Source organism: Eubalaena glacialis, chromosome 1 (assembly GCF_028564815.1).
Source record: "Eubalaena glacialis isolate mEubGla1 chromosome 1, mEubGla1.1.hap2.+ XY, whole genome shotgun sequence".
Taxonomy (NCBI): Eukaryota; Metazoa; Chordata; class Mammalia; order Artiodactyla; family Balaenidae; genus Eubalaena; species Eubalaena glacialis.
Genome location: NC_083716.1, coordinates 197,695,893 through 198,272,608, shown reverse-complemented (window position 1 = coordinate 198,272,608; position 576,716 = coordinate 197,695,893). Strand labels below are relative to the sequence as shown.

At 35.5% G+C, this 576,716-nt stretch overlaps 1 protein-coding gene across 1 annotated transcript; it reads left to right on the top strand.

Moving 5' to 3' along the window:
- Positions 1 to 330,250: 330,250 nt before the first annotated feature.
- TMEFF2 (transmembrane protein with EGF like and two follistatin like domains 2) lies at positions 330,251 to 575,462 on the top strand. Its single transcript, XM_061203502.1, has 10 exons — positions 330,251 to 330,422; positions 332,815 to 332,924; positions 340,547 to 340,676; positions 345,433 to 345,459; positions 458,514 to 458,610; positions 523,850 to 523,998; positions 524,711 to 524,770; positions 569,579 to 569,702; positions 571,578 to 571,736; positions 575,366 to 575,462. The coding sequence occupies exons 1-10, from the start codon at positions 330,251 to 330,253 to the stop codon at positions 575,460 to 575,462; spliced, it is 1,125 nt and encodes a 374-aa protein (XP_061059485.1).
- Positions 575,463 to 576,716: the final 1,254 nt, after the last annotated feature.

Below are 576,716 nucleotides of genomic sequence, written 5' to 3'. Positions count from 1 at the left end.
GTTCCTTCCTCTGCAATTTTTTGGAAGAGTTTGAGAAGGATGGGTGTTAACTCTTCTCTAAATGTTTGATAGAATTCACCTGTGAAGCCATCTGGTCCTGGACTTTTGTTTCTTGGAAGATTTTTAATCACAGTTTCAATTTCATTACTTGTGATTGGTCTGTTCATATTTTCTATTTCTTCCTGGTTCAGTCTTGGAAGGTTATACCTTTCTAAGAATTTGTCCATTTCTTCCAGGTTGTCCATTTTATTGGCATAGAGTTGCTTGTAGTAGGCTCTTAGGATGCTTTGTATGTCTGCGGTGTCTGTTGTAACTTCTCCTTTTTCATTTCTAATTTTATTGATTTGAGTCCTCTCCCTCTTTTTCTTGATGAGTCTGGCTAATGGTTTATCAATTTTGTTTATCTTCTCAAAGAACCAGCTTTTAGTTTTATTGATCTTTGCTATTGTTCTCTTTGTTTCTATTTCATTTATTTCTGCTCTGATCTTTATGATTTCTTTCCTTCTGCTACCTTTGGGTTTTGTTTGTTTTTCTTTCTCTAGTTCCTTTAGGTTTAAGGTTAGATTATTTATTTGAGATTTTTCTTGTTTCTTGAGGTAGGCTTGTATAGCTATAAACTTCCCTCTTAGAACTGCTCTTGCTGCATCCCATGGGTTTTGGGTTGTCGTGTTTTCATTGTCATTTGTCTGTAGGTATTTTTTGATTTCCTCTTTGATTTCTTCAGTGATCTCTTGGTTATTTAGTAACTTAATGTTTAGCCTCCATGTGTTTGTGTTTTTACATTTTTTCCCCTGTAATTCATTTCTAATCTCATACTGTTGTGGTCAGAAAAGATGCTTGATATGATTTCAATTTTCTTAAATTTACTGAGGCTTGATTTGTGACCCAAGCTGTGATCTATCCTGGAGAATGTTCCATGCGCACTTGAGAAGTGTAATCTGCTGTTTTTGGGTGGAGTGTCCTATAAACATCAATTAAATCTATCTGGTCTATTGTGTCATTTAAAGCTTGTGTTTCCTTATTTATTTTCATTTTGGATGATCTGTCCGTTGGTGTAAGTGAGGTGTTAAAGTTCCCCACTATTATTGTGTTACTGTCGATTTCCTCTTTTATAGCTGTTAGCAGTTGCCTTATGTATTGAGGTGCTCCTATGTTGGGTGCATATATACTTATAATTGTTATATCTTCCTCTTGGATTGATCCCCTGTTCATTATGTAGTGTCCTTCCTTGTCTCTTGTAACATTATTTTAAAGTCTATTTTATCTTATATGAGTATTGCTACTCCAGCTTTCTTTTGATTTCCATTTGCATGGAATATCTTTTTCCATCCCCTCACTTTCAGTCTGTATGTGTCCCTAGGTCTGAAGTGGGTCTCTTGTAGACAGCATATATATGGGTCTTGTTTTTGTATCCATTCAGCCAGTCTGTGTCTGTTGGTTGGAGCATTTAATCCATTCACGTTTAAGATAATTATTAATATGTATGTTCCTATGACCATTTTCTTAATTGTTTTGGGTTTTTTTTTGTAGGTCCTTTTCTTCTCTTGTGTTTCCCATTTAGAGAAGTTCCTTTAGCATTTGTTGTAGAGCTGGCTTGGTGGTGCTGAATTCTCTTAGTTTTTGCTTGTCTGTAAAGCTTTTGATTTCTTCATTGAATCTGAATGAGATCCTTGCCAGGTAGAATAATCTTGGTTGTAGGATCTTCCCTTTCATCACTTTAAGTATATCATGCCACTCCCTTCTGGTTTGTAGAGCGTCTGCTGAGAAATCAGCTGTTAACCTTATGGGAGTTCCCTTGTATGTTATTTGTCGTTTTTCCCTTTCTGCTTTCAATAACTTTTATTTGTCTTTAATTTTTGCCAATTTGATTACTATGTGTCTCAACATATTTCTCCTTGGGTTTATCCTGTATGGGACTCGCTGCCCTTCCTGGACTTAGGTGGCTATTTCCTTTCCCATGTTAGGGAAGTTTTCGACTATAATCTCTTCAAATATTTTCTCAGGTCCTTTCTCTCTCTCTTCTCCTTTTGGGACCCCTATAATGCAAATGTTGTTGCATTTAATGTTGTCCCAGAGGTCTCTTAGGCTGTCTTCATTTCTTTTCATTCTTTTTCCTTTATTCTGTTCTGCAGCAGTGAATTCCACCATTCTGTCTTCCAGGTCACTTATCCATTCTTCTGCCTCAGTTACTCTGCTATTGATTCCTTCTAGTGTAGTTTTCATTTCAGTTATTGTATTGTTCATCTCTGTTTGTTTGTTCTTTAATTCTTCTAGGTCTTTGTTAAACATTTCTTGCATCTTCTCGATCTTTGCCTCCATTCTTTTTCCGAGGTCCTGGATCATCTTCGCTATCATTATTCTGAATTCTTTTTCTGGAAGGTTGCCTATCTCTACTTTATTTAATTGTTTTTCTGGGGTTTTATCTTGTTCCTTCATCTGGTACATAGCCCTCTGCCTTTTCATCTTGTCTATCTTTCTATGAATGTGGTTTTTGTTCCACAGGCTGCAGGATTGTAGTTCTTCTTGCTTCTGCTGTCTGTCCTCTGGTGGATGAGGCTATCTAAGAGGCTTGTGCAGGTTTCCTGATGGGAGGGACTGGTGGTGGGTAGAGCTGGGTGTTGCTCTGGTGGGCAGAGCTCACTAAAACTTTAATCCGCTTGACTGCTGATGGGTGGAGCTGGGTTCTCTCCTTGTTGGTTATTTGGCCTGAGGCAATCCAACACTGGAGCCTACCTGGGCTCTTTGGTGGGGCTAATGGCAGACTCTGGGAGGGCTCACGCCAAGGAGTACTTCCCAGAACTTCTGCTGCCAGTGTCCTTGTCCCCACGGTGAGCCACAGCCTCCCCCCGCCTCTGCAGGAGACCCTCCAACACTAGCAGGTAGGTCTGGTTCAGTCTCCCCTGGGTTCACTGCTCCTTCCCCTGGGTCCCGATGTGCACACTGCTTTGTGTGTGCCCTCCAAGAGTGGAGTCTCTGTTTCCCCCAGTCCTGTTGAAGTCCTGCAATCAAATCCCACTAGCCTTCAAAGTCTGATTCTCTAGGAATTCCTCCTCCCATTGCCAGATCCCCAAGTTGGGAAGCCTGACGTGGGGCTCAGAACCTTCACTCCAGTGGGTGGACTTGTGTGGTATAAGTGCTCTCCAGTCTGTGAGTCACCCACCCAGCAGTTATGGGATTTGATTTTGCTGTGACTGCACCCCTCCTACTGTCTCATTGTGGCTTCTCCTTTGTCTTTGGATGTGGGTATCATTTTTGGTTAGTTCCAGTGTCTTCCTGTCAATGATTGTCCAGTAGCTAGTTGTGATTCTGATGTTCTCACAAGAGGGAGTGAGAGCATGTCCTTCTACTCCACCATCTTGGTTCAGCACTTTCTTCTTGATTATATGGTTTCTAATAAAAAATCTGCTGTAATTCTTACCATTTTTCTCATTATGAATGGTGTCCTATACCCCATGCTGGATACTTTAAAGATTTTTTCTTTGTATTTGATTATCTGCAGTTTGAATATGATATGCCAGTTGCATTTTTTTTTTTTAATCCTTGATTGATGTTTTCTGAAATTTGTGGACCTGCAGTTTGGTCTCTGGTACTATTTTGGAAAAAAAATCTCAGACTTTTTAACTTAATATATTACTTCTCTGTTTTCTCTCTTCTCCTTTGGGTGTTGCAATTTTATATATATGTATATATATATATGTATATATTGTACCATTTGAAATTTTAATATATATTGAAATTATATATATAATTATATATATATATACACATATTACACACATTTAGTATGTTCTATTTTTTATCATTATTTTTTCTTTTTGAATTTCAGTTTGGCAAGTTTCTGTTAACTATCAAATGCACGGATTCTTTTCTTTCTCTTATTTAGTCTAATGGTGGCCCAACAGTATTGTTTTAAATACTTTAATTCCTCATCTCTTTTACAGTGTTTTTAATTTCTAGCATTTCCTTTCGAATCTTTCTTACAGTTTCCATTTCTCTGCTTACATTACCCATCTGTTACATTTTGTCTACTCTTTCCATTAGTGCCCTTAACATGTTAATCACAGTTATTTTTAATTTCCCATCTGGTAATTCCAACATCTGTGACATATCTGGGTTGGATTCTGATGATTGCATTTTCTCTTCAGTCTATGTTTTGCCTTTTAGCATGCCTAGTAATCCTTTGTTGAAACCTGGGTATTAGGTATTGGGTGATAGGAACTGAAGAAATTAGGACTTTAGTGTGAATTTTTGTGTTAATTTGGCTAGGAGTTAAGCTGTACTTATTGTTTGCTGTAGCTGTATATGCTAGAAGCTTCAGATTCCTCCAGTGTCCCTGTTTTTTGTCTCCTCTGTTTACTTTGGGCTACTCTAAGTCTTACTTAGATAGAATCTGCTTTTTGTAGGTCTTTAACTTATAATCCACTGCAATTGTATTGGAGCTGTGTTGATGTAGTGGTAAGGTATGAGAGAGCAGAAATTTCTATAATCTTATGATTATGATTGAATTTCAGTTTTAAGGTAGGCCTGTCTCCTTGGGTTTTAACCTTTAGAGGTGTTTCTTACATTTTACCACCCTTACATAAGATAGGAAGGCTAGAGGGTATTGGACAGAACAGGAACAGATTCATGTATATAAGGAATCTGATATTTGATGGCTGTAGATAAATATAAGGAAAAGGTGGATTTTTCAATAAAGGTGTTGGGGCATTAGGTACCTATGAGTTTCCTGTGGTTGCCATAACCAATTACCACAATCTTGGTGGCTTAAAACAAGAGAAATTTATTCTCTCACAGAAGTAGTGGCAGAGCCACACTCCTTCTGAAGGCTCTAAGTGACAATTTTTCCTTTCTTCTTCCATCTCCTATTGGCTCCAGGTGTTCTTTGGCTCTGACAGCATAATTCCAATCTCTGTTTCTATTTCACGTGGCCTTCCCCTCTGTGTGTCTGTTCCCATTGTTTCTCTTATAAAGACATATCTTTGAATTTAGGGATCAAACTAATCCAGAATGATCTCATCTCAAGGTCCTTAACTACATGTGCAAAGAACCTTTTGCAAATAAGGTCAGATTCACAGGTTCCAGGGATTAGAATTTTCACATATATTTTTAGGAGGGCATAATTCAATTCACTACACTATCTATAAAGAAAAGAAAATGATCCCTTATCCCCTACTATGTTCCAGGCAGATTAATTACTTAAATGCCAAAAAAAAAAAAGTATAAACTTTAAAAGTTATATTACAGAAGAATATATTTAAAACTTCAGAATAGGATTTCTTAAGCAATATTCAAAAGGTATAAATTGTAAATAAAATATTGTTAAATTTGAATACATTTAAATTAATAATCATATTCAGTAAAGGACAGTATAAAAAAGTGAAGAAATGATCTCTGTATCCATAATATATTGAGAAATACAACACATCAATAAGAAAAAGTTAAGCCACAAAAAAAGATTGATACACACAATTTATGAAAGGATTTCTGACAGAGAAGGATATACAAATAGACCATAAACATATTAAATATATTCAAATTTATTAGTAACCAGCAAAGTACACATTAATTCCACAATGTGGTATCACTGAACACCCATAGATTTGCAAAACAAAAATTCTGAAAATGCTGAGTGTTGTTAGAATAGGGGACAATGTAAATTCTCATATTTTTAGTGGGAGTAGAAATTTATACAATCTCTTTGGAGAACAGTTTGTCATCACCTAAAAATGTGATAGAGTACCCTTAAATCTATTTTTTTTTTTCCTTTTCAGATCTATTAGTGGTAAAAATTGACATGTGGAAGAAGACATAGCTAAAAAAACCAAATTGACAACCTGGTAGAAAAATAAATAAATAAATTGAAGACCCTGTTTTTGCACATTGAACTGTAGAGATAGTTCAAAAATCCAAAGACATCTCATCATGGGAATAGTATTCATACACTAGGTGAACAAAATCCAAGTGTGATATATATAACATCTCAGAAGAGATTACATACTTTTATTACTAAATTCTGATCCTTCCCCTCCCCAAGTCCCCCTCTACTTCCCTATCCACCATTAGTTCAGATTAGAAAAAAATGGATACAATGACTGTTTACAACCCTTATGGCTAAGTTGAGGGGAAGAGAAAAACTGACTTCTTATTCAGTGAAAATAAAATCAAATCCTACATATTATATCAAAATAAATGTAATGTCAAGACAAAGGCATTGAGAATGAAAAAAAATTAAAAGAACTGGTTATTTAACTCTGAACACATACTAGATTAAACACACATTCACAGTCAGTATGCAAAAGGCAGAATTCAAAATCTAGAAAAGTATATCTTGTAGAATAATAGAAAATTTGTCATAATTTGTTCATGATGTAGAATAAATTAATGAATATTAAATTCAATATAGCAAGAGGTTTAAAAATTGAAAGGGGAAATTAAAGACCAAATAATATAAACTGAAAAAGTCATTAATAAATTAATTAATTAAAATCAGGAATATACAGAACAGGCACCATTGAAAATCAAGCTATTTCCAAAGAAAAATGACTTAGATAATCCTAATCAATATGTTAGATAATGATTTAGAGCAATGAGAAAGGTACAAAAGATGTGAAATTAAAATTCATGTAACATATGAATATTTGATATCTCTAAATTTGAGAATAATTAAAAGTAATATAATCCAGCAGATTGAAAATATATAAATTTATTGTTGTAATTCTAGAAGTTTTCCCTAGCTGGAAAAAATAGATATTTCAGGAAATTTTTATTTAGAAAATTCTCAAAAGAGTTATGTAATTTCATTAATCTATTCAACTTTAAGATTAAAGAAATAATTCTTCAATCATGATCAAAGAAAAAAATCAATGTCTTAATAGGGAAAAGATTGAGACAATAGGGAAAAGGTAGACCTCAAATTTTTCCAAATCATTACTAATGCCAGAAGACAGCAGAGCAATCTACAAAGTTCAAAGGGAAATCACGACCCAAGTACACCACCACAAGCCAAGGTTGTTGGCAAGTATCAAGGCAACAGACAGACACTCTCAAACCTGAGAGAGCTGGTATAACAAAAAATTTTTGACATGATAGAATATTTTAAAGTATACATTTCAAAATCTGTGTATTATCTGATTACTTAAAATTAAAAAATGCGGAAAGGAAAAGTCATTCTAACAAGGCCAATGGTGACTACTAATTCATTTAAAATATTATATGAATATTAAACACCTAAAATAATTATGGAGGACAGAATGCAAATATCAAAAAAGCCTAGATAATATATAAATAATAACCTAACTAGCAAGCAAATAATTGAGGATAAGGTCATAGGAGCAAAAGAGCTGACTTTAAAACACTCAGATTTCATAGCAGAGAGTAATTTCATTCTCCCTCAAAATATTTACTCTATTTCAATGCTATCTATATGTGTTCCATTCGTATTTTCATCTTTCTCTCCATCCATGCATTCTACAACAGATACATCTTATATGTGCATATAAAGATTTCTGCACACATGCTTACCCAGTATTAATGACGCTCATGAATGGCAGGATTTGTATTGTTTTTTTATACGCTTTTCTGGCTTGTTTGAAAACTTCATTATTTGAATGTATGAATTTTTAAAAACAAAGAGAGATTGTTTTAAAAATAAAGACTGAAAGCAAAGATACTAAAAAAATATGGATAATGACTAAGTCTATCTAGTGGAGATGGATGATTATTTTCTTCTTTCCTTTTTCCTGAATTTATGTTTCTCTCTGAATAAAAATAATAAAATATTATAAAATGAAAACTGAACAGAATCACTGAACTGAGTAATGCGTTCTCCTTTCTTTCAAAACTCTGCTTTTTGCAAATCTCGGGTATGTATATTAAAATCCCTTGTCAGTGTCCCATGTATGATCTATACATTTTAACAAGAATTAGAAAACTACTTTATTCCGTGGCAATGAGTCTACCTAGGGAGGCGGTCATTTGGGAGCTGACATATCTTTTCGTAATCCTTAAATCAGACCTCACTGGTGACTATCTAGACATAAAGATGAGTTTTACCTCTCAAGTCCTGTATACAGCATCATTCTTTTTTTTTTTTTTTTAATTTATTTATTTATGGCTGTGCTGTGTCTTCGTTTCTGTGCGAGGGTCTTCTCCAGTTGTGGCAAGCGGGGGCCACTCCTCATCGCGGTGCGCGGGCCTCTCACTATTGCGGCCTCTCTTGTTGCGGAGCACAGGCTCCAGACACGCAGGCTCAGTAATTGTGGCTCACGGGCCCAGCCGCTCCGCGGCATGTGGAATCCTCCCAGACCAGGGCTCGAACCCGTGTCCCCTGCATTGGCAGGCGGATTCCCAACCACTGGGCCACCAGGGAAGCCCCCATTCTTTTTAATATAAAGGAGAACAATCTCCTATTATGCAAATTTATGTATTTCCTCCCTTTATAATTTTCCCAGGAATCAATTTTGTTTTCACTTTATATCTTAAAATGCTTAAGTATTTGACTAAATTATTTTCAATTTTTATGATCACATCAACTTGAACAATTGAATTCAGAGTGAGGAGAAAAATGCTCATTAACATCCTGTTTCACTAATTGATTAATTGTTGAGGTTTTGTTTTTGTTTTTGTTTCACTGCAAATAAAGGCACTATACAGGGATTAAAACACAAGGAATGGGATATCTCCATGCCATACATAAAAAACATTGTGAATTAGAACTTTATAAAGATTTAAAATGTATTTTGAGGGAGGGGCAAGATGGCGGAAGAGTAAGACGCGGAGATCACCTTCCTCCCCACAGATACATGAGAAATACATCTACACGTGGAACTGCTCCTACAGAACACCCACTGAACGCTGGCAGAAGACGTCAGACCTCCCAAAAGGCAAGAAAATCCCCACGTACTTGGGTAGGGCAAAAGAAAAAAGAAATAACAGAGACAAAAGAATAGGGACGGGACCTGCACCAGTGGGAGGGAGCTGTAAAGGAGGAAAGGTTTCCACACACTAGGAAGCCCCTTCGTGGGCAGAGACTGCGGGTAGCAGAGGGGGGAAGCTTCGGAGCCACGGAGGAGAGCGCAGCCACATTGGTGCGGAGGGCAAAGCGGAGATTCCCGCACAGAGGAGCGGTGCCGACCAGCACTCACCAGCCCGAGAGGCTTGTCTGCTCAGCCGCCGGGGCGGGCGGGGCCTGGGAGCTGGGGCTCGGGCTTCGGTGCTAGCCGGGAGGGAGTCCGGGAAAAAGACTGCAGCTGCCAAAGAGGCAGGAGAATTTTTCTTGCCTCTTTGTTTCGCGGCGTGCAAGGAGAGGGGATTCAGAGCGCCGCCTAAACGAGCTCCAGAGACGGGCGCGAGCCGCGGCTATCAGCGCGGATCCCACAGCAACAGGGACGCAGAGGGAAAAACGGAGAGATTCCCGCACAGAGGCTCGGCGCCGAGCAGCACTCACCAGCCCGAGAGGCTTGTCTGCTCACCCGCCGGGGCGGGCGGGGGCTGGGAGCTGAGGCGCGGGCTTCGGTCGGATCCCAGGGAGAGGACTGGGGTTGGCTGCCTGAACACAGCCTGAAGGGTCTAGCGCACCACAACTAGCCGGGAGGGTGCACGAGAAAAAGTCTGCAGCTGCCAAAGAGGCAGGAGACTTTTTCTTGCCTCTTTGTTTCGCGGCGTGCAAGGAGAGGGGATTCAGAGCGCCACTTAAACGAACTCCAGAGACGGGCACGAGCCGCGGCTATCAGCGCGGACCCCAGAGACGGGCATGAGACGCTGAGGCTGCTGCTGCCGCCACCAAACAGCCTGTGGGCGAGCACAGGTCATTCTCCACACCGCCCCTCCCGGGAGCCTGTGCAGCCCGCCACGGCCAGGCTCCCGTAATCCGGGGACAACTTCCCCGGGAGAGCGCACGGCGCGCCTCAGGCTGCTGCAACGTCACGCCGGCTTCTGCCGCCGCAGGCTCGCCCCGCCTCCTCCGTACCGCTCCCTCCCCCCGGCCTGACTGAGCCAGAGCCCCCGAATCAGCTGCTCCTTTAACCCCGTTCTGTCTGGGCGGGGAACAGACGCCCTCAGGGGACCTACATGCAGAGGCGGGTCCAAATCCAAAGCTGAACCCCGGGAGCTGTACGAACAAAGAAGAGAAAGGGAAATCTCTCCCAGCAGCCTCAGAAGCAGCGGATTAAAGCTCCACAAACAACTTGATGTGCCTGCATCTGTTGAATACCTGAATAGACAACGAATCATCCCAAATTTAGGAGATGGACTTTGGGAGCAGGATATATTAACTTTTCCCCTTTTCCTTTTTTTTGTGAGTGTAGATGTGTATGCTTCTGGGTGAGATTTTGTCTGTATAGCTTTGCTCTCACCGTTAGTCCTAGGGTTAGGTCCGTCCGTTTTTTTTTTTTTTTTTTTTTGGCTTAAAAATTTTTTTTTTCCCTAATAAATGTTTTCTTAATAATTTTTTCCTTATTTTCTATTTTTAAAAAAATTTTTAATAAGTTTTTTCATATTTTTTATTTTAAAAAATTAAAAAATTTTTTTTTCTTAATAAATTTTTTCTAAATAATTTTTTTATTATTTTTAGTATAAAAAATTAATAAATCTATTTTTAAAAATTAAAAAAATTTTTTTTCTTAATAAATTTACTCTTAATAATTTTTTTTCTTATTTTTTATTATAATTGCTTTATTTTATTTTATTTTATCCTCTTTTTTTCTTTCTTTCCATTTTTTCTCCCTTTTATTCTGAGCCGTGTGGATGAAAGGCTCTTGGTGCTCCAGCCAGGCATCAGGGCTGTGCCTCTGAGGTGGGAGAGCCAACTTCAGGACACTGGTCCACAAGAGACCTCCCAGCTCCACGTAATACCAAACGGCGAAAATCTCTCACAGATCTCCATCTCAACATCAAGACCCAGCTTCACTCAACAACCAGCAAGCTACAGTGCTGGACACCCTATGCCAAACAACTAGCAAGAGAGGAACACAGCCCCATCCATTAACAGAGAGGCTGCCTAAAATCATAATAAGGCCACAGACACCCCAAAACACACCACCAGACGTGGACGTGCCCACCAGAAAGACAACATCCAGCCTCATCCACCAGAACACAGGCACTAGTTCCCTCCACCAGGAAACCTACACAACCCACTGAACCAACCTTAGCCACTGGGGACAGATACCAAAAACAACGGGAACTACGAACCTGCAGCCTGTGAAAAGGAGACCCCAAACACAGTAAGATAAGCAAAATGAGAAGACAGAAAAACACACAGCAGATGAAGGAGCAGGGTCAAAACACACCAGACCTAACAAATGAAGAGGAAATAGGTAGTCTACCTGAAAAAGAATTCAGAATAATGATAGTAAGGATGATCCAAAGTCTTGGAAATAGAATAGACAAAATGCAAGAAACATTTAACAAGGACGTAGAAGAACTAAAGAGGAACCAAGAAACGATGACAAGCACAATAAATGAAATTAAAAATACTCTAGATGGGATCAATAGCAGAATAACTGAGGCAGAAGAACGGATAAGTGACCTGGAAGATAAAATGGTGGAAATAACTACTGCAGACCAGAATAAAGAAAAAAGAATGAAAAGAACTGAGGACAGTCTCAGAGACCTCTGGGACAACATTAAACGCACCAACATTCGAATTATAGGGGTCCCAGAAGAAGAAGAGAAAAAGAAAGGGACTGAGAAAATATTTGAAGAGATTATAGTTGAAAACTTCCCTAATATGGGAAAGGAAATAGTTAATCAAGTCCTGGAAGCACAGAGAGTCCCATACAGGATAAATCCAAGGAGAAACACACCAAGACACATATTAATCAAACTATCAAAAATTAAATATAAAGAAAACATATTAAAAGCAGCAAGGGAAAAACAACAAATAACACACAAGGGCATCCCCATAAGGTTAACAGCTGATCTTTCAGCAGAAACGCTGCAAGCCAGAAGGGAGTGGCAGGATATACTTAAAGTGATGAAGGAGAAAAACCTACAACCAAGATTACTCTACCCAGCAAGGATCTCATTCAGATTTGATGGAGAAATTAAAACCTTTACAGACAAGCAAAAGCTGAGAGAGTTCAGCACCACCAAACCAGCTTTACAACAAATGCTAAAGGAACTTCTCTAGGCAAGAAACACAAGAGAAGGAAAACACCTACAATAACAAACCCAAAACATTTAAGAAAATGGGAATAGGAACATACATATCGATAATTACCTTAAATGTAAATGGATTAAATGCTCCCACCAAAAGACACAGACTGGCTGAATGGATACAAAAACAAGACCCATATATATGCTGTCTACAAGAGACCCACTTCAGACCTAGAGACACATACAGACTGAAAGTGAGGGGATGGAAAAAGATATTCCATGCAAATGGAAATCAAAAGAAAGCTGGAGTAGCAATTCTCATATCAGACAAAATAGACTTTAAAATAAAGACAATTACAAGAGACAAAGACGGACACTATATAATGATCAAGGGATCGATCCAAGAGGAAGGTATAACAATTGTAAATATTTATGCACCCAACATAGGAGCACCTCAATACATAAGGCAAATACTAACAGCCATAAAAGGGGAAATCGACAGTAACACAATCATAGTAGGGGACTGTAACACCCCACTTTCACCAATGGACAGATCATCCAAAATGAAAATAAATAAGGAAACACAAGCTTTAAATGATACATTAAACAAGATGGACTTAATTGATATTTATAGGACATTCCACCCAAAAACAACAGAATACACATTTTTCTCAAGTGCTCATGGAACATTCTCCAGGATAGATCATATCTTGGGTCACAAATCAAGCCTTGGTAAATTTAAAAAAATTGAAATCGTATCAAGTATCTTTTCCGACCACAACGCTATGAGACTAGATATCAATTACAGGAAAAGATCTGTAAAAAATACAAACACATGGAGGCTACACAATACACTACTTAATAACGAAGTGATCACTGAAGAAATCAAAGGGGAAATCAAAAAATACCTAGAAACAAATGACAATGGAGACACGATGATCCAAAACCTATGGGATGCAGCAAAAGCAGTTCTAAGAGGGAAGTTTATAGCAATACAAGCCTACATCAAGAAACAGGAAACATCTCGAATAAACAACCTAACCATGCACCTAAAGCAATTAGAGAAAGAAGAACAAAAAAACCCCAAAGCTAGCAGAAGGAAAGAAATCATAAAGATCAGATCAGAAATAAATGAAAAAGAAATGAAGGAAACAATAGCAAAAATCAATGAAACTAAAAGCTGGTTCTTTGAGAAGATAAACAAAATTGATAAACCATTAGCCAGACTCATCAAGAGAAAAAAGGAGAAGACTCAAATTAATAGAATTAGAAATGAAAAAGGAGAAGTAACCACTGACACTGCAGAAATACAAACGATCATAAGAGATTACTACAAGCAACTCTATGCTAATAAAATGGACAACCTGGAAGAAATGGACAGATTCTTAGAAATGCACAACCTGCCGAGACTGAACCAGGAAGAAATAGAAAATATGAACAGACCAATCACAAGCACTGAAATTGAAACTGTGATTAAAAATCTTCCAACACACAAAAGCCCAGGACCAGATGGCTTCACAGGCGAATTCTATCAAACATTTAGAGAAGAGCTAACACCTATCCTTCTCAAACTCTTCCAAAATATTGCAGAGGGAGGAACACTCCCCAACTCATTCTACGAGGCCACCATCACCCTGATACCAAAACCAGGCAAAGATGTCACAAAGAAAGAAAACTACAGGCCAATATCACTGATGAACATAGATGCAAAAATCCTCAACAAAATACTAGCAAACAGAATCCAACAGCACATTAAAAGGATCATACACCATGATCAAGTGGGGTTTATTCCAGGAATGCAAGGATTCTTCAATATACGCAAATCAATCAACGTGATACATCATATTAACAAATTGAAGGAGAAAAACCATATGATCATCTCAATAGATGCAGAGAAAGCTTTCGACAAAATTCAACACCCATCTATGATAAAAGTCCTGCAGAAAGTAGGCATAGAGGGAACTTTCCTCAACATAATAAAGGCCGTATATGACAAACCCACAGCCAACATTGTCCTCAATGGTGAAAAACTGAAACCATTTCCACTAAGATCAGGAACAAGACAAGGTTGCCCACTCTCACCACTATTATTCAACATAGTTTTGGAAGTGTTAGCCACAGCAATCAGAGAAGAAAAAGAAATAAAAGGAATCCAAATCGGAAAAGAAGAAGTAAAGCTGTCACTGTTTGCAGATGACATGATACTATACATAGAGAATCCAAAAGATGCTACCAGAAAACTACTAGAGCTAATCAATGAATTTGGTAAAGTAGCAGGATACAAAATTAATGCACAGAAATCTCTTGCATTCCTGTATACTAATGATGAAAAATCTGAAAGTGAAATTAAGAAAACACTCCCGTTTACCATTGCAACAAAAAGAATAAAATACCTAGGAATAAACCTACCTAAGGAGACAAAAGACCTGTATGCAGAAAATTATAGGACACTGATGAAAGAAATTAAAGATGATACAAATAGATGGAGAGATATACCATGTTCTTGGATTGGAAGAATAAACATTGTGAAAATGACTCTGCTACCCAAAGCAATCTACAGATTCAATGCAATCCCTATCAAACTACCACTGGCATTTTTCACAGAACTAGAACAAAAAATTTCACAATTTGTATGGAAACACAAAAGACCCCGAATAGCCAAAGCAATCTTGAGAACGAAAAATGGAGCTGGAGGAATCAGGCTCCCTGACTTCAGACTATATTACAAAGCTACAGTAATCAAGACAGTTTGGTACTGGCACAAAAACAGAAATATAGATCAATGGAACAGGATAGAAAGCCCAGAGATAAGCCCACGCACATATGGTCACCTTATCTTTGATAAAGGAGGCAAGAATATACAGTGGAGAAAAGACAGCCTCTTCAATAAGTGGTGCTGGGAAAACTGGACAGGTACATGTAAAAGTATGAAATTAGAACACTCCCTAACACCATACACAAAAATAAACTCAAAATGGATTAAAGACCTAAGTGTAAGGCCAGACACTATCAAACTCTTAGAGGAAAACATAGGCAGAACACTGTATGACATAAGTCACAGCAAGATCCTTTTTGACCCAGGTCCTAGAGAAATGGAAATAAAAACACAAATAAACAAATGGGACCTAATGAAACTTAAAAGCTTTTGCACAGCAATGGAAACCATAAACAAGACCAAAAGACAACCCTCAGAATGGGAGAAAATATTTGCAAATGAAGCAACGGACAAAGGATTAATCTCCAAGATTTACAAGCAGCTCATGCAGCTCAATAACAAAAAAACAAACAACCCAATCCAAAAATGGGCAGAAGACCTAAATAGACATTTCTCCAAAGAAGAGATACAGATTGCCAACAGACACATGAAAGAATGCTCAACATCATTAATCATTAGAGAAATGCAAATCAAAACTACAATGAGGTATCATCTCACACCGGTCAGAATGGCCATCATCAAAAAATCTAGAAACAATAAATGCTGGAGAGGGTGTGGAGAAAAGGGAACACTCTTGCACTGTTGGTGGGAATGTAAATTGATACAGCCACTATGGAGAACAGTATGGAGGTTCCTTAAAAAACTAAAAATAGAACTACCATATGACCCAGCAATCCCACTACTGGGCATATACCCTGAGAAAACCATAATTCAGAAAGAGTCATGTACCAAAATATTCATTGCAGCTCTGTTTACAATAGCCAGGACATGGAAGCAACCTAGGTGTCCATCATCGGATGAATGGATAAAGAAGATGTGGCACATATATACAATGGAATATTACTCAGCCATAAAAAGAAATGAAATGGAGGTGTTTGTAATGAGGTGGATGGAGTTAGAGTCTGTCATACAGAGTGAAGTAAGTCAGAAAGAGAAAAACAAATACAGTATGCTAACACATATATATGGAATCTAAGGGAAAAAAAAAAAAAAAAAAAAAAAGAGGTCATGAAGAACCTAGTGGCAAGATGGGAATAAAGACACAGACCTACTAGAGAATGGACTTGAGGATATGGGGAGGGGGAGGGGTGAGATGTGACAGGGTGAGAGAGTGTCATGGACATATATACACTACCAAATGTAAAATAGATAACTAGTGGGAAGCAGCCGCATAGCACAGGGAGATCAGCTCGGTGCTTTGTGACCACCTAGAGGGGTGGGATAGGGAGGGTGGGAGGGAGGGAGATGCAAGAGGGAAGAGATATGGCAACATATGTATATGTGTAACTGATTCACTTTGTTGTAAAGCAGAAGCTAGCACACCATTGTAAAGCAATTATACTTCAATAAAGATGTTTAAAAAAATAAATAAATAAATAAATAAATAAATAAAATGTATTTTATTCTGGGCTATTTCATTCTTTTTAAATCCAGATTCTTAACAGCGTGTAGCAGCATTTCAGAAGCATTACAATTTCTGCCAATAACCTTTCACTAAAAAATAATTTCAGTCAGCATTATCACTCAATGTAACCAACAGAAACCAGAAATCTACTTCAAATGTCCTTCAAATAGCTAAAGATGAATTCAAGGTGATACGAAATATAAAACCCAGAAGATGAGGCCTGACTTTGATACTTACTTGGTCTGATAGAGCAATTTTGTCTCTATATAGATCTCACCACATAAGAAAAAGGAAGGGGGAAAGGAAGCTGTAATGTGTCACCTTATCTAAATAAGGTACCTGTCATTTCTGGAATTTTGTTTAAACTGTGATAGATGTTCTTATTCAACGAAAGGATCTCTTTTCTCCCTAGAAAACAGGTCTTTTAAAGAGAAAATAGTACAAGTAAACCATATTTTCTTCTGGAAATGCTATGAACGATGGACATTTATGCCTTGATTAAAGACAGCCCAGAATTTAGAGGGAAAGGTACAAACCACCCACAGGTGACCAAGGGGGTAGTTTCTTTTAATGTGAGTGTCACATTGGCTTATTACTGGTTTTTTCCTACATGTTGGGTTACCTTTAACATTTTTCATTATATTATATTTTTTATACATTTGATCTATGTGATATTGTAATTTAAAATAAACACATATTTGGTCTTTGTCAACCTTTCTGACACTGAGCTTCTAAAACCCTTGGAATTTCCTAAGTGATAAGAGCAATAAAGGTGTCTTTTGTTATGTTGAATGAGGTAACTTTTGGAAAGCACCTAAGGACTGAGGTCTGGTTGCACCTAACATCTGCTTTCCAGGACAGCCAACTGTGTGATTAGAGGATTAGAACCTCCAGCCCCATTCCCCTTGAGCTTCAGGGAGGGAAGAGGGGCTGGAGATTGAGTTCAATCACTAATGGCCAATGATTTAATCAATCATACCTGTGTAATGAAGCCTCAATAAAAACTCAAAAGAACAGGGTTTGGGGAGCTTCCAAGTCGGTGAACATGTGGAGGTGCTGGGAGAGTGGCAGGCTCAGAGAGGGCATGGAAGCTCCTTGCCCTTTCCACATATCTGTCCTATGCATCTCTTCCATCCTGATTTTTATCCTTTTATAATAAACCAGTGATCTAGTAAGTAAAATATTTCCTGAGCTCTGTGAGCTGCTCTAGCAAATTAATCAAACCCAAGGAAGGAGGGAGTGGGGGCACGGCAACCTCTGATTTAGAGCCAGTTGGTCAGAAGTATAGGTAACAACCTGAACTTGTGACTGTTGTCTGAAGTGGAGCATGGGGGTGTGGGGCAGTCTTGTAGGACTGAACTATTAACCTGTGAAATCTGATGCTAATTCCAGCAGATAGTGTCATATTGAGTTGAATTCTGGGACACCCTGCTGATGTCTTGTGGGAAGACCTAACCCCCCACGCGCACATACACACATTGAATTGGAATTGGGTCCAGGAACCCAAAAGAATCTACTTTTTTTTGCCTCCATGGAATTTGGAGAATTTAATTTTTACAGAAAAATATGCTAAGCAAGTTACAAACTATAATTTTTTACCTGGTTAGAGCTGGAAAGAAATGTAGGAATTTTTGTTAAACAACAGGTGAATAATATCAGGAGATCTGTTTTATTTGTTTCTTCTCCAGCTACTCTTCTTATTTCTGGAAATAGCATCCTATCCAAAGAGTGAGTTAGAGATCCATTTCCTCAACCACATTCCTTTATAGTGATGGTCAAAGTACAGACAAGTGTTCAACAATCTGCCAATCTTAATTCACCTTCCTGCCTCTATCTATCATGGTTGAAGGTTTATATACAAGACAAGAGGCCAAATAATTACCCCCTCTGACTTTTCAAAATTGGAACATGGATTGGGGGCAGGGGAGTTGGCAGTGAATATGAGCCCATAGTTGTTGGTAGCCACAATTGTATTAAATCTCAATTTTGCCTAAGACAGATTTCAGCTGCTTGCAACTAAATGCCTAAAGATTAATGCAAGTATAAAGAAAATCAGATTTCTTATGCCTAATTTTAGTGAGTAGGTGGAGTAATGGCAGAAAATGAAACAAATATTCCTGGTAAAGTATAATAAAACACTGAATCAGCATTTTTTTTTTTTTTTTACATAAAATGCAATGGCCATGTGAATACAGTACACAGGCAGATAGATAGATAGATGATAGATACTAGTTCCAAAGATGTAAAATATTTTAACAATTGGGATACAATCTACCTTATTTTTTTCTATACCTTCTACAAATGACACTCTTTGAAATGTTTTCCAATTCCTTTTGCAGTATGTAACATCAAAATCATTGCCTTTTTACTTGCATTTTCATGATTATTTAGTAATACGGAATAGGGTAGTGTAGACTTAGACTTACTTAGCACTCCTGGTAAAAGCTGAAACAGTACCGTTATAATGAAAACTTAACAAAAAATGCAATATAATATATGGCTATATACTAAGTATATGGAATGAATTTAATCATCTGGGATTCTGATGCATTTTTAATCTTAGTATTTAAATACCTTTTCCCTTTGGCTAAAGCCTTTAAGCTATATATATCATATAATAGGACAAGGAAAACCTATATGTAAAAATAATTTTTCCATCAAACCTCACAATTTCATGCTATTGCGGATTATGCATGATCATTCTTACCTCTTTTTTCTTCAATAACAAAACTAGATATATGAGTTACATCTTAAATATTATGTCCTAAGTGTTTTAGAGAGATACAAGAATACAATCTCAAGTCTATTTCTGCCACAACTAGTCTAACTATATTATTCTCTCCTTTCCTTCTCTTTTTCCTGTATCTATTCTCTCTTCTTTACCTGTTTTCTTTACCTCCTCCTCCTCCTTCTCTCTCTCTTTCTCATACACTTACATCAATGGAAGATAATGTCAGCTGCTGAAATAAAAAAAATAAATAAGTAAAAGGCAATAAATATAAATCAACAATATAGTTGTTTTATATAACAAACACACACAAAGAAACTTATATTCAATATATATCACTTTGAACTATTGGGCAAACAAAATAAAACAAGTCTCAAAATATTTAAAAGCATTCAAATCATACAAGCTATGTGATCAATCCCAATTGAATTAAATTACAAATCAATAAGAGAAAGCTGTCTGGAAAATCTCCAAATATTTGGAAACTGAATAACATACTTTTACATAACTCAAGGGCCAAAGAAGAAATCAAAAGAAAATTAGAAAGTATTTTTCACTGAATGAATATGAAAATATATCAAAATTAAATAATTATTCTAAAATCTAGCCAGACTAATCACTTAAAAAGAAAGAAGACACAAATTATCAAGAATGAGGAATTTAATACTGCTGCAGATTCTACAGATAAAAAGGATGAAAGGGGAATATTATGAAAAATTTTTGTCCATAGATGCTTCAATTTAAATGGAAAGCACAAACTACCGAAGCTCACTCAGGAAATAGATTACCTAAACAGCTCAAATTGAATGTATAATTATTTAAATTACAAAGTTCTCTCCACAAAGAAAACTCAGTGGTGAATTTTACAAAATATTTAAGGGTGAAATGATACCGACTCTACAAAAATTCTTTCAGAAAATTGAAGGCTATGGACTACTTCTTAATTCATTCTATGAGGCCAGCATTACTCTGATACTAAAACCAGGCAAAGATACTACAAAATAAGAAAACTACACTCCAGTTTTATTCATGAACAAAGTCCCCAAGGCTTTATGCTTAGCTCTGTTTAGAATATTTCAGGAAATGTAGCTTTTTTATGATTTTTAAGTTTTCCAAATAAATAGAATTCAACAATCTAGATTCTGTTTATAAGCACACTTATAATTCAATAGGAGTTTCAGCACAAATTAAAGTTTGATCATTGGAAAAGCTTAGTATCTTCTAATTTTGAGACACATATATTATTTTTTCTTCAGAGTGGACTTTACTTCCTCTGCCTCTCCATTAGTTTTATTAGAATTTTAATTGAATAATTTATCTTTAGAAAACCCTGTTTAAAATGTTTATGAATTTTTGTTAATTTTTATAACTGAACAAATGGTCCCTTACCTTTAACTGACAACACATTAAGTTCTAATATTTCACAATCCAACTTATTGGGAATAAAATGCACTGAAAGTAAAAAGCCATAGCATATGTTTGCATTACTCAATTGAGATAATGTGAAGTAAAATCATATGTTTAAGAGCTGAAGAAATGATGTGATGTTGTAAAGTTGTCTATAGTGGCACTGTTCAGTAGAAATTTAATGCAAATAACATATAATTAAAAAAATTAAATTTAATAATATATTTTATTACCCCAATATTTCTAAAATAGTTTTATTTCAGCATGCCATCAGTGTAAAAATAGTTAAAGACATTCCTTTTGTGCATGTGGTTACAATATGAATCAGGAGAAATATAAATAATCTGTAAATATGAGTTCATAAATATGTTTCCAGCAAAAATAATTGTAAATTAAAAACTTATACAACTTATTTGTCATATTTGACAAATTACATATTGAGAAGCAGTACAGCCTGGTGGTTCTAATGGTTAAGGGCCTGGTATCTAAAGCTAAGTTGCCTGGATTCAAATCCCACCTTCAGATTTTACTAGCTGATGCCCATAGGTCTCAGTTTTCTTTCTTTAAAATCAAGTTTAATAATAGTGTATAACTCCTAGGTCATTGTATGGATTAAACAAGTCATGTCAATATATATAAATATATATATATACACCATAGATTAGTACTTGACTCATAATTAGCTTATGCCAGTATTAGTTATTGATATGATATTTATTATGAATACAAAATATTTTTCCACCGAGGACTCATAAGACAAACAACATTAATAACCAAAAAAAGCCCTCAAAAACAAATAAAAAACAACAAAACTATTACTTCTTAAAATGTTACATATGAAGAAAATAAAATTGAAATACCTAGTGTATTATACATATATTTTATACCTTCTTAGATTTTTCTAGTCTTTCAAACAATTCTAAAGCATAATTTGCCTATATGTTTTTATATTTCTCTTTTTCCTCTTGTTTCTTCTTTCCTTTCTGAGGACTATAAAAAATGTTGCACAAACAGTCTGTTATTTCTGCCTTACTAAGTACAGAAAATTCTAACAAAACAGGTCCTTGAAAGTTCAAAGAATAATTTGGTCATATCTTGTTTGACACTGGCTCTGGGAAAGAATGATATTGTCAATTCTATGGACAGCTTATTAAGCCACTTTCTGTGCTAGACTAAAACATAGCTAGTATTTGTATTTAATGAGATGGTTTGTTTTATTTCAAAGCCCATGTGCCTTAACTTTTAAAATATATTCAAAGCCTTCTTGCACTAACAAGTAGAAGACATGGATAGCAGTGAGGAAAATTTTTCTTTATCTCTTTTGTTGACATTTCAAATATTCTGAGTTTAGTGGCTTTTAGGATACAACATTTTGATGTTCACTTAGCTACTTGAAATGGCAATTAGGAAATTGGAAGTTGTAGTAAATCATGTTTAACTTTACTAATAATACTCACTGTCTCAACTGATAACTTATTGGACTAAAATATTTCTTAAAACGTAAAGAGGGAAATATTATTCTAATCTGCCCTTCATATTCCCAACTTTGGGAGGTGAAATTATTTATGAGCATCAACTGAGTTGGGGACAGAAAAAACACTAGGAAAATTAAACTTTGCGTATGTGACAACTAAGATGACCAGACCTGGAAGAATCATTTCATATATTACTTCTTGCAAAGTAATTGTGTAAGTAAAACATTACCCACCAACAGAAACATTAATTTTGTACCTAGTTGTAATTCAGATTTATTCTAAAATATAAGGGTAATTGTCACCAATCAGGACTAAAATCAGAGATAAAAAAGTTCAGAGTGGTGTTACTAGTTACTCCAGAATACACTTATAATACACTTCTGAAAGTACAGTTTTATGTAATAAGATGCTGATGTCTTTATCCTTTCTAGTAGGAGTGATAGTGAATGAATTGTGTTACTTGCCTTGGATTTTTTGAACATTTGTAAAACGCTGTCTTCCTTTCTAGTCCAAACAACAGCAACTTTGGGAATTTATTTTTAATTCTTCTTCCTTTGATTCTGTATCCCCTGATACCTCTACCCTCTAATTGTAAGAGAAAGGGGTGCAGGGAAGCAATATAATTTCTGTTCTAAGGTTCTATTTCCATTATTAATTACTAGCTGATTACAGTTCAGAACATCTATACTGGAATGTGTGCTGGAGAAATTTAAAATACTGGGGGTTTTGTTTGTCTAATTGTGCCTATTTTAGAGTTGGAAGTTGAACAGCTGTGGCATTACATGCTTTGCTTTTTTATTGAAACTTTGAAATCAAACATGTCTTGATTTTTCTGTTCTATTGAATAGTTACATTCAGGAAAAAAAAAAGTGACAGTTTCTGCAAAAAATGAAAAGAAGAGCAAAGTTTACTCTGCTAAAATGTCACTGGACTCTCTCCAACATCCCTTCCTCTGGCATTAAGGTATAATCTAATCCATAGAATTTCAGGACATATTTAAGAAACTGATAACCATTTTCTTAAGCAGCAGTGAATCTTGGATTGACAAATGGCATTCCATTGTTGGAAAATAAATCCACTTCATAATGAATAAAACCTAATTACACTCATTTAGTTACTCTCTAGAGAAGATTTAACAAATACAGATTATTTTTTAATTGTATTTTAAAAACAGCTTGTTAATAGCTCTTAGGATATGGGATACTATTTACTCTTTGTAATATAAAGTGATAATATACATTAATGTAAAAAAATCAATGGAAAGAAAAACTGCCAATTAAATAAATAAATGGGAAGCCAAATAAATTATAGCTACTTCCATACAATTTTTATAGAGTCTTTCTAATCCCTTTAAAAATCATGGACCCCTTTTAATTCTCTCCCTAAAAAAATTCACTTTGGCTATGAATCCAAATTTTTGCATACAATTTCAAGGGACTAACAGTCCATTCATGAACTCTAGGTTGAAAATACTTTTTCTATTAAAATGAGGTAACGGTGTGTTTGTACCTTCAACAGGGAAGATGAATGAGCCCCATTCTCTGAAGACAGAATGTTGTGACTGTGTAAATTTAAATTCACTGCAACCTACACTTTGTGATATTTCAGTTAATATATAATAGAGCAGTTAATATGTCAAACTTCTAAGACCTTTGTGAGGGAGAAAATATTTAGACTCATCATAGAACTGCAATTGTTAACAGTTGCTGTAATTTGCCTCAATTTAGTGGGTGTCTAGACAAAACAGCCATATGACAGATATTTAGTAGACCGATTCCTTTCAGAATGATGTATACTTTTTTTTTTTTTTTACTTTATTTCATCTTCATAAAACTATCTGGCACATCATTCTGAGGGCAGTGCTATTGCCACTATAAGGTCTGCTGCCCAGAAACTGTATAAATTTTTATAGAGAACCATATGTTTCTTTTTTTCCTCATGTTAAAGTACAATGTGGCAATCTGAGAATGCGTGCTAGTAGATAGTAATACATTTACTGGGTCTTCTATAGTCATCAGAAATTTTATTAACTGTGTCATAATAAAAATACCTGAAGATTTAAAATCAGTTATGGTAATTTTGCATGCAGTCTAGTCAGATAGTTTAACGTCTGATGTAGATTTTCTCCTCTGGACTTGATTCCAGCCATATAATACTCTTTGTTATATGTCCTGAGGTAAAAATATAATCCTGACAAGTTAAAAGAGATTACACCTGTGACACAAAGTTGGACCACAGCTAAATGGTATAATTTTTAAAGTTTATCCTTAAAACCCTTTTACTCTTTCACATCCCTTGTAGCATCCTATTCTCTGTCTTTCTCAACCCCATGGCTTCCTCATCCCTCTTGCTACTTCCTTCCTGTGCAGTAGACAAGGTCCCCACTGACCAAACACTATCAGTTTCTACCTGGATGACCGTGGATATGTTACTTCAACTCTGAGAATCATTCTGCTCTGTTGCAAAAAGGGTAAAATAATGCCAAGTTGTTATTAAGATAAAATGAGACAATATTTGGAAGAGTGCCTTGCACATATCAAGAGTTAGAATTATGTTTCCTTTGGAAGAAATTGTCAGTTAAAAAAAACATGTGAATTAGAACTCATACTGGGTAATTAACTTTTTTTTTTTAACATCTTTATTGGAGTATAATTGCTTTACAATGGTGTGTTAGTTTCTGCTTTATAACAAAGTGAATCAGTTATACATAAACATATGTTCCCATATCTCTTCCCTCTTGCATCTCCCTCCCTCCCACCCTCCCTATCCCACCCCTCTAGGTGGTCACAAAGCACAGAGCTGATCTCCCTGTGCTATGCGGTTGCTTCCCACTAGCTATCTATTTTACGTTTGGTAGTGTATATACGTCCATGCCACTCTCTCACTTTGTCACATCTTACCCTTCCCCCTCCCCATATCCTCAAGTCCATTCTCTAGTAGGTCTGTGTCTTTATTCCCATCTTGCCACTAGGTTCTTCATGACCTTTTTTTTTTCCCCCTTAGATTCCATATATAGGTGTTAGCATACTGTATTTGTTTTTCTCTTTCTGACTTACTTCACTCTGTATGACAGACTCTAACTCCATCCACCTCACTACAAATAACTCCATTTCGTTTCTTTTTATGGCTGAGTAATATTCCTTTGTATATATGTGCCACACCTTCTTTATCCATTCATCCGATGATGGACATTTAGGTTGCTTCCATGTCCTGGCTACTGTAAATAGAGCTGCAACGAACATTTTGGTACATGACTCTTTTTGAATTATGGTTTTCTCAGGGTATATGCCCAGTAGTGGGATTGCTGGGTCGTACGGTAGTTCTACCTTTAGTTTTTTAAGGAACCTCCATATTGTTCTCCATAGTGGTTGTATCAATTTACATTCCCACCAAGAGTACAAGAGTGTTCTCTTTTCTCCACACCCTCTCCAGCATTTATTGTTTCTAGATATTTTGATGATGGCCATTCTGACTGGTGTAAGATGATATCTCATTGTAGTTTTGATTTGCATTTCTCTAATGAATAATGATGTTGAGCATTCTTTCATGTGTTTGTTGGCAATCTGTATATCTTCTTTGGAGAAATGTCTATTTAGGTCTTCTGCCCATTTTTGGATTGGGTTGTTTGTTTTTTTGTTATTGAGCTGCATGAGCTGCTTGTAAATCTTGGAGATTAATCCTTTGTCAGTTGCTGCATTTGCAAATATTTTCTCCCATTCTGAGGGTTGCCTTTTCGTGTTGTTTATGGTTTCCTTTGCTGTGCAAAAGCTTTTAAGTTTCATTAGGTCCCATTTGCTTATTTGTGTTTTTATTTCCATTTCTCTAGGAGCTGGGTAAAAAAGGATCTTGCTGTGATTTATGTCATACAGTGTTCTGCCTATGTTTTCCTCTAAGAGTTTGATGGTGTCTGGCTTTACATGTAGGTCTTTAATCCATTTTGAGTTTATTTTTGTGTATGGTGTTAGGGAGTGTTCTAATTTCATACTTTTACATGTACCTGTCCAGTTTTCCCAGCACCACTTATTGAAGAGGCTGTCTTTTCTCCACTGTATATTCTTGCCTCCTTTATCAAAGATAAGGTGACCATATGTGCGTGGGTTTACCTCTGGACTTTCTATCCTGTTCCATTGATCTATGTTTCTGTTTTTGTGCCAGTACCCTACTGTCTTGATTACTGTAGCTTTGTAGTATAGTCTGAAGTCAGGGAGCCTGATTCCGCCAGCTCCATTTTTCGTTCTCAAGATTGATTTGGCTATTTGGGGTCTTTGTGTTTCCATACAAATTGTGAAATTTTTTGTTCTAGTTCTGTGAACAATGCCAGTGGTAGTTTGATAGGGATTGCATTGAATCTGTAGATTGCTTTGGGTAGTAGAGTCATTTTCACAATGTTGATTCTTCCAATCCAAGAACATGGTATATCTCTCCATCTATTTGTATCATCTTTAATTTCTTTCATCAGTGTCCTATAATTTTCTGCATACAGGTCTTTTGTCTCCTTAGGTAGGTTTATTCCTAGATATTTTATTCTTTTTGTTGCAATGGTAAACGGGAGTGTTTTCTTAATTTCACTTTCAGATTTTTCATCATTAGTATACAGGAATGCAAGAGATTTCTGTGCATTAATTTTGTATCCTGCTACTTTACCAAATTCATTGATTAGCTCTAGTAGTTTTCTGGTAGCATCTTTTGGATTCTCTATGTATAGTATCATGTCATCTGCAAACAGTGACAGCTTTACTTCTTCTTTTCTGATTTGGATTCCTTTTATTTCTTTTTCTTCTCTGATTGCTGTGGCTAAAACTTCCAAAACTATGTTGAATAATAGTGGTGAGAGTGGGCAACCTTGTCTTGTTCCTGATCTTAGTGGAAATGGTTTCAGTTTCTCACCATTGAGGATGATGTTGGCTGTGGGTTTCTCATATATAGCCTTTATTATGTTTAGATAAGTTCCCTCTGTGCCTACTTTCTGGAGGGTTTTTATCATAAATGGGTGTTGAATTTTGTCGAAAGCTTTCTCTGCATCTATTGAGATGATCATATGGTTTTTCTCCTTCAATTTGTTAATATGATGTATCACAGTGATTGATTTGTGTATATTGAAGAATCCTTGCATTCCTGGAATAAACCCCACTTGATCATGGTGTATGATCCTTTTAATGTGCTGTTGGATTCTGTTTGCTAGTATTTTGTTGAGGATTTTTGCATCTATGTTCATCAGTGATATTGGCCTGTAGTTTTCTTTCTTTGTGACATCTTTGTCTGGTTTTGGTATCAGGGTGATGGTGGCCTCATAGAATGAGTTGGGGAGTGTTCCTCCCTCTGCAATATTTTGGAAGAGTTTGAGAAGGATAGGTGTTAGCTCTTCTCTAAATGTTTGATAGAATTCGCCTGTGAAGCCATCTGGTCCTGGGCTTTTGTGTGTTGGAAGATTTTTAATCACAGTTTCAATTTCAGTGCTTGTGATTGGTCTGTTCATATTTTCTATTTCTTCCTGGTTCAGTCTCGGCAGGTTGTGCATTTCTAAGAATCTGTCCATTTCTTCCAGGTTGTCCATTTTATTGGCATAGAGTTGCTTGTAGTAATCTCTCATGATCGTTTGTATTTCTGCAGTGTCAGTGGTTACTTCTCCTTTTTCATTTCTAATTCTATTGATTTGAGTCTTCTCCCTCTTTTTCTTGATGAGTCTGGCTAATGGTTTATCAATTTTGTTTATCTTCTCAAAGAACCAGCTTTTAATTTTGTTGATCTTTGCTATTGTTTCCTTCATTTCTTTTTCATTTATTTCTGATCTGATCTTTATGATTTCTTTCCTTCTGCTAACTTTGGGGTTTTTTTGTTCTTCTTTCTCTAATTGCCTTAGGTGCAAGATTAGGTTGTTTATTCGAGATGTTTCCTGTTTCTTGAGGTAGGCTTGTATGGCTATAAACTTCCCTCTTAGAACTGCGTTTGCTGCATCCCATAGGTTTTGGGTCATCGTGTCTCCACTGTCATTTGTTTCTAGGTATTTTTTGATTTCCCCTTTGATTTCTTCAGTGATCACTTCGTTATTAAGTAGTGTATTGTGTAGCCTCCATGTGTTTGTATTTTTTACAGATCTTTTCCTGTAATTGATATCTAGTCTCATAGCATTGTGGTCAGAAAAGATACTTGATATGATTTCAATTTTCTTAAATTTACCAAGGCTTGATTTGTGACCCAAGATATGATCTATCCTGGAGAATGTTCCATGAGCACTTGGGAAAAATGTGTATTCTGTTGCTTTTGGGTGGAATGTCCTATAAATATTGATTAAGTCCATCTTGTTTAATATATCATTTAAAGCTTGTGTTTCCTTATTTATTTTCATTTTGGATGATCTGTCCATTGGTGAAAGTGGGGTGTTAATGTCCCCTACTATGATTGTGTTACTGTCGATTTCCCCTTTTATGGCTGTTAGTATTTGCCTTATGTATTGCAGTGCTCCTAAGTTGGGTGCATAAATATTTACAATTGTTATATCTTCTTCTTGAATCGATCCCTTGATCATTATATAGTGTCCTTCTTTGTCTCTTATAATAGTCTTTATTTTAAAATCTATTTTGTCTGATATGAGAATTGCTACTCCAGCTTTCTTTTGATTTCCATTTGCATAGAATATCTTTTTCCATTCCCTCACTTTCAGTCTGTATGTGTCTCTAGGTCTGAAGTGGGTCTCTTGTAGACAGTATATATATGGGTCTTGTTTTTGTATCCATTCAGCCAGTCTGTGTCTTTTGGTGGGAGCATTTAATCCATTTACATTTAAGGTAATTATCGATATGTATGTTCCTATTTCCATTTTCTTAAATGTTTTGGGTTTGTTATTGTTTTCCTTCTCTTGTGTTTCTTGCCTAGAGAAGTTCCTTTAGCATTTGTTGTAAAGCTGGTTTGGTGGTGCTGAATTCTCTTAGTTTTTGCTTGTCTGTTAAGGTTTTAATTTCTCCATCAAATCTGAATGAGATCCTTGCTGGGTAGAGTAATCTTGGTTGTAGGTTTTTCTCCTTCATCACTTTAAATATGTTCTGCCACTCCCTTCTGGCTTGCAGAATTTCTGCTGAAAGATCAGCTGTTAACCTTAAGGGGATTCCCCTGTGTGTTATTTGTTGTTTTTCCCTTGCTGCTTTTAATATGTTTTCTTTATATTTAATTTTTGATAGTTTGATTAATATGTGTCTTGACGTGTATCTCCTTGGATTTATCCTGTATGGGACTCTCTGTGCTTCCTGAACTTGATTAACTATTTCCTTTCCCATATTTGGGAAGTTTTCAACTATAGTCTCTTCAAATATTTTCTCAGTTCCTTTCTTTTTCTCTTCTTCTTCTGGGACCCCTATAATTCGAATGTTGGTGCGTTTAATGTTGTCCTAGAGGTCTCTGAGACTGTCCTCAGTTCTTTTCATTCTTTTTTCTTTATTCTGCTCTGCAGTAGTTATTTCCACCATTTTATCTTCCAGGTCACTTATCCGTTCTTCTGCCTCAGTTGTTCTGCTATTGATCCCTTCTAGAGTATTTTTAAATTCATCTATTGTGTTTTTCATTGTTGCTTGGTTCCTCTTTAGTTCTTCTAGGTCCTTGTTAAATGTTTCTCGCATTTTGTCTATTCTGTTTCCAAGATTTTGGATCATCTTTACTATCATTATTCTGAATTCTTTTTCAGGTAGACTACCTATTTCCTCTTCATTTGTTAGGTCTGGTGTGTTTTTACCTTGTTCCTTCATCTGCTGTGTGTTTCTCTGTCTTCTCATTTTGCTTATCTTACTGTGTTTGGGGTCTCCTTTTTGCAGGCTGCAGGTTCGTAGTTCCTGTTGTTTTTGGTATCTGTCCCCAGTGGCTAAGGTTGGTTCAGTGGGTTGTGTAGGCTTCCTGGTGGAGGGGACTAGTGCCTGTGTTCTGGTGGATGAGGCTGGATATTGTCTTTCTGGTGGGCAAGTCCACGTCTGGTGGTGTGTTTTGGGGTGTCTGTGGCCTTACTATGATTTTAGGCAGCCTCTCTGCTAATGGATGGGGCTGTGTTCCTGTCATGCTAGTTGTTTGGCATAGGGTGTCCAGGACTATAGCTTGCTGGTCGTTAAGTGTAGCTGGGTCTTGGTGTTGAGATGGAGATCTCTGGGAGGTTTTCGTCGTTTGGTATTACGTGGAGCTGGGAGGTCTCTTGTGGACCAGTGTCCTGAAGTTGGCTCTGCCACCTCAGAGGCACAGCCCTGATGCCTGGCTGGAGCTCCAAGAGCCTTTCATCCACACGGCTCAGAATAAAAGGGAGAAAAAAAAGAAAGAAAAAAAAGAAAGATGATAAAATAAAATAAAGTAAGATAGAATAAAATTAAGTTATTAAAATAAAGAAATAAAACATAATTATTAAGAAAAAAAGAAAAAATTTTTAAGTAAAAAAAAAAAAAAAAAATGGACGGACAGAACCCTAGGACAAATGGTGAAAGCAAAGCTATACAGACAAAATCTCACACAGAAGCATACACATACACACTCACAAAAAGAGGAAAAGGGGAAAAAATAATATATCTTGCTCCCAAAGTCCACCTCCTCAATTTGGGATGATTCGTTGTCTATTCAGGTATTCCACAGATGCAGGTACATCAAGTTGTTTGTGGAGCTTTAATCCGCTGCTTCTGAGGCTGCTGGGAGAAATTTCCCTTTCTCTTCTTTGTTCGTACAGCTCCCGGGGTTCAGCTTTGGATTTGCACCCGCCTCTGCGTGTAGGTCACCTGAGGGCATCTGTTCTTCGCTCACACTGGACGGGGTTAAAGGAGCAGCTGCTTCGGGGGCTCTGGCTCACTCAGGCTGGGGGGAGGGAGGGGTACGGATGCAGGGCGAGCCTGTGGCGGCAGAGGCCAGCGTGACGTTGCAGCAGCCTGAGGCATGCCGTGCGTTCTCCCGGGGAAGTTGTCCCTGGATCACGGGAGCCTGGCAGTGGTGGGCTGCACAGGCTCCCGGGAGGGGTGGTGTGGATAGTGACCTGTGCTCGCACACAGGTTTCTTGTTGGCGGCAGCAGCCTTAGTGTTTCTTGCCCGTCTCTGGGGTTTGTGCTGATAGCCGCGGCTCGCGCCCGTCTCTGGAGCTCGTTTAGGCGGCGCTCTGAATCCCCTCTCCTCGCGCACCAGGAAACAAAGAGGCAAGCAAACGTCTCCTGCCTCTCGGCAGCTCCAGACTTTTCCCGGACTCCCTCCCAGCTAGCTGTGGTGCGCTAACCCCTTCAGGCTGTGTTCACGCAGCCAACCCCAGTCCTCTCCCTGCGATCCGACCGAAGCCCGAACCTCAGCTCCCAGCCCCCACCCGCCCCGGCGGGTGAGCAGACAAGCCTCTTGGGCTGGTGAGTGCTGCTCGGCGCCGAGCCTCTGTGCGGGAGTCTCTCCGCTTTGCCCTCCGCACCCCTGTGGCTGCGCTCTCCTCCGTGGCTCCGAAGCTTTCCCCCTCTGCCACCCACAGTCTCTGCCCGCGAAGGGCCTTCCTAGTGTGTGGAAACCTTTCCTCCTTCACAGCTCCCTCCCACTGGTGCAGGTCCCATCCCTATTCTTTTGTCTCTGTTATTTCTTTTTTCTTTTGCCCTACCCAGGTACGTGGGGAGTTTCTTGCTTTTTGGGAGGTCTGACGTCTTCTGCCAGCGTTCAGTGGGTGTTCTATAGGAGCAGTTCCACATGTAGATGTATTTCTGATGTATCTGTGGGGAGGAAGGTGATCCCCGCATCTTACTCTTCCGCCATCATCTCCTCCGCCCCGGGTAATTAACTTTTGAACAGAAGCCTTTGAAGACCAAAAGGATGAAGTTTCAGGAAGAAATGGCTAAACTGTAGTATACAAAGATTGCTGTAAGGAACTTTCTCAGTGTTCCTCAAGCTATACCTGTGTGGTTCACTTTTCCAAAGGCCTTTCCCAGAGATGAGTCTGACTAAATAATGGATGAAATATTCATTAAAAATAGCTTAATAAAATATATTAAATTCTGGAAATTTTTCTCAGGTTCAAATTATTTTTTTGGCCTATTCATGGACAACATTCAAAATTTCATCTTTTGAGAAATGGGGGAAATCATATTTTGCAAAAAACTCACTGTATAACAAACATAAGAGGGGAATTCCCTGGTGGTCCAGGGGTTAGGACTCAGTGCTTTCTCTGCTGTGGGCACGGGGTTCGATCCCTGGTCAGGAAACTAAGATCCTGCAAGCAGTGAGGTATGGCCAAAAAAAAAAAAAAAAAAGCAAGAAAATGGAACATATATAACATATTGTATTAGGCTTGCAGAACAAAGTTTTCAAAGAAGAAAGAGAGAGGTAATTTAATATAAGAGTATTCAAACTATATAGTCATTGACAAATTTCACACTATGCTAACAGTGGTCAACAATTATTTTCACTGGCCATGGCTGGATAAACTTTGCTTTTCAAAATCTAAGTTCTTACTTGTCTTATCTTAACAAAAATACTGATTGTTCTAAGTAACTCTAAGAGATATATATGTTCATGTAACATATGGAAAAATACATCTGAAATTAGTTATCATCATAAATAAGGAATTAAAGTATATCAGCAAACCTTGAAAAAAGGCCTCAAATTTTTGGTGAAATCTTAAATGTAAAATTTCAACTAAGGGCCTAAATATTTTAAATCTGTCATGGTATTAAATTCTGCAATACTATGTCATAGATGGTATTATTTCAGGTTTTACTATAATGAGGATGATGTAAAAACATTAAAGAAAGGTACATTGAAACAGAAAAATTATGCAGTACATATATATTTACTTGTGAAATCTCATTTCTAACACCTTTTCAGTAACTCTGAAATAGAAAAGACAACAGCTCATGAGGCATATTTTCAATCATCTTGAAATGCCCTTTACCCTAGTAATTTACTTTCTAGCTCTGCATGCATTTTAAATGACTACTTTGCTAAAATGTGAAAGATGTTAAAAAGTAAAATGAACATATCATTCACTAAAGAAGAATGTAGAGAGAAATTGAGGTCATTCAAATTATTGGTAAGAGGCTTATAACTCATAATGATGATCATGACAATGAAAAGATGACAGGGAAACTGGCAAGCAACTATGAGCTAGTTGATTGTATAAGAATGATATCATTTCCTTGACTGGGCAGCACAGATACTGTGGAAGCACTTGTCACTGCTCTGAGTGACATTTCCCAATGTCAAGTGAGAACATAAACCAGTCATAAATTCTTATAACAATAAGTGGTCAGTAATGGCAAATTGAGAAATATTGACAAGGCTCTTATTGTCCCCAGACTTTTTCTAGATTGATCTTTTTCCGTTTCTAAGTACACAAGTCACATCTTCAGAGTATTCTAATTGCCTAAATATGTTTTCTGTACCTATTCAGATGAAATCTAATTTATCATCTCTACTCTAAATTATGGTAGAATTTCTACTTTCTCCCTCCTAAATTCTGCTATTTCTACCTTTTCCCCAGTAGACTTAGATGGTTTAATATTTATCACAGTGGTATTTGAGCTTAAAAGTTCCCTCTGCTGTTATTGTGGAAAATAAATAATAAAAAGTATTGCACAACACATTGCAGATAAGGATATTTTATTAACTTGGGTTAGAACAATTCTCACTGGAGTTCAAGTTACAGCATCAAAGAACTACCCCAAAACATCTGCCTGAGATAAAATAACTCCAATAAGTGTCATTGTATAGGCCAGTGAAATGAGGCTGAGAATGTTAAGTAGGTTTCCTAAGGTATTAGAGTAAAACTCCAATAAAATCAGAAACAGAAATATAGAAGAGGCATGAGGAGCTTTCTGGATTTTGACTTTATCATTATTTATCTCTTCTGATAAATAGACTTGCCTCATCTGACTACAAAATTTATAACCTGGCATTTCTGAAATGTTGTTTTGGATAACAGAAATCACAGAGGTAAATTTAACACTTAATCACAACAATTATATTAGGAAAGATTTTTGGTGCATCATGTTTTGATATTGTATTTATAATTTATTTGGTTTTAATTTATATGTGTGCTATCACATGTAATTACAAATCTTTTGAGAAGCCAACTGTGAAAATAAATACATACAGTGGCAGCATCTACATAACTTATTTTGTGCTTTAATCAGAAATAATAAGTGATTGTTATTACCATCACCAGCTAAGCCAAGTTATACTTTTAAATATATGATCTTTCTGTCCACGTTTTTGGAACAATACTATAGTTTATTAAATTTTCTTTTCTATGTTTCTTTTCTATGTTTCTATCTGGAATATGGAGAAAAACTGCTTAATTTTTAAAACAATGTAATCTGGATTGAAGTTTTCAAAGAGTTCTGAATACTGAAATGAATAAGAAAACCCTTTAAAAAACTATTCCTATGCCTTTCAGGGGTTTGAAGACTGCTGTCCTATTTTCATCCACTTACCTTTAGCCAAGATCTCTACATTTATGTCCTTTAATCCTTCTTCAAAAATGAGTACCTCGATTCCTTAATCATATTTGAGAAACTTTTCATAACTCCCTCCAGTTTGTCTGTTCCTGAATCTGTGTTTGAAATCAACATCAAAATCAAGTAGAAAAAATTTCTTATACCACAAATCCAGGACAACTTTTCCATTTGTTGGATTGGTTTTTTCATTGCTTTTGACGGGTCTAATGTACTGTCTGCTGTGTTTGCCTAGGTCTCCTTTGGTATTTTTACTTATCAGGTATTTCCATTTACTACCTATCTGTGTTTCCAAAAGGTGATTTTATTTCTGCCCTAAGTCTAATAATGTTAACTGCACTTTATCTTGTTATCTGCCTATTTCTTAGTTCAGTAGTATTGCAGATTTTTTACTCTGATTTTTCGTCCTAGTTTCTCTGCTCTTAAAGTGGAAAGCAATTTTTAAAATCCTATACATGCTACTTTTTTTTAATCAATTGGAAAAAAATTTTTTCTTAAAGCATATTGCCATTTTTCCTATGATTCTTTAAGTAATACTGCTGAGAAATATGATTCAAATTTGTCCAGGCATGGTTATGAGTGAAGAAATTCCTGAAAGCAAGTCCTGAAGGTAGGTCAAAATAATGGATGACTTTCAGAGGACTTCACTGGTCCTCTGATTCTTACTGAATTCAATTCAATACAGAGAAGGTAAAGAAGAAGAAGAAGAAAAGACTCCATCTATATCATTTAGCTTTTGCTGCATAGAAAACAATCCCAAAACTAGTGGCTGAAAACAATAAACATTTATTAGATCATGATCCAGTGGGTAGGAAATATGATCTGGGCTCAACTGGGCATTCTTCTGCTGCTCTTGCTAGGTTCACTCATGCAGTTCCAGTCTGCTGGTAGATAAGCTGGCATTTGACTGGGGAATTGGAGCAACTCGGCCACTAGTATCCAACATCTAACATGCTACTGTGAACTTCATATCACAGCTGTGTTCCAAAAGCAATGAAAAAGGGCATGCACTAGTGGCTGTGTTCCAGAAGCAATAAGTAAAGGCATGCATCGATGAGCAAGCATGTCCTAAGTCTATGCTTGTGTTGCATTCACATACATCTCATTAGCCACAGCAAGTCACATGATCAAGACTGAAATCCAAGGAAGAGTTAGAACCCACTTCTTGATAGAAGGGTGACAAAGTCACATTACAAAGGGCTGAATCATAATACAGTTGAACAATAGGGGTTTGAACTACATGGTTCCACTTATACATAGATACTTTTCACCTCTCCTGTTCAATGGTCAATTGTAAATCATAGTCTATTAAACGTTCTTTGCCCCTAGCTTTCTCTTTTTGCCTCCCTTTATTTGTCCCCATCTATTTATGGGACGCCTTTCATTAGTGATTTAGTGGAATTCTTTCTGAGATTTATCTTTGAATGTATAATATTTTCTAAATTTATAAGAAGCTAAGAGCATTCCTTAATTGGGAGTATACCAATTAAGAAATTCTTTGCATACACCAAAAGCACTCTGCATGCAAAGATCGTTTGTAACTGTGGCCCTGAAAATGTTCTAAATATTTAATTTATACTATCTCAGTAGAATCACCAAGTCAGTGCACTGCTTTCTATTTTCATCACAAAAAGACTAAAATGCAATAATACTTTGTATCATTTAAGTGTAATATCGACTTTCACAATTATGGTATTCTTCTTATATGTCTGATTAACTGGGACTGACTAGAATTGTGAGATATCAAAATCCAAAGGGAAGAAAAAAAAGAATAGTTGTCTGTCTTGGAAGGGTCTGTCAAATATTTACATTATATACTGACACATCGTCTGAGGGCGTGGAGGTAAGAGGTATGGCACAGAAGCAGAAAGTCTGGAGAAAACCAGGCATCTAGATTAGTGAGACGCAAATAAATAATATGCTTTCAAACTAAAAGAAAATGTAATTTCTTCTTAGAGAAGTAACTATGATACCTGTATCATATTTTTAAAAGCTTATTTAGGGAATCCCCTGGTTGTCCAGTGGTTAGGACTCCAAGCTTTCACTGCCTGGCCCGGGTTCGATCCCTGGTCTTGGAACTAAGATCCCGCAAGACAAGCGCATGGCCAAAAAGAAAGGAAAAAAAAAAAAAAATTTAAACAAACGTATAAGGAAAAAATTTGAGTTAAATAAATATTGAAAGCATTGTTACTAGATTAGGCTGTGACACTTTAATTTTCTAGTGAAAATCATGTCATTGACTTGTAATAAATATGCAGCAGGTATTTCTAAAGGTATGTAAATATATACATAGAAAATGGCCTCCACACAATAGATAATAATGATAGCTATTGGGATAATAATTTGAAAGTTTTTTCATATGCTTTTATTGCTCTCAGTTAAATTATCTACCATGTATTATCAACTCAGGAAACAGAGAAAGAATGTGTTTACATCTTGGCATTATTTACCTCATATGTTAGTCAGGATTCTCCAGAGAAACAGAACAAATAGGATATAAATATAGGAAGAAATTTGTTGTAAGCAACCGGCTTATGCATTTATGGAAACTGAGATGCCCCACAGTCTCCACTCTGTAAACTGGAGACCCAGGAAAGCTAATTGGTGTATACCGAGTCTGAAGGCCTGAGAGCCAGAGGAGGTGATGGTGTAGATTGCAGTCTGGGTCAGAGGTCTTGAGAACCAGGAACATGGAAAACAAAGATCCATGTCCCAGCTCAGGCAATCAGACAGGAAGAGCCATATTCTTCCTTCCTTTGCCTCTTTGTTCCTTTCAGGCCCTCTATGGGTTGGATTGTGCCCACACACACTGGGGAGGGCAAACTGCTCTACTGAGTCTATGGATTAAAACGGGAATTTCATCTGAAAATACCCTAACAGACACCCAGAAAAATGTTTAGCCAAATATCTGGACACCCTGTAATCCAGTCAAACTAACACCTAAGATTAATGATCACATCTCATCACTTTCCCAAAGATCTCTTGGCAGGAATCCAAGGAGTGAAAGATAGATGTGCTGTATGATTATTCATCTGTTAACATGTTTTTCAGTTCTGTGCCTGTCTGACTTCCAGAAGATTGTTTCTGAGATTACATAATACAATATCTTTTCTCAAAATAATTAATATCATGACAACACAAAAATAGGGTACAGATAGCATTATATTTCCTTATTTTCCCTATGATATAAAATTTTTTACATTACTATGGATGTGAAGTATTTATGTAAAAATTTTATAAACTGACTTTAGTGTCATGTTTATCTCTATAATTCAGTGATTCTAGTATCGTTAAGAAAAATACAATCCAATATACCCATTTTCAGGATGTTTAAATGACATATATTTCCTAATCTAAATATTTTTACAGTCCAGAATGCTGACAGGATCATTGGAATAATCACTAATATCCTTAGTTGCTGGACAAAGTGTAAAATTTTTTTTCTAAAATTTATCAATAGACACACTTCTAAAATTATATAAAGACACATTCCTAAGTAATTAAAGAAAACTTGCATATATAACTCATAAATTAAAAATGTGTGGATACATAGTTATAAAAGAAAAGAAATGCATATCAATAGTAAACCATGAAACACAATGAGTTACTCTACATTATTCTTGGAATAACACAAGCTCCTACTTTAAAAAGCCCTAGACAATAGTGGAAGTATAACTTTCCCATCAGAAGTGAAGAATAGGAATAGGATTTGATGTGATATATACTTTAACAGGGATTCAAAATGATGTTTACCAAGAAATCTTTATATCCTTAAGTACTTCCATCCCTCTACGCTGCTCATTAAAAATGTATTTCTTATGACCAGAAGCAATTTTAAATAACCTCACAAGACTAAGGTTGTGTGGTTCAGTGGGATAATTTTAATTGCCTTAATTCAGAGATAAGTCTTATTTCCCAGGAGGGTACTTGTTTATATCACTTGATAAAAATGATAAATCTATTAATTTGTATCATTGCAAATAGCAATTTTATCAGATAATGTATCAACATATTATATGCTGTGCAACAAAGTCCTGAAGGCAAAATAGAGTGAAAACCTTTATTTAGCAGATTTTGTACTTGCACTGACTTTCACATTAATATGCAACCTAAATAATCTTTTTCATCATCAAAACCCTTTGGCAAAACAGTAACTAAATCTCAATACCTTCACAAAGAAGGTTTTATCCATGATGTATAAAGAAAATAAGGATGAAATCAGAGTAATATATTTGAAATATGGAACTCTTGGCAGTGAAAGGAGATGCTTTGGAACATAAGGTTCTGGTACTGTTAAAAGCTACATGTGAAATCATACGGCATTGGGAAGAATCTTCTATAATATTCTACTTTGAATCTTGTCTGCATAATAAAAATGTAAGTTCAAGTAGAAGGGAAAGAATGTAAATAAATCTAGAAAATTTAAAACTTAGTCTAAAAAGAAAAAAAAGCCTGGAATAGGGGAAAATTCAGATTTTATTATCTAAAATCTTAGGTGACATTGTATGACTTTCTGAGGTGATGGCCATACCTTGAATCCCTAAGGGACCAGAGAAAGGGGTTAAATGAATGAATCCAGCCACACATAAGATGGAACATGGCAACTGGCTCAGAATCAACACAATAGGGATTTGTGGGAAAAAAACAGGAAAAATACCCCCCTTACTAAATGGTAGCAATTCTTACATTGCAAAAACATGTGCCCATAGTAGTCATATCTTCTGATTTGCCAAGGGAATTTCAAAATCTAGATTTTTATGTGAAATATCTTTTTACATTAAAGATTCAACTTTTCAAATGTTGGTAAAAAATTACTGTTTGTATCAATATAAAACAATTTTTATGGTGAATAGTCTTCACTTCTGATCTACACACTAAAAGTGGTCTGGAAATGATTACATTGTTTATTATGAGAGTTTCAATAATTTATTCTGGTGAATTTTGCATAGCATACTATCTGAAAGTTATCCAACTCTTTCGGCTCTAAAAAGATTCTTTTGGTTTGATTAAAGTAGAGATATCAAGTCCTTTGGGGTTGCCAAATAAAGTTAGTTAATGGGTATGTGTGTGTGTATAGAGAAGTGAGTATAAAATAGTTTTGAGTTGATACATCTCTTGTAAGTGCTTATTTAGTGAATTTCTGGTGATAGCCATAAGATTCTGGGTTTTTTCCTACAATGCAGTCAACAGTAAGAAATTCCAATTCCTTGGAAACATCAATAAGCAATACAACATTACCTGTTGTCAGGAAACAGGGCATAATTGTGCTTAAAATATGTGACTGGGGACAAGTCGATGATATCTTTTTGTTTCTTGCTATTAATATTCTAGAAAAGTTTATTTTATTTGCAAACAACGATATACACTTTCCTAAAAGGAAGGGCACTGTGTTCTTTCTTATCTATGGAATTCAAACTTAGTTGGACTCCAATTGTGTTATTATTCAGAGGTTTGCCCTATGTCAAGTCCACATTCAAATGAATGCATTTGCACAAAGGGTAGGGGTATGTTTTAGATGGTATTCACTGAAATTGAAACTCCATCAAAGAAGACATCTTTTTTGTAGAGCCACTGCCTGACAGAATTACAAAGTCCTCTTACAGATGTATCATAACGACACCTCAATGATGCTTCTTAATGAAAATAAAATTGACATTTATAGTGGGTCTTTAATGGCAGCAACTAATGAGATTGCAGTACTATGTATAATAGGAATTAAAGAAATACTTTTTAATGTTCGTGCTACCCATACCAGAGGATAGAAAGCTCTTGCCAACATGATATGTTTTGTTCAGGTTTTATTCTAGCAAGTGTTTGCTCAGAACAGTGGCTGTAAGGTTGTGTGTGTTCAGAAGCATGTAGCTGGAACAAAGGAATGAACCTGAGTGAAGGAGTAAGTCAGCAGAGTACAGGATATACCAATGCTCAATATTTTTAAATCATTTTGGACACCCCTGGCCTTTATCAGACTACAGGGTGTTATAGCCTGATGTTGTTTAGAGATGCTGCAGGAAGAGACCATTATGCAGTATAAAATGTTCTGAATGTAGTTCAGGTTTTGTCTGTCATAATAGTTCACATTTTCCTTGAGGAGGACATTTTGGTTTGTTTGTTTTAATTTTTATTATTTTTTTTTGTCATCAGCCAGGGAAACTCAGAAATTGACTTATAGTTAGAAGGCCCATAATAGCAGGATAACTATATGAGGAATGAGATATATGCCCATAGGTGAGAGAGATTGAAAATCCCTAACTCTCCTCTCATTGACATCAGTAGGCCACGGCCATTTGAGTATTTGGGGGAAGCAAAACCAAAAAAAAAAAAAAAAAGAAAGAAAGAAAAGAAAAACAAATCTAACAGCAGTGACAACAAAGATAAAACAAAAAACGTAAGAAGCTAACAAAACATTGCAAAGGTGAATAGTATATGTCGATTAAAAGCACTACACCATTTTCAAACATATCTTAGTGAGAGAGATTTTATTTGTCATTAGTTATAAAAATGAATGATATTTGGAGACAAAGCTCTCTTTGATATAAATTAAGAAAGAAGAGTTACAGAGGTGCAATTTTCTACCAACGACTGGTTAAACAATTTCAGCCAAATCTTTGCTCCTGTGGTTTTAGACCAATAGATCTGTCCTTGGAAGGCCACAATCTCACGGATTTCACTCATTTAAATAATAACTCTTAAGTCTTAGAAAGCTGCTATAAAGAACCTTGTCTACTCAATTTTCAAAATCCTTTCCTTTGAGTTTGGGCTTTATTCTTACAGAAGTTCTCATAACTTGGGATGATTGTTATTATTTTTATTATTTTTCCTTTTCTGTAAGTGCCATTATGAACCACCTTTTCAAAAGCCTTGCAAGGCTATAGGCTCATTATGCTAGTTCCTAATTATAATTGCTACAACATTCTATTCCCATGTGTTGAGAAACCTGGAACAACTTAAGACATTTTGTAGTATTTATTGATCTGTTGTTAGCCTTTGAGTCAATTGGAATGAACTACATGTAGAAAAGTGCTTCTGATGATACCTGCATAACCTTATCACAATATCACATAATAGCTGCATGCTATGAATGGAATCCCAACAGAGAAAACTGTACCTTTATATGTCCTGAGGTAGGATGAAAGCTTTTTTTTTTTAAACCTAAAAATCCATAACTCTACAGAGATTTATGACTAATAGCACAGAGGCAAGTCCTACATTCTTTTTGGCACCCTGGATGGATAGTAGCAAAACCAGTTATCAACTGAATTGTAGGTATCTGGAGAATATTGAATCTATCTCTCAAGACTTAGAATAATGCAATTCTAATTTTTAAAATCCCCAAAACTCCAGCTCATACATTTCAAGCATTATAGTGAAGAAGCTGGGCACTTCAATAAAGTACTCGTTTAAGCATTTGAGCAGTTTAAATGGTGTTACTTGAAAAAGACTTTATCCTGCCTACAAGATTTCCCGTAGCCTACCCCAATGGAGACATACATGGGTCACATATTTATGTCACACCCTTTGAATTCTAAAACAAAGGGTCAAGCTTGCCAGGTATATTCTTAACATTTAGATATTTCCATAAATAATATAGAATTTAACTTGTATTTCAAGACCAAACCATAATAGTTTCATTTTGAATTATTTACCTTCTAGTTTCTATCCAAAGAAATAATAACACAACAGTTAGAGAAAAACATGCTGATTAGTCAGTCATTAGGTTTTTCAACACCTACCCTTAACCTCTAACCTTAAATTGAAAAGAAATCATCTGAAAGCTAGGTAGATTATATATCAGTTCATTACACTTAGAACTGTCTTCATGAAATAAAATGTATAATATTATACCTTTGTCTTTTATTAAGGGGATACCTTAAAAATAACAACGTAATTGATGTTCCTGATCTTTTCTAAAAGTACTATTGAAGTTACCTTCCAATAAACGGTCTAATGTCCCATACATAAAGATTCATCAAATTAAATGTCTAACTTGCATTAGAAAATATTGCATTGTATTGCCCTGATCCACTTTCACAAATTAATAAGAAGGTGACATAGCATATAATAGCTCCTCATGTGCTTCAATTTCCAGGAGACCCAAAGCTTTAATTTATATTCAGACCAGTAGTTAGTCTTATCCTGTTTTCTGATTCATTACCTGGTTCTTGTTCTTTTTCCTCGTTTCAATGATATGTAATGCATTTGTGATTTTTGGCGTAAACTACTTCTGATTGTTAAGGGAGTGAAAAAAAAAACATGAATAAAGCAACTAAAAAGCAAATCTAATGTGCCCCGAAATGAACACGATTTTAAGATAAATGTGAACACTGCATGTAGGTGTGCCAATAGAAGGTAAACCTGCATTCCAAAATATTTTAACAAGACTATGAGTCTTCTTGAGTTATTCAAAATTTAAAAGTAGTTAAATTCATCAATCATTTACTGAAGAGTCATTATGTGGAAATTACCATGTAAATCAGTTTGGTAAAGAGCCCAGAACCAGAAGTCAGGAAAAGTAGTTTCTATTCTGACTAGACCAGTTTTTTGGCTTTGGAGAAACAAATTCTCTGAGCTTTGGATTAATTGGCTATAGAAAGCAGGGCCCCAGGCGCCTTCTCAGTTCAAAAAGTTTATCGTTGATTTTGAGACATATTTTTATTTTTGTAAGCTTATGAAGGTGCTTAAGACATATGTGCTAATCAGTTGTACATGAAGCAAAATTTAAGTTGTAATTCTTAAAATAAAAATTTTAAGTTAAAATGATTTTGGCACACAAAGCTCCTTACCTATTAATTTTGACTCAGTAGTTCCTGGAATAAGGGATTTATCTGCATTTTCAAAGATGGATAGACTTTCAATGAAAGACTATTCAGTGGAGGTCATTAAACAAAGAGTAAATAATATGAAAAGTACAGAGGAGCAAAAGTTACTTGACACACTTGCAAGACTATAATAAGAAGTTCAAAGTCCTGAGGATTAAACACATTAAACTGCCTCCATCTTCCAATTAAAAATAAAATACTAATATTAAAATAAATCTAAATATATCGAGAAAGTTTTGATATTAAACCTGATGCTTCTTTTCAAGTATATAATTATCGTCTGCTTATAATGGTATCCTAAACATATGCTTAGTTTGAATATTTGATAATTCAGAACTGCATATTTGTGATAGTTGTTGAACAATCATATAGTTGAAGCTGCTGGATGAGTATTATAAATACATATTATGGATCTTTCATAGATAAGATTCTGCTTTTTATTACATGAGTGTGGACCAAAAGCTTCAGGAAAAGAAATAGAGAAACAGAATTAGAAATTGATGTTCAAATCATCTATTACATCGGAAGAATTCAACTAGCAGAAGCTATTGATTTATTTTTCAAAGTTCTGGTGGTTTAAAAGTATCACTGTTTCTGAATTCACCAATTAAACCATTTCATATGTGAGTGTGGAAATGTACCATTTGAGCAAAGGGGAAAACTGGAAGAAATATGTGCATATAATTCAATAACTTGTCCTTAATTTAGTTTTATAACCAATCATGCTCATATTATCATTTTTTTAAATTTATTTATTTATTTATTTATTTTTGGCTGCATTGGGTCTTCCTTGCTGTTCGCAGGCTTTCTCTAGTTGCAGCGAGTGGGGGCTTCTCATTGTTGTGTGCGGGCTTCTCATTGTGGTGGCTTCTCTTGTTGCAGAGCACAGGCTCTAGGCACGCGGGCTTCAGTAATTGTGGCACACGGGCTCAGTAGTTTTGGCTTGCGGGCTCTAGAGCACAGGCTCAGTAGCTGTGGTACACAGGCTTAGTTGCTCCAGGGCATGTGGGATCTTCCTGGACCAGGGCTCGAACCCATGTCCCCTGCATTGACAGGCAGATTCTTAACCACTGTACCACCAGGGTTGTGCTTGTGTTAAAATGATACTAATGTAATTACCCTAATGATGCCAAATGCATTATAAATCACTAAAACAGAAATCCTGACTAAAAAGCTTCTGTACAGCAGAGAAAACCATCAACAAAATGAAGAGGCAACTTGCTGAATGGGAGAAGATATTTGCAAATCATGTATCTGATAAGGGGTTAATATCCAAAATATATAAAGAACTCGTACAATTCAAAAGCCAAAAAACAAACAATCCAATTTAAGAAATGGGCAGAGGATCTGAATAGACTTTTTTCAAAGAAGGCATACAGATGGCCAACAGATACGTGAAAACATGCTCAACCTCACTAATCATCAGGGAAATGCAAATCAAAACCACAATGAAATATTACCTCACACTTTTAGAAGGGCTGTTATCAAAAAGACAAGAAATAACAAGTGTTGGCAAAGATGAGGAGAAAAGGGAATCCTTGTGCACTATTGGTGGGACAGAATGGAAATTCCTCAAAAAGTTAAAACTAGAGCTACCATATGATCCAGCAATTCCACTTCTGGATATTTATCTGAAGAAAATAAAAACACTAACTCAAAAAGATATATGCACCCCATGTTCACTGCAGCATTATTTACAGTAGCCAAGATATGGAAACAACTTAAGTATACAAGGATAAAGAAAATATGGCATATATATATATATATGAATATTATTCAGTCATAAAAAAGGAAATCTTGTCATTTGTGACAACATGGATAGACTTTGAGGGCATTATGCTAAGTGAAATAAGACAGAGAAAGATGAATACTGAATGATCTCACTTATATCTGGAATCTAAAAAATAAATAAACAAAACCAAACTGATAGATACAGAAACAGATTGATTGTTGCCAGAGGCAGGGGCTGGGAGTGGGAAAAATGGGTGAAGGGGGTCAAAAGATACAATTTTCCGGTTATAAAATAAATAGATCGTGGGGATGTAATTTACAGCATAGCAACTATAGTTAATAATACTGTATTGCATATTTGAAAGTTGCTAAGAGAGTAGATCTTAAAAGTTCTCATAACAAGACAAAAACATCCGTAACCACAAATGGTGACAGATGTTAACAATACTTATTGTGGTGATCATTTCACAATATCACATCATTATGCTGTACACCTGAAACTAATATAATGTATGTCAATGTAATTCATATTTAGCTACAGTTAATTATTAATGCTACTGCAGCTGGCTTACACACTTATGGGCTACTGTCCTTCAGTTCATTCAGAATTTCCTTGCTCCATTTGAAAAGAATAATGGTTCAAGAAGTTCCTATTTTCTAGAAGTCCTTATGTGATGCCTTATTTCAAAGATAGCTTCATGATGGGAGTTAAAACATAGGATGCACTTGTATAAAAACAGCAAAAAAAAACTTCGTTCTTGGGGCTTCCCTGGTGGCGCAGTGGTTGAGAATCTGCCTGCCAATGCAGGGAACATGGGTTCGAGCCCTGGTCTGGGAAGATCCCACATGCCACGGAGCAACTAGGCCCGTGAGCCATAATTGCTGAGCCTGCGCGTCTGGAGCCTGTGCTCCGCAACAAGAGAGGCCGCGATATGTGAGAGGCCCGCGCACCGCGATGAAGAGTGGCCCCCACTTGCTGCAGCTAGAGAAAGCCCTCGCACAGAAACGAAGACCCAACACAGCCATAAATAAATAAATAGATAAATAAAATTAAAAAAAAAAAACTTCGTTCTTTATTATATGGAGTAGCTGCATTTATTTATTGATAGCTTCAATGAGCGCTTCTTGAATGTTTATACTATTTACTTGAGCTACAAGATGAAAAAGGCAGAAACTATGTCCATACAAGGCTGATGATCAGTTGAGAAAAAAGTGACATCTTCATAAGCTTTCATTTATTATTCATTTAATACATGGCTCTGGTATTAGTACATAGCACTATGTGATTCAATTAAAATTTGTTGAGTGGGTGAATGCATAAATGAGTGAATAATAATATTATATGAAATGGATATTATGACCATGACATTATGCTAAGCTTTGATGATATATTATAAATGTGACTCAACTGAGTCCTTTCTCTGAGATGCTTGCAATCCATTGAAGGGGACACAATCATAAGTAACAATTTGATAAGTGTTATAAACAAGTTGATATAGAGGCCCTGGGCCCACTTAGCTCCACCTATAAGAAGGACAAGTTGAGTAGGGAGGACATGTTGGAAAAAAAGAAAAAGATCACCAAGATGAATCTTGAAAAATAAGTGGAAGAAGAATAAAGAAGTGAAGGAAACATGATCCAAGTAGAGGAAAAAGCAGGAACAAAGGCAGGTAGGCAATGTATATTATTGGAAAGCAACAAACAGCTTAGTAATGTGGGAGCTTAAAGAAGGAGGATAAACTTTGGGGAGAATATAATGAGTTATGATTTACCCAACTCTCCTGTCTCCAATAAGGAATAGCTTCCACTTAAGCTGACTTTAAGGACTTTATAAAATATTAGGAATAGAGATAAAAGTGTTTTTAATAACCCATAATCATAACATGAAAAAATAATCTCTGTTAACATTTTGACATATTTTCATTGTCTTGTAATGCACACGTTCATATTACATGGATGTATGTATAAATATACATATATACATATTTTTACCTATTTTGAAACATACTATATATAGTTTAACATCCTTCTTATCTTACAACATTAAACCTCATTTTATTTTATTAAATATTATTCAAGATAAGGTTTTAATGGCTTTGTGGCTTTCTATTATATGGAAATATTATATATTTTAATAAATTTATTTTTAAACAATAAAATATATATGCTTTTAAAGTTACAAAATATGTAAATAATCATTTCTTGTAGAAGTGTGTGAAAGGTCAACAGTAAAACTTTCTGACTTTCTGACCTAGAGTCTTCTTTGAGGTCTTTAATATGAACTATCAAGCATAAAGTTAAGGTCACAGAGCTGTTATTTTAATGATCCAGAATAAAGTAAGGGGAGGTTGTGCTCCCATATTTAATGTAGTTGGCACCATTTATTTCAGAGACTATTGAGCATTCTCCCGGGCCAGAAAACTGATAAAACAAAAATTATTCTTTGGCTTCTGAATCTGCTAAAATGGACTCACCTGTTCTTTCTAAGCCTTCTGGTATGATTTGAAGACTTAATTTTTAAAATGTGTATCCTTGCCTGTGAAAGATTATGCTAAGGAATTAGGGAAGAATGTTGTGTGTATCAGAGTACAGAATTTAATATTAATTTTGTTTTGTATATGCTGGTTCTCCTGAGTTTTTGTAGCTATTGGCTGAAATATTTTAGAAGCTGTGTGGTAGGAAGAGGTGTTTTTTCTAAAACCTGGTTTATTTGTTGACTATTTTCTTGTTGCTATTCTCCAATATAATATATAAATAAGGAGATATCCCATTCTATTTAATTTTACTGAAGGCTGAAATAAGTATAAGGCAAAATACAGATATGTGGAATATTAGTTTCTGCTAGCTTTTTGGAAGAATTGTATTCATTCTATAAATATAATTTCTGACTGTGCAAACCTTACTTTAATATTATGGCCAGTTAAGCAAAATCTTTTCTGAGGAAAGGAAGATAGGAAGCCCTTACCACCCTCTATAGAGTTTCGTCAGTTAGCATTTGCTGTATTAAAAATTACTCCAAAAAAACATAGTGACTTAAAAGACCAACTGTATCACTAGCTCATGATGCTATGGGTCAACTGGGCAGTTCTTTTTTGGTCCAGTTTTACTTACTCATGAATATGCTGTCACTGTGAAGGAGGAAAAGTATTTGCTGGTCTTGGTTGGGCTCTCTCACATCTCTGGGGCCTCCACTAGGACAAATGTGATGACTCTACTTTCAGCATAGTTTCTCAACCTACAACAATCTAATATGGGCTGAGCAGGGTCTCAAGACAATAGACCATTCACAAGCCCAGCCAAACTTCCAGGGATAGGAAAATAGACACTACCTCTTCATGGGAGGAGCTGCAAAGTAACATTGGAATGTGTATTGATACAGGGTAGCATTTTTCCTTGCTGCCAGTAGCAGTGAATCATGTTTATGTTTTATCTTAGTATCCCAGTTAATTCTTAAGGACAATAAACATTTTTAATATTTCTCTTTTATCCAATTACCATGATCAATGCTATGCATATAGCAGGCATTCTTTTTAATGAGAACAATACAATAAATTATACAGTTAATATATTTCCCTTTCCAAAGAAAGAGTAGGAACCATATAGACTATTATTTCATAACCAGTAGCATAGATTGTAATAATATATCTCCTTTATACAATGCACTAGGGATGACCACAGATGTAACTAACCCATTGTTTCTACCTCTCAGGGTAAAGACAATGACAGAGACATTATCCATGAGGAAGATATACAAGCTCCATATCACTAAAGAGTTGCACCGATTAAGCTTCCACCAATGGCAATTACCTTTACAAATGTGTCTGAAGATATTTTATTAATGGCTTTTCTCTTTTCCTCTGTTCTAATTCTTGCCCATTTGCTGTAGGTAAATCTAACTACTTCCTTCTCTGTAAAATCTTTTTCTATCCCTCTATTCTTTTATTTGATGCTATCTTTCCTATATTCCCTTGATTTCCTTTATTATTACTTATATTTTTTGTATGACGACATGGTTAATTATTTTAAAAATAAAAAATGAAACATGTTTAAGAAGTAGAAAAAAGAGTTATGTTTGGAAATTAAACTATACACATTGAAAACAGGTGACATAAAACTCGAAAGCTTTTGAAAATATCCGTATTCAGAAGCTCCAAAAAGTATCCAGCTGACTCTCCATTCTCCTATGATGAAGCCTGCTTTCCTTCAGAAAGAGAATCATTTGAATTGAATTAACATTTGCCATTCAATTTCTCTTAAATGTGTACAAGTGTTACAGCATATTTTCCCATTTTTCATAAGGAATAAATATAAATTTTTGGAAAGATTGGTGAACTATTATTTATAATATTGTTTCTAAAAGATTAATGTATTCATATTTCCAATCATGATATCTACAGATGAACATTTAATCTACAACTGGGTTTTTAATTTGGTGGTTTACAATAGCAAATACATCTTTCGTTCTAAGTATTATTAAGTTTTCCTTGGTATTACAATCTAGTTTATTCAAAGGTTAAATAATCATTGACAAGGGACATTGGACAAATGAGATGGTGAAAATCTTTTTCCTTGACATTTAGATGTAACAAACCAAACTCAGTTTCAGTAATCGTGATCCATTTAATACCATATTTAGAAGACTGATACGTAATGATTTCTCAACTGGCACTTACAAACAGAACAAAAATTTTCTTTCCCTTTTTTAGATTCAGATTGAAGAAATAAAATGTAATTAAGATTAAAAAATAATGTAAAATAGAAAAATAATTTACTGATAATTGAGAAAAATATGTTTCCAAGGGATAATTTGGATTTTTCCCTAAGCAGCCAAATTTTGTAATAAATAAATCAGTTGAACTTATTGCTGTTCTTAGATACAACATATATGTTGTAATTATTATAGAAATTCTGAAATTAAAAAAATATATATTATGGTAGTTTGCTTGGTACAATATTTATTATTGCTTTTGTTGTAATTTAATTCTACTGAATAGAACAAAATAAAAGAAGAATAGTAAAGATTAAGTACAGTTCTAATTCTGACGTCAAACAGCTATGTGCTTTTAGCTTCGACTTTAGAGAAATTCTTATCACATAAAAATGTTGAGTCATATGTGAAAATATCTATTATAGATGATGAATTCTCAAGGTATGATGCAAATGATTTTAGGTTAGATTCTCAGTGCTCATCATTGTCAATTAGTTTTTCCCTTTCCATGAGTTTAGGCCACCTTTTTAAGTCTGGTCAATTGTCTCACATATGTGTCATTGGCGATTACAGGGAAGAGACAAGAAATAATAGGCTTAAAGAAAACTGTCAACACTACAGGAGAAATAGAAAGGGAGAGATATGAAAGGACTCGTTGATAAACTGATATTTATATTATTACATTTTTAATTTCATAATAAATAAAATATATTTATTTTACTATGATAATATTTATCTTTACGATCACAAACCCCAGCAGTATGTCACTCCTGAATGTAATTAAATCCCTCTGCTCCCTGTATGCATTTTTAGACAACTTCCGCAATTGAAGGCCATATTACCATGAACATTATAATCTCTTAGTCATAAAATTTTTCTATAACATTTTTACAAAATGACCAGAATACCTCATCCATTTTCTGCTATCTTCCCAGTATTTCACAGTCGTCTCCTATTTCTCTACTTGTGGAATTCTCACGGTGGCAAAGACTTATGGGATTGTCAACTAATTCAAGGAAATTAAAATTCTCAGAAAGAAAATTTCAATTTTGGGGAGAATTTAACTGGAGACTTGGATTTGGAAACAGAAAGGGATTATTAATTTCTAGGCACTGATTTGGGAATTTGAAATTAAAATATAATTTTGCTGCTACTCTCAAAACCTCCCATCATTTTAAGGACGGCTGATTCAAGATCAGTGACAACAAAGTAAGAAAAAGAATGAAAGTCACATTTGAATTGGATAGGTGGATATACAAAAGAGTATGTTTCAGACAGAAAAAGTAGCATAAGCAAAGGCACAGAAGTGTGATGTTCCATCACATATTGAAAGAATAGTAAATAGTCAGGATGGCCAGAATGTTGCAGACAATTGACAGGGGAAAGACTATTGAAAATATATGTCTGGAATATAGGGTGGTATGTTGAAAGTGGCCTTATACATCAAGGTTGAAAGTTTTAGTTTATTCTATATTTAATGGAAAAGCACAAAAGTCTTGTAAAGGTGGGGTTAGACAACCATAACGGAGTTTAGAAAAAAAATTTTAAGGGTCACCCTGCTATAATACAGAAAAATTAATTTTAAAGAGAGAGATGAGATAAGAATGCCATTCAGTCAACTGAAATAGTCAAAATGGGATATTACTAGAACAGGGTCATCAATAGGTCTCATCCAGAACAATGAGTATACTCATCAAATATCCTAGAGAGCTTTTTAAAATATGTCCAGTTCCTACCGCAAAAGGGACTAAATCAATGACGGGTCTCTGCAATCTGCAGTGGTAAAAGTCCATATGATTCTAATGCAACCAGCCAGATACCAGTCTTCAGCCCAGTAATTGAGAACCAATGAACTGGTATCAAAGTAATCGAATAGAAATGCTTGTCTAGGCTGATAAATTGAGAAAGATTGTGAGGCTAAATCTGGGCTCTGTGGGATAGAGAGAGATAGCCAATCAGTGCTACTAGCTGTAAACTCAGGACCATGCAATTCGCCTCCTCTGGCCTAGGTTAGGACAGGGACTGAGGGGATGGAGAGGGGTTGAATCTGAGAATTAAGATTAAGAGAATTATCTTAATAAAGAGATAAAATCAGCAAGTCTTAATCAGTAATCAGAAACAGAGCCTCTGAAAAAGAGAAGTCAAGCGTGACTGACTTGTTTCTTGTTTACTAGCTTAGACAACTAGTTGGAGGATGATGTTAACTAAGAAACAGAGGGCCTAAGGCATGCCTTGAGAATCTCTGTAAACAAAAACAGAGAGTGAGGCATAAATTAAGTTTGTAGATATAAGAGGAAGGTGGAGGTAGGCTGGTGAGAGAAGGGATTGATGTATGAAAGTACTGGTGGAGCTGGAAAGAAATGATATTAAAGAGACCAGTGGAGGGGTTAGCCTTACAAAGGCATATGAATCTCTCATGCGAATTCCAAAGGGGAAAGATACAAAGCAATATTATGTATATACATGCAGAGATAAACAGAAAGGAAAATGGGTGATTTCCTGAGAGATTTTTGCAGTGAGGTAAGAGTAATTGCTTTATTTAGGGCAATAGCTTTCAAACTTAAGTATGCTCCAGAATCTCTTGGAGGACTTGTTAAAACACATATACCACCAGACCCCACCCCCAGAGATTTTGGTTCAGTATGTCTGAGGCAGAGTGTGAGAATTTGCATTTCTAAAATATTCCTATGTGAAGCTGTTCTCTGTCACCCTTAGAACCACTGGATTAGACTATGGGGGAATCAAAGCTCATGCTCCTTTCCTTGTATGTTTAAGACTTTTAGGGTAGAAGAAATATTTCAAAATCCACCCGATAAGAGAGGTTCACAGACCTTCCCTCTGAAGATACTGATTGCTAATATTGATTCTTACGATTAGTGATTTTTGGGGAACTCTAGAACAGGGAGGGATCTGCAAGTATTTTCTATAAAGGGCAGATAGTAAATATTTTTGACTTTATGGTCTCTGTTGCAGCTACTCACTTTGTCCTCAGGGAAAGCCATAGAACAATATGCAACCAAGTAGGTATGGCTTGATTCCATTAAATCTTTATTTACAAAACTAAGAAAGAGGCCAGATTTGGCCTGTGGGATGTTGTTTTCCTACACTTGTTCTAGAGTAGAAAATGTTAAAAGATCTTTTAGGTTAGTATGTTAGTTAAGTTCTCAGTATGATATTGAAGTGGACATATTATTCAAAGTAATTTATGGAAGGTGGAAACCAGGTGCTAAAGTAAGCAGTGAAATATAGGTTCATAGAAAACAAGAATGGAAATTGAATCACAACTACATTTTAACAGTTTCAACAGAGGAGAAACTTAAAAGAGAAGTAACAAAGTAGAACCGAGAGGAGGCCAGTTCTGCCAAAACATTACCCTGGAGTAGATGAGATTTAAGGGAAAATGTATTGCTTCTTCTAGACAGGTTTTTGGAAATCAAGGCAAGAAGATTTAGGAATCATTCTCTTGATGTAATTCATTATGAGTTCTAATAACACAAGGAGTGAGTTTAGAATGGAGATTAGCAAACATGGAAAAAGGGCCAGTGAGACGCGAAGGTGCCCTGGATTGAAATGAGAGAGATGAGAGAGTGAAAAGCACAGTTGAAAGCAAGGTTGCTTCTTTGATGGGAGATTAATAATCCTGGGGTTTGTGGGATAGAGATTGAGAAACAGGCAACAGAGAGAGGATATTGAGAGACAACTTTGAATAGAACTATGAATAGAATTTGAGACACCAGCCTCAAATAACATGTTCGTTGTTGGCTCTCTTTAAGGAATTTATTAACATTAGATGACACTCAATTTTGTGAGCCTTGGGTGACTAATCTGAGCAAGATTATGGAAAGTGTATTCTATTACACTTTGGTAGAGAAAGGATAGTGTCTCTAAATGAGAGGATAATCCAGGCAGAGCAAACCCAAACTTAATTTAGAAATTGTGTATATCTAAACTAGTTCAACTAAAGGGGCATTAATATTTTGAGGAGCTGACACTGAGCATCTTTAATTTACTGACAAGATGTGACTGTAGGAGACCAACTGACTAGATGCTAAGAGATTATGTCTCAAAATAAGATGGCTTATTATACATTTTATAAATTTTATTTTTAATATAACATTCATTTTGCATTATATAGTTTTGTGATTATGAACATGCCACTTTTATTGCATAAGCATAACTTAAGAAATTATTATTTTATAGCTTTTGCTTCCCAGACTAGACAATTCATTGGCTGCTATTATCTGACCACAGCTTCCAGCCACCTGAAAAATAGCAACGCTAAGTAACAAAGTTATTATTTTTTTCTGAGAACTTAAATATCTAGTTAAGACTACCTTAAACTTTAAAGTTGTTGTGATAAATAACACAACTCTATCACCCCAGATAACTTTTCTGCACTTTACCCTCAGAATAATCTATTGGCATGGAGCAAAAATATAATCCCAAATGGCTCTTTTTATCATCTTCGGTTTGTATTGTTATTTTGTGTGAATAATAAGGTATGCTTGAGTTGGCTGGTTAGCCATGATAATTGGGATGTATCTAAGGATGATAAATATGATAGTACCAACTAAATTACTTTCAAGGATGTATGTGAGATTATGTTTATACATACTCGTGCTTTTCTTTTGGTTTTTATTCATTTTAACAAAAAAGGAGTCAATAGGGCTGATGTTTTATTTTGCTTCAGCTGTATTGACCAGTAATAATCAATTACATTTTGACACTTCCTTTTTACTACTGACTACACTGTTTGAAATGAACAATAATACCTCAATTCCATGATGTCCCATTGGCAATCTATTACAGATAAACTTAGAAATGGAAATAATATTTTGAAAGGCATAGCTTTGTTTACATGTCACCATCTGGTTTCCTTCATGTCTTCTTTATTCCTGTTTTTCTTCCTTTATTCTTTCTTTCGTTCATTGTTCCCTTTTCCTTGCTTTCTTTTCTTATTTTTGGTGTAATAATCAGTAATGAAAGCCTGAAGTGGTGTAGCATTGTAACAATATTTTTTATGGAAATCAATTATGGGCTCAGACACAAAGAAAATAACAGAGAAAGTGAATTTGACTGCTCTTTTGTTTGTCAGGGTAGGTGAGCCGAGTTAAAGCAATCTTTGTTTGCTAAAAATTATCATTGCTCTCAGTAGAGCTAGAAATATAATTATTTAAGATATGGAAAGCTGTGTTTCCAGAGACTATATAAGCTCTCCTAATACCCTGAATATTGAAAATATACACATTCATCCATATCAGAAGATTTTCACCTCTCTGCTTATTAGTGTACTAATAAGCTACTGTGATATTGAGAATTTTACTGTAGCATTGCAAAGGTCATGTGTGTACAATGCTATCATATCCTTAGTCATCTAAGCAGCCAGATATAACTTCTGTTCATTTTTCTAATCCTTGTTTTACCTATTTGAAATTTACGTTTGCATTAACATTCTGGGACTTGAGGGAAAGAGAAGATACAAATAATGGTTCACAAGCATTTCAGTTATTTGACAGAGAAGACAAAATCTGAACAATATTTAGAAACAGAAAAACATTTCTTCCAGAGTAATTAATGAGTTTATAAGAAAAAAAGCAGCTCCAACGTTAATGTTTTCATCTTCTTTTTGGAACAGTAATAAATAACTAAGCAACATATTTAAATATTTTATGGTGTGTTATTGGTAGATTATGGCATATGTTACATAACCAACAACATATACATCCAAGATGCCTGAATGGCAAAAGAAAAGAACCTACCAATAGTTCCACTGCCTGGTTGAAAAAGCATAAAACAAGAGGCATGTAGAAGAGAAGGGGGAAAAAGTCTTGATAATCTAAAATGAAGAATAAAATATTTGTTCCATGCTTTCCTCGTTACTTCCTCCCTCCTTCCTTCTGGTCCTTCTTCCTCCCACTAAATGATTAAGTCCGTGTCTTTGGTGATGGAAATAGAGGGGATGAGTTAAGTGTATTAGATTAAGCTGAGCTGGAAAACATCTAAGACAGCCAGAGATAACAGATCAGGAGTTTAGATTCTAGACAGGCAGAAGGCACAACGTCATGAAGAATGACAGAACAGGCACCAAAAATGATGCACCATGACAGTTGAAGCTTAGGGAAGTCTCCTAGCTCTTTCTGATAACTCCCCTATACCCTCAATCTTCCCTGACCACAGCTTCTTGACTCAAGTGAAATTTGACTATCTCCTGAGGACCCTGTGTTTCTGGTACAGTCTTCTCCAGGAGGAGGATTCTCAAACACTCATGATATATTGGGATTGGGTAGTAAGTTGATTATGTTTCCTGCCCACTAATCAATGTAACTTACTTTCCAAAGTTCCACCTCTCTCATTTTTAAAAATAAGGTGAAAAAAATAATTTTCCTTTGAGGCTTGCAGAATTTGACCCCATTATTCTCTCCCATTCCATTTCCACAGGGAATCTGTTCCTGATCATTACCAACCTTTTGGAAAACTCCCTTCATTTATTAATAACTTTAGAAAATGGATTTCGTTCTTCCACTCCTCTGAACCTACTGTGTCATTCACATTGCCCCTACGACCCCCACACATGATCTATCCCTCTCAATGATTGATCGGTTGCTTCAGCTTCTTATTTTCAATTGCTTTTCTTAAATGTACTGCTCTATAGCCAAACCTAGAATTTGTCACTAGTGAAAACTGCACTGTCTATGAAATCATAGTTTCAAAATCCACCTGACTACCGCTGACTCTTCTTCTAGTTCATTGGCACAATTAGCTTCACTGATGAATTTCTTCTCTCATTGAGATCCTTGACCTCACCCCTTTTATATACTACCCATCAGTCTCTTTCTGGATTCACTTTCCTCTTTGAACAGCCTTGATTTTGCATTATATCATACCCACCTTTGCAAATTCTTTTAATTCCTTGACTCTCTCCCCTTCCATTTTATTTGTACCGAATGGAACTCATTATATACTTCTATAGCCACATAAACACAGTTGAACTTCGCTGGAGAAAATTACAGAATATGTCTAATTTTATTTTTCTAAGTCAGGTTTGTTGAACTATAATTTATATAAAATATAATTTATCCTTTTTAGGAGTACTTTTCTATGATTTTTTTTTGAGTTTGAATCTTTTTTTAATACATAAACAGTTTATTTTATTTTTTATTTTTGTGTTTTTTAATTTTTTTATACAGCAGGTTCTTAGTAGTTATCTATTTTATACATATAAGTGTATATATGTGAATCCCAATCTCCCAGTTCATCCCACCAGCACCCCAACCCCCCGCTTTCCCCCCTTGGTGTCCATATGTTTGTTCTCTACATCTGTGTCTCTATTTCTGCCTTGCAAACCACTTTTCTATGATTTTAACAGGTGCATATGTATGTGGTAACTACTACCACAATCAAGATATGGAAAATTCCCTTTGACTCCTTTGTAATCAATCATCTTCCCTCACTACCTACCCTTGGCAAGCAATTGAAAGACAGAGTATACTAACTGACGATAGCCAGACCATATATAAAAATAGAAGCGTGACCCATGAACTGCAGCAAACAACCCAGGAAGCCAAACCTTTGTGGCTCTAAGTCTAGAACAGCCAGGATTGATCAATAACTACCAGTCTCCCCAGTTTTTGCCTCTGCCTTCAACTTAGGACTAAGCAGAGAAAGCTAAATATGCTCCCTTAATGAATCACATAAGATTCCAAATTTAGTGAGCCCACCCCCAGCTCCAATGCCAAAACCTCCAATCAGGGCATGCCTGAATCCTCTTTATCCCACTACACATATGTCCAACTTCCCTGTCTGCTTTTAAGTCTCTGTCAAATGCATATAATGATGGCTGACTCACTTGCTATAGCAAGTTCAGAATATATAGGCTTTACTTGTTCCCATTTGGGGGGTTTCATTTATTTCCAGAGTTTTCCTGGAGGTCCCATCAAGACACTGTGGTAGCAGACCCCAGCCCTCAACCAGGTGTGGTACCTACAGAGGCGTTATGCCTTGTTGCTAGAGACTGATTGAGTCTGGGTTGGCATTGTAAGGTAGCCCCAGGTCTGAACTCTGCTATCTTTGCATTGAATTCCTTGCTTATTTATTCTCAGTTTGGCATCTGGGTTTTGTTATTGCTTTCCATTTGCTTGGGCATCCTTGGTGAAATCAAGCTATTCATTTTCATCTGTTTTTGGTGCCTTTTTTGTTACTCCTTTGTGTTGTACTGTCTAAAAGTGCTCGTTGTCATAAGATGGAAAATGGTAGAATACAGGGATAGGGCATACGAGCCTTATTGTTCAAGCTGGCCTCATAGATCAATGAATTTGCAGTTTTACCACACTGACATCTGCTTGGACAAGTTTTTCTGTGGGTCACCAAAGGTTCTCCTTCATATAAACTCCTGAGAGCTCAACTTTCAGCCACAGAGAGCATTCTTTCTGTTTTTTTACCTGTCAAAAGGCACAGATTTGGGGGTTTGCCTTCAGAGGTGGCCAGCTATCAGGTTGGGGGCCTGAGACACAAGATATACAAGCATTATGTTCCTACTGACTATTGCCAGCTCTCACGAGGTCATTTAAGTCTATAACCTTTCTTTTTCCAGAAAAAAAAAAAATGCCTCTTGTATGTACTCTCAGCATAATCCTTATTCTTATGCCTTTCTTTCTACATGGCATAAATTCACCGAAGATAGTTTGGGCTTTCAGTGGCGACTTTGGGGAACATTTGACTTGAACAATAATGTTCATTTCAGCAACTCCTTAGAAAAGAAAGGGAATAAGTTTTCTTAGGGCCAGTGGGCAGCAAATTTTGACTGCTATGCAGAGACCTCCAAGTGAAATTCTGAATCAAAATTTGCTTCACTAAAAGATTTTTTAGCCAAAGCTAATGAGCAATTTGATCATCTTAAGCAAAAATGAACTAGATTCATTTTCCTTGTGAGTCCTCCCTTCCTTGTCCTCCAGTGATTTCCTCATATCCAACTCTCCCTCTTCCCCTTAATCTTTCTGATCTCTCTTCTTTTGGGCCTTTGTTGTCTCCTTCCTCTTCTCTGCAGACTCCTTACCTTTTCCCCAAACTCCCAAAATAACAGATGCCTCTAAAGATTCATTCATCTCATGAGCAAGATATTCAGGCAACTACAGAATTAAAATCTTCCCTAAGGGACCTGAATTGAATTATAGGTTCTAATTAAAGATTTCCCATAGAAGAATTTTGAATTTTGGGGGTGCATATGACTCAAGTTTTCATGATCTATATCAACATACACACATGTTAGTTAGAACCTCAGAGACTAATTCCTGAGGCAAAAGATGATTGGATTGACTCAGAAAGGGCCCTTCAGGATTCCTATTTCCACAATAAACCCACAGTTCAAGAGAAAGGCCCCCAAACTCAGGCAAAGCTCTTATAAGCCACCCCAGAGCATTTCCAAAAAAATTATTTGAACATAATTTGAATAAGTTAATTGATTCAAATAATTTGATTTACTGAAATGATTGATAACAGAGAAAAGATGAAACTATAGGAAATTTTCAGTATTGACTAGAAAATACTTTTTGACAACAATTGTGAGTTAAAGAAAGTGCTGATGTCATAGCAGCTCTTTCTTCTCATCTTGTCCATGGAGTTAATCCTGAAATTAGACACATAATTAGTAAACAGAAATTAGAATGGGAAATAACCTCTTTATCTGAACTATGACACTTACTGAACATTCTGAAAGGGCCTTAGAGCAAGATGAGACTGGTCTTAAAAAAAACTGTGGCCCTACTGATCAAACAGCTAGATGGTCCACTTTCCAACCAACCACCTACTGCCAAGAACACATAAATATTGTAAACATAAGGGACATTGGGAGAAAACTTTCCTTTCCTACAAAAGAATAACAAAAGACAAAGAAAAATCCTTCAATTCAAATCAGTAAAAGTGTCCCCCAAAAGGAAAACTTGCCCAATAGCCTGCTTACCCTTAAACATTCATTAAAGGTAAATTAACCATAAATTTAGGTGATCATCTTCATCAATTCCTGGTACATGTGTACATCTTTCTCCATTAAACCCTACCACTTTTGCTCAACATTTGCCTCAGAATAAACATACTACACAGTTGATAGATATTGCAAATAACCCATAGATTTTTCCCTATCTTCTAGCCCTTAACTGAACCCTTGGGCTCTTGACTGAAAAATCTTTCCTCCTGCTTTGTGATACAACTCCTGCAAATTTAATAGGGAGAGACTTATTTTGCATACAAAATTGTAATATTAAATGTGCACCAGAGGGAATATTTTTTGAGGTTCCATAGAACTCCTCTATTTATAATCAAGTATGTCTTCTCTGGATATACCTTTGTCTCCTCCATTGTATTTGATACATACACCAGGTAAGGATACCTGACATTATATGGGCTAAAAATTCCATTGGCATAAGAAAGATAATTGGAGCAAAACCTATGCAAGTTCAGGTAAATCCCATTAAACCATTACTCAAATTTCCTCACTCTCTCTTAAAGCAGAAGCAAAGAAAGGGCTCAAACCTATAGTTGAAAATCTTATACCAAAGGTCCTCTAATGCCCTGAACTAACCCTTGTATCACTCCCATTCTCCAGGAAAGAAACCAAACAAATGAGGAGATTGATTTGTTCAAGATCTTGGGGTCATCAACAAGAATGTTATCCCTCACTTCCTGGTAGTATCTAACACAAATACCATGCTGTCATCAGTTCTTCCTGAAGCCACTCGCTTTACTCTACCTCTTTGCTCTACCACTTTCAGTGTATCTCTACACCAAGAGAATAAATACACTTTACCTTCACCTTGAGGATAACAATATACCTGGATATTTGTGACCCCTTCATTTGGTTCACTGAAGCTCCCTCCTATTTTCTTCAGGTCTTCACTAAAGACTTAAAAGATCTAAATTTCCCCTGTGGTCCAGTTCTGATTTATGTAAGTGATCTCAGCCCCCTTCTATAGGTATCCCTAACTGCAAGAAGCCATTTCATCTATTTGTGCATGAGTGATCCAGACAGACCCTTGGGGTTGAACTCAATTCATGGGAACCATCAAAAATGCTTTACTTACGCCTCACAAAAACACCTTATTCCTGACCAGGTTGCTAAGTCTTATCCTTCTTGTGATACAGCATTAGCTGCTATAGCAAAACTTGATGCTTCTGCTGAACGAGTTCTAGACTCCACATTTGACCTCATGGTTCCTTATGAAGTGCAGACATTACTACTCACTGAGAACACAAAATACATTCAGACAGTTGATGACCCTCTTAGGAGATTCTGTTACTCTCTCCTTTTCACATTACTATCACTGCAACACTCTGAATCTTGGAAGAGGAACATTATAATTGTCTAACCTCAGGAAACTTTATCTCACTCTGTTTTGTTAGGGACTCTCATTAAGATCCCGACCTGATATTATCTGTTGATGAATCATACCTCAAAACTAAAAGTAGATTTTATCAAGTATTGATAGAGCTATCAGTAATCTAAGATCTCCTTTGAAATATAGTCCTCTATGTGAAATAAAATTCATACACTATAGATTTTAACCATAGCTTCTTTGTCTTAGCATAATATGCTTGAAATTTATGCAAGGTTTTTCATATATCAGTAATTAATTTGTTTTTATCACTAAGTAGTATTCTGCTATATGGATGTAAAACAATTTATCTATTCACCAATCAGTGAGCATTTGGGTTACTTTCAGTTTAGGGTAATAATGAAAAATGTCTATAAACTTCTGCTTATATAGGTTTTAACTTGGACTTATGTTTTCATTCACTAAGATAAATATGTAGGCATGAGACTGCTTGTTTTTTGTATTGTAAGTATGTGTTTAATTTTATAAAAAACTGCCAAACTTTAGAGCCATTTTCAAAATGGCTCTACTATATTGCATTCCTACCAGCAGTATATGAGAGTTCTACTTGTTCTGCATTTTCATCAGCACTTCGTATTAATACATTTTATTTGGTTATTTGTTTCTGAGCCTTTCTAATATGTATATAGTGATAGCTAATTGTGGTTTTGTTTTGTATTTCCCTAATGACTAATGATGTAGAACATATTGCCATATTTTTACATAACAAATCTTTTTTTAAGAGAGATGTCTATTCAAATTTTTTGCCCAATTCTTTTAAACTGAGCTATAAAATTATATATTCAGGGGACCAGTCTTTTAACAGATAAATATTTTGCAGCTATTAGTATCTGACTGTCTTTTCATTTACTTAACTGTGTCTTAAGAACAGAAGTTTTTAAATTTTCATGATATTTAAATTATTATTTTTTCTTTTAAAGTCTTCTTTTTGTACCTTAAGATACTTTTGCCTAACTCAAAGTCACAAAGATGTCCTCCCATGGCTTCTTCTGAGAGTTTCATAGCTTTAGATTTAACATTTAGATTTATAATCAGTTCAAGGAATTTTTATTGAAGGTGTATGTTATGAATTAAAGTTCATTTATTTTAAAATGGAAGTCCAGTATTTCCAGCACAATTTCTTGAAAGAGTATCCATTTCCCATTGAATTTCTTTAATACCTTTGCCAAAAATTAGTTGCCCATATATATTTGCATTTTCTTTTGAAGTTTTTATTATGTTCCTTCATATATATGTCTTTCACTACTACTACTACACTATATTGATTATTGTAGCTTTATAACATGGCAAGATTATAGAAATACTAGATGAAACAAAAGAAGCCACTGAGATTTTGATGCAGACTGCATAAACCTATAGATCAATTTGGGGACAATGATATCTTAACAATATTGATTGCTCTAATCAAGACATTGGTTCTATCCTAATTGATCTGTCTTGATCCCTATAAAAATTTCAGTGGGAGTCTATCTAAAATTATATGGGAAGGCAAGGGAACTGGAATAGCCAAAACAGTTTTGAAAAATAATAAAGTTGAAGATTTCCCACTGCCTGATTTTTTTTTTTAATTGTTAGCACCTTTAATTATTATTTATTTATTTTTTTGGCTGTGTTGGGTCTTCATTTCTGTGCGAGGGCTTCCCCTAGTTGCAGCAAGCGGGGGCCACTCTTCATTGCGGTGCGCGGGCCTCTCACCGTCGTGGCCTCTCTTGTTGCGGCCACTGCCTGATTTTTATACAAACTTATATGTATAATAAAGATAGTGTGGTATTGTTTGGTGGATAAGTGTATATTCAATGAACGAGAAGAGAGAATCCAGAAATAGAATCTCACAATTATAGCTAACTGATTTTTGACAAAGGTACAAAAGCGATCCAATGAAAGAAGGATAGATTTTTCAACAACTGGTGCTGGAAAAACAATTGGAGATTCATGTGTAGGAAAAGGAAAAGGAAAAAAAAAGAATCTGAACCTAAACATCATACCTTGTACAAAAATTAACTTAAAATGTATCATAGAACTAAATGTGAAACATAAAACTGTAAAAATTTTGTAAGAAAACATAGGAGAAATTTTTGTAACCTAGAGTCAGGTTAAGAGGTCTTAAACTTGACATGAAAGGCACACTTCATAAAAGAAAAAATGGAGATAAATTAGACTTCACCAAAATTAAGACCCTGTTAAAAGAATGAAAATAAAATCCACACTAGGAGAAAAATTTTGCAAATCACATATCTGATAAAGGACTTGTATCCAGAATATATTTTAGAAATTCTCTAAACTCAACAGTAATAAAACAAACAGCTCAATTAGAAAATGGGCAAAATATTTGAACAGACTTTTCACAAAGAGGATGTATGGATGGTAAATAAGACAATAAAAATGCTCAATATCAGTAGCCATAAGGGAAATACAAATTAAAGCTATGATGAGATACCACCATATATATATTACAAGATGAAAATAAAAAATACTGATGATACTAATGCTGGAAATGATATGGAACAACTGAATCTCTCATACATTGCTAGTGATAATGTAAAATATTATAGTCATTTTCTTAAACAGTTGACAACTGTATATAAAGCTATGCATTTACTTACCACATGACCTAGTAATCACACTACTGGGTATTTATCCTAGAGAAATAGAAACTTTTGTTCCCACAAAATTCTGAACACAAATGTTCATATTAGCTTTATTTATAGGGGCTGCAACTGAGAACCAGCTAAATGCCCTTCACCTGTTGTACCTCTATATGATGTAATACTACTCAACAATAAAAGAAACAACTATTGCTACAGCTATTGATGTGATATCTTGGATAAATCTCAAAGACATTATGCTGGGGTAAGGGGAGTGGGAGGAGAAGCCAATCTTGATGAATTGCATACAGTATGGTTCCACTTTAGAATAATCCAAAAATGTCTGCTGTCAGAGGTTAGGATTGGGGAAAGTGTGTGTGATTATTAAGGTATAACATTAGAGAGTTTCTTTGTGGTGATAGAACAGTTCTATATCCTAATTGTGGTGATGGTTACTTGAATCTGCACATGTGATAAAATTATTTCTGGAACTACACACACACACACACACACACACACACAGAGTGAATGAGTAAGCTAGTGAAATCTGAATAAGTTTATACCACTGTCAATTTCCTGGTTTTGATAATGTGTGATGATTTTGTATGATATTATCATTGGTGGAAGCTGGATGATTGGAATTCTCTGTACTGTTTCTACAACTACTTATGAGTCCTAAACTACTTCAAAATCAAAAGTTATTCAAAAATTATTATTGCATTGTTTAGATTTTTATCATTCCCAATTTGTTCCCTATGTATAGTGTACAGTTGCTTAGTGTTAGTTCTTTCTTAATTGGATTGAATGGCCACCATAAATTCTGCTACCAGAACTTCTGTATTTTAAAGTTCTCTATTTTGCTTTGCCTCAGAACTGCATGAATTCTGTTTTAATGTAGTTTTTTAAAGAGGGACTCATAAATGTTTGCTTTCTCAAATTTCTCCTTATTTGAAAAGGTCTGTCATCTTACTTTATATCAGATAGTGATTTTGGCTAAGCATAATATTCTCAGGTCATACTTGCCTTAGAGTAAAATTAAGACTTAGTTGTCTTCTGCCATTGAGCATGGCCTTTGAAGGATCTGAGAATGGGATAAATTTTCTCCCTTAGAACCATTTATATTTCTTTGCCAAGATTTTTAAAATTAATATGTTATTAAATGTAGTACTGCTCCTTTTATTTTGTATTCTAACCATCAGAATACCAAATTTCCTTTTATTTTATTGCCTTTAAGGTTTCTCCAATTATTTTATTTTGTCTGGTATCTTTGTTTATCAAAAATCATTTTTTCTATAAGTATTTGCTTCTGTTCTGTAACTCACTGCTTTTAATTTATTAATTCCAAAATGGTATAATTTTGGTCCTCAATATGTTTCAATAAGTTTGAAATCTCTCATTGAGTCTCATTTTGAGTGCCTCCTTAATTGGATTCATGCTCTTTAAATTTAGCATGAAGGAATTTTGAGAAATTTTGTTTTTATTTAATTATATTTCCAACTTGTATGGAGTCACTCTCTGTTTCATTTTGGTTAGTGATATTTTCATAGACCTGAGACATCTATTAGCATCTTTGGTAGACAGTGTCCAGGCCTTCCTCTAAGCTGCTGCCCATATGTGGGGAGCACTGTTACCAGAGAGCTTCTACTTGTCAGTTGCTTCAGATTGTGAATCAGCTGCAGAGAGCTGTCTCATTAGAGAACACACTCTCCCCATGGAGGCCACCATCAGTAGCTGAGAGTAGTAGGAGTGTAAATGGATTGCTATTTGTACCATATGTGGGACAACTCTAATAGACAATATGCACTTCAGATATCTACACTAAGTTGAGTATTTGCGAGACGCAATTTCTCCCTCTTTCAGTCGTAATTCCTCTTCCTTACTTTCACATCTTTTTTTTTAAAGTCTGTATTGAATTTGTTACAATATTGTTTCTGTTTTATGTTTTGGTTTTTTGGCCATGAGGCATGTGGGATCTTAGCTCCCCAACAAGGGATTGAACCTGCACCCCCTGCATTGGAAGAAGTCTTAACCAGTGGACCTCCAGGAAGTCCCCCTTCCTTTCACATCTTACACCTCAAACACCATCTTGGCATTTGCTTCCAAATACTCAAATGTGACAATATTTTTGGTTCATTTTTAAAATTTATCTACAAGTAACTTACCAATATAGTTATATACTGTTCTGCTTAGTTCAATATTTATTACTTACATAATATCAATTATGAAAATATACACTCAAGCTATGTAGGATGATCAAAATATCTTTTTTTGCCTCATCATGTTTATGTTGCCTCATTTTTACCTATTTAGTTTTCTATGTGCTAACCACTAATTCAGCCCAGACACTAAAGAATAATTATCCATCTCCTTTAAATATGTTCAAATAAAGGAAGTAACCATGATTTTCCAAAAAATATGATCTACCCTTATATTTGAATGATAGTTTGAGTATAGAATGTTAGGTTGAAGACCATGTATTTCAGAACTCAGAAGGAATTTCTTCTTTTCTTCTAAACCCTGGTGTGACAGGTGAGAAATTAATTCCATTCAGATCCTTAATCCTGTACATATTACAATTCATTTTTCTTTCAGGAAGACTTCAGCATCTTTCTCTCTACTGTTTGAAATTTCACGATAATGTACTTTTGTGTGAATGGGTCTTTTTTCTTACTGTGTAGGGCATGCAGTAGATGCTTTAACTTTTTAAACAGTTAGTTCTTTAATGCTTTTCTTCTTCTAGTATTTCCTTTGTAAACTCCTATTCATCTCCAAGACCCATCCTTTAATTCCTTTGTTTTTTCTACTTTTAGACATTTTATAACCTTGAGTTTTCTGAGCGTTTTTCTCAAATTTACCATTTTATCTGCTAAAGTACTTTTTATTCCTACTGTCATATTTTAGATTTCCAAGAGTATTTTTATATCTGAATGTTATTTTTATAGTACTATAAATCCATGATGCATTGCCTTCTCTCTCCTAGGAGGTATTGATTATACTTGTTTTGAGGTTTTTCTCCTGATCTCTGCATTGTTGTTGTTGTTGTTTTTTAATTTTTCCTAATTAGTTTGTTTATTTATTTATTTATTTTTGGCTGTGTTGGGTCTTCGTTTCTGTGCGAGGGCTTTCTCTAGTTGCGGCAAGCGGGGGCCACTCTTCATCGCGGTGCCCGGGCCTCTCACTATCGCGGCCTCTCCTGTTGCGGAGCACAGGCTCCAGACGCGCAGGCTCAGCAGCTGTGGCTCACGGGCCCAGTTGCTCCGCGGCATGTGGGATCTTCCCAGACCAGGGCTCGAACCCGTGTCCCCTGCATTGGCAGGCAGACTCTCAACCACTGCACCACCAGGGAAGCCCTGCATTGTTTTTATTGTCTCTAAAATAATTCTTATTTCATTGTTTTAGTTTCTATATTTCATAAAAGCTTTCTTTAAATGTGTTTTTTTTTTGTTTTTTTGTTTTTTTGTTTTTTTTTGTTTTTTTTTTTTAAACATCTTTATTGAAGTATAATTGCTTTACAATGGTGTGTTAGCTTCTGCTTTATAACAAAGTGAATCAGTTATACATATACATATGTTCCCATATCTCATCCCTCTTGTATTTCCCTCCCTCCCACCCTCCCTATCCCACCCCTCTAGGTGGTCACAAAGCACCGAGCTGATCTCCCTGTGCTATGCGGCTGCTTCCCACTAGCTATCTATTTCACATTTGGTAGTGTATATATGTCCATGACACTCTCTCACCCTGTCACATCTCACCCCTCCCCCTCCCCATATCCTCAAGTCCATTCTCTAGTAGGTCTGTGTCTTTATTCCCATCTTGCCACTAGGTTCTTCATGACCTTTTTTTTTAATTTTTTTTTTCCCCTTAGATTCCATATATATGTGTTAGCATACTGTATTTCTTTTTCTCTTTCTGACTTACTTCACTCTGTATGACAGACTCTAACTCCATCCACCTCATTACAAATACCTCCATTTCATTTCTTTTTATGGCTGAGTAATATTCCATTGTATATATGTGCCACATCTTCTTTATCCATTCATCCGATGATGGACACCTAGGTTGCTTCCATGTCCTGGCTATTGTAAACAGAGCTGCAATGAATATTTTGGTACATGACTCTTTCTGAATTATGGTTTTCTCAGGGTATATGCCCAGTAGTGGGATTGCTGGGTCATATGGTAGTTCTATTTTTAGTTTTTTAAGGAACCTCCATACTGTTCTCCATAGTGGCTGTATCAATTTACATTCCCACCAACAGTGCAAGAGTGTTCCCTTTTCTCCACACCCTCTCCAGCATTTATTGTTTCTAGATTTTTTGATGATGGCCATTCTGACCGGTGTGAGATGATACCTCATTGTAGTTTTGATTTGCATTTCTCTAATGATTAATGATGTTGAGCATTCTTTCATGTGTCTGTTGGCAATCTGTATCTCTTCTTTGGAGAAATGTCTATTTAGGTCTTCTGCCCATTTTTGGATTGGGTTGTTCGTTTTTTTGTTATTGAGCTGCATGAGCTGCTTGTAAATCTTGGAGATTAATCCTTTGTCCGTTGCTTCATTTGCAAATATTTTCTCCCATTCTGAGGGTTGTCTTTTGGTCTTGTTTATGGTTTCCTTTGCTGTGCAAAAGCTTTTAAGTTTCATTAGGTCCCATTTGTTTATTTGTGTTTTTATTTCCATTTCTCTAGGACCTGGGTCAAAAAGGATCTTGCTGTGATTTATGTCATAGAGTGTTCTGCCTATGTTTTCCTCTAAGAGTTTGATAGTGTCTGGCCTTACACTTAGGTCTTTAATCCATTTTGAGTTTATTTTTGTGTATGGTGTCAGGGAGTGTTCTAATTTCATACTTTTACATGTACCTGTCCAATTTTCCCAGCACCACTTATTGAAGAGGCTGTCTTTTCTCCACTGTATATGCTTGCCTCCTTTATCAAAGATAAGGTGACCATATGTGCGTGGGCTTATCTCTGGGCTTTCTATCCTGTTCCGTTGATCTATATTTCTGTTTTTGTGCCAGTACCAAACTGTCTTGATTACTGTAGCTTTGTAATATAGTCTGAAGTCAGGGAGCCTGATTCCTCCGGCTCCATTTTTTGTTCTCAAGATTGCTTTGGCTATTCGGGGTCTTTTGTGTTTCCATACAAATTGTGAAATTTTTCGTTCTAGTTCTGTGAAAAATGCCAGTGGTAGTTTGATAGGGATTGCATTGAATCTGTAGATTGCTTTGGGTAGCAGAGTCATTTTCACAATGTTGATTCTTCCAATCCAAGAACATAGTATATCTCTCCATCTATTTGTATCATCTTTAATTCCTTTCATCGGTGTCCTATAATTCTCTGCATACAGGTCTTTTGTCTCCTTAGGTAGATTTATTCCTAGGTATTTTATTCTTTTTGTTGCAATGGTAAACGGGAGTGTTTTCTTAATTTCACTTTCAGGTTTTTCATCATTAGTATACAGGAATGCAAGAGATTTCTGTGCATTAATTTTGTATCCTGCTACTTTACCAAATTCATTGATTAGCTCTAGTAGTTTTCTGGTAGCATCTTTAGGATTCTCTATGTATAGTATCATGTCATCTGCAAACAGTGACAGCTTTACTTCTTCTTTTCCGATTTGGATTCCTTTTATTTCTTTTTCTTCTCTGATTGCTGTGGCTAACACTTCCAAAACTATGTTGAATAATAGTGGTGAGAGTGGGCAACCTTGTCTTGTTCCTGATCTTAGTGGAAATGGTTTCAGTTTTTCACCATTGAGGACAATGTTGGCTGTGGGTTTGTCATATACGGCCTTTATTATGTTGAGGAAAGTTCCCTCTATGCCTACTTTCTGCAGGACTTTTATCATAAATGGGTGTTGAATTTTGTCGAAAGCTTTCTCTGCATCTATTGAGATGATCATATGGTTTTTCTCCTTCAATTTGTTAATATGATGTATCACGTTGATTGATTTGCGTATATTGAAGAATCCTTGCATTCCTGGAATAAACCCCACTTGATCATGGTGTATAATCCTTTTAATGTGCTGTTGGATTCTGTTTGCTAGTATTTTGTTGAGGATTTTTGCATCTATGTTCATCAGTGATATTGGCCTGTAGTTTTCTTTCTTTGTGACATCTATGTCTGGTTTTGGTATCAGGGTGATGGTGGCCTCGTAGAATGAGTTGGGGAGTGTTCCTCCCTGTGCAATATTTTGGAAGAGTTTGAGAAGGATAGGTGTTAGCTCTTCTCTAAATGTTTGATAGAATTCGCCTGTGAAGCCATCTGGTCCTGGGCTTTTGTGTGTTGGAAGATTTTTAATCACAGTTTCAATTTCAGTGCTTGTGATTGGTCTGTTCATATTTTCTATTTCTTCCCGGTTCAGTCTCGGCAGGTTGTGCATTTCTAAGAATCTGTCCATTTCTTCCAGGTTGTCCATTTTATTGGCATAGAGTTGCTTGTAGTAATCTCTCATGATCCTTTGTATTTCTGCAGTGTCAGTGGTTACTTCTCCTTTTTCATTTCTAATTCTATTAATTTGAGTCTTCTCCCTTTTTCTCTTGATGAGTCTGGCTAATGGTTTATCAATTTTGTTTATCTTCTCAAAGAACCAGCTTTTAGTTTCATTGATTTTTGCTATTGTTTCCTTCATTTCTTTTTCATTTATTTCTAATCTGATCTTTATGATTTCTTTCCTTCTGCTAGCTTTGGGGTTTTTTTGTTCTTCTTTCTCTAATTGCTTTAGGTGCAAGGTTAGGTTGTTTATTCGAGATGTTTCCTGTTTCTTGATGTAGGCTTGTATTGCTATAAACTTCCCTCTTAGAACTGCTTTTGCTGCATCCCATAGGTTTTGGATCGTCGTGTCTCCATTGTCATTTGTTTCTAGGTATTTTTTGATTTCCCCTTTGATTTCTTCAGTGATCACTTCGTTATTAAGTAGTGTATTGTGTAGCCTCCATGTGTTTGTATTTTTTACAGATCTTTTCCTGTAATTGATATCTAGTCTCATAGCGTTGTGGTCGGAAAAGATACTTGATACGATTTCAATTTTCTTAAATTTACCAAGGCTTGATTTGTGACCCAAGATATGATCTATCCTGGAGAATGTTCCATGAGCACTTGAGAAAAATGTGTATTCTGTTGTTTTGGGGTGGAATGTCCTATAAATATCAATTAAGTCCATCTTGTTTAATGTATCATTTAAAGCTTGTGTTTCCTTATTTATTTTCATTTTGGATGATCTGTCCATTGGTGAAAGTGGGGTGTTAAAGTCCCCTACTATGATTGTGTTACTGTCGATTTCCCCTTTTATGGCTGTTAGTATTTGCCTTATGTATTGAGGTGCTCCTATGTTGGGTGCATAAATATTTACAATTGTTATACCTTCCTCTTGGATCGATCCCTTGATCATTATATAGTGTCCTTCTTTGTCTCTTGTAATAGTCTTTATTTTAAAGTCTATTTTGTCTGATATGAGAATTGCTACTCCAGCTTTCTTTTGATTTCCATTTGCATGGAATATCTTTTTCCATCCCCTCACTTTCAGTCTGTATGTGTCTCTAGGTCTGAAGTGGGTCTCTTGTAGACAGCATATATATGGGTCTTGTTTTTGTATCCATTCAGCCACTCTGTGTCTTTTGGTGGGAGCATTTAATCCATTTACATTTAAGGTAATTACCGATATGTATGTTCCCATTCCCATTTTCTTAAATGTTTTGGGTTTGTATTGTAGGTGTTTTCCTTCTCTTGTGTTTCTTGCCTAGAGAAGTTCCTTTAGCATTTGTTGTAAAGCTGGTTTGGTGGTGCTGAACTCTCTCAGCTTTTGCTTGTCTGTAAAGGTTTTAATTTCTCCATCAAATCTGAATGAGATCCTTGCTGGGTAGAGTAATCTTGGTTGTAGGTTTTTCTCCTTCATCACTTTAAGTATATCCTGCCACTCCCTTCTGGCTTGCAGAGTTTCTGCTGAAAGATCAGCTGTTAACCTTATGGGGATGCCCTTGTGTGTTATTTGTTGTTTTTCCCTTGTTGCTTTTAATATGTTTTCTTTATATTTAATTTTTGATAGTTTGATTAATATGTGTCTTGGTGTGTTTCTCCTTGGATTTATCCTGTATGGGACTCTCTGTGCTTCCAGGACTTGATTAACTATTTCCTTTCCCATATTAGGGAAGTTTTCAACTATAATCTCTTCAAATATTTTCTCAGTCCCTTTCTTTTTCTCTTCTTCTTCTGGGACCCCTATAATTCGAATGTTGGTGCATTTAATGTTGTCCCAGAGGTCTCTGAGACTGTCCTCAGTTCTTTTCATTCTTTTTTCTTTATTCTGCTCTGCAGTAGTTATTTCCACCATTTTATCTTCCAGGTCACTTATCCGTTCTTCTGCCTCAGTTATTCTGCTATTGATCCCATCTAGAGTATTTTTAATTTCATTTATTGTGCTTTTCATCGTTGCTTGGTTCCTCTTTAGTTCTTCTACATCCTTGTTCAATGTTTCTTGCATTTTGTCTATTCTATTTCCAAGATTTTGGATCATACTTACTATCATTATTCTGAATTCTTTTTCAGGTAGACTACCTATTTCCTCTTCATTTGTTAGGTCTGGTGTGTTTTGACCCTGCTCCTTCATCTGCTGTGTGTTTTTCTGTCTTCTCATTTTGCTTATCTTACTGTGTTTGGGGTCTCCTTTTCACAGGCTGCAGGTTCGTAGTTCCCGTTGTTTTTGGTATCTGTCCCCAGTGGCTAAGGTTGGTTCAGTGGGTTGTGTAGGTTTCCTGGTGGAGGGAACTAGTGCCTGTGTTCTGGTGGATGAGGCTGGATGTTGTCTTTCTGGTGGGCTCGTCCACGTCTGGTGGTGTGTTTTGGGGTGTCTGTGGCCTTATTATGATTTTAGGCAGTCTCTCTGTTAATGGATGGGGCTGTGTTCCTGTCTTGCTAGTTGTTTGGCATAGGGTGTCCCGCACTGTAGCTTGCTGGTCGTTGAGTGAAGCTGGGTCTTGATGTTGAGAAAGAGATCTCTGAGAGATTTTTGCCGTTTGGTATTACGTGGAGCTGGGAGGTCTCTTGTGGACCAGTGTCCTGAAGTTGGCTCTGCCACCTCAGAGGCACAGCCCTGATGCCTGGCTGGAGCACCAAGAGCCTTTCATCCACACGGCTCAGAATAAAAGGGAGAAAAAATGTAAAGAAAGAAAGAAAAAGGATAAAATAAAATAAAATAAAGCAATTATAATTAAAAAATAAGAAAAAAATTATTAAGAATAAATTTATTAAGAAAAAAATTTTTTTTTAATTTTTAAAAATAGATTTATTAATTTTTTATACTAAAAATAAGAAAAAATTTATTAAGAAAAAATTTATTAAGAAAAACAATTTTTTAATTTTTTTAAAATAACAAATATGAAAAAACTTATTAAAAAATTTTTATTTTAATTTTTTAAAAATAGAAAATAAGGAAAAAATTATTAAGAAAACATTTATTAGGGAAAAAAAAATTTTTTTAAGTAAAAAAAAAAAAACAAAAAAACGGACGGACCTAACCCTAGGACTAACGGTGAGAGCAAAGCTATACAGACAAAATCTCACCCAGAAGCATACACATATACACTCACAAAAAAAGGAAAAGGGGAAAAGTTAATATATCCTGCTCCCAAAGTCCACCTCCTAAATTTGGGATAATTCGTTGTCTATTCAGGTATTCAACAGATGCAGGCACATCAAGTTGTTTGTGGAGCTTTAATCCGCTGCTTCTGAGGCTGCTGGGAGAGATTTCCCTTTCTCTTCTTTGTTCATACAGCTCCCGGGGTTCAGCTTTGGATTTGGACCCGCCTCTGCATGTAGGTCGCCTGAGGGCGTCTGTTCCCCGCCCAGACAGAACGGGGTTAAAGGAGCATCTGCTTCGGGGGCTCTGGCTCAGTCAGGCCAGGGGGAGGGAGCGGTACGGAGGAGGCGGGGCGAGCCTGCGGCGGCAGAAGCCGGCGTGACGTTGCAGCAGCCTGAGGCGCACCGTGCGCTCTCCCGGGGAAGTTGTCCCCGGATCACGGGAGCCTGGCCGTGGCGGGCTGCACAGGCTCCCGGGAGGGGCGGTGTGGAGAATGACCTGTGCTCGCCCACAGGCTTTTTGGTGGCAGCAGCAGCAGCCTTAGCGTCTCATGCCCGTCTCTGGGGTCCACGCTGATCGCCGCGGCTCGCGCCCGTCTCTGGAGTTCGTTTAAGCGGCGCTCTGAATCCCCTCTCCTTGCACGCCGCGAAACAAAGAGGCAAGAAAAAGTCTCTTGCCCCTTCGGCAGCTGCAGACTTTTTCTCGGGCTCCCTCCCGGCTAGCTGTGGTGCGCCAGCCCCTTCAGGCTGTGTTCACGCAGCCAACCCCAGTCCTCTCCCTGGGATCCGACCGAAGCCCGAGCCTCAGCTCCCAGCCCCCGCCCGCCCCGGCGGGTGAGCAGACAAGCCTCTCGGGCTGGTGAGTGCTGCTCGGCGCCGAGCCTCTGTGCGGGAATCTCTCTGTTTTTCCCTCTGCGTCCCTGTTGCTGTGGGATCCGCGCTGATAGCCACGGCTCACGCCCGTCTCTGGAGCTCGTTTAGGCGGCGCTCTGAATCCCCTCTCCTTGCGCGCCACGAAACAAAGAGGCAAGAAAAAGTCTCTTGCCTCTTCGGCAGCCGCAGTCCTTTTCCCGGACTCCCTCTCGCTAGCACCGAAGCCCGAGCCTCAGCTCCCAGCCCCCGCCCGCCCCAGCGGCTGAGCAGACAAGCCTCTCGGGCTGGTGAGTGCTGGTTGGGACCGCTCCTCTGTGCGGGAATCTCTCCGCTTTGCCCTCCGCACCCCTGTGGCTGCGCTCTCCTCCGTGGCTCTGAAGCTTCCCCCCTCTGCTACCCGCAGTCTCTGCCCACGAAGGGGCTTCCTAGTGTGTGGAAACCTTTCCTCCTTCACAGCTCCCTCCCACTGGTGCAGGTCTCGTCCCTATTCTTTTGTCTCTGTTATTTCTTTTTTCTTTTGCCCTACCCAAGTACGTGGGGATTTTCTTGCCTTTTGGGAGGTCTGACGTCTTCTGCCAGCGTTCAGTGGGTGTTCTGTAGGAGCAGTTCCACGTGTAGATGTATTTCTCATGTATCTGTGGGAAGGAAGGTGATCTCCGCGTCTTACTCTTCCGCCATCTTGCCCCTCCTCCTTTTTGTTTTTTTTAAAGGAACCATTTTGAGATATGTCAGAGCACACGGTTTTTTTTTTTTTAATTTTATTTATTTATGGCTGTGTTGGGTCTTCGTTTCTGTGCGAGGGCTTTCTCTAGCTGTGGCAAGCGGGGGCCACTCTTCATCGCGGTGCGCGGGCCTCTCACTATCGCGGCCTCTCTTGTTGCGGAGCACAGGCTGCAGACGCGCAGGCTCAGTAATTGTGGCTCACGGGCCCAGTTGCTCCGCGGCATGTGGGATCTTCCCAGACCAGGGCTCGAACCCGTGTGCCCTGCATTGGCAGGCAGATTCTCAACCACTGCGCCACCAGGGAAGCCCCTTAAATGTGTTTTGATCTTATTTTTTTCCATTGAAATACAGTGGACATACAATATTACGTGAGTTTCAGCACACAACATAGCGGTTTGACATTTAAATACATTACAAAATCATCACCCTGATAGGTCTAGTAACCATCTGTCCCCACACAAAGTCATTACAATATTACAGACATATTTCTTATACTATATATTATATCCCTGAGAATTATTTATTTTATAACTGGAAGTTTTAACCTCTTAATCCCCTTCATCCTAGTGAAGGACCCCCAGGCTGGGAAGCCCAATGTGGGGCTTGGACCCCTAGCTCCTTGGGGAGGACCTCTGCAATTGTGGTATCCCTCCCGTTTGTAGGTTGCCACCCTGGGGGTGTGGGTCCTTACTAGACTGCATCTCTGCTTCTCCTACCTATTTTGTGTGGCTCCTTCTTTATATATTTAGTTGTGGAAAGTCTTTTCTTCTAGTCTTCAGGTTGTTCTCAGGGATAGTTGGTCTGTAAGTAGTTGTAATTTTGGTGTGCCTTTGGGAGGAGGTGAGTTCAGGGCCGTCTGACTCTGCCATCTCGACTCTGCCCCATGATCACCATATTCTTCTTTTGATCTCATTTTTTCATTTATAATTAAGAAGAAGGAACTAAGAAGCTAATTGAAAGCTTTCAGTTCTTGGATGGAGTTTATTGAAGGTTAGGCTTCAAAACAACTTGATAAGACAGTGAACCATATTTTTCCCTGAGTAATGACTAATTTCCCCACATAGAGAAATATAAACACTTGCATAGTGAGAGGGATGGGGATACATCTCCATGCCAGCATTATGGGATCTATCAAGGTGCAGGGTAGTCTTATTGGTGAATATGTAAACTTCACTATCCTGAACCTGTGTTTACAATGGCATCTCAAGCATTCTCAGTGGGGCAAACCTCTTCTTAGAATCCCTAGTTTCTGTTAGGGGGTCAGTAGTCTTCTGCTGTGTGAGGTTTGGAAGGAGGTTTATTCACTTAACACATTTAAAAAAAAATTCTGATTATATGTCAAACATTGTTATAGGTAATTGAGATATATCAATGAAAATAACAGGCGAGACCCCTACCCTAATGGTGCTTACATTCTAGAGATGAAGGGGTCCCAAATTTCTTCAATCAAATTTTGAACTAATCTTCATATTTTAGGCCCTACTTTAAACCCCCACTTCTGGAGATTTCTTTCCAAGTTATGAGCCTTTTTGGACGTTCTACCTTGTAAATCCATTTGCTTTTCATCAGCTTCTCTTCCTGAAGGCTTAACTATCAGCTTTCTCTTATTAGCTAAGACAGGTATCATTCTCCATTTAATGTCATCTTCATGATTCTGCTGAAATTCTTGCTGTTGTAGTCTATAAATACTTCTGTTATTTTTTAATTAAAATCTCTTAAAATATTATTTGAACTAACAATGTATATACAGTCCAAGATTTCTACATATATATCTAATGAATGTTTGTTCCAATATACTTTAAACAATATACGTAGTTTCAGTTTTTACATGGATAATATATAATTGTTCCATAATTGAGTGATGACTTTTTCAAAGGACTAATTGTAAATGTTCTAGGTCTTCAATGTTGATAATTTTAAGAACCAAGTTTTAATTTCAATCTATGATTGTATTAGTGGAATTTCTCAGTGGAGAGATGAATACTAAGCTAGAATGATTAGAATTAGTTTTCAAAAGAAAAGGGTAGAGGCAATCTTACGCTGTGATCTCATTTAGAATACAAATACAAAATCCATTCTCAGATTGATGATACCAGTTGCAACATTAATAACTTCACAAGTCGGCTAACATAGATTTCTCTGTCCATGAATTTTTTTTTCTAAAATGCATTTTCACTGTAATGTATTATTCAGAATGAAGAATTTTAACTTAATAAAAAGAATGGTGACATCTGCCCTCTCAGGACTAGAGTGAGCCATCTTAGCTAAAAGAAAATATTTTTTACTACTATCACCAGATGCTTGAATCACTAGCATAGCAAATGGATAGTTATTATCATAATGGATTCTTTAGCTTTGGCATTAATTTATAAACAATAACTTTTTAATATAGTTATATTATGATCAATTTGTAAAATTAACTAAATTATAAAGAAAAATCTTCTAATATAAGTATTATATTAGGCAATCGTTCAAACATTTCTTCCCTCCTCCCTCATTTCCAGAGAATGTGACAGTATCCCATACTTCAATATTAATATTTCCACCTTTAACTATTTACTTGACAGGAAGCACAAGTAACAATAGCAATATGAAAGGACAAGGTAGAAGCAGACATGCGCTAACAAGGAAAAAAAGAGTGGCCAGATTTATAATTCATCAAGCTATATATACTGTCTCCTATTCTACAAGATCTGCTCAGACCACCTATCTAAATTATGCAAGTTAACAACTTTCCATAAGTATAGTTTTATAAATGCTGTATAATATTTTTCTAACCCTTTTGTACTAATGAATTGGAAATCTAAGAGTTTTTTCCCATATAAGTGGCAGACGTTTTTAGTAAATTTGTTAATTGGAAGGATTTTGCTAAATTCCAGCACAATAAGAAAGAAGATACAATACAGACATCAAGGAATTCACAGTTAATGTTAGAAACAGACATGTAAATAAATACAAGTAATGTATTTAGGTGTTAGTATAGAAATAAGGCACAAGGAAGAAATGGATGCTAATACAGCTAGAAATAAAAAAGATGAGGTGTTGAAGGTTAGGTCAGGCTTCTTGAAAGAATTACAAATCCAACTTCTAGGACTAGTCATCATGTTCAAAATCTTGAATTCCTCTGTGTGCTTAGAGTTGATTCCTAAACTATTTCCTTTCACTAATGTACTATGTGCCTCCACTTCAAGTTAGGAACAAAAGAACCTAATAAACCCAACGTAATTGAAGATTTTGAGTTTATATGCAGCTTCTCAAACTCAAGGGAGAGAGGAAATGCCTCTATTCACTCAGGATTCAAATCATTGTCCCTAAGGCAATATAGACTGAGGGGTTCAATTACTCTTCCCTACATCTTCCAAAGACAAAGTTTAATGATTTTATAATATGAGATGTATATAGCATTAAAATGATCATTATCAAATTATTTTACATATCTATTTTAAAATCTCAATCAGAATGTTCAGAAGGAGACAATATAATTTTTTCTTTTTGCAAACATTAAGAAGATTTGGCCTTTAATCAATCCAAACTTTTTTCAGTTTGTTAGGAATGCTTCAATAAGATGATAAAATTTGAAAGAAAAAGTCTTAAGGAATATAGCTAAACTATAATATTAAAGCATGTTTTCTCACCTTAGAGATAGATAAAAATGTTTTAATCCGTTTGCAATTTTGGGTAGTATGAACTTTTTCAAATACCCTGAATCACATCAAACTGGGTAGTTTGGAAGACATTCAGAGACCCTGGAGACCTTCTCTAACAATTTTATTGGAAAACATAAGCTGGTTTAATTTGTGTTTTAAATATGTTGACTCTTAATAGGACCTTGTTGCCTCCCTCCAAAGGAAAATTTTCATTCAAAAGACATGTACATTTTGGAAATATTGTTTGTACTACTTCTTCACATAAAAGTTGTGAAATCATTGGGTTCAGATAAGTGACAGAAATGTATTTTTAAAATATATCTAATTTTAAGTATGCTTAATAACTGTTACCGAATTATCAAGTATGATGTTTTAAAGTATAAAACTTACTCTCCTTTACTTTATTTATTTATTTATTTTAACATATTTAGAATATGACAGGCAGATAGAGCCAAAGTTTATTTCATATTGGAATAACTAATGAACCAGAAAAGATTTTAAAGATTTGTATTATCTTATTGTGAGGGAAAAAAAAAAGGAAAGCGCATTTAAGAGAAGTGAGAGCCAAAGATGAGGGTGGCAAAACTAAGGTGATGTTTTCTATTGAACTGAGCAAAACCAAAAAAGATGTGTCCAAAACAACACAGTCTTGGATTGAATCCTGCCTATGGTGGAAGGTTGGAAGGTCCAGGCCCCATACCTTGGAAGATATATTCCTCTGTGGCTCCTCAGTAGAGTTACCCTATGAAGACTGCTTAGAAAATTTTAGCTTTCACTTGAACAAAGGAGGAATTCTCTATGCACAAGAAGGTTATTTCATTTGTTAATGTATTTAAAGGCCAGGATACCCAAAGTTTTTTGTATTTGTTTTTGTTTTGTTTTTATGTTGTTGTTTTTATTGCCTTAACAGAAGGTTCAGATAAAAGATAGGGATAAACTTTTCAGATCTCAAAAATAGTATATATGATTCAATTTGAATTATGTTTTCATTTATATCCTCAGTATTAGCTGAGACCAATTATGTACCAGGTTCCATGTATAATAATTTGAGGATAGACAGAGGGATTAAAACAGTGATCATATTTAAGAAGTTTCTAGTTTACAACTAGAGTTCTATGTTTATCATTCATTCATTTTTCTTTTAACATCTTTATTGGAGTATAATTGCTTTCCAATGGTGTGTTAGTTTCTGCTTTATAACAAAGTGAATCAGCTATACATATACATATATCCCCCTATCCCCTCCCTCTTGCATCTCCCTCCTACCGTCCCTATCGCACCCCTCTAGGTGGTCACAAAGCACTGAGCTGATCTCCCTGTGCTCTGCAGCTGCTTCCCACTAGCTATCTATTTTACATTTGGTAGTATATATGTACATGCTGCTCTCTCACTTTGTCACAGCTTACCCTTTCCCCTCCCTGTGTCTTCAAGTCCACTCTCTACATCTGTGTCTTTATTCCTGTCCTGCCCCTAGGTTCTTCAGAACCATTTTTTTTTTTTTAAATATTACTTCAGTCTTCTTGTTTCTAAAATATGTGGTTTGGAATGATAAATTTAAAGCTCTTGTCCAAACATTACATTTAATTATTTGAATGCAATTGAAATTTTCTCATTCTCATATTGAAAAGGAAAAGGATTTTTAAAAAGCTGAATGCTTGCCCCCTTTAGAAAGAAAATATGACACAGCATATGGACAAATGGATTAGGAAAATACATTTTATATAGATTAAAATATACAGTTAAAGGCAACATTTTATAGTTTCAGTTGGAAACCTCAAGAAGCAATTCTTTTTCCCAGTGAAGTAAATTTGACCTTGTAGGAAGCCCAGAGTTAGAGACATGTGGTATGTTGTTTAAATGACCTCTGTAAGATGATAAATTCTTTGCACCTCTGTGTTTCTCCAAAAAACCTTGAAATCGTCTAGGAAATTGTTCAAAAGCTAAGATGAAGCTATGTAGTTGAAAGTTAAAACAATGCTTGTTTCTTGATCTTTTTGTAGCTATTTTAATAATTTTGACTATAATGACCTGCATAAATGGCATTGTGTGGTGTTTATAATTGTCACATACTAGATAAAATTTGTGATATCTATTATTGTAGATCTTCAATCTGTGTGTGTGTATAGGGACCTGAAATCAATATTTTTAAAGTATTTAGGCATTAAATTCTATAATTCAAGAAAACAAAAAACAATGCTTGTTTCAGTTTCTCACCTCTAACCTAAAAAATGTTTTATATGACATTTTATTGTTTCCCACAGGAATATTAGAAGGGAAAATCAGGTATATTTTTCCAAATTGAAAAAAGATGCAAATCTTCAGATTCAGAAAGCTCAACAAAATGTTTCACAACTAGATGTATTATAGTAGTCTCCCTTTATCCTCTGGGGATATGTTCCAAAACCCCCAGTGGATGCCTGAAACAGCAGATATACTGAATCCTGCATATACTATGTTTTTTCTATATGTATATACCTATGATAAAGTTTAATTTATAAATTAGGCATAGTAAGAGATTAATAACAATAATAATAAAATAGAACAACTATAACAATATGCTGTAATAAAAGGTATGTGAATGTGGTCTCTGTCTCTCTCTCAAAATACTTTGTACAAATTTAACACCTTTTCTATTTTAACTAAGCACTTATTATGCATAGTGGCCATAACTCTTATAGTCCGAGGTGGGATAGCATAAATTTTTTTACTTTTTCATAATCTCATGGATAGAAGATGTGTTTTTACTGTAGACCTTAGCAACCTCAGCATATGATTTTTTTTCTTTCCTTATTAAGTCGAGAAAGTTCACATTTTCACTTAAAGGAAGCACTTTATGGCTTCTCTTTGGCATATCCAAATTGCCAGAATTACTACTTTTGTGCTTTGGGGCCATTATTAAGTAAAATAAGGCTTACCTGAACACAAGCACTGTGATGAGACAGTCCACCTGATAACCTAGATGGCTACTTTGTGACTAATGGGTGGCATACAAAGAGATGATTCACATCCTGGGTGGAATGGAGCTGGACAGTGCAAGATTTCATTATGCTATCCAGAACAGCACACAATTTAAAATTATGAATTGTTTATTTCTAGAATTTTCCACTTAATATTTTCAGACTGAGGTTGACCACAGGTAACTAAAACTGCAGATAAAGGGGGACTACTCTATACTAAACCAGAAAATAAACATGGATGTGTTTTTAAATAGAGCCAAAGATAAAAGAAAAATTACCTTTAAAATGTAGATATAGCTGACTTCTCAATAATAACGATTGAAAGCCAGTAAAATAATGGAAATATTTTCCAAAAGCCAAAGGGAAAAAAAATAATCTAAAAATATAAATATGAAAAAATTAACTTTCAAAAATGGAAGCAAAAGGAGATGTTTTCAGACAAAAACTAGGAAAATATCTATCAAAAGACTCTAAGGGAATTTCATATATATATGCAAAATGATCATAGAAAAGAGATCTAAATTGAAACAATGAAAGATGAACAAAGAAAAATAGATTTATGTACGTGTGCTCACATAAAGTTTAATTGTATAAAGCAACAAAATAATGTATACTGGGGTTAAAATATCCATATGGATAAAACTGCATATAAATGAGGAGAGGTGAGATGGGAATGAAATTTTTCTAAGGCTCTTGTATTATTAAGGTAAAGATTAAATATACAAATTAATGTAAAAGAACATTCTACAGTGACCAGAAAGGATGGAAATTGTGTAAATTCCAATACAGTGCAAGGGAAAATGTGGAGTGAGGAAAATAACACAATTAATTATTTGAAAGGCAAATAAAGGAAAAAAATCGTATAAAAATAGGGAAATATAAGTAAATTCACATGTAAGAGTAAGCCACAATGGATATAAATCAGCTAACCCTCTAATTAAAAAAATAGAAATTGTCAGTCTGGATTATGAGGATCTTGCTAATAGTTGCTTAGAAGAGGTATATTTATAATAAGAACACAGAATAATTAAAAGTAAATTGTAAGGTAAAATATCTCAAAGATACTCTAACCAAAATATAACTGAAGAAGTATATTAATATCAGAAAAATAAATAAAAGACAAAAAATAAATAAAAGACAAACACATATTTGTAGTATATCTTAACAGAAGCAAGTAAAGAAAAGTTAATCGCCAACAAAGTGGGAGATTGTAACTTGTTCCTCTTGGTAGCTGAGAGATCTATCAGACACAAAAATTAGTAAAGACATTGGAGATTTTAAAATGCAATTAGCAAGCTTTGTTTATGAGATACATACAAAACACTGCACCCAACACCTTTAAAACTATAGAATAAACACTAAGTTTTTAGAATAGGGAAAATTAATTATATGTGTATGTATGTGTAATTTGTATACATTTGATTAATACAAATTTACCTTGGGGAAGGAGGAGGATCTAATCAGAGAGACTGGACACATGAGGGAAAGGAGGACTTTAAATTTACAGGTAGTATTAGCTTTTAAAATTAAGTGGTAGGTGCATGTTACAGGAGTGTAATATGTTATTTTTATTATTGTTATCATTATTATTTTAAATGGGTATAAATATGTATGGAAATATGTCAAAAACCATAAGAAGGAATTATAATTTTTAATAGAAAGAAATATAAAAATTAAAAATGATAGTGTATGTTAAGTGATGGCAGAACTAAGTGAAAAATGGTAATTCTCAAAAATCAATGTTTACTCTCAATTAATATAATCAAATCTAGCAGTTTTAAAAATGATACATCAAGATTTTTGTTAGTGTGGTTTTTTTTCCGCATAAAACAGCTTATAAGGAAGGAAGAAATAAATATTAGTTTGCTAGAGCTGCTATAACAAAGTACCACAGATTGGATGGCTTAAATGGTCTTTTAAGTTCCTGGATCCAATTCCAGTGTCGTGTTGGGGGACGGGGGCACTTCCCACACAACACAAAGCAATTCTGTGACAGGTGTCTGAGAATTCAATTCAATTCTGACACTGTCTACTGGGAGATAGCGTCAGATTCCATAGGTTAATAAATCAGTCCCATAGGTTAATAGGTCAGTCCCATAGGACTGCCCCTCACCACCAAATCAGACTTTAGTTGCAAGCCCAGGCTTTTACCTATGCTTCTTAAAACTGGCTGTAAATTAGAGGTTCCCACAACTTCCTTGGGTTCAATTAATTTGCTAGAGTGGCTTCCAGAACTCAGAGAAACATTTGACTTACTTGATCACTGGTGTATTAAAAAGGATATAACACATGAAGAGCCAAATGGAAGAGATGCTTAGGGCAAGACATGGGGAAAAGTTGCAGAGCTGTCATGTCCTCTCTGAGCACGTGACTCTCCCAGCACCTCCATGTGTTCACCAACCTGGTTCCGCATCCTTGGATTCAACCAACCACAGATCAAAAATATTTTTTAAAAAATTCCACAAAGTTCCAAAAAGCAACCAGAATTTGCTGCAAGCAGGCAACAATTCACATAGCATTTACATTGTATTACATTGTATTAGGTTTTAAAAGTAATCTAGAGTTGAGGGGATAAAGGGGGGAGGGATAAATTGTGAGATAGAGAATGACATATACACACAACTATATATAAAATAGATAACTAACAATAACCTGCTATATAGCACAGGGAACTCTAATCAATACTCTGCAATGGCCTATATGGGAAAAGAATCCAAAAAAAGAGTGAATATATGTATATGTATAACTGATTCACTTTGCTTTACACCTGAAACTAACACAACATTGTAAATCAACTATACTCAAATAAAAATTTTAAAAAAATTAAAGTATATGGGAAGAGAGCATAGGTTATATGCAAATACTATGCTATTTTATTGTGAGACTTGGGCATCATGTCTTGGTGTCTGTGGTGGGGCTGAGGTGTCCTGACACCAATCCCCTGTGGATACCAAGGGATAAACATACTTGGGGTTTGGGACTTCAACATATGAATTTGTGGGTGAGGAAACACAATTCACCTCACAACAGAATCCCTTGGGGATTATTAACTTAGATCCTCCTTTTCTTAAAAATAATACCTGTGTTAATTTTAACCTTCATTTGGGATATTTCTCATTTAATATAAAAATGACACTTAATACAATATTAACACAGTATTAAACAGTAAAGACATTTAAACAAAATAAACCTCTAAACATACATGACACTGAATAACAGATATCTAAAAATAATGTCACTTAATAGGAAGTTTAAATATATATCATATATCCATGCAATGGAGGCCTGGAAGAAGAGTAAGGAAAATTTCTGCACTGATATGTATAAATCTGCAAAATTTTTTTTATTTATTTTTTTTTTTTATTTTATTTTTTTTAAACATCTTTATTGAAGTATAATTGCTTTACAATGGTGTGCTAGCTTCTGCTTTACAACAAAGTGAATCAGTTACACATATACATATGTTGCCATATCTCTTCCCTCTTGCATCTCCCTCCCTCCCACCCTCCCTATCCCACCCCTCTAGGTGGTCACAAAGCACCGAGCTGATCTCCCTGTGCTATGCGGCTGCTTCCCACTAGTTATCTATTTTACATTTGGTAGTGTATATATGTCCATGACACTCTCTCACCCTGTCACATCTCACCCCTCCCCCTCCCCATATCCTCAAGTCCATTCTCTAGTAGGTCTGTGTCTTTATTCCCATCTTGCCACTAGGTTCTTCATGACCTCTTTTTTTTTTTTTTTTTTTTTCCCTTAGATTCCATATATATGTGTTAGCATACTGTATTTGTTTTTCTCTTTCTGACTTACTTCACTCTGTATGACAGACTCTAACTCCATCCACCTCATTACAAACACCTCCATTTCATTTCTTTTTATGGCTGAGTAATATTCCATTGTATATATGTGCCACATCTTCTTTATCCATTCATCCGATGATGGACACCTAGGTTGCTTCCATGTCCTGGCTATTGTAAACAGAGCTGCAATGAATATTTTGGTACATGACTCTTTCTGAATTATGGTTTTCTCAGGGTATATGCCCAGTAGTGGGATTGCTGGGTCATATGGTAGTTCTATTTTTAGTTTTTTAAGGAACCTCCATACTGTTCTCCATAGTGGCTGTATCAATTTACATTCCCACCAACAGTGCAAGAGTGTTCCCTTTTCTCCACACCCTCTCCAGCATTTATTGTTTCTAGATTTTTTGATGATGGCCATTCTGACCGGTGTGAGATGATACCTCATTGTAGTTTTGATTTGCATTTCTCTAATGATTAATGATGTTGAGCATTCTTTCATGTGTCTGTTGGCAATCTGTATCTCTTCTTTGGAGAAATGTCTATTTAGGTCTTCTGCCCATTTTTGGATTGGGTTGTTTGTTTTTTTGTTACTGAGCTGCATGAGCTGCTTGTAAATCTTGGAGATTAATCCTTTGTCCGTTGCTTCATTTGCAAATATTTTCTCCCATTCTGAGGCTTGTCTTTTGGTCTTGTTTATGGTTTCCTTTGCTGTGCAAAAGCTTTTAAGTTTCATTAGGTCCCATTTGTTTATTTGTGTTTTTATTTCCATTTCTCTAGGACCTGGGTCAAAAAGGATCTTGCTGTGACTTATGTCATACAGTGTTCTGCCTATGTTTTCCTCTAAGAGTTTGATAGTGTCTGGCCTTACACTTAGGTCTTTAATCCATTTTGAGTTTATTTTTGTGTATGGTGTTAGGGAGTGTTCTAATTTCATACTTTTACATGTACCTGTCCAATTTTCCCAGCACCACTTATTGAAGAGGCTGTCTTTTCTCCACTGTATATGCTTGCCTCCTTTATCAAAGATAAGGTGACCATATGTGCGTGGGCTTATCTCTGGGCTTTCTATCCTGTTCCATTGATCTATATTTCTGTTTTTGTGCCAGTACCAAACTGTCTTGATTACTGTAGCTTTGTAATATAGTCTGAAGTCAGGGAGCCTGATTCCTCCAGCTCCATTTTTCGTTCTCAAGATTGCTTTGGCTATTCGGGGTCTTTTGTGTTTCCATACAAATTGTGAAATTTTTTGTTCTAGTTCTGTGAAAAATGCCAGTGGTAGTTTGATAGGGATTGCATTGAATCTGTAGATTGCTTTGGGTAGCAGAGTCATTTTCACAATGTTGATTCTTCCAATCCAAGAACATGGTATATCTCTCCATCTATTTGTATCATCTTTAATTTCTTTCATCAGTGTCCTATAATTCTCTGCATACAGGTCTTTTGTCTCCTTAGGTAGGTTTATTCCTAGGTATTTTATTCTTTTTGTTGCAATGGTAAACGGGAGTGTTTTCTTAATTTCACTTTCAGATTTTTTCATCATTAGTATACAGGAATGCAAGAGATTTCTGTGCATTAATTTTGTATCCTGCTACTTTACCAAATTCATTGATTAGCTCTAGTAGTTTTCTGGTAGCATCTTTTGGATTCTCTATGTATAGTATCATGTCATCTGCAAACAGTGACAGCTTTACTTCTTCTTTTCCGATTTGGATTCCTTTTATTTCTTCTTCGTCTCTGATTGCTGTGGCTAACACTTCCAAAACTATGTTGAATAATAGTGGTGAGAGTGGGCAACCTTGTCTTGTTCCTGATCTTAGTGGAAATGGTTTCAGTTTTTCACCATTGAGGACAATGTTGGCTGTGGGTTTGTCATATACGGCCTTTATTATGTTGAGGAAAGTTCCCTCTATGCCTACTTTCTGCAGGACTTTTATCATAAATGGGTGTTGAATTTTGTCGAAAGCTTTCTCTGCATCTATTGAGATGATCATATGGTTTTTCTCCTTCAATTTGTTAATATGATGTATCACGTTGATTGATTTGCGTATATTGAAGAATCCTTGCATTCCTGGAATAAACCCCACTTGATCATGGTGTATGATCTTTTTAATGTGCTGTTGGATTCTGTTTGCTAGTATTTTGTTGAGGATTTTTGCATCTATGTTCATCAGTGATATTGGCCTGTAGTTTTCTTTCTTTGTGACATCTTTGCCTGGTTTTGGTATCAGGGTGATGGTGGCCTCGTAGAATGAGTTGGGGAGTGTTCCTCCCTCTGCAATATTTTGGAAGAGTTTGAGAAGGATAGGTGTTAGCTCTTCTCTAAATGTTTGATAGAATTCGCCTGTGAAGCCATCTGGTCCTGGGCTTTTGTGTGTTGGAAGATTTTTAATCACAGTTTCAATTTCAGTGCTTGTGATTGGTCTGTTTATATTTTCTATTTCTTCCTGGTTCAGTCTCGGCAGGTTGTGCATTTCTAAGAATCTGTCCATTTCTTCCAGGTTGTCCATTTTATTAGCATAGAGTTGCTTGTAGTAATCTCTTATGATCGTTTGTATTTCTGCAGTGTCAGTGGTTACTTCTCCTTTTTCATTTCTAATTCTATTAATTTGAGTCTTCTCCTTTTTTCTCTTGATGAGTCTGGCTAATGGTTTATCAATTTTGTTTATCTTCTCAAAGAACCAGCTTTTAGTTTCATTGATTTTTGCTATTGTTTCCTTCATTTCTTTTTCATTTATTTCTGATCTGATCTTTATGATTTCTTTCCTTCTGCTAGCTTTGGGGTTTTTTTGTTCTTCTTTCTCTAATTGCTTTAGGTGCAAGGTTAGGTTGTTTATTCGAGATGTTTCCTGTTTCTTGATGTAGGCTTGTATTGCTATAAACTTCCCTCTTAGAACTGCTTTTGCTGCATCCCATAGGTTTTGGATCGTCGTGTCTCCATTGTCATTTGTTTCTAGGTATTTTTTGATTTCCCCTTTGATTTCTTCAGTGATCACTTCGTTATTAAGTAGTGTATTGTGTAGCCTCCATGTGTTTGTATTTTTTACAGATCTTTTCCTGTAATTGATATCTAGTCTCATAGCGTTGTGGTCGGAAAAGATACTTGATACGATTTCAATTTTCTTAAATTTACCAAGGCTTGATTTGTGACCCAAGATATGATCTATCCTGGAGAATGTTCCATGAGCACTTGAGAAAAATGTGTATTCTGTTGTTTTTGGGTGGAATGTCCTATAAATATCAATTAAGTCCATCTTGTTTAATGTATCATTTAAAGCTTGTGTTTCCTTATTTATTTTCATTTTGGATGATCTGTCCATTGGTGAAAGTGGGGTGTTAAAGTCCCCTACTATGATTGTGTTACTGTCGATTTCCCCTTTTATGGCTGTTAGTATTTGCCTTATGTATTGAGGTGCTCCTATGTTGGGTGCATAAATATTTACAATTGTTATACCTTCCTCTTGGATCGATCCCTTGATCATTATATAGTGTCCGTCTTTGTCTCTTGTAATTGTCTTTATTTTAAAGTCTATTTTGTCTGATATGAGAATTGCTACTCCAGCTTTCTTTTGATTTCCATTTGCATGGAATATCTTTTTCCATCCCCTCACTTTCAGTCTGTATGTGTCTCTAGGTCTGAAGTGGGTCTCTTGTAGACAGCATATATATGGGTCTTGTTTTTGTATCCATTCAGCCAGTCTGTGTCTTTTGGTGGGAGCATTTAATCCATTTACATTTAAGGTAATTATCGATATGTATGTTCCTATTCCCATTTTCTTAAATGTTTTGGGTTTGTTATTGTAGGTGTTTTCCTTCTCTTGTGTTTCTTGCCTGGAGAAGTTCCTTTAGCATTTGTTGTAAAGCTGGTTTGGTGGTGCTGAACTCTCTCAGCTTTTGCTTGTCTGTAAAGGTTTTAATTTCTCCATCAAATCTGAATGAGATCCTTGCTGGGTAGAGTAATCTTGGTTGTAGGTTTTTCTCCTTCATCACTTTAAGTATATCCTGCCACTCCCTTCTGGCTTGCAGCGTTTCTGCTGAAAGATCAGCTGTTAACCTTATGGGGATGCCCTTGTGTGTTATCTGTTGTTTTTCCCTTGCTGCTTTTAATATGTTTTCTTTATATTTAATTTTTGATAGTTTGATTAATATGTGTCTTGGTGTGTTTCTCCTTGGATTTATCCTGTATGGGACTCTCTGTGCTTCCAGGACTTGATTAACTATTTCCTTTCCCATATTAGGGAAGTTTTCAACTATAATCTCTTCAAATATTTTCTCAGTCCCTTTCTTTTTCTCTTCTTCTTCTGGGACCCCTATAATTCGAATGTTGGTGCGTTTAATGTTGTCCCAGAGGTCTCTGAGACTGTCCTCAGTTCTTTTCATTCTTTTTTCTTTATTCTGCTCTGCAGTAGTTATTTCCACCATTTTATCTTCCAGGTCACTTATCCGTTCTTCTGCCTCAGTTATTCTGCTATTGATCCCATCTAGAGTATTTTTAATTTCATTTATTGTGCTTGTCATCGTTTCTTGGTTCCTCTTTAGTTCTTCTACGTCCTTGTTAAATGTTTCTTGCATTTTGTCTATTCTATTTCCAAGACTTTGGATCATGCTTACTATCATTATTCTGAATTCTTTTTCAGGTAGACTACCTATTTCCTCTTCATTTGTTAGGTCTGGTGTGTTTTGACCCTGCTCCTTCATCTGCTGTGTGTTTTTCTGTCTTCTCATTTTGCTTATCTTACTGTGTTTGGGGTCTCCTTTTCACAGGCTGCAGGTTCGTAGTTCCCGTTGTTTTTGGTATCTGTCCCCAGTGGCTAAGGTTGGTTCAGTGGGTTGTGTAGGTTTCCTGGTGGAGGGAACTAGTGCCTGTGTTCTGGTGGATGAGGCTGGATGTTGTCTTTCTGGTGGGTTCGTCCACGTCTGGTGGTGTGTTTTGGGGTGTCTGTGGCCTTATTATGATTTTAGGCAGCCTCTCTGTTAATGGATGGGGCTGTGTTCCTCTCTTGCTAGTTGTTTGGCATAGGGTGTCCAGCACTGTAGCTTGCTGGTCGTTGAGTGAAGCTGGGTCTTGATGTTGAGATGGAGATCTGTGAGAGATTTTCGCCGTTTGGTATTACGTGGAGCTGGGAGGTCTCTTGTGGACCAGTGTCCTGAAGTTGGCTCTCCCACCTCAGAGGCACAGCCCTGATGCCTGGCTGGAGCACCAAGAGCCTTTCATCCACACGGCTCAGAATAAAAGGGAGAAAAAATGGAAAGAAAGAAAAAAAGAGGATAAAATAAAATAAAATAAAGCAATTATAATAAAAAATAAGAAAAAAAATTATTAAGAGTAAATTTATTAAGAAAAAAAAAATTTTTTTAATTTTTAAAAATAGATTTATTAATTTTTTATACTAAAAATAAGAAAAAAATTATTTAGAAAAAATTTATTAAGAAAAAAAATTTTTTAATTTTTTAAAATAAAAAATATGAAAAAACTTATTAAAAAATTTTTTTAAAAATAGAAAATAAGGAAAAAATTATTAAGAAAACATTTATTAGGGAAAAAAAATTTTTTTAAGCCAAAAAAAAAAAAAAAAAAAAAAAACGGACGGACCTAACCCTACGACTAACGGTGAGAGCAAAGCTATACAGACAAAATCTCACCCAGAAGCATACACATCTACACTCACAAAAAAAAGGAAAAGGGGAAAAGTTAATATATCCTGCTCCCAAAGTCCATCTCCTAAATTTGGGATGATTCGTTGTCTATTCAGGTATTCAACAGATGCAGGCACATCAAGTTGTTTGTGGAGCTTTAATCCGCTGCTTCTGAGGCTGCTGGGAGAGATTTCCCTTTCTCTTCTTTGTTCGTACAGCTCCCGGGGTTCAGCTTTGGATTTGGACCCGCCTCTGCATGTAGGTCCCCTGAGGGCGTCTGTTCCCCGCCCAGACAGAACGGGGTTAAAGGAGCAGCTGATTCGGGGGCTCTGGCTCAGTCAGGCCGGGGGGAGGGAGCGGTACAGAGGAGGCGGGGCGAGCCTGCGGCGGCAGAAGCCGGCGTGACGTTGCAGCAGCCTGAGGCGCGCCGTGCGCTCTCCCGGGGAAGTTGTCCCCGGATTACGGGAGCCTGGCCGTGGCGGGCTGCACAGGCTCCCGGGAGGGGCGGTGTGGAGAATGACCTGTGCTCGCCCACAGGCTGTTTGGTGGCGGCAGCAGCAGCCTTAGCGTCTCATGCCCGTCTCTGGGGTCCGCGCTGATAGCCGCGGCTCGCGCCCGTCTCTGGAGTTCGTTTAAGTGGCGCTCTGAATCCCCTCTCCTTGCACGCCGCGAAACAAAGAGGCAAGAAAAAGTCTCCTGCCTCTTCGGCAGCTGCAGACTTTTTCTCGTGCACCCTCCCGGCTAGTTGTGGTGCGCTAGACCCTTCAGGCTGTGTTCACGCAGCCAACCCCAGTCCTCTCCCTGGGATCCGACCGAAGCCTGCGCCTCAGCTCCCAGCCCCCGCCCGCCCCGGCGGGTGAGCAGACAAGCCTCTCGGGCTGGTGAGTGCTGCTCGGCGCCGAGCCTCTGTGCGGGAATCTCTCCGTTTTTCCCTCTGCGTCCCTGTTGCTGTGGGATCCGCGCTGATAGCCGCGGCTCGCGCCCGTCTCTGGAGCTCGTTTAGGCGGCGCTCTGAATCCCCTCTCCTTGCGCGCCGCGAAACAAAGAGGCAAGAAAAATTCTCTTGCCTCTTTGGCAGCTGCAGTCTTTTTCCCGGACTCCCTTCCGGCTAGCACCGAAGCCCGAGCCCCAGCTCCCAGGCCCCGCCCGCCCCGGCGGCTGAGCAGACAAGCCTCTCGGGCTGGTGAGTGCTGGTCGGCACCGCTCCTCTGTGCGGGAATCTCCGCTTTGCCCTCCGCACCAATGTGGCTGCGCTCTCCTCCGTGGCTCCGAAGCTTCCCCCCTCTGCTACCCGCAGTCTCTGCCCACGAAGGGGCTTCCTAGTGTGTGGAAACCTTTCCTCCTTCACAGCTCCCTCCCACTGGTGCAGGTCCCGTCCCTATTCTTTTGTCTCTGTTATTTCTTTTTTCTTTTGCCCTACCCAAGTACGTGGGGATTTTCTTGCCTTTTGGGAGGTCTGACGTCTTCTGCCAGCGTTCAGTGGGTGTTCTGTAGGAGCAGTTCCACGTGTAGATGTATTTCTCATGTATCTGTGGGGAGGAAGGTGATCTCCGCGTCTTACTCTTCCGCCATCTTGCCCCTCCCTCCTCCAAAATTTTTTAAGTGATAAAAACAAAAACTATAGATATTATGTTACCTTTCTTAAAACTATAAAGAAAAATAATGTATGTATATGTGTGTGTAGTAGTTACCAGTGGAATCACTGGAATTATTCTAAATAATAAATATTAAATATCACTCAATATTTTTGGTAGAACATGTATTGTGGTTTTGAGAGTATAGTATGTATATCATAGAATAAATCAAAGAATTGTATTACTAGTATTTTCAATACGAAAGAAGAGAGATAACAATATAAATCAGAAAGTTCAAGAAAAAAATTAATGTTAAATTTGATTTTGGAATAGCAATATGAATGTGTAATTTAAAAACATATCTGGCTCTGCACATAACAGGGTCTTAAAAGCAATGGCAATCTAGTGACAGAAATCATACTTAATGTCCTGGTATACATTTCTAAACATTACCTGAGACTAAAATGAATCAGGCTTCCTTGGAGGAATGGCTGATTCTGTGTTTGGGACAGGGAAAACACAAGGTGAATCTGGGATATTTTGTCATAACAGAAAGCACAGACGTACTAAAAAACTAATGCAAAGAATGTCAAAAAGACACAAGAGCCAACTTGAAGGAAATCCCATTCTCCATGTTTGTCACAATTTGAACATTAAAAAGAATAATGATTGTAATTGATGGTAACATCTTGAATAAATAAATATTCATAAGTTTGTAGAGATATTAAGGAAGCAGGAAAAACAAACTAAATTTCAAACATTGGGGGTGGATATTATACAAACTCCTTAGTTTAATAATAGAATGAGAAATTAAACATTTACTCTTTTTTGGAGATACTGTTGTTCACCTGTAGACAATGAGGAAGGCTCTTTTCTTTTACAAAGCAACTTTGGCTAATAAATGTAAATTAAACATTATGAAGCCTCTAATAAAAATAATGAATTGAGGAAAGTATCATAGATGGATGCTAAAGCCATAAAGTAAAATGTTGTTGGGGAATGCAATATTCACATGATGCCAAAATATCACCTCACAAATTATAATTTCAAATATATATATAGATGGATACAGATATAGATATCTTAAAATAGTGACATTTAGTTACTACCACTTTATTAAGTAATGAAAGTGAATGTCACCTATAAGAGCACAACCAGAATTTACACACCTTCTCATCTGATGCAAAGTGAAGTACAAAAGCATCACTTAGGTAGTATTCTGGACAAAAAAATGCACAGTCTAAATGTAATAAATACTTTAGATATAATTTCTAGTTTATAGGACAGAGGACAGAGAAACTGGGTAAATAACACCATAAGGAAACAATCATAAATGCAGAATGTGGGGCATTCTACAAGACATCTAACTTAATCTTCTCAAAAGGTTAATAAAAGGAAGCAAAGATACAGAACTTTTAGGAACAAGATATAATCACCAAATGCACTTTGGTTTAAATCCTTGTTTGAAACTACCGAGTTTTATAGGACCCTTTTTTGGACACTTGTGAGACTTTGTATTATATATGAACTTACTTGACTTAAGCTAATATTAGAGAATTATTGTTAATTTTTGTTAGCTGTGGTAATGATACAGGAGTTATGTGTGAGAAAGCACTTATTTGGGGGCAAGGCACGTTGATATAGTTTGAGGTGAAATTCCATGATGTCTCCAGCTTTTTTTGAAACGGTTCTATAAAAACAAATAAAAATATGTATGTGCATAGATGACACACACATTGATATGCATATAGCAAATTTGGCAAAATGTTAATAATAGTTGAGTCTAGGTCGTGGATATATAGTGCTTATTTTACAATTTCTTCAACTTTTCTGAATTCTAGAAATTTTCCATAATAAAAAATTTAAGGAAAACCCCACATAAAATTGAACTCATCTTTTGAATCCTTTTGTGGAGCAGCAGAGGATGCATTATTTTTTTCCTTCTTCTTTTCATCTTTCACAAGAAAGATTTTACTACGTATCAGGTATAGTTTATTACATTAAACATTTGCAAGATAATTATTTTCTGTGACATCAAAGTGTCATGATAGATAATGACTACCAAACGGTTTTCAATCTCCAGATAAGTTTTGTAGAATTAATTCTTCAAAGTCAAACTGCTTTACTAAGTTGAGAGTTTTCTTAGTATTTTAAATTTCAGTTCTAAGAAGTTTCAGGTATCTTTTCCCATCTTCTTCCTTCACAGTACACTTGAAAGCTTACTAACTATTGATTTTCATTCTCATTCAAATGTAGCCATCAGGCTTCTGAAGTTGAATATATACATATTTTACCCTACTTCAGGATTTAGATACAAAAATAGAGTCTTTGATCAATTATATATTATAGGATTTATTCATATACAGTTTAACTTTATAAATGATACTAATATAAAGAAAACTTTTTTAGCACTGATGATTTGTGATAATGGATTATCATTTTCATTTCTCTTTCTCTTATAAATTTTATATTGAAAATATTTATTTGCTGATTACATGGATCCATTTCAATTACTTCTAATAAAAAATGTTCTTACAAAACTGTTTTTATGGGATTCTTCATCTTTCTAGATGATAGATATTTACTCAAACATAAATTTCCATCTGATTAGATCAATTTACCAAACTCAAAATTGTGTTTTCAATATGTAATGAATGCATTTTACTGAATATGGCCCGTGTTATCAAGATCCTTTTTATTTTATAAGAGGACATAATTAGGATCAAATAAAGTTATATGGATTTTAGCTCACTGTTTAAAAAGTGCTCTATAAAAGTAAAACTCTCTGGCAAAGGGGTGAGCAGTTTCACGAAATAAGTGAAAGCCCCTACACCGGAAGTATTCAAACAGAGTCCAAAGAAGCTTGTGCAATAGGCTTTGTAAAGCCTGTTGAATATGTGGCACCTTCCAGAATGAGTATCATGCCATATATACTCTTCCCCCCCACTACCTGTACTGCCTACCCACCTTCACTCCCACCATCTTGGCAAAAACCCACAATGATTTTCTATTACCTAATACAGCAAATAAGTGCAGTAAAGTGAACAAAACTAATACTTGGTTGAAACCCAGGAGTTCTATCTCCAATACTGATTCACTGTATGCTTTTATAAAGTTAATCACTATTAATGTCATTTTTCTCACTTGAGAAATGAAAAGATCCCAAAGGTCAGTCGTATTTTGTTATCTAACCATGTCTTGAAAGCCTGATCTCTTCCCATCCTGGGCTCAGCCCTATGTATAAAGCAGTGAACAAAACAGATATGTCCCTTACCCTCACTAGGCTGAAAAATATATTGGGAAAAAATGAACTTAATCAGATGAGCATGCAAAAAATGTATGTGCTTTAAACTTCAAACTGAAATAAGGGATATGGAGTGGAATAATAAGATGTGTAGAAACAATTTTTGTTGTGTGAACAGTGACTGCTTTTCTGAAGAACTGAATTTTACACTAAGATGTAAGAATGAGAAGAAATCAATCAAGCTAAGAAGAGAAGGATGATGCTAAGCAAAGGAAACTGCATGTTGAAATGTCCTGAGACAAAAACAAACCTGGTTTTTCCAAATAACAGAAAGAAGACCGGAGTGTCTTAATCACTGTGTATGAGAGGAAGAGTGGAACAGGTAATATTGGAGAAGTTGGTGGGGCAAAGTAATGCAGGACCTTATAGGCCACACTAAGGAATTAGGATTTTATTCTAAGAAGATGAGAGGCCATTGAAGGGGTTTAATATGAGAATTGATATGTTCAAAATGTATGTATGTACATATATGTGTATATATATATATTTAATTTCTCCTGCTCTACATAGAGAATGGATAAGAGAATTGGCAAGAGATGAAATGGGGAGATTAATTGAGAGGCTAAGGTAGTGACCACCCAAGAAATTATTATGGCTTGGACTGGAGTCTTGGCAGTAGCAAAGGAGAGAAGTGGAAAGATATTTTAGAAGTTTCATTAGAAGGATTAGAATGAGTATTTTGTGGGTATGAGGTCGAGGTAGGTTTCAAGAATGACTTCCAAGTCTCTGACTGAGTGAGGATTCCTCCTACTAAATGGGGAAAAGACTGATAATTTCAGTTTTAGGCAAGTTAAATTTGAAATATCTGCAAGTCTCTCCAAGATCTGTAATTAAAATTTAACCCCTCTGCTTAGCTTTCCATAATCATCATCTTATCCTACTTCACATATGTAAGCATACTTCCTCCTAGTCTTCATATGTACTCTCAGATCATTCTTTTAATTGTTCCTTGTTAATGCCAAACACATCTATTCCTCTTAGGTTTTTACTTCTCTGTCATATTGATTTGGAATACTCTGTATACTCTTCTTCTTCAACCAGGTCCTCACATGAATATTTGTTAGGGTGTTAAGCATTCCTTGACTCAAAAAGATATATGCTTTCAGAGAGCTGCACATTGGGGTTTCAACTCTACTAATGCTTTCCAGTAATCAACCACTGCATTGTATATTTTAAGACAGGTACTTCTTTCCCTACCATGGTGATCCTTGCTGCATGTACTTCAGCCTGGCAGTTTGGTAGGGAGTGGATGACTTGTGGTGAACACTGTTTTAATGGCAACTCTCCATACCTTCATAATTGGTTTCTATTTGATCATCAGCATAGCTCAGAGGTGACACTAATTCACAGATAGCCTACTTCTAGCTGAGAACAGCTTTCCTTTGAATCGTTTTGTACAATAGCTTGCCAAGAGTTACACACCTGAAGACTCTTCATAAATGCTTTTCATGATGAAAGGATCTAAACTTTGTTCCAGGAAATGCCAAGTGTGTGGCCATTTTCACAGTAAGCTTTGCATTCAGCATTGGAAATAAATTTCAAACAAGAATTTTCTCATTTTACATTAGTTTTTAAATGGCTATGTCTAAGTTCCTGGGAATAAACCTCTGTTAATAAGAGTGTATATTTATCATAATTTTTCAAGCAATGCAGTGAATTAAAGATTGGACAAACATGACAATTACAGCCCTGAAAGGAAGTTGGTATGAGCTATTCTATATATAAAAAAGGAAAGTAGAAATTATTCTAATTAATCACTCTGAATTACATCACTGGTTTAATATCTGATAGCCATTAGTAGAAATAACTTGCAATATTCTTTTCAGGTACTTTCTACTTTGACCTCTATAGAAGTCAACATCTGTTTATTGAGAAATGAATATCAGTAAATCTTTCTGTTATTATGGTAACATCAGCTCAAGTTAATTCCCTGCTGAGATGGAAAAATATGATTCAGACAGTGAAAAACATATGTTTTGGAGAGACAGTTTGCCATCAAGCTACATCAACAATTTAAGTGATTAAAATGTTTCTATAAACATCACTTTCCTTGTCAGTAATGGATGAAACACACTTGCTCCCTATTATTTTATTTATTTTTTTATGAACAGCTGTTAATGTCATGAAGGAAACTTATTTTTACAGTGTTATAATTAAAACAATATCTTATTACCTTTTTGTCATATATATTAAAGGAACCTCAAAATTATTTTGATAGCTAAGCTTGTGAAAGAGATTCTCTCTTAATAGACAAGTAGATCAGATTACAGACCACTGTTTAGATACCTGCATACTTGCTTATTTTGACTAAATAGTCTAAGAAAGTCTTAATTTTAACCCTGATGGAATAAAAAAACAAATTTCAAAATCATTTCCTTCTGGCAAGTGCATTATAAAAATTAAAGTGTAAGTAGCTAATCAGGCCCTATCTGGTTACCCTGCTTGATGATTTTGCCCATATAAATTCCTCTTAAAGTAGAAAAAAAGTTAGTTTTATGTAATGCCTCTGTAATTTCACATCTCAGTCAATAGCTTCAATGTGGTATTCCCTTTGAACTGTTCTTACAGAATGAATTACTGATAGTTTAAATGTTACATTTACATTTATTATTCTCTGATATAACATGGGAAGCCCCTGAAGATTAAAATGCAATATTTGAAATTAGGTCTTTGGAAAGGAAGTTTGAACTATGCAAGGAGTTTCTTGAAATCTAGAAGAGAGGCAAGAAAGATAAGATTTATGTTTTTGTAGGTTATATATTCCATGATTTAGAAGGTACCATAAAGTTCTTTTAAACTACATTTTCCCACATTGACCATAGTCCATTTCTTGGTCATAAGGAACGAAAGAATATGTTTACACTACACTCCAATGAAAAATACCATGCAGGACTTCCCTGGTGGCTCAGTGGTTAAGAATCCGCCTGCCAATGCAGGGGACATGAGTTCGAGCCCTGGTCCAGGAATATCCCACATGCCATGGAGCATCCCACAAGCCCGAGCACCACAACTACTGAGCCTGTACTCTGGAGCCCGTGAGCCACAACTACTGAGCCCGTGTACCACAACAACTGAAGCCCACGCGCCTAGAGCCTGTGCTCCGCAGCAAGAGAAGCCACTGTTCGCCACAACTAGAGAAAGCCTGCATGCAGCAATAAAGACCCAACACAGACAAAAATATATAAATTAATTAATTAATTTAAAAAAAATACCATGCAGCAAGAAAAAAAAAAGTCTTTGGTAATCATTTTCCTCTGAGTTCTGCAGTTTTTTCTTTCCTCTATTTCTCAATCTCTGGCAAAACCAAAGATATCTTAACAATTTTTGACTTTATTGAAAACAGAAATTTCCTATTTAAAATGTCTACATTTTGGAGCACCTTCAAGGTTTTGGTGCATTTGTGTGCATTAGTTCAGCGAAGCTGAGATTCAGGTTCAGCAGTTATGTTATGAGGACTTATTCACAAGTGCTAAATTAAAATGAAAAAAATCATACGTTAGAGCAAGATCAACCCAGATGTATGACATTTGCATCGTGCAAAAATGAATTTAATCAAAGAAATAAGCTCAGTAAACTAAACATAAAATACCTTCAGAGATTAATATTGAGACTATAGTCATAAAAATGCAGTAGTTTATGATATTGGGTAACTAAAGAAAATGTCCCATTTGTTCTGCTTCTTTATTTTTCCATATATAATGAAATAGATTTGATCTTTATTATGGTCCATCAATGATAGAGAAGCTGAGTGTTGATTAGTAGATTAACATTTCCCATCATATGAAGAACACACTGAATTGCATATAGTTTCTGAAGTCAGATATTGCTGGTTAGAGAATCGTATGCTTTGTGTCTTGCTGCTGCTAAAGCTTTTGCAAACCCAGATTTCTAGAAATCCAGAATGTTCATATTTCTCTAAAAAAACATTGGTACCTAGTATAAAAATACAAATATGACCATATGCTATTTGTATGACATTGACTAAAGTATTACACTTTATTCAGTCTTGTTTGCTCATTCACAAAATGAGAAAAACAGTACAGATATTTTAATTTTGTTGGGGGCTAAATGTTTTAATGAATGTAAAGTCCCTAAAATACTTCATGTCAAAATTAACATTTTATAAATGATAGGTATTTTTATCATCAGGCTAAATCTTGAGTAAACCACATAAAATTCAATAGGGTCACTTGATTCATCTGAAGAATAATTTTCAATGTGAGTCAATGAATAAGAATTTAACAGATACTATATATGCAGCAATTTTAATGTGTTGTGGATGTGATTTAAAGAATTAGTAAAATGTGATTCATATCCTTATACAATTTATAGAATATGGTAAATTTTGTGGTTGCCTGCTCAGAATCCATTCCACTTGAGAAAGATAAAAGCAGCTTCATGCACCCCCATTACTAGATATGAAATTTTAAGATACCAATCACTGAAATGTCCCAGCTTTATGACAATTCTCAATCCAGAGGAAATCTCTAATTCCTTGAATCTTTATTCAATTCACTAAACACAGTCCCATCTCCTATAACCTTCCACTACCAATACTCCTTTCACCAAGACATCTCACAGTTCTTCATGATGAGCAATCTCCATCGTTGCAGCAAAAAAATACATCTTTGACCACAGGTGTGTCCCTAGTGGTCATTGGCTGGTGGGCATCAACATACCTTTAGTCACTTGTACAGTATCTGTAGAGATGAATGGAACTTTTCCACACTCAGATGAGGAAGATTCTAAGACAGGTCAAACACTGATAGATACAAGTTGAGCAGGAGAGACACATAACCCAGCTTGTAACCACTCAGTGCATCACAGTTACCTAGTCACAGAGACTTGTTAAAAGATGGGTACATGACTAGACTAATCAGAATGCAGAACAATACACTGATGTGATCTTTGTGAAAACCTGAATCCTCTCACCTTCTGGATATTGTGGTTTGTGTGCTTGACACTGGAATTGCTATGGCCATTTTCCTGCTATGGGAGCAGCCATCTTGAATAAAAGGAAAGAACAAAAATCAAAAACAAACAAAATAAAACAAAAAACCTACAACAGAAGAAGGAGTAACCAAGAGAATCATAGAGAGATGGAGCAGAAACCTTGATCAAACTACCCTGATATCATCCCTACATTTGTAAGCTGGAAATACATATGCCAACAAATCATCTTTATTAAATTTTAAGCCAGATTTGGCTGCTTTTCTGTTATTTGAAATTGACTATTCTGACTGGAACACATAACTTGTAATCCACAGAGTGTCGACAGGCACCACAGAGATAGGCTCTACTGGGCTTAGCCATTACTTTGGAGTGACAGTAATGAGTTAGCAGTAAATGATGATTATGACGCCAAGATTTTATGTCTGAATGATTAAGAAGTTTGTGATTCCTTTATTTAAAAGAGAAGGCATCAACTTTCTATAGTAGTGTAGAAATAAAGAGAAGAAAACGTGGATAATTAAGAGATGCCCAAATATTAATGCTACATCTTTAACTCAGAAGTGTGAGAAAGGCTATGAACATTTTTAAATATGCAGAGTGCCCAGACCTACACCAAGATAATCTGTTTTAGTATTTTGTGAATAAATCCCAAGTATCAAAATTTATTTAAAAGAAAAAAAATAGAAAAGATAGACGCAAGGAACATGAAAAAGGATTGCAATATGGATAAAGACCTGTCAGAATACTGAAAAAATGAGCAGCTTAAAGATACCATTTACTTAGCGATTATTATTTTCAAGGACTGGTCTAAAGACTTCTAGCATGTATTATTTATTTTAATACATCACACTCTAATGTAATTAGGAGTAGCCCCACTTTTCAGATGGGCATAAAAGTGCCTGCTTTTTACATATCCTAATTTGTTCTAAATAAATAATAACACATATTCATGGGTGATATTAGTATATATATGCATAATAATGTTCAAATAAATTTTTTTAATATGAGCCATTTCTTCAGATTAAGGACCATATTAAGGCTAGAGAAGTAAAAGCATGAAAAATTTGCATCAGAGTGAAGTTGCTAAAATACATTGTTAATGATCAGGTCTTACTGTGGAAGGAGAGTTTCTCAAGCTTCACTGTGTCTGATAACAAAAGTGGATATAATCCAGAAACATGCTTGCTTGAGTCCCTTGGACACTTATGTGCTCCCCTTCATTTTTTACCTGACAGCTTTGAGCTGTCCCTGGATGAAAACCTCTGTTGATATTTATATTATTCCAGATGTAGCCCCCTGACAGGGCTACATGAGCTGCGATGGCAACTCCTGTCCCAGATGTAAGAAGACTGTTTGCATCCTTCAAGACTAAAGCGGGGGTAGGTTGATGCGTGGGGACATAACAGCTGCCAGCTGTTCCCCTTTCCTTCCTCCTGGTACTTAGTGTTACTGGGTTGGAAGCCCAATCCTCATGTTGGCCTGGCAACATTTTGTGATGCCAACACTTTCTGCATGAATCCCCCCTGGGCATGCACCAGACACTGTGAGGAATGGTCTGTGGAGTACGTGACTGCTCTATTTGGGGATTTTTTGAATTCAAACCATAAGGAAAGCTGTATCCTTAAGCAGGTGTGACAGCACGAATGAGGCTTCAGTTTGCTCCAGTCAGAATCTTCTCCCGTTATTCGATTCATCAGGCTGTTGGCCGAGTCAGATGTTTCCAGAACCCTTAGGCTTCCAAAGATTACATGATTTTTTGCTTGTTTTATCTACCAATACCTCATCTCATTTTGTTGGACACAGTATATACTTATTAATTTGTACCCAGCAAGCATATTTTAATCTGTTTTTTAATTCTAAAAGTCTAGCTTGAGGTGTTTTACTATACATAGTTCATGGTAGACACTCAATAATTGTTAGCTAATATTATTACTAAGTGGGAGAGGAGTGTAGGCTATACTCAAGGCAGGATGATAATGCCCTCTCAGTCTGTTTTTCCAGATATGTTCATATTTGTCTGATTGTCTCAATTATTATATCTCTATCCAGACGTAAATGTACATAGTCTATAGTCAAACACTTGGGCTGATCCTTAGAATATAGAAACCTCTGTAGCATGAATGTGTCTTGCAATCTGAGATATAGCTTTAGATCTGCTCTCTGCATCTGCATGCATAATGGTATTTATATAAAAGAAATTGTACTTTCTGACTCATATTTTCACTTGTGGTGAACATAGAAACACTCTGTTTGCCTCATGTCAGCTCCCCAAATTCTGTAGCCTTCTTCCTAAGGTAGATAGATGCCTGGATCCTAGTACATTCAATGGACTCTTGGGCTCCTACTGTGTCTTTACATTTTCAAGGGCCTCCTGGGCTTCTATGTGTTATGAGGCAGATCCGTGGGCCCTTGTCCCTAATCAAACGTTTCTTATCCATCCTGCAGATATCTTATGGTTAACTAACTTCCATTGCCAAATCTAATAACCCTACAGATACCACATGGTGGACTGTCAGTGAAAGAACCAAGTCTTTTTTCGTTTTGTTTTATTTTGTTGTAAGTCAGTGTGTCTGAGAACTTAGAAATACCAAAGGATAGCATAAACAATAGAAGGTAGAGACTGCATGAACTTTGTGGCCATCGTCACAAAGAGATTCGAAGAGGAAAAGTAAGAATGAACTGGTGACCTTAAAGAAAATACCACCAAAAAAGTGAAAGAAATAAAACAGTGACAAAAAGAATGAAACATTTTCAAAAAAAAAAATGAAACATTTTCTTTCCCACCTTCTCTCTTCTTAAATATCCTTCCTAAATATTATTCTATATTTTCATGTCAACACTGTCCTTCAGATGCCTGATTTAGTTACTCTAAGTAATTCACACAAATTCTCGAATATCTGTAGGTTATCAATGTAAATGATTATTTTTTATTCACACCTTTCTATGGGTTTATTTGGGAGCCCAGAATCCTTCTATCTTGTAGCTTCACCCTCTTCCAGATCCTTGAAGCCCAATCTATTCAGCTGGGAGATGGGTAAGAGGTCTGACTGGGGGCATGGGAGATATACAAAACCAACACTGGTAGTAGTATGTATGTATTACTTTCACTTACAATTCATTAGGCAGAATTCAGCACAGAGTCACATCTGATTACAAGAGATGCCAGAACCTGTAGCCTAGTTGTATAACCAGGAAAGAGAACCAGTCAGATATATGTGAGCACTACCAGTCTTTGACACAAATCTCTTTACCATGTCACTCTTTCTGGCTACTCTGTTTTTATTTTGTCTGTCTTTCTGAAATATTCAGGGATTGTTGGTTAAATCCAGTGATGGAGTTTACACAGGCACTTTTAAGAATGGATCTCTTTCCATTTTTCAGTTATTAGTGTTGTAGACAGCAAAAGAGTTACTTGCCAACTGAGATGGAAAGGTGTATGTGTATGAACATATATGCACATGTGTGACTCACATGCGTATATGTGTATAATAAGTTCTGAAGATGGTAAGGGAGTTTCAGTATATGATTATCTAAGATAATTTTCTTCTTATTTTTAAAATATTTTTTATAAATAAGAGTAGCCAAAGTCTATGTGATACGGAGAGAAGGGCGCTAGGATTGAAATAAAAAGTTTGGAATAGCAATGATCTCACATACTTCTCGTTTCTCCTCAGCTAGTAATTCAGTTTCTCTGACCTTCAGATTCCAAATCTGAAAAATAAGAATTATGATGCCTGTATGATGAGTATCCCTGATTTTTCATTCCATCCATACCTCATAAAATTTCTATCTTTGCCAACTCAAATTCTCCTTTTTTTTCCCCCCTCTTATTCCAACCCAAAGAAACTTCACCAGTTACCAGTGCATATCTTATGATTCCAAAGCAAAAGACTGGGTAGAGAGCAAGGAGGCAAAGAATAAACGGGGAAGCAAACTTCCACAGTAAGTTCTAAGAAATAAAAGCAGAGGCTCCAGAAGTGGGGAAGGGAGCAACAGGGAAGACAGCAACAGTGTTTTTATTAGGTTATATCGTGGCTATGAAATTAATTTTCTCTAAAGTTCTTAGAGATATAAAAGTAAAACTTTTAAAAACAGTTTTAAAATTATTTTCAGTTCTGCACTGTGATTTGTTACATATGATTTGTGCAGAGTTGACTATGGGAGTTCCCATATTTTTAAGTTGGTTTAAGTCTCTTCAAAAATTGTCACATAAGAAATGTAATTTTAAGTTATAAAGATTATATACAAATGATAGTTACTATTATTTTCAATAGCTCAGCTATATGCAGCCTTAGATTAGAAACATAAAGTGAAATGAAATTTGCTTTGGTTAACTATAGTAGCAATTGAAGTCCATAATAATACTTAGGAAATATTGGTTTGAAGGTCACAATTAATAATATTTAAAGAAATATCAACAAAATCTACATAGAAGAAATGCACACCTACACAAACACATGCATACTCACACTAGCCTAAACAAGCAATTTAGATTTCTCATAATAAGTGTGCTTATTTTGCTTATTGATTAATTAGAATTGTTTTAACATTCCTATGCTAACAGTAATGATTTGGGCTAACTGAGACCTCTTTTTTTCTTCTTTTTTTTTTTTTTAGAATTATTCACTAGTATCAATACTAGAAGGAAGTAATATGTAAGAATTTTACTAGCATCATTATTGCAAAGTCTTAAATTACTTAGCTAAGGCCCAGCTTCAGGAAATATTTTCTCAGTACATTCCACAAGGCTTAAGTTTTGCTTTAATAAATCCTTGATTGTTGAAATAGAACCTCAAATATTATCTTAATTAATACATTGGTGAATAGCTCTTCCCCAAAGATCCACATTTGGCATCTAAATCCAAATGTGGCCTTAGTCATGATGAACTACATTTTCAGGTCATTTTAAAACCATTCACAGACACCCAAACATTACCTAATTAAGGAGATACAAAAGAAGTTTGTATAATTACTAAGACCTGTGAGTGAACCTTTGACCTGAAAAATATACATTAATTCACATGATTTTCAGAAATCACTGGATCTGTAAAACTTGATATACTAATCTTATCTCCCTCCATCTATTCTCCTAAATTTCACTCACATTTTATTTAGTTTTTTAAAAACAAATTACTACATGTGACAAAATGATTTCACTGATTGGGGAGAACTGAAGTAGTGAAGACTTCTGTAATAAATGACTTGGCAATAAATGGGTTTTCTATTTAGGAATTCTACCCAGTTGGGAAATACTTCCATAAAATTAATATGCAGAGATATCGAGGGGCACTGAGGTTATAAACACCAGTGTAAATAGGTCCAGTTCTGCTAAAGACATAATCCTCCCATTTTCTAATAATTGCAGATTTTTAAAAATTTTGTACTAGTTAAGAAAAATAATTACTGAAAACTAGATCTAAACAGTTGAAAAAACAAAAGTTTTACCTAATAGAGAAAGAACTGGTAAAAAATAAGGAGGTTTTCTGAAATTCTTAAACATATATTTTATCTGGGAGTGCTTAAATTATTATTCATTCAGGGAGCGACTATATCTATCAGATTTGGGGATATGTGCAGGTGTCAAAAAAACAGAGGGTTTGTTTCCTTAGGCAACCAGTGACCAAGGAAGAACTGCCTCTTACCTCGTTCTCACACTCACGATTTTCTTCATTTGTCTCATGGCACACAGCTCTTGGCTGCCTTTCCAATATCCAGTCTATTGAATTCTTTCTAGATTTACTTCCCTATTTATCAAGACTTATCTCAAATGTATATTTTGAATGCATTCTCACTAACTCCCTCAAATTTATCTGCCCTTGCAATTTTAACACAATCACTGAAAATCCTCTAACCCTAACAACACCATCTTCGTGCATTTTAGCCATCTTTACAACCAAGTAGTGTTGAAGGAAAAATTGATTCCAAGACAAAGATATTCATTAACTCCAGTGTCAATTAAGCCTTTAGAACTTCTCAGCCACCCTTTCACGAGCCAGTGGGCAGCTCTCATTGCAATCCCAGTGGCAGCTGTTCACATCCTAGGCCTTCCATAGACCCTCATCCCACCCCATCTTCATCACTTTCTGATGACAACCTGAAATGATAAGGTGGAGGCTTTGCTATGAGGTAAAGGGCATCCCTCACACAGTTTATTTTTCCTTACTCTTCAATTATCTGTACAATTTTATCGATAATTCACTCATCCTCATCTTTTGTCCTTTTCCTTAAAAGGAAAAAGCATTCATCCTTCCATTTAGGTTTTAACTTTTGACTTGTGCATTTGCTCTGAACTGCTTACTTCTGCCTGCTCCAAGATGGTGTTTCATGGAATATCATAAATTTCTTCTATTCCATTGGGTCTTTTTTCTTTTTTTATTAACATCTTTATTGGAGTATAATTGCTTTACAGTGTTGTGTTAGTTTCTGCTGTATAACAAAGTGAATCAGCTATATGCATACGTATATCCCCATATCCCCTCCCTCTTGCATCTCCCTCCCACCCTCCCTATCTCACCCCTCTAGGTGGTCACAAAGCACCGAGTTGACCTCCCTGCGCTGTGAAGCTGCTTCCCACTAGCTATCTATTTTACATTTGTTCGTATCTATATATGTCAGTGGTACTCTCTCACTTCGTCCCAGCTTACCCTTCCCCCTCCCCGTGTCCTCAAGTCCATTCTCTACGTCTGGGTCTCTATTCCTGTCCTGCCCCTAGGTTCATCGGAACCTTTTTTTTTTTTTTAGATTCCATATATATGTGTTAGCATACGGTATTTGTTTTTCTCTTTCTGACTTACTTCACTCTGTATGACAGACTCTAGGTCCATCCACCTCACTGCAAATAACTCAATTTCGTTTCTTTTCATGGCTGAGTGATATTCCATTGTTTATATGTGCCACATCTTCTTTATCCATTCATCTGTTGATGGACACGTAGGTTGCTTCCATGTGCTGGCTATTGTAAATAGTGCTGCAATGAACATTGTGGTACATGACTCTTTTTGAATTATGGTTTCTCAGGATATATGCCCAGTAGTGGGATTGCTGGGTCATATGGTAGTTCTATTTTTAGTTTTTGAAGGAACCTCCATGCTGTTCTCCATAGTGGCTACATCAATTTACATTCCCACCAACAGTGCAAGAGGGTTCCCTTTCCTCCACACCCTCTCCAGCATTTATTGCTTGTAGATTTTCTGATGATGGCCATTCTGATCGGTGTGAGGTGATACCTCATTGTAGTTTTGACTTGCATTTCTCTAATGATTAGTGATGTTGAGCATCTTTTCATGTGTTTGTTGGCAATCTGTATATCTTTTGGAGAAATGTCTATTTAGGTTTTCTGCCCATTTTTGGATTGTGTTATTTGTTTTTTTGTTATTGAGCTGCATGAGATGCTTGTATATTTTGGAGATTAATCCTTCATCAGTTGCTTCATTTGAAAATATTTTCTCCCATTCTGAGGGTTCTCTTTGGCTATTTAGGGTCTTTTGTGTTTCCATACAAATTGTGAAATTTTTTGTTCTAGTTCTGTGAAAAATGCCATTGGTAGTTTGATAGGGATTGCATTGAATCTGTAGATTGCTTTGGGTAGTAGAGTCATTTTCATAATGTTGATTCTTCCAACCCACGAATGTAGTATGTCTCTCCATTTGTTTTTAGAATCTTTAATTTCTTTCATCAGTGTCTTATAGTTTTCTGCATACAGGTGTTTTGTCTTTTTAGGTAGGTTTATTCCTAGGTATTTTATTCTTTTTCTCGCAATGGTAAATGGGAGTGTTTCCTTAATATCTCCTCCAGATTTTTCATCATTAGTGTATAGGAATGCAAGAGATTTCTGTGCATTAATTTTGTATACTGCTACTTTACCAAATTCATTGATTAGTTCTAGTAGTTTTCTGGTAGCATCTTTAGGATTCTCTATGTATAGTATCATGTCATCTGCAAACAATGACAATTTTACTTCTTCTTTTCCAATTTGGATTCCTGTTATTTCTATTTCTTCTCTGACTGCTGTGGCTAAAACTTCCAAAACAATGTTGAATAATAGTGGCGAGAATTGACAACCTTGTCTTGTTCCTGACATTAGAGGAAATGGTTTCAGTTTTTCACCATTGAGAATGATGTTGGCTGTGGGTTTGTCATATATGGTGTTTATTATGTTGAGGTAAGTTCCCTCTATGTCTACTTTCTGGAGAGTTTTTTATGTTGAAATTTGTTGAAAGCTTTTTCTGCATCTATTGAGATGATCATATGGTTTTTATCCTTCAGTTCGTTAACTTGGTGTATCACATTGATTGATTTGTGTATATTGAAGAATCCTTGCATTCCTGGGATAAACCCCACTTGATCATGGTGTATGATCCTTTTAATGTGCTGTTGGATTCTGCTTGCTAGTATTTTGTTGAGGATTTTTGCATCTATGCTCATCAGTGATAATGGCCTGTAGTTTTCTTTTTTTGTGACATCTTTGTCTGGTTTTGGTATCGGGTGATGGTGGCCGCATAGAATGAGTTTGGTAGTGTTCCTCCCTCTGCTATATTTTGGAAGAGTTTCAGAAGGATAGGTTGTTAGCTCTTCTCTAAATGTTTGATAGAATTCTCCTGTGAAGCCATCTGGTCCTGGGCTTTTGTTTGTTGGAAGATTTTTAATCACAGTTTCCATTTCAGTACTTGTGATTGGTCTGTTTACATTTTCTATTTCTTCCTGTTTCAGAAGGTTGTGCTTTTCTAAGAAATTTTCCATTTCTTCCGGGTTGTCCATGTTATTGGCATAGAGTTGCTTGTAGTAATCTCTCATGATCCTTTGTAATTCTGCAATTCTGCAGTGTCAGTTGTTACTTCTCCTTTTTCATTTCTAATTCTGTTGATTTGAGTCTTCTCTCTTCTTTTCTTAATGAGTATGGGTAATGGTTTATCAATTTTTATTTATCTTCTCAAAGAGCCAGCTTTTAGTTTTATTGATCTTTGCTATTGTTTCCTACATTTCTTTTTCATTTATTTCTGATCTGATCTTTATGATTTCTATCCTTCTGCTAACTTTGGCATTTCTTTGTTCTTCTTTCTCTAATTGCTTTAGCTGTAAGGTTAGGTTGTTTATTTGAGATGTTTCTTGTTTCATGAGGTAGGATTGTATTGCTATAAATTTCCCTCTTAGAACTGTTTTTGCTGCATCCCATAGGTTTTGGTCATTGTGTTTTCATTGTCATTTGTTTCTAGGTATTTTTTGATTTCCTCTTTGATTTCTTCAGTGATCTCTTGGTTATTTACTAGCGTGTTGTTTAGCCTCCATATGTTTGTATCTTTTACAGTTTTTTTTCCTGTAATTTATATCTAGTCTCAAAGCATTGTGGTCAGAAAAGATATTTGATACGATTTCAAATTTCTTAAATTTACCAAGGCTTGATTTGTTACCCAAGATATGGTCTATCCTGGAGACTGTTCCATAAGCCCTTGAGAAGAAAGTGTATTCTGTTGTTTTTGGATGGCATGTCCTATAAATATCAATTAAGTCCATCTTGTTTAATGTGTCATTTAAAGTTTGTGTTTCCTTATTTATTTTCATTTTGCATGATCTGTCCATTGGTGAAAGTGGGTGGTTAAAGTCCCTTACTATTTTTGTGTTACTGTCAATTTCCCCTTTTATGGCTGTTAGCATTTGCCCTATGTATTGAGGTGCTCCTATGTTGGGTGGATAAATATTTGCAATCGTTATATCTTCTTGGATTGATCCCTTGATCATTATGTAGTGCCCTTCTTTGTCTCTTGTAATAGTCTTTATTTTAAAGTCTATTTTGTCTGATATGAGAATTGCTACTCCAGCTTTCTTTTGTTTTCCATTTGCATGGAATATCTTTTTCCATCCCCTCACTTTCAGTCTGTATGTGTCCCTAGGTCTGAAGTGGGTGTCTTCTAGACAGCATATGTACGGGTCTTGTTTTTGTATCTATTCAGCCAGTCTGTGTCTTTTGGTTGGAGCATTTAATCCATTTACATTTAAGGTAATTATTGATATGTATGTTCCTATTACCATTTTCTCAATTGTTCTGGCTTTGTTTTTGTAGGTCTTTTCCTTCTCTTGTGTTTCCTGTCTAGAGAAGTTCCTTTAGCATTTGTTGTAAAGCTGGTTTGGTGGTGCTGAATTCTCTTAGTTTTTGCTTGTCTGTTAAGGTTTTAATTTCTCCTTCGAATCTGAGTGAGATCCTTGCTGGGTAGAATAATCTTGGTCGTAGGTTTTTCCCTTTCATCACTTTAAATATGTCCCACCACTCCCTTCTGGCTTGCAGAGTTTCTGCTGAAAGATCAGCTGTTAACCTTATGGGGATTCCCTTGTATGTTATTTGCTGCTTTCCCTTGCTTCTTTTAATATTTTTTCTTTGTATTTAATTTTTGATAGTTTGATTAATATGTGTCTCAGCATTTTTCTCTTTGGGTTTATTCTGTATGGTACTCTCTGTGCTTCTGGACTTGATTGACTATTTCCTTTCCCATGTTAGGGAAGTTTTCAACTTTAATCTCTTCAAATATTTTCTCAGACCCTATCTTTTTCTATTCTTTTCTGGGACGCCTATAATTTGAATGTTGGTGCATTTAATGTTGTCCCAGAGGTCTCTGAGACTGTCCTCAATTCTTTTCATTCTTTTTTCTGCTCCCTGGCAGTTATTTCCACCATTTTATCTTCCAGCTCACTTATCCGTTCTTCTGCTTCATTAATTCTGTTATTGATTCCTTCTAGAGTATTTTTAATCTCAGTAATTGTGTTGTTCATCACTGTTTGTTTGCTCTTTAGTTCTTCTAGATCCTCGTTAAATTTTTCTTATATTTTCTCCATCTGTTTCCCAGATTTTGGATCATCTTTACTATCATTACTCTGAATTCTTTTTCAGGTAGGTTGCCTATTTTATCTTCATTTATTTGGTCTTGTAGGTTTTTACCTTGCTACTTCATCTGTAACATTTTTTTGTCGTTTCATTTTTTATTCGATGGGTGGTGCGGTATTCCTGTCTTACTGGTTGTTTGGCCTGAGACATCCAGCACTGGAGTTTGCAGGCAGTTGGATAGAGCTGGGTCTTGGTGCTGAGATGAGGACCTCTGGGAGGCCTCACTCCGATTGATATTCCCTGGGGTCTGAGGTTCTCTGTTAGTCCAGCGGTTTGGACTTGAAGCTCCCACCACAGGAGCTCAGGCCCGACCTCCGGCCTGGGACCCAAGATCCCGCAAACATCATGGCACAGAGAAAAAAAAGAAAAAGAAAAAAAGGAGCAGTACTATATCAAAGAATATAAAACAAAATAAAATTAGAAAGATAAAAAATATATTAGGAAAAATAAAACTATAAGTGAAACAGCTGCAACAAAGTAAAATAAAACCACAACGGAGAAAGGAAAAAAGAAAAAGAAGGGGGGAACAAGCCAAAAGGAGAGAACAATAACAAAGTATAAAGAATAAAATAATATTAGAAAAATAAAAGATTTATTAGGAAAAATAAAAATATAAAAGAATCAACAACAATGACTCAACAAGGTAAAACAGAACCCCAATCTAAAAGAGGAAAAAACAAAAAAAGTCTTGGCTATGGGGGTGGAGTTTAGGTGGGGGTGGAACTTAGGCAGGGGCGGGGTTTAGGGTCAGGCAGGACCTAGGTGGTGGGGGTGATGTTTGAGCATGGGGTGGGGCCTAGTCGGGGCAACGTTCAAGCGTGGGGCGGGGCCTCTGCTTAGGACCTGCATGGAAGGGAAGAGGCAGCATGTCCAAAGGAGGGCCTCTGGAGTGTGAAGTACGGAGTTTGGAGGTAGGCCCCTGAGTGAGGGTGAGTGGGTGAGGTTTAGGCCCAGCTTGTTGCAGGGGGTCTCCGAGTGTAGAGGTAGGGCCCTAGGTGGGGGTGTAGGGGTGGGACTTGGGCTCTGCATAGCAGGAGGAGGCTCCTAGGGCAGAGGATTAAGCCAGGGAGCCCAAGAGGCTCCCTGGTGCCTAAGTGGACAGGGAAAGCACTGGCCCCACTCCCTTCCATTCCTTTGCACTCCTCCCCCACTGTCTCCCCCAGGGTCTCCCCTGTTGCTGCTGGACCCCTAACTGTGGGTCGGTCCCACTGGGTGTAGCAACTCCTCCCCTCCCCTAGCCACCCCTCAGGGGTGCCGGTTCTGGAGGTCCGGCCTTTACTTTTGCTCCCCCTTCCCTCCCTCCCACTCTCTCAGTACCTGCACAGCTGGAGGGGGCCTCAGTGGGCAGAGGATCAGACCCGGGATCTCAGCAGTTTCCTGGGGAACTAAGTGGGCAGGGGAAACCTGGCCATGCTCCCTTTTGATCCTCTGCCCTCCCAATGGTTCCCCAATTTCCCCCTTCGGGCGTGGGATCCCTTCCCCTCCCCCAGCCGCCCCTCAGGGGCGCCTGTCCCGTCCCGCCTCCACTTCTCCTCTGCCTCCACTCCCCCCACACCCCACATCCTACCCAGTCGCTGGGGGTTCCTCCCATCCCCTTAGGTATCCGTGGTCCCCCACCGGTGCCTGGTAGGTGCCCTAGTTGTGAGGAGATGCGAATTTGGCACCCTCCTAGTATGCCATCTTGACCTCCATTGGGTCTTTTAACTTAGCCTAGAAACTTACTCAACTCTCCAGTCTCCAAAACTAAAAAAACAAACAAAATAAATCAAAGCAAAAGTTAAGAAAACAACCCCCCAAATCCCTTTACTTTTTACTTAGGAACTTGGAATAATTTATGCACATTGACTTCTAACTTACACTTCTCATGTAATAAATTTATCTTTGTCAAAGTAAATGTTGTATCTTGTATTTTCTATTACTTGGTAATTACTGAAGCATTTGACCCAATGCTATACTATTTTTCTAAATTCAAAAAGAGGACATTGGTTATGAAATTGATTTTTCTACATAATAACACACGTTCGCTGGAGAAACCACAACATGCAAACAATGTATTGTAATAAAAAGCATCTCAAAAGTACCATCTAGAGATAACAACTGTTAGAATTTTGATAATTTCTTTACTATGTTCTATCTAGGAGTGTATTTCACCATCATAGTTAAAATATGATGTTTATACAAAGTTCATTATAATTTATTTTTTACAACATATCATAACATGTCACTGTCACTGCATTACAAAGTTATTCATGAAACATAACTTTTAATGGCTGCATGGTTTTCCATCATTTGTGTGTATCTCAGCAAGGTTTCAAATAGTCCCTTGTTGAAAATAAGACTGTTTCCACTGTTTCATTATCATAAATTATGCTGTGATAACCATCTCTGTGTACAATTTTTGTTGTTTCTTATTGATAAAAGGTATGAACATATTTAAGTTTAATACATATAAATTGCTTTCTATAAAGATTTAGCAATATATAGTCTCACTAGGAGATAGTCTGTCTCATTAGACTAACAAGTAAATGAATATATTCACTTTTAAAATCTTTGCTAATGACACAGGAAAATGCAATCATTGTTAGAGGAAATGCTCAACTTAATTACTCATGAAACAGACTTATATATTTATAAACCAACTATAATTCTTTTATATAATTCTTTTATTGTGACTTAAAAGCTCACATAGATTTTCTGCTTTTTCTATGTGGCATTTGTCTTTCCTTTATTGTGTAACAAACTATCTTTATATATACCTATTATATGTTTTTAAATATTTTCCAAACTTTATCAAATGTTCAAATATTTTGTTCTAGTTGTTATGATTTCTGACACATAGAAATTTAAATCTTGTTTTTTTTTATTGCTTCTATCACTCTGCATTTATTTTTCTATTTGGTTTTGTACATTTTTTGATATATAGAAATCACTTACGCTTTAAAATTTCTCTCTTCAAGAAATTTGAACATGTTTGTTATTACTCTCTTCTAATTGTATGCATGTCTTTTTTAAAAATGTAATTCCTTAATATATTTTGTGTGTGATGTGAGATTTTAAGTGGGTTGTTTCCAAATATCCATGCCTGGGTTTTTTGGGATATCTTTTTATTATATTTAAAGTTCTTATGTATATCATGGTGCAGTGGTGTTTCATTGCCTTCTGTTTACCCCATGGGTGAGGGAGAGATTCTCATTCTAGGGTTATGGGATTGCCTGAATACAGGACACCCAGCACGGGACAGATTAGATTGACAACAGCAGTTTTTTAGTCACAGGTACTCACAGACCTGGGAAGGAGGACACCTCATGCCATACAGAACCACATGGAGGTTGCACTTGGAAACAGTGAAAAGCCAGAAGCTATGTAGTGTCAAAAGAGTGGACTGTCCTCATGTCCTGTGGGAGATTGGCTTATTTGCATTAATTCTGCCAGAGAACTGAAACTTGCTACTCAGAGATAAGTGGGAACTGCACTTGATCCATTTCATAGTGAGTGGGGCTTATTTGGGTAGAGATTCTTTCCCATGGGAGCAGAGTGGGGAGGATAACTTACAGTTCGGCCATTTGAGGACCTCCCGGTACCCCTTATGTCAAGGTAACGCATAATATGGAATGAGTTCATAAGTACCCACTTCAAAATTCTCCTTTTAACTTTCTCTGTCTTTCTCTGTTCTTTCTATCTGCCCCATGTCTCTCTCTCTATCTTTTATATATGATAATTTAAGTACTTATAAAAAGAAGTGGTGTTGAAGGAACAGAGTTGAAGTTGTTTTCAATTAGCAATTTAAATGAAACTCTAGGTAACTTCAGAAGAAAAGATGTGTGTGTTTGTGTGTGTGTGTTGTTGTTGTTGAGAGGAGGAGAACAAGAGCTAGTTAGTCATTTATAGATCAAACAAATGGATACTTCATGAAAGACAGCACACTTCGGGGTCTGCTGTGAGGGTGATATGGAAGGAATCCCTAGGGAAAGGGCTTTTGCAACATGAACAATCCCTACTTTAGAAATACTGCTTTGAAAAATTTCTTATTTTTGGCAAACTGCTTTTTATCTTTCATTATCGTTAAGCTTATATGTTAAAATCCAACTTACAAAAAAAGGCCCTGATTTTAAATCAATATGCACTATTTAGTTATTCTGTTCAAAATTCCAAAGTAGTGATTTCTGAAGCTAAGAACAGGTTGTATGAATTTCCATAAGAGCTTAACTCATTGTTTAATTTGTAATTTACTAAGATTTTACATTTATTACAGTTTCCAGTTCAAAGCATAATTATACTGATGAGAATGTAATGTGTTTATTCCTATCCCAAACCAAGGTGCCATGTTGATGATGTTTGCTTTCTAACACGTTTTATACAATTTGTTAATTCAGTGACATATATGTAAAATAAGTTATGCTTAACTTATTCTTTTAAAATGTGAAATATGTCAATTTTTTGTGTTAGTGTCAATATCTAGGTTATGCAAAACTATTGGATATTAAGAGAGAGCATTCTAATGAATACACTGTAGTTCACTTAATTCCCTCTTTCTGGCTGTCTTCCTTTTCTTGCTTTCCTTTTGCTTGTCTTGTTATGCTTTGTCACTATTGTATTTCCATTGCCTAGAAGAGTGCCAGGCACATAGTAGAAACTCAAGAAACATTTTTTTTTTGAGTGAATGAATGAATGTTAATCATTGAAATCCTTATTAACAAGATAAATAAGATAACTCAAAGAGCTATATAAGTTCAAGGTACTGTGTTACCAACAATGAAACAATAGTCATGCTCAAAATATTATCAGTATTAAACACTTTCAGAAATAATAAACCTGTTGCTTACATTGATTGGCTCATAACTATGCATATTTACGCATCAGATAATATATCTAAAAAATCTTTAGTTATATATACTTAGTAGTTAAATTCTTATTATTTTTGAGCAAAGAGGAAAAGAAAATAAAAGAATTTACAGGGAAAATTATTTGTAGCATTTTGCCTCAGTTGATTCTACCAACACATTTAATTAACATGAGCAAAGATAGAGGCATATTTATGAAGCCCTCTTACCATTAAAGTGATAAGTTTCTCCTGCTTTCTTGTGTACTTTCTTCACACCTACCACAATAAGGACAGCAATAATTAAGCAATAAGTGTGAAATTTTTTCCCAGAGATTTCAATAATATTGAAGGGCTTATTGACTAAAGGCCTTGTGTGTAAAAAAGCAAAGTCAAGGGAAGAATAGAGGATAATATAATCCCTCATACTAGGAATTAAGTAATTTTTAGAATTAATTATTTACATAGTCTATCTATGTTGATACAAATATTGGGTTATATGTGAAACTTTTTATTTTTTGCAAGTAATTACAACCCTAAAGTTAAATCCCTGTTTATTTAAACATGTATTATTAGCACATTTCATTTTGAATATAGTTAGCTCTCCATGCTGTGAACTGAGATGTACAAAATTACTCCCTTGTCTAAAGTTATTGCTTCAAGAAACCTGCAGGATGTCTGGAATATTCACCAAAGCTCTTCACTTATGGTTAGATAAGTGAAAGGAAACCATAAACAAGGCAAAAAGACAACCCTCAGAATGGAAGAAAATACTTGCAAATGAAGCAACTGACAAAGGATTAATTTCCAAAATATACAAACAGCTCATGCAGCTCAATATCAAAAAAGTATGAAAATCTTAGTTGGTATGTCTACCTAGCCCAGTGGTTGGACAAGGAGGCCTACATTGTAAATTCTTATAAAGACTGCATTCCAGTAATTGTGATATCCCTAATGGAAACAAGTCAATGTAGTTAGCTTGAAGCATTGTGATTTTTATTTTGTTTTGGTTTTTAAACAGATCTTTTCCCCAAGAGATTCTGCACATCTGGTCTGTGATATAGTTCAGCTGGTTGAAGCTAAGGTCATCAGACATCCTTTGCTTTAATAAGATTTCAAACTTCAAAAGAATACTCTCATGAGATGAACATTCTCAAATAAAGTCTCAGATAATATTAGATAAGCAGAGTATGTTCAGGTGGAGAGAATGTCCCAAAAGGGAAAAAGCGGGCTTAAGTTAATTGTCACTCTGTCGCAAAGCATTTTTCTTTGGTTGGGAGAGAGGATTGGGGGAGCCTACAGAGATTTCTCTCTCTGTCTCTGTTAGCTTCTTGGTCACTTTGGGCTGCCAACACTGACTAAAGCTTCAGAGATTAACAATGCACACTCTACTTGACCCCCACCCAATAGTAAAAAAGGATAAACTGTGATACCAGAACAGAATTTAACTGTTGTAGGAAGGAAGCTTATTGCTCTTAATGAAAAGACACAGGCATTTTATTTGCTAGAAGGAAATTGCAGTAACCTGAAAGACATAAATACAATTTGTTTAAACAACAGAAAGAGTTAAATTAATTAGTTTGGAAACAGGAAATTTTGATGATTCTAATAAAATGTACTCTTTCCTGTTCTACAGTGCATAATTCAGCCTGCAATACTTTCCGTTATTACACATATCAGCTGCAATCCCCTTATGCAGCTGACACTCATTAATTAATAATTGTATGTCATGGGTAAGATGAGTCTCTAAGTCAGCCTCTTTGTCAGGCAGATTTAAGATCCATTAAGGTATATTTAACCCTGAGTAGAGAAGAGAAATAATTAGGATCCACGAACTGGAAATCAAGCACCTTCGAATAGTCAGGATGCAGTTGTCTGGAAAAGTAATCTGGGCTGCATTTGAGATGCGTAGATATGCTTCCTTGTTATAATGGAAAAAAACTTAACCTCTGTATATATCAGGGGCATCAATTTTAAATTCCGATTTATATTCAGTATTTTCACTGTGTCTTTTCATGTAACTACATCAATCTTTTTGGGAAGAAGCAGCCTGGTAGATAAAACTACATATTCAATTATGTATAACTTGGTTTCTTTTGTATTTGCTGTTGTAAGCCCACTTGTTACTAAATGATATATTTTTAATTAGCTTTGTCTGCTTGGCACTCAGAAGGCTGACTTGGGCTCGCTCCAGAGTCCTGTAAGCCAAATGACCTGTTTCAGGCTATGGGTCTTTTCCTCCCCTAGGCAGGACAAATGACATGCATTTTTATTCACACACTGGTCTTCAAGGGTATACATCAGTTTTATTTATTGCCCCTACTCCCAGCTCCTCCCAGCCAGCTCCTTTGCCATTGATCTACCTGCTTTTCTACTTCTTCAGGCTAATTTGCTATCTCATTTCCATACTCACTATGCCCTTTGTTTCGCTAGGTTTGCTACCAAGCTGCCTCAGAACTCCTAAAGATCTTTTTCAACCCTGTCTTCAAAGTCTTCTCATATTTGAGAGCCTGCAAGGAGCAGAAATACTGTGACTAGGCATTTGTGTTTCTACTTATACGTGTATATAACCAGTATATAACCAGTTTACATGCAGTATATATTTTAAAAAATGGACTAGAAATTTTCTTACTTAATGATAAAATAGAACTTTAAATCAGCATTAGACTCCATAAATGTTAACTGACTCACCATTTCCCTAGTGTCATATCACCAAAACAAGGTCATGTGCAAAATGTTCAAGATTCCCTGTGTACACCAGTGTTTTCAAGAAATCAGATCATACCAAAGATGTTGATCTGTTGGGGGACTTAGATTATAGCCAACATTCTTTGAGAATCTGGAAGAACTTGATATCCTTACTAAAATCAAATATAATTGAGCTAGTATTACTTATTTAGATTCACCCATTTGAAAATATATAATAGAGACTTAAGATAATTAAGTGGCAACTGAACTGTGATTAATGGAAAGCCAAATGTAAGTGAGAAAGATCAAGAAATGTTCTAAACATTTCTAATGTTCATAGGTTTGTATGATTTTGTCCCTAAAGGAAAGGGCAATTTTACTCAGGTGTAGGGACTTCATCCTTCTGTTCACAGCACACAGAAAGACTAGGAAGATTAGCGATAGTAAATTATTAGATAACTGAATAAATGAACAGCCTATAGCAGATCATTTAAAAGGAAAACCATAAGGTCCTGTGAGCCTCTGCATACCCTAATTCAACCCTCACTAGTTCCACCAGGATAAAATAAACAGACAATTCTCCCTTCCGGCTGTCTTTATATTCCCACCATAAGAGACATTTATCTACTTATAAGTCAAAGCAGTACACAGCCTGCTGAATGTCACTTTTTAAAATGTGAACCCAAGTGGAAGGACCCTGGAACAAAATGCTTTGCCTTAATCATCTTTTATTAGCAAGTTAGTATGGATTTGTTCATCAAATTAACTGATTTTTACCTTAAAAGGCCTTACGTTTCCATTGGGAAGAAGAAGAAGGACAATCCTTTGATACCAAGATGGGATCGGAACACTGGCCTACTGACCTGTGAGTCAAGCCTTAGGAAAGTACCAACTTGAAAATGTGACATTGAGGGTGAAGGTGGCATTTGGAGAATATGCCAGGAGTTGTAATAAAAGTCCACTGGTTAAGATATGCAGAACAGCTTTCTTATTACCCTACCAACCATCAAGTCATGTTTCCCTGTTCTCCAGCTTTCCTTATCTTCTTTTTCTCTCTTAGGTTATATTTTTATTATTGTTATAATACCAAGTTTTTCTTTTATAAATCTTATTAATATATGCACAACAGAAAATTTTAAAAGTTGCACCATAATCCTACTCAATAACAATAGTATTAATAAGATAATAATTTAATTTCTTCCATTTTTACCAAATTTTTATACAGTAGACAAATCATTTCAGGAAGAAACAGATTATTAAAGTAAACCTGTATATGAGGGAACAGTAGGTAACTTAGCTATGAGAAATTTCATTTATTAGTGTCTTTTATAAATAGTGTATTTTTAAAATACTACCTTTGTAGGTATTCATTTATTCATACAACTAAAAATATTTATCAAAAACCTATACAATGATATAGAACTCACCCAGGTGTTGTGAGTAAAGAGAACAAAACAAACAAGTGTCCTAATCTTAAGGAACTTAAATTCCACTGGGCTAGACAGAAACACCAAGTAAAAAATTAAATAGGTTATTTCAAGTAAAGATAAATATTATGAAGAAAGTGAAAAGAATAAGGTGACAGCATCTGGATGGGAGTGAACTTTTAGATGAGGAGGACATTTATGGGGTTGATATGTGGGAGCCAGCCTTGGGAAGATCTAGGGGTACCGGGTGCACTGTACTCTGGACAGGAGTGACAGCAAGTGGCCTTGAGGCAGGAACAGAGTAAAGTGTGTTCAAGGAGACAAAAGAGGCTTTTGTGCTGGTCATGGAGAGAGTTAGTGGAAAGGTGACAGGAAATGTCCAATTACATCTAGGTGGGGGCGTCTTACTGTTCATAGAGAGGAGTTTGGATTAAATTCTGAATTCTAAATTTAATAAGAAGCTGCTGAGGATTTTTACGCAGTTTATATACAGCTTTTACATCAGGAAGTGGCACGATCCCTACCCCATCTTTACTTGCAATAAAAAAGAGAACGATGAACTTAAAACAAAATACAATATTTTGATAGCAATTTGTCAAAGGTTTGAACTACCTAGCTTTGTTCTTTCTTCTTGAGTTTCTAGTTCTGTGCATTTTGTTTTGTTTTCTGAGCAGGGTGCAATGGTGAGAAGTTTCAGGAAGAGATTTTTTTGGAGAAGCAGAAAAGCTGGAAACAAATTACTGGCATTGGGATAAAGGTTCTGATTTGGATTTCTTCCCTGACTTTTTATTTTCAGTGGGGAAAAAGGAAGAGTGTGAGCTCATCTGTAAAAAAGACAAGTTTGATTTATTTTCCCTGTAAATCCCACATAACTACAATCAGGACTTATGTCATTCTTGCAAATTTTTCTCTGTGTGTGTCTGCATAGAGAGAGAGAATGAATTTGGGGATAGAAAGCACATTTTAGAGGGAAAAAGAAAAATAGGTAGTCAGAAGGAGTGTAAAGAAGAGAGAATTTAAGAATGAAAAGTATTAAAAGGCAAAAAAGTATTCAATTTTATTTAGAATTTTGTATGCCAGTAATAATCAGTTCATTAATATTTAACATAATAAAAGAACCTGAAGATTGGGAGTGGCTGGAAAATGTGTTTGCAATTTTGGTATAATACTAATCTTTCTCCTTTTTCTAAAAAAAAAAAAAAGATTCAGAAAAAGAGAGAGTGTGAGAAAAGGAGTAAAGAATATGGCTTTGGCAAAGGTGAAAAGCTTGATGCACTTAAAGCAGATAAAGTACCAAAGGTTTATAATATTCATTATGGTGGTTTTAAAAACTGTTTATCTTTTATTTTGGGGAATATATTGCTAGAGAGTGATTCTGAATATAGAACTCTGGCAAGAGCTCTGTAAGAGTAGTCTGATATGGACTTAGAAATAGGTCTCCTCAGCACTCAAAAAGCATGCCCATGCAATAGTTTGAACTAATCTAGTCTTGAGTTTTCAGAAACCATATGTATTTTAATGTAAAATTTGAGATTTGATTCTGATAGTTTATCATATAAATTTAAGGTTATCATTAATAATTTTGTGACCATTATTACTTTACAAAGAGTGCCTTAGTCTCTGAAGACACTGCAAATTATTTCAGAGATAGAAAAGGCAACTAAATGTGTTGAGTGGCAGAAAAACAAGTACTGTGTTAGGTTAATCCTTCCAAGCATATTTTGAAATAATATGATCAACCCCAATTTAGAGATAATAAAAGGAGCTCAGGAAAGCTCAACAATTTTCCTAGTTTCACAGTCAGAAATAATATTCAAACATTAGTCTGCATAACTTGTTTTACTAACTAGAACTTTAAAATTAGATGGGACTTTGAAGGTTATGCAGTCCAACTTTCCATCCAGTGCTGGATTGCCTTTTATGATACCTGTCATGCAGCTTCACCACTAAATAAAATCTTTCCCCAACTTCGATTTTGAAATATCCCTGTTCTGAAGATCCATATAAACGAAAAAACTTCATAGGTTGGAAGACACATCTTATGTAATTCATCTCCATCATTATAATTATAGGGGAATTCTAATAAAAATTTGAACAGTTTGTTTTCACAGATGTTGACTAACTGTCCAATTTCCTAGTGCAAGAGAAAGAGCTCAAGTAGTCACGAAAAAAATATATAGGAAGATCACTAATAGAACTAAGAACTAACTGAGAAGGTAACTACCAGATATAAGGAGTCTATTAACAGAATGCCAAAGACATTTACAATAGTGTGGTTTTGGCAACCAATAAAATAAAATTAGGAACCCAGAAACAGTTTCAGATATAATGTAAGAAGCAATAGAAAATGTGACAATACAAATCATGAAAGAAATGTAGATCAACCAATGAAGATTCTGGGAAAATTAGTTATCCAAATGAGAAAAGATCAACTTAGATCTCTGTATCACACTATACACAAAAATAATTTTCATAGGTTTTAATGACTAAAGGTAAAAAGTAAAATAATAAAAGGGCAAATTTTACAAGAGAATATAGACAAATATCTCTATATCAGTAGAATAAGAAAAAAATTATTTCTAAAAAACGTAAAAGCAAAAACCATAAAGGAAAATAATAAATTTGTCTAAAATGAAAACATTATGTGAGGCTTGAAGAAAAACAAAATGTGAAAAAATGATATAATATATGAGAAATTTGCATTCATATAAATGATAAAATTGTATACAAAGCATGAATGTATATGAACTTATAGAAATAGATAGATAGCTACGTGGATAATAGATGTTGGATAGGTAGATAGATAGTTTCATTTATACATTGCCATTCAGTAAACCACCCCAAAACAAAATGGTTTAAAACAACAAAAATCATTCATTTTTGAATCATTCACTAATTCGCACTATGGGCAATACTTGACAGGGATGACTTGTTTCTACTCCACGTTCCATGGGCATCTTTCTTGATGTAATTTTAAGACATCTTCATGCAGTCTCTTTGCATGGTTTCCCACATGGCAGTCTCAGGGTAGTTCAAATTCTTGGCATGGAAGCTCAGGGCTCCAAGAAGCATGTTTCAGGAGACCAAGGTGAAAGCTAAAAAAAACTTCTTGTGACCTACCCTCAGAATAGGACCAGCCCTATTTTATATATATGTATATATATATATTCAATTTTAAAAGGCCAAAACCTGACTTTAAAATAGAGCAAATATGAACAGATAAGCTAGAAAAGAAAACTGAATGGCCAATGAATACTGGAGTACATTGCTATCTCTACTAATTAAAACAATAAGATATCTGAAATCGGAAGAGTGTTTACAGTTCAATAACATTTTAAAAATGGGAGTCTAAATTATTAAGATCACTTTAAAAAGCAATTCAGCAATACGAAGGAATTTGAAGACTCCCATCCATATCCTTGACGAAGCAGCTCCACTCCTATATATCTACCTTGGAGAAACTCTCTGACACTGGGTATAAGGAAATATGTACAAAAAAGTTCATGGCAGCATTGCTTTTGATAGTGAAAAAAAATCACGTAACTCTTCTAATAGGGAAATAGACAAAAAAAAATGATGTCTTATTAAAATCATGTAATATGGCAGTTAAAATGAGCAAACTACGTATAAATATCTCAACACTGAGGAATGTGTAAAAAAACACAATGTTGACTAAAATAAGTTAGTTGATAAAGGTTTAGTAAAATGTTAGTACATTATTTAAACTTTCAAACACTAAATAATGCTATATAGTTGAAGAATCAAATATATATAGCAAAAGTTCAAAAATTATGAAAATATTGCAAGCTAATTTAGACTGCCTCCATGAGGATTAAAAAAAAAAAAAGGCAAAGAAAAATCTCAAACCAAAGGGAAGAAAGGGAGGGAGGAAAGGTGGGAGAAAAAGAAAGAGCAAAAATGCATTCTAAAGAATGTTTGCATATATCCAAAAAGCATTCCTGGCTATTCTAGTCTAGCCAGTGAAATTTGAAGAAACATATCACCTCTGCCCCAGCTGCAAACAGTTCCCAAAGCTAAGGCTGTACTACCATTTCTAGTAGCAGAGAAGACCTAGAGTTACAAAATAAAAATCAAAACAAGTAAACAAAAAACCCTGATCATTTCTAAGAGGTGGTCCTGTCTCTTGCTACCAGTCAGAGCATAGCTCAGTGATACTACCTGGTGGACGCTTGAAGAGCAAACTTCTGTGACTCTGTGCCTCTCATTTTGGTGCTACCATCACTCCTGAGACTGATGCCTTAATGGAGATGTAGAAGGTCTTCATGAGCAAGGAATGATACTTCTCTCCGTGGCTTATTTATAAAATTGATGTCAGTAATGCAACACAATCATTCCCCAAAGGCATATTCCTGCAAGGTCAGGAAGCTTGGGTCATGAAGAGTTTGAGTCTCAAGGGTGCTGCAGATCAGAACTCCAGTTCCATCCTGACCCCATCTTTGTGGAGAAGGCGTCCCTCCTGTTCTCTTGTTGAATTCTGTTTCAGCAGTTTCCTAACCTTTTCTTGGCACTTGGCTCTGATAGAGGCTATTCCGCCAACTGACATGCTTTAATAAATAACTTTGAAACTCTAACTCAACTGGACAATGTTTCCATTAATTTCCCCTACGAGAACATTTGCTTATATGTGTAACATGTACATTAGCCCGATTCCTTCCTAATAATATGTCAGTCTCCATAACATTTCAGTATATATATATATATGTATATTAGGCAAATGGAGAGGTGGTTCCCTATAGGCCCTGACTCAAAGTCTCCCTTTTCATAAACAAAAAGTACAATAAGAGCAAGTATATTCATAAAGTCAAGTATAAACCAAATAAGAAGACAACACTTAAGTGTCCTTAGCACTGTAAGTTCTTAAAATTACTGGGTTTTTTTTTTGTTTTTTGCTTTTGTTTTTGTGGGGACTTAGTTAAAATACCATGTTTTACATAGAAAATTATTGTTTGATTACACCTGGTTATTGGGTGGGAAAATATAAATTTCAAAAAATCCAATGACAAAAGCAAACCAGCAATGGACACAGAAATATCAGAAATTTGGGACTATATATTAAAAAAGAATTCAGGATTAGTTGAAGATGACTGATCACAATAAATTTCAGAAAAACAAGAAAACACGACAAAGCTTGTCAAACAGAGTCTTTATAGACTCATAGTAATAAAAGAAAAAAAATATTTTTTAAGAAAATATAGTGGAAAAGGAAGTTAATACATGTGGGGAAAAAAAGCCATTAGGAGGGAAATTAGTATTTGCCATTGATTTTTAAAATTACTAGTTTCTGAAATAGGTAAAAGTAACAATAAATGATGATTTTATACATCTTTTCTTTTTTACATTGTAGTGGTAATTTAAAAAATACGGCAGTATATGATTAGAGGTAATGAGAAAACTGAAATAGGTTACAAATATGCTAAAAAAAGAATTTTATATTTGTTAATAATATTTTTGCTGGGTTATTATGTGAATAGGCTCTGGGATCTGGATTTTATTAAATATATTTCAAACAAATGATTTCAATTGAACACACTTTGCTGAAATTAGGTTATTTTCAAGCTCACCCAGCAAATTTATGTGTAATCAGTTTGCACACTTCAGGCTTTTTAGCTAAGCCTACCCTATTAGGTCCATTCATGGGTCGAGGTGTGCAGGCTGCCATACTTTCCTGTGAGTGACTTTGTTTTTTACAGAACTGATAAGCTCTTTGCCACTCTGCCAGTTCTGGCTGAAATTAGCCTCCGGGATCAAAAGTTATTAGTGGAAAAGGATACGGCAGACTCACATAGTGATTTTATAATTCTATTGTCCTAGGAAAGTAGGGTAATGAGGGTTGACTGGTGCAAATAAAAATGATCATGAAATGCTCCAGGCACCACACCTCTATAAATAGTGAAGAGAAACAGCCTATAAAATTTCTCCTGCTGCCACTGATGCTGGGTTGATAAGGTGAACCCAGCCCAGTTGGAAAGGAGAATGAGATAATCCTCTCCCCTGTTACCTGTCCTCTTAATCCCTTTGACACTGAGATGATCTTCACCACTTTTTTCTAAACAAAAGATAGTGACATATGCCTAAATCATGTTCTTTCTCTGTTGTTCTCTTGAATAATTCAATAAATTCACTTCCCTTGCATACGAACATAGTGACTGAAAAAACAGCTCAGAAATGAAGTTGCCTGAGAGACTCCCGTCTAGTGGAGGCGATGTTGAAAAGGTGCTTAGAGCGAACACAATATCCTCTGACAACACGTAATTTTAAGTTGATGTCAATGACACCATGTTTAGGAGCTGCTAAGACCCAGTCAGACAAATTGAGAATTTGTAGCATGTAACTACTCAAAGGTGTTTTTGTTCACATGCCCTGGATTTTTACTAGTAAATTGAATATATTTGCAGGGACATACTGGGAGCACACTGTAGTGGTCCTGAGAGGACAAAGATATAGAATTTCAGTGGAAGAAACCAAAACATATGTTTGTTATACATGTATAACTATAAAGTTATAACATAAAAATGTCATACAAAATTTTGTTATATAAAATTTTTATATATAACACACAAAAATGTAGGAGAATGTCTTCAAATTAGTCAAAAACAGTAAGCAAAAACTTGATTAATTTAATTATATCCCAAATTAAGAACTTATGATCACTACCTTTTCTTGACAGGAGGGGGTTGTCTGGGCTCCTCCAGCTACCTGACATGTTTTAGTAACGTTGGGTCTAACACAACTGGTCAGCCTCTCTGTCAAATTTCCCCCAGGAGGACACATTGTTCATATATAAACTATTCCAATTTCTTTCTAAAAATGTAGCCATCGTGTATAAATTGATATATTAAGGGAATATTAAATACACAATGGTCAAATTTAAAAGAAAATAATATATTGGGAAAGATGTTGAAACATCTAAAACCAACAAGAAACTAATGACTAGAAAAGGCACAGTATATTTACAAAATCAACAAGTTAAATTTTTAAAAATAAAATTCAAAAGGCAAACAAGCATATAAAGAAATGTTCAGATTTGTTCAGAGTAATGCAAATAAAGGTAAGGATAAGGATAGATCGATTTAAACCTTCTGGACTGGCTATAATCAGAAAGGTGGATAATGTCAAGTGTGGCTGGAAACATGGGCTGAAGAATCTTCATACCCTGTTGATGGGATTGGTGTAGCCTAAGTAAAGAGATGAATACTCTATCAGGCAGCAATTCTGCTCTGGCTTTCTACCCCAAAGAAATTACCCCACGGTCTATAAGGGACACATATAGTTATGTGAATTGCAGTGCTGTTCATGGTGGTCCAGAGATGGAGACAATCCAGGTGTCCATCCCTGGAACGGTGGGGGGACAATATGTGGCAGAGGCACACCATGCCACAATCAGAGGCTGATAGACCTGATAAACATATAACAATATATAGATCCAGAAATATTGTTTTGTATAAAATAATAATAATGGTTAATATTAATAAGCAGAATGATATATAACATAATACCACTTAAGTACATTTACTGTATATTCAAACAAAATAATCACATTTCTACAAGATCACAGACCAACATTAGATATCAGTATTTATATTGGTATGGTTGCTGATGAGGTGGGAAGGAAATGGTAATAAAGGGAAACAAAACCCAATATCAATATGCTGAATATTGGAGATAAGATCTTTGTCTGAAAGGATGAAAATAATGGACCACAATATGAAGAATATGCTTAACTAAGCCAGATGCTTCCAGTCCCTCAACAAAAACAAAGGGGTATTGTCTCCATTCTTATGACCTTTTACATGAATCTTGACTTTCACAGATCTTCACGGAATTGGTGAAGAAGCAGGTTCCCATTTGGACAAATGTAAGGAATAATTCTGTGGTGTTGTTATCCATTTCAACTGTGAAATGATCAGGTTCAATTTGTTTTTTTATTACTGTTTATTCCTTTAGGAAGCTCATTTTTTCCCCTTAGTATTCACCTGGAGACAGTGTCTCTCTCTCTCTCTGTCTCTGTCTCTCTCTCTCCGTGTCTCCCTCCTCCCATCCCTCTCCCTCCCATCTTCCTTCTAATCTTGACCTCAACCACTGTAAACAGAAGTGATAAGCAACTTATGTTCTGTGGGCACAAAATTCTTTGTAATTAGTGCAGGCAAATACTGAGTCTGTTAAGAAGAGTCTGAGTGCCAGACCATGCTGGTAAGAGCAGCCACAATGCACTCCACAAGCACTATGGCCAACTGCTTACAGTATAGTAAGCACTACTAAATGTTCTTTATAGTGGAAAGATTTGGCATTAACAAATCATTAAGCAGGCACATGTGTTAATTCTTGCAGAGAATGAGAAATCATCTCTGGAAATCTGCCCCAGATTTCACTTTAACCTTGGTTGAATTAGGAATCAGAAAACTCAAGTCCTATTCACCATTCAAAACTTACTAGCTGTGCAAGTCAGAAGGACATTCAAACATTTCTGTGCTTTGTTTTGTTTCATTTAAACATGTATTTCATGGTACTCTGCCTAAAGAATGAGATTTGAGCATGTGATCCCTTGACTCTTGAACTGAATGGACTGAAATGATTATATGGTCTACATTTATTTCCCTTCCTATGGAGATGGATTATTATTACACAATTACAGACTTATAAAGAAACACATCAGAACTGCTATTTAAAAAATATCCAGGTATTTAAAAAATCACCAGGTCCAACTTTCTGGTAGATTAGAAATGAGAAGAGTGAACATCAGAGAAGTTGAGTGTCTTTCCAAGATCTGACAGGTGTGTAGTGCTGGAGCTGAGACTACAAGCCAAGTCTTTTGACTTCCAGATGACTGTTTCATTTCTAAAATTGACTCTAATTATGTAGCTGGTCAATTATGCTGTCTGATCTTAGAAACTCAAAAAATTTCTTCCTCACACAGAAAATATCCCAACATAATTATTTAGTAGAAGAAAAATATTGTTTCTATAAGGACCTATTAAAATACATGCTATTATCATAGACATATTTTGCTGACGGGCACTAGCAAGGATTATTTTATCAGTATAGCAAAGGGATATCTTGGGTCTTACAGAGATGAATGGTCAGGCAGACACCTGTCTGTGCCAAGTAGCACGGCATTAGCAGGCCTAGGTGAGAAGATTTGGAGGGTTGAGAACAGTATGACATTGCTACAAAGGCCTGAGATGATGTATCAACTGGCTATGAGGGCTGGCTTAGGGTTAGAGGAAGGAAGAAAGAACAGGTACTGAAACAGAAGAATGTCAAGGTAAAAACAAGCTTCACCCAAATTTGCAGTTTTGCCAACAGCCAGTCATGCGTTGGAGTTTCCCTTGCTCCAGGTCCTGTATAAAGTCAGCCCAATAATTAGCTGAAATAATACACTTCTGCAACATGAAATAATGTCTAACATATGACTTCTATGTAGCAAGGCACTCTTGGACTCAAGAAAGCATATGCAGAAAGAAAAAAGAAAGCTGGTCCTACTGAATCTGCTTGCTTTAACTGACTGCAGCCTCCAAGAGAGAAAAACATTAAAATATGTCCCGAAAACCACCTCTAATTCTGAATGTGCACACAAACTGTGTTCTTAATCAGTCAAGGAACAGGCACATGTGTGCACACACACACAAAACAAACATTTGTGTAATTTCATATTATTTTTCAATATTTTTTATTCCTTTACATTGTTGGAAAGCACAACGTTCATATTTTCATTCTGTTTTTAAGGCTTGAAATTTGTTAGATTTTCAAGCAAAGGAAATAATTATTAGAGCTTGTGATACCTTATGTATTTCTGATATTGCTACCATAGCATAGATTTCAATTTTCAACAGCTTAATATTCCTACAGTACTGATACAGTAGGCAAAGAGACTGTTACCTCATTTTCGATACATTAGTCAAAATGTCAGTAATTTCACAGGCAACGTAAACTAAGAGTGCAGCTATGTACACAGCTCTCCACATGATTTTTGACCAAAATTAAAATGTGATTACTTAATGATTTATTAGTAAGTACAAATAATGAAATGATCCTGAAAGCAGGATTTAAAGAAACACAAATCCTATAGATAGTTAAAAACCTGTGCCATGTTAAAATTTAAATAGCCTAATTGAATTTAAACATTACTGAAAGCAATCTGGCACTAAAGGAGCATAAGCTCATCTTGAGTCTTTCCTCAGAGTCGTCTTCTGAGGGACTGTCCCTTAAACTGGATCTATTTTCCAGTATGTCAGAATTGCTCCTTAGAGCATAGCTCTAAGCTTTAAACAGGGACACTGGTAGACTTTGCACAAATTAAAGAAAAAAATATCCCTTGCTTAGAGGGACACATTCAGTCACCAGGATTCATGACTTAGCAAACACACCATGGATTGGATTTTAGTTGCCACTCCCCCCCTTGCCTGGAGTCCCTTGTGGAGGGAAGGACTAGTACAACCAGAAGTGAAAGTCCTGCTTTAAAATACTTACTGACAATAGAACAGCCAAAAGCTGTTAATTTGCTACCTTGCCATTCTCAATCAGCCAAAAAAGTTATAGCTGTAATTTTGTAATTCCTCTCCACTTGATGCTTTTGCTAGGAAATTTTTCATTTTCATATTCATAATATGTGCAGCTTTCTTATTCAAAATCAGAAACAAAAGATGAAGAATGATTGGGAAAAATCATTCGCACCTAATTATGGACTACCTCTTCCATGAATGTGCAAATTCCAGTGCATGTCTATTTAAAGGAAAATGTTTTCAAGGCACTCCCTTGATTCATTCAACTACCTATACGCTACTGGATTGGTAGCTCCCTTCAGATAACACTTACTGATATTATTGAGTAAGAATATTCATAAATTTAGCCAGCTTAGAAACCTCAGTTTTTTCTAAACCTGAGTAAGGGATGATTTGGTTTTTGTCTGTTTCTTCCAAAACACAAAACAAAAACAAAACTCACCAATACATTTTTAAAGCCTATTTTAAAAGAATAACAGGGACTTCATGACTAGGTTTGTGAGCCAAAATGGACTCTCATATGTATTGATATAAGGTATCAGTGCATTACAATCTCAGTGTCCCCTCTTCCATTCTTTCTTGTTTCCTCTCCTTTTTCATGAGACTAAAAATATAAGCTTGAAAGTTCTGATGAATTTGCTGTTGAAAAGTCTGACACTTTAGCAGCAGAGAACTATTGGAAATTATTTTTGAATAAAATGCAGAGTAACTAAAATGTGGATTTGCATTAAGGGCAAATTAATTCAATCTTTTAAAAATTAGTTTCCCATTTCAAAAAGATCCAAAATAAAGTTTTATGTGTGTTTGAAGCAATACTGTAATTAAAGGTCCCTATTTGTTCTTCTCAGAAGGTAATGTACTCAGTTACTCCTCAGAACACAGCCAAACGTAGATAGCAATCCTGTTTTCTAAGTATTGGTTGGGCTGGTTTCTGTCAAAGTAATCAAATAAAGGATATTTGTGTCAGTATACAGTGATACTAAGTACACTCAGCCACCTGGCTTTTGTTCTGATATCCATGAGCTCCATAAACTGATGGATTAGTAAATTTTTCTCTTCCAGCCAGTGCCAAATGATTTACTGATTCTCTTTTCACTGCCTCACAAGCACTTCTGTACAAACACATGACATTCTAATAGAGAGTGGAGACAAGAACCCTGCAACACGTACGAACTTATATCATGGTAATCTATACCACACCATGCCATGCCCATCTTCTTTAAACTTAACAATAATTTGTTGTTAACTGACCAACCTCCTTCCAGAGTTGTCCAAATCAACTTTCTATCCATACTGCAGCTAGAGTAATGGTGGAAAAGAAACAAAGAAGAGAAACGAAGAGATGTTTGGAAAGTAGAATATATGGGACATGGAAATTGAATGTGAGGCTGTCTTTGTGAAATATTGCTCATTGAAAAGTTTTAAAATTGTGCAGAGAAAGTATAAATGACAAAATTCAGTATGGAATGTCATGACAAATGCATGCACACTACCAAGAACCTGGATACACTGTCCATTAGGATCTGATGTATTTGAATAGGAGCGCCTGTAAACAAAAGACTTGGAAATAGATTTGATACAAAGTAGGGAGAATAGAGGAGAATGGAAAGAAGATGCTGAAGATGACCCTGAAGTTCCTGACTGCAGATATTAATGAAACAATGGATAGTGATGCTTCTGATATAAGGAGCAGTGGAAGAAGACCAGGAACAGACTTGATGCAAACATGAGGTGTTAAAAGGTATTTTTTTTAAAAAAAAAGGTAAAATCATGACTCTCATACAAATATGAAATAAGCATGTATCAGTCTATTTAAATCATTAATTAATGAGGGAACCAGTAAGATGTTACAACCAGTTCAAAGGGGCATCCAAAAGAGTAGACACATATAGAAGCAATTAGGACTGCTGAAATGAACTTGCTTAGTAGATGCAAAGCATGCATCTTTTATAGAGGAGAAGAGAAATCAGTTGCACTTGATGAGACAAAATTCATTTGCACGTCTAGGGACAAGAATAATTTGCAGTTCTATCATTTATCCACATTTTACAAAGTGGTAAAGCTCAGAGACAATGAAAGGTACATTAGAAAGATGCATCACACAATACCTAATTTTCTATTGAAGATACCTAATAATCTCTTAAATTCATTTGAAAGTATTCCATATTTTTCCCATACAAAGGTGATTTAAAGGCAACCATGTGGAGATATCAAATAAGCCCCTAGATACAGGTTCACTTCCTTCCTATCAAGTTCTAACTTAAACAACTGGCAAACCGCTTATACCCTACATTTTCAGAAAAAAAGGACCACTTTTATGATCTTTCACTTTTGCAAAACAAAGAATAAATTATTCTTGATAAAAACAAATGAACAAGAAAATATTACATCATCTTACACATTCTTTTTTGCCTTTCCAGGTCCAACTGAAGCTTTTATCTGTTCCAAATAGTTTTCAAAAGATGGAACACGCATCTTTCTGAATAGTTTACTCTGAATTGAAATGAAGTAAAAAAGTTCTGTTGCAAGAAATATTCATCAATTGGCAAGGAATTGAGTGTCTGAAAAGGACAACACTGGATGGAAAAATTTGAGGGGAGGGATGGTTTGTAGTATTTGATTGGTGTTAGAGGCAGTTATTTAGATAGGCTCAAATACTGAACAGAGTATACATTTGTATTTAATTTATTTTAAAAGCTATCACCTGTTTTTTTCCCCCCTCTCTACTGTGGGCATAAGGGAATTTATCAAGGAGATTAACTTTGGGGGTAGGGGTGCTTACTTCCCAACACAAGGTTTTCTTGGAATAGAAGCAATGTTGGAAACTACTCAGAGGGGTCAATATTCTGTCCAAACACTTGACCCTCAGAGACATCCTAACTACCAATCACACTATTCTAAGGGGAAAGAATTCCACATAGTACTGGCACCAGAAATGAGGAAGGATTTTGTTCAAGTGTTTGGTACTGGAGAGGGTTTCTGAAATACTTCAGTGGTCTGTCTTTACTTTCCCATTTTCGAAGGGCTTACTAATAATTGCAACATACCTGCCATGTAATGACAGTGATTAATAACCTTGTGTATAGACAATAGGTTTAGTCATAGGTATGTTAAACTAGATGTTATTCAATTCGATGGTATTCAGTTTTAAAGTATAATAAACAAATATAATACTAAAATGTATTTCTAAGAAATCATCTATGAGAACATATGTTTAAAACCAGGAGATAACTTGCCTCAGAAAAATATATTTCCTTAGCTTTGAATACTCACACAATATTTGTGATTTTTAAACTTGAATCTAGCAGCTGACATTTAGAACTCACATTTTCATATTAGTACTGAAAAAAAAAATAGTCACTCTAAGACTTAAGACATTTTTTTGTACCAGCTTTCTCTATTCTCTCCCTTCTTATAGCCCTAATACTCAGAGAAAACATACCTACCTCAGCTTAACACATATGTTATCATTTCAAGTGTATCATCACTCACACTGCATTGGGATGGACTACGAAGGAATAAATTAAAAACAGGTTAGGTACACAAGCTTGCATTGATCAGTTATCTTAGAGCAACGGAATGTTGATTTATGGCAGCTCTCACACTTGTACATTCATACATGGATATCTCCTCGAGTTCTAGTCATGTTGGACGTACCTATAAATTCACAGTAGTTGTGAGGGCTAGGTTTTATTTTTTCTTTGTGGGTTATCTTTATCTGGTAGACATAAAACCAATTTATGGTGTATTTTCTTAATATCCTAATTTAAGCTTTTGTTTTATGGGGGCTATAAAATATAATAAGGGTTGACTTATTTATTTTTTAAGATCAGAACATTGATACATTAATTAGGTTAGGGTGTCAGTTTTGTCATCCATTTGCAGTTTTTCACTTTCTTCTGTATAAATATCTTTCCATCTCTAGCCAACATCTCCCTTTTCTCCATTACACTGAAGTACAGTGTATGGCATTCAGGCTTCTGTACCCAGCAGTGAAGTGGTTCTGAGAAATATTCCAAAGAGATGAGAAATATTTTTGTTTGACTAAGAGAGGGTTCAATATTAGAATAGTCCTAGAATGGTTTTATGCTGTTGTAACCCTAGAGAGGTGGGTGGAGACCCTGCCACACCAAATTGGTCTAGATGTTGAGTCTGGTGATGCCACAAACACACCAATAGGGTATGAAGAGATTTATTACTCATCTGGGGAAGCTTTCTGGGGAGACAAGGGCAGCTTCCCAAGCAGGTCAGAAAATGACTAATAAGAGCCAGGAAGAGATAGGCTTTAGTTTTTTTGTGGTTAGGACGTGGTTTGGCGGGTGAGGCTTCCCACGTTTGGACTGGGGCTTGTGTAGTTTGAACTATTGTCGAAGGCGGGAGCACCTGGGCTTTCTGACTGGCTTGCCCAGAAGGGAGGCAAGAGTATGGGAAGCAGAGGCGGGGATAGAAAACTATCAAGTCAAACATTCAAAAATGGATTTAGACTCTTTATTGTATATGCCAGCTTCTCAAGATACCAGCCAAATATATGATAACTGATTTCTAAAACCAGTGATCATCTCTATTAAAACAAATAAAATAAAATAAAATAAACAATTTAATTAAAATGGGCATTTTGAGTTATTCTCAAAAAACTAGTAAAAGAAATTTAAACATATATTTTACATATACCGTCCTTATTCTTAGGCTAAAAATATGTTATGCTTCTAGAATTAAACAAGATATGAATTCTAACTTACGGACAAGGTAAGAAGATATTAGAGGATGCTATAAATGCAGCTTAAAAAAACCATTTCTGATCTAAATGTGTCAGTTGAGCTATATTACTCCTCAGGTAAAAATATCAAGATGTAGTAGAAATAATTCTGCATTTGTAATTAGAAGACCCAATTTTAAAACCTTGTTCCATGCTTAACAGGTAAGTGAAATTGAGGAAGTACCTTTTAATTTCCCTATTTATGAAATAGGATGCTGTTGGTTTTGTTATAATGGGACATGTATGTTCCTAAAAATCACTGCACTGTACAAGATGAGCCAATAAAAATCACAGGGTTTATGGGGAAAATGGAGTTAGCAACACATACTCAAAATTTTCATCAGTAAGACCTAAAAATGGTAGGGACATATCATAACATTTAGAGAGCAATTTTATGTTTATTAAATGGTTAAGAAATACATATTGCCATAACAAATACGGCTCTTTACCTTGAAAAAGACTTGACGTTTGCTTGTGGTAGTAGTCATGGGAAGTGTTCCAGCTTGTTAACCATTGTGAAATGGTGAAGGAAGGAGGATTATCTGAAATTGGAAGGAAGGTCATAACATCAGAGGTAGTGATGGAGGTTTGAGGTGTGTGTGCGGTTTATGTATCCCAATGTGGCTTGGTTCACCTGTGTGCAGTATTCTACATTTACCTAGTATTTCTCAGATGAAATCGTGCATAAACAAACCGAAATTTGCATTATGCCCAAATTGTTCCCTAATATATCAATTGCACTGAAACAAATTCACATTTGAAAACAAGAATATAGAAAAACTAGCTACACTACCATCTGCCCTGTTTTTATTGTGGTGGTTGAGACCACAGGTCTTAGAGCCAGACAGATTGGATCCAGACTCCTGCTATCACATCTTTGCTGTGTGATCTTGGACACATTAATGTAAGATCTAAATGTTAGGCTCCTTATCTGTAAAATGGAGCCAATAATTGTTTCCAGCAAGTAGGCTTTTTTTTAATGGGTTAAATGCTTAATGCATGGAGAGGATCTTGTACTGGCTAAGGGTTCTGAAACCTTGGTGAAAATATTTTGTAATCTAGGAGTATATACTCGGAAGAATTTATTTCAGTATTAAGTTGAACCATATATTTGAATTGCCAATATTTGATCATTTTTCTTCATCAAACACAGTAATTTCATACGGTTTGTCCTAATATTCCTTGTGTTTTTTGGTAATACAATACTTATACATGAGTTAATAATTTTAGAATTATATAAGACTAGCATAAAATTAAAGAGGTGGAAAACGTGTTTAATACTGTATATAGTATACGCCAGTAACTTTAATTTGTGGTCAGTAAACGAAATCTGTATTACAAAACCCACTTTCATAACTAACATTCTGATCCTTAATTTGTATTTCTTCCAGTCCTACAACATTGAGAATATGAATTAACTTGGAAATTTTCTCCATAAAGAAAAGTTTGAAGTGCTCTATTTAAAAATGCACAAGAATGTAAATTAAAGATTAATGATAAATTTCCCCTTTGGAGAAATTTAATTGGTTGTAGACAAAGACTCATTGAGGCCTTTGGCACAATGTGGTCTTGGAAACTTGAGAGACATATTGTTATTTAAAAGTTTTGAAGTTTGAATACAGATGTTTGTTTCATATTTTATTGTATTTTCTCATCCTCTTCTGCTAATCAGTTTTTTTTTTAGGCTTAGTCAATTAAATTATTCAGCATTTTATGGATAGAGGCCCAATTTATCTGGTTACAGTGATCTGTATTTGGTGTAGTATTATGGAAATCTGAATATGGTAGAAGGAATTTTAGCCTCAACTAGTAGATTTTTCAAGTAACATTAATACTGAATTTTGTATTTTGATTAATAGTAGAGGAGCTGTGTCAGATTTTAATGTTATTTACAGTCATCATCCTGTCTCCTTGTAATAAAATAACTGAGTGATAGAAAACAAGGGATTAAATCAATGTACTTTTACTTTCTGTGGGTAAAGACACCAAAGCACATAAACAAATTTCAGTGGGTTCACAAGTCTTACACTGCTACTTTCAAAAAGGGAGATATTCAAGCATTATTCATATAAATCAGATAGAGTCTACTATTCCGCCATTATCTTTAAATGGCAGTATTATTTGTGAATCAGATGTCTAATCATTATGCTATTTTCTGTGGATATTTACTTAAAGAGAAAGTTTACTTATAAGAAATATAAAGCTGATAAAATACTATGTTAACCATGTTTTGATATTAATTTTAACAGCCATACCCCAATGGTTATACTTCTATGTCTGGTGAAAGTATTTCATAAGATATACCCATTATATAAAGCCTATAAAGCCATCAATTTGAAATTTTAAAAAGGCGAATTATTGTAAAACTAATATTTAAAAAATGATTTGTCAAAGGACGCTTTAAATTGCTAGGCTGCATTCATTTTAAAGTGTTTGATGATGATCCATGGCTTTGTGATAAGGTTTATTGTAAGCAAGCTTGTTCTGCCTAAAAAAATGATCAGAATTAAATCTTTATGTTTAGCTAATAGATTTTAACTACATGAGAGATCATATTCTTTGCATCTGTCTATCCCCTGGAGCAAGAAAATTCATATTTCAAAAAGACACCAGTGCAAACCAAACCTAGTTATTTTATTTTTCAGGCAAAAAACCTACATTAAAAAAAAAGGCCTTAACATTTACACTTATGAAAAAATATAGTCATTTAAATTTTATTTTATTGTAGAAGTTACCAGCAACATTTTCTTTTAATAAAATTATAGTTGAAATCCTAAGCATCTACTTAATTCTTCTGATTAGATTACAATGGGGGTGGGAGGAAGGGAGAAAGAGAGAATGAATGGGAGATAAAAGAGACAACTATTCTAAGCTTTCTGAAGGGAGTGGGGAATGGTCGCTGTGATGACTGACAGAAAATCAATTTCCACACCTCCTATCTCCTAGAGAAATGGAGAAGTGGAACTTTTATGCTCCCATTTCCCACAGGTAACCCAAGGGGAACTTTCAGCCTCACTGGAGTATTTCTGGTTGCTGAGAGTTCCCCGAAAAGGCAATCTGAATTACCTTCCATTGTGTTCAACAAGGTAGAGGAACTTTAGGGTGCTGTTCAGGGTAAGAAACAATTCTCTGGCATTGTGACATAGATACTATAAGAGAAAGTTAAAACAAGAATCCATTTCTACTTCTATTCTGAGAACTCATATTATCTTGTGAACAGTGGAGAATTATACTTCTATATGTCTGGTGTTTATTCAGTACGTAGTGAAACTGAGATTAAACTCTTGTGAATATATAATATAACATAATATAATATAAATGTATATTAACATTCAACAGAAAGAGAAAGTAAAAAGCCTTACTTAGTTAAAAAAAAAAAAAAAGCATTCTCATTTAAGTTTTCCTTAGTTCCTTAGTTAAAAAAAAAGTATTCTCATTTAAGTTTTGCAAGCCATAAATATTATTATTCCTACTATACAGATGAGAAAACTGAAGTTCAGTATTATTTGTTTTATTACTTTTTATTTTCTTAACACTTTTCCTTATGCTAAGTAATTTGTTCAAACAAGCAAACTTCCTCTGAGAGAATTATGATACAAATATATCTCAGCAAAATGTGTATTATTCTTCACCTATGAACCTGAAGTAACTAGGAAGTATTTCAAATCCCAAATCATAAAAAAATGAAGGGTATAACAATATGTTAATATTGTAGTAATTTGATACTTCCCAGTTTCCCATAAATTTCATTCTTTATCGTTGCTCTAATACCCTGATTCTTACTAAAAAAGAGAGAAAAAAAAGTAAAGGTTTATAGTACAAGTAACTATGTTCTCGGAAGCAAAGGGATTATACCTGATACCTAAATAATAATTTTATGTAGAATCTTATGCTGATCAACATACACAGACACTAAAATTTAAAATGGGCACAAATGCAGACAGCAATAAATACGTAACTTTTTACTTTTAAGATCCCATAATCATTATTTGATCTCTGTCTGGTGGTAACTCAGTTATAGCAACTGTTTCAATTAATACAAAAGTAAATCTAACTAATTCATTTGAATACATGCTCAACAAGATGAGAATCATCTGCTTTTGGTCCTTAAGCAATACAAAAATTACTAATGTGGAGGTAATTTATATTCTATCTTGAAATATACTTACTAATATAGAAGTAATTTATACATATCCTAAAAGAATAGCTCTAAAAGCTCTGAGGAAACCAAGAACAGTTTCTTTACTAAGATTTCTGTTTGATAAATTATTCACTTGAGTAATATCAGTACAAGCCCCAGAGAGGATTGCAGAGTTCACATCCAGCATCTGGATTTAAATCCATATACACACACACACAATCATTTACAAACACGAAGCAGACCATGTCAAATACTTGGCCAAATGAAACAAAGTTAGGGAGGAAAGGCAAAAAAAAGAGAAAGGATATTCATTTTAAAAGATGTTGACAGGGCTTCCCTGGTGGCGCAGTGGTTGAGAATCTGCCTGCCAATGCAGGGGACACGGGTTCGAGCCCTGGTCTGGGAAGATCCCACATGCCGCGGAGCAGCTGGGCTCGTGAGCCACAATTACTGAGCCTGCGCGTCTGGAGCCTGTGCTCCGCAACAAGAGAGGCCGCGATAGTGAGAGGCCCGCGCACCACGATGAAGAGTGGCCCCCGCTTGCCACAACTAGAGAAAGCCCTCGCACAGAAACGAAGACCCAACACAGCCAAAAATAAATAAATAAACAAATACTTAAAAAAAAAAAAAAAAAGATGTTGACAATGTAAAGTTGACTAGTCTGGATTACAAGGATGGTGAATAGTTCATGTACATTGTCGACTCTCTTCATCATTACCGAACAACTCCTTATTCAGAATAAGAGTACTAGAGTAGTTTGTGTGGTAGAATTATGTCTTCTGCAAACATTTTTGTTCCTTCCAAGGCTTACTGCAAATATATTGGTTCCAGTAGTTCCAGTGTTCTACTTTACCTTATACAGGAGCATGGCAGTGACATGTTTTCACTACACATGCCTATTTTCTCTTCCAACAAATGCCTAAGTAGAGAAAGGTAGTATCTGGATAGCAACCTTCACACTTGTCTCCTGAGAATTGAAAAATTGATGCAGTAGTTGTAAGCATGCACACCTTTGACCTTTTGCAATAATGTATAAAGAAATATAAGCCAGAGAAATCAAAACTCCTCTACTCTATGAATCAATAATCCAGTGTGTTCAGCTCTCCAAAGTGAATATCAGTCAAGCAAAGACCTGCTTTAGCTGTGAAATTGGGTGTCATTTCCTTCCAGATCCTTGCCTTATTCTCTCTACAGGCACCCATATACCTACCCACATATCTCTACATGCACAAGTTAATATTTGACCACAATGGCTACATAGCAATGTCTAAAGGTTACTTTTTACATAAAAGGATTTTAATTGATTTTTTTTAACCACAATAGGTTTTATGTGTCATAGCTGCAGTAAATTAATTACTCCTTGGAAGTAAGCAGCAGAAAGAAACTGACAAGTGTTTCATTGCGTAAGATAGTTGTGCTTCACTGAACATGCTCAGCCATGAATTAGTAGAATAAGAGAAAAACTAAATAAAATTGGTAAGCGTTTCAGAAAGAAAATAGTGGAAAATATAGGGAAGAAAATACTGTACGATAACTGGCAATATGGTCAAGAGATAGAATTTGATTCCTCCTGGGTGCGGGTAAGAAGTAAATCCCTCAAAGAAAAGAATATTCAAAACAGATTTTTTTTCATTGTGCAAGGCCCCAAATATAGAAAAGTAAGTCAAGAAATTTAGAAGAAATGAATGAGATAGTTAGTTAGTAAATATCAAATGCAATGTAATGTGGAGACAAAAAATAATAACCCAGATGTATGCCCCAAATTGAAAGCGTTGAAGGTATTTATTATGCCTCACTGGGCTATAGACTATTTCTTCAAGCACTCACAAGACTAATGCTTCTTGTTTTTGTTCCCTGAACTTCCTCACCAACTTTGTTCAGGTATTCTCCAAGTGCTTTTCTGTCCTCTTTGGTCCAATGATACCTGAGGGATGTTCTTCTTGTAGTGGATCTTGGAAGCAAGAGAGGACAATCCTAATCATGCAAACCATGTTTAGAGCCTCCACATCCTATGTCTTGTTATATTTCATAGCCTCAGCAAGTCACATTGCAAACCCAACATCAGTGGTCCAGGAAGTGTACTTCATCCCAAGGTGGATAGAGAGAGGATGATAATTTGTTGAACAGTAATAGAATTTATCACATTAGGAATTATTGACCAGTTTTACAGATAGCCAAGATTTGAAGATTTTTAAGCAGTGGTTAATGTTTCACAATTAGCAAATAACAAAGCTATAATTTCAACATATTGCTATCTGTTTCCTGTGCTTAGTCTTAATTATTGTGTCATTTTGCCACTTTGATCCACTTTTGAGTATATGGACACAACACCACAAGAAACACATATACACACAACACATATAAACCAATACTCTCCAGATTTTTACTAAATAGTGCTTTCTCATTGTTCCAGTCAATGATATTCAATGTTCCTTGCATCATCTCTGAACTACTGCTTGTCCTGTAAGAAATTTAAACTATAACCAATACAAATTTACTACTATGTGTTTTACTAGAGAATTCAAAATATTGTTAGCCTGAAAATTGTTAGCCTGAAATTACCAGTAGAGTTCTCAATGTACTCATTTCTCTAGGAATCTCTGTCTTTTTGGACTCTGTATCCTGAGACTACATATATGCAAAATTTAAACATTTATTGAAGAGGCATATTATTATATATGATAAAAATTGAGAAAATTATTAAAAATAGTTAATTCATGCATTGTATAAAAAGAGGAGTTAAAATGTATTATATACTGATATAATTTAGTTAATGTAAAAACTGAAATATAAAACAAACGATTTTAAATATAGACATAAACTCACATACTTTATGTTGGCTTCAATAGTGTAGGGATAGTTCAACAGTTACTGAAATAGCACTGAACAAGATATCGAGGATTTAGTCTCTATTCTGTTACTAACAAGCTCAAGTAACACAGCTCAAGTAACTGCTTTCTTTGAGCTGTGGAGTTCTAATCAATATATTGAGGAGGCTAGTTTCGATTATCTATGCATCCTCTTTTATAGTGCTAAACATTTTTGCACACAAAAAAATCTATTATCAAAAAGCTGGAGGTGGAGGGGAAAATTATTAAACTAACAGTAGCAACTAGAATTGAGTGAGATGCACTTATACAAAGCAGTCAGATATTCATATCTATCTAGACCAATTCCTACAGTTGTGACATTTGAGTATACATACCAATGTAAGTAAAAGGGAAAATACAGAATCAGTCTCATAATTGTTATCTCTTAAGGGGATGTTTTATATTTAATAATAACTCTTTAGGGATATGAGAGGATGCTAAATATCTAGAATATCCCAATATAAAAAATGAAAAGAATCAAAAGGATGTTTGCATTACATGAATCCTATACTGTCACAAGCTTAATTAAATGATTTGCAAAGAATCTTTGTACCATTTATTTTTCTTAATTTCAAAAATCACTTTAGAGTTTTTCTCTGACTCTGGATTTCTTTTCTTTTTAAATAGAGTCTCTTGTAAGCATAAGTATTTCTTGAATTTCAAATGAAATCTTGACCCATATAAAGAAATTTAAATCATTTCTTAACTAAGTATACTTTATTCTACTTGGACATTTAAGACAGATCAACAAATGTGATTTTAGTTGTTAGTCAATGCTTACATAATACTCATGTTATTATGCAAAGAAGGAATGGTGACAAGAAGTAATCCTGATGATGGAAAAATAATTTGTGATTTAGATTTTGATGAGCTCCATTTTTGCTGGAAAAAACCCTTATCACTTTGTTAAAACTTAATGTGTACCCAAAGTTTTAAGGTAGTTTCTTAATCTGTCTCCCTTTACATTTTTATGCGTGTAAAATAAGACGTGACTTTGTCCATGATAGCTCTTTTTCCCACCTAATATGGAGGAAACTCCTTTTGTTCACACTACATTTTTAGTGTGATTTAATAAATAGTCATGGAATTTAAATAGCTACTGAGTAATACTGCTTGTATAGTTTGCTTAAATGAAAATGACATAGTATATATTTTTTTAGCATCTTTATTGGAGTATAATTGCTTTACAATGGTGTGTTAGTTTCTGCTTTATAACAAAGTGAATCAGTTATACATATACATATGTTCCCATATCTCGTCCCTCTTGCGTTTCCCTCCCTCCCTCCCACCCTCCCTATCCCACCCCTCTAAGTGGTCACAAAGCACCGAGCTGATCTCCCTGTGCTATGCGGCTGCTTCCCACTAGCTATCTATTTTACGTTTGGTAGTGTATATATGTCCATGCCACTCTCTCAATTTGAAAATGACAGTATTAAAGGATATTCCTTTTCTGTTTACCTCTGTTCATCAGAAGCCAGTAGCCTAAATGGGAATCACCCTAAAGCCATAAGAAACCCATAAAAAAGTACACTGCTGCCGTATATATATATATATATATATATATATATGTATGTATGTATTCATCCTTTTTTGCTGCTTTGGCCAGTAACTTACTCGAGTTCTTAAATTTTTCATTTTAAAGTCTATCCCATCCACAAGTGCACATTTCTATCCCTTCCCATGTACATAACTTTTAAGCCAAATTCAGTTGTCAGTGCTTGTAGATCAATACTATAACTTTTATTTGAAGGTAAAGAGTTCTAAGAGTCTGGTTTTCTACTACCTGCTGTAATACATTGTTCTAAGAGGAACTTTCAGAGAGTTTCCCCCCATTTCACTAGATGACATCCAATGATAATGGCCTTACCATGATGGGAAATTAATAGAGAAAGCATTTCTGTCCTGCCATAAACTCATCATCCATCCTGTTGCTGCTATTAGCAGGAATCCATAACCCCATGGGTGTTTCAAGTGAATCTCTTTTAACAGAGCTAACAGTCTGGAGGTCATACTGTTAGCTACTGCCATCAGCCAAGTGTCAAATCATTGTCAAAAAGAAATTACTGGTGTATTCATTCTTGTGCTGTGGTACCTGAGATGATTTGTAGAGAGTCATTGGGGGAAAAAAAAGAGCACTGGTGGTCACTGAAGGCTTCTTTCACATCAGCACTTAGTCGAATCATTACAAATTAACTTGGATGTGTGAGGTACTGCCTGGTACTCACTTTTAAGACATGGTTAGGAACTCCTGGATTCTAATTCCTATTGGGCATAATTTTTTCTTAATGACACCACAGAAAGGATCAGTGCCACTTGTGATATTAAACACATATGTTAAGAATCGATAGAGAGTTCCCCCATCATATTGAAAACATATAACTGCATTGTTATACAAACAATAATAAATGAAGGTTATCATATAAATGGCTGCTGTTCCGTTTTTATCTGACTCTGCACCTAATGTAATTGTTTCCATACGTGCATTTTAGATATCCTAAATATAGTTTAGACACACACACACACACAAGACACGAATAAAATTCAAAGGGGAAAGATAATTCTATGAAATCTATTGTTCTATTCTGATCTTTTTCCCCCTGTGATATAGAACAAGCAAACAATCTCTAATATCGTTTTTCTATACCTACTATAGCGATTTTTTGATACGCGTGTATAAAATACAACGTGGTGAAATATTCCCGTGTTTAGAGTTTGTGTGAATTGCCTGTAGACTATAGTTGCTGTTTTCCTAATAATATTTTTTTGAAGAGACAGTTTGGGAAGGGCTCCCGTCTATCTTGTCTCCACTGGTATTTAAGTAAATGGAAACAATTACTGAAATATGACATATGATAATGGCATATAAGAGGATTTTATGTACATCCTAAATCAATTGTACTTGGAAAAATGAAGCACTACTCTGACAAACACAGGCATACTGGTGTATAATTACACTTTCTAAAATCTTTCACACGTATTTTAATGGCTTTAACAAGTTTATCATAAAATGGCTGTACCAAGACTGGAGCTTCTTTCTTTCGGGTAGACCTTCTGAATCAATGGCAATGCTGAACTCTTCAAAATGTGACATATAGGCTAACATTTTTCTTATGAAGGCAAGGATGGGAAATAAAAATGACCAAGAGGTATTTATTCCAGCTAAGAACTGAAGGCAATAATATCCATAATTGAAAAAAGATTCTCTAGAATTTGAAAATGAATGTAAACAGCTACATTTATGCACACTAAAAATGTTTTCTGGAAAAGAGTCATTGTTCTCTACAACATAGATAATTATCTCAATAACTCATGGACCTTTCATTCATAAACTTGTCAAAAGTCTTTTGAATACATTCATATTTCTGTCAGCATGTATTTCATGTCTGTTAATATCTATGTTTTCTGTCAAACATAGATAAAGTATATGATCATAAAAGGGAATTTGAAAGATTGGATACAGATAAATACTCAAAATGTGTTGCATATTGAACATAAAAGCAAAGTTAAATATGCGTCTAGACTTTTTAATAGTATTGTGTATGCTTTAAGTTTCAATTAAAATATTTCCTATGTGATAAAATGGTTTCTTATTTATAATACCAGCTTATCATTATAAAAATATTTAACAACCAAGGATAAATGAAAGAAAAAGTCTAAAGAAAATACCTTTATAAAAATGTTTAAGTGAATAGAATGTACACAATGATTTTCTGATTTATTCATTTTGAAATTACTGAGAACTAAAACTGTGTCTAAATTATTAAGCGTTTACAATTATTGATAAGAAGAAAATTTTTCTCTCCATTTAATCATAATGATTCTAGAACTCAGTATGTAAAAACTGGAAAAGTCCAGGAAACAATACAATGATGAAAAACATTATTAAGTAAAAGAGCATCATGCTATTTTATTGCTGGACAATTATATTCAGCTTAAATGCATGAAGTGTGAATAATTCCCAATAGATTCCAAATAATTTATAAGGAGGGATGCTCCAGAGTTATAAAAATTAGGAACATATTTGAACTTAAGCTATATTCATTTTTGTTTTACTTTTATAAAAACAGGAAATATTGAATTTAGGCTAAATAAGTATCTACATTAATTTTGGTGATTTGAAGTGTTTATACTCACCAAACATAATCATGAAAATTTGGGTTTAGGAAACTAATAAATTCCAACTCATTTATTAATTTTAACTGGAAATGTGTGGTTTGGTCTCATCTTCATTTTTGTTATAATTATACTCTGAAATGTTACCTCTTATGCATTACTCAAAAACCTTGGAAAAGATTGACTCCAAAATCATATGACTGTAGTTTGTTTTGTGCTTTGATAACCCCATACTCATGCAGATTTTTACCTATCCATAAGCAATAATATTTTTTGTAAGTCTTCTCTAAAAGGACTATGAATTCTTACCCTTGAATTAAGAATTTGTATTTTGCTCTGACATTTAGCGGAAGTTAAACAAAAATTTTAAAAACATTATCTCATAATTTGTCTCTTTGAGGGTAATGAATTAATGTTCTTGAACTAGATTAAAATTATACATGTGATTAAGGACAGAATATGACTTCAGTATTTATTATGCATGCTTAATACATGCATTACTCTAATTAATAGTAAAACACCTAACTACACATATTTGCATTTATTTCCTCTTCAACTACATCAAAAGTCAGTAAATAGGAAAAATACAAGTTCCACTCCAAGCAAGAGATCTCTTATGAGCCAAATTTGCTCAGGATTTAGTGTTAACATCATGTTTCCTGCCATGATTTCTTTATATAGAAGCTGAACTTTTGCTTTGAATTACACATTATAAAATGCTCTGTTTAAAGAAAAATTTGCATCATATTTATTAGATTTTTCATTTGTTCCTTTCTAACTGTGTTTTGCTCTGTCAACTGTTTGTTAGATTTCCCTCGAGAGAAAATTGAGCTTCATACCCATGCTCATAGATCACAGTGTAAATACAACTTGCCACACTTCACTTGGCAGGTAGGAATATCCGTGAATAACACTGAAATATAATTGGCTTCAGCTCCTGGTGTTGTGCCCTGAAATTGCTTCATTCTTATATCGCCTGACCTAAGCAGCAAGGACATTATTTTAAATTCAGACTGCCTTAAATTGCTGTATTACAGTTTGTTTGTTTTTTTTTAATAAACCTCAAGTGTTACTAGGGTGACAAAAATTGCTTGTTTTTCAAAATATTCTATATGTTTTGGTGAGGTGTATATGTGAAGGTGGTTACTGGAATTATGAAACGCTGACAGTAGTAAGTATATTTGGCCAAGGAATAATATCCACCGGGTTTTATGCTCATATCTTGTTTATATCCAAATCGCGTGAAACTACTGCATTCATTATTAAAAGGCAAACTTGAAGCACCACTTATTGCTTATATTGTTAATATACTAAACATGTGTTTGAATATGGTCCTTGGCCAAATTTCATAGCCAGTGGTTTAAGAACACAGAAGACACACTCTCATCCTGATTAGCTAGTTCCCCATGAGAGTAGGGTTGGGGGGGTGGTGGGTGGAAGCAGCCTTGGTAATTTTTCAGCTCATTAGGTGCATATTCATCTTAATGGGGCATCAAAGTTTAAAACTATAATGCATTCCCCTCATTTAATCCACCAGAGAATATGCATAGTAACCACATGAAAGCAGAAAGGATTTCAACACTCTCAAACTGCAACAAGCAGGTGTCATCTTTCCCTCTAGGCAGAATGGAAAGGGAAACTTGATTAGTCTAACTCTGCCTCAGTAACCCCCTTTGCTGCTCCCTCGCCATCCGGAGTGGATGTATAGCAGTGCATCACCTCAAATAAAACACAAATTCAATTGCCTTCGGCTACATTTTCAGCGATAGGGGTGGGAGGGAAAGAAACATGACCTAAGTCATGTTCTCTTCAATAAGAGTATTTTTATTCATTTTCTCCACACTTACTCATTAGCACCCTTTTTTACATAAAACCCTCTGCTGAATGCTGCAGAGTAAAGAGTGTCAAAATTCTGAAAAGTGTTAAAAGAGGACATAATAATTCTTTTGCAATCTATCCAAACATATTCTTAAAGACTTTAAACAAATATTAGACTTTCCAACTTCTTCTTCAGAATGTAACTCAAGTGGACATCTGGGATATTTGTCATTTAAAAATTCTCTCTTAAATACTTGCTTTTATGCTTAGATTAAAATAATCTCTTATATTACTTTTGTTACAAGGGGTGTATATCTTATTACTCATCCTCTCCAGATAAACATATGAATAGTAACTTGCAATTAACATCTGATTCAATTGAATGATTGGAGTTCTTACCTTGGGAAGTAACAAGGGAACAGCCCTACTTTAATTTCCGGAAAAGAGAAAAATGGAGGAAAGGAGCAGAACTTATTTTCGTATGATATATTCCCTTTGTAAAATTTCTTAACATTTCCCTAACTGTATTTCATTTACTTATTTTAAATTAATCCAAAGTCAGAAATAGAATAATTCAGTGACACAAATATGTTTTTAAATTACATAAAGTATATATTTGAAGTAGTAATAAATTATCTGGCATAAAGAATATTTCAGGAAAGTCAGTTCAAGTAGAAACTGCATATTTTCCCATGAAGTTGAAAATTTATAAATGGGAGAGTTATCCCTGAGGGCTTCAGAGGTAGAACTCTTTTGTGAAAACTTCAAAACTCAAAGGCATATGATAATGTAAAATAGTTCATTAATAAGAACTGGCCAAATCTATTAAAAAAAAATTGGAAGTAAAACATTTTGTCTCCATGTCATCTGTGTTTGTTACTAGACTGTCACTAAGTGACTTGAGGATGAGGTCAGTGCAGCTTTTCCTATTGTATCCCCATTCCTGGCACATAGTAGGTGTCAGTTAATAAGTATTAAAAAACAAAACCAGGAAAAGTTCAAATGGTATTAAAGCTCTATTAAATATCTGCATGCATATACTCTCAAATTAAACATGGATTGGTCATGTTAACTGATCAGATTTTTATAATAAGCTCTTAATGGCTTAAATAGTTTATGTGGTTAAATTTAAGCTCAGTTGCTGTACGTTTCCCTGAAATGAACTGATGCTAAGGAAACACAGCCTGAATAGTGCACCTTGAAACCACTTTGTCTGGAGGGGACATTAGTCTTTTTTTTTTTTAAAAGGCATTTTTTTTTTTTAATTTATTTTATTTATTTATTTTTGGCTGCATTGGGTCTTCGTTGCTGCACACGGGCTTTCTCTAGTTGTGGGGGGCTACTCTTCATTGCGGTGCGTGGGCTTCTCACTGCAGTGGCTTTTCCTGTTGTGGAGCACGGGCTCTAGGCACGTGGGCTTCAGTAGTTGCAGCACACAGGCTCAGTAGTTGTGGCTCACGGGCTTAGTTGCTCCACGGCATGTGGGATCTTCCCGGACCAGGGCTCGAACCCGTGTCTCCTGCATTGGCAGGCAGATTCTCAACTACTGTGCCACCAGGGAAGCCCCTGGAGGGGACATTAGTCTTAAGATCAAACATTCCTCATGGGTCATGTATACATTATAATGCTTACTGTATACATTTCATTTGATAAAGCTAATTATATCACATTATTTGTGTATATCCAAATAAAAAAAAAGTCTTAAAATTAAAATGGCAGTGTGATACAGCCAGCATATAATATTGGTCCACACAGATAGAGTCTAATGCCTTATTCCTTGTTTTCCTTCTTTCTTTTATCTTCCCACTGAATCAAAGCCTCAAGTTACTTAGATTTCCATCTGATAGTCTGATTAAATTAATTGAAACTCAGATTTGAATTAATGATAGATCAATAATCTTACTAATTATCCCAAAACTATAAAAGATCTCCAGTTGATAAAGTAAGAATGACTTTCCCTGGCATAACTCCAGGCATTCTTCTTAATCCATAAAATGGCAGGCACTTCCTTCTCCTTCCTTCCATATATATCAAGTAAACCTGAGAACAAAATACACAGAAGCAGACTTTATCAAACTCTTCCTCACTTTTTCAGGTGATTATATACCTAAAGGAATTTAGTAAAAATAGAGTCATCTTTGAAGAAAAGAGAATCATATGCAGAGTGACAGATTAACTGCTAAATTGTGAGAAGAAGAATGAGGGCTGTTTCAGCATATGTATAATATGGTTGTATCTTAGTGTTTAGTGTTTCTAACAAGTTAGATAGAAACAGAATAATAGTGAGATAAACTGGTAAAGTTTAATCACACAATAACCCTATTCCTGTTTGAAAACACACTTTTTTATAACCATCATATTAAGAGCAAAGTAAGTCACTGCCAAAGTCTGTTTTTTTCTTTTTGGTATTTTTAAATTTTTTACTCTTTATATTTCTGGTATAAATTAAAGGTTTATTAATTCAGTAAGTCTCTTGAATTCTTGCCAAGAATAGTCTTGAAGAGTGCTTTTCAAATTGATATAATATTGTTAGGTTACTGCTTTTATGATTTACAGGTGTGAAATCTAAAGTTCTAAGATTAATCACTGCCTCGACCATTCTTTCACCTAAACTCTGGTCCTGGATACCTAGGAGTCTCATCATCATCTCAGACCCAATATATTTAAGACCTTTTATTTTCCAAGGCCAAATTCTTTCCCACAAAACTCCAACTTGATATTTATCTACATAAATTTTAATCCTACCTCTGCCATACACAAGCTATGAGGCTTGGGCAACTAACTCTGTTTTCTCATCTTTAAAAGAGAGATAATGATAACCAACATAAAAAGCTGTTTCATAATTAAATGAGTCAATATATAGAACAATGATAGGCATCTTGAAAGACTCTGTATAAGGGTTATTATTATGCAAACTAGGAAACTCATATTCATCTTTGTTATTTACTTTTTCTTTATCCAAAGAATTTAGCTAATAACCCAGTGTAAGTGAATAAAAATCTTATAATTCCTTACCACATCTTGGGTTCATCTCCTGTCCTCCCTCTGATACAAGCTCTATTCACTTTAGGCCTTAAATATTAGGCCAAAGTATCACCACACTCTACCAACTTATGTTACATAACACTGCCAGGCCAGTGGTATTAATGACATCTTGCATCATGCCATTATCACTTTGAAAACTGAGAATGGCTCTTTATTTTCTACAGAACCAGTTGTCCACTTTGCTGGCTTTCAGATACACTCTAATTTGATCCTATGATACCTACCAATCCTGAGTTCTTACTATTCCTACTTTTTGAGTGCAAATAACAGGAACCCCTACTCAAGCTAGCTTAAAATACTACATGTATAAGCTCACAAAGGCTTATAAGTAGGGCTGGGCTCAGAGGCAGTAGATTCAGGGGCTCACAACGTGACAAATGACTTAAGTTCTTTCTCTCATTCACACTACTGGCCTCAATCTAAGGCTAGTTGATCCCAAGAGAGTAGAATATCCTCATGCTCTGTGTTCCTATCCTTACCCAAGGTGACCAAGAGACATGCCTTTCCTTTCACTGGCCAGGCAAGAGGATTGAGATTAAGTGACTTGTTTATATTATCAGCAGGGACTGAATGAATATTGGGGACTCAACCACAGACTATATTAGAAGTGCTAAAATTAGCTGAAACTTACTAAATTCGTGTTGATTGATGAATGATTAAAAATCTGTTTATATTGCAAATTTATAAAGTGGAAAAAAATCAGTAAGAGTCATTGAGTTCCTGGGATTGGTAAAACATGATTTGGGTGCTTTCATGACTTATATGAGATATTAGAATATGATTATTCTGGGAGATAGAGAGATGTAGGATTGAGGCCTGGCTTTACCATTCACTACTAGTTATCCTCACTTTTCCTCAGATTCCTGTTATAAAATTGGAATGAATACAAAAATATTTAATAAGATGGTTTTTATATGAATTAAGAAATGAAGTCCTTAGTCCAGTGTGTGATAAATGTAAGCTCATGATAATTCTTAAAAATAAATAAATTATAGCCAATTAAGATAAATGCAGATATGTATTCTCAATTAAATGGAAACCTAAATGATAAAAATATTATTTAATTGATTCAAGATTATAAAATAAATCGATGAACAAGGGGTTTTGTGGTTTAAAAGAAAATGAGAAACCTACTACAGGTGTAAAAGAATTATTTGTAATGAATTATTTGTAATTACAAATAATTGAATTATTTGTAACTTTGCAACTGTTTGTTTAAAATTGTTGATCCTAAAAATAATGGAAATTTGTGGAGGCTCAGGAATTTAAGTGTTTACTTTGCAAATGATTAAGCAAGGAGGTTTTCCCACAGGTAGTTCAAAAGAAGACATCAGATGAGCACTGTTTAAATTATTCATATATTCTATCTTATGGGTCTAAATCCACGTGGCTCTAGTATATCCACTTAGCCTGCTCTTAGTCATGGGTCTACAATTTCGACTTAGTCAACCTGAAGCATTGAACAAAAAGAATGACCCCATTCGTCATGGTTTCCCAGCAATCCACATCTAGGATACATTACTTGAAGCTGCAATTTTGTTCATCCTTAGAACATTTCTTCTGCCCTCCCTGCTTGAACTTATCTTCTTCAATTCCAATTCAGAAGCTCCTTGGGGAATCCTGCTGCCATCCAGTCTTTACAAATCTCCAGCCCAGCAGTGTTTCATTAATCATCATCTCAGTGCTGGGAAAGACATTGTGGATGTGAATCTTGTCCTCTATTTATATGCATTTGTTAGAGTTTATGGGGGATGCTGCTCAAACAGATTGATTCCAAGCCTGGGAATACTTTACCTTAAAAGGCATTGAAGAGGTCTGACATTACCACCACTTAATAGACTTTTACTTTTGTGTCCAGCTTGATGCCTCTTTAAAGTCACTCCTCCCAAAAGGAAAAATGGCCCTCCATTTCCAACTCTGTGTGTGGATACAGAAGTTTCGATGGTGTGTGTGACTTCTGTGGAGCAAGCTAGTCCATAACATTTATATCTGGGTTTTCTGTCCATATAGAATTTTGTTGTAACTTGGAAAAGTAAATCATAGGAATTTTATCTTCTCAGGCAAATATAGTAAGAGGACAGAAATTTAAAAAAATTTTTTTAATTAATTAATTTATTTATTTATTTATTTTTGGCTGTGTTGGGTTTCTCCAGTTGCGGCGAGCAGGGGCCACTCTTCATCGCGATGCGCTGGCCTCTCACTGTCGCGGCCTCTCTTGTTGCGGAGCACAGGCTCCAGACGCGCAGGCTCAGTAGTTGTGGCTCCCGGGCTTAGTTGCTCCACGGCATGTGGGATCTTCCCAGACCAGGGCTCGAACCCGTGAAGAGGACAGAAATTAATATTTACCTTGTCTTTTAATTCTGTCTTTGGGAGGTTAGTTGATCTTTTTATGCCATGGAGTTTCCTCAATTCGGCAAATAAAAAAAATATACAGTTTTGAATAAAAACTTAAATTTGGAGGTGTTATTATTGCTCATCCTAAATTCTTCCTTTTGCAGATGGAAAAACAGAGGCCCAGAACTACTTGCTCATCATTACTCTTTAATATTATTATTACAGCCATGACTATTATGGAGTATACATTGTTCCAGCAATCACAGTAAGGAAAAGTCTTTGTATCAAAGTGTTCTGAAATAACATGATTGTGAAGACAGAGAAGAATATAGCTAATCTATCTTCCACAGTGGGTGACAATAACAAAGGGTATGTAAGAACTTTTTTTTTCCTTTTGGGGGTTGATAAAAGACAAGAATGATAAAATTGCCAGTAACACTTAGAAACATGAAAAATGTAAAATAAAAATTAAAATAGTATATAAAGTATTAGGAAAGGCAGTCTTATGTGCATAGTCTTTCCACCCCCAGTCAGCCACATGAGAATGGGCCTTGAGTCTGGAACACATCCTTAGTGAGAGAAAAGAGCCCATACAACCTGTGTCAGTCTTGTCACCTTGGGTGGGAATATCTTTCCTTACTAGGGCTCAATCAGAACTTTTTTTGTCTCTGTTTAAAGTGCATCATAGGGTACCTGGGCAAACCCACTTTTATATCTGTACTCTGCAAGGAAGGGATAGCATCCTTCAACTCAGGCACAGGAGGGTGTGGGCGGTGCATGGGTTAATTGCCTTGGGGACCGAGGGACACCCACTACTAAAGCTGATCTTGCTCTGCCTCTTCTCTGTATAAGTAAAGCATTGTTTCATTCAGTGCTTGATTGCGTCATGGTTTCCTTGGTGACTCTCAATGCCAGGAGGCAATGGGCAAAAGCATTTAGAGTCCTCCCCTGGGATTGGTAACGGATGCACTGTATTCCACCTGATATAAAGTATGATTTTGATTAGGTAAACACATTTGACATAGAAAGAAAAAAGTATTTAAAACCAAAATTAATATAACTAGTTTTGTTTTTTGGGAGTAGGGAGGTGGTGGCCTAACATAGTTTATATCAGTGAGGAAGCAAATCTTCTTACAGAGGGGAAAGAGAAAGGATGAAACTAGGAAGAGATGGTGTATCATTTACCAGATACATTGAGATATTTGGAAATACAAATGGACGTAGAAAGCTACATTCTTCTGTATAATAATGTATAGGAACTTTCTGGGAACTGTCAGGGAGAACAATGAGGAGAGGGGGGAGAGCTGAGAAATAGTGTGGGAGGTCAAAGCCTTAACCTAATTTTAAGTTGTTTGTGTTTCTGCTATGTGATCATCTGCTAAGTCCCCGAACATCAGTAAAGTGTGGTCATATTCCTTCCGATGTATTGTATATTCCAATACATCTGTGGTTATTGGTGAAATCAAGGGAGAGTGAGTAACCGCAACATCTGAGTGGCACAGCAGAAAGAAATGAGTAGCCTCCAAAGGTGAGATGCCAGGGAATTTGCAGATTAGCCCAAGCATAGCCCTGCAAAAAAAATGGAATAAAAAAAAAAAAAAAGCCTAACTTTTTGAGGCTGTTTCCTAGTTTTAACACTTTTTTTTTTTTCACTTTCTATCTTCCTTTTCGTTTTTGTTTTCCTGTTTCAGTTCATGCACTGAAAGGTACTTAGGCAGATTCTGTGACTTGGTCCTGTGCTTCCGGTCCTTTTTCTACATTTTTTCCTAAACCCCATTTTCTATTTATTGCTGTCGTTGTTGCTGAAATATTTAAAGCAAATATCTAACTGTATCATTTCACCCATAAATATGTCCATATACATCTTTCAAAAGTAAGAACATTTTCTTTACAAAACCAGGATGCCATTACCATACCCACAAAATCAACATTATTTTATTAATACCATTTAAAATTAAGTCTAATTAAAATTTCTCTCTCTCAAAAAATGACATTTGGAATCAGGATGCAAACAAAGATTACTCGTATTTGATTGTGGTGTCTCCTAAACCTCTTTTAATCTAGAATAATCTTACCCATCCTTTTTCTGTCATTTTTCTTCATGTCTTTGAATTGTTGATGAAACCTGGTTACTTGTCCCATAGAATGGCTTATTTTCTGAATATATATGATTGCTTCTTCTTGGTGTCATTTAACTTGTTTCTCTAGCCCTGTATTGACTGTAATTGGAAGTTAGCCTAAGTTTTCATTCATTAGATTAAAGTTCAACCTCTTGGCAAGACTACTTTATAAAAAATAATATATAATTCTATGTGGATACTTTATATCTTATCACATCAGGAGGCACCTAATGTCTGGTGGTGTTAGTATTCAATGCATTCAGGAGACAGAATCAAGAAAAGCTTTATAAAAGGCACAGCCTATCTCTTTGACCTTTTGCCCTTCACTGGTTTTTTTTTCCCTCTTGAGAATACTGACATGATGTCTGCAGATTCAGCATCCACCTTGTGATCATGAGGACAAAAGCCACAGACAAAGCAAGAAGATAAAAAGTGCATGGACACGTTATAGTGAAGACATATGCAATCCAGGACCAGTCTAACCCTTGATTTATTGTTGTATGAAAGAAATAGAATCCCTTATTTAATAAGCTGTTATTATTTGAAATTTCTGTCATTTGCAGCTAAATGCAATACTGATTCACCCTTTTATCACTTTCTCCCTCAGCAACTCTAGTTCTGTAAGCACCAGGAAAGCCATCCTGGTTGTATGAAGCCAGCATCTATTCTGATCAGTATGTGACCTTACCATACTGGTCTCTTCAGTAAGATTTCAAACCTATGTCCCATGCCTTAAATCTCTTAACTTTAAAAATGTGAATATTAACAATACCTACTTCATAGTTTTATTGTGAGAACTGCATTAAATAATTCAAGTAAAATAATGCAGTTAAACCATAGCATCTGGTATACATAAGTAATCAAAGACTAATAGCTATTGCTCTCTTCCCATTAACCCTCAAGATCATTGAAACTAGCATCCGGGTGAGGTAGTAACTGATATTTATTATCACCCAGGAATCTCACAGTCATTTTCCTTGTCACTTATTACTTAATAATAAGTGAAGCTACTACTACCTGAAATTTTACATAGGAATCATTTGTTCATGAAAAGAAAAAACATTGTAATGCAGAACTGGAGACTGAAATAATAGTAAATTATGTGCTAGTATCAAGATAGAAGTAAAAAAAAAGGGGGAACAAGGGAACCTATTATAGGTAGCTCAGTAAATATGTGTCAGCAAAGCTAAGTCCATGTTTGTTCACTATAAATTTGTATATTAAAAGCAAGGCCATACTAAATATGTGGGACAGCTGTGGCAGAGGCAGAGCTGCTGGCTGAGAATTATGAATTTATTAACATGGTGGAAGAAATTTAAGATAAAACAATTTTCTGAGTGACATCTCAAGTCTACTAAAAGCTGATAAATCAATAAACCAAATTTGATTTACCCAGAAGAAAACTCTAGCTTGGCCAGGAAAGAGCAAGTATAGGTCAAATCTACATTGGAAACACAAACCATTTAGGGGACAGTAAAACATCCTGCTGATTCAGGGGACCACAACTAAAGGGCTCTGAAAGGGAAGTGTTCAGACCTCAGAGGCTTTTGAAACACTTATGAATGAGCTCAAAGGGTGTAATCACTTGGCAAATTAGATTGTCCTATAAATCGTAGAGCATAAAAAAGTATAATAGAGATCTGACTTTCCCCTATGATGGAGTAAGGAGGTTGACAACTCCACTGGCTAAAAATAACTATCAAGTGGGACAAAATGTCCAAAGCCAACAATTTCATCAGCACTCTGGAATTTGAACAAAGGTATACAACAAACTGAGAAGTGTTTATTCATGAAAAACACATTTATTAATGAACTTTGAGAAAGAACAGTGTACGTATGTGGCATTCTTTCCTAGGCTGCTTCTCTTGCTCCCTACCTGCAGCTGAGTTCTGTCATCATGGCCCTTCACCGAAAGCATGGGCATGGCAAGCTGTAAAACTGGCAGCTTTGTTGCTGCTGGAAGAGACTCACTTGATTTGTCTTGTCAAGGTGTTGATTCAGTAGTAAGCAAACAGGGAGTGCCAGCAGACTAACAGGGGATTTAACAGAGAGTTCCAGGAAATGAGACAGCCATAGAGAGCGTAATAAATCTGCCATATATCCAGGATCTACCAGAGGCTATGCACATGTGCAGAGGTGATCAGAGTGGACACAGGCCACCCATACATATCCAGTCCACAGGACTGGGCGGGGGCAGCAAATGAACACAGAATGGTCAAGGGAGAGCCTAGCAGAATATAAGAGGTGATGCAGATTTGAAAATGACCTGAAATTTGAATGCACCCTCAGCCCATGCACAGATTCATCAGCCGAGAGTTGAAGCTTTACCGGCTTGAAATTTTTGAGCACTAACTCTAGCCAGTCTTTGGGTGATCTCTAACCTATGCCAACCCAGGAACCCTGGCTTAAAAATAAAACCAACCAAACATTTGAGCAGAGATCAATGGTCATAACGTTACTAGGGAGACAAACTTCACAGATTTAGTTTAGGCAAGTTTATAAACAAACAAACAAATAGCAACAACTCAGGTTAGAGGGAGGTAAGAGCCAAATCTAGAGTTGTTAATACATTATCAAAAAATATCTAGTATTCAACTGAAAATCAAGAGACATTCAAAGAAGCAAGAAAGTGTGGCCCAAACACAGAAAAAAAATGGCATTCATAGAAATTTTTTCTGAGTGTCCCAAGATGTTACATTAAGCAAAGACTTTAAAGCAACTATAATAAATAAGTTGAAATAATAATAGAAACTATGCTAAAAAATATAGCAACAATGATATAGTGAATAAATAATCTCAAAAAAGAGATGAAAATTATTTTTAAAAAGGGTAAATGAAAATTCTGGAGTTGGAAAGTACAATAAATGAAATGTATAATTCACTTGAGGAGCTCAACAAAAGATTTTAGAAGACAGAAGAAAATCAGTGAACTTGAAAATAGAGCAATAGAAAATTTTCAATCTGAAGAACAGAGAGAAAAAAATAAATTGAAGAAAAATGGAAACCTCGTAAACCTGGGAAACAATATCAATTGCACCAATGGATGAATAATAATGAGTTCCAGAAGGAAAGGAGAGAGTAAAAGATGTAAGAAAAAATATTTGAAGAAATAAAAGCTGAAAACTACCTAACAATAAATGTCAAAAATTCAACAAATTCCAAGTTGAGTAAAGACAAACAGATTCACACCTAGACATATAGTAAAACTGTTGAGAAAAAAAAATCAAAAGAAAAATTTGAAAACAGCAAGAGAAAAATAACATGTTTAGGAGAACAACAGTTAGAATAAAGGCTGACTTCCCTCAGAAACTACAGAGGGCAGAGGCAGTGGAATGGTAATTGAAAGTGTTTAAAAACAAAAACAAAAACTGTCTGTCAAGAATTATATATCCATTTTTAAAAGGAAGTCAAATAAAAATCTTTCCTTTACAATGACTAAGAGAATGTATTGTTACCAGACCTGCCTTACAAGAAATTCTAAAATAAATCCTTCAGACTGAGAGGAAAAAGTATCAGATGTTAAATCAAATCTACAGGAAGAAATGAAGAGCTCCATAAATATTAAATATATGGGTAAAAATAACAAAAGACTCTATAGATTTGTTCTCATTTCTTCTCAACTTTTTTACAAGATATGATTGTATAAAGCAATGATTATAACAAGGCATTTTTGTATTTATATTGTATATAGATGTAATACATATGATAATAGTAGTAAAAATGAAGAGCACAAAATGGAGAAAGGAAAAATATGTAGAAAGAAAAGAAAAGGAAGGAAGGGAAAAGAACATTAAAGAAAGAAACAAAGTATAAAGAAATAAGAAAAATAGACACTATTTAAATACAGATTCAAAAATTCCAGGCAAGATAACAGCATGTAAAATTTATCAGATATTTATTATTGTTTTAGTTGTCCATGTTAATAATTCAGCTAACCAAACTAATCGATATAAAACACCATATTAATAAACTAAAGAAGAAAAAATATAATAATCATTCCAATAGATCCTGAAAAGGTATTTGACAGAATTTCACACTTATTCCTGATATAGACTCCTAGAAAATTTGAAATAGTTAAGTGATTACCCTAAGCTGTTAGGCATATGCACAAAAAACAAAACGATAGCAACATAAACTAGATTAAACATTCTTATCTTTACTGGTAGAACTTTAGCAGCATCGACATTTCAGCTGGGAAGAAAAATGACATATTCATTATGATCTCCACTTTTCTACCCTGCTCTGGAAGTCCTAGCCAGCAAAGCAAAATAAGGTTTAAGGATGGGGAGGGAAGTATAAAGGCTGGAAGAAATACAACTGTTGACGCACCCATGAGTTAAGTTTTGTGTTTTTACCTAAAAAATACCAAAAAAAATACAGTAAAATCACTACAGTTAATAAAAGAGTTTAATGAAATTTATGGCAACAAAAGAATGCAAAATTAATATTCTTCTGCATGTGCAATAAATGAGTGAAAGATTATATTAAAAAACATTCACAATAGCAATAAAAATGTAAGGTATTTTTCAAACAAATCTAAGAAAATGCAAAAGTCTTTATGGAGAAAATGATAAATCTTTACTGAAGGTCATAGAAGAAACTTGAATATATAAAGAGATAAATGTCTGATTGGACTTGCATTGCATTTATAAATTAATTTGGTAAACTTTGCCATCTGCATAACATTGAGCCTTTCAATCCACACACAAAATATCAGTGACTGTTTTATGGAACTTGACAATTTGACTGTAAAGTTCATAGAAAGATAAGAGACAAGAATATACAAGACAATTTTAAAGAAGAAAAAAACTGTCCAGGGAATGTGCACAAGCACACTTTAAGGATTATGGTAAAGCTATAGTAATTCAGTGTATAGTAACTTCACAGAGATGTACAAATACTCTAATGGAACAGGATCTAGAAGCAGACTCACACATGATTTGGAAATTTGTACATAGAAGTCATACTGCAAATCAGTAGGGAACTAGTGGATGATTCTGTAAATTAGATGATGGATTACCCATCTGTGGAAAAAATATAGATTTTCATCTCATATTTTTATATAAAATAAAATCCAGATAAAGAAAACTGTAAATGATTAGAAAAAGAATAGTAGAAAATATATTTGGGGGATTTTTTTTCTCTTAGAAAATATTGGAAATGTGATTACCTTTAAAAAAATCATATATAAAAGACAACATTAATAATGTAAAAAAAAAAACAGGTACTGAACTGAAGGAGGATATTTGCAATGAATGTAACTGCCAAGCAATATACAAAATGTACAAAAAGCAGTTAGATATCATTAGGAAAAAGTCAATCAAATAGAAATTATATAAACAATTCACATAGGAGAAAACTGAAATGGTCAGTTAACTCATTAATACTTGTTTGGCCTCTTTATTACCCAGGGAAATAAAAATTTAAAGAAAAATGAAATAGTATTAATCCTATGCCAGATTCACTAAAATACTTATACCTTAGGATAGTAAGTAAGGGGAGGATGTGGGACAATGGGAACACTCATATTCTGCTAATGTGAAAATAAATCAGCTTGATTATTTTTAGAGTCATCTTTATTAACTTTTCCTTTAAAACTTTTTATGGAAATTATCAAATACACGCAAGTAGAGAGAATTACATGACCAATCTCCAGGTACACATTACTTGACTTCCATGATTAGCAACATTTTGTCAAATTATGTCATTTACCCTCTGCTACTCCTCCAATCCCCCCAACTTTTTGCTTGCTTGTTTGTTCACTGGATTATTTTAAAGACAATCCCACAAATGTTATTTAACAGATAAAGAGATCTGTTAAATGCTTTTCTGTGCATTTCTTACTAACATGGGCATTTTTAACACCCACTTAAAAAATGAGCAGTTAATCCCAGACCATATTGAAACTCTTTTAACAATATCATTGTTGTTGTTGTAAGTTTGGATTAAATTCAACTGAAGTCTACATATTGCATTCAGTGCTCATGTCTCCCCTAGGTCTCTTAAAACTGATAAGATGCTCTTTCCTTCCTTTTTATCCCCAAGTATTTGGTATGTTGGAAAAAACTGGGTCACTTGTCCTGTAGACTGTCCCACATCCTGGATTTGGCTGAATGGTTTCTTAGGGTGCCTTAACTTGTTCCCCATGCCATTCATTCTTGTAAATTGATAATTTGATCTTGCATCTTTTTTAGGTTGACATTTTACATCTTAGGCATGACTATTTCATGGGTGGTGGAATGTGCTTTCTATTTCCTTACATCTTGAGGAAGATAATGTCTGTTTATCCCAGTTTTAGTGAGATTGGATCACAGGTTTCAGGTGTAGATAGCAATTTTGTATTATTTGGTGTAGTAGGAGAAAATTCTACTATCTAAGTTCATTTCTTGATATTTACACTAAAGCATCTCTAAATAATATGCATAAGGAAAAGTGTAAGAAAGTTCACTGAAACACTGTGCTAGAACTGGATAGCTTCTGTTTGCCCCTTTAATGCCACTCTCTAGCCAGCCATGTACCTGTAGGGCTGAACTCTATGAACAAGTATCGGTGGACTCCTTGGCGCCCTTGGCATCCTTGGCTCCTGCTTGTGTTCATCTAAAGAGGACACAAAGCGAGAGATCTGTGGAAAACAAGAGAGAAAGTTCAGAGTGTTTCCACTCCACACACCAGCCTCCTTCCTGTTACATTGTCTCTAGTCAAGGTCACAGCTAAGGCAGTCCTTTCCGTGAGATCTTTCTACCTAGTTTTCATTACCACTCACTCCTCCTTTTCCCTCAGGCTTAAGTTTGGTGATTAGCCTTGAAATTGTGAAGTAACCCTTGAGGTTTTCCTACACCTTGCCTGTTTCTTTTTAAATAGTTCCTTTATCGAACTCTTTCTTAAAGAATTCAGCTTGAGCATACCATCTATTTCCTGCCATAATTAGACCGAAATATTGCTCAATGGTAAAATTGAGCAATATATCAGTTGGATAAAATGTAAATATTTATTCGTGCATTTGTTCACTCACTGAACAAAGGATTTTTGAATGACTCTTCTAGGAACTGTCAATATAGTGATGAACGAAACGAAGTCCCTGCTCTCACTGAGTGTATGTTCTAAACATAAGCAAATAGGTATATATATCCCCGGATATAAGTTCATCAATACGAAAAGTGAGCTTAGTATATTCATACAGTAGAATTCTATGCAGCAGTTAAATTGCCTGAACAAAAGATACATATATTAACAGATGTAATAATAAATTAAATAGTAGATTTTATAACAATGAGAGTAATGCTTATTATTTAAAGTTAAAAAAACAAAACCCAGTTAAAAACTCACACACAAAAACATACAATAACAGAAACAAGCATGAGATTAGTACACATGAATCTTAGGGTTGTAGAAAACTCTGGAAGACAGGGAAGACTATGAAAGCAGGTGAGGCATGCAGAAGTTTTCAACTCTACCTGTAGTAAGTTTTTTCTTTACTTAAAAAAATAAAACATCTAAAGAAAATATGCATTATTTTTCTAAAGTTGTTTATTGGTATACAGGTGTTTGTTAAATTATTCTCTATACTTTTCTATGTGATTGAAATAGTTCATGTTTAAAAAACATGATCTCTTTTATTTATGGATTCTGGAAAACAAAAAATTTTCAAAAACAAACAAAACCCAAGCTCATAGGTACAGAGAACAGATTGGTGGTTGCCAGAGGCAGGAGTTGGGGGAGAAATAGGTGAAGGGGTATAAAATTACAGAAAAAAAAATACTCACTGCTTATATATTTAAAAGTGAAATAAAATGGAAAATACAGAGCTCTGGTTCTGAACTGCCTTTTAAAGACCACTCACGGAAATAATACTAGCTATATTCTAAGCATCTGGTCTGCCTCTCTTATTCTGTCACAGTTTGGATTTTCCCTACGTTAGTATGCCCTTACTTGTCCCACTGTTCATAAGGCCTTGATCAGAATCCTACCTGAACAAGCCCCACCCCTCTGCCTCTCTTTGGATTATTCAGATTTTCCTGTTACTAAATTCATGCTCATTCAGTTTTGTTCACAACTAGATCTGTCCATGGTGATGTGGTACCGGCTTAACTGGAGACCAGGTTTAGTATCATTTCACAGTCATTCTAAGCAGAAAGTACTTCAGATAGACAGAAAAGATGATTATTTCAAAAGCTAAGGACTTATTTAAGTTTAGAAGTAATATTACTAGACAACTCTGACCCTGGATTTTAGTGTATATGATAAAACGTCCAAACATTTAAGCCATTTGATGAAATTTAGTCTATTCACTGGCCAGTGAGGCATGCTGGTTGAGGCATGAAATGATTACTGATACATACTTTCAATGGTATGACTATTTTTTCAACAGCTATTCAAATTTATTCATTAAAAAAAACCTAAATCAATTGGATATGTGATCTATCAGATTTAAGAAAACTGAGTTTTTTTGGGGTTTTTTTGGAAAATAAAACTTTGCTTTATTTCAAAACAGTAACTTCCTTATATTGGAGCACTGGTCAATATTCAATACTGATACAAGTGTACATTTCTTAGGAGGTCAAAGCATGTATGTCAGGCGAATTTTCTGAATTTCTTTTAAAGGCATACTCTTTAAACCATATAAAATAATTAGAAACAATGTACATCCACAACATGTGTAATATAAGCCACAGCTCCAATTTAAGCTGAATAACCAAACCATGTAAATTACCTCAACTAATATTTGCTAATATTCAGAACATTACATATTTTCTGTAAAAGTAAACGTCCATCTACTCTTCCCATCTCCTAAACCCTCCAAGAAGTAAAATTTATTTTTCTACTAGATTTAAATAATAAATCCAAATATTTACTCATGGTGGGAGATTCTGGCATTAATTATAGCTGAGTTTAACAGAAATACAGAAAACCTTGAAGATTTATCAAGCATTTAAGCATGATCAATTATAGCAATTCCTTAGAAGCTCTAATGAGAAAGGCAGTTCTCCACTTTCAAATAACACGTAAGGTTTATGTTGCACAATGCAATTCAACAGAACTGCATTCTGACCAACGATAACATGGGGATAATCTCTTAAAATTTTACCTTCATCGGAAGTGAGCATGAGAACAACACAACTAAATATATTAAGAAATAGAAGATAGTCACCATTGAAAGTTATTCTAATGAGTTATTTTTGGAGGTACAAACAATCCAGACTGGAATATGCTTTATAAAGACTAGAGAATTACTTACAGAAATGTTAAAAATGCTGAGCTCTAAATAAGCTAAACAAGGCAATTGAGCACATGTCTTAACCAGATGCCTACCTTGATTATTTTTATGAACAGCTATTCTGCAGCCCAGTTTTTATGTGCAATTTTATTTTACATATGTGCACAAGAGAGAAAGTGAAATGAGAGAAAGTTCAACATTAACCATATTTAGCATTCCCTTAGGCATCTCATACTCACCAGTGCAGTCACAAATTGTTCCAGAGAAAACTGGATAAAATCATTGTAGCTGTTAAGCATGTCATTTTCTATTGAGAGCTAATATGAAAGATGATACAGTCCATAAGGATATTATCTCTAATGCCTGAAAAAAAATCCTGTAAAAAATAAAAAGAAACAAAACAAAAAATCATCACCACTATCAACAACAGAAAAAACAGATCAAAGGGAGAAATATACCTCACTAAAAGGTAAACATCCAGAATACCTAGCATGTAAGTCCAAGCTGAATTTGAACACATTTATAGAAGATGCATTCCTGTAGGCTAGTGTGACCAGACAATACTGCTTGCTATAGTCTGTCTTCAAACTATAGAATCAACAAGTCATATCAATCATGAAATTATTGAATCAGCCACCTGTATAGATTACTAATATGGCCAGGACAACTTTACTGACTTTTTCTGCTGTATCACAATCCATTTGGTCAGAAGCAGAAAACCTTTGCTAAAAGTGAGTTTCTAATAGTGGCAGTCTTTGTTGACAAACAGGTGCCAAAACCATGCTGACTTGAAAATGACAAATGACTTTGCCAAAAAGTCACCTCGGACTTTATTGAGTTCTTGGCCCCAAGAAACATCTCCTAATGGATGATTCACAAGTTCTGTGAGAGCCTCGGCAAAATCCTTTCTTCTCAGAGATGTAGCCGCTAACAATACTTTTTCTATTTTAGTAAAATTGTGTTTGGTAAACAGATGAGCATAGGCAAGTGAAGACACCTCTGTGTTGTGAAACATGGACATAGGTTTTTTAAACTTGTTATTGAAGGATAACATACCAAACACAAGTATAGACATTGTAAATGCAGTTAGCTGAAGTTTCACAAACAGAACACATCCTTGCAATCGGCACTCAGAATAAGAAATAGAAAACTACCAGCACTCCAGGGAGCTCCCTTTTGCTCCTTTCCAGTCACTATCTATATAATCCCATAACCAAATGCATAGATTAGCTTTACCTGTATTTGTTCATTATATAAATGAAATCACATGGTACAGCTTCTTGTGTGTGGTTTCTTTCCCTCCATATTACTACATCTGTGCTTTCTATACCTCTTGTTTACGTACATCTTAATAGATGTGGGGTTCTTCCTATGAATTTCATCAGATATTTCCAAACCCAGGTCATGCTAATGTGTAACTTCCAAAGTAAAATACAATCAGGGGATATAGGGCTCAAAAATATTAATTTTTGAGGAAACTTTGGCATGCTAATTGGAATTATTCCAGTTTCTTAGGTCAAATAAGAAGTCACCAGAGTAAAAATTCAACTGAGTAGGAATGTTATTGATAAAGGTGCTAAAAACTGACCACAAAATCCAATATGTACACTTAAAAAGTGACTGAACGATGTAAATAAATAATAATAATGGACAATTTAAAAGGCTTTATATACCTTTAAAATTCAAATTACTGGGCTCTGAAGTGAAACATTTTTGTACTTGGGAAGCACTTTGAAACACTAAATATACATCTCATACACTTTCATAGATGAATAAATCAATATTTAAATATGAAAGTAGTTTTTCAACCTCATATAATCACTGAGTGAGGAATAAAACTCAAGTTTTTGATCATCCATCTCCAAAAAATATATTGTGAGAATAAGGTTATTATTATTCAGCTGAGCAAAGCAGTGAGGAAAAGAGAAAGGAGAAAGGATGGACTCAGAAAGTTCCTCCAAATATGCATTAAAGACATTTATGCAACTTTCTACTTAGCACCAGGTATTGTTGTGTTCTTTCTTTCAACAACCTTGCCTCCATTTTTCAAATTTTAAATCCTTACAATTGCTGGAAAATTGCCAGTTTAGTAGCAGAAATAAATTGTTTAAACTAGAAGTTATCACCATATTTTGGACAATATTAACACAGGCATACCTCCAAGATATTGTTGATTTAGTTCCAGACCACCACAGTAAAGCTAATATCACAATAAATCAAGTCTCACAAGTTTTTTTGTTTCCCAATGCACATAAAAGTTACGTTTACACTATATGGTAGTCTATTAAGTGCACAATAGCAATACCTTATTGCTGAAAAATGCTAACCATCATCTGAGCCTTCAGCAAGTCATAATCTTTTTGCTGGTGGAGGGTCTTGGTCCAGTGTTGATGGCTACTGCTGATCAAGGTGGTGATTGTTGAAAGCTGGGGGGAGTTGTGGTGATTTCTTAAAATAAGAGAATAATGCAGCTTGCTATATTGATTGACTCTTCCTTTCACAAACAATTTCTGTGTAGTATGCGACAATGTTTGATAGCATTTTACCCACACTAGAACTTCTTTCAAAATTGCAGCCAGTGCTCTCAAACCCTACTGTTGCTTTATCAACTAAGTATATATAATATTCTAAATCCCTTGCTGTCTTTTCAACAATCTTCATAGTATCTTCCACAAAGTGGAGATTCACCTGGGAAGGAGGTGAGCTGGTGTGTGCTGTGGAGGGAGGGGAGGGGTTGGAGCCTGAGCAGAGCTGACAATGGCACCTGTGCAAGAGGACACAGAGGCAGTGCTGATAGTGGAAGACGGGTTACATGCAGGGAGGATTCTCATCATAAGTGAGTATATTAAAAAGAGGTTTTCACTGATCAAGAAGGGGGGCACAATTATAGGGAGGAAGAGAACTAGAATAAATACTGTGGTGGAAAAGTGTAATTGGAAATACTGGTATGAACACATGATTTTCAATATATATGTGAAGAGATTTTTTACATGTGTATATATATATATATATATATACATATATATATATATATATGTATATATATATATATATATATATATACTTAAATACATATACATATATATCTGTTGAGAAGGCCTGGAGCAGTGACCCACCTCCTTCCCAAATCAGTGAGTACACTGATCAGTGAGATCCCATACCTTGATTTCCAAATATTTTCTTCATGAAAAGGAAAAAGAGCTTCACTGAAAAATTGTTGATTACAAGGCTAGAGCAGGAAATGGCTCAGGGAATGGCAAAACAACTTGGAATATATTCTGGTGCAAAAAATAATGAAGGACTGAAAACGAAATGTGGTATATCAAAGGAGCACAGAAGTCAGCTTGAAGGAGTTTCTTCCATGCAAAGCTGGGGTAACTTCAGTACCAAAAGAAATAATAATGATACTACAGATTATAGCTCATTGAATAAAACAGCAATCTATGAGTACATGGAGATATAAATAAACAAATAAATAAATGGAAAGAAGTGAATGCTCTCCCTTATAGTAGAATGCCAGCTAATAAAAGTAGAATGAAATTTAAATTTACAAAATCACCACTTGGAAACTCCCATAGTCATAATTATCATAACATCAACAGATGCTAAAACTAGCCTGTAAAATATTGATGAGGAAAGGGAAACACATGTTGTCTCAAAGTATCTCCCCAAAAGTACTTATTAATTACAAAGTTTAAAAGTATACCTTTATAGTGGAGAAACTTAGAAAGTACCACTTAATTTTGTGATGAAAGTTAACATCACTGGTAACAGGACAAATCAAAGTCATGTACCATTGGACAGGATTCATAAAGAAGAACACAGCATCACTTCTATATATTTCTTGCAAAGTATAACCTGAATGAAAATTGAGGAAAAATAGACAAATCCAAATTTGAGGTCAATTCTGTAAAATAACTGGCCTATAGCACTTGTAAGAGTCAAGGTCATGAAAATCAAAGAAATACTGAAGAACTGTTTCAAACTGAAGGAAATGAAAGACATATAACTGAATGTAACATGTAATCCTCAGCTGGATCTTATTACTATAAAAGACGTTATTAGGAGAATTGGTGAAACTCGAACTGGGTCTGTGCATTTCATAGTAGTAATGTTTTTAGTGTTAATTTCCTGGTTTGGATGGTTGTGCTATGGTTATGTGGGAAAATGTCCTTGTTTGTAGAAAATACACTGCAGATTAACCTCAAATAATTCAAGGAAGAAAGTTTTCAGTAATGTACTTGCAATTCTCCTGTGAGTTCAAAATTATTTCAAAATAAAATAATGGAAAAAAGTAGAGGAAATTAGTGTTTAATGGGTTTAGACTTTCAGTTTTCAAGATGAAAAAATTTTAAAGACTTCTACAACAGTGGGAATACTATACTTAACATTTCTGAACTGTACACTTAGCAATGATTAAGATGGTTCTGCGTTTTTTGCCACACAAAAAAAATGGAAACAAATGAATCAACAAGCAAAAACAAAAGAGTATTATTTAGGAGATGAGTTCCAATGCTGAGCAGGGAGTAGTTTTCAGAAAATACAGTTGTCGAAATCCCAGTACTGTAGATTATGATTCAGTATGTCTGGATTATGGTTTCACACACAGCCAGGGATGGGAAAGCACTAAGCACACTCCCCAACTAGCAAGTAAATAACAGGAGCTACATTGGAGTAGAAAAAACACTTGACCCAGTTCAGAGTGTTCCACTTACTAGTTTTTTGTTTTTGTTTTTTTAACATCTTTATTGGAGATTGTTGCCTTACAATGTTGTGTTACTTTCTGCTGTATAACAAAGTGAATCAGCTATATGCGTGCATATGTCCCCATATCCCCTCCTTCTGGTGCCTCCCTCCCGCCCTTCCTATCCCACCCCTCTAGGTGTTCACAATGCACCGAGACGATCTCCCTGTGCTGTGCAGCTGCTTCCCACTAGCTATCTATTTTACATTTGGTAGTGTGTATATGTCAATGCTACTCTCTCACTTCGTCCCAGCTTACCCTTCCCCCTCCCCGTGTCCTCAAGTCCATTCTATACGTCTGCATCTTTATTCCTGTCCTGCCCCTTGGTTCATCAGAACCATTTTTTTTCTTTTTTTTTAGATTCCATGTATATGTGTTAGCATACGGTATTTGTTTTTCTCTTTCTGACTTACTTCATTCTGGATGACAGACTCTAGGTCCATCCACCTCACTACAAATAACTCAATTTCGTTTCTTTTTATGGCTGAGTAATATTCCATTGTATATATGTGCCACATCTTCTATATCCATTCATCTGTTGATGGACACTTAGGTTGCTTCCATGTCCTGGCTATTGTAAATAGAACTGCAATGAACATTTTGGTACATGACTCTTTTTGAATTATGGTTATCTCAGGGTATATGCTGATTGCTGTAGTGGATTGCTGGGTCATATGGTAGTTCTATTTTTAGTTTTTTAAGGAACCTCCATACTGTTCTTCATGGTGTCTGTATCAATTTACATTCCCACCAACAGTGCAAGAGGGTTCCCTTTTCTCCATACCCTCTCCAGCATTTATTGTTTGTAGATTTTTAAATGATGACCATTATGAAAGGTGTGAGGTGATACCTCATTGTAGTTTTGATTTGCATTCCTCTAATGATTAGTGATGTTGAGCATCCTTTCATGTGTTTGTTGGCAGTCCGTATATCTTCTTTGGAGAAATATCTATTTAGGTCTTCTGCCCATTTTTGAATTGGGTTTTTTGTTTTTTTGATATTGAGCTGCATGAGCTCCTTGTATATTTTGGAGATTAATCCTTTGTCAGTTGCTTCATTTACAAATATTGTCTCCCGTTCTGAGGGTTGTCTTTTTTCATCTTGTTTATGGTTTCCTTTGCTGTGTAAAAGCTTTTTAAATTTCATTAGGTCCCATTTGTTTATTTTTGTTTTTATTTCCATTTCTCTAGGAGGTGGGTCAAAAAGGATCTTGTGTGATATATGTCATAGTGTGTTCTGCCTATGTTTCCTTCTAAGAGTTTTATAGTGTCTGGCCTTACATTTAGGTCTTTAATCCATTTTGAGTTTATTTTTGTGTATGGTGTTAGGAAGTGTTCTAATTTCATTCTTTTACATGTAGCTGTGCAGTTTTCCCAGCTCCACTTATTGAAGAGGCTGTCTTTTCTCCATTGTATACTTTTGCCTCCTTTATCAAAGATAAGGTGACCATATGTGCATGGGTTTATCTCTGGGCTTTCTCTCCTGTTCCATTGATCTATATTTCTGTTTTGGTGCCATTCCCATACTGTCTTGATTACTGTAGCTTTGTAGTAGTCTGAAGTCCAGGAGTCTGATTCCTCCAGCTCTGTTTTTCTTTCTCAAGATTGCTTTGGCTATTTGGGGTCTTTGGGTTTCCATACAAGTTGTGAAATTTTTTGTTCTAGTTCTGTGAAAAATGCCATTGGTAGTTTGATAAGGATTGCATTGAATCTGTAGATTGCTTTGGGTAGTATAGTCATTTTCACAATTTTGATTCTTCCAATCCAAGAACATGCTATATCTCTCCATCTGTTTGTATCATCCTTAATTTCTTTAATCAGTGTCTTATAGTTGTCTGCATACAGGTCTTTTGTCTCCTTAGGTATGTTTATTCCTAGGTCTTTTTTTCTTTTTGTTGCAATGGTAAATAGGAGTGTTTTCTTAATTTCCCTTTCAGATTTTTCATCATTAGTGTATAGGAATGCAAGAGATTTCTGTACACTAATTTTGTATCCTGCCACTCTACCAAATTCATGGATTAGCTCTAGCAGTTTTCTGGTAGCATATTTAGGAATCTCTATGTATAGTATCATGTCATCTGCAAACAGTGACAGTTTTACTTCTTTTCCAATTTGTATTCCTTTTATTTCTTTTTCTTCTCTGACTGCTGTGGTTAGGACTTCCAAAACTATGTTGAATAATAGTGGTGAGAGTGGACATCCTTGTCTTGCTCCTGACCTTAGAGGAAATGGTTTCAGTTTTTCACCATTGAGAACGATATTGGCTGTTGGTTTGTCATATATGGCCTTTATTGTGTTGAGGTAGGTTCCCTCTATGCCTACTTTCTGGAGAGTTTTTATCATAAATCGGTGTTGAATTTTGTCGAAAGCTTTTTCTGCATCTATTGAGATGATCATATGGTTTTTATCTTTCAGTTCGTTAATATGGTGTATCGCATTGATTGATTTGTGTATATTGAAGAATCCTTGCATTCCTGGGATAAACTCCACTTGATCATGGTGTCTGATCCTTTTAATGTGCTGCTGGATTGTGTTTGCTAGTATTTTGTTGAGGATTTTTGCATCTATGTTCATCAGTGATATTGGCGTGTAGTTTTCTTTTTTTGTGACATCTTTGTCTGGTTTTGGTATCGGGTGATGGTGGCCGCATAGAATGAGTTTGGGAGTGTTCCTCCCTCTGCTATATTTTGGAAGAGTTTGAGAAGGATAGGTGTTAGCTCTTCTCTAAATGTTTGATAGAATTCTCCTGTGAAGCCATCTGGTCCTGGACTTTTGTTTGTTGGAAGATTTTTTTTTTTTTTTTTTAAAGATTACTGGCAATCTTTTGGTTTTGTTTTTTTTTTAATTATTTATTTATTTATTTATTTACGGCTGTGTTGGGTCTTCGTTTCTGTGTGAGGGCTTTCTCTAGTTGTGGCAAGTGGGGGCCACTCTTCATCGCAGTGCACGGGCCTCTCACTATCACGGCCTCTCTTGTTGCCAAGCACAGGCTCCAGAGGCACAGGCTCAGTAATTGTGGCTCACGGGCCCAGCTGCTCCGTGGCATGTGGGATCTTTCCAGACCAGGGCTCGAACCCATGTGCCCTGCATTGGCAGGCAGATTCTTAACGACTGCGCCACCAGGGAAGCCCCTGTTGGAAGATTTTTATTCACAGTTTCCATTTCAGTACTCGTGATTGGTCTGTTTATATTTTCTCTTTCTTCCTGGTTCAGTCTTGGAAGGTTGTACTTTTCTATGAATTTGTCCATTTCTTCCAGGTTGTCCATTTTATTGGCATATAGTTGCTTGTAGGAGCTCTCATGATCCTTTGTATTTCTGCAGTGTCGGTTGTTACTTCTCCTTTTTCATTTCTAATTCTGTTGATTTGAGTCTTCTCCCTTTTTTTCTTGGTGAGTCTGGCTAGTGGTTTATCAATTTTGTTTATCTTCTCAAAGAGCCAGCTTTTAGTTTTATTGATCTTTGCTATTGTTTCCATCATTTCTTTTTCATTTATTTCTGATCTGATCTTATGATTTATTTCCTTCTGCTAATTTTGGGGTTTTTTTGGTTCTTCTTTCTCTAGTTGCTTTAGATGTAAGGTTAGGTTGTTTTTTTGAGATGTTTCTTGTTTCTTGAGGTAGGCTTGTATTGCTATAAACTTCCCTCTTAGAACTGCTTTTGCTGCATCCCATGGATTTTGGGTCGTCGTGTTTTCATTGTCTTTTGTTTCTAGGTATTTTGATTTCCTCCTTGATTTATTCAGTGATGTCTTTGTTATTTAGCAGTGTATCATTCAGCCTCCAGGTGTTTGTATTATTTACAGTTTTTTTCCTGTAATTGACAACTAGTCTCATAGCATTGTTGTTGGAAAAGATACTTGATACAATTTCAATTTTCTTAAGTTTACCAAGGCTTGATTTGTGACCCTAGATATGATCTATCCTGGAGAATGTTCCATGAGCACTTGAGAAGAAAGTGTATTCTGTTGTTTTTGGATGGAATATCCTATAAATATCAGTTAAGTCCATCTTGTTTAACATGTCATTTAAAGCTTGTGTTTCCCTATTTATTTTCATTTTGGATGATCTCTCCATTGGTGTAAGTGAGGTGTTAAGGTCCCTTACTATTATTGTGTTACTGTCGATTTCCCGTGTTATGGCTGTTAGCATTTGCCTTATGTATTGTGATGCTCCTATGTTGGGTGCATCAATATTTACAATTGTTATATCTTCTTGGATTGATCCCTTGATCATTATGTAGTGTCCTTCTTTGTCTCTTGTAATAGTCTTTATTTTAAAGTCTATTTTGTCTAATATGAGAATTGCTACCACAGCTTTCTTTTGATTTCCATTTTCATGGAGTATCTTTTTCCATCCCCTCACTTTCAGTCTGTATGTGTCCCTAGGTCTGAAGTGGGTCTCTTGCAGACAGCATATGTACAGGTCTTGTTTTATATCCATTCAGCCAGTCTATGTCTTTTGGTTGGAGCCTTTAATCCATTTACATTTAAGGTAATTATCGACATGTATGTTCCTATTACCATTTTCTCAGTTGTTCTGGCTTTGCTTTTGTAGGTGTTTTCCTTCTCTTGTGTTTCCTGCCTAGAGAAGTTCCTTTAACATTTGTTTTAAAGTTGGTTTGGTGGTGCTGAATTTTCTTAGCTTTTGCTTGTCTCTAAAGGTTTTAATTTCTCCATAGAATCTGAATGAGATCCTTGCTGGGTAGAGTAATCTTGGTTGTAGGTTTTTCCCTTTCATCACTTTAAATATGTCCTGCCTCTCCCTTCTGGCTTGCAGAGTTTCTGCTGAAAAATCAGTTGTTAACCTTACAGGGATTCCCTTGTATGTTATTTGTTGCTTTTCCCTTTCTGCTTTTAGTATTTTTTCTTTGTATTTAATTTTTGATAGTTTGATTAATATGGGTCTCGGCGTGTTTCTCTTTGCGTTTATATTGTATGGTACTCTCTGTGCTTCCTGGACTTGATTGACTATTTCCTTTCCCATGTTAGGGAAGTTTTTGACTATAATCTCTTCAAATATTTTCTCAGACCGTTTCTTTTTCTCTTCTTCTTCTGGGACCCCTATAATTCGATTGTTGGTGCGTTTAATGTCCCAGAGGTCTCTGAGGCTGTCCTCAATTCTTTTCATTCTTTTTTCTGCTCCCTGGCAGTTATTTTCACCATTTAACTTCCAGCTCACTTATCTGTTCTTCTGCCTCATGTTATTCTGCTATTGATTGCTTCTAAAGTATTTTTAATTTCAGTTATTGTGTTGTTCATCACTATTTGTTTGCTCTTTAGTTCTTCTAAATCCTTGTTAAATGTTTCTTGCTTGTTCTCCATTCTGTTTCTGAGATTTTGGATCATCTTTACTATCATTACTCTGAATTCTTTTTCAGGTAGGTTGCCTATTTCATCTTCATTCATTTGGTCTTGTAGGTTTTTACCTTGCTCCTTCATCTGTAACATATTTTTTTATCATTAAGTTTGTTTTTTTTTTTTTTTGAGAGGTGGGACTGTATTCTTCTGTTACTGGTTTTTTGGCCTGAGGCATCCCGCACTGGTGTTTGCAGGTAGTTGGATAGAGCCAGGCCTTGGTGCTGAGATTAGGACCTCCAGGAGGCCTCACTCTGATTAATATTCCCTGCAGTCTGAGGTTCTCTGCTAGTCCAGCGGTTTGGACTGGGAGCTTTCACCACAGGAGCTTGGGCTTGACCTCAGGCCTGGGAAGCAAGATCCCGCAAGCTGCGTGGCATGGCAAAAAAAAAAAAAAAAAAAGAAAGGAAGAAAAAAAGGAGCAGTACAATATCAAAGAATAAAAAACAAAATAAAATTAGAAAGATAAAAAATATATTAGGAAAATAAAAATATAATTGAAACAACTGCAACAAGGTAAAATAAAACCTCAACAGAAAAAAGAAAAAAAAAGGGGGGCGGTGGGGAGAACAAGCCAAATGAAGAGAACATTAACAAAGTGTAAAGAATAAAATAAAATTAGAAAAATAAAAGATTTATTAGGAAAAATAAAAATATAAATGAATCAACATCAATGAATCAACAAGGTAAAACAGAACCTCAATTTAAAGGAGGTAAAAAGAAAAAAAAAAGCCTTGGCTATGGGAGGTGGAGTTTAGGTGGGGGTGGAACTTAGGCAGGGGCGGGATTTAGGGTGGGGCAGGACCTAGGCAGGTGGGGGGTGACATTTGAGCATGGGGCAGGGCCCAGGCTCAGGATCCATGCAGCCCGAAAAGGCCTTTGGGGTGGGATCTAGGCAGGGTGACATTCAAGCACGGGACAGGGCATCTGCTTAGGACCTGCATGGAAGGGGAGAGGCAGCATGTCCAAAGGGGGGGGGGGCCTCCAGAGTATGGAGTTCTGGAGTTTGGAGGTAAGGTCCTGGGTGAAGGTGTGTGGGTGGGGTTTAGGCCCAGCCTGGTTGGAGAGGGTCTCAAACGGCGTCTCTGAGTGTAGAGGTGGGGCCCTGGGTGGGGGTGTAGAGGCGGGGCTTGGGCTCTGCGTGGTAGGAGGGAGGCTCCGAGTGCAGAGGATTAGGCCCGGGAGCCCAGTAGGCTCCCTGGTGCCTAAGTGTACAAGGAAAGCGCTGGCCACGTTCCCTTCCCTCTGCACCCCTCCCCCACTGTCTTCCCCAGGGTCTCCCCCATCACCACTGGACCCCTAACCGTGGGTGGGTCCTGCTGGATGTAGGAACTCCTCCCCTCCCACAGACACCCCTCAGGGGCGCCAGTCCCATCCCTCCTCCACTTCTCCTCCCCCTTCACTCCCCCCACACCTCATGTCCTACCCAGTCGCTGGGGGCTCCTCCTGTCCCCTTAGGTGTCCATGGTCCCCCACCGGTGCCTGGTAGGTGCCCTAGTTGTGTGGAGGCACGAAATCTGCATCCTCCTAGTCTGCCATCTTGAATCCGCCCCCCACGTACTAGTTTTATAACCTTGGACAAATCACATCAACAACTCTCATTTTTAAAGCCCTCATCTCTAAAATGGGGATAATAATTCCTGCCTCATAATATTGCTGAGCTGTGCACAGGAGATAATGTATATAAAAGCACTGCAGAAATGCAAGGCATTATTATAATATGAGAAATTAATGAGTAAATTTCTCTATTATAAAAGGAGTCAAATAATGTATGATAACTATATCATGTCACTAAAGTGCAGCCATACTCTCCTGTGAGCCATTTCACAATCTTAGATGATACACCTGCATGATTCTTGGCTTTGGAACATAAAAATTTAAATGCTAGCAAGCAAATTACTCACAGAGTAAGACCTAAATGAAATCCCAGTAGCAAAACTGGTGACTTAAAACTGGTGACTTTTTCATTTCAGTGGGCCCTCTATTAGAACATTTTCTGGGATCTCACATTGGAGGAAAAACAACAACAAAGATGGTATAGTGAATGATTCCAAAGGGATGGCCTCTCACAATCTTTGGTGAAAAGAGCTTCCTCCCAGCTTCCCAAGCAATCAGGGAAACTGCAGGTGAGCAGCCTGAGAGTTGTTGTCCTTGTGCAATTGCTGACATGTCAGTGCCTTTGGAGGCTAAACTCATAGACTAGATCAGGGAGAGTTGAGGTCAAATTCCATCCACAACTGAGCAACCTTGGATGTGTTTCTTGTCTCTGAGGCTCAGGTTCATGATCGGTAAAATGATGATAATGACAGTATGAGCTTCATAAGGTTATATTAATAAAGTATAGAATAAGTGCTTGATAAATGTTAGCAATTACAATTTCTTATAAATGATGTTATTCAGTACAGCTCCCCTCTGTCTTTTCCATAACGAGTGTTAACACTTAAGAAAGCAGCTGGGGGGGCTTCCCTGGTGGCGCAGTGGTTGAGAATCTGCCTGCCAATGCAGGGGACACAGGTTCGAGCCCTGGTCTGGGAGGATCCCACATGCCGTGGAGCAACCAGGCCCGTGAGCCACAATTACTGAGCCTGCGCGTCTGGAGCCTGTGCTCCGCAACAAGAGAGGCCGCGATAGTGAGAGGCCCGCGCACCGCGATGAGGAGTGGCCCCTGCTCGCCGCAACTAGAGAAAGCTCTCGCACAGAAACGAAGACCCAACACAGCCATAAATAAATTAATTAATTAATTTAAAAAAAAAAGAAAGAGAGCAGCTGGGATTAGAGTCTTAGGAAGTTACTAATATGGCATCATGAAGTTACTTGATAGATGAATATTACAAAAATAATTAATAAGGCCACTGGAGCTTAAAGCACAGTTTAGATTTGCAGACAATACATAAACAAACAGTGTTGCAAGAAGTGTTAAATATGTGTAAAGCTCTTTGTTGAGTAGGGGGGAGTGTGAAGAGGCTCTTAAAATAGAAAAATCCCAGAAATCAAATTATGTACTTTCCTTAAGATCCATCCAATGCAGCACCAATTCTCACTGAATATATTCTTTCAGGAGAATCGTGTTATATCACTACCAATTTAGACTCTGATGAAGAAAAGGAACAAAAACAAAACACTGTTTTGGGGACCTTCATCAGCATAGGAACACTTAAGGAAAAAAAACCAGTTGAAATATTCTCTGGTCTCCTGTCTCACATCAGAAGGCTAAAATTCATAAAGTTCACTCTATGGATCAGTTCAGACTACCTACAGTAGCCTCAGGTCTTTAAATACTCGCTAGTTGGACTTATAATCCACTCACTTTCAAGGTGAAAAATAAAAATCCTTTCAGAAACTTCTTTTTTCTTCAAAATTCTTTGTAAAATGTTTATGCTATTTTACCTTTTTAAAGTTCAGGAAATATGTTATAATTCAAATATAAAAATCATCCCTCCTGGGCTTCCCTGGTGGCGCAGTGGTTGAGAGTCTGCCTGCCGATGCAGGGGACACGGGTTCGAGCCCTGGCCTGGGAGGATCCCACATGCCGCGGAGCAACTGGGCCCGTGAGCCACAATTACTGAGCCTGTGCGTCTGGAGCCTGTGCTCCGCAACAAGAGAGGCCGCGACAGTGAGAGGCCCGCGCGCCGCGATGAAGAGTGGCCCCGCTCACCACAACTGGAGAAGGCCCTCGCACAGAAAGGAAGACCCAACACAGCCAAAAATAAATTAATTAATTACAAAAAAAAAAAATCATCCCTCCTTTTATATAAAGTTGATTGGCTTTAAAATACTCAGTTGCTTTTTGTGGAATAATTACTTCTTATTCATTATTCCTATTAAAAATAATGATCTCCAATATTATTCATCAATTCTAAAGATTAATCCATTAAAAATTTCAAGGAATTTTCAGAATTCAAAATTGCTACATGTATAAAATGGATAACTAATAAGAACCTGCTGTATAAAAAAATAAGTAAAATAAAATTTTTAAAAAACACAAAAACAAAATTGCTGGTGTTACTCAAACGGAAGTGTTGTTTTTGGTCTTTGTCACATTGTGTCATTTGCTAGGTGTCTACAAGGGTTTTGAATCTTCAGTGAAATTGTTATTGTTTTAAATACGTTGGTGAACAGATAGTTAAAATATTTTATAACTATTCTTATGAAAATGCAAAACATTTCTACTTTTCATTCCCTCACTGTTTAAAAAGACCATACATTTTCTAATCTTCCTCACTTTATTTCTATGACAAAATGACAGGTACAGAAATGTCTGCAGGGAAAAAACATGCTGATTAGCAAGGGTTCCATGCTATCATTTTAGACTTTTTTTAAAAAGTGATTAGCTCTCTTTTGTTCCTTTACAATAGTCTGTTGATTTTCTTAAATACTGCAAAGGAATTTAAAGAAAAGAAAAAATCCTAACAACTAATTCACAAGATGTACAATCAATGCGCTGCTCAGCAAGGATTGTATTTCTATTGTGGTAAAAGAAAGGTGTTGAAGAATGTTGGAGAACTGGAAAAAAAATGAACCATTTGGTTTGATTGATTTTGGTTGTACGATAATTTACAGTATGTACCTCCAAGGTTTGCATATACTATTTTGGCATTTTAGAATAATTATCATTGTGAAACTTTCACAGCTACACCTTATTTCCACAGGTAATTAAGGTGACCTAGTTATGCCTGCGTAAGGCTTAGTATATGAATAATGCAGACCCAGGGGAGACTAACAGGTCACTTACAGCAATCAATCTAACTGATGGAAAAGAGGAAGAATCTTGTAGATGATATTTGCCCTATACCATTATAAGGCTATTTTTAAGATGCTTTATTTCCTCACTGATTCCCTACAAACATAGAAATCATTTCCTTTGAACTTTCTTGATCTCATTTCAGGCTTCTTTTAAAATTTGAATTGTTGAGCATGGTAACTCTTTATCATTAGTCATGAAGAGAAATGTGATTCATTTTTCAAAATGAACTTTAATCTTGTTGATTTTCAAAAGCATGTTTAAAGAATTGTTTCTATTTTCATATGATTAACAAATCCTTAGCTGATGCTCTCGTGTCTGTGGATTATTGTTTATTACCATGGCCTTACAAATGCTGTACCACAGAAAAGTGTTGCTTGACCCCAAATTGTTCTTTTCCCTAAGGACAGCCCTGAACCCAAAGTCCTACCTCTCACATCAAAACAGTCAATATTCTGGCAGCTAACTGCTCTTACTGAAAGAGGAAGAGAATCTGGTTTCTTGTAAAACCCACAAAATGCAGCTTCTGTCCTTTTTTTTATTCACAACCTTGAAATTTACTAGAAAAAAATCAATGCATCAGATACACTACCAAGAACACAATCTTGCTCAATATAAAAAGGTCACAAGTGTGTTTATTTAAAGCCTCCCTCAGGTTAATTAACAGACACAGTTTTTCAGAAAAAGTAAACCAAAAGTCAGCTGAAATATAAAATAGTTCATATAATATGAAGTAGATTTAAGGCCAGAATTTTTTTCCACCTCATAGCACTGTGGCTGAGAAGACATGGATAATATAGTTCACATTTTACTTACAAATGAGTTTTTCATTTCTCCTTCTGGGAAATACTAACAAATCAAACTCAGTTTCTTAAATAATGTTGTCTGTGCTGCTAGACATTAAAATTTTAATAACTCAAAGTGAAGCATATACAAAAGAAAAATATATGCTATTAAATATGCAAAGCACTTGCATTCACTCTTGAATCATTATTCAATTAATGAATGACTTATTATCATACCATAAATGGGGATGATACTTGTATAGGAGCTCTAGCTGCTTGAGGGTGAATGCCATGTGCGTTTTTCCTGGAGTCCTTAATAAGTGACACACTTGTGTCATTACATTTGAGGTGAAGCAGAAGCCTCTGTCAGATCCGATTCACATGGGCAATCCCCAGTGGCAAAACATCTGATTAACTAGCAAAGCCACTGTCGTTAACAGCTGTATCATGGGAAGCTTGGAAGTATTCAGCCTATTTAGTAACCGAATGTATTATCATAATCACTCTCTCTCTGGCACATATCCAGGAGATATCAACTACTACCCAAATAATTTACTATTAAAATGGTTAGGCATAAATGAAACAGTGTATGTATAATTTACATTGGACCATATAGCCCATATGTTCTATTTGACTCCAGTAAAACCTATTTTAGTAATATATACATGGCAGTAACTTCAAGACAAGCTTTGGATGATTTCTTCATCTGTAAGTTTGCTGGGTTGGTTTACTAAAAATTTCTTAAATTTCTGTAATAAGACCTTGCAGAAGGGTCTATTAATAGTTCTTTTATTCTAAATAAAGTATATTCTCCAACTTGTGAGCACAGATATATGCATTTGAGTGATCTATTAAGGTGCCAGCAGGATGTGCCTTTTCATTATATGCAACTATTTTAATGAGATAATTTTCTAAGTCTCTCACATATTTCTAAACTGCGATTATAAAAAAGAAAAGTACATGAATGAGTTTACTTGATAAAACCTTATCAATTTTGTAACTGATGACCATTTAAAGTAGCTGCAAAAGAAAACTGCCAAACATAAATATGGTGCCTACAGATAAATAAAACCTCATAAAAAAGCAAAGTTGTATCTAAATCTAAGATAAGGAAAATAATTTAGCCAAATTTTAATTTTACTTTTAACAAAATTTATTTCAGTCCTTAGGCAGGGAAATCAATTTTTTAAATCTATTAATATGGTAAGTTTAAAAATCATTCTTATATCTTGTTCACTATCTTATTTTACTCTATCCATTAACTTGTCATAACCATCCATTATCCTCTGGTATAAAATTTTAACTTAGAATTTAATAAAGAGATTGATGATGCTTTAGTTTACTTGGTTATAAGTAGCATGGGTTTGGAAGGAGCACTCATATTTAAAAATCAAATAAATTATAAAGACAATCTGTCTCAATGACATAAAATAACTTAACAAAATTTTTCAAATATTCATCTACTTCCTAAGTCTCATGGCAGCATTGAATGGAAACAGCAAGGTAACATCAAGTAAAAGTGCTTGGAGAACACAATGATTTAAGCAAAACAAAATGAAGATGTTTAAAGGTATAATACTATTCTGAACTGATAACTCTATTTCATATATGCTGTCTAAATCCAAAGCATGCTATCTAAAACCAGACTGCAACTGCCTAGACTGGTATGAAAAACAGTATGTGCTCACTTGTATATGCTCCAAGAAGGTAAATGTTATTAAAATGAATGACCAGTTTGTTTAATGGTTTCAAAAAGAAATATTTCATATATATTTGCCTCTTTAAAGAACAGTTTCTAATGACTTACTCTTTGCTTTTACATCTATAAGTATCTTGTATTTTCTCTAAATTCAGATTTTCGAGAAGGAATTACAGTCAAAACAAATGTTATCCTTAGAATATTAAAGAACATACTTTAAAAGCAACAAATAGAGATAGCATCAGCAATTAGTGAAAACTATCACAATTCAATTAATGTTATATTTTATTGTCCGCCTTTGTAGGGAAAGTGTTCTCTTGATTAAATGTACAGAATGCTCTTCAGAACTGTTCAGAGTCTCTTCAAAGGACAGACTAATTACCAACTGTTAATATTAAGAATACTCTTGGGATGGAAAAATAGGACTTCAATTTACAGTAATAATTTTGGGATGGAGTTATTCCAGCAGTAAATTGTCACAGCTGCTCAAAGTGTGATGACACCCATGAAAAACCCATGATAATAAAATAAATACAATTATAATTTTCCAGTAGATCTTGAGATACTTTGCACAGAAGTGTAAAATGTTTAGTACATTTTCATAATTTACAAACTGAGACTTATACCTTATGTTTGCACAGGGGTTTGGAGTTATACAGTGTTTTTAAATGTGACATGAGTATAGTTTCTGACAACTGAACAATACTGGCATTTAGCATTTAATGCTCTCTCTGCTGAATATTATTCATAAAAGATTTCTTATTTTGAATTACTGATGGCCAAACCAAATAACCCCCAAATTGGTCAAGCATAAACGTATTCTTATCTCAGATAGTTTATATTTCTGACGGGTTGAATGATCTTACCAATACCACCACCACCATCATCCCATCCCCAGGATTTATGCTTCAGTTAGCTGAAGGATTCCCAGTTGTCCAAACATCTGTTTCTGCAAAGACAGACTTATAGAAAGTAAGAGTGTTCAGTTACTTGGCACAAAGTTAGTATGTTTCCTGCCTCTGAGTCTCCTGCCAAACCCAACCGTCCACAGATTATTTATATGAATTAAAAGCTTTCAGATATGATCTCACTCTTCATTTGTTAGGGCAGAGGAATTTTTCTCTCTCCGTGCCTGTGTAAATTCCATCTGGTCATCCCAATGTAGGATGACTTCTCTATCTATAAAGGAAAAGACCAATCTCATTTCACCACTTGATTCAATGTGTTCGTGTATAATAGAAGTACTTCCACTGATTTAGCAGTTTAGTTTACCAAGCACTTGCACTTGTACCAACACTTTGCACACTCACCAGACCCTGTAACATAGTTACCTACATCTTTTCTCTAGACTGAGAATAAGATTTAAATGTGAATCTTCTTTTTCAAAAGTGCTCATATTTTTATTTATCATATTTGGTTATTTTAAATTGCAATGATATTAGGTTTTATTAGAAGTTTCTTTTTCCTTTTCTTTTCTTTATGACTCAGAACTATTTGCTTTTACTGCTGCCTCTATTGTTGTTCAGCGGCTACGTGCTGCTTATACACTGTCATAGATCAATAACGTTATAACCAAATTGAGCCTGAAGAAACTGAAATAAATTTATGCTTGAAAACTGCTTATTAAATCACTGTGTAGTATATGGAAAAAAAAATAAAACTTCTAAGAAGGATTTGTAATTTACTTTAGTCTCAATGTAGCAGTAATTTATACTGACAATCTATTTTGCATGGATTTTGACCACTACTAGGGGAAACTATTAAGATACCACCAAAATACATAGAAAAAATGTTTTTATATATAGTGGGCACTGGTGAAATAAAAGCATCATTACTAAATTATCTATAACTCTCTTTAGAATCCTTTTTCCCAACTCCTTCTAATCACATGTCCATATTCTTTGCATTCTGTACTCCCTTTTTTCACCTTAACATCCCTGTTATAAAGATGGGTCCACCCATCTATCCACGGCTCTTTTTCCTTTACTTGACAAAATGCTCATTTTAACTATTATCTCCCACAGGTACAAAGAAGCTAAGATACAAGTCCAATTAGGAGATATGTTCCAATGCAAATAGGAACAGATTTGATTCCTCTAATCCACTAGATTTCTGTAGACTTCCTGTTAAATTGCTTATTCATTCATATATTTATTTCATTTTATTTGCTCTGTGTCTGTTTCTGAGTATTTTTTCACCTCTGCACTCCTTTATAGCATCTAGGGAAACATTATGTGCTTCCCAGAGGAAAGCACATGTTTCTATTTTTCCTGTGCCCATTTATGCTTTATGCAAAGCATAGTGTCAGTGCCTCTCTTGGCCATTACTCACCAGACTGGGAAGAGAAAGACTGGGCAAAGAATCAAATGGTCATCAAGGCTGGAGAATGTGTTATAACTTGAAATATCTTTCAAAAAAAACAATTTAACTATAAAAGCTCACAAAGGCACAAGTTGCTAATTACTTAAATGTTGTACAAGACTGTATGTTGTATAATCTAAGATAATAATATACTCCTACAATGACTAAAGGAATCGCTCCTACTCTATTCACCAGTTTTGACAAAAAAAAAAAACTTCAGCAAAACTTCTACCTGCACATTCACAGTCAGGAAATAAGTCTCCTTTTGACGTATCCCTATTAAATATAATGATAATAATTAAATCTTAAAGAAGGGAAAAGTACTTCTAATACGTCATTCCAGCTGATATTTTTCATTTTTACTTTATAATTGGCATTTTATAGGAAGAGAATCGATTTGAATTGATGTCACTGCCAGCAGCTTTATTCTCAATCACTTTTTTACTAATAGCGTCCCTTGCTCAACGCACCTCTAAACCAGACTGACAACAAAGTATCTTGACAAGTTAAATATCCTTTCATCCTTTTCTCCAAAATGGAAGTCAGTAGGAAACATAGAAATGAAAACACATGCCTAACACAAAGTTATCAGATGCTATTTAAAGTCCCTGCTACTAAAGCTCCAGTGTGGGGCAGGGAAACTGTGCTCCAGTGACACCAGAAGTCTGAGGTTGGAAATTCAGCTGTGCCAGACATGAGCTGTGTGAGAGTTTCCACCTCTGCCGCTTACTTCACAGGTTCATTAGAAGGACTAGTTGAGATCCCAATTTGGGAAGGTGCCCAGCACGATTACAAACCCTCATTAAATATTAGTTTCACAGTATATTTTTTCAAACAATTTTCACATACATTACCTCCTTTGATACTTGCAATCACTCAAACACTGACTGTGTTCCATTGATTAAAAATGTTAGGATTTTTAAGGAATATAATTGCACTATTTGCTCTGAAAAAATTTTCAACAGGCTATAGATGATCTTGATGGGAAGAAATCCAACTGTTTAGGCAACAAGTATGGCATAACGAGGTAGTCAATCTAGGAACAGGGAAGTCATTTGGAGAGTTAGAGAGAATACGATCATAGGAAACCAAAACAACATCAAAAGATCCAAGCTGTTCTGCTTCAGGAAAGTCGGTTGGAAAAATAGTAGGGCCATCAGGGCTAGTTCTTATTTATCACATGCATATCCACAGTCACTTGACATGGTATCTTGTGCATAGTAGGAATTAAATGCATAGTGAATGAATGAATTAATCAGTGAATAAATAAATATTCTATATCCCCTATTAGCTGTTCAATATAAGATCAAAGGAGTCATTCAATCTGTTTTTACTTATGAATGAAAGAATGAATGAACAAATAAATGAATGAATGACATTTTGGGAATCTCTATGTGGCTATTAAATAAGTAAAATCAAAAAGCTTTATGGGGAAATAAATTATTTACTGGAAAGCCTTTTATTTGCACATTTATTTTAATGAACATGAACTTTTGCTTAACATTAATTTTGATTGTTGACTATAATTAGGCAGCTATTTAGCAGTGTGCTCTGATCTTTAAATAGAACAACCTTAGTGATGTATTGGTTCAACCAATAAATAAAGACAAATAAATATCAGATTGTCATCCTCTAATAGGCCTATAGTAAAAATTCAATTTAGATATATAAAAATAAGAACATCACAAGAAACCAAAAAGGAGATTGTGAAAGAAAATGAGAGGTTATTATCTAGATCCTTCAGGAAACTACATGCTTAAATGCATTTAATTCATAATCAGGTTCCAAAGGAAAAAGCAAAAAGAAAACAAAAAAGCACATTTCCAAAGGACATACATGATAAAACTGATTTATTTCCACATAGTTAAAATAAATGTTTAAATTCATTTCCATCTTATAGTAACATAGAAATCAATCAAATCAAGATACAGTGATGACAGGAACAAAATGTTTCATGGAAAATATAATATTTTCATCAAAGTGTTCAACACAAGGTTGAAATACCAAATGATTGTCTTGATAATAATCAGGTTTAGAGCTTTCATGGAAAGGTTTTAGGGTCAGACAAAGCTTGCTGTTATGGGGAAGCCTACTATATAACCTGGCACACTGGAGACACTTAACAATATATTTATTTCCTTTCTCTTTGAGTTGACCACATTCATCCTTTTAAAACACAGTCATCTCCCCACACTGCCATCTAACATCAGTTCAGCAAGAACTCCTTCCCGCCTTAATTGCAGTAAACTCTGCAGTTTCACCTTCCGTATCTTGATTAATTAGAAAAGAAGTAGCAAATTTTCAAGGTGATAAATTACTATGTTTAAAAATTATGTGACTATTCCCCCAAAGAATGTTGCATAGAATAATATCCCCCAAAAGTTCTCTAAAATAGGGTTCTATGAATAAGTACATTTGAAAAATTCTATATCCTCTTTCTTACATATTCACAGTATACATTATAATACTAAGGAAAAGGGGGAAGGAGCAAGAGTAAGTGGAGAGAGCCATCAAATCATGAGGCATGCCTACAACTATGAGAGGAGAGAAGGAAGGAAGGACGATTGGGTAGGAAAAGTCTCAGATCACAGTACAGTTCTGGGAACTGTCACAGGCCCCAAAGCAAAGATTGCCCATTACAGGAATCCTGCCTTGTACAGTAATGGCCTGATTCTAATTACCCCATCATTCGTAGTCATTGGCTGAGAGTAGCTTGGGATAAGTGTAGACTTGTATGAAACCCACAGTGTATCCAAACATGCAGCAGTTGGAAGCTGTCAGCCAATTATGCTCCCCACAGTGGGTTCTCTTGAAGAGCACTCCAATGGCCATGCGACTGGATTTGTTACAAAGTTGTTGGTTGAGCTGAAATAATGAAGCAAACCAGAGATGAGGACAGCAGGAAGCTACCAACACCCTCAGGAGTCAAGAGAAGCAGTGGTTTTAGTAGAGACCAGCAGCTGGGGCCACCAGACGCAATCTAGGACCAGGTTCTGGTCTGGTGAGAGCTGATATGGTGGAGGGAAGGACTGCCTGATGAAAGCTGGGTTCACAGCAGAGACTTCAGTCACTCTCAGAGACATCTACCAAAGCAGAGGAAGAGGGGAGCCTTCTCCCTTCCTTCCTTCTTCTTGTCTCCTTCCAATACCTCTCATGGCACAAACTTAAATGTAAACTATTGGCAAGGGACACTGAGGATACTGCAAGGTCAGAGCCCTGCAGTACACAGCGGATCAGGGAAGTGTCAGCAATGGATTTGGGAGGGAACCAGCCCAGGACTGGCACAGCAAATCATGGGATTAAAAACTCTTGGACTTATGCTGAATTAACAAACAAATTAGTACAATGATCATCAAAATAATCAAGTGCCTACAAGTTACTTAGGCCACTTCACTGGGAAAGATAAAATGTGTTTTTATGAAAGACACCCTCAATTTAAAATCATATTTTCAATCAGTAATGAAGAAGCAAAGGTGTAATACTTTTAATATTAGATATTCTTTTTTTTTACTGCATAAGAAATAAGCACGCTAATAAGAATTTTATTCACAAAAACATGTTGACAGTAGTTTGGTAGTTTGGAAAGCACAGATCAAATGTGGTTTCACAGTTGGTTGATTTAGACATGAACTTAAAATGTATATTAATGAAAATGTTGAAAATAGAACATGACTGAGAGCTGCAGGTTTGGAATGGATTGAATAGAAGATGTGTCAAAAGGTAGGAACCATTTTTAAAAATTCAATAACATAAAGCCCTTTAATTCAGAATTCATGCCTTATAATTGCATTTGGTATATTTTAAAATGATGTATTGCCACAGGTAGCATGGTTCCCTCTACTCCCAGAAAGAAAAGCCTCAAACATATTGCAAGTAATGGGGTTTTATCAAGGACTTGCTTACCACATCATTACCCCTCTTAAATGAAATGAATACCACACTCAAAAGTCTTGAAATCTGGCCCAAAGATGAGCAAATTTCTGCTTCTCTTCTGTTCTGATTCTTCTCCTGGCCAAGCTCAGAATATTTGCATAAAAGGTAGAGAAACAGTGCATCTGTCCAGAGCTAGCTTACTATTCAGCTGTTACACCAGTGCCCGCCTGCCTCAGAATGAGAGAGGGTGAGAGATAGTGAACTAGGAGGGACAGATGCCCAGCATGCCAGCTTTGTGAGGTGCTAAAAATACTACACTGGAAATGATGAGGCAGAGGATAAAAGACTATCCAGGTGTTGGCGCCTTGGGGGTGCTCAGAGCAGCCCTGGTGTTAATGTCCACTACCCCCATCACAGGGCTATAATTGAGTGCTTTAGACAAGATTACAGGGTTGTCTCTTCTGGGAAAGGCACAGTGTCCTCCCCCTGTGTGTGCACCTCTTTCAATTTCGCCATTGGACAACTAAAACCTGAGATGATGGGGTGATGTTTTAATATGTCCCTTTGTAAAGGTCCATTGTTAAACACTGGCTTGGAAATAAAAATGGAGGGAAAAAGATAATTTGCTGTGCTTGTTCAGTTTAAAACAGGCAAAGTTATTTTATGTAGTGAGAACACTGTATCCTGATCTCTGGTGATATGCTATTTAACTATCAGTAAGTCACCCACCTCTACTTTGATGGCTGAGCCTGAGTGAGGAGAACTTTGATGGAGACAGATGCAATTTTAAGAGCAGTATTATATACTGCTGCCCACCTGCTTATAGCCAATAATCATCAAAATAGAGACTGAGAAAAGCTTCTTTCTTCCTTTCTTTTTTTTTTCTTTTTATAAGAACCATAAACGTAACAAGAGATAAGGTTAAGGACAATAAAAGTGTTACTGCAAATGTTTCAGCAGTTATTTATAGAAATGGGAACTGAGAAGACCACAGGAGCACACAGAGCAAACACATTGATGGAAGACCTGGGTTCCAGGACCTACTCTGAATCTCCTTGGGACGTTTACTAAAATGAAGTATGATAAACTTTAAAAATGAACCACTCAAAGCCCCAGACAGGAATAAAAGAAATGTTTGGTAAAGAAGCTTCACTGGTTGTGACCTTCTGTTGAGATCACTCAAAGCATACACACCACAGCGGAAAATAAATGATAGACAGCAAATTGGCAGGCGAATCCCAGAGGACTAAACAACATAATGTCATGTAGTTTGTAAAGGCATGGATATTTGTTGCCACAGCCTGCATGAAGGACACACACTGTGCAAACTTTTATTAATGTGTTCCATTACTTTGGAGTTTGTCACTTCTTCTCCCACATCCATTATGTAAAACAGCCTGGCATTTGGCACGTTGCTTAATAAGGGTTGCAGTCAGCTATGCAAATGCTTAATTATTATGACACGCACCTACATATTATAGCTTCCTTTCCGAATTTTCTCCCACGCTAAAATTATTTAAACTTACCCTTTGCTCCACACCTCTATGAAGAAACCTGGTCTGGTAATATCCAGGAGATAATTGTTTTTACACATAGGAATACAGGGGCTATCCTTCTCAGGTGAGGGCCATCATGGGTTTTCTGAAGTTAGCAGTGAGAAGAGTGGCTATCAATTATTTATTGAGTACATTTATCACAGTCTACACAATAAAGCTATTCTTAATCATAAGTGATTTTTTTTAAAAAATCTGATCATAATTTTTGAGAGTGATATTTTTGTTACTTCTTTAAAAGCAGATAAATAATTGATGACAAATATTCTTTAATATTATGAAATTGTAAGTGATAAAGACAGTGAAGACACACATTTTAAATACACATATTCATCGTAGAAAGAGCATATTGATAACAATATGGAACCATGGTTAATATATCGTTTTTTTAAAAAAACAATCTTTAGATTAATGTGAAGCAACAAAACATACAAAAAAATTAACTATTAATTAGTTTAATCAAAAATATTTTTACTATTCATTAGTTTATTTAATTTACTTTTACCTGATCATGTCATAATATATGATTTGTAGTGGCTTTACAAGAAGTTTGATTTTGCATTTAAAATAAATGAAATGGGACAAAAAGGAAAATAAGTCTAGAAAAAGTACAGTATATCTAGGGGTGAGATTAGGGCACGTAATTTCTTACTAAAAAGTGAGTTATAACTTTCTGAGCTTTCTGGAGGCTAACTCATATGGGAAACTCAATCACTCAAACAACCCATTCATCATCATACTTAACGTCAACAATAAAAGTCACCAATAAGTTGCTTAGTGATGTTTCTGGTAAATGCAATGAGGCCCTATTACATAATCTCTAAATGAAGTTCAGTCGGTTTTTCTATGATGCTCTAAAATTATGCAGTTTCTGTACTCTGGGCTCTGATTTTTCTGACTCAGTCCAGGAAAGGTATTTTAGACCCTTTTTTAAGTATTATATTGAATTCACATTTAAAAAAATTTACCTGGTATTGACATCCATAGTTGATATATGAAAATTGAAGTCAGGAAATGAAGAGTTCCTGTATTGACTATTCTACACTTCTGGAGAGATGGGATTCTGAACACTCCAGATAAAAACTGTGTGTCTACTTTAGGAAATGGGTAATGCAAGGCCCACTAACATTTGGTAGCCAAGTCCCCAAGAATACATTGCATTTAAAAGTCCTCATTCTGTCAGTATACATAGTTTTCATTCCTAATAGATTTCAGATATCACCAATCTGATGTGACTAGACAGAATTTAGTGCACAATTCTTTCTACCAAAACCACCCAGAGGAAGTATATTAGTATTCCTAAGTCATTTTATCAATAATCTCATAAGTAATTTTTAATCTATATAATTCTATAGTACCTTTTCCCAATTTTCATATAATATAAAATATCTTGGTGAGCTTTTTATCAATAAATATGTGTAACCCACTCATGTCCATTTCCAGGACTTTCTGAATTGATATCTCCAGAAGCCAAACCTTTAACAAACCTGGTGATGCTGATGTACACCAAAGTCTGAGAATTACTTGTCTAAGGTGGGATTTTCCATTGAAAATTTTCCATGAAGTTCTAAAATTTAGCCTTATATATGAATTTATTTAGAGGTTTTTTTCCCCACAATACAGCGATGTTTGTTATTTAGGGAGAGTTGTTAAAAATTATGAAGCTCTTCCCCAGATACTTAAGCCAAATATGTAAGTTGGAGCCAAGGTATCTGCATGTTTTCTTTTTGGATAAGTCTTATGCATACTGATATTAAAGTACCATTACCATAATAGATAGCACTAAGCAAGAGATTTAAAAGAAATAAAATTCAAGTATTATGTAGATAAAGTCGCAGTTACATTTGTCTCCTAAGATTTACCGTAGACTAATTATATTTGCTCACGCATTGTGAACTCTGATTGTCTGTTAATAAATATACATTTTAAAAAGTAAAAAAAACTAAAACTATTTTCCAAACTGCACAGTAACAGTATTGATGAGTAGGTAAAGTCATGTATGTATCCATTAATCAGAGGTAACTCTTATCAACCATCTATATATCCTCTTCAATTTGGAAAAAAACTGTTCTAACAAAGGAGGCAATATCAAAAAGTTAGTTATGGAAAGTTCTCAGATTGTGGAGCCAGACATACGTCCCCTTCAATCCTGGTTCTACCACTAGCTAGCTTTATGATCTTGAACAATTTATTTAACTTCTCTGAAAATGAACACCCCCATGAATGAAACAGCCATAATAAAGTTGTGAATGTGAAAATTAAATGATACCTTGTACACCTTTAATAAATGTTACTTCCTTTCACCTTTGCTTTTTGTCTAATTATGCTGTTTAAAAACTGTATTGCCACAGAATTCATTATACCATCTGAGTTTCTGTCTCTGCTATCTTCAGTGGTTAGTCAGGATAGAAGATAAACTACCTGTGCTCTTTCGTAGAGAGTAGGAAGACTGTAGTGTCATGGAAAGAATGAGATCTTTGGAGTTTGATCTGAGTGCGAAGTTTGACTCTCCTATTTGCTCTGCTTGACTTGGGGCCAATTTCAGCTTCAGTATCTAATCTGTAAAATTATTACCTCTTGGAATTTTATGGTGAATAAATTAAATACCAAGGTAAATGCCTGGCACTGAGAAAGAGCACAATAAACGCCAGCATTCTGCGTGTTTGGTGGAGAGACCCTGTATACTCCCATCACCCACTTTAGACAGAAAGTCAACACATGCCATTAGAGAATTCAGTTGGAACTGTCATCAAATTTTAAAAGTTTATTTGACATAATATTAAAGGAAAAATTCTCTTATAAGGCATTGCTGTCCATTGGATAAAACACCTTTATGAACTTGTGAGCATTATTAGATCTTTCAAGGATGAAAGGAATACCCAAAGTAATTAGCAATTATTATTTCACAACAAATCATAGTTGTCTACTCACTGAAGTATTGCACTGGGATTCAGTAGACCTGAATTCTATTCCCACTTCTGCTATTCTCTAGTTTAATGACATTGGAAAGTCACTTCACCTTTCTGTGTCAGAGAAAACTTATAATTAACTTTCATTGATGTATAAGCTTTTTGCTGCAGCAACTGGATAACTAGAATTATATTTCCTATCAGAATGGAAAATCCTAAATATTTCCTAAAGATTATTTACTATGGACTAAATTTTTTTTTTATTTTAATTTTGTTGATGAAATGATGAACCTATATATATTTTTGAGTAATTTTGCATTTGAGCTTTTATTGTATATCCAAACATGGCAACTAAAATAAGCTCTCTCTATACGAAAGTGATATTTATTGAAACTTTCTCCTATAAATCAGCAAGAAGACAACTAGCATACCCCTATACTAAAATAGGAAGAGCAGTTGAGTGGCCCATACAAAAAAGGGCAATAGCACAATAACATAAAAAATATTCAACCTCATTAAAAGCAAAAAAAATTCACATTAAAGCAACAATGACTTTTAAATTTTTGCTGACTAGATTTTTAAATATTTGTTAACACCTACAATTTTATAGGATAAATTAGGCAATAAATATCGAAACTTTCATAAATATTCATACTCTTATGCTATGTCTTTTTATTTTTAAAAATTTAGGGCTTCCCTGGTGGCGCAGTGGTTGAGAGTCTGCCTGCCAGTACAGTAGACACGGGTTCGAGCCCTGGTCCGGGAAGATCCCACATGCCGCGGGGCAGCTGGGCCCGTGAGCCACAATTACTGAGCCCGCGCGTCTGGAGCCCGTGCTCCGCAACAAGAGAGGCCGCGATAGTGAGAGACCCGCGCACCGCGATGAAGAGTGGCCCCCGCTTGCCGCAACTGGAGAAAGCCCTCTCACAGAAACGAAGACCCAACACAGCCAAAAATAAATAAATAAATAAATAAAATTTAAAAAATAAAAAATTCAAATTAAGTATAAACTCAGAGATACACAAAATATTCCTATGTAAGGATATTCATAGCACTATTATGTATAAAGCTGAAAAACGTTAAAAAATAGATGTCCAATAAAAGGGTTATTTATGGTTAAATAAAACATGTTTTATCTTAGCAATAAAAATATTATACAGTCATTAGAACTGAGATTTTCAAAGAACAGTTTCAGAATTGATAAAAAGGATGACAGTTAAGGGTTGAATTTTGTCCTCCCTCCAAAAAGATACGTTGGAGTCCTAACCCTTAGAATTTCAGAGCATGACCTTATTTAGAGATCAGGTCTTTGCAGAGATAACCAAGTTAAAATGAGTTCATAAGGGCAGGCACTAATCCAATATTACTGGTGTTCTTATAGAAAGGGGAGATTTGGACACAGAGACATGCACACAGTGAGAATGTCATGTGAGCACAAAGGCAGAGATCAGTATTATGCATCTACAAGAAAAGCAATGCTAAAGATTGCCAGAAAAACCACCAAAAGCAAGGGAGAGGCATGGAAAGATCCTCCCTCACAGTCTTCACAGCTCTCAGAAGGAACCAGCCCTGCCAACACCTTGATTTCAAACTTCTAGCCTCCAGAGCTTGAGACAATAAGTTTCTGCTGTTTAAGCCACAGTTTGTGATACGTTGCTATGGCAGCTTTAGCAAACCAATACAACTACAATATAATATGTGGTAGAAAATCTACACAGGCGAAAGTCCAGACAGACATATATAAATTTTGAACAGTATACAAGCAGAGAAAATGACAGCAAAGGAACACTTAAAATTATGTGATTATCTCTAGATTGTAGGATTATTAAATTTAAAAATCTCTTTTTAAATTTGGGAACACCTACTTTCATAAAGACAAAATATTTTTCAATTTAAGAGTAAGCATTATTCCAAAATGTGATTGTATTCACAAGTCCTACAATTCACCATTCTGTTTAGGATTGGATTTTGCTAATATTTTGGTGGTGGTGGTGATAGTAAAGTTATGGAATGTCCCAGAGAAAAGTGCTTTCTTCTGACTCCAGGAAGTTGGTTGGCCCAGTCTCACTGAGGAGAGAAGTAGCCCCAGCCAGCTTTTTTCTGACCACACCTACATGGAGAGAGCAAATTGTGAGGAAAATAAGATGCGTCAGTTGTCCTTAGGTTGTTCAAACTATTGGGTGACCTGCCTGCCATCAGCATGTGTGTTTCCCTCTCTCCACACTTTGTATATTTTATTACCTTTCTGTCTGTGTCCTCCCACCTAATCTGAAATTCTGGATGCTGGCCTCCTCTTGCAACTGTACTCAGCCTCTGCCTGTGCTCTCCTTCATGATGTAGATCCCCAGAGTTCTTGGTCTAATTCCTTATCTTCTCAGTCTCTTCATTCATTTGAAAATTTAATTGCAGACCATGATTTTGTCCTGAGGATTCACAGCACCTACAAAATCTTCTATCGGTATTCCTCAAACTCTTTGTAGTGAAGGATGATTTTTCCCCCAATCCACTGAAGACTAATAGTTCTGTAATATATTTTAAAATAAAATAATGAAAGCATAAAATTAAAAAATAAAAGAGATTACAAACTGAACTAATAATGTTCTATTGAAAACTAAAACTTCTATAATATACATTAAAATAAATTACTAAATAAATGAAATTTAAAAGTAAAGACAAAATTTCAAATTTATTCTTCTATTATTAGCTTTAACAAACACAGAATTATTCTGCAAATTGCTATAAACGTTTCTAAGTGCCTACTCTCAATTTCCATACTTACTTTGTTTACAATGTGACTGATAGTTGTGGGCCAGCAGCTGACCACAGATCACCTGAGCACTTACTTCACAGCTCTCCTGTTCCATATAGTCAGTTCTTCTTCTTACTTTAAAATGTTATCCAAGGTTATAAAGTCAAGATTTAATACAAAACAATAACCAGTATTGATTAACCACTTTGCACATCCATCCTTCTCTGCCTTTTTCTTATTTCATATATTAAGAGCACAGCTATAGTGCATACAGTTAACTCAGTGCTAATATCTAGCTGTTCAAAATTGATGATAATTTAGAATTTGGAATTCTTACTCTTTAAAATTAGGTTCATAACTTTTCAAGTCGATTCAGTTAACAGGACCAAATAACTATTGATGATAATCATGAAAGTAGTGGTTGTATGCATTACAAGGGTTTTGCTATGAAAGGCTGGCCTCACATCTAAGTTTCCAGTATTTGTTAGCTGCTTGAATATGAGCAAGCTACTCAGCATCACTGAGTCTCGGTTTCCTAGTTATAAAAATAGGAAAATAACACCTACATCAGAGAGTTAGTAATTAGATATGTGTGTGATATAAGGGTTACACATCCGCCTTACTGGTGTAACCTATCAACCACATCATGTCAAGTCTATATGTCCATGAAAAGCCCTCCCAGGCTGTTGTCTGGGGCCCTGCATTCATTTCTGGGGCTAAGTGAGGTTAAAGACACTTCAAGAGTTAGTGGTATTCCTGACAATCAAAAGAGCTAAAAAAACTACTGTCCTTCATATCAAATCTTGTAGGTAATATGTATACATATGTATACAAATGGATCTTTAAAAAGGTATCCATAATTAATTGAGTGAAAAGTAGATTTAAAAAGTGTTTGTGTTGTATGATCCCATTCCTGTGGAAATAAATATACATTGAAGTATTTACCTATAAAGAGATTTCTTTAAATTGCTAGAGACTTAAAGACTGTCTTATATTTATTGGATGAACATACTTCATTAATAAACCTTACTGAGATAGGCTTGTTTGTCAGTAAAATAGCACAGGCTAGGAGTAGAGAGTAAAATGGATATAATACAAATTGCGCCTCACATGGAGATACTCACGTATCATTAGTAACTATAAAGTACATTGAAGATACAAAGTTCTGGGTAAATGATAAGAATTTTTACCAGGTATTGGTCACAGACAGAAGCAGAATAATGTGTTTGATAAATGAAAGACTTAATATAACCTGGCCAAGCCTGCATCCCTACTAACATCTCACCTACATGTGAGATGATAGGGAATTAAAAACAGGGCCAGAGCACTTCATTCGAGGGTCTCTTCCAGTCTCCAGTTTTGCCTCCTGCCATGTTGCATTCTCCATAGTCATCACCTTTAGAACACTGGCAAAATTGTACATTACTTTTGTTCCTAGTTCTACTGAAACAGTGTTCTGAACCATTTCTCCAAACATGAAGTCATAGCAACATTCAAATAGGCATGAAGTTTTTAGCAGAGTGATACTAGAAGGCACTGGGACAGAAAGAGCAAAGTAAAACCTTCATTCTTTCTCCCCAATTGCTGGGGTAGATCACACATAAGAATTTCTGCATTTAAAATAAAGAATTCTTCCATTATTGATACTGACATGAAAGTATTCCTTGTCTTCCGTTGGAAAATAGTTCATTATATTTAATATTGGAAAGCATAGCATATTTCCTCTCATTTACACTTAATTTGTATCATTCTTGGATGTGGGGGTGTGGAAAGTTTGGATTCGTATTACAACAGAACACAGATGTACTCAAGTTTCCCTATTACACTCCCAGAAACAAAACTGCTCAGCACAGAGGTGACCAATGGGCCATACGCACTCTCAATTTACAATCAGTTCAGCCATTATTACCAGAAGAAATCCTTTTAAAATGAGCTTGATACTGAACTGTGCACCCCAAGTCATTCTTCTAAAAATAGAGAGCACCTCCTTAAACTTTATAACCCTTCTCTGTAGATTTCCCAGAACTAGAGAAATAGGCAGAAATACCATCAGTCACTTGATCACCTATGTAGGGTCAGCATTTTTTTTTTCCTATGGAGACCAAAGTTGGTGAAAGGATTATTATTTCAAATAAGCCTCTGTGATAAGTATTTTATTCCCATTTGAAGAAATGAGCGTTCTACTCTACCATGCTGAATTCCAATTGGGTAACTAAGTAACACTAAGAAGGGAAATGTAAAAAAGGAGACAAGGTAGATTTCTTGATAAATAAATATCTACTAGAGATAACAGAATGAATTCAGCAATCTCATATTTCAAAATTATATGTGAAAACATCATTTTTTTAAAAATTGACTAAGTACATCTTAGAGTAAAGGCGTTGTGAATCCAATTCTGACATATGTGTGGAACTGGATTCAGACTACCAAGCAGTACTCTGACACCAGTTGAGGGTCCTACAATTTAACTCAATTTTGACACTGTTTACCCAGAGATAGCTTCAGATCCCACAGATTAAGGCCTCAGTCCTAAAAGACTGCGCCCAGACACACACACACACACACACACACACACACACACACACACACACTTCAGATGCCAGTCACAAGTCCAGGTTGTCACCTATGCTTCTGACACACCAGGTAAAGATCGGAGGAGCCAGTGACACCTTCCTTGGGTTTGATTAATTTGCTAGAGTAGCTCACAAAACTCAGAGAAACATTTTACTTACTAGGTCACTGGTTTATTATAAAAAGATGTAACTCAGGAAAAGCCAGATGGAAGAGATGTCTAGAGCAAGGCATGGGGAAAGGGCACAGAGCTTCCAAGCCGTCTCCCAGCACATCACTCTCCCTGAATCTCCAGGTGTTCACCAACTCGGAAGCTCTCCAAACCCTGTCTTTTTGGGATTGCTATGGAGGCTTCATTACATAGGCATGATTGAGTAAATCAATTGTCACTGGTAATTGAATCCAACCCCTCCCTCCTTCTTGGATGTCAGGGGGTGAGACTTAAAGTTCCAACCTTCAAATCACATGGTTGGTTCCCCTGGCAACCAGCCCCCATCCTTAAATGGGTCCCCAAAATCACCTCATTCACATAACAAAAGACACCTGTATCAGAAATGTCAAAAGATTTTAGGAACTCTGTGCCACAAATAGGACAAAGACGAAATATGTATTTCTTATTATAAATCACAATATCACATTGCTCATCTGCTATTAAACTGAGATCCATGAAATCTAAAAGGATTTAACAAGGTTCATGAATTCCTTGAAATCCAAGGCAGGATTTTGTGCATACGTGAATTTTTTATAAAGAAATTTTCTCCCTCTTCAGGGTTCTTCCATTTGGCAAACATATTCCTATAACTCCCCCTTAACACAAAACAAAAGTCTCCTTTATCACACATCCCCTTTTACTCTCCCACTAATTTTCTAGATTTTCTTCCTAATCAAACTCCTGGAACAGATTTTATAAACACACAGTCTCTGTTTCTTCAACTTCCGCTTTCTCATTCTCTCAGCAACGTTTGTCTTTCTTCTCCATGACACTGCAAAACTGTGCTCTGGGGAAAGGCAAACTAGCCTTTGTTCTGTCACACCTATTGTCAATTTTGAGTTTTTTCCTGGGAATTTTCAGCTATTCAAAACTGTCAGATAGTGTCTTCTGAGAATCTTTCCTCCTTGTCTTCCATAATCTTAGAAAGCCACAGCATCTTTCAACTAGTCTGGCTGTTTCTTTGCATTCTCCTTCATTTCACACTTCACTTCCTAATTATTCATGTGGTAGTTCCTCAGTCTTGGTCAGGACCCTTTCTCTCTGTGCTCTCTTTAGGGGGGATATTATCCATTACCAGGCTTTTACAAACCAGCTTTATGCTAATAATTCCCACATTTATATAGAACTCAGATGTCTCTTCTGGATTCCAGACCTGCATATCTAACTGTATAGTTTAGTTCACTTGGCAGACAGTACAGTGAAACCAGCCTTCTTTTTTGTCCCTCTAATATTCTAAATTCTTTTTTCTCATGCATAGAGCATTCTTACTCTCACTCTTTGCATGGTTTTATTTTCCTCATTATCCAAATATGAACTTAAATGTTATATCTTCAGAGATCTCTTCTTTGATTCCAATCTAAATTAGATCACACCCTTTTACTACTTACCATAACAACCTGCTCTTTTCCTTGATTGTTCTTTATCTTCATATGTGTTTTAACATGTGTAATATCTGTCTTCCCACTTGCCTTGATAGTGGGGATCTTATCTGCTTTATTTCTTGTCCCTACATAATACTGGACCTGGCACAAAGTAAGTATTCAGTATGGATTAATTATATGAATGAATAAATACAGTTTTTACTCATTCAAGAAATCCTTGATGCAAACCTACTATGTGCCAGGCACTGCTTTAGGTACTGAGAACCTGCAATGAAAAAAAATGATGAAGTCCTTGTTCTCAAGGGACTTGGATTCTATCAAGAACAATGACAATAAATCAACAAATATATAATATTTTGAGGCGAGATAAGAACTGTGAAGAAAAATAAAGTGGGGTAAGAGGAATGAAAACTAACTAGCATTGGCTAAGAGGGTTTTTTTTTATATAGGGTGACATGAACTCTTCACTGGTTAGATGATATTTAGGAGAGACATAAAAGAAATGAAAAATACATGCAAGTATTTGGAGAAGAACATTCCAGAAAGAATAACAAGAAGTGCAAAGACCTTGAGAGATAATGTCATTCTTTATAAACTACAAGGAGACCAGTATGGCTGAAGCACTGTGAGTAAGGGAAGCTCAGGGGACTCAAAGTGCAATCACAGAAGTAGTGTGCGGTGGTCAAGTCCTGCTTTGTAGATGGTAGGAAAGACTTTGGATTTTACTCAGGGTTAGATAGGAAGCCACTGAAAGCTATAAATGAATGAAAAATATATATATTCTCCAAATATTTATCTAAAAGCCAAATTTTGGATATTGTTCCCCAAGGAAGAGAAAAAGAAAATCACTCCTCATTTCTAGTTGTGTGATTCTTCTATTAACTATTAATCTAAATCTGGGCAAGTCACACTGTCTAACTTGGGTGATTTCTTTCCGTATCTAGGACTAAATGATCAGTTTGGGCCATTGCAGATATTAAGAATTTTGTATTTCCGATAAGAGAAAACTGTGATAGCTAAGAACTGCAGCACTGGAAAAAAAAAAAAAATCTGTAGATTTTGAGACTTGAATCCTCTGTCTGACTGAAACAAGAATCTAGAGATGTTTAAAGGCATCTAAAAATGTTTTCAGAAAGACACTTGTTTCTAGATTCAAGCATAATGATTCACTGCACAACTCCCGTGGGCTTAAAAGTAGAGGGTTTCCATCCTGACATATTGTATAAGAAAATGAAAAAGGCATGTGTATGTGAATTTGTGTGTTTATAGGAAGTAGATATGATAAACCAGGACACTTCTCTAGCTTCAGATTCTAATAAACAAGGGGTTGCTGGCTTTTAGCATCACAACCAGTGAGAAGCCTAGAAGCCTACAGGAAATGAGAAGGCTGCCAGAGAAGCTGACCAATGAATTCATTGTTTTTCCCTGGACTGTCAGCACTCTTCTTTTCAGAGTTGGCTTTTCACTGGGTCAATGTATCAAGTCATTAGTTTTTGGTGAATCAGCCAGAGGAAAAAGAAAGAATATGCAAAAGGGAAACCTTTAGGACTAGTCTTGGAAGACATTTTCTAAGAGTTGGCCTTGCTTGCTTTCTTTTTTTTTTCTTTTTTGGATTGCCTTCAGCTAAAAGTTGTTCTGAAATCAGACTTTGGCATCTTAATTTTGAAGTTTTATTTTTCATTTCTTGAAATAAAAATATTTTATTATTCAATTTTTTGAATAAAAAATAATAGTCTATAATATAATGTGTGGTTAAACATATTTTGCAAAAAAAAGTACCCATTTTTGTACCTACAAAATTAAAGACATGCATGACAGGTCATAAGATTTAGTTATGTTATTTCTTCAGAATTTGCAGATGGTTACTGTAAGAGTATTCTTAAAGATATTTAGCCTTATATTGCATATTATTTTCTCTATGAGAAGATGAAAATATGAGTAACTGTCTAGTCTCTTTTCTGAAAAATTTGTTTTTAGAAATAAATTCTGATAACTGATATGTTATCAGTTTCTGATTCTGATAACTGATATGTTTCTCTCTTGCTTATTGTTTGTGTGTCCAATCTCTAGCCAAGAGTTTAGGACATAATAATGTTCATCTTATTTTGTGCTCCTTTTTTTCATTTGCTTTAATTTGAAAATATTTTAATTTTACTTTGCTGAATACACAAATCATTAAACCAGTTTTGGAATAAATTTGGTTAGAAATGAATGTAAATGTGTACTTTAAATTTATTTAAGATGTGTTAAATAATGAAATTAAATAAAATGCATAATAGTGGGGAATAAACAGACAAAAATGCTTTCTATAATCAGTGGGTTTTGAAATGGATTTTAACATGTTTGAGGGACCCACAATGGTAAAAATATGGAAAGACCCTTCAGAACAAACAAACAAAAAACAAGGCAATTGCAGAAGAAAAGATGGGCATGATCAAGTTGTGGTCAAAAGACAGCAAGCAGTTTGAAGGGGTTCAAAGAAGTGTTGGGGCCCAGGGCAGGCTACCTTAAAATATGCTTCAATTGTATTTTGATTATTTGAACTAAAGTTATTTAAGATGCAGCCAGCAGATACAAGAGGGAGGCTTTGACCCTCCTCCCTGTTTCCCTGAAAGCAGGAAATAAATCTCCCAAGCGAAATGTGCCCTCCCTGTACTGGGAAGTAGAAAGACGTCCTTATCACCAGAGATAGGGAATTTAGGGCCGAGAAGCCTCTATAAACAAACCTTGTTACTTCTTTACTAATTTACTACCCAAGCCCAAACTTTGCTTAAATTCCTTACTAATTAAGCACCCAAACCTAAGTTTCTTTGTCCTGTCCATTCCTCTCAAAGGTATTGTTTCTTTGTCTTAAAAAGTATAAAAGCTGCCTGCTTTGGCCACTTCTTAGGTCCCATTTCTATGAGACCTCCATGCACACGAATTAAACTTGTTTTTTTTCCCCTCTTAATCTGTCTTGTGTCAGTTTGATTACTGGTCCAGCCACAAGAACTCAAGAGGGGTAGAGGAGGAAATTTCCCCCTCCCCAATAGAAGATAGGGTTCAAAATCAGCAGAGAATATCCAAAACAGAGTTGGGTACCATGGCAGGCAAGCCAAGAAACACAAGTAGGAATTAATCAAATACAGAAAGAGTGAATATAAAAATAGCATATTTCCCAAGGGCAAAGGCACGTTCAGAGATATTGAGCTCAGGGTAAACTCAACTGAATAAGTAGAGTTTTGCATTCATTCAGGCCAGTGTAAGTCCTTAAGGAGTCAGCTGGGAAAGAAGGTTGTGAATCCAAGGGTTGGAGTTGGTGTCCAGAGAAGAGACAGGACATGAATACAGAGGTAGCGGCATATCAGGGTGAACATCTAATAACTGAAATTGGACATTAAATTTTGAGTGATAAAGAGAATTCAGAACAACACAACAGCAAAAATGAACTAAACTTCGTCATCTGATAGAGATAAGCGTAACTCAAGACAGCACAAATGAGGTGGCTTTCTATTATAAGGACTTGACACATGTGCTCTGTCCTGTTCCTGGGAACAGATTATTCCAGGTGTCTTCGGCCCTTATACAGGGTGTAGGAATTCACTTAGATGGAAACTCATGCCCCATGGGAGCTCTAGTGATCAGAAGCCATGAAGATCCCAAAGGTGGTTTCAGATCAGGACAGATTCAAGTTTAGCATTCAGCAATGAGACCACAACGTAAGAATGGCTTTCCCTTTTATTAGCAAACAAAGGTAATTACGACATTATTTTCTCCTCCCTCTCATGTGTTGCAGTCTACCTAACTGGCTTTATTACTCTGTATAAAGTATGCGGTCTCTTCCCTTTCCATCTCTCCTGAATATTTGTCAAATTAATCTTCCTAGAGTGTCATTTCTTTCATTAGTTTGCCTATGTTCAAGAATATACAGTAATATTCTACCTTCTATGGTGGAAAAAGTCCTTGAACGTTTTTGCCTTTATTCAGACTACCCACTCGTCATCAAAGGCTCTTCTGCACTTTGCTCCCCAGCAGAGAGAGGGCGCTGATGCTCACCCTTCCAAACTCTCTCTTGCCCCTTCAAAGTCTTAATTCATTATCTCTGTCACTACTCTTAGGTTGTAATTATATGAATTTAATCGTTATTTAACTTCTTTAGCCTGTGAATGTTTCACTTCCCTGACATGATTTTAACTATTTAAGGACAAGTTCTCAGTTCAGTGTAGAAGTGTAGTAAATAACTGGTGAATTGGACTTTGTCAGTTGACAAGAAGAACTTGATTAATTAGCATATGTTTTATTTTCTACTCTTTTTATATAATTTTCCATCAATCAAAAATACAATTATTGACTTTTTCTCCTAGCAATTTCTCTAAAATTCTAAAACCTTTCTGCTGTGTTTCTCTCTCAATTTATTCTTTCGCCATCCTGTGCAACTTCTAATTGGACAAGATTATTTCACGCTACTTTGTAAAATTAGAGATTGGGCGAGGTTTTAACCTGAAGTCAAGTTTGAACAAGGGAGATAGTTACACCATGGATGAGTCTTTCTTAGGAGGTAACAAAGAGCAAATTTTTGTCCCAGAACACACCCAAAAGGCTCTTTTCCACTTGTCTTAACATCACGTGACTATAATGTGAAACTTGTGGCTGTGAAGTGTGCCTGCATTAAATGACTCCAGCCTTGCACTGCACAAATCTGTCAGCTTCCAGGTGCTCCTGGGAAAAGTAAAACCAAGGGACTAAGAAGGAGAGTGTCAAGATCAAGATCGTTTGACTTTATTGGTGTTAATGTTATAGCCTCTGCTGATTTTAGCATCAGACTGACCCATCTCTCTGCTCTAAGACTCATCACTGGCAAACTGTAAATGTCAAACTCTCCAGGTGATGAATGGAGAAGAAAAATATAAGACCAATAGTAACTAGATCCTGCAGCATAGGAAATGTTCATGTTCTTCTCCTTTATTTCTAAACCCAGAGAGAAATCTCAGTAATACACTGTTGGGTTTTTTAAAACATCTGTTTATAACACAAATGATAATACTATGAAAACTATATCAAGGCTTGGTCTCCAACGAACTTACTATATTGAAAAAAATTGCAGTTTCTTTTAATATCATTGCACACAATCAAAGGGTCTAGTACAGTGATAGGAGACTCCATAGATTATTCTAGTAGTGACTTCCAAAATACATAGCTACTTTTATTACCTTGGTTCCTTCCTAAAAAGTCTATATAGCATATAGCCTTTCCAGTAAAGCCAATGCCGTAGAAAACAAAATCAGCAACCGCTAAGCAGACAGAAATTTGTTTTCGAAATTTACACTCACATACACATACACATGCATGCACACACACAATGTATATTATGTTTTTATTATATATATATCTATATTACTGAGATCATGGTGAACTTGGATTTTAGCTACCTTAATAATCAGTTTGTACCCCCGATGTTTGTCAGGTGTTTCCCTAGCCTCACAGCCTGTATCTGTCTAGCTCATTCAAATCACTATACAAACATCAGCCCCTTCACTGTTTTATTTTTCAGTCCTGTCACACTCATCATTTCAGGATTTTTGTTTTTAGGTTTATTAAAGATCAGTTAAGGAAGACGAGGAGAGGTTTATATCATGCACATTTACCATTTCCTCTTTAGACACTGTTCTCCTTGCTCTGCTTCTTCAATGTAGCCAAGCTTATCTCCTCCTCTGTTTTAGCTCTTCCCCTGAGCTGTGGTTGTCTCCACCAGCTCCTCCTTCTTCTCCACTGAAAAGAGCACAGCCCTTTTCCTTGAAAACCCTGAGCATCAGACCAATACCCAGGACAGAGAAACTCATTTCTGTCCCAGAGTGGCCCTATAAGCAGACATGATCTCAGGCCACAAACTCAAGTGTGCAAATAAAACATTGCTTCTCTTTGTACCTTATAAACCACTGTAATTGTACTTTTGTGCCTTATTCTCCCAAGCTGGAGGAAATATAAATCTCCATCATTGCACAAGTTTTCCTTTTGTCCACATTATGCCACATGTCAAGGTCTTACACCACATTAGTGAGGCAGTTTTATAGTCACTGAGATGTCCCTCACTCCTTCCTCAATGACTGTTCAGGTCTGGGGATGCTACACTATGAGTAAAAGGAATCTGCGATGGGCACTATAACCCTGATGCCTAGATGCACCAGGTAGCCCTCCTTGTCTCATAGTCTCCCACATCCTTGGTGCTCCCGCCAGAAAGCTAACCTCAAGACGTCAAGACATGTCAAGACGTCAATACTCAGGGAAAGGCAGATCTCTCTATACATCTCCTCCAGTACAGGAGAATCTGTTTCAGTTTAGGAAAAAAGCTTAACTCACCAACCAATCCTCTTGTCCCTTAATAGACTCAGTCTCTACCCAAGGAGCCTCTTCTTCCATTTGGGCAAACCTAAGTTCCCTGGGAATTTAATTTTAGAAAATTAAATCCAGTAAAAGTTGCAGATTGTCTCGGTTTTTATTCCTGACACATAACTGAGGGAGTTAAGTAAAAAATGTCACCTACTTATGTGGGAAAGAAAGCAAGGAGGAAGAATTAAAATACAAATTAATATCTCATAATAGGATCTATCCAGAAAAAAATGTTTTTAATAAAAATTGGTCTTTCTTTCTCTCTGCACACAAAGAAATTCTGGTTCTCTGCACAGTACTAAAAAAATGATTTTCTCTATATAGTTGTAAGTTCACTAAAATTATTCACTACCACCTTCCAGTAATACTAATTAGTCATAACTAAAACACGGCATTTTTTATTTCAGCCATATATATATAGGCCTTAAACAATGAACCCTTTCATACCAAAGATCATATTATTTAACCTTTAAATTATAAGCATTAGCCTTAGGTCTGCCATATAACAGGCATTTAGTAGTAATTTGTTGAATGGATGGTTAATGGATGAGTTAAATTTAGAAGCTTTATACACAAATACTGACAAACATACCTATATACAAACACACACAATTATTGGAAGTCTGTAAAGTATCTGTCATATAGGAGATTCATTTTTTCTTCCTTATTCACTAACTTGAACTAAGCATGTAATGTGCATAACTATTACCAGGTGAATGGTGGCAACTGTTCAAAGTTTAATAGGCGCAGTAGTTAGGCTTTTTCTAGGCATTGTTAGGAATGCACTAACATTTGGCTGCCATATTTGTATAAAATCTGCTATTTAGTGTAGTTTCATTCTTGGTCTATGAAAGGTTAAATAACCAAAGTCATATTAAACAGCAAACTTGTGCAAGACTATGATCATGTAATCACACTGATTACCATCTTACGTAATCCATTTAATGAGTAATATGGACAAGACATGCTTCAAAATTATCATTATATGATTGTACATTTTCAATTATAAGTATAATTTAGAGTAAAAATCTTATGTACTTTACATGTTGGGACTATCAGCCAATTGAAGTAAAAATTAAATTAAAACTTATGCGATGAAAACATAGTCACCCAAAAAACTGTATACAAATGTTCATAGATGCTTCACTTGAAACAGCCAAAATCTAGAAACGGCCAAGATGTCCCTCAGCAGATGGATGGCTAAACAAACTGTGGTACATCCATACCAGGAATCACTATTCAGCAATAAAAAGGAACAAACTATCGATACATGCAACAACTTGGATGTGTCTTCAGAGAACTGTGTTGAATAAATAAAGCCAATCCTGAATGGTAACATATTGGATGATTCTATTTATATAACATTTTGAAATGACAAAATTTTAGAAATGGGAGAACAGATTAGTGATTCCCAGGAGTTAGAAACAGTAGGGGTTGAGGATAGCAGAGAGGTTATAAAATGACAATACTGGAATCTTCGTCGTGGTGGAACTCTTCAGTACCTTTGTTGTTGTGGTAGATACGTGCAGCTACACGTGATAAAACTGTATAGAACTAAATGTACACACATACAAATGTGTATATGTAAAATTGAGGAACTCTAAGATTGGTGGATTGTATCCATGTTAATATCCTGGTTGTGATATTGTCAGATAATTCACAAAATATTATCATTGAGAGAAATGGGTTTTAGGGTACATGGGATCTCTCTGTACTATTTCCTACAACTGTATGTGAATCAATAATTATCTCAATAAAAGTTCAATAAAAATACAGTTCTTAAAAATTAGTTATTGCTATTGCAAAAATAAAATGCAGTAAGAAAAGATGATGTAAAAACTATTAATTTTGTATACAAAACCATGAGTAATCACTTTAAAATAGTTAAATAGAGTAATAGATTGACAATACAAGTAATAAGAGAATGTGTATGTGAAATGAGTTAAGGATAATGCTTTTGTGATTTAACTTGTAAAAAAAATTAATAATGAAAGACAAAATAACATATTAAATAACGTAAATCTTTGCAGAATTGTCTATTCTACTACTACATAATAATTTAAACGATCTATAAGAACTGATTAGATTTAGTTATTTAACAAAATTTAGGTCATGAGTTAAGTGAGGGAAGAAGAAAAAAACAATTCCAAAAATTGTAAATGACAACATCCATGATCAACCTTTTTCAATCTAGACATAATAGAGAACATAAACCATACAGAAAAAAAAGAAGGAAATGTTTGGGGAAAATAGGGTATCCCCAAAATATCATGCTTCGCAATTGATATCACTTGAAAGTAAGCAAGTATTTAATCAAAAATATTCATTAAAGTGACCACAAAATAAATGTACCAGTTGAAAGTGCTGAGAAATTCATGTTCCCACTCTGCAACATCAAACTTAAAATTTGACTACTGAAAGTTTAAAAATAAACCTGTATTAAAAATTTAATGTTTTTTATTAAAATTATAGATTTATTTTTGCAACCCAAAGTTTTTTTAGGTTTGGGAATTTGGAAAGCAAACATTTTAGTTACCCTATGAAGATCATTAGATCTTGATTACTAATCTTGATTAGTTCAGAGATGACTAAAAACCTACAACAATGATTTTACCAGTGCCTATCACATGTAAGCCACGATATATAGCAATATAATTCAATTTATATGCTGTGCATGCAAATCACATGAAGTGTTTGGTAAAATGCAGATTTTGATTCAGTATATCTGGAGTGGGCCAGGGATTCTGTATTTCTAACAAGCTTTCTGGAGAAGACAAATATGCACATCTGGGTGCCCATTTTAAGTAGCAATGTTGTAGGAGAACAAGTTGTAAACAGATATTTTTTCCTTATGAATTTTGTAGATGTACTGGGGAGACAAGATATAAAAACTTGAAATAATGTTCTCTTAGGGCAGAATATCTCAGTAATTTAATCTGTATAGAAAAATATTGGGAGGGAGGAGTAAAGTGAACTGGGTTTCTAGGTCCTATTGTCCCAGATTTCCTTTATGGATATTGCTCTTTTGTGTTGCTTTGTGCTAATTAAAGCCGAAGGAAATAAGCTTAATTAACATAATTACAAATTAATGAATTTTGTGATTTTAAGAAAAAGACAGGAAACCAGAAACACTAAGAAAGTGCATTTAATTATGCCAACCATTGGGAAACTTAGGAAACTATGCAGACAGTTTCCAAAAAAAGAGAGTCTGAGAGACAAACTAATTCAGGGAAGTAAGATAGTCTTTAGGACTTGGGTGCAAGAAAACGTTCCACTAATAAATAAAAGAAACTATAAATAAAAGAAGAAATCAACTTGGCTAAATTGAAAGTTGTTGCTATTAAAGCCTGAAACATCAATAGGTAATTAGGTCAGGTTACTAGGAATAAATAGAAGAAAAGCTTACTATTTTGATAAAAAGAACAAGAAAAGACAAAAGTAAATTTAAATGCAACTTGCAAAAATAAAGAGCAAGGAAACAACTCAAAGGAGAGATGGTTAATAACAGAACTCAAGAAAAGAAAATGCCAACTACAGAAAAATAAAGCAGCTCTCTTTTTACATACAAAATCTGAGATCAAAAACTTTAAAAGATGAGGGTCTAAGATCTCTGAATACTTTATGAACAAGACGTCATTTGTTGAATACATTATAAATGTATTAATTTTTTAATAAATTATCTGTTTTAAAGTGTCAAATTATTTTAAAATTATGCAAAGTAATTTGTAGGTAAGAGGGATTCAAGATCATAATATTAAAACAAAAAATGGTTACACAGAAGAATAATTTTGGGTTTCGAGAAATGTCAGTTTGAAACTTCATCAAAATTTAATTTACAACTGGAAAGGAATTCCCAAAGCTAAAATGTAGGAAAATAGAAATATATGTGTTTTCAAGAAATGTATGTATCATGGGCTTAGGAAATACATAAATTAAATAAACCAGTTCCAAATAATCCTGGTAAAATAACACCTACCCTTGGGAAGCAGGTAGTGTGACTGAATGATGATTGCTAGATTAACAGGTACATATTCACATACATACAGAAAGCAGAAAATTGAAAAATTGGTGTGAAGACTTAAGAAATGATTCCCCTAACATGATAATAGAGAAACAACGAATCAGACTTATTGGTATAGGTCATGAGATAACAAATCCAGAGAGAAAATTTTAGAAAAAATAATGTGTAATGAATCCGAATATATGACTATAAAATGGGCATATATTTGACAAATATGTGGTACATAGATAACTAGCAGATAGATAGCCAGCAGATAGCTAATTAGCTAGCTAGATAGATAGATAGAAGGGTAATAGACAAAGTGATAGATGAATGGACATCATCTGGCAAAATTACACCACATTAATTTATAAGCCCATTTCATAGCATGACTGTGTAAAAGTGACACTGTTGGAGTCCCATCCACACCTTCTTAACACTCCCCGGTCTAGCACTTGTCAGTGACATTCAACTGCAAGCATCTGTGACTCTCCGCTCCAGGGCTTTCCCTAGGCTCATATACATGGGGCAGGATGGTAGTGCCAGACAGATACTCCTCTTTGGGGCAGTTCTCTGCCAATGAGAGATGGAGATTGGGAGGATAGATATCCCAGCTTCCTGGTCCCTTAGACAGGAAAACTGAGATGGATTGTACACCGTCCTTCAGAGCTCTCAGCAGAGATGAGCTTCAGTTTCGCATAGTGGTAGCCTGACTGTCTTCCCTGCCTCACTGAATGGGGTTGTTTTCTCCCAAAGTGATCCCTTTGTACCTAAATTCTTGCCTCTGTGGCTTCTAGAGGAGCACACCTTTGACATCGTGTCAGTCTATGTCAAAACCGTCCTCAATAATGGATGTTACTTTTTTTTTTAATTATTGGTAATTTGACAAGAATAATAGTACATACATGAGTATTTTATCGGCATTTAGAAAACTACTAGAGAAGTTCATATGTTTTCTTGCTTTTTGTTCCTTTCAAATGTGTCTTTTTTGGTTTGCATTAGTCCATTTTTTTTCTCTTTTTTAGTGAAGGATTCACCTATTCTTATTGATTTGAAAGATCACAGTCTATTAAGGAAATAAAACCTTTGATTGTAATATGTTTTAAAGTGTTTCTAGGATGTGCTTGAGATATATACATCTATGTGTCATGGATTTGTCATTCCAGGTTATGTAGTCAAATCAGTCAAACATTTAATTTATGATTTCTGTTTTTTGTCACCTACTAAGAAAGATCTTTGTGATTGAAGGTTTGTATAGGAAAAAGAAACTAACAATGGTTTAGTAGATCACTCAACTGTAAATGGCACTTATATAATCATAATAATATTAATCAAAATACTGGATATCAATCTAACCAAAATTACCATAAACCTCTGTTAAGAGGATGATGGAATGGAAAGCGAACAATCATGTGCAACAAGAATAGGAAAGAGAGCTAAATCTTTTCTCCCTACTAAGAATTCAAAAAGTATACTTAAAACTAAAAAAAGCATGACACTCAATAGAGATGTGGAGATAAATATTCAATAATCAACTACTATAAGTCAAATTGGTTGTTTCTACTGTTTTCTTTAATTTTTGGTTGTTGTTAAAAGACCTTGTATATCCATTGCACTTTGTAAATCATATAAGCATCTAATTTTAATGAAAATAAACTACAAAAACAAAAAGAACCTTTGGGTTATAGATAGTTAATTCATGATAAGCTACTTTACTGAGTTCATTTGACATTTATAGTTTTTTTTAGTTGATTTTCTTTACAAATGATTTAAATTTTACTATTTCAGTTTGGCTAGTTATATTTCAATTCATTTTGCTTAATGACCTATGTCTAGAAATGATAAAGACTGACATTCTTATATTGTCTTGCTTTTAAAAGAAATGTTCCTATTATTTCCTATTAAACATAATACTTTCCTTTAGGAAAAAAAAATCTTTCTAGTCCTATTTCACTAATGAGTTTTGACAGGATGATTTTCAATGTCTTTCTGGCATAAAAATTTAATAATACAGCTTTTCTCATTTAACCTATTAATATGGTGAATTACAATAATTTATTCACTAATATTAAGGTACCATATAATTCTCAGGGATATCAGGGTAGGGATGGGACCAGGTGAAGTTGATTTTGATATACTGCTGGAATTTATCATTTAATATTTTGTGTATAAAGATTTTTATGCTATCTTTTATACTGTTCACATTTAAAAGTTACTTAGCCTTTCTAAAACAAGTGGAAAGTGTTCTTTCATTTCCTATTCTCTAATATTATTTAAACAGCAGAAAATTTATTTGTTTAAATATTTAGAACTATCTGAACTTGAAAATTTGATTTTTTTCACTTGTTTAGGAGCTTATACATAAGGAGTATTAAAATAGATACAGTTCTATTTAATGTCTTTGGGGTGTTGGGTCAATTTTCAAAATCTATACTTTTCTAGAAAATGGATATATTTATCCAGATTTTCATTTCGGGCAGCATATTGTTGGTAAACATCACTTTAATATAATAGTTTTTATTTCTCCTCTGTGATTGTGTACTTTTTCATTCCTAATTACAAATATATGTATTTTCTCTCCTTTTCTTGATTAATCCAAGGAGTAATCTCTTTCATTGTTTTTAAAGAATTAGTTCTTAAACTGATGGTTTTTGTGTTTTCTTACTTTTTAAAAAAATCTCCAATGGTTATGTTAATGTCTTCGTTCTCTGTCCTAAATAAAAATTTTTCCTGATCTGTGTTTGTTCTAATTATTTAACTTTTTTGTTATAAAAGCATGAAGGCTGTGAATTTTTATATAATAATATTTAATATCCTCACTGCATTTATTTTCTAGACAACTATTAAGTCTTAGGCTTTTTCATTTGTGGATACTATATTTTGATTTTTCTTTGGTTAACTGAATCATATCTTACCGCTTTTGTTTCGTTTTATTTTGAAGCACAGGCAGGCCCACAGATTGGTGAGGTACAGCTTCACAAGGGCCATCTATACACATAACAAATGTGAGTGGCACCCCTGGAACTGTTGGTGAAAAATCTTGAGCTCTCGCACATGTAAGAACATCTTGCTGTTAGTTTTGTATGTAAATTGACCATTCACACAATTCTCAGAGTGCCCTCTTCCTTCAGAACTGTCTATATTTTAAACTCCCTTCTAGCTGCAGTAAGCGTGCATTTGTGTTTTTAAATATTTCCTTTGTATTGATCTGCTGCACAGGACTGAACACTCATGGAAACTGATATTTTTGTCTTCAGGTTCAAAAATTTTACCAGAAAGTGCCTTGGAATTGATCTTTTTAATATACAAAGTGATTTCCTTTAGACTAACTACATTTCTTTCATTACATAAAAATGTTACTTTATTTTTGAACTTGTGTCCATTTCATTTGCTTGGATTTCTTTTGCAAACATACAGGTGTCTTATCATCTTCCCTCCACCACCTGCCATGTCGTTTTGCTTTCCTTTGTTGATTTTCATCTTTTTTGTAGTTTATGCTTTTCCCCATGATTGTTCTTGAAGTTATGGTTTAGTTCACTGATTTGTTTGTTGTTGTTTGCTTATTTGTTTTTTTTGCATATCTATTCTGCATCTTGCTACATGTAAATGTTTTTAAGTTGTTCGTATCATTATTTCCCTATTTCTTTTCATAACCCTGTGAAATCATTTTTCGTCTCTTTCTGTTGCTTTTTCAATTCCTGTTTCATTTAGTCTATATTTTCTTTTGTTTCCTTGCAAATACAATTTATTTAGGAATACTATTTTCAACTGCTTTCTAGAAGCAGTCTTCTGAATACTCTCTTTTGTGTGGTGTTCTACTTCTTATACTTTACTCTGTTTTGTATTGGTGCCATGTATGTGGTTTTTTTCTCCTTACGGTTTATCATTAAACATGGAAAATCCTGTCCCACATTGACCATTTCTCCAAAAACAGTGTGAGTACAATATCCTTGAATACCCTTTGGGTCTTCCCTTGGCACTTTATTAGAAGAAGCACTATTCTTGCTTTCTCATTTTTTCATGAGCAGGCTTCTCAGCAGAGGCAATACAAAACGTAAACTCCTGGGCTCTTTGTCCACCTGCTTCAATCAACCCAACGTTCACAAATACTAGAGACACTGACGTTTCTGGTCACTCCGTCAAGTGAGATTAATGTGTTAGTAGTTATTGCTTGTGTAGCTCCATCTCTGAGACATACTTCACTGTTAATGGCAAGTCTCCTCTATAATGTATGCTCCCTGGCACTGCTCTGCCTCTGTAGCTCTCCAGCTGCTTTTCCTGCAATTGGGTGAATAAAAGCAATTCAACTGGGTAAGTAACAATAGGGCCATTTAGTTCTTGGGCCCAAAGTTGGTCTTCAATCCAGGGGGAAAAAATAATATTAACTAAATTTCCTCCTGTATTCTTGATTTATTATTTGATTCAGAATCAATTAATTTAAAAATAAATTTAAAAATAAAATTTTAAAAATCAGAAGGTTGTTAATTAGGTTTCCTTTAAACCTTGAAATTCTTGATAATATAGATTATCTATTCTCCTTATTTGATTAAAAGAGATGAAAAGGGAGCTAGGGACAAAAGGGGCTAAATTATGGATGCTTATGATAATTCTCAATGAATTTTTGTGAACTCCTAAATTCTGGGACATTTATTTTCAGTTGAGAATACATCATCTTCCATGAATAATGGTGTATGGGTATGAGGTGCCTCTCAGAATTCATTTGTTCTTCCACTTTTGGACCAGCCCTTACTCTAATAATTAAACTAAGAGACTATATAGCAAGTGAAGAAATGCTAAGATATTCTCAGGGAGACGTAAGTACAGTGTCTGTTGGTAACACATGTAGACGTGAGATTAGTCTCAACACACTGTATACGAACCTGTGAGACAGTAATAATTTTCTTCTTCCTGCTAAGATAAAGTTATAAATTATAATTATATAAACTACATATTAAGAAGGATAACAATTGCAGGCTAGCAAATTATATAGGTGCTAAAAAAAATGGCATAAGATGACTGGAGCTGGTAAAATTAATCTGGAAAATCTTTTTGGCAGATACAAGTTTTGTACCAGAATTTTAGGAGAGATGATTTAACTGCTGGAAGGATAGGGTAAAAATTCTGATTAAAAGAAAAGGTCTGAGAAAAGAATAACACATTCAATTCTTGTTGGGAGAGTAATAAAGGTTAAAATACAAGAAGCTTATATTAAGCTTATACAAATGTTCGTTGAATTGAAGAGCAGTCTTAATCTTCTCTATCTCCAGAGACTAAAGAATAAATTGTTTAAAATGACTAAGATAAATTTAGAATCAAAACAATTAAAATGGTATATGTTAAATCCCTGAACATACGTAATGCTTTATAAGGTGCTAAATAGAGGCCTAAAATCCAGTATTCAAAAGGAGATGCCTACCCTCTAAGAAATGTATTTTCAAATGAGAATTCATAAATGTCTAAGCAAATGTATCAGAAGCACGTGTCTTGGAGACAGGTTAGTTTGAGAGTTTTGAGTAAGGGCGAAGAGTATTACTTTATAGTACCATTTCTCTGCTCAGAATGTGGATAAATAAAATTTCTCAAGGAACTGTGAAACATTGATGTCATCAACACGAATAAAAGAAGTGCTGGAAAACCCACTGCACATCTCTGCATTTCTTCCTCACACTCTAAGGGTTCCCACAACTCAGATTTCCCGAGTCCTTGGTCAGAGCTGTGCTCATTCCAGAAAATGGTTCAAGAGCCTTTGGTATGATTACATTTCACTGACTGGAAGAAACTAGTAATATCTTATACAAAGAAGTATACCAAGCAGTTCTCAGTGGACCTTTAAGTCAAGTACCACTCTGTGAATTATATCAAAACTTTTCACTGAGGACTATAGATTTTTGGACAGGCCTAATTCAGAGAGAGAGGAACATTTTTTGTCTCAATATTAATACTGCTAGAATCAGAACCTGAACTTTCAAGATAGCTCTAGAGACTCTAAATCTCCTAGAAAATAACTATGTCTCCCTCATTTTCCTCGAATAAGTTGCTAAAACAGACATGTCAAGGAATCATTGGATTTTTTTTTCACTTTTACACATTTAATTTTCTTCTTTCGTTAAATCTAAATAAACACTTCTTGATTAGGAGGGACAGCTGGATATTTGAACAGGTGGTTGGAGAAGATTATGGAATAGCTTCTCAGGAAAACATTCCTAACTAGATACACAGCCATCTGTCAGATATTGTTAAAAATTCTTATGTGTAGGAAAAATTATGAAATGAGCTTTTAATGGTACACATATTGACATTTTCAATAATAAAACCATGGGTCAGGTAAAAAGAGAGATGTATTAAATAGCCCAAGCTACTTTTTTTTTTTTTTTTTTTTCCAAGCTACTTTTTAACAAAGAAATTCTTCTAAGTCAGAATTGTTCAAAGTGAGCTCCACGAATTCTAAAATTAAGGTGCTAATACATATTATTAATTCAAAGGAACTGTGGCAAATACAGTGGAGAAATTCTTAGTTAAATGAAGTTTGTTAATGAAGTTTATTTTATATTCAAAATCCTCAGAGCCTTTAGGATATTAATGTATAATGTAACTTGTTAAATAAGAAGTAAATTCTGGAGAAAATTGACCATTTTGAACTGGACAGGACAAAATGTAACCAGAATTCTGAGTAAGAAACATCGGCTTTATACCACTTCCAAAATCTTTTCATGATTTGGGGAAAATGGCACACAGACCAGCAAAAGGTTAGGCTCTCCACCTCCGTGAGGTAGATAGTTACTCTGAGGTTCTGATCCTGTGTACTCCCTCCTATCATTACACTATTTTAGAGAGAAAAGATCTGAACAGAAATCACCAGAAGAAAAACAATGAGTGTGTATATTCTGGACAATGTAATCCCCATATATACAGCACTGTAGACCAGAGACAGAGAAAGGGAATCACGTAGCTGAGCATGCATGAAATTGTGGTTTGACAAGAGCTCTATCAGTGCAGAAACAGATGGGGGTGGAGCGGGTTGCTGTCTCAGTAGGACCCAGAGTACACTGGGTTGTAGCCCAGTAAAACAGATGAGTAGGATTGGGAGTCGTGCAGACTAACCTAAGAATACAATATTGAGAATTAAATGAACATGTTAAAAGCAAGACTAATGTTGAAAAACATTTGATCAGAGACATAGAGACAGACTTGTTTTGTGTATTTTGGTGCTTTATTATTGTATAAAGATTATTTACAGGTAGATTTTCTTGTTGGAGTAAATATACGCTAACATATATATGAGTTAAATAAACCTTTTCGTTCTAAAAATAAATGACTCTTCTTACGTTGAATTATCTTTAATTTTATAGTAGTATTGCCATTCATGCATTTTGCATTGCTTTTTTTCTTTCTACTTTCTTGTGATTTTTAAAAATTCCTTTACTTTTGCCTTTGTGTCACAATTTGTTTTGAGCATATCTTTTGTAAACATAATAGAGCCACAGATAATTCATATTTTGGGAAAATGGTGAAAATAACAAAACTTGGTAGTCTCTGCATTTTAATAGTAATACTTAACACATGTGTCTTCTAAAATAATTGATAATTTTTATTTTTGGTTTGCTCATGGGAAGGGGTGAACTCAGGAACTTCCTACTCTACCATCTTCCAACAGTTTTCCTTTCCTTTTCTTTTTCTTTCTTTCTTTCTTTTTTATTTTTATTTTTTGATGTTGCTGGATAGGTAGATCAGCAGGCTGCTTTAAACATGATTTTTGGATTTAGCCATTAGAATGTATTTTTAAAAGTATCCTATTATATCACTGAGATTTAGAAGGTTAAAAGTGAGATAGACAATAATATGATTCAGTGCCTCTCTAATTTATTAAATGTTTCTAACCAAGATTGATGACTAATGAAGGGATGTAAACCCAGAGTAAGATATGCAATGCTAGGTTTCTTGCATCATTTTGATAACTCACTCAGATGCTCACAAGAATGGAAATATTATCAAATGATCAAATAGCATAATGTTTTAAAGAAGGTATATAGGTGGAAGGTTCACATTAAAAAAAATTCAGACCAGACTGGAATGTTGGACTGAATTCAGTAAGATAAAATTTCATTATTATTTTTTAATGTAGATTGCAATGTCTCATTCAATATAGTCATATCTATGTTTGTGCTTCCAAGGAAATCTAAAGTACTTTTTAAGTATTCTTCTTTTATTTATTAAATGTTCTATCTTGGCTGCTGAAAATATAGTTCCACAGCACATATAAGATAGATTGAAGAGTAATTTTTGAGGTTAAGTGAGATTTTTTTTTTTTCTTTTTTTTTTTTTTTTTTAAGTGAGATTTGAATTAACAGTGGATGTCACAGCTGATATATCCAATGATACCTTAGGCTGCCGTCAAAATAGAAAGTTAAGAAAAAGAAGGATCTCAATCTCCTTTTACTTTATGCTGGTTAGACCATGGTGGGAGTTCTGTGTTCAGTTCAGCGTTCAGTCCACTTCAAGAAGGCCCTTTATGAGTTAAATCATTTATCACTGATTGTAGGTTTAGTTATGGACTATACAATCCTTTGACAGTGCTATTATAGTAAATTTTTCACTCAGCAAGCTTTTACTGGGGGCCTAAACTGGATTAGCTTCTAGGACATTATAAAACCAATGGACTGGGTCCTTTGCATCATAGACACTTACACAAACAATAGTAATGTAATGTACATTACAGTAAGTTTCATTACGTATACTCATACCTATGTTTTTGCTACCAAGGAAATTGAGATAAATATTTTTTCTTTGAATTCTTTGTTCTTGAATTTATAATAAATTGGAAAAATACTATGACTTTTTTTCAAACCTTTTAGACTTTTAACCAGTGTTTCTCAACCTATTTTTCATTGTCATGTCCCAAGGAGAAAATCTATTTCATTTAATTAATTTTAATTTAATTTACTATCTACCTAATGAAAGAAATTAAATATTAAGAAAGAAGATCTTGTCAAATATAGTTGAGCTTTGCAGGACCACAAACCATTGTAATAAGATTTTTTTCCTACCTTCTCCTCACCCCACCCAACTCAGTTTTGTCCTCTTGGGGATAATATCTTTCCCACTGAGAATTCGTGCTTTACCTAATCCATATTCACTCAACACCTTATTAATTCCCATCTCCCAAGTTTTATTCATATTGTTCCTTCAGCTAACATTGTTTTTTTCCCTCATTTAATTCATATAGAACATTCCCACATCAAAGAAACAGTTCCAATCCCCTTTTCCTTCTGAGCATTTATTTATGATAATACAGATTTCAATAACTTTTAATTTTTTAAAAAAATTTTATTTAAATATATTTTATGTGTTTATGTCATTAAATGTATTTATTTTAAAATAATTGTTTCACTGTGAAGATCACATGAGACTGTGTGTGTAAAGCACATACCAAAGGACACATAAGAGCAAGGCAAAAAATGATACCAATTTCTTTCATATTATCGCCTTATAAATTGTATTACTATACTACACATATAAGCTATAAAACCACTTTCTAATTAATACTTCAAATGGGCTGTTTTTTATATTAAAAGTATGCAATTTCATATTCAATAATATAGCTACATTCTAGTTATTTCCACTAATTATAGAAACAGGATTTGTGAAGAGGAAAAACAAAAGGAGTTGTGTTAGCCTCTATCCCCTCCAGTATCATCACTGATTTCTCCAGACCACTTAATAATAGGATTACTCATCTAATATCAGTCAGCCTGTTTGAATTCACCACAGTTTTCTTTTGCAGGCCTTCCCCACTGCATTTGGATTTCTTTGATGCTGTTCACCTCCCTTTTCCATCTCTAGCACATTGCATGATAGTCAATAGATAACTGATAATATATTGATACTAATCTAATCTTCAGATCTGAACTTTCATGTTGAGAGGTTTCAAAATGCCTTCCAGCTTTCATAAGAATTTTGAAAGTTTTAGTGAGCTTACCCTTCAGAATTTCAGCTTACTTACGTAAACTACTCAGTGATTTAGAAAGTCATTCGTTGAATTGTCCAGAGAACAAAAATGGTCTATATTTTTCAAGCATTGCATTATTCAAAGGGAACATGAAAAAAGACATTTAATGGTGTTGCAGGCATTAAATTTTACTACTCTTTTATCTCACCTCTATCTGCTGTTCCCAAAAACAAAGGGACTCAAAACTGAAAATATCTGGACATGTGTATACCCTTTCTCATCTGAGCATCTCACAGGTGTGATGTGGAAAAACATGGAAGAAGGAAAGAAAGAAAACATAACGAGAGATTTCATTTTGTCATTAACAGTTCTTTGAAGTTGCTCATTAATCTTTTAGATGATTTTGGCATGTTAATGTCCAACTCTAGAATATTAATATTGCTAAGCTAAGAAAAAAGTGAAGTTATTGCCTTTAAAGTTCTTTTTCTTTTCTTTTTTTTAATTAATTAATTTATTTATTTATGGCTGTGTTGGGTCTTCGTTTCTGTGCGAGGGCTTTCTCTAGTTGTGGCAAGCGGGGGCCACTCCTCATCGCGGTGCGCAGGCCCCTCATTATCGCGGCCTCTCATGTTGCGGAGCACAGGCTCCAGACGCGCGGGCTCAGTAGTTGTGGCTCACGGGCCCAGCTGCCCCGCGGCATGTGGGATCCTCCCAGACCAGGGCTCGAACCCGTGTCCTCTGCATTGGCAGGCAGACTCTCAACCACTGCGCCACCAGGGAAGCCCTAAAGTTCTTTTTCTAACCGAGCTCTGTGATAATTCTTCCTATTTGAGTCATATTTTAATTGACTATGACTTTGAGCTTAACTATTCCAGCAGTTATGCAGCTACTTTATTTTATACTACCTGGATTTTTCAAGGGGAAGATGGGAGAACAATATAATCTTGAAAAGTGTTTAAGTCCTAAACTCTCAGGACAATTTTTCACAAAGAATGCCGGATGGGTTTGGATGGATAAATACCTTTCCATGAGGCCACATGCCATTCTTGGGAGAGGTGTGTGTAAAGTAACAACCACATGCGCACATGCAATGTAGGGCCAGTTCTCTGTTCATCTAAAAATAAAGAATGTCCTTTAGTGACTAATCTTGTATAATAAATATTTTTCTGGGAAATAGCTGTAACCCCATTTTTGTTTAAATGATTGTCGTATTAAATAAATCTTCAGGATAAGGAATAAAGAATATCTAACCAGAGTGTCCCTTGACGTATTAGTTTCCTACCATTGCTATCACAAATTGCCGAAATGTAGTGGCTTCAAATAAGACATATGTATTATCTTATAGGGCAGGAGGTCAGATGTCCTAAGATTAAGGTGCTGGCTGGGCTAGATTCACTTTGGGTGTTCTTTTGCCTTTTCCAGCTTCTACAGGCTACCAGCATGCCTTGATTTTTGGCTGAATCACTTCAACCTCTGCATCTTTTTTCACATGTCATATCATCTTCTCTGACTCTGCCTTTTTTACCTCTCTCTTAAGAGGACCATTGTGATTACGTTGGGCGAACCCAGATGATCCAGGATGATATCCCTATCTCAAGGTCCTTAATTTAATCACATTTGCAAAGTCCCTTTTTGCCATGTCAGGTAACATATTAATAGGTTCTGGGAATTAAATGGGCCATTCTGTCTGCACACTTGCCATCACACGGATATTAACCTTCTGTTCACTTTTGGTCTCTCCTCTTAAATATGCCAAACAAAAGCACATGACTTAAAGATATAAAAGCATCCATTCATATAGTATATCAGTTGGTTTTAGGGTGGTAAAAGGAGGCAGAGGAATGAATTCTAAAAGATCCTTCCTTCCTCTGAGGGGTTTGAATATTTTCCTTCCATTGATTAATGAGTGATTTCTGATAAATTCTAAGAAATCTTTACAATTAGTATAAAAACCCTAAATCAAAGTATCATCATCACTACTATAACACAGAAGAGGATTACCAACTGATGCAGAAATGGGGGAACAAAAGCAAAAGAAAACAAAACAAAAAAACTTGAACAGAGAACAGTTAGGTGCAGCTAAAGTCTTGACCATTCTCCAAGTTGCAAATATTATTAATACATGGATACATTTTTTTAACTTTCTACATTTCAATCCAAACGTGGGTTCAGTCATTTCCAATAAGCTATATAAGAATTATTTTGTGGAATCTTATGCAAAAGATCCCCCTACCTAGTCAAATGGGTCCAGCACATCACCACCATCAAATCCTGAGCAGGCAGAATGGGCAAACTGAGTCGGAATTAACCCTTCCAGAAGGAGCCTTAGCAAAGTACATTCCTTTCTGACATTTTCACACATTAAAATAATTTATTTCAATTCCATGTATGCTCTTTATCTTTAAGTAGACCCAGGATGAGTGTCACCAATAATTCCCACTTTATATAATAGTTGATTAACCAAAAGCCTCTTCTAATTTTGTCTCAAATCCTGAATTTTTTTAAAAAGTATAGTACTGAAGTACTTACTAGAGAATCAAAATAGGCCACTGTTTATATTTAATCTTTTAAAATATGCACCAAAATCATTCAAAAATATACATTGCTATATTTTTAAAAGTGAAGCTAATTAAATTTTATTCTGAAAATATCCATACTAATATTTTATAATTGAATACATTTTTGTAATTTATGTTTCTCTCAAATGTTTGTAACATCTTACCTAGGAAATCCTGACACTAAACACTTCCCATAAAATATAGCGGTGTGATGAATTTCTCAAGCTCTGAGCCTTGTTCATGTCTGTATCCTCGTATCTTCAACAGTGTTTGTCACTTTGTAAATGCTCCCAAAATATTTGCTGACAAACTTTATTGTTTATAAGAAAGAGTACTCACAAATGCACATCAACCGAAGGGGATCTTGTAGGTGGTTGAAAACTAAAGAAGGAAACATTTAAATTTAAATATATGCCTCCATATTGTAGTGGCTCAATGAAGGAGTATTTCTCTTATTTATTTGGTACAATGTTCTATTACAGATTCTCTTTTTCTAATGCTCAGATCTTTTCGTGCTTATTAAAACTTTTCAAAAATAAGAATGTTAACCCTAGAGCCTAGGCCAACCACTAATTATTAACATGTATTCTGTCAATGATCTTAAGATTCCTGCCCCCAACTCCCACTACGTGGAGAATACTTTACCACTTGTGCAGCGTTGCTGTACTCAGTTAATCACTTGCCATGTTTCACCCAAGAAATGTCTGCATTTCAGAAGCAAGCAATGTAATTTCTATAATACGTATACTGTAAATTAGTTGTCAAAGTTTTTCAAAATGCCTTGAGACCCTTCTGTTTGCAAGGTGATTTTAAATATAGCATTATTATAATAAGATATTTCAGAAGTTACCACCAGCAGCAGTATATGTTGTACTTGATTGGAGCTGTTGACCCACTGCTCAATGAAAGAAATCAGATGCTAAGTGAAGAACACCAGTCCCATTCACTGTAAAATGTAAGAGTCTTTCTACTGTCGCTTCCCAGCTATGAAGACATCAGGTCATACAATAAGTTGCTTTGTCTTTTCAGTAGTGTTAGATGAAGTGTCAGTGTTCCCTGAAATACAATGTGTGTTCCTAGTTAAAACTGTGTCACTTTCTCAAAAGTATCTAAGGAACTGGCGGTGGCCCTTAAAAGGGTTTGTTTCTAAACTTCTTACTAATTTTTTTTTCATTTTATGTATGGTGTTTCTAACTGTTTAGTTCCTGTCGTGTAAGTAGAGTAATAACTACTGTTAAAATTCTTCCATCCATAGTAAATACATAACATATGCAAAGCCAGTTATGAAAACTTTGAGTTTTAGGTACTTAACAATGAGATGTCAAATCTGATGACTAAGTTAAAAGAATGAATTTAAGTGCTTTTAAAAAGACTGAGGAAAAATGGGAAAAGCCTGAGTTCATTGTTGTGAGGTTGTTGGTTTGTGCTGTTAAAAACTTTAAAAAAATTAAAACTTTATTTTAAATAAAGGTACTCTTTAAATAAAAGTAAAACTTTAATACATGAAAAGGGGGGAGTAGTCAAGCCATAAAAAGTATTAACTACAGATATTATTTTAAGTTCAGTTTTACAGCATTCCAGAATTAAGAAAATTATTTCAAAATATGTAAAAACTAACTGCCACTACTGTTTTGTTCTTTTAAATAATTGTACACCTCATTTTATATTAATAAATATATTCTATTTTAAATCAATGTATCCATTTACCATTAGAAATATCAATAAGTTATAGTGATTAAAAACAGTTAAATTTATTATTTGGCAGAGTTGCAAGCCAATTTTTCTGAGTATTTCACATTTCTCCAAATCTTGTGAGTGAGGCACTGACTAGATTTGTTCAGGACTATCTTTTCAAAGATGTATATATAGCAAACTGCCTTGAAAGCTAGAGATAGTTCTTCCCTCAGGAGCAAAGGGTAGGCATGTTTACTGCGCACTAGAAAAGACTCAGATTCACTAAACTCCCAGATCCTCTCCTGTGATGCAAACTGCTGCATGTGCAGCGGTCACTTTGCCCTCTTAGTGTTACCTTGAGGAAACCATGGCTCAGAGAACAAGCCCCCACATGCTAATATGCCGGCTACTGCTATTACTGTGGATAACAAATTATAGCCTCTGACCCAAGAGTCTAATGTTCTCTCTCAGCATCCATGAAATAGTGAAGAGCTAACATGTTAGCTTGCACAGTAGGATAAAATCTCAGACCCGTAACGTTGTTTTGTTGTTTTTTTTTTCAGGCTAGCTGTTGGCAAAATGGCTATAGATACCACTGTGTATCTTAATGTTCTTCCCCATAGTCATCTTTCTACCTACTCTCACCCTCAGGCCCATGCATTTCTTTTGCTCTTCACAGCCTTGAATTAAGTTCTAGGCACACTGTCTAAAACGTTTCTCTAATATTACCAACTTGTAGATTGTGCTCCTTAAATTTTAAACATCTACAAGGAGGTTCTTCTACACAATGACCTCTCGGTTCCCTTTTGTTACGTTTAGAGTGGCCAATGTTCCCTCGTATCTCAGGAATTTACCCCGGGAAACTTCCATGTTCTTCTAATCTTCCAGTGGTGTCTGAGTTGATCGTCCTTCGTCTAGGCTATCCCACCAGGCATTTCTTTTCTCTTAACCACTAGGTTATAATACATTGAACTCTCGTTTTTTTCATCTATTGGCTTATCTGGATCAACTACTTTATTATAAGCTCCTAGAGAGCAAGGGATTCATGTTTTGTAGTCTTTATCCCCAGAACCTAATAGAAGTAAAAAAATGGAAGAGTATGGATTTTGGAGACAAAGCAGACTGGGCTTAAATCGCACACAGTGGAGTATTAGCAAAATTCATTGACTACTCATTCTTCACTTCCCATATTCTTATATTGGGAATCTTAAAATCTGTCCCATGTGGTTGTTACGATGATAAAATGAGGCAACACACTTAAGGCAAATAACACAATGCCTGGTAAGTGGTAATCGCAATATACACTTCCAGTGAATGTGATACGGAGAAAATTTGTTGAATCCTCCCAAGTGTTTAAACCACAGTATGTTAGATAATATATTTGTACAATTGGTTATCTGTGTTACAATATTATAAATTAATGTTTGCATAGTATGCTTATCTCATTCAGATTCAAAACTTCAAAGGGAAAAAAGGATGTAGTACTTTATGTATTATCATTTCACAAAAGATTTATCATAGATTATATTTAAAAGTTTATGCTAAAATTACAAGTAATAGTAAATGCTAGCAATATGGATATTTTTAGTAAAAAGTATTTTTTGCATCCTGCTGAAAACGTGACAAAATATTCTTGCATATTTGTATATCTGTTGAAAATGTTCAATCCTGTGTAATATTTTCAAACTCAAAAACTGCAATATTCTATGAGCAGTCAAACCCTGACTTCTCCATTTTTTTTTTACATTTCAGAGGAAAATAAGACATTAATGGTCTCAAAAATCAATTTAACACTAATTTTTCAATGTCATTTATTTTCAACAATTTATACTGGGTTTCTCAGATGTTTTTTAAATGTGTGCTCTGACAGAATAATGATTATTTATAAAGTAAGTCTGTTTTGCATGAAAATTAACTAAAAGATATCTCTCCATAGGGCATTTATTCAGAAATTTATTAAGTCGTTCCTTGATAATTTAATTTAAGGCTTAGACTTTGGGAAAAGAGGACAAAAATCTGTGTGTTCAAATGATCTGAAGCTTCTTAAAATTGACATCTGGCAGTGAAAAACGTTCAGAAGGGTTACTATGTTAAAATATTCCACCCCACATGAATATTAAAACTCTTAATCATTAACTTGGAGTTGAACCAATAATGTAAGTCAAAATGCCCTTTATTGCATGGTTAGTCAAATGAATTTTTATCTTTTTATAATTACGGGAATTAAGTAAAATTGTGTTAGTTTGTTAAGTACTTGTCAGTGTATCCAACGATTTACAGCCATGAAGATGTCCCCACATTCATCGTGCCTCAGTATTTAAAATTCATTTTGTGTACCTCTATGAAAAATACTCCATGATTAATCATTATTCTCAGAAAAAAATTATGTCTACCCAAGAAAGAATACGTTTTAACTAGAAATGAAAAGCCTAAAGCATACATACATACATTTTTTTTATTTTGTTTTGTTTTTCAGTATATACTGAGTACAGTGAATACCTTCTATTCATAAAGGAGGGATTTTCTGCAAAACAATAATAAAAGCACACTTTTAGACTCAAATTCTATTATAATTTGCAAGAGGAAAATTAAAATACCTCAGGGACTGGTTGTAAAAAACAAAAACAAAAATCCAAGAGAAACATACTAGGAAGGTACAATATATAATATTTCTGAATGTGCTCTTCCCTAAATACTTACTTCTTTATTGTTCACTAATGTACATTTGAATTTACATGTGTGTGTGTATATATATATAATTCAGTTAGTCACATTCCAAATGCTTCTGAAAATTTTTTTTGAAGTCTTTATTTCCACCAATAGTCTCATAGAAAATTTGGCACTATCAATGGTGCTATCAGAGTAATTAAGGAATAGAAATAACTAAGGTTATCATACAAATCTGTTTTGGCTTTATTTTTAAGTTTGAAATGCAAATGGCTGATATAGTTCATTGTAGATAACTTCAAGGTGTTTGTATGTAAATTTAGCATGAGGCAGAGACTCACATAATGTATACAATATAATGTTAGAAACCTTTTGCTCAACCAACACTTACCTTGAATAATGCAGTAAGTATTACTTAATCTTATATGTTTGTCCAAAAAAAAAAAAGAAAAAAAAAAATGAATTGGGGCTCTGCTTTCCATGAGCTACCCTGATTTTTTTGGATGTGGTATCTTATATTAATATTTCACTAACATGAAAAAGCGATCAGAAAGAGGTAATTAACATGATTTTCTGCTAAAAAAAACTATAATAATATTCTGATTTTTACAGTAACTATTTATTTTCATTGGCTCAAGAAATTAATGATTGAGTAGAGAAGTAACCAAGATCCAAATGGTGATTTCTTTTTCTTTTTATGACGTCTATTAGATTCTTACATTTCACAGCCCTGATATTTTGAGACATCTTTAGAAACTTAGAATCTTTTTGGTTTTTTTTTTTTTTTTTTGCTATGTAATTGACATACAGTAAACCTCACATATTTAACTTGAACAATCTGATAAAATTTTGCACATGAGTACTATTATCACAATCAAAATATTGAACATATCTGTTACCATAAAACTCCCTCCTGCTCTTTTGTAATCTCTCCCACCCACTTCTCCTCCCACCCCATCCCCAGGCTACCACTGAATTCCTTTGTGTCATTTGAAATTTACTTGCATTTTCTAATATTTAATCAAAATGGAATGATACAATATGTACTTTTTCTCTAGCTTCTTTAATGCAGCATAAATATTTTGATATTTGTCCATGTATTTTGAATGTAACAATAGTTCATTGATTTTTATTGCTGATTAGTATTTCATTCTTTGCATATATCAAAATTGGTTATCCATTTACCTGCTGATGGACATTTAGGTCATATCCAGTTTGGAGTTATTACAAATAAAGTCTTGTAAGCATTCATGTACAAATCTTTGTATGGCCATAAATTTGCATTTCTTTTAGAGAAATATTGCTTGAGTAAATTTGCTTGTAAGAATCAAGATCAATATACAAAATCAATTTAATTCTATATAATAGCAATAAGAAATCATAAAATAAAATTTTTTAAATTCCATTTTTAATAAAATACTTAGGGTTAAATCTGACAAAAGATGTGCAAGACCTATATTTACACTTAAAAATGCAAACATTGCTGACAGAAATTAAAGAAATAAACAAGTGGAAAGACACCCTGTGTTATGGCTCCTAAGATTCAATATTGTTACGGCATCCCTAAACTGACCAACAGATTCAACCAAATTGCAATGAAAATGTCAGTAGGCTTTTTGGGGGTAGAAACTGGCAAACAAAAACAACTTTGAAAAAGAAACTTAAATTTGAAGAACTTAAATTATCCAAATTTCAAGATTTATTATAAAGCTACAGTAATCAAGACAATGCAGAACTGGTGTCAGTATAGACAGCTTGATAACAGAAGAGAATAAAGAGCCAGAAATGGTGCCATATTTATGGTCACTGATTTTTTATAAAGATGAAAGGAGAATTCAGTGGAAAAATGATAACTATTTCAACAAATGGTGTTGGAACAATTGAATATCCATATACAAAACAAACATCAACCCATACCTTAAACCATAAACAAAAAATAACTCAAAATGGGTTATAGGTCTAAATATAAAACCTAAAACTCTAAGATTTCTAGCAGAAAATATTGGAAAAAAATCTTTGTAACCTGAGCTAGGCAAAGATTTTTAGATAGGATACCAAAAGCGTGATCCATAGAGACCAGTGAAAATAGTTGAAAATTTTAAGCTTAGAAAATTAGTCAATTTAATTTAAAATCATCTAGAAGATAATGAGTGGAAGGAAGAGAGGGAAAATGAAAGAAGGAAGCAAAGAAGAAACATTTAGATTTTTATAATATTTATATACGTTTATAAAATAAACTGTACATTAGATCCAAATGTAAATGGAACAAATAGAAATAAAATGATTAAATGATTTCAATGAAAAAATTACATCAGATTAAGAATAAAATTATAAAAGGGATTGTGCTATTTTAATTGCTGTAAAAATTTATTAACTCCATGTGTCTTCAAATGAAATGTATAGGTGTATTTTTCTAAATTTTATTAAGGTAGAATTGAAGTATCATAAACTGTACACATTTAAATTGTATAATCAGTTTTGGCATATAGCTACACTTGTCAAATCAAAGTAAAAAGTATTTCCATTATTCCCAAAACTTTTCTCCTACCCCTTGGTAATCCCTCCTCCCCTCAAACCTGTTTTGTTTTCTGACATTATGGTTTAGTTTACATTTAAAAAAAATTATACTAGTGAAAACACACAGAATGTACACATTTTTTTGCCTGAATTCATCTACTCAGCATAATAATATTGAGGTTTATCCCATGTCATTTTGTTTACCAGCATTTACTTCCTTTTCTTTGCCAAGTAATTCTCAAGGATCAGGTACATCATAATCTGTTTATCCATTTATCTGTTGATGGGCATTTGAGTAGTTTTCAGGTTTTGGCTATTACAAATAAAGGTGTAAACATTTTTTAACACGTCTTTGTGGGGCATATATTCCTTACTCTTGGGTAAGTACCTATGAACAGAATGCCTACACAGTAAGGAAGATGTAATTTTTAACTTTTTAAAATGCTGCCAAATAGCTTTGAAAAGTGGCTCTACCGTGTTACAACCTCATCAGCATTGTAGGTGAACTCCACTTGCTCCATACCCTTACTAACACTCGGCGTGTTCGGCCCTCTTAATGTTATCCAATCTAATAGGTGCGTCTCATTGTATTTCACTGTAGTTTTAAAGAGTTTTAATTTGCATTTCTCTGAGTGATGATGATAGGCATCTTTTTAATGTGTTTAGCTGCTATGAATATATTTTCTCTTGTCAAGTGTCTGTTCAAATTATTTGTCCATTTGTCAATCAGGTTGTTAGTCTTATTATTTAGATGTAAGAGTTTTCATAAATTCACAATACGTCTTAATTTTTTGTTGTGAATATTGTCTTTCGGGGTGTCAGTCATTTTTTCTTTTCTAAACAGTGACTTTGGAAAACAAAAGTTTTAAAATTTTGATGAAGTCCATCTTATCAACTTTCCTTTCTTTGTTTCAAACCTACCAGTCTCAAAATTTGTTCTCCTGTTCTTCTAGAATTTTTACAATTCTAGATTTTACATTTAGGTCTATTATCCATTTTTACTTAATTTCGTATGTTGTAAGTAAGGTAACAATTGATATTCATTTGTTCTTGCATAGATATCTAATTGATTCTATATTATTTGTTATAAAGATTTTCCTTTCTCTATTAAATTTCCTGTCATATTTGTCAAAATAAATATACATGTGTGGGCTATATATCTATCAGGCAGAATAAGACCCGCAACTTTGATCTTCTTTTTTAAAATTGCCTAAGTGATTATAGATCTTTTGCATTCCCGTATAATTTTTAGAGTCAGCTTGATGATTTCTACAAAGCAAGTACTGCTGCAATTTTAATTGAGATTATATTGTATCCATAGATCAATTTGGCCACATTTGCCGTTTTGACAATATTGAGTGTTACAATCCATGTATATGATATATCTCTCCACTATTTAGATCATGTTTAATTTTTCTCAGCAATGGTTTGTAGTTATCAGTGTGGAAGTTTTGGACATATTTTGTTAGATTTACTTCTAGGTGTTTTAACCATTTGGGAACTACCATAAATGGATTTAGAAATTTTTTTCCAGTTGTTTGCTGGAAATTGTTTTGTAGATTGTCTAGCATTTTCCATGTAAACAATAACATTGCCCGATGATAAGAAAAGCTTTAGGTTTTCTTTTTTGGCTTCTAGCCTTTATTTCTTTATCTGGTCTTATTACGATAGCTAAGGAATCCAAAACCAGCATCCTTTCTTGGTTCTCAATGTCAGGGGAAACAAGTTTTTCACCATCAAATATGTTGTTAGCCCTAGGTTTTTCTTACACGCCGTTTTTCAATGTGAGGAAGTTTCCAACTGTTTCAAGTTTGCTAATAGCTTTTATTACTAGTGGATGTTGAGTATTTCAAATACATTTGCTGCATTTATTAAAATTATCATGTGTTTTTTCTCCTTTATTGTATCAGTATGGTGAATGACATTGATTTTCAGATGTAACACCAAACATGCATTCCCAGGATAAAACATGCTTGGTTGTGATTTATTATCCTATTGAATTTAGCTTGCTAATTTTTTATTAAGAATTTTGCATCTCAATTCATGATGAATACAGATCCATAATTTCCTCTTTTGTACTTTATTTGTTTTGTTTGGTTATATGCTGGCCTCGTAACTCCACCTAAAGCAAGTTGTACAGTGAAACTCCTGCCCTATTTTCTGAAAAGCTTGTGCAAGATAAATGCTGTTTCATTATTTAATATTTGATAGCATTCACCAAAGAAACCACCTAGACCAGGAGTTTCACTGGGGCAAGGGTTTTATTAACAAATTCAGTAGCTTTACTAGATATAGGGCTATTCAGATTTTCTGTTTCTTCCTGTATCATATTTGGTGAGATAATTTTTCTAGAAATTTGTGCATAACATCTAAGCTGTCAAACTTGTTGGCATAAACTTGTCCATGCTTTTCTCTCATTATTCTTTTAATGTCTGTAGAACCTGTGGCTGTGACCTTTTTTTCATCCATGATATTGGTGATTTATGTTTTCTCTGTTTTTGTCTTTTTCAGTATTGCTATGAGTTTGTCAATTATGTTGATCTTTTCAAAAAAAAAGAAAAACTTTAAACCCTGTTATTTTTCCTCTGTATTGGTTTTGTTTTCTATTTCATTGATTTCCACTCTTTACCATTTATTTCCTTTTATGTGCTTTGGGTTTCTTTATTCATCTTCTATCTTTTTAACAAAGAAAACTCTGTTCATTTATTTTTTTATATCTTTCCTTTAAATATAAGCATTTAAATGTATACCTTTCTCTCTAATAAGTGTTGTGGCTGCATCCCACAAATTTTTATGTTTCATTTTCATTGCCATTTAGTTCAAAATTAATCATTCTTGTTATTTTTGTATTTGATTTAGGAATAATTTAGAAGTGTGTTGTTTGATGTCCATAGGTTCAGATTTTCATAAATATCTAATTATTACGGATTTCCTAATACCATTAAGGTCAGAGAATATACTTTGTAAAACTTTAGTCACTTTGTGTTTATTGATAATTGTTTTCTGGTCCAGTGAATGCTCTATTTTAGTGAGTTTAACATGTACTCTTAAAAGGACATGAATTCTCGGGGGCTTCCCTGGTGGCGCAGTGGTTGAGAATCTGCCTGCCAGTGCAGGGGACACGGATTTGAGCCCTGGTCTGGGAGGATTCCACGTGCCGCAGAGCAACTGGGCCCGTGAGCCACAATTACTGAGCCTGTGCGTCTGGAGCCTGTGCTCCGCAACAAGAGAGGCCGCGATAGTGAGAGGCCCGCGCACCGTGATGAAGAGTGGCCCCCGCTTGCCACAACTGGAGAGAGCCCTCGCGCAGAAACGAAGACCCAACACAGCCATAAATAAAATAAATAAATAAAATTTTTTAAAAAAAAGGACATGAATTCTTTAGTTGTTGAAAGTAATGTTCTATAAATGTCAACTAAATAAAAGTGTTTAATATTGTTGTTCAGCTCTTCTGTGACTTAACTAATTTTTTTTTTTACTACTTTCTCTGTCAGTTTTGTAGAGAAGGATGTTAAATGTACTATAACTATGGGTTTATATATTTCTCCCTTTAAATCTGTCAGTTTTTCTTTATGTATTTTGAGGTTTTATTGTTAGACATATGCACATTTATATTTGTTATGTCTTGCTGATGCATTGTTCCTATTATTATTATGAAAATTTCCTCTCTTTATCTGGCAAAATCCTTTGTTTGGTACTCTATTTCATCTGATACTAAAATATTTATTCCAGCCTTCTTATATTTACAGTGTTCATGACATATCCTTTTTTAATCTATTTACATTCAACGTATCTAAACTTTATATTTACATTATTTTTATATTTGAAATTAGTGCCTTGCAAACAACATATAGTAGGGTCTTGCATTTTATCCACTCTGTAAATATCTGTCTTTAAATTAGGGTGTTTTGGCCATCAACATTTAATGTAGTTATTGATATGAGTGGATTTAGCCAGTATATTTATCTCCAGCATTTCCTGTGCAAAAGCAACCTCAGGACAAGTTCCTTGGTGTTCCTTCAAACCAAGTTTTACTACTTCCTAAACTTCCTAAGAGAAAATAATTTTTCTTTCTCCTTAGTTAATACTTCTTCCTTCTTTAAGCCTTTCTTTTTGAGGATTTTTTGTCTGTTCATCATCCTACTAACAGTCGTATAAGTATATTATAGCTTGTATATATAACCTTTAAAGTGAAATACTCAAAACTGAATTACAAGGGTTCCAATTTCTCCACATATTCACCAACACTTGTCTTTTGTTTTTTTGATAATAAACATCCTGACAGATGTGAGGTGATATTTCATTGTAGTTTTGATTTGCATTTCCATGATGATTAAAGATGTTGAATACCTTTTTATATACTTGTTTGACCATTTGTATGTCTTCTTTGGAGAAATGTCTATTCAAATCTTTAGCCCATTTTGAAAATCAGGTTATTAGTTTTTTTGCTGATGAGTTATAGAAGTTTCCTGTATATTTTGGAAAGCAATACCTTATTAGGTGTATGGTTTGCAAATATTTTCTCCCATTCTGTAGGTTGCCTCTTCACTCTGTTGATTGTTTCTTTCGCTATGCAGAAGCTTTTCTAGTTTGATGTATGCTTCTTGTCTATTTTCACTTTTGTTGCCTATGTTTTGATGCCATATCCATGAAATCATTGCCCAGACCAATGTCATGAAGTTTTCTCCTACATTTTCTTCTAGGAGTTTTACAGTTTCAGGTTTTGTGATTAAGTCTTTAATTCATTTTGAGCTTATTTGTGTGTATGTTGTAAGACAAGAGTCTAATTTCATTTTTATGCATTGGATATCCAGTTTTCCCAACACCTTTTGTTGAAGAGACTATCTTTTCTCCCAATTTGTATTCCTAACATTCTGTTCCATTGGTCAATATGTCTGTCTTTATGCCAGTATTATATTGCTTTAATTATAGTAGCTTTGTAATATGTTTTGAAATCAGGAAGTGTGATGCCTCTAACTTTGTAGAAATTCGAACTCTTGTACACTGTTCATGGGAACGCAAAATGGTGTAGCCAGCATGGAAAACATATGGTGCAGTCAGTATAGAGGTCCTCAAAAAATTAAAAATAAAATTACCATATAATCCAGCAAGCCCACTTCTGGTATTTATCCAAAATAACTGAAATCAGGGTCTCAAAGAGGTATGAGCATGCCTATGTTCATTCCAGCATTATTCACAATAGCCAAGGCATTGAAGCAACATAAATGTCCATCAAAGATGAACGGATAAAGAAAATCTGGTGTAAACATACAATGGAATATTATTCAGCCTTAAAAAAGAAGGAAATTCTGCAATATGTGACAACATGGATCAACCTTGAGGGCAATATGCTAAGTGAAATAAGTCAGTCACAGAAAGTCAAGTACTTCATGATTTGTCTTATATAAGGTATCTAAAATAGTCAAATTCATATAATCAAAGAGTGAAATTGTTGCCAGTGGCTGGGAGGAGGGGTAATGGAGAGATGTTAATCAATGGGCATAAAGTTTCATTTAAACCCTATGAATAAATTCTAGAGATCTGCTGTATTATACCTATATACCGATATATACTTATATACTTTATACCTATAGTTAACAATAAGTACTGCACACTTAAAAATGTATTAAGAGGGTAGATTTCATGTTAAGTGTTTTTACCATAAAAGAATTTAAAAATAAATTTAAGAAATGTATTTAACATATTTTATTAATGCAACCCAGAGCATTATAACATTTTCTTGTTCTCAATATTATAATTATCTTTCTACAGACCAAATTACCATTAGCTTTTGTGGGAGATCACTTCATGCTACTTTCTCACATTTAGCATCTTAAACATTAAAATCTATGGTGACTAACAATTAACAAGATATCTGATGTGTATTTGAAGTAGATGCAACACCACTAAAATTCTGGTCATAGAGGTTTTTATGTTTTTTTTCTGTCATCATTAGTTTTGGGCATTCTTTCTTATAGTTTTATAGTCAGAGTTGGCCCCTATATCTCAGATTATGGTGTCTAAGACCTAGTAGAAAGATAGCTGATGTGTCAAAATCACCTTGCCAGCACATTCAACAGTACCTTCAGACTTCATCACATTGAATATACCTGGAAGCACTTCAAGCAGTAATATTTTTTATTACATGCATTTATTTCCCACCAGGTGTTCATGCTACTTAGATGCTGGGTCATAAGAGGGAAGTGGGAAGCAACTTTTCCAATTTGTAACTGCCCACAATGTTCTGACACACTTAGGCAATTTGAAGAATGCTCTCCAATCTGTTTAGGTGCTTGCAAAGCCTTCCTTTATGAATCTATTCTATAATCCATGTAGTGTTCTCTGAGTCCTTATTTCACAAACAAGGATATTTTTCCTATGCCAATCTTTCATAACTTTTCCTGTCTTCCAGTTTCCTCAAAGATCATCATGACTATTGTTAAAGTATTTAGTTATCAAGTGATTCATTATACAGAGATAAATATCTGTGTTATGATATATCTCTTTGCTTTGAATTTAGTTATAGTTCAGCAGTTTAAATCCCAAGAGCATATTTCAACTTTTATTCTCTAATCTGTTTTCTTCTGGAAGCAAAAAGGAATGACACTCACACTTATTGTTTGGCTACAAAGAATGCTAGGCACTTTCAAAAAAAATGTATTCAATCAGCAACACTGATTTGTACCCAAATTTAAAATTAGAGTAATATAATTGAAGAAAAAGAAAAAAAGTTATTAGAAACCAGTGTTTTATTTATGATTGCTTTTTTAGGTATATCATTTTATAGTTCATCTGCCTCTCTTCATGCATAAAGTGGATTATGGCAGCATTTGTGACTGAAAGGTTTTTTTCTTTAGTATATTTGAGAAAATAATATCCAACTTAGCCACAATGTTCATATACTCATAGGGATAAATGGGAGATATAAAGAGATGATAAAAAAATCTAACAGGGAAAGGACTTTGTCATGATTTTTCTGTACTTATAACAATATGGTAATTATATTAATGAAATGATTGGATGAATCACAAGTTATAGCATGATGACCTGCCTGAGGAGGTTACAAAACTATGAACATGTATGTATCAGTACAGACTTCAGAATAATGTTATTTCAGCTAAAATTGAAAACAGCTAGTAAACATTGTTTTTGAGCAGAAAGCTCAAAGATTGAAATCAAGTAAGTACATTTCTGTTAAAAACTGCTATGAGTGTATTATTGTCTAATGATTTTTATTATGATGGTAAATAGCTAGATGGTGACGGTAAATATTTTCTATTACGTTATGATATTTGACGTAAAATTCATTTTTCTTCTTTATTGGTAGGCATAATGATTCAGTTTCTGAGACCCACAAGGAAAAGAAAATCTCTCCTTAGCAAATATAGAGAACAAACAGATAAAAGTAACCCCTCTGATAATGTTACTCAGACGCCTCTTTTCAGGATTTTATCTGAACAAACACAATGGCATTTATTCAAATACTTTAAACTCTTGATAAGCAAGTACTATGTAAATGCAAATACTGCTATGTTTGTTATTTCTTTCAGAACTCTAGGCATAGTTTCCTTAGAAACGTAATTAAAATTTGCATACTCTTATTAAAGGAAACTATTTGAGGGCAATCATTTGGTTGCTCTCAGAATAGAACTTTGTTTTCAGAAATGGCTTTTGAATGTTATTTAATTCATCCTCAAGGCTTCAGAAGGAAAATGTTACCGGACCTCCAGCAGGAGCTCTGCCTAAAATTCCCAAGTGTCAGCTTGGTTTTGCAAAGCATGTTATAAAATGGAGGAATGTTTCATAATTGGAAATCAATGACCTAAGGCCAATACAAGAGGACCCAAGAGGATTTGAGTTGTATAAATTGTATGAGTGTGTGTGTGTGTGTGTGTGTGTATAAAATATATATTGGCCAAGAAGCCTACTTATAAGCTGAAGACAACTGAAAGCAAGATCCGTGACCTTAAATTGTCACCTTTCCCACACACTCATATTGAGCGGTATACCTGTCAAAAATTGATTCTTGACTTGGGAACCAAATAAAGAAACAAAGGGGTGAGTGAGCACAATGATAGCTAAATACACTTTCAAGGTGTTTTCCAATTGTGAATCTTTAATCTGGGAAAAAATGCTCAATATAGTAAAATGGAGGGTTGTCACAGGTAACCTAACCAGAAGAAAAGGTGTACTGATATAAAATAAATATAAACATGGTGTCCATTTAAATTTAAAAAGAATTGAAAGGAAATATTTTACCTTAAATTTTTCTTCTGTCTTATTTTTTTAATTTTATTTATTTATTTTTGAATTTTTGAATTTTATTTTATTTAATTTTTTATACAGCAAGTTTTTATTAGTTATCTATTTTATACATATTAGTGTATACATGTCAATCCTAATCTCCCAATTCATCACACCACCACCTCCCACCACTTTCCCCCCTTGGTGTCCATATGTTTCTTCTCTGCATCTGTGCAACTGTTTCTGCCCTGCAAACTGGTTCATCTGTACCATTTTTCTAGGTTCCACATATATGCGTTAATACACGATATTTGTTTTTCTCTTTCTGACTTCTCTCTTTATGACAGTCTCTAGATCCATCCACGTCTCTACAAATGACCCAATTTCATTCCTTTTTATGGCTGAGTAATATTCCATTGTATATATGTACCACATCTTTATACATTTGTCTGTTGATGGGCATTTAGGTTACTTCCATGACTTGGCTATTGTAAATAGTGTTGCAATGAACATTGTGGTACATGACACTTTTTGAATTACAGTTTTCTCTGGGTATATGCCCAGTAGTGGGATTGCTGGGTCATATGGTAATTCTATTTTAGTTTTTTAAGGAACCTCCATACTGTTCTCCACAGTGGCTGTATCAATTTACATTCCCACAAACAGTGCAAGAGGGTTCCCTTTTCTCCATACCCCCTCCAGCATTTGTTGTTTGTAGATTTTCTGATGATGGCCATTCTGACCAGTGGGAGGTGATACTTCATTGTAGTTTTGATTTACATTTCTCTAATAATTAGTGATGTTGAGCAGCTTTTCATGTGCCTCTTGGCCATCCGTATGTCTTCTTTGGAGAAATGTCTATTTAGGTTTTCTCCCCAATTTTGATTGGGTTGTTTGTTTTTTTTAATATGGAGCTGCATGAGCTGTTTATATATTTTGGAGATTAATCTTTTGTCCATTGATTCGTTTGCAAGTATTTTCTCCCATTCTGAGGGTTGTCTTTTCGTCTTGTTTATAGTTTCCCTTGCTGTGCAAAAGCTTTTAAGTTTCATTAGGTCCCATTTGTTTATTTTTGTTTTTATTTCCATTACTCTAGGTGGTGGATCCAAAAGATCTTGCTGTGATTTATGTCAGAGTGTTCTTCTTATGTTTTCCTCCAAAAGTTTTATAGTGTGCAGTCTTACATTTAGGTCTTTATTGATTGCATTCCTTAATGTCACTGATACTTTCTATTAACATATTCTTACTTTTTAGGGCACAGAGTATTAGTGAGTAAACTCCTACTACCTATTAGCTGTTTGACTTCCAGAAAGTCAATTTGTTTCTCTGTGCTTAGTTTACTTGTATATAAAATGCAGACAGTAATAGTACCTTCTCCACAGGTGGTTGTGTGGATTAGACATGTAAATACTTGCAAAGCACCTGAACCATGCCTGGAATGTAGTATCTACTCAATAAATATTACCTCTTGCTACTACTACTACTACTACTACTTCTACTGCAACTGTTACCAAGTCCAAGCTTGCTCTCCTCGCTGCACAACATGCCAATAAATCGGAGACAAGGTGTTGAGGCAAGGAATGTGACTTTATTTGGAAAGCTGCCATTGAAAACTGATCCACAAGAGAATCAGACAAGTTGATGAAAATGACCTAAGCAATTATGGTAATTCCACATATAAATAAGCATAGAGTTTTTCCAGTCTCATAATGTATCTATCATATTGTTCAGTTTGTATTTTTGTATGCTGTACTTTGAAAAAGACCAAAGAATGACTATTCAATACAGAGCCTGAGCTATATAATGACTCTTCCTGCTTAGTGAATATTTAAAAATAGTGAGATAGGGAATGAATTTGCATAATCCTGTCTGATTTTCCAATCAAATATAAAAGAGGGAAAAATAATCCATTCATCAGCAATGCTAGAAGAACAATCAAAATTTCTTTAGCTTATGTAGGGTAGTGCCATTCAATATAAATACAATGTGAAGAACACATATAATTTAAAATTTTCTAGTAGTCACAGTGAAAAAGTAGATACATGAAATTAAAGTATTTTACTAAACAAAATATATTCAAAGTATTATCTTTTCTAGAATTGATTTTGCTGTGAAGCAAAAGTGTATTAGTTTCAAACCTATATCACTAAGTCTTGTGTCAACTCAATATTATTAATATTGAATTCAGAGTATTGAATAAGTTGAAAAGCAATTCTAAATGTATTGATATTAAAAATTGTTCTTCAAATTTTTCTTGTCGTTTTGGCAGTCAATTTATATAACACTGGATTACAGTTTAAATCTCCACATAGATTCATGGTAGAAAATGTAAAATCTTTACTATTGAGTTGTATTATGAAAAATTTTAAATTCAACATAAATTCTGTCAACATTATCTGTCTAGGTGACGAATAAGCTTTCCTTTCCTTGGAGGTTTGAAAGTATCTTGTTCCTATATAGTGTGATAAGCAGTGAGAGAATATAAGTCATGCTGCCATTTTTGAATATTTTTCAATTACTCCTTTTGTTGTTAAGAAAATCTCAAAATAAAAATAACAGCATAGTAATTCATTGTAAAACTTTTCCATAGTTCAATCAATAACATTGACAAATAATAAGATCATTAAAGTCCTTGTTTTCTATTTCTTTCAGCAGTTCCATAAACTGGTGAAGATTCATAGCCTTCACATATGCTGAACAATTTTTGACAACTGTAACCATGATACTTTTCTTAGGATCTGCCTCAGAAAACTGAGCTCCAGTATTTTAATGTATATCATGTAATAGAATAAAGCAATAAAAGATATTTCAGTCTCTTGTTATAAAATACCAATAAATATGATTTTTTTTTTAACTTAACATAGCTGGAACTCTGTCCATCAAAGTGGAACTAATTTTTTTTTTTCATATCTAGGTAAACTTCTTCATTGTTATGTTGAAGATTCAAAACATTTACTCCACAATTTGATTTTTTAGGCTATAAATTTACATGCCACCATACATTTGTCAGACCTCTGAGACAAAACACAACCAAAATATTAATTGAGCTGTAGCTCATATTGCATGACTCATCAGGTACTTGATTTTTTTTTTTTTAATTGTTTAGATCAGTTGATTTTCTTTATGGCTATAAAGGATTTATATCCCACAAGCAAATGTTTGGTGGCTTAACTTAAGATCATTCACTTTTTACAAAACAGATTTTAATCTTTTTCTTATAATTTTGTAAGAAAACTTTAATAACTAAAATAATAATTTGCCATCTTTTGATCTAAAAATGTGTGTGTGTATGTTTTTGTGTCTGTACACATGCAAGAGTCTAAGCAATTTTACAACTGGTCAAAGCTGAAAGATCACATCCTGTTATAAGTACTTTAAATTTTTTTTAGAATTTAATTTTGATTTCAGATGAATAATTTCATTGATTCTTTTTAGACTATTGAGAGAAAACATCTTATCAAATTCACTATTTTCTGATATTAACTCTTATTGTCCACTTTATTATCATTAAATTTTTTTACACAACAAACAGCTTTTTCATTTTGCTCTTGTCACTGCAAATCACACTGCCATTCATCATTAGATTTGTGACATACTCTTGCCAAGGCTGTTGCCCAGAATCATACCCCTGCCCCTACCTTGAATAGAAACCAATTACTGTACCCTTATCTAAGTTTCAGGAGGAAGCTGCAAAGAGGAAAAAACAAGAACTGGTTGGAACCAGCTAGGCCCAAGATAGCAGAAGATTTGACTTCCAGTAGACCTTGAGCCTCATTATACATTCATTGTAATACATTAGCATCTAAATGACACACCCATCAGTGTCATGACAGTTGACGATTGCCATGACATCAACCAGACAATCCCATACAAAAAGGACTGAAAAGAAGAGTTGCATCAATTCCAGGTCCAAACCACACCCCTGTTTTTGGATAACTCATGACTATTCCTCCCTTTCTTTCCAATTCCCTCCCTTTTAGCTGGACCCTCTTATGTTTTTGCTGTCTCTGCCCGAATTGGGTTGAGAAGTTGATTTGTGAGCTAGGTTTCCACTTCTCCATTCTTTGGCCATCGAACAAAGCTTGCGCTGTTCCAGTCTCAGCATTGGTTTTGTTATTGGCTACATGAATCTGATTGGAAAAAGAACCTCCCTGGCAGAGACAAGGGGTCTTGCACTCCGCCCAGGCTAGGACCCCAGCGTGGGTCCTGTTGACCAATTCAATAACAATACCTTCTACTAGTCTCTTTTCCATTGATGTTTTCTAGCTGTAACTATCAGTTTCTACATCTCCACTTGATTCTGCATTAGTAGTGCATACTTATTCTAAATTAATTTTTTAATTATTTAAAAATTCAATATATTATAATTAAGATAATAAGTATTTCCATTTTTTAAATAATTATGATTTACTTAGGTATCACTATAACTCTGCATAAAATGTTCAATTAAATATATTACAATGTTCCATCAGTGTGTAGAAATAATCATCCAAACAATCAATCTGTTAAAACCAACTAGATCAGCTATGTGTTTATGTGTAATACAAAAAATGAAGTACATACCCAATGTACACTACAATAATAATGTTTTATGTGATGCAAAGGTTAAAGTGCCATGTAGTCTTACCGAAACAATAAAGCTGTGTTTAATGGACGAATATTTTTTACTGCTTCATTTTTTACATTTCAATTTATTAAAACTATGTAAAATTCAAAATTATGTTCCTGGTCACATTAAACTGGTTTAAGCAGTCACATTACAAATGTCCAACAGCCATACGTGGCTAGAGGCTACTATATTAGAAGGCACAGATATAGATGTTTAATGGAGTCTATAAAATACAAATATAATTTCCAGAGCTACAAATAACATAAAATTGCACATTGAGTAGTTTAAAATGTTAAACGAGTGAGGTGAACTAAACATCACGTTTTGTTTTAGTCAATATTTACCCTCTTTTATGGGAGGAGATATTTGAGGAGCTGTTTGAATTTTGCATATCTAATTTAAAGAAGTTTTATGATATTAATGTAATAGACAGCAATTAATGTTTTATTGAAATGATTAACCTACTCTTAATTGTATTTCCATCACCATAATAATATTTTCTGTTCTCAAAGAGTGATGTTGATCTATATATATATTCCTGTTAATTTATCACGCACTTCTGTGGGAAGGCTAGAAGTTTGGTACTTTAATAACACATCTTTATCACCATATGATATTTACTCTACCTGGAATACCCTTCCTTTCCTCCTTACCTCTGTGTCTATTTTATTGTCCCCTATTTATTTGTTAATAATTAGCTCAAATTTTACTTCCTCTGAGGCAGATTAACATAGTAGTTAATGTCAGGCAATCCTGACACAAAGCAGATGGGGGAGGAGATGTACTTGTCTTGCAGCTGCCCAAGACAAGCCTCATAGGTATGTTCCCTGGCTTATTCAACCTTCCATCTACCAATCTGGAGTGATTTGTCTGCCTCTTTCTTTAGTCTCTTCCCTGCCTTCTGTGTTGGGGGGCCAGCTTCAGATTTCACCTGGGGAAGCTCCCAAGGTTGCAACCCAACACAATGATAATTACATCTACCTATTAGAAAATTAAATGAGAAAGCATATGTCTTTTAGTAGATTGTCTTACACGTGATAATTCAAAATAAAGTAACTATTATTATTTTTCTAATTTCCAATGCTAAAATTTTCTACTAAGTTCACATAAATATCACACAAATTAAAATAGTGGTTTATTTAACTTTATTCTGAAATGGCACGTCTCAAACCAACCGATACATGTGATTTTTGTCTTGAGTAAAAAGAGAGCATTTTATCAATGAGTTATTTAAGATAATGGACTAAAATATTTTATTTACATAACTCATGTGTGTCTAAAATATTAGCATCAAAATAAAGTTATTCACAATATATTACACGAAAGCCATTTTATAGTTTTTGTGGGTATAAAATTACATATTAAATATTCTTTGCCTTCTAGAGTTCTGCACTTTGGATACAGGACCCATGTTCGTAAAGGTTAGAAATGATACCGACCAAAATTAAATCTATAGTATAGAGTATAACCTTAAAAAGTTGTTCCCAAATTCAGAAAAAAAGGAGAATGAGAACTAAAATAAAACATGTCAAACCTCTAGATCACAATATTCTTCACCAAATGTCCTCTGGAAAGGTTAAAACAATTTGAATTCCATCTAGTAGTACAAAAATGATAAATTTATGGAACCTCTAACAACAATGATATTTAAAAATTTTTTCAAACTAATAAAATGAAATGTCTCCATTATGAAGTGTTTCCCTTTGATGAGAAATGTTAAGCCATTTATATTATTTTACCATTGATATGTTTTGTCTTCTTCCACCTTCTTGATTGATTATTATATTGCCTTGTTCTTTACTGTGTTTTATATCTATTGTTCTATGTTTTATTTTTTCTTGTCTTTCTTGTATTAAATTGAAAGATAGATTGATATTTTTTTCTTCTAGTAACAAAAAGTTCTTTGAGAATTTACCTATCTTTTTCTGTCAATATACCATATTGTTTAATTAAAGCTATATAAGATAAAATAAAGTCATGTAATTTAATGTTTAATTGTCTTAAATTATCATATAATTCGGTAAAAAATTATAATGATAAATGTATCTATATATTTATCTGTAAACACTTAAAGGAAAGAAAATAAACTGTGTCTAGTAATCATCTGTAGATACTGGGTATACTAGTCAGGACACTTTCAGTTGTAAGTGACAAAAACAATCTCAAACTTGCTTAAGCAAAAAACAAACAATTTAAAAGTTAAGTGGGTGAGGGAGGGTGGGCTTTATTAGCTGATATAACTGAAATTTTTCATTATGTCTTCAATGTACAGTTCCCTTTCTTCTTCTCTTGACTTCATTCTCAAACTCTACATATTGGACCTGTACCACAAGATTGCGTCCTAATTGTTAATGGACACCATCAAAAAAAAAAAGCACTTCTATTTCCCAATATTTCCAACAAAAGTCCTGAGCTTGATTCCTCCTCATTCCAATTGGGTCACTTGCTTAATATTGAACCAATCGGTGGGGCTGTGGGAAAAGAATAAATTTCATTAGTTTAGGCTAGGTCAAATGCTTGCTCCTCCACCATATGAAATGATAAATGGGAAATTATGATTTCCTATAAAAAATAAAATAAAAAATCATTGAGCTGTTACTCTAAAAAAGAAGACTGGCTACTGGGCAGCAAACCAACCAAGCAAAAAACAATGTATACCCTACAATTAGATTATAGACAAATTTTAAATAATTATTTTCCTTTTCATATTATTCAAAACATTTTAAATGTGCACAAATTCATTTAAAATCAGAAAAATATGTAAATAAAAATATTAGTAAGTATATTACATGTTCTTTTACATATGTTGATAAAAGAAGAAAAGGCCCTATTAAAAAATTAGATATGTATATGTGTGTAGGAATCATGATTTCCTAGATTTTCTCACTATAAGATATAAATCTACTTTACTGGATTCTATATAAATTATTGAATTATGTATATGAATTTTGAGTATATTATTAGAGGTAATATTATAAATTAAGCAAAGTAGAAAGCTACTTAAGGTACTCAAAGTATCTTAGCTTTTATATGAATGTAGAAAATCTCAATGGAATACGTATACTCTCCAATTTTCTTGGCCATGCCTTTCTGTCATGATAATATCTGGAGGCGAATGTGATTCATTTCTAAATCGCATCAACTTTTTCCAGCTTTATAGTTCAGATACATCTAAGAAAAATAACCTTGATGATGACCTCAAAGAAAGTTACATAAGTTCAAAAAATTTAACTAAAATCTCTGAATTAAAGTATTTCTCAAAAATTGATAATCTTTGATAAATATGACAAATAGAATAATAAAATCAAATTTAAAATAAACTAATCTTTAGATTGTAAGCATACTCATATATTTCATGAAAACATTTTTAAAAATTGATCTATCATTAGAATTTGCCAACATCTAAGCTTAAGTTTATTCTTTCTATTTATAAAATTTTAATATATTATTCCAGAAACATTTTTAACTATTCATGTACATTACTCCAAAAAATTTTCCTAGAAATTCCATTGTCTCTATTAAAATGACACTAAATTCAGATAATAATATAATGGTTAAAAAAAGATATACTGTAAGTGTATATATAAAAATTCATAAGCAATCTAGGAAATATTTTTCACTTCTTGCTATATGTGATCTGATTTCACCCTTTATTTATCAGCCTTATTTTCCCATGCGGAGTTCTTGATTTCTGGGTAGAAACTGCTGAATATAGGTATAGGACATTAAAATCATTCCTTAAGGATGTAAGTAGTAGGCTAGAGTTTCCTTTGCTTTGGGGACCATTTAGGTATTTTGACAGTCAGTAAGAAAAACTGCTCACCTCACCATCTAAAGCAAAGGTCTGTTTTGGTAAATAAATGTTATTGGAAGAGAGCCATGCCCGTTTGTTTATACATTGCCTATGCAGAGTTGAGTAGTTGTGACAGAGATCATGTGGTCAACAAAACCCATACTATTTTGTCTCTGGCCCTTTACAGTATAAAAATTTGCTGATCCAGAGAGTTCCTTTACTTCCATACTACCAATGGAATGGATATCATTGATATTCTATTTTAAGAAAATTGAATAGTACGCTACATGTATTCTATATAGGTTTAATTAAACAAAAACAAAATCAGGTAAGTAGTAAGGAAAAGGTGAGTGACTGGAATCTGGTAGCTTTAGTGAATGTTAAGTTTGCTTTAGTATTATTTAGCCAGTGATCAGAAGACGTATTTCTCATAATTATTCTTGGCTTTCTTCTATATTAGGCATAGGAAATTTATTGGGTATGTGATCTCTGAATCATTCATTTATCTGCAAAATGGAGATAGTATTATCACTATTTCTTTTTTTAACAAGTATTGACAGAATCAAATTAAATAAATTTCAATTTCTAAAGCTTCATTCAAATATGTATCAATTGCTGTCTATTTCTAAATAGAGGTGAATGCATTGTAAACATTTTATATCTTGTGTGCAGAAACTTTCCCATTACAAAATTGATTAAAGAAGGTTTGGTGGCCTATTCCAAATTCAGAGAGTAATGTAAGGCCACTTGGGACCATTAGGTTTATTAACTCTTATTGAGTTAATAAACAAGATTTGCCATATTTCCATATGTTGGAACTGTGTGGCCATCTCGTCTTGGATATCCTAAATCTTAGAGTACACCTCACATGGAGAATGCCTCACAGTATTGGCACACACTTGCCAAATGAGTTACTAATAACCAGAAGTAGGTAGCTCCTAAAATAATAGAAATAATCCAACTCTGATTATACTTTTAATAAAATGTTTTACCTATATTGAATGTAAAATCTTATTCTTATCTTAACTTTGCCATCCTCTATTCTTTCATGCCCAGTACAAAAGTTTTGTTTATGCCCAGACTCTGCTTCTGTCCTCTCGCTGATTGAGGGAAGTAAAGCTGGCTTGCTGGTTTCAAACACCTCATGTCTGATTAGATATCCCCTACCTTGGATTGGCTCTATTTATGCATAATATTTACCAACCTCTCATTCTATATTTACTGTTGTCCATGGTAATGACTTTAGGTATAAACATAGACATTGATATACATATATCAATGTCTATAAAGTATATCTCATCTGTATCTATCCCTATAGGTATAGATACAGATGAGATATACTTTATAGCTCTGCTCCGGCTGCTGATCCCAGCTTTTTGTTCTGGCCCATTGTCCTCTTCCTTCTCTTGTTGCGTCTGGCACTAAACGTGGTCTTCCACATGACACTGAATCAAAACTTTCATGGCCTGATGACTTCAAAGCACCTTGAAATAATTTATTTGATTCATTTGGGGCCTACTCCAAATGAGAACTTTCAAATGTACTTTTCTATAAGTCCATTTATAAAGGTTTGAATTTGGTCCTATTTTCCCATCCATAAATAGATCTGTTTTTGTAACGATAGGTAGCTTAAGGCCTAAGATTTATCAAAGATAGGAAAGCGGATAGATTTTGGATAATATTATATTCCAATTCTCCTGCAGTAACCTTGTCCTCAGGGCCCCCTACTATATTAAGGTGCTATGACTTAAGGCAATAGGTAACTTTAGAAATCAGAAAGAATAAACAGAGTTAACGCTCTGAAAAGAGAAATGATACCATACTAAGAACCTCTAAATAAAGCTGCCTGCTGAAGAAAGCATTAGATTAAAATTGAAAAACCATCTCCTGAAAAATTTCCTTTGTATATGTTAAAGCCAAACAAACCGTGTAGATGTTTCTAAATAGAAAGCAAACATCTATGACTAAGGTAATTAAGATCCCAATTGCGATTCCAGTGAGAAAGATAAGTGTCCATAGACCCGGTAAAGTAAGACTCTACTTGGGTGGTGAAAACTGTCATTGAAATTCAGGCACACTGGGGAAGATAAAAAACAGTGCTAAAGGGTTAGTGTGTTTAGGCTTGTCTCCTTCCAAGAGATACGTGTGCACTGGTTGTGAAACACCTCTTAAAAGGACTCCCTTTTTTGACCAGTAAAATGAAGAATATTTTTTACTTTAGAGAAAAACTCAAATATAATATCTCTCCTGAACTTAGTAAAAAAAAAAGCATATAAGTATGACCTTAATTAATTAATTCAGTAATAAGTAGTAGTGATCTATAAACAGAGAATTATTGTACTTTCTTTCTTAGCATAATTAAATAGTGGAATATCAATACTTCCTTCCAAATAATATAACAAAATATTTCTCAAAAGATTATATTCATATATTTTATTTCCACTAAAGTTGTTATGGTCATGATTTTAATAAACATATTTCTATTTTCCATTAATGAAGTATAATAGAAGTGATATATACACTAAGAATATGCCTTGGAAATAAAGTATGTAGCACTGAAACTGTGAAAACTCTCATAAATTTCTGATTCATATAATTGGTGACAAATGTATATAGCTCATTATCTTTGAGACTTGTAAAAGAAATTTGCAAAGATGTATATTACCTCCTAAAGAATAGGTTCCAGTCTCATTTATCTAACCCATAAATAATTAAAATTCTTATTCTCCAAATTGAATTACTTTGATATGAAGTCATGCTGTTTGCATTACTGATCACATTACCTAAATATTATGCTCAATCAAAAAGCGTTAGATGTTTTAAATGATCTTTATAAACAATATTATGGTCTGTCATGGAATTTCTAAAGGGAAACCAATATTTCTCTTCTCTGGGGAAGCTTTTCTTACTATGGAATCATAGCTAATAAAAATTTAAGAAAGAAATATTGATAAAAAATACTTTCCAGAACAATATATTAGTAAGCTTTCCATACCTCCTAACCCATGACTGTCTAAATTATGCCTTTACTTTATCCTATGTAATGCTGGGACAAAGTCCTTGCATAGAAGTATATAAAGATACAAAGGGAGCACAAAGGAAGAGATGACTAGAATGTATGCATGAGGAATAAAAAATTGAATTGTGTAATTTCAGTGATTCTGCATGTGATTTAAATGCTCTTATGTTTGCATTTAAAACAGACATTGTACAATATAAAATGAACAGTAAAATTCACTGTAATATTTTAAATGTTTAATTTTTTTTACTTAGAATAACATCAAGTAGCAAATTTAAAAAACTCAGACAAGTAGAGAGAGACCATGGAAAAAAGGTAAAAAGCTTTATATTTTAGTACATTTAATGGAACTTTTTTTCCTGCTGTTTGAACAAGGGGATGTATTTTCATTTTGCACTGGGTGCCGCAAATTATGTAGCTGGTCCTGCTATTGGGATTAACACCTGTGGGACAAAGGGGAAAGCAGGACTGGACTGGGCCGAGGGAGAAGTCTGTGATACAACTACAACAAAAGCCTCAGTGAACTCCACAGGAAGCCCTCAAGCTGGCATAGCCTTCACAGGTGTTCTCAGCTGGGGTGAGAGGATCAGCCTTTATACTCTGTGTCTGCCAGTCATCAAAGGCAGGGTGACCTGGGAAGGTGGTCCTCCTAGACCAGGGCAACTCCCCGGGAGGAACTCAGATGCAAGCCTTGAGAGGACATCCTTCCTGCGGCTGGGGAATGAATGCCTCGGTCCTGAGGGGAGATCTGGGCAGAGCAACACAGCATCTAAATCAGTAAAGAAGGAAGTTTGGACCTTATGTCAGATGTTGTATTGCTGTACCTCTCTAACAGATTTCAAGGGGTTACTGTTTTAATTTTGTATTGTTTTTATAAGAGTCCCCTGACAAAAAAGACTCTTTACAATACAGCTTCCACACTGCAAGGGAATAGCCTATCAAAGAGAAATTGGCAGGATCTGACATCTGGCAGCCTGATATCCTGAAGAGTAAGCCTACTAAATCAAAGCTCATAGATAGTGGAATCTGAAAATCTTTCAGATGTGGTATCCTTGAAATAGATCCAGGAGAAAGAGACTGAAAAATGAACCTTGTCTAGGAAAGAAACTTTTTTTGTGTTTGTCTGTTTTGTTTTGCCACAAGAGCTTTTGTCTCAAGTTAAGGTAGAGACACATAAAGTTTAAACACCATCACATGTGCTCTGCATCATTATGGCTATAGCTCTGACATTGCTGGGCTATCAGTCCAATGAAATACACAAGACTTATGGCTCTGCCTGTATTAAAAAAAAGGAAAAAATTAACCATGAAGCAGCAGTTTACTGGACACTCATGCTCAAGTGATTCTTTATACTAGGGGTTGGATACCTCCCAGAGTCAATCTGCCCAGTTTGAAATTAATATTTTAAAATGCTTTATTAGTCTTTTTAATGAAGCAGAGAGTACCTTAAGAATATTTGCAACCTACAAACAGCTATTCAAATACTTTCCATTTCTCCTAGTTTGACATGTTAAAGTTGATTTACTTTTTCATTGTTTTCCATCAGAACAGGGTTATGGTGGTGTGATTCCTGCAAGTGATGTCAGCATGTTAGTCAGTGGCTGAGAAGCTCAGCAGTCCTGGTGGCAGAAGTGGGGAAGAGGAACCCGCAGATCTGGATGAGCATTTGGCAACATGCTGCCTCCTTCCCTTCCTGTGGCCTTTGTCCCAGCCCCAGCAGTAGAATCCTATACAGATGTGTCTGCCTGGGCCTCTTTCTGTCCCATCTTCAGGGCTGGCTTCATGGGTGTGCTACCTGTATAGCTGCATGGGGCTATACACTTAGAAAAGCCCAGACTTCAAGAGCCTGCAGTCACTGTCTTAACATCCTAATAAGTTTTCAGCAAAGGGCCCTGCATTTTCATTTTGCATGGGACCCACAAATTGCGCTTCTTCTCCTGCCCATCTTCCAAAATATCTGATAGACTCAGAGAGTTGAGAGACCAATCTCAGAGAAGTTTTGACATCTAGAAGCAAAATAGCAGCCTCCTACAAAAAACAAAATACTCTCTCTACATAAAAAAAAAGATAAAAGTGGAGCTGCTCTGGCAGAGGAGGGATGGACTCCTACCCGTTTGGTCTCTGCTGCTATGAACCCCTAGGTTAAGTCTGCAGAATCTTCAAACTCTATGAAACACGGTTGGAAACCATTGCCTTAGGGTTTACCCTAATGACAAACCAGAAAAATAAATATCCAGAAGGTATTCCACTAATCTAATAACTAAAATTTGCACATATTTCTTTAAATAAACAATTTGTTGTTTGGAGTTTTTTGGTTTTTTTTTTTTTATTTTATAAAGTGTGGGGTTTTTTGGTCCCCTCCCCAAATGATGGCAAACAAAAGATACTAAACTTGTTTAGGTAACTTATGATAGCAACCAGTGAGTGGGTGCTTCCTCTCTGCCATCCATTGTGCAAAACAATTTTTCTAAGTATGTCATTGAATCCTCACAATGCTATAGCTCAGAGAAGTGTCCAGTATTATACAACTAGTAGATTACACAGCATAAAAGTTTTACTACTTTTTAAAGGGATTTTAAACCAGAATGGTTTGACTTCAACATCCTTGAACTAAACATCAATAAAATACTGAAATTTATCATCTGTTTGAACATGCTTAAAACCTCTATTTGTTAATGAGTATCTGTAGTAAAACTAATTATGATTAGAAAGAGATCATTGCACTGAGTGAGTAGAAATGAGAGTAATTTAAAATGTGTAGTAAGATGATAGAAGTCATTAGAAAAGAAAAGTGAGTGTCACGGATGTAATGCTAAGATCTAATTCATATACTTGGGTTTTTGAAAGCAATGCTTATTCATTTGTAAGAGGGGGAAAAAAGTTTAGTAAACATCTTTAGAAATTTGGTCTGGGTCCAACATTTGTTGGTTTGCATGAGCTGAGTAAAACAGAAAAAGAGATTAGAAAGAGAGAAAAGGATATTGAAATGTCAGTGATGAAAAAATATGAGGCAATTCCACAACCGGACTCTTTATATAATGCAGAAGAGTAAATTTGCATGTGAAAACTGACTTTTCAGAGATATATAAATATTTTCTTCTGAAAACTCCATCACCAAAAATAACTCTTTCTACTGAAATCATTATGCTTCTGGGAATTGGACAAGCCACATCACTTAGAATTCATTTCCCTGGGTTCTTTCACAAGAAAGTAATCAATTCAGTTCAGAAAACAAACCATTTTATGGTTGGCACCATCTGCATGATCAAATGAGTAACTGAAGAATAGTAGTCCTGCCTCCTTTTTAAAATTAAAAAACAAAAAAAAGAAGTGTGCAGTGGATTAAATGGGCAAATTATATAAACAGACACTTTATAAAAGAGAAGAAAACAAATAATGAATTACCATCCATTTTACTAATGCAAATGAAAATAATATAATACAAATCTTTGCCTAACAAATTGGCAAAGTTTTTATTTGCCTTTTATTTGTTTGTTTCTGAAAACACCCAAGGACAAGAGGATGCAGTCAAAAGCTATTTTCATATAGAATTTGTAGAAGTAAAATATAGTTCAATCTCATAAAAGCAATCTGCAATAAGTATTAAAATGTCATAAAAACACTTATTCTTTTTGAATCAATATTTCTATTTTTGGGAATCTTTCCTTAGGAAATAATATAAAATGAAGCATTAAAGAACAGTTTTTAATGTGAAGATATTCATGATGTTACTCTTATCAGGGAAAACTGGAGGAAAATCAAGTTCTATCATTAAAGAATGGCATAAGGAAGTTATGATACATAAACAAGAGTCATATAGTCAAAATTCTTTTCACAAGGAGTTTTTAATTAACATGCAGAATTGTCTTAAAATGTAAGTAGTAAAAAGTAATATCAACTACAGATATAGTTTGATCTCAATTATTATGAAAATACGTGTAGGTTTAAATGTGTAATCTACAGAAGAAGGCATATATAAATTTTAGTATATTCATAATAAAATATTATATTGTGAATAATAAAATAATATTATATATGAGTAATAAAATATTACTACTATAATAATATAGCAGTGAAGATGAATGACATACAACCACAGACATCACATTGATAAACCTTATGAACATAAAATTGAAAGAAAAAATCAAGTCCAGAAAAATACTGTATGGACAGCATGAGAGAACCAAGTATTACAGAAAAATTTTTAGTGTTTATAGGTCCCACAATTATAATACTTTTTAATCTAAGGTAGTTTGGACATATCTAATTAACTGTTAGTTAAATCCTTTTGTTTTATAAATGCAGAAATTAAAAGTTAGAGTCTGAGTAATTTATCAGGGTCACAATGATTTATAGAATCAAATGTCTTTAATATTATGGAAATACAAAAAGGCCAGGATGGCACAGACTTTGATCAATTAATTTGCTTTAAGTGCTAACAATTCAAATTATAGTTTTAATTTTATGGTTTTAAAATGCTTCTTGACTCTTATTTGCATCTTCTTGGGCCTTATGTTCCAGGAGAATACTAATAGGTTATACATTGTCCTATTAATAATTTTGTGCTTAATGTAAGGAGCGGATCTAATTTAATTTAATCCACAGATATAGATTGTGAATAAAGTACCAAGTGAAACTCTAAAGGATAGAAAATTACGATTGCTCTCTTGCCCCCAAAGTGATTACAATGTGAGAAGGTTTCTGTCCCATTTCTTCTGTAGAGATAAGGATAAGGAAATTATTTGTATTCAGCATCGACACATGTTGAGTCTACCTGCATGTTGTCACATGATCATCACAATAGTCCTATAAAGTTGGTCTACAGTCCCATCATCTTATAATAAGATACAGAGACTCATGGAAGCAGGCAAGTAACTTTCCAAGAACATATAGTTAACACGTAGATTTGAACCAAGGTCTGTTTGTTGTTGAAGCCTGAATTCCTCCACTCAAATCTATGACCTCCCACCTCATCCTATTGCCCAAGGAAGAACCGTGAGGAGTCCATTATCAGAAACATACTCTCTTACTTTCTAACTACATGAAAACTATTAAGGGCTAGGACCCTATCTGTAAGAAAAACCTTAAAAAACATTTCTTCTCCAACTTGTCTAAAATACCTGAGTGTCTCAAATAAACAGGGCAAGAAAAATAGGAAACGTCCATTGATTCCAGTTCTTGCTCTGTATTTCCTCAGCTAGTAAACACTATTTTTTCTTGTTTCCCAGAAGAAAAGTGGACAAGATACTTTCAGGCACTAATAGATTTCTTTTAGGACCTCAAATAATTTCTTAAAGAATTTTCTTAGAGCTAGATAACATTTCAAATATTAAAAATACGATACTTCAAACTTTTTCATTTACAGTCTTTCTCCCTATCTAATGAACATCAATTCGTTAGTGGTATCTAAAAGCAACTCTGCATTTCTGTCAGTCTACGAAATACCAAAGCTACCAACTTAAAAATGAAAAAGATTAAACAAATTATATGGCATTATGTAGAACCATTCAGTCTACAGGCAAAGGTTCTTATTAAATTCAAATACTTTTAAATAAATGAACTGAGTCGTTTTGGGTTATACATAAAGACTTAGCTGTATTCATTTTATAAATGACAATTACTAAAAAATTCTGAAACTTTCCTACACTGGGTAAGGATAAGCAAACAATTAAAAAAAAACAACAACACTTTTTTAGGGGTTGGTTTAGCAGTTAAGGATGTTTCTAGATTGCCTTACAGAAACCCAAAATTGATAGTCCCACACATTCCTAACAGCTGTGCATGTCTGGAAAACAGCTGTTAGAGTTTGTACTTCTAGTGATCCAGACAGTATACCAATTTGGAAAGATAATCACCTTTTAAAAATATTTATTTAGTAGCTCTTACTCTTTCTCTTCACAATTTCTCATTCTAGAACCCCGGTTAGTTTATCCTAGCTGTTCTCTGCAAGGAACATCAGTACCTTCCAATCTTGTCAGTACCTAAGACATGATTGGAGTAGACTATGATAAAGGTTAAATATTTCATTTACAGAATATAAATTCTTGCCAAAAAGGCTATAGTTACTGTCACATTTGTTAATTGTAAAGTACTTTATTATCTTAATAGTAAAGAACTTTCTCTAACATTTGAATATTCACCAATGTAATAGTCTTCCTCAAATACAAAAGCAAACTAAATGACTCTGAATACATCAGCTAGCTATGTGTTTGTAGGATGAAGAGTGTGGCACATCTTCATATGATAAATCAACAAAATACAATATTTTTGTTAATGCCTGAAGGTTGCTATTATAATTCTTGTGAGTTATTGTTTTGGAAGTTTTTTTTAAGACTTTGAAAACTTGTGCCATGACTAACCCCATATTGGAGAAAAACAGGTGTACAGCACAGGAAACCATGACAGGTTCCAGTCTTCATTAACACTTTGTTATTTTTGCTGTCATTTTCTTATAATAGGCATGTTGTAACAATTTGTTCTAATATATAAAAAGCTGTCTGGCAATGGTACTAGTAATTTTTCCTCTTTTTGAATTTTCATTTTATTGCTTGTTTAAGGAGAATTATATTTTCCCACACATAAATTTTAGGTCTGAGGTAACACTTTATATCAGGGTTAATACTTGGCAATAGTTTGGATAAGAAAATATTAACCTTCCTTCTTTAGACATAACCTGTAATAAAGAACAAAAAGCTAAGGCACTTCTGGAAATATGGCCTTCTGACTCTTCTGGGCTGCAAATTTAGCCAAAAAAGTAAAGGTGTATTTTCTCAAATCTTTCAGTATGCCCATCCCAGGGAAGCTTCTAGAAACTTGCTCTGTCTGTAGACTTTCGGAGGGGCACATTTACATGCTACAGTTGTCCCTTGATATCCTCGGGGGATTGGTTCCAGGATCCCTGCAGATATCAAAATCCTCAGACGCTCAAGTCCCTTTTATAAAATGGCATAGTATTTGCATATAAACTATGCATATCCTCCTGTGTATTTCAAATTATCTCTAGATTATTTATAGTATCTAATACAACGTAAATACTATGTAAATAGCTGCAAATACACTGTAAATGTTATGTAAATAGTGTTATGTGGCAAATTCAAGTTTTGCATTTTGGAACTTTCTGGAATTTTTTTCAAATATTTTTGATCTGCAGTTGGTTGAATCTGCAGATATGGAACCCACAGAGACAGAGGGCCAATGGTACAGGATTCTGTACCCTCAGCCATGGAATATACGAAATTCGATCCAAAATTAGACAATCCATTGGCTAAGCAATGACTTGTCAGATTCCTTCTTTCAAGAGTTAGAATTAAAAGACACAGTTTATAGTTAACCAGTGTTTAGAGCTTATGATATAAAATAAAATTGGGACTGCCATATTTGGACATATGGAATGCGAGTTACTTCAAGAAGCAGATAAACGGAGGATAAAAGATGGAGAGCTAGATGAAGAGTGAGAAACAAACTTTGATTTATGACTTTTCAGTTCAGAATTTAGTTGGATTTCATTTCCTCCCCATGGATGTTTGTGTTTACTTCTTGCATCCTTTAATAAATCTATTTCTAAAGCTCACTCGAAAATTTAAATTGCAACTATAAAACCTAGATTAGCACAGGATAAATGACTCATTTTATAAATTAATAAATTAATTTGTCTGTTAGTACCTAATTTTATCACCTTTCATTTTTATTTGCTACTCTTGAAATTATGCATCATATATTTTTTTCATATTCTTATGTACATAACCACATACCACATAAAAAACTCTGCTTGAGCAGTTAGGTCTGCTGTTCATACAATTGTTTCTTTGATGAACAAATCAAGTTTGAAAGTGCATTTATGAACAAATACACAGAATTTGTGATTTATAAAAATAAATGTAGGAGCTGTTTTAGAGGTGTTTTACAGGTGTGTTTTTCAGATACCAGTGTTATCATTTGGATCCATTTTTTCTCTGCAAGGTTTAAATGAAATTTTGTAACCTGGGAAAAGATGGAGTACACAGAAGCTCTTGCTCTGTGCTTTAGGAGAGTGTTAAAAACTGAACTGTGTTTCCAGATTACTATCACTATAGTATGTTCCACTTTATTAGACTTGCTACTTTCCACCCAGGAGGAGATACCTAATTTAGTTGTGTATCCTTGTCAAAGTTATTTCACTTCTCTGTGTCCCAATTTTCGCATCAATAAAATGAGAATAATAATAGTAATAATAAGAATTCACTAACATCATAGTGTTATTATGAATATTAAATGAGATAATACATGAAAAGCATTAAATAGATGTATTGCATTTAGGATATATTAATATACCTGGGACATATTAAGCACTCAACATATATTAATTCTATGTTACTAGATTAAACAATATTTACTAGATTAAACAATATTTTATGCCATGTGCTTGGAAAGAGGTTATTATTTAACATGTTTTTGAGATATAATTCATATAACATATAATTCACTCATTTAATATGTCTAGTTTAATGGTTTTTAACATAATCACAGAATTGTCAACCATCACCGCAATCAATTTTAGGACATTTTCATCACCTCAAATACACTGTACAATTTAGCTATTATCCCCCAATCCTCTATCACTCCCAACCCTTAGCAAGCATAATCAACATTCTGCCTCTCTATATTTGCCTGTTCTGAACATAAGCCATAATGAATAAGCAAGAAATGCATAAAGAAAATTAAGTTTTCATAACATTTATCTCAATGATTCTAGAAACAGTGGACCTTAATGGATTTCTTAGAATTCTTAAATTAGAGCCCATAGTAGTCTGTCTTTTTTTCCACTCAGAATTCTTCCTTTCAGCATAAAGAAAGCAGCAGCACCAGGGACTTGGGCAATTGCCCAGTGCGCTGTGCATAGCATCCAGCTGACCTTCTGACCCATGTCCCACATACAGCGGATAATGTGATGATTAGGTTTTTGGTCTGTTTAAGGTCAAGCTTACTCCTCTGTGAACAGTGCAATAAAGAAAAAAGTAGAAAGCTTTTCTTCCTAAGAAAAATGTTCAGGAAACCCAGTGACTGAGATCAACTGCAGAAATTGATTTTATGAATGGTTTACCAGAAAACTCATAAAATGGTAAAATCAGTTCAAATGTGATGTTTGTATTGTTCCTATTCCAAGCCCGTGCAGATGGGCAATTCACTATGTAAGTAATTTTCATGGCTAAGATAACAAACCATCATGTTTTCCTTGGACAAACCACCTTATGCAATAACAGTCTTGATCAGTTCTGTTTTACAAAGTTTCAAGTGCAGCAATATTACATACATACAGGGCAAAGAATGAAAAGCTGGAAACAATGTTCTTATTCTTCTTCAGAAGGCTTTGTTGGTGTCTTTCACCTCTCAAATTCACAGACAGGATTGTGATGCATGCCCCATGATTTCAAAACTGTATTTAGATAATTTCCTTATATGAGTGCTATTTAGGCAACAGGATTCTCTGCAACTATTTATTTCTTTAGATATTTTCTAACTCGACAGTGAACTTGACAAGAACTAAGTGTTGTATGTAAAGAAAGCCAAGCTGCAGATAAAATATCCTAAGCATTCAGAAAAAGGAGAGCAACTAATTTACAGAAATCAGGGGATTTTGTAGTGTATTTTTTACTAACTAACAGAATCTAAATGTCTGTGTGACATAGTTTTCTGTTTTTCTGTTGCTTCATAAAATTCTATCGTTAATCTGTATGGCAGGTTTGTAAGTTCTACTTAATTCAACAAATTTCTGTTGTCACCAAATTCTAACAAAGTCCACCCCTAGGTGTGTGGTTTTCAATTGCATCCAGCTACAATGATGACTTCTATAATAAGAGTATTTCCCAATAACTTGTTCAATCTGTACGTTAATACAAAGTGTGAATCATATGTTATGACAGAGAAGAGATAGAAGGGTTTGTTCTGTTTTACAGATTTTTCTTCATTACATGGTGCATTGTCTACAAACTAGTCAGAAACAGTATTACACAGAATTTGTTCAACTACTATAATAAACATGTATTCAGTGTGTCTGCCAATTACTGAGATTTGCTCTTGATCCTAGGTTACATGAAAATATATAAAGAAAATACAAAACTTCCTCCCTCACATAAGACACTTACTATGTTTAACTTTGCCAATAGAGAAAGGAGTAACAACCTTTTAAAGTTGGATAGATAGATAGATAAATACTGATATAAGATAAAATTAACTGTGTTGTGGACGATTCAGTCATTCTGTTCACGTTAAATACCAAATACCACAGCCACTGTTTGTGTGATTAAATTGGTCACTGAGCACTTAAATAGCCAAAGTGATTAGACTGATTATTTGCTATTTATTTGTGACTCATAAAATCACCCTGATTATGAAAGTATTATGGCTAAAATAATAATATATTTACTTCTAATCAATATATTTCTCTACAATTTTTAAAGTGGCCTATCAATTTTCACAAAGAATGTAAAACATGGCAAAAATCTCCATGGTTAACCGACGTTTGTGTCCTCCCTGAAAATAAAACTCTATTTCTTTTCAATGACAGCATCTTGTGTTTAACTACCTGAACAAATATGATGGGGTCACTTCTTGCTACAGCTGTCACTTCCTTGTCACAGAAAGTAAAACACTACCTATCTTAACCATCTGTGATAAACAATCCTAAATTGTTAGCATTATCCAGTTTTACCAATAAACAATCAAAATGGATACATGCTTATCTCATTTTGCTCCTGTGAAAGGTGGGAAATCCTGTTTTTACTTTCTTGACAAGGAAACAGATACTGCTACCCTTGCTGTTATCAATAAAATTTTGGCTTGGAACTGTGGTGAGTGTTTTGACTAGCAATACTGATATACATTGCAAGTAAACTCTCAAAATTCAGTCTCAAAGTGTTATATAGGCATCAGCTGTTATTGATACAACCACTTTGTTTTTCTACCTTTTCAGCAATCCTTAGTATCAGTCTTTTTAATTTTAGCCATTCTGGTAGATGTGTAGGAGTATAGTATTTCCCTAATTATCTTTTTTCATTGGTCCATTTAATTTAGTATCACTATTACATATTTTTCAACCTTTCCTTATATTTAGTGGTAATTATTGAATTAGCATAAATTAACATTTAGTTAATGCTTAACATTTATTGAGTTGAATTTGTAAATTTTTAAAATACACTATAACAATCTCTCTTTTAAGTTGCTAATTTAGTCCATTTACATTATTTTTGATTACTGACATATTTGGACTTCTTTACACCCTCTTAATTGCCTATGAAGTTACACAGACTTGAGTAGTCTGCTTCAACATTATTTTTCCAGTAAGCCCTGTCATTTTGTGTGAGTGTGTGTGTGTCTGTGCCTGACTTTATTTAAATGGAGGTATAGAGATGTACACTTCTTTATTGTGGTAAAGAAGATGTAACATAAAATTACTATTCACAAATTAGAATGATGTATCATTTTCCCACTTTAATTTAGTTGTTCTGTATGCTTTTCTCTTAAAATATTCTCTTGAAAATAGATTATAGTTGGGTTTTAATTTTATACAATTAATAATATTACATATTTTACATTTATTAAAAATTATTGATGTAAAAGTATTTATTTTATATTTTTTGTTTATTATGTTTTCATTGCTTCTTTTCTCCCTTCCTACCATATTGAATTAATAATATTTTCTATTGAGCCTTTGTATCCTTGTAGCTTGGATGCTACAAATGTATTTCTCTTTGCTTTCTCCCAATATTTTTAAACTTTAAAAATATAATTTTTAAATGCACTATTAGTTATAAATATTCATTTATAAAACTCTTAAAGTTATTCATTTTTAAATCTCCTTTTAAAGACAACATGGACCTTAACAAGTTTAAACTATTACACAACTCTTCACTTTTCAAATCTTTTTGTTATTGTCCAAAGTTTTAGTTTTACTTATTTTTACACACACATAATGTTGTTCCTTTTTGTAATAAACAGTCAACTAAATGTACCACCCTCTTATACCCATTAATTGGTTCCTTTGCTCCAGGTTTCTTATATCACATGCTCTCCCTCTGGATTTATCTTTTCTCCTTAAAAAGATGTCCTTTTACATGTCAATTTAAAAAAAAATAAAAGAATAATTTGGCGGGCTTCCCTGGTGGCGCAGTGGTTGAGAATCTGCCTGCTAATGCAGGGGACACGGGTTCGAGCCCTGGTCTGGGAAGATCCCACATGCCGCGGAGCAACTGGGCCCGTGAGCCACAATTACTGAGCCTGCGCTCCGCAACAAGAGAGGCCGCGATACTGAGAGGCCCACGCACCGTGATGAGGAGTGGCCCCTGCTCGCCGCAACTACAGAAAGCCCTCGCACACAAATGAAGACCCAACGCAGCCATAAATAAATAAAAATAAATAAATTTTTTTAAAAAAAGGAATAAATTGGCAAAAATCCCTGCCCCCATGGAACTTGTAAAAAAAATAAAATTTTTTAAATATCCACTTCCCCTCCTGCCCATGATATGTTGGATTTATCTAACCGAGGCACTTGTCTTATCTAATGTATGTGTTTTATATGCATGTGTATAATTAGAGGTCTTGATACTAAGACATCACAAGCACTGAGATCCATTTGGATCTTTTGGAGTGCTATATAGCAAGTACTAAGTATGGCAAGATTCAAAAAAGGTATAAAACATTAAATAGGATATGCCTACCCAAGTAAACTCCAGAGGCCCTCCTTCCCTGCCTGTACTTGCTGATGTTTCTAACTGAAGAAAAAAAAAAAAAGCCCTTTAATAATTCTTTCGGTGATGGTCTGTGCATTGTAATTTCTCTTAGTCTTTGAAACACCTAAAATACTTAAATTTTTACACTTTATTGAATGCTGATTTGGATAAGTACAATTTCTGTTTTTCACCTGTACTTTGTACATCTATCTGCCGTTTTCATGTTGTTGTTGATGAGAGGTCTGCTGATATTTTATTTGCCATTCCTTAGTAGGAAGGACTACGGTGGGTTTTAAGACTGTCTCTTTATCCTTGATGTTTGTGCCAGTGTAACAAGAATGGATTAATTTATATATTTTAGTTGCTTGATTTTAGGCAGGCACTTTTATCTGAAGACTCAGAACTTTCTTCAATTCTGAAAAATTTCCAACACTGCTCTTTCTTTAGCTATAGCTTCTCTGCTATTTTTTAAAATTTTCTTTCTCTGCAACTCTGATTCATTGTTAGTTGGGGTTCGCAATGTAGCCTCAGTGCCTCTTAATTTCTTTGTGCATACACACACACTCAAGTGTGTATCTTTATGCATTGGAGAGAATGCCACAGTTTACCTTTAAGTTTACTAATTCTGTTGTATCAACTATTGTATAGAGTTTATAAGTTTATGGAGTCTTAAATATCCAAATATATGTTTATATTCAATATTTTATTGACCTGTTTTCATTTCTCAATTTTTGGTTCATAAATTCATGTTCTTTACAATTTGTATTACTATTTCTAATATCATTTTGAGAATCCTGACTATACTTACATGCAATAATTTTGCAAATTATAACATAAAGCAATTGGAATATGGAGTGAAATCATTTTTATTATTGATTTTGGCTATCTTATTTGACAGTATTTTTTTCCCATAAGATTTGTGAGATTTGTTCATTTTGAACTTGGGTCATTTGCTGATCCCCAAGGCTGTATCTCAGTGGACAGCAAATTCTTTCGGCTACCCCTCTGAGAGAAGATGACACCCACGAGAGTAAATCAAGCTGTGTATTAGCTCTAGCCCCTTCTGTAATGAAGGCACTGAACATTTCACAACCGCATTCACTGTAGGTACCAAATTACTAGTAGCTGGTCTGAAGCTCCATTCCTTTTCACTTTTTTTAATGTTACTGCTCAATTTCTGTTCGATAGAGAAGTTCATTTTTATTTTTTTCTAGGTATAAGGCTTTGGTTGTCTCTTTTTATATATTTTTTTCTCAATGTCGTGTTGAGCAGAGAATGTGCTGTTTCTATTTTGTTAACATCCTGTTTCCTTGGGTTGGTTGTTTGCCCTTCCCTGTTTCTATACTTCAAGAAGCTGACTCGCACACAATCTGTCACCAAAGTTCCTTCGATTTTTCCAAGGCAGACACAAGGAGGAGATCAGAGAGCAAAAACAGAAAGAGTCTGGGACACATCTTTCCTGCTCCCACCCTGCTCTGAACTGCATTTCTGTTAGAGGCTGTGTCCCTTGATGACTAAGCCTCTGTCTAGAGGTCCCTCCTCAAAGGCTTCAGTTTTCGCTATATCACAGTTTCTTCTTTCCTGCGTTTAGGGTTAGGGATGGTAGTAACTTACCCTGCCTGGTTTCCACAAGAAATTCCTTCATTTCAATCTCTATATTGAACCTCTCTTAACCGGACTCTGCTTCCTGACAGGACTGATGCACAGAGGGTGTAACAATGTTTTCAAATAATATTCTGTCTTGACAGGAAGCCCTTTGGTGTCACCCTTACCCACTACCAAAGTGCTTTAACACATTACCGTATCTGCCAGGTCATGGAGACGCATTGCTTATGTTAGTTTGTGCAATACTTTACAGATATTTCAGTGTTTGAGAGCATCACACCTTTCTCTATAAGATCAAGGTCAATAGTTCTGAGAATCAAGAATAAGTTTGGTTAGATTTGGCCCTGTTTGACTAGGTTTGGCTTCTTCGAATATATATTCCTTATCAAATTTCAAATACAACCCCAAAATTGGTGCATTTGAAATGTTGTCAGCTGCTTTTCTAATAATTACTGCTATTTTCTTGAGTAAGATATTTGAAAATCTGGGCATATTCTAATTTAGCTTTACAAGGGGTAAAGGATTAGAAAATCAAACGCTCAACAGGCTCCATACAAGAATTTCACCTTCTGAAGTGTTCCAGGAGTTCGTTCCCCTAACAAAACCGAAAAGAGTGTCAACATTTACCTCCCGAAACAAATGTTCTATTTCTTAAAGCGTGTTATGCACTCTACTGTTTGACACATTCATCAAATCCCATAAGGATATTGATAGCCAACAATCTTATAATGGTATCTTCTCATTTCACACCCATCACAAAAGCAGAAACTGACAGTAGGATGAAATGGTCTTTCCTGAGGGGTGGGGGTGACGATCAGCATATCTAAAGATACCCCGACTCCTGAGAGGTAACTCTCTCATTATACACGGTCACACTCACATGACATATACACATGTTCACACATTGTTTTGAATACCTAATTGTTAATCTTCGGTTCATTCATATGTGAAATTTTCTGTATGGAAATAAGTTAACTCAAGATTAACTCAAGTTAACTCATGGAAAATTAAAAAATTATAAGAAAAACAAGAGACAGAAGAGTTTTTCACCAAAGGGAAATACATATCTGACTTGGTTACAAAACTGTTCTTTTCCACATGCAACACCAGAAGAAAGACAAATAGGGAAGGAGCTATAAAATACATTTTTGTACAGGCTTTTCTTCAATTAATTTCAATTAATTTGAGTCCATATCTATTTCTACACGCTGACCTAGGTCATGGAAATTTAAGAACAAGTAGATTCTAATTCTACCATTAAGTAGTTTATAAACTGATGTATAGCCTTTCAAAGTCCCATAAGTTGCGTAACACTACTTGAGAAACTCATAAGTGGATATGATTAATCCTAATTAGAAGCATCCAAGTAGGTTTCATATAAAAATTGACAGTGGTGAGTCTCTTAAAGTGTGAAATTATTTCAACAGTAGAAAATGTCAGACTGAATACTGGTCAACTGAATTCTAGCGATTCGTATAACTAAGGACATGGGGGCATAACAAGGCATCATATGTCCTGAGAATGAGACATAAAAAAGTAGTTTAATTTCATGTAACATAGTGATTAAGTACAGGCCCACTGGATTCAAATAGACATGGGTGCCAATATTGGTTCTTCCATTTACTATAAATGTAGCATAAATCCTGCATCCTGATCACTATATCTGAAAATGAGGTCTAGAATACTATATAACTTATAAGGCTGCTTTGAGTATATAATGGGATAACGCATGCACTGCGGTTACAAGACCTAGTACCTGAAATACCAGTTTCAATAATGTAAAACATCTCTAGCACTTAGACTGCTTGAGTGGGTTTTGAGTCATAAAGTTGGATAACAAGTTGAAATGTTAGAGTGGAGTCCGATTCAGAAGTCATAAAAGATCTCGGAATGTTTATCTGCACATGACTTGCACCCAGCTTACTTCAGTGTTAGAAAATTATATAGAATATATTCCCATAAATAGTCAAGGATTTTATGTCTGGAGACTTCAATATTTTAATAATCTTAATAATCTTCCCTACAGAAATTAAGCTTCAAGAGAAAATATTATTTTTGTCTTTACACCTCTGCATAACTAGTTAGTGCAGCTCCAGAATAAATCAATAAATTGCAAAAATGTGCTTTTTTAAAAATAAAGACAGCATCTCATGTATAGAATAACTAGAATAACAAATATTCCCTTTTGCTTAAAATAGTAATGGATCAACTAATTAGCTGGCAGATCTTGAGCGATTCAAGGAATATTTATAGCCCCTTTTCCTGAAATCACAAGATAAATTGCTTGCAGTTAAAGGAATTTAAGAGGTGGAGATAGGGGAGGAGGCTTCTCACTTGCTAATAGGAGTGCAAGAGATACGCAAGCCACAAGATGTAGTGGAAAGGACTCAGAGTTGGAAGAAAAAGAGCACCTTTCCTTATGAGTTATGTGAACTTGAGCATATCAGTTGATTTTTCTGGACTTCTGCTTTTTCTTGGGCTAAAAGAACTCCTAGTTGCCTTCAACAGATGGCATTTCCGTTCCTTCTTTGATTCTGTTCCTCCTCCTTCCACAGATTCTCTTCTGCCAACAAGGAATTAGAAAATTCTGGACCTCTTCTGTGCCATACATTCTCTTTATAGGTTTGCTGTTGGTTTGCCTTGCCAACAACAGAAACATTAATTGGGACCATTTGAATACCCCGCCCCTCTCCATTCTCTCCAGTGAGTGCACCCCTATTCTAAGTGGGCACAGCTGGCTGTCTTTCTTTGTTGTGAGAACTGTGTATCCTTTTGCCATGTTTTCCTGCCTCCTGTGAGGATGAGGATTTCAGTTCTGAAACATTAGGTAGGATTCATTAGTTCTGTGGTTTCTTGCCAAATGGTTGGTTCTTCATTACCATTTTAGATAAATCATAAAAAACTCAAGTCTTGATCATTCAAAAAGTATTTTGTAGTGATGAGTATATTTTGGTTATCCAAGCAAAACTCTTACTACAACATTACTCTTTGAACAATTTATCTCATTTTAAATAGATATCCTTATTTTTATTGGCATAATTGGCTTTATGTTGTTGTTGTTTGTTCCATTTTTATTAAAGAAAGTTAACAAAGGCTTAACATGAGCGCAATAGAGTTTACCACAACCCCTGCCTTAACTCTGTTTGAAACACTGTTAAGCAACTGATGTTACAAGACCTTTACAAATTATCTGGTATGATTGAAAGTGAGCTGAAGATGGCACATATAGAATAAAAGATACTTTATGCAAAGAAATAAAATCTCACTAAAATAGAAATTCTCCACTTAAATGTTAGCCCTGTTCTCTTAGTAAATTCTATATCTTAATTTTCCAAGCCTAATAAGCCATCTGTATTTATATATGTGCTGGAAAATATGGCATGAAGATAAATTATGTTTAATGTAAATATTTTTATATTAACTTGATCACTCACTTAATCATTGATTCTTCTTTCTGGGGAATGCACGCTCCCTGACCTCACCGGGGAATGTACATCATTTTTTCACAGTCTGTGACCCAGCTAGACTAAAACTAGTTCTTGTATTCATAAACTTTGTACAGGAAATAAGTAATTTTGATTTCATCTCTGTATACAGAATTAGTCAGACACTGGCAATGAAACACAGTATATCATGAGGATTCAAACTAAACAAGATTTCTGAGTACAAAAAGCAAACTTCTATAATAGAGCATCAGATCAAAGCAAGCAAATTACAGGTGTATACAATGTAATTCCTGTTTATTTTTTATTGTAAAGTATTAAGTAATCAAAAAATATTTACTAGACTCCAACTATATCTACAGCTCAAATTAGCCACTAGGCAATATAGAATGTGGGAGTAGAGGAGAGAATAAAATTACTGGAGTACTCATCCTAAATTGTCACAAAATTTATTTGGAATCTAAAATTTTCTAAAGTGTAGCAATGGCATATAATATGGTAGTTAAGAGTATGCCAAGTGTTGAAAGCTCCCTATTACCTGGGGTTTTGGGCAGATTACTAAAGTCTCAGTTTAGTTTCTTAGTTTCTTCATCTGTAAAATAAAGGAAATAATAACACCTAACGCCTTAGTTTTCGAGGAGGATTAAATGAGACAATCAATGTAAGGCACTTAGAAAGTTGCCAGGTATATAGTAACCACTCAATAAGTATTTGTTCTTACTTATTCTTTATGTCTGTTCTAGCACCCAGGTTATAGAAAGGTATATAGCTCCATAAATTTATTTATTGTTCCATAAATGGTGAAGAAGAGATTGCAAGAAAGGAGACTGGGAAGAAAAGAAAAATAAAGATCAAGAAGAAAAGGAGACATATTAAAAAGTATAAAAATATCAGCCCAACTCTCAAGTAATTTATATTCTCACAATACATTACTATAATTAATTAAAATAACCAAGTAATATATAATGGTACTAATTCTAAATATAAACAAATTCAGAGAAAGAACTGAAATTGTCAGAAAAGGCTTCTTAAAGAAGCTGACCCTAGTCATACGATTTCAAGGTATCGGTGGCATAATAGTATTTGCTTTTCTTTATCTTTCATTTCTTCTGAAAGAAAGGATCAAAATAGTCTGATACACATCAGTCAACAACTTTAACTTGGTGAGGCTATCTAAACATATTTTCTTCTTTGTAAGTTGAATTATTTTATTTGTGAAGTTACTTCCTAGAGCAGAAAGTAAGTTCTTGTTTCTCCAGAATTATTGCAAATGATAGTGTTGGATACTTTGTGGGTCTGTGTGACATAACTCTGCACCAGAATTTTCAATTTTAAAAAATAATGACTTTAAGATGAAGACCAGAGAAACTTGGACAAGTTCTTGGTTGCCATCAGACATGAACCTGCAGTTTCATTTTAACATTTTATTTTTCAGCAAATGTGTGTGGGTTATTTTTTGCCTCTGAAAGCTAAGTAAGATAGCATATTAGACACCATATATATTGTCTGCCTAGCCTTTTCTTTTTCTGGGAACCAGCCCTACCTGGGCATATCCACTTGGTTACAGAAGTGATTCTCAGGAGTCCTGTTCCTATATCATGACCCTGTGCCCTGGTTTCAGGGCAAAGATTGAGCCAGTGATCAAAGGACAGACATCAGTCTCTTTCTTAGGAATTTGAAATTGGGCCCAAAGAGACTTCTCCTTTAAGGTCTGTCACTTTAGCTGTACTACATTACACCTTAGCTGTACCACATTACACCTTAGCTGTACCTGTCATGTTTTTCATCATGTGAAATTGAGGTTCACAAGGCTGACAGAGGGAGGTAGCAGGAAATACAAAAAGAAGAACAAATGAGAAACGAAGGGAAGTTTTCCTGTCCCTGAGACAGTCTTCATTCCTGGGACAATTGCATTCCTATTGCATTGGCTTCCATGAGATGCCCCATATCATTATAATAAAGGAATTGATTTTCTTGTTTATGCAATCTTGGATTAGTTTTTACTGCTTGTAGCCAAAAAACTATGTGGTTGATATATAATTCATCAGGACTTGAGATTTTTTACTTGTTTATTCCAGTTTAGTTCTGGATTGAACAATAGGTGTGGGTCAGAATTCCAGTAAAAAAAATTTTTTTTGGCAGAGACTCTCTGATCAACTGGAAGGAAATTAAGGGGTACCTGATAGGGTAGAAATTAAGCCTGGACTTATTTAATAAAAGAAGATTAATTCTAAGCTTATAAGTATAGTGACTAACTCATCATGATTTGCCTGGGACTTTCTCAGTTTTAGCATTCAAAATCCCATGTCCTGCTTCCTGAATCCTGAATAAATTGGGACAGTTGGTCGCCTTACTTCTAAGATATGGGTAAAACCAAGTTATTTCTCTTAAAAAATCATCCTTGAAAAAATTGATAATTGCTATCTCTTTTCTTCAATCTAGTGCATTGATTGAATTTAGAAGAGGTTACCTATTAATAGCTCCCTTATTTTTAACTGGCAGAAACCAAGGCAAAGAGAGTGCTCTGTGCAAGATGAGAAAGGAACCAAATTCATTGGATTTTCCAAATGTTTCTTTAAAAATCTATTATAACATGTTGTTTAATGAAAATAGCTATCAAATAACTTGAATCTTTTTATTCAAAACAATTAAAATCTGTTAAGCGTGGTCGCTTTGGTGTGCAATTCTCTCAGCCAGTGCTAGTGGCAAGAGCATGGCTTCCTACATCACAAAATCTGGGATCGAGTCTTGGCTCCACTATTCATGTGACCTGGAAAAAGTTGTTTAAACTCTCTTAGGCCGACTCTCCTTACTACTAAAATGAGTTAAGCATAATGCATACCTCATAGGGTTGTTGAGAGGATCAAAAGCAATAGAGCATGTGAAAACGTACTTATCACAGTACCTGGGACCTGTTGGGCACCCAGTTGATATTAGCTAGGATGCATTATTTCATTCAATCTGTTATTTACCATCACCTTGTGACATAGAAAGAGTGTGGTGCTACAACTCTGTTCTGCAGTTGAGAAAATTGAGAGTTAGAGAGATGGAGTGCATCTAGGCAACTCACTGAGAAAGTGACAGAGCCTATCCTTGAACTCCTCTGACTTCAGGCGCAGAATTTATTCCTCCGCACTATATTCCCTTTTGTGTAAAAGCATAGAAGACCTAAGTTTTTTGTTTGTTTCTATTTTTGAGGAAAATAAGAGTTCAATCATGACCCTGTCTAAATACAGCCAAAGCAATACGTAAAACAATACATAAAAAAGAAACTCACCTACGTATTTTTTTAATTAGGCACCAAGATTTCTGAAAAGATTCATAAGATTGAATTTTTCACTTTTTAACCTCTGTTGGGAATTATGAAGAAATAGCTATTGTCACTTCGATTGCCAGGCATTATTCAAAATGAGTCACCATATGGTCATGAAACATTATCTGGGAACCAAAGAATCTGTTATTTATTTTAGAACAAACAAAATAAATGATCATGCTACTTATATTTTTTAAAAACCCTGTAATAAAAAGGGACATGTTTGTTGGATTTACTTAATATAAAACTATGACTTTAATGCAACTAAAATTTATACAAATAATGTTTTGAGGAGATAACTGGTATAGGAATTGAATTTTTATTGTCTGAATTTCAAAACAAAAACTCACATATTTCAAAAATCATTTTTAAAAATGTAGGAAAAAAAAGTCCAAAGCAAATTATATAGCGGGAATTCACGTGTTTTTTGGCTTTGTAATCTGAATGAGTGTTTAGGGAAAATCTGATTTATGAACTCACAAGACTCAATCAACAGAGTTTATGCTGCCAGCAAATTTGTTTGCAACAGTTTTAACCGAATGCTTTTTATGCCTCCGTATAGCCTCTACCATCTATAGAACTACCGATATAAATCTTTCGGAGAAAAAGCAAGATAGATGTATGCCAATATATAGAACATAGAAAAGCAAGTCTTATTTTTCTTTCCTCCTTATACAACAAATAGTTTGCAATCATGTTCCACATATAGAATAGATAATTTAGCTATGAAATTAGAGTGGTCATAATTCCCTATGAATAGAGTGCTAAGGAAAGAAAACCTCATTTTTATTTGGAACAATTTTTATTGATATGACATAGCTTTCATGTATTATTTTTTCTATTTCCCTGATCATCATCTGCTTTGCCACAAAGTTTACCATCTATGTTTGCACCAAGAAAGCATGCAAGTCCTCAATCATTGTAAAAGGACACAGCACTGTATCCTAAGTTCATTTTCTTATTTTATAAAAACTATATTAAGTCAAATAATTTTATTTGATTTGATAAATATTATTTGTATATATATATTAAGTTTTTAGGTTCAGAAGGTATTTTTTTATTCTCTTATGTAAATAATGTTGTGCTAGGCATTGACAAGAGTGACTCAATCATTGTTGTGATGGCATGACAGTGTATGCTAGAAGGTAATATCTGATATCTGCAATTGAATAATAACCACTGATCTCCTTAATTTACTATTAGTAAGGGATCTAAGTGGTTACATTTGCTGTGGATTTCCAATTGTTTATCCACACATGATGTTAGCATGCCATTTTATTTCACCTTAACCTTTACTGAATTAGTAAGCAAAAAATGGTATCATAGTGATGTTTTTTTGGTGAATTACAGTTAATTTTGTTTGTTTTGTTTTCTGGGTATTTTTACAGCTTTATTGAGGTGTAATTGATGAATAAAAATTGCGTATATTTAAGGTGTACAAGGTGATGATTTGATATTCATATGCAGTGTGAAGAGATTATCACAATCAAGCTAATTAACACATCTTCACATAATTACCAATTTTATTGTGTGTGGTAAGAACACTTAAGATTTACTTTCATAGTAAATTTCAAGTATACAGTACAGTATTATTAGCTATATTCTCCATACTGTGCATTAGATCCACAGAAATTATTCATCTTATAACTGAAAGTTTGTACCCTTTGACCAACATCTCCCCACTTCCTCCACCCCCAACCCCAGGCAACCACCATTCTATTCTATAATTTGAAATTCATTTAATACCAAGTTTAATTTTACAAATTTATTATCCATTTAAAGTTTTATTTTTTGTTATTGATATTTTCATGTGTCATTATTGATTAATAAGATATCTTTATATGTGAATGGCACTGATCCTTTCTCTGTTAGATTACTAGAATATTTTTCAATTTGCCTTTTAATTTTATTTATACTGCTTTGACAGAGACTAAAAATTCAAAAAGATATGAAATTCGGAAAGTTTTATTTTTTGTTATTAAATCAATAAATAATAGCTAACAATAATCAAGTACTAACTGTTCCCAAACATTGTGATGGTACTTTATATATTTTTATTTTATTTAACTCCACAACAGCTTACTAAATAGATACTATTGTCTTCTATGTTTTATACATGAGAAAACAAAAGCTTTTTAAAGAAAGTCATATAACTTCCCCAAGTCCACCCAACTAAAGCAATGAACCTAAACTATCACGCTATAATCCCTTACGTTTTCTGTCTTGAGTCTTATGTTTAGAAAGCATGTACTTGCTTCAAGATTATTAGATCCTCCTTTATTTTCTTTGTGTTCTCTTATTTTTTAACATATACATTATCTGAAATAATTTGAAGTATCAGTATATCTGTAATTGTTTTTGATCCATAGTAGAAGTTAGGAATTAAATATTAGTCCACACTCCACCCTCCAAAAAAATTTGGCTTTCCCTCCTGTTAAACACAAAAGTATTTTTGCTTCTATCAAAGGTCAAATACCACTTGTGCTCTAGATTCTTATTCTTTATTTCCTGAAATATGCCCTCCCTGAATTTTATCTTTCTCTCCCATCAGCAATTTCTCCTTATTAGATCACACCCATTGGTATAAAAATATATCTAGTGCCTCATTTCTTTTTTTTTTTTTTTTTTAACATTTTGGCTTCATCACATGGCATGTGGGATCTTAGTTCCCCACCAGGGACCAAACCCACAGAGTCTTAACCACTGGGCCACCAGGGAAGTCCCTAGTGCCTCATTTCTGAATCAACAATTTTCTTGCCCAATTAGGTCATGACCATTTGTATCAAACATGCTCTCATGTTACCAAAACAAACAAACAAAACCAAAAAAAAAAGCAAAAACAAAAACAAAAGCCTCTTTACCTTGATATCCCCCTCCAGCTAATTCTCCATTTTTGTGCTACCTTTCACATTGAAACTTCTCCAAAAAATTATTATTATCCATTTATCATTTTCCTCAATTCCTGTTTATTCCTTAAATATGAAAATTAAGATTTGCTTCACTCATTACATAAAAATATGCTTATGAAAATTACAAATGATTTCCTTGGTACTGAGTATAATAGCCATTTCTTCATACTCAGCTTCCTTTAACTCTCAGCAGTGTTTGCCAGTTTCTCACATACTGCTTTTCGAAGTGTTTTTCCTCCATATTTTACGATATCACACGCTCTTAATTTTTCAATTATCTAACTGGCTGCTCCTTCTAAACCTCTTCTACTTTACTTCTAAGTGTTGGAGCATAAAAGGGTTTAACTTGAACTCATATCCTCTCTTTGCCATTCTCTCTCTCACCTCTTTCTTTTTTTTCTCCTTCAGTCCCATGATTTTTACATAGTTTCTCTATGTAATAACTACCAACTTTAGATCCCCAACCTCAACTTCTTCTCTCATCTTCAGACTTAAATACAACTGTGTATGGGATATCACTCCTTGGGTATCAAATATTAATAGGTATCTATATCAGTAACCAAGACTGTGGTATTGGCAGAAGGACAGACCCATAGATCAATGGAACAGAATAACAAGTCCAGAAATAGAACCACACAAATATGGCCATTTGATATTGACATGAGTGCAAAAAGCAATTCAATGGAGGAAGAATACTCTTTTTAAAAATTTCATATGCAAAAAAATGAATCTCAACCTAAATCTCAAACATTATATGAAAAATTGATTCAAAGTGGATCACAGATGTAAACAGAACATATAAAGCTATGAAACTTTTGGGAAAAATTGAAAATATCTTCATGACTTGGGACCAGACAAATAGATCTTATATATATTAAACATCTAAAGTTTGATCCACAAAAGAAAAAAAATCGATAAAATGACTCATCAAAAATCAAAAACTTTTGCTCTGTGAATTACATTGTTAAGAGAACGAAAATACAAGCCACAGACTGAGAGAAATATTTGCAAATTACCAATCACTAAAAGACATGTTAAAACTAGATAAAGAACTCTCAAAGTAAGAAAGCCTACAGCATAATTAAAAAATAAGCAAAAGGTTGAACAGATACTTTGGGATTCTATGGATGGTTAATGAGCATATGAAAAGTTGTTCAACATCATTAACTATTAATAATATGCTAATTGAAACCACTATATGATATAATTACACACATATTAGAATGACTTAGGTAAACAACACCGAAGTTGTTTGATAATATCAAGTACCGATGAGGATACAGAACAACTGGAACTCTTATACATTGCTAGTATAATACCAGCAATGATATAGCCCTCCTACAAAATAATCTGGCAGTGTTTTATAAAGTTGAAAACATCCTTACCAGATCACTATCCTTGGGTATTTAGCCTAGAAATATGTAAACACATGTTCACATACAAACCTGATCACAAATTTTAATGGCAACTCTATAATTACCCAAAACTGGAGACAATCCAAATGTCTTACAATGGGCAAAAGAAAAAAAATTGTGGTAAAGTCACTTGTGAAATACTATTTGGCAATAAAAAGGGACAAGCTATTGATAAATCTCAAAGCCATTATGCTAAGTGAAAGAAACAAGTCTTAAAAGATCACATTTGTTATAATTATATTTTATGACATTGTCAAAAAAGACAAAACTGTAGTGATGGGATTAAGAGTAGAGATGTTGGGGAAAATGAAGCTCTAAATATATAGCGTGAGGGAGTTTTGACGGGTGATGTAAGAGTTCTCTCTCCTGATTGTGGTGGTTACACGTATCTATGCATGTGTTAAAGTTCATACAACTGTACACCCTAAAAAGTCAGTTTTAGTGTATGATAACTTAAAAATAAAATTTAAAAAGGAAGTACCAGGCCTCATCCCCTTGAGAATATGCATTTAGTTAATAGTCATGTCACTGTAAAAAAAAATCATCTCACATAAATCTTATAAAGTTGCAAAATGGCCTCAAAATATCTAAAAATGTGACCTAGACAATGATAGATATTCAATTACCTAAAATTCTCATTCCAATAAATAGTAGACTTATTTTATTTTGTTTCAAACCATATCTTAAACAAACCTCTTAATAATAATTCTCTGTTTCCTCAGGAATGCTAAGGTGGCAACATATGAACATTTTTCTCAAGTCATTTAAGCCCCTTCTGTTTTACTTTCCCTGAATTGCATAACGCAGAAAGACCATTTTGATCCTGGTTATATTAGCTGGCATTGTACAGGTTCTAGACAAGTTTTACTAATATAATATTGATTGTTGATTAAAAAAAAAACCTTCCTTGACAGTTTAAGAAAATATAGATTCAATTACAAAGCCAATAGAAGATCCTTGGGAATTTTAAATGAGGACATGCCTATTTCATAAAATGAGGCTGATTCTCTGAATAATATTATTAAAGGTCAGTGCCGCAGCTGTGCATTTGATGAGCAGCTGTGTGAGCTATCAAGAACAATGAACTATCTGATTGGCACTGGACCCGGCCGTGCCAGCAGTTAGCGTAGAAGGATTCTGAACAGATTTAGAACAAGTAGCTGCTGGGTCCTGCTGTGTACACCCTACCTATTGGAGAGTTTAAAGTAAGTGGAATAAAGATAGTGCAATTTGAGAATAATATAGACACCCTATGGAGAATAGAGTTGGATTGGGGAAAGGAGAACAGAGAATGTTCCCTAGAGGCAACAGATACGGTCTGTTCAAAAATATTAAATGAATTTAAATCTTTTAGGTTTAAGAATATCAAAGTGGAATGTTTTTGACAGCATTTATTGAAATGGTGGAATCCCACTTCTACTGGCACAATCCCACTTTCTACTGGCAAGTTGACACTTAAATCCTATTTACTTAGATCTAGAATTTATCTTGGATTTTTATGAGTCTGGGGTAACATGGTAAAATTTCTCCTTCCAGGAGGGTGATTGGAAAATAAAGGAACATATGATGTGTTGTTCAAGTAAAAGGAGCAAATCAGCAGTCTACAAATACTTGTTTGCTTATTTGTACATATTTATTTTTCATTTCGTTTGTCATTATTTGTGTGTGTGTGTGTAAAATAATTTTAGCATTGCTCTTTACATATAAAATACCAAATATGAAAAAAAACTCAGTGGTATGTTCTACAGTTTTTAACACCTATGAAGGCTTATTGTTTTTTCTTGCTTTAATTATAGACAGTTTTCCCTTGCTGTTGTTGTTCCTCTCTATTACATCACCACCATCTTCTTGTCTTTACTTATCTTTTATCCTTTTCTTTATCCAAAGCAGATAGCCTTTGGACTTGAACTATAGCACTGGCTCTTCTCTGGGTCTCCAGCCTGCCAGCCCACCCTGCAGATTTTGGATGTGCCAGCTTTTGTAATCACTTAAGCCAATTCCTTAAGGTAAATCTCTTTACACACAAACACACACACTCACATCCTATTGCTTCCATTTCTCTGGAGAACATTGACTGAGACACTTATGATTCTGTGCAGAGATTGATTTGAATGTGGAGAAAAGATCAACAAAGCTGGTCAGCTGTGCAGAACCAAGTTTGGTTTTTTGTTTGCTTTTTGTTTTGTTTTTTTAATCTTTTTAAAAATTTATTTATTTTATTTATTTTTGGCTGTGTTGGGTCTTCGTTGCTGCGTGCGGGCTTTTTCTAGTTGCAGTGAGCGGGGACTACTCTTTGTTGTGGTGTGCAGGCTTCTCATTGCAGTGGCTTCTCTTGTTGTGGAGCACGAGCTCTAGGCACGCGGGCTTCAGTAGCTGCAGCACGCAGGCTCAGTAGCTGTGGCTCACGGGCTCTAGAGCGCAGGCTCAGTAGTTGTGGCACATGGGCTTAGTTGCTCCGCAGCGTGTGGGATCTTCCTGGACCAGGGCTCAAACCCGTGTCTCCTGCATTGGCAGGCGGATTCTTAACCACTATGCCACCAGGGAAGTCCTGCACTCATTCTTTACGGAAATGGATAGTATGCTACATTATTCATTTCTGCCTCTTATATCTTTACATAAACATATAACCTAATGCACTGGTGAGTGAGCCTTCCTTTTCAGCTTCTTAGGAAATTATCCTAAATGCTGTCAGTTCCTGAACACCCTCCACTGTGAAGATTTAAAGGAGAAGGCTGTCTTAGTCTGCATGTAGAATTCTCAGAGACAGCGGGCATCAGTATCTGTGGGAGACATAGACTATACACCAGGACTCTGTCTGCTGGGGCTAAATTGGATGAGAACAGGAGTCAGCTTTTAAGTTGGCTGATCATAATGATAAAAGGATTGACTTATATTTTTATTCTTTTGAGAAGAAGAATGAGCTGGAGTCCTGGCCCATTTATCCTGAATGATTATGTAACATGCAGTTATCAGTGGTAATAGAAAGTGAAGATGAAGAAATTCTCAGGAAATCTCTGTACCTCATTTTAGGCATAATTTAAATGTCAATGATAAAAAATATTTAATCTAGCTTTTACTGAAAGCTTTTCTTTGGAACCTTACTTCTGTTTTATGCCCTAAAAAAAGAAAAGAAAAAGAAAAACTCCCTAGAGCAATAAGTTTGGGCAGTGCTGGGTTCAACAGAGTTTAAACCAGTTTCTTTATTGCAGGACAGCTAGATGTCTTTAATACCCTAGTGTGCACTGTGAATTTCTACAAAGGGAGGTATAATAGCCAGCATTCTCCAACGTATTGGATTAAAGCACCCTTTTTTTCAAGAAGATTCTTAGAGATGAATTTTATAGAAGATGAATTTTAATTTTCCATACATTGGAAAATGCTGCCCAAATCAGAATTGGTAATAGACAGAAAATTTATATGATTGCATTATTCTTCTTTTTCTTCCTTGATAAACCTGCCAAAAGAGATCAAAATCCCAAAGGGCAAGTAAACATATGGGAGAAGGAGTCAAAAGTCCTGGATAATCAGCCTGAAAATGCTTCAAAGTGAACCATACTTTTAGCAATAATTGGCCTCCAGATTGTTCTGCAAATAGGCTATTTACAGGAAATGTAAATCAACACATGCCCCCACCAAACACCTTTTTAAAAGTAAACTGCTACATTTACTAAGCAATATTACTTCCTTCTCCCTCTCCAAAGCCAAGGGTGCTCTCCACCAGCATTCAGTCTGCTAGTGGCTGGGAAAAAGTCCAGCAGAACCATGGGTGAGCACTTCCCCACTCAAAGCGAGTGATCACATTGATTAGTAGCTGCTCTGTAGGAGCTGGGAGACAGATGCCTTGTTCTAATTACAGTTTTAGCACCTTCCACTCCACATTTCCCTGCTGCTGAGGGTGCTGTGAAGTCTCTGCAGAGGCTTATCATTACCAGTTAAACTCCATTTTGAATACAAAGTAGTATTATTACCTCACGGAAACTCAGAGCACCAGCTAAATTCACATGATGCAGTCCCAGACTTCACCTGAGTAAGACAAAGGAGACTCTTTATCAGTCCCTTATTGACACACAGAGATTGAGGCCTCTGTGGGCCTCTGGTAGCTTCATTTATCTCATACTGCAGCATGAACAGGACAAGGAACAATATTTGTGCAGATGGTTCCTGGCATCTGTACTCAGCGATCATGAGAAAGTAAGGGGAGCAATGAAGGAGGTGAGGAGCAACGGCCAGGGAAGCAGAGGAAGCCGTGCCATTTCATGCGGAAAGCTCTCTTCTCAGTGGGCTGCCCCTGTGCCTCTAGACGGGCTTTGTAGCACATCAGTCCCTTTTATGAATCCTTTCTCTTTAACCTCTTGTGAATGTTTCTTTTTCTAAATCAATCACTTTTTTCCCTCTAAATGCTCTCTATTGGAACTGGAATTCATTCCCAGGGTTTCAGCCATCAACTCTAATTGGACAACTACCAAAGTATATGCCTAAACCCCAGGCTTCTCTCAGGAGCTACAGAGTCATTATTTCATCTTCCTGGTTAATATCTTCACATGAGTATTTAACTGGTGACTCAACAGTACATCAAAAAGAGAAAGTTTCCTTTTCCACTCCTCTTAAATCTGTCTTTCTTTTAAAAAAAGGTGGGGGTGAGTTTTTTGGTATTTCACATGTTTGCATTGGGCTAAAGATTATGAAATAGACCATTTATTCAATAAATATTTATTGAGAGCCAATTATGGACAAGGGACTGTCATCGGGGCTGGGAATATAACAGTGACCAAAACAGAAAAACAATCCCAGCCCTCCTGGAGCATATATTCTACTATACTGTAACTGAAATAAACAAAAAATTCAAACATATACTATGTCAGAATGTAATAAAGTTAAGCAGGAAAGTTAAGCAAATGAAAAGCCTGTGAGGCAGACAAACGTTTATTATGTTTTACAAATAGCAAAGAAGCTGAATAGGACTAAAGCAGAATTAACTAGGAGGAGAAAAAATTAGTTCAAAGATACAGTGGGTCCAGATCATGAGATAAAACTTTCCATATTTTTTGAGCTAATAAACCAGACTGTGTGTGTGGGGAAAAAGGTGTTAGTGTTAGGGTTGCCTCAATCCAGGCTGCCCTTTCATTATAATTACCTAACAAATTTTTTGTTAATATCAATGCCCAAATCTCATACAATACTGGTTAAATTATCAATAGAATCTCTGAGTATGAGACCCAGATACTGGTATCATTTAAAATCTCCCAAGGTGATTTTAATATGTAGCCTGTGTCAAGAACCACTTTAATGTGGGCTTGCTGGGTATTGCAATGGCTTCATCTACTCTGAGTAAGACAGCATGTTTTTATCAGAGAAATGGTGTGATCCCACATACATTTTAAAAGGGTTGCTCTAGCTGATGTGTGGAAAATAAATTGTGTGGGGAGTGACAAGGGCATAAGTAGGGAGACCATTTGGGGGCTCTGGCAATGATTCATGAGAGAAGATGGTGTAATGAACCATGGTGGGAGCAGTGGGGGTGGTAAGAAGTGGTCATTTTCTGAATCTGTTTGGAAGAGAGAGTCCACAGGATTTGCTAATGCATTAAATGTGTGTGACAGAAAGAAAGAATTCACTGTAACACCCATAACTGAAGTGGGAAGGAATGTGGGAGAAAACTTAGAAGGGAAGATTGGGAGTTGCCTTTGAATTTGTTCAGTCTCTTATGAGACTGTGTCTATTAGAGACTGAACAAAGTAAAGAAATCCCAGATTCTGAAGCAGACAAACGGATCTAGAACTCAGAATTTCAGGTGGGAAGTCTAAACTGGAGATAAACATTTGGGAGCCATCAGTAAACAGATGGTTTTAAAGCCAAGAGACTGTGTGAGGGCACTTAAGGAGTGAGTGAAATGAAGAAAAGACATACAAGATCTGACTGCCATTGAAACTTAAGGGATATGAGTGGCCAGTGAGGAAGGAAGAGAACCAGTAGAATAACGGGAAAGAAGTATTTCAAATAAATCTGCTTCTTCCAATACTGTTGCTAAATCAATAAGATGAGACCTGAGTATTGCCTATTGGAGATAGGCAATACTTATACACGCACGCGCACACACACACACACACACCATTGGTAGACTTGATAGGAGTAGTTCTAATGGAATTCTGTAGGCAAAAAGAAATAATAGGGTGAGCTTAAGGGAGAACCCAAAGAAATGAATTGGAAACAACTTTTCAATAACTTTTGTAATAAAAGGCAGCAGAGAAGTGTACTTGTAACTAAAGAGAAAATGGAGCTTAAGAAAGTGTGTGATATTTTTATAATGATTACAGAGATTACAGCATGTTTTAGGATAATACAAGAGTCAGCTAGAACAATTGCTGGAGATATGTCCTTGAATAGAAGCAAGGGAACGAGATCTGATAAGGGTCATAAGAGAAGGATCTGGACTTTGCTAAGACCACCAACAGTTTTTCCAAGAAACAAGTGGGAAGACAAGAACAAGGGAGGATGGTGGGATTACATGGACGTTTTCTTCTGATTGCGTACCGTTAAATTTTGGAGTGTTTCAAATTCTCTTTCCCCATCATGTAGCACTTAGGTCAAGAAAAGTCTTGCCTTACAAAATGGCTTTCAAATTCTTCTAGGTTAGATGGATTTTTTTTTTTTTTTTAATTCTGACATCTCTTTTTCAGTGCCAAAGTAACTTATCTCTCCCTCCACTTTCTAAGTCGTCCATATGTCTCATAACTTAGTGATTTGCTAAACAATTATCCTTCAAAACTAGATGATACATTGTGGCAAATAACATCCTGTGTGAGTTTACTATGAGAAAATCATGAGTCAGATATAATGAGTTTTCTCTCCCAGTCTAAGAGCCCTCACAAACATTCTGTCCTCCAGCTCCAGCTTTCTTAAAAGAGCTTTAATCATCTGATTCCAATGGACTTCAACTCAAGCTGAAGTAAATAAAGGATAAAAGAGTCATGCCTCCTGCTTTGACATGGGTTAGACTGATTATATAATTTCCAAAGGATCTACTAAAAATATACAGATGGAACTGTCCTCACGTAAAACATTTTATTAGTTCATGAAAAAGTGGAATTTATTAAACTACTGATTATATTTATGTATTAGTCCATGGAATAATGATATTTGCACTTATAGAAACTTTCTTCTTTAGTAATAACTAAAAATAATACTTAGATTAACTACTTTTTACACCATAAAACAACTTTTAGCAAATCCTACAAATAAGGTTTTGCTTATCATTTTGCTATAAAGAAAAAGTTTCATAAGTCAGAGAGAGAAAAACAAATACCGTATGCTAAAGTACATATAAGGAATCTTAAAAAAACAGTACTGATGAATCTAGTGGCAGGGCAGGAATAAAGACACAGACCCAGAGAACAGACTTGAGGACACAGCGGGGGTAGGGGTGGTTGGGGGCGGGAGGGGAAGCTGGGACGAAGTGAGAGAGTGGCATGGACATATATATACTACCAAATGTAAAATAGATAGCTAGTGGGAAGCAGCCGCATAGCACAGGGAGATCAGCTCGGTGCTTTGTGACCACCTAGAGGGGTGGGATAGGGAGGGTGGGAGGGAGGCTCAAGAGGGAGGGGATATGGGGATATATGTATACATATGGCTGATTCACTTTGTTGTACAGCAGAAATTAACACAACATTGTAAAGCAATTATACTCCAATAAAGATACTAAAAAAATTTTTTTAAAAAGAAAAAGCTTCAAATGCTTACATCAAATCTTGTTTTTTCAACTGTGTCTGGTATTTTGGGATCATATTGAAGAAACCCAGATAAGATCTGGTTTCTACAATTTCCAGCAATCTCACAGGAGTGGGAATATAAGAGAAGCGCAATAAACTTAATGAGTGTAGTTGAAATTTTAACTGATAAAATTCAATCAATAAAAACTTTATTGATAAAATTGAATATATCAATAAAAGCAGTATAAACAGGATTTTAGCTGACAAAATTCGTTAGAATATAAACTCCATGTGGGCAAGAGCTTTGGTTTGTTTTTGACAACTCTATTCCCAATACCTAAATCAATACCTGATTCATGGTTCAATATGTATTGTTAAATGCATATTGAATAATGAATGTGTAGATAATTTTTCCTGCTTACTATGTCTTTAGTTATGTAATGTATGCCAAAGGCTGAAAAACAAAATATTGTTGCTGAATGGGGAAGCCATGTTTCTTTATCATTCTCCTCTTTATTTAGTTTGAAATTATCTTGGGCCGCTTATCTTCCAAGCCCAGTTCTCTAGACCTCCTAGGGATTCTTTGAGTTGCCCAACATTTTTTTAGCAAATGCCTTTTTCTTCTTAAATTTGTCTGAGACAACTTTTGTTGTTGAAACTAAGAATCCTGACAGATAGAGGATTCTTGTGCATCTTGGAACCCTGAGGATATTTTAACCCAGGGACAAAACTGGACTTAACAGCTTGGGCCCCGCCTCTTCTTTATTGGAACTTTCTTCCCTCAGGGCAGAGGAAAGGATTTGGGGAAAGAATCAGAATAAATCGTGAATCTGATGCTAATAATACTCTGTTCTTTCCTTCCAACTTTTGTTCCCCACAGAGCTCAAAATGTTTTACAAACCCAGCATTTCATTCTGTGGCCATTATTCCCAAGGATATTACACTTGAAGAGAATATGTATTTCTAGAAAAGTTGCCAATGAACTGTTACATGTGCATAGAAACCAAAGAAAACCTTGCTTCTGACCCACAGTTAAAAGAACATTCTTTTGCTTGCTTGATGATATTAATAATCATGAGGGCAATATTTTAATACTACATGTATGCATTACAGAAGAATTACTTCTAGAATCAGTACTTTAGTTATTTCAACTATTTGGACTTTTAGATGAAGAGCCAAGACAGACCTATTTTTACTATGTACTCTATTGTTTTGAAAGGAGCTGTTTTGGTATTCTGGACTATTAATAGTTATTGTTTCAGTTTTTATTTCTTTAAAGAATGCAGTATCATATTACACAATAAAAATGGCCATCTCTTTTACGTATCTTTACATTTTTAGAAATATAAATAATTTTTAAGTAAATGAAATTTAAAAAAAAAACAATCACATAAATGTGAGCTGCAGGATTTTGATCCATTTAGGCAATAAACTAGAAAATTCATTTTGGCCTCCCTCTCCCACCATCATGGTTTCCAAATCTCTACCTTCAATTGTGTGATCAATCATAGTGTCTATAAGTAACTAACAAATTATTGATCCATTGATTTCTATGGTAGGCAGCCTCCAGGAAGGTCCCCAATGACTGCTTTCTTCTGGTATTCACACTCTTGTGTAGGTCCATGCCCACACTGTACTAGGGATGGCTTGTGTGACCAATAATATATGTTGTAATACTTGTAATGTTATAAATATTCCACTTCTGGGACTAGGTTATAAAAGACTGCAGCTTCCATCTTGGATTCTCTCTCTCTCTCTCTCTCTCTCGTTGTGAAAAGCCCATATGTTGAGGAACTGCAACCTCTGGACAACAGGCAGCACAGAACTGAGAAACCTAGATCTGCCAATAAACACACGAGTTTGCCAGGCCATGATCTGATTGCAATTCCAGTTGACAGCTTGACTGCAACTTTGTGAGCCAGACCGACTCCTGGATCCCTGGCCTTCAGCAATTGTGTGAGATAATATATATTTTTGTTTTTAGTTGCTGAATTTCAAAGTAATTTGCTACAGAACAATAGAGAACATATACCATTTCCATGGTGCAAATCTGATAGAAAAATTTTGCTGTAAAAACAAAAATGTCTAGGTGTACATTTGGTTTGCCCATGGGACATCAAAAGGGTGATGCCTAATTGGTCATCATTCACAGTCAGTGCCTCCATTCTGAATTTCATTTACAATTCACATTTAGCTCTTGGTAATATTAACAAAAATTAAATGAAAGCAACTTTGAACGTTATTTAAACAAAGTCCCCCATACATTTATATTGACTAACCTTAAAAAAAATCTTTTGGTTTTAAAGTACCATCAAAATTTTAGTTTTTTATTAAAGTCTATGCTTATAAGCAAGGAGATTGAATATAAAGAGAATTTCTCAGGGAAATCTAAAAACATTTCCATCAAAATCTTTAGAGTCCTTAATTCTTTTGATTCATTGTGGGACAAATTAAGTGTCTACCATGGGGCAGATACTATTCTTGTCAAAGGGAATAAGACAGCAATAAACAAAACAAACAGACAAACAAAACAACTTGGCCCTCGAGAAGTCTACATTCCAATAAATTCTACAAAGAATCCAGGGCAGATGGGCAACAAATTCTTTAGCCACTGTTAGGAAGATTATGATCCCCTATGGTGTCATGTTTCTTCATAGGACAAAATATTTATTTATATTGCATGGAAGTCTATCTTTCTATGAAGGACATTTATTAGTTTTAGCCATTTCCTCTGAATGACACATTGTGTATCTGCACCCTTTATTATATGGCTGCCCTTCAAATATCTGAATATTTCCTTGTGGCATCCCACCCACACCCCACCCTCATTTCTTTTATTCAGGCTAAAACTTCAGTAACTTTATATGTGTTTTTGAAAATCCAGATATCTGAAGTTTAAAGAACAGTAGTTGCTTAGGCTAAATAAATTTTTATGTTTGCACATTTGTACTCTATGATAAACTGTAATATATAATAACATCTCATTGTTAAGTTGTTCTTCTTGTACACATTAATATGGCAGAGCTATACATACAGTACCTGCTTTTAAATGTTTCATTGTTGAGAAATGGAATTTTCAAATTATCTGCATTTTAAAGGTGCAGTTAGAGGTTCTGTTTTGGCTTTGCTTTGGTGGGCGCAGGTTAAAGCACAGGTCTCAGGATGCTGCCTTGTGATGAGGCAGTTAGGAAATCTAGTACAGGTGACCCAGTGTAGTGAGAGGGACTCATTGCCTCTGCCAAGAATACACAGAATCAGTAAAAAGCTGCCCATCTGTATGCCTTGTCAGATGTAAGGTATTGTACCTTGAGGATAGAAAGATATTCAGTATATACGGTAAAAAACGGTTTGCAGTGAGAGATGAACAGGTTGCCAGGAAGAGAAAGGATGGCTTGTACTTAAAACATATTATCATTTGAATGGGTTACCTATTCTTGTTGACTGCGTCCTTTGACATGGAAGAAAAACCTTGAGTATTTGGAAGATGTTGTCAGAAAAAAAGAAGAGGATCAATTTTCTTCAAAATGCAAAGTATCTCTGAGTGCATCCTCTTGGAGCTTTCAATTGTCTGTCAGTGACTCATACTCTACCCAACTGTAGCTTTGCATTTTCTCCAAATTTGTGAAGGTGGTATATGACTCATTGACAGATAATAGCAAATTCTCCTCAATATAGCAGGGGGCATGAGAAACAAACATCTGGGAACTAAGTTGTGAAGAACTAATTTAAGAGTTAAGATGCCTCTGTCCACCTCCATCTGTACATCTCTTCTCCTGCAAAGTGTTTACTTGTTTTTCTTTAAGTAGAGAGAAGAAAATATATTGTGTCACAATGGAAATAATAGCTTTAAAATGCCAGTACAGCTTTTTCAACCATGTATCACTGGGTTCATGTGTTTCCCATCACAGGCAAATTTGAAATACACTGATTTGTTATTGTCATCGCTGTTAATGCATGTAATTTATATTATGCATCTTTTAAAATATACGGATAAAATAAAGGACTGGCAAAGAACTAAAATATAGTAGACATTGGCTGTATTAATATACTGATCTATAATGAAATCAAATTTGAATTTTATCTGAATCTTAAATGTATACACTTCTTGTATGCAGGTCTCTTTATGTTTATATGTTAGTGTTTATCTTAATATATGCTTCTTTCTTCTGATCGCAATTAAAACCAAAAATTAATGTAATCTGTTTATGTTTCAAACTTATTTTATGAATTTCTGAGAGTTCTTTTTTGTCTTATCTAGTTATCATTCAGGACGTACGGCGTATATGTTTTCACTGTAGGACTTTTACAAAAGTTCCACTTTTTCTTGAGGGGGTAAACAGTAGGGGTTTTTCTATTTAATATTGTATTAACAGTGTAAAAAAAATTTTATACTCTTTATTGGTAAAGAAGTTGTTCCAATTTTTGAAACTTTCTGTTTTACCACACCAGTTAGTCAAAAATGTCTCATGAATACTTACATTTCATGTTCATTACATCTACCTGCTCTTTTAATGAATTTTCACCACAGACTAAGCAGAAAGCAATAATGCACGAAAATTTCCAACATGCTATGTCTCCAGTATGATTACTTCATGAAAGTTACGGATTCTAGTGATTTTCTATGGAGAGACCTTTTTGTGTTATTGTTGCAGTTGTGCATGTATGTATGTTTATGTATGTGTTTGTGTATGTGTGTGTATATGACCTGATTTTCTGAAATTACTCTGCAAACATAGGATCTTAGTGTTTTGTTAGTGTCTTGGGGAGATTCCAAGTTCAGTCTCAGTCAATATAGCCAATTCTTCTAACAGTCTTGAAAAACCAACATCTACTTCCTGCATGAGCACTTCTTTTTTTTACACTTAAAAAAAAGATAGGGGCTTCCCTAGTGGCGCAGTGGTTGAGAATCTGCCTGCCAATGCAGGGCACACGGGTTCGAGCCCTGGTCTGGGAAGATCCCACATGCCGCGGAGCAACTAGGCCCGTGAGCCACAATTACTGAGCCTGCGCGTCTGGAGCCTGTGCTCCGCAACAAGAGAGGCTGCGATAGTGAGAGGCTTGCGCACCGCGATGAAGAGTGGCCCCCACTTGCCGCAACTGGAGAAAGCCGTCGCACAGAAACGAAGACCCAACACAGCCATAAATATAAAAATAAATTAATTTAAAAAAATCAAAAAAAAAAAAAAAGATAGATATAGAACCAACTATGTTCCAGACACTGTCTTACTGCTTCAGCTATCAACAGGAATACTGTGTTAGTTCCCAGAGAGATTCCTTTCTCCTTGGAGAAATGAACCAATAAGCAAATAACTAGACAATAGTAGGATATGTGTCAAAATGAAGTCAAATCAATAGAAGGTAAAGAGAGACTATCTCTTTGGAAAGTCAGAAAAGACCTCATAAAAGAAATAATATTTGAGCTAGATTGTAAGGAATTTTTGCCATGTAACTAAAAATTAAAGGAGAAAGTGTAGTCCAAATAAGCATAGGAGAAGTGATAAATGTTTAGAAGTGTGAGTGTGCATGGTAATCCAAATACAAGACACATGGAGTGACTGGAAAGGCAAAAGAAGACACCTGAAATGTATTTCCTGGTGGATTGTGAAAGGTTTTAATGTGTTTCAAGGTTTAGATGTTATTCTCTAGGTGAAAGCAAACCACTGAAGTTTTCCAAAGAGAAAGACATACTCATATATGTACTTCAGTAAGTTCTTTTGAAAGCAAAATAAAGGACTAACATTAGCATTGGGAAACTTGAGGCATGGATGTCACTAAGCAGGCTATTATAATAGTCCAAGTGAGAGATAAATAGGGTCTGTCTTAAACTGGGTGGTAGGTGGGGGATTGGGGGTAGACAATAGAAAGAAACATGAACAAATCAAAGGAGTAAAAGCAACTGTTAGAACACTATACTTCATGAGGAGCCAAATATTGCCTCCCTATAAATTTAGTTATTCTGTGTCAGTTGTGATCCCTGTTTCGGATTCTTACGTTTTTAAGTTCAAGAATTATCTTTCTTTTAAATCTACAATTTCCAGACCCGATATATTCATTTTCTTTAATTATTTATCATATGACATGATTTTCACCTTCTCATTTTAGCAGCTGTCCTCCAGATATGCTCCATTTTCTCCAGGTTTTTCTTAAAATCTTAAACTCAAATTTTCATGGTTTTATTGATTCATATTTTCTATTTATAGTAATAGTTTTATATCCTACATTTTTATTTCCTATTGTAAGAAAATAATACCTTCTTTGCCTGTTTCAAATATATGCACAATGCTAACTTGTCAATTTTCTCTCTTCATCTTCCTCAGATTGCCTAGCATAAATCAGAGAATTAATACCACAAAAGCAATTATGAAAGGGGTAGTTGTAGCAAATGGAAAAGTCCACCTAAATAAAATTTAACATACATCATCAGATTGATAAAGTACAATTAAAGAGTTATAATTAATTAGATTAGTTCTCTTTAGAGAATGTGAAGATAATTGGCATACACAATATTTCAATATTTCTCTAATTCTAAATAAATTATTTGGATTTTGGTAATTAAGCTTCTTAACCTTTTCCTTGTACAGAGATAGAACATAGCTTGGAACTTAACTTTTAAAAGGAAAAATGAAATTAATACATTAAATGTTCCATTTTAACTTAAAGTGACCAAGATAAAATATTACAGAGTAGCGTTTTTGTAGACAACTGACAATGTAGGCTACTGGCAGAATTTTTTTTAATTAACTTTAACTAAATTTTCTTATGGATATACTCAAAATCTCTACATTTTAACATCCTCCTTCCTAGGGCCAAGACTACTTAACTTGGCATGCTTTTTTGCTGGTCAGTGACTGAAGCTGTATTTATTATATCTCCTTCTGACTTTTAAAAATTGATTTCTTAGTAAGGAATATGAGAGTGGCCACTGACTAGATAATTAGCCAACAGCACTGTTTCATTTATAGGTATCTGCATTCCTTAGGCAAGTGGGAAAATGTAGCTGTAACTTTCAGAGTTTCACTTCATATGGGCAGCTGACACTTTCAGGGAGAAAATATAATTGCTATGTTCGTACACACTCAAGATTAAATTAATAATACTCTTATCTCTCAATCTTTGTTGAAAAAGATGAATGCACTAACATAGATGTGTAGTTTTCATCTCTGATATGACTGTGAGAAAGGCATAGAAATTTTCATTTCAAGGGAGCAATTAGAGAAATGCATGGAATCTTAATTTCTCAATGTGCTCAATAGCAAAGGAGGCCATCTGGCTGTAAGCAGATCAACATGCAATCAAATTAACATTATGAGAATACCACTGGCGATTCCCATTTTCTTCTCAACATAAACTATTTTTGAATTCTTTGTAGTTTAAACTATGATCATTTTATTTAGATTCTCAGCCAAGAATTTCATCTCCAAAGAGCATTAAAGTCCTAATTGTTTTGAAAACTGACTGTCTTTATTTCTCTCAACAAGTTCAAGTAGGGTTGGCCTGCCTAGCAAAATGGAGAAGTTGTCATGATGAGGCTTATATAGCATTGTCTCCAGCTCCATTTTCCCCAGAGGGACCACAGCCTGCCCATCTTTAAAAGGGTAAGGGGCAAGATTATCCTTTCAAAAGGGGGAGTGAGACTTCAGCCTCCATGAGTCTTTGTGACGGCCTCCAGTATTCCTGGCATGTACTGTCTCTGCAAGAGACTAGATAGCTGGCCTTGAGATTAATCCTTGATGAGTGAAAATCATAGCTGCTCAGGAGTATAATCAATATTAGAAACAAATATATACAATCACACTTTAAAAGATTAGTATATTTTTTCTAAATAATGATAATTGATGTCCATGATTCAGGTTTTTGAGTAAATATGATATACATGTGAAATCATATTACTTTGCAAATGATGATCAACTTTTTAGGCAGTATTTGCACTCTAATGCAGCTCTGTGTGTGTGCGTGTGTGCGTGTGTGTGTGTGTGAGTCTCTTTGTGTGTGCAATGTAAGTACATTCTGGAAAACATATTTTTTTGTTTTTTTGTTTTCCAGCAAATACATTTTCTGGCTTGGTAGTTTTGTTATTGCTCAAGATACAAATTTGTATTTCACATGTTATGCACTCTTCAGTGGTCTTAATCATCCATTATTCAAAAATAAAAACCAATTGCTTATTATAATAGCCAAACCATTTAAACAAAACAATGAAGAGTATACAATAATAAATCTCTTCCTAGTCTAGCCTTCAAGTCCTCTGCTCAAGAGAGTAACTCCCTTAATAGTTTATTATTTTATTTCCAGAAATTTTCTACACAATTATAACTAGACATAGTATAATATTTTTGTTTTCTAACTTTAATTATTAATAATGCATTTAACATTTTTCAAATATTTTACTTTTGTTGTTAACACAATGGAAAAACTAGATTGTTCCAATGGAAAATGATTACAGTTAACTTAGTCAAGTTTTGTTTTCCCAAAGCATCATTGGATACAGTTCTAAAATATAAGATGATCATTAGGATTTCAAATATAGAAGAAAGGGAGAACAAAATTAGATCATCTTAATTTCAATAGACACGCTCTTGATACATCAATATGAAAAATGCAAGTCTTATTTTAGAAAATGTTATATTAGGAAACTCAAAATCAAGGTGAACACTCCATCTTAAGGGTACATTGTGTTATAAGTAAAGAAATACTAACAAAAATCAGGGGGAAACCAATATCCATATAACTTTATTACTTCAGGGTGAGGGCAGAATAGTACTAAGAATATGTTGGGAATTTGGTAGTACTCCAAAGAACTGAATTTTAAATATAGATGTGGTTATGTGTAGAAACAGTCTTGTCTCTTGGACATGGGGTAAGTTTGTAATCATTTGTGCCAAAATATTTTTCCAAACATTTCTACTACATGTTAGAGAGAAATTCTAAATCAGGGTCACAGGAAAGGGAGAAAAACAAAGAAATGCAGGAGACAGAGGGGGGATGTCCAGAGTTGAAGACATGAGATACTCAAAGTGAAATAGTGGGAGGTACAGAGGAAAGGTAAGAACAACAAAGTTCCTTTCTTGCATTGTCATGCTCAAGGAAAATTAGAAAATAAATAATGTCTCTTCAGTGTTTCCCCAAGGCCCAAAGGATGACAATCTCATCTCTTGAAGTTCTCTCCCAGCTACTCCCAATCCTCCACTACCCTGGGGAGGAAAGAATTTTTTTCTGTTATACCACCTTATCCTCTCCTATCCGGTATAATAATAATAATAATAAACAGCACCAACAAAATAAAAATAATTCATATTCTAGCCCCTTAGGACTGTTTTAGGATGAGAATATTCTTGAAATGGCTGATAGAAATTTTGATAACACTTTCATGTTAACATGTTTTCATAATTTATTAACAGTCAAAGTTACCGTCACTGGAAAAGAAAGCAGTCTTACACTCTTTCTCTTGTAATACCTGTGGTATGAATCCCTATTACATTTTAATCTATTAAGCATGTCAGGAAGTGGGAATCTTGAAAAAGTCAAGCAGCATTCATTCATATTTGGAAGAAAGAATAAGACAAATTTTGAATTATTAAGGAATTTTTAATAATAATGTGAAAGTATACATATAAAATGTTTAAATATTTAGAGAATTGGAGCGGAATTAAAATATCAGGTAATGTTTAAGACTGGAGTATCAATAAAGGGGGAAAACATTATGTCAGTGGTAACAACTGAGGAAAGATCATATTATATTACATTCAGCATGGTCTTTTATTTGTTCAATGTATTAGAATAAACATTTCCGATAATAGAAATAAGTATACGGTTTGACAGGACTGAGTGTCAAGTAAAACCGAGAGCCAATGTGAACAATGGAATGAGAAAGAATAAAAGGAAAGAGGAAAGTTCTTTGTTATGTTGGGAAGATTTTAAATTACAAAAAAACTGAAAGCCAGATTGGTAAAAAGAGAGAGCCGAGGAAAATGAAATAACAGGATATAATGAGATAAGAAAGTGTTATAAGGAACAGAAAGAAAGCATGACATTCTACCAAAATAAAATAATAATATAACAAAAATTTATCGACAGATTTGCAGTTTTGCTCCTTAGAAATTGGATATATCTGCATAGCCTAGGCACTCAATCAGTGTATGTCAATAATATCCAAACTTTTAAATGTCAACGGAAATATGTTTTCATGTTTGCCCATTCTTGGCTAATGAGGTAATTACATAAAGCCTGTGTTTGGAATGAATTGAATACATGAAAATGCATTTCAATTAGAGTCAGCTTCAACTGGTACTGATGTTACTGATTTAAAAGATACAATTTTAGTACCTCTATTTGTCACACTTTTCCCTGTTCATTTAAGTGATGGTTGACTTGATAGATTTTAGTCTGATTATATTTGCTGTTTAGCAATAACACTTTTAAACTAAACAATCAAGAAAGTTCTTTTAACGTTTTGTGCCCTCAGAAAACATATGGAATATGTAATTAGGATTTGCAATATACCAAAGAAGTATAAAAACTAAAATGACTTGGTTTTGATAGCTATGCTACATTGCTAATTTCCCTTTTAAATTCCATATTTAAGGCAGTATGTTAAAGGTCAGTAGTAGTAGTAGAAGAGGTTAATTTAGAAGTGACCACTAAGGACAATCACAATAAATATTTATTAAGTCCTTTGGCCCAAAGCAGAATGGCTGTTAAATTGCTTGTGATAGTGTTAGTTCTTAGCTGAAATAAATAAGGAAAAATTCACATCTGTTCATGTTTAAACTAAAAATAATGAGCACATTATTTACTGATAGGGCTTCTGGAAGATAGCTCAGCAATCTTTTTTTTTTTCCAAAACAAAATATTAAATAGTCTCCTACATAAAGAGTTTAACAAATTTAAGTTAGGAATTCTTTAGGGGATTGAAAAGAAAAAAGCAAACTATACAGGTTTAGTAAAAATTCCTCATGTTTTAAAAAATATTTTCAGCTGGAGATATCCCAATTGATTTGGTAAGGAATGGAGCACTAAGTACAAATGCACTTTTTTGATTGCTATTAACTATAAACAATAACAAATTTTAAAATGTGGAATAGGTCCATGAGATTCCTGTAATTCCTGATGGCTTCAGCCTGGCAGTCAATGAATTCTCATTCATATAAAGGAGCAAAAGAATTTTTTGTCAAATTAAAATATAGTTATGGCTGTTTGATATTTAGCAAGGCACACTTTGGTTGGGCCTTCCATCTAAAATAGCCAAACTTCAATTCAGCAATTATTTTGTCTGTCATACACAATACTACATATTAAGTAAGCATTAAAGGGAAAAAGAAGAAGAAGATCATAAACAATGCTAGGGAATTCACAAACAGGTGAGTTACATAAAAGAGAAATTTAAGAGCCTCTCATGATCTCACTGACCTTCAGCTTGGCATCACAGAAACTTCAGCTATTCTGGTAGAAAGACTTCTCTGATTCTTTATCAGGCTAATGCCTCCTCCTCTTGCTTTAAATCCCAATTTAAATGCTCCTTCCTTGGGTGTGGCTGCACTTACACCTGAGACTAGGCTAGCTCCCAGATATAGGTACCATCTTGGCGCTATTTGCCTTTCCCTAATAGTACCCATCACAATTGCAATAAATTATAATTACAGGCATACCGTGGAGATATTGAGGGTTCGGTTCCAGATCACTGAAATAAAGCAAACATTGCAACTAAATAAAGTCACACAATTTTTTGGTTTTACAGTGCATATAAAAGTTATGTTTATTCTGTAGTCTATTAAGTGTGCAATAGCATTATGTCTAAAAAAGTTGTACAAACCTTAATTAAAGAATACTTTATTGCTAAAACATGCTAACCATCATCTGAACCTTCAGTGAATCGTAATCTTTTTGCAATAGTGACATCAAAGGTCACTGATCACAGATCAGTATAACAAATATAACAATAGTGAAAAAGTTTAAAATATTGCAAGAATTATCAAATGTGTGACACAGAGATACAAAGTGAGCAAATGCTATTGAAAATAATGGCACCTAAGACTTACTTATATGCTTTATCTCCCGACATGGTAGACTCCTTAAAATAAAAAAATCTATGTTGGGTGAATAGTTCATTTATCAGAATTTTTACATTTATTTCATTTAATTGTATGAAGTGGTTATTACCATTTATACTAGGAAGAAATAAATTCTACAGAGTAATTTGTTCATGATCACACAATTATTCAGTGGCACAGCATGTATTTTGATCCAAAACCCATACCTCTTTCACCACACAGATTGACTAAGGTACTGTTGGCTTGGTAATTATATAATAAATATATTAATAAAGTTAGTATTTCCCAGTTTTTGGTCAAGTATTTTTGTAAATGGCCTCATATTTTCTTTATGCATAGTATCAATTGTGCTAAACATAGACCCTCACCATTTTTAGGACTGCAATAATGTCTTTTTTTTAAGAATCAATTTTAGTGTCTGGTTGAATAATGCGTTTTGTCCAGTAGAAAAACTAGCCGTGGACTCTATCTGAACTCCATGTAAAATATTCTTTATTCTTATTAGGTTAATTTTTGTCATGATAGCATAAGTTGTTATCCATAGTAATCTAAAATTGGCTATAAAAATTGCTATTAGAGAAGGGAATAGTTGTTGATAAGGATACTACACAAAATAAGAGTAATCACCCATCTTAATTTTTTATGGTAAAGTATTTGTTTCTGAAGTAATTGTAGGTATTTAGCATTCTCAACTGCAATGCAAAGTTCTTTGGGGAGGTAAATGATGACATCTCAAAAAAGTAAAAATTTTGTTTCATTAGAAGACATTGTATTGATTCTAAGAAAACTAGTAAGCCTAGATTTAACCGTGAATATAACAGATCTCCTGACAAAAATAACAAATTATGACAATTGTACTAAAATAAGTGAAAATTATCAGCATTCCAGAGCTTGAAGTGAAAATTACTCATGAAATTGTGAAATTAAAAGACCTCAAACTGTTATTGTTGAAGACATGCCTTGACAACACATAATATACTGCACAGATCAACTGATCTTTTAAAGCAATATTCTTTAATGTGTTCTTATGGTCATCAAGTGCAGGCTATTGGACAAGTCACAATTAAGTGCTTAATTTGCAAATATAAAGAAAACTCTCCAGCAATAACCTCAGTTATTCCACGGAAAATTACAAATTGAGTGAGAATTTGTAACGCATTACACTATATTCATAAGAGGGAAGACAGAAGCAAAAATACAAAGTAACATTTTGAGAGATACAGCTTTTGCTCATTCATAAAGCTTCCTTACTGTGTTTGTGCTCAGCTGTCCAAATTCAATAATCTTCCCCAGCCTGGATGATATAGTTACTTGAGTCCACTTAACACCCATTCTGCCTTTAAAAGCTCCAGGCTAATCATGATTTTGCTACCTTTTAGTACAACTGTAAGAAAGTAAAAGAGAAATTTGCTTGTGAACCAGTAGGGAAGCAGTAAAATAACTAACGAAATAATAATTTGAAGAAAAATAAATAGAGCCATAAAAGTCAGAGGTAGCAAACAGGAATGAAAGGCATACATTCGTACACCATGTCAAGTCATTTTCTCAAGGCTTTAAAAAGAAAACAGCAATAAGGAAGGAAAATGCAGCAAACCGGGTGTCCTCATCTATTTGCTAGCACTTTCAAAGGAACAACACAGGGGAAAACTAAAATACAGCAACCAAGCCATATACAGCCAGATCATGGCAATTCACCTTCTAAGAGAGCAGAAAAGAAAGGGAAAAAAAAATCAAGTGGGAAAGGTAAATACTCGACAGACTGCTTTTACCTACAGATCTACAAATATCACTGAAGTGGAGTCAGATGCTTGGCACCTCTGTTCATACTTCACTCCAGTGTAGTACATTACGAGAATGCAGAACGGGCACAATGAAGATTATGTTTAATGGCAGGGCACGTATGGCAGCCAAGCCTAGTTGTTGAGTGCTGTGCGCCGTTCACAGTTGCAGTCTAAAAAAGTAACTGTGAGGCTCATAAACTTAAAAGGAATGCAGGGAATTTAGACAGAGTTCAGAGTAGAATGACAACAATAATGGAGACCTCTAAGGAAACATTAAACAGAGTCATTAGCCTGGAGAAATCTGAGAAGCTACCTATTTATCGATCTTTAAACAAATTATGGCTTATCCCTCAAAGGAAAGTAGTCCATACTTTTTACTCCATTGGGCATCACAAGAAGGAAATGAATTTAAATTGCACTATGAGATACTTAAGTTAGACATAAAGAGATATTTCCAGGTAGGGAGAGAGAGAGTGGTCTAAAAATTAACTTTCTCCGGAGGTCATTAAATGTATGCCATCTTAATTGGGTTAAGCCTAATGCTGTCTCTAATTTTCTATCACGTTTCCTTCAGTGCTGTCATATTACTGCCCCTGTTATTTTGGCATTATAACAAATTATATTTTTATTATCATGGCATCTATTCCTTTGACTGAATGCTTTTCACTCTCTCCTTTTAATATGTGCAAAATATACAAGGAATAAAACCAAAATGGTTTGTGCCAGCCCAGTGTCTTTTTCTTCTTTTCAGCACAGATATTTTAGGGAATATTCTTATCTCCACATTGATTTCACTTTTAGAAAAGATTAGGACATCTTGACTGCTTCTAGGAAGACTGAAATCTGGGAGAAAATGAAACAATATTCCAAGTATTCTTTCAGCTAGTTTTATGTAGAGTTTTAAAACATTCCTCTACCCCCTGATGAGTGGTATTGAGAGCAGGCTTGGGGAAGGCTCACTGCACTGTGCCCTCCTCAAGACCAGTATGCCTGTGGTTTCTCACTCTCAGGATACCATTCCTAGCAAGCAAGTTCACCAAGCTGTCTGAGCAGAGTTGAAGCAGGTAGCTTCAGACTTAAATAATACTTTTTTGGGGGGGGGGAGATAAAAAAAAGTAATGTTTTAAGTTTAAAAATTTTAAACTTCATTTGCAGGAACCCTTGACCTAGTCTTGTTAGTACTAAATCCAACCAGATAATTCAGGGAGAAATTAAAAAGCCTTAGACTCTTCAAACAATCCAATGAATTCTGCCCCTCCTGCCCCCAAACACTTATAGTTTCAATGTTCTGAATCAAACTCTCCCTTTATTTATTTAATCCTCATGCAAGTTTCTAGAGGAAAAATTTAAAATACAAGATATGGGTCAAATTGTTGCTCCTACTTGATTTAAATCTTTAAAACTGACTCGTGTGTCAAGTTGGCAGTTTTTAAAAGATTAGTTTGTTAAATTATAGATAAATACCCATAGATGCACTGTCTAATATGACAGCTACTAGCCACATGTGGCTATTTAAATTTAAATTAACTAAAGTTAAATAAAATTTAAAATCCAATTACTTAGTCACACTAGCCACATTTCAAGTGCTCCATACCCACATGGGTCTAGTGGCTACCATACAGTACAGTATAGATACAGAATATTTTCATCATCAAGTAAATTTATATTGGACAGTGCTGACCTAGATAAATGAAGACATAAAGGAATGTTACGAATATTTATGACATATGAAACATCGCTTGTTTGCCTTTATTTTATTCCTTTTATTATAATCCAATTCTGTAACATTGTTTCAGCACAGACAATGTTAAATGATTTGAATCCATGTCAACTAAGTTCTGCTCTGGTCTCTGTCATTGACTGAGCCACCTTGGACAAGTCACTTAATCGATTCATTTACTCATTTTTTCAACAAGTATTTCCTGTGCATCTGCTATGTTTAAAGTACTGTGCTGAGCACTGAAGGCAATGACCTAAACAAAGTCCCTGAACTCGAGGAACTTACATCCTAGTGAGAGAAGAAAATAGCATGCAAAAACAATATGTAATATAATACCACAAAGTGTTAATTGCTACAACAAATATTACTCCCTACTAAATGGATCAGAAAGTCCTTTTTATGGAAATGATGTTTGGGAGATGAAGCCATGCTCGCAGTACCTCTCAGACTCACCTGTCTGGGTCTTTCAGACACTTGTTTCTCTCCAGCTGTTGCTATGTAAACTAACTTCATATGGCTTCTGACCACCTTCAAGCAGACACAGCATTGCCCCAGAACCACCCTAGATGGCAGCTTCCCTGTTGATGCTGAGGCGTGAAACACTTGCTGAATTGCTTGGTATCCATTCACATGTGATCTAGAAACACAGAGGAGTCAATGCCTCAGGATGCATATTTTGACTAATAGGAGATGGGAGCTACAGGATAAATTCTTCTCACTCTTTTCATCCCAGAAGTAAATCCTGAGACACAGTCTTTTATGTCCTCAGAGGTCCCATGAGATGGAGACATTAGCTGCACTTGATACCAAGCTGTGGTCAACTTTGTAACATAGCAGTTTTAGTTTTCCTCTCTCTACTCCCTTCCCCTTAGTCTTTCTTTCCCTCACTCCTGAATCCCTGGGACTGCGCTCCCAAATTATATCATAACACATAAGGCTTTCCCTTAGGCTTTTCTTTATGAGAAACCCAGGAAAAATTACTAGAGAAAGAGCCTTGTAGGCAGAGAGAATTTTCAAGTCCTGGAATCAGGAGCATGCTTGGATTGTTGAGACACAGCTAAGCTCTTAAGTCTTGGCTTTCACAGCTATAAAATGCGATGGTTGAGTAATTTATCAATATTTATAAAAATCTGAGACTTTTATATATATTTGCACATATGTATCCTATGCATTTATAAGATTACATCCAATGTTTATTGTCTTTTTCATTTATGCTAAGTTTCTTCTGCTTTTACAACTTTGTAATCTTATATGAGGGCACCTTATGGAGTCTCAATGGAGCTTTTATACATAATGATTGCTTAGTAAGTCTTGACTCAGTGGCTTACTGCTCTTTTGCAACAACTTCTGAAATTTGAATGAGATTTTTCTCTCCTTCTCCGAGCTAATAGGCCAGGGTTTTTCAAACCTTCATGGGCATTGGTAGCTCCTGGAAAAATTTCTGAATGCCTATATTTCCCCCCAGCCCCATCCAAGATATTGTTTCAGTTGGTCTGGGAGGAAGTCCCACCGTTTGTATTTTTAACTGACATTCCAGACACTTTTGAGAAGGTCCTCTGATGACCACACTCTTGAGTAACATTATATCAACAACAAATGATGAGCTACATGGAATTTTGGCACTTTAGTGGTTTTAAAAACTTAGTTATGAGCAGTCTCTTTCCACAAAGGGTTTATACGTCTGTGGTACATGCAGGTATAATAGAAATAGCTATAATCGGACCATTTAAAACATTACTTATCAATAAAAACAATTCACACAACTTATAGAAAAGCAAACTTCAATTGATGTGTCAAGGGTGAAAACATTTTAGCTATTAATTGCATAGAGCTGCCTCTACTAAAGTTATCCTGGGTATTATTTTCAATAATTTTTTGTTGTGGTAAATCATAAATCCATTAAAATAATGATTTTAAAAGATGGGTGATGGCAGACTGCAAACAGAGGGACCATTATTCTAATAAAGTTTGGCACTCACTCTACTCAAGAGATGCAAATTTTCTTGTATGAAGTTGGAGGCACTAATGTTAGCAGAGGTTTGCTGTCTGAAAAATTATTACCAAAATACCTGTACGTATTATTAAATATTCAAGATACATGGGGTATTTCTGGGTATGATATTACCACATCACTTTCTTTGCCAAAATCCTTCAAGATTTTTTTCCAGCTTGCTTGTAGAATTAAGTCCATTCTCCTCAGTTCTTCATTGTAAGTATTCTGTGATATGGTGCTGATTTACATCTCTTGTTTTATCTCCTGAAATCTCCACAGCACCACTCATGTGCTCTATGCTAGTTTCCAAGAAGGTCATGTTTCCCACAGGATGTCCCTGAAAACACTAATTTCAGGAGACTAATAGGTATTATATTTTAATTAAAAAAAAAAGTCTCCAAGGTCAAGTACATTTGAAAAATGATATGATAAGCAAATTTAATCAGTTTTTTTTTTCCTATAATTCTCAGACCCTTTAGGATACTAGTGTGAATTAAGAATGGCCGGGGAGTGAATATAGAGTGAAATATTCCCAAATGAGTTTTTTCAAAAAACCCTTTTTTAAAATGAAGTACCTATTGAGAACAGTGTCCTGAAGGAGATAGTTTAAGAAAAATTGAGGTGGTGGGACGAGCACACGATTTGGAATCTGACGGCCTTGGAGTCAGATTCCAAGCTTGATATTCACCAGTGGTTCGACCCTGGACAGGTAAGTCTTTAGACTCGTGTTTCTTGCAGAAAAATGCAAAGTTACGTTTAACTTAGAAGGTGATTATAATAATATAATAAGGAAACATATATTAAACAGCAGTATTGATCTTTGCCATATGTTAGGTGGTCAGTAAAAATTAGTTTTGTTGCTTTTCCTCAACTTCCAGCCAAACTCAGCTCTTCACAGTTTCCTTAAATATATGTAACTCTTTGCTTTTGGAGATGATAGAAATGGGTTAACACTTACGCACATGTTTCTTCATGTGATTTTTGGCCTCTCTTCCTGTTTTTATTCTCCCATCCTTTGAATTCACCTTCTTTATAAAGCCTTAATCTTCCCATTAAAACTAGTATCTCCCTTGTTTGTATTCTTGTGGAATTATTTTGCACCAGTATTCCATAAATCCCTATTCCTCTATTGAACTGTAGCTTCTGGGGGCTTCCCTGGTGGTGCAGTGGTTAAGAATCCGCCTGCCAATGCAGGGGACACAGTTTTGAGCCCTGGTCCGGGAAGATCCCATATGCCGCGGAGCAACTAAGCCCGCGTGCCAAAATTACTGAAGCCCACGCGCCTAGAGCCCGTGCTCTGCAACAGGAGAAGCCACCACAATGAGAAGCCTGCGCACCGCACCGAAGACCCAACGCAGCCAAAAATAAATAAATAAAATAAATTTTAAAAATAAATAAATAAATAAATTGTAGTTTCTGTGTGTCCAGACATCAAGTATTGATTGGCGAGCATAAAAACATTTTAATTAAAATAAATGCATAATATTTTATTTTCTAGGAAAACCGCAAAAAGCAGACTCTTCTTAATGACATAGCAGTGAAATTTAAAAGAGTGATTGTTGATATCAACAAGCTGCCTGTTGGTTCCTGACACACATTTTTTAAATGAATTTTTAGTTTTCTATTGCTTTCAGTGTTTATTGGATGATGAAAAAACTTGGCTTATTCATATCTCTTTTGTAATCTTTTCATCTCTATTGGACCAATATTCTCCTCCAAAATTTTTGTAATTTTTTTTCTTTGGGTTCTCAAGAAATACCTAAGTTCTATATGTCTCTGGATTTAATGTGAAATGTATTTGACTGCATTCAAAGGCTGTAAATTAGTTCATAAAATTAATATTCCTCTTCTGGTTTGCACTTAAATCTCAGTGTTAAGAAGCCACATGACAGATTGGATGAAAACATGCATTTTTAGTGAAACATTCTTGGCTTAAAATCTTGGGATAACCGCTTCTTTAAGCATTTGAACTCGAAGTTTAGAGAAATTAGGCATACTCCCAATTTTATTTCTATAAGGAGATAATAGTACTTCATAAGGTTATTGTGAAGGATTAATGAAATTATATGCATATACTGTTTATTGGTAAATGAACATATTTTAGATATTATTTTATATAAATGTGGCTTTATTATTTTAAAATATATAAAACTTTTATTACTAATAAAGTTTAATTTGAGTTTTCCAAAAAAGATTTGGTGCTATTTTCATAGTTTTCACTTGTTTCAGTATTCTTCAACAAATCAGAAATTTGATGATTCCACAGATAGACTGAGAAGGAGTGGGAGTCCAGGTTGTCCTTCAGTCTTCATCTCAAGATATCAGCCCCCAGACTCTTTTTAACAATATTCCCACTAAGTGGTAATTTTGCACCTAATTAAATTTCCCTGGAAGTAATTTTTTGTTTACTTCTATTTTAGGTTTTAGTAGAAAGTCCCAATTAATCAAACAGAGAGCAAGAAGGAATAAATTCCACAACTGAAAGAGAGAGAAAGTTATGAGGACATAAATAACTGTTAAGACTCTAAGTAAAAATTTCTTTACTATGTGGTCTGATGCGGTATTTCAACACATCAAGATCCAATGAAGCTGATGCAGCAAGTGAATGAATAGCAGTGAACCTCAGACTTAACCATAAGGACAGAGCCAAAAGTCTGCCTCATTGGTACTCTATCAGGCCTACTGGAAAGACGCACTAATCCACACTACTGCCTCCACTCTGAGTCTCTTGGCTTTAGAAGAGGTTGCTTGCAGGTTTTGATAAATCCATTGTTGATATGGTTCCTTCTTGTTCTCTGAGTCATGGAAGAACCCACAATTTCTGCTAATGAAAACTAATTTCTGGTTTTAATAGGTGTTTCAATGGGGCTTCATTTGGAAGTGAACTACTCAAGGAAAAGAGGGAAGCTTAATGTCCAAGTACTTCAGAGAAAGAACAAAGACAGTGCTGTATAATCAAAGGTTTAGTCCTAAAAGATGAGAAATACATATTTATTCTGGAGTGAGAAAGTCATTTTTATCCCAAGAGACAGTTCATATGGAAGATAATCAATTTGGGGCTGCATTTCTACTGCTGTAATGTGTTTTTATCATATATAAAACAGAAGTCAAAGTTCTCAGAAAATATTAAATGGGATCTAAAAATAAAATAAAGTAGCTGCAATAATGACTCGGTTTAAAATGTGTATTTTAAACTAAACCAAGCATGCAAAATTTTACCTGACATTTAAGTTCCCTTGGTATTTAGGAGAGAAAAATGACTATTTCTATGGAAATAATTTTCCCCAATGGAGAGTGAAATGCTCTATTTATTTATCAAGTCTAAGTTCTTTGTGTTTCATTAGAATTACCAGCAGACCACTGCTCTCCACCTGATGCCTGCAGTAATTTTAAGCCCTCTTCTCTCTTGGCTCAGATAACCTAGGTTCAGTACTCTTTTTGTTTTTATTATGAGCTCTCCAAGTCTTTCCTATTAGATCAGTTGTGTCTTCCCAGGTTATACTAATCCTGGTCTCTTCAAAAAACAAGTGTACATGTTTTTTGCATGTGTCATATCATTTATGACAAAGGAAAAGAGCAGCCACGTAGAAACCTCTAAAGATACAGAGATTGGAAATGTGCTCTGAAGTGGAAACGTGAAGAGGGAATAAAAATAGTAGCATTTTCAGGGGGAAGTGACCTTGCTTGATTAGATTTGTACAGTGCTCCCACCAAACTAACCCACTGACTGCCCCCAAGCACGTTTCACACCTGCACTCCTCATGCTGGTGCTCTTGTTGTCCTCCCAACTTTGTGTTGTTACCCAGCTGGATTACATCCAGTCTCCAGCTATTTCATAATGGCTTCCTTGCTCAGGAGCTGGGGCTGATCATTTTGTTCCCCTAATAAGCGTGTTATCTATCTTTATTGGTAGCTCTTTTCCAGTTGCCGAGGACAGTACTCCTCATCTAGTGCAAGCTCCTTCCTTGCCTCCTGCTCAACCTCCCAGCCTCTGATTACAGACCCCACTGTCATTTGGTCAATATGGAGTAATCAGGTGTAAGCATCTGACCAACACTAGGCCAAACTATTATTACACTCCTTTGCCTGGCCAATTTGCTCCCTTCTTGGTGTTTTGTTACTCTTGTTTCGTTTTTAACCTGGAACAGGAGAGAAGATCATTCATAGTCTATCTTTTATAGCAAATCTAAAAAATGTGAACTTGGGATCCATCTCCTAGTAACTATGTTGAAGTGACTAATCTCAGAGAATAAAACTGACATGCAGAGAGAAGAGAGAGAGAGAAACAGAGAGAGAGAGACCGAGAGAGACTGAGAGTTTTGGAGTGTTTGTAACCTCAGTTTTAATCATGTATGAGATCCATCTATACCCTTGAACCCTTGTGACATTTTATGTTAGATTTATGTTGGATATTATTATATTCTTTTTTCGTATAAATTAGTTCAAAATTGATTTCTATACTAGAAATTAAAAGATAGCAAACTAATATGTCAATGTCACTCTTTAAAGGTACAGGATGCCATGCATTTACTGGTCTTTTATATACGTGGTAATTTTAAATTCCCTGGGAGCAGTGACTATATTTTATGTTTCCTTGCATTCCTTGTGGTACCACCACAACCAAAGGAACTCAATGAACATGTTGGTTGACCTAAAAAGACACAGTCGTAAAGTTTCTTCTAGTTTTTTGAAATCTGTCTTGCCACTCCAATCAAATCTTGGCACTAGCATTAGCAAGATAAAGGGGAAAATGCCGTAATGTACCTTGTCTTCATTAAAAGCAATGTATTTGGTATTTGGACAGAGCATAAACTTTTATATACAGGGATTATAAAGGCCAACTCTTCCACCTTCCAAATAAAAAAAAAAAACTTAGACCCAAGATGATTAAGTAACTTGATTTGATGCATGCAGATATGGTCAGAATAAGGATTAAAAATCCAGTTCACTCAAACTTGAATTCCTCTGAATCACATCTTTAAACCTCTCTTAATAGTTAAAATGAATATTAAAATGAACTACTGGAGAGTTCTATCAAAAAGGATTTTTCAGATAAGTGTCTTCATTCCTGGCATATATTTAGGTTGGTCAAGTACGTTGCCACAAATCAGATAAAATAAGCTAGTAATTATGTAATTTTTAAATTTCCTACACAAAAATATCTTTGGTGGCTATGCATCTAAATATCTTGTATTTTATTTCTTAATCAACCTTACAGAAAGCTTTATCTTCCCACCCATAGAATAAAATAGAAAATGGGGTATCAAATGAGACTAAAGTAGTATCAACAATAGTAATAAAACTAGAAAAATAAAAACTAGGGAAAACCCAAATCCACTCTCTTAGCTTTTTCCTACTGTTATTTCTTTGGAATGGAATCATATAGCCAAGTTCCTGTCTATCAAGTCAGAGTACTAAGTCATATTGATTACTCTTACTGGGGTAAAAAGCCTCACTCTGATTGCACACCTGGCTTTCTACATTTCAAATGTTCCCTGTTATGGCATTTCAGAATATGTGAAGTATACACAAAATTGGTTGTTTGATATTCTAATTTGCATATCAAAAAATAATGCTTTTCATTTACTTCATTGATGGCAATTGTGTTGTCTGAAATCAGGAATAAAATTTTAGGGTTTGAAAGTGATTTTGATAATCTGAATTCTTTTTCCTTACAAAGGCAGTAAGAATTTGGAAAGGACTAGATAGTCAAAACTTTTGTTGTTAAGTTAAAAGTAGGAAAGTCAACAAAACACTCAAACTACTAGATAGATAAGTGTCTATTCTATTACGTATTTCACCATCGGGAGGTCAATTACCCTTGGCTGTGTTTCTTCACAGGTGATTTTTAGATTTCTCCAAGAAATCTTTTCTTATCTGAATTTCACTTTTTCTTCTCAATATCCCATTCTGACCTACTTAAGGTTTATGAATATTTAATGATTTCTTGCTCATTTATTTGGAATTGAGGTTGAAACCACCATTGAGCTCCATGTTGACTTACTTGTAGATGTGAACTTAATATTATTTTAAGGTTGCATGGGAATATATAAATATAATGTAAATATGTATACAGATATAAATCATATATATACACATATATTTTATTTTTAACTTATGGTTGCATCAAACCCAGTACCATTATTAGTTATATGAGAGATATGTTTAGGAGACAAGCTATAAACATCACTAATAGTTAGGAATACTTATTTATCAGAATACCACAAAACTTTTAATAATTGTAAACCTACTTGAGATAATGTGATGGGATAAAAAATAAATTATATTTTGGGTAGGTGGACTTAAGTCCGAGTTCTGACATTTCAAGCATTGTGACTTTTCTGAGCCTCACTGGTCCTGAGTATAAATTTTAGCAAATAATAATTGTGACCATGAAGCTTTTTGTGAATATTTATTGAGATAAAAAGTCTGAAAAGCTCTTGGTAAGTGATGATGTGCTATAAATATATTGCTTGCTTTTATATGAAAGTGTCCATGACATGTGGTATTTGCATATAGAATATATGACAGTAAAAATATAACTATTCATTTAATAATTGAATGTCCACTTTTGGCTAATTGAAATGAAAGAAAATTAAAAACTTACATTTGAAGTTGGTTTGTATTTTTCTACTTCTTTGTTATCTAGTAATTTTTTATTGGATGACAGACATGAATTTATGTTGTTGAGTGCTGGATTTTTTAGTATTCTTTTTCCTGGCAGGCAGTTAAATTACTTGCAGATTGCTGTGATCTTTTGACCTCTCTCTTACATTATTTTAGGGCAAGTCTAGAGTGGCCTTCATTCTAGGACTGATAAAACACTTTGCGCAAGGCCTTACCCTTCCAGGATAGCTAGTCAAGGTAGGAGGTACAACAATTCCCAGTCTTATGTAATCTCTGGGAATTTTCTATCTTACAGCACCAAAGTAATTTTTCTTTCCTCAGAAGTTGTGCTTGTCCGGCCTCATGAGGTCTCGTCTATGTACGTATAGATTGCTATTCGGCCAAAGACTCAGGGGAACCAATAGCTCTCTCTCTCTCTCTCTCTCCACCCTTTCCTCTTAGGGATTGTACACTGCAAATTAGAGCTGTCTTGACCTCTAAAAACTGCAATTTCTGTCTCCTCAACTAGTATAAGTACAACTAGATCAAACATGGAATTTAATTTCTTTTAATTAATGACAAGATTGAAATACCGGATAATTGAATTATAAACACATTGGCTTATTTTAATGTCAATATTTTAAATACAATTTAGTACATTAGATACAATTAGATAGATACAATTTAGTACATTAATTTAGATACAATTTAGTGCATTAATTTTAAAATAATAGCTACATAAAAGATTCTTCTTTATGTTGGGAATAAATATTTCAAAGGTACTGGAGTAATTTTTAGCATGTTAGTCCAAGACAAGGACAGAGCAGAAAATTTTCTCAGGAAAACTGTGAGCCTGATGACATTTGAGAAATTATATCTTTATTGTATCTTTGGATTTAATTTTTTAAATAAGTGAATGTAAAAGTAGTTAGGGACCAATAGCAAAATAAGATTTTTCTAAATTGATAAGTCATACTTCTTTACTGTGCAAAATTATTTTTGAATTAAAATATAATTTTGGAAATCTGATGGCATCATCAACATATACATTAACAGATTCAGGTTTTATGCCACCACTTACCATCTACATATAGGCTTTTTTTTCCTCCTTCTCTTTGGAGTTCCTGAAGTTTCTATGTAATTATGTAAGTGCTAAAATATTGATTTAATAATTAATTTGTCTTATTATTTTATTAAGTCAGCAAAAAAGTTGTGTACATTATATTCCAGGCAATGTGATAAACAATAGGAATATGATGGGGGTCCATCATTGAAGAGTTCACAGTCCAGACTAAGATTCAGAAAAGTAAATAGATAATTAAAATTGAGCATCTTGCTGTCAGGATACAGCAAAAAAGAGCAATTAAGTTAATATAGCTTTGGAGAGGGGACTGGACAATATTCTCCTTAGAGGTAACATGCAGATGGGTATATATATTTTTTCATAAATACATATATGAAGAGAGAGAAAGTGAATCTCTCTATAGCTGGAATTCTACATACAGGTTGATATCTATATCTATGTAGATATAATGTTTGCCTAAAGTGATAAACTGGTAATACAAATACATAAGGTAAAGTAGTACATAAAAATACATAAGAATCCTTTAGAATTCAGTGCTTCACTTTAAGTATCCAAGACTTAGAAATCCATTTATTACCTAGTATGGTTGGTGGTTCTGCCCATTGCAACATTTTCATAGTCACAATAAAGAATATGTTGTTTTTACAGAGGTGGGAACTAAAATTAAGAATCTTTTCACCAAAACATTTGAGCCAGTGACAAACTTGTAAGCATCATCCAGAATTAATGAATCTCATTAAGGTTAATCCAAGTTTGTTTTCCTTGCCTGAGTCAGGTAAAGAAAAATGTAGAATTGTATCTAGAAGTCTGGATAAGTGATTATAAACTATAAAGAACTAAAGACATCAAGGTAGTGAGTAAAAAGAATAACACAACCAATTGACATAAGACATTTTCAAGAATTTCGTCTTTTTTGAGAAGTTTTCTTTCTGTGTTTGAGAGGTACACATGAGCTCTCAGCTCACAGGATATGAAAGTTTTAATGTCTTTATTCACAAAACACAATAAAATGTATTGTCCAAAGTGTGCTTAAACCTTGGCATGTATGAATGGCTTTATTCTGCTTTCATGCAATGGATGAATTGTACTTGAATGAATGTAATTGTGTATTGGGGGAAAAAGCAACAACAAAGGGAACAAGTCCACTGAGAACTCTTATGAGATATCAAAGCACAGAGAGTATTGGCATTCAGGGGTTTCATCTGGGCTTTGTCACTAAGCAGGTATATGAACTGCAGCCTTCCACTTAACCTACCTGGAAATATGCTGCCTCATCTGAAAACCAAGGGGTATGTTACATGAGCTCTATGTTTTGGGTATGAGGTAACAATTTTTATTGCCTGATGAATGAATATACGATCATTGCTCATAAAAGTACTGTGTGAGATAACTTTATATCTCCAATTAATGCCCTAAATATCTTGAGATTTATTGAGAAAGACTCTCAAAGTGTAAGGATATATAATACATTTTTGGCAAATGAGAACCCAGGAGATTCTAAGTTATATCACACCTAGTACAGGAGACATTCTGAGACTTAATTATAATGATTTACCCAGCAAGAAGGGAAATAACAGAAATCTTTTACAATCCACTAGTCAATAGCAAGACAGAAGTTTACAAATAGTTGCCAATAAATATAATCATAAATTTAACAACACATAATCTTTTCTTTCCTCCTTCTTAAGGAAATAGGAGATAACTCAGAATTAATTCAAGTTTAATTTCAAAATAGTTTAAGTATCATTCTTATTACTGATGCCAGGTTTTAGCAAATTAAGTATTTTGTTGAACGAGCACATGCAAATAAAAAGTGGGAAAGCCCTAAACCAAAAAAGAAGCCGTATTAATGGCTTCTTGAAAAATACAACGAAGACCTAGAGGCTGAATCTACAGCTGCAGTTAACACTCCATCATTGAGCTATGATGGACAATACTGGTACTGTACAGATTCAGGCTGAATTAATGCTGTTGGTTTTTGTTTCTAAAGACAAAAAAAAAAAGTGTATGAAACAAGTTCAGTTCTCACTAAGCTGAATCTGTGATCCCATCTGTTCGGATTTTATGCTTTAAGAAGAAAAAAGAAATCAGCCTCAGAAACAAACCTCTTTCATCCTAATACTATTAAGATATTCAGCAGGAGAACTAGATAAAATCCTCGGAATTTTATTCAACTTGAGCAACTAGTTGAATGGTGAAGCCACCATTGTTTTGCAATATCTAGGGCAACCTGTTCTTCTAAGGAAGCATGTGAATGAAGCAGTGAGCTAGACCTATAGAAAGGGATGCCATCTCTCTTTCCTGGCACAATCTGAGTAGTGAACTACCCATTTTTAAGGGTAATAGCTAAGAATCCTACTCAGTTCTCCCATTTTACTAAAGGCAAAGAGGTGATCTGTCTGAAACTATAAAGTAGAAACATCACATTAATTTTTTTTTTGATTTTTAAGTAACTTTTAAAAGGATAAATAAATGTCCATCAAAAATTTTTACTGCTTCTCCTTCTTCTTAGAAAGAAAGAGATTTGATATAAACACAAAATATTATTGCCTAATGAAATGCTTACTAGAGAATAACTAATTGGCTTAAAATAGCTTAATTACAGGCCTGATTACATTTTTCAGTCCATGTTTATATTGGTTTCCTGGGTGCAATAAGTATTGCATTTCTTTAGGATTTATGGTGTTTGTGAATAATCTGCTTCATAATTTAAAATACAGTCAACAAAACATTGTTCAATTTTAGGAAAAAGCTTTAGACACTATAATTTCTCAGAATTAAAATTTACTTTATCATTATTGATCATGATAATTTTACATGTTCCAGTAAGGCTTTAAAATATATGATATATTGATGACATTGCACTTTATTAAATACAATTAATTTTAGGATACTCATTTGCTATTATGCTGGGTATAAGTACTTATAATCTTATTGTTCCTATTATCATGACTTAGATATATTTCCTTCACAAATGAAAATACTAAAAGGAGACCAAAGGCCTAAATATTCCATATCGGATACCAGGAATTGGGTAAAGGAGGAATCAGAAAACACCTGTAATGGATTAAGGCAACCTACGCAGACTCATTAAAAAATGTGCTGAGTACATGGCTCTTCCTTCTTCATGCTAGTAAATCGAACAATTATGACATTCTGTGATATGAATGAAATGAGAGAATTTCTCTTGTATATTGTTCCCAACTCCTTATCCTATAGTATCTTCTTCATAATAATGATAGCAGCTAACATTTAGTGAGGACTTACTCTATGGCACACACTAGACACAGTTATTTAGTATTGTCTATTATATGTTACCCAGTGTAATTTCTTTACAACCTTCTTATTATCCCCATTTTTTACATATGAGAAATCAAAAACACAGAGAGGTTAATTAACTTGCTCGAAGTCATACTGCTAGTAAGTGATGAACTGGGATTCAGACCAGGGCTGTATAGCATTTGATGTCTCTCCAAGGATAATAGAGTGGTTAAAGATTTTTTTCAAAAGGCTTTTCATTAAACAGAAAAAAAAAATCAGAAACGTTTAAGTACATGTTTTTTTCCCTCAATTCTCTTTTTAACTGGTATTCAGATCACGTAGAGATTGGAGTCATCGGTCTTGAAAATTCTCTACTTAAAAAAAAACTCTGTCTACAGTTTTGTTTAGGTAAGTGTCTTCAACTCTAAGGGATCGATGAGAAATTGAAAACTAACATTTGAAGACAGCTACTATGGAAGTCTTCTGATTGGGGGAAAACAATAAATTTGTTACTCTTGAAATATTTACATTTTGCTCTAAGGCAATTTAATATGTAATAAACATAAGCAGGGAAAAAGTTATGTACTTATGTTATGCATTATGATTCTTAAAATAGAACATAGGATTGTTTGTAAAAGAAAAAAAATTAATAGCTCAAGAAGCAAAACAAATAAAAGAAACTAAATTTACCTATTGCCAAAGATATTACCTATAGCAATTGTTTGACGTGGAATATTTGCAATTTTGCTGCTTCACCTTGGTGGCATTCTATGTGGGTTCAATAAGCGTAATGATAAAAACACATCATGTTTCAGTCTTTCTTTAGAATTTAGAGACAGCTTTTGCAATCACAATCTCACTAGGTAAGATGAAAAAATAACCATGCTCTCTCATTTTCAGGTAAATGGGTATCAGATGGAGTTTTTCAATAAAGACCCTGGAGAATTCTTTATTACAAGGTCTTTTCAACTTCTGAGCTCAGATGGTACACTCCCTTCCTGATGGTTGAAGAATAATGATAAAGTTGCTTTTATGGAAGGCTAATAGGATGATAGCCCATAAGATGGAGTGACGAGAGTGGAGTTAGAAAAACATTTAGAAGAAAATTGGAGGAATGACAGGGAGGGTTTTAAACATGTTGAGATTGATAATTGTATATCCACCTCAAATTTTCCAAAAGGTTGTTAAAAATGCAAATTGTTATTTGAAAAAGATAAGAATGAAGTCATAGATATAGATTTAAGAATTGTGCTTTTAATGGGAATAATTTTAATTGAAAGTGAAGCAAAATAATAGCCTGGAGCACAGAATCATATAGAGACAAGAAAGTACAGGATGAAGGGTCAAAGACTAAACCTCAGAATTTAGGCAAAGCTTAATATTGATTTAGGCTTTACATATGTGCTTTAGGTTTTACATATGTGCTGATCTATGCTTCAATAAATAAGCAATCTTTTCATTGTTCTCTTTGTTTAAGAAAGAAGGCAACACTGCTATTATCACATTGATTCTGTGACCCACTTGTAACTATTTATCAGTACTTTATAATTTTTATATTTCCCAGACATAACAGTTTATTTTATTTCTATATTTGAAATATTTACGTGTTGTACAGAAAACTTTGTCAAGAAATAAAATCTTGAAAAGCAGTACCGTAAGATGGTGCCTTTGCCTCATAACTGTTCCCTGTGCATTCAGCCTCACCCCATCAAAATTTTCCTTCTTATGGATGATTTCTCAGAACATCTCCTCATACATTATTTCACTTCCTTTGTACCACTAGCTCAGGGTTCTTACACTTAGGTTTTTTACCTTGAGTCTAAATTTCATCATGTCTGCACCAGGTTGCAATCTCAAAACTGCACATTGGAACGTTGAAATAGATCATATTGTGGGAAATAAACATATGATGGCAGAACATTGGTGTGTGAAGGAGCAGGAATGGTTCTGCAACAAAGTTAGTGCCATAAAAGCTGCCCTTTATCGTTCCCTTGGATGGCCGAAACATTTTGGCTAAGGCACATAGGCAGTTTGGAATTAGGGGCAAAAGTATAGCCACGGAGAAGATTTATGAACTTAGATGTGTCCTCCTGAGAGACAAAAGTCATAATAAGAAGGGCCAGCATCCCAAGAGAAAGAATGCTAGATTAGGAGAACAGCCTGAATATTTGTTCAGACTCTGCCATTAACAATACGGCAAGTAACTTGACCTCTTTGAGCTTAGTCTTCATCTCTTAGAGAATTAGATTAAACTATCTTTGTGAATCTTTCCTTTTACCGTCTTTTCTAACAAGTTATAATTTTTCTACACAGCAGAATGTTTATTCTATTGCAGGATGAAAAATATTGTCTATGTAAACAGCTGTCACCAAAATTCATCTTAGGTAGAGAACTGTACAGTTTGGAAAATACATTGATAGGTGTTTGATTACAGAAGGTAAGATCCTAAGAATTATAATTATGAGTTCTAATTAAGACAGAGGAAAACATTGCTTGAGACATCTTGAAAGAAAAAAAGATGAGAAAATGAGACAGAGCAAGGAAGATGGCAAAAGAGCATTACTTTGAGATGAGTTTCTTCCCAGTTAAGCCCTGGTAAAGTCCACTAGAATCATGAAATACTTCATGTATAGATTGCTTATAGAATAGATGAAGCAGTTGAATTGTAAATCCCTGTGGCAATGGATAGAAATGCAGATACAATCCCTAAGCAGCCTGGAGCACAGAATCAGAGAGAAGCAAAAGACAGTAAGCTTTTGAAATTTGCAGAAACTGTGGGGAAGGCCTTGAAATCCACCACAGATGGAAGAATTGGAATTCAGGCCAACCCAGACAAAATCTTCAAAAGTAAGAAATTCTGATATGACATCTGGCTTACAATTCCAAATTGTGAGTGGCATCACTGCCTTGCTTGAAGCCTCTTCTTTTCTCCATTATTCTGGAAGTAACATCCAAAATCATTGGCATGAATTATCAAACTATACTCCATTTAACCCTTGTCTACCAAACAACATCATGGCTCATATTTTTCTAGCTATTGAATCCCTGTTAGTGAGCCAAACTGTATAAATCCTGGACCTAATATTTCATCTTTTCTTTACCAAAAATGTCACCCTTCCCCATTTCCATTTGACCTTGCATAACAACATCTCAGCTTAAATTTTTTCTCCAGTTGGGGTTTCCAGACCCCCTACACTAGGGTTAAGGTCCATGTTTTATGCTGTCTGCAAACATTTTCTGGTTCTTACCCTTTCATACTACTCCTCATACTTGATTTTAATTTCATCTTTGCCTTTCCTTCTAAACCATGAGGGCAAAGACCATGTCTATATTGTTTACCTTTCTATCCCCAATACTTAGTGCCTTGAATATGGTAGGAGCTAAATAAATTAGTACAGAATGACTGCTTTGTAAAAATCACAAATAATTTCAGGTTCTAGGACAGGTTTGAAATAGTCCTTATAAGTTGAGAGTTATACTGTGACAGCCCCATTCCTCAGTCACAGAGTGGTCATATTTGTTAAAGGATAAAAGCAACAGGAACTATGCTACCTGCAAATGTCAGTAATTTAAAGAGTAGAGACTTCACTTTTCATCATTTATTATTTGCATGATAATGTCATTGATCTGGTCATTACCCCAAAATGATTCAAACAGTCCACACTCTGTTCACCCATTCTCTGGTCATTTGCGCTTGATTGCTTGCTCAATTACTCCAGATTTTCTTCTCCCCAGTCAGGAAAACTGAAGAAGCCTTATAACTGGCCTGCCTGCTCCCTTGAAAATCTGTTTCACACCCAAAAGCCACAGTGATCAATTTAAAACATAAATACAATCTGGCTAGGCTCTGAGTTAAATCCTTGAAAGCATTATACTTAGGAAGCAGCAAACCAAAAGCCTTTAACATGATTTACAACTCCCCACATAATCTATAAGATTTGACTTCTTCTTACCCTCCAGAACTCCTATCATTCATTTGTTTGACAATTATTTATGACTGCAAAATACGCTAGACATTGTTATAGTTGCTGGGGATGCAGAATTCCTGCCCTCATAGACCTTGCATTGTCAGTCAGATGAACTGAGTCAATCTTTTCATACCACTTCCCAGCCCACCATCTCTCTGGATTGCATCCCATTAATACTGTCCTTGGTAAGTCACCAATGAACATCACGTTGAAAAGTCAAGTGGCACATTTTTAACCCTCATCTTATTTAGCATCTCCAAAACCTATGACAAATTGTTCACTCAGTCCTCTATAAACACTTGTATGTCATGATTTTCCCCTTCCTAAATAGGGACACCTTCTCAATTTCTCATAACGATTCACCCTCAACTCTACCTAAGTGGAAGATGAAAAAAGTATGGGAGGGAGACAGAAACCCTGAGAAACCCCGATATTTAAATGAGTGAGTGAAGAAAAGAATGACCAATTTCCCAAGTCCCTAGATCACACTGGTTTATTATACACTCTATATACTCAAGTGCAGTAGGACCCTGCACTGCTCCTCCATGGAAACTTTCAGAGTGACTTATTTGTCTAATTACTTATCTAATGTTTATCTTTCCCACTAAACCCATTTCCCTATTAAACCCCTTAACATTGTCAATCTTGTTCCCTGCTATGTCCTCAGAGGTAACTTGGATCTGACTCATAGTAGACATTCAAAATGGTAGAAGAAATGAATATACAATCCGACGACATTTTTGCACACTCATCTACATACTTTTCAGTATGTAGCTGTGTGATTGTGTGTATGATGCCCAGGTGATGAGAAAGGTAGATGAATGCCCCTAAATTACTAACAATAAATCAATATACTGATGTTGGAGGAGGTCATCCAAAGGACGTGACTTCCGGTTGACCCAAGAGCTGGACCAGGGCAACTGAGGCATCTCACTCTCTCTCCTGGCCTTGGAATGTACATTCTCCCCACCCTTTCCACAGTGGGAATGGGTTTCAAGGATGCAGCTTTGAGAGAGTAAGGCGTTGTTGAGACCATTTGGACGGTATATGTGACCAAACCCCTTTAAGACCTCTATATAAACTTGTAAGATTCGGTGATGTGTGGGAGTCATTGTGGAGATCTACTTGTCTTGCTATCTCCCAAGACAAGCCTCGTTTATAAATTCCCTGGCTTATTAAACCCACCACCTACCAGTCTGGAGTGGTCTGTCTGCCTTTTTTCAGACTCTCCTTGCCCTCCATGTATAGAGGCCAGTTTCAGATTTCACCCAGGAAACTGCAGAGGTTGCAACCCAACAACTGAAAATAAAAACTATTCGTAAATTGTGGTTAATCCTGCAGCAACATAGTCTTTCCTATTTTTACAAAAAAAAATCATTGATAAGAGATTTAAGTATTTCTGCTATTTTATTGTTCTAATAGTGCTTCCTAATTAAACCCTAACTTAACCCAGAAAAAAAAAACCCTCAGATAGTAATAAAAAAAAGTTGCAGCATGAGAGTATGTAGAAGAGAAGTGAGGCTGAAAGTTGAGAAAATTAAATACAAGACTGATATAAAGATCAAATTTGTATTCTCATCTCCCTCTTGTTATAAGAGGTGTTTCTTTGCTTTACTTATTTTATCTTATCATAAATTCACTGGATGTGCTTGTAACAAGTAATGTGAATCAAGAAAAAATTGTAGCAAGCAACAACTGGAGTGGACTTTTCTACTGCCTGCATGCTTGCTAGTAATACCATCTAATTCTACATGCTGAGATACAATTTATTCAAAGATACAGAAATATTCTCAAAGTCACCATAATTTTTTAAATGGTCTACAAAATTCTTTTGATGACATTGTTTTTTTGTTTTTAGTTTGAAGTTTTACTTCTAAAGACAGTATTGATCATGAAAGAAATGGGACATTGATATTGATATACATGCTTTGTAAGCTATACCGATGTACATATATTTGAAATATATTTTCTCTTGTCTAACTTTAGATTGATATAAAAACAAATATTAAAATGATCACAGGAATATTATACAAATATGTTCTTTGGTAATAAGATATAAGAGATGCATTCAACATAGTTTCCTAGTTCTTCATATTTTATTTCACCTCCAATATTCCCCAGTCGAAAATCTTATGCAATTTAATAATAAAACTATTTATAATGCTAACTAGTTCATTGATCATATGCAACCAGCGTCCTCAGTTGAAATGACTGAAAGGGCTCGAAAGATCTATATGATAGAAATAGAAAGTGAACCAAGTCATCTGGAAAGAAACTACCATGTTTCCATAACAAATTGCTTCTTTTTCATGAAGATGGCTTATATAATTTGGTGGTGTTATTTTCCACATAAATAATAAAACTCATATAAAATAGTGTTTATTCTAAGGGTCATATGTGGGTTTTGGAGAGGTCTTTTAATCTCCTGAAACGACATGCAAAATATTGTGGTATAAGCTTATGAATATTTTTCTGGAAGAACCTTATCTTTTAACCACTTCTCAGTTATGTGATCCTCTAAAATATAGGTACAAATGATGTTTAGAAAAGAGCCTACAACTCCACAGTGAAATAGGTAATGAAATTAATGAGATTTCAGAAGACTTTTTACACAAGGCTGTCATCATAATGTTAAAGTGGGGAAAACAATAAATTTAAGATTTATTTAATGTTTGAATTAACATTATTTAGACTTTCATGTGTTTAAAACTTGTGATAAGTAATTTTAAGAACAGGAATCTATGACTGAAATAATTTTCAGCATGTCTGTAGAAGTCAGAATTTTAAAGATTGAACTGATTGATTGCCACCTTGTGTGCACAATTTCATACCAAAATGACAAATCAACTCACTTAAATTTGTCTTAAATCTTCTCTGAAATAAAGTGGAGGAAAAATAAATAACATTTAAAAATTGAACTGAAATGACCTATGGCTCCAGACAGATAAATTAATGTTTCTTAAATATACATTTTCATGAAATGTAATTTTGTACAAAATGGCAATGCTCTTAATATGTTATATGTAATACAAATACATATTGTTCACCAAGATGAGGGCATTTTGTTGCTATGTCAATAAGAGCAGCAGCATCTATCTTCTTACCTTTCAATCAAATGACAATGGCAAGACAATATTTTATTAGAGAAGTAGAACGTGTTAGTGAAATAGGTTATTGTTATGGACTGTAAGCCTATTAAAGCTGTAAATTTATCTTCACATATGTCATGTAAGATGCATTAGTACCCATTAGATGCAGGTATAAGCTATTGTTGATATCTTTTTTATTTATTAATGGAGTTATTGTTGATATTGTTTCACCACAATATCCTCCCAGTCCTGTGTGCAAAGCCTCTGAACAGAGCTTTCTTCTAAATGCTAGACCATTCTAAATGATATACAGTTAAGAAATGTGCTATTCTACTGCATTAAAGCACAAGCCAAATGCAAGTGATTAGCATCCATTTCCAGTACAATGTTGCAAGTGAGAGACTATGCATAACAAGGAAGCAATAACTTACCTTATAATAACAGTTTAAAAAACTGATATTTACAATCCATGTAGTCTAGCTAGAAAAGCTTTCTTTCCATTCTTGGTAGTTATCCTGACAACTCAAAAAGTAAGTTCATTCTTAAAGAACATTGAATCTTAAGTTAGAAAACATAGGATAAATCTTTTAATATTAATTTCCAGACCCCTAAAATGGCAATAAAAATACCTATGCTGTAAGAATGATGAGAATTATTTGAACAGCTTCATAAGAAGCAAGTGCTGTGTAAATATGATTAACATTAGCACGAATACATAATTAAAAAGTTCACCTACTAAAAGAATTATTTGGTCATAGAATTAACATTGGTTTTTTTCCACACTCACCAACAACATTGTGTTTCTCTCCTCACTCACACAAGGCATGATGTATCACAAATACCTTAAAGACACATAAGTCAATTACAAAACTCTTTAAAAAGATGTTTAAAATGTCTGAATTATTGTTTCATTTGCTTAAGGGAAAATCACAGATCAAAATTTCAAAAAAATGATGAGTGATGAAGAAAATCCATTAATTTCTACTTCAGACAAAGTGATTTAATTATGTTTAAAGTATATAGGCCCTGGGACTTCCCTGGCGGTCCAGTGGTTAAGACTTCGCCTTCCAATGCAGGGGGCGCAGGTTCGATCGGGGAGCTAAGATCCTACATGCCTCGGGGCCAAAAAAACCAAAACATAAAACAAACAATATTGTAACAAATTCAATAAACACTTTAAAAATGGTCCACATCAAAAAAAAATTAAAAATAAATAAAAATAAAGTATATAGGCCCTATTTTCTAAAGTTTACTAGTCTTCTGGAATTCATTAGTCCGCATGTAAAAAATATGAAATATCATATATACAGTGATTTAATAATAAACTTATATCTACCCTGCTCTTCCATTAGGAGCAATTTCTCAATACAGATTGTTGAAGGCTGAGACGTCACCAGTAATTTTCATGGTTTCTGACTCAGACTTTAGCAGCAAAGAACAAATCACATAAATGTCCTTTGCCTTGTACACACTTCAGCAAGTATCAATAGCAAATAATACCTGTCCAATTGCAGAGCGCCTTGCAGATAACAGATCTCATTTAATCCTCACATATGTAACTGGACAGTTACATATATGAGGATGATACAAAGAGGACCAGTAAGATGAGGCTCACACGGCTTCAAGAATCAGAGCCAGAACTTAAATCAGATTCCAAGCAAAGTTCAGAGTCCTGGCCATTACCCTAAAGCTGCCTGTGTGATTGCTAATCCATATCCAAATGCCTGTGTATGTGGAAAAGCACCATTTTTAAAGTTTCTAAAATTCAGAAAAAGGAAGATTTGGCTTTATGAGAGGAAAGAGCTAATTCACTCTGTCTACACTGATGTGTCATGTTAAACACTATTTCTAACTGATGCAACTATCTTTGTATGATATAATTAAGCTCCCTTGGAAAGAGTTCAAGACCAACCCACATTACATTGAATTTTATAATACGACAACTAATATTGCATTAGATTTTAGTGGGATCATTATGTACTATGCCAGCAATTGGAGAAAATCAGCTTGTAAGAAATTATGTTCTAACTACAACGTTTGTGTGCAAGAATATCAGAATTAAATTGGAAAGACTTCTCTAATATTTCCAATATTGGACTTAGGTTCAATGCATTCCTTATTAAGAGTAGTTAAGAACAAAAATGTAAGGCTTTGTTTGCTAGCTACCTCATTATTTCCCCCTAAAAGCATAGTTATGCTGTCATTGTGGCCTTTAGACTCTTTACTGGGGGAATGGGGTAGATATCCCTGTTGAAAAGACAGCAGATCATACACCACTGCTGCATTAATTTTAATTAGCAAATAAAATAAAATAAATGTCCATAAATAATGGACTGAATAAATTATGAGATATTCAACATAGAATTCTACCCAGCCAAATGAAGTAGCTCTCCTTGTGTTAAGTGAATAAAGCAAGAAATAGAACAATGTATATGGTAAGAATCCATTTGAAATCAAAAGGATACACACATGCACACACATATAAATATACAAAAATGTATTTAAACAAGCATACCTCATTTTTTTGCTCTTCAGTTTATTGCACTTCATAGCCATTGCATTTTTTTACAAATTGAAAGTTTGTGGCAAGTCCATAGGTGCCATTTTTCCAATAGCATTTGCTCACTTCATGTCTCTGTGTCGCATTTTGGTAATTCTCACAATATAACTTTTCATTATTATTATATTTGTTCATAACTTTTCATTATTATTATATTTGTTCTGGTGCTCTGTGATTAGTGATCTTTGATGTTACTATTGCAAAAATTGACTCGTCAAAGGCTCAGATGATAGCATTTTTTAGCAATAAAATATTTTTAATTAAGCACATTACTTTTTTAGACATAATGTATTGCACACTTAAAAGACTACAGCATAGTATAAACATAACTTTTATATGCACTGAGAAACCAAAAAAATGTGTTACTCGCTTTATTGTGATATTCTCTTTATTGTGATATTCTCTTTATTGTGATGTTCTGGAACCGAGGCCGCAGTATCTCCAAGGTATGCCTATATATATTTATATGTGTGTATGCCTGTATATATTTATATGTATACATTTGTATTTTGATTTCTCTCATATATACATATATATACACATATGTACACATATATATAAACACACACATATATATATAAAGAATGGAAGATCATTTTACTCAGCACATTTTTAAATGAGTCTATGTATTTAATGTGAGAGAGAGAGAGAAAATATGCCTGGACAATTCTAGAAGGGTTCTAAAAGTCTAGCAGCAGCAATTACCTCTGTGGAATAAGAAGACCTGGAAGCTAGAAAGGCAGGATGACTCTGTATAATCTGTTCTTTATGGTTTGAATTGTTTATCACATGTAGAGGTATACATGCACACAAACGTATTTACACATGTATATTATTTACATATATGTATATGCTTTTACACACACACACACGTAGTGTGTGTGAGAGAGGCCTCCAAATATCACCTGCTGCTTACCTTCCTCTCTCTTTGCTCATGTCACTTGAAAATCTCAAATTTCACATCAAGACAATTTTTATTTTGCTTGTGATCTGATGAATTGGGTGGCTGATCTCCTGACTTGAAGCAATGGGAAATACAAAGGTAGAGAAAAATAAAGGCACAATTACAGGCTGAGACCATGAATAAAGCTCTGCCCACATGAGGCACTGAGACTAATGACCACTGCTGAGGGAACACCTAGGCAGAAGTAGGAATTCAACAACACTAACCATTGTTGAGGTGCTCCCTGGTGTGTTCAAACATCACCTTCGCAGTTCTTGCTTTTTTAATCCAAAATATGTGCTGCTGGGAATTCCCTGGCGGTCCAGTGGTTAGGACTCCACGCTCTCACTGCCGAGGGCCCGGATTCAATCTCTGGTCAGGGACCTAAGATCCCACATCCCACAAGCCGCACGGCAAACAAACAAACAAACAAAAGTGTTGCCTAACAAAAACAGGTCTACACTGAACTTCCAGGTTATTACAAAGTGATTTCACTAACCTTCCTGGTGCACTCTTTCTGGAGTGTGACAATTAATGTGCTTAGCTTTAGCATTTTAATTTAATTTAGCATCATCCATTGAATGTCAACTATGTATAAAGCATTTTGGTACATCCTTGGAGTACACATGGACAAAGAATTATGTCCCTGAGCTGCAATTAAAGATCTTTGAAATTCAACATTATTTGACTAATTATTTTAATATGAAAAGCAAATCTTACATACGAAAATCAGGACTTCTAAAAAGTAAATTGGAGAATTTACATAAACTAAAAACTAAGCTAGTTTTATAGTTATTAAATAAGTTTCCATGGAGACATCTCTTCTCCATTATTAGATGTACTAAAATTTAAAATATATACAATTTCATAATAATACATATATAACATACAGTAGACATCTAATGCAGTAAGATACAATTTATAAACACTCACATCTGAGATGGGGATGTTAGGATTGCAGAGAAAACTGGTTTATGGGGAGAAAGAAGAATGGAAATAGCTAAAGTAAGAAAAAAAGGAAAAATAAAATGAAGACGCCGCCGCAGAAAGATAAAATGACCGTCTGCCTTAACTTTCTGGATGACTTTCTACTTATAGATTTCAATCCTTCCTGTAGCCTGCCTTCCTCCGCTAGAGCTCTGCCACATATTCTCCCTCTTACAACAGGCTAAGATTCTTCGTTACTCAAGTGATGAAAAGAACTCTGCCCAACACAGAAAACAGAGGCACAGAAAAACCAAGTAACTTTCCCATGGACACTCAGCTTGTAAGTGTCAGGGCAAAGATTCCAGCCCAGGTGTATACAGATGCCTGGCCCCTGTTGTGCGGCCTTGCCTTGCCATTATATCATAAGCTCTAATAATAGCCAGTGAGTGGCTAAGTGTCCAGATTTTTGCTGCAAAGCAAAGAGATAAGTATAGAGGTGTAAAGAAGTCAATTAAATTCTCTTTAAAATCTTGTGAAAATTTCTATTTAAACATTTTTAGCATGTTCAACAATGTAAGATACAGTTTTTCAGAAAGTAGTGTTATCAGACACAATCTGTATCAGATCCTATGTTACAATCACTGCTAAGGATATTAGAGTATTTAATTTTGAGTTTACATAAGACAAAATTAAGGAAAAATTTTGAAGGTTGTAAGGTGGTAGGGCTGACATTTTAATTATCTTCCCACATGTTTATGATGACAGGGAAAGTCATATGGGACCATACGGTTGAGGAATATTTACCCTACTGTGAGCCAACTTTACTACTGTTTCTGTGAAAAGAGAAGTCAGAGGAAATGATTATCATTCTCATCTAACACACTGACACCATTTTTTAAAAAGCCTCATTCCTCTAAACTATTGTTACTAATGGTGTAAGACATAGAAATCCATTGCCGTAGTTTATTGTAGTGTTTTCTTGCTAAAAGGGATTCCATGATCAAATAATATTGGGAAATTTGAATTCAATCAAGTTAAACAGGTGCTTAGTTTTATTTGATGTGTTTTAGTCTGATTTCACTGCAGGGCTCCTCAGAGCCTTTAATATGCAAATGTGCATTGTGAAGCTACAAGTGCTGAGCGGTGTTTACTTGCAGCATTTCCCAAATTTATTTTATGACAGAAGCCTTGTCCCTCTTTTTCTCCTCTATTGGGGGGCGAGGCAGGGGAGAAACACTTGCTTAGAAGGAGCAGCAAAATGGTTGAGAACATCAGTTCTTGAGTGACCTGCTCTGCCACAGACAAGTAATTTGAGGGGAAAAAAACCCAAACAAAAAACAATTCAATGTCACAGATAATAGAGGGAGAAATGATACTAATTACATAAATTGGAAGAACTCCTGTTACCAATTCTTTTCACAAAGCCAGGGTGTAGTCCACTTCTAATCTAGTTCAATAAAAGCCACAGGTAGCCAAAGACAGACATAAAAAGCAGTTTCATCCCAAACTGATTCAAGCTCCTGCTTCTGACTGCAGAAAAGAAAAAAATGTTTCATAATGATTTGAAGAACAGTATTAAACTAAACTCTAAGATAAGGCTATGATTAAATTAAATAGCAATTGAAAACTTTCGAGTTTGTAAATAAAAAGACACCAAATTATACTGAGGTGTCTACTGCTTTGCATATCTAGCTCTTTTTAAATAATAGGGTTTTTTTCCCCAAAACTATTGGCAAACTAGTGGCAAACATTAACTGCTGCATATTGCTTTTGTTAAATATCTTAATCAAGGAGTAGCTTTTGTGAGATGCTTATTTTTAAATTTTTAAGTGAAAAAAATCACTCTTTAACCTGCTGAAACTTGGATATTTGTATAATGAGGAAATGCCTACTGATTTCACTTTCCCACTGGCAGTGGTTATCGACAAAGGCTATGCATTACAATCACCAGGGAAACTTTAAAAATACATACCAATGACTCTGCCTCACCTCCAGAGATTTCAAGTCTTGGAGTGGGGACTCTAAAGCAGTCATTTTTAATTCCCCAGGTGATTACAATGTACATTCATGATTGGGGCCCACTGCCCTAAGAGGAAATAAACTATTTCACCAGTGCTGAAATCTAAACATAAACTATCAAAAATAATTAAAGACACAGGAATCGATGAGGCACAGAGAAAACTTTCTTCCATAAAATTATTACTTTAAATTACTGCTCGTTATTTATGCATCATTAACTAATAGTAGCAAAGGGTGGAGAAATAGCAAATTTAATTACTCTCAGTTAAAAAAATCAACCAGAAATGAAGATGACTTCTCTGAAACACTGTCAATAGCATTTGATCTACAAAATTAAACACAATGTTCAATACATTTATTACTTACTGATAATATAATATGCATTTTATGTTAATAAATTATTTAAAACTGAGGGAATAATGATTTGGGACATTATACCTATCTATCTGAGGTAGACTACAAATTAAGGGACAAAATTTTAAGGTATTGGGTTAGATATGAAAATGATACAGTACTTCATTATCAGTATCAATATATTGTGTATTTTGATATCATACACATATGACTTGTATATCTTTAATTACTTTATATATATATACATATATATAACTACACACACATATTTATGTATTCATTCATTCATTCATTTATACAGGCATTCTCCCCAAGGCCATTAACATTAAATCATACATTATATCTCCCTTAATCTTCAAAAGAACCCTAGGAGATAGGTATTATTATTACCCGTATTTTACAAATGAGGAAACCATCTACAGTCACAAAGTTAGTAAATCAGACATAATAGAAGCTTAATACGTATTTGGTAAGCATATGCATATGGAAATTCAATTCTTAATGGTAGATAGAGAGTCAGACGTGTACAACAGTTCATCTGCACACTGAGTATAAGCCTTTTAGAACCTGTTTTAGAAACTTCTGTGCCAAAAGTCCTATGAAAACTGAGCAAGAACCCAGATATCCTTTCACTTCTCATATAGATGCAAGAAGTACCTTAGTTTTCAAAAATGAATACTAAAATATAGATTCCACAGTCGAACCCCAGACTTTCTGAATTAGAATCCATGCTAGTGAGGCCTAGAATTTGTCTATCTTTTAAAAAGCTTAAGTAATTCATATGAATTTCAAGTATGAATTCCAATTATAGAAACTACTGGATCTCATTCCTCATGTTTGAGATTTAATGAGTGTGGGTCTTACTGGTGCTCCATAAAAAGGGCAGACAAAGAGCCTGCACGGACAGAGCAGGTGTGTTCCCAGTTACTGTTTCCTTTCTCAGAGGCTAAGAGGCAGCCATACAGCAGAATATGGTGACTTAGGTCTCAGGCTCTGATACCAGACAGAACTGTGTTGAATTTTAGCTGTGCCACTGCTAGTTTGTTAAGTGGGACAAGTTACTTGATGCTTTAAAAGCCATATGCCTTTTCTGTAGAATAAGAATAATGGCATTCCTTGTCTCATGGTAGGTGCTGGGGTGTTGTGGGAATTAAATAAAAACAATATATTCCTTACTGCATGACACAAGGTCTGATACCTAAAAAGCATACTACATCTCTTACCATTATTGAAGCATCAGAAAGTATTAAAGAGCAGAAAGGAGTCAGAGCTCTGACTGTCAGTGTGTCTTATTTTCCCAGGTTCGTTTATTTATCTTAAATTATTCTTGTTCTAGGATAACCTCTCCCTCTCCCATTAAAGCTCTGAGTAATCTCATACTTCTTAATGATGTCCTTTCCATGCGGGGGAAAAAACTTAAAAAAAATTTTTCTGTGCTATTTCTATCTAAAAATATGACAATTTGACCCCCTCAGAGCTAATTCTAGAGTGTGTATGCCGCAAATAAATTGATTTAGCTCAGGAATATTGAAAGCAAATATGGTGTAGTATTTTAAAATAAAAAATTTTACAGATGCATGATATGATTGGATTGTACCACTAGTAATCATATAATGCACCATGCAAAGTACAATTCATAGACCTAGTTTTAAATTCAATTCTAATAAGTAAACGGATTTGATCCTGTTGGGGGGAAAGTTGAAGCACTAATCCAATCACTAATCCGATCTTCATTGCCATAAAAATTAAGGCCCGTCTACTTCCTTGGTACTAATGATGAGGCTAAAGAGTGTATATATTTTTATTTACGTATTCAATAATACGATGCTCTGTTCAGTGAATGATGTTCTTCTGCCACTTGGTGGTGCTTGCCAGTTTCAGAATTTGTTTCTTGGTGGCACTGTAACACTAAGTACAAAGTAAGCTGAACAAAATCGCAGCATTCCTATTGGAAAGGCTTTGCTTCAAACTGTTTAATAATTTAAAGAACCTCTGTGGAAGCAACTGCTTTTGTTAACTAGTCACAACCCGTAATTAACTCCTTTGGAGTTTTAAGTTACTTTGGGCAAAATGTCTTAGGAAGAGTACATATTATTAGAAAGCATGCCAAAATTTTACTTAGCAGAGAATTCAATAACAGTTTTACTCAGCTAAGAGGTTCCGTAAAATTCTACTGCTATAGCCAAGCACTGATACCCTAGCAGGTCCTGTTTCATTATCATAATTCCTGCATAAACACTTTTAAGGACTTTGCCTTCAGTTTCAAGCATGACTTATTTTCATAAGCCTGATTAGTTACCACACCAGCCTTGCTATGGAAAATGACATGTCCTCACTTTGAACTGGGGAGTTGTTAAATCTTGATCTAGATTAGGCGTGTATTTATGTTGCCCTCTCTGCTGAAAGAGTGCAGCGAAAAGACATCTCTGATTCCTTGTTTTTGCCATATCGGCTGTCAGCTCTATCTAATGGGCATTCCGTTTCCTTAAAGAATTTAGCTGCACTGTCTAGAAGCCGATTTTCTGATGCCTCCAATGTCTGGTCAAATTGATCTGTTTTAATGGAGTCTTCGTCGGTGAGGAGCGCGATGCCACCGACTAGAATGCTGGGATCTGCTGCTTAATTGCCAGGAGCGAGAGACACAGAGATTCAGAAATCTTTGGAGGTGGGCGGGGGGATGGGGGGACTCTCCGGGCGGAGGCGGAGATATAAGATAAAGAGATGGGTTTCACACAGGAAAAAAAAAAAAGATTTCTTTGAGGCACTGAGGTGCTGCACGATCACATCTCTCAAAGGAGAAGTTAAAAAGCAAGGAAGTGGGAGCAGGTTGGAGGTTAAAGTACTTAAAAAGATAGCTTGGGCATAGTTTGTTTTTCTGGTGGAGCCTGCAAAGGATAGAGAGTCTCTGTTTTCAAAGGGTATTGGTGCCTCTGTTAAGTGATTGGGAATGGACGCTAATTGCCTGTGAGATGCTATCACTCAATGTTCTTCTAATTTCAAGGGACACAGGAGAGGGAGAAAGGCAAGATTTAAAAAGAAAAATAAGGAGGAGATGAGGGCTCTTGAAATAAAGGAAAGAAAGAGAGAGAAAGAAAGAAAGAAAAACAGAAAGAAGAAAGAGGAAGGAAGGGAGGGAGGGAGGAAGGGAGAGAGGGAGGGAGGGAGGGAGGGGAAGGAAGGAGGGGAGGAAGGGAGAGAGGGGGGATAGAGAAAGGAGCGTACGGGAAGAGAAGGAAAAAAAAAAAATCCTGAATCACAGAACAATCACACAGCATAGAAGACACTGAATAATCACATAGAAAACTCATCCAAAACACTGTGCAACAACGACCCGGGTCACGAGAGAAAGATGCTCCTCTCCATCCGTGTCCCGGGAAGCTCTGGGTCCCGTTCGTTACTAGAGACTAAAATACCATTAGGCTAAAGAGTGTTATCTAACTGCGTGAAGAATGCAGCAGACGGAAGGCGGGTCCTATTACGCCGTTTGCCAGGCGCTGGCTGGGGCCAAAGAAGAAAAGGCGCAGAACAAGAGACTTGCCGAGTGAGACCTTCTTGCCTCGCCCACGTCTCTGGCGATCCGGCAGGGACCCGCGTAAAGCTCCCAGGGCCACAACCCGCGCCGCCAAAGAGAGCCGCTCCTCTCAGACGCCGCTTCCCGGCGGATGCGCCCGGCAACCCGCCGTGGCTGATGCAGAGCAGCCTTCCTGCCACTCTCTGACCACCTGTCCCGACCAAATCTGTCCTTCGAAACACATTTGCCCGCACCTCCCAGGCAGCCACACAAATAGGTTCCCGGCTGGAGACGAGTGTTTGGTGGGGAGAGGGCTTCAAACCTTCCACTCCTCGGGCTGATTCTGGGTTGTGAGAGGCCAGGGAGGGGAGGGGAGAGAGAGAGAGCGGAGAGGGCCTGGCTGGCTGGTTGAGCCCGCTCGTTGAGCAGCCTTAGGTTCGCAGGCTCCTGTGGGAACTGCTGCTTCTTCCAGGCCAGCCAGCGCTGTACTCACACCGCCGCCTCTCACCCTCTCCTGCTTCCTGCTGCTCCCTCCGCGGCGATATTCCCAGCCTGTATCCCGTTACAGCCAGGCGGCGCGCTCCCGCACGCTAGAGCGCCGGGCGCCAGCAGGACGCCCTCTCCTCCGTGCCCTCTTTCCCCTCTCCTCCCTGCTGCGACCGCTCCTCAGCCACCTCCCCCCTCACCAGCTCCAGCTCAGAGAGACGCCACCCAGCCGCGGCGGGCGCTCGCAGCCCGGGGTCACGCACGGAAGAGGGGCGCGAGATCTGACCCAGCGCTCGGTAGGGGGCGTCCTGCGGCGGAGAGTGAAAGGGCAGGTGGTATTTAAAGGTGTGGGAGTTGCCCGCTCTGAAGCCCGCGATTCTCACTTGAGGTATCCCCGCCTAGCCCCACTCGGGCCAGCGCCTGGTGAGCCAGCCCATCTGTGGCATCGGCCGTCGTCTCCTCCTAGCACCTCCTCGCCGACCCCTCCCTCCGGGACCTGCATCCCGCTCCGCCAATCAACGCCCGACTGCCTCTTCCCACGTGATCCCGGGCGGGCTAAGGACCTGCTGCTTCCCAAACGCCAGAGGGATGCGGGCGGCAGAGCGCGAGAGGCGGCTGCTAGGCTGCTGGGCGCTTTGACTCTCCCTCCACCCAGCCCCCTTGGGCTCCTCTCCTCTGCCCTCTGGACTCCGGTCTCCTCCTGCTGCGCCGGCTCGCCAGAGCCCTCTGCTTATGGCAGCAGCTTACCGCGTCTCCGGTGCGGCTTTTCGGTGCACGACCCTCTCGCTCCCGGGGCTGAGCCGGGTCACTGGATGTTGCTGAAACTCTGGAGATCATGCGCGGGTTTGGCTGCTGCTTCCCCGTCAGGTGCCACTGCCACCGCCGCCGCCTCTGCTGCCGCTGTCCGCGGGATGCTCAGTAGCCCGCTGCCTGACCCCCGCGATCTTGTGTTCTTCCGAAGCCGTTTGCTGCTGCAGAGTTGCGCGAACTAGTCATGGTGCTGTGGGAGTCCCCGCGGCAGTGCAGCAGCTGGACACTTTGCGAGGGCTTTTGCTGGCTGCTGCTGCTGCCTGTAATGCTACTTATCGTAGCCCGCCCGGTGAAGCTCGCAGCTTTCCCTACCTCCTTAAGTGACTGCCAAACGCCCACCGGCTGGAACTGCTCTGGTAAGTCCAGAACCCCAGCCCCCGACCCCTTAACCCCTCAGAGGAAACGCGCGTTTCCAGTACAGACCAACCTCCCCAAGTGCGTCTCCCCAGCCCCTCGACTCCAACCGCTCCAAACCCTTGAGACCACCGACCTCCACCCAGAGGAGCACAGAGAACTGTTCCAGGCCGCTAAGGAAGGGGGCGGGGGTCCTGGGGAGGACAGAAAGTGCAGGTGTAGGAACCTTTGCATCCTTGCACTTAAACTGGAGCTGCGGAGATTTTAAGAAATATTAAACGGGATGGTTTTGTGGATTCACTGAAAAGAGCACCAATCCTTGGGGAAACATTAAAACAGAACCTTTTCTGTCATTAAAGAAAAAAGTCTAGCAAAAAAGAGAGAGAAATAAGTTTATGAGAAAGAACGAGCGAGAAAGCAATAAATCAAATGGTGACTGCAGGGGAAACACTGATTACTGGCAAAAGTGCCATGAGGGTGCACTTGTCTGGCATTCAAGACCAGGTCACAGAAATTCTAAAGGAGCTTGTGTTTCAAGAGATTCAGTTACTCTCTCTCTCTCTCTCTCTCTCTCTCTCTCTCTGTCTCTCTTTGTCTCTGCGTCTCTCGCTCTCTGTCTCTCTCCACACACACACACAAACAGGCATACACATCCTCCTTCTCTAGTTGGCTGCAAAAGACGTTGTTTTTGCATCCCCGAATTGCCTCTCTCTTGCCTACCCAAGCTCCTAGATGGTCGAAGGAAGTTGAGACAACAACCATTCGCCCGTCTACCAGGCCGGGCTGTGCATGACCAAGGCCGGGCAGGCTCACGCGTAGGCGGGCGGAGGGCAGAACTGACCCCACTGGGCGCTGACTCCTCCATTTTTGGGCAGGCTTCCTTGGAGTGCGTCAGGCGCTCTTCTTGCTTGCTCGGGTCCCTTCAGAGTCTGAACGCGAGAGCTCGGCAAGCTTTGCTGTGCTGAAGCCTCCTAATTAAATAGCGCCCGAGGATGGGAGTTGCTGCACTGTCCGAGTAGCTTTGCATTTCAGTATGACAGCCCATAGTCTACCGGCGGGATTGTGGTGTGGTTTCACTGGCATTTTAAACTGCATTAACATGCCTGGGTATTGTCCCCAAGGTCTGGTCTGTTCTAGTTTTAGCAAGTGTGTATGTAATTTTTCATCTTCTGTATATATAATTCCACCGAAGTTGAATCTAGCTCTGAATAAAGTGGCTTACGGGGATGTGTGTGAGCTGAAGTGTATGTAACTTTGGAGAAGAGGGAATGACCAACTGTAACTTATAGGATAAAAGAATATGTCATCCTGGGTAGTTACTGATGTAAATTCCACAAGGAAAATTATTATACATCATTGTAGTTTGCGCTTTTTAAAGACAAGTTGTAATTTGCAACCCTGTTAGATTTGGGTCAATATATTGCCCTTGTTCTGTTTTTGGCAATTTCTAAATTTGGCATTTTTATAAAACTCAGCATGTTTTCTTTAACTTATTCGTGGCTCATGCATGCATATATGTTATTTTGGATAGACTAAGTTCCACTTTGCAGGTACCTAATCACTTTTTTAGGTGCTTTATCATAGGAACATTAAGTAACCTGCAAAATCAATTGTTTGGAATGTTGATAGCTTTGTAGCCCAACATGACTAGTTTACTTCATCCCTAACTATGGTACTGTTTTAGGAACTAACTTAAATATGAAATTGGGGTTGACAATCAAGAAATTCATTATTACCAGATATCTTATAAGGATCTGCAGAAACTAAAGAAAATAAACTGGTTTTCCAGGCAGATTGTCAAGAACCTGGCACCCCCCTTTACCCCTGTTAACTTGGAGGTGATCAATCTTCATTTGAGCCAGACAGACCGTCAGAGAAAACACTGTGCCTGTTTATCTTTATTATTGGGGCTTTGTTTCCTCTTTGTCTGGAAAAATTCCAAATAAGGGGTTGTTGCAGACCTTAAAGCAAAAGAATGATTAAAGATGAAGAAATGGTAAAAGGCATTCTGAGACCATCACCAGCTCTTTTCTAAAATGTGAAGTTTGGGGGTCATAAACTATAGTCTAATTAATGAGAAAATAATAAGGAAGCTAAGAAGCAAGTGTTAAATATTCATCCACCACTACCAGTATTAACCCAAGCTAAAATAAAAGAGCATTATCAAAAAAGCTTATTAAAAGACAATTGACTAGAAAAGAATAGTGAAAAAAAGAAACTAACATTAATCACTTAACTAGAATATTTTTAGGTTGTCAGTAAAGAATGACCTTGCAGTACAGCTGTGGTTGTTAGAATTAACATTTAGGGCAGTTCTTTTAAAGCTTCAAGATATTTCTTTTTTTGTTCAAGTCTATAACATTTAATGACTGGCGTGTTCTCTTTAAATTTGAGGTTATGATGACAGAGAAAATGATCTCTTCCTCTGTGACACCAACACCTGTAAATTTGATGGGGAATGTTTAAGAATTGGAGACACTGTGACTTGCGTCTGTCAGTTCAAGGTAAGAAGTCTGGTATTTGCATCTTCTGATTCATTAATGAGACGACAAAGCAGAGATCTTCTTTTACAGCCCATCACTTGGCAATTTATAGCTATGCAAGCTAAGAGGAAAGCTGGCACCAAACAAAAGTACTAGCAAGAGAGCCAACTGATGTCAAAAAGGCACAGCTTTTTGGAGAAATGTATGTGCCACAGTTATAAATGCCACTGGAGGTAGAAAGCTTCAGGTTGTTCTTTTGGTGTGTCAAAGGAAAATTATGTTTCTGTGCCCCTTCTAACATGCATGCTATAAGTCAACTACTGGGGATAATAGTCAAAATCATTGCTGGATTAGAAGTGTGGATTTATACTTTTGTATTTTTGATTGGGGCTATCTTCTTTCAGTCATATTTCTCTGTTTTAATGGTCTTGGGTTTTATTATCCTGGCAATCTGGTTAAGTTTTTAAATGAACTCCTTATCAATGTGACTTTAAAACTACTGTGCTAGTTTGGAAATCACAGCACTTATTAATATTTGTCAACTTTTCATGGATACCACATTCAATTACAACTGAATCTCCCAGGAATCCAAAAGAGTGCAAATAGACAAAAGTTATTTCATAAACATGAAGAAGATGTGCTTTGTCTCATGTTAAAAAAATAAATAAAAATTAAAAGAGAGAGCGATTGCAGTTGTGGTATTATCAAAACTAGGTTATTAGTATTTATTAAAGATAGAACTCAATGTCATTATTATAGTCATCATCTAACAAATGCTTTCTACCATGTGAAGTATAAGCCTTTTTTTCTCTCAATATGTTTTTATAATTCAAGTATTAGAGATGCTGTACTGATATCTTACGTTCACCTTTGAGTGTTGTTGAATTACTTTGTAAAATACACATCAAATCTAACAAACGGTTCAACTAGAAAATATTCCCATTAATGAAAGTATATACCGGGGATAAGGGAAAACTTTTCCAAGATTGTAAGCAAAACTTTAAAAAAAATTAAAAAGGTTATAAAACAAATAAAATATTAGAATTCAAATTCAGGTCTAAAATTTGTTATAGTCCAATTGTCTCTCAGTATCCACGGGGATTGGTTTCAGGACCACCACAAATACCAAAATCCAAGGATGCTCAAGTCCCTTATATAAAGTTATGTAGAACTTATATATAACCTATGCACATCCTCCTGTACACTTTGTCATCTCTAGATTACTTATAATACAATGTATATGCAATGTAAACATTGTAAATACAATGTAAATGCTATGTAAGTGGCAAATTCAAGTTTTGCTTTTTGGAATTCTCTGGAATTTTTTTTTCTCGAATATTTTCTATCTGAAGTTGGTTGAATCTGTGGATTTGGAACCCCCAGATTTGGAGGGCCAACTGTATGTAATATTTAGAATTGTTGATGAAATTTAAATATTTTAGGTTAAGTTCAACCTCCCAGTGAGAGAAAGAAGGGAATTCACATTTCAATATGGTTGTGAATGGCTTATAGATAAGCTAGAAACTTCTTGGACATTATTTTTTTCTTCCTAAGAAAAGTAATAAACAGCTGATATTTGTAAAGTGCACCACCACCTGGTGGGTAAGTATTGCTGTGCCCAGGTTACAGTCATTAGACCATACGATAGTGTTGGAAACATTAATACATATTTAATATTCATGCAACACCAATTTCTAAGGTCTCTAGCCATACTGAACAACGTAATTATGTTCTTTCAGTGAACTACTTGAGAGAGATGGAGCATAAGAACTCTGCAAGTCATACTTCATACAAACATTAACTAAGGGGAAAATATAGTTGGATAAATCACTAGTTAAAGGCCCACAGGATTTTGTGGGTTTTTCCCTTTTCAGTTTGTAATTCCCAGAAATTTTTCTTATTTTCGTAACCAAGGGTAGACATAAGAAGTGAACTCATATACAGTATAAAATGAACCAAGAAGAATGTTCCTCAAATGGAAAGCCATAATTATAACAAGATTTCGCCAAGAGAAAGAAAAAGACGAGTTCACAAAATTCTAAATGGATGCATGCTACTAAAAGAAAATTTATAATTTTCTTATTAAAGAAATTGTGTTCAGTTTTCAGGTTGCACAGAGGGTTTTGGTATAACTTTTATCAACAAAGATATTTATGTTTTTCATGCATTCGGTCAGCCAGTTACATTTGTCATTAATTTAAATAATCGTTGAGTGGTATAGATTGCGGGGGGCGGGGGGAATGAATGCGAGTTTGAATAAGAAACTAAAATGTAAATTTCCTTTTCCTAATGCCTGTAGCATTTTAAATTTACTACTAGATTACTGCTGCTATTAGTCTGTGTGTTGCAAAGTTGTCAGTCTCTCAGGAGAAAATAAACATTTCCCTAGTGGAAAATTTAGACTCTGTACATACCAGGAATAGAGAGTGGCAGAATTAAGTTCAAGATCACAAGTTGTGCAAAGAATAATAGATATTTTAAGCTAAGAGTATCTTGACTCAGTACTTTCCAATACTTTCAAATGAATTTGAGAATTTTTTTTTGCCCAGTCTGATGAAAAGGCAGATGTCCTGAAAAATCTATTTTTCTATATACTGTTCAAAACTAGCTTAGGTCATCTACTCTGTTTCTCCTGCTTTCAGATACAAGTCCAAATTCTTCTATTCAAAAATGGGTGCCAACTGTGGTCTTTCTGGCTGAGAGTTAAATTTCAAAGAGAAGTGGGTATATGAGCGTATAATCTATGTTTTTCAGTTTGGATTACAATTGGAGCACTAAGGTGAACAAATATTTATCTTCACTTCTCTTAGATGATTTATGATAAGCATATTCTACACTTCAAACATGTTATCTCATTTATTTCTCACAATTGAGTGAGATAATTATTTTCTCCTCCTTTTACAGATAAGGAAATTAAGACCCATAAATATAAATAACTTACCATTAAGTGGTGATCCTAAAGCAAGAACCTAGGTCCTTTGACACCAATCTAATTTTTTCTAGGACATTATACATGCAAATAAAAACATTATAACAACAACAAAAGTACCAGTTTATTGTAGACAACTCTTGATATCAAAAGTAGTACAACTAATTCTTGGATGATGATATGAGTTCCAGAAATGGCCTGTAACCTCATGCATCCTACCTTCCTCTCTATATACCAAATGATATCCTGGTCATTCTGGTAAATCCATTGTGGTTTGAAAATTTGGAGACAGTGGATGGATGAATGGATGGCCGGATGGACGGACAGATGGATGAATGGATGGGTGGATGGATAAAAGAAGGAAGGGGGGAAGAAAAGAAGACACATATGCAGCTATTCATAGATAGCACTGGTCATATCAATTAGTATGTAATGATCAATGATCACTTTATAATTTAAAAATATGATGAAGCCTTATGTTTTTCAGGGATCATTTAATTCAAATGTGAAATGTTTTCATTTAATAAGCCACGCTTTAGATCTGCAATTGTTCCAGTAACTAGGACTGTATAACAAATTGCCCAGAACTTAGTGGCTCAAAACAATGAACATTTATTTTGCTCGTGAATCTGCAGTTGGACAGGGCTTAATGGAAGCAGCTCACCTTCTGCTCCTCTTGGCATCAGCTGAGCCGGGGAGGGAACTCAAAGACTTGGTTCTGTACTCTTCTCAGGACTCTCACTCATATACTGTACTGTCAGCTGGGGACCTTGGTCCTTCTCCATGTGGATCTCACCATTTGGACTAGTTTGGGCTTCCTCATAGCACAGTGGCTGGGTTTCAAGGGCAAGCATCCAGAGAGTGAGAAAGAGCCAGGTAGAGGCTGTATCCTTTAACAACCTAGCCTCAGAAGTCACACAGAGTCACTTTCACCATAGTCACAGGCCTGCCCACTCACTTAAAATCATAAAAAATTTTCCATATGAAAAAATGTAGTCACAGAGAAGTAAAAGTTACCTATGGAATGATCAAAGGATTGGGACATATGCGGGTTTTTTTATCTCTTTCTTTTTTGGAAGAGAAACATGCCATATCCTAAGCCATTATTCCTAAGCCTTTGACAACCGGGAATATAACAGAATTCACTTAACATCTGTGGAGCGCCTTCTATATGCCAGACTCTATGGAAGGTGCCGACAATATATAAAATGTAAGTTATACATAGCTTCTAGTTGCTGAAATCTCAGTTAAAAGAAATTCTTATTAACCAAACAAGCAATAAATAGTATGAAAAATTTCTCACATAAATTTTTTGTTCATTTGTAGCAAAACAAATTCCATATATTCATTGAATCCACTGGTGTGACATGTTGCTGCTTTCTTAAGCAATGTGGACATTTTGGAACAAAATCATTCACTGAAAAAACGCATATTTGGAAAATAAACTTAAGATTTTTAAAACATCTGAAGGAAGCAGAATCACTTTTCCCCTGAGAGGAAGTTTGGACAACACATGCATTTATGAGCTTAACCATCTGGCCCTGAGTCTTGTTTTTTCTCTACCAGCCAACTATGTGGCCTTTAGCAAGTCACCTAACATCTAAATCTGTCCCTTCCTCTGAAACTGAGCAGTATTCATGATTACCACTGAAAATTATTTCCAATAATTTGGCATATTTTAATGTAGTAGTTAGCTTATTTTTTTGTACTTAGGGTTAGCCTGTGTTCCTTTGTTTTTCTAATTTTAGATACGCATGCTTCAGTGTCGATGTTAGATGGTAACTCTGCTAGTTAAAATATAGATCATGAAAGGCATATAATTTACATTTCTTTTTATAAATGAGTATTCCAAAGCATTTTGAAACATGACTCTTAATCCTCCCAAATGCCCCAGTTAACCATTTCGAATGGGGGAACTAAGCTATAAACTTGTTAAATATTTCATTTTTGAGTGATATACACAAGGTCCTACACTAAGGCAGTGAGAGAAATGGGAGAACCTGGGACCAGACTTCCACTCCTGAGCCTTAATGATTTAGAGTATGCGTCCTCCATGTGTTATTCATTTTAATGAGTGCAAGTCATGGTAGTAAGGGCCAAATACATCGTGCTGATTATCTACAGTTAAGCTCTTTTCAACTCCATACAAATCTTCCTTTTGGCTTGTGCATAGAACTTGGCAGCTCTGTTTTTAGCACTGTTCACATTTGGCTTACTACATCCTTCAGTAGTGGCATATGAGCACTTTATCAGTTTATTCGATATTTTAAGATGCATATCAGCATTGTGTACTAGCACTTGACAGAGATAATAAATACTTCCCACCCCTCACTCCTCATCTTCTGACTACATCTGAATAATCTACAGAAGTAGATGAGAAGGATAAATAGAGAAATTCTAGGTATTAGAGAGAAGAAAACATGGGCCCAAGTAATCTACACACAAAGTATTGTAACCAGGGCTGGAGATGGAGATTAAAAGGTAACCTGAGGAAAAAAAAAAAAAAAAAAGGTAACCTGGGACAAGAAGCTAGGAAGCAAGCATGAGAAGCTAACTAGCCCAGCCGTTCACACTAATTATGACTCTCATCTGCCTACTGAAAAGGTCAGCAAATCTACTGACTATATAATATGTTACCAGCTGGTCACTTCTTTCTTGTCCCTCTTCCATGTTCTCAGATACCATTGTAGTGGTAGTGGGTCCTCATAAATCCTCCCTACATTCTCCTGTCCCCGAAGCTGAACACAGCCCATTTATCAAGCACCTGTCCATCCACCTGCCTCCCTGGCCATGGTTCTGACATGAGCACCACCTCCATTTATTTGGTGTCTCTTCAGTATTGGTTATTGGCAAACTCAACTCTTTACTGACATTTTCTTATTGCCTTTTTTTTCAGTAGTGATAAAGATGTTCAGTTTTATGGTAGGTCAGTTTTCAGGTATATATATATTTGGAAAGCTTGTGGAAGACAGCCCTTATACAGGTATCACCTGGTCAGAAGTGAATTGCCTACTGAATTAGAGATCCTCATGAGTGAAAAGTTCCTGTCAAAATAGTTTTTAAAATATAATAATGTAGATAGACTGAGTCTGGTAGCCATATAGTGTAACTGTGGAAAGAAATTATTATATAGAACCTTCCAGAATGTCTAGATTAGAAATTGTAGAAATAAAAATTTTTAAAATATGTCATATTTAAAATATTTCAATCATTTTAATCATATTTAAATAATTTCTAAATAGATATGATTTCGTATCTAAATTATCCTGTTAGCAATTATGGTGATTATGAGTGTCATACAATTTGAATTTACTATTAGGAGAATAGTACGTAACTATTAGTTAAAAATTATATTTAAGTTTTTCAATAATAGTTGTAAAGTCAGATTCAAAAAACTGTCATTTCAGAGAACATTGTCTTATACCATTTAAAAAATGGTTAGGATGGTTAAGCTATTACAAAAAGGCAACGAACAAGAGCTAAATGGTTGATTGGTAAGGAAGTACAGATATTGTAAGAAAATAGAGTACGAAAATGAATCTCAGGTTTTTATCATCAGATTATAACCATATTGAGAATTTGCTTTTTTGCATAAATCCTTGAGTTGAATTTAACTTTTGATAGAGTTTTAGGTTTATTATCATATATATTAAAACCCTAGCCATCTCCCTAAATTATTGGTTTATTTTATATGTGTTATGAATTAGCACATCAAAAATCCAAATATTTTAATAAGAAGTAAAAAACAGAAAAGTGTTTTCACATACATGTATATGTATGATTTGTTTTACTTAGTTTCTGGCATGGGTGAGTATTTATAAATAATCGTCTTGATCATTACATTTGTTATAATTAAACAATGTAACGCATCTGTAGATAATCACATCAGTGGCGTAATTAGCAGGTATAGAACACAGCCAAGTATCTCTAATGCCTTAGAGTGTGATTACATTATCATGAGTACACCCTGTAGGTTGCCTAATTTCCATTGTAAAATGTGTACATTTTTGTAATGAGGTTGTTTAAAAATGAACTTTTTGTTTTATGAAATATAGGTTAAGTCATACTTTTGAATAATCAAGTTTACATATGGTTCAGTAGTTGTTGATTTTTTTTTCTGTATTCCATGGTCTGTTGTTTCTTTCTACACTGTATCTACATCAACATCCAATGGTCTAAAAATATATGAAAAATTAATTAGTAATTCAAATGTCTTATCCAAATATTTAGAAATTTGTAAAGATTCAAATTCAACAGAGGAAAAACATACTAAGGAGTAACTGAATTCTTTGGCATTTCAGCTATATACTTCTGCTCCAAACACAGATAGACACTATTTTTGAATAGCTTGAATACTGTAACATGTTCTGATTTTTTTCCACCAAACCATATGGGCCACATATCAGAAAAAAAATTAAATAATATTGATGCATTTGTTGTTATATCTTTTTATTATTGCTTGTCCTATCAGTTTGTTGGAATTGCCTGATCAGTTTAGAAGCTCTTTTTCCCCCTATCTGAATCAGATGACTTGCCGTTGCTTTTGTGTATCTTTGAATCGTGTACTTACAAAGTCAAAGACTTGCTGGATACAAGGGGGATCACTGAAAATGAAGACAAGTGCTTTCTTTTGTAAATGATGGTTTCTGTTCAAGATGTCAGAGGCATGCAGACTCCAGTACTAACCTTCGGCTTACATCTGTGTGCTCCCCAGTGCAACAGTGACTATGTGCCTGTGTGTGGCTCCAATGGGGAGAGTTACCAGAATGAGTGTTACCTGCGGCAGGCTGCGTGCAAACAGCAGAGTGAGATACTGGTGGTGTCTGAAGGATCATGTGCCACAGGTATGTATGTGATCCTGAAGACTCCCGAAAACCTTCGGAATGGATTCTGAATCCAAAAACCATGTCTTGCTTTTCACGTTATGTCCTGTTTATTGTTATCCAAATAAATATTCCAGACTATATACTATTAGCTAGACAGGCCTCTTATTCTTTCATACAAAATATGCATTATTCTTATTCTGTGTCTTTTTACATTTCAAGTCACTTCTGGAAGAAAGATAAATGTACCATAAGGACATTGGTAGATTTTAATATGTATGTTATTTAATGAAGTACAGACAGCTGAATAACATAATTAGAAATCTAGATTGACTGCTCAGTTTCCAAACATAAGAAACTTATCTATGCATGAATAAAGTTTGTTTGTTTGTTTGTAACAATAGGATCGTCTGGTGGGAGGCAGTTTGCAGATTTGGGTTTGGAAGTTAAGATGTGTCTAACCTTAGCAGCCCTACAAAATCTCCTCTTAACAGTGAGCAGATTATATTGAAGAATGTATTGGTGATAGACATGACTTCTAATGACATCTGTCCTTTCTGACACAGTCAGCCTGGGCTCCCACAAAGCTTTTTAGTTATATTGTACCAAGAATGCTCTAAAGAAAGTAAGGAAGAAGAGTGACTTCATAGGCTCTTTGGTTTTTCAGGTTTTCCTTTTGAGTACAATGGTTATTAGTGAATAGCATTACAGGAAGGAAAAAAAAAAGAGAAATACAGCCCAACTTGATAAAGCCATGCTGTAAAATGAAGCTGAGTTTTCAGGTTAGGCTTGAAACATTAAAGTCACATATATTAAAGAAACTTTAGTGTCCCTTGATAGTTGTTCTTAATGGCAAATAAACATCTTTCTGGAAAGTCATAATTTCTGAGGAATTGGATGGTATAAGCATATTCAAGAAAAATAATAATGATATAAGGACTTTCTTCAAAAATGGAAATATAGAATAGTGTCAAGAAAGGTCTATTTTATTGAAAGTCTCTCTCAGATAACAGGTATTTCTATTCTAGGGAATTATATTAAAAATTATGTGTATGATGGCTGGGGCAGGGTGGTAAATTAGCAAGAGAAAGTCTCATATTCTTTAAAACAAGGGTCCCCAGCCCCTGGGCCACTGACCAGGGCGAGCCAGCGAAGCTTCATCTACAGCTCCCCATTGCTCCCCATCGCTCGCATTACCGCCTCAACATCCCCCCCACCCCTGTCCGTGGAAAAATTATCTTCCGCGAAACCAGTTCCTGGTGCCAAAAAGGTTGGAGACTGCTGCTTTAAAAGATTATCTTAGGCCTATTGATTGTTAGCAGTTGACAATGTTCCAGGTTGTACTAGTGACTACCGAAGTTTCTAAGAATTAGCAGAAGAGAAAGGTATCATTCCTCATGAACAATGATGTAGGCTTTTTCGTTTTGGTTTTGGTTTTTAAGTAGTCTTTTCTCCTATTTGATTCTTTGCCTCACAATGTGGATGTCCTTCCTGCAAGGGTGATTGGGAGGCAAGTTGGACTGGTGCACCACTTGCTTATTTGCTAGAGCTAACAGATCATTGCCATTCAATCTATGAGTGAGAAGTAATGCATGGAAATAAGAGCAACATGTGAGAGTTATTGGACCAGGAATGATGTAGGCAAATACTAGAGAGTACTGAGGAATGGATTTGCTTATTCAGGATCACATAGGATATCTGTGTGTCTCTGACAATAGCCAATGAGGATCAGTGGGCAGTAGTCACAATAAGCAGTCATGAAGTTATGGGTTGGCTAACAATGGTAGCAAAATCTCTCTTTCTTACTTTCCAACCTCCAAGTTGTTGTCAGCACATGCAGTCACATTCTTCTGATTCATTCAGTCTTTCCATTCTAGTTCCTAATGTGTTGGTTGTACTATGAAAATAAACACTTGACTAAGTAGAAAATTTAATCACAACTGAGTAATCCATCCCTAGCTTAGTCACAGACTTAGATTTCTGCAGGATTTAATTAGTAAGTTGGTCTCGCTGAATGCATCTTCCATTGACTTGTAAATCTAAAAGCGTTTTGATCTGAATAATGATGGCGGGACCAAAGTAATTTTGATTAACCAGGTCTGACTGTAAATAAATTGGAGTTCTGACTTTTGATCTAAAAGAGATTCTCATTCTTTTCTTCATAGATTTTCCTTTTTTTTTTAAATGCTATTTGACACTGAATGGAGGTGACAAGTTGTGATCTCTAGGAATAAAAGGCAGTAGAAGATATAACTTTATATTTATTACATTTCATTGAACTTACAAATCATTTTTTGTCAGGAAAATGGTTTCCTATTGGGCAGTCTGCTCAATAGCCTCACTGTCAATTTCACTTTTTTGCCTTATAAGAAATGTATTGACTAGGAGCCCAGATTCAGGTGCAACAGCATGACTTCTTTTCTTAGGTGTTTCTTTCTCACTAATAAGGCTTTAGTAGGCTACTTGTCTCTGGTTTGCAAAGATGATTCATTTTATAGTGAAAAAACCATTAAAGCTTCCCATCACTATTTTAAAATGATGCCATGGACTTAAGTGACTATTTTTTTTCAGTCTATTCCTCCTTTCTTCACTAGCTACTTAATTTGGGTCAAATCAAACACAAATTGTCTTAAGGATCATGGTCCTTGAATTTTTAGAAACATACATGGGGAATACAAGCCAAAATACTATTGCCATTTTTCTTGATTTTCTCCAGCCATATGTACTTAGCAGAAAACGTATAGATGAATAGGCAAGATGTTCACTCAAAATTTTAATTATTATGTTCTAGACATAGTGTTAAGCATTTAAAATGTGCTGTTGCGCAGTTATCCTCAAAATAGTCCAATGAGATAGACATTACTATACCCACTGACTAGAGGACCAATAAGCTTAGGAAGGTTGAATAATGTTCCTTATGTTATCCAATGAGTATGTTTGGAGCTTGGAATACATAAGCTTTTATGCATTTTCTATTATGTGTGTGGAAGTATAGAGAGCTAAACAAGACATGGTTCTTGATTTAAAGACGTTTACACTTAGTGGGAAAGGAATAAGAAACTATACACATTCAACTAAAACACAGGTAGAATGTATTAATGCTGTTAATAGTACAACCTGTTATTAGCCTCTGATGATTTTATAAGTAATACTGAATTAAGCTTTCAAATTAATTCAAATAAAGTCAGTTAAAATTCTAGCTGTGAAAAGATACAAAAAGGAGACTTGACAAATGTTGACCATTCAAGCACTGTCCTGTCCAAAGGGATTGTTCTGTGACTTAGGACTCAGTTCAGTTGACAGGACTATTTTCCTATTATAGAGATGAATGCATCAGCCTTTCTTTATCTGTTACCTTTAAACAATCAAATCTTATGATTAGAATCCTTATTTGAGTCTACATTTACTAAGAAGGGTTTTTATTATAAATTGTTTTACCAATTAGCTTGCCTTTAAGGAAAGGATAGCCTGGCCCAATGACTTGCTCCTTAGTCATGTAAGCAGTTAATGACTTGACATTCTGATTTAATAAAGGGTTAAACCTTGTGAATTTAGTTAGTCTGGGTCTCCACCAAGGCTGACAATTCGAACTACTGCTCCTTCATGGCAGTGCTAATGTCTAACATAATGACAAAGAAAACTACTGAGGAGGCATCCATTCTTCCCTGTGTCAGCCTTCTGTAGATTTTCATACATCACGCCTCTTTCTATGAGTGCCTCTCAATAAAGTGTCATGGAGGCAAACAAGTAGAAGTAGTAGTTTATTTTAATTGGTCTAAAACAGCAAACACTAATTCATAGAAGTGGCATTTGATATAGGTCTTGAACCTTGAACCCTGGTTGAGATTTCAATGTAAACTGAGGACATATCAGACAAAGAATACTAGTATTAGTCTTATTTCCCAGTGTTAACATAAAAAATATATAGCCAAATGTATTTAGAATGGAACGAAGTGGGGAGACAGAAGGAAGATGATGTCTCCACTTAACAGGTGGAAGCAAATGGAAACTCCATGGTCTTGACTCTAAACTAGGAAATTGAGTGTTTCTGGGAAATGAGTTCTCAGAAATTGACAACTTTCAGGAGTTGTAATTATGTGGGAGGGAGGGGAGAAACGTGGAGGAAGAGAAAGGCAGAGGGAGGTTATTGTCTTTTCTGCCAGCATCACCTAGGGTATAGCCACTTTTAATCACAAAGGCAAAAGTTAAGCTCACTCTTCCACCGATTTCAAAACTGAAAGATGCTTTTGGGTGCAGATAGACTCACCCACAATTGTGGTATTTGGAAAACATATTAGCTCTTATATAAAAAGATATTCATTTTTAAACTGTTTTTCCCTTTGTAATGCAATGTACAAGAATATAAGCCTTAATTTTGTGTTTATTTGCCACAAGTCTTAGACTGTTTAATTTCTAAGTCTCACTGATTGCTATAAGTATCTCATTTTTAATTTTTTGTGTTAAAGGCACCAAATTCATCTTGATTAAAATAAAAATGAGAAGTTTTAACATAGTCAAGTTTAGGAATTATTCCAAAGCTAGATAATACTTTGTTCATAAAGTTTAAGAATGAAAATAATAAAGAATTTATTTTATAAGTTATAGTATAGAAATTAGATTGATGTGACTGTTTTTCAAATTAAATATTAGTAATATTTTTAAATTATAGTACTGTATTAATGGAGAAAGTAAACATGAATTTTTTTTAATAAAGTCATACACATTTTTTGAATATGTTTTTCAAGCAAAAACAAATTATTTCCTTTTTTCCCCCCAGATGCAGGATCAGGATCTGGAGATGGAGGTAGGAGTTGCCTTTTTATATATTTGAAGACTTACATGTGGATATTATTCATGGATATTTACTTATGTATTTGCTATGACAAATATTTGAGACGAATTCACATTTTGCATTCTAAGAAAGGGAAGACAAAAAAAATCATTCTCCATACTAAGTAAATGTATATACCATGTAAATTATTTGATGTATTTATGAATATATCACATTCATTTATGTGTTTGTGTTTGAGTTAACTTTGAGATAAATCTGCATGTCAAACTTCCTAACAGAAGCCTCCAAGCATATTTGGCAGGACAGAAAACTCATGAGAAAATAATTTAAATATTGGGTTTTTAAAATATATAATTACAAGGTATTGATATTAACACATACAGAACTATCATGTATATAAGAACATAATTATCAAATTAATAGTTTGAAACTGAAGGAGCTTTAGTTCATAAAAGTAAAAAAGATAAACTTTAAACCAGTGAAAATAAGATAGTGTCTTTATTTCTTTGATTAAATTAATCTATAGTTATTTTTACTAAAACAAGATATATGTTTTCATGATTTAGTTGTGTGTTTAAAGATGTATCTAAGATAAGAGACAGGCAGAAACTTTCAAAATCTGATCTGACATACTTACTGTCAAATAAGATTTTATTTATGGATTGAACCTTCATTGTAAATTTCCCAAACTGCTTCTCCAAATGAAATCCAAACAAAATTCTACCTTTATACACAACAAGAAAAAATAGAAACAACTAAATATAATTTCAACAATAATAATGAAAATAGAATGAGTAAAACATAAACATTCTCTCAGGGCCTCGCTGAAGTTGTATAAAATGATTAAATGTATGTTTCAAGTAAATTTTAGTTTTTAAATGAAGAATTTGATAAAAGATGAGGAAAAGAAGGCCTTGGAGTCAGGAAAGTCAGATCTCTACTGCTCATCTTATCTGGTTTGGGCAACACTTTAAAAATTTATCAAGTTGCCCTATGTAATGAATGAAAGGCTTAACTAGTTCAAATAAGCAACACCCAGAGAATAAAATTAGAGCAGCATATTGGAGCACAATTTTTTTTCATAAAGACTAAAACTGAATAGGAGTCAAGACTCAGTACCGTGAGAGTATGAATTTATTTCCATGTCATTAGGCATATGACATTAGGCTGTCATTTGATGTTAAGACAGTCTTTTACTATTTCTAATAAATTTTTTTTCTCTAGCTGATTAATATAGTATTCCCAAGAAAACTTCCCTAGAAGTTTTGAAAAGAAGAGCTCTAGGAAAATTAAATTTTAAAGAGAAAAAGAAAGGGAAAAGGATAGCTCCTTGAGTAGATATTTCACTATTGGAATATTAAGAAATTAATCAATTTTTTTAAATGTTGATTTTGGAAGGAAGCAGTTCTATGCAAAATTCTATATATTTCCCAGCTATTTAGTTTTGTGTGTAGACTACTTAATTTGGCAGATACTGTGTTGTTTCAACTGTTCCACTGTTCACACAATGTCTCGTTAATTTTTTAGCATCTTTAAAAACAAAACAGTGTCTTCGTTGCTCCTTTTGTTAAAGCATCATGGTATACGTTTTTCTAATTGAGTTTTCTCCTCATATCATACATCATTTCTTCATTTTCTTAATAAGGTGTAGTGGATTTTCAGACACTAGTTTCCAGTTTTTTGTTCACTGTAATTAGCACAGGCAATTGACAGTGAAGTCAACCTCACTCTTCCTTGTTGCATTTTATGTTGAAATCTTAGGTTCATTATTTTATCTTGTGATCTGAATAAGGTGATTTTTTAGGAAATCATTTTAATTTCATGAATATGACATTTATAACTTAAATTTCATATATTAGTTAGAAACTACTTTCATTTATTTTTTTCTCCTTTTTTATTTTTACTCTTCCTTTCAATTATAGGTACTTTATAGTAACTTGGAGAAAAACAAAAAAAAACAAAGCAACTTCTTAAGAGATAATTGCTTTGAGAAGAAAAAAAAAGCATATAACCCTTGCTCTGAGAAGAAAAAATAGCATATAACCCGTTTAATTCTGAGATGTATTCTTTTTAAAGAGTTGTTCTGAAAGTTGTGGTAAATGAGTATTTACTCCTAGCTGCATAATTCTTTTTCATTTTTAGTCAGAGACACAACAGTGTTTTTGTTTTGTTTTTACTGAATTAATTTTTTCTAGTCTATGTGTTACTTTGCTCTGAAATACTAATGGTTTTAATTTTCTGTAATTTTTTTACTCTAATACAAAATGACAAAAAGCTTAATAACTAGAACCTAAAAACATAGAGAGACCTGCACAGTTCCATTTCACATATCCATTGGATTGTACATAAAATACGTTTGACTTGCTACCTCTGCTATACAGAGGACGGACTTGCTCTGTATTCTGACCGAGTTCCTATTACCAAAATATCAGAGAAGCCAGAATCAGTTTCCTTTGAATTAACCAGAAGTGATTGAATTACCTGTGATTGTTTGGTTAATCCAACAATTCTAGCTAGTGATCGTTCTAACCAGTCTCTGTAGGATATAGTCTCAACAACGTGTATTTGGTTAATAATTGGGGCATCTTTGCAAGCACTTTGGATGGTTAATGGTTATTTTTCTAATTTCTTTTAACAAAAGTTAATATAATTCCCAAATAGAGTGCACTGATCTGAATAGTGAAGCGAACAATTTTATTTGGAAAACACTTATGTGTATGACTATCATAAAAGATATCATTAAACCTCCAAATCCAAAATCACTTTAAAAATACATCAATTTTTACTTTTTAGATTGTCCTATATTCTTAAACGAATAAATATTACATTAGCATTGAAGATTAGACCTGATTATTTTTAAAATAATTTAAGTTTAGCTCATTTGCACAAGGGCATATCTGTCATTTACTGCACTTGAGGGAACATTTTTACTACAATATAAAAGGGATCTAAATGTTTCATAAAATTTATGTTAACTTGTTTGTATACATTTTATAGAGGGTTTAAAAATCTTTAACTATCGATTTGTTTATTCAGATGAAACAATTCAAAGGGCTTATTACTTTATTTAGTAAAACATGTTTACCATGTCTTCAACATGGTCTGCAAAATGTGCATTCATTCATCAAGGTAATTTGTAGAGTAGTAAGAAACAAATACTGCATACAAATCTTAAAGGCTGGCTTTTCCCATTTCAGTGACTGTATCCTCTTCTTCTAGTGTTTAAGAAAACTCATTAATACAAGGAATAATTTTGTATTATTAATTTTGAACATAAGACCAGCTGTTTATGGAATTCTTTGTTTTCAAACAAAAATGTTTAGTTGGAAAGGCATCTACATCAAAGAATCTTTTGGATAGCCTCATACTTGGAAAATCAATTCACGATAAATTATAACTAATTATATATGTCCGATAGGAAGGTAATATGTGGTCATGTGTGGACCAAATTCCAAAGAATTTTAGAAAGTAGTAGAAAGAAAGGGGTTGGTGTTTCAAGTACTTATATATGTGGAGATTGAATGTTGTAAATAAGAAAACAGGTGTGTGTAGGAGGGTTAATAACATCTTCTCCACCCACAGACTTCCTTAAGCAACAAACACTGCAGTAAGAAAGAAGTATTAAAGGAGCCTCCTTTCAAAATCTAAGGGTGTGTGGGTGATTAAGGGATAATTTTTAACACCTGCTTTTCTTTCATTGTCTTTCAGTCATATTATAAAGATAAGACCATGAATATTTTCCATTACTCTTAACAATTATTTCTGGATTAACTAGACTTTTGATAGATACCTAAAAACAAAAAATAAGTCCAGTAAAATAACAACTATATTTTAACTATTAAAATAATTATAAATATATTATCCTGCTAGAAGTCTGGAAGAATTCATGATTAAATTTTAGTAACATCTTATGGGAAGTTGTATGATAATGTCTGTATAAATAAAATGTCTCTAAGATATACAGCATAGATACAATGGGTATATTTTTAATTCATGAGGTAAAATGAAGCACTGGGCCTACTTATACAACTTATACAATTATATAGTTTTAAGAGAATTCTTTAATAACTAATCTCTTTAATTAAGAGATTAATGTCAGATATGTACAGCAACAAATCAAACTAAATTTACATTCATTATTTGTATAAAGTCTGATTTTTATTTTAATAATCCAGATAATTGTCATTACGATGACTTTCACGCACAAAATCGGTTATGGTATGTTTCTATTTAATGCAAAATTGTCCTGTGCAAATTATCTTTGTATAATATTACTTGGATGTACATAATTAAGACATTTATTTCATATATACTTTGGATAGAACAAGAAATATTTACATTGCAACAAACTGTCAAGCCTAGGCTGTTTCTGATAGGTAGATTGCTAAAAACTAGAAAACAGTATTGTAACAAGTTTGAGAACTTAAAAATTATTTTTAAAAAATTCTGTCTAATTTTCTAATGTCCGTTGTTTCTAATGTGGATTTGGTGCTATTCAGGAATTAAGTTAAATTGAACAAGCCTCCTATAACCTGAGGGCCATGGTAAGGTTTCTGGAGCTGTAAAGCTGCATATGACACAGTTCTTTACATTCTAGGAGATTTACATGTAAATTCTTTTCTTATCACACAATGGGAAAATTATGATTCTAATTATCAAAAGAGAAATAATCCCCTGTAGAAATAAATTGTTAAGTATACTATAAATAAAAAGGAATTGAATATTCATTCCATAAAATATTCTTATATCAGGCTAAGTAATGTTTTCTTCCATGTTGCTATACCCATTCCCTTTCCTGACCTCAATCCGTACCTTCTCCACCTTACTGTCATGGTCAAGTTCTGGCAAGCACATGTGCCTCACCATGTGTTTTCTCCATTGGTTACACATTACAGCCAAAGTCTGACAGGCATCAGTTGTAAGCAACTTCATCTGAAATACTGATTCAACTAAAAAATTCTACCACGTATGCAAGGTTTGAGATTTTTCCAGGGCAATACATATGGGGAGGAAGCAGAAACTATCCTTGCATTTGCTGTCCTACACCTTAGAGCTGCTCTTCTGCCTGAAGATGAGTTTATAGATATCTGAACCACAATTGAAATTTATCTCAGGTTTTCATGGAGTAGAATCCATTTTGCTTTCTCTATACCTCAAAGAGAAACAATATTGTGATGTAGTAATGAAATAGAGGTAGGATGAATGAAGATAATGGAAAATGAAATTGGAAAAATATAAAAGAAGGAGGGAAACAAAGTGAGAATGATGGAAACTGAAAAGGGAGGAGAAGCCTTTGTTACCAACATGGCTGTACTTTGTCTTCACACATGACTACCATCTTAAAAGTAACTTTTTTTCCCAGTCGAATGGTAATAATTGATTGAATTTCCAGAGAAGATTGCTTGGGAATGTGAAATGGATACCACAAACATTTTTTTCTGAATCACCCATTTGGGTTTTTAAAAACCATATCTAGGAAAATAAATGTAATCTTTGTGTGCAGTGTGGTAGACATGGCTTTGGGTTAAGAATCAGGTAATTTGTATTCTAGATTTTTAATTGGCTTGAAGGATGCCTATTTGATTTTACTCTTAAGCTCCTTAGAGATTTGTTTACTTTATTGGTAAAGGAGAATAATATCTGCTTATAGTAAAAGATGGTTATAATAAACTAAAACTTATAATAAACAAAGAACTTTGGACTCCAAAAAATCAAAAATGAAATTAAAAGAATTTGTTACCTTTGCTCTTTTTTCCCATTTACTCTAAGAATATAATTTCTCTGAAGGGTTTAATTAGAAATTTGGATCTTTTAATTAGTGATTTTTAAGTTCATGGTCTAAAATACTGATGCTGAGATAATAAGAACTCTACAAATCCAACCACAGTATTTAGAGGAGATAGCTAGCTCTGCACCTTGAAGGGGTGTGAAATCATAGTGTTGATATGAAAGGAACTGCAGTTCTATAAGATAAATAAGAAATAAGGAATAACATTTTAAAATTCAAAACAGTAAATAATTCTTAAAACTACAGTGGCAGGGATTCCCTGGTGGCGCAGTGGTTGAGAGTCTGCCTGCCAATGCAGGGGACACGGGTTCGAGCCCTGGTCTGGGAGGATCCCACATGCCGCGGAGCAACTGGGCCCATGAGCCACAACTACTGAGCCTGCGTGTCTGGAGCCTGTGCTCTGCAACAAGAGAGGCCGCGACAGTGAGAGGCCCGCGCACCGCGATGAAGAGTGGCCCCCGCTTGCCGCAACTAGAGAAAGCCCTCGCACAGAAACGAAGACCCAACACAGCCAAAAATAAATAAATAAATAAAAACTACAATGACAGGCATATTGCTTCCATAGAAATCTAAAAAAGAAGAAATGGGAGGGATTCACAATTTGAGGGATTCAGTATACTTACAAGGAAGAATTTTCATCAGGATGCTAAGCATTGCAGAGCTCTTCTAAGGGGATTTGAACTTTTTAGAAAGATTCTTTTAAAATAGATAGGAAGATTTTATTATAGTTCTGCTTGATGTCAGAGCATGAATTAGATAAATCCATAAGGATGCCTAACTCAGGTGTAATTGTTTGTAAAATGCTCTACGGTTTATAAAAAGCACTATCATAACATTAACTTATTTAATCACAACAGCAATCTTTGGATGTGTGGATGCTAATCAGAAAAAAAAATAGCATTTTACCCACAATGCCAACAACAGTACATATGTTAACTAAGCCAGTCCTTGAATTTTAAGAAGGAAGGAAACTATAGTCTACAAGATTACCCTACCTCTTGCAGTAGCTGTTTGCAACATCTATATCAGACAGATGCCATAGTCTGTGGTTTATATAAATCATAAATCCTATCAACAATCATATGAGATTCATTATCCCATCTTCTTACCCCCTTCCCACTCTCATTTTTATTTCTGAAATAGAAGGTAGAGGGTTGCTAATATATTTGGGATGATCAGGAAGGCCTGGATAAAGATGAGGAGGAAATGAAGGAGCAAGGCTTGCAAATAAGCGAGGGAAGGGCCTTCCCAGGAGAACTGCAATGCAAAAGCTCTGAAGCAGGTGCATAACTGGGGTGTTCCAAGAAGATCACGGATGTTAGTTGGACTGAAGTGAGTGGGAGGGTGCTTGGAGATGAGGAAGAGATATGGGGGTGGCCCTGCAGACACTCCTATAGGGTTGGGCTCTTCCTGTGAGTGAGCTGGGAGCTGTTGAAGGTCTGGAGCATAGAGAATGTTGTGATCTGACTGGTGATTTTACAAGATCTGGGTTGAGAACGCACTGTGTTGAAGTAAGGGAGGAAGTGGGGAAGACTTCTGTAATTAAAAGAAAAAAGATAACATTGTTTTGTCTGGTTTTCATTGCTGTTCAGGAGTCTGTGGTATATTCTCCAGAGTATCCCTTGTCTATCTCAGATGTACCAGTCTGCTACCCATCTGACCACTGTCTATGGTCCTTTACAAATAGATATCTTAGGTTGTGCAGTAGTCGAATCCATTTTTTTCTCTTAAGGTATTTTTGTATTTAGGGTTTTATTTAAGATGTCCTTCTCTTGTTTTGGTATTTGTAAGCAAGCAGAACATTTCCGGTATTATCAGACAGTATTTAAGACATAGGAATCTCTCTGCATGCTGGAGTGCCTGCCAAATTGCATTTGACTTTTGTTTCAAATTTGGATTTGAAAATATAGCTTTTTGTTTTACTGTACTAGATGTACAATACATATTGTAGCATATGATTTTCAATGTGTACTTAACAAAGAGCAATTTCATTTTCGCTGGTAAATTACGTACTTGTTATAGCTTTGGGATTTTAAAAAAATCCAGGAATAAATGGAAAACTATACATTTAAATAATGTCAGCATTCTGGCTCAATGAGTCAAACCAAAAGAATTATTCCAGTGACTTTCAGTTAGTAAACTTGTTCTGAAGATATTTTAGTTTTGCATTCTTTGCTGATCTCTCTCTGAGAAGAATAAAAAGAGAACTAACTGGATTTTAAATGAGGCTGGACCGATGCTTCCAAGAACTTGTTTAGAGATGGATAATTAAAACTGGATCTATTCCTAATTAAATATTTATTTAATATAAAAAAATAAATAAATATATTTCTTCTAAACTTAACCTTCTCCCCCATTTTCTCGCATTTTCCAGCTGCTTTTCTAACCCCTTAATTCCATAGTTTGGCTGATTGGATGGCTATTCTGACATTACCTTCTGATGGTAAAGGCCACAAATAGAAAAATCAGTATTAGTGGGATCAGTTAAAGAGGGAAACCATTTCTAGTATGGCCTCTACACAAAATTCATGTACTCTGCACATATTTGATCCTGCTTAAATTGAGAAATTTTGCATCATCTTGGAAGCATTGAATTAGGGTGAGAGTCATTTTGGACACACTGACCGTCCTCTCCAGAGACTGTAGCACTAATAGAAAACCATGACCTTTGTCAAGCAGAATTTCTGACACATTGATTTAAGTGGCAGTAGTAGAAACTTGGTGAAGAGATACATTGAGCCGTATAGTATCATCTTCCCTGAAAACTTCAAGCTTTCTGATGCAGTTTGAGATCTAATCCTTAAGGGTTGGAGAGTTAACAATGTTGAAGATTTTATTCAGTTACTCAAAAGACAACCATAATAGCAGCTTGAATGTGCTTATCTTTGAAAGTAAGTGTTATTTTTAAATATAATTAAAGAGAAATAGCTGACAGTTTAGAGAAAAAAAAAGGAATTAGTAGTAGAGTTATTATACTGCCTCTTAAATAGTGGGATGACATTAAACCGTTATATTCTGGAAGCTCATGTTCTCACTGCTTTTGAGGTCCATGCTGCCCAACCACGTTCAGGCATGGATTCAGGAAACACCCTTGACCTTTCATGAAGAGAGAGCTTCCTCACACCAAACTCTGCTTTGAAATAGAATGTGGCAGAGTTATAAAGCCAGTCCAACCCTATAAATCAGCACACTGTGCGAATTTTCTATTGTGAATAGGTCTCAGATCGCTATGTCCAGACCCTTACCAATCCCCTATTTCAGTCCCTAGTCATCTCTTATCTGTAACGTTAAAAAAAGCTTCCTAACACATCTCCCTTCTTCCAGTTTTGTTGTCCTAAAATTTTTCTTACTTGCACAGTCAGAATGATTTATAGAAAATACTTATCTGAGCATATCATTCCCCTGCTTACAACCCAACAATGGCTGTCCATCATCCTTAGAATAAAAGTCAGTCTTCACAGTAGGAGGTACAAAGACCTCCAGAATTGCTCCAGTACCTGCCTCTCCATCCTCGTCATTAATCTTCTTCACCTCAGAGTTGACAACTCCAGTGTACCTTTTCACTGAGAGTAGTTCATTGGGATACAACATCAATAGATTTCATGCCTCTTTGCTTTGCTAATGCTCTTCCCTCTTCCTGAAACCCGTACCATGCTTTTGCCTAAATATTATTCATCTTCCAAGACTAAATCAGGGATAATATAATCCAGCAAGATTTCCTTCAATCTGCTGATTGGACTAAATACAATTCTACTTTGTATCACCAATCTGATTCATTGAAATAACCTGCTTGTATATGTGCCTAGAGCTAATTATTAATACCCCTAAATGCAGACCACAAGGCCATGTGCTTAGTAGGATCTCATTAAATATTTGCTCTGCTGAACTAAAACCAACCAAAAAAAAGTGTGCTTAAATTTTGAAATGTTTCTCTTCACATTTGTGTACTACAGTTTAAATTATTTGAAATTCTGACGTAAAAGTTAAATGTGAAGAGTTTTGTGTGCTAAAATAACTGTAGAATTATTTTAACTTAACAGAAAAGGACTAAAAAAAACAAAACAAAAAGTAAGAGAATGATCCATTCCACCAATAATAAGGCAAGAAGATGATATTCACAAGCCTAAAACAACTTCAGAAATAAGCACCTGCTTATCCAGGACCTAAAGAAAATCAAGGGAATCCAAGAGGAGCCTAGCAAAAATATAGGCTGCAAGTTTAAGCTAAAAGGCTTTGCATTTCCTTTGGATTTTCTATCAGTGCATGGCATCTGATACTAGTAACATCAATTTGTTCATTTGTGATTTACCTCATTCTCCTAAAAGTAGTGTGCAGAGAAAAAAAAAATGAAGTTATTTTAAGATTCTAGTTAGTTTGTAGGTAATTGAGGTAATTTTACCCTATGTGAATACTTTATCCCACATCCAAATTATTTATTAAAATACCAAATGACTTTGGCCAGAAAATAGAATCGTCTGGAAGTCCATTTGGTACCTTCATTTAATTTGACATTGAACCAAAAAAAAAAAAAAACCTGGAAAAAAAGCCTGTCTTTTCTGAGTTTTCAAGGAATTATAATGATTACCCCACATAAAATGTACTTTAACCATAGAATAATATTACTTGGAAAATAAAACACTGGGTATTAGTTCTTTAGAAGTAGAAAGTTTCTTAATTTAACGAAATACAAAAGTAGAACCCTGTGAGCTTCAGCTTTCAGCTTATGAAATATGCAACAGTATGTGGAGGGGGAAAGGGGAGTCTCCATATGATGCCATGGAGATTCTAGAGGAAATGATTTTAAAGTAAGTCACTGCTCTGTCATCAGACTGAAAGTAAAGATGCAACCAGCAGAATTTCATAGAACTGTGCCTGGCATGTAGTAGGTGCTTGATAAATATTTGTGAAATTAATACATGGTTGAATGAACTGGCAGAGCAATGTCAACTCCTACAATAGCAATTAATTGATGCATGTGTGAACAAGGAGGCCACTCTCCCACCTCCCAGTAACTGCTAACTACGGCCCTCGACTCACTGAGTAGGCATCAGAAATACCATGAGATGTCATTCCTCAAGAAATCCACAGAGTGATTCTATTTCTTCCACCAACTCTGAGTCACAGCTCTTCCCCACATCCCCATGCTCTTTTTTTCCCATCTATTTCCCCCATGAATGAAACTGGAACAATATGGTAATGTTGTGCTCAGATATAAAAGAAGATATTTATAGGTGATTAAAAGGAGAGTTTGGAGAAACAAGATAAGAGAGCAATCTGGTAAGAGAGAAAAGGACTTTTCAATGTAAAATGTCAGAAAAAGAGAGAAAGCAGCGATTTTCAACGTTTTGTGGAAAGAGATTTTTTAGTGTCCGTGTAAGGAACAAAAAATGTGGAATGTTAAATAGCTTCAGACTTGGGTAGGCTGTGCTAATGTTTTTTTATATGTTCCAACTCAACATTTCTTTCCATATTAACACAGCAAATATTTACTCATTTAGTGTATTTCTCCATCAATAGTTTCTGTACCCCAACACATACATGTTTTGAGAAGAAAATCAAGAAAAAGTTGTTCCAGGCATAGAGTTTCTTCCTAACTCTACCCCGCACAGATTTTTCTCACCTATGTACCATTTAAGGCTGCCAGAGGATATTTCATTAGGAAAAATAGATTTTGTTCTTGCCAGACAAGACAAAGGTTGAAATCAATGCTTCATACTGCTAAGTAGGAGATCTGACAACTTTCCCTTACTTTTGAAATGTGTTCGGTAGAACTTGAGTGCCTCAAGATGCTATTATACCGGAGGGTATCCAGTTAAGTGAGATGGAGAAATGGAGCATATTTTGACCCATTCTGAAGAGTCACAGATAGGGCGACTAACTTGCTCCAATTTGCCCAAGACTTTTCCAGTTTTCACGTGGAAAATCCTGCATCCCAGGAAATTCCACAGTCTTGCAAAAACAAGGATGATTGGTCACCTTAATCACATAGGCAAGGCTAAGAAATCTTACAGTAAAGAAGCTTGCTAAATTTTGTTTGAACAATATTTTAAAAGAACACCTGACCATGAAACATTTTTCTTAACCAGATATATTAAAAATCAAAGGAATTAGTAATCTGCGTTACACACTTTGGGAAACTCTGCTTCAACCCCATCCATTTGTCTCTTTGCCCCTGCAATCTCATTAGCGGTATTCTCTTTATTGCCTTGCAGGGCATATGGAAACCTTCAGGAATGATCTACTGATTGTAATTGCTTGAGTCTCCTTCTGAACCTTAGACTACTTAAGCCTTAAGCTGGAAACTTAAAAGAATTTCCATATAGAAAGTATTTCATCACTTCGAAACCATTTTCTTTCCTCAGTCTCTTTCACAAATATTTACCTGTCTTAATGCAGATCTTTTAGGAATTTCTGCAGGAAGGTAAGGAAAATCTTTAAAAGATCTATATTCCAAGTTCTTTTCTTATTTGCTATTATGTAATTCTGGATGAGTCTTGAATATATGTTGGGCAGTATGCATACATTAAAAATATATATATTAGTAGAGAGTTTGGGGGCTGCCATTCTATGACAACACAAGCATTCATGGAACTCTCCTCTGATCCCTCTCTCTGTAGGAATAACCATACCTGAGGGGAGAGGACAAGGAGATAAAAATGCCTAGAATGGAATATAAACCTTTTCAATGTTTGGGAAGGGAGAAGAATTCAGATCTAGAGCCGCTTAGTTCCATTCAACCATTTTCTTTTTTTAGCCAACAGCTCAAGGCTTGATATGGTCAAGCACAACCTATACTTTCCATCGCATCACAAACTAGTACAGGTGCCTCTTCCTGCACCTGCAAATTTGGTCATAGAAGGCAAAGCCCATTTTAATGAACTACAAAGGATTGGCTGAGTGGATTCATGAAATGGACTCTGTTACACTGAATGATGTATTTGTTTCAACAAAGACTTAAATTTTTCTAAATTCAGAGATTTTTTTTTCTAACTTTTTCTAAGTAGTTTTCGGCTCTAAATATCTGAGAATTTAAAAGTACTATTTCTGACATTTCTAGCACACTGTATTTACTGACAATGCTGAGGGAGCATTCCTTCTGACAAAATTTCTAATTTTTGTACCTCTGGGACAAGGCCAAGCAAAAGAAAAATGCTTTAGCTGCATACTACTCCCTGAGGTTACTGAGCATGAAAAGGAATAGCTGGAAAAGTACTTCAAATAGTGTATTGCTTTTAGCTGTGCTGCTTTCAAACTGGGCAATTATAGAAACACTGATAGAGACACATCAGTGCTAATTTACATATACATATAATCGCATGAATCACTAAAGTTCATATAGCTTATCTGTTCCAATAATTGATAAGCCCAGTGTAACACTCTAAAGACTGATTTATACTGTCTTTTATTAAGATACTTATAATGATCACCTACTCTGTGTCAGGTATTTTATAGCCTCATAGTAAATACTTGTTATAACTCTTCAAGAAAGACATATCATCTCCATTTTCCAATGAAGAAAATAAAAGACACAAAGGTTAATTTACTTCTCTACGACCATGTAGTTAGTGGCACAGCCAGGCTTTAAACCCAGGCCCCTGAAGCTCCATGGTTACTCTTTTCTCCACTGTCTCCTGTGTAGTCTGCCATATATTCAAAAGTCAGAGATATAAAATGAAAATATATAACCTTTCATATTAAAATATATTAAACATTTATTAATTAATAAAAAGGAGGCTACTGCTGTTTAGTAGGAATTTTGCGCTAATCAGAGAAACATCTATGCTTTTTGTTTTGTGTGATGTGACTTTGGCTTATTAGTCCTTTGCACACACACACGCACGTTTTTTAATTGAGAGCATTTATTCCACTAGCATTTATTGATAATACAGTACTTGCCTCTGTGTTACATTAAATACTCTCTTTATTTGATACTATGGCACAATATTATACTTTGTGACAGTCATGTTTTAGATGCTTGAGATACAGAAAAAAAGTCCCTGTTTGTGAAGCGTATTTCTAAAGGAAAGAAACAGGCATAAGCTGTTTCTTATAAATAAACAAGAACATTTCAGAGAATAATAATTTCTTTTAATAAAGTAAAACAGGGTGACGTAATTCTGAGTGACTGAGTTTTATGGGAAGAGTGAGATTTTCAATGAACGCCTGAATTATAAGAAAGAAAAGTGCACCAAGAACCCGAGGCAGGGTACTCAGAGCAAAGAGAAAAGCAAATGCCAATGCCCTAAGGGAGACCTTAGTTAAACCCGGAAACAGAAAGGAGGTAAGTGTAGTTTGAACACAGTGATTGAGCAGGAAGATGGTAGAAGAAGAGAGTGGAGAAGTGATAAAGAATTTGGGTTTTATTTATAGTGTCATGGGAAGCGTTTGAAGGAGAGTAATATAATCTGGCTTATATTTTTAAAAGACTGCTCTGGCTGCTGTGCGGAAAATGAATTATAGATGAAAAAAGAGAGGAAGCAAAGAAATCAGCAAAAAGGATTATTGTCCTAGAATAGGTAAAGATGGCCCTGATCTAACTAGGGTGGTGGCAAAAAAGATGGTGAGATGGTGACAGATATTCTGGTGTCCCAAGTCTACTCAAATTACCTTTCATTTCTTTCCATATTGGCATTGGTGTGAACAAAAATGTTATATGCCAATACAAAGAAGAATCTGGAAAGGAGAAGGAAAAAAGATAACAATCCTATACCTCATTTTGTGCTCTTGAAATTCTCCGTAGACGTTCAGCATGAATGAATATATAGGTTTACTTTTAAGACATGAAAATGTTTCATAAAAAGCATCATTTTAAAAAGCCAAAACCCATGCATTAAACCTACTGTATTCATCTAAGGCAATTTTCTCAGACTTCAAGAGGGAAGCAGATTGAGGAACTTTTGGGATTTTCAACCAGTGGCTTTTCAATAAAGCCTGCATCTATTGATGTTTTTGTTTTTCATTTACCATTTTAAATTTATACCACTTAAGCATCATCACTGGTATGGCAGTAAAAGGTAAAATATAAAAATAGACAGCTCTATAATTTGGCTTTTAAATGGCTTTACATATTTATATTCTATGTAGGATATGTAACAGATTGTGATAACAGAATCAGGTATAATAAAATTGCAGCCTTACAAATATAGCAAATATCATGAAACAGCTCCCTTCTGCTGACTGAAAGAGTGGGAGTTCCACTTCTTTCATTATATTTTTTCTGTAACAGCTTATCACTAGCAGCACCTTTATAGCAACTCTCCTGCTTTGTCCGTGTGAATGTCCCCACAATAGCACTTTACCTATATTTGCCATTGATTCTTGCATTGGATTTTCTTCTCTGGAGACAACCAATTTGAGTGGCTTGAAATATAAAACTTATGGTTCCACCTTTAGTTTCCCATTTCACATAGCAATATAGTGAAGTCACTTTCAAATGCAGAAAACCCAAGGCCCTCAGATAGACTTTGTTCAACCTCCATGGTGCTACTCTATTTTATTTCTCCAAAGCCCTTCACATGTGCTGTTAGAGGGAAAAGTTCTACTATTTGTCTACAGCGTCACTACAATTAAGTTCTGCTTGTTACTACATCTGAATGCAAGTGAGGACACCAGAGCATACTGATAGTGACAGCCATCTAGTTCAGTCACCTGTCCACTTGGATGGGAGCTTAAAAGGTACTGTCAAATATTTGTAAGTATGTCGTTTGCATATTTTTTTCAGAGAGATTATTTGAGAGTGAGTAGAGTTGTTTTCCTGTTTTGTTTTGCTTGGGGTTGTTGTTTGTTTTTTTAAAACTTGTTTAGCTTTTCCTCCTCTTCAACCCTAAACTGCAACTCTGTTTTGCTCTACAACTCACAGATGGGATTCCTTACTGGATTCATGAAGAGGGAACAGTGTTGTACCAGTAGGGGGAGCTCATATCATGCCTATTTTGTGGGTTGTAGAAAAGTTACTTTGTAGGTTCGTGTAGTTAGGGTGGAGCTATTTTAACTCTAAAAGCAACGAAGATTTTGTGTTGGAATAAAAGTTATTTCCTTCAATTGAAAAGTGAAAATTTGCTAAAGTTGTAAATCTCAACTACAGTGAGAGTTTAGGTGGCTTTGGTTAATCAATCTGCATGCTGTGGTTGAATTTTTCAGAAAGCTGAAATGTGGAGGCTTTAAAACATGTTGAAAGATTTCTTTCTTGGTATGTATTATCACGAAAGTAATACATACATCTTAGTATGTATTACTTCCCTCCATAAATAGCAGACACAGCCCCTGATTTTAAGGGGTTTTGTTTGTTCATTTATGACTATAGGTCAATATAAACATGGCAGGTGCAGGTGTGAGTGGCAGTGGAGATGGGGTTGAATGGATACTGCTTGCACTCTTAAACTTGTTTTTCTCATAAATATCTCTTACGCAAGTTTGCTTTGGGGCCATTTGCCTTTCTCACTAAACTGGTGTTAAGCATCGTCTGACAGGCACCAGGATCATGATTAGCTAACTTTCACCCAAATCAATAAAGAAGCAGGGCCTGAAGCATCCTTCTCCCACTCCTTTGTCTTCTGTAAGGTTGTTTTGACTGTCCTTTGAGTTGTCAGCACCCTTCAAAATACTCTCTGTAATTCTGGAATCTCTAATATGTGAACATCAAGCCCCTCATGGCACTGAATGTACTTTTCCATTTCCCCCGTATTTAACGTGTTCACAGGAAATGCTTGTTCTTTACACTTTATTGAGCACCTATTTAAAGCCAGGCACTGAGCAAGAGACAAGAGATTAAATATCAAAGATGAACAAGACAGGTCTCTACCCACAACAAACTCATGATCTAGGCATTTCTCCACTTGGTGTGTTTGGAAGAGGATGGCTCCAAAAGCTGTTTTCCTCATCAGAAGAAAAGGGCACAGTTGTCTCCAAACTGGTCCGAATGTTTGACTTTCAAACCATTCCTGACTCAAGCCAGTTGACTAATTGCTTACATTATGCATAACAAATTTGAAAGTCTTTGAATTTGAAAGTACACAATGCTGCATTTGGATGGACTTTACTTATGTAACCACTTCTGTCATACAATTTTCATCCAAATGAATGTGCGATTTCACAGGTTGAATCTGTTTTGGAAACACTGGTGTGGAAGTGGCAGAGTGGGAGGGAGGAGCAGGGAGGAATGTGAGGGGGATGGGAAAAGGAGACTGGAAGATGGTAAAATGTTCCTGGGCATTTACTCTGCTTCCTCAGGGTGAGCTCCACAATTGTCTAGCAATTTTCTAGCAATAAAATAACTGTCCTATGGTTGATAAGGCTTTAGCATGACAGAGTGATGACCCTAGACTGGATTCTCAGGTTTAAATAGCTTTTTGGTTCCCACAAGGCAAAGCTCTTTTCTCCTCTCTCTTCAAAATAGACTTTCTTCTGCTGTCAGCTTTGCTGCTGCTTATTGTTCCCACTTCAGTGCTTAATTATTATGGCATCAGTGCTGCAGCAGTGGCCTCTTTCCCTGTTCTTCCCACATTTCCTTTTCCATGTATCTTATTCTTCCTGACTTGGACCTACCTGAAGAAGCTGTTCTATAAACATTGTCAGTCCTGCATGGGCAGACTGACCATGGCCTTGTGTGGAGGCTAGTCTATTGTGGAATGCATGTAACTTCAACTTCAGGGCCCCTCACTTTGCACAGGCCCCTTCCAGGCCTCTATACATAGTTGAGCATTTGCGGCATTGTTTTATTTTTTCCACAGAAGTGCCACAAAATTGTATAAGCTCAGGCTCTACAGAAACTTGGGTCTGTCTCTGCCCGTGAGTTTTAGTAATCAGATCTTTGGCTTACTTTTCAATTATTGGGTTGGCCAAAAGGTTTGTTCGGGTTTTTCTGTAAGATCTTATGGAAAAACTCGAATGAACGTCTTGGCCAACCCGATATTTTGTTGTTTGCTGTTGTTGTTGTTTTGTGGTTCTGTAGGTAGATTGTTGCAGTGCTGGTTCTTCTCTCAATGAATGTTTTTAATTTGGTTTTTTGTTTTCCCAAGCAGCTTCTTAGTCCAGAGTTGTGTCAGAAGGTTTTCTAATAGAGTTTAATGGCCTTTTCAACAACTCTGATAAAATATGGTATCTTAAATCTCTATCACTAGGAATTATGATATAGATATCACATGAACGTATTCAACAAATTGCACAACATTTGAGCCAAACCAAATGGTGATATACACCATTAATATGACTCACTCAGAGACTCATATTTCAGGCTCAATAATGACTTTGAAACTAGGCTCCTTGCAAAATCTACGGGGTATTTTCTCAATTCCACTCACCTTGACCTCCTTCCCACATATACACACATATTTGCTCCTCCTCAGGGGTCTAAGACTCTCAAAATTTTAGAAGGCAGTTCCAACAGGGTGCCCCTTTCTCAGGCAGTAATGTCACAGTGGAAAACATCCTCAGAATACTAAGCCTCTGGCAATCATAAAGTCTGTCTAAGGCATTGCTAAAGGAAATGGTGACCCAGTACTTCTCACTGGCCCTATTACTTTTCGTCATCAGCCCTGGTCTCAGACAAAACTGAAGTTCAAGTCCTTGGTTTCAACTTCTAGGTCTCAAAAAAACTGATATGGCAAATGACTTTCATTCATTAATTCAACATTTTATGTATCAGGCACTTGTTCTGGGGATATAGAAGTGAATAAAACAGGCAATAATATTAACGTGGTAGTGAAGTTTAGTGGAGCAGGGCAGTGAGGTAAGAGAGGTTGAAGGATGGGGAAGGACTTTTTAATTATCTGGAGTATTTCCTTGAGGCAGATCTACAAACTGTCAATACTAAGCAGTTAGAGTAGCCCATTGCTCAAAGGGACTGCTATGACAGTTCTTTGCATTACCAAATTTTATTAGATGTTGGGTCCATACAGAGGTTAAGCTATACAAGACAGTAAACTGAATATGAAGTCATTAAAAATTCAGTTTTATGTTATTCTTTTGGGTGTCATGAGAGTAGCAAAACTAGCACACTCAGTTCCCTGAATCACGGCTTCTCATAAAGATGAGTCATGGTGAATGAAAGGGACCATATTTTAATGAACCAATCTGGTTACTGTAGCTCATCTTTGCTCAGCAGCAGACTGCCTAGGGAACAGGAGACAATCTATTTTTCAAATGAAGAATTAGTCCCCGATGCCATCCTTCTGTCTTGACTCCCTTCTCAACACTATCTGCTCTATTCCTTCTTGAATACACTCTTGCCTTGGGGGTTTTCCTTAACTACAAATAATAGTAGCAGAAACAATCTTGATTATTGTGGTTCCAATTCCCCATTTGGCATTTGTTAACAAATAAGAACCAAATATTTATTATGCATCTACTATGTTTACAGCACAGTGGGGTTAGGAAAGAATCTTATAAGATAATCTCTTCTCTTTGAAGAGGAGCTTATAGTCCTTTAAGGGAGTGAAAACATACATATATGAAACAATCAGACCAAAAAGCGTGATGTATAGTCATTCAGAAAGGAATGATTGGTCAGATGGTAAGATGGTAGGTAGTCAGCAGGGAGAACCTCAAAAACAAGATAGGACATGAGTTAAACTTTAAAGTAGTTTAGGTTTTGAAAAATTTAGCATTTTTTTCATTTTCCAATTTGCTTTCTTTTTAAATTCACACACTAAACATTTCCTCTTGACACATGGATAGTGCACAATTATTTTTTATTCCTGGTTTCAGCCGATCATTTTATGAGTGGTTTTAGTTATTTTTCTAGCTCTAGGAGAGGATTCATACTTTGAATGCTTAGTTTTGAGTCTCTTACTGATTCTAGAGGTACTGAAGTGTAGACTAATACCTTCTGCTGCAGGGAACTATAGCGGAGACAAAAAGATAGGGGAATACAGTGGAGAAAAGACAGCCTCTTCAATAAGTGGTGCTGAGAAAACTAGACAGCTACATGTAGAAGAATGAAATTAGAACACTCCCTAACACCATCCACAAAAATAAACTCAAAATGGATTAAAGACCTAAACGTAAGGCCAGACACTATCAAACTCTTAGAGGAAAACATACACAGAACACTCTATGACATAAATCACAGCAAGATCCTTTTTGACCCTCCTCCTAGAGAAATGGAAATAAAAGCAAAAATAAACAAATGGGACCTAATGAAACTTAAAAGCTTTTGCACAGCAAAGGGAAACATAAACAAGACGAAAAGACAACCCTCAGAATGGGAGAAAATATTTGCAAATGAAGCAACAGACAAAGGCTTAATCTCCAAAATTTACAAGCAGCTCATGCAGCTCAATATCAAAAAAACAAACAACCCAGTCCAAAAATGGGCAGAAGACCTAAATAGACATTTCTCCAAAGAAGATATACAGGTTGCCAACAAACACATGAAAGAATGCTCAACATAACTAATCATTAAAGAAATGCAAATCAAAACTACAACGAGGTATCACCTCACACCAGTCAGAATGGCCATCATCAAAAAATCTACAAACAATAAATACTGGAGAGGGTGTGGAGAAAAGGGAACCCTCCTGCACTGTTGGTGGGAATGTAAATTGATACAACCACTATGGAGAACGGCATGGAGGTTCCTTCAAAAACTAAAAATAGAACTACCATATGACCCAGCAATCCCACTACTGGGCATACACCCTGAGAAAACCATAATTCAAAACGAGTCAAGTACCACCATGTTCATTGCAGCTCTATTTACAATAACCAGGACATGGAAGCAACCTAAGTGTCCATCGACAGATGAATGGCTAAAGAAGATGTGGCACATACATACAATGGAATATTACTCAGCCATAAAAAGAAATGCAATTGAGTTATTTGTAGTGAGGTGGATGGACCTAGAGTCTGTCATGCAGAATGAAGTAAGTCAGAAAGAGAAAAACAAATACCGTATGCTAACACATATATATGGAATCTAAAAAAAAAAAAAAAAAAAATGGTTCTGAAGAACCTAGGGGCAGGACAGGAATAAAGACGCAGATGTAGAGAATGGACTTGAGGACATGGGGAGGGGGAAGGGTAAGCTGGGACAAAGTGAGAGTGTGGCATGGACTTATATATACTACCAAATGTAAAATAGATAGCTAGTGGGAAGCAGCCGCATAGCACAGGGAGATCAGCTCCCTGTGACCACCTAGAGGGGTGGGATAGGGAGGGTGGGAGGGAGATGCAAGATGGAGGAGATATAGGGATATATGTATATATATAGCTGATTCACTTTGTTATAAAGCAGAAACTAACACACCATTGTAAAGCAATTATACTCCAATAAAGATGTTAAAAAAAAAAAAGATAGGGGAAGTTAGCAATTCTCAGTCTCATCACTATAACCATAGGTAATTTTTATGACTTGTGATATTCTGATATAAATGTGTTAAGGTAGATTTTGAATATATTATTTTCCACGGAGTATCATATAGTATTATTTTGAAGATTTGATAATAAGCTCCAACTATGTGCCATGTAATGTACTTTTCTGATGGCGAAAATGCTGGCTAGTATCAGAGGTAGCTAGTTTTCACATTAAAAATGATACATCTAGATTTACAAACTTCTTGATACGTGGTATATTAGATGTATAATCTCTAAAACATATATCCAAGTATCCAAATAAGGGCTGTTCTTCAATTTGATCCTTCATAGAACTATAATCACACTTGAATAATAATGCTATCAGTCAATAGATTTTCTAAGTCTGTGTTTTAGACTTTCTTAGAGAGCCAGTATACAACTGCACAAATTTCCTTACGTTATTGTGAAATCTAATTTAAAGAAAAATGGCATTGCCCTTCTTGGTCACCTGCCTCATTCGTTCATATGACAAACATTTGCATGGTCTTCCTGCCCTCAGTGTTCCAGGCCCTGTGACAGGGAGGCACGGATCCTGCCTCTAAGGAACTCAACACCAGTGTAAGAGGACAGGCAAGAGTGTGGCAAATGATTAAGAAGCCAAGGGCCGTCAGAGACAGAGGAAATGGCATGTAAATACATGGAAGTGTGGAACAGCATGGCATTTTCAGGGAACAACAGATGGTTTGGCATGACTAGAAAGTAAGATGCAGGGAGAGGAAGGGTGCACATGATGCTAAAAATGTTATTTTAAGCCAGACAATGAAAGATTTTCTTAAGTTTAAAAAGACTTTGTATTATCAAAGATTTTATCTGTCCCTTTTGCCATAGTCTGGAAAGCTGCTTTACTTTTACTAAAATTTGAAAGATTCAGTACAGGAGGAACAAATGGTATAGTTAAGCCTAGAAGTGCAATATGTGGTATCAAAGTGATGTCTTCTTGTGAGCTAGTTATTTCCCTGTTCAGTCCAAATAATTAAGAAGACCACAGAGGGTACTGAAACTCAATTTTATGTGTGTTTTTATTGTTTTGATACTTAAAATGCCTTGTTCTATCTAGTTTCTACAACAACCTCATAATAGACATTCATCTCCCCATTTTACAGATGGGAAAACTGAGGCTCAAGGGAAAAAATGCCCAAGATTTCCAGGTTTCTAAGAGACAAAATCAAGATTCAAACATAGATCTGCCCATCACCAAGGTTAATGGTTTATACTGCGCTGACACTTTTCCTTAGTCAGGCTTCCTTTATATCATATTTGGATGTGAACACACTCTGTTCTGAAGGAAATTTAAATCCTAAACTGTCCCATGTGTCAGGAAATGTTAACGTCGATTTCCCTAAATCACAATATTTATATTAAACATTCTGGAGGTTGCCAGGGAGACAATTTCATAGCTATCCAATCTTCAGCTTTCTATACAAACTGTATCTTGGCCCATTAATCCTCAAATTAGGGTAAAGAACAAGTGGGAATATTACAAAGTCTCTAAGTAAGACGAGGCTCTTGAGCATGACCTTAGGAAACGTCTCTTGATCTCAGTTCCTCGTCTCCAAAATGAAGGGTTTGGACTAACAACCTCAAGAGTCCCTTTGCGTGGCCTCAGGTTTCTGCACAGAGTCCAAAATAAATAGCATTTAATTCTATAGATATGGTATATGCTGGCTCAGAGGTGAGAGAACACTGTAGCTGTGATTATTTATAACTGCCAAATTCAGAATCAGATTTGAGAACTGTGATTTTTGTGTTTATTTTTAAGTACTCTCATGGCCTGCATATTTCTGGCATCTGTAGGATTTGTTACTGGTGATATACCTGGTTTATAAACAAAAAATTGTTCTTTAAAAACAAAGTGCCTGTGTTTAATTTTTAAATCAATGGAAACAAAATAATCAGGAGTACGTGGCATTGCAGAGTGCCAGTTACTCTGGGGAGGTAGTAGGTTGGAGGGGTTAAGGCTGCAGGCTCTGTGGCCACACTCCATGGGTATAAGTCCTGGTGCTGTCACTTCCCAACTGTGGACCTTTCAGCAAGTGAATTCCATGCTCTGTGCCTTCATTTTTTCATCTGTAAAACAGTTTCTGCCTCATAGGGTTGCTGCGAGAATTAAATGTGCCAGTGTATATATAGTAGCTAGAACGATGCCTGGTCCATAGGAACATTCAGGAAATGTTTCTTGTTAGCATTTTTGGATAAGAGATCATTTATTTGAATTAGAGAAACAATAGAATTAATGGATGAAATACAAATATTGAAGGTAAACTCCAAGAAACCAGGGGTTTTTATATCTTTCTTTCACAGCTATATCCTCAGAGCAACCTAAGTGCCTGGCTCAGATTAGGTGTTTCGTAGATATTTGTTGAATGAAAGAATAGGTCAGTTCTAGACAGTGTTGAAAGTTATGTTATCCTGTTTATTCCAAACTTTCCCCTGTGTTTCAATGTTTCTTATATTCAAAAGCATTATACCGTATGCTCTAAATCATATAACATAATGAATGATAACTAACAGCTTTAGTCTCTAGATTGGCTCCTGTTTCAGTTTCTTGTGATATTGCAAGAAGAAATATCTGGAAATCTAAGACATCATGGAAACAATTTTTAGGTTTCATCTTTTTTATTTATTTATTTTTTGACAAGTAAGAAAAAATCAAACCTCTAGTTATTTAGCCATTTCCTGGGTCTTTGCAGTAGCTGTATTTGCAGTAGCTGTAGCTCTTTGCGCAGTAGCTGTATTGATCCAGCTGTTGCAGTGGCTACTTGGGTAGCTGCTGAGCAGCACTGCCAACTACTTTGGATGGTTTTAAACTGCTTTCAGCAAGAAGAGCAATCCAGAAATTCCAGACATACTGATCCACCTCTCTTTTCCCTTGTCCAATTAGAAGCTATAACCTAGAACCATAGATTCCAGATTCAGGATCCTACCCTCTGGATACAAATTCATGCTTGTTTTGAATAGTCTAACTTTGATAAAATCTTACATGCAGTCTTAATTTTAATAATAATACTTCAGAATTACAGTTATGTAAACCAAGTGTTTATAGGATTTTCACAGTCTTTATTTTATTAAAAACCCATGCTTTCTTCTTTATTCTTTCCTGTACAGACACTGTTCCCAAGTCACTGTTGACTTGCCAGAGTGACAAGGACAGCCACTTTAGTTAATGAAACTAAATTATTCCTCCCAGTAGGCTCTAAGTCAAAAACATGCTGATATTTAAGGTGACTTCCAACTTTATACTATTTTAAATATTTTATTATTGTCTAAATGACTTTGTTGGAAGCAGAAGCTTTGAAAAGAAAGAGATAGGTGCAGTACCAAAATCTGATGATTGTCATCTGGTGAGGTGCATTGGCCCATGAGAGAAACTTCACTTTTTGTTGCAGGAAGAATTATGGATATACAATTTAAAGTTTCTGGGAAGGGTATGGAAATTTTTGCATAAAGAGTTCAAGGGCTTTCTGGCAGGAAAAAGACAAAAAGCTCCTCTAAAGCCTTTCTCCCCAAGACGCAAGGTTACAGAAACCTGTCAGAATGGAGGAAGGTGCTTTCCAAAGGCAGGGGTGGGAAGATCAGGGAAGTTTTCAAAATCAGCTGCATGCAGATGGTGGCTGCACTGTCCCCAGCCTCATGAGGATAATCCTGTGTTTTAGTAGACTGTGGAGGTGGAATCCAAGCAGACCCGACCTTCTGGAGACTGCCTGAAGAGTCTCCAGACAAAATAGAGAATAGAATATGACTGCTATCAGTAATACGAAGGCACAAAAAATTTAGATAGATTATTAAAAGGAGATACTACTTTACTAATTGCCCCCAAACAAATGAAACACAAGATAAAGTGATAAAATTTGTTAAAGTTGATACAAAGTTCTCTGGGGTCATAGGAAACACAGGCATCATTGAAGTATTTAGTTTCTAAATAGAAACTCTCAGCTATTCTTGATCTGTGTGATTCGAGGAATGAATATCAGTTATGTCTGAATCAGAAATTTAAATTAGCATGCTTATTACACTAATGTGGGAAGTAAAGTGTTCATGTTATTATGTCCTAACGTACTCAAGCCATACCCTCAGTCAGAACCATCTCTCTCTTACAGGAAGCTCTAACGAGCTCTGCTCTATCCATTAGAGACAGTTGATACAATGTTATATAATATTTGGTACCCCAAGATACCCTACCCTCCATGCACACCTACCATTTCTGGGCAAGACGAGTCACAAGCCCAGATTCTAAATACTGAAGTGTTAACACTGCCAAGTCAGGTCCCTTTTCCTTACAGTCTTTGAATCCTCTAATCAAAGAAACCCAAGAGAGCCGCTGGGAACACACAGGAAATCTTCCCCATTTTTAAGAGCAGCCATGTCTCTAATCAAAAACTGTTAATGGAGTTAGCATTGCATTTAATTTCCTCTGCCTTGAAATTTAAGATACAAGTACAGTTTTATTTTCACCCTCTCCTCTACCATGAAAGAATATAAGCTGGTTTTGATAAAATTGTATCTAAAAATGAAAAAGCTATTTTATGTTTATTTACTGATGGAACCTGTGCCAGCAGTTCTGGTGCATTCCCGAGTAGGCATCAGCCATCTCATGCATATTTGAGTAGCATCAGCACTTTCACCCTATTCGAATATACAGTATTTCAAGCATTAGAATGTACGTCGGCATCTGTGGCAGATCAGCATCTTTCTAAACAGAAAACAAACACTGCAGACAGTCTATAGTATGCATTTTTCATACCACAGGTGTTGCTTTCTCCCCCAGGAAATATAAGAATGGTAAATCAACAGATATTAGCCATCATGAGTTAGGATCTGTCTTCTGAATGACGATTTAAAATAGTCTCATTAAAATGTCCCGTGACTGGCAAAATACATGATGGTCAGTCTGCTCAATAGTTGTTGGTCTCTCATGGACAGAGTACAGTTGACATTGGCACCTGATCATTGGCCAGCATCAGTGAGTCTGCACAGAAGTGGTGATGCATCAGCAAATATGCATTGAGAATTAGCTATGCATCAATACTTTGGCAGATATGAAATGAATATATATACCAGGAAAAAATTCAGTGGAAGGTAGGATGCACAATCATCTATGAAAATCCATGATTTTTCAAAAATAATACCCTTATTTAGGTATATCCTACTGTATAAAATGCATTCAAATTATTTGCAAGTGTTAGCATTAAAAATTATATGAACATATAATTTGGTTTAGTCTCTACCTTTTCCTCATATCTAAAATATATTTCTTTTATAAAGGTCTCCTGAGCAAAAACTAATTCTTAGACTTACAATTTTATCAAAAGTAATAATTCAAATATTTAAATGTAGACTCTCCACTGACTACTGAAGAATTTTCTTAAACTTAACATTACTATGCAGTTTAAATGAGATATCAAATTAATATTATTATGCATAAGGTTCTAAATTGTAGGGTTCTAATGGAGACTGACATATGACTAGTTCATTCCTACTGTGCATGCTAATTAATTCACTCATACAAGGTTTTGATTAACTGTATTCTAAATATAGTTGTCTCTGCTTATAATAAAAGTTAAAAACAGTTTTCAGCATTTCTCAACTTTTTAATATTAGTGATCTGTAGGTTATTCCAACATAGTTCTTTTGAACATATTAGACAAATGTAATTGTTAGTTAATAAATCAGATATCATGGGCTTCCCTGGTGGCGCAGTGGTTAAGAATCCACCTGCCAATGCAGGGGACACGGGTTTGAGCCCTGGTCCGGGAAGATCCCACATGCCGTAGAGCAACTAAACCCATACGCCACAACTACTGAACCTGTGCTCTAGAGCCCGCAAGCCACAACTACTGAAGCCCGCGTGCCTAGAGCCCGTGCTCCACAACAAGAGAAGCCACCACAATGAGAAGCCCACGCACCACAATGAAGAGTAGCCCCTGCTCGCCGCAACTAGAGAAAGGTCAGGCGCAACAACGAAGACCCAACGCAGCCAAAAATAAATAAATAAAATAAATAAGTTTATTTAAAAAAATCAGATATCATTAATGAATCAGATGACTCTGATTTTATTAAATAATTTTCCTTTTTACTAATCTATAATCTATGCTCATTTCTACTAAAATAAGTATTTAGTGACTGTCTGCTACGTGCAAGCACCATACTAGCTACCTTCATAGATGCTATCTTTGGCAATCTTTACAACTCCCAGTAAGAAGTTTTGCAATTGATAAGTGTGACTCTGCTCCCTGAGGCCACTCATTACTTTTACAGCAGCATCAAATCCTTTTTGCATGACTCTGTTGAATTATATGATGTCTTGGTCTCTCTCTTGCTTCACTTACCTTCCATGAGGTTAGAAATCATTCCAACAGCAGTGTTACCAAATAATTAGTGCCTATACAAGTGGAGAGAAATCTCTGATTCTAGTGCCTATTTTAGTCCTTTAAAAATGGTAAAGATAGGAAGGTGAAGAGATCCTATGGCTGATTGTTCTATCTTGATGCAAGCCTTGCATTTAGTATTTAACAACACAAAAGACAGCTCTTCACAGTCACTCATAGTCACCCCAGTGTTGTCCTGAGCTGGACAGTAAGGGTCACTGAGTTATGCATGAGATACAAATTGGCAGCCATCCTAGTGCACTCAGTTCTTGATTATGTATGAATGTATTATTCTTTTGCAGGTAACACGTTTCTCCAGGTTACCACCCCCTAATTGCTATTATGGGACCTCCAGACCTCTTTCTCCCTGAACAAATCTTTCCCAGCTACTCTAAAAGCCCCTAAGGACCTGACTCACAAGATTCCTGAACAATTACCCTCAGCCAACGTGGAACGTTTACCATTTTCATCCTCTTGGGCCCAACTCTCTTTGGTCATATCACTCAGAAAGCCAGGTGCTGGCCTGCTAGCTTCAACCCACTGGTGCTACCACCTGTTTAGTGATAAACCCTCATCACTAAAGCCCCTCTGCTGGAGTGGGGAGAATAAGGCAGCCATGGCAGGATGGTCCCTAAGGGATGATACTTCCCAGTGTCAGAGAAAAATTTATGTGAGAACATTTTACTCTTTACTCCGCTTACACCTCTAATCTAGAGGACTATTCTTTGAAATGAACCCCCAATCATCTCTTTCTTGATTTTCACTAAAAAACCACAACTCACCTTTCCCTATTTTCCCCTATAGTTCTTCAATCAGTGTATTTGCACCCAGACAGATTTCAGATATCTCAAAATTAACATGCAAAAATGGAACACTTGGTTTCCGTAAACAATTCTCCATACAACAGTCATGGTGATTGTCTTAAAATGTTACCTGGGTCAGTGGTTCTCAAATGTTACTGGACATTGGAATCACCTGGAGAGCTTTTAAAAAATACCTGATGCATAAGTTCTTAACCTAGGTAATAAGTCATCTCTAGGGGAGAAAAGCTCAAAGGAAATAATGCTGGAAGACCCACCTCATCCTGAATTTTCTAAAGAGAATGAAAATATAAACTCAATGTATTAAATTCAGCCTATTCTACAAAGCTTTGGAATAGTGACAAGGACTTGTACCAAAGACAGAGAGAGGCTGAAAAGAAGCATGCCAGGTGGGAGGTTCTTCCCCCTCTGCCCCTTGTTCCTTAGGACGTTGTAATAGAACAATGTCAAAGGAAATTGTGAGGTACGTGCTGCTTGGACCACAGAGTGTGTGCCCAGGGAGCATTTCCAATGGCTTGCGGGTGAGACACATTAGGAAAAATGACCCAAATCAGAAGAGAACTAAGAGTGAAACAAAGACCTTAGGATGCAATGTAAAGGTGGCTATACCTGTTGTGTGTATCGCTGTGAAATCATGCACTGTGGGATACACCAAAATCACCCTGTGAGTGATGGCTTTAGTTTCTGTTACTTAGATTTGTTTCATTAACATTGTAATGAGCCTTCAACTGGACAGTGTTGGGCTGAGCAAATGAGGGTATTTCTAAGATGTTGAATCAAAGCTTAAGTAAGACAAATGAAACTTCCACAGTGGTTCTTATTTTCAGGGGATGGCTGACACCTGGCTACTCCATTTATCCTTTGGTCAATGTAGGCCTATGTTTTATTGTCAGTAATGACAATTCCTATGTGTCACCATCCTTGTTTAGGTATATTTTTAGACACAATTTGGTAACTGAGTTTCCATTAAGGAAAAAACACAGATTTTAAAAAATCAAAAAGATAGTGTAGTTCATTCATTTGCTCACTAATTAATTTTTAAATTAATTTTTCAGCCATACGTATATGGAAGAATAAGATACATCTCAAAAATCACAATTTATTAATGTCAGCTATAAATAGTATATGGCGATGAAACATTGGTTTCCAGAGCTTAAGATGGGATTGTTCTATGGTGGACCTTCTGAACCAGTCAATACCAGGTGGAAGTTCTACCTAATAAGGCACCAAAATATTAATTTATTGTACTTGAAAGTTAGCCATGGAGTTATATAATATTTTGCTTTAATTGGACCATGTGTGTCGTCACCTCCTTTACCAAGAAATTGTATAGAAGCATATGATGTTAAGTATAAGATATACTTATTATGACGCCCTTCTCTCATTGGAACATGTGATTGCAACACATTTCATTACAGGTTATTTACTGTTCTTCAGGGGTTAAGACTATAACCACCACTGTCATTACCATAAGCACTAATTTTGAGTCCAATTACATGCTGCACGTATAGAAAGAACTTCACCAACTAATCTCTTACTCTGAACTTCATATCTAAGGCAATTTTTAGATTCAGTGTGCTCTAATATTTCCTCCCCATCTTCTTTGTCCAAAGCTCCATTTCTTCAAATACTAAAAATCTCCCAGAATAGTCTCTAATAAGCCCTGCTCTCTAATAAAGAAAAGCCCAAACGAAGCTTGAAGGATGAAACAAGCATAATTTGAGCTTTTTCTTGAATTCCTCCTTCCTCTCCCCTCGCCATGCTTGTCTCTCTCACTCTTGTATACACACCCACTCGTACATATTTTTGGAGACAGAAGAGCACTGCTTGCTTTTTGTGCAAATTAAATTGCAAAAAGAAAAAAATGTTGATGTGAAACTGAAATACACTCATCAGACTAACAAGTGCTTCTGGAAAAGCTTTCCCTGAACGTCATCCTGTGGAACTCAGCTCCCTTCCTCTCAGGGCCACACACATGAGGCACAGGACCTTCCAACCCTTCAAAGCTTGTTAGACAATGAACAGGATTTGGAGGACAAATTAAAGGCCTGAGAATGGTAGTCACAAAGTAGTGGGTTGTGATCCTGGGAAATAGGGAAGAAATAAGCCATTCTTCTGTTCCCTCTCTCTTCTTTTTGTGGTTTTCTTGCCACTCTAAAAAAGCTGGAGATGCTGCGGGACATAGGGGCCTCCTGGACACAGAAGATAGTCTAAAAATACATTTGTTTAAGATTTTAAAAAGCCATCCGCTCTAGAATTTGTCTTCTTTTGAGGTAATCTGTTACACAAGGCTGCTATAATTTGGCTTTTGGCAGTAACGACTAGTTATGCCAGAAACAGATCATAAATAATGTCTAGGTAAATACAGTGGTTTTATTCCAGAGGCAGCCAGCAGATGCTTTGTGTGCCCTGCTTTCTCTTGCTGACCAGATTAATTTTGCACCATGCTTTTACTCTGTAATGCTTTGGAACAAAACAAATTTAAAACGTGTCCTTTGGCCACTTGGACTTCCTCCGATCACTCACTGTAACATTCTTCAGTAATAATGAGGAGTAGACTGTCTTTTTAAAGGCTCTTCTGATAATCAGTGACTTAGCACACAGCTCCTCATAGGCAAGGAGATCAAAGGCAGAGTAATCAGTACTCCAGAGATGTTCTTCAATTGTCAAAATGCTGTAACATGTCAGGTGTGGGAAGAAGGACAATGCAAGGAAACAGAAACCTAGGGGAGCAGAAATCTCAAGTTTCTCCATGGATTGTCGCTCAAGTGTATGATTATAATTTCCGACCACCTTGTCTTCCCCTTCTATGACATTCATGTAATAGTGGAAACTATGAAACCTTTCAGATCTAGTACCTTCTCCTCAGAATGCATGTTATATCTGGACAAATAACATTGCTGCTTTCCCAAATGGAATAGTAACAGGACCTTAAAAATCAGGCTTTTTTCTTTTTGTTCTGATGAAAAGAGCAGAAGCGTCAGTGGAATTTGACCTTGAAATATAGCCCAAATGAATAACTAGGCAACCTGAAGGTAAGCATTAGCTTCAGTGATTGTGGGAAACATGATAAAGTTTCCTCTCATAACAAGCAATTCTAAGCTCGATAGACAGGCTTTCCCTAATTGAACAGGCATTACCAATGAATTTTTATGAGTTTATTCATTCTGAAATTTTTCTTCACAATGCAGTCAGTTTATTATATTAAAATGTATATCACAACTGAAGCAGTTTTGTAAAACAGGCATTAATACAGTAGCGTATCTATTTACTTGTACCTTGGGGATGTAAGGCAACAAAAGCAAACTGCTTACTGCTTGAAAAATCATAGCCATCCAATAACTAATGGTGTGGTGTTGGAAGAAAGGAAAATGCTTACTGGGATTGGTTGTAATGAGACGGAAGGGTAAGTTGAAATTGAATCAAGATGTAGCACAATTGGATATTAATTCTATTTAATGTTAGTTGAAAATAAAACGTGAGGGAAGATGAACAAAGTGCATTATTTGTCATTATAAGCCTTTAAAACTATTGTATGCTACTTCTAGCCTACAATGTATACTGAATATATGTATACCTTCTGTGATTTAGACTTTGCCATAACTGTTAGATACCAGTCCATATTTTTAATACATTTACAAGAGTTCCTGCTTGTTTCTGTGGCTGCTGATACCAACAATACTGGAATGGGAAGCCCTAAGCTTTTTTAAAGGTGAAGGATGACCCCCAAGATTAGCAACCTAGAGTGGAGTCCAATTGTGATCTCTTTATATACCCATAGTGCCTTAATGATATTTCTTAATATGTTACTCTGGCTAAAAATTAAAACTGCATATGAGATCTTAAAAATTAAAATTGAAATACATATGTTTTCTTTGTTCTAATTGCAGTTCCTCCTTTGAATTTCCCAAATAAAATATTCCCATGCAGCTTCAAAAGAAACCAACATTGCTTAGCCTTCACTAGCCCGTAAATGTAGAAAGTAGTTCAAGGGTAATCACCAAACCATTAATTTGGCATTGGGTGCTCTTACGCAAGTTTCTCTAGCCAGTATTTTCCAACAGTTTGTTGGAGGAGTTTTTTTTTAGATTTGAAAGAGTTGCTAGAAAATGCGCAATTGGCAAATAATTTACACATACAGACACACACACAAATTACAGGCTGTTGCTATGGGACTCTATAAAGCTTACAAATTCAGAAAATAAGATATTCACATTCTCTCAATGAATCAGAAATGTAGCAGGCCACATGACTAAGCAGATGACTAAGCGGACACTCAGGAGAAGAGCTTGCAAATTGGGCTGTAGGGAAAATGCTGTCATCAGACTCTCAAAATCTAACATAATTATCACTTAAAGAAAGTCAGTGTGGAAAATTAATTAAAATACTTTTTAGGCCATTAATTTTTCTAGTTCTTAGATCCCTTCCTCCTTCCATACCCATCCTCTGTCATGTTGTATCTAGCCCAATATCAAAAACATATCAAGTATCAGAGGAACGCTTTAAAAACCAAACCTGGAGTTTCTGTTATTATTTTTCCACAATATTTTTATTGGCCAGTGGCCTATCTTCTTCTGAGAATATCTATTTTTTTCTGACTATAAAGATTTTTACATTTCTTATAGTTGCTATAGGGATGGCACCTTGCATGCTGGCAGGATTTCGGTTATTTTGTCTTGTATGATATTTACATTTTTGCAAAGATTCTTTATGGTCTTATTTTTATATCCTGCTTTCATGAGCTCATTCTTCCAAATGTGTCCTGATAATAAATAGAGAAGTAAACATGCTTCGTTTCATGTACCTGCTACCATTTGGATGTGGGGCCTTTTCAGTTAATCAGTTCACTTAAGCAACTGCTAAGTTGCTTTTCCATTTTTTCTTCTCTCTTCAAAAGGATTCCCACTTTTAGAAGTGCCACACTGACAAAATAAGAGCAAAATTTATATGGTACTTGTTTCTATCCTGCTCTCTATTCTAAGTTCTATAGGTAAAATCAAACATTTAATAATTGTGACAAATATAGAATATATACGTAGAAGAGAACTGAGGCACAGAAGAGATATTCCCATAAGGTTATGTAAGATGAGTGTTTGTCCTTTTTTATCAGATGGTGGACATGCTACTTTAAAAATGTTAAAGTCATTAATTGGAATCACTCTGATTCTAAGCATAATATAGACTTTTAAAAATGCTACTATTAAAAAAAGAAAAAAATGTCACTATCAAGTTCATATAAAAATGAATATCTTATTTGAAAGAAAAATTATCTTAAAAATTGGCACTATGTATTACCATATTCTTCTCTATTGCTTTCTCTTTTCAGCTTAGCATTTTATAATAAAATGAAATACATATGTATTTAAATGTTCATATATACAATGATAATAGATGCCATTCTTTAGGTATTTTATAGAATACATAATCAGAAGTGTAGATACATACATAGGTATTTTCTAATAAAAAATGTTGGTTCAAAATTAAAATATGTAACTTTCAAAAAAGGTCAAAATCAAATTCCTTGTATTAAATAATGTTAATGTTAAATAATTAATAATGTTGAATATTGTTAAATAATTCAATGTTCTATGTACCATGACTAGCACTATATATATGTATATATATAACATGAACTTTTACATACTTAGAAAATGGGTTTTGTTCTATTAAAAATGTTTATCTGATCCCCACAAAGGGAAAATTTTTCAGAAAATCATACCCATTTCTTTCAAGTATTTTAACTCATAGTGATATTTATTAAAAACCTCTCACATTTGTTATTTTTTAATTCCAGAAAACTCCCAAATCACAAATTAGTCATTATTTGGCCTTTAATTAATCATTCTATCATATGAGTTGACATTGACAAAGTAAAACTAGAAATAATCCCACAAATGAATATGATCTTTAATAAGGAATCTGTATATGTTAAACTACCTACTTATTGACATGTATATGAGCATTATTTTCTCTGAATAAGGTGACCTTAAAAACTAAATGAAAGCAAAACAATTCTGCATTTATCCTTATTACATTTAAATAATTTACTTAACCTTTTGTCATTCACTGTTTCTCACTTGAACAAAATTCAGGGTATTATCAGATCAACCTTGAAATATACACACATACACACGCACATGAACATGCACACATATATATGTCTGTGCACACACATGTATTAATTCAGTCAACTTTATGAATGTTTACAAAATAAAGGATTGAATCAAGTTAAAAGAAGTATGGGAAACAATTCAGTAAAAATACTTTAGGAAGGGTGACAGGTTAACTAAAAGAGCTAAAACTAAAAGTGGCTTCTATCTCTATTCCATCATTGTTGGACAAAGAGAATGTGGTACTCAGAGAAAATAGAAGATGGAATGGGAATAGAGGGATGGAAAAGGGTAAAAGCAAATTTTTTAAAACATCAGATAAATCCACTTACTGATTCTCCGATATCATGCCCTTGATAATTAGGAAAAATTAACTTTTCATTCTAATATTTCTTAAAACACAGAAAAAGGAGGAAAAAAAATTCCCAAGTGATATTTAACAAGGGAAATCAGAAAATGAGGAGAGTGAGGATGGTAGTGACAATTTGGGGAGGACTATAAGCCTTTATGAATGAGAGTTTTCCTTGTTCTCCTTAGCATACATGAACAGAATTTTTTTAAAAAATAGGAATTATATGTTTTTCCTACCAGATAAGTCAAGACTTAACAATTTTGTAAGTGTTTTGATATCAACCATGGTTTCAAAAGAATCCAACATACGTGTAGAGTTATTTTTTAATGTAACTGCTTGGGTAGACACCTAGTAATGGTTAAATGGAATATAGACCTGCCTAAGAACAGGACATAATGAAGTAGAAAGTCAAGTGAAATAAACAGCTGTGATGTACATATGATTTTTCATTCTAAATTAAAGGTGACTATTAAAGAATATCACTAAGAAAAGCCTTTAGGTTTTCTATCCTTCAAAGAAACCACTTGATAAATGCGGAGAATGCTACAGGAAGATGCTTCTACTGTTCAGAAATTAGCGAAAATTTGTGGTTGTCATGGGGATACTTAAATTACAGAATGAAATAAATCAGAAAATAATGAATGTAATTAATTTTTCTTGAAGTTCAACTGATGCAAGGTAAAAGGATATTTATTATGTGAATGTCTAGCCACCCGTGATATTAAAAAAATGAATACCAATTTTGCAGTATATGTAAATTAGACAAATTTTGTCATTGAAGATCACAGAAAATACAAGATAGAGTTACTCACTGATGACTTTAATTTTCTCATATGTTTTTACATAAATAAATACATTTATAAAAATAGAAGGCTGATTTTTGTTACTTTTGGCATTTTTTAATAGGAAAAAAATAAATCAAAGTAAATTTAATAGCCCATATACACCAAAAGTTATCTGATGTGTAAAAAATTGCTGTAATACTGAACAATACATCACATCTTCAGGAATTTGAGCAGTTTTCAAATGCCCAACTTTGCTACTAACTCTCAGAGAAATAACAGATCTGGATTAGATTAGAGAAACAGATCAGGCAAATAAGTGAACAACATGGGTATTTTTTGAAAAATTGAAGGAGTAATAGGGATTGGTAAGGTCCATGGTAAACTAAAGAGTTCATGCCTTGTCTAAATGAGCAAGTTAATTTCTCTAATACTTGTCCTGCATGTTTGTATCCACACATGCTAGATTTGATTTTCATGGAAATCTGGATATCTAGATTTTTATGCAATAACTCCTAATTTTTAAATGTGACCAGGTGAAATCATCTAGTGGGCCACAGAACTACTGTCAATAACTAGTTTGTGACCTTAGAGGTTTTCATGTAGAGTTGTCTTTGATAAGTAGGCTAAAATCTGACCAATTAGGGAATTAGTTGGTTGGACTCATTGCATTTTCTCAGTTCTGGATTTATGAATATGAAATGGCCTACTGTGTTTTATCAGTGGTGGCTTTTAATAAATGATAACTCCTTCAGTCTGTAGGTGTAAGTCTTCCTTTCATGAGGCCACTAGATCTCAAGTGCACACAATAAATCCCATCTATCAGTTCTTGCATTCCATACCATTGATTTTGTTGTTGTTGTTAACAATAACTAAAAAAAATTGTGGTTCACAATGGAAGTTTAAATAGGTTCCAATCAGAGAATTTACTATTTGCTACTCTCATCATTTGTCAATCTTTAGACAGAATTTTCAATCCAATAACAGCAAGGAACCACTGTCTTTGTGATACAAATTAACGTACACTCATTCCTTCATGGTTTTAGAATAAGAAAAATAAAGGTGGTATCTTCAGTGTTATAAAATATATATGATTTTCAAACCAAAAGTCACCACATTTGAGCCACTGAAAAAGTGATTCATTCACCAGAGTTATCTGTAGATGCCAGAGTAAGTTCGTTTCTAGGACAGTCCAAGTTTTCAATCTACAGGTAACAAACACATGATACCTAACATTTATTTAATGCTTCAACTTTACAAATTACATTCTCTTACAAGATCCAGAAATAATAATTTGATCCTAGATATAATGAAAACACACATGAAACTCTTCCTTTCTCTCTTTGACTCTCCAGAGAGGGTCTTTCAAAGGTATCCTAATGGATTACTCTCTTATGTTTCCTGGGAAGACTTCATTGCCTGAAAGTTAGGGCTGTGTTTCTGGCTTATATTATCACAGTGTGATCATATGTACTGGATTCCATACCATTTTTTCAGTTACATGTGCTCTATAAACCTGTGAGGATTAACAGAAATGTTTTATGTAAAGGACCTCACATAGTGCCCTGGAATATAGATGATACTCAGTAAATACAAATATCCTTAGCTGCCTCTGTTTTGGCCACCTTCTTTCCAAATGCACTTATTTTGTCAAACGTACCCGTATGCCAGTTCCTGAAGCAAAATTCCGATTATGGTAATTGTACACTCCAACATGTGCTATGGATTCTTCCTGCCTCCAAAAGACAGGGCATAGCTTCAGAGACCCTTTCTGAGCCTCTTCTCCATTGCTTCCTCTTTACCATCATGTTTTATCCAAACTGGACAGCTGTCTATTTAGCTTCTCTCTCAGGTCAGTATCTTTGCCCCAATTTCCTATCTACTTGGAATTATTTTCTTACTTCTTTTCCTCACCATTTATATCTGATAAAAATCTTACTCATCCTTGGGGCCCAGTTCAGCAAAGTATTTCCCCTTCCTTACTAGCAGAGCACTGAGTGGCTCAAATCACTTATTTATAAGTGTTACAGCCCTAAAATTAATGAAGTACACACCTCAGCTCTACTATAAGACCACAGGCATGTTTAGGATAATGTCTTTTCCCATTCACTTTTGTATACCCCCAAAAGGGGGAGGTTGCCTTCCACATAGTAAACATTCAATAAATATTTATTGAATTGACTTGGTAGAAACCATAGGAGCCATTATGACAAGCTTCCTACCCAATTCAGAAATCCCCTCTATACCTTCCCCACTGCCTGGCTTCTGGTAGAAATATGTGGAATCTCATTACTTCATGATATAGTCTTTTCCCTTGTGGGAAAATGGAAATGATTAGAAAGTTCTTTCTTGTTTTGACCTGAAATGTTTTCCTCTTCTTTTTACCTTGCTGTCAGCTCTTCCTGTGGAATTTAAATATTAAAAATTTCTCATTTCCCTCTTCCACATGGCAACGTTTTAAATATTAATATAGTGCTTACCCTAGTCATTCTCTTCCCCTGTTAAACCTCACTTACCCCTGACTCCCACGTTCTGTTTTCCTAATATGACACCATTTTGGTCACCCTCTTTTTAAATATTACTTATTTTATCATTTTACTTCTTTTAATGAGGAAACTAGAAAAGGGCAAACTGCTCTGTGAATGATCTGACCAGTCCAGGATGCACTGGAAATATTATCTCCCTAAGTGTGAACCACAGTCCTGCAGTTTAGCCTACAACATTAGCAGCCAAATCATGTGGTTGGCTCAGAGTCAGCTTCAACAAAAAAACAACCACTTAGTGAGTGCCTGCTATCTGCCAGGCACAATAAGGCCCTTCCACATATGTTATCTCAGTAAATGTGTAGCTGATTAAAGCTCCCAAGTCATTGTCACACAAATTGCTGTCAAGAAAAGATCTATCTTCAACATGTGTAATTGCTATCCCAACACAAATCTAGGATTTTTCATTTATCCCAGTTAAATTTCATTATGTTGGCATTGCCTCATTCCTTATCCAAGTTGAATTTCATTATGTTGGGTTTGCCTCATCCCTTTAGCCTGTCAAGATCAATTTATATCCTGTTTCTGGTGTCAAAGATAGTAGCCAGTTTTCCCAGCTTCGAGTCAACTACATATTTGATAAGGACATGATTTAGTCTTCAACTAAGACGCTGATATAGAAAAAAATGTTAATTGATGGAGCAAAGCCAAGGAGGGAAGCTACCTCTCTAGAGTCCATTACTGATTCATAATTAGAATCCCTAATGTAGGGCTCTTCCATATACCTCCAAATTCACCTAAATGTTCTAGCATTTGTTGCACATTCTCTGTCATAGCTACAAGGGCATCATGAACTTTCTTTAAGTGTCTAAATTAGAATATGATAGAAAGCCCATGAAATATGAGATTGGCGTGGTGTGCCTTTATCTGAGTGCACACTTGGTGTTAAATGTTTGTTTATTTATTCATTTATTTGTTTATTTGGTTTCCACGTTCACCACTTACTAGAGGGTCCAAACTGATAGTCTGACAATCCTTTTATAGATTTTTTCAAAGTTAATAATTGTATGACAAGTCTGTGGATTCTACACTTTGATTTTATCCATTTTTGAAAATGGGGTCATTTGCTCATCTCTAATCTTATGGGATTTCCTCTATTCACCATCATTTACCAGTGATTACCCAGAATGATTTGTTTCACAACCTTTCAAATGTAATTCATCTGTGTCTGGACTTGAGCATTCATTTAAAAAGGCTAAATGCTCTCATAATCTTTGCTTTTATTTTGTGCTTAAATTACTTCTTTACAATGCTATCCTGCCTAACGTGAAGATAATTCTCCCAGTGGAGAGAAGTGGAAGCAAACACCATTTTACCACAGTTAACAGTATATCATTCTTCCCAAGCAGTGATCGTATCCATCATTTAAAAAATCTTTTTTACTCTGATATAGTATTCATATCGTATGTACACATATTTCATGCACATTTAAAAGAAAACTCTTTAGGGTCCTTAGTATAGGTAAGAAATATCAGATATTTCAGCCTCTTGGTCCTATTCTTAAAGATTGTTGCTTTTCTTTTGTATTCATCTTCGGTTATATGTTCTTCCCTTCATATTTTGTACACGTTTCGTTTAAATCTGAGCTCATCAGAAGAAAGAGAGCCTTAAGCAACCACGCTGGTTTCCTTGGATACCGATTCTTTATTTTCCTCATCAGTATTATTTGTGATTGTATTATCAGATCTTCAGTTTTTACTTTCCACCTCCTTTAAATTTTCTGGCCACAGAACCCCCAGGGGAACTATGATAGCTATGGCTTCTTAAATTGTTTTTTGATATAATTTCCTAAAAACTAGGGTATGCTTTAGTAGCCTTTTCTTTTTTTTTTTTTTTTTTTTTTAAAGAAGAGATGATCTTTTTTAAATTTATTTCTTTTTTTTAATTTTTGGCTGTGTTGAGTCTTCGTTTCTGTGCGAGGGCTTTCTCTAGTTGTGGCAAGCGGAGGCCACTCTTCATCACGGTGCGCGGGCCTCTCACTGTCACGGCCTCTCTTGTTGCGGAGCGCAGGCTCAGTAATTGTGGCTCACGGGCCCAGTTGCTCCGCGGCATGTGGGATCTTCCCAGACCAGGGCTCGAACCCGTGTCCCCTGCATTGGCAGGCAGACTCTCAACCACTGCACCACCAGGGAAGCCCCAGTAGCCTTTTCTTGATTACTAAAATGTCATGGATGCTTTCTCTAAAAGTTTCCATTATTTCAGATTCAAGAATAAGCTCCTCTTTGCTGGTAAAATTAAATCAGGAATCAAAACTCCCTTCATTGTTTTGTCTTCAACCTGAGGAATGTTGTTTCAGTAAGACAGCACAAGTTTCTGATGCTCTTTATTGGAGAAGGCTTTCTAGTAAACGTCCAAGTGGTTGAATTTCCCACAAGTTGTCTCTTTTAACATCTGTTTGATTTGTGTAATACAAAATCAGCATCATGGGTGAATTCTGATCCTCAGCCCAGACCTACAGTATCAGAAACTCTAGAGGTGGGTCTCAGCATTCTGTGTTTCAACAAGCCCTTGAGATCATTCTCCTGCCCACTAAAGTATGAGAAGCACTGTTGTAAAGCATCATCCACATCTTCTGACTATGAAGCAATGCAGAACATTATCCCTTAGTCACTTATGTTGATTCAGATATTGTCTACTAATGTCACATGTTTACAAGCAGATGTACATCTTGTTACCACATGGTAGAATGTTCCTGCCCTTTTTTTTTTAAATTAATTATTAGCTTTGTTTTTATTATTTAAAAAAAAATTTTTTGGAGTAAACTTGCTTTACAATGTTGTATTAGTTTCCGCTGTACAATGAAGTGAATCAACTATATGTATACCTATATCCCCTCCCTCTTGGACCTCCCTCCCACCCCCTCATCCCACCCATCTAGGTCGTCACAGAGCACTGAGCTGAGCTCCCTGTGCTATACAGCAGGTTCCCACTAGCTATCTGTTTTACACATGGCAGTGTATGTATGTCAAACCTAGTCTCCCAATTCATCCCACCCTCCCCTTCCCCCACTGTGTCCACATGTCTGTTCTCTACGTCTGCGTCTCTATTCCTGCCCTGCAGATAGGTTCATCTGTACTATTTTCCTAGATTCCACATATATGCATTAATATACGATATTTAACAAAAATAAACAAATGGAATCTGCCTTTTCTATTGATTTATTCCTTTTGAACAAGCAGTCTTCTATATCACAGACATAGTTGAATCCCAACAAGTATTCTGATACCGGTAAGATAATTCAACTTGTAATATTAAATTGCCAGTGTTTCCAAAAATATGTTACCCGTCAGGCTCAGTGTATAAGTACGTAAATATCTGAGGCCTTTCATGTAGTCTGACTCATTCAGGATTATTTCCTCCTGAGAACTTCTTGGCACTGTCTCCTCTCTTGGTCTTGCTCAGACCATTATCACCACCTTATACCTACTCTCTCTACTCCCAGACTCCCCTCACTCTGATCTCTTCCTCTATGAATCAACCTGAAACACAGCCCTAATTATATCAGTTCCTTGTTGGAAATTCTTTGTTGATTTTGAACTCCTCAAACTGGCATTTGAGGCTCTCTATAATACCACTTCAACCATCCTCTGCAGAATTTCATTTCATGAACCCCTTCTTCATAGCCCACATTCCAATTCAATGGAACTAAGTTTTGTTCCTGGGACTTACCTGCCCCCAGGCCTTTGTTCATGCTCTTCCTTCCTCTTGACATGCCATTTACCTTCATTTTCTTGTTATAACCCTTACCTCATATCTCTGGGGTGCCCCACCCTCATGAATCCTTTTCTGTGTAACTTGGTTAGATGTCATCTCTCCTCCTCTTCCTCTGCTGAACACCAATGGAACATAAAACGTTATATTTTATGTTCCTGATTTCATACAACTTTGGACAATATATGATTGGGGATTTATCATACACCTCTATTAAGAAGGGACATCTGATGCATCCTTCACCCTAAACAATATTTGTGGAATTGAAATAAATGTCATGCTGTAGCAATTCATTTCATCATTTCTTCTAGGCATTTTTTTTCTTTCCCTTTTATTCCCCTCCTAAAATTTTCTCAAATGATATAGGTAATTTCAAAGTGCCTAAACAGGAAATCAAGGGCTTTGCTTGATTTGAAATTCAAAATTATTTGAACTTAGTGATTCAATACAGTAATGTATTACGTTTTTGATGACTGGCCCCTTGAGTATAATGTTCTTTTGATAAGTCTAAAGTTAATTGTTCACCTTTGAATGACTTGTTTCCAAATGGAAATGGTAGAAAATGTTAATTTAAAAACTTTGATGTTACAAAAATGACATAATAAATGTGTGTGTGTCTGTGTGTATGAGAGAGAGAGATTGAGAGAGAAGGAGGTGGAGGAGAGAGAAAGGGGGAAGAGAGAGAGAAGAAAAAAGAAAGAATTCACAAAGAATGAGTTGGCCATATGGGTCTTCAATCTTTCTTTCCCCTTCTGTCAGTAATACCACTAACAAACACTCAATTTAAGAGGAAATGTGAGCTAAAAATATAGGAAAATAATTCTTTTATTCCACACATGTATAGGTAAGTGGTGGTTATATTATAAAAATTATAAATTATAAAAAATGATTAAAAATATACCATGTATTTGGACAGTATGTTGTAGAATCGAGAGGTTTTATGAATCATAAAAAAAGCAAGATATGAGGAAGCTGACTTCACGAAAATAGGGTAAAAGGCTTAGCAATTAACCTTAAGATGAAGTATCTTTCCTTCCTTACCATGATCAACTCATATTTAAGTATTTTAATGGAAAATGACTTGTATTTAACCTTTTATGACTCAGAGAGCCATTTAGTTGTAATTATAGCTAATCCAATTAAAGATGGATTATAATAACAGCTGAATTAATAGATCATGAAATACTGAGTTTAATTAGTAGACTCTATTTTGAAAAAAATGAAAAAGAATTTTTAAAAATATCATGTGAAAACTCTTTAAAATTTTAGTCTAAACTTAAAATTGTGTAAGTCCCATTATGTAAAAAAAAAAAAAAAAAGAAAACGTAAAATAGAAGAAACACAAAAAATAATGGAATAGTATGAAATTTTGAGAAAAATTTGAGTTCCAATTTTATATTTATTGAATTTAAATTATTTTAAACCCTTAATCTTGAAAGAAAATATTAATAATTTTTAATTTCTTCTTTCCCCAGAAAAATTAATATTATTAATATATCTACTGAAATAATAAAAATGGTACAATAATAATAATAGTATTAAATATAGTTTTACTTTTTCCAGATTATAGATCACAGTGTAACACAACTAAGTCACATATAGACATTTTGTATGTATTTGCTGCATATTTAGGGACAATAATGTAGTTGCAGTTAAGTTAGGGTAGGTGACCTATGTTGGCATCAAATGTAATATTTTAATGTTAGTGTAGTTTATTTTTTTTAGAAGGGCTATGGAAACAAATGTGAATAAAGGAGACCTTTTTTAAAAATTAATGACTATTGGTATGGCAAATAATTACACAACTAAAATTAAAGGACTGTTTTATTATGTGCATAAAATAGATTATACAGTGTGGTGTGCCTTCATCTTTCCAGCTATTCCTACAAACATATTAAAAAGGGCTTCATTCCAATAGATGTGCACATAAAGATCAAGTCCTCAGACTGGGAAATTGTGGAGCAATATAGGCAAATCCCTAATAATAAATGTCATATTTTCTTAATTCTGTGTTATAGTATTTTCATATTTTAACATTTTTGAAATCAGGATGCATCTTAAAATTGAAATGTAAGAACAACTATGAGGTTTTCAAACTCTTGTTCCACTGCATGGGGAATTTTTCAGGGCGATATGAGCTAAAGTATAGTATTAAAATATTTTCCTCTAAAAGTGTTCTTATTCCTTGGGTAGCCCAAGAACTACCTACTTCATGGCCAGAATGCATTGCTCTGAGGATAATGCGTTTTTCTTTTTTTTAACAAGCTGGTAAAAAGTGTCAGGCTATTTCACTCTCTCCTTTTATAAACTTGCCACTGGGTTTAATTTTCAAGATGACTAGAGGTACCCAAATTAGAGAATTGGTAGACATTAAAAAAATAAATACATAAGGTCTAGAATATATGATTGGAGAACTCAAGGAGCACTTCTAAGGCCTGCATGAAGATCCCAAGATTCCTAGTATTTTATTCATTCTTGGGCCATCCAGGTAGATATATATAAACTGGCACCAGAGGTAAAATACCTAATTTAGGTGCCTCAGACCAGAACAGGTTAAGATTACTCTGTGCTCAACACACACGTATGGGACACCCAGGAATGTCCCAGGGGAAATATGTGGCTCTTGAAAGAAGTACTATGGCAATTATGTATCAGATACAGCAATCCCCCAGAATGCACCGTCTGTGCTGTATGCTGGAGAGTTCCATGCCCTCCTGGGGGTGCCGAAATGTGCTGCTGCATCAGTTGGAATGGAAATGCATTTTCTGTGAGTAACAACCTCCTATGAAGAAATTAGTTTCTCCTTAAGCATTTGGAAGCTGCTGAGCAACCCATAATCAAGGTTTTCCTAATGTTGTTTTAAACAGACCCATTATCAGAGTTGCATCACTCTGAAAGCTTCAGACTTCATTACACTATTAGAAAAAATTAACATATTATACCTGATAAGCTTCTAGCATATTCAAAATCTTGCAGCCTTACTAATGCTGACTACCCCAGCACTTTCTTTCTTATTAAAAGTGAGTTGCACAGAATTAAAATATATGCTGTTTGTCTACTTTTTTCTTGAGATAAGGCAGCAATAGTTAACTTGTTCTGAAGTTAATTTTCTATCTGTAAATTCAAGTATTTTTAGCATATCTTTTCTTTTGTTAAAATATATCTGATTGTGCAATAATTTATAAAGGAAAACCAATTTGGGCATGTTTATAGTAGATAATATTAAACGTAGATTTGAAGGTTAAAGTGATTGATTAGAATATTTGTCAGTAATCTAAGTAAAAACTAAGAATATTATTATATTATGCTAATGCTGAATTGCTACTTCATATGTCAGTTCTCTAATATTTTTAAAGTTGAGTTAGAAAAAATTTTTAAAAATGTATACACATTGAGTAAAAATAGTGCTTTTAGCTTGCTGAAAATAGGCTTTATCAGAAATGGCAAATTAAAAAAATTTGTGACAGATACAATTTATTTGGACTTAAGTTTAATAAGTGAAAAGTTAAATTTATATAAAAGCCTGAAAACTGAAATGATCTGAAATCTAAAGTAACAGTGGAGAATCAAGGTTGGAAATATGAATCATATCCTTACACAGTTCCACGCAGGAGAATTGTGTAGCTTTGCGTTAGGAAATACTACCAAACAGCCCAGACCTCTCTATCTCAAAACTTTAAAGAGTTGCCAAAGAGTACATACATATGGCATCACCTTTAAAATTAAATTAAGATTAGAATACAATCAACAAGTTCCTCCTGTATAGCACAGAGAACTATATTCAATATCCTGTAATAAACCATAATGGAAAAGAATATGAAAAAGAATGAATATATATGCATAACTGAATCACTTTGCTGTACAGTAGAAATTAACACAACATTGTAAATCAGCTATACTTCGATAAAATAAATTTTTTTAAAAATTAAGATTAGAAGGATGTAAAAGTGTAAGTTGTGTTGGGTAGAAAATGTTTCTAGTAGTTTTAAGAATTTTTGCTAAGCTGAGCGTCAACTATTACAAGGAAGAATAACATACAAATATAAAGAGATTATAACTTAAAATGCCCAGGATTTCTTGAACTAGCATACTTAAGACTTAAAAGGATTGGGCTTTTCAATTAATGTAAACCAAAGTTAAAATTACAAAATCATACTGTTGCCCCATTTTTTACTTTAGACATGGCCAACTCTGCTCTTGTCATGCCTTAGCACAGCGCTTCAACGTTTGCCCCAAATAATTGTTCCATGCTGGCAAGTCACTGATTTCTCCAAAACAAATAGAAGGACTTCTATTTTAAACAAATAAACAGAAAACTGCATTGTTAATTCTCAAATGTTCCCCAAATGTATAATCTTTACATTTTGGATTTAGGAAAGAAAGTAGGAGAGAAGGGAGGAGGGGTAGCACTTAAAGACAGAAGGGAAAATATTTTAATGCCATTAAGAATTCATGCCAATAACAGCTGTGAATTAGGTGGCTTGTGATACTTAATGAACCTTGTATAATTTGCTGTATTGTTAGTCAATATGTGGCTTTCTATAAGCATTTACGGAATTATACCTTGGTGAACAATAAGGTCCAGGAAATTTTTCTTTCTCCTTGCTGATAGAGAATCATTTGGAAGTCGTCCGAGGCAATGGCAATTCCATTAGTGCACTAGACAAGACTGAGGGAGGAGCTGCAGACTCTGTCAGAAAGCCTGGTGGAGGGAAGGGTCACTTGTCACTAACAATCTCATTCGTGTACTTAGTATTATAGTTGTCAGGGTAAGAATGCTTTGCTGACACAACACATGACTAAATATGGTAGTTCTAAGTTACTTAGCAAAATAACAAACTTCAAAAACCCAAAGTGAGAATTACTTTGATATTTATAAAAATAAATAAATACAGTGGAGAAGTGAATTGCCCAAAGTGGGAAGAGGGAACAGCCAAAGTGTTTCTTTGTAGCTGGAAGGTAGCTCCACATAGCGAAAGAGGACAGGTTTTGGAGTCCCACCGAGCTGGGAGGAAGTCACTCAGCCTCTCTGAGACTCAGTTTCCCTAACACGACTGTAAGGTGAAGGCACCAACGTCCTGAGTATAAAACACCAAATAATTTGGGTGTTAGTTGTTTTTCCCTCCTTCTAGTTGCAAGTGTGTCTTTTCCTTTCTCTCAAGTGTAATGAGTATGGCAATATCTAGAGTATATCAAGCTGTGACAGGAAACCTGAAAAGTGTACTCCAGGTCTTCAGTTTGTGACTAGCAGTTTTAGTTGTCACCTTTTATTGTCCTCATACAAATCCTGATGCATTTTTTTCTCTGAAATATATCATACAGTATCTTCATACAAATAATTGAACGTATTTGAGATACGTGAATAATTTATAAGATTTTCTCTGTTACCCAAGCTGTCATATAGACTTGGCAAATGTATTCACAACTGGGAACATTTCCATGGAAAAGAAATGGTAAGTTATTCAGATTGTACTTTTTCTCCATCACCTAATTAATTAGCACAGCATATTAGGGACTCATTTTATGTATAAAGTAGTATTCAACTAGACATAATGAACAAAGATTAAAAACGTTTCAGAAAGTGGCTTATAAATATCTTATTTTTTGTTTGTTTGCAGGGAGGGAGAATATTGATTCTTTTTCAAATATCTGAAAAATCAACCAAATTTTTCCATTTCTATCTGGATTTTTGGTAGATACGTCCATATTTATTGGTATTTTTTAAAACAAAATTTTTATTAAACTCACTTTCTCTAAAGTACTTTACTTTTGTCTGAACTTTAAATAAAATTAATATTTGTTTTAAAAATTATGAAGGATACTTATTAAAATTAGAGCTGTGGTGAATTTTTTTAACTCATAGATGGACTTTCCTTATATAATAGCTTGAGAATAATTTTATTTATCTTACTTATTTGCCTATCTCTTCTTGGCTACATATATTTTAAGACCTGACTTCTAGTTTAAAATAATATTTAGTTTGACCAAAGACAAGGAGGGAAATTTCTCAAATCTTTAAGAAATGCCAGTTTCCAAATGTTTCCCCTTCTAAATGAGAAAACTTTAAAAAAAAAATAATTTTGTACTATATAATTTCACATACATGATGCTGTTTGGGACAAGGAATGGTAATTACTCTTTCATGGTACGCTTCTCCAGTTAATAAATGCCTCTTTTATGAGAAGTTTGGTCATAACATCTTTTCAGAAGATATAAGACTAGCTAATGAGGAAGAGTTCATTCTGAGTATACTATAGGTAAGAAATTAAAGGGGCACTACTATGCAAGAGGCAAAACAGTCCTAGAGTGACTAACATCTAGTCTTCAAAAGGAATGTGCTTGTTGGACAATGAGGACAGATTACGGGAAATAAGGAGGCAGCCATGACTGTGACAAACTTAGAAATACTGGAAGACTATGTCTGTGTTTCCTCTTAGTTTTATGGTCAATATGAATTACTCTTCTGTCCTTACATGTTTAAACTCCATTTGCCAGGTGTCAGCCAAGAAACCCATTTTCTATTTGCTTATTCATGTTTTCTGTCATCTGAAAATTTTTTATAAGTGTTCAGTCTGCATCTCTGAGGTTGGCTACATAAATTTGAAATACTTGCTGATCTTATCCATCCAGGAGATCCTGGCAGCTTCACAACTGTGTAGGGAATCCAATTATTATTCTCAGGAGAACTAATTTGACCCAGAGAAGGTGCAGAGCATTCAGATCCACAGAAGAGAGAATGCAACATCCATCACACCTGCCAGCCTTTTGTCAGGTGACCCACAGAGCCCCATGAGAATGTCTTCAATAGGGAAAAGCTTGACTGCCTCCTTAGGTTAAGAAAATGTGATGCAGTTTATAACAGCTAAGACAGGGGAGATGAGAAAGGGATGGATAAATCAGTTCAAATGAAGCCATAAATAGAAAAGAGTGTGAGAGCTCGCCCCTGTGGTCCTGTACCCCGCACCTCCTCCAATTTGCAGACTAGACATTCATTTTCATAATGATTGCATTCACGCGTGTTTATCTTAAAGTGGTAGGAGTCAGGTGATTAAATTCAAATGCTGCTGGATGAGATGTATTACCCAGCAGCACTGTAGGCTCAGACTCCTTCAGTTAGCAAAGAGTGAAAGGTGCATTTAGAGGAGCAGCTGATCAGTTCTTGGCAGGTGGAGTACTGCTGAAGTAACAATTTGCAGTAGTTTTACACTCCTGTCAGTGCCAGTTGGCAAACTAATGGAGATGATGGAATGAAAGAACAAAATGTCACAACAGAAAGGAGTGAGCTGAAAATTCAAACATTTTCTTATTTCTCATAATCCTACTGATTCAAAATTAAATCAGTCTACAAATGAACCAACTCGATATTGAATAAAAGGCAGCTATCTGCATGATTATTTTCCAAGTAGGAAAATCGATGAACATTCTTGTAACCATTAGCTTGTTCAAAGCATCATGATGATTTGTAATAACTCAGAGAACTAGTTTGTAAACAAGAATATTGATTTTAAGAGAATATGTTTTAGTTGAGAATAGCAATTGATACAGACGTTGAAACCTTACATTAAGGAATCCCTTGTAGTGGTATAGCAGAAAATCAGTACCAAGGTAGCAAGGTCAATTTTAAACTATTATTTTCTTCTTTCTTTTTTTTTTAATACATCTTTATTGGACTATAATTGCTTCACAATACTGCGTTAGTTTCTGTTTTCTAACAGCAAATAATAATAATGCTAATAATGTATCTCCTAGTTGTCCTCCTAATAATGATCATGTGGATTTACTATATAGTCCTTGCCTTTCACTACAACTGCACAAGGAAAACCAATTCCGTATACATGTTATAAGTCATGTTTTAAACTTCAAAGATTTAATAAGTGTTGTTGACTTCCCGTGATTCATTCAATTATAAGTGTTTTTATAACTCAGAGGAAGTACATCACTTTTTGACTGTAGAAGAAAATGTAGGTTTATTTATCTAAACAAATGAGAGAAAATCAAATTAGCACGTCACATCAGAAGTTCAGCACAGGATAACTAAATGTGAAGTAAAGATGCTGCCAACTATTATGAATATCGCCTCAGTAAATACACTAAAGAACAAATCTTTACTTCAGAGAAACTATAAAACAGCAGCTATTAGCACATCGAGAATGAGCAAGTAACTTGCCAAAGGTTGAAAAGTAATTTTCTCCTTAGTATAATTTTATGTGGTGGCTTATTCAGTTTTCTCCCATTTGGTATAAGGGAGAAGTTGTTTTAACATTCACATGGAAAAATAGATAAATAGCTTTATCTATTGCATGGCTGCTCTAAAGCTCAGAGCCCAATTTGTATGCCTTGTTATTATATATACATCTTAAAATAATATACATTCCCTAATTCTATTTCTGGATTCCAATCTGACTTTTATACCTTCACCTTGCATCTTTGCCATTCTGTTATGGTTTTTTGTTGTTTTATTTACAAATGATTAAATCACATTGAATAGGGCAAGCATACAGTTCTATCAACCTATTAAAACCTGATAGCGTTCTTTTAAAAGATATATAAAAAAAGGATACTTTCATTTCTATGCAGTGTTTATGTATATATTCATTCTGTAAAGGTAATCTTCTGATCTCATTATTCTACACTTAATTAGTCTTTGGACCAAGCAGATATATACAGTTAATTTCATGAACAAACTCAATTTCATCACCTATTGACCACAACAGAAGCCATAGAGTGCTGTACCGTGCACTGGATTTTAAAAGGACTATAAAAATCACACAATTCTTTGGCAGGACTTAGCCACTCCAAAAGGAGAAATGCCTATCCCATTCTTAAGAAAAGCCGCATAATTTACCATCTGATTTTATTTTTCTGGAATTTAAAATAAAGCTCTTATATTGGCAGAGTCTAAATTCCTCTGACATCAGTTTTAGCAGAGTGGAGGTTAGCTGTTATATGCCAAAATATTTCTCTTGTATATTTCCGTTAAAATGAGTCCTGTTACAAGTACTTTCTTTAGCCCTAAGGAAATCAAATTCTGTTTATGCTTTTTCACTGGAGAGTAGAGGGGTTGGCCTGGACTGGGGCCGGATTTTATCGTAGCTGCATGGTGAGTATTTTTCAGGGAACATAGCTGTTGCCACTTCATTCTCCTTATCCGTCCATTCCACATAATTTGCATATTTACCTGTTGAATGTTTTTAAAACTTGTATCATCATTATCATGGGAATGATAATAGGAAGAGGGAGGACGGCTAAAACCCTTAGTGTTGTGTAGACACTTGCTATTCAAGTGTGGTCCTCCAGCCAGTAGCAGCACCACCCCCTGGGCTCATGTTAGAAATGCAGAATGGAGGCCCCACCAACTGAATCAGAAGTTGCATTTTGACCAAATTGTCCAGGTGATTTGTTTGCACAGTAAAGCTTGTGAAGCCCTCATTCCAAAGGCCACGTCAGTCTAGCCCCATCTTGCCTCTCCAGGCACATCCTCCCACCACCCGCCGTTCCCTCCTTCCACATTGCTTCCACTGGCTCTCATTTTCTCTGGACACAGAATGATTTTTTTCATGCCTCCAGTCCTGTATACAAAAGTGGTCTCTTTATCTAGAATTTCCTTTCCTGATTTCTCTGCATAAGAAACTATGACAAATGCTTTATGACCAAGTATCTTCTCATCTGGCATTTCTTTACAAACTATGGCATCTGATAAATCACAATCAGTTGGTTTTCTCCTCTTTGCTCCTATAGTACCTTTACATATTTCTAACACTTGTCATGTTATGCTGACATGTCTTTTTCCCTCACTATACTGTGTTTTTATTTCCCTGATACCCATTAAAATTCAGATAACATGGTAGGCCCTTGACAAATGATTGTTCAAGAAATTCATGAAAGAATGGACACTATGAGGTTCTCTACATCTTGCTCAAAGCAAATAAAAACAATAAATATTTACTATAGGGCAATTTAAACAATTACCTTTGGTATCCTTTAGAACAGGGAAACCGCGGTCCAAAACCTACAATTCGAGGGCGAAGTCCAGCCCTCAGCCACTGTGATTTAAGCCAAGTTGGTTTTAGGAATTAGCTTTTGCTGCAAACTTGATAATGTTTCTTAATAAATTCAACCTAAAATTACAAGGCAAAGAGCGTCTATGTGTGCAGCTTACGCTGCTATAAAGTAATTTCGAGAACAACTAATATTGTTTGAATCACAAGTAATGTCAAGCTGCTTTAGACAATCCTGGTGCAAAGTTAAAGTAAGAAGAATGATCTTCATTCCCGCACATATCTGCAGTGGATATATTTTATGAGCTCAGACTACATTCCCGAAGCACTTTTCAGGCCTTGATGCAAGTGCAAAGGAAATGTGCATATTTCAAAATGCATTTAACTGTGCAACTGAGGAGCTTCCACCTAACCTTCAACTGGAAGTCATTAACTTACAATTTAAAGACAAGCTAAAAGGCAAATACCAAGATGATCTAATACAATTCTATAAATTCCTTCCAAGCAATAAATATGCTCAATTGAAACCGTGTGTTCATGCATTTATATCAGTGTTAATAATAATATATAAAATCACACTACAGAAAAACATTCGCAATTAATTTTGATGATAGAGAACTTTGGACCTCAGTTAAGCAAAATACTATCTCCCTCACCCCCAAAATTATATTTTCTCACTAATCTGTATTACGCAAAACCATACACAATTTTTATTATTATATTTTGAATTTCATCGATATAAAACTTGTGAAAATTTAGCTTCTCTCTTGTCATATAAGTACCCACATAATTTATTTGCCTCTTGGCCTATGATCCTAAAATATTTACTCTCTGGCACCTTACAGGAAAAGTTTGCTGACCTCTGTTCTAGAACCAAAGACAGAAAGAATAAACATGTTTTCACTTATACGGGAAATCTAAAAAACAAACCAACAAATAAAACAGAAAGAGACTCACCGATACTGAGAACAAACTAGTGGTTGTCAGAGGGGAGGGGGTGGGGGGATGGGCAAAATAAGTGAAGGGGATTAAGAGATACAAACTTCTAGTCATAAAATGAATGTCACAGGGATGTAATGTACAGAACGGGGATATAGTCAACAAAATTATAATAACTTTGTATGGTGTGTAATCTATAAAAGTATTGAATTACTATGTTGTACACCTGAAACTAATATAATATTATAAGTCAACTTATACTTTGATTAAAAAATGGGTAACATATCAATATTTAATAAGTCTGGGAATAAAGTGTAGACAATTTCACCAATTTAGAAGTTATATTATCACATAGTATGTTTACATATTTCCTAAATAATCTTGGTAAAATATATAACAAAAATATGTTTTTAAAGATGTATTTGAATTATTTTCTGAGAATAGTCACCAGGTTTAGATCAAATTTACTTTATAAACATTTTAAATCTACTGTACAAAGAAACCTAGTCTTCAGGGAATTTATCTCTTTCAGGCAGTAAATTGTTATAATTTTTTAAAAGCTGAAAACAGCCTTCATATTTAGGTGTGCTGAATAAGCTCTCAGTTCCTGAAACAACTTACATAATTAAACTCAGCAAGTATCTCTTCACTGTTTACTGTGCGTCTCATCATATAGAAGCATTTCTGAACGCATGTCAATGGCTCTTCAGAGCTGAAGAAAGTGGAAAGGTGTTTTGCTTCACCATGACTTGTATATAGATAGCCCTTAAAGACAAAGCAATTTTCTGTGTTGAAACTTTGATTCTCTTAGAGCAATTACAGTGGAGTAGTTATGTCATTCCTGAACTTTTCACCACAAAGTGGTTGCCTGTTAGAAACCCAATCTCAGAGAACTTGTTCAAAAACTAGCCGTCACTCTAGGTAGTCAATTCAAGAGGATCAAAGGAATCTGTTGGCACATACATCTGTTATGAAATGATCTCTACTCTAAACTTTTGGGTACAAAACCCTCTATTTTGATTAGAACTGTTGAGTTGACACAACTGAGACTGAAAATGTTCATAATCTTTAAGGTGCAAGTCATAAAGGAATAAAACCAAACTATTCTCTAGTAGATTAGTTTTATTCCAATTCTATACTTTATCAATAGAAACCAAGAACTTCCATTTACTTCAACCGTTTTTAATTCATTGTTTTTCCTTTCCTAATATTCTATTTGGACCCCTGGTTTTCTTTAAATAAATTGCCATTTCCCTCCACTTCAAGAATCTTTAATTTCTACTTAGTACCTAACCTATTACCAGTATTTTTAATTTTCTTATGACAAGTTTATGTGAGTATATACCAACTTGATATTAAATACTTTTTAAGTTTACTTATCATTGAGTTGAATATAGGTCTCAGAAATAAATCCTATACCATGTATAGTTTATGAAAATTATCTTTAAATGTAGCTTTTCATAACTTTGAGAGAGCACTGCACTTTTCTAAGATTTCTGAAACACGTAATTTTTTTTTGCCACCTCAGATAACAGCCATTCTCTGATAACTCCCATCAGTTGGAAATCATAAAGCCTTATTTGTTAAAAAGTAGTTGGTTTTTAAAAATCACAAATATCAGAGCTAAGAAAAAGAATGACTTTTTTTAAACCACAAAACAATTGGGAATATATGTAGTAGCACTTATTAAAATGGAGCTGTTACATAATGATGAAAGTAAGAAAAACACTTATTTTTTCAAAAGAAAATAACTTCAGGGACTTCCCTGGTGGCACGGTGGTTAAGAATCCGCCTGCCAATGCAGGGGACACGGGTTCGAGCCCTGGTCCGGGAAGATCCCACATGCCGCAGAGCAACTAAGCCCGTGCGCCACCACTACTGAACCTGTGCTCTAGAGCCCGTAAGCCACAACTACTAAGCCCGCGTGCCACAACTACTGAAGCCCACGTGCCTAGAGCCCGTGCTCTGCAACAAGAGAAGCCACTGCAATGAGAAGCCCACACACCGCAATGAAGAGTAGCCCCCGCTCACCGCAACTGGAGAAAGCCCGTGCAGCAACAAAGACCCAACGCAGCCAAAAAGAAAAATAAATAAATAAATTTATTAAAAAAAAAAAAAAAAAACTACAAAAATAAAATGTCATTGTTTTGAATGACTGTTGAGATTTAGATGTTTGATCTCTGACATAAAAAGTTTACAAATTCTTATTAGCAATCATAAATAACATGCTGTACTGAGATTTAGCATTTTTAATAATTCCAGTCTTCAAGTAAGAATTGATTCCTTCATTTCTTACATCATAGGCAGTAATCTTAATTTATATCAAAATATTTCTAAAAGTCTCACACAGATTCAGACCACCTTTCAGGGAGTACTTTCTTAGAAAGAAGTATTTTGAATAAAATCATGTAGCTGTTTTGTCAATCTGTTCATATCAACAACAACAAAAAGTAAAAAAATATTTCCTTTATGGTCATACCCAATGACTAATATCAACATATAATACAATTTTAGTAAAATATAGTAACTTAACTGAATATTCATTGAATTGATTCATTCATTTATCTTCATTTTGCTTACAGAATAACATTCAGAATTCTATGAGGCAAGTCTTGTGATTTACTTTTACTTTATTAAATGTATTTATTAAATTAAGCTTACATTATATTTTAAATTTTTATTTAATCCAAATGTATTCTCAGAATTCAAGATTAAATATTATACTGATAAAGTAAAATTATCTTCTACAAAAATAGGTAATATTATGTGAATTTTATTTTGACATGACTTAAAATAACTTTTGGATTAAGGACTATATTCATATTCTCTGCAATCTGAGCTGTTTGTTTGATATTTGCTTTGGGGTTTTTTATTTTTTGTTTTTTAATGTAAAATACCCCAAACTTAGTACAGTCAGCCCTCCATATCTGTGAATGTGGAAGCCACAGGTGTGGAGGGGCAACTGTATTATACCATTTTTATATAAGGGACTTGAGCATCCATGGATTTTGGTATCTGCAGTGTGTGTGTGCCAGGGGTGGGGGAAGCGGGGGTGAGTGTCCTAGAACCAATCCCCATGGTTACTGAGGGGTGACTATATTGGTTAAGGGCTATAACACACACATACACACACACACACACACACACACACACACACACATATTACAGGCTTGATCCAATATTGTTCTCAGGTAAAAGAGTAATTCTAAACAGATTTATTGGGACTTCCCTGGTGGTGCAGTGGTTGAGAATCCGCCTGCCAGTACAGGGGACATGGGTTCGAGCCCTGGTCCGGGAAGATCCCACATGCCGCAGAGCAACTAAGCCCTTGCGCCACAACTACTGAGCCCGCATGCCACAACTACTGAAGCCCATGCACCTAGAGCTCATCCTCCGCAACAAGAGAAGCCACCGCAATGAGAAGCCCACGCACCACAGCGAAGAGTAGCCCCCGCTCGCCACAACTAGAGAAAGCCCATGTGCAGCAATGAAGACCCAATGCAGCCAAAAACAAATAAATAAATTTATTTTTTAAATAAATAAATAAAAAATAAACAGATTGATTGTAGAGGTTAAGAGCCAAACTTTAAGTTGGGCAGATCCAAGTTCCAATCCTTGTTCTACAGCTGATCAGTGATGTGCCCTATTCTGAGCTTCAATTGCTGTCAGTGTAATGAGGATGATGATAATGATATTGATACTAACCTCATTAGGACGTTATAGACAAACAATAAAATGAAGTGTCTGGGGAATATTAAGTACTCAGCAACTGTTAGCTACTATTAATGTCACCTACTTTTGAGCAACTGCGCATATTAAAATCACTATTTCAGAACTTGTATTATGTTCATTTCATAAGTTCACTATTTATTGAAAAATATCTTTCATTTCCTTCTACTATTTTTAGGGATGCTAATTTTATTTACTGTCATATGTATTTAAAACAATCTAAACAGCTTATTAGAATTGATTTAATGTGATTAAATGCTTTATTTATTTCATACCATTTCTATTAAGAGAAAAGAAATTTCTTAATAAAGAAATATCCAAAACAAAACTATGTTCTATTATTTGTGCATCCATTTACTTTTCATAATCATAAGACTGGTATTAATTTATGTAAATTAGTTTTCTTGTTTAGTGTTAACATATGATATATGATAACTAAGACATTCAAATATGTATGAAAATGATTAATTTTTTCTATAGAACATTGCAATTTACCTGAAAAATATCAAGATGAGAACTTTGTCTATGCAAACTGCCCAATTATTAATCTTTTCATTATTAGCAATCACTGGTAAAAATAAGAATAATAGAACTGAAATAATAATTCTGACTTTGCTACATTAACAGTATTTTTTTCAATAGTACATAAGCTTAAACATTTGAAATCAACAACTACCTTTAATAAATGGTAATATTAATTTTAAATGCTTTTATATGACCTTCAGCATTAATGGAAGCACATGAAATTTGTGGAATGTATATTTTTAGTTATTATCCAAAAAAGCTACATATATGCAGAGTAAGAGACAAAGCATCTTAAAAAGAACTGATCCAGCTATGTTCAAAAGAAACAAGTAGCAATGAATGAGAAATTAATACAAAGGGAAGTGCAGGAATTGCAAAAAATCTTAAAATTCCTTTTATAACAAGTTAGCGTATAGTAAATACTTAATAAGTTCTATATACCCTAGAGGAGGCAGGAAGAGATGGGCAAGAGTTTAGTCTTGAAAGGTAAGAGAGATGTTTAGACAGAAAACAAGAATAAAAGTACAGTTGGATTTTTATTCTAAAGATGAAGGATATCAGCTAAAAACAAAAACAAGAAATCTCCCTCTACCTCTAGGTACCAACTTCCTTTTCTTCTCTTGTTTAAAATTGTCTATACTCTCCAACTCTACTAATTCACTTCTTACTCACCACTCAACCCACTTCAATTTGGTTTTCTACCTCATCTTGCCACATACACAGCTCTCTATAAAGTTATCAGTGACCTCTGGGTCATGAAACCCAATGGACATTTTTTAGTCGTCAGTTTGACTGCTTAGAAATAGGTGACTCCATTGACCTCTTAGTCTTTGAAAACCCTGTTTCTTCAGTTTCCATGACTTGCCTAGTCTAATTTCCTCTTATGGCTCTGACAGCAACTTCTCTGTCTCTTTTGCTGGCTCATCCTCATCATCCAGGCATTAAATATTAGAGTTCCTCAATGGACAGTCACAGATTCTCTTCTCTCCTTTTCTGTCTTTTCCTTTCATTTCCATTTCTTATTCTAAAATTTCCCCCTAAGCCATATCACCTAAACCTATGATTTTAATTGTGATCTATTGTATATGCTAATGGCTTCCTAATTTATGTCTCTAGTACACAATTCCCTGAGGTTCAGACTTGGAAATGTAACTGCCTACACAACATGACCATTAAATATGTCTCAAAAGTGCTCTAAAAGCACCTACAACCTAGTATGCCCAAAACCAAACTAGTTATCTTCCCATACACAGGCATGCACATATCAAAATCTGGTTTTCCAGAGTTTCCTATTTGAATTTAATTTTGTAATCCAGAAACTTAGACGTCATTATGATATTTGTCCCTCCCTCAAACCTTCCAACCATATGCTATCTAGCATCAGGTAATATAGACCTGGCACTCACAAGTCTGTCTTGAAGCTGTCTACTTCTTCCCTTCTTCATCATCTGTAAGAAAGATAATATTATAAGGAAAATGTTCATTGAGTCCAGAGACATCTTCAATAATTAACCATTTACTTGGTTAACAATTTAACGTGTGTAGTTCAAGTAGAAGTGGTTAGAAATAAATGCAATGGGGATCAATGTACTAAAGAAAAAAATACCTTGAGGGGATGGGAAATTGATAAGAAGTGGCAACCAGCAATGCGTCAGTATAGCAGAAAGGGATTTGCAGAGATTCAGCCTGCAGTAGACTGCATGTGAATCGAATATATGGCTCTATTGATTTTTTAAAAGCACAATATAGGATTCATAAATAAAAATACAGTACATGGACTCTCATACGAATTATTTATTACACATAACTCTCACTGATGCACTTATATATAAATGTAAGCTATATATAACATAAAATTTGCCATTTTAACCATTTTTAAGTATACAATTCAGTAGCATTAGTTATAATCAGAATATTGTGCAACCATCACCACTTTCTATTTTGAAAACTTTTTCATCACACTAAACAGAAACTCTACCCATTAACGATAACTTCCCATTGGTAAACTCTAATCTACTTTCTGTCTCCATAAATTTGCCTATTCTAGATATCTCATATAAGTGAAATCATATAATATTTGTCCTTTTATGTCTGGCTTATTTCACTTGGCATAATGTTTTCAAAGTTTCATCCATGTTGTAGCATGTATTAGACCTTCATTGTTTTTGTATAGCTGAATAATATTCCATCCGTATGTGTATATCATATTGTGTGGATTCTTTCAGCAGTTGAGGGCCACTTGGATTGTTTCTACCTTTTGACTTTTGAGAACAGTGCTGCAATGAACACTGGCATACAGGTATCTGTTTGAATTCGTGCTTTCAGTTCTTTCAGGTATACACCAAAGAGTGGAATTACTGGGTCATATAATAATTCTGTTTAACTTTTTGAGGAATCACCAAACTATTTTCCACAGCAACTGTACCATGTTGTATTTGTGCTTGCAGTGTACAAGTGTTCCTCTCATTGATACCTTTTCAATGATGGTATGAGTTTAATGCTTAATAATTTAGGATTGCTGTAGATACTTTGTTGCAATTGATTAACAAAGATTACTAAAGAATTTAAAAATGAAAGTTATAAGGCATAGCACAATGACCTGGAAAAATCTTTTAGTCTAGAGAGGGCTATGGAATTATCTAACATTCATTTTTATTACAAAAAGATTTATATTTTAGTAAAGTCCTGTCCTTCATAGAAATGGATTATACTAACAACCCATGTGATTATGGTATGCAATTCAAATTGTTGATAGGGTAATCAAAAAATATTTCTGATTTAGACACTTTTTTGTGTGTCCAAGCTCCATATGACCAAAGGTACCCATTTTGAGCTTGCTGGCTAGAATAGTAACCTGTTTGTGGAGATGAGCAATCGCCTGCTAGGAAAATCAATTTAGAAGTTGACCTGTTTGAACTAGCTAAGGTAATTGATCACATATAATGGATGACTGGCTATCTATTTGATATTTTTTCCGTTCAATTCCAGAATGACAACAAAAAAAGAAACTTAGTTTATAACAGATAGTCATAATGACATTATTAAACAGAAGTTATCTGTTTTAATTATTTTCTAAGAAAGAAGTCATATGGTTTCTATCTTTGGTGCAGAATCAGAGAGAGAGAGAGATTTATAAGGCAAACAGAAGATGAACAAGTGATCTCAATTTCCCTTGTTGCCTGGTGATTCCTTGACTATCCAACACTACTAATGTATTGACACAATTTTATTTGGAATACAGAAATGTAAAGTCTTATTGCAGCATATGCACTCATACTGACATATGTGGAGAAGTCACTTGAATTATTGTATTTGGGAAATTAACAAAGACCTCAGTGTCTTGTAAACATAGAATGAATATTTTGTGAATGCATGAACACTTTCCAAGTCCACAAAAAATCTTGATCTTTGTTCTGACAGACTGTTTTTTCAGCACATAATATCATATAAATTGGGCAGTTCTGCTTTAGAAAGGCTATTTTTACTAATTACGGTTCTTAATTTTCCACAAATGATTTTATCTAGCATAAGTATTTGCACTTTCATGGTAAGATTTAGAACATTAAAGTAAATTTAAGAATCTTTAAAAAAAAAAATCTCTAGTAAGAGAACAAAGAATTTCCTAGGTACTTTAGCTGAAATAAAGAAGGAAGTGCTGAAGATTTTTTTCCCTTTTACTTTTGTACTAATCTATCGAGATATCAAGATTTTTTATTCTCATGTGATGCTAAAGCACTCAGAATCTTGAGCTTAGTTGATCTGTACATGAGTTAACAGTCCCTTGATCCTATTTAACCTTAGTATTATTTATAATTAACGTAGATAATGTCATTTCTTTACTCAAAGGCTTTTATTAGCTCCCTAATCAATAGATAATAAAGTCCAAACACCTTAGCCTTTTTTTTTCTGAATGTTTGGAACTTGTTTCAACTCCCTTTTCAGCCTTATATTTCACTGTTACTTATTAAATATTCAATATGAGAGACAAACCATACGATTCACTCTTTATTCCCTCCAAAGTGTTTCTCATCTAATTCCCACCCAGTGGCAATGCCTAACTCAGAATTCATCCATAGAAGTCCAACCCTTTCTTCAAGTCCAACTTCAAGGTCAAATGCCATCATCTCTATTAAACTTCTCTTGGTTCACTAGATGGGAAATAATTTCCATTTCCCTGCTACTGTGAGATTATATATCACTATTGACATAATTCTTACATTTTGTCTGGAATTATAGTTAGGTTATATGTGCCTTATTTCTTCTTCTATTTGTGAGCTCCATGTGGGCTGGGGCCATAGATTCTTCATCTTGGAATTTCCCAAAGCACTAAGAAAAGTGTCATGCAGACAGGAAGTACTTATTATTTTGAACTGAATGGAATTCACATCCTCAAGTGTAGATTATAAAAGATCAGTTTAAGATGGGTAAAATTTATTATTCATTAAGTAAAATAATTAACAAAGAAATTAGTAAATCATGGACCTCTTTTGAAAATGATATAAGCTAAGTAGTGGCAGCACTTCAGGAAAGGAAGAAACATGGTGGATTTCTTAAAATAACTTTTTGGTTTTATTATCAAGTTTATTGATAATCGTATAAAATAATGAGAAGCAAAAAAATACATAAGAATAAAATACTTTCACCTGCAATACCGAAGATAGCCCCAGATATACCAAGTTACATTTTTAATACCCCAAAGGGGAGCATAGTTTATATATTTTTCTGTAGTTTGTGTTTTCCTAATAACACTATGTCATTATGTGCCAGTTATTTCTGTATCAATAAATATGCTTCTCAAACATCATTTTTAATTGCTTTCTTGTCTATGTAACCCCCATACTTGAACATTTTGAGTCCTAGGGTTTTTTTTTTTTTACTACAGCTAAATCACTTTAACTTTCATTCATGTGATTTAAATGTTATGCTCATCTTAGTTTCTATTTCCTAGAGATAGAATTGTCTCACCCAGGACATACATATATAGTGTTAAAACTATCCATATGCATTAATAACTTTCCCTTCAAACTTTTTTTTCTTTTGCTAATTTCTATTGGCAACAGTAGTATTTTAGAGTGCCCAATAGTGACTTCCTTAACCATCTTTTTTCTGACTCAAGCTGCATTCTCTAAAGTATTCCTCAAAATTGGGATATGTCATAATTCTGGTCTGCTTGGAAGACATGAGATGAAGTCCCGGCTAAAGAAAAAGCCATTGGATTAATAATGTAATAACTTAGGTTCTCCTTTATCCTATATTTTCTACGTATCTGAAGATACATGTTTTATAGTTAGTTGTATTTTGACCCACTAATGGCAGGTAGTAAACAGTAACTCAATATTGCAAATTCAGTAATGCCAATTGAATTAAAGAAGCATGCCATTGGCTTTTAGTATTTCAGTTCTGGGGTTATATTGCCTAGTTAAACTGTTACCTGCCGCTTATCATTGTGTGATATTGGGCCAAATGCCTAACAGGTCTTATCTACTGTTTCTGTTCCCACAAAATAGAAATAATGAGGGTACCTTCTCTGCCGGGTGGTTGTGAGGGCTAGATTAGATAATGCATAGAAAGCGTATTGCCCAGGGCCTGCCACCTAGAAAATCTTCACAAAAATAGTAGCTGTTATTACTTTTACCTACAGTGTTTGGAAAATAGCTGCCTAAAATACAGGTTCATTACTTGATAGATATGTTCAGTGAATGGTTTTGTTTATTATAGAATGATATATTACTTCAGGGAAGGAAACATGCAAAAACAGTATTAAACTTTATGTTCACTTCAGTAACCCTTCATGAAATACGTATATAATCAATCTATCTCATGAACATTAAAATAATTTGGTTAAAAAAAAATTGTGTCATTTCGGAATAGGTCAAATGAAAAAAGTGTGTTGCTCAACATTACATCAATTAGACTTCATATGAATATTTAAAGGATTCTGGTAATAATTCATGTGATAAAATCCAAAAGCAGTCTTTTCAATAAATGAAAAGTTTACAGGTCAAATCTCTTCACGATATTCATAGATAATTTTTTGTCTTGAGTTAACATGAGATAATAGTCAGGATTACAATTTCACCTATAACTAACTTAAAGAAATAAGACAGGTAAAAAGAAAAGAACTGCCTTTCATAACACAAATATAGAATTAAACTGTCAAGACTTGAAATGTTCAATAACTACATGTAGAGTAAGATTTTTTTTTTAATTCAAATAATTTTCTTTGAATTTGATAGGAAATGAATGTATTGGCCAGAAAATTGTGACAATTAATTGCAGAATGACTGAATTTTAATGAAAGGCTCTAAGAAAAAAAATGATGAAATGAATGTGCTGTTTGCTTTTAAATCATTTACAGTTGAATAATTTTTGTTATCTTTAATTCATCCAGTTAAATTATCCAAGATGAATACAATATGAATAAAAGAGGTTTAAAATTGTCAGGTTTTTGCATTAAAATGTTTGCCGATAACCACTTTCTGGGCTTTTTTTTATTACTATTTTAATGGTTTTATAGATTGCAGTACAAGTTAGAAGACTAAGGTAAAGTACATAATATAACGCGTTTGCAGTGTTCTAAATATTTGACCTACATCTTCAGACATTAAAATAAAATCTCGTGTATAGGTAGGTCATGTGTTCGCTCAAAGAAAACTAACCTAACTGGAAATTCTTCTGATTATCTCCCCCAAATTTGGCTTACCCTCTTCTCCCCATTTCTGTCCAAAAGCATTCTCCAGGTGTTCATACCAAGACCTTTGGAGTCTTGCCAAAAACCCTTAACTTCTTTTCTGTCAAACCCCATATCTTATCCATCAGTAAATCTTGTCAGAAGCTACCTACAAAACATCTCCAGTATACTTCTCGCAAACGCCTGCTGCTGCCACCCTTACCCAAGCCACCATCATTCTCCCGTATTCATAGTCTCCCTCTCCCTCTGAGTATCCAAGTAGTCTCTTACTGCTTCTCCCTGCTTTGGCAGTTGCTTTCCTACAGTCTCCTTCTGATAGAGCAGGCAGAATGATCCTTTATAAATAGAAGTCAGAATGTGTCACTCTTCTACTCAAAACTCCCAATGTCTTTCCATCTCACTCAGAGTAAAAGCCACAGGTCTTATGAATGAACTTCACAGCAGTGCAATGAGCTAATTAATCCATGCTACATCTCTGATTCTATCTCCTACCACTCTCTTTTTTCCCAGCTCTTTCCTCAAACACCCCAACCGTGCTGTCACCTCAAAGCTACAACAGCTCTGCATATAAAATAAGGACATAGAATTTCTCAGTTTCTTTCTCCTTCTGCCAATGACCCCACCATTGCTTTGATTCTCACCAAGAGAACCCTGGAACCCAGCTCTAAATGCTAACAGACTGACTGCCTGACTCAATACATACAATAATCGATGATTCATACAGCACTCTGCTAGGTGTTTTAGTTGCAGAGTTGAAAGCAAGATTACCTCCTTAATGAAGCTTCTATACTGTTAAGAATTAGATACGGGGTCACAACTGGGGTTTTGTTAATATATAATCGGCAAAAGAACCAGACAAAATACAAAGGTTAGATCTGACTCCTCAGGGAACTGGAAGAAGATTGCTGCAGTTCTGAAATGGAAATAAGACAAAGACCAATTATTCTAAAGACAATACATGACGACACAAGTCTGAAGGTGAATCCAAAACCAAAAGGCCATATGCTGGCCAAGAGCCAAGCATAGGTGGGCCAGGATGTGGGGGGAATCTAATAATCATGCCTTTTAGCTTTTAGTTAGCCATTCTGCAATGGTTAGTGCAAGAATGAAGGTCACATTTGACCGGCACACAGATCCCCTACTCTTCTGTTAAAAACCATTTAGTGGCATTCCATCTCACTCACAATAAATGGCATAATCTCCACGTGGCATGGTGGCATCTAAGGCCCTACAGAATGTGCACTGACCAACCTCAGTTTCCATGTTTTTCTCCGTCTTCCCTCTGCTCCTGCTACACTAGCTTTCTTGCAATCCTTCAAACGGGATTTAGAATGCTCTGCCCCCCAGGTACCTCCATGGCTCTATCTCCCTCATCTAAGTTTTTGCTTTAATGTCATCTTTTTAAGAAGCAAATGGAGGCTTTAATTTTGTTTTTTGTCTTTTATGTGGTAATAGTCTTTTACTACATGAGCTTCAAGACTGTGTGTGTGCTGTTTTGTACACATTTCACTGACATGCTAGTATTATTTAACATTGCAATTCCTTCTAATGTTTTTAGATCAGCTGCCCTAAAACTAAATTAAATTACATTTATTGAGCCTTTGCATGTGCCAGGTACCGTGCTCTCTGCTTTATATGCAGAATCTCATTTATTCTTCCAACAATTTAGAATAATCATTAACTCAATTTTATTGAGAAAAACTGTAATTCAGAGAACTTTGCCTTGCCTATGGTTGACATAATACTTGTTTTCATGGACCCAAGTTCCCTCTTCAGATATTTTCTTTAGGTTGACTAATATTTAGTTAGGAGAGAGTGCATTCTCCATGTGGAACTAGATTTCTAAGTGAGAAGACACCATTTGTATCCTCAGACGTTTATTACAGCCTAAGGTACTGCCTGAGACACAGTATAGTCTAGTGACTCAGCATATGTGCATTTGAATCAGAACACAGGGGTCCCTATCCTAGCTCATCCGTTTCTCAGCTCTGCAGGATTTCCCAGTGTCTAGTTGTGGTTCTTCTGTAAAAGAATAGTACCTAAAGCAGCATCTAAACCAATAAGATTTTGAGGTCACATTTTAAGAGAATGCATACAAAATTAGGTACAAAAATTGAATATTTATTTAGAGGAGAAAAGAAAACATAGCAAAATACAAATTTAAGATAGCTGACAAATACCTCAAATATTATAAACTCCAGAAAAAAAAACAAACAGCAATATACTTGTTTTATGCCTAACAAACAGTCAAAGTGACACAACTTAGGATTGTTGGAAAATAGCTGGAGTCAGACTCTCCTGGAAGCCCAGGGATGAGTCAGGTCTTTCTGGACAAAGGTTTCCAGTGGACCACTGTTCCAATGCAACATCACACACAAGATCAGGTTTTCAGCCTCCAAGTCAATCAAGAAATTACCTTGAAGTGTGCACGACATACGTACTGGTTTTAAGCAAAACCAGTCTGCTGTAGGCACTCTCTATATGTTTGCTTAATTGAATTAAATTTGAATTAAATTGGGTAAGGCTGGTTCCTTGGTATAAAATATGAAGATGTTTGTTGAATGTAAAACTTATTTTTTGGCTATTTTAAGGCAGTTACTAACTTTGACAATAAAAGTGTGAACAGAACCATAATTCATTATTAGGCTAACATTTCTTCTTTCTGTGAGTATTTGTCAATAACTCTGGGCCATGACATAGAGTGGTGTATATATTTGTAATATACATGAGTAATACCTATAAAAACAGTTCAAAAAACTAAAAGCTGTCTAAATTTTTTCCATTAATCAAACTATGCCTATTGAAAAGCACTATTGAAACAAAATATACTGTCACTCTTAAGGTGGAAAAAAGTGATAAAATTGTTATCACTTGATGAGGGAATGCAGAGGCATGGAGGTAATACCCTAACTTCTTATCCAAGCTTGATTTGTATTGCCAATGTGATCTGGAGAAATTCACTAAATACTTTTGTGATACAGGTTCCTTAGACGCTAAAGGAGCCAGTGGTTTTAGGTCTTCCTAAAGAAGTTGGGGAAAATAAATCTTGAAATGAACATAGATGTCTGTGTGCTTTTAGGACCCGAATCTGTTGGGCAGCAGCACAGTCTGAGGCATATGATGCAATTCTACATACCAAACTGAGAAAATTGGGTGGAAAACCCATTTTCCCTTAAACAGCCTTTGAAGCTGCCAGTAATTAATTTGATATAGTTGTTAAAAAACTGAAGCCAATCTCTCTAAGTTGTGGGGCTCTGTATGTGAGCCATCTGGGACTATCAGATAATCAGGACAATTTAAGTTATGCTTACATAATTGTGAATAAGAAAATTCATTTTGGTCTGAGTTCAAGGGTTTAGGAAAACAGAGCATAACCAATCCAAGAAAGTTTGAAACACAGCAGTAATGAGAGATATGCAAACCAGATGCAAACACATCTGGTTCGAGTTTTTTTTCTAAATAGATCTGAAAGCTGTATTCCTAATGTCTTAGGCTTCCCAAAGAATTAGTTCATGGACTTATCTTCAAGGAATGACACTTAACTAGATATTACTCTGATCCTAAAAAAGAAACAAATAAAGCAGGCTTGTTGACTACTGAAAAATGCAATTTAACTATGAACATTACTCAAGGCTTTCTGTCCTCATTTCTAGTGAGAAGAAAAAATAGCATGTGTTTGCTCTATAGAAACAACTGGAAAAATTGAAAGAAGGGAAGGAAATAATAAGGAAGGAAGCCTGTATTGATTTTTGCTCAGTTCTTAATGTAGAAGCCCTGTAGCTCTTACCTGCTATCTTTTAAGAATATTAAATGAGTGCTAATGTAGTTTTAGAAACTTGACATTATTGAGAATTTCAAAAATATAATACCTCTGTTTTTAAAAACCAACTCATACTTAAACACAATTTCATGCCTGGTTTCTATAACTGAAATACTCTGAAAAATTCAAATCAATTCCTTTTCAATAACTAAACTAAATAATATTTTGCCAAAGTTTTTCTCAATACTTACTCTAAACAAATTTTGTATTATTCACTCAGATACATACAATGAGTTATGAGGATCAGCTGCCCAAAGACAGGCTTTTAGAGAATTCCATTCTGCTGCTCTTCATAGGGTTGCCATATACCCAGAAGAAAAAATCTTCAGAATTTGAAATTTTATGGAACTGCCAACTTAGCTAATTTGTCTTTATTTTTCAAATTTTACTTTTATCACCCAGTTGAGAGAAGAGCAGCAGACCGCCTCTGCCTCTAGCTCAACTGCCCTGCTATAATCCAAACTGGATAACAGGGTAGAACCTTGGTTCTACCTTATTCTTAAAATTCTCCTGTATAATCAGGAATTATCTACAGGGAAACCAAAGTGTTTTCTTAAGGACTTGTTTTCTTAGCACTTTGCCTAGTCTCATTTTAACACTTGACTTATCAGATAATGAAGAGAATTTTTTTGGAGCAAATTGTTTTAATTCTAAATGACAGGCAAATTAAGTACTTTGAAAACATTGATTTTATACTGACCAAATAGTTCAAAAATTAACATAAATAAAAGAGAAAAACATATTTTTTTTCTACACAGGGAAGTCAGAGTTCCAGTCAAATAAGATTTAGATTGAGAGTGTTTTTGCTCAGTAGAATATGACCTTGCCTTTGATCCTACTCACTGGGTAGAAAGTCACTTTGTTTTTTAAAGACTATATGTTAGTGTTTTACCTTATTCTGCTGGTGTGGTTAAAATCAAAGTTAGAGATTATTATTTTGGGGGACCATTTCCTATCTTAAAGCATTAACAAATGGTGATATATGGTACTAAATAGCAAGCGCAGAATGATATACATTGCACACTTGTATTTGGTTGAGTCAAATGTAGTTGTCATTTGCCAAATGCTTGTGACCTTTCTTTATCTTCCCGTTCCTCTAAGCTGCTGTTTAAATGGAGACTATCATTACCACTTTGGTGAAGTCTAAATGTGATAGCATATGTAATGGACCTAGAATCCTAGCCTTGCACTTTCTTCACTTCATTTAGACAACTTTTAGGCTAACGTGAGCTCTGAATGTGAACGTATTTTTGCATAATCCAATTAAAAATAAAAACATGAGAACTTTAAGAGATATTAACAATGGAGGTCAAAGAACATACAGTGAAGTGCAGTTAAGACATGATGACCTGCAATTGTAGTTACTCCTGCTCCTCCACAAGGAGAAAAAACAGTACTTAAAATTGCAATGAAGATTTATTCCATTTTGGTTAGATTAAAAATGTGCAGTCAAATGCTTTTTTTCTCCAAGAGAAGAGTGTAAGGTAGGTCAGTTGAAGGTATCTGTTGTATCTTAAAATCTATTTGAAATGTTTGAGTGAATTATTGTCTAAATTGACAGGTGATTCCTATCCAAGCTAACAATATATTTCTGTTAGCATAGCCCAAGAGGGACTACATTAAAGAATATGTGCTCTTCATAGGCTCTGGCTGAGTAGATAAGATGATATAATACATGAATTAGGAAATGAATACGCTGGACTTACAGCTAAATCCACATAATTCCATTGTGAGATGTCCTTACTTGCAATCCTTTGCAAAGCATGCTGTGCACAGTGTGGTAAGTGTGCTTGTAATGAACAATTAAGGAGCGTCTTACATGGAGAAATGCGCAGGCAATTGTTTTAAAAGATCATCTCAATAAATACCCAAGGTGAAGTCAGCATGATTTCCTTAAATTGTTTAAAAATGTATGCGCCTAAAACTATTCTATCTACAAAATTTAGTGTACACACAAATCCAAAAATTCTTTATTAAATATTATATTTGTATATGCTAATACAAAGAAATAATAATATTAAAAATCGATGCAAAATATACTTGTGTTTTTTAGAACACTTAAAAACCTCAAATTTGAAGATATATCCACATTTTAAAAAATATTTTTCTTTTTATAATTTTCAAAATAATGAGTACATTTATAAACTGAAATTAAGTTAATAGGTATAGAGGAGTAATTTGAAAGAAATCAGTCATGCATGGAATATTTTATGATATGCAGAATGAGTCTCTAATTTCTAAATGGCCTAAAAAATAAGCTCCTAAAATGGTTCTTAAACCATTAAAAAAATTAACCTGTCTAATAAATACAGTCACATTTCTGTTGTTTTTTATTAATGCTTCATCTACATTTATGTCTATAAAATTTTTTAACTTCAGTTGAAAATCTCTTCATGTAAAAAGTCCCAACTGTCCTTTGGAATGAATAAGACTCAATTAATATTCCACTGATTTCATTGTTCATGGACGACCAAGTCACAGCCGGAGCAGAAGAGAAAGTTAAATAGTATCAACTGCTTCCTCTTTCAGAGCAGTAGAACACCCATCCAAATTCCATTTTCTGTGTTCTATGGAGCAGTGTCTCCAAATCCCATAGTACCACTTCTCCTCATTATGAAAACCTCTTCACAGTTTACATGGTAAGAACAGAAGACTAAGCCATGACAAATGCCCAAAGCAGCTTTTCAAGTTAGTCATATGAACTATGAATATACCTTAACCTCAAATTATGGATTATGTCAAAAACTATGAAGCATATTTATCTTACATACATTTCATTTGTTGGTTGTGGTTTCTAAATATTTTGACAGTTGATTATTTATTTATTTTATGTTTAAAGTAAGTTACGGAAGACTTTTATTCCCAGAATGCAGGAAGCACTATGCTTGAATTAGAAATCCTAAATTGAATACTCTGATAATATCTGACTTTGCCATTAGCTTATCCCCAGTATTATTATGGAAAGTGTTTTGGTCTCCACCTCTAAAGTAAATTAGTGATAAGATTCTCTATATCATGAGGATTTGTGTTATTGTTGTTCCTTGTCTTTTTGTTTTAAATAATTGTTTTCTATATTTCTTTTGCTGCAGGAAAAGTGTTGGGTTTATTGGGTGGCCCCATAACTTTATGATGTTAATTTTGCTATAAACATGCTTGAAAATAAAATTAGAATAAGTGTGTGGCCTTATTTGTCAGTAAAAAGCACATTTAGAATTTATTTTCAAGGCAAGAAGGATGACTGTATATTTCTCTCACTGAATTCCATGATGTTGCTATTTCAAAACTTCCTTAAGGCCTTACTACCATGCCATATACATAAAATGATACATGGGTGCATGTAGAGGAAAGCCTCTATCTTGCTGGAAAGGTATATTTCCATCCATTTCTGTCCTTCATTGGAATCAATTTTTACTTCCTTTATATTTACAAAATATTTCACCTTCTCCAATGAATACGGTACTGAAAGTAACTGAATTATATCCCTCTTTAATATAATTAAAAATTGTAATTGATCATTGAGGGTTTTAGCTCAGTAGCAAAATAAGCAGCAAGTTCTGAGCCAAAATAATAAACTATATATAATCAACTCTGCTGATCTCTAGGGTTTTAGTTGTAAAATATCATCAGGCCAGACACTAAGCCTCAAAGCAAGGCCCTCTTTATGGTTTCAGCTGTGTCCCCTTATTCAAGTTACCTTCCGTTAACTCCTGCCTATATAGAATCTGAAGGGAGAAGCTTGAGAGGACTCTCCTGTGTATAGGCAAAGGAAAGCTGTCTATGGGTGACTCAGAATCACATGGGGAAAAAAATTAGATGAAGGGAGAGTAAGAAAACAATAGCAAACCTACTCAGGACATAATAAAGGCAAGAAAGGAATGATGAGGCAGATAATTGAACATGGCAGACCATCAGTGGTTGTAGAGAACCATGTATATTTGAGGAAAGTTCAACCCTGATGTTTAAATTCAGCTTTTGTGATCAAATGTTGTGCTTGCATGAATGTTTAAAGTCTGCCTTACTCAAGTGAATTTACCATGAGCTTCTAGGAATATGAAGGACAGCAGAGAATCAGTTTTGAAATAGGCATAAGTGGTTAATCTGGTAAAACTCAGAGAAATATGTTGATCATTTTTTGAGTCATTATATTTGGAAAATCACTGGGTTCTAGAAGAAAATGCATCCATTTCTGTTGCTAGTGGGATGCTAGAATACAGATTTTCAAAAATTATTTATTTAAAGCAAAAAATGCTATTAATAGCAGTGAATATGAAACTTGATTATGGCAGCTTAATTCCCCCCCCCACCCCAGTATATGCATTAACTAATGCCAACTGATGTCAACACAAATTATGAGCATGCAAGAAAACCTAATTGTTCCACATTATTTTACAGTTATTATTGATTACCGTGCCCTTTGCAAATCAAGACAGAAATAGAAAGTATAATAATTCTTAAGGATGAATTTAACACTTACTAGAGGGGAGGGAGGATATTTCCAAATACTTTCTAATTACATATTAAAATCTCAGGATACATTTAAAGGGCTTCAACTGAGTATAAATAAAATCTGGCTAAATTTTAGAACATGATCTCTAATCAAATATATACTGATTTAAGAGGAGACTTCTCTTTTCAAGTTGAAAATTGTTTCTTGTTTCTATCAGAGTGGCATCTTCATCAGCCACAAATAAAGTCAAGATAAGATTTGAGATGGACATATCAACCACACACACACACACACACACACACAATTATCAATACTAAGAATGTTTGCCCCTGGCTGTGCTGTAGAATTTTATTTCAAATGGTGGATGTTCAAACGCCACTTGAAATGTGTTTGGGTCAGTGTCATTGGAACTGGACTTATGTTACATTAAAGAAACACAGGAAGGCTGAGAGGCTGAATTACACATTAAAATAAGAACAAAAGCAAAGTAATGTGAAAAGCAGTATAATAAAAGTCATATAATATGAAACTTTTATTGTGTCCTGAGCCCCAGTTCTACCTCATCCTCTCAGTCTAAGCAGACCTCATAAACCTCAACCAGAATACAGTTTATCAACATTCCTCCTTTTCAAAAGATTATGTAAATAAAGCATATAAGCTTCATTCAAGCCAAATTAATAATAAGTACATTCAAAAGTAACTGCTTGGAAGATCAAAGGTCAAGACACTTGAATGTGCCATGTAGAGAATTACCATGACGTACTGCTAATACCATGAGTCTAAAAACAATCCAGGGGCTTGGAAAAACAAAACACATCAAAAACCTAGCCTTAGGCTTAATACTTGTGTCCCTAAGACCAGCCCCAACATGTATGAAAACCCAGAACTTTCCATCCCTTCTTTATCATATACTTTTCTTTCCCTTTTTCTTTTTATTCTATTTCTTTATTCTTTTTATTGCTTTATTGTTTAAATGTGATCTGAAAGACTTCCACTGTGGGTTTAAACTCTTAAAATTACTGCAGTTGATCTAGAAATGACCAGTAAGGTCTAATTGGCTGGGTCTACATGTCATCAAATGGTAAAATTTATTTGGAGATTTCTGGCACAAGCTCTTGTCTGAGTCTCATCTAGCCACTGCTGAGGAAGAGAATAGAAGTGTTTTTTGTGCTCTTGTGGTTGAGGTCTTGGAATTCAGATTTGGAACTTATATCCAAATGATTTCTTATTCTATTTTCTGCATGTTCAATGATGGCTAGTTCTTAGAGATGAGGAACACCTAGCCTTCTAATATCTGAAGAGAGGTGAGATGTTATTTGGGAACAGGCGAGAGTCTGTTTGGAAGTACCAAATGAATACTTCTTTATGGACAGAGAATTGATAATATAGGAATGGAATTTGAGACTTATTCTAGAAAAAAGTTATTAAACTAGGTCAAATGCTCCCTCCAAAATAAATAGCACCAAAATATCACTCTCCATCTCCTTGTCTTGATTTATTTTTCTTATCACCTACTGTATCTTATACCTATTACTCCACTTGTTAGCATCTATTCCTTCCTAGTAAAATGTGAGCTCCATGAGAAAAGACACAGTGCAGGGAGAGCACATGCCTTTAAAGTGATTTTTAGTCTGTGAACAAATCGAGAAAAGGAAGAACAGCTCAACAAACAGCAGCGATGTGCATCTGCTCAAGAAAGGGGCAGCTGGAGAAAATATCAAGAGAAGCTTTCCAGGGTAAACCCTCTATTTTGGGGTTTGTATTGGCTCCCTATTGCTGCTGTAACAAAGTACCACAAACCACTTTCCCAGCCAGAGTTCAATCAATGATAAAAATGTTGGTCTTTGGGAACATTGAAGACTTGTAAAAAATATGGCACGTTCTTTTCTTGACCATTTATACAGTCCCAAAATTCTTCTTAAAATTCCAGATAATCTATCAATTATCTTTAAATACCACACATTTGGTAAATGTAAATTACCACATGTTCATATACAAGAATCTTATATATTTGAAAATAAATATACAGCACCCTGCATATTTGAAAATAAACGAAGGAGAATGTTGAAGAGAATTCCTGAGTAGCAAAGTCAAACTTGATCTTGATTCCACTTTGTTTTCAATCAGAAATAGGAGACAGCACCACACAGAATACAACAGGAATTGTCATTACCAATAAATATGTAGCCCACCATCCAGGAATATCATTTCTTGTAACTGAGCTTTAATAAGAGAGAAGGAACTGAAAATTGAAGCTTCAAATCCTGGGCAAGTACGTGGACTTCAGATGTTTAAGTTTCTGATGAAGAAAGCAAGCCATATGTTTTTAAGACTAACTTTTAAGAGAAAGTAGTCACACTATCATAAAAAACAAATTATTCTGAAGAGGTAGTAATACACACTTGCTGGAAAGAGAGCAAGATTTCAGGACGTAGATGTCACTGGACTTTAGGAATATTTTCCCCATTTTTTTCTCCAGTGTTTTGATACTTTGGCATGAAGTGCACATAGCAGTTCATGGTTTTTAATGAGTTGGAGAATTACACTGAAACTCAGTACTGTGATAATAACCTCCAAATTAATATTTTCCTTCGGATAAATTGCAATGGAAAAAAATGTAATCTTATTGCCCATAAAGTGACATAATAAAACCAGAATGCCAACTATAGCGTGGAAAACTCTCCCAGCAAATGTTACAGAGACCATCCACTTTCCGAGTATTTGCTCTTCGTGTTTAGCTATTAAAATAAGGGTTTAATTTAAAATGCATGAATAAGCTTCTTACTAGATTGCAGACAAGCAAAGGAAGTAAATATTTTTTTCTCTCATTTAGAGAGCTAGCTGATACTCTATCCTTTTCTCTCTTTCATGCAATTACAAATTTAGTAGGTGACGTGGGGGTGTGAAGGTGGCAGGTAGGGCAGAGGAGGATGGTGTGGAGCGTAGCTGCTCAGTAACTACGCCTCTGTCCTAATCACCTCTGTGGTTTCCCAGACATTTCTGCTCCTATGTGACTTTTGCTTAGGCTGGGATCTATAACTCTGTCATTCAGGAATAGGTGTTTGAGAGGAGCCATTAAACAACCATCAAAGCATTAAACAGCTACACACGCAAAAACCGACCACAAGTACTGCCACGAGCTGGTTGCAGAGAATCCCTAAGCCTTGCAGGAGGTGTGATACTACTTAGAGGAGGAGCCTTGGGAGCTGGGAGTTGACAACAATGTCCAAAGGACTAGAGGTGAAAGAACACACAGCCTGAGCGTGTGAGACAGATGCTGCCTTCTTGCTGCATTCACCAGCTCCCATGTGTAATATTTCTAACACATTAACAGAGCATTAGAGTTCATGGCATGCTTAGTGACAGGAATAGAACCATGAAATTGGTAATGTCTTGCCAGTTTTAAAATCTAGATGAATAACTTCTTGTCAAAGCGATGAAGTCTTTCTTATCCTATAAAAAGAATCCCTGTATAACTAATGAGACCCCTGGGCCATCATACCTGCTCTGTTCAATTTCTTACACTAGTTTGCCTGTTCAACTACCTGTAGTACTTGGACTATGGAGATAGGTATTTTCAGAATTGATTAACACTGTAACAAATTCACATACAAATGCTCACATCTGAGTTGCCTCCTGGATATGACGGGCAAATTTGATGTTACCATTGTTAAGCTATTCCTGGTATTTCTACGTCAATTATCAGACTTCCCTGCCTCTTCTTTATACAGAAAACATGTAAATTAGCTATGTCACACATTGTGGAGGGAAAGTCTGGGGATGGCAAGGTGTCAGAGAGCTGCCATTTTGACTGATTGTACTCCTGGCAACTTATTGTGATAATAGATTGCTTTCCATTATATCACTGCATTTGGCTGTGATGATATTTAACTACAGAAGATTAAAGACATGTCATGATGCCAGGGAACTTTATGAATGGGCTAGTGCATTTTTGTCACACTTAAAATTAGCAAGCCAGAGCAGAAATAAACAATTCTGGAGAACTTCAGAGTCACTCCACTAAAGAATGCACCATTTTTGTCTCTCAGCATTTCCTTTAATTGTTGAGCCAATAAATGTTTACCGTTTACTCTTTATGTGCTAGCACTAGGCTAGGCCCATGTAGAACACTTCACCATAAACATGATCCCATCCTTAAAGATCTGCTAGTCAAGTTTATATAAGGCAACATAAAAAAAATACAAGATAATACATACTAGTTCTAATTTGCTTGCTACAAAAAATAAATGTTATTTACAGAAAAGAGAAACAGATCAGTAGAAATGAAATTATATAGAACAATTTGATAGTCAACTAGGGGATGAATAGAATTCTGTTAAGACAAAGGAGAAAAGAAGGCAACTTAGATAGGGAGATCAATGCATGGAGGAAGAATGTGGTTATGCACGGAACAGGTGAGGCCAGTTCTTAAGCTTAAAGGTTACCATGTTCTAGGCATTGTTCCATCTGTTTTACATGCCTTTTCTTGTTTAATCCTCTCAGTAAGGTAGACATCATCATCCCCATTTCACAGAGCAGGAAACAAAAACTGAGAGGGTCTATGAAGTCACACAGCTTGGAAGCAGAGTAAGTTGGACTCAGACCCAGCTTGGGCAGGGCCGGGTGGCATGTGGCATGCGGCCTGAGAGGAGCACAGGGCACATGGCGGGCACATGCAGGCTCAGTCTGGGTTGGTGGCCTTGGGAACCCAGAGGTGGACCCAGATCACAGATGCTGTTCTCAGGGGGAAAATGTTCAGGGCTATCTGGATATGGAGAGAGGCAAGGGGATTGTCAAAGAAGACTCTATGGCATGGTTTCGATCTGGAAGTTGAGCGCTGACTCTGAGACTCGCTCAGAAAGAGAGGGGGGCGTCTCTTCTCTTAGATCCTACGTTCTTCAGAGTTTTCAAGGAACTTCAAGAGCAGGATTCTTTGCCACTTAGAGTCCAGGAATCAGTCATCCTCACCTTTGGGAACAAAAAAGGCTGAGGTTATTGGTCCCTAGACTGCTCACCTAGTTCTTCCATCCAAGTAACTAGGTCAAGCAGGAGGAAGCACAGGTGAGTGCAGGTGGGGAGAAAGGCCTTACCTGAGCCTAGAGGGATTTAAAAAGAAAAGGAAAGGAGGTTAGGAAAGACTGTGCTGGAGTCCAGGGAGCAGGAGTTTTGTCTAGATACCCTAAATTCAGTGAAGAATTGGAGCAATTCGATAATTCAATCTCCAAATCTCACTTTTGCCTTGGTTTTTCAATATGTGTGTTTTTTAAACAAAAATCTACGGAGGGCCTACTATGGTAAGTGGCTAAAGGGATACAAATATAAATCAGATATAGATCCTACCCTCCAAGGGTTCATTGAGAATTATGAGACCACAAACTCATAATTAACCTTTCAGCCAAGGTGAACGTGATTGAAAGCCCAAGTTAGGGGCAAAGTGCTTCAGAGTTCAGTAGAAGAAGACACTTCAGGAAGAAGGGGCAAGGGTAGGTGGAAGGCTAAGCATAAGAAATATTTTGGAGGTGGTATTTGAAATGTATATGATAGGCTTTGGGCAGAAGAAATGGTAGAAGACAGAAAACCAGTTTTTGGCAAAAGCAATAGCGTGAGTTAAAAGACTGAAAAGTGGGAAAGTGTGACATATGAGTAAGAAACAGTCCTTGGGTTTGCCTAGAGAGTGCTGGGTACATGAACATTTCAGAAAATATCAGGATAATTGATTCAGTTTTGTGCTATATTCTGCATAGCTGTTGTTTCATTCAAAGCAGCTGATGCTGACACCACCAGTAATGTTATCAGGATCAGCTTGCCCTGACCCAAATGTCACTCACTGTTTCTGCCAATGAGGTGGAATGAGACCCTGTCTCTTTGTAAATTCTGCAGCCAGATGTGGTCTGGAAAAATGCAGGCACTCCATCAGCTAAAAATCCATGAACCATATATCGCTATGGCTGGAGGATAGGTCCTGGAAATAGCGTTAATAAAATGTAAGCCTCTGTTTTCCCACCACCCCTTCCATCTTCCATGTCCCTTCACGAACTCAGTCCCTTCTTACCTGTGGGGAAAATTTAGCCTCCTTGTTAGGAAAAAAATCTTATTAGCTTTGAACCGATAGCAAGTTTCTGGAGGTGATGGAAGGAATTGAAGTCCCAACACCTATATTGCCTGGCAGAACCTCTGCAAGGATCTGTTTACTCATTGTTGAGCCACAGACAGAAAAATCCACCACAGAAACACTGCTGTTCCTTAGTGAATCAGGTAGCTATAGGCATTTGAACCATGCTGGCAAGAGTTTGTCTTTTCTAAATCAATGTTCGGCTCAAGGTGAGGAACAGGAACTAATTGTATGAACTATTGCCTCCCAGCATTTACTTCTTTATAAATAAATTTTGTGGGGTTTAATAAACAAGCTATTTCTATTTTGGGTTCAAACACACAGCTGAAATATCCGATGTGGAAAATAATGAATGATTAAAAATATGGTTTTATTAATTAAGATATTAACAGAGGAAGTCAACAGACATCATACAGGGATTGAGTCTATCAGAGATGATATAAAGAACTTACTCAGAAATATTGTCAGTATCACACTTACTGTACATTAAACATAGACAAGTTTCTAATGTAATCTTTAGTCTCTTTCACTGCAGCTAGTTATAAGGGATCAGCTCCCTTTTCGTTTCTTCTTTAATTTCACTGCGGTAACATGCTTGAGTGAACACAGACATGGTTCATTTAACCAATTTGGCACTATGCTTTAGGTTTATTAAACAAACAAAGATTTGATGGGCTGTCTCTAAACTCTAGCCCCTCAGGTAATTCCTGCAGCTGTAGTATTGCTCCTAAGGTGACTTTTCACTCTGCTGGTGCTGGGACTCAGGATACTGTGAAAGTAGAATCCATCCACTTTGGGACCAATGTTTATTCCTTAGATTTCTCTCCTCTTTTTAACCTGGATATTGTCTTTTCTCTACCTAACTACTTCACAACCCTGCATTTTACTGAATAGAATTATAAGCTGTTTTTTCTCAGAGTGTTGCATATACTTCCTTAGAGCCTTAGAACGTGATTGGGTATTAAATATTTTGCAAAGTTAGGAAATAAATGAATTATTGTATAGTTCTTCCCAATGAACAAAGTCTTCCTCATTGACTGATTAGCTGGATTTTTTTTCCTTGAGTTCCTGCCCAGAGTGGAGTATAACTATCTATCTATGAGCTCTCAGATTGGGAATTTAATTTTATGTATAAGGTGGAATTTTTTAGGTTGAAAAGATGTATATTTCAATTTTTTTTCTTCCCAACTCCAATCTAGCAAATGATAGCTAAATTTTTATTATACATATGTTACATTAAAAGAAAAATTGCTTTTTAATATATTTTTCTGTCATGTATAACACCTAGGTAATAAATTGCAGCAATATATGCTAACAGAGTAAAACTATTTCAAGGCAAGTGTCTTTAGAGGTTGCATACAGACCAAATACAATAGGAGATACAGTCCAGAGGAATAAAAGACATGTGAACTTAAGGTTGCTTGTCCTTTGCTAGGAGGTGTGTCTAATTCTGCATTAGCTTGGCACCTACCGCAATGTAGACGGATCATAAGGTTTGATCATTACTATGAACATTTTTTATAACCCAAACTTATAACCCATGAATACCACCTCATCTCTCAGCTAACAGTCCTTTCCCCTTTTGGGAGTGTTACCAAGGTGACACATACTACAGAGGATGTACTACTAAAAAGACAAGAATTGCAATAGGAATATTTCATGGGCAACCAGGTTGTAAGCAGTGTCCATAATCAGTCATTTGAAATAAATCTACATAAACCTTGACTCAAGACAAAACCTTGTTAGAAAGCTGTTTTTTTTTTTCCAAAAGAAACCAGGATAAATTACAGTATAATTGAAGTTACCTTTACTCGTGTATGATTTTTGAACAACAACAACAAAAAACTCTAGATGTACTTTTATACAGCTTTTATGGTGACTCACTGATACTGCATAACAATTATGAAGGCAAAAACAAACCAACACATAACTGAATGTACCAAAAACTTAAATGTTCTTAGTTATGGATAGTTATCAATGAATTCTATAACCAATAACTTGTTAAATAATTCCTTTTATTTTCTGATATCATTGATGATTTATATTGGCCAAAGGTGCAGATTTAACCAAAATAATAATACATTTAATTTGTTATATGTTAACTCCTTTGATGTTTACATTGGCCGGTGGAATTTGATAGGGTTCATTTTCCTAATGAGGGAACTGACACACAGGAAGATGAAACAATCTCTTAAAGATCACAGCAGCCATTTTCAATGGCTCTGCGGCACATTTGGGAAATGGATCCTGTCCATAGGAATAAATCCTTTGAAATGCAGAGCTCTCTGGAGTGCTAACTGCATGATGAGTGAATGCTGTGAGATGATGGTGAAAGTCATCTCTTAAGAGCTTTGTGATGAGAGTCATACATTTGCACCCTAGATTTCTCTGACCCAACTTTGTTTACTGAATCCTAAAATTACCTTCTTCGTGTTTTTTTTTTTTCCTGCTTCCATGAGTTCACCTTCTCCCTATCTCTATAGACATGGATTTTCCCTTCATATACCTCTTTAATATGGTTATTAGATATAAACTGCTCACAGTTCCAGAGTTGAGATAGAGATGGAGCCAAGCATACTGTTTGGAGGTCTGCATCCTCCCAGTTTACTTCTCATATGGCTGCCTGAGATGGGATTCCGCCTTGCCATCTCTCTGAACAAAGCCTTTCAGCTGCTGTCAGTTTTATTTAAAGAACCCACAGGGCTTCCCTGGTGGAGCAGTGGTTGAGACTCTGCCTGCCAATGCAGGGGACACGGGTTCGAGCCCTGGTCTGGGAAGATCCCACATGCCGCGGAGCAACTAGGCCCGTGAGCCACAACTACTGAGCCTGTGCGTCTGGAGCCTGTGCTCCGCAACAAGAGAGGCCGCGATAGTGAGAGGCCCGCGCACCGCGATGAAGAGTGGCCCCCGCTTGCCGCAACTAGAGAAAGCCCTCGCACAGAAACGAAGACCCAACACAGCCATAAATAAATAAATAAATAAATAAATAAATAAGGTATTTAAAAAATAAAATAAAATAAAATAAAGAACCCACAATGAGTGATGCCTGACTATGTGGTACTGTTTTATGTGCAGAAAACCCTAGGGTGCACAAGGAACGTATAGCCCTGATGCCTTGTTTATCTCATTTTGGCCTCACAGAGCTGGTTTTCAGCTACAGGCTGTCTCTTTCTACCACTCCATCTCAATTTACTGAGGAACTGTGAGCTCAAGTAACTTCTCCAAAGTCACACATGAGTGGCTTACCAGAATTCATACCCCAGAACTGTCATGGTTCCTAAATCCTTTATTATGAGCATTATACCATACCATCTTCCAGGTCTCAGTATTAACATCATGTAAATTTATTCCCCAGCATGATTCATTAAAATGAAAATGGGCCATTTTCTCTGATTCTTCAAGCACTTCAGAAGAAGCGTTACATCCTGAATACAGATTTCATTTCTGAGAAGGAGACAAGAAAAGAAGTTAAACCTTTACTTGTATCAGAGGCTGGTTCAACTTAAAAGGGCTTTTATTCCAGTTTTTGGTTTAAAATATTTAAAGGAAAACCAAGCAGTATTAAGGTTAAGCATAGCTACAATTGCATGTTTTAGCAGTAGGTAAAGCAAGGAAACTAAAAAGTGCCTGTAATTCAGTGGCAGAAACCTAATGAATCTCCTCCAGATTAAAAGTTAATGTAAAACTAAATAAAAAAATCAACGTGTGCTAGACACCCACTCATACATTTTAAAATAGTTTCTGTCATCATAAACTACATAGCATTGATTCCCTCTTTTGGTGGGATCTCAATTTCTGTTTAAATAGAGAATTAAAATGACAATAAAGTAACCACTTATAAATATATCCCAGTACAAAATAATACCACAAGAATTAAAAACTCAACATATAAGTATGTTTAAGATTACAGTCAAGAGGTAGAAAGGTGAAAATAAAAGTGGATAAATGATAAATTGTGATTTTGTCTTTTTCTTCTCTTTCAGTAAGAGTCCTACTCTGAATCCATTCTTTATATATATCTATGTATATGTAAAGAACATTCACTTTTCTTTCACATACAATTTCATTATTCTCAGCAAAAATCATTTACAATTATCTTCAGCAAAAATCATTTATGAAGCACCCGCTATGTGCAAAGCATCAGATTTGCCACTATTTGGGTAATAAATATCATCTCCTCTCTCAAGGAAGTTATAATCTGATTGTAGAACAGAGGATACATTTAATGATACAAGCTTACATCATTGATGCAAGGAAGAGAATGCCAAATAAGTGGCACACACAGTAAATAAGATGAGAAATAAATAATGGTAGAGAAAAAAAAAAAAAAAATGAGCCCAATCAGAGCAGAGGCACAAGAGACAGTGAGGTACAGTGAAAAGAGCTTGACTTCAGGATTCCAATGGACCTGATTGCAAATCCCATCTCTACCACTATTAGTTGTGTGCCTTTAAGCAGGACTTTTAACTTCTCTGATTCCACATGTATGAGTAGGCATGATAATACCTAGCCTATAGAGTCATTTTGAGTATTAAATTAGAAAGTGTACATAACTACCTACTCCAGGGTTTGTCTCTTAGTAGAAGCAAATCAGTGGTAACAATGGTTCTAGTGGTGGTAGTATTAAGAGCAATTTTGAAACTCCTGGGACCAGAGCCTGGCATAGAAAAGGCCCTGAATGAAATTTAGTTCCCTTTTCTAAGCCCTCCCTTTACCTACAATACCATCTAATTCTTTAATTGCTTGAGTTAGACCTGAATCAAAATAGATCGTAGAAGTTCAGAAATGGAGACAGACATTTCAGATGTGGATAAAGAATGAAAGTCAGGAAGTTGAAAATACAATTAGGGCATTCAAGAAACAATATACTGGATTTTTTTTGTTGTTGTTGCAGTTTTTGCATTTGGCTTTTGAAAGCTGGTGCGCTATCTAAACACTACATGTGGTAACCACTATGTAGAGGATTTTTTTCCTACTGCTTTTTGATTTTGAAACAACTTTTCTGTTAAAGCGCTCTAAAAATCCTGCTAGGGTAGACACGTTCCAAAATGCAGGAAGCAACTGATAAAATACAGTGTTCTGTTCAGCATTTTGATATCTTTTACTGTCTTCTATTTTTATTTCATTTAAAACATATTTTAAGGTTAAAAATAAACCATTACGCAAAGTGATAAAAAGCGTTTTTCAGGGATAACAGTTTGGGAAAATGCACCAAAATAAATACCAGATGGAGTAATGATGACCCAGATCTGACTATCGAGGAAGGTCATTTGTCTATAGAAACCCAGTTAACGTGCAAAGTAGTTTTAATAAAAACTCATTCTTTTTTTTATTTTTTTTTATTTTTATTTTTGGCTGTGTTGGGTCTTTGTTTCTGTGCGAGGGCTTTCTCTAGTTGCGGCAAGTGGGGGCCACTCTTCATCGCGGTGCGCGGGCCTCTCACTATCGCGGCCTCTCTTGTTGCGGAGCACGGGCTCCAGACGTGCAGGCTCAGTAGTTGTGGCACATGGGCTCAGTAGTTGCAGTGCGTGGGCTCAGTAGTTGTAGTTTGCGGGCTCTAGAGCGCAGACTCAGTAGCTGTGGCTCACGGGCTTAGTTGCTCCACGGCATGTGGTATCTTCCCAGACCAGGGCTCGAACTCGTGTCCCCTGCATTAGCAGGCAGATTCTCAACCACTGCGCCACCAGGGAAGCCCCCAAAAACTCATTCTTGAGTAATGGTAATTAGCAAACATACATATAGGAGAAAGTTTATCCTCACACATGGTACAAGGAACACAAATGCAATAACTTTATGATAAAAAATGTTTAAAAATGATAAAAAGTGATAAAATGTTAGCAAAGTTTCAATGATGTTCCTAAATACATTTGTTTTTAGTAGCATTGGAATTTGGATGATTGTTTTAGAAAATCATAGGAGGAAGATGACAGAGAGGGTCATATTTAGCGTGCTAACTCTGACTTTCTGTTTAACTATAGTGGCTGCCGGGAGCATTGTGCTGTAAGAATTCTAAACCACATGGGGTCTTAGCAGGAAAGAGCACTAGACTTGAATTGAAACATCTGCCATGGGTAGGGGCACAGCAGTAAGAAGTAAAGATAAAAGATTTTCAAATTCTTTGATTAAAAAGACTCCACTCCTAAGCACATGTTTCAACACAAGAAAGAAATGATGTATTTATGAAGGTATTCATCACAGAATCAACATTATGTAATGGCCAAAAAAAAAGGGCAACTTCAAAAGCAAGTAAAATGGGTTAATAAATTATGATGTCTCATCATTGATTTTTATGTATTAAAAAGTATAGTTTTAAAGATCACATAGAAGACTTTAATACTTTCTCCATATAACATGCCCATAACTAGGACTCTTCTGCCACTGAAATCAGTTTTGTATCATCTCCCTCCCCCATGGCATTTTTTGTTATAGTTATGATGCCCTGATTCTTTTGAAAGGAAAGCCTGATATTTTATCACAGTTAATTGTGTAGAAATTAAGTTTCAGGTATATGAATTTAACAAATTGTCACATCATCAGGCCGATTGTTTAATCTTTCTTAAATTAGAATTAATATGACTAGAAAGAAATGACTTCCATCTTATGCCTCTTTATAGTGAAATTTGCTTATTAAACAAAACCTCAAACTACTTAAGAGCAAAACGTATTTTCATGCTTTGCATTTCTTGGCTCAGCATTAAAGCAGACAAGGATTTTTGCAAAGAAATTTTTCAGAAAAAGCTTCCAGACTAAATTACAAAATATACTGAATTTCCTACAGCTTTGTGGTAAACCAATAAGCTGTGTACCAAGATGCTGCTAGAAAAACAAAGAGTATCACTTTACCCTTCCAGTTATTTAAATATGTTTTGGATAAGCCCTAGTATTGGGCTGCAAATACCTATCACAAGAAGTTCTTTTTTTCATTCTTCACTGTGTATCATAACAAAAAATTCTGCTCTTACAACATTCCTAATTTAAAAAAATAGTTTATTCAGGTAGCACAAATAAAATTACAAAAGGTAGGGTTTTTTTTAAGATTTGCTTGTAAATATGACATCTGTTTGATCAAATACTTTGCAAAGCATTATGTGTAATGAAAAGCAGATGAGAATTTGGCAAACAAGTAAGCTTTGGAGTGTATAAAACATTGTCTAAATGAGCACAGGCTTTGGCTTTAGGTTCAGCAAAAAGATTATTTTATATAACTCAAGTCTTTATTGCTGTCAAAAAAGAAACCCATGGAGCAGCAAAACTGGTCATTTAAATTGATATGTATATAATCTGTGCAGTTGCTGTGTATCCAGAAATACCAAATTGACTTACTTTCTCTACTTCAACACAGGGCTTACAAAAGTGTTCAAGAAATATGTGCTACATAAGTTCCTGAATTAACTTAAGTAACTGATATAATAAGTAACTGAATTAACTGTAGACACCTATGTGATGGTAAATGATTTTGTCATAATATGGTCTAGTTGATGTGAGTTAATAGCCCTATTTTATAATAAGTTACTCTCTAGCATATGCAATCATTGTTTAGCCATTTGTAAAACTATCTTTGTTTCCCCAACCTCAACTCCATCACTACCATCATCATGGTTTTGTGTAAGGTAGAGGCCAGTTCTAAAAATAATGTTAAGATATATGTTTTAGATGAAGGGAAGTTAATAAAGTACACGTTATACTTACCATTGTATCTCAAGTTTACATATTTTTCTATCTTCCTAGGCAGTGTTTGTGCAACGTGATATACAAGTACCAAGCAACGAAAATACTTTAGGTCTTTAAAAGTTAATAAACAAATGATGAACTTAGTTTTAGAAATCTGCTCAAAGCTTAGACGAAGAAATGACTGAGTTGTATAACATTTGGGAAGGAAGGGAAAATCATTTTAATCTTGATCTTTTATTTACTCATATGTATATTAGCTAGGGCCTGTCCCCATAACAGCAAGACACAATAATACAGTGGCTCCAAGGATACAGAAGTTTATTTTGCTCCCACATTACAGTACATCCCTGCAGGACAGATGAATAGTTCTGCTCCACATGATCGTTCAGAGACCCAGGTTTTTTCTAACTTGTTGATCTGCAGGCCTCTGAAGCAGGATTGGCAAACTTTTTCCATGAAGTGTCAGATGGTAAATATTTTAGGCTTGGTGGGCCATATATGGTTTCTGCCACATATTTTGCCTATTTTTATTCTTTTAATAATGCTTTTAAAATGTAAATACCATTCTTAGCTTACAGACCATACAAATAGGCCACAGGTCAGCTTTTGCCTATTGGCTATAGTTTGCTGACTCCTTCTTCAAGGGAATTTCCTGCATATTAGAAGCTCAATCAATGCCACCTCGATGTGCCAGCTTTCAGGAGGAGGAAAACAACTGAAGTAGAAGGCAAGCAATTTCCACTTAAGGAAGTGAAGCAGTAAGTTATACATGTCACTTTCAGTCATATTCTGGTGCCAAGAACTTATCCATATGGCCATCTAGGCATAAAATAGGCTGGCAAATGAAGTCTCTAAGCAGATTCCCACATACCCTGCTAAGATTCTATCACTATATGTGTCAGTTTGGTCCTCTGGGAAGTAGACGCCAAGACAAATTTAGGAGTGAAAAAGGTTTATTGGGGAAGTGAAAGATAAAATGTAGAGGAAGCAGAATTGGGCTGGGAAAGTCCACAAACTGTGATGCAGAGCTGATACTTGTGAAAGTAGAGAGGAAGGGAAGCAGGATTGGGCAGAGCAAACCTCCAACCAAGAGACAAACGTGGCAAAAAATAGGTCAACCCTATGTGCATCTCCAGAGCAAATATTGCACATTAGGGGAGTCTTATCTTGGGCAGGAATGGCCAGACCCTAGTGTCACCACCATGCTCAATATTTGGCTGTGGCTGCACAACAAGTAAGTTGCCTGGGCTTGAAAGCTGAGGTGAATCTTGAAGTAACTGACAGCTGGGGGCTCCCAACTAACTGCATATCTTGCAGCTAAATGGCAAGCTCTTTCTTGAAATCTGAGTTGGGTACCTCCATAGCTGCCTTACTGTGTAAAAAGGAAGAGTGCCTTTAGGGAGCACTAGTAGTTGACACAGTATACATTACTCATTAGTAGAAAGAAGAAAGAAGTATGGATTTAACCACTGGATGAAACCTGCTAAATCTATCAAGAAGGGGTAGTGTCTGCAGAAATACAAAGGATCATGAGACATTACCACAAGCAACTACATGCCAATAAAATGGACAACCTGGAAGAAATGGACAAATTCTTAGAAAAGCACAATCCTCTGAGACTGAACCAAGAAGAAATAGAAAATATAAACAGACCGATCACAAGCACTGAAACTGAAACTGTGATTAAAAATCTTCCAACAAACAAAAGCCCAGGACCAGATGGCTTCACAGGCAAATTCTATCAAACATTTAGAGAAGAGCTAACACCTTTCCTTCTCAAACTCTTCCAAAATATAGTAGAGGGAGGAACACTCCCAAATTCATTCTACGAGGCCACCATCACCATGATACCAAAACCAGACAAAGATGTCACAAAAAAAGAAAACTACAGGCCAATATCACTGATGAACATAGATGCAAAAATCCTCATCAAAATACTAGCAAACAGAATCCAGCAGCACATTAAAAGGATCATACACCATGATCAAGTGGGGTTTATCCCAGGAACGCAAGGATTCTTCAATACATGCAAATCAATCAATGTGATACACCATCTTAACAAACTGAAGGAGAAAAACCATATGATCATCTCAATAGATGCAGAAAAAGCTTTTGACAAAATCCAACACCCATTTATGATAAAAACTCTCCAGAAAGTAGGCATAGAGGGAACTTACCTCAACATAATAAAGGCCATATGTGACAAACCCACAGCCAACATCATTCTCAATGGTGAAAAACTGAAACCATTTCCACTAAGATCAGGAACAAGATAAGGTTGCCCACTCTCACAACTATTATTCAACATAGTTTTGGAAGTTTTAGCCACAGCAATCAGAGAAGAAAAAGAAATAAAAGGAATCCAAATCAGAAAAGAAGAAGTAAAACTGTCACTGTTTGCAGATGACATGATACTATACATAGAGAATCCTAAAGATGCTACCAGAAAACTACTAGAGCTAATCAGTGAATTTGGTAAAGTAGCAGGATACAAAATTAATGCACAGAAATCTCTTGCATTCCTATACACCAATGATGAAAAATCTGAAAGAGAAATTAAGGAAACACTCCCATTTACCATTGCAACAAAAAGAATAAAATACCTAGGAATAAACCTACCTAAGGAGACAAAAGACCTGTATGCAGAAAACCGTAAGCAGAAAACTGTAAGACACTGATGAAAGAAATTAAAGATGATACAAGCAGATGGAGAGATATACCATGTACTTGCATTGGAAGAATCAACATTGTGAAAATGACTGTACTACCCAAAGCAATCTACAGATTCAGTGCAATCCCTATCAAACTACCAATGGCATTTTTCACAGAACTAGAACAAAAAATTTCACAATTTGTATGGAAACACAAAAGACCCCGAATAGCCAAAGCAATCTTGAGAAAGAAAATTGCAGCTGGAGGAATCAGGCTCCCTGACTTCAGACTATACTACAAAGCTACAGTAATCAAGACAGTAGGGTACTACTGACATATAGCTCAGTGGAACAGGAGAGAAAGCCCAGAGATAAACCCATGCACATATGGTCACCTTATCTTTGATAAAGGAGGCAAGAATATACAATGGAGAAAAGACAGCCTCTTCAATAAGTGGTTCTGGGATAACTGGACAGCTACATGTAAAAGAATGAAATTAGAACACTCCCTAACACCATCCACAAAAATAAACAAAATGGATTAAAGACCTAAATGTAAGGCCAGACACTATCAAACTCTTAGAGGAAAACATAGGCAGAACACTCTATGACATAAATCACAGCAAGATCTTTTTTGACCCTCCTCCTAGAGAAAGGGAAATAAAAACAAAAATAAAAAATGGGACCTAATGAAACTTAAAAGCTCTTGCACAGCAAAGGAAACCATAGACAAGACGAAAAGACAACCCTCAGAATGGAAGAAAATATTTGCAAATGAAGCAACTGACAAAGGATTAATCTCCAAAATATACAAGCAAGTTATGCAGCTCAATATCAAAAAAACAAACAACCCTATCTAAAAATGGGCAGAAGACCTAAATCGACATTTCTCCAAAGAAGAAAAACAGACTGCCAACAAACACATGAAAGGATGCTGAGCATCACTAATCATTAGAGAAATGCAAATCAAAACTACAATGAGGTGTCACCTCAAACAGGTCAGAATGGCCATCATCAAAAATCTACAAACAATAAATGCTGGAGAGAGTGTGGAGAAAAGGGAACCCTCTTGCACTGTTGGTGGGAATGTAAATTGATACAGCCACTATGGAGAACAATATGGAGGTTCCTTCAAAAACTAAACATAGAACTACCATACGACCCAGCAATCCCACTACTGGGCATATACCCTGAGAAAACCATAATTCAAAAAGAGTCATGTACCACAATGTTCATTGCAGCACTATTTATGGTAGCCAGGACATGGAAGCAACCTAAGTATCCATCGACAGATGAATGGATAAAGAAGATGTGGCACATATATACAATGGAATATTACTCAGCCATAAAAAGAAATGAAATTGAGTTATTTGTAGTGAGGTGGATGGACCTAGAGTCTGTCATACAGCGTGAAGTAAGTCAGAAAGAGAAAAACAAATACCGTATGCTAACACATATATACGGAATCTAAAAGAAAAACAAGGTTCTGATGAACCTAGGGGCAGGACAGGAATAAAGATGCAGACGTAGAGAATGGACTTGAGAACACGGGGAGGAGGAGGGGTAAGCTGGATCGAAGTGAGAGAGTGGCATTGACATATATACACTACCAAATGTAAAATAGATGGCTAGTGGGAAGCAGCCGCATAGCACAGGGAGATCAGCTTTGTGACCACCTAGAGGGGCGGGAGGGATATGCAAGAGGGAGGGGGTATGGGGATATATGTATATGTATAGCTGATTCACTTTGTTATACAGCAGAAAATAACACAACAATGTAAAGCCATTATACTCCAATAAAGGTGTTAAAAAAAAAAAAAAGAAGGGGTAGTGTCATACCTCCTCTGAGTTTGAGCAACATTTATGTTTTTTTTCCTTTTTTCAGACCAAAATTCATGTAGTTGATAATAGGGTCTACTTTATTGTCAAATGTGTGATTTATTTTTTATTTATAATCTGGCAGTACATGGAATATAGTTTTCAGACAGTGTGGTGAGAGAGCTTTGTGTAAAGCTGTTTAATGCAGACTCTGAACTTTTTGCTGTTTATTTTCTGGAGCTCATACAGTGGAACCAGATTCAGTTTAGGAAAAAACATTTAAATCATATTTTGAAATACAATGTTTTGTTAAATCTCTTTCTTATAAGAAGTTGAAAAGTGTGCTTACGTGGGTGTACATGAATGTAGCCAAACTTGGAAACATAAGCCTAAATATCCATGATACCATTCTGTATCCTCTCACACATCATTATATAATTGACATTCCTCATTCTTGCTCTAATTATTGCCTGATCTAATGATCAAGAAGTAGAGGAAAGACGTCTTTGCAAGGTTAATAAGCCATCCAGAAAATTAGATTGGCATGATCAAACCTTAATGATTATTATTTCTCATTATATTAGATCACCTGAAAAGTTTGAGGAAGAAAAAATAAATTGGCATCATTGAGCAATTATACTTGTAGTTTTCTACAGTAGATTTTACAGATGATCACCAGTTATGAATTCTTTTCATATCTAAAACCAGAGATTTTTTATTACTTATACTACCATTATTATAGTAATCAAAGCTCGTTTATTTGATCATCATCATAATGGAGTACTTGAGTCATTTTCTCCTTTGCTAATTGACAGTTGGTCAGTTAAGAGGTGCTTTTCACAGAATCTTCCATAACTTGAAGGGTTTGAATTAGCTTCTAATAAATGCCTGAGAAGCTCCTCTACATTCTTAAGTGCATTTGCTAAAATTCCCAACTGCTAATTTCCGCCTTCTGTTCAGGAAATGCCTTTGATCTGCCATCTAGCTGCCTTTCTTGCTTTTATCTATCTGTCTCAAGCATTGTAACCCTACTTATCAGCACAATGACACATTATCATTTAGATATCATTTTCTGAAGCCAGATTTCTCTGAAAAAGAAAACAAAATGCAAAGAGTGGGCAAAGGGTCAAACTGAAGCTCAGATTGGCCCATGTGGAGAATTGGGAGAGGTAGCCTGTGGTCAGAAGTCTCAGCCTTGAGCTTGACCTTCACTCGCACCCTAATTACACACCTAGGTACTTCCTATGCAGACTTTTTGGCTCACTGGCTGCTCCCTGCTCACCCATATGCTACATCACCATCTGTGGTGGGACTCCCCAGAACCCAGATTCCTCAATATCAACATCCAGTTACACAAAATTTGTTCCTTCAATTTCATTCTCCCCATCACTTCCTAATAAGGTGGTGGTCGTCAGGTAGAGAGAATAAATTGGACTAAATGAGTAAGTAAATGAACCTGCTGATTTTCAAATGAGACAACATGTGGTCTTAAAGTATCCAAAAATGTTTAAAGATATTTTCTCACAATACAGGAATACTTCAGAAATATTGCGGGTTCGGTTCCAGATCACTGCAATAAAGCAAGTCACACAAATTATTTGGTTTTCCAGTGCATAAAAAGTTATGCAGTCTATTAAGTGTGCAATAGCATTAAGTGTAAAAAACAATGTACATACCTTAACTAAAAAATACTTTATTGCTAAAAAATGCTAACCGTCATCTGACAATGCAAAGTTGCTACAAACCTTCAATTTGTTAAAAAAAAAAATGCAATATCTGTGAAGTGCAATAAAGAGAAGCACAGTAAAACAAGATATGCCTGTACTCTGATCTCCATGATGACAGGGACTTGATTTAGCTCACTGCTTTATCCCTATTACTACTAGATACAATGTGTTCAGTAAATACTACATATTAGTTTCTCAAATATAACAAAGCAATATGTATATTTTAATAAAGAAATGTTATAAAATACCCATAAACATTAACTTTAAAAATTACCATTTTTCTTGTCTCTGCAAGATCTATTTAGTGTTTTTTATTCAACAAATATTTCCTAAGTGCCATACCATTTGCCAGTTAATATGTGGGTAACTAGGGCACAGAGCAAAATAAAAAAACAGCCAGTGAGCCAAAAAGTTCTTAGCCACAGAGAAACCATAGAGGTAGTTCCTTCCATCTTTCTTTCCTTCTTTCCTTCCTTCATGTACAGAATACAAAGTCAAACTAAAAGGATAAAATGACATCCTCAATATCTCCCACGCTATTTGAATTAATCTGGAAAAGTTACCAGTTGAAATCTCCTTTTCACCAGCCAAGGTTAGCTTCCTCAATGTGTATTTTAATGTTTAAAATAAATATTTTGCAATTAGGGTGAAATATGTTAGTGATGGCTGCAGAGACTGAAGGCTTCTATTTATTCAGATACCCATTTATCTCCAAAATATCAAGGTAATGGCAGATCCCCAGCTTATCACCATTTCTAGGTGTGAACACGGAATTAAATCTCTCTATGCCTTCAGTTTGCTTTAATCTCCCTCCTCAACCTGTTAGTACTCATGAGAGGCCTGCTGCTGTCAGTTGGGAAGATAATTCTTCAGTAGGAAATTTTCAGCCACCAAAAATCAGATCAATAATCTACTGCTCAAGGCTCCTATGTTGTCTTGGTTTACATTCACATGGCTAAGTTTATGTATGGAACAATTAGGTCCCCATGAAAAGGAAACATTTTTGCAAGGATATATGCTAAGTAGTATGTATATATTAGTGCTGTTTTCTAGGCACAGTAACTAATCTCATTGTATGAGGTAGGCATGCTAACCCAAACTATAAATATAATTGGTAGCCAGAGCTTTGGACAGAGGAACCAAAAATGTTCATTAAAAGCACATTTACTCTATTATGCCTCCTTCTGTTCATCTAATTGGTGAGCTTCAAGCCACAGTAATACTGGTTCTCATTATCAGGATGTTCAGAGATTAAATTAGAAGACAGCTATGTTTGGGGCACTTGAGAGGTTTTATTAATTAAGAATTTCTGTTATGCTTATTTCTAATCAAGGGACATTATATACAAAAGTGACACACATAGTCAAACCACACAGGCAGGTCTCATGGTAAGATATTCTCTCCATTTCATTGGAAGATGAGAATGAGAGTCATGCCATCTCTTATTCTATATACGTTGAAAGACTCTAAAACAAAAACACTGGATTGGGAAGATCGATTCGTGAATGCTATTATATGCCGTACTTGAATTATGCATCTTTCTAGAGAAGTGCTCTAAACGTTCCATGCTGAGCAAAATGTTCCATATCCACCTTGTCCGATACAGTAATCACTAGCCACGTGTTGCTATGAATTTCTTGAAATGGAACTAGTGCGACTGAGAAACTGGATTTTAAAATTTTATTTAGTGTTAATTAATGTAAATTTAAATAGCTACAAGTAGCTACTGGCTACTATATTGGACCACACAGTTCTAGAGCATTTGATTTCTAATTTTTAAAAGACTTGTTTTTTACAGTCGAAATGTAAAAGAGAGCTTTCAGTAAAATATTAACCAAAAATATATAAAATAAATCTAGCTTCATTATCATATCGACAAATATTTATAGGATATTTAAAGATCACCCCACCAAAGTGGATTTTCTATGTTGCCATAAAATTCCTCCAAGAAGTTTAGAGACAAAACTCAGTACATTTCCAGCCTTCTTGCCACCACATCTTCCTCAGCACATCAGGATTTTGGAATTTGTGGTTTAAAATGTTAAAACTAAGTATAATCATTGCTTGGGCAAGTCAAACATTCTCAGAACTAGTAGCAGAAACTTAAGACAGGTTGAGACTCAGGTTTGCATATGCCATGTCAAGTGACATTAACTTCTCTACTGGCTTATTAGAAGAAAGATTTGATGTCTGGAAGCAAAGACATGAGATTACTATAGTCTCCCCCTCTTTTCACCAGCCAACTATTTGACTTATTTGATGAGTGATCTCAGACAACCCTCTCAGGCACTGAACCATCAGAGAGTTATGTTGCCAGGTGATAAGAAAGCTTCAGAGATACCTAAATCTTCTTTTACCACTGGGAGTTTTATCTTTTCTGGAATAAAGAACATTTTTATGTATGATGTTTCTATCTGGATAGCCATAGGAATATTCAGAAAAGATTTACAGCTTTAAATCAAATTCATACTGACAAGGACCTTAAAACTTCATGAAATTTACCAAGAATATGTGAGACAACGCCTTATTTTTATTTGTTTTTTATATTTTGTTTCCCAAAGATTGAAGGAGCGGCTAATGTATTATACATTGAGAAGTCCATTAATCTTTTGATTAGCATTTGTTTTCCTGTATTTTCCTTAGAGACAAACGAACAAATGAGGAATGTACTTAATTTGATCTCTGGAGTAATTGTAGATATGGATATTGTATCATTTAACAGATGCACTAAACTAGTACGTTTTTTAATGTACATTTCTATGCACCAAGAATGCAACTGGCTTCTTAATTTTATTGAAGTTCTTGAACTGAATTTTATTTTTAATCTAATGTGTCTACTGATCATATATCGTCTTGGGTTTTTTTAGTAGAAGCTAAGTCCAAGTAATTTATCTTTAAAAAAAATTGAAATCCTTCCCAGTTACAATAAAAGTGATGTGAAACCCGCTTTAAAAAACATATACTATGCGAGTGACACTCTTGGCTGTTCTATCCCACCCACAGATCTCTCTCACTATGCAGAGGCTTTCACTAAGGAGACTTCATTGTTTATAGTTTATTCACCGTGCCCTGTGACTCTGCCAGGTGTAGCTGATATATAATAGAAGCTGTCTTTAAAACACATCTTCCCATTTAGAAATTCTTCACCCGAATATTTTTTCCATTCCTTTGCACTAGCCCATATGTACACAAACAAATCACCGCCTCAGCCGTCTGACCCTCTCTTAAGAGTGAAGCTAAGGTACATGTTTTCTTGAAATCCCTTTTTAGGCAAAGGAATGTAGTTAACAACCTTTCTCTGTGACCTGCTTGTCAAGCTGTGTGGGAGCAGAGGAGGAAGGAAACTGTTGTCATGAAAGACAGCCCATGTTTCTGAAGGAATTTAACAACCCAGGAAAAGTCCTCTTCATTTTGATACGTGTATTTGTGTTGGTGGAAAGTAGTTCTATATGGAGGTGGTTTTCTTAAAAATGAATATGATGCAGTAAAGATAGTATTAGTCCCTACATACTACCTCCATATTTAGGAGTATTTTGAAAGAAATGGTGTTTAGTACATTGTTTCACCACCCCCTATCTCTTCCATTTAAAAAATCTGTCAATACCAGTGCTTGTACAGCTGCATAATTCCATAAGAACGGTGCTTCAGACACAACACAAAGAAAAATCAATTGAGTTGCTTTTCCAATTAGTTGCTATATATCGATGTTTCACAAGACTTAAGTATTTCTTTTCATTAACATTTTCTTTGAATCACACTACACATTTTTCAAGGGAAGAACCTTCTATTCATTTTATCTGATCTAAAAATACAAATATGCATGAAGAAATCTAAGCGGCATTGGGGAAAATGAAAGCAACAGTACAGAATGTTGCGTGGGTATGAATTTGGGCAGGAAGCAAAATGTGTTTTGAGATAGGAAAAAAATGTTTTTCCATTTGGGGATACCCCAAATCAGCCACAGTCCAACCTTCATGTCAAAGGACTTTAAGGCATTAAAAGCATGCATGTGAACATAGCTTTTAAAATACCAATAATTATCAGGAAATAGTTCCTGTATGCTCTGAGAAAGTAAAATTAGGCCTATTTAAGGATACAAGAATTTAGTATATTCTTGCACTTTTTGATAGTTATTATCAGTATTAGCTCTAGTGAAAGAGTAAGATGAAATTGTCTTAAATGTTTCAACAATTTTCTCTTGTCTTCTGCCCAGTGGCAGCACAACACCCCTCCAAACCTTATCTATTGCTGCTCTACTTTTCCACCTCAGGCCATACATTTCTGGCTTCCTACTGTCATTTTCAGACTACCATCAATGCAATCTGGCACTGCACTCAATAAACCACTTCTTATTCAAAACTCATGCTATTTGCTGATACCACCTTTTCCCCACACTTTTGGTATAACCTGCTGAACTTCCCATTACTGCCATTTTTCTCAATGATTTGGCACTTGGTTTACTTTCATATATTCTATTCCAGGGTAACCATCAGTAGTTGGGTACTTGGGAGTTGCTGGTGAGTTCCATCAACAGAATGGAACAGATGGCATCCATGCCTCTTAACCTCATTCCCTGACATACTCTGGTTGTGCTAGGTTATGCAAGGTTATGTGGTAGTAACAAACATCCCCCTAAACTTAGTGGCTTCAAAGAATCAAGGTTCATTTCTTATTCTCACTCCATGTTCACCGCAGGTTGGCTGGGCGAGATACTATTTGGGGGCAGCTGGCTCTGCCCATTGCAGTCACTCAGGGACCCGGACAGAATGGACAGCTATCTTGAGCATTGACTTTCTACCTGCACCCAATCCATCAGTAAATATTGTCAGTTCTCTCTCCAAATTATGTGCCACATCTGACTGCTATTTACTATCCCCCTGTGATAGCCTCCTTTTCTGGCTCCCTTTCTTGCCCATCTTAGGCACCCTTCAGTAGTAGGGAAGGTCTCCAACCAGCAATTAAATCCTCTAGCCTGAATTGACTCGTGTCACTTCCACTCAACAACTCATTAGCCAGAACTAGTTACGTGGACTGTTCAACCACAGGGCATCCAAGATATGCAGTCTTGCCCTGTGCCTGGACATTTTAATGCACAACATTAATAACTATCAAGGGTATATCTGATATTTCTTCTCAACATTGGCCCCATGGTTCCTCAGTCTCCTCAACTTCAGTTTAGCTGTCTAGAAATGTGGTCATACCTTGTGTATTACCTAGAAGTACAATACAAAGATCTGGAATTCTGAAATTCCCCTCTCTGACCACTACTTTCTGTCATTTCCCAAGCCCTGTGCTAAGAATGGTTATAAAAGCAAATGAGACATACGAGTTGACCTTGAAAAATTCTCAGGACAATGGAAGAGTCAGGAAACCTCTACAATGTGAGACATTCTGAGAATGGGTGGGTGTACAAACCAAGAGCCCAACACAGACCAGGGATGAAGGAAGAGGGTGAAAGATGAGGACATCTTTCCTGAATGGTGTGATACTACTGCTGAATCTTCAAGTTAGAATCAGAATTAGCCACAGACGTGCCACTATAGACAGTGGAAACAGCATGTGTAGATGCCCAGCAAAGTGACAAGTAGCTATCAGCATAAAGAGCATGGCAGGGGTGCTAGAGATGAAGGTAGAGTGATAGGTTGGGGGCAAATCATGAAAGGCTTTGAATACAATGATAAAGGCTGTGGAATTTTATCCTGAAAGTATAGGGAAACTTTGAACTAAACAGGGTTGTATCATTATCAAGATTTGTGTTTTTAAAGTATCGTTCAAGTTTGCTTATTGACCAATATTTCATAGTCATTAGAAATACTTCACTGACCAAATTAAATGAACAATAGCAAAGCTTTACAAAAATATGTTTTTTTATTTTGTTATTAATTCCATAAATGAAACCCACAATGTTATAATAATACAAATGTTTTGATCTTTTAAAATGTTTCTTTCTTGGATTTATTACATTCATCCATATGTTTTTACTTATTCACCAAATTAAATCATATTTTTATGCCTGAGAATTTTAGCATATATGTATGTCCTTCAATATTATAATTTTTAAAACAAACATTAATCAGTAGTAATAAGCTACAGTCCCTGTTAAACCTAAATCTTTATGGTTTAGGCTCACCAGCAAATTTCCCCAAAACTTGAAGAATTTTTTTTTCCAAATCTGCAAAAACAAGGAAATTATTTTAGTTCCAATTATCATACAATTCAGGTGTAAGGCATGTAAAAAAGAAAGGTCCATGAATCTTGATGATACTATAAATGAAAGTGGTTTGAGTTTAAAAACTTAAAGTTTAGAAAATCAGTCTCATTATGAAATTCTAAATAGAGCATTGTTAATTTTTAAAAATTTATCTCTTTCCATTTATTTCTGGAAATCCTTGGCAATCTAATGGTGATAAAATTTTCTCTAAAATCCCATGCAATTTAAAAAAATCTAGATGTCTTTTCCACAATTATTCATTCCCTCCACTTTACAGTTTTAGACTGAGGTAATGGTTCTGTAAAGAAGTCATATTGATTAGCTTGAAGTCAATTTCTAACCTATTCCAGCACTCCAGCTTCCTTAGACCATTTTGTGGGTTTGGTTTGGTTTTGTGTTTTCTTTTTCCCATTTTGTGGAAGATGTTCATGTCTTCTTTCACATTTCAGATTGGATAATTCAGACCTTTTTATCCTTACTTTTGACTGTATATGTTTTCATTGCTTTCTATTGTTTATGTTGCTTTGAAATAATATAGGTGAAAGCACTTTTCCGGGAGCGGGGAGTGAAACTGAGCATAGTGGAGCCAGCCTTGCGTGGCTGCTAGTGGGGGCCGATTCCAAGATGGGGCATCACAAGAAAGGTGCTAGGGAATAGGTCATAAGTTACAGATTTTAAACCAGAGTTTGAGAGACAGCTGTAGACTGGAAAAAGGAATAACAAGAGTAGCCAAATTCCACCAACCAGAGCCAATAGGCAGAGAGAACTTGTAGAAATAAAACAAGGTCTCTCAATATAGAACAAGTAGGGGTGGAGAAAAGAGTGTGGCTATATCTAACCCAAGACTGAAACTAATCACAAACACTGAAGTCCAGCCCTGACATTCTTCCCATTATTTTGGCTACTGTGATTCCAAAAATTAGGGACTGGATCTTTAATAGCAAAAATAGGCTGGAAATATTATAGACAATTCAGAAAAATTATTGCTACAACTACCAATTCTATGAAATACCTTGACCTCTTAAAATTGACTTCATTATTACTGCTGCTCTTTTATTATGTTGGCCAACTTATATCAATAAGTTATATATTTAAACCAGCCTTGATCTTTATAAGTTTTACTTTTAAGTCTCATTTAGACTTGGAAATTAGACTTAGATAAGTATGTTTTTCAGACTTTACAGTAAAATCCAATGCCCATAACAGGCAAGTAGAAAAAGAAAATGTAAAGCTCTTATTTTATTCTTATCTTCATCAATAAGAACAAAATGATCACTTTAGTGCTTTTTTTGTTCCAAGATCCAGTGTACTAGAACAAAGAGCCTAGAGCTCTTTGGGAAATTTCTGAGGTGACCTATCTGAGACTTCTCATCCGCTTCTTACCTGCTCTTCCCTCAATCCTTTTAGTCCTTCATATAAGTAACCAAATGAGGATGTTTTGGTGCAAGACCTCTTCTACAAGTTTCTCAATATTTTTATTTCTCTATTTCATTATGTTGTTTTGTGATTCTTATTTCCCTGCTCCCTCAAAGACTCCTACTTCAGTATCACTATAAGGCCACTCACAAGGGCCAAAAATTCACGTTTGTGATGCCCAGGCTTGGACTTCCTTCAAAGAACTTTCTTACTTGGAATAAGATAATGAGTTTACTTCAACCTTAACACTTCCTTAGTGTTAACACCTTAGGGTGGCAGAGCAATTTAGAGGGTGCAAAGCACTTTCACATGTCCTCCTGTTTAATCTTCACCACAGCCTGTGAGCAAGCAGGGCAGGCATCTCATTTTACAAATAAGAAATCTGGGGATCAAGAAAAGACTCTGGGCAACCCAAATCCAGCTCTCCTAGCATTACCCCTGAACTTTGCCTATCATGTAACTGCCTTTAGATTACTTCATGTCATTTTCAATTTTAAATGATATGATCAGATTTGCATTTTAATAAGATACATGGGAGATATATTTAAGAGAGGCAAGTTTGCAAGTGCAGAGATCAGGTAGTTAGAAGTTTAGGCAAGTATGATGAGGATCTGAACTAGTAGTGTGGTGATGGAATGGGAAAATAGGAAAGAAACATGACATGTAAGTTGTTACCAGGTTGCAAAGCCCCTCTACCAAAACAAACATTAAGTAGGTTAGAGTTGACTGTATTGGCAATTTAGTCTTTATTTGATGATTCAAATAAAACTTTCTATATCACAAAATGCCTTGAAGTTATCAATACCAAAATTCATGTACTAATGACATACAGAAGTGCAAGTTAATAAAGCTATATCTTTGTTATCAGAGATTTACTAATTAGAAGAATTAAACACAAAGTTGGAAAGCAACAAATTAATGTTGAAAAGACTTAGAAAGACTTTGGTCTTTCTTCATTCACATTCAGTCCCTTATATTTCACATTCTCTTCCTATCACATCCTCTCAACTGATAACCATTCTTTTGAGTACAAATACAATACAGGCAATAAATGCAACCAAAAGATATATATTTCATCCTCCCCTTTCCAGTGTCACCTCCTTCCTACATCTGTACCCACATACTCTGCCATCCCTCCTCGAGCAGAAGACATGTTTGTACCTCTAAGACCAACCACTGCACCTGTTTGTAAACCCATCCCTTCTTAAGGACATTGCTTCTGTGATTATCCCCTTTCTCTTCTGCATAAATTTGTTCTTTTATGCACCATCATTTCTCTCAGCATGACAATGATGCTTCGACTCCATCCTTCCATAAAAAACCCCTTTCTTGACCATACATCATTTTCCAACTAATGCCTCATTCTCTGTTTTCCTCATCACAAATCTGTGCAAAAGTATCAAGTACATTTACTGTTTCCACTTACTCTTAGTCTTTTCTCAATATCCTCTAATTGGAATTCGGTACCCTCTATGCTTTACAGTAGCTCATTCAGCCCAAGTCAGTGTTCATCATTTACCAATAAAAAATACATTTCTCACCTTTTAGGCATTTAATATGGAAAAAATTTAATTATTTTTATGAATTTACATAAAATGATATAAATTAATTACACTGAGAATAATAAAAGTATTTTTGCATATAATTATCATATGATTGATACAATAAGAGTTTCATGAAGTCTTGGCATGGTAACGTTCTCAGATGAATTCTGCCATGCCTGATATCAAGCTGAACAAGATTTTTTGTCTTTTCTTCTTTCCTTCCTTCCATCCTTCTCTCATTTCTTCTTTCTTTACTTCATTGTCTTTCTTCTTTTTTCTAATCAACTGAGTATCTTCAGTTCTAACTCAGATAGGACTGAGTGAAATCAGTCAGACTTAAATGATGACAATAGAATTTTGCCTCAACATAGTAACATTGTATTAATCTCTTAAATTTTTTTAAGCTGTGCAGAAGATAAATTATATGTGATTTCTAAAGAATCTGTGTCAAGCTCTAGCAAACTAGCTTAATTATGAAAAATTAAACTTTCTGTAATGATCTCTTGTTTTGAGTGTTTAATATAGAATTACATTTGCTCAGTCATGAGCTTGGTTGTTTTAAACCATTTTGTGTAATTTGTGTAAGTGTAATTTCAGCCTTCCTTTAGTTTTTTGGCATTTAAACCACTTAAAAATTATCAGTGGGTTTGTACTTCTTTTAATTAAAAAGAAGCAAAGATAATGAATTTCTTTCCCAAAATCTGAACACATCTTACTGCATATGGCACTGATACACATATAAAATTAATCTGTGTTAGTTTTGTAAATAGCAGATCAAAATGCTACTTCTTTTTGTTTTAGCATTTCAATAATATGTAAGAGTGTACTTGTTATTCACATGACAAATATCATCACATTTTAATATGAATAAAAAGAAAGTACTTATTTTTCTTTAAAGTCATTGAGGTTTCTAGGGAAATGTTGGAAAATGTAAAAGAGAACATGACTGTAGCTCAAAAACAACAGCTTAGAATTGTCTGAGCCTCTAGGAACTGTCAGCAGCTTCCATCATTTAAATTCAACTTACATGTGGGAGAGGCATGTGAGAGGTAAAACTGGCATACAAAAGGCAAAATAGACAAGTTGTACAAATTAAAAAATGGAATGGAGGGTTTTGATTTAAAATTTTCTTTCTATTCTTTAAGTGGAATTTTTCCTTCATCAGAGGATAAACTCAAAAGTTCAGCTTTTTGGTGATAATGAGACAGTAATGTATGTAAGTTATTCAGAAAGAAAAATTGCTGTTTATAATTTTATAATCAAAGTAATTTTAGTTACAACAGATATATTGAATGGTATCACTGACAAATCCTTTATCTATGTAAATAAAGTGGAAAAAATTACATGCCTCCCAAGGCATGATTACTTTGTCATCTTACCTATTTAAAAAACAAAAACAAAAAACACTGACTACTGGATTGATATTGACTCTAAAATACAAAAAAGAAAAAATGCATTCTAAATTTTGAAAACTTCAGATTAAGGTCTATATAAAATTTGTGTAAATTTATTTTTCAACTTTGCAATAATTTAAATGAGTGTAGAACCAGTCTCCATGAATCATATTTAATGGGAATGTAAATTGATACAGCCACTATGGAGAACAGTATGGAGGTTCTTTAAAAAACTAAACCCAAGAGGGTTCCCTTTTCTCCACACCCTCTCCAGCATTTATTGTTTGTAGATTTTTTGATGATGGCCATTCTGGCCGGTGTGAGGTGATACCTCATTGTAGTTTTGATTTGCATTTCTCTAATATTGAGCATCCTTGCATGTGTTTGTTGGCAATCTGTATATCTTCTTTGGAGAAATGTCTATTTAGGTCTTCTGCCCGTTTTTAGATAGGGTTGTTTGTTTTTTTGATATTGAGCTGCATAACCTGCTTGTATATTTTGGAGATTAATCCTTTGTCAGTTGCTTTGTTTGCAAATATTTTCTCCCATTCTGAGGGTTGTCTTTTTGTCTTGTTTCATCTTGTTTATGGTTTCCTTTGCTGTGCAAAAGCTTTTAAGTATCATTAGGTCCCATTTTTTAATTTTTGTTTTTAATTTCCATTTCTATAGGAGGTGGGTCAAAAAGGATCTTGCTGTGATTTATGTCATAGAGTGTTCTGCCTATGTTTTCCTCTAAGAGTTTGACAGTGTCTGGCCTTACATTTAGGTCTTTAATCCATTTTGAGTTTATTTTTGTGGATGGTGTTTGGGAGTGTTCTAATTTCATTCTTTTACATGTAGCTGTCCAGTTTTCCCAGCACCACTTATTGAAGAGGCTGTCTTTTCTCCATTGTATATTCTTGCCTCCTTTATCAAAGATAAGGTGACCATATGTGCATGGGTTTATCTCTGGGCTTTCTCTCCTGTTCCATTGATCTATATGTCTGTTGTTGTGCCAGTACCCTACTGTCTTGATTACTGTAGCTTTGTAGTATAGTCTGAAGTCAGGGAGCCTGATTCCTCCAGCTCCATTTTTCTTTCTCAAGATTGCTTTGGCTATTCAGGGTCTTTTGTGTTTCCATACAAATTGTGAAATTTTTTGTTCTAGTTCTGTGAAAAATGCCATTGGTAGTTTGATAGGGATTGCACTGAATCTGTAGATTGCTTTGGGTAGTACAGTCATTTTCACAATGTTGATTCTTCCAATGCAAGTACATGGTATATCTCTCCATCTGCTTGTATCATCTTTAATTTCTTTCATCAGTGTCTTACAGTTTTCTGCTTACGGTTTTCTGCATACAGGTCTTTTGTCTCCTTAGGTAGGTTTATTCCTAGGTATTTTATTCTTTTTGTTGCAATGGTAAATGGGAGTGTTTCCTTAATTTCTCTTTCAGATTTTTCATCATTAGTGTATAGGAATGCAAGAGATTTCTGTGCATTAATTTTGTATCCTGCTACTTTACCAAATTCATTGATTAGCTCTAGTAGTTTCTGGTAGCATCTTTATGATTCCCTATGTATAGTATCATGTCATCTGCAAACAGTGACAGTTTTAGTTCTTCTTTTCTGATTTGGATTCCTTTTATTTCTTTTTCTTCTCTGATTGCTGTGGCTAAAACTTCCAAAACTATGTTGAATAATAGTGGTGAGAGTGGGCAACCTTATCTTGTTCCTGATCTTAGTGGAAATGGTTTCAGTTTTTCACCATTGAGAATGATGTTGGCTGTGGGTTTGTCACATATGGCCTTTATTATGGTGAGGTAAGTTCCCTCTATGCCTGCTTTCTGGAGAGTTTTTATCATAAACGGGTGTTGGATTTTGTCAAAAGCTTTTTCTGCATCTGTTGAGATGATCATATGGTTTTTCTCCTTCAATTTGTTAAGATGGTGTATCACATTGATTGATTTGCATGTATTGAAGAATCCTTGCATTCCTGGGATAAAACCCACTTGATCATGGTGTATGATCCTTTCAATGTGCTGTTGGATTCTATTTGCTAGTATTTTGCATCTATGTTCATCAGTGATATTGGCCTGTAGTTTTCTTTTTTTGTGACATCTTTGTCTGGTTTTGGTATCATGGTGATGGTGGCCTCATAGAATGAGTTTGGGAGTGTTCCTCCCTCTGCTATATTTTGGAAGAGTTTGAGAAGGATAGGTGTTAGCTCTTCTCTAAATGTTTGATAGAATTTGCCTATGAAGCCATCTGGTCCTGGGCTTATATTTATGCATATTTATACCTTGTTTTTTGTGGGGGTTTTTTGTTTTTGTTTTTAATTGAAGTATAGATGATTTACAATGTTTCAGGTGTACAGCAAAGTGATTCAGTTATATATATATTGTTTTTCAGATTCTTTTCAAGTATAGGTTATTACAAGACATTGAATATAGTTTCCTGTGCTATATAATAGGTCCTTGTTGTTTATCTATTTTTTATATACTAATGTATATCTCTTAGTTACAAATTTCTAGTTTATCCCTCCCCACTTCCCCCTTTAATAACCATTAGTTTGTTTTCTATGTCTGTGAGTCTATTTCTATTTTTTCCACACTCTCTCCAGCATTTGTTATTTGTAGACTTTTTGATGATGACCATTCTGACCTGTGTGTGGTGAAACCTCATTGTAGTTTTTATTGGCATTTCTCTAATAATCAGCGATGTTGAGTATCTTTACATGTGCCTGTTGGCCATCTGTATGTCTTCTTTGGAGAAATGTCTATGTAGGTCTTCTGCCCATTTTTTGATTGGGTTGTGTGTGTTTTTGATATTGAACTGTGTAAGTTGTTGTATATTTTGGAAATTAACCCCTTGTCAGTTGCATTGTTTCCAAATATTTTCTCTCATTCTGTAGGTTGCTTTTTTGTTTTGTTTATGGCTTCCTTTGCTGCACATACTACGCTTAATGTGTATACTATGCCTAATTTAAATGGGACAACTTATATATCTGTCAAAGTGATGTGCTAGAGCTACATGGAGAATAAAATGGGAACCGTGAATAGACTGGGAAAGGTAGTGCTATGTTGGGAAAAAATGAAAATATAATAGAATAAACATGGCTTAACTATTGCAGAATATATGGTAATATAGAAAAGAAATAGTAAGACGTTCAAAGGGAGGTCTGGAGACAATTAAAAGCAGATCTAGGGTTGTACAGTAATGCTACCAAAATCTGAGGTGTGGAAAATGATGTGAAAATATTTCCTTAGAATTTATTAATAACATTAATTCATGTCTTATTAGCCATCTTTCACTAGGTAAAGCTATAGTTACAAATGACCTCAAAACCTCAAAGGCTTACAGCATCAGTAAGTGACATAATTCTTGCTCCCATGGCTGTGGTCAACTATGGCCCTGCTCTATATATCTTCTCATTCTGGGATTGGTTGAAGAAACAGCTCCTATTCTGGATGTGTCTTTTTTTATGCAAAGGGAAAAAGCAAGAAAGTAGAAATCCACATGTTGGCTTTTATATATCTTCTCACTTCCACTGACATTTCAATGGCAAAAACAAGTCATAAGCCAATCAGTGATATCATGGAACTTCAAGTCATATGGCTATGGAGAGGAACGTATAATCCTTTTATTGGGAAAATAATTCAATCTACTATAAGTGTCATATGCCAATAGTGTCTTCCATGGAGAATGTGAGACTATACATAAGTCTTGAAAAGTTAGAGCAAATACATGTCAGCAGCCAAACAATCATTTAATGAGGACAGAAAGGAGTCTCCATTAGCACTGACATCTCTGGCGTTTTTCCTTTGAAATTAGAGTAGGATGGATGTTTAAAGTAAAACTAATTTTCAAAAGGAACATGAGTTTTATAGAACAGGTAGAAGTATGATATATGACAATAAGAATGCAAAGGGTGGACTATGGTAATTAAAAATATAGTATTTTAATCAAGTTTTTAAATTGTTCATGAAGTAATAGATTAGGATAATTTGAAGTTGTATATTGTAATCCTTTAAGCAGCCAACAAAATAATAACCCAAAAATATAACAAAATAATTATTAGAAGAGATAAGACAAGATAAATACCATAGAATATTTGATTTTCCTAAAAAAAAATGGCAGAAAAGGAAACAGAGGAAAACAAAAAGATTAGCTAAATATGAATCAAACACCAAGTTGGTAGACTTAAAAACAAACATATCAATAATTACATTAAAGTAAATGGACTAAATACCCTGATTAAATGTAGACATATTCAGACTAGATAAAAAAGTAAAATCCAACTATATATTATTTACAAGGAACACTCTTTAAACATAACTTAATGAACAGGTTGAAAGTAAAAAGATAGAAACAATAAGCAAAAGAAAGCTGGTGTGGTTATCTGAATATCAGAACAAAGTAGACTTCAAGATGAATAGTGTGACCAGAGAGTAAAAGGGTGCATTTCATAATGCTAAAGGGTCACTTATTAAAGAAGACATAAGACTACTAAATGTTTATAAACCCAATATCAGAGCTCCCAAATACAAGATGAAACAAAAGAACAAAACAAAAGAGAACTAGAAACAGTTTTACTGTCACCAGTAGAGATTTTAGCACACCTTTCTCAGTAATAGATAGAACAATTAAACAAAAAATCAATACAGTTATGGGTGATTTGGACCATCAACTTAAGCTATTAATATTTACAGAAAATCACTCCCCACAAGAGGTTACAACTTCTAAGATGCACATGGAATAGTCAAGAAGATAGATCATATTCTGGCCCATAAAACACAAGTTTTAATAAATTTCAAAGGACTTAAATTAAACAGAATATTTTCTTTAACCATGATGGATAGATCACCATGGATGGATTTTTTTATAACATCTTGAACACGAGACACAGAGCTGTCAAACTCCAGAGAGATTTGTTTCAAAGCCTGTACAATCAGGCTGAGCTCTTTTCAATACTTCAGACTTTTCAGGACTTCAAAACAATTTACTCTTGCAGCTCACACAATCTACTTTTTATTTCAACTCTCATCCAGGTTGATCATTTGATTGAATTTTGCATTGGCGGGGGGGAGGAGTAAAAAGATATAAAAGTCTTCCTACCTAACTCTAAAGTCCTTTGAATTTAATGGAACCTTATGCTATATGTTTATCACTTTCCTTTTAATGTTAAGACCTTGAGTGGCTCTTGGAAGCCTGCATTTCTCTGTGTCCTTAAGACCACACAACTCTTTTGTATATTCAAAATGATTCCCAATGAATTTTGGATATTTAAATTAAAGATAAATAAAAATAATGTACCTTTGAAAGCCCTCAAATATTTGGAGGTTAAAAAAATACACTACTAAATAATCCTTGGGTCAAAGAAGAAATCTTGAAGGATATTACAATATATATTTTCACAAAAATACATGAAAACACAACATATTAATATTTGTGGGATGCAGCTACAGCAGTCTTTAGGAGAAAATGTACAGATTTAAATACCTAAATTAGAAAATAAGAAAGGTATAAAATCAAGCACTTCTTCCATTTTAAGAAACTAGAAAATAAACTCTAAGTATATAGCATAAAGGAAATAATAAGAGTAGGAAGCAATAAAATAGAAAATTTAAATAGCCTTGTATAAAGAAATGAAATAATAATACCAATCCTCCACAAACTCTTTCATAAAATAGAGGAAGTAGGAACACTTCCCAACTCATATCATGAGGCCATTTTAACCACAATAATAAAACAAAATAAGAATACAAGAAAAGAAAATTACAGCCAGCATATCTTGTGAACCATAGACACAAAAATACTTACCAAAATACTAGCAAAAGGAATCCAGCTATATATAAAAAGGGTTATATACCGTGATCAAGTTTGACTTATCCCCAAAATGTGAGGTTGGCTTAACATATGGAAATCAATCAACATATTTCACCACACCGACAGGTCAAGAGAGAGAAATCATGTCCACGTGGTAAAAACAAAGAACCCCAACCTCTACTTCACGTTATGCACAAAATCCAATTTTAGATAGACCATAAACTTAAATGTAAAGTAAAATTTTAAAATTAATAAAAATGGGGAATAGAATAAAGCATAGAAGAATATCTTCATGAGCTTCGAGTAGAAGACTTCTTAGAAATGACACAGAAAGGACAAATCATAAAAGAAAAAAATTGATTTCATCAAAATAAAAATTTCTGCACATCCACAAAAAAAAAACAAAACATGTTCAAGAAAATAGACTGAGAAAATATATCCCAATACATGTATCTGACAAAAATTTGTACCCAAAATATATTAAAAATGTCTGTAACTCAAGAATTTTTTAAAAAAATGAATCAAACACCAAGTTGGGAGACTTAAAACCAAACATATCAATAATTACATTAAAGTAAATGGACTAAATACCCTTATTAAATGCAGACAGATTCAGACTAGATAAAAAAGTGACATTCCACTATATATTGTTTACAAGAATCACACTTTAGACATAAGTTAAGAAGCAGGTTGAAAGTAAAAAAGACAGAAACAATAAGCAAAAGAAAGCTGGTGTGGCTATCTGAATATCATAATCCCACTGTGAGGTATTTGTCGAAGAGAAATAACTTGTGTGCACAAAAAGTCTTTTACAAGAATATTTACAACAGCTTTATTCATAAGTATTCAGTTATTGTTTCCAGCCAGTAACTGGAAACAACAAGATGTACTTCAACAAGAAAATGGAAAAATAAGCTGTGGTATATTCACTCAATAGATTACCAAGCAATAAAAAGAAATAAACTACTGATACAGGCAACTACCTGAATTCATCTTAAAAACTATGATGCCAAGTGGAAAAAGTTGAACACAATAATTACATATTGTATGATTCCATTGATGTAATATTCTAAAATAGTCCATCTGTGGTGACAGATCGGATTACTGACCAGCCTATATGTAGAGACATAGTAGTGGTAGGGAAACGGCTGAGAAGGGCAGAAGCAAACTTTCTGGAATCATGGAGTTGTTCTTTGTCGTGGCATGCATTCCTCAAAATTGACTGAAAGATATGAGCATTTCACTGAATGTAAATTTTAGTGAAATTTTGAACCAAATAAATGACATTGAATAACTGTGTGTCTGAACATTATATTTCATCATGTTTTCAGAAATAGTATAACATAGGTTAGGAATATTATAAGAGGCCCAGGAGGCATTATAGTGAGTTAGGAAGAGAACTGGGCCCAGTGGGCGGGCACACCCCCACTGATTTGGGCCAGAACAAGGTCATGATAAGGGAATTTTGGTAACAATTTTCCGGATGAAACCACGAGGGCAGGGAGAGTTTGAGAGAGAGGTAATTTGATCATCTCTTATAATGCTCCAATCCAGAATCTTCTTAAAGGAATTAATTAAATCAGTTTTAACTGTAGGGTAGCATATTAGGTATAATATGCTTTCAGGAGCTCCGCCTCCCTTGCTCCTCAAATTTCCCTCAGTCACACGCTGAAACCTGTTTTTATAGAATAAAGGGAAATAATTCTTTTTTTACTTTACAACTCAAAATAAAAGGCTTAAAATGCAAGTGCATGGTTAAAATAATACTTTAGGATAAATGAATTTCATTCCTGCATAATCAGCGGATGAATGCAAATAATTAAGCACCGATCCTTCCTGTTTCTGATACTGTAAAAAGAACAGGAAAAAGGAACACTCCTGGTTCAACACATACTTTCTGAGCATCTAGCATGTGCTAAATCAATAGTGTTCAAGCTTTTGTGACTGTGACCTTTAGTAAGAAATGAAATTTACATTGCAACGCTGGATGGATGTACATATGTATAACTAAAACAGTGTTATAAAATAAAACCTATACTTGCTAAATAAGATGCACTCTGTGTTTTCTATTCCAGTATATTCTGCTTCATGTACACAAAAATGTTTACAAAAATGCTGATAGTGACCCACTGACTCCATTTCACTTACCCACTAATAAATTGTGAATTGTGATTGGAAAAATGCTGTGCTAACCTTGCTACTCAAAATGTGGTCTGTGGACCAGCATCATCAGTTACACCTCACACTTACTGAATCAGAATCTTCATTTTAACAAAACCTCCAGGTGCTTCCTGTGTACTTTAAAGTGACAGAAGTCCTGTGCTAGACATTCACTGCATGAGGAAGATGTTTGGGCCAGAGGAAGTCTTTTCAGTATTGTTTAGGGCAGAGATTCTTAGGGATGTGTTTTTTAAAGTATACATATCCAAGCCTCGAGCCTACAAATTCAGTACCTCCTAGGATATCTCAGGGCATTTATCTAAAAAACAATACATAAATGAACAAACCAAATCTACCAGAGCTTCTGAGCCCACCCCTATTTAAGAATCTTGGTCTATAGTGTTAAATGAAGCAGTGTAACTGATTTGTTTGTTTACTACAAAGGTGCAAATCTGTGCTTCAGGAAATATGGAAAGATTTTACTTTATTTTTCACTGTGATTGCTTCACATTTTATTCCCAGAACGTTTATTGATAGAGGTTTTGCTACTGCTACTTCTGGGTTTACTTCTCCGTGTGGGAGAATTTCCAAACATCTCTAGTCTACCAATAACTGCCCTTTTATAGAAATGTAATGTGACTTCCAGTAGAATTATTATTATTAGTTTTGCTGAGGTAGCACGATTCATCCCCTGGATTACTTCCAGTAGATCCCTAACCAAGGATCCCTGCTGCGAAAGAAGATAGGGCTGCCCATAAGTGGCTGTAACTGTTCATTAAGGACCTTCCCGTTGTGTTAGTATGTTTCCTGAGTGATGGGAAGTTTTAGTCTAGAAGCTGCTAATCTTGCTAACACTAAAAGGCTCTCTCTCCCATTAACAGCTTCTGTGTTGCATTAATAGTGAGAAAGTGATAAAGAGATGGACCTCAGCTGCTCAGTACCCCCTGAGGTGAGGTCCCCAGCTTCCTTCTTATCCCATAGTCCACTCTAATGGTCTCGCCTGTATTAAAATAATAGAGCGGATAATAAGTGCTGTCTATTTTAGCAGAGTCTAAAATTCCTTCTTCTTTCGGGGGAGGAACACCATTTTTTTAGACTTCCAATTTTAAAACTATACCATCAATACTTTTGCAATTGAAATTGATCTGTTTAATTCATAACTTTTTAAAAGTGCAGTGCAAATCAAGTACAGGGGAAAAAATGTTGCTTTGGAAAAAATAAATCTCTCTGTCTTTCCTGGAAAAACTATAAAATAGAGAACTGTCTTAGAGATGTCTTCTTGTTCTATTTTTATTTTCTGGTAAATCAAATCACTCATTTGCACAGCAGTAAATCGGAAAATCAAGGAATAAAGACCTTTGCTTTTGTAAATATTAATAACTCTCATGTTAATAGACAAAGAACAAATTATGAAAAATATCATATTAAAATAAAATAAGTAAGGTTAAATTTCTTAGGTTTAGGGTGCATGTTAATCAATGATGTTTTGTTAAAAACGTTATCTTATTAGGCTTCATAATGCTAGGAGCCAATGCCATACTTAATTGCCTCTGTTCTTTTTCTACTGAAAATGCATAACCTTTTGCAGAAGTGCACTTTTTAAGGATCTCTTGATTTAAACACATGTTTTTAGTATATAAGATGTCCATGGAATAAGATTATCTATGTAGTACTTAGGTTGTTGCAATTTTTCATCTATAAGCGAAACTATTTTTGCTTCCAACTACATATTTTTTTAATTGGGTAAACAGTAATCCATCATCTCAAAAGTGTTGCTCAGATTTTTATTTCTTGAACTCAAATACTAAAATTTTTTTCTTGATTTACACTATTCTTTCCTGATTTGAAAGCTTAATTTTATAATTAGGTTGTATATAGTATATTTTTACACTTGTAATTTATGTGTATAAAAAGGACCAATATCAATAATCATCATCAGCGACAGTATATATTTTTTAAATGAAATATATGTTCATAGCCCTCATAGAAGAAATCACTATGATGAGCTCTGCGCAACATTTATGTAAGATTCAAGAAATTACTGTAAAAACCAATTAAAAGATGTTTTCTAAAAACATAATTAGTATATTTTTCCTTATAAGTACTTAGCATCTTGGGGGGGGGGGAAGATATCTAAAAAGTCAAGACTGCCCATCTAAATTTTTTAAATTATGTATTAAAGCGTTTGAATGAAAAAAAATCTATAATTTAAGAATGAGAAAATGTCAAGTATTTTATAGACACTAGGTTTTTCCTCTAGGCAAGTAACAATCTAAATTCCTTTTAATTAAGTAACTCTTTCATATGGTCTATTAGCCAAACAATTTTGATAAATCCAGTACACTCTCGTTTGTTTTATTTTCTTGTTAAAAGAATTATTCACCACATACCAATGGCTAGCATATTATTGTTAGTTTTCTTCAAATTTAGGGAAGAAGGGAGCCGAATATGACAATCTTAATGGAGCTCCAATAGCAAAGAAGTCCATTGGAAAAGTAGCAGGTTTCATATAGAATAGTCTTGAAGTTGTTGGTATTGTGCACACTTATCTGAATTCCTTTTGTTCACTTTCTTCTGTCCTATAGTCCATGAAGGCTCAGGAGAAACCAGTCAAAAGGAGACATCCACCTGTGATATTTGCCAGTTTGGTGCAGAATGTGATGAAGATGCCGAGGATGTCTGGTAATGTGCTATTTTATTCGTTTAAAGAAAATAATGACAATAATTAATTTCTTTTTACTTTATCAATTATTTCCTAAAAGAAGACATCTTCAGCAGTTTTTTTTTTTTTTTAATCCAGTTCTCATGGGGGTAAAAAATGAGGGCTACAATAACAGCAAGGACTTTCTGAAGCTGAACTAAAAGTTGGGTCAGCCAAGCAGCTGCCCAGGGCATTACTTGATAAGGTACAATAAGATATCACCGAGACCCCCAAATACTGTCAATGTTAAGAGATGGAGAGAAAAATCATACTTACCAGAACATCTGTCAAAAAGCATGGTCAAGAAACAATGGATAGTTGCTAATCTGCTCCTAAAATGGTGGATCTGGGTAACTGCACAGATTTTACTTAAAGGGTATGCATATGCACTCCCATAGCTGAATTAGGGAGATGGTAGGGCAAGGAATAATCTTTGAGCCACCCTGTAGGATCAACTTCTCCCTTCACCCAAGCAATACTCAGCTTCTCCTATAAAGATATGCTGAACAGATTATGAATAATATTCATTATTTTGAATGGGTCCCAAAATGTTAGCCTTCTAGGGCAGCCACGTGTATTGGTCCTACCCTGATCTCATACCTAAAGTGAGAAACCCAAAGGTCTTTGTATGGCATGACAGTGGAAAGAGGCAGAATCTCTTTCTTTCTGTCTCTCTTTCTCTCTTTTACACACATATCTTTCAGAAAAACAACCAGGTGTCCTTTCATTTTTTTTTCAATATGCAGACTGTGTTTGCCTAGAGCAGTTAACAATCATTTTGATCGAAGTAGGTAAGGGAGTAAATCTTAAATGTTCTCACCACACACACAAAATATTGGTAATTATGTGAGGTGATGGAGGTGTTAGCTAACACTATGGTGGTGATCACACTGCAATATATAAGTGTATCAAACACGTTGTACACCTTAAACTTATACAATGTTATATGCCAATTATATCTCAGTAAAGTTGAGGGAAAAACACAATCATTTTCATCAGACTTTTGTGGGTAGAGGGGGCAATTCATCTAAGAAACAGAAAGAAAAAATTAAGGCAAGATAATTTTGGCAAGAATGAAACAGTCTGCACTTAAAACATTTTAGAATATTTTTGGATATAGATTAAATTGAGGATTCCAACTGAGCAAACTGAGCTTCTTAGGGTAAATTAACTAGGTACTTACAAGTAAACACTGCTATTGACTAGCCACATGAAATAGCCACCCATTAATAAAAGCAGATATCAGTAGGATTTCCATACCTGTTAAACATTTCTAGCCAATGGTCAGCTAGGAGTCAAGTCAGGGGGTGTATGCACTGGTTTGACCATCTTGAGGTAAACAGACATATGTTTTCTTAAGAACCTCCTGGACATCTTAATGGCTGATGAATTTTATGGTTCCCAAACCTGGCTGGGAATTTTTAAAACATATCGATTCTTTAGTTCCATGTCAAAATTAATGAATCAGGATTTCAGAGAAGTGGGGCTTAAAACTTTACTTGTCTAAAACTCCCCCAGATGGTTGTATAAATACTGCTCTAAGATAAATGACTGACTCAGAGAATCTTTCTCCTCCCTAAATGCTTTAAGGCTCTGTGTAGCCATAGTCATTATATATTAAGACACATTGATAAGAAATGTATCCTTAAAATATCTTGTTTTAATGTTTGCTGATGACTACATCTGTAGCTCAACTTTATTTTTAATGCTGTAAATTATCTTGCTGTCAGCTATTTTACTTTTTAAAAATTCACATGGGTCCCTAATTTTTTCTTAAGAATTTTCCATTCCCCATTCTTATCTCTTTAATGATCACCTTTAAGTGACATGGTTTCACTTTACAACTGCAAAGATTTAAGAAATGAGACAATAATAGCAGATAAAAATTACTGATTTCTTACTATGAGCTTAGTCTATTTGTATGCATTCTTTTTTTTTCTCAGTTATCTTCAAAATACCCTAGAGTAGATTCCATTATGATCACTTTACAAAGAGGAAACTGAGTTTTAAAATGTTTAAGTGGCAGAGCCAAGATGAAGATATGAGGTGAAAGTAACTAGAGGATGTTAGCATAACAATTCAACCAAAGATGCAATTAAAGTAATTCTTTCCTGTCATGTCTGGAATAATGAGATGGCCAGATTGCAGGCAGCTTAGATCCAGTGACTGAAGACCTGCAGGGTTAGAGCTGGTGACAAGAGAGAAGCCTGCAGCAGGCAATGGGAAAATGTCCAGGCAAGCAGTGTCACTCCTGGTATTCTAGCAAAAGTTTAGATCTCTGGTGTACAGGACAAGGAGATTTGGGCAAGGTAAGTGGCATCAGAAAGATTAAACAGCCATGGGTACTGGAGTTAGGAAAAGAAATTTGGTTACAACGGGAGCAAGGAGAAGGATAAGGCAGAACTTCAGTCATCAAGGAATTGGAAAGCTAATCAGGGGCAGATACTGGATAGATACCCACCTACCGGAACTGGTATATAAAGCCAAGCCTTGGCTACAAAAGGCTGGGACAAGCCCCTAGATCTCAGAAATAAATTACAAGGTCAGAATGAAGCCAGCAGCAAGGATGACTGGTTGCTGAATCAGTTAGCTTTTGGCTAGAACATCTTGTATGCCCCAAGCCTAGAGACAAGATTAGTTCCAAAATGCAGAATAAGGCTGAACCTCCAGATGGGGCTAAGTGGCCATAGCTGTGAAGATTAGAGGGATGCAGGGGGCAGGGAGCCAAGAAGATTATACTTCCCAGGCAAGAATGAAAAGTTGTTAGCGTTCAAATAAAATGTACTTAAAATGTCCAATGTAAGCAAGAAGGAATGGTGCTGAAATGATAAGCATATTGATTTTCATTTACATAAATACCTTTGCATGTTAACATATTGTATTTAGTTATGGCCATGAAGGGCAGACTGGAAACAGCTGAAGGACACAAGAATAAAGCAATAAATGAAATTAAATAGGCGTGGAATGAAAGAGGCTATAAAGTAAGATAAGAAGCAATAGGGGAGGGATCTGACTCTAGTACTAGTCAACTGAATCAGGGGAGCTTGATGTGCTATTGATTCTGGATGAAACCATGGCCAGATCCTGTCACAAACATAAAATACTGCATGTGCTATGTGGAAACAAAGAGTATAAGTCAGTGTTTAGTTTTATTTTTTCCCTTGACATTAACTAAACTACAATTTTATGCATACAAGTTCCTCAACCGTACATTATGAAATAATAACAAGATGTGAATAAATACTACTGAGAAACAATATTATTGTAACTGCAATATTGAAACAAATGTAAAAGATTAATTCCTGATTTTTCTTTAACCCTAGCCTAAGAAATTCGTATTTTACATTTTACCACAAGGGGTTAATCTAGCTATTCAAAGATATTCAGGTATTTTCTAGATGAAGGTAAACCTTTGTTAGAATTAAAAAGCCAGTACACAATCAGCTGATCTTGCTTTCATAGTTAGATGAGTTTTTGAGTCAAGAAGCAAGGTACATTGGACACAGGGAAGAAAAAAAAATAAATGGGGGAAGGGTAAGGAGAGTAGAGGAAAAGGAGAAAAAATAATAGAGGATGGCATTCATAAACGATGATACTAATAACATAAAATTTTAATGCCTTTATTTTGAGAAAAACAGATGGTTTATAAGCTTATACAAGCTCCTCCCTTATGTTCTATGATTTCCTTTCAAGGTTTTTCTCTTGCCTTTTTCTTCTTCTTATGGAGAACATCAAGGCTGTAGAAATAAGAAAATGGTCAGATTTCCTCAATAGGAAAGAAAGATCATTGCTACAAAAGATTCTTCAGTTATAGATATTTACCTATGTGTAGGAAAGGATCATGCTTTCAAAAGAGAGTTAAAAGTCCACATGGTAAGTGGTCCACAACACAGATATATCCACTCTCATATCAAGGCATCTCTTTATTTAGGATGGACCTCAAAAATAATTGGAACACCAGTGCAAAGGGATGTGCATGCCTGTTTATGGGGAAAGGGTTAAAAGGCAAAGAAAAGAAGGGCTTAAAAGATTGTTTCTCTTTATATCTAGACTGAAAAAAGGTCAAAACTAATATATTTATACATCAAAGAGACTCTCAGATACCTCCTGCCAAGTATAATTTATAAAGAAAAAGAAGGGCTTCTAAGTCAAACATAATAAATTTGACTCACAGCAAAGTAATAAAGCCCCATCTGATAGTACTGGGAATACTAACTTATGATTTCAACAAATATTTCTGATACTTGCTTGGTTTTAGAAACAGCTTTATATTCCCTTAATTATCTTACCTGATAAATTATTTCAGTAAGTCCAAAGTAGGTCAGTAGTAACTCTTTGCACTGGGAACTAGTCCTAAGAAGTAATTATCCTAGAACTTTCTGTTGGTCCTGTCAGTCAGAAGTAGTTCAGAGCCCTGGGGTTGATACTTGATTTAATATAAGAAAAGAGCAAGTTGATAGCTGGGTCTGATCATAGAAATGACTGGGTATGAAATTGGCTGCAGGCCTAACATTTCCAGGGTATCCAGATAGATCAAGGAAGGGAGCACAGGTGTAAGAGCAGATGCAGCTGGGTGACAAATTACATAAAGGGACAACTTAAATCATTATGCGTATTTGCTTCATATGTATGCTTTATAGCTCCTGTGCCCATTTTAACTTTGCTCTTGTATTATTCTCAACATGCCACTCAGGCCCCATTAGCGAAATCGTATTGGCTTAAATGCTATTAGTTCCTCAGTAGTCATTAATTTTGTCTTTGAAAGCATTAATAATGTTTTCCAGTTTTAGTGCATCACATCCTTGTGTTTGACTGCAATGGTAAGAAAGGAGAAAAGCAAAGTAGTTCAGTAGAAAGAGTTCAGAAGAGAAAATGAATGAGCATCTATTTTTTTCTTTATTTCATTGATGTTCCATAACTGAAACAGGGTGTGAGATTTGGCATTACTTTTGTGAGCCTCTCTTACAAAGACAGTTTAGTTTGAAGTCTTTAACATCTTGCTCCTTTGATCTAAGAAGGCTCCTTGTCACTAGGAAGACTGTGTGTTGCTGGCATCATTCCCACCTTTAATGCGTTTTGGACTGTAGAGAATCATGAATATTTGAAGCGGGGCAATGGCCAAGGATGATCCTTGGCACTAGATTTCACCATACATATAAGCAAATTAGGCATTAGGTCCTGCTGACTTCAGTATTGGGTTATGAGTTTGATAGGGAAAAATTAGACACCTCTGAGTCTTAAGATTTAGAAATGATTTCTTTTTAAAACTACTACTGGTCGACAGTTGAACAAAAAAGATTGTGTTGCAATTGGAAAGTTTCCAACTGTTTTCTACTAAGTAAAAAGAATAACATTTGGGGTTGTATGTGGGATCTAAAGAAGAAGATGCTGATTAGTCACAAAATTTTACTGAACTACGAGTTCATTCAGTCTTCCCCTAGGGTGTTTTCTTTATACTGATTTCTTTTACTCTCTTGCCTTAGAACTGTAAAAGCGGTTACCATAATTAGGACTGGCTTCTAATGTGAGTTTACTCATGGAGAGAATAAAACACACACACACACACTCTCACACACACACAAACAGAAAATAGGTCTGTCTAGTCCAGAAAATCTAAGGTTTTGGTGGGTTGTAGGTTTTATGAGAAAACCTTCTTAGTGCTAAGACTCCTGTAGTTAAGATGCTGCCTCCCTCAAATTGCCTTTCCTTCGCCATGAAGACAATGTTGTCACCTCTGAAAACTGCCATAGTATTGTCTGTTTGTATAGATGGGGTCTGAAGACTAAAGACATCTCTCTTTCCTTTAATACTTCCATTTGCCCAGAAACTTTTTCCAGAGAAGAGGGCAATATACAGCTTCTGCTGTACATTTGGGGAAACACACCTCTTTCCACTCCCATAATTTCAAGAGAAAAATGCTGACATTTTTAGCAAATCTATGGCTTAATGTAAAAATTTGAGTTTGACTTTGTTATTTCCTTCTTTTATGTATTTATCCACCTATCTTAAACAAGAAAAAATAATTTGTACTTTTAAAAACTTTCACACAATTTAGAAGTGCAATTATAAATAGGACTAGTATTTGTAACATGGTCTGTACAATGGTCTGTGCCTACAAATGCCATGTCTGTGACCCAGACTTCCCTCTGCCAATAGCTGCCAGTAAATAGCCAAGTCTGCAAGCTGAATCTAAACACTTTAAGTGTTACTTAGAAAGATGAATAAATAACGATGCCACTTCAAATGCACAGCAGGCCATTCCAAAAAAAGACAAACAAAAAAATATACAACTAACCCACCCTCCAAATTTTGGTTGAGCTTTGTGAAAAGTAAGATTTTTTTAAATAAAACTGAAATTTGAAAATAAATCATGGTCTTTCAAACAAAGACATACCTCAGGTCTTCTATGTACTGGGCTACTTTACTTAGAAAGGAATTGGATTTTCACATAAGTTCTGAAGAGTCTTTTGAATTTTTCTCAGTAATTATGTATGCCTCAACTGTGCTAGTTATCACACAATGATTAATGAAACTTAATTAGGATGTGATGGGTGCAAATGTGGATCTGGTGTAGAGTATCGAAAAATACAGGAATAAAGTATTGAAAACTTTAATACGTTTTATATGTTTTTGCAATTTTTATTTAGCTCAGACAGTAGAAATCAGGTAACTTCGATTTCATATAAAAATAATGAAATATTACATGAAGGCAGAACAAAGGAAACAAAACTCCAAAGCATAGATTGTATTTCTCCCACTAACTTAACGGTTTTCATTACTTGTTTCTCTTTTACCTGCTTGTGTAGACTATACCCTGCTACTCCTGCCTTACTTCTGGTGCTCACTCACCAAACTCCCACCCACAATTTTGTGTTGAGTTTTCTAAGTCTCAGTTTCTAGTATATTCCGAGTCAGAGACTCCTTTGCCTTAAAATCAGGAAATACACACTCCATATTCCAACATCACAACATAACATCCCAGTCTCAGAGATAAAAACATGAATCTCATTGTGATCATCAAAAGATGACAGAATTTTCACAAGCATGTGTTTCCTGTGCGGCAGGTACCATGGTAATGTTTACATTCATGGAGCCATTTAATCCTCCTGCTAATCTTATGAAGTTAGATACACTAATAATTTTCATTTTACATGGAAGGAGACACACAGAGGTTAAGCAAACCACCCAAAGCCAAACAGTAAGTGGAAGAGCTAGGATCTGAACCCTGCCAGGCTGACTCCAGACACCATGCTCTTAACCACCACTCATTATCTTCTCATATGTTTAATAACATAAATTATGTGTCTGCATGTGTGTGTGTGTGTGTAGCGTGCATTAGGTGTATACCATACACGTATAACATGTTGGATATATTCAGTACAGAATTTCACACTTTTTTGTTGTTGAAATAGAAAATACAACCACTTTGTGATAAAGTCCACCACTAACAGGTTCACATCACCTACGATGTCCTTTGAAATATTTTTTTCCCATTAGGTATATACACCTTATTTTTTGCAGACTGTGTGGGTTTTATGTGTTTTTTTGTAGAGGTATCGAATTATTATCTATGGAGAATATCCTTATGACTATGTGTGTGCCCAATTAGGTTGAGAAGGTTATTAACCATGAGGTTGCAGAGAAGAGACATATCTTCACCAAAACCTGGTTCTTTGAGCTGTTTCAACTTCAATTTGCTTGTTTTGAGTAAGGCAATAGCAACCCTGATTATGAACCAGGATGAACATTATTTATAACTAGTGATAGGCTTTAGATTTTTATCCAGAAAAGAGGCATATAACATGGAGAGTGGCCATTATAATACTCCCCCTTCCTTTAATGCTGGTGCCACTACTAGCAATATTTCAAAGGGCTACGCAAAAGGCAGAGGAGCATTGGGGAACCCAGAAGAGCAGCGGCACTGCTCAGTAAGCCATTTGTTAAGAAAGGTGGGACTTCATTCCTTAGTATCTTTGGGAATAGCTGATGGGCTACATGCTCCTTTCCAAGTGGTAAAGGAAGGTTTATTACAAATGCATATTCTTGCTGCAAGAATAGAAATTATGAGATATAAAGAGAGAGGGAAGAATCACCAAATTAAATGGCAAATAAATATGGCCCATATGCCAGTGGATTTTAATCCCTATCTTAATACAATGCTCTGCTATATCTTTTTATTTAACACTTAAAAATATAATGCCAAGCCTCTTATTTCCCAATCTAATGTATGTTTTAATGGTTACATTAAAATGGAATTTGCTGTGGCTTTTTCTGATTATAAAAGTTGCACGTTTATCATAGAAATTTCAAAAGCCTAGAAATATTACAATGTCATCCCAACATTCCAAGATAATTACCATAAAATTTGGAGGTTTGTTCTCCTCCTGTCTGTGTGTGTGTGTATGTATTTTTGATGAGTCTAATCGTATTTTATATATCAACAAAGCCTCTCTCTTGAAAATTTTACTTAATCTTGAGGCTGTGCTTGGAGATTGTTACAAACGCTAAACAAATTTATGAGTAATATATTTAGATTTGAACATAATTTCTGTGGGCCCAAATTCTAATTATTCTTTCAAAATTTTTGCCTTTCTCAAGACACATGAATTTGAGGGCAGTGTCCTAACATTTGCGATCTAAAGAATTTACCAAAACCTAAATCCCCTCTAAGTCTACCTTAGACGTTTTTCTTGGTTAACTCCAAGAGGCTAGACAGTATGTGTACTGAAAACACTTCCTTTGTCTGTATCCAGAGCATTCATAATAAATAGCATTCTGAGGTATAAGCATTATTTACTGAGAAACTGTCCTCCCACAGGCGTTTTAAATTGGGTAGAAACTGCTCCTGGCCTTCAGTGGTTTACTTCCAAATAGTAATATACCGTATATGTTGGTTCATCTAAACAACAAATCAGCAAGCAGTCCTCGGCAGCCCACATCAGTCTGTTCCAGAAATATGCCCCTATAAGCAGTATGTGTAATATCTAATAAGTGATTGAACAAATTGTAAAATTATATGCAACATCCAATTGAAAAATCAATACTGCTGAAGAACTAAATGCTTATTATAGTATTAAGAAGAAAATAAACAAAGGAAACAAATATCTGGTTTTTCTAGCTTCCCCCCAATGCAAAGTAAAATTAATCAGGAGTGGGTCCATTCATCCCTTCACTACTAAGCTATGAATGAAACATAAGAACTCAGGACTATGCACTTGGGACGAGTGATCTTCTGAAGTTTGTTTACCACAGCTCTTTTTTATTCATTGCAGTCTTTTCAAAGTCTTTACATAATAGTTTATTCTGTTCTCTGAACTCATCCTAAAATGAGCTTTCTATAATCAAAATTGTATTATTGAAGGTAATAAAAGTAATGCTAGGTCCCAACTAGTCATAAGTGCCTATAATCAGCAGATATTAAAAGATGTATATCAGGGAGAAGTGTGCAACAATTGGGGAAAAAGCAAGAAATGAAGTAAAATATTATCTTCACTTTAGCACAAATTAGTGATGTATTTCTGTTTAAACATTGATATGTACATAAATGTGATACTTTAAGACATTCAAATATAACATCAAATTATCAATTATGACAAAGAAATAAAAATATTATATTTGAATGAATTATGCAGTTTAATTTTAATTGAATATATTTTTCCTTCTCTAAAAGATTTGTTGATTTGGGAAAAAGAAAATACAACAGAGATGCTTGCATTACAGTGACATTGGATGGTCAGACTTGGGAGGGGAAATAAATAAAAAGAATCCCTGTATTGATCAATATATCTGTACCTGACATTTTTATGTATTATTACATGCTTAGGAGATATGTTATGGTATGTTTTACACTGAATTCATAAGTCTTTTAACAATTGTCTTTTGTTGGAGAAAGTATTTCCCTTTTGAGATGCGCATGGCATTAAGGGACAGCCAGAGGAAAAGGGAAACCTTCTAACATATTAAAACCTAATTCTTTTCAGCCTACTTTCTCCTCTCCTCTGATCCTCTGATATCTCTAGGATGTAGTTAGGGCACGTAATGTTATCTTCATTTGACAGATAAATACACGAAGCCCCTGGGGATTCCCTGGCGGTCCAGTGGTTAGGATTCCACGCTTCCACTGCATGGGGCATGGGTTTGATCCCTGGCTGGGGAACTAAGATTCCACAAGCTGCACAGCGTGGCCAAAAAAAAAAAATACATGAAACCCCTGAAAGGTTAAGGGTAATCAACATGTAGTAAAGAGAAGGGCTCAAGTGATTTATGCCACTTTCTCATCAAAGCTACCCAAGAGAGATTTTAAAAAGAGAAAGAGAAAAGAGTTGGTATGACATAGTGGAAAGACCACTGGGTTCAGAGAAGTGAGGTCTCATCTTGGATAAAATCACATCATTTCGCTTGGTCTCTGTTTTTTTTTTCCTATAGACAGATTAGATTACATAGATAATTAGATGACAGATAGATTTACAGTCATTTTGTAATACAATTCACATAAAACTCATTCATTTGCAGTACACAACTCAGTTGTTTTTAGTATATTCACCAAGTTGTGCAACCATCAACACAATCAATTTCATAATATTTTTATCACTTCAAAAAGAAACTTGTACACTTTAGCAGCCCCTCCCCATTTCCTCCCCAAGTTTTCCCTCCTCCATCCTTAGGCAATAACTAATCTACTTTATGTCTCTATAGATTTCCTTATTCCAACATTTCATATAAATGGAATCATTCAACAGGTGGTCCTTTGTGACTGGGCTTCTTTCACTTAGAATGTTTTCAAGGTTCATTGTATCATGTATCAGTATTTCATTTTTTGATTGATGAAAAATATTTAATTGTGTGGATATACCTCATTTTGTTTATGCATTTATCAGTTAGTTGATGAACATTTGGGTTGTTTCCAATTTGGGGTTCTAATGAATAATGCTGTTATGAATATTTGTATACAAATTTGTGTGTTTGTATATGTGTGTAAGTACAAGTTTTAGTTTGGACATATGTTTTTATTTCTCTTGGTATATACCTAGGAGTAGAATTGTTGGATTAAATGGTAACCTCATGATTAACTTTTTGAGGCACTGCCAGACAGTTTTCCAAAGTGGCTGCACCATTTATATTTCTAACAGCAATGTATGAGGATCCAAATTTCTCCACATCCTTGCCAACACTTATTATTACCATCTTTTTGAATAATACAATCCAAGTGGGTATAAAGTGGTATCTGATAGTGGTTTTGATTAACATTTTCCAGATGGCTAATTGTGTTGAGTCTCTTTTCAATGTGCTTACTGATCATTTGTATGTCTTCTTTGGATAAACATCTCTTCAGATTTTTACCCATTTTTTAATTGAGGTATTTATTTATCACTGAGTTGTAGGAGTTTTTTTTTTTAATTGTAGGTATAAGCCTCTTACCAAATATATATGATATGCAAATAGTTTCTCCATTCTGTGGAGTTGTCTTTTCACTTTTGTGGTGATACCTTTCAAAACACAAACGTTTTTAATTTTGATGAATTTCAATTTGTCTGTCTTTGGTCAGTTGTGTTTTTGGTGTCACAACTAGGAAGGTTTTGCTTAACCCAAGGTCACAAAAATTTACTCCTATATTTTCTCCTAAGGGATTTATAGTTTTGGCTCTTATATTTAGGTCTCTGATTCATTTTGAGTTAATTTTTTATATGGAGGAAGGAAAGGGTCAAGAATCATTTTTTTACTTGTAGATAATCAGTTGTTTCAACACCATTTATTGAAAAAACTATCCTTTCTCCGTTGAATTTTCTTGGCACCCTTGTAGAAAATCAGTTGACCCTGTATGTGAGGGTTTATTTTTGAGCTCTCATTTTATTCCATTGATGTATATGTCTATCCTTATGCCAGAATAAACTCCATTTTCTCATAGGTACAATATAGGAAATAAGGGTGTCGGTCTAGATAATGTCCATGGTTCTTTTGAATTCAAACATCACCTAAGATAGGAACAGAATTACTGTGAGCTATATAGACCTACTCCTCAAGCATCCCCAGTGGCCCCAGTGGCATTGTTCCTCTTTCCTTTTCAACCTAAAATTTTTACTATCAGTTTTAAATTAGAAAAGATGGTCTATTGTGTCCAGAAGGTAGCATTTACAACTCTGTATTTTAACCCTCATGCAGAAATAAGATTTTCATACTGGCTAATCATCTCTTTAGAAAGCACAGAAAACAGGAGGCTCTTCAAAGGATATGAATCAGTGGTGGCAAAAGGTAGAAATACAATGAAGTTATTTAAATAAGAGAAAAAATTCAAGAATTTAATAATAAAACAATGTTGAGGAGAAGAAAGAAGGAGAAAAGTAGGATAGAAAAGTAATTTTAAAGAAAAATCAAACTAAGAGAATATGCTAAAACCGTATTTCTGAGTATCCCTAATTCAAGGTAAGGAAGAAAAAGAATAATTCTCATGATGTAATTAGAAAAGACACTAGTTTATCAAAAGATACTTTAACAAGTTCTGAACTCCACAAGAATTTATACTCTATGACTTTAATAACATTTTGAATGAAATAAAATACAACATCCTTGATAACTCCCTTATAAATTATACAAAATTACTTATATTGGATCTTAATGTAATGTATTAATGATAAAATTCTAAAGTTGTGAGATTATATCTGTAGAGGTGATTCTCTGTAAGACCTGAATAATGATATCCAGATATGTCATTGTTATGATATCTGATTCAGTGCAGGGTTAAAACAAGATCAATGGCCAATGTGTTTGTTAGTCTTTTTCTCTTAATTATTGTTATCTCAGCCAGAGATTAGGCAGAACTCCTAAAATATTTCATATGAGTTTCTAGGATTATAGTTCCCATGTACAGATAACAAAACTAAGCAGTTGTTGAGAGAGAAATAATTTGTTCAAGCAGCAGAGAAAGGAAGAGTGCCAGGTCTTCAGATGGTCCTAGAAAAGTGTTTCTTGAACTGTTCTCTGATTTACTCTAAGCCATTTATGAACAAATTGGAAATCAGATGACTTGGTTTGTGACAATAAAGTGTCATTTCCTTATATCATTTTTTTCTGTAAATACTTAATTTTACTATTAATTAAGAATAAAAGATGTGGTTGTTACACAAGTTCATGCAAAGTGGGAAAACACTGATCAGATTTTTATGACAAATATCCTTGCTTTGATCATATTTAGTTAAAAGATTATAAGTAGAAATGAGAAGCAAATAAAAAATATGCAAAACAATAGCAATATATCATAATATAGAGCCTAACAATCATGATTATGGGTTTAGAATACGAAACGTGACTTACGAGATACAGTTGCTTATAAGACCTCCTACTATCAATTCTGCTTTTTCTATTTTTCCTCAGATAATCAATATATAACCAATAATTTGCTAGATATATTTGACTATATATTTTAAAAATCTTCATAATGGGATTTGTAGTCCTTTATTAGTATAATCAAGCTTCTGGGAATTTTAACCCACTTATTCATTGATTGCATCATTTTTGCCCAACTTTTGTTTGTCCCAAACCAAAGTATAGTTTCAAATTAATATCTTGTACCGCAGTGTTAACAGAGAAAAAAATCTTTGCACTAAGGATGAAACAACACATGGTAATAAAGTACAGTGCACAAGGGCAGTAGGCTTGCATTTTCTTTTTTTTTTTTCAATGTTTTTATTGGAGTATAATTGCTTTACAATGGTGTGTTAGTTTCTGCTTTATAACAAGGTGAATCAGTTATACATATACATATATCCCCATATCTCTTCCCTCTTGCGTCTCCCTCCCTCCCACCCTCCCTATCCCACCCTTCTAGCTGGTCACAAAGCACTGAACTGATCTCCCTGTGTTATGCGACTGCTTCCCACTAGCTATCTATTTTACATTTGGTAGTGTATATATGTCCATGCCACTCTCTCACTTTGTCCCAGCTTACCCTTCTGCCTCCCCGTGTCCTCAAGTCGATTCTCTAGTAGGTCTGCGTTTTTATTCCCGTCTTGCCCCTAAGTTCTTCATGACCTTTTTTTTTTTTTTTTTAGATTCCATATCTATGTGTTAGCATACAGTATTTGTTTTTCTCTTTCTGACTTACTTCACTCTGTATGACAGACTCTAGGTCCATCCACCTCACTACAAATAACTCAATTTCGTTTCTTTTTATGGCTGAGTAATATTCCATTGTATATGTGTGCCACATCTTCTTTATCCATTCATCTGTTGATGGACACTTAGGTTGCTTCCATGTCCTGGCTATTGTAAATAGAGCTGCAATGAACATTGTGGTACATAACTCTTTTTGAATTATGGTTTTCTCAGGGTATATGCCCAGTAGTGGGATTGCTGGGTTGTATAGTAGTTCTATTTTTAGTTTTTTAATGAACCTCCATGCTGTTCTCCATAGTGGCTGTATCAGTTTACATTCCCACCAACAGTGTATGAGGGTTCCCTTTTCTCCACACCCTCTCCAGCATTTATTGTTTGTAGATTTTTTGATGATGGCCATTCTGACCAGTGTGAGATGATATCAAATTGTAGTTTTGATTTGCATTTCCCTGATGATTAATGATGTTCAGCATTCTTTCATGTGTTTGTTGGCAATCTGTATATCTTCTTTGGAGAAATGTCTACTTAGCTCTTCTGCCCATTTTTGGATTGGGTTGTTTGTTTCTTGATATTGAGCTGCATGAGCTGCTTGTAAATTTTGGAGATTAATCCTTTGTCAGTTGCTTCATTTGCAAATATTTTCTCCCATTCTGAGGGTTGTCTTTTCGTCTTGTTTATGGCTTCCTTTGCTGTGCAAGAGCTTTTAAGTTTCATTAGGTCCCATTTGTTTATTTTTGTTTTTATTTCCATTTCTCTAGGAGGAGGGTCAAAAAAGATCTTGCTGTGATTTATGTCATAGAGTGTTCTGCCTATGTTTTCCTCTAAGAGTTTGATAGTGTCTGGCCTTACACTTAGGTCTTTAATCCATTTTGAGTTTATTTTTGTGGATGGTGTTAGGGAGTGTTCTAATTTCATTCTTTTACATGTAGCTGTCCAGTTTTCCCAGCACCACTTATTGAAGAGGCTGTCTTTTCTCCATTGTATATTCTTGCCTCCTTTATCAAAGATAAGGTGACCATATGTGTGTGTTTATCTCTGGGCTTTCTCTCCTGTTCCATTGATCAATATTTCTGTTTTTGTGCCAGTACCATACTATCTTGATTACTGTAGCTTTGTAGTATAGTCTGAAGTCAGGGAGTCTGATTCCTCCAGCTCCATTTTTCTTTCTCAAGATTGCTTTGGCTATTCGGGGTCTTTTGTGTTTCCATACAAATTGTGAAATTTTTTGTTCTAGTTCTGTAAAAATGCCAGTGGTAGTTTGATAGGGATTGCATTGAATCTGTAGATTGCTTTGGGTAGTATAGTCATTTTCACAATGTTGATTCCTCCAATCCAAGAACATGGTATATCTCTCCATCTATTTGTATCTTTAATTTCTTTCATCAGTGTCTTATAATTTTCTGCATACAGGTCTTTTGTCTCCTTAGGTAGGCTTATTCGTAGGTATTTTATTCTTTTTGTTGCAATGGTAAATGGGAGTGTTTTCTTAATTTCACTTTCAGATTTTTCATTATTAGTGTATAGGAATGAAAGAGATTTCTGTGCATTAATTTTGTATCCTGCTACTTTACCAAATTCATTGATTAGCTCTAGTAGTTTTCTGGTAGCATCTTTAGGATTCTCTATGCATACTATCATGTCATCTGCAAACAGTGACAGCTTTACTTCTTCTTTTCCGATTTGGATTCCTTTTATTTCTTTTTCTTCTCTGATTTCTGTGGCTAAAACTTCCAAAACTATGTTGAATAATAGTGGTGAGAGTGGGAAACCTTGTCTTGTTCCTGATCTTAGTGGAAATGGTTTCTGTTTTTCACCATTGAGGACGACGTTGGCTGTGGGTTTGTCATATATGGCCTTTATTATGTTGAGGTAAGTTCCCTCTATGCCTACTTTCTGGAGGGTTTTTTATCATAAATGGGTGTTGAATTTTGTTGAAAGTTTTCTCTGCATCTATTGAGATGATCACATGGTTTTTCTCCTTCGATTTGTTAATATGGTGTATCACATTGATTGATTTGTGTATACTGAAGAATCCTTGCATTCCTGGGATAAACCCCACTTGATCATGGTATCTGATCCTTTTAATGTGCTGCTGGATTTTGTTTGCTAGTATTTTGTTGAGGATTTTTGCATCTATGTTCATCAGTGATATTGGCCTGTAGTTTTCTTTTTTTGTGACATCTTTGTCTGGTTTTGGTATCATGGTGATGGTGGCCTCACAGAATGAGTTTGGGAGTGTTCCTCCCTCTGCTATATTTTGGAAGAGTTCGAGACGGATAGGTGTTTGCTCTTCTCTAAATATTTGATATAATTCGCCTGTGAAGCCATCTGGTCCTGGGCTTTTGTTTGTTGGAAGATTTTTAATCGCAGTACCAGAATGTAGCCTCCTGGAGAGCAGAGACTTATATTTAATTTGTGGCTCCCTCGGTAACAAGCACAGTTCCAAGAAAGCACTTAGGTCCAAGGTGCTTGTGATTGGTCTGTTCATATTTTCTATTTCATCCTGGTTCAGTCTCAGAAGGTTGTGTATTTCTAAGAATTTGTCCATTTCTTCCAGGTTGTCCATTTTATTGGCATATAGTTGCTTGTAGTAATCTCACATGATCCTTTGTATTTCTGCAGTGTCAGTTGTAACTTCTCCTTTTTCATTTCTAATTCTATTGATTTGAGTCTTCTTTTTTTTCTTGATGAGTCTGGCTAATGGTTTGTCAATTTTGTTTATCCTCTCAAAGAACCAGCTTTTAGTTTTATTGATTTTGCTATCATTTCCTTCATTTCTTTTTCATTTATTTCTGATCTGATCTTTATGATTTCTTTCCTTCTGCTAACTTTGGGGTTTTTTTGTTCTTCTTTCTCTAATTGCTTTAGGTGCAAGGTTAGGTTGTTTATTGGAGATGTTTCTCGTTTCTTGAGGTAGGATTGTATTGCTATAAACTTCCCTCTTAGAACTGCTTTTGCTGCATCCCATAGGTTTTGGGTTGTCGTGTTTTCATTGTCATTTGTTTCTAGGTATTTTTTGATTTCCTCTTTGATTTCTTCAGTGATCTGTTCGTTATTAAGTAGTGTATTGTGTAGCCTCCATGCGTTTGTATTTTTTACAGATTTTTTTCCTGTAATTGATATCTAGTCTCATAGCATTGTGGTCAGAAAAGATACTTGATACAATTTCCATTTTCTTAAATTTACCAAGGCTTGACCTGCGATCCAAGATATGATCTATCCTGGAGAATGTTCCATGAACACTTGAGAAGAAAGTGTATTCTGTTGTTTTTGGATGGAATGTCCTATAAATATCAATTAAGTCCATCTTGTTCAATGTATCATTTAAAGCTTGTGTTTCCTTATTTATTTTCATTTTGGATGATCTGTCCATTAGTGAAAGTGGGGTGTTAAAGTCCCCTACTATGATTGTGTTACGGTCAATTTCCCCTTTTATGGCTGTTAGTATTTGCCTTGTGTATTGAGATGCTCCTATGTTGGGTGCATAAATATTTACAATTGTTATATCTTTTTTTCTTGGATTGATCCCTTGATCATTATGTAGTGTCCTTCTTTGTCTCTTGTAATAGTCTTTGTTTTAAAGTCTATTTTGTCTGATATGAGAATTGCTACTCCAGCTTTCTTTTGATTTCCATTTGCATGGAATATCTTTTTCCAGCCCCTCACTTTCAGTCTGTATGTGTCCCTAGGTCTGAAGTGGGTCTCTTTTAGCCAGCATATATACAGGTCTTGTTTTTGTATCCATTCAGCCAGTCTATGTCTTTTGGTTGGAGCATGTATTTTCTTTAATGGAATTTAGTTTAATTCTATTTGTGCTGCCTAACATTGGCTGTTAGGGTCATTGTAGAGAACTATGGATATTGAAAACTATAGCCTGAAAAGTTACTAGTCAAGAAGACTTTCTTTTTAATGGGAAATAATACAATGGACACAAGTATCTTAACTATAGAGAAGAGCAGTGTCAGCATGAGCTGGGATAATTAGGTTCAAAAGGTTTGAAAGAATAATTTTAAAATAACCACTAAGCACTAGTGAACACTTACTTTGTGCCCTGCTCTCCTCCAAGGATTTTGCATTCATTAATTCATTTAACATTAACTGGAACACTACAAGTTAGGTACTAGGATGATTCCAGCTTTAAATAGGACGGAACTTAGGCACGAAGGTGTTAAGTAACTTGTCTAAGTTTACTTGGCTAGCAAGGGTCAAAGTCAAGCTTTGAACCCAGAGGCCAACTTGGGGAACAGTGGAGAACTTACAAGACTCAGAGGAGTTTTACAGGTATAGAGAAGGGGAAACAGATAAAGAAAGGCATGTTTAATTAGCATGGAAGTCAAGTACACCATCTCATTTCATTCTTCACAACAGTGTGGTGAGCTAGGTATTATTTTCCTCCATTTATACACAGGATGGAACTAGTTTTGGGGAGGTAAATAACATGACAAGTGTATGTTGCTAGGTAGGGGCAATTCCTGAATTCAACCTCAGATTTTTCTAAGAAAATTCCAAGGTCCATGCACTTTTCTTTGTTTAACACTAGAGGGAAGATGTTAAGGTAGAATTAAGGTAGTTAAAGAAAGGAATAGCTTATGACTGAGAATGTGTGTAGTACCTGAAGAGCTAGAAAGGTACTTGTAACCAAATGACTGAAGACTTAGTTGTCAAGTATATTAGGATAAGTAACACTAAATGTTAAAACAGATAAATGCTAAATTTTCAGAGGTATAACACATGCACACACACACATTTATTTCTTGCTCTCATCACAGTTCAAGGCAAGTGTTCCTAATCAGGTAATCTTACACATGGTTTGTTAGGAACCATATCTCTTTCCATATCATGGGCCTGACATTCCCTAAATCATTAAGGTCCTATTCATTTACTTAATAGAAAACAAAAGAGAAGGAACGATCATACATGCGAGTTTTTATCGGCCCGTCTTGGAAGTGGCATTCCTCACTTCCACATAGGTCCTTCTGGCCAGAACATGTTACACGGTCAAAGGAGCATTAAGGAGAAAGAACCCAGTAATGAAGTTTGGTAATTGTCGCTAAAAGAGAGAAAGATTGGAGCCAAGGAAGCTGTACAGTAGCAGTGTATATTTAGTTAGTACATGTGATGTGTCACGCTCTGTCTCAGCCTTGGCAATACACTGTATAACACAGACCAGGTCCACACCTGCAAAGAGCTTACATCCTGGGGAGGTTCTGGTCCAAGATGGTGACATAGACATCCTGAGAAGAGGAGGGGGAGACAGGTGATATAGAAATAAACAAGTGAGCAAGTAAGATGCTTCCGGATAATAAGTTTTTTAAAAAAAAAAATACAAGAGTTCTGAACAACAAGGTCCTGGGAAAGGGGGATGCTATTTAAGATTGGGTATTTAGGAAATGCCTCTCTGAGGATTGCCACTGGAGTCAAACAGCAAGCAAGGACCAGCCATACAAAGATCTGTAGAAAAGGAATTCTGAGCAAAGAGAACCTCTGGTCCAGAGACACAATAATGCTGACAAGCTTGGTATGCTGAAGGAACTGGCAGAAGATTAGTGTGGCTAGAGCCCAGAAAATAAGAAACTCTTAGATGAAATTGAAAAAGGCCTTGATCATGAAGGTTCTAGTAACCTTTAATGGAGTGAGCTGTTTTTATTCTAAGTATTCTGAGAGGCCTCCAGATGTTTTCATCTGCGAGTAATTGATTTAGTCATGTGCCATCTCCTGGAGGCTTACTAGACCCTTCCAGAACATCATCATTGCCCCCTTCTCCAGATCTCAGAGCATTTCCCCTTGTTTCAATCCTATCAGTACCTAGTTACCCCAGAAATATGGATACGAGATTTCCTTAACCAGAATGTAGCCTCCTGGAGAGCAGAGACTTATATTTAATTTGTGGCTCCCTCGGTAACAAGCACAGTTCCAAGAAAGCACTTAGGTCCAGTATAAGTGCATGCATAAATGAATGATGAATAAATAAATGAAGGAGGGAATGAAAAATAGTTAAAGGAAGAGAGAGCACTATCCTCTTGACGTAGAGCCTGCAACATGCTTCTCACTTTCACTATGTCATGTGATCCACACGAGCACAATGGGTGCACGGGGAAGCATTTGGCAACTGCACAATTATGAGAAGCAAGACATTAGAAAGAGTCAGAGAGAAATGAAGATTTTGAGGCTGAGTGCTGGGAAGAATAATGGAACAACTTTGGAAATAGGGGTTGGGAGGTAGAGTCAATTTGGAGGAGGGGAGGGAGGTCATGAGAGAAAGTTATGTTCTGATTCAGCTGACAAAAGGCAGAACCAAGTGCAATGCCCAGTAGGCAAATAATTAAAGGTTAAGTTGTGTGGTACAGACAGAAAGAGCTGCAGGAGTTCAGAGGAATCTAATAAAGAAAATGGATTTGGGGCTGAGGAATGAGAATAGACATTGGGTAGCAAAAAGTTAGATTGCTGGGCAAAAGGACACAAAATATTTACTGCAAATAACATGAGACTGGAAAGAAAGGGCAAACTAAGTAATGGAAAATAGAAAGATATCAGGATATTTTAATTAAGAGACAATAAATTAGAAATAGACCAAAGGAAAAAAAAAAAACTGAAGAACTGCTATCCTCTATTTGTTTAATTAAAAGATAAAATTACTGCCCTGCTGCTCACTGAACATTTCTGATTTCCCACCTCCAGAGTAAGGGAAATAGGTCTGCGTTACAGATTGTACTTTTGGCTCCCTTGAAGTTGGGGAAGCTCATGTATCTAGTTCGAGACCCTGACCTGGGGCTGAATATTTGATTGCCAATACAAGACTCTGCAGTGTTCTTTCCTCTTTCTGGCATGGTAACTGGCACTGTTCAAGTAGGCGCCTGCTTTGTCATCCCGGGTCCTTGGATGACACGTAGCATGAATAAGAAATAGATCTCTGTTGTTTTAAGCCACTGAGATGTAAAGGTTGTTTGTTGCTGCAGCATAACATCGTACCATAACTGATGAATCCAACATCAGTGAGAAAAGATAGATTTGGAGTGAGAAAGACTCTTGATCACAAGTAGTGGAGAAACTGAGTTGTTAAACAAGGCAGAGACACAGGTTGGCAAATGATAACTGACTGCTATAGTCTGAATGTTTGCGTCCCCCTGCAAAATTCATATGTTGAAACCCCAAGGTGATGATGGTGTTAAGAAGCCTTTGGAAATGATTAGATCATAAGGGTGAAGCCCTTAAGAATGGGATTAGTGTCCTAATCAGAGACCTTAAAGAGCTAGTACACCCCTCCTGCTGCGTGACATTATAGCAAAAAGACGGCCGTCCATGAGAAAGTGGCTCTCACCAGATACCAAATCTGCTGCTGCCACAATGTGGGACTTCCCAGCCTCCAGAACTGTAAGAAATAAATTTCTGTTGTTGATAAGCCACCCAGTTTATGGTATTTTTGTTAGAGCAGCCCATTGACTAAACCCATGACTAAGACATTGACCAAGCTTCTAACCTGCTTATCCTCAAAGGCCTTGCAACGGCGTGGACCTGGAAACGCAGCTGCAGGTGAGTTCACCCACTCATCCACGCTTCACCCAGTGAAAAGTAGGATAAGCCATCTCCTTCAGGGCCTCTGGTCAGCTCTCTGAGTGCTGGCTGTGTCACTCTCCTTGCCTCCTCTTCACAGCTAACGTGAGTTAGGTTGACTTACCTGAGGATCAAAAAGTTGAGAGGACAGCTAGTGGGGCTTCCAGATCTCCAGTTCCACAGTGCCTACGACAAAGGCGAGAAAAGAACCAGAGATAATCAGAACCAAAAGTATAAAGTAGAACAATTTATAAACAGGGAGAACAAAATGCTTGATTGGCTTCTGACAAGAAGGATACATTTAGGAAGGTAAAACCAAGCTTACAAGAATAAAGCAGGAGTTGATTTTCCATATGATGCCTACAAATATAGGGACTAGTAAAAGGAAAAGAGATGTGCAATGTGCAACATATTAGTGAATTTTTTTTTTCCCACGGAGGGATGAGGAGGAGGGTGAAAGGGCAAGGAAATGAATGTCTTTTTTAGCTCAATCTTTGACTACTTGTAGTGATCTAATTTTAGATTTGAGGAATTATACTTAAAACTGTATTTGAGACAGTGTTTTTAATATTTTAGATGGAATTCTAAGATTCATTGTGGACTTTAAATAAGAAACATTTATCAGTTTTTATTTATTTTTAAAACTCAAAATCATGTTTTTAAAAAAGAAAACTTTTTTTTTCTTTTTAAAAGAGGAAAGCGGAACAAACTAGTGATACTCATTCTGTTAGCAAATTCGTTTCACAAGAAGAGAATTCTCACTGCCTAACAAAAAGGTCCACCAGCGGAGATGCTCAATTTGCCATTGAATTGTACCTAAATCACATGTGTGTTGATCACACTATATCAGTCAGAGTCTAACAAATCATTCTCACTTTACTCATCAGCCTTGAACCAAGAGTTCAAATCCTGCTGATCATATTTTAATAGACAAAGACATGCTTGGATGGATGGATGGATGGATGGATGGATGGATGGACAAGTATATGGATAGATTTATATAATGAGGCAGCTTCGTGTCTTGAAACACCATAGACTGTGTAAAACAAACCTGAACGAAGGGCTCTTGTGCTTAAAAGCTGTCTAATTAGGAGCTCAGATCAGATGCTAAAGTCAGACTGCCTTAAATTTTGGTGCTGCCATTTACTCCTGTGTGGCCTTCAGCAAGTTCCTTAACCTTTCTGAGTCTCCACGTTCTCATCCATATAAGAATTTGAACATCTATTTTATGAAGGTGTGTGGAAGATACATAATAACTATTGTCATTAACCTCAGTTTTCTTTGAATTTCTTATTTAAAAACTTGTATCTCAAAAGTGTTTCTCTTTGCCTATATTATATTGCTCAGACTGTGATTTGGAGGAATGTCACTTGTTCTCTCATTGTTGGTGAACTGTATGATGGTGTCCTAGCTTATCTCAGAAATTCTTCTTATGTCTCCAAAGCATCCGTTTAAATAAGCCTCAACTTCCCAAGCTGGGGGTCCGGCGACGGGAGGAGGAATTCCTAGAGAATCAGACTTTGAAGCCTAGTGGGATTTGATTGCAGGACTTTGACAGGACTGGGGGAAACAGAGACTCCACTCTTGGAGGGCACACACAAAGTAGTGTGCGCATCGGGACCCAGGGGAAGGAGCAGTGACCCCAGGGGAGACTGAACCAGACCTACTGCTAGTGTTGGAGGGTCTCCTGCAGAGGCGGGGGGTGGCTGTGGCTCACCATGGGGACAAGGACACTGGCAGCAGAAGTTCTGGGAAGTACTCCTTGGCGTGAGCCCTCCCAGAGTCTGTCATTAGCCCCACCAAAGAGCCCAGGTAGGCTCCAGTGTTGGGTTGCCTCAGGCCAAACAACCAACAGGGAGGGAACCCAGCCCCACCCATCAGCAGTCAAGCGGATTAAAGTTTTACTGAGCTCTGCCCACCAGAGCAACACCCAGCTCTACCCACCACCAGTCCCTCCCATCAGGAAACTTACACAAGCCTCTTAGATAGCCTCATCCACCAGAGGACAGACAGCAGAAGCAAGAAGAACTACAATCCTGCAGCCTCTGGAACAAAAACCACATTCATAGAAAGATAGACAAGATGAAAAGGCAGAGGGCTATGTACCAGATGAAGGAACAAGATAAAACCCCAGAAAAACAACTAAGTGAAGTAGAGATAGGCAACCTTCCAGAAAAAGAATTCAGAATAATGATAGTGAAGATGATCCAGGACCTCGGAAAAAGAATGGCGGCAAAGATCGAGAAGATGCAAGAAATGGTCAACAAAGACCTAGAAGAATTAAAGAACAAACAAACAGAGATGAACAATAATTGAAATGAAAACTACACTAGAAGGAATCAATAGCAGAATAACTGAGGCAGAAGAACGGATAAGTGACCTGGAAGACAGAATGGTGGAATTCACTGCTGCAGAACAGAATAAAGAAAAAAGAATGAAAAGAAATGAAGACAGCCTAAGAGACCTCTGGGACAACATTAAACACAACAACATTCGCATTATAGGGGTCCCAGAGGGAAAAGAGAGAGAGAAAGGACCAGAGAAAATATTTGAAGAGATTATAGTTGAAAACTTCCCTAACATGGGAAAGGAAATAGCCACCCAAGTCCAGGAAGTGCAGCAACTCCCATACAGGATAAACCCAAGGAGAAACACGCCGCGACACATATTAATCAAATTGGCAAAAATTAAAGACAAAGAAAAATTATTGAAAGCAGCTAGGGAAAAACGACAAATAACATACAAGGGAACTCCCATAAGGTTAACAGCTGATTTCTCACAGAAACTCTACAAGCCAGAAGGGAGTGGCATGATATACTTAAAGTGAGGAAAGGGAAGAACCTATAACCAAGATTACTTACCCGGCAAGGATCTCATTCAGATTTGATGGAGAAATCAAAAGCTTTACAGACAAGCAAAAACTAAGAGAATTCAGCACCACCAAAAGAGCTCTATAACAAATGCTAAAGGAACTTCTCTAAGTGGGAAACACAAGAGAAGAAAAGGACCTACAAAAACAAACCCAAAACAATTAAGAAAATGGTCATAGGAACATACATATTGATAATTACCTTAAACGTGAAAGGATTAAATGCTACAAACAAAAGACACAGGTTTGCTGAATGGATACAAAAACAAGACCCATATATATGCTGTCTACAAGAGACCCACTTCAGACCTAGGGACACATACAGACTGAAAGTGAGGGGATGGAAAAAGATATTCCATGCAAATGGAAATCAAAACAAAGCTGGAGTAGCAATACTCAGATAAAATAGACCTTAAAATAAAGAATGTTACAAGAGATAAGGAAGGACACTACATAATGATCAAGGGATCAATCCAAGAAGAAGATATAACAATTATAAATATATATGCACCCAACATAGGAGCACCTCAATACATAAGGCAACTGCTAACAGCTATAAAAGAGGAAATCGACAGTAACACAGTAATAGTGGGGGACTTTAACACCTCACTTACACCAATGGACAGATCATCCAAAATGAAAATAAATAAGGAAACAGAAGCTTTAAATGCCACAATAGAGCAGATAGATTTAATTGATATTTATAGGACATTCCATCCAAAAACAGCAGATTACACTTTCTTCTCAAGTGCGCACGGAACAGTCTCCAGGAGAGATCACATCTTGGGTCACAAATTAAGCCTCAGTAAATTTAAGAAAATTGAAATCATATCAAGCATTTTTTCTGACCACAATGCTATGAGATTAGAAATGAATTACAGGGGAAAAAAACGTAAAAAACACAAACACATGGAGGCTAAACAATACGTTACTAAATGACCAAGAGATCATTGAAGAAATCAAAGAGGAAATCAAAAAATACCTAGAGACAAATGACAATGAAAACACGACAATCCAAAACCTATGGGATGCAGCAAAAGCAGTTCTAAGAGGGAAGTTTATAGCTATACAAGCCTACCTCAAGAAACAAGAAAAATCTCAAATAAACAATCTAACCTTACACCTAAAGGAACTAGAGAAAGAAGAACAAACAAAACCCAAAGTTAGCAGAAGGAAAGAAATCATAAAGATCAGAGCAGAAATAAATGAAATAGAAACGAACAAAACAATAGCAAAGATCAATAAAACTAAAAGCTGGTTCTTTGAGAAGATAAACAAAATTGATAAACCATTAGCCAGACTCATCAAGAAAAAGAGGGAGAGGACTCAAATAAATAAAATTCGATATGAAAAAGGAGAAGTTACAACAGACACCGTAGAAATACAAAGCATCCTAAGAGACTACTACAAGCAACTCTGTGCCAATAAAATGGACAACCTGGAAGAAATGGACAAATTCTTAGAAAGGTATAACCTTCCAAGGCTGAACCAGGAAGAAATAGAAAATATGAACAGACCAATCACAAGTAATGAAATTGAAACTGTGATTAAAAATCTTCCAACAAACACAAGTCCAGGACCAGATGGCTTCACAGGCAAATTCTATCAAACATTTAGAGAAGAGCTAACACCCATCCTTCTCAAACTCTTCCAAAAAATTGCAGAGGAAGGAACGCTCCCAAACTCATTCTATGAGGCCACCGTCACCCTGATACCAAAACCAGACAAAGATACTACAAAAAAATAAAATTACAGACCAGTATCACTGATGAATATAGATGCAAAAATCCTCAACAAAATACTAGCAAACAGAATCCAACAACACATAAAGGGATCATACACCATGATCAAGTGGGATTTATCCCAGGAATGCAAGGATTCTTCAATACACGCAAATCAATCAACGTGATATACCATATTAACAAATTGAAGAAGAAAAACCATATGATCATCTCAATAGATGCAGAAAAAGCTTTTGACGACATTCAACACCCATTTATGATAAAAACTCTCCAGAAAGTGGGCATAGAGGGAACCTACCTCAACATAATAAAGGCCATATACGACAAACCCACAGCAAACATCATTCTCAATGGTGAAAAACTGAAAGCATTTCCTCTAAGGTCAGGAATGAGACAAGGATGTCCACTCTCACCGCTATTATTCAACATAGTTTTGGAAGTCCTAGCCACGGCAATCAGAGAAGAAAAAGAAATAAAAGGAATACAAATTGGAAAAGAAGTAAAACTGTCACTGTTTGCAGATGACATGACACTATACACAGAGAATCCTAAAGATGCCACCAGAAAACTACTAGAACTAATCACTGAATTTGGTAAAGTTTCAGGATACAAAATTAATGCACAGAAATCTCTTGCATTCCTATACACTAATGATGAATAATCTGAAAGAGAAATTAAGAAAACACTCCCATTTACCATTGCACAAAAAGAATAAAATACCTAGGAATAAACCTACCTAGGGACACAAAAGACCTGTATGCAGAAAACTATAAGACACTGATGAAAGAAATTAAAGATGATACCAACAGATGGAGAGATATACCATGTTCCTGGATTGGAAGAATCAATATTGTGAAAATGACTATACTACCCAAAGCAATCTATAGATTCAATGCAATCCCTATCAAATTACTAATGGCATTTTTTACGGAACTAGAACAAAAAATCTTAAAATTTGTATGGAGACACAAAAGACCCCGAAAAGCCAAAGCAGTCTTGAGGGAAAAAAACGGAGCAGGAGGAATCAGACTCCCTGACTTCAGACTATACTACAAAGCTACAGTAATCAAGACAACATGGTACTGGCACAGAAACAGAAACATAGATCAATGGAACAAGATAGAAAGCCCAGAGATAAAGCCACGCACCTATGGTCAACTAATCTATGACAAAGGAGGCAAGGATATACAATGGAGAAAAGACAGTCTCTTCAATAAGTGGTGCTGGGAAAACTGGACAGCTACATGTAAAAGAATGAAATTAGAACACTCCCTAACACCATACACAAGAATAAACTCAAAATGGATTTGAGACCTAAATTTAAAACCAGACACTATAAAACTTAGAGGAAAACATAGGAAGAACACTCTTTGACATAAATCACAGCAAGATCTTTTTTGATCCACCTCCTAGAGTAATGGAAAAAAAACCAAAAATAAACAAATGGGACCTAATGAAACTTCAAAGCATTTGCACAGCAAAGGAAATCATAAACAAGACGAAAAGACAACCCTCAGAATGGGAGAAAATATTTGCAAACGAATCAACGGACAATGGATTAATCTCCAAAATATATAAACAGCTCATGCAGCTCAATATTAAAGAAACAAACAACCCAATCCAAAAATGGGCAGAAGACCTAAATAGACATTTCTCCAAAGAAGACATACAAATGGCCAAGAAGCACATGAAAAGCTGCTCAACATCACTAATTACTAGAGAAATGCAAATCAAAACTACAATGAGGTATCACCTCACACCAGTTAGAATGGGCATCATCAGAAAATCTACAAACAACAAATGCTGGAGAGGGTGTGGAGAAAAGGGAACCATCTTGCACTGTTGGTGGGAATGTAAATTGATACAGCCACTATGGAGAACAGTATGGAGGTTCCTTAAAAAACTAAAAATAGAACTACTATACAACCCAGCAATCCCACTACTGGGCATATACCCTGAGAAAACCATAATTCAAAAAGACACATGCACCCCAATGTTCATTGCAGCACTATTTACAATAGCCAGGTCATGGAAGCAACCTAAATGCCCATCGACAGACGAATGGATAAAGAAGATGTGGTACATATATACAATGGAATATTACTCAGCCATAAAAAGGAACGAAATTGGGTCATTTGTTGAGATGTGGATGGATCTAGAGACTGTCATACAGAGTGAAGTAAGTCAGAAAGAGAAAAACAAATATCGTATATTAACGCATGTATGTGGAACCTAGCAAAATGGTACAGATGAAACGGTTTGCAGGGCAGAATTTGAGACACAGTTGTAGTTGTAGAGAACAAACGTATGGACACCAAGGGGGGAAAGCCGCGGGGGGGTGGGGATGGTGGTGTGATAAATTGGGCGATTGGGATCGATATGTATACACTGACGTGTATAAAATTGATGACTAATAAGAACCTGCTGTATAAAAAAATAAATAAAATAAAATTTAAAAATAAAAGAAAAATTAAAAAAAATAAGCCTCGAATCTTAACACCTATTCTCCTGAGGTGGGGGATGGTGGAGGGAGTGAAAGCAATCAAGCCAATTGTTCGGGACTGTATAAATGAAATTAATGTTTTGCCTTTTTTTTTTATACTTCCAATATTAGTGTAGGTGTTAAACAGATTTTGAAAACAGTGTAAACATGTTAAAGAGTTTGACCAAGAAAAATCATACCATCCTGTATTCTTAAGAAAGTTCTTATTGGAGCTTCCCTGGTGGCTCAGTGGTTAAGAATCCGCCCGCCAATGCAGGGGACATGGGTTCGAGCCCTGGTCTGGGAAGATCCCACATGCTGCAGAGCAACTAAGCCTGTGCGCCACAACTACTGAAGCCCACGCACCCTAGAGCCTGTGCTCTGCAACAAGAGAAGCCACCGCAATGAGAAGCCCGCGCATCACAAGGCAAGGGTAGCCCCCGCTTGCCGCAACTAGAGAAAGCCCGTGCGCAGCAACGAAGACCCAACGCAGTCAAAAATAAATAAATAAAAATAAATAAATTAAAGAAAAAAAGTTTTTGTTGTTGTTAGAGGGTAAAAAAAAGTTTAACTTATAAAGTAAATAGCAGTTGTTCACACTACTGTTTATTGATTCCTTACTAAATCCAATGCTAAATAGTTTACAATGATGATTATGTTTAATGCTCAAAAAGATCGTACAAGGGTTGCTATCCTCATCTTGCCAAAAAGGAGCCTGAGGCTTAAAGGGTTACAGGGTACCCACGCCATGTCATATGACTAGAAAGTGAAGTGAAGCAGGATCTAAACATAGGCAGTCTGCTTCCAGAGCTCAGGCTCCTTACTACTACACTAAATTGCCTCTCAAATAATCATAGTGTGTTAAATCCATCTGGACGGGACCTTGGAGATCATATAATCCTGTCTCTTTGTATTACTGCTTGTAAATGTAAAGTAGAGAGAAGTTAAACGATCTGCCCAAGGCTATATACTTCTGTCTTTTCCTCAACATAATACACTCTCGTTTGAAACACATTTCTAGGATTTATACAAACTAATGGCATAGTCATGGTATTTTTTAATTGAATACCAAGAAAAGAATCATTTCATCTTGTTTTTCCATCTCATGCCCGTGAACGAAATGTAAAACTGTATTGCAAAGCCAAGAGTCCTTATCTTCACTAATAGCCTGCTTTTTCATAGAAGGAGGAAAACCATCCTTAGGCTGAGTCTGTTTTAAATGAAATAAGTGTGTGGTCATTTTCTTGTGAAGAACATCTCGGAAGCATTAAGGAAAAAGATGTACTGACTGGCCTGCGAAGTCATGTAACTTTAACTTACAGCCAACACATTGACTTTAAGAAAAATACAATCTCTCCTACACTGCTAGTGTTATGCATTTTATAAGGTCCCCAATATCACTTCACTATAGTTCCAGCCAGAAAACCAATGGGGCTAAAAATGCTTTGTCTTTTCAATAGGCAAATTGATTTTGTTTTTAACTTTAAGTTTTTTTCATTTGATCAATTTTTACTCTTGCTTTATTCAGACACTAGAAGAGATGTTTACAAGGATGTATAGTTATCTGAATGAGCTTCTGATTTTAAAGCCAGGGATTATTTTTCTTGAAAGTTTAAGAAAGGGGTGACTTCTGCTTTTTACAAAGCCAGAAAGCAAGAACAACTCTGGATCATTTTCCTTGAAAACTACATACCATGACTGAACACAATTTAAAATTCCATCCATTAGATAAAATTTCTGTTAAAAGTTCTACCTAAGAGCTTATCTTGGTCTTTTACCTAAAGGACTAGCTCCTTCACTAATTGTTTAACCTTAGTTGAGTTACTGACCTCTCTGAACCTCAGCTTCTCTACCTATAAAGTGGGAGAGATAACTGTCTACCCATAAAATTTTTATAAGGGTTAACTACTCAGATGTATATAATAAAATGTTTAAGACGATCCTTGTTACTCAGTAAATATCTGGTGTTATCTTTGTGAGTTCAGTGTTCAATTACCATACATTCATCTAGTCCTGAGGCTTCAATTGCTACCTTTAGGCATATGATGGACAAATATTTTTGCAGGCCTGACTCTCATGCTCTGAGTATTTATTCACTCCTTTAATATGTATTTATTATCAACTAAGTGTCAGGTATTGGTCTGGGTGCTGGAGTTACAGCAGTGAACAAAACAGATAAAAAGTTCCATTATTGAGCTTACTTTCTATTAGGAAAACATGATAAGTAAGTAAACATATATATAGTTTATTAGATAAGTGCTCAGGTAAGAAAAAAAAAAAGAGCGTACAAATGACATAGGACTTATTAAGACATTTTGGACAAATGTTAAGAAGTGAAGCATGAATATTATAATTTTAGATAGAGTGATCAAAAAAGGCTTCCATAAGAAGGCAACATTTTAGTGAAAGTGTGAAGGATACGAGGAAGCAAACCCTAAGGATATCAGATTAATTTTGTCCTATATCACAACAGACATTTATTGAGCACCAACCGTGTACCATGTATTTTAGGTATCTCCTTCACTCCATATGTCCAAATTTAATCCATCATCTTCCCTCCCAAACCTATTACATGTGCAGTGTTTCTGGCACCACTGTTCTTCTCATTACCCAGGCAGGCAATTAACTGTGTCATGGCAGGTGCTTCCTTTCCATCCCCCGTCCACACACACCAATATCCATCTATTCAGCAGCCAAGTCCTACAAAATTTACCTCCACAGTTCTTTCATGTCTATTCTATTCTTTTCTGTTTCTGTTGATAACCAGTGTATTTCAGACCCATATTACCTTTCCTGGACTATTTTAATAACCACCTAGCTGGTGCCTCAAAGCCCAGTCGATGGCAGTCAGTTCAGTCTCCACATATGTCAACGGGCTTGTCAGTTCACAGTTCCAAAATCTTCAACAACTCAGTGGCTCAATGGTATCCAGGCTCTGGGTCAGCTCACTCAGATTTTCTGGGCCTTCTCATCATTGAAACGGTGGTTACAACATCCTATTCTTTCAGCACAGTGTCCAAGGTCAGAAAGGAGCAAGCCTCTGTCTCAATGAAAACTTACACATTGCCATGAACACCTGCAACAGCAGACTTTTTTTATTGCCATGGCTGTGTCACATGTTTACACTTATAACAATCATGGGAAAAAGGAAGCCCAATTAACATGCACCCCCCTCAATACACACACTTCCAATATCTGAATAGAATCAAGGATTCTTTAGCAAGGAAGGAGAGCAAGAATGGCTTTTGGATTGACATCAAATAATTTCTTCCAAACCCTTTATTGTATAAGCTATTGAGTATGATATTCAAGCCTTCTGAAATCTACCTTCCCTAGATTTTCTTTCTACAGCATGCTCTAGCCAATGTGTGCTCTGAACTCTCCCATCTCCATGCCTTAGATCAGTTGTTCTCAATGTGTGGTCCAGGGACTAGGATATTATTTGCCTTTTTCATTCTCATTCTCACGCAAATGCACAGTGGAGTTTTCCAGAGGCTACTTGATATGTGTTATCCAACAGTTTCAATGCAGAAGCAGGCATTAGAATCTAGCATTATTCTATTAAGCCAAACAATGAAGGGATTTTCAAAAATGTACACATTGCCATTCTTCTCATTAAATTTATTTTTAGAAAATATACTTATTTTAATAAAAATATGTTAATGTCAATATGCAATGCATATATTATTGTTTTTAAATGAAATAAATACAAAATTTTTAATGCCTGTTTTACTTTCCAGTATGATAAATATCAATAATTTTCATAAATAAGAGCTCTTTGAGGTCCTCAATATTTTTTAACATTACAAAGGGTTCTTGAGATCAAAAGGCTTGAGAAGTGTTGCCCTAGCCCAGATTACACAGTCTCCTCTACCTCAAAGCTGTGTCCTCCATCACTAAATGCTTATCACAAAAGACATGTCAAATGATCTTCCTCAGTCCTTAGAAGTAAGCTCTTATTCCACTGAATCCCAGTGCATTCATTTTCTATTGCTGCAAAAGAAATTACCCCAAAATTTATCAGCTTGAAACAACAACATTTACCTCATAGCTTGTGTTGGTCGGGAATCTGAGTGTGGCTTAGCCATGTGCTTCTGACTCAGGGTCCCTCCCAAGTGTGCAGTCAGGATGTCAGCTGGGGCTGCAGTCGTCTCAAGGCTCAACTGGGGGAAGACGAGGTCCACGCTCACTCTCATGGCTGCTGACAAGACACGGGTCCTTCTGCGCTCTTGGCTAAGTCTCCTCACAAAATGGTAGCTTGCTCTCTACCAACCTCAACCCCCAGAGAAAGATTTCACATAGAAGGGGAAAGAGAGAGAGACAGAGAGAGAGAGAGAAAGAACGAGAGAAAGAAAGATTGAAGCCAGGGCCTGCTGTTTGTGGGACCCAAGGCAAAAGGAAAATGTAAAGTCCGTAGTTCAAAAAGCAGGAAAAAAGTTCTATCAAAAGCTTTTTTCCTTTCTTTTGTTAGTCTCTTTCTTCAGTTGTCATGGTGATTTTTATTTGCTCTGTCATTCTGAATAGAGAAAGGTTAAATTTTTAAATTATTAGCATGAATTTTACTGTTAATTTTTATATTGTACAAAGCCAGGTTTAAATGCAAGTGTAAGAACATTAAATTTGTATACAGAATCTCTACAGGATCATACTTTGTAGCTCATACAGGCACATACATTTTGTTCCCTCCAGAACAGTAGAAACTATTGCATAAAACTAACTCAAATGTTTTTAATTCATTGCTTGATATTTACACATTGTACCAACCCTCTCTACCTTCAGTGTACTGATGAGTAAGAAAGGACTGAAAAGAAAAGGAACTATGGGTTGTCTTTTCTCTTTCTTATCAAGTCATAATTTTTAGCACCAGTGGCTGGCTAATCCAGAAGAGTAACATGAAAAAAAAATATGGTAGAGTTCCTTGGTCATTCATTGCCTTCTTCGTATCTGCTAAAAAAAGTTCTGGGTTGAAAGGAAAGGACATCTTGTCGGGCTGTCAGGGCCTCCACTTACTCAATTGTAGAAGTAGCCCACTTACTGTGTACTTGCTTTGAGTCTCATGAGCTCCTATGAATCACAGACTCCTGTGCTGGTGGGGTATTGAGAACACCTATATAGGAATGGGGTGGCCGAGAAAGGAGGCAGACACACATATTGAATCTACCTCTTCTGTTCATGTGCACACTCCATTGCGTCACTGGACTCCGCTTATGAAATTCAAAGATAAAATTTCAAGTTGATGCCAGCAGAACATTAAACCAAATGCAGGTCCCTGTGTGGGCAGTCCACATGCCCATGAAGTCAGCCCTGCCCATCACTTTTGCTGTATTAGAGGAGAGTTGCTGGGTCCAGCCCATACTCAAGTGGAGGGGATTACACAACGGCATGAATACCAGGAGGCAGGGGTCATTAAGGGCCATGTTAGATGCTTCCTACCTCATCCAATATCATTTTTCTCTCTTGATTTGTTCCTTTCTTCCTTGTACGCTATAGTTACTTTCGTGCATGTTATCTTAGGTACTGTACCTGATGGTAACCTCCTCAAGGACAAGGTCCCTCTCTGATATATATCCTGGCACTCCTTTGTCTTATGTAATATGCAACACTTAGCGAGCCCTGAAAACATGCTTATGGAATGAGTGAATGGATGAATGAATAAATGATGCAATGGAAGTTTGATTTATATTCTGATGAGTGGTCTTTGTTAAAAACAATCAATATGAGAACCTGACCTTCATATTTTCCTCAAGTGTTGCCAGATCTTATGACTGACTGCCTTTATGATTTCAGATTTTTATCTTTCCACAAACCACATATTCTAATTTCTCTTTTTACCCCTTTGTTGTGAACTGTCCTCTCTTCAAGCAGAGGTTCTTTCTGACCTCTAAAAAATCTTATTTAGGTTATTGTCATGGGTGAATTATTGTATTTGAGAAGATAATTAATGATACAAAAGACAGCTGGAGCATATCTGGAGAAACTGTTCCATTAGCATTTACATTTTTATTTTGGGCCGCATCAAAATGGCAGGGGAGCTACGCCCTTTTAATGGTTCGCACATGTGGTCAGGCATTGTGTGAGCAAATAATGCTTCCCAGAGCTTGTATTCAATTTTCAGAAAAAGAAAATAAAAATGAGCAGAAGCCTTTGTAGATCTAAGCATTTTCTTCAGTTTTCTTCATTGGTCTATCCCACAATGCATAAGCTTTCACTTCCAGATCTGTTTCAAGGGTCTTTTATAATGACAGAACCTAAGTCTTTGTTTCCAAGGAGCAGAATACAAAATGCATCAGTGTGCCATTTAAGAAGAACTATTTTGTCAATCTTATTTATGCACTCAAGATAATACAGTGTTTTTAAAAAAAGCTGGACCCAGCCTCTGCCTGTTTATTCAGTATAAACAGAAGCATCCCTTTTGACGTTGTAAGGACAGGGTGTGTGCTAATTTCACCAAGTAAAAGCCACAGCACTTGGCCATAGAAATCCTTGTCTAGAGCAGGCTTGCCGCTTCACAATATTGTGAAAGTGCACATAAAGGATAATATGATGATGCACATCAAATATTAATATGCATTGACACATAGTCATCTATTACAGCAGCAAAGTGCCCATACTGAGCCGGGTTATGAGTAGGGCTATGCCTTCTTTCACCTTTGTCTTCACACTTCAGCCTTCCCTCCTCTCCTATGTCAAAACAAAACACTCTGTACCCTTACCAGCAACTCCAAGGAAGTGCTGGCAGCACAGTAACTGGTGTCCTCATGTTGGCCTATTTACGTACAATAGAACACCTATCAGCTAATGTGTGATCAAGAGAGGAATGGTATTTATTGTTTCGGATTTATGATACTGTGAACCGAGCAAAAGTGAGAGCCACGCAAGGGATTGGGAGAGGGGGCAGAAGTTCACAAGCAATGTGTATTTATTTCTTTAGCAACTTCTCACCAGCATTTTAGCGATAAATGCATTGCAGTTTTATCATGTTTCATGTAAGAATGTACGAATAACCAAGCAACAATTCAACTCTGTAGTTTAGAAATAAGTGTTAGTTAAATAGTTCAATCGAGTATGTATTTTTCTCTTTGTACAAAGCTACAAAAGCAGTTGTGCTGCAGCCATTCGCTGCATTCAGACGTTCCTCCTCCCTACTGTGTATCACACCCCCTTGAGCCGGCATCCATCCCATATCCTGCTTCGTTTTAGACTAGTACCACCCCTAGATACGAAGGAAACACTAGGAATCTGTTTACGCGTTTCTAAATCTCCCAGTTTAAAAAGATATATGCCAAAATCAGTGTACTGCTTCCAGACAGATTTTTCTATTACTGTGGCACAACTTCAGATCTCTTCCCAGGGAAAATGCAAGTACTGAATTTTATACCCCATGATAATATGCTCTAGCAGAAATTTTGCTTTTCATTACACAGAAAAAAATTTCTACCCTTTATAACTGTGCCTAAGTTTCACCAACGTCTTAGATTTGAACTGTGCTGTTTTCCATGTCTTCCCCATCCAGCAGTTTCTTTTCTTTCTCCAACAAAAACCCTATATCATAATGAAAGCCCTTTCTGTGTCCTGTGAATTTCTTCCAAGGATAAGACCTTACCCAGCACCAACTTAACTAGTAACCTCACACTTGATCATAGGCACATCCCTTATCATCCCTGCTCAATAATTCAAAAGCTCAATAGAAATGCTTTAAATTGAAATTGAACCACCATTAACAGTCCTAGAAAAGTAGGCATCATTCAAGCAAAACAACCATCAGCACCCTCTTAGTCACCAACTCAACGCCCGACATAGCTGGAAGTCTGGATTTCTCACTGACTGCCACTGCATTTTCTCCAGATCAATTATTTAGTCCTGACTGAGTAAACTTCTGATCACTTCCCTTCATCTGGACATTAGTGTATTTCCTTTACTTTAGGCAATAGTATACCTCATTCCTTCCCTCTTTTTTCAGGCTTCTCTGCTGCTCATTAATTTTCTCTCAGTCAACCAGCCAGCTCTGCCCCCTGTGGTTATAGGAAATTATCCATGCAATGAACCTAATTTAGAAAACTCAGCTGCATAAAGAAGCAGCAACATTATTCTTCTCAGAGTCCCATCTATGTTTACTTTCATGCTGAAGCTTCTCAGTGGTCACTGACAAAGAAATAGATACTGAATTTAGAATCTTTTTGCAGAAGCCATTGGACAACTAATAAAGAAATCTGAGGATAGAGTCTAAATTAAGTGCTTAAAAAAGCAACTCTAGCATCCATCTTCCTTATCCTTAATGTGGAAAGACTCGTATAAAATATTGACCATATACTCTGAGATTATATATTTTAAAACTTGTGTCTTTAATATTAGAAAATATTAAACAAAATTTACATTCTGCTACACACAATTTACAATAGGTAAATTCTAACTCAAATTTTGAAGTTTTACTGTAGGATAACTGTTTTAAAGTTCTGTTCAAGAACTGCCAGTGTTCTCCACATGCCTGACACAGCTCTATGGAGTATGACATTAACATTGAGAAAACATTCCACTTAATTTGATACATTTCACAGCTTCCCTTTGATTTTACTCTTGAAAAGACAAGAACCTACCATATTTATTAATAAATAAATATATAACAAAACACTGAAGGGCACTCATGATTTTTTTACAGACTGCAACCTTATGCTATATTTAAATTGAAATAATGTGTTGGCTTATTATAGTCTGTGTTGACTTAATGCAAATTGTAGCAAAATGAAGAGCAGGAAGTATCCATAAAATAGAATTCCATTTTAGTGTTTACGATAAATCAACTATGGATAACCTTTATGTATGGTAGATATATTCAAAATTATCCCATGAATAAAGAAATATGGGAATATTGTGCTTTAGCAATAAATACATGTATAAGAGATATTTGACTGTCACAAAGTATATCTGTAAGCTGGTCATGCTTTGATCCCAAATTCTTCCCCTCTGCAGTGTTCTTTCACAGAATTTCAGAGGAAAGACTCATTTTGTTAATCTTTCTTTAACATCCTTCTTAATTACTTTGAAATGTGTGTTTATCTTTAATCAATGAGAGTTGCTAGGCCTTCCTCCAACAAGTATAGTCTGTCCCAAATTCATGTAATCTAAGGATAATAGAAACATCACTAAAAAGGAGATTATAGATGTGGTGAGGGGAAAGATCTCCCAGTTTAATATTGTGTCCAGCTAGCAAAGCTAATGAAACTTTTCCCCACTAATAAAACAACTGGAAGTATAGATGGATGTTAGAGAGATAGATAGACAGCTATTTTTTTAAACTATCAAAAGCTGCAGATATTTTACTAACTAAAAGACCAATAAAATGGAATTTTAAAATGAGATCAACATCTACCAATTCTTTGCCTGAAGAAACAAAGACTACCCACCCCTACATCCAACCTGTTTTGAAAAACATAAGGACAAACCAGTCAGAGAACTGGGCGGCCTTCTCTATGTAGATCAGTGATGCTTTTGTAGAAAGCCAAAGTGCTGCTATGCCCCTCTTCTTTCCCATGATCACCTCTCTCTCTCTCAGTGTGCAGGCAGAAACCACAATTCCTAGAATATAAGTAGGCAAGAAGTGGGTATACTAGCTGTTGGTGTAGTTCCCACAAAAAAAAATGCCACAGGCAGAGGAGGTGGCATACAGAGAGAGTCATGGATGCTGGGCATATCCATGATTGTCGATTTTTGTGTCTGAATCTATTCAAAGTGTCTTAGAGAAAAGGTGGGAAGGCTGTCTCTGTTAGATAAAAGCCTAGGTACTGGACACTGGACTAGGAGATGTGGCCATCAACCCAGCACTCAGATGTAGACATGAAAAAGGAGTATGTAGACGTGAAAAAGGGCAGGGAATAGGATAAATCACAATCCACACACTTTGCATATTGGCAAACTAGTTTTAGGTAAATCAAGACATGTTCTAAAGATGAATAAGCAAGCCAACAAACCAACCAAAAAAATTCCCAACATCTTTTCATTTTTCATACTCTATAACATAGGGAAATCCAACATAATATTTAATTTGCTCATTGGGAGATATCTACATCATTTTTATTGTAATGAGATCAAGAATATAATGCATGTAAAGCATCTGGCTCCTGGCAAGTAGTAAATCCGATAAACAGTATTACTATTGATAATAATAATAAAACAGATAATCAAAAACTACTTTCTTGAGTGTAAATGAACAATTCCCAAAACAACTGAGTACAGATTAAAAGAAAAATTCCCACTCCACAACAAGAGAAGCCACCGCAATGGGAATATCCCACATGCCACAGAGCAACTAAGCCCGTGCACCACAACTACTGAGCCTGCGCTCTAGAGCCCACGAGCTGCAACTACTGAAGCCTGCACACCTAGAGCCCGTGCTCCTCAACAAGAGAAGCCACCACAATGCGAAGCCTGCGCACCACAACAAAGAGTAAGAGTAGCCCCTGCTCGCCACAACTAGAGAAAGCCCACGAGCAGCAATGAAGACCCAAGGCAGCCAAAAATAAACAAATAAATTAATTAATTTTTTTAAAAAAAGACAAATTCCCAGGCAGAATCAATGAATTAGTGAATACATGCCCACTCCAAGACATATCCCAGAAAATGTTTTTAATCATAAAAATAGAAGAGAAAAAAAAAAAAAAAAAACCCTGAAAACATCCAGGCAGAAAGAGACAAGTTACCTACTCCCTCAAAAGGGTTCAATTAAAAAAAAAAAAAACAGCGCTACTATGAATGTTACAGAATTAGGGATTTTTTTATAGGAATAAGACCTTATGCATTTGTGGGAGCTGCTGAAGAAGTAAGAAGTCTGCTGCTTCTGTATCTGGTGTTGGCCCTGATAGTGCTATGGGTCAGCAAGGGCATTGGTCAGGAAGAGAAGCTGGCTATGAGATAGGGAAGACAGCAAGAACCAACTGGAATGCACCTCTGCCACTCACAGCCTCCAACCTCAATGATGTGGGTAACTTGCAGAAGAAGTTGTTACCTTTTATTATGGAGCTGCCTACCCACTGGCTCAGGACTCAGAGAAACTGATGGAGGAAATCTAGTGGGAGCTTGAGATGCTGCAGCCTCCACTGGTGCCCCACAATAATGAAGTGAGGTACCAGCAGATCAGCAACAATCACTGTGGCCTGCAGCTGATTCTGGTGCCTTTTATGAACCTTCACAGTAAAATAGATGCTGCTTTACTTCCAGCTGATTCTCCTGTGGCCCAGAACCAATGCAGGAAAGCAAATTCTGGGAAATGTAATTCCATTTATATTCCAGTAAATTTCATGTAATTCCAGTTTATGTGCCTGCAAGAGAACAAAATGAGAATGACCTCAGACTTCTCCTCTGCAAATTTAAATTCCAGAAGACAGTGGAACAGTAACAACTGAATTAGGAGAGAAATAAGCTATAAGCTAAGGATTTAGTTCCTGTATTAGTTATTTTTTTCCTGTTTGAAGACATCTGTCATCTTCAGCTCACTCAGATTTTCAGAATGTTCTTAGGCTTCCCACAACTTCATCTGCCATTGTTCTTTCTCTGTTTGCAATCCTTTTCCAATAGCTCAGTGTTACCATATATGATGATGCTCCTGGGGCAGTTCTCCAAACTTCACACTTCTACTTGTGTCTTATCACTCTTAGTTATGGTACATGGAGTCCTGAATCTTACTAATCAAATTTATCTTTCTATCTTTTCTCTCCATTTCATGTTCAGCCACAGTCATCCTTTAAATCAGCTTCTGGTATACTATGGTTCTTTCAATCAGGGGCCCAGGTTTACCACAAAATCAGGAGCTAAAAAGACAGTCTTTAGGTCATCCAAGCTTTGTTCATTAACAAAATCCCAGGCCCTCTTGAGTAATTGCCTTTTTGATCCCAATTCCCGCCCTGCTTTTCTTCATGTGATTCTTAAACTTTGTTTCCCAGTTTGTCACCATATTTACCCCACAAATTATAGATATCTATAATGTATGTTTGTTTTTGTTTTTAGTTTTATCCTGAAACCAGTTAACTTAACGTATAAGTTAAATACTGAATTTTAGGAGGAAAATAACTAGCAGATTCATTCCCTTCGAATTACAATCAATGAGATGCATCAGCAAGATACCATTAATTAAATCTCCCCTTTTTAAACTAACAACAACAACAAAAAGAAAATAGAGTATAAATCAATTTTGTATGATTTTTGTTAGTAATATGAACTTGGATTTGTATAATACTAGGGCTTAGCTCTCTCTTTGGTGTCATTTGGGAGCTATATGGAAGCTTTTCTCACCAAGATTCAAATAGTTCTGACTGCCCGCTGGTAACAAACAAATGACAAATTCAGTTTCATTTTCTACTTAGGAAGTTAAATTAACAAAAATATTCCTAAAATATTTATATCCTCCAGGCAAACTACCCTAGGTAGTCAGCCTGCAGTCCCCATGCCTTATCTGTTGCTTCTATTGGGGCTAACTCCGCCACCAGGAAAGGACTCACTCTCCACGACCCTGCCCACTTGGAGCAGATTCCCAGGACGCCCTCATTTAATCCTTTTTTCAGACCAGACTTTGAGAAACACTATTGTGAAAGACGATTTATTGTATATTTTCTGGCTGATCAACAAAGGATAAGAACTGCTGAGTCTGTTTTGAAAAATGATAGTTCTCTGGGCACCCAAAATGTTTAATCTATTTTGTCCTTCAGCTTTTACCATATACTCTCATTTTTCTTTCTCTTCAAAATTTTTTTCTTAATTTCTACACTTCTTTAAAGAAGTAGAGAACTCTGGAACCTTCAATAATCAAAATTTCTCTTTCTTCCCTTGACATCCTGCTTCACCTTATTTCTTCTAAGAGTCCTGTGATCAGTCCTCCTGGAAAGTGACTGGTAAAATAAAAGGAAGTTGAGTAAGCAACCCTTCCAATCCCAGAGTAGGATTAGTGCAATAATATAGAAAGAAAGACAGCATCTGTGTTTGGAAAGATATAGCCTCTCTTTAAGATACGAATGAGGGATATGTATTCTTGAGCTTTTTAAAATGCTTTTACAACAACTTGAGATGATCAGAAGATAAGAAGACAAATGCCTAAAAATACTATTTAATAGACAAAGGACAGGAGTATTACACATTTGAGAGGTCACTTTAAAATGGAACAAAAGTTAAAAAATAAAACAAGACATATATTTTGCCCTTTAAGTGTTAGCATACAATTCAATATGCTGTTGAGAGCACAGGGATGATTGCAAGTCAAATGAAGGTTATGTTATAATTGATACTCTGAATTGTTAAGGAGAAGCAAAGGTGAAATAGAATGCTTTTTATTATTTCTTTTGTTGAAATCTTATTAAAAACTTTTAATGGAATGCAAACTAGAGACCATCTTCAAGGTCTCAAGTTAGGTTAGATGTGCAGCCATTAATAGTATCACTTAATATAAAGCTTTTTGAAAATAACTTTCCCAACACAGACATGGGCTAACATGTTTTCTATCTTCTTTGTATTTTCTTTGCTATTTCAGAGAAAGTTTTGAGCCCAAACAATATAAAGTATGATCATCATAATCAATCCTGATTCTGAAATACAGCTGAAAATCTCCGGATTACAATTTACACTCAAAAAATAAAAACTAGTAAATAAATTTAGCATTTTAATTCAGTGGTTCTCAGTCATGCTTAAATGTTCAAACACCTGAAAATTTATGACATTCTTTGCAGATTTCCATGAAGTAATAATATTTTAATTGAGTTGAAAGAATTAGGAAGAAATTCACCTGCAGAAATATGACAGTTTGTATATGTATGCAAGTCTCTACACGTAAAAAGTAATGAGTCATAACATATATTTGAGAATTAACACATACAAGGTTTTGTCTCATTTCTTATGTGCTCTTGGCTCATTCATTTTGTCAACTTATAGCAGCACATGCCACTAGACAAATTGAAGAAGCAATGAAACAAAAAGAAGGGAGGGGTGTAGGAGAAAAATTTACAAATCAGAAAAAAATCTTTTCTATTTTTCTTAAGGAATTGGAAAAAAAGCTGTTATTATTTTATTTTAGTGACAGAACATCTTGATTGAGCTCCCAACAGAATTGTTTCTTAGAAGCATAGTATGAAACCTACTATTTTAGTGTGTATTTGTTCAGACACATTTCCAAAAGAGAACACTTTATATGAGCAAGCAAAAATAGCATAATTACACCAAGTTTCTTCACATTATGAAAAGTGAAGGCCTTTAAAATAATTTTCATCAAGTAAAACCAGTTCCCCATGTAATATTCTGATCATTTTGAACACAGTTTATATATTATTCTAATTATTTGACTAACCTTGTCTGTCCTATTGAATCACCATCTAACAACTTCTCAATGTCCTTTATCCTTAGTAAAGAAAAATGTGCAAACTTTAATACAGATACGCTATCATGAAAAGCCAATGCAAAATACAAGGACCCTGAAGAGAAAAAAAGAAACAAAGACAATATTTATAAATGCAGTATCTTGTGCATGTTATAATCATCATTTCAGAGGAAGGAAGCAATTCTGAAAACAAATTTTCAAAGCTATTTTTACACTAACATTATTTTTTTCTAAATGTACACCCATTATGGTAGAGTTATCTTTTCCTTCCTTAAGTTCAGAATTGTCAAAGTTAATTTCCTGGTATGCAGTGTGCCTTTATTTTTTGTTATTTAAATGGTTTAGCTAAAGTTAGATTAGAGTGCCCATTTATTTATATATCTGAAGGCACTGTGAGCTGAAAAGGCAAATTCTGTGTAATATATCCATGTGAAGATCCTCCCAGTACTTCCAACAATGCTTCTGATGAAGTGTGTTCAGTAATTTATTAATACTTTTCATGCTTTAAGAGTTCTAATACTAAAAGTTTAAAAAAAGGTATCATCCACTTTGGGTGACTCTCTTATACTGAAATCAAATAGTTGCCAGATGATCATTAATGTAAAAAAGAACTCATTAAACATAATATTTTGGGATAGTAATAGTAACCATCTCCATAGTGACAAGCAGTGAAACATCAATCTTCTAGATATTTATTTACTTTTGTTTATAATACAATTTATTTTTATAAATAAAACAAAAGTAAATAAGTATTAGCATGACAATTTCACCAGTGTTTTCCTTCCAGGAGAATTATTTCCAAGAATATTTTGCCTTAAAATAAATACCAAGCATTATAGTGATGTTGTGGGAATGTGTGTAAGGGAGAGTCACAATATTATGTAATAATATTACTATTATTGCCCTTAAAAGTAATTGGTTTGATCACATAGATACAGTGAGTTAAGTAATAAGACCTTAGCATATCCTGGCTACTTCCTAAGTGCAGCAAAGTTAATTTTGCTACCTTAAAATACTCCAAATAAACCAAAAACATAATTTGTCTAAATTCACAGAAAAACTGTAATTTTGCTAGTTATGAGTTTTTTAAATTCATGACTTTGAAATGTTTAAATACTTAATTATACTTTTGCTGCATGAAAATATATTGGATCAAAGTTTCACACAGACATCATCAGAGGGCTTGAATGGGGAAGGGCAAGAGGGGAGAAAGGAAAGAGAAGATCTAGCACCACTCCCACCTCCCCGCATCTGGCACTGCCAAGCTGCAGGATGCCAATTCAACAGGACAGAGTCAATCAAATCCCCTTTTAAATAGCGATTGAAGAAAATAAAATGAGAGGAAGAAAGACAAGTACACTAGATTAAATGCTCAAAGATAAGTGCAAATAAATGAAAAATGCTTGCAAAACTGAGAAGGAAGGAGAACCAGGAAGTGGATATTTATGGTATCTTAATGTGTAAGGGTAAAAAGAAATTAAGTATACTAAGGATAAGCTAAATCGAAGGGAAAATGTTGAACCACTTTAACTTTTTGCTGAGTAAAAAGTCCAACACAGTTATATAGAATTTTTTTCCTGGCTCTCTCAAATGACTTTACCAGTTAGAAAGAATATCTGTTTATTGACAGAGAATAGAAACCTAAGGCTCAGAGAAACTAGAACTGCCTCTAACAGAGCTTGCATTTTAACAGGCTCCGATAAAACTTATCGTCCTCATAGAATCAAATAGTACAAATTCCCCCAACTGGTGTCCCCCTCTAGTCCCTTGTTCTCATCTGTCAACAAGCCAGAGGCTTGTTCTCTCAGACGAGCTTGTCATCTTAGGCAGCAGTGAGGAAAGTGAGGAGAGGAATAGGTTTGGTGAAGGATTAGGGTAAGAGGTGAGACAGAGTATCAATCCTGACCCCTAGGCTTCTGGCTTTCCCACTTGGTTAATGTAGGTGCCAATTACTGAGGTGGGAAAACCGAAATAGAAGTAAATTTCTGGGAAAAGAGCAAGAGTTTAATTTTTAAGGTTAGTTGACGGTGCCTAGGAGGCACCCAAGTGGGTGTGTCAAGTAGGCAGTTGGATTCTAGTGGTTGCATTCTAGTGGATGCTAGGCTAGAGAAACCAATTTGAGCTTGTCAGACTGAATAGAAGAGATTGCCTAGAGAAAGACTATAAAGAGAGAAGAATGGGGAAATTAGGACTGAGCTTTGAAGAGCACCAACTTGTAGAGTGTGAGAGAGAGAGACATTAAATAGGCTGAGAAGGGGGAGCCAGAGAAGTCCAAGAGAAACCAGGAAAAGTGAAAAGAAGCAAAGAACGGTCAACAGAGTGGATGCTCTAACAGCGGTAATCAGGTCACCCAGGCCTCATCATTTCTCCTCTGTATTGATACATGGTCTTTGAACTGATCTCCCTGCTTCCAGTCTCCGGCTCTCCAGTCCATTCCCATTACTCCTGTTACACTTCTGCTTCCATTCTTCAAAGCTCTCTGAGCCTTCACAGTAAAGTTCAATGTCCTCTTCTGCTTCCATTCTTCAAAACTCTCTGAGCCTTCACAGTAAAGTTCAATGTCCTTAGCAGTTCCCAGATCTGCCTCAGGATCCGGCCCCACCTCTTCAGCCTCACTCTACTACTTTCCTGGCACACCGGGACCTCCAGGTCTACTAAGCCACCTGCAGCTCCTTGACCAAGGCTTCATGTCTCTGTGCTTGGGCACAAACTCTTCCCTCTTGCTGGAAGATTTATTTGTCTCCCACACCTGTGCCCAACCATGTCCTACTCAACCTTCATTCCTCCTCTGCGAAACCTGGACACTCCACCATGACCAAGCTCAGTTAATCTCAGCCTTGCCTCTGCCTCTAAATCACCTCTTTGTGATTAATTTTTGTCCCTTGTTCTTCACTCTAGGTAGTGTCCTGTTCACCTTTGTATCCCCAAAACCAGTGCTTCCACACGTTAGATGTTCAGCACAAATCTACTGAATAAATGACTGAACGAATGAGTACACCAAAATTCTGCCTTTTGTAATCTCTTCAGAGCTTTTTGCCATGCTAATTTATTGTTACTTATTTGGAAGATGTAATATTTAGAAATGCTAAAGAAAATATAACTTAGTTTCTTTTTTTCTCCCTCCAGTTGAGGAAAGCACCTTTTGGACGCTGAACCTCATTCATTGGCTGAAATAGAGGAATGTCCAATTTCACTGAACTTCTAATAACTAGCTTGTAAAAGAACATAGGGGAAAGTATGAAAGGCTCTGCGATGGACTCACAGGGTCCTAGGTATATTTCACTGATTGAGAGCAGGGTCTCAGGCTAGGAGTATCAGTGTTTCACAGTTCATGTCTCAGTTGATAAGGCATGGGATTAAAATCAAATATTAGTTATTTGATTGAGTGCCATATGCAGATAGTTTCCTAAGAATTTGGGGTTACCATGGTCAAACTGTAGTGTTCAAAGTGATTCCAAGAGTAAATGAACCTTGACCAATATAATCTAATTATGAATTGTTAATAAACAAAGGTAGATATGTATTGACTAGGTAATTAGACTATGTTGAATTGAAATGAGAGTCATCCCATTCAGTTCCTTGTAGCCTGATACCTCTGTATATTTCTAATAAATTTTTTCTAACAGAGTTAATTTAATCATATCTCAATTCATGGGATTCTGTCATGTTTGGTCCATGCACAAGTTCTTTCTTATGATGTGGCCACCCCTCCAAAAATTGGTAGCATCATCATTCTCCATTTAAAGTAGTCTTTAGAATTTATAAGTTAAAAGTGAGTATTTTCCTGTGTGAATTAAGGTCTGGTATAGATATATTGGCTCATTTCTGTACAGTCCTTATATTTAGCGAACACTCATTTTCAGTGTCATGTCCTGTGAAACTTTTTATTATCTCTGACTGCAAGCATACACTGCAGTTAGGTTAGGCTGACATAGTGATTGCTTGAACTATGGCACTGTGTTATGGTATAGTGAGACAACACCAACGTTTTGTGACACTGGCATTATGCTTCAAGGAAAAGAGGATGGACCCGAGTCTCTCAAGCTGACAGCTCTGGCTCCACTTTCCTGTATATGATACCAAGTAAAATGGTGTGTACCTTCTCATAGAAAGGAGACATCTTCTAAATGTCACACTTATTGTTCAAAAGGCTTGAGCTACTTAAGTGAACACCATTGTTTTCTGCATATACATTATTCTTTTAAAGATATAGTAGTCCTTTTATTTAGTGTTGATTGTTTGAATAAGATTCCTTCAAAGTGTATTATATTTAACAGGCTTGTGTTTCCTGCTATTTAAAAACATTACCAAAGGATGATCATTTTTTAGCCTTTAAAAAATAGACTACAAATTGTGCGATTTAGCCACAGCTTTGGTCTTTAATCATAAATTCTTTCAAAGGGGCACACATATTGCAGAATATGTAGCCAAGTGGAACAAGTTCAGAATTAGCATCTAAAACCCTGTAACTGTTTTAGTCCTTACCAGCCTGGCAAAGAAAGCAACAATGACAGCCTCGAGAATACCATGTGACCATTTTAATGTCCCTCTGTCAACAAAAATATTCTAACGACAAGTCACAGCTATAAATTTTAGATTTAATTTTTATAAATTATTTTTGTAGATAAAACTTTATAGAGCGACATATAGTCCAATCCCTAATATTAACTAACCACCACCCTAACAGCATGCTGTCTGCCCAGGCACAGCATATGTATTAGGAAAGCAAAAGAGCATTGCTGCCTAAGAAATCTTGCTAAGCAAAGGGAGGTATTGTCTGCTTTGCATTTGCTTTCCTCATTACCCACACATACTGCAGAGCATACCCTCTGACTAGTAGTCTCCAGAAACCATAGTCAAAATAAAAACAATGCCTGGGAAAAGGCAAAACCTTTCACTTCAAAATGTATATGCAATATTTAACATGTCTTCTGATTCCAATTCATGATTTAGTAATAGCTGCATATAAACCATAAATTGATATACATTTTCTCCTTGTTCTATCTAAATATCTGAATCTACAGACAGCACTTTCAACCAGTACAGGCCCATTTATTCAGTTTTCAGTAGCTGCTGCTGCATCTTTGAAATGAAATAGATCTGTTGATACAAGTATAATTGGAAGTTAGATCAGAATGATCAAATGATCAAATTACTTAAATTAGACACATAATGAATTGCCTAAAGATGAAGAAACTGCTTGATTGGCAAAGGCTTACAGCAGACAGTAACCTTCAATCATTTCCTACCTCTGCAGTAAACACTGACTCATATTTTGAAGGATAGGTGATATAAAGGATAGTAATATCAAAGGTTGGTACAAATTAAATAATCATTAAAAGAAACAAGACTGATTGAGTTTTTGTTCAGAATAAGAAGATTCTGACAGATAGGAAGTCTAAATCATTTTGAGCATCTCAATGGAAAAAAAAAAAGAAGATAGAAGTGGTATAATATGGATTTCAGTGCCCCAAATGTACATAGATAATGAAAAGGCAAATTGTATGCACTGCATGTAACCAGGGACTGTCAAACTGTGGGGACTTTTACCATTCATACTGATTATTGAACACTGATCCTTGGGACATGAAATTCATCATCATGTTTAAAATAACCTAGTCCACGTAACAGGGAGATTTAGTCCATTTTCTTTTCGGTAATTAAATACCAAAATGTCTAATAACTTGTACATGGTAAGCACTCCATTTATTCAGCAAGTATTTATTGCACATCCACTACGAGCTAAGCATTTAACAAAAATTAATAAATATTAATTTTACATAAGAATGAAGAAGTGCTTTTCTTGAAAATTGAAGCAAAATTATATGAATCCATCAATTAACTATATAATTCAAATCAAAACTTTGTCACAGGGGTTGGTGGTGGGATGAATTGGGAGATTGGGATTTACATGTATACACTAATACGTATAAAATAGATAACTAGTAAAAAAGAGATTAAAAAAAACTTTGTCTAAACTACTAAAATATAAACATATTTTTAAGTCAGAAATTTATTCATTTATTTACTCATTTATTCAACAAATATTTATTTAGTGTTTATTAGGTGCCAGATATTGTTCTAGGCCTGAAGAATATAACAATGAACAGAACAGACTAAGTCGCTTTCTACATGTAGCATATATTGAAGTAGAGAAAACAGACAATTTAAAAAAAATCAAGTATGTGATATAATGTCAGGATTCAGAAATAGAAGTGCTGATTTTGATAGGGTAGTCAGGGAAGGCTTCTCTGAAAAGGTCATATTTGAGTCATGCAAATATCTGATTTAAGAGCACTCCAGACAGAGGGAACAGTAAGTGAAAAATCCTGGTGCCACAAGCATATTTGGTGTGTCCTCAGAACAGTAAAAAGTCCAGTGTGGTTGGAGCATGGAAAGGGCGGAGAAGACTGATAGGAAATGAAATTGAATAGGCAGCCAAGGGCCAGATCATGTAGGGCCTCATAAACCATGGTAGGAACCATCGAATTTATCCTACGGTCCATGGGAAGACTTTGCTGGGTTTTGAGCAAGGAAATGATTTGATCTCATTTACGTTTTTATTTATTTATTTATTTAACGTCTTTATTGGAGTATAATTGCTTTACAATGGTGTGTTAATTTCTGCTTTATAACAAAGTGAATCAGCTATACATATACATATATCCCCATATCCCCTCCCTCTTGCGTCTCCCTCCCACCCTCCCTATCCCACCTCTCTAGGTGGTCACAAAGCACCACCGAGCTGATCTCCCTGTGCTATGCGACTGCTTCCCACATAAGCTCACTTTGTCCCAGCTTACCGTTTTTAAAGCATCACCCTGGCTATTCTGTGAACTGACTCTAGGGAGGCAGGGTAGAAACACAGAGAGCAGTTCAGAGGCTCGTTCATTTCCCTGGTGATTTGGAGTAGATGCACACTAATCTTTAGCTGTTTTTTTAATTCCTAGCATCTTAGTGTCCTAACTCTGGATTAGCCTCTATTTCTTTTCTATGTCAGAGGAGAGAATTTTTAATTTGTATGTACTTTTACTAATTTTTCTATACTTTGTCATTCCAATTTATATACTGATAATTTTTCTCAGTACAATATTTTAAATCTCTTATGATCCAAGTTACTCTTTGATCTATATGAGTATGAATACAAAGCTAAAGTCACCCCAGTTCTTTCCAGATATAAATATATTTTTAATTATATTGTTACTTTTGATTAGAACTTTACATTTAAAAAGTATTTTTCAGATTAGAAAAACCCCAAATTTAAGAACAGACCAGTTCACTTATTTAGGGCTGGCATGTTATCAGGGAAAACAGAGCTTAAACCCCAATTCATGTTCAGGGGCCCCCTGACTGATACAACATCTGGATGAGTAATGAAAGCATCCTGTATGGTTTGTTGGTATTAGTCTCTTTGGTGCCTTGATATGAGTCTGATAATGATCTCAGCAAGCCCCAAGTCTGCCCAAGTCTGACAGCTGTCAAATCTCGGTAGATCGTTTGTGAGCTAGAAAGATATAGACTACATGCTATTCAGTGGCATAAACAGAAGTTATCATCCAATGACTTTAAATTGTAATCAACTATAGGCTGATTTATTTAAATAGAATTTATGTTTTTTATATGCTCATTCAGAGTGTGGAACATAAATGTACTTATTTTGAAAACAATAAAAGATAATATGTGATAATAAGAAATATTGTTTTGAATTCAAAGAAATTATAATTTAGGTTGCTTAAGATAGAAGACTGGCAACTTATGAAATGGATGGGTAGAATGGGTAAGGATAAATTAAATCCCTAATATAGACTGTATGTAATATATAGTCATCATAAAGTTAAAAATATTGCCAAGTTTCAGATGATAACTTATGATAGCCCCAGTATTTGTTATAGCCAATAGCTTATTGATTTTTCCTCTTAGAAAAGTTCAAAATAGTTTTTTTACAAAACATAATGTATTCCTGTAGTGGCCACATACTATTAGTGAAAGAAAAGTCCACATTTGATTATGCAGCTTCAAAAGCCTTCTGAGATGAAGCCAAGAGCAGGACCATTTTGCACGGCCATGCTTAAGAACAGAAATGCGGATATATCTTAATTAGAATAAAAAGAATATCACCGTTAGCGAGTAACTCTAGCATGAAAAAATAAATGAGAGCAAAAGAATTCAATGTGGCTTTATGCATGTTGCTACACGTACATTTATCTAAAATCTATAAATCGAGTTTGTTTCTACTATGTTTGAGAGTACAAGTAGATTCATTTCTCATTTCATGTATATTGTCTCTGCATATAAATACATCTTATAGACAATATATTAAAAACATGCTTTTCTACATTTTTATCAAGAATTTTGAACCTTCCCATGTTCTAAATAGCAAGCTTCTCTGCTAGATGGTAAGCTCCATGAATGGCAGGGGATTTTTTCCTAAGTACTGTTGACTGAAAAAAAATACACAACCTGAAAGTTGAGAATTATGTTATTCGGTGGCCTTACCGAGGACTGTAGCCCAGAATAAGCCTCTCAGATAGCTCTGAGGAACTGTTCCAAAGAGCTAAGGGAGGAGCCAGGAAATATAGGAGCTTTTGCTGAAAAAACAAACAAACAAACAAACACATGTTGAACATCAAAAGATTATGGCTAATCACAAAAAAAAAAAACCCCAGCCATCTCCAGTTAATGATTTTAGTGCCTTTTTATGTATGGGAAGATGCAAGAGTCTGGTCTCATTGAAATTATTCTTTTGATATGCGTCTTAACTATCTAGGGCCAGTATGTTATTTTTCTCCGCCCTGAATTCCACTCAGGGAGCACCAGTAGGGGCGGCTGCCATGGCTGATAGCTTGATGGTGGGCAACATTAGTTGTTTATCGGAGTGGCAGGCAACATTCTTTGTTTACTGAAATGGCAGGTAATATTTTTTGTCCACAGTACTTAGATTGTATACTTGGCTTAAATATTTGAAGAGAGAGAAAGCAATAAAAATATAGAGAAAAGTAAGGAAGAAGTGAAGGACAGAGATAACAAGGACTAGAAAAAATAGGAGTAGGAGTGAATGCACTTATTTTCAGCATTACTCAGTGCGATGATATTCTTAGAATTTCCAAGAATGTGTAATATTTCTGGAAAATCAGATAAATAAGCTAATGGTTTCTGTATTTTGAAAATTATATAAAGTTAAAAATTATTAAAATCTATAGGACAATGCCAAATATCTCATCTTTAAAATAGAATATACTGGAGATGTTATCTGTTAACAGTTTCTTTTTTAAGCAAAAAAAAAAAAAAAGGAAGAAAGAAAAAGAAAGAAACGTTAGTCTTGTACTTCCAAACACGGCAGAAAAAACCTCAATTTATAGATTTTAGATAAATCTGCATGGCAAATAGTCTTTTTATCCAACTGATCAAAGCTTATTTGCAGTTGATTAATCAGGTGTAGGTGGAAAGTTAATATAGTGATGGCCAGCCTGGAATGGACTCTAGACCAATTTAATACAAGATGAAGAATGAACTCTTCATGAGCATGGGAAGCAACAGAACCTGCTATGCACCAAATATCATATGAAGTTATTTTCATTTGTTCTCCACTCATACCCTCAGACAACCTTTAGAGGTAGGTATTATTATGAGCTAAGAGTTATTTTCCACATTTTATGAATCAGTCAACTAACTTGCAAAATTAAGATTTTTAACTCAATGGCATATGATCCTGCAATCCCACTCCTGGGCATATATCCAGAGAAAACTATAATTCAAAAAGATACATGCACTCCAACGTTCATTGCAGCACTGTTTAAAACAGCCAAGACATGGAAGCAACTTAAATGTCCATTGACAGAAGAATGGACAAAGAAGATGTGGTACATATATACAATGGAATATTAGCCATAAAAAAAGAATGAAATAATGCCACTTGCAGCAACATGGATGGACCTAAAGATTATCATACTAAGTGAAGCAAGTCAGAAAGAGAAAGACAAATACCATATGATATCACTTGTATATAGAATCTAAACTATGACACAAATGAACTTATCTACAGAACAGAAACAGACTCACAGACAGAGAACAGACTTGTGGTTGCCAAGCAGGGGAAGGAAGGGATGGATTGGGAGTTTGGGATTAGCAAGATACAAACTATTATATAGAGAATGGATAAACAACAAGGTCCTACTGTATAGCACAAGGAACTATATTCAATATCCTATGATAAACCATAATGGAAAAGAATATGAAAAAGAATGTATATATATGTATAACTGAATCATTTGCTATACAACAGAAATTAACACAACTATACTTCAACTATACTTCAATAAAATAAATTTTTTTAAAAAGATTTTAACTCAGGTCTGTTGTTCATTCAACAAGCATTTATTAGGTACAGCTAACCGGCTAAGACCCTAATAACAATATCCAAAGGTCCATGTTCTTTCCACTAAACTGTGGGGACAGGTGACACAGGACAGGACGGAGAGCAAGTGAGTAAGGCTACAGATGATGAAACAGCCAGCAACCTAGTAGAGGAAGCAGCAGCCCCAGGAAGGAAGCACTCTCAGATGACACAGAGCATGGCTGGAGACCTGGAGAGTTAGGAATCACTGAGTAACTCACCGATTAGAAGGACATTAAGGAAACATTGAAAAATCAGACAGGAATCCTCATTCATCCATTCTTTCATTCAACAGTTATATGTGGAATGTCTATTATGTGCAAATCACTGAGCTAGGGGCCAGGGAGGGCAGGGGAGAATGCCAAGTTCATTGAGCAGAGGCTTTAAAAGAGAAGAAGCTACAAAAACGGGGAAGATGGTAGGAAAATGAGGATGTGTGCTAGATAAACAGAAGTAATAGTTAATATGAATGTAAGGAAATAAAGTATCAGAATTTTAGAACTGACCACCCTAGACATCATCTTATTTGGTCAGCTTGTTCTCCAGTAACCTGCAGCCAGATACCCAGCAGCTAGAGAGCAAGAATGCCCAAACCAGAGTCCTGACTCCTGGTGCAAGTTTCCTTCAATGACCTGACCTGATTTGCAGAAGCCTCTAGGGCTCTGGGTTCCAAACAGGAGGCATATGTTGTCATTTCTAACATGAAACAGGAGACATGAGTTTTAGGGAAGAAGAAAGATGTTTTATCATGCACACAGAGGAGAGAGTCAACAGAGGGAAGAGAGTAAGAAATGATATTGTTATGGAGGTAACTTCAGTGCAGTAAAGGATTTAGAAGTTCTCTTGCTACAAGTCACCATGGAAACCACCTGTTAAAATTCTACTCCTCCTTAAAGTTCTAGTTCAAGCATCATATTCTCCCTGAAACCTTTCAAGATCCTCCAGGTAGAAGTCATTGTTTCTCCTCAGTGCTCTCAAAACACATTGTTTATGCCAACTTTGATGACAGTTTTGTGGATACTTTTTTTTCTCATTTCACTGTGATCTCTGTTGCCAGCTGGGATCACATGGGCCATCTTGGTGTCTGTGATATTTAGCCCAGTACCTGGCACCAAGTAGATGCTCAACTACACGTACGGGGTTAGACTGAATTCAGTGAGATCCGTGATAAATGAAAATGCATGTGCCTAGGAATAAAAGACAAACAAAAACACAAAAAAAGTGTGGCAGTAATAGTTGCAGACCTCCAAACACCTTTAACAAGAGGACCTTACTGGGAGTTCGCAGCAGGGAGGTATTCACACATCCTGTAACTTTTTACCTTTTAAAGCTTAATATGTTTGAGAAACTCTAAAGCATTCTTATTTCAAGGCAAAATGTTCAAACACTTCTACTTAAAGTCCTCATCCCAAGGGTTTCGGAATAGCTCACGACTATTTCTGGCTGCCAACACTGCCATACAGCCCTGTTTCAGAGCATCAGAACTCACTGGCAACACTGCAGGAAGTCAATGAAGAACGCTGGCTTGGCCTGTAAACTAAAATGCCACCATGTGTTTGCAAGTTTAACATTTCAGTGGGTGAACAAGTAAGATGAGGAGAGAGAGAAGGACGGAGATGATTCCCTTCATATAACAAACTCTACTTGAAAGTCATTTTTATATAGACATAAACAGTTGTTATTTACAAAGACACATTTTAGTCTACTGGAATTTCTCCATGCTCATATTATTTTTTTCAAATGTGGTTTAAACAATTTAGAAATAGATTATCTAGATCTAAATCAATGCAAAAAATATTTACTAAGCTTGACATTTAAGCAAAATGTCAAATCTAATATTTTTATCTTTAATTATATTTTGAAACTATCAAAAATGTAACACATGTGCATCCACCACCTAGTTTTAACAAACATTTTACCATATTTATTTTTGATCTTTTCTTAAGAGACATAACATTATGGATAAAGTTAAAGGCATCTTCCTTCCTTAATCATATTTCCTACCTTCTCTTTCCAGGATTGGTATATAACATCCTTATGAATATTTTAATCATATTTTTCATTATTTCATTTCATTTAATCATATTTTTCATTATTTCATTATTCAAATAATGAACTTTATGATAGCATGTTATAATATGTATTAAATATTATTTTTAAAACAAATTTAAATTAAATTGACACTAAAATTAATAAGTGAAAGATAAAGGATGATGTAATCATAAAGGGAGATTATTTGATACAAGTTTTAATTATGAATGTATTTAGTTCATGCCAGCATAACTTAATCAACACTTTATTTTTATACTCAATTATAACAGCATAAACTTTTGCGGACATCAGTCTGGGAAAAAAACATGTTACAAAAGCACCGAGAATTAATTTCATGAGGAAACGCTGCAAGTATACAAAGATCACCTTATTTTCCTACCTTTATATCATAAGATCAATAAAACTGAAACTTGTTGGATAGATATTTTATTGTTCCCATTTATCACCCATCATTTATACACACACACACAAACACACACACACACACACACACACACACACACACACACACACTCTTACTCACTTACTGCTCTTAGCTCCCTGAGAGCCAAGGAGTAAAGGAAAACACATCAGGTCTTAAGGTGACATTACCTAATAAAAGGAGATATGCCGTATCATCAAGTAACACTACCTTTTTTCTTTGAAAAGAATTATCATGAGTGTCCTTATAGGAAACTAAATAAAAATTAAACAGACAAATGAAAACCACCTGAACAATGTAATAGACAGTGTTTTCAAACTAGCAATTTTACCACAATGCAGTTATTTTTCATCTACTGTTTCTTATATCTCATGGATAAAATCCAAGGGCATGATATGAAATTGCAGCTTTCTGGAAAATCTAGACTGTAATGATGTTCATGCATATTTACTCCTGAAAGTCCTTTGGCAAATGAAAGCATACCAGAGGGCCAGTTTGTAAAATATAAACATGAAGCCACCCCACTGGCTGAAGTGGGTGTGGGAATCCCACAGCTGGTCCTAAACGAAGGTGCTGAAACACTCAACATGCATTGTGACAGAAAGGAGTGAGTGGGAATTCAGTCTATCACGTTATTCAAATGCGATTTTTTCATTATATTGTTTTTCCTTCCATCTTTTTATCCTGGGGTTTTCATGCTTTCTGACTCTGTTGTATACTAAGACCCATCTAGTCAGAGCAACCGTGCTTCTTAGTAATCAGAGAGTCACCCTTGGTTATTGAATATGTTTTCCAGCCTAATGAGCGAGAGCATACACATGATGCTAATGAGGGATTTTTGCTTCAAGATACTTTAAAAAATGTGTATGAGTAAGAAGAATTGTTTACTCAGATTATTTTAAGATGTAAATGCAGCTGCTTCAAAAAGGAAAAAATAATCCTGAGAAAAATGCAACTGTGATACAAGAAAATGGATCACGAGCTCAATCCTGCTTCAACTGCATCCTATATACTGAAGAGGGGCGTGGGAGCGCTCGAGGCTTCGGAGGGAGCCTTGTTTGCTCTCTAAAGCAGTGGGCACTAATCGTAGCTGCTGCCACAGTCCTCATCAATCAGTCCTGGAATCAGGCCAGGTGTATGTGAAAAATCCAAGGAATAATTCTCTAAACCACAATTAAGGGTGCTTACATGATATCTACATCATGATAGAACCCTGTTTGCCTCTGTCCCAGTAGCAAAGAAAGACAATTCTCCCTACCAGGAGAGGAAAAAATGCCTTCCTGAATCCCACATGCAGCTGCCACCCTGAGCCTGGATTCTCTTCTCTTATGTTTCCGATTTGGAACAGAACACAGGTCAGGAAAAAAAAAAGGAGGAAAGGGTAGAGCAGGAAATGCATAGGGGTGACATTTTTTACCTTAGTGCTTTGCTACAATATGCCTTAAGTATCGAGCCACTAAGCCCTATTGATTCTTCCTTCGAGTGACTGCCTCACTCTTGAGCTTTCCTTTGCTAGTCCCTCTAGCTGACGGTGATAGCCTGGTGACTAGTGGCCCTGCCCACACTCCACTGCCGCCTAATCTTCCTAAAGCATGCCTTTCATCACGTTGACTTTCTCATCACCCTGTGATCAGAAAGCTTTCTGGACTCCCCACTGACTAGAAGATAAAGGCCACTCTTTGGACCGGAATTGAGGCCCTTTATAATCTGTCTATAGAGTGCTGGACTCGGCCACTTTTACTGGGAAGAGTTCATTTCAATCAGACTGATTTATTCCTGTTCCCCAGCACCCGGTGCCCTGCCTGCCTCCACACACTTCCCCATGTCGTTTCTTCCATCACAATTCTGTTAAATCCTACCCATCTTTTGAGATAGTTCAGCTTCCATGGTTTCCTCCCTACCTTGTGGGCATTAAACCTGGGAGTCATGTGGAAGTTGGAGCTAAGTGCCTGGCACTGGGGGCCCCTCCAGACTTTCATCTCCTTTCTCACCACTCCATCTTGGTTTTACTTGATGAATCAGTCCTTCTGACTTCTCCACTATTGATGTTTTTCAATCAGTGCATTTAATCACCTGTTCCTGTCACCTGAAACCACACACATATCACCTGAAGCATGTAGAGGAATACGTGTCACTGAAGCATGTACATTAAACAAGAATATTAAACTCCTTATAATGGAATAAAAGAGAAAGAGAAAAAGGGTGTGGCTGAGATTTGTCAGTAGGCTGTGCAAGCTATCTGCCTTAGAAAGAGCTAAGGAACTTGCTTAAAATGTTGATTTCTGAGTCCCATCCCAGATGTATTGCATCAGAATTTCTCATGGCGAATCTTACACACACTAAATTTGGAAAATCTCTTAGTCTTAGAGGGTAAGAAAGAGTATTTACTATGATTACAACTCATCACAGCTGCACATCAGAATCACATTTTGTAGCATTTTTGACAACTGCAGTTACCTTGACCTCATACCAGACCTCCTAAGTGAGAATCTTTGGGTTGGCACCCAAGGTCAAAATATCCCACAAGAGGTTTTGCTCTGCATCCAGGATTGGAAACCACTAAGCCAAAAGTTAATGACGACCAATATTTATTAGGTAATTACAACTTCTAGAAATAGTGTTAAGCAGTTTATGTACATTTATAAACGATTTTCATAGGTTTGGAGAAGTTAAATAACTAGTCCAATGCCATACAACTAGTAAGTGATCAAGCCTCAGTTAAACACAGGTCTATTTGATACAAAACTCCAAACTCTAAACTCATTCCCATCTACCTTTATTATTTTAGACATTATTTTAATACATGGCCGTCAGTCTCTTTGCCTGGAATCGTTCCTCCTGTTAAATATGTGATTCTGGTTTTGAAAGTTCTGACATCACCTAGGGGAAGGGTTCCTCAGCTTAGTTTCCCTTCGTTCACACACCCATTGACTGGCTATCTGTAGTTCTAGACATTTTCTCAAACCTTTCCATCTAATAAGCCAATTTCTATGCTTTAATCCTTATAAAAAGACAGATATTAATAGCAACTGAACTTTTTCCATGTACAAGAGAAGCCTGGTCCCCTTCACTGTAATCCTAGGTTACATGTCTGGAGAAGGGCATTGCTCCTTCCTCCTAGGTTTCGAAACAAAAAGGATTGCCGTTCTCAAATTTAAAAAAAAACTATTGGCCCAAGCTTACATATGTCACCTGAGTAACAATATGGTAGACTTCCTCAGCTTACCTCTCAGTCAACACTCTTCCACCCTTTGTATAGAGGGTTTAACTTTTCAATGAATTTTCACATCTCTTACCTTATTTTTTCCCCACAACTCAGTCGTTCCTGAATTGTAGCTTCTTTACAGGTAAAATACTTAGAATCAAATTCCATCAAAAGGAGTGACATGAAAATTAATGAGTAAATGGATTTAAAGTATCACAGGAGTCTTGAGTGAAAGGTACACACTGTTTTTACTGTTACTACTATAATGCAGCTCACCCATTACAGTTCTGACGGAGAACACTGACAGCAGCTCTGACCTCATTTACTGGCCAGGCCAGAAGGGGTCTGCATCGTAACCTTAGAGACAGACAAGCTCCAGGGAAACAAACCAGTCAAGGTCCAAAACAACCCCGAAACCACCGTCACTGCCATGCAACTGAGTGCTTTAAAACTGATTAGGAATGTTGTATGGTCAAAATTCTGAATGGACATCAGATCAAGAACCTTGGGAGAGGAATAAGTGACAGGCATGTTTGATAGATGAAACAAAATCTAGTGAAATTAGAGGGCAGCCACAAACCAGACACATGAATAAGTAATTTGCTACCTGGCAGCGTTTGCATCCTCACACTCTGGTGGATGACAAGACATTCTTAAATACACGGGAAAGGCTTATTTAACTCATTTCAGAACATTCTTGGAAGAGGCATTTCAAGAGAGGCAGGGAATTAAATTAATGTCAAATCCCCCAAAATATTCATGAAATAATTATAAATGTATGTGAGTTTTACTTCCTATAATTTAGATTCTTCACTCCATCAAGTGGTCTTTTAAACTTATTGGATATTTCTCTTCTTTCTTACAATTCAGAGAGCTAAGGTTTTCAGTCAATGTTAATTTTCTGTGAAGGATTTTCAGAGGGGAGTATTTCCACATAGAGACCCCTGAAATTATTATTTTCAAGTAGGGCTGATTCTTTTTCTTTGTAGCCTAGAAGAAAAGAGATCTATGTAATCGCAGTGTCAAAGTGTCAAAAGACCGAGATAGGTTGAAAAAAAGAAAAGAAAACACAAAAAACCTTAAAGGCGTCCATGCAGTTCTCAGCCTTACAAATCCTTGGCTCACATAAAATACTTGTGACATGCTGTAATTAACTAGTTACTCCTCTCAGAATGAATAATAATGCAATTATTTGCCAAAAGCAGGGAAGAAGGGATAGTTTCTGTTTTTAAAAATGTTCACCTTTCATTTCTGTAGAAAGCAAAACCCTGGATTAGTTTACATAAGCTGTGAAAGCACAGAGTGACCTGCATTCTCACTATTACAGTATATGATAATTCTGTCACCTTTTTATCAGAGCCTTATACTTTTCAATGGTTTGAAACAGTACTAAACTGACAAGTCAGGACCACATTCAAATTGTATTGGTTCTTAAAAACAGCACCCAAATACCACAGAATGTAAGTAGTAACCTGGCTGGTGAAAACATCTTTTTGTAATTGGACTTCCATGTCATTGAGGAGGCTAAGGGCTAGCGAGGGTTCTGTTTCCTTTGTCTGTGCAGACAAAAATAAAAGGAGGAAGGTGAACCTTAGTTCTTCAAGGTCCTTCTCCTTCCTTAGAGATTCCATGTGCCAAGTAACACAAAGTTAGGTGAGAGTTTATCTGAATATATCACTGGTTCTCTCTCCTATGTGTTAATGTCTAGACAATGACTGTTTTCTTTAAATTTTTCCAACTCCATCCTGCCACAATTTCAGTAATTCATTCAGCAAGCATTTATTAAAGCCTTGCTATGATGCACTGTACTAGGTACCAGGAATTCAAAGGTAAAAAAGACACATTGCCCTTGAGAAGGTTGCAGAAAAGTAAAAATATGAACTAGAGAGTAGGCACATTAACAATGGAGTAAATGCCACCAGGGAGCCCCCTCTCCACACACACATACACAAATTCATCCACTGATATAAAGACACAAAACCCTGCTGCCCCATGAATATGAACTTCCAAAACTTTTTAAAAAGTTTTGAAGCAGAGACTTGGATTTAGTGCTAAAGCATAACAATTTTGTAATTTCAGTAGAGTCAGTTGGAATGTGTTTATATGTATATGTGTGTCTGTCTGTGTGTGTTTTTATGTGGAGCCAACTTTATATAGAGTTTCATTAAGGATAAAATGTTCTGAACAATTGATGCCTTAAAGAAACAGATTAATTTAACATGTATCAGTTACTCATTCTAATACCAAGTGTTAGCTCAGAATTTTTTAAAACTAATATTCTCTGATATATCCTCATGACCCTATGATACTAAAAAGCCTGGATCCCTTGTTTGGGAAGACAGAGACTGAGTCAATGTTATTTAAATTCATAAAATCATGATAAATATTCCAAAAGTAGACACAGCCTTGTTTTTTCAAGCCCTATTCACCCAAAGCATTTGTTTAATTAGTTAATAGTAGGCATTTGGATCTTTCTTGTTTTTCATTGTACTGAACAGTATGTAGAACAGTGCAGGCTTTGGCATCAGACTGCCTATATTCGAAATTAGGTTCTTCCACATACAAGCTGCGTGACTTGTCCAAGCCTACATATTCTTATCTGTAAGATGGAGATGGTAAAAGTAACTACCTCATAGAGACAGAAGGATGAAAGGAGTAATAACATATAAAGCACATAACACTAGGACAGGCACTACCATTAAATAAGCTAGTATTATTATCATTATTCTCAAATTCAATTGAATATTCATTTGATCTCAGTGAGGACATTTAATATTTGCCAAGAAAATTATTTAGCTACCCTATGTCTATTTCTATGGCAGTAGAGTGATGAGAATTTATATTAATTTTATCCTTTCTTTAAAAATATAAAATCATGTTTCTGTATTCATTCATTTCATTTATGTATGTATTGAAACCACAGTTATTGAAAGTTTAGTGTGTGAAAGGTATTGGGCGGGACAAAGATGATTTAGCCACTACTGATAAAAATCAAGATAGACTTACAGTTGGAGACCATGGTCCTGAAATCTTGCATGGTTTTCTAATGAATTAAGCCTAATAAACTTAGGTACACAAAATATATAGTAAGCAATGATCATATAATCAGAGTTCATTGGTCTTTCATAAACGTAGAAATGGTAGGTCTTTGTAAGCCAGTCCCAACGTTTCCCTTTCCCTAAGCTACATAGTTTTAAAGCCATTTCAGCAATCAATGAAGCTTTTTCCACTTATTCAAAGAAAGAAAAATATTCTTCACAGACTTCCAATTTCCAATTGTTGCTGAAATTCATGAGCAAATTTATTATACTCATGCATTTATTTAATATATGCAAGGCCCAAAGAGGAGGGAGGAAGGAGGAGGTATGATAACACTATACAGTAGAGAAAAAGATAATTAGAACCCATGCTTTCCTAAAGCTTATAGCCCAGCAAAACTCCATCTTACTTTCACCTGAAAGAATCTAGGTCCTCCTTTTGAGATGAGAATAGAAATGCCAAATGTCTACACTTTTATCTTAGGCATTTCCTGAAAAGCTTTATTTGAGGCAGTAAGAATGAGGAATTTCCAAAGGGGAAACAAACCTTAAAAGGAGATCCCTGAATGAGCAATGCTAGAAAAGGAAAGGGAAGAAGATGTCGGCATCAAAAAGTCTGTGGGACTAAGATCAGATCAGTCAAACTGAAAAAAAAAAAAAAGCCAACTGGAAAAGGAAGATCTTATAAGATACCCTGAACAATTGTTTAATTTGGGGCTATGGCTTAATTAAGTGAATTCTTCACTGAAACGTTGAATCTGGCCAGTTCAATTCAATCACATTTTCTCTTTCCATCTCTATTCTCATTTCACCATTTTGTTATGATTATCAAATGGATTTCTGAATTGCCAGTCATTTTTTGTCAAGATTATATATGGTGTACATCCCTGAATTTCTTTGTATTCAATTTGGAGACACCTGAAAAGCCCTTGATATCTTACATAGTTTACTCCAGATGGACAGAGGTTCTCACATACCTTCCTCTCTGTTCTGCTGCTGCTAACAGATAATTATTTCAGTGTCTTTCAAGGAGATAGTCTCTAGAGTCTAACACAACAACAGTCAAAACCTAAACTGTCTTCAACGTAAATGAAGCTGTCTTTTTAAAAATACAAAAAAGTCAGTCCCTTCCCCTCTTTATTTACTACAAATGGTTAAGGAGAACAAGCCTGAGCTACAAGTCTCTTCTCCAAATCCTTTATGAAAAGGACCAAAAGCTCTTTGAACATGTAGGAGCTCCTGATCTCAGATTTTTCAGATGCCAAGAATCAGCCAAGGAAGCAATGTCGCGATCCCAGTAGCTGTCATCATGTAGCACCATCACGGCCAAGGTAGGAACACCACCCTCAATGACTTAAGCATGTAGAGATGGTTACCATCTGTCTTATTTGTATCTAAATAAGTGAAATATTAAAAATAACCAAGTGTTCCTAAAGCAATTCTCTTACAAAAAAAATATTAAATGAATTAGTACAGTATCTGCCAACACTTTTAACAGAGATATAGGTAATTCTGATACAGATGGTTTAAAGACTACACTCTGAGAAGCACTGGTGTGTAGACAAACCCTCTCTCACTCAGTCAACAAACTGATCAAGCAGTGATTCCTAGGAAGTGAGTCTGGTGCCAGGCTGACTGCTTAAGAATACAGAATCCTAGGCTTTTCCCCTAGACTTACGGAGGCCCAGAAACCTGCTTATAAATGGCTATGTTTAAATTTTTCCGGGAAACATACACAGCCTGCAGTAAGAGGAAAGGGGTTGTATTTTACTTTAACACATCTGTGGGGGGTCCTTGTTCCACAATTTACTAGCTCTCTGACATTACGTAATATCATTGGACTGAAAAATGGCTGTTTCGAAGATTAAAGAAAGCAATGCATGTTTAGAACCCAGCATGTAGTCAGCTGCTTGTTTTTGTTATCACTATATCCTATGCTCAGCTCCAAGTAGATATACAAAACTAAAATGTGTGATTCATCACTTCAAGAAGCATATCATCTATTTAGAAAAGTAATATAAATATTAATAAAAATTTTAAATGGGTTTATATTCTAAGGCACTAACATATTTGCACACATAAACACGATATTCTGAGTGACAAAGTAGATTGTAAAATACAGAGAATTATAAGGACATAGGAAAAATCATAAGAAGCTTGCTTTAAATGTCTAATTCTCTTAATTCAGGTGACCTAATTTTCATTAATTCACCAAATTTTTATTTCTATTAATAAAAATATTAAAATCATGAGCCATAATCAACTTATAATTATTTAAAACTGAAAATAGAAAGAGTAGTATGTATGTGGGAAAGGGCTCCATGGGATAGACTTCAAGGGGCCCATGAAACCCCTAAAATATTATGCAGAGTTGTTTATATGAGTATAGGTATTTCTGAGGAGAGATTCATACCTTTTACTTCATTCTCAAAAGGTTTGGTGATCTCCTCAAAACGTTAAGGACCACTGAAGATTCCTGTTTAGCACATCTTATGTGTATCCTCATATATGCTGAAGAAATTTAACTCCTGATTGTATTCCAAATAATCTCCGTGTGTACTTTCTCTTAAATGTCCTCTGAATCATTTTCCTCAAGCTTTCACCATTCAAATATCCTGAGAAAAGAAGTAACACAGTAAGATTTCATTTAAGAAAATTGTAAAGCAGAGTTTCATGGCTACTTCAGCTTATTCAAATTCTGCAGGCATCAGCATGGAAGTTTATGTACATGTTTTAAAAGTTCCAGTGGCAGAGATTAACTGATGATTATTTTCTGAGTTTTCCCTTTTTATTTTTATCCATTGCTCAGTCTTTTGAATTATTTTTGATTTGTTCTATGTTTCTTTTCATCTCAGGTAGAAGAGTGAAGGAACTTCCCCTGGAAGGATAAAATTCAATTTTGCCAACTTGCATTTTGCCAACCTAGCAATTCTTCCACTTTGTGTTTTATTTATAATGTGGTAACAACTCTATTGATGTTACACATTTTTATTTCTCTCTTCCTTTAGGTGTGTGTGCAACATTGACTGTTCTCAAACCAACTTCAATCCCCTCTGTGCTTCTGATGGGAAATCTTATGATAATGCATGTCAAATCAAAGAAGCATCATGTCAGAAACAGGAGAAAATTGAAGTCATGTCGTTGGGTCGATGTCAAGGTAATGTTCACATCAAAATTCATTTTAAAGAATGTCTTTAGTCTTTGTGTAGAAATGAAAAGTGGAGATAACTCCTTATTAGGCAGCAGCTTCATTTTTGAAAGACAATTCTGACTTACAATGGGCAGTAAATTTTACTGCAGCAATTGTGGTGATTATAGGAGTTTGAGGGCCTATTGGCAACAGTCCATATTTTTTTCTATATAATGGGACTGTATCTTCACAGTGCCATCAACCCAGAGGCCAATATTCAGAAGATAGCAGATATACTCCTTGCACAGGGAAAAAAGAAAGTGAAAATAATTTTTAGCAAAGAATCTAAAGATTATTAGACAACCTTGAAATCAAAAGCAAATCACACCACTTTTAGGTATTGACTCAACAGAAATATTTCAAGTACATTTTTATAAGCAGTATGTACTGGAACGTTCTATTTTGTTTCTTGTTCAGAAACAAACATCTTTTTTTGTTTTTGATTGGTTATTCTTTTACCCAACTTATCTCAGTTATAACTGTGAACCTTCTCCTTGCCCTAAACCTTAGAAAGCCTATATCCTTCCATTATTCACTCTCAAACAGAAATGACCTTGTAAATCTGCTTTGTATAAAGATTGCTTAGAAATATAGTTGAAAATTCCTTAATTGTAGTGAAGATACTGTTAGAAGGATATCTAGGAAACAGTTAATCTTTATTGTTAATTTTTTAACACAGATAACACAACTACAGCTACTAAATCTGAAGATGGGCATTATGCAAGAACAGATTATACAGGTACGTAATATTTTCTACTACAAAATATGACCACTGCTATTAAAGAGTTCTGGGGAACCACTGTTTACCATTGATCCTAAGCTGATCTTGCAAGACTTCTGACATGTGCTAGTCTTCTCTTGCTTAGTTCAAATTTTCAACAGACAAGACTGAATTTTTGTCAAAGCAAATAAGACACTTTTTTTTTGCCACAGTTAAAGCAATTGTCAAAAATGTCAGTAAGATATAATTAACTTGTTTTGACAGTGCAAACGGTACAAACGACAAAACATTTATCAAATTAATGGGCATCAATGGAAATTAATGCAATTTTTGGCAGTATATTATAATTAATGCAAATGTTCTTGTTTGAATTTTTATAAAAGTCAACAATAAAAAAGTTTAGAAAGAAAGGACATCTATAAATAGTAATACAGGCTGTCTATTTTGATGCAAAGTTAAAAAGGTATAGGTAATTTATTTTAAAAAATAATAAAATTCTTTATTTAGAAACTAAAATGCAAAATTATACAGAGTAAAATTATACTCTGACACATGCAAAACTATAAAGCATTTAATGTAGACATGTAAATCTTATTTAGCAATTACAGAATATTATTTTGAGGAATATTTTTACCTAATATAGTTTTCCTGAGTGAGAAATAACTTATGGGTATTCAAATAAGATTTTAACAGATTCTTAAATTTCATAGAAATTTACGATAAAAAATATAATAAAAATAAAATTATTGAGGTTGATAATGATAAGCAGTTTTTTTTTTTTAAAAAAAAAGCAGTTTTCCATTTAGCTATTAAACATTTATAACTAGATTTATGGCTAATATTCAATCAAAAAATGCTTATCTTTTGAAATATGGACTACTATTCACTCTTTTTGAAATTGCACTTCCTTTAACACTATTTCTGCCATTATATTTATATACATGATAAATCTTGATGAAACTTTTTAAAGTTAGTCAATCAGATGTTTTACTCATAGATACCTCAAACATTTCAGAATTTGGAAATAACAAAAGGATTCTTTTTTTTAATTTTCCATTTTTATCTTAATGATTTTCAACAATGTAAATAAAATTTTCATGTGCTAGAAGTCTAGAATTATCATGGACGATGATACATGAAAAAACATTAGTTCTACGTAGATATTGTATAGCTGTTTCCGAAGTGTCCAGGAGAGATATTAATAGGTGTTCCTTGAAAAGAAGAGTCCATGGTCAGTAGGTTTGGGAAGAGTCCAGATAAACAAATGAATTTTTTACCCAAAACTCTTCATGGCTCTTATATGCACTGTAAAATTTTTAAGAGATGTGCATCTTTTATTTATTTAATGTTTTTTATGTTTTATTGTGCAGAATTTCTAATCATACAAAATATACACAAATGTAGGCTGTATAGTAAAATGAACCCACATATACTCATCACTCAAATGAGTAACATCAACCCATGGCTAACCTAGCCCCATCCCCACACCCATCTTTCTTCACTTTCAAAATATGTGGAAATAATTCCAGAAATTATGTTATTTTATTAACAAATACTTCAGCTTGCATCTCTAAAAGATTAACCCTTTTTAAATAAAATTGTCATTATCACACCTAAAATAATTATGAATAATTCCTAATAATACATAGCTTTTATCAAACTTATTCGATGAATAGCACATTTTTTGTGGCACATTTTTCATTACTAGTGTCACCAAGAATGCACTTTGGAATATGCTGATCTACAGGAAAATATTAAAAGTGATAAAAGATAATAATGAAAAATTGAGGTCTGAAGCTAATAGCATATATTTTAAATTTTAAATAATATAAAATTTAAATTCTATATTTTATTAAAAATAATAACTATATATTGACATTTTAAGTCACTACCTGACATATTTAATTTTACTGTAGCCTAAAATATTTGGAAATTTTACAAGGATCTCACTTTTATACAAGGAGTAACTTACACACTGCACTTAAAATACATTTATACCTGTTTTGCGAAGTAATTCATTTTGAAAAAAATCTTCAAAAATGTAACATACTGTGAATATCTTCTCCATTGAGCTCACAGCAGAATCAAACAGCTCCCTGAGAATTTTGTCCCTGAAACAAAGAACTCTTCAAGTTGATTAGCATCAATGTGCAAATATATTTGCATTTATAAAATTGCACCAATAAATATAATGGAGTTTGCCATTCTCTCTATATTATGCATATTGCATATTAACGGTTTGTCCATTTTCAAAGAGTTTGGGGAGTTGAACTTTTATTCCAAAAAATATTTTATATTTGAGTTTGGTTTCAAACAGATCATCTCTGATCTTCAGTGTCGATGCTTTTAATTGACATTGTTTCCTATCTTAGGTCTTTATAGAACGTGAGAATGTGTTTTTAAATACATGCAAATGAAAACTATCTAGACACTCAGTGTTGTCCAAGATGTTCTAGTTTGACATCAGATTTATCTAGTAGATCCCAAAGAAAAGCTTTTGAGATAAAAGTAAAGTTTAAAAATACATGTTTGTTGAAATCCAAATTTAAGACAGGAACAAAGATAATGTCAATTGAAGCTTGCAATTTCTAATTAAACATTGATTACACACTTTAAAATTCCCCTGGATTTAATTTATATGTCTATCTTCATCGATGATCTTATTAAAATGCAATATATACCCTTTTTTAGACATTATTTAAATAACAGTCAGGTCCCTCAGCATTTCCAGGCTTCCAGTAGTATTTGCATTTTCCTGAATTTTGGGACTCAAACTTTGGAAAAAAGTAAAAGGAACCAAATGGAGACTCAGTGTGTCATTGTCCTCTTAATTTCTGTTCCACATGCTCAAAACTCCCCAAGGAAGGAAAACAGGAACTAGAACTTCATGGTCCCTAGAAGTTTGCTATGTGCTCACAGCTAATTTGATGTCAGTCACTTCCCTTGTTGAACAAAAACATTCATGCGCTCTCCCACCACAGGGAAGTACAGATCTTAAAGCACTCTCATTTTTCCCCTTACATGTCCTTGATACTATAGTTTTAAAACTTTTAGCTTCCCCCCCCGCCCCTTTTTCCCTTTGAGCCTACCTTGCAGCTATTAATACAAGAACATATATTTCTGATTACAAAAATGGAAACATACTTTAAAGAAAGCTTAAATCTAAAAATAAATATGCTGTGTCTCATTTTTTATATCACTTTAAAAAGAGAGACTCCAAGTAAGGACAAGCAGGCGCTAATTTACAAAAAAATAAATGCAAACTAAGAGAGCCACGCCCCTAACAAGATTAGAGCTTGACTGAACTTATGCAGAGCTGTGAATTCCATGAGCCTCATAGGCACATAACTGAAGTGGACGCTAGGAAACCAAAGAATTTGCCAAATCATCCCTGCCAGCATTACTTTCCGATTGTGTCTGACTTTGGTCTCTCTTTTGCCCTCTCTCCTTTAATGAGACCCAAGGCATTAGTGAGTCCTGAATCAAGAGCGTTGGATCTCTTTGTTTCAAGGCAGACAGGATCCCTGTCTGATGAGCTAAACAAGCCACTTAATGCTATTCTCCCTTCATCAGTCTAAGATGGGCTTAGATTTAGGTCTTTCTCTTCACTCACAGAAAGGTTCAGAGAACACAATTTTATAAAACCACAACGCTAAGGCTTTCAGGGATTTCCATTGTTTCAAAATGCTAGTATTAAACTTTCCTTCTGGAAGTTTTTAAATAGAAAATGTTTTATATCTCTTGAAATTTGCAACATTTTCTTTAAAAAAAAGATATATATATACATATATTCCCTCATGTCTTATAATGAAAAAAAAAATGAAGTGCAACTCTTGTTTTTCTTCATCTGGTATGTGTATTTTCTGATTGGGTTGCTTTTCTGTCTAAAAGTCTGGTCATGCTTCATAAAAGTGGCTACATATTTTTTTCTGGTAAAAATATACTTAATTTTATAAGTTATTAGATGTAAAAAAAAACAAACAAGCAAAACAGTCATGTAGTTAAACTAGTCTGTGTTTTATCATCTAGAAAATAAAATGTATTTTTAAATGCCATTCTGTACCAGTTTCCAAAAGTATTTGCAGTGGCTTATAATTAAAATATATTCAACAAAATTTTTTAAAGAGAAATTGAAAATATAAAAGCAGAACTGTTGAGGAAAATAAACATATTGGCAACATAGACTATTATCGTTACTGCATTTAGCCCTAAGTATTCTTGCAACCAATATAAAAAGAGAAATTATGATTGAATCAATTCATTCAACAAATATTTTCAGAGTCTCTGCCATACACACTCTGCTGTCCTGGGCTTTACAAAGGCGAATATATCAACCGAGATCTCTGCTAAAATGGAACTTAGGTCTTTTATTGTCTGATAAAAATAAATAATCAGTTCAGAGACCAAAGACAAAGTTTCTCCAGAACTAAATTCTAAAGGAAATATTTAGCATAGATCTCTTTATAAGGCATCACTGGAAAATATAGAATGGATAAGATCTTCAACAGTGATTTTTACAAAATATGCCAAGAGGCTCTTCATATAGCTGGGGATTTTTAAAAATCAATTTTTGATAACATTCTAGAGCATAGCATTAAAATATGTATATCTCAATGATAGAGTTCCTATGGCAGACTAAAGTTATGAGTTAACATTTATGTATATTTTCAAATTGGAAAAAGATAACCCAGAATACTGAGGAAAATGGTTGCGAGAGAAAGCACGCTCAGTCTGTCTTCCTCGTGTATCTACAGGTTCAACGGGAACTGGATAATAGAACAGTCAGAAAGCTTGAGTAAAGATACAGAATATGTTAGATTATAGCCTGCATATGGGAAGAGAAACTTCCCGTTTTTATTAGCTGTTAATGAGAAAAGTAAGCCCTGAGTCATTCCCACTCTTGGGAGGGAGCCAGTGTCTCCCTACCTCTGAGTCTAGGTACAGACATGCATGGAGTCCATGTGTTTACTTGATGTACATTACACTGTGGCTATTCACCATTTTTTATAATATTTAGGCAGGATTAATTTTTAGGAAATGTTCTCTTTAGAAACCTTTTCCTTATCTTTAAGCAATAATTTAGATATTAAGCTCAGGTCTGAAATATGGAAGAAAGTAACCAGAAATACACATCTAAACCAAATTCCATCCATCCTATTATTATTCCATCAACCCATTTCTCCACACTAAGAGGAAACTGACATCTTGAAAGGGTATCTAGATAGCCTAAGTGAATTGTCATAATAACTTGTTCTCTGTAGAAGCCATTGCAATTTACAAAGGCTTTTCACATGTATTGTCTCCTTCAGTCTTAACAACTGAAATGTGAGGCAGATATTATATGCGTTTGACAGGTGAGAAATGGAGGTTCAGGAAGAGTAAGTAAAAAGATTACGTGATAGAGCTCAGGTTCAAACCATCATTGCTAATTTCAGAAACCAGCAAAATGTCAACGGTCAGGGATCAGGGGAGAAGTGTCACTACCTAACATTCTTAGAGGTTTTGGGATGCACTCTGCACCTTAAAGGTTAACCCCTTGTGAGTTCCAGAGTCAAAAATGTCTCACCATGATATCCCCATTGCTGTGAGATGCTCCAAAGAGTTACTCTTCTCTTTGAACTTATGTCTATATATTATAAGCACTGTATTGTTTGGTTTTAAAATTCTCCTCTTCTGTGTCCTATTTATCCATATACACAAGAGAAGCCAAAGAGAACAGGATTTGTTACCAAGTAATCCTACATAAATAGAAAATGTGTGTGTGATACTTTGTAGTTTTACAAAGATCCATTCACATTACCTTATCTGCTCTAACGTCAATTCAATAAAACAGGGTTACAAATACTAGGGGGAATAAAATTGAGGCTCAAAGAAGCTAAGTGGCTGACCTGGAGCTGGACACAGTATTTTGACATATTGACCAGCCACCCACGCAAATAGGGCACTTGCTTGATTTATTTACTGTTTGCCTTGATTGCTCTTCCACTATACATATATAGACACGAATAGCAAGTGGTTACATATCATATTTATAATACAAATTAATTCAGTCTTGTGGCAAAAATCTGCATTTAAAATGGAAGCTTTTTCCATTTGCTCGTGAACACAAGGAGCACTTCACCGGAAAGCACGTTATGTCTAGGCCAATAATTTGATCTGTAGGAAATAAATAAATAGCAGCAAATGCAGGCAGCAGCTTGTAGCACAAATATTGGTATCAACAGTGAAATAAATAAAAACATTTGCCCAGGCTATTACAGTGCCACCAGACTGGCCTAGAATATTTAAGCTCAGGAAATGAATTAAGATGTCAAAATTTTCTCAAGATTTCTGGGGGAAAGTGTCTCAATTCGAGTATTTTCCCCTCTGGGATTTACTTTAGAGTGCTGCAAAATTCATAAAGCTTTCTATGAACTCTAACTCACAATTTTTCCTGCTCTCTTGAACTTCTGTGCTTTCGTTGTTTTCCCCATAAAATCATGTAGCCAGTCATCTGTAATATGATGTTATGTTCATGGTTATAGATAAACACAGAAATAGTATTTGCAATACAGATGAAGGTTTTCTACTGAAGAGTTGCCTTGAGCCCTGCTAGACACTCTGGAAAACTTTGTGTTTATGCCCCAGTTCATAAGTGAATCCTGCATCATTTATGTGCACTTTTTCCTATTTGAAACGCTCCTTTCTGAAACAAATTGTTCACCAGGAGGTGTTACTTACTACTTTTCTCTTCCATAAAGGTGTGGCAGCCAGTTTAGTGGTTAAAGCCATTAAAAATCAGACAGGGCTGAGTTGAAACACTGGTCATGCTATTACTGATTATTTAACCTTGAACCAATTAGTTGACCATTCTGAGCCTCAGTTTCTTCATCTGCTCAATGGAAATAATAAGCCTACTTCCACAGGGTTGAAGTTTGAATTAAAAGATGTTACATAAGGCATTAGCAAGCAACAAGTGAGCTAGCTATTGCTGTTCTTTTTCTTTTGGTCTGACAACTGAAAAGAATTTATTTCTATGGGAAATGTAACACATTGTATGGGATATGGTCTGTTCATGTATGTTGTTCAGAGTTTTTATACATATATTGTCATTTATGAGGTCATAAAATTACAAAAGGTTTATCTTTTTCCTAGCCAAGTCATATAACAACTTTTTGCGAGATACTTTGGCTGATTTTTTAATTCACCTATAAAGAAATATTTATTGAGCACCTACCATTTATGTCTTCGACACCTCAGTATGTCAAATTTTTCATGTGGCCATTTTTTTTTTTCAGTTTTCCTCCAGTCAACATAATATTATGTATGGTATATTTTGATCATTTTAAAATAACAGGGTCACCAGATTATTACAACATGAGATTCAAATAGGAATTTAATGAGGACATAACATTTGAAAGAACTGCAAGATCATGATATCACTTATATTTCTTTTCCAGTTGAGCTTTAAATTAGTCATTTATACCCCACAGTGTATGTTTGAAGGACCTACACATTCATTATTTAAAAGAAAACCTGTGCAATGGGTGACCATAGTGATGGAGAGGTATCAAGCAAAAATAGCAGGAATGTGGTATATAAGAATTTATTTCTGTTTGTGCAAAACATTTAGGGAAAGCATTAAAGTCAGAACAAATATTTTCAACAAAAACTGATCATCAAGGAAAAACAAGTCTTGGCATAAGAGGCAAACATCTAGATATCACTGGTGAAAGTGACATAAATCTCCACCATGGTTTACCTTTTTACCTCAAACATGTTATTTCTGTCCCTAAGGAACAGTAGTATGATTATTGGTAGAAGGTGTGAAACTGAAAGAAGAGTAGGATATGTCCAAGTGCTCTGTATAATTTCAAGACACATAGTTTTCCATAAAACTAATATATAGAATTCAAGCAGTTTCAAAAAAACCCCAAAATATCCAGAGCGCTTTGATTTGCTGCTTTTGTTAATGAGTTTGACATGCCCCAAATATATGAACCCACATTATCAAGCACATTAAAAATTCAGTTCTCACATCTTGACAATTTGAGACTATGTGCAAACATAATCAACTAAAAATATTTTTAAATATCTGTGAAACTAAAATCTCTCAGAGAAATTACATTTCTAAACACTGCTACTTGTTTCATGGGTCATAGCTTATTCCCTCTAGTTGTTCATTTGGAAAACGCTCAGACTTTTAGTTTGAACTCAAATGTAATCAAGAGAAATCTAACTTATGAGCCAAACTCCAGGCATAAAGGTGTATGAAAATCAGTGATAAGGCTTGAGGGAAGTGGTGGTCCAGTAACCTGAAAATAGTAATGAGGACCAAAGAGGACAGCACCCCATCCTCACCTCTGAGTCCTGAGATGGGGGAGTGGAGGAGAAGGGTAGAGAATATGGCCACCTTGTGAGAAAGCTGAAGGGACTTGGTATTCTCAGGGAAAGCTAGTGCTTCAGTATGCAAGAAGAGAGATGAGAATTTCAGTGAAGCATCTGAGGATAGAGGGGAATTTGCCAATCACGGAGGACAGTTACAGGCGAGCTTTGGGAAGTGGTTGGAAGTTGGGGGCACAGAGATAAGTTTAGCCAAGGGCAGAGAACCAACAAGGGCAGCACATCATAGAGATGATGATTCGGTGGAGATGGAGAACTGGGACAAGACAGGGCAAGAATTAGATATTGAGTAAATTCATGACAAATGTCTTGGACTTGTGGACTCAGAAATCTACATTTTCACCACACTAAGAGTAAGCTGTTGCTCCCCGGTGAACTGAGATTAACCAAATTCAATGTCTGTGAGTGGATCTGCAATGAGAAAGAGTTACCTAGAGGATTTGGTTCTCTGCCCAATACATTCTCTTCTTAGAGTCGAATTCTCTGAGAAGCCCAGTTATAATGAGGTCACTTAGTGAACATGAATAGAGCATATATTCTTTAGATGTTTAAGGCATCAAGCTAAGACAGCTTGATGAAAAAGACTATACAATAGAGATACTCCTGTCCTCAAATTTATATAGATAATAAATGACTTTGGCCAGGACTTCCTCTTCCATGGTTAGAGCTTACAGAAACACTATTGGCCTATGTAACTCTCCTTTGTTGAGTTTCCATTTCTCGGTGTTCTTGTCCAATCTACCTATTTTCCTAGATACAGTAAAGTTGAGACCTGCTCTCCCAGAAGCCAGTTCATGACTCTGAGGCATTCTAGTGCTCTGGAAAAGCACAGGGCAATCCTGTTCTCCCTACTTCTGAGTTCCTCTGGGATCTCTCCCAATAGCCCCCAAGAAATGACAATATTGGTATGAATATCAATCTTAACCATATTGGATTGATAGGTCCTTCTGCATTGTGAAAGCTGAAAAAGTTTTTACACAAAGTTACCTTTGAAAGCCCTTCCTTAACATATAATCCAAAGAGGTTTGACCAATAACTGAGAAAAATGAGTAAATCTTGGAAAGCAAGTTTAATATCTTTTGGTATGTCCTAAAATAATTCTTAGCATTTGTGTTAATAAATGTCCTTTATGGTGACACTGTTAATGCTTCATTTCATAAAACACAAACAGAACAAGTTTATTAATTATGCCAAACAGAATGAGATGGAAGATTCTGCAGAGAGTTGTGAATGCATCATTGATGTTTGGTAGTGCTACATAATATTCCTGTAATATATATTCCAGGCCAATTAAAAATAAAAATCTATTGCTTTTAATCTTTCACATTTTCTACGATTCAAAGCTGTGTGTGTCAGCCACACATCAGAAAACCTCTTCCCAAGAGCATTTCATTTAATAACGGAAATAAATGTCTATTTAACTAAAAAAATTTTTGAATAAATTTAAAAAATCATTCAGAAAATGAAGCCTATAAACAAGCTCCATTTGTCCTCCAGAAATTAAGTATTCCAGAAAGATCATGTTATTAGTCTACAGAGTTTAAACCAACAGGCAATTAGTGTTTTGTCAGGCAGTACACATCCAAATTCACTTCTGCGGATTGACTGTCCATGTACTGTCACAATTATTCTACAACTCTTGCACCACTGAGGTTTTTTCCTATTTATTTTTCCATTATTTAAAGAGCCCTAGGGAAGTTGAAGGTTTCTGGTTGTTCGAAATGATCTCTGAGCAAATCTCACTCCTATCCCCAAAGCCCAGCCACTCACCCTTCCCCAGAGTTGGCACATATGCCTTTGTTTCTGATTTTTAATGAAATGTAGCAATGGAAACATGAGACAGAACCACCAGGCAGGCCAGGGAAACTTATCTGTAAGGTAATTTTAAGGAAGTGTCCACGTTGTCTTCTATATGTAGAATAATTAATAGTAAGCAGAGCGCCCATCAACAATGATAGACAGCCATTAACTCTCACTTATCTAAGCACATCGTCAGGACTATATTCTAACATTCAAGCTGACTGCTTTCTACAATTTAATATGCTTCTTAGCTGTTCACATTAGCCATGAATTGGTATGGGCTTAGGAAACACAGATAATTGTAATGTTATTTTAAGAAAACCACTGTCATCTTCATTATAATCATCATTATCATCATCATCATCATCATCATATCAGGAAAATAATACCACTGGAATAGGATCACTTGGCTCTTTCCAAAATCAACTAGAACTTATATGTGTGTTGACTATTGTTTTGGATTCTCTACAAGGCTATTCTCCAATGATATGGGTAGCCATAATTATTTCTTAATTTCATTTTAATTTCAGAGTAAACAACTTACAAAGAGCATTTTGTAGGGGAAAGAGCCTGAAATAGGAATGCAGAAACTTTCAACTTAGTGTCATCTCTATTCTACCTCATCGAAACTTAAATAGGTATTTAGCCTCTCAGAACCTAAGTTCTCTCATCAGTAAAATCTGAAAATAAGATTAGATTATAATGATGTCTTTCTAGATTTAGGATTCTATCATCAACTATACAGCTTTAGTTCAAAAATCATGAACTTGAGGGAAAGTTGTTGACCATTACCTTATGTTAGTGTTTCTCAACTGAGGCAACATTTAACAATTTCTAGAGACATTTTTGATTGCCTGGGGAAGACGGGGTGTTAGTTACATGTAGTGGGTGGAGGCCAGGAATGCTGCTAAATTAAACGTCTTACAATGCAGAGGACAGGTGCCCACAACAAAGAATTATCCAGCTAAAATGCTAATAGTGTCAAGGTTTGGAAACCCTGCTTTATGGCATTAGAAATTATAGATAAGTATATAGCACATAGGTTCTAGAAATTAAGTGGCACTATGAAGTCCAGATCTGGGCTCCCTAATCATTTCTCAATTCTCCTGTGCCCCAAGAGGAGATACAATCCTAAACCAAGGATCACTGGTTTAGTCCAAGTTTCTTTTCATTTCACTGTTTGAAACATACACACTCATTTTTTTAAATGATGGTTGTCCCATAAATAGAAATGTCCTTTAAAGTTTTACAAATAGAGGGAATATCTGTTTCTGAAAAGGCTTATCAGAATGATGAAAATGCATTTAGCTAGAAAGGAGGTTATACTCTTAGTTATCATAAGTTACTGAGGAAAGTCGCCTAGTCATAACTGGATCTGTTATCTTATTCAGTATTCCTACCTAGTAGTCTAATAACCCAGGTCCCTGCTTTGCTTCTGTTCAAAGCTGTGTCATCTTTGTGTTCATATTAGCTACTCCTTACACATTTTGACTAAATTGCTGAACCAAACATTGCCTGTTTGAAAGATCTTTAATGATATTCTTTGAGGAGGAAACCATTTTAAAGCTTCTTTTTATTATCTGGCACTTCCACAGTAGAAATCTTTGTAAACCTTGATTCATAGGAATATATTTAAAACCAACTGGCTAAATTCTATTTAAGTGTCCAACAGCAATTCTTAAGGCTGAAATTGTTGTGTTGTTCACGGAACAAAATGCTTGATATGGCTTTAGATCTCAGGTATTCATGAAAACCTTCATAGCTGAAAATGAAGGGGAGTCTGAAGATGTCTCTTAAATGGCAACTTAGCGCTGAGCTAGACTGTGCCTCTTCCCTCAGGGAAGGACAACAATGTGCATTACTGTTTAACGGCTCCCAGGCACAGATCCTCTTTGGGATGGGGAATAAACCTGGCTGCATTGGTTTGCTGTCTTACCTAGTGAAATAAAGTTATTGGTTTTGCAACAAGGACAATGAGGATATTTGTTTAAAAAGACAAGTTGGAAAAATAGCAAAGACAACAGGAAATGATAAATGAGCAAGTCTTTGCTACAGTAATTACTTTAGTATTGAAACAAATGAATAACTTTCACAGCAATGCTATTTTCTGTCTTACATTATACTACCACCTATTCATATAGTATGTGTACCATTGGCCTTTATGCTGGAACAAAAAATATCTATCTATCTATCTATCTTTCTATCTATCTAAGAAGGAAGAGTTGGTAAATAAATTGCCTGAGATATATGTGTTAATGTTTTGAAAAACTTATGCTGTCCTTTCTGGAAGGAGAGTATCTCTAAAAGATGGGAATTTTTTTTTTCATCTACACTAGTTATATGCCAAAAGTTAGTCATTTAACTTCTGGCAGAGTGAGAGAGTGGCATGTACATATATACACTACCAAATGTAAAACCGATAGCTAGGGGGAAGCAGCCGCATAGCACAGGGAGATCAGCTCAGTGCTTTGTGACCACGTAGAGGGGTGGGATAGGGAGGGTGGGAGGGAGGGAGATGCAAGAGGGAAGAGATATGGGGATATATGTATATGTATAGCTGATTCACTTTGTTATAAAGCAGAAACTAACACACCACTGTAAAGCAATTATGCTCCAATGAAGATGTTAAAGGAAAAAAAATGAAGTAAATCTTTCTGGTATAGACAAATGAAATAACATACAAGTATCTATAATCCATGTATTGAATGTTATTGTGCATATGGTTTGTTAATTCCCTACTGAAATGTTTTGATTTTGTAGACAGGTTGTGGAAAGACCTAAATTCTAAACCTACCTGCTCAACTTATGAATGTTATATGACCTGGGGAAGTCTCCTAAACTTTCTGAGAATCTTTAAATGAAGATTATATCTTTTCTGGTTTTTTCACATGTTTTGAAAATGAAAGCCTTTTGTGAGATGAGACTCACTATGCAGTTATAAGGAATTATTAGCACAAATTTAGGACATGGATACTTCTTATTCTAACATGCTTTTTATGTTGTTATCAAAGTTTTAATTGTTTTCAAGATAAATAATTCTTTAATTTGGATAGCATAATTTTATCTAATTTTTTAAAAATTCAAACTGAAGATTTTTAGATTCTAGATTTCTATTTTCCTGTTTCTGTGTATAAGTGTACTAATTGGGTTATTTAAAAAATTTTAAGAAGAAGGCAAGGCTGTGTTAGACTCAGTCTTCCCTTGACTATGTATAAAGCTTTGAATTTATGCCCCAGGTAGATCTGTTCCCCACTGATAGGCTTAAATCTTGCTCAAGCTCTAGTTTCTAAAAGCACAAGGGCTATTTGGAGCAACCATTCATATTGTTACAATGACTTTTTTCTCTCAATGTGTTCCTAAGTAATGTAAGAGTTCATCGTACACAACAAGTATAGAATGTTTCAGAATTTGAGTAAAAATTGTATTAGTGTAAAGTAATAAGATTTAGCCCTGTTAAGAGAATTCTCTTACAGAATTTGAATGTAGCAGGGTACCAATTAAAATTATGAGTTAAAATTGTTAAAGGGGGGACCTTCAAGATGGCAGAGGAGTAAGACGTGGAGATCACCTTGCTCCCCACAAATACATCAAAAATACATCTACAACTGAAACAACTCCTACAGAACAACTACTGAACCCTGGCAGAAGACCTCAGACTTCCCAAAAGGCAAGAAAATCCCCACATACCTAGCCATGTGGCGGACAGGGTCTTGGTGCTCTGGCCTGGTGTCAGGCCTGAGCCTCTGAGGTGGGAGAGCCAATTTCAGGACACTGGACCACCAGAGACCTCCCAGCCCCACGTAATATCAATCAGTGAGAGCTCTCCCAGAGATCTCTGTCTCAATGCTAAGACCCAGCTCCACCCAATGGCCAGCAAGATCCAGTGCTGGACGGCCCATGCCAAACACCTAGTAAGCAGGAACACAACCCCACCCATTAGCAGAGAGGCTGCCTAAAATCATACTAAGTTCAAAGACACCCCAAAACACACCACCGGACGCGGCCCTGCCCACCAGAAAGACAAGATCTGGCTTCACCCACCAGAACACAGGCACCAGTCCCCTCAATGAGGAAGCTTCACAAGCCACTGAACCAACCTCACTCACTGGGGGCAGACACCAAAAACAAAGGGAACTACAAACCTGCAGCCTGCACAAAGGAGACCCCAAAGACAGTAAGTTAAACAAAATAAGAAGACAGAGAAATATGCAGCAGAGGAAGGAGCAAGGTAAAATCCCACCACACCAAACAAATGAAGAGGAAATACGCATTCTACCTGAAAAAGAATTCAGAGTCATGATAGTAAAGATGATCCAAAATCTTGGAAATAGAATAAATACAAGAAATGATTAACAAGGACCTAGAAGAACTAAAGAGCAAACAAACAATGATGAACAGCACAATAAATGAAATTTAAAATCCTCTATAAGGAATCAATAGCAGAATAACTGAGGCAGAAGAACGGAAAAGTGACCTGGAAGATAAAATAGTGGAAATAACTATCACAGAGCAGAATAAAGAAAAAAGAATGAAAAGAATTGAGGACAGTCTCAGGGACGTCTGGCACAACAGTAAACGCACAAACATTCGAATTATAGGGGTCCCAGAATAAGAAGAGAAAATGAAAGGGTCTGAGAAAATATTTGAAGAGATTATAGTCGAAAACTTCCCTAACATGGGAAAGGAAATAATCAAGTCCAGGGAGTGCAGAGAGTCCCATACAGGATACCAAGGAGAAACACACCAAGACATATTAATCAAACTATCAAAAATTAAATACAAAAAACAATATTAAAAACAGCAAGGGAAAAGCAACAAATAACATACAAGGGAATCCCCATAAGGTTAACAGCTGATCTTTCAGCAAAAACTCTGCAAGCCAGAAGGGAGTGGCAGGACATATTTAAAGTGATGAAAGGGAAAAACCTACAACCAAGATTACTCTACCCAGCAAGGATCTTATTTAGATTCGACGGAGAAATCAAAACATTTACAGACAAGCAAAAGTTAAGAGAATTGAGCACGACCAAACCAGCTTTACAACAAATGCTAAAGGAACTTCTCTACGCAGGAAACACAAGAGAAGGAAAAGACCTACAAAAACAAAGCCAGAACAATTAAGAAAATGGTAATAGTAACGTACATATTGATAATTACCTTAAATGTAAATGGATTAAATGCTCCAACCAAAAGACATAGACTGGCTAAATGGATGCAAAAACAAGACCCATATATAGGCTGTCTACAAGAGACCCAGTTCAGACCTAGGGACACATACAGACTGAAAGTGAGGGGAAGGAAAAAGATATTCCATGCAAATGGAAATCAAAAGAAAGCTGGAATAGCAATTCTCATATCAGACAAATAGACTTTAAAATAAAGACTATTACAAGAGACAAAGAAGGACACTACATAATGATCAAGGGATCAATCCAAGAAGAAGATATAACAATTGTAAATACTTATGCACCCAACATAGTAGCACCTCAATACATAAGGCAAATGCCAACAGCCATAAAGGGGGAAATCGACAGTAACACAATCATAGTAGGGGACTTTAACACCCCACTTTCACCAAGGGACAGATCATCCAAAATGAAATTAAATATGGAAACACGAGCTTTAAATGACACATTAGACAAGATGGACTTAACTGATATTTATAGGACATTCCATCCAAAAACAACAGTATACACTTTCTTCTCAAGTGCTCTTGCAACATTCTCCAGGATAGAACATATCTTGGGTAAAAAATCAAGCCTTGGTAAATTTAAGAAAATTGAAATTGTATCAAGTATCTTTTCCTACCACAACACTATGAGACTAGATATCAATTACCGGAAAAAATCTGTAAAAACTACAGACAGAAGGAGGCTAAACATTACACTACTAAATAAAAAAGAGATCACTGAAGAAATCAAAGAGGAAATCAAAACATACCTAGAAACAAATGACAATGAAAACACGACGACCCAAAACCTATGGGATGCAGCAAAAGCAGTTCTAAGAGGGAAGTTTATAGAAATACAATCCTACCTCAAGAAACAAGAAACATCTCAAATAAACAACCTAACCTTACACCTAAGGCAATTAGAGAAAGAAGAACAAAAAACCCCCAAAGTTAGCAGAAGTAAAGAAATCACAAAGACCAGATAAGAAATAAATGAAAAAGAAATGAAGGAAACAATAGCAAAGATGAATAAAACGAAAAGCTGGTTCTTTGAGAAGATAAACAAAATGGATAAACCATTAGCCAGACTCATCAAGAAAAAGAGGGAGAAGACTCATATCAACAGAATTAGAAATGAAAAAGGAGTAACAACTGACACTGCAGAAATACAAAGGATCATGAGAGATTACTACAAGCAACTATATGCCAATAAAATGGACAACCTGGAAGAAATGGACAAATTCTTAGAAAGCACAACCTTCCAAGACTGAACCAGGAAGAAAGAGACAATATGAACAGACATATCACAAGCACTGAAATTGAAACTGTGATTAAAAATCTTCCAACAAACAAAAGCCCGGGAGCAGATGGCTTCATAGGCAAATTCTATCAAACATTTAGAGAAGAGCTAACACCTATCCTTCTCAAACTCTTCCAAAGTATAGCAGATGGAGGAACACTCTCAAACTCATTCTATGAGGCCACCATCACCCTGACACCAAAAGCAGACAAAGATGTCACAGAAAAAGAAAACTACAGGACAATATCACTGATGAACATAGATGCAAAAATCCTCAACAAAATACTAGCAAACAGAATCCAACAGCACATTAAAAGGATCATACACCATGATCAACTGGAGTTTATCCCAGGAATGCAAGGATTCTTCAATACATGCAAATCAATCAATGTGATACACCATCTTAACAAATTGAAGGACAAAAACCATATGATCATCTCAATTCATGCAGAAAAAGCTTTTGACAAAATTCAACACCCATTTATGATAAAAACTCTCCAGAAAGTAGGCATAGAGGGAACCTACCTCAACATAATAAAGGCCATATGTGACAAACCCACAGCCAACATCATTCTCAATGGTGAAAAACTGAAACCATTTCCTCTAAGATCAGGAACAAGATAAGGTTGCCCACTCTCACCACTATTATTCAACATAGTTTTGGAAGTTTTAGCCACAGCAATCAGAGAAGAAAAAGAAATAAAAGGAATCCAAATCAAAAAAGAAGAAGTAAAACTGTCACTGTTCGCAGATGACGTGATACTATACATAGAGAATTCTAAAGATGCTACCAGAAAACTGCCAGAACTAATCAATGAATTTGGTAAAGTAGCAGGATACAAAATTCATGCACAGAAATCTCTTGCATTACTATACACTAATGATGAAAAATCTGAAAGAGAAATTAAGGAAACACTCCCATTTACCATTGCAACAAAAAGAATAAAATACCTAGGAATAACCCTACCTAAGGAGACAAAAGACCTGTATGGAGAAATCTATAAGACACTGATGAAAGAAATTAAAGACAATACAAACAGATGGAAAGATATGCCACATTCTTGGATTGGAAGAATCAACATTGTGAAAAGGACTCTACTATCCAAAGTAACCTACAGATACAATGCAATCCCTATCAAACTACCAGTGGCATTTTTCACAGAACTAGAACAAAATATTTCACAATTTGTATGGAAACACAAAAGACCCCGAGTAGCCAAAGCAATCTTAAGAAAGAAAAACGGAGCTGGAGGAATCAGGCTCCCTGACTTCAGACTATACTACAAAGCTACAGTAATCAATACAGTACGGTACTGGCACAAAAACAGACATACAGATCAATGGAACAGGAGAGAAAGCCCAGAGATCAACCCACGCACATATGGTCACCTTACCTTTGATAAAGGAGGCAAGAATATACAATGGAGAAAAGACAGCCTCTTCAATAAGTGGTGCTGGGAAAACTGGACAGCTACATGTAAAAGAATGAAATTAGAACACTCCCTAACACCATCCACAAAAATAAACTCAAAATGGATTAAAGACCTAAATGTAAGGCCAGACACTATCAAACACTTAGAGGAAAACATAGGCAGAACACTCTATGACATAACTCACAGCAAGATCCTTTTTGACCCTCCTCCTAGAGAAAGGGAAATAAAAACAAAAATAAACAAGTGGGACCTAATGAAACTTCAAAGCTTTTGCACAGCAAAGGAAACCATAAACAAGACGAAAAGACAACCCTCAGAATGGGAAAAATATTTGCAAACGAAGCAACTGACAAAGGATTAATCTCCAAAGTATACAAGCAGCTCATGCAGCTCAATATCAAAAAAACAAACAACCCAATCCAAAAATGGGCAGAAGACCTAAATAGACATATCTCCAAAGAAGATATACAGGTTGCCAACAAACACATGAAAGGATGCTCAACATCACTAATCATTAGAGAAATGCAAATCAAAACTACAATGAGGTATCACCTCACACCAGTCAGAATGGCCATCATCAAAAAATCTAGAAACAATAAATGCTGGAGAGGGTGTGGAGAAAAGGGAACCCTCTTGCACTGTTGGTGGGAATGTAAATTGATACAGCCACTATGGAGAACAGCATGGAGGTTCCTTCAAAAACTAAAAATAGAACTACCATATGACCCAGCAATCCCACTACTGGGCAAATACCCTGAGAAAACCATAATTCAAAAAGAGTCATGTACCACAATGTTTATTGCAGCACTATTTACAAAAGCCAGGACATGGAAGCAACCTAAGTGTCCATCGACAGATGAATGGCTAAAGAAGATGTGGCACATATATACAATGGAATATTACTCAGCCATAAAAAGAAACGAAATTCAGTTATTTGTAGGTGGGGGATGGACCTAGAGTCTGCCATACAGAGTGAAGTAAGTCAGAAAGAGAAAAACAAATACCATATGCTAACACATATATATGGAATCTAAAAAAAAAAAAGATTCTGAAGAACCTAGGGGCAGGACAGGAATAAAGACGCAGACGTAGAGAATGGACTTGAGGACATGGGGAGGGGGAAGGGTAAGCTGGGACGAAGGGAGAGAGCAGCATTGACATATATATACTACCAAATGTAAAGCAGATAGCTAGTGGGAAGCAGCCTCATGGCACAGGGAGATCAGCTCAGTGCTTTGTGTCCACCTAGAGGAGTGGGATAGGGAGGGTGGGAGGGAGACGCAAGAGGGAGGGGATATGGGGATATATGTATACGTATAGCTGATTCACTTTGTTATACAGCAGAAACTAACACAACAATGTAAAGCAATTATACTCCAATAAAGATGTTTTAAAAAAAAAAAAAGAATCACAAAAATTCAAAAAGAAAATTGTTAAAGGCCTATTCCAGATAAGACACACTCCATCATTCCCATTTTGGATATGAGTTTTACCCATTGAGAATTTAATCAATAAATACATATGTAAGCATTTCTAGTACCAGCAAAGGAGAGATTTTAAGTTGTAACTCTTGTCCTCTCTCCAAGTAAACAGAAAATAAAGAAATAGATAATCTAATCATTTGTGTACATGAAGATTAAATTCTTACACCTTCCCTCATACAAATGAGCCTCTATTCTATATTTAAATTTCTTTGGAGAAATAGATTGCTGGTTTTTTGTTTTGTTTTTTTTTTTTTGATCGCCTTGATCACCAAAGGTTTTTCATTGGAACTTGAATTCCATGGTTGCCCTTTATTCCTTGAAAAAGAAAAAGGAAAGAAATAAAACTTTTGTAGTTTACCTCCATAGCTTGTATTTACCTTTATTTACCATAATATTTTTTAGTAGATGGAATGCTCAGAGCTTAGCAGAATACATCTACAAACTATTATTAGACTTTGTATTTAATTTTGAGCCTTGAGTTCATTCACTGCTCTATGTGACATTTTAAAAACCCGAGCAAACAGTATTATTCTTGGAAAAGAAAAGCCCTTTCTCAATAGTTTTAGCATTTAGAAACAATATTGAATCGATTTGAATCAGAAAATTGTCTCTGAAAACCTGAAATGAATATAAACATTAGGAAGATGATCTCACCTCTTATTTCCTGCCGTTGGTCTTGTACTATTTCTTTTGAAAGTGGTCCTTAAATATTCACTCGAGCCCTGTATATGATCGGATCCATCCCAAAGCCTCAGTTTGCTTTGGTTTTGTTAGAGCCCAGGCTTACTGCACTCCACGGTTCAGATCTATGCAAGACTCCTCCGCCCTGGGGTAGAACCCTGTTAATAAGAAGTGTGTTATAATCATCCTACCAGACACTGTCATCTCATATGTCAAGATCATTTATATATTTTACTATTTCTTCACCCACCCAAAAGAAAATGGTGCTTTTAGGTGAATAAAGCTCTCCTGCCTTACACTGCAGGCAGAATTCTTACATTCCTTGGGGTGACAAAGGTTCATATCCCTTTCTGCCCTGAGGAGAAAAAAAGACTAAGATGCATCATTAATCATGCAAACTGTCTATTGCAACAGTGCCAAGAAAATGATCATTCCTATACCAACCATCAATATTCCTGACACCTGTCTAAAAACTCAGATCATGCATATCCATCCGCCTTTAGAGAAGTGTCAACGTGCAAACTTCCCTTCACTATTTTTAGGGTCATGTTAAAATTATTCATCACCTGCCTGTCAGTTCCTCCAATTTGTCATATTATCCCGATGTACCAATGTCTATTACTGGTCATTCCCCTTCTGCTAGAGCATTAGGGTGTAGGATGTTTTTGAAACTGTCAAATATATAAGAGGCAGTAGAATCCTACAGTTAGGCCAGAGTTCTCACCAAGACATTTCTTTGCTCAATGTCCCCTCATGCTTAATGGAAAATGAAGATGTTTGGGGTTCCTGTGTCAACTTCAAGTTCCACTTCAATCCAATTTCCGGTAAATGAATTCTGGTTTCTAACAACTTTCATTATAAACTCCACAGTTATTTCTCTCTTGGGAAATGATTCCAAGAGGTTAAAACACACCTTACAAAGGAAAGAAACCTTTTAAAATTAAGGGGTTAAAGAAAAGCTGTTCTGATAAAACTGTCAACACTCAAATCCCTAGGAATATTGTGTTCTATACAAAATTTAAAATTAAATAGAAATTTTGGTAGGAAAATATGATCCAGCACCAGAAACGTAAACAATATGATGGTACATCTCATCTATTATTCTTAGTATAAAAGCCATAATCCCTAAAACTAGCTAAGTCAAATTTTTCACTGATCTCAAATAATTTTAACATTTCTATTTTACATCTAACATAATTTTAAACCTAGTATAACTCTTTCTCCACCCTCTTTGACTTTTTTTTCCTTTTACCTGTTTCCATTGTCTTCTGCTAACACCTGTGAAATGGGTTACAGATCTTTAAATAACAGAGGTATTTCCATGTAGGTGGGAAAATCCCGGAACTGGGATTTAAGGCACCTGTGATTTTCTAGTCATTGCACTAATGTGCAATGTGCACTAATCCCCAGGGAGACCTGTGTTAGGTCCTGGATTTGACCATAACCTCCCTGAACATTAGTTTGCTTATCTATAAATCATAGGCCTTGAATAGATGATCTCAAAGTCTGTTCCAGATAACCATCTCTTCTATTACTTTAGACAGTGATGACATATAAAGCCACAGACTAAAGAGCTCAGTCTGTGAGTCCAATGAATTTTCCCAGAATCTGCCTAAATATGGTAAAATCCTGAAAACGATTAGCAAATTAGCAGAGTGCCTCTTCAGAACCATTCTTACTATGGTTGGCATTGTTGCCCAAACTCATCAAAATGGTAAATTCTAAGCCTAGAAAAGTGCCAGTTATTTTCAGACACTATCAAGTGATATGAATTTAACTGTGACATCTGTGAAAGGTTCTCAGGCTGTGGAATCCAGGACTTCAAAGTCACAGATGTGACAAAACAACCCAAGACCCCAAAAATCTATTCACCTGGAAGGTGCAGTGCAGAATTTTAATTAGTGAACTTTTTATGAAAATTGATCAATTTCTTACTGATCCTGATAATATTTGTTTTGACTTTTTATAAATAAGAGAATTCAGAGGCAAACTACACCCAAGCCTCTCTTTCACTTGAAATTCAGAAAGCCATGTTACTCTAACAAGCACTCTTATACTAAATGACGATTATTCAAATAACTTTTTACAGTAAATAGAGAATAAAGGATTAAGAGTGCTGAAGTAGAGATAAAATAATAGAAAATAGTAGAAAAATAGATTTATTTTTCATTACTTTGTGTCATGCATTACATACCTGTATACCACATGTTGTCATATCTCCTCACAACCTGCCTGGGGAGAGAGGTGTAATGAGTCCTTTCTAGAAATGAAGAATGTATAGCTCAGAGACGCTGATGTAATAGAGTAGAGACTCAAGCTGATGGAGTGACTATGACTGGCGATAAGAGAAGTCAGAGGTGTTACAGACAAGTTGGTGCTTACCTTGGTGGGCAGAGAAAAGAGCATTATAAACATAAGGAACAGCATTTGAAAAGGCAAAAAGGCTTTGATAAACAGGCATTTTTTAGGGAATGGCCACTAGTCTGGAATGGCTGAAGCACAGGATGAGGAAGGGGAACAAAGGTGCTAAAATGGGAATGGCGATGTGGAGCTTCAATCAAGAGTCTTTTCTTGTTTGTAAGGAAAGTTGAAATTTACCCTCTGCTCAGTAGGGAGCCATTGAGGTATCTTAAATGATTGATGTCATATTGTTTTATTAAAAAAAAAAACAAAAAACCTGGCAGCCAAGTAAAGAATAGGCTAGAGAGGGAAGGAACATTAGGCAAAACGAGTTAGGAGAACGTGGTGTTAACCAGAGAACAATGAAGCATGAATGCCATTGACGGTGTTGGCAGCAGAGAGGGAGAAACAGATTAGGGGTGGATTTAGGAGCTAAAAGGTTATCAGACTTGCCAACTGACTGGATATGAGTGTCAAGAGAAGGGGAGAATCAAGAAAAATGTGAAGTTTTTTTGCTTGGCTGCCTAGATGAATGATAGTTCCATTCTCTAAGAGAGGGAAAACAGTACGAAGAAGAACAGATTTGGGGGCAAAATACTGAGTCATTTTTACCTGTTTTATTTGAGGACATTACATAGAGATGAACACATGGGGCTAGAGGTCTGGAGAGAAGTGGAATGAAAATAATGATGTGGTCATCCTCAAACAGAAGCTGAGCTATGGGGTGTCAGGGAACTCAGGTGAGGGAAAAGCAAAGACAACCAAGAATAAATCCCTGGGGAACAGTGGGGCCCATAACAAGGAGCCCTGGAAGCAAATGGAAAGTATGGAAACACTCAGTAGCTTCTCTCCTTTGCTCCCTTCCTCCATTCCTTCCTTCCTTCCTTCTTCATGTTTCTTAAAACTAATGTCAAAGAAAGGGTCATTTCACTCTGAGTTGTATTTTAAAATGCCCTTCCTGTTGCAAACTTATTTTTCTGTATAATTATGTTTAAAGCTTACTATTTAGCCTTAGCTTTTCCTGTGCTCTTAAAGATGTGTGTCCCTGTTCTCTTCCTCTGGTAGGACCCTTCATATCTTTCAAAAGAAAGCCCGCCTGACCACGCTACTTAATGTCCACTTGCAGCCCATGCATTCTCTCCACCAATAGTGTTTGATTTTCCTCACAGTATTGAATGAGAACAGAATTTTTTTAATATACTCTTGTTTTTACCTTTTTATTCTCTATCTTCTTTTGTACTTCATGAGGGCAGGGAGTTTGTCTTGTTCCCCATTATAAACGCAGCACCTGGAAAAAATGCCTCGCATATAGTAGACACTTAATAATTATTTGTTGAATAAATGAATTAGGCTAATAGTCACCTCTCTAGAAACCAAACTATATGAATTTTTAAAGGACGCTCCATGTCAAATTAATGCCACTTTTGTTTTCCTCTTAAGAAATTTTGACCATAATAATATTTTTTATCATTTTGTAAAAGTTTTAGCACAAAGCCACAGAAACAGAAGGTGAGTCAATCTCTCTCTCTCTCTCTCTCCTTATGTGTGTGTGTGTGTGTGTGTGTATGTGTATGTGTATGTATATATATTTTTTCACCCCTAAAAAATAGATTCCAGCTTGAAGGTTTCATTTTTAATCTCTACTGGGCATTTAAAAAACATTTTAAGGAAAGACCTGTATAGAAAATATAATTCTAAACATTGCTTTGGAAGTAATAGCAGAGACTGTTTACTGAAAGGGGAAGAAAGAGACCTTCATATGCAAATGTATGGCATTTGAAAATGTCATATAGCTATATCTACATATAAATAAGCTGCTCTCTGAATTCCAGGGAAGGGAGACTTGTGTAGCATTAGCCAATTTCTAAACCAAGATAAACTGATAGAGTAGCAGTGAGTCAAGACATGTAAGAACACATCTTTACTACCTCTTAATACAGCTGTGGCACTCCAGGTTAAAGACCACCTGGCCAAAATGAAATCAAATCCCACAGTACTTGAATGGTAATGGATATGAAACAGTAGAAGAAAAGGGATTCACAGATCAAAAAGATGACAACTTCCTGTCAAGTGTTTGCTTCCTTCTAAATGCAGACATGCAATCAAGGGTCTCATAATGTCTTCTATACTTAACCTCTATATCAGGATTGTTTTCTATGTGAGGTTCTGAAGGTTGGACTAAAAAAGAAAAGACTTAATTTTACCTCTTTCCTTTTTCATATTTGTTCTGTTGCCTTGGTACAGGATGGTCACCTTGGGAAAATTCCTCTGGTAAACTATAGTATGTAAATTATCAGATGGGGATGAATAACTGCTCTACATTAAATGAACTATCCTTGCAGGACACCAGGGTACTATTCTACAAATTACATTTTTCCTATACTGTTTTGGTGCTCTTAGCTTCTGGAGGAGTTAATTAGCCTCACCTGAATAGCAGCCCATTCCTGGGCACCAGGTTTCCTAAGTATTATTTTTACAATAAACCATTTGCTCCTTTCCAAGTTGAGACTGTGGAATTCACCACAGGAAAAAATTAATCAATTATTTTATGCCACTTTTACTGGCCATTTCATGGAGCTGGTGTGGGAGTTGTGTTTCCCTAGCAGGAGGAACTATCTGCAATCTGTCAGGTAGCACCTGCACCACAGTTTTTTCTTAGGTATTAAAAAGCACAACAAAGCCCTCATCCTAGCACCGCATGTTTATAAAGAAGCTGGGGCTAAGAGGATAAGCTTCTAGAATGATAACTGAAGAGAAAAACTTGAATTTTAGAAAAAAGAGAAATTATAATAAGCTTAAGGTATCAATGGGGATGAAAAAATGGAAAATTCAATTGTCAAAGGAAACCAAGAAATGGGAATGGTCTTCAGATAGATAATATAATTGCTACCTCTTTTTGAATATAGCTGAATGCCTGGCACTTTATCAGTGCTTTTCTGTGAAATGACCCTTCAGTAAAAGAATTATTTTCACCATTGTAAACAAATTTGGGCTCAGAAAGTTTAAGCAATTCTCCCAAGGTCACATAGCTATTAAGAAGATGAGAATATGTGTAAACTGATATCTCTTTGACCACAAAGCTGCCTGATCTCTTTCCACTATACCAGCCTGCCTCTTGATACATAGAATAATAGGGGAAAAGGTAGCAGGATGAATGTTGGTTACATTAGAAACTATACAGTCAGTCTCTTGTGGAGGATATTAAAGGAACCAGAAGCAAATCCCTAATGAGGATTAAAAATATCGTATCAAAGAACATGTTCAGAAAACTAAAAAAGGAAAAAGAAGTTGAGAAAATTTTGTTGACTTTTTGCTGATGTGGAGATATTTATGTTTTTCTGAACATCTGGTGGATATTAGTATGTTTTTATTCACAATCTTCTGTTATTAATGATAAAGGGAAGCTGAGTAATTATGATATACTGCCACAATGAATGAATATCATGCATTTTTTTTCCAGTGTATTACAGAATCTCATTATTCCGTCAAACATAAAAATATAAAGTTATTTTTAAAAAGAGGAATATGGATGTTATCTTATTGTAACAAACTTGTTTCCATCAGAATAGACCGAGTCAGCAACTGTTGTATCTACGAGATAAGAATACATTTCAAGTCATAAGATTTGTTGTTATTAATAAGTGACTTAAATTACACTTTAACATTGCCTTAAGTTTGAGAAATAAACTAAACTTGATATATATTTGTTTTGCCAAGAGAGAATTCCATTCTTTTACAAGAGTTCATGGAAGAGAGATTCTTTTATTAGAGATAGAGACACCATGGTTTCTGTCCCCTTGGTAGACTGTCAAAACAAAGTGTATCTTTACTGACCCTATAATCCTTCCCTCTGGCTTTTTTCGAGGGCTCTTCAGCCACCCAGCATTCTTGCAAGAATTCACTACTGAATATAACTGAATCTCTTCCATAAGATGCCAGCAATGATACGTACTCAAAGGCTAGATAAGGCAAGCATGGCATGGATCTGTGGTCCTGCTGGAGAGGAAGCCTCCCCATGAGTGGGAGCACTCCACATATTTGCATGTGCCAGTGAGTGTGTGCCAACTTTATTGCAGGATGGTACAACAGCTTTTATTGCATGTACTACGCTCCTTAGTCTATGCCCTCTACCCTCATTGCCCTCACTCTCAATGCTCCAGAAACTGACAGTTCCCCTACAAGCCATGCTCTAGCTCTCATCTGACATTTTGTACATATTATTCCAACATGGGATACTCATTCTTCTTTCATTTGTCTAATTCTTGTTCATCCTTCATGTTTCAGCTTAGATATCCTTCTTCTGGGAATGACGATGATCGTAACAGTCACTTTCATTTATTAAGCATTTACTATGTGCCAGGCACTGTGCTAAATAAATGCTTCTTTACACTTAAAATCTCATTTACTTATTACACATATTAGTTTAAAACAGCTATAATTTATTGGGTACTTACTGTGTGCCAGACATTGTTATAAATGTTTTACCGACATGCATAAAGGTTAAATAACTTGGCTGTGGTTACAGAGTTGGAGGGTGGAAAAAAACAGAATTGAACCCAGACAGCCAAGCTCCCAAGCCTGGGATCTTATTGCCTCACAAGTGTTAACAGGTAGTACCATTATTTCAACCATTTTAAAATTGAGGAGATGGAGCCCATTCCCTCCCCACTTTCACCCTGGAGTCCAGACATTTCTGTGTGCTCTTCGGCCCCTATCTTTACCCAGTTATCACATCGCTTTGTGTTAGCCTGTTTACTTTTCTGTTTCCTTCTTTTTCAGTGAGGAAACAGAAGCCTTGAAAAGTGAAGTAATTTGCCAGAAAAAGTTAACAATATTAAATGGCTGGGCTGAGATTGAGCTTGGCTCTCTCTTCCAAAGTCTACTTTTTTCCCTCTGCCAAACGATCTCTTATAAACGTGAGCCAGAGCATTTCTCTGTGGACATGCATGTCCATGAAAACGAAAGCAAAGTGACCCAAAAGGACGCAGAGAATATTTATTTCTAGGTCTATTGTTCCAATCTTGTTTAGCTCCTTTAGATTTGTTTGAAAGCATGACTATGAGGACATGTGACGATAATATCTAATTAAAACTAAAGCATTTATTAAGTGCTTATTTGCTAGCTATTGTTCAGAGGATTTTATATGGATATTTTCATTTGTTCCTCACTATAACCCCATGATGCAAATACTCAATCATCCCCATTTTACAGATGAGGAAACTGATCCACAGAAGGGTTGTATGACTTGCTGTAAATCCCATAGCTGGTAGGTGGAGGAGCTAGATTTGGAACTCAACTTGACACATGGGTAGGAGAAACGAGATTCTTTTCAGTGTTACCAAAAATTCACTGTCGATTACCACAACTATTCGACTCATATAACATATAAATTGTGTATTACGAGACTAATAGAAAACATGCCTTATGTTCACTACCTCTCAGAGAATACTGAGAAATACTTAGAGAATGAGAGAGAAATGATTGGGCCTAAAGCACTTCATGCTCATATTTTGCTCCTAATTCCTTTGGAATGACCGAGCTCAAAAAGATGATAAAGGGCTTGGATGGGTCCAACTTTTGTTAGCAGAAAGACAGATGGGATCTTGAGACTCGGCAAAGCTGTTCCTCTGCTAGGCATACTTCATCTTCTCTATATAAACTCATCTCCATTAATTCGTATGGAAGACTCATTGTTCCAAGTCTCAGACGAAGATCCCTACATCATATGAGTTTAAGCCTGGCATGGTTCTGAAAGGACAGTCTTGTCACCTCTAGCCACAAACAGGACATGGTAGTAGTTGCTTCCAGTGACCCAAGACCAATGAAAAAATAGAAATATGAAAGGAGGTCTGGCCCTCAAAAACAATTAGCCCATTCCTGCTACTGCCAACTATGATAGAAAAAATTGTGGAGTTCCAAAGTCATGGAAATCCACTCAGTCAAGTGGATTTCTTTGACTTTCTCAGTCAAGTCAAATCGACTCTCTCAGAACTGGAGAATCTGTTTCTTAAAAACCATATGAGGACATAAAGATGATGGTGAATATTTAAAAGAGTTTCAATAGGCTGAGGGAAGTAAGATTTCACATTTTTACTATGAGAGATTGTTAATAAGTGATAAACAGCTTTGAATGTACACAATCTACACTGAACAAGTAAGAATAAAATCTTAAATTCAAAAACCTAACCATTCCTTTTTTAAGCTTCTCCCCATCCAAAAAAAATAATCACTTGATGATCTTTATTTTTCAATTAGTGTATTTTTTCTGGTAAAAATAAAACGTATTTATTATAGAAAATTCTCTTTACTACCTAGAAATAATCAATGTCATTATCACTGTCAAAATTGGGGTGAATCTCATTCCAGGATTTTATATTTTCCACACATTACATATTTTAGTATCTTACTCATTTTTCTATGTCATCAAAACTCGTCATGATTTTTTCTAGTTGAATAATATTTTATCATCTAATTACACCACAATTTACTTAACTATATTATACTATTGCTGAAAATTTAGGTAGTCTCTCAGTTTTCACTTTTATAGAGGATGTTGCAATTGATTTATTTATGAGTCTTTGTCTGCTTCTGAGGCTGTTGATATATGATACCATATTAGTTTTTCAATGTTTGTACCATTTTCTCTCCCACTGATGATATTTCAAATTCTTGTCTCTGTCCCATCTATCCCTGGCCCAATCTAACATAAGATGTAGATTTCCAATGATTATAGCTTCTCTCCAGATAGACTAAATGGCCTCCTTATAGTGTACCATGCTGAACAATTTAACTGTTCTGCTATTTGAGATCAGCTTTTACACATGGCCTGATATGAAGCTTACAAAATGAATGCCCTATACATGGTCCAATCTAAGTACACAGACCCAAACAATACATGTAGTAAAAAGCCTGGAAGTAAATAAATTAAATGTTGATAGTAGTTTTGTTTAGGGTGTAAACAATGAGGACTTTCTATCCTTCTTCTACTTTCTATATTTTCTACTATTCTTAAATCAATGTGAAATTGCTTTTATAATGAAAATACCCAATATACTTTATTTTTAAGGAAAAAAAGTATAGAACTAAGCAATTTAGCCCTCTCAAAAAATACACATTCTTCACATTGAATGATACACAGTTTCCTATTAGTAAGTGAAACACCTATGGTCATAACTATACCTACAAATTCAAGTGAAGGAGGAAGGTAATCATAGGGATCTCTCCAGGCAAAAAAACATTTCTGTCTCAATTATCTATATCTTTCAGACAAAATTGTTTTCTGGTCTGGAATTATCCAGATGACTGCCTCTTTCATTTTTCCCCTTAACTCTATATGTACAACTCTAAGACAATTCTTTACCATTGAAAAATTGTGAAGAAAACACCAGCTTAAAAAGGAGAACACACAGAAAAACTGGTTGTGGGTATATGAGAATTCTCTGTACTCTCTTCGTAGCTTTTCTATAAACTATTCTAACATTTTAAAAATTACTTTAAAATGAGAACACATGGTTTCTGGAGCTATCTTTCTGCCCTTGACCCACTGTATGACATTAGGGAATAATTGAATATTTCTGGCCTCCACACTCTAACATATCAAGGAAAAAAATACACACCACACCACACACACAAACACACACACACATACACACACACACATTTATATGTTTAACTTACCTAACATTTAGGGATGTTGCAGTCTCAAGTAAAATAATAGCTACAAAAAAACTTTTTAAAATGTAAATCATTAAACAAATTAAAATAATAAGGTAATTTAATAATCCTTTGGCCTAAGTAGAATTTATATTACATAATGGAAATTGAAGAGAGCAAATCTACATACTTCTTATCTTTAATAACTCTTATTTTCTCGTGATAACTTTTTCAAAAAGAGAGAAAAATGTTTTACTTAAAAGCATTCCTCACTGATGTTTCTTCATAGTCTAATTCTTCCCTTTCATTTCATGATATTTCTAATCTTGCCTTTAAACTGACCTCTGCACGTCCCTTGTAGACCATTATAAATGTCCTTCCTACTTTAGATATCATGTAGAAGACTTCCTTTTAACAATCATAAATTTGCTTAATATAGACATTTCACCCCGATCATTTTCCTACTAAACTATTGATTTCTTTCAGTTAATATCAATTCTATTGTAGAAATATCCAAACATAAACACAGAGTTTTCAATGCAGTCTCAAAAATCAAAATCAGAGAACTGTCATGTTTATACATCAGAGCTTAATTGTTTTTCCTGCAGTCTTCCCCATTATTCAAAATGGCACTACCATGTTCAAGCCAAAAGCCTAGTCATCTTTGATCCACTTCTCTCATTTTGCAATACACAAACAAGTCATATGCAGTCCACCTCTAAGATATATGTGGAATAGAAGTATTTTTTTCTCTCTCCACTGCCACTACTGTCCAAGACCTGGACACTGTCTTTCACCTACACTACTGTAATGGTCTCCTATTTGTTCTCCCTGCTTCCTCTGTTTTCCCTCAATGATCTATTTTCCACACCAGTCAGATCTACTTGAAACTATCCCAATGGGTTCTCATTGCGCTTTAAATTAAATCAATACTCCTTAGTGTGGCGTACAAAGTTCTACATAGTAATAAGGACCTCGCTGTTCTCTCCACTCCGTTTTAGCTCTCTCTTTACTCTCCTGGGAACCCTCTTCTCTAGGCACAATGTTGGCTCCTGGAATGTCAGTTTTTTACATTAGAGTCTTTTTCTGTATATAACACTCACTCAGAGGGCTCTTCACCTGGCCAGCTTTTTCTCATACTTCCTTCTTCAATACCCTTCCCTCACCTCTTTAAAACAGGTTACCCACCCTAGTCTGCTATATCTTAACATCCTTTTTTCTCTGTCACATTTCTCATTTAGATGCTAGGTTTTTGTTTGTTTTTACTTTTGTATATTGTATTATGATGTGTGTGACCTTTATGAGAGAAACTCTGACCCACCACTGTGCACTCTGTACCTGCAGTATTTGGCACACAGGAGGAGATCAGTTTATATATATATATATATTTTTTTTAATGTTTCCTTCCCTTTTATTTTTTATACAATTTTAAAAAGTTACACTCCTTTTACAGTCACTATAAAATATTGGCAATATTCCCCGTGTTGTACAATACATCCTTGTAGCCTACTTTACACCTCCCACTCTCCCACCTCTACATTGCCCCTCCCCACTGGTAACCACTAGTTTGTTCTCTATATCTGTGTCTACTTTATTTTTATTTTTTATTTTTTGGCTCCCAGGCTTGCAGGATCTTAGTTCCCCGACCAGGGATTGAACTCGATCTCGGGCCACGGCAGTGAAAGCAATCAGTCAATATTTTTTAAGTGAATGAATAAATTGATGAGCTAATTAGGTACAGTACAGGTAGGAGCAAGGACTAGTAAATTTTAAGACCTTATAAGAGAAAATGTGTTTCTTACCTTCTCTGGAGCCAAAGGGCTGCATGGTCACACACCAAGAGCCAGAAGTTGTGGGTTGATACTGACAGCATTCACTGCAGCAAAAGTGAGGGGCTTGTTTGCATCACCTATGTCGCACTCAACTCGCATCTCTGGATATAGCCATTTTGTGGTTTTTCTGTTTCAAAATAAATAGTTCCCTATAAGCCCCAATTCTAAGTGCCAGCTGTTTTTTTCTGATGGATAAACTAGGTGTTTGACGCTCTCCAAAGTCAAATTTGTACACGTTTTACAACCCCTATTGATTTCTTGAGTGGTTAACCAACCGTGTACTTGGGGAGTGTAAATTATACACTGCGAGTGTATTAGACCTGTTAAAAGGTAAACTAACACTATGAGACCACAAAGTACCACTCAGTTAATAACTAATTTCAAGTCCTAAATGCTGTCCAAGTGGAAAGAAACTGTTAAGACCTATGCCTCATCCTTAACTATTTCTAGAGCAGTTCTTGCACACAAAGTTATCACTGACTAGAAATGAAGGAAGTGCCAGAAGAAATCAATTATTCAAAACTGGGAAGAAAGGGGGTGGGGAGGGAGGGAGAGAGAGAATATTCATAGCTATTTAGAATACTTGAGGAATGAGTTGTCCTAGATTAAAAAGATTTGTACTTAACCAAGGGATAATGCTTTAATGATGAGAACATTTAATGTTCAAATTTTCTTAATGGAGTACTCTAAATTCCCATCCTTCTTAAACAAAAGATGCTAAACAAACTCCAGCGTTTTCTTAATGAGTCAGAATTCTATAATAGCATCAGTTATTCAAGAATTCTAAAAATGCAGATAGAGATAATGTGGGAGATTATACTCCAGATGTGACCTGGAATTTTGTTGAAAGGTCATTGATGTCAGGTTGCTTCTTGGTCATTTGCTTCTTTCTAATAAAGGTAAAATGCAGCATCATTTGTTATATGACAAAATAAACAATGTAAGATAACTGCCTTTCTTATAAGATGAATTAATAAATCAAAAATGAATGCAGTCCCTTTTATAAAGTTTCCCTAGCTTCTCAAAAATTCTTCTTTACTGTGGTTATTAGCATCTTTTGACACATCAGCACCTTGAAAACATAATTTCTGTTGCAAATGCAATGAATCATAGATATTTCAACATATGCATAAACTAAGGTGATCATATAATTTACCACCCTAACTAGGAAACTTTTGAGAGTGAAAGGAGGCACTATGAATCATTATGCTGGGAAAATAAACATAAACCAAGATTGTACAGGTCACATACTAGCTGAAGCCAATCTTTCAGCTCATTTTCATTAATTCCATATGGACTGTTAAAAAGTATATTTTATCAATGTGAGTGTTTGGTTGCTAAATAGTCATTATATTAGTTTGCTAAGGCTGCCATAAAAAATTACCACAAACTGGGTGACTTAAAACAACAGAAATTTATTATCTCACAGTTCTGGAGGGTAAAAGTCTGAAATTAAGGTGTTGGCAGGACCACAGTCCCTCCAAATTCTCAAAGAGAGAATCCTCCCTTGCCTCTTCCAGCTCTGGTGGCTCCTACATTCCTTGGTTTATAGCAGCGTAGTTCCAATTTCTGCCTCTACCTTCATCTGACCTTCATTGTGTGTCTTCATATGACCTTATAAGAACACCAGTCATTGGATTTAGGGCCCTCTCTAATCCAGTATGAGAGCATCTGAACTAATTATTTCCCAGTAAGCTTGCACTCTGAGGTTCCAGACAGATGTGAGTTTTTGGAGGACATTATTCAACCCAATGCAGTAACCAATAAAATATTTGGTTAATGTTTTACAAATAATCATTAGATAAAGATTTTACTGACGATAAAAAAAAGTATAATACTGAACATGAAAAAGACTTGTTCATTGGTATTCTCATGTCTCTATAACAGGTTAAACAGAGAGACCACACGGAAATCTATGATGGATTATCATATCATCAAAAGTTTTATCTTAGAAAGCAATACCACCTTTAATAACAGTCTTATTCTGCTTAAATACAAAGATACTTGATTCATAGACATGTACTAAATATCATCAAAACAGAATAACTTTCAACACCATGAAACTGTTCTGAGGTTATGCTATGTTCAGAAATTACTTCTTAGGAAAAACTACGAAATTCTGTCTTAGAGGTTGACTCTGTGACTCTTTCAATATCAATTTTATCTAGAATGCTTATTTAAAATGTCAAACCAACTTTCAGAAATACTCATAGCATAATCAGCTGCATTTGTTTCTTAAAATTGTTTTATCTTATCCTTGAATATTAGAAGAGATGGTATACCTTCTAACACTCTCAATGAGAATCAACTACGTTAATTTGGTCAGGTACCAACATATGGCAGTACTCCAAATTTGTAAATGAATCTAAATCTACACTGTAAATTTTCTAACTGTCCTTTTTGGGCCATGACATCATACAGGAGAAATGTGCAAACCCATCAACCCGTCAATTGCCTATACTTGCTCTTTCAAGTCATTTATAGATATCTTTTTTTTATGGTTAGCAACACATTTTTCCCCTCCAGCCTTTTGCCTTTCACTGAATAAGCCTGAAGTGCATGGCAAATATAGCTTTTACCTCTGCATCTAATTCTGTCACACTGAATATATACACTCTACTGACTCGACTACAGTTCTCCACCATATTGCACCTTACCTTGTCAGTTAAGGTAGGGATTGTCTGTCTCTCTAAGGACACATTACTGAAGTGCAGCTGGCTCTTTGATGCAACAACTAAGAGGGACTAATATTTTGAGAGCCACCACACCAAGGTACAGGCAGTTTCCAAGTATATTGCCTATGCCTGTCATACTCATTTATTCATGCTACTTATTGAACACCCACTTATTGCTACTTCTTGTTCTACACCCTAGAAATGTTACAGTAAATAATACAGTCTCTGCCCTAGGAGAAAGTATAATCTATTGCAACGTTTTTTTGTGTGCTCTGAATGGGTAACAGGTGTATAAACTCATTAATCTACTTTAGCAGTCAGGTGGCTTGAGTGGCTACAGCCCCCAGGCCGATTGTCTCCTCTGTTTGCCTAAAACCAAATCTTATCCTTTTCTATGTGTGTGGTAATTTGAAAAATTTGGAGATGCTATGGTCTAATGCAATGTTTCCCAGAAAGGAGTCTGGTGGAATAGTCCCACAAAATGTTCCTAAAAGGGAGAGGGAAGTTTCCTAGACAAATGAGTTTAGGAACACTCCATAATGTGTGTCCTTTCTAGGCATCTCACGATGCAGGTTAGCCTTTTGAAGACTCTGAAAACAAGCAGTAAAGAAATGCATATAACTGTGTTTAATCCACTCTTTCCCAAACTTATTTGACTATAGAACCCCTTTTTCCATGAAGCCTGCTCCAGAAGTAGAACTGCATTGACAGCTCCCCTTGGGAAACCCTGGTCTGGAGAGTATGTCCATTGTCCTTAAGGCCCGCAATTTAAAAGAAAGGGTGGCTGTCTTGTCCTGCTCAAGGAACTAAAGAGATGTCCATCCTCAGATGCCCTACTCTTGTGCTGTCAACACCTGCTGTTTGTTGCAGCACCATCTCTCCCAGTTGTCACACTGCCACAAATGTTGACTAGGCTTCCATTTATTCCCTCTATTTGTCTTCTTTCCTGCTCCCACTGCTTCTCTTATAACTTTATCTTTTCTACAGACTAGCTGAATGTCTAAAGATACCACCAATGGACCAATGCTCCTTTACCCCCATCTGGAAATTGAACTAATCATAATCCTTGATATAATCTGTACCTTTTCTCAGCGGTGTTATTTGTTTCTATATCCAAGAGAAAGCTTCATTTGCTTTCACACAGAGAATTCTTGTTGCTATTCTGGTTAGTTGTCTAACAGAGCCATTAAAGAAGCCTAGAGATTTGTGAGAGTTGGTCTCAGGATACCTGGATTCTGACAACATTTAGAAGTCTCTCGCAGATGCTGGCATTTGTTGCAGGCAGACAGCCTATTCTTTGAGTGTTGTGTTCTCAAAAGGGGCCTAAAATAAAATAAAATTAAATTAATAAAAATGAAGTGTGGGCTTCCCTGGTGGCACAGTGGTTAAGAATCCACAAATGCAGGGGACACGGGTTCGAGCCCTGGTCCGGGAAGATCCCACATGCCATGGAGCAACTAAGCCTGTGCGCCACCATAACTGAGCCTGCGCTCTAGAGCCTGCGAGCCACAACTACTGAAGCACGTGCTCCAAGAGCCCGTGCTCCGCAACAAGAGAAGCCACCACAATGAGAAGCCCATGCACCGCAATGAAGGGTAGCCCCCGCTCGCCACAACTAGAGAAAGCCCGCGAGCAGCAACGAAGACCCAACACAGCCATAAATAAATAAATAAATAAATAAATTTATTTTAAAAAAATGAAGTGTATTCTAAAATAAAATGAAGTGTTCAGGCTGACTACCAAGATCAAGGAAGGCTTGATAGCTGAAGGCCCCTGATGACTTCTCATCACATCCAAGGAGGGTGTGGGAAGAGCAGCACTGGGTAACCCACTGCTCACACACTCCTGGACACAGAACAGCTGGCTGAGATCCGTCCTTTAAGGGAAGGAGCCAAGATAGACTTGGGACCACGAAGATGGAGCAGCGCCAGCGTAGTAATCAAGGGAAGGAAGCAGGATCCAGGGAACAGGAAAACCTACCATTAGATGGCTAGAGACAGATGAGAAACAGCTAAGGTGGTGTCAAAAGTATTGTGATCCAAATCACCTGAATGTCGGAATTGCCTGGGGTACTTTTTTAAAAGACCAACTTCAGGTGCCTCAGCTGGTGCTTCTGATTCAGGTGACCAGGACCAACCAAACCCTGGAAATCTATTTTTGACAAGCAGTTAAGGTGTATCTGCGCTAGAACAAGCAACATTACCCTTAAAAGAGGAATTTGAGGATACTAACCCACTCATTAAATTTTTTTTTTAATTTATTTATTTTATTATTTATTTTTTTATTTTTGGCTGTGTTGGGTCTTCATTGCTGCACCCGGGCTTTTCTCTAGTTGCGGAGAGCAGGGGCTCCTCTTCATTGCGGTGCGCCGGCTGCTCACTGCGGGGGCCTCTCCCGTTGCGGAGCACGGGCTCTAGGCGCGCGGGCTTCAGCAGTTGTGGCTCGTGGGCTCTAGAGCTCAGGCTCTGTAGTTGTGGCGCACGGGCTTAGCTGCTCCGCGGCATGTGGGATCTTCCCGGACCAGGGCTTGTCTTGTGGTTTAAAAAGTTCTTAGCTGCGTGGTCTGCATGGTACACTGGAAAGAGCCCTAGTTTTGACCCCAGTTCTGCTTACCGATTGCGTAAATTTCTAAGACAAGTAATTAAACCTATTTGAGCTTCAGTTTCCTCATCTATATAAAATGAGATTTTTATAAATCTACTTTGAAGGGCTATATTAAGGTACACATTTTTGTCATGTTAAGTATTAACACAATGTTAGGCATGTTGTAGATACTCCAGGAATTGCAGATTTATCATCCTGTCTTGAGAATCTGTTTTCTTGGCTGTGTTTAGAAGACAACAACCAAATCATATGGAAACAACCCATAGATATAGTACATTATGTATAGTACATAGCACAGTGCCAGACACATAGTAGGTACTCAAGAAATGTTCATATAATATATCACCTATTTTTTGGTCCTATCTACGTTATTAAAATCTTTTAAAATTTCTGCTGTGCTTCAGTGACTGCCCCAGCCTAAATTCTCCTCATTCTCTGTTGGCTAAATAATTTCAGAGTCACAGAGGAAAACAAATGTGTCACCTGAGAAGGTCTATCTTAACTATTTATCCATTGCTGCATACGTAGCCTATAAAGGAGAAAACAGCTTGACTCACATAGCCCAGAAGGCAAAAGTGGACAGGACCTGAACCCTCTGTCACTTGTGTTGTCATTTTCAGCACTGTTACCCAAGAAGCTCACTAAGAAAGGACACCCAGATTAGCCAATAAGCAAATAAGTTTGGCCAGAAATGCATAGGTTTAGTTCAAGACAAAAGAAAAAAGGGAAGGGGAGTATACCTGGCATAAAATGGCTTCCCATAATTTTTTCTTTCTCTAAGGTTTACAGTAAACTTTGTCTATGAAGAGCAGCTTGGAAGAGAGCAGGGTTGCTGCAGCAAAAGCTCAGTGCGGAGAGCTGTAGCAAATTGCCCCAGATAAGCTTACGGCAACTCCAGCTCTGGACTCCCGAGAGGCTAATGAACCATGGATCCCTGCCTCTTCTCAAGGCCTGATGTTTACACAGTGTTGTCAAAGACATCTAAAGTTCCAAAAAATACTATATTTTTAAAAGGTCTTCTAGCATAATCCTCTAAATCTATAGGAGTTACCCACTTGCTGAGAGTTAATAGGCTCTTGGCTGAATGGTGAAGTTTGAAAAGGACCATTATAGGCACAATGCAGTTTCCCCCAGTTGCCTGTTCTCTTCACTATTTGGAGGGCTCCGCCATCAGAAGCCAGGCAGGGCATTCCTAAGGCAGGGGACAGAGAAAATGGCTAAAGATCTGCTTATTTTCCTCCTAATAATAAACAACTTCTTCTTCTTTTTTTCTTGGAGGTCTAGAATTTCTGGCTAAATCTGTATGAAACTTGTGATGTCAAATTCTTCAATTTATTAAAATTGTATTTGGATGTCATAAGTTAAAATGGTACATACAAGTTTCTCTTCCAAGGTTTTACATTTCTCAGCTTTTATCCATGTAAATATATTACCAGTAGAAACTGAGATAATAAAAGCCCATGCAAGTAATCATCCAGTATTGTTGCATTTCAGTCACTCCAGTCCCCAAATTACTATGTCTATTTCAGATGCTGTTACCTTTTCCAATTTAAATTCAGGCAATTCTTGAATAATGCCATTAAGGTCTTGCCTGAGAATGCAGTAACACAAAAATTAGTTTTCTTCCACTGTATTTTAATTTTATGTCCAATAAGAATATTTATATATGCAAGTGGTGATGTGGATAATCACATTTCACATTTTATATTAGTGCCTGATCAATAGTACAATAAGAAAGAATTTCTCTGCATCCCCATGCATCCTGCTCCCAACCCATACCTCTGCCTAATTAGCAAAGTTCTGGATCCAAATAGTTTCAATTACTCTTCTGAAAAAAATAGGATAATGTTCAACTTGCAGAAGAAATGTAGCACTTGAAGGACTTGATCTCTATTTTGAAGGTTTTCTTTTAAAATCTTTAACAGATGAAATAACTAGGAATATTGTGACTGGGCCTCTGCTCTCTACAGAACTTTAGAATTGATCATGTCCTTAAATGCTTCCACATCCGTTGTGCTAAGCTGTCACTTTCAGCTAGCATTCTCATTTGAGTCTCTGTCCTAGAGGCTTAAAAAAAGAGAGACTCTTCTCATCTACTCATCTGTGCCTTGAAGAAACTATGACAGCAGGTGAGGCTATTATAGAATTTGTTAAGTTGCAAGAACTCATATTGCATTACATTCAGAACCCATTCAATAGGAATGCTTTTCTGGTCTTTAAAAAACTTCGATTGCAATTCAAGCTAGATAGGAGGTTTTACTGCCACCTCATATGTTTATACCTGATAAGGACAGGAAATCATAAGAATTCTATATTTTCTTTGAAACCAACTCTAATCAACAATGGGACCATCATGACTTTACTTCTAAATTCATAATTTGTTTCTGTCCCAGGCACAATATAAATATAATGGAAAGAAAGATAGTTTTTCTTTTTCTAGTTGGTTAAATAAAATTATTTTCAAACTGCTTTAGCAATAGGGCAGTAAGCAGGAGAAGAGTAAAATCAAGTAATCACTGATTACAGTAAAATCAAGTAATCATCAGTAGAGGAATATCTCAGTGCTGGAGTTTCCTTGTACTGTTATAAACATGAAAAATAGAAGTATTATATAAATACATCAAAAATGGAAATTTCATTTTGCTGAAAAAATGTGGCACATTTTGTGTGCCCACAGGAAAAGAGAGTTGAAAAGATAATAAACCACACTGTACAACTCACATGCATGTACTTGTCAAGATAATTCACGATGTTAAAGCATAATGTTAAAAATTGAAGTAAGATCCACAAGCATATTGTTCCCCACAAGGAAGACAATATGTAGTAAAGATCACTTTATGCTAGAATGTCTGAATTACAGACCCAGTAAATATTTAAGATATTTTACACTCTTTAAAAAGTAAAATGTCCCCATAATTAAGGCAAAGTGATTTCCTTACCTAAATAATATCTTCATTTCTCCACTTCTTTTTCCTAGGATATCAATAATAATATTTTGCAATAAATATTTATTAGTAATTTATTATAAGTAAATATTAAGAATAGAAATAAATATTACTCTAAAAATTCAAAGAACCTAGAGATCTGAAATAATCCAATCTACCATACAGTAACACTCTACAACATCTGAGAAATAGTAACACATCTGAGAAATTTTCACACCACCACGAACTCATCACTTCACTATATAACTCATTCCCCTATTGAACAGCTCTGGTTGCTTAAAAATGTGCAGCGGAAATCTGCCCCCCTAAAGCATCCTCTAAATCCTGATGATACCTCTAGTTTAGAATCTTTCCAAGTTACTCTAAAATCCTTACACAGAATCAGACTCCTCATGGGGAATCAGAGGCATAAAGGATTTGTATATATATTCTAAAGAAAGGCCTGATTAAAGCAAGATAGGGCTGTCTCCAGAGAAATATCATCTGACCAGCCCCCAGATGTCCTCCCAGACTGTAATACACCATGGGTAGGAGCTGGTCCTTTAGCCTACAGGTGCAGAAATTTGATTTTACAAACCCCAAGAATTCAGTGGGCTGAAGAAAGCTGACTTGTGCCCCCAAAATGCATGGAAACTCAGAACCAATCAATTCACTCAAATGAAATATATAACTGTCAAATGGATAAGATATCTAGGTGGTACTGTCAAAGCCAGCTACACAGAAGTCCAACTATTTTAAGACTAAAGAGCAGAGCATCAAAACAAGAGAAATGGGTTAACTGAGTATTTAATAGCATCAGACACTAATAATCTAGTGCATCCATCTTTGCAATCTTTGCAACTGGGCACTCTGGGTTTGCTAGTTCAAGTTGGCTTCTGAGGGCACAGCATCCCAGAGGGCACTTGAATAGATGACACAGCATGACATTCAGATGTTTCTTTTGCCAAACTCTAACCCTTATCCAAAGGGAAACATCCTTTCTTCAGATATAAGGATAATTTTAGTCAAATTTTACAGTCATATTTCTGCTTCAGTCGATAATGTGTTGCTTTGATAGATTAATTCTCTGAACGACATCTTGTTTCCAACTTTTTGGGAAGAAAGCAGGGGTAATGATAAATACACGTGTACACACACACCACACTCTGGGCTATATTGATTTAAATATCTGAACTGCTATGCCTGGCTCTGCCCACTTTCTATTCCACTTATCTTACTTGATTTGTGATTAAAGCAAGGTCTTGCTATTCGCCATTTCCTCTGTCTCTTCAGCTTGCTGTGTCTCTTTCCCTGAAAGCACCAGGATAGAAACAATACATGTAGCTGTGCTTTAGAGCAGCCCACTTCTATAGCTCTTGACTGGAATGTTGACTAGCAATGGGCATGCAGCCCTATTAGCTCTGCTGCAAGTAACTCAGATTATACCAGAAGTTGTTTCTTAGAAAAGTCAGGATCTCATTCAGAATAAACAATTTGTAAACATTTAAACAGGAAACCGGACAAGGATTTTAAACAAAGACACGAAGAGTTCCTACCATGATCACTCTCTGTCTTAGAAGAAAGAGCACTACCCTTACATTAAATCTCTTTTTAAACGGAGAACAGAGAAGTTGATGTCTAAATCGTCAACCACTGGAGAAAACGTACAGACTTCCAAAGTATCATTTTTCTATTATTTTAAACCATTAAATGCTTTGTTATTGCTTAAATACCTATGCATAAACATCAGGATCACAAATACCCATTATGGTCCATACACATATTTGGTTTGTATATTATATTTCTGTGTTTCTACTTTTCTTAATATACTCAGATCTCATTTCTGAAACATGTCTATTGCATTACTAGAAGTGGTTATATATTCAGGTTTTCAATCAACTGGTTTACTTGCTTGGATTGACTATAAATTTGTTGACATATATTGATGATTCCTCATTTTCTTGCCCAGGGTTCATTTCTTCTACTCATTTATTTTCAATCTCTCTAACTTTCTTATTTGACAGTATCCTACGAGCAGCATAACAGAGCACTCCAAGTTCATAAGGAATGGTGTAAACTAATTAGCAGATTTTATGATGGAAACTATTCCCCTCCCACATGATCATCCTGTCTGGATAATGAACTTTGTGAAAATATCCAGCTCTTGCTACACTAAGGCAACAGTCTCACTCAAACAAGCTCCTATTTTGCCCTTGGACTCAGTTCCTAATTGTGGACATGGTACAGATTCAGAAACAAAAACAGTATGGGGTGAGGGACAGAGTTAAAAATAAAATAGCCTTAAAAAATGGATTTTGAGTTAAGAAAATTCTTGATCTTCTTTTGCAACTGACAGAAAGAAGAATAGCCCTAATAAGATGTGTTTGAAAAATACTATGACTGAAATCACAGTGTATAAGTGAACTGTAGGGAAGTTACAGAAAATTCCCCTACATGCAGGTGTGCAGAAGCCCTGAAGGGTTACTAACGATCACTAAATAGAAGTGTTGAATAGTTTGTTATGGGGAGAAGATCCAGAAATAAGAGTGAAAATCAGTGCTGGTTCATTACATCAGCAGTGAGGCTGGCAAACCCCACTGCTAAAGTCGTCTTTCAACAGCAGGTGCGTGGTTTGTCCACTCTGGCTTGTAGCCCCCCAGCCAAGGCACAGAATGAGCCCAGTCTTCATGGATTCATGAATGACCACAAGCCCTCTCAAGATGTTATCTAAATACTGTGGTCGTTCTGCTTCTATTTTGGTCACATACTCCATATTGGAAATTTTACCCCACACTATCCATTTCAGTTTTGGTGTGTTTGCTTACTGCAAGCAGTATTTCTTACCGAAAACACCGTAGTAGCTTGGAAGAATGGAAGAAACCAAAAGAGAAAGTTCTATACATTCTCAGTCTTTTCTATGGAAGTGGTTCTTTCAGTTTAATAGTAATTATCAAAGTAGAAATATTATAATGCAAACAAAAGATCACCTAAATAGGTAAAAAGACATAGATATAAAACAAATGAATGATTTAAATGCCATCACCAGTCTCTTCAGCATCCTTATGATAAATCCTTTATTAATTTGGGTATGTAATTTGAAATATTACCCACCATACCGATGTGCATAAATATCCCTACACAAGAAAGCACTTAACATATTTAACAATTTACTTCCAACTTTAATGTTTTTCAGATGACAACCTAGATCTTAAAATGTATAGATATTTTATAGCTCTGCTTAAACATAAATAATACATTTGTCTAATTCACTAATACCAAAGGTACATTTTTTTCTCATGATGAATACAGTCATCATCCATGACTGCCAGTAAAAATTATAAGGATGCACTATAATAAAAAAAACTATACCCCTATGTGGAAATGATAGGATATAATTTGTTTCATAAAAATAGTAATTGATTCTCAATCTTCCATCACTGGGAGAACGCATTACTGCTGACCGATTACTGTGGTCTTGAAAAGTATCTTTAGATTGAAGTCAAGAGAGTTATATTTCTCGTGCATTTAGGGAAGAATTTTAAAGTATATCAGGTCTCAGATTATAGAAGAAACTCAAAAAAGGCAAAACTTTATGTTATAAAATCAACATATAAAGAATCCAAAGACTGCTTAGAGATGGCATTACAAATGAGAAGCAAATGTATTTAGACTAACAGAGGTCAGAAAAAAATTTAATATCTTTATAGAAACATGAGAAAATAAAACTTGTTAATGACAGAAGGGTACATTTTAGAACACAAGTTTTTTTTCTTTACCATAAGTTTAAATTTCACATGACATTGTAACATAGGCCAAATATTATGAATTAGAATACACTCATAGCATTCAGTATGTACTGTGTTAGTATCTACATAAGTGATTCTGAAATAACATTTGCTCTTTCAATAGCATTATTTAGGCAATAAAAAAATGTATGAGCGCTAGGAAAATTCATGTTCACAGTAGATGAATAAAGCCCGAAAGAATACATTTGTTGAAATTTGCATTTGGTTTTGGAAAACTTCTGTTTAACAATTGAACACGGCCATATTTTAATTTTTAAGCTCTCACATGGAGAGAGTATCAACGTATTGCAGCAGTTTACTTTTAGGGACATTATGCTGGGCTTTAAAATTCAAAAAATAGGATATTTCTTCTTGAATTATTTTATGATCAATGTACAGTCTCTACACAAGGAAAATTAAAGCTGTCTGACAACTCATAGAAACATCACTGGCTCTTAAAGATGTAGGAAATTACATAAAAGCATGAAAAGTACTGGGTAATTTTGGAGTTTCATCTCTAAACACAATTGTAAAGACATCTGTCTTTCAATTCTTTCTCCCTCTTTCTTCTGAAGCATGGCCTTTTAATTCTTGCCCTTTTAAATATTTTTGCCTACTGTAGCTTTGCTTCTTAATGTACTGGTTGATCTAACCAGGCTAAGAAAGTATTTACAGGGGATGTTGCTTTTATCTGTATTCACAGAGAATGCTAACAAATTAGAAGAAAGTGCCAGAGAACACCACATACCTTGCCCAGAACATTACAATGGCTTCTGCATGCACGGGAAGTGCGAACATTCTATCAATATGCAGGAGCCATCTTGCAGGTAATGTTTTCACCCTTTAACTTTTAAATGTATAAAGTAAAAATACAGAAACTAAATTCTGGATGTTTACAGAGAATTGGATGGCATTCTGCCTGAATGGGTGATCAGCAGCCAAACTTTTGTCTCTCTCCTACACACACACACACACACACACACACACACACACACACGCACAAACTAGAAAACAACAAAATGTGTGTACATACCCAAGTACTATGTAACACATCATTATATACACTCTTCTGGTGGAATTTTAAATTGTACCTTGGGCATTACAAGTTCCTTAAAGACACAGCCTCCTCTGGTTTATTCATCACTCTTTCCCATGGACACAGAGCAGTGCTTGGCACAGATCAGGTACTTGATAAATATTTCTCAAACAAATGAATGGATGAGGCCTAAAGATAACACGGTTGCTTTTGGGAGGCTGTCTTTTCCAAAGTCCTTCAGGTCTTCTAATAAATATCATCAATCTTGGTTTTGCTAGGATCCACTATCCACAAGGCTTGTAGAGTGAGATATTAGCTATACCTCCACAGATTCAGACTCAGTTGAGACACAAAGAAATTGCTTGTCTGGATTTAGTTAATAAATACACATATCTGCTGAATACTCATGGATAGAACATAATTATTTCAGAGACGATAAAGCCAAAGTGAAAAAAAAAACGTATTTTTTATTAAAGGAATATACAAGCGGCAAATGATGAAACAGGTTGCATATTGCTGCTATACAGTGAAAGGAGTTTCTCTCTCTTGTTCTCTTCCTTCTCTCCCCTCCCTTCTCCCCCTCCCCTCTCCTTTCCTCTCCCCCTCTTCTTCTTTTTCTTCATCTTCTCCTTCTTCTTTCTTCCTTTCCCTTTCCCTCTCTCTCTCTCTCTCAAGAACTGCCTTCCTTTCATGTTTTCCTTCACTGAAAACACCAGCACTTGCCTTCCAGTAGAGCAGCCAGGAACAGTGAGAAGTTGCACCCGCTGCCCTGTCATCCCCAGTAGAGTCGTCATTATTAAACCCCTCTGATGCAGAGAGGAAAGATCCCAGGATGTAATTATGAGAAATTCAAAGTGAAGTACTCAAATAGTTGCACAAAGTCAATGACAAGTTGATCCCCACTAGTATTGTTTTCATGTGAGTTGTTTCCTCGTTTCATGGTCAAATGCTAATTCTAACACGCAGATTGTCTATCTCAGCTTTCTGATGAGGGCTGAGTGAGGGAGAGGCAGCCTTCATCCTCAGATGAATAGCGCATGGGCTTGTTTTGCCGAACCAACCATATTGCCTACATCATAATTACTTTTTTCCTACTGAAATTTAATTCTCTACCATAAGCAGACAACTTTATGACCAGTAAATTAAAGAAATCACTCTTGTTGTACCTCTGGCCCTAACACTTTTTAACACTGATTCTAACAGTAGCATAGAGAATGCTTTATCCAAAAATAGATAAGTAGTACTATTTTTTATACTCATGTCATCAGAAACAAGCCTTTTCTCAAGCAATTATGTTGACTTAGGTTAATTAAAGATCAAGTTAAATAAAATGTAAAGCTCACCTGAAAAAATATATATAGAAAGAATAATTATTCCTGGGCTTCTCTCGTCTCTCTATATTATCACCACAAATTATCTACCAACTCTCCTATCTTCAGATTCACATAATAAAGTATGAAAAGAAACTGCATTATCTTTGAAATAAAAAACACAAAGAGATCTTATTGAAAACAAGTATTTGAAAGGCATATCTACAAAGTACTATTTTTTTAAGAGCAGGAAAGGGAAACAAAAGGCCCTAATTTCACAGTGAAGATAAATAGCTGTAGGCCAACTATAAAAATGAGTCCAGCAACTACAGGTAACTGGACACTATTTCTTCCAGGTGTGATGCTGGTTATACTGGACAACACTGTGAAAAAAAGGACTACAGTGTACTATACGTTGTTCCCGGCCCTGTCCGATTTCAGTACGTCTTAATCGCAGCTGTGATTGGAACAATTCAGATTGCCGTCATCTGTGTGGTGGTCCTCTGCATCACAAGGTCAGTAACTGTACTCAGTGGCCACCCACATGAAGGGATATGTCATTCCTCCTTGTCTTAGAGCTCTCTAATTACAAGTCCCTTCATGGACTCTACAGCCATCCATTCTCTGGAGTCCTATTTCCTCATCATAACAGCATTGGAATAGCCAAATGGAAAGACATTGACTTTCGTGCTGGAGTGGTACAAATTTTTTTCCTTATTTTTGCATTATGATGAGGATTATTTATTTTCTAAGGAAAGGTCTTTTTTCCCCTTCTAATGTGTAATACCAATCTTTGTTTAAATATGCTTTTCTCTTTTAGCTATAAAAAGTCAGTCTTCATTCAGACTGCTAACAGACTATTTAAATGAGCAGTGTTTCCTGACTTACTCGGATTAGTAAGCCAAATGAGATCATAGAATAGATTTTATACAAGGCCTAGAAAAGTATTAAATTATAGCTCTCATTTAGGGCACTTATATTTCCAAGTATAACTCTCACGTATAATCATTTTTAACATATTTGATATAAACCACAAATACATTTTTATCTTAAGTTAACAAAATAATTTTTAATCACAAAATTCAAAGAAATAGTTATAATGAAAATGATTATGTTGTAGTACATGAAAACCTTTGATATATGGAAACATGCAGCAAATTTCACAACAAGCTTTCATATCAAACCCCCAAACAATCAGACAGTAATTGTTTCCTGGAGAGTTAGGTTGAGAGAAATACAGAGATCTCATCCAGTTTCAACAGGAAAGAAAACCATGAATACTTAGTAATGTCTTGCATTGGGCTTGGAGTAAAGGAGGCAGGCCAGGTATGGCTTACCTTCATTAGCATGTAAATTCATGGTAACCAAGAATTAGATTCCAAACCGAATGCATATTATTTATGTCCTGTCTAACCAGAAATGTTACTGAAGATTCTTTGTTCTGATCTGATTTCACTCTGCTTGAGATAAAAGTTCCAAGGAAGTTTTTCAAGGTTTTTGTCAAATTCACAAGGCATTTAGACTTTCAATCATTTGTGCAGCTCTACAGTAAATCAGAATGTTTCCCAAAAAATTATTTTAAGAAGACAAGAAAATAAAAGTATCATTTCTTTAGAAAATAAAGGCCATAATACATCTCTATATCTGTATTGTTCTATCTTCTTTGAGGACAAGTGTGGCATTTGCTCTTGAAAAAGACAAAATATGGCTCATAGATCCTTCCCTGGCCTAACGGCTTAAGGGAACATCATCGACAGGAGCTCTGTGCTACTCGAAGCCAAGTTGAGTTCATCAACTCGACTCTTATGTTTAGATGCCAAGTGAGTCAGTGGATTACATTAAAATTGATTCTGGGGAGCATAAAAATAACTCAAGAAACCAAAAATACCAAGTATAAAAGAAAAGATAGAAAAGAATCTAAAACACAGGAAACTGTGCCACATTACTCCAGGGGTCTTGAGCCTTCTAAGTAATATCAGCACGTGAAAAATGAAATTCATATTTAATAGATATAAAATCATAACAATTTGATTTGCTACTTCATGTACTGACAATAATGCAGAACTTTAAATACTTCAGCAGATGTTTAGAAGTCTTATTAATCAACTTCATTCCCATATGTAATAAAAACAACTGGAATACATAGGGTCCTTATCTCCCCAGGAATTGTGTCTCTGTGTGTGTGTGTATGTATATGTGTACACACACACACCAATACATACACATATACATTTGGTAACATTATGAAGGAACAATTATCCCCATTTTCAAGATAGGGACTCTGAGGTATGAGAAGTCAGCAAATTGCTGAGTATACACAGCTGAGCAATAAGGGCAGAAATGGAATCCAGGCTGCCTAGTATCAGAGCCTGTGCACTTAACCACCAGTCATACTGCCCCTTGGCTGGTCAAGATGTCTGTATTCTGATGCTCAAGACAACCTAACTGAGCTCCAAATAAGGCAAGCCATTTTTTTAAGACATACGGCTGTTTTCATTTTCCATGTGAAAACAAAACAAAACAAAACCTATCTTCTATTTACTTTTGAGGAGGAGAAATAGCACATGAACTAAACTGGCATTATTATAATGCATTTTATAAAACTCTCCTAGGCAATCCAAGCTTTCCAAAATCCAAGAGTCATACTAGTCAATAAACGACACTATTCTCAGTATGGATTCATTTCATTCACTTGAAAACATTCTGCACAAAAACCAGACTTTCCAGCTAGGCCATCCTCCCCTCTAACCCTTCCTGCCCAAACCCTCTCTTCCTGGTGACCTGGCCACACTCGTCCATCAAGACCTGTTCCAAAACATCTAGTTGCTAAAAGATTTACAAAATTACACGAAGCAGAGGTCCCCTCATTCTCTTCAATTTTCTTTTGATCTCATTGTCACCTGGTCTCTCCTCTTTTCTACCTCTCTTTTCTTTCTCTTCTCCTCTTCCCACTTTCTTTCTTTTCCTAATTCTTTCCCCTTGTTTTTACTACTTTAGTCAAATATCTGTCCCTCTCCTAAATAAACATGTGTCATAAAGAATACAGACATCTAGAGACATGTTCTGAAATGAAGAGAGTTGCCCTGCTGAGAAGATGTATTTTCAGTCTTTTATCTCCAGCTCCCACCTTCTGGGAATGTGACTTCCAGCTCCATGTTCATTTTGACATATCTACCCCCAAAAAACCCATATATGTATATACTATATACATTTACTCACATATGAACATATATATGAATATATATTTTCTGATATCCCCCAGCTTATTATAATAGGATTTTATATGAACTTTATATTGTTATTTTTATTTGTATTGTCAAAGCATTATTTTATTATAAGAGAAAAGCTACTAGATCAGAGCTTTTCAGATAATTTGACTGTCTTAGCTTTTTATAGAAGCTAAATAATTGGTACCAATTTATGTCTCTAGCTTATAACATTAATATACAAAATGATATTAGGCTGAACCAAAACAATATCCCTTCAGTCTATTTATCTCTTGTAAAAATAAAATACAGTGTGTGTGAGAAAGACAAAAAAAAGATATGAAAATAAACACAAATGACTCATTAAATAAAAAAAAAAAAAAAAAAAAAAAAAAAAAAAAAAAAAAAAAAAAAAAAAAAAAAAAAAATGATATTAGGCTGAACCAAAACAATATCCCTTTTCATTACATATCCCATATTAACAGTTGGCTCACTCTCTGGTTTGATAGGATTTAAACTTGTAGCACTGAAATGTCAATATAACATTCATCCTTGGGACATTTAAAGTATCAAGTTGTTGAAGACCTTTAACATGAGATTAGATGAGCTCACACTTGCTTGATTGCATTGTGCTGAGTCATTGTTTGAGCCCTGATGAGTAAGCTGTTGAGGACTAGGTAAAGGTATTCCTCTTCAACTTCCACCTCTGTTCTTCGGTTCTCCTCAACAGATGCTTAAAGACAACTGCAAGGAGAAGCAAAAACAAAAAACAAAAACAAAAACCTCTTTCAACATAATTCCAGCTTCTGCTAATAATAAATTCTTTCGTCTGAAATATTTTAATAATTTGCTTAATCCACAACTTCACTCTGTGATTGTGGGACCAGACTTTAGGTAATAGCACTGGACTAAGATCTGTAAACTTTCCAACCTTCTAGGAAATGCCCCAGAAGCAACAGAATTCACAGACAGAAGCAAAATACAGGGCACTACAGTTCAGACAACACAACAAGAGCGTCCACGAGGTTAATTTAAAGGGAGCATGTTGCACAGTGGCCGGACTACCGAAAGCTTGGACTACACAATACAGTATTATAGACAAAAGAATAAGATGAGATCTACACATGTTGCCTTGCATTTGTGGTAATCTACACCAATGAAAACACGTACTACAGCTATATTTGATTATGTATGGATATATTTGAAATAGTATACATTGTCTTGATGTTTTTTCTGTAATGTAAATAAACTATTTATATCACACAATATAGTTTTTTCTTTCCCATGTATTTGTTATATATAATAAATACTCAGTGATGAGAAAAAAATTGGCGTTCTTAAATTTGCGGTATCTCCTAACTGTAAATATAATCAAGCTAGTACAATCTGTACAAGTACCAGTATTTTATCTTTCTCCACATCTTGAGACAGAGCATTAGTTTATACAGGACTCAGTGGCTAGGTTTTGAGTGATTCCAAGATCAAGGGAAATGCTGGTTATTGGAAAAGAGAAAAAATAGTTTACTTTCTATCGAGTGAGGAAAAAATATTTCAGATCTTTGAATCATCTCTATTTTATCAGCTTTCTTCCCTGGTCTTCCATTTTCATCCCCAGAGCAGAAAAATCTCTGGCATATAAATTAAATCAAAGAAGAGGGGGAGGGAAAGTGCATTATAACTCATAAAGGAGAGGGAAAGAAGATATTGGTTTTTATTTGGGAAACATCTTAGAATCTCCCAGTTAAGTGCATATATCTGAAAGGTCCTGAACAAGCTACATATTAGGAATACAGAGAGCACAAAATCTATTCCATTTAGGTGAGTGGAATTAACAACTAGGAAGAAATTCTAATAACATCATTAAATGTGTAACACCAAATCATGAATTCTCAGAAGCACCTTGCTATATTTACAGTATATGGTTCTTTAAAAAGAAATTAGAATCACAACCAAATACCTCATGAATAACTTCATGGCTAACGCAGCACCATTATTTGAAATGGAACTAAGGTGATAATATTTCATGAAATGTGCTTTATATATATGATAAGAATGAAAATTAATCCCATAGCATATGAAAGACCTTGATGGGAAATCGATATAGATTTCTGAGCACACAAATATCTATGACCACTTTGGAAAAAAATAAACTGTAAAAATTCTCAAAGAATAAGATGAAAGTAACAAATCAAATAATTGCCTTATTATCATTTAGTCCTTCATAGCTTTCTGTGGCTAACAGAGTAAATCTAAATAAAACTTTCTTTGTCTCCTTCAAATGTCCTCTGC

What these genes read in the sequence shown, in the direction of transcription:
- TMEFF2 (XM_061203502.1), top strand. Translation starts at nt 330,251, where the DNA reads ATGGTGCTGTGGGAGTCCCCGCGGCAGTGCAGCAGCTGGACACTTTGC. An exon ending in CACCGGCTGGAACTGCTCTG is followed by an intron (nt 330,423 to 332,814) that starts GTAAGTCCAGAA and finishes TTTAAATTTGAG; the next exon opens with GTTATGATGACAGAGAAAAT. An exon ending in GTCGTTGGGTCGATGTCAAG is followed by an intron (nt 523,999 to 524,710) that starts GTAATGTTCACA and finishes TTTTTAACACAG; the next exon opens with ATAACACAACTACAGCTACT.